General features: G+C 39.8%; 2 protein-coding genes, 1 non-coding gene and 2 pseudogenes across 12 annotated transcripts; 3 read left to right on the top strand and 2 right to left on the bottom strand.

Moving 5' to 3' along the window:
- Positions 1 to 131,902: 131,902 nt before the first annotated feature.
- Positions 131,903 to 434,108, bottom strand: NEK10 (NIMA related kinase 10). The gene is made up of 39 exons (XM_057555449.1): positions 433,927 to 434,108; positions 431,050 to 431,152; positions 419,853 to 419,976; positions 419,357 to 419,417; positions 405,641 to 405,768; positions 403,037 to 403,135; positions 378,631 to 378,715; positions 370,872 to 370,913; positions 369,373 to 369,451; positions 368,349 to 368,416; positions 366,674 to 366,753; positions 365,181 to 365,267; positions 362,331 to 362,555; positions 359,571 to 359,710; positions 358,862 to 358,923; positions 357,308 to 357,385; positions 355,153 to 355,217; positions 354,610 to 354,750; positions 353,733 to 353,835; positions 353,512 to 353,640; positions 352,861 to 352,998; positions 349,873 to 349,918; positions 347,779 to 347,900; positions 347,534 to 347,636; positions 317,039 to 317,114; positions 268,930 to 269,059; positions 268,309 to 268,379; positions 248,781 to 248,994; positions 228,006 to 228,189; positions 227,824 to 227,910; positions 226,277 to 226,331; positions 192,409 to 192,446; positions 192,169 to 192,309; positions 177,647 to 177,747; positions 170,125 to 170,235; positions 141,378 to 141,486; positions 138,853 to 138,905; positions 138,715 to 138,770; positions 131,903 to 134,435 (listed from the first exon to the last, which is right to left on the bottom strand). The coding sequence occupies exons 3-39, from the start codon at positions 419,924 to 419,926 to the stop codon at positions 134,387 to 134,389; spliced, it is 3,630 nt and encodes a 1,209-aa protein (XP_057411432.1). The 5' UTR covers positions 419,927 to 419,976; positions 431,050 to 431,152; positions 433,927 to 434,108; the 3' UTR covers positions 131,903 to 134,386.
- LOC114239056 (U6 spliceosomal RNA) lies at positions 273,566 to 273,671 on the top strand. Its single transcript, XR_003624255.1, has one exon. It is a non-coding gene; the product is annotated as a U6 spliceosomal RNA (small nuclear RNA).
- Positions 434,109 to 437,060: 2,952 nt separating the features above from the next.
- Positions 437,061 to 551,919, bottom strand: SLC4A7 (solute carrier family 4 member 7). Of its 10 annotated transcripts, none has more exons than XM_057555689.1 (26): positions 551,615 to 551,919; positions 509,761 to 509,842; positions 505,940 to 506,086; positions 495,339 to 495,477; positions 494,629 to 494,789; positions 492,372 to 492,560; positions 489,528 to 489,896; positions 484,682 to 484,797; positions 482,614 to 482,771; positions 480,961 to 481,048; positions 479,165 to 479,311; positions 475,211 to 475,317; positions 472,918 to 473,092; positions 469,138 to 469,271; positions 467,734 to 467,979; positions 465,783 to 465,888; positions 463,465 to 463,626; positions 462,951 to 463,064; positions 460,003 to 460,164; positions 459,605 to 459,856; positions 455,493 to 455,561; positions 453,930 to 454,103; positions 448,758 to 448,889; positions 446,381 to 446,478; positions 443,161 to 443,268; positions 437,061 to 441,232 (listed from the first exon to the last, which is right to left on the bottom strand). In XM_057555689.1, the coding sequence occupies exons 1-26, from the start codon at positions 551,660 to 551,662 to the stop codon at positions 441,151 to 441,153; spliced, it is 3,765 nt and encodes a 1,254-aa protein (XP_057411672.1). In that variant the 5' UTR covers positions 551,663 to 551,919; the 3' UTR covers positions 437,061 to 441,150. The 10 variants fall into 10 exon arrangements, with proteins under 10 accessions (XP_057411672.1, XP_057411674.1, XP_057411675.1 ...); XM_057555691.1 differs by having other exon boundaries at positions 467,734 to 467,949; XM_057555692.1 differs by having other exon boundaries at positions 467,734 to 467,943.
- On the top strand, positions 510,713 to 511,466 carry LOC103019905 (dnaJ homolog subfamily C member 9-like; annotated as a pseudogene).
- On the top strand, positions 551,661 to 569,546 carry LOC103019619 (extended synaptotagmin-1-like; annotated as a pseudogene).
- The last annotated feature ends 7,170 nt before the right edge of the window (positions 569,547 to 576,716 follow it).

The raw sequence follows: 576,716 nt of genomic DNA, 5'->3' as shown, positions 1-576,716 counted from the left end.
AACCAAAAGAGACCTGATATGCTTCCTAGAGTTCAAGAACCACAGGCACTAAGGTTGCATGGAATCTGTTGAATGCCTACCTCTGTCATGAGAAAAGCTGAACGTTAACTTGAGGCTAGATGTCCCATGCGGTTGGCCCTTTCCCTGAAGATTCCCGAGGGATGAGCCACTACCAAGGAATGGCAGCCTCCAAGTTTCTTTCCTAGAAACTCTCGTCATCACAATGGCAAATGTGCTATGAAGGGAAGATGTGCAAGTACAGTGTTTCTCTGGGAGAATTGAGCCTGCAACTCTCTAAATCCCAAGGAAGTAAATAAGGTATCCCTTCATGCCTTATGTTCAAAAGGGACCCCCGAGCATTGACCTGCTCTTTCTTTCTCTATTTTGTACCTCCATGGTGCGTTAGAAGGGAGATACTTGAGTTGTTTCAACTTACCACATTCTAGAGGTTTAACAAAAGAAGCCTTTCACTGCCCTTTTTAGGCATATAGTTGTCCTCAACTGAACGTTGCTCACAAGTCCCAGAAGAGACTGGCAGTCCCTTGTGTACACCTTGGATCCTAGTGCACACCCGCGTGTCCTAAGACACCAAAAATGCTTCCTAGCGTAAAAGCACTGCTTTGACAAAAGCTGCATTGAACCTGCTGCCTGCCTACCATTGTGACGAGAAAAGCAGAATGTTAGCTTGAGGCCAGTCGTCCCATGCGCTCGGCATATTCACTAACAATTGCTGAGTGAGGAGCACCTAGCAGGAACTGAAAGGCAACGTTTGTTTCATGCCAAATCACTTCTCCTGAAAAGGCAATTCTGCAATGAAGAGAAGATGGGCAACTACACTGTTTATCAGGTAACACTGAGGCCACAAGTGTCGACATTCCAATGTGGAAAATCAACTTCCCATCAAGCCTCAATCTCCAATGGGAGGGCACAGCATCTTATGCTGCAGTTTCTGAGTACCTATTGGACATTCAGGTGACCAAGCAGACCTTTTAGGGAGTACACTTTGCGATACAGGGAGTAGTGAGTGTGCTGAAAGGATTACAGAGTCATAGGTTAGTGAGGATTGGGTGTAAAATGTATCTCCGGAATACCTAGCTCTCAAGGGAGAACCTGTAATTTTTCAGGCTGCACTTAAAGTCCACTGGCTTGCCTGGGGTAGATTCCATCACGTGTGGGTTCCCAGAAGGAAGGGTAGGGTCATTATATTTTTCGTGTGCTCAGGGATAGGCAGAAAAGCAGACACGTTTGGCACGAAGGAATGACCAGAACCCTGATAGCTAGGTGTTTTCAAGCTGTCGCAATCTAGGCGTTTATCCAACGAAACCCTTCACTGCCCATGATTCGGCAACTAGCTGTTCCCCACGGTGCATTGCTCACAACGCCCCGAAGACACAGGCTGTCCTTTTTGTACGTATCAGATCTAGTGAAGACCCCCAAGTCCTAGGAGACCTGGAATGCTTCCCACAGCTCAACAACCACACTGAATAAGTCCACATGGTTTCTGCTGCATAACAACCTGTGACATGATACAAGAGGAATGTCAGCTTGAGGTTAATGGTCAAATGGGATCGCCAATTCACTGACGATTACTGAAGGATGAGCACCTACAAAAGAATGGCAACCTCCAAGTTTCCTTCCTAGAAACTCACTTGTCATCACAAAGCCATTTGTGCTATGAAGAGAACATGGGCAATTCCAGTGTTTCTCAGGGAGAATTGAGCCCGACACTCTCTAAATCCCAAGGAGGTAAAGAAAGTTTCCCTTCAAGCCTTATTTTCCAAAGGGCTCACAGAGCATTGACCCTGCTGTTTCTTTCTCATTTTGGCACCTCCAATGTGCTTAGCACTGAGGTATTTGAGTTGTTGCAACTTACCACATTCTAGAGGTTTAAAAAAAGAAGCCCTTCACTGCCCATGACTCGGCATTTAGCTGTTGTCAGAGGTCCATTGCTCACAATTCCTCGAAATCACAGGCAGTCCTTCTTGTACTTTTCTCACCCTAGTGGAGACCCGCCAGTTTTAAGAGACCTGGAATGCTTCCTAAAGTTCAAGAACCACACTGAATAAGGCTACATGGATTCTGCTGCATGCCAACCTGTGGCATGATACAAGAGGAACGTTAGCTTGAGGCTAGTCGTCAAATGGGGTCGCCATTTCACTGAAGATTACCGAAGGATGAGCACCTCCCAAACAATGGCAACCTCCTAGTTTCTTTCCTAGAAACTCACTCGTCGTCACAAAGGCAATTGTGCTATGAAGAGAACATGTGCAACTACACTGTTTCTCAGGGAGAATTGAGCACGCAACTCTCTAAGTCCCAATGAGGAAAATCAAGTTTCCCTTGAAGCCTTATTTTCAAAAGGGCCCGCAGAGCATTGACCCTGTGGCTTCTTTCTCTCTTTTGAACTTCCAAGGTGCTTTAGAAGGGAGATACTTGAGTTGTCTCAACTTGCAACAATCTAGACATTTAACTAAAAAAGCCCTTCACTGCCCATGACTCGGCATCTAGCTGTTCCCAACGCTGCATTGCTCACAAAGGCCCAAACACACAGGCCGTCCTTCTTGTACTTTTCTCATCCTAGTGCAGACCCGCCAGTCCGAAAAGACCTGGAATGCTTCCAAGAGTTCAAGAACCACACTGAATAACGCTACATGGATTCTGCTGCATGCCAATCTGTGGGAGGATACAAGAGGAACGTTAGCTTGAGGCTAGAGCTGAAACGGGTTCGCCAATTCCCTGATGATTACCGAAGGATGATCATCTGCCAAGGAATAGCAACCTCCAAGTCTCTTTCCTACAAACTCACTTGTCATCACAAAGGCAATGGTGCTCTGAAGGGAACATGTGTAAGTACAGTGTTTCTCAGGTAGAATTGGGCTCAAAACTCTCTAAACCCCAATGAGGAAAATAAAGTTTCCCTTCAAGCCTTATTTTCACAAGGGCCCGCAGAGCATTGACCCTGCTGTTTCTTTCTCTATTTTGTACCTCCAAGGTGCTTTAGAAGGGAGATACTTGACTTGTTTCAACTTGCCACAATCTAGAGGTTTAACCAAAGAAGCCCTTCACTGCCGATGACTCGGCATCTAGCTGTTCCCAACGCTGCATTGCTCACAAAAGCCCAAACACACAGGCCGTCCTTCTTGTACGTTTCTCTTCCTGGTGCAGACCCGCTAGTACTGAGAGATCTGGAATCCTTCCTAGAGCTCAAGAAGCACACTGAATAAGGCTACATGGATTCTGCTGCATGCCAACCTGTGGCATGATACACGAGGAACGTTAGCTTGAGGCTAGAGCTCAAACGGTTTCGCCAATTCCCTGATGATTACCGAAGGATGATCATCTGCCAAGGAATAGCAACCTCCAAGTTTCTTTCTTGGAAAATCACTCGTCCTCACCTAGACCATTGTGCAATTAAGAGAAGATGGGCAACAACAGTGTTTACCAGGTAACACTGAGGCCGCAACTCTCCGCTTTGCAATGAGGAAAATAAACTTTCCCAGGAAGCCTCAATATACATGGGGACGAAGCAGAATATTCCCCTGGCGTTTCTGACTCTCTTATTGCACATCCAGTGGACACAATGGACCATGATATTGGTAACCATTGCCATGCTGGGAGTCGTGATTGTGGTGTAAGGATATCAAATTGATGGCTTAGTGGGGCCTAGGTGGCAATATTTCTCTGGAATACCTCTCAGTTAAGGGAAACCCTGTAAATTGTGAAGCTGGACATGAAGTGTAGTTGCTGATTGAGGAAGACAGACTTTACGGATTAGTTCCCAGAGGCAATGATAGGCTAATTGGCTTTCCAGTGCAGCTCAGGTTTCCTCAAGAATGCAGACACGCTTTGCATGAGGGACGGCATGGAACGTTGATAACGGTGTTGCTTTCAAGCTATCACAATCTAGGTGTGTAACCAACGAAGCCCTTCACTGCCCATCACTTGACATCTAGTTGTTCCCAACGGTAGACTGCTCACAACTGCCCAAAGACACAGGCAGTCCTTTTAGTACGTTTCAAAACCTAGTGCAGACCCACGAACCAAAAGAGACCTGATATGCTTCCTAGAGTTCAAGAACCACAGGCACTAAGGTTGCATGGAATCTGTTGAATGTCTACCTCTGTCATGAGAAAAGCTGAACGTTAACTTGAGGCTAGATGTCCCATGCGGTTGGCCCTTTCCCTGAAGATTCCCGAGGGATGAGCCACTACCAAGGAATGGCAGCCTCCAAGTTTCTTTCCTAGAAACTCTCGTCATCACAATGGCAAATGTGCTATGAAGGGAAGATGTGCAAGTACAGTGTTTCTCTGGGAGAATTGAGCCTGCAACTCTCTAAATCCCAAGGAAGTAAATAAGGTATCCCTTCATGCCTTATGTTCAAAAGGGACCCCCGAGCATTGACCTGCTCTTTCTTTCTCTATTTTGTACCTCCATGGTGCGTTAGAAGGGAGATACTTGAGTTGTTTCAACTCACCACATTCTAGAGGTTTAACAAAAGAAGCCTTTCACTGCCCTTTTTAGGCATATAGTTGTCCTCAACTGAACGTTGCTCACAAGTCCCAGAAGAGACTGGCAGTCCCTTGTGTACACCTTGGATCCTAGTGCACACCCGCGTGTCCTAAGACACCAAAAATGCTTCCTAGAGTAAAAGCACTGCTTTGACAAAAGCTGCATTGAACCTGCTGCCTGCCTACCATTGTGACGAGAAAAGCAGAATGTTAGCTTGAGGCCAGTCGTCCCATGCGCTCGGCATATTCACTAACAATTGCTGAGTGAGGAGCACCTAGCAGGAACTGAAAGGCAATGTTTGTTTCATGCCAAATCACTTCTCCTGAAAAGGCAATTCTGCAATGAAGAGAAGATGGGCAACTACACTGTTTATCAGGTAACACTGAGGCCACAAGTGTCGACATTCCAATGTGGAAAATCAACTTCCCATCAAGCCTCAATCTCCAATGGGAGGGCACAGCATCTTATGCTGCAGTTTCTGCGTACCTATTGGACATTCAGGTGACCAAGCAGACCTTTTAGGGAGTACACTTTGCGATACAGGGAGTAGTGAGTGTGCTGAAAGGATTACAGAGTCATAGGTTAGTGAGGATTGGGTGTAAAATGTATCTCCGGAATACCTAGCTCTCAAGGGAGAACCTGTAATTTTTCAGGCTGCACTTAAAGTCCACTGGCTTGCCTGGGGTAGATTCCATCACGTGTGGGTTCCCAGAAGGAAGGGTAGGATCATTATATTTTTCGTGTGCTCAGGGATAGGCAGAAAAGCAGACACGTTTGGCACGAAGGAATGACCAGAACCCTGATAGCTAGGTGTTTTCAAGCTGTCGCAATCTAGGCGTTTATCCAACGAAACCCTTCACTGCCCATGATTCGGCAACTAGCTGTTCCCCACGGTGCATTGCTCACAACGCCCCGAAGACACAGGCTGTCCTTTTTGTACGTATCAGATCTAGTGAAGACCCCCAAGTCCTAGGAGACCTGGAATGCTTCCCACAGCTCAACAACCACACTGAATAAGTCCACATGGTTTCTGCTGCATAACAACCTGTGACATGATACAAGAGGAATGTCAGCTTGAGGTTAATGGTCAAATGGGATCGCCAATTCACTGACGATTACTGAAGGATGAGCACCTACAAAAGAATGGCAACCTCCAAGTTTCCTTCCTAGAAACTCACTTGTCATCACAAAGCCATTTGTGCTATGAAGAGAACATGGGCAATTCCAGTGTTTCTCAGGGAGAATTGAGCCCGACACTCTCTAAATCCCAAGGAGGTAAAGAAAGTTTCCCTTCAAGCCTTATTTTCCAAAGGGCTCACAGAGCATTGACCCTGCTGTTTCTTTCTCATTTTGGCACCTCCAATGTGCTTAGCACTGAGGTATTTGAGTCGTTGCAACTTACCACATTCTAGAGGTTTAAAAAAAGAAGCCCTTCACTGCCCATGACTCGGCATTTAGCTGTTGTCAGAGGTCCATTGCTCACAATTCCTCGAAATCACAGGCAGTCCTTCTTGTACTTTTCTCACCCTAGTGGAGACCCGCCAGTTTTAAGAGACCTGGAATGCTTCCTAAAGTTCAAGAACCACACTGAATAAGGCTACATGGATTCTGCTGCATGCCAACCTGTGGCATGATACAAGAGGAACGTTAGCTTGAGGCTAGTCGTCAAATGGGGTCGCCATTTCACTGAAGATTACCGAAGGATGAGCACCTCCCAAACAATGGCAACCTCCTAGTTTCTTTCCTAGAAACTCACTCGTCGTCACAAAGGCAATTGTGCTATGAAGAGAACATGTGCAACTACACTGTTTCTCAGGGAGAATTGAGCACGCAACTCTCTAAGTCCCAATGAGGAAAATCAAGTTTCCCTTGAAGCCTTATTTTCAAAAGGGCCCGCAGAGCATTGACCCTGTGGCTTCTTTCTCTCTTTTGAACTTCCAAGGTGCTTTAGAAGGGAGATACTTGAGTTGTCTCAACTTGCAACAATCTAGACATTTAACTAAAAAAGCCCTTCACTGCCCATGACTCGGCATCTAGCTGTTCCCAACGCTGCATTGCTCACAAAGGCCCAAACACACAGGCCGTCCTTCTTGTACTTTTCTCATCCTAGTGCAGACCCGCCAGTCCGAAAAGACCTGGAATGCTTCCAAGAGTTCAAGAACCACACTGAATAACGCTACATGGATTCTGCTGCATGCCAATCTGTGGGAGGAAACAAGAGGAACGTTAGCTTGAGGCTAGAGCTGAAACGGGTTCGCCAATTCCCTGATGATTACCGAAGGATGATCATCTGCCAAGGAATAGCAACCTCCAAGTCTCTTTCCTACAAACTCACTTGTCATCACAAAGGCAATGGTGCTCTGAAGGGAACATGTGTAAGTACAGTGTTTCTCAGGTAGAATTGGGCTCAAAACTCTCTAAACCCCAATGAGGAAAATAAAGTTTCCCTTCAAGCCTTATTTTCACAAGGGCCCGCAGAGCATTGACCCTGCTGTTTCTTTCTCTATTTTGTACCTCCAAGGTGCTTTAGAAGGGAGATACTTGACTTGTTTCAACTTGCCACAATCTAGAGGTTTAACCAAAGAAGCCCTTCACTGCCGATGACTCGGCATCTAGCTGTTCCCAACGCTGCATTGCTCACAAAAGCCCAAACACACAGGCCGTCCTTCTTGTACGTTTCTCTTCCTGGTGCAGACCCGCTAGTACTGAGAGATCTGGAATCCTTCCTAGAGCTCAAGAAGCACACTGAATAAGGCTACATGGATTCTGCTGCATGCCAACCTGTGGCATGATACACGAGGAACGTTAGCTTGAGGCTAGAGCTCAAACGGTTTCGCCAATTCCCTGATGATTACCGAAGGATGATCATCTGCCAAGGAATAGCAACCTCCAAGTTTCTTTCTTGGAAAATCACTCGTCCTCACCTAGACCATTGTGCAATTAAGAGAAGATGGGCAACAACAGTGTTTACCAGGTAACACTGAGGCCGCAACTCTCCGCTTTGCAATGAGGAAAATAAACTTTCCCAGGAAGCCTCAATATACATGGGGACGAAGCAGAATATTCCCCTGGCGTTTCTGACTCTCTTATTGCACATCCAGTGGACACAATGGACCATGATATTGGTAACCATTGCCATGCTGGGAGTCGTGATTGTGGTGTAAGGATATCAAATTGATGGCTTAGTGGGGCCTAGGTGGCAATATTTCTCTGGAATACCTCTCAGTTAAGGGAAACCCTGTAAATTGTGAAGCTGGACATGAAGTGTAGTTGCTGATTGAGGAAGACAGACTTTACGGATTAGTTCCCAGAGGCAATGATAGGCTAATTGGCTTTCCAGTGCAGCTCAGGTTTCCTCAAGAATGCAGACACGCTTTGCATGAGGGACGGCATGGAACGTTGATAACGGTGTTGCTTTCAAGCTATCACAATCTAGGTGTGTAACCAACGAAGCCCTTCACTGCCCATCACTTGACATCTAGTTGTTCCCAACGGTAGACTGCTCACAACTGCCCAAAGACACAGGCAGTCCTTTTAGTACGTTTCAAAACCTAGTGCAGACCCACGAACCAAAAGAGACCTGATATGCTTCCTAGAGTTCAAGAACCACAGGCACTAAGGTTGCATGGAATCTGTTGAATGTCTACCTCTGTCATGAGAAAAGCTGAACGTTAACTTGAGGCTAGATGTCCCATGCGGTTGGCCCTTTCCCTGAAGATTCCCGAGGGATGCGCCACTACCAAGGAATGGCAGCCTCCAAGTTTCTTTCCTAGAAACTCTCGTCATCACAATGGCAAATGTGCTATGAAGGGAAGATGTGCAAGTACAGTGTTTCTCTGGGAGAATTGAGCCTGCAACTCTCTAAATCCCAAGGAAGTAAATAAGGTATCCCTTCATGCCTTATGTTCAAAAGGGACCCCCGAGCATTGACCTGCTCTTTCTTTCTCTATTTTGTACCTCCATGGTGCGTTAGAAGGGAGATACTTGAGTTGTTTCAACTCACCACATTCTAGAGGTTTAACAAAAGAAGCCTTTCACTGCCCTTTTTAGGCATATAGTTGTCCTCAACTGAACGTTGCTCACAAGTCCCAGAAGAGACTGGCAGTCCCTTGTGTACACCTTGGATCCTAGTGCACACCCGCGTGTCCTAAGACACCAAAAATGCTTCCTAGAGTAAAAGCACTGCTTTGACAAAAGCTGCATTGAACCTGCTGCCTGCCTACCATTGTGACGAGAAAAGCAGAATGTTAGCTTGAGGCCAGTCGTCCCATGCGCTCGGCATATTCACTAACAATTGCTGAGTGAGGAGCACCTAGCAGGAACTGAAAGGCAATGTTTGTTTCATGCCAAATCACTTCTCCTGAAAAGGGAATTCTGCAATGAAGAGAAGATGGGCAACTACACTGTTTATCAGGTAACACTGAGGCCACAAGTGTCGACATTCCAATGTGGAAAATCAACTTCCCATCAAGCCTCAATCTCCAATGGGAGGGCACAGCATCTTATGCTGCAGTTTCTGCGTACCTATTGGACATTCAGGTGACCAAGCAGACCTTTTAGGGAGTACACTTTGCGATACAGGGAGTAGTGAGTGTGCTGAAAGGATTACAGAGTCATAGGTTAGTGAGGATTGGGTGTAAAATGTATCTCCGGAATACCTAGCTCTCAAGGGAGAACCTGTAATTTTTCAGGCTGCACTTAAAGTCCACTGGCTTGCCTGGGGTAGATTCCATCACGTGTGGGTTCCCAGAAGGAAGGGTAGGATCATTATATTTTTCGTGTGCTCAGGGATAGGCAGAAAAGCAGACACGTTTGGCACGAAGGAATGACCAGAACCCTGATAGCTAGGTGTTTTCAAGCTGTCGCAATCTAGGCGTTTATCCAACGAAACCCTTCACTGCCCATGATTCGGCAACTAGCTGTTCCCCACGGTGCATTGCTCACAACGCCCCGAAGACACAGGCTGTCCTTTTTGTACGTATCAGATCTAGTGAAGACCCCCAAGTCCTAGGAGACCTGGAATGCTTCCCACAGCTCAACAACCACACTGAATAAGTCCACATGGTTTCTGCTGCATAACAACCTGTGACATGATACAAGAGGAATGTCAGCTTGAGGTTAATGGTCAAATGGGATCGCCAATTCACTGACGATTACTGAAGGATGAGCACCTACAAAAGAATGGCAACCTCCAAGTTTCCTTCCTAGAAACTCACTTGTCATCACAAAGCCATTTGTGCTATGAAGAGAACATGGGCAATTCCAGTGTTTCTCAGGGAGAATTGAGCCCGACACTCTCTAAATCCCAAGGAGGTAAAGAAAGTTTCCCTTCAAGCCTTATTTTCCAAAGGGCTCACAGAGCATTGACCCTGCTGTTTCTTTCTCATTTTGGCACCTCCAATGTGCTTAGCACTGAGGTATTTGAGTCGTTGCAACTTACCACATTCTAGAGGTTTAAAAAAAGAAGCCCTTCACTGCCCATGACTCGGCATTTAGCTGTTGTCAGAGGTCCATTGCTCACAATTCCTCGAAATCACAGGCAGTCCTTCTTGTACTTTTCTCACCCTAGTGGAGACCCGCCAGTTTTAAGAGACCTGGAATGCTTCCTAAAGTTCAAGAACCACACTGAATAAGGCTACATGGATTCTGCTGCATGCCAACCTGTGGCATGATACAAGAGGAACGTTAGCTTGAGGCTAGTCGTCAAATGGGGTCGCCATTTCACTGAAGATTACCGAAGGATGAGCACCTCCCAAACAATGGCAACCTCCTAGTTTCTTTCCTAGAAACTCACTCGTCATCACAAAGGCAATTGTGCTATGAAGAGAACATGTGCAACTACACTGTTTCTCAGGGAGAATTGAGCACGCAACTCTCTAAGTCCCAATGAGGAAAATCAAGTTTCCCTTGAAGCCTTATTTTCAAAAGGGCCCGCAGAGCATTGACCCTGTGGCTTCTTTCTCTCTTTTGAACTTCCAAGGTGCTTTAGAAGGGAGATACTTGAGTTGTCTCAACTTGCAACAATCTAGACATTTAACTAAAAAAGCCCTTCACTGCCCATGACTCGGCATCTAGCTGTTCCCAACGCTGCATTGCTCACAAAGGCCCAAACACACAGGCCGTCCTTCTTGTACTTTTCTCATCCTAGTGCAGACCCGCCAGTCCGAAAAGACCTGGAATGCTTCCAAGAGTTCAAGAACCACACTGAATAACGCTACATGGATTCTGCTGCATGCCAATCTGTGGGAGGATACAAGAGGAACGTTAGCTTGAGGCTAGAGCTGAAACGGGTTCGCCAATTCCCTGATGATTACCGAAGGATGATCATCTGCCAAGGAATAGCAACCTCCAAGTCTCTTTCCTACAAACTCACTTGTCATCACAAAGGCAATGGTGCTCTGAAGGGAACATGTGTAAGTACAGTGTTTCTCAGGTAGAATTGGGCTCAAAACTCTCTAAACCCCAATGAGGAAAATAAAGTTTCCCTTCAAGCCTTATTTTCACAAGGGCCCGCAGAGCATTGACCCTGCTGTTTCTTTCTCTATTTTGTACCTCCAAGGTGCTTTAGAAGGGAGATACTTGACTTGTTTCAACTTGCCACAATCTAGAGGTTTAACCAAAGAAGCCCTTCACTGCCGATGACTCGGCATCTAGCTGTTCCCAACGCTGCATTGCTCACAAAAGCCCAAACACACAGGCCGTCCTTCTTGTACGTTTCTCTTCCTGGTGCAGACCCGCTAGTACTGAGAGATCTGGAATCCTTCCTAGAGCTCAAGAAGCACACTGAATAAGGCTACATGGATTCTGCTGCATGCCAACCTGTGGCATGATACACGAGGAACGTTAGCTTGAGGCTAGAGCTCAAACGGTTTCGCCAATTCCCTGATGATTACCGAAGGATGATCATCTGCCAAGGAATAGCAACCTCCAAGTTTCTTTCTTGGAAAATCACTCGTCCTCACCTAGACCATTGTGCAATTAAGAGAAGATGGGCAACAACAGTGTTTACCAGGTAACACTGAGGCCGCAACTCTCCGCTTTGCAATGAGGAAAATAAACTTTCCCAGGAAGCCTCAATATACATGGGGACGAAGCAGAATATTCCCCTGGCGTTTCTGACTCTCTTATTGCACATCCAGTGGACACAATGGACCATGATATTGGTAACCATTGCCATGCTGGGAGTCGTGATTGTGGTGTAAGGATATCAAATTGATGGCTTAGTGGGGCCTAGGTGGCAATATTTCTCTGGAATACCTCTCAGTTAAGGGAAACCCTGTAAATTGTGAAGCTGGACATGAAGTGTAGTTGCTGATTGAGGAAGACAGACTTTACGGATTAGTTCCCAGAGGCAATGATAGGCTAATTGGCTTTCCAGTGCAGCTCAGGTTTCCTCAAGAATGCAGACACGCTTTGCATGAGGGACGGCATGGAACGTTGATAACGGTGTTGCTTTCAAGCTATCACAATCTAGGTGTGTAACCAACGAAGCCCTTCACTGCCCATCACTTGACATCTAGTTGTTCCCAACGGTAGACTGCTCACAACTGCCCAAAGACACAGGCAGTCCTTTTAGTACGTTTCAAAACCTAGTGCAGACCCACGAACCAAAAGAGACCTGATATGCTTCCTAGAGTTCAAGAACCACAGGCACTAAGGTTGCATGGAATCTGTTGAATGTCTACCTCTGTCATGAGAAAAGCTGAACGTTAACTTGAGGCTAGATGTCCCATGCGGTTGGCCCTTTCCCTGAAGATTCCCGAGGGATGCGCCACTACCAAGGAATGGCAGCCTCCAAGTTTCTTTCCTAGAAACTCTCGTCATCACAATGGCAAATGTGCTATGAAGGGAAGATGTGCAAGTACAGTGTTTCTCTGGGAGAATTGAGCCTGCAACTCTCTAAATCCCAAGGAAGTAAATAAGGTATCCCTTCATGCCTTATGTTCAAAAGGGACCCCCGAGCATTGACCTGCTCTTTCTTTCTCTATTTTGTACCTCCATGGTGCGTTAGAAGGGAGATACTTGAGTTGTTTCAACTCACCACATTCTAGAGGTTTAACAAAAGAAGCCTTTCACTGCCCTTTTTAGGCATATAGTTGTCCTCAACTGAACGTTGCTCACAAGTCCCAGAAGAGACTGGCAGTCCCTTGTGTACACCTTGGATCCTAGTGCACACCCGCGTGTCCTAAGACACCAAAAATGCTTCCTAGAGTAAAAGCACTGCTTTGACAAAAGCTGCATTGAACCTGCTGCCTGCCTACCATTGTGACGAGAAAAGCAGAATGTTAGCTTGAGGCCAGTCGTCCCATGCGCTCGGCATATTCACTAACAATTGCTGAGTGAGGAGCACCTAGCAGGAACTGAAAGGCAATGTTTGTTTCATGCCAAATCACTTCTCCTGAAAAGGCAATTCTGCAATGAAGAGAAGATGGGCAACTACACTGTTTATCAGGTAACACTGAGGCCACAAGTGTCGACATTCCAATGTGGAAAATCAACTTCCCATCAAGCCTCAATCTCCAATGGGAGGGCACAGCATCTTATGCTGCAGTTTCTGCGTACCTATTGGACATTCAGGTGACCAAGCAGACCTTTTAGGGAGTACACTTTGCGATACAGGGAGTAGTGAGTGTGCTGAAAGGATTACAGAGTCATAGGTTAGTGAGGATTGGGTGTAAAATGTATCTCCGGAATACCTAGCTCTCAAGGGAGAACCTGTAATTTTTCAGGCTGCACTTAAAGTCCACTGGCTTGCCTGGGGTAGATTCCATCACGTGTGGGTTCCCAGAAGGAAGGGTAGGATCATTATATTTTTCGTGTGCTCAGGGATAGGCAGAAAAGCAGACACGTTTGGCACGAAGGAATGACCAGAACCCTGATAGCTAGGTGTTTTCAAGCTGTCGCAATCTAGGCGTTTATCCAACGAAACCCTTCACTGCCCATGATTCGGCAACTAGCTGTTCCCCACGGTGCATTGCTCACAACGCCCCGAAGACACAGGCTGTCCTTTTTGTACGTATCAGATCTAGTGAAGACCCCCAAGTCCTAGGAGACCTGGAATGCTTCCCACAGCTCAACAACCACACTGAATAAGTCCACATGGTTTCTGCTGCATAACAACCTGTGACATGATACAAGAGGAATGTCAGCTTGAGGTTAATGGTCAAATGGGATCGCCAATTCACTGACGATTACTGAAGGATGAGCACCTACAAAAGAATGGCAACCTCCAAGTTTCCTTCCTAGAAACTCACTTGTCATCACAAAGCCATTTGTGCTATGAAGAGAACATGGGCAATTCCAGTGTTTCTCAGGGAGAATTGAGCCCGACACTCTCTAAATCCCAAGGAGGTAAAGAAAGTTTCCCTTCAAGCCTTATTTTCCAAAGGGCTCACAGAGCATTGACCCTGCTGTTTCTTTCTCTATTTTGTACCTCCAAGGTGCTTTAGAAGGGAGATACTTGACTTGTTTCAACTTGCCACAATCTAGAGGTTTAACCAAAGAAGCCCTTCACTGCCGATGACTCGGCATCTAGCTGTTCCCAACGCTGCATTGCTCACAAAAGCCCAAACACACAGGCCGTCCTTCTTGTACGTTTCTCTTCCTGGTGCAGACCCGCTAGTACTGAGAGATCTGGAATCCTTCCTAGAGCTCAAGAAGCACACTGAATAAGGCTACATGGATTCTGCTGCATGCCAACCTGTGGCATGATACACGAGGAACGTTAGCTTGAGGCTAGAGCTCAAACGGTTTCGCCAATTCCCTGATGATTACCGAAGGATGATCATCTGCCAAGGAATAGCAACCTCCAAGTTTCTTTCTTGGAAAATCACTCGTCCTCACCTAGACCATTGTGCAATTAAGAGAAGATGGGCAACAACAGTGTTTACCAGGTAACACTGAGGCCGCAACTCTCCGCTTTGCAATGAGGAAAATAAACTTTCCCAGGAAGCCTCAATATACATGGGGACGAAGCAGAATATTCCCCTGGCGTTTCTGACTCTCTTATTGCACATCCAGTGGACACAATGGACCATGATATTGGTAACCATTGCCATGCTGGGAGTCGTGATTGTGGTGTAAGGATATCAAGCTGATGGCTTAGTGGGGCCTAGGTGGCAATATTTCTCTGGAATACCTCTCAGTTAAGGGAAACCCTGTAAATTGTGAAGCTGGACATGAAGTGTAGTTGCTGATTGAGGAAGACAGACTTTACGGATTAGTTCCCAGAGGCAATGATAGGCTAATTGGCTTTCCAGTGCAGCTCAGGTTTCCTCAAGAATGCAGACACGCTTTGCATGAGGGACGGCATGGAACGTTGATAACGGTGTTGCTTTCAAGCTATCACAATCTAGGTGTGTAACCAACGAAGCCCTTCACTGCCCATCACTTGACATCTAGTTGTTCCCAACGGTAGACTGCTCACAACTGCCCAAAGACACAGGCAGTCCTTTTAGTACGTTTCAAAACCTAGTGCAGACCCACGAACCAAAAGAGACCTGATATGCTTCCTAGAGTTCAAGAACCACAGGCACTAAGGTTGCATGGAATCTGTTGAATGCCTACCTCTGTCATGAGAAAAGCTGAACGTTAACTTGAGGCTAGATGTCCCATGCGGTTGGCCCTTTCCCTGAAGATTCCCGAGGGATGAGCCACTACCAAGGAATGGCAGCCTCCAAGTTTCTTTCCTAGAAACTCTCGTCATCACAATGGCAAATGTGCTATGAAGGGAAGATGTGCAAGTACAGTGTTTCTCTGGGAGAATTGAGCCTGCAACTCTCTAAATCCCAAGGAAGTAAATAAGGTATCCCTTCATGCCTTATGTTCAAAAGGGACCCCCGAGCATTGACCTGCTCTTTCTTTCTCTATTTTGTACCTCCATGGTGCGTTAGAAGGGAGATACTTGAGTTGTTTCAACTTACCACATTCTAGAGGTTTAACCAAAGAAGCCTTTCACTGCCCTTTTTAGGCATATAGTTGTCCTCAACTGAACGTTGCTCACAAGTCCCAGAAGAGACTGGCAGTCCCTTGTGTACACCTTGGATCCTAGTGCACACCCGCGTGTCCTAAGACACCAAAAATGCTTCCTAGAGTAAAAGCACTGCTTTGACAAAAGCTGCATTGAACCTGCTGCCTGCCTACCATTGTGACGAGAAAAGCAGAATGTTAGCTTGAGGCCAGTCGTCCCATGCGCTCGGCATATTCACTAACAATTGCTGAGTGAGGAGCACCTAGCAGGAACTGAAAGGCAACGTTTGTTTCATGCCAAATCACTTCTCCTGAAAAGGCAATTCTGCAATGAAGAGAAGATGGGCAACTACACTGTTTATCAGGTAACACTGAGGCCACAAGTGTCGACATTCCAATGTGGAAAATCAACTTCCCATCAAGCCTCAATCTCCAATGGGAGGGCACAGCATCTTATGCTGCAGTTTCTGAGTACCTATTGGACATTCAGGTGACCAAGCAGACCTTTTAGGGAGTACACTTTGCGATACAGGGAGTAGTGAGTGTGCTGAAAGGATTACAGAGTCATAGGTTAGTGAGGATTGGGTGTAAAATGTATCTCCGGAATACCTAGCTCTCAAGGGAGAACCTGTAATTTTTCAGGCTGCACTTAAAGTCCACTGGCTTGCCTGGGGTAGATTCCATCACGTGTGGGTTCCCAGAAGGAAGGGTAGGATCATTATATTTTTCGTGTGCTCAGGGATAGGCAGAAAAGCAGACACGTTTGGCACGAAGGAATGACCAGAACCCTGATAGCTAGGTGTTTTCAAGCTGTCGCAATCTAGGCGTTTATCCAACGAAACCCTTCACTGCCCATGATTCGGCAACTAGCTGTTCCCCACGGTGCATTGCTCACAACGCCCCGAAGACACAGGCTGTCCTTTTTGTACGTATCAGATCTAGTGAAGACCCCCAAGTCCTAGGAGACCTGGAATGCTTCCCACAGCTCAACAACCACACTGAATAAGTCCACATGGTTTCTGCTGCATAACAACCTGTGACATGATACAAGAGGAATGTCAGCTTGAGGTTAATGGTCAAATGGGATCGCCAATTCACTGACGATTACTGAAGGATGAGCACCTACAAAAGAATGGCAACCTCCAAGTTTCCTTCCTAGAAACTCACTTGTCATCACAAAGCCATTTGTGCTATGAAGAGAACATGGGCAATTCCAGTGTTTCTCAGGGAGAATTGAGCCCGACACTCTCTAAATCCCAAGGAGGTAAAGAAAGTTTCCCTTCAAGCCTTATTTTCCAAAGGGCTCACAGAGCATTGACCCTGCTGTTTCTTTCTCATTTTGGCACCTCCAATGTGCTTAGCACTGAGGTATTTGAGTCGTTGCAACTTACCACATTCTAGAGGTTTAAAAAAAGAAGCCCTTCACTGCCCATGACTCGGCATTTAGCTGTTGTCAGAGGTCCATTGCTCACAATTCCTCGAAATCACAGGCAGTCCTTCTTGTACTTTTCTCACCCTAGTGGAGACCCGCCAGTTTTAAGAGACCTGGAATGCTTCCTAAAGTTCAAGAACCACACTGAATAAGGCTACATGGATTCTGCTGCATGCCAACCTGTGGCATGATACAAGAGGAACGTTAGCTTGAGGCTAGTCGTCAAATGGGGTCGCCATTTCACTGAAGATTCCCGAAGGATGAGCACCTCCCAAACAATGGCAACCTCCTAGTTTCTTTCCTAGAAACTCACTCGTCGTCACAAAGGCAATTGTGCTATGAAGAGAACATGTGCAACTACACTGTTTCTCAGGGAGAATTGAGCACGCAACTCTCTAAGTCCCAATGAGGAAAATCAAGTTTCCCTTGAAGCCTTATTTTCAAAAGGGCCCGCAGAGCATTGACCCTGTGGCTTCTTTCTCTCTTTTGAACTTCCAAGGTGCTTTAGAAGGGAGATACTTGAGTTGTCTCAACTTGCAACAATCTAGACATTTAACTAAAAAAGCCCTTCACTGCCCATGACTCGGCATCTAGCTGTTCCCAACGCTGCATTGCTCACAAAGGCCCAAACACACAGGCCGTCCTTCTTGTACTTTTCTCATCCTAGTGCAGACCCGCCAGTCCGAAAAGACCTGGAATGCTTCCAAGAGTTCAAGAACCACACTGAATAACGCTACATGGATTCTGCTGCATGCCAATCTGTGGGAGGATACAAGAGGAACGTTAGCTTGAGGCTAGAGCTGAAACGGGTTCGCCAATTCCCTGATGATTACCGAAGGATGATCATCTGCCAAGGAATAGCAACCTCCAAGTCTCTTTCCTACAAACTCACTTGTCATCACAAAGGCAATGGTGCTCTGAAGGGAACATGTGTAAGTACAGTGTTTCTCAGGTAGAATTGGGCTCAAAACTCTCTAAACCCCAATGAGGAAAATAAAGTTTCCCTTCAAGCCTTATTTTCACAAGGGCCCGCAGAGCATTGACCCTGCTGTTTCTTTCTCTATTTTGTACCTCCAAGGTGCTTTAGAAGGGAGATACTTGACTTGTTTCAACTTGCCACAATCTAGAGGTTTAACCAAAGAAGCCCTTCACTGCCGATGACTCGGCATCTAGCTGTTCCCAACGCTGCATTGCTCACAAAAGCCCAAACGCACAGGCCGTCCTTCTTGTACGTTTCTCTTCCTGGTGCAGACCCGCTAGTACTGAGAGATCTGGAATCCTTCCTAGAGCTCAAGAAGCACACTGAATAAGGCTACATGGATTCTGCTGCATGCCAACCTGTGGCATGATACACGAGGAACGTTAGCTTGAGGCTAGAGCTCAAACGGTTTCGCCAATTCCCTGATGATTACCGAAGGATGATCATCTGCCAAGGAATAGCAACCTCCAAGTTTCTTTCTTGGAAAATCACTCGTCCTCACCTAGACCATTGTGCAATTAAGAGAAGATGGGCAACAACAGTGTTTACCAGGTAACACTGAGGCCGCAACTCTCCGCTTTGCAATGAGGAAAATAAACTTTCCCAGGAAGCCTCAATATACATGGGGACGAAGCAGAATATTCCCCTGGCGTTTCTGACTCTCTTATTGCACATCCAGTGGACACAATGGACCATGATATTGGTAACCATTGCCATGCTGGGAGTCGTGATTGTGGTGTAAGGATATCAAGCTGATGGCTTAGTGGGGCCTAGGTGGCAATATTTCTCTGGAATACCTCTCAGTTAAGGGAAACCCTGTAAATTGTGAAGCTGGACATGAAGTGTAGTTGCTGATTGAGGAAGACAGACTTTACGGATTAGTTCCCAGAGGCAATGATAGGCTAATTGGCTTTCCAGTGCAGCTCAGGTTTCCTCAAGAATGCAGACACGCTTTGCATGAGGGACGGCATGGAACGTTGATAACGGTGTTGCTTTCAAGCTATCACAATCTAGGTGTGTAACCAACGAAGCCCTTCACTGCCCATCACTTGACATCTAGTTGTTCCCAACGGTAGACTGCTCACAACTGCCCAAAGACACAGGCAGTCCTTTTAGTACGTTTCAAAACCTAGTGCAGACCCACGAACCAAAAGAGACCTGATATGCTTCCTAGAGTTCAAGAACCACAGGCACTAAGGTTGCATGGAATCTGTTGAATGCCTACCTCTGTCATGAGAAAAGCTGAACGTTAACTTGAGGCTAGATGTCCCATGCGGTTGGCCCTTTCCCTGAAGATTCCCGAGGGATGAGCCACTACCAAGGAATGGCAGCCTCCAAGTTTCTTTCCTAGAAACTCTCGTCATCACAATGGCAAATGTGCTATGAAGGGAAGATGTGCAAGTACAGTGTTTCTCTGGGAGAATTGAGCCTGCAACTCTCTAAATCCCAAGGAAGTAAATAAGGTATCCCTTCATGCCTTATGTTCAAAAGGGACCCCCGAGCATTGACCTGCTCTTTCTTTCTCTATTTTGTACCTCCATGGTGCGTTAGAAGGGAGATACTTGAGTTGTTTCAACTCACCACATTCTAGAGGTTTAACAAAAGAAGCCTTTCACTGCCCTTTTTAGGCATATAGTTGTCCTCAACTGAACGTTGCTCACAAGTCCCAGAAGAGACTGGCAGTCCCTTGTGTACACCTTGGATCCTAGTGCACACCCGCGTGTCCTAAGACACCAAAAATGCTTCCTAGAGTAAAAGCACTGCTTTGACAAAAGCTGCATTGAACCTGCTGCCTGCCTACCATTGTGACGAGAAAAGCAGAATGTTAGCTTGAGGCCAGTCGTCCCATGCGCTCGGCATATTCACTAACAATTGCTGAGTGAGGAGCACCTAGCAGGAACTGAAAGGCAACGTTTGTTTCATGCCAAATCACTTCTCCTGAAAAGGCAATTCTGCAATGAAGAGAAGATGGGCAACTACACTGTTTATCAGGTAACACTGAGGCCACAAGTGTCGACATTCCAATGTGGAAAATCAACTTCCCATCAAGCCTCAATCTCCAATGGGAGGGCACAGCATCTTATGCTGCAGTTTCTGCGTACCTATTGGACATTCAGGTGACCAAGCAGACCTTTTAGGGAGTACACTTTGCGATACAGGGAGTAGTGAGTGTGCTGAAAGGATTACAGAGTCATAGGTTAGTGAGGATTGGGTGTAAAATGTATCTCCGGAATACCTAGCTCTCAAGGGAGAACCTGTAATTTTTCAGGCTGCACTTAAAGTCCACTGGCTTGCCTGGGGTAGATTCCATCACGTGTGGGTTCCCAGAAGGAAGGGTAGGATCATTATATTTTTCGTGTGCTCAGGGATAGGCAGAAAAGCAGACACGTTTGGCACGAAGGAATGAACAGAACCCTGATAGCTAGGTGTTTTCAAGCTGTCGCAATCTAGGCGTTTATCCAACGAAACCCTTCACTGCCCATGATTCGGCAACTAGCTGTTCCCCACGGTGCATTGCTCACAACGCCCCGAAGACACAGGCTGTCCTTTTTGTACGTATCAGATCTAGTGAAGACCCCCAAGTCCTAGGAGACCTGGAATGCTTCCCACAGCTCAACAACCACACTGAATAAGTCCACATGGTTTCTGCTGCATAACAACCTGTGACATGATACAAGAGGAATGTCAGCTTGAGGTTAATGGTCAAATGGGATCGCCAATTCACTGACGATTACTGAAGGATGAGCACCTACAAAAGAATGGCAACCTCCAAGTTTCCTTCCTAGAAACTCACTTGTCATCACAAAGCCATTTGTGCTATGAAGAGAACATGGGCAATTCCAGTATTTCTCAGGGAGAATTGAGCCCGACACTCTCTAAATCCCAAGGAGGTAAAGAAAGTTTCCCTTCAAGCCTTATTTTCCAAAGGGCTCACAGAGCATTGACCCTGCTGTTTCTTTCTCATTTTGGCACCTCCAATGTGCTTAGCACTGAGGTATTTGAGTCGTTGCAACTTACCACATTCTAGAGGTTTAAAAAAAGAAGCCCTTCACTGCCCATGACTCGGCATTTAGCTGTTGTCAGAGGTCCATTGCTCACAATTCCTCGAAATCACAGGCAGTCCTTCTTGTACTTTTCTCACCCTAGTGGAGACCCGCCAGTTTTAAGAGACCTGGAATGCTTCCTAAAGTTCAAGAACCACACTGAATAAGGCTACATGGATTCTGCTGCATGCCAACCTGTGGCATGATACAAGAGGAACGTTAGCTTGAGGCTAGTCGTCAAATGGGGTCGCCATTTCACTGAAGATTACCGAAGGATGAGCACCTCCCAAACAATGGCAACCTCCTAGTTTCTTTCCTAGAAACTCACTCGTCATCACAAAGGCAATTGTGCTATGAAGAGAACATGTGCAACTACACTGTTTCTCAGGGAGAATTGAGCACGCAACTCTCTAAGTCCCAATGAGGAAAATCAAGTTTCCCTTGAAGCCTTATTTTCAAAAGGGCCCGCAGAGCATTGACCCTGTGGCTTCTTTCTCTCTTTTGAACTTCCAAGGTGCTTTAGAAGGGAGATACTTGAGTTGTCTCAACTTGCAACAATCTAGACATTTAACTAAAAAAGCCCTTCACTGCCCATGACTCGGCATCTAGCTGTTCCCAACGCTGCATTGCTCACAAAGGCCCAAACACACAGGCCGTCCTTCTTGTACTTTTCTCATCCTAGTGCAGACCCGCCAGTCCGAAAAGACCTGGAATGCTTCCAAGAGTTCAAGAACCACACTGAATAACGCTACATGGATTCTGCTGCATGCCAATCTGTGGGAGGATACAAGAGGAACGTTAGCTTGAGGCTAGAGCTGAAACGGGTTCGCCAATTCCCTGATGATTACCGAAGGATGATCATCTGCCAAGGAATAGCAACCTCCAAGTCTCTTTCCTACAAACTCACTTGTCATCACAAAGGCAATGGTGCTCTGAAGGGAACATGTGTAAGTACAGTGTTTCTCAGGTAGAATTGGGCTCAAAACTCTCTAAACCCCAATGAGGAAAATAAAGTTTCCCTTCAAGCCTTATTTTCACAAGGGCCCGCAGAGCATTGACCCTGCTGTTTCTTTCTCTATTTTGTACCTCCAAGGTGCTTTAGAAGGGAGATACTTGACTTGTTTCAACTTGCCACAATCTAGAGGTTTAACCAAAGAAGCCCTTCACTGCCGATGACTCGGCATCTAGCTGTTCCCAACGCTGCATTGCTCACAAAAGCCCAAACGCACAGGCCGTCCTTCTTGTACGTTTCTCTTCCTGGTGCAGACCCGCTAGTACTGAGAGATCTGGAATCCTTCCTAGAGCTCAAGAAGCACACTGAATAAGGCTACATGGATTCTGCTGCATGCCAACCTGTGGCATGATACACGAGGAACGTTAGCTTGAGGCTAGAGCTCAAACGGTTTCGCCAATTCCCTGATGATTACCGAAGGATGATCATCTGCCAAGGAATAGCAACCTCCAAGTTTCTTTCTTGGAAAATCACTCGTCCTCACCTAGACCATTGTGCAATTAAGAGAAGATGGGCAACAACAGTGTTTACCAGGTAACACTGAGGCCGCAACTCTCCGCTTTGCAATGAGGAAAATAAACTTTCCCAGGAAGCCTCAATATACATGGGGACGAAGCAGAATATTCCCCTGGCGTTTCTGACTCTCTTATTGCACATCCAGTGGACACAATGGACCATGATATTGGTAACCATTGCCATGCTGGGAGTCGTGATTGTGGTGTAAGGATATCAAGCTGATGGCTTAGTGGGGCCTAGGTGGCAATATTTCTCTGGAATACCTCTCAGTTAAGGGAAACCCTGTAAATTGTGAAGCTGGACATGAAGTGTAGTTGCTGATTGAGGAAGACAGACTTTACGGATTAGTTCCCAGAGGCAATGATAGGCTAATTGGCTTTCCAGTGCAGCTCAGGTTTCCTCAAGAATGCAGACACGCTTTGCATGAGGGACGGCATGGAACGTTGATAACGGTGTTGCTTTCAAGCTATCACAATCTAGGTGTGTAACCAACGAAGCCCTTCACTGCCCATCACTTGACATCTAGTTGTTCCCAACGGTAGACTGCTCACAACTGCCCAAAGACACAGGCAGTCCTTTTAGTACGTTTCAAAACCTAGTGCAGACCCACGAACCAAAAGAGACCTGATATGCTTCCTAGAGTTCAAGAACCACAGGCACTAAGGTTGCATGGAATCTGTTGAATGCCTACCTCTGTCATGAGAAAAGCTGAACGTTAACTTGAGGCTAGATGTCCCATGCGGTTGGCCCTTTCCCTGAAGATTCCCGAGGGATGAGCCACTACCAAGGAATGGCAGCCTCCAAGTTTCTTTCCTAGAAACTCTCGTCATCACAATGGCAAATGTGCTATGAAGGGAAGATGTGCAAGTACAGTGTTTCTCTGGGAGAATTGAGCCTGCAACTCTCTAAATCCCAAGGAAGTAAATAAGGTATCCCTTCATGCCTTATGTTCAAAAGGGACCCCCGAGCATTGACCTGCTCTTTCTTTCTCTATTTTGTACCTCCATGGTGCGTTAGAAGGGAGATACTTGAGTTGTTTCAACTCACCACATTCTAGAGGTTTAACAAAAGAAGCCTTTCACTGCCCTTTTTAGGCATATAGTTGTCCTCAACTGAACGTTGCTCACAAGTCCCAGAAGAGACTGGCAGTCCCTTGTGTACACCTTGGATCCTAGTGCACACCCGCGTGTCCTAAGACACCAAAAATGCTTCCTAGAGTAAAAGCACTGCTTTGACAAAAGCTGCATTGAACCTGCTGCCTGCCTACCATTGTGACGAGAAAAGCAGAATGTTAGCTTGAGGCCAGTCGTCCCATGCGCTCGGCATATTCACTAACAATTGCTGAGTGAGGAGCACCTAGCAGGAACTGAAAGGCAACGTTTGTTTCATGCCAAATCACTTCTCCTGAAAAGGCAATTCTGCAATGAAGAGAAGATGGGCAACTACACTGTTTATCAGGTAACACTGAGGCCACAAGTGTCGACATTCCAATGTGGAAAATCAACTTCCCATCAAGCCTCAATCTCCAATGGGAGGGCACAGCATCTTATGCTGCAGTTTCTGCGTACCTATTGGACATTCAGGTGACCAAGCAGACCTTTTAGGGAGTACACTTTGCGATACAGGGAGTAGTGAGTGTGCTGAAAGGATTACAGAGTCATAGGTTAGTGAGGATTGGGTGTAAAATGTATCTCCGGAATACCTAGCTCTCAAGGGAGAACCTGTAATTTTTCAGGCTGCACTTAAAGTCCACTGGCTTGCCTGGGGTAGATTCCATCACGTGTGGGTTCCCAGAAGGAAGGGTAGGATCATTATATTTTTCGTGTGCTCAGGGATAGGCAGAAAAGCAGACACGTTTGGCACGAAGGAATGAACAGAACCCTGATAGCTAGGTGTTTTCAAGCTGTCGCAATCTAGGCGTTTATCCAACGAAACCCTTCACTGCCCATGATTCGGCAACTAGCTGTTCCCCACGGTGCATTGCTCACAACGCCCCGAAGACACAGGCTGTCCTTTTTGTACGTATCAGATCTAGTGAAGACCCCCAAGTCCTAGGAGACCTGGAATGCTTCCCACAGCTCAACAACCACACTGAATAAGTCCACATGGTTTCTGCTGCATAACAACCTGTGACATGATACAAGAGGAATGTCAGCTTGAGGTTAATGGTCAAATGGGATCGCCAATTCACTGACGATTACTGAAGGATGAGCACCTACAAAAGAATGGCAACCTCCAAGTTTCCTTCCTAGAAACTCACTTGTCATCACAAAGCCATTTGTGCTATGAAGAGAACATGGGCAATTCCAGTATTTCTCAGGGAGAATTGAGCCCGACACTCTCTAAATCCCAAGGAGGTAAAGAAAGTTTCCCTTCAAGCCTTATTTTCCAAAGGGCTCACAGAGCATTGACCCTGCTGTTTCTTTCTCATTTTGGCACCTCCAATGTGCTTAGCACTGAGGTATTTGAGTCGTTGCAACTTACCACATTCTAGAGGTTTAAAAAAAGAAGCCCTTCACTGCCCATGACTCGGCATTTAGCTGTTGTCAGAGGTCCATTGCTCACAATTCCTCGAAATCACAGGCAGTCCTTCTTGTACTTTTCTCACCCTAGTGGAGACCCGCCAGTTTTAAGAGACCTGGAATGCTTCCTAAAGTTCAAGAACCACACTGAATAAGGCTACATGGATTCTGCTGCATGCCAACCTGTGGCATGATACAAGAGGAACGTTAGCTTGAGGCTAGTCGTCAAATGGGGTCGCCATTTCACTGAAGATTACCAAAGGATGAGCACCTCCCAAACAATGGCAACCTCCTAGTTTCTTTCCTAGAAACTCACTCGTCATCACAAAGGCAATTGTGCTATGAAGAGAACATGTGCAACTACACTGTTTCTCAGGGAGAATTGAGCACGCAACTCTCTAAGTCCCAATGAGGAAAATCAAGTTTCCCTTGAAGCCTTATTTTCAAAAGGGCCCGCAGAGCATTGACCCTGTGGCTTCTTTCTCTCTTTTGAACTTCCAAGGTGCTTTAGAAGGGAGATACTTGAGTTGTCTCAACTTGCAACAATCTAGACATTTAACTAAAAAAGCCCTTCACTGCCCATGACTCGGCATCTAGCTGTTCCCAACGCTGCATTGCTCACAAAGGCCCAAACACACAGGCCGTCCTTCTTGTACTTTTCTCATCCTAGTGCAGACCCGCCAGTCCGAAAAGACCTGGAATGCTTCCAAGAGTTCAAGAACCACACTGAATAACGCTACATGGATTCTGCTGCATGCCAATCTGTGGGAGGATACAAGAGGAACGTTAGCTTGAGGCTAGAGCTGAAACGGGTTCGCCAATTCCCTGATGATTACCGAAGGATGATCATCTGCCAAGGAATAGCAACCTCCAAGTCTCTTTCCTACAAACTCACTTGTCATCACAAAGGCAATGGTGCTCTGAAGGGAACATGTGTAAGTACAGTGTTTCTCAGGTAGAATTGGGCTCAAAACTCTCTAAACCCCAATGAGGAAAATAAAGTTTCCCTTCAAGCCTTATTTTCACAAGGGCCCGCAGAGCATTGACCCTGCTGTTTCTTTCTCTATTTTGTACCTCCAAGGTGCTTTAGAAGGGAGATACTTGACTTGTTTCAACTTGCCACAATCTAGAGGTTTAACCAAAGAAGCCCTTCACTGCCGATGACTCGGCATCTAGCTGTTCCCAACGCTGCATTGCTCACAAAAGCCCAAACACACAGGCCGTCCTTCTTGTACGTTTCTCTTCCTGGTGCAGACCCGCTAGTACTGAGAGATCTGGAATCCTTCCTAGAGCTCAAGAAGCACACTGAATAAGGCTACATGGATTCTGCTGCATGCCAACCTGTGGCATGATACACGAGGAACGTTAGCTTGAGGCTAGAGCTCAAACGGTTTCGCCAATTCCCTGATGATTACCGAAGGATGATCATCTGCCAAGGAATAGCAACCTCCAAGTTTCTTTCTTGGAAAATCACTCGTCCTCACCTAGACCATTGTGCAATTAAGAGAAGATGGGCAACAACAGTGTTTACCAGGTAACACTGAGGCCGCAACTCTCCGCTTTGCAATGAGGAAAATAAACTTTCCCAGGAAGCCTCAATATACATGGGGACGAAGCAGAATATTCCCCTGGCGTTTCTGACTCTCTTATTGCACATCCAGTGGACACAATGGACCATGATATTGGTAACCATTGCCATGCTGGGAGTCGTGATTGTGGTGTAAGGATATCAAGCTGATGGCTTAGTGGGGCCTAGGTGGCAATATTTCTCTGGAATACCTCTCAGTTAAGGGAAACCCTGTAAATTGTGAAGCTGGACATGAAGTGTAGTTGCTGATTGAGGAAGACAGACTTTACGGATTAGTTCCCAGAGGCAATGATAGGCTAATTGGCTTTCCAGTGCAGCTCAGGTTTCCTCAAGAATGCAGACACGCTTTGCATGAGGGACGGCATGGAACGTTGATAACGGTGTTGCTTTCAAGCTATCACAATCTAGGTGTGTAACCAACGAAGCCCTTCACTGCCCATCACTTGACATCTAGTTGTTCCCAACGGTAGACTGCTCACAACTGCCCAAAGACACAGGCAGTCCTTTTAGTACGTTTCAAAACCTAGTGCAGACCCACGAACCAAAAGAGACCTGATATGCTTCCTAGAGTTCAAGAACCACAGGCACTAAGGTTGCATGGAATCTGTTGAATGCCTACCTCTGTCATGAGAAAAGCTGAACGTTAACTTGAGGCTAGATGTCCCATGCGGTTGGCCCTTTCCCTGAAGATTCCCGAGGGATGCGCCACTACCAAGGAATGGCAGCCTCCAAGTTTCTTTCCTAGAAACTCTCGTCATCACAATGGCAAATGTGCTATGAAGGGAAGATGTGCAAGTACAGTGTTTCTCTGGGAGAATTGAGCCTGCAACTCTCTAAATCCCAAGGAAGTAAATAAGGTATCCCTTCATGCCTTATGTTCAAAAGGGACCCCCGAGCATTGACCTGCTCTTTCTTTCTCTATTTTGTACCTCCATGGTGCGTTAGAAGGGAGATACTTGAGTTGTTTCAACTCACCACATTCTAGAGGTTTAACCAAAGAAGCCTTTCACTGCCCTTTTTAGGCATATAGTTGTCCTCAACTGAACGTTGCTCACAAGTCCCAGAAGAGACTGGCAGTCCCTTGTGTACACCTTGGATCCTAGTGCACACCCGCGTGTCCTAAGACACCAAAAATGCTTCCTAGAGTAAAAGCACTGCTTTGACAAAAGCTGCATTGAACCTGCTGCCTGCCTACCATTGTGACGAGAAAAGCAGAATGTTAGCTTGAGGCCAGTCGTCCCATGCGCTCGGCATATTCACTAACAATTGCTGAGTGAGGAGCACCTAGCAGGAACTGAAAGGCAACGTTTGTTTCATGCCAAATCACTTCTCCTGAAAAGGCAATTCTGCAATGAAGAGAAGATGGGCAACTACACTGTTTATCAGGTAACACTGAGGCCACAAGTGTCGACATTCCAATGTGGAAAATCAACTTCCCATCAAGCCTCAATCTCCAATGGGAGGGCACAGCATCTTATGCTGCAGTTTCTGCGTACCTATTGGACATTCAGGTGACCAAGCAGACCTTTTAGGGAGTACACTTTGCGATACAGGGAGTAGTGAGTGTGCTGAAAGGATTACAGAGTCATAGGTTAGTGAGGATTGGGTGTAAAATGTATCTCCGGAATACCTAGCTCTCAAGGGAGAACCTGTAATTTTTCAGGCTGCACTTAAAGTCCACTGGCTTGCCTGGGGTAGATTCCATCACGTGTGGGTTCCCAGAAGGAAGGGTAGGATCATTATATTTTTCGTGTGCTCAGGGATAGGCAGAAAAGCAGACACGTTTGGCACGAAGGAATGAACAGAACCCTGATAGCTAGGTGTTTTCAAGCTGTCGCAATCTAGGCGTTTATCCAACGAAACCCTTCACTGCCCATGATTCGGCAACTAGCTGTTCCCCACGGTGCATTGCTCACAACGCCCCGAAGACACAGGCTGTCCTTTTTGTACGTATCAGATCTAGTGAAGACCCCCAAGTCCTAGGAGACCTGGAATGCTTCCCACAGCTCAACAACCACACTGAATAAGTCCACATGGTTTCTGCTGCATAACAACCTGTGACATGATACAAGAGGAATGTCAGCTTGAGGTTAATGGTCAAATGGGATCGCCAATTCACTGACGATTACTGAAGGATGAGCACCTACAAAAGAATGGCAACCTCCAAGTTTCCTTCCTAGAAACTCACTTGTCATCACAAAGCCATTTGTGCTATGAAGAGAACATGGGCAATTCCAGTGTTTCTCAGGGAGAATTGAGCCCGACACTCTCTAAATCCCAAGGAGGTAAAGAAAGTTTCCCTTCAAGCCTTATTTTCCAAAGGGCTCACAGAGCATTGACCCTGCTGTTTCTTTCTCATTTTGGCACCTCCAATGTGCTTAGCACTGAGGTATTTGAGTCGTTGCAACTTACCACATTCTAGAGGTTTAAAAAAAGAAGCCCTTCACTGCCCATGACTCGGCATTTAGCTGTTGTCAGAGGTCCATTGCTCACAATTCCTCGAAATCACAGGCAGTCCTTCTTGTACTTTTCTCACCCTAGTGGAGACCCGCCAGTTTTAAGAGACCTGGAATGCTTCCTAAAGTTCAAGAACCACACTGAATAAGGCTACATGGATTCTGCTGCATGCCAACCTGTGGCATGATACAAGAGGAACGTTAGCTTGAGGCTAGTCGTCAAATGGGGTCGCCATTTCACTGAAGATTACCGAAGGATGAGCACCTCCCAAACAATGGCAACCTCCTAGTTTCTTTCCTAGAAACTCACTCGTCATCACAAAGGCAATTGTGCTATGAAGAGAACATGTGCAACTACACTGTTTCTCAGGGAGAATTGAGCACGCAACTCTCTAAGTCCCAATGAGGAAAATCAAGTTTCCCTTGAAGCCTTATTTTCAAAAGGGCCCGCAGAGCATTGACCCTGTGGCTTCTTTCTCTCTTTTGAACTTCCAAGGTGCTTTAGAAGGGAGATACTTGAGTTGTCTCAACTTGCAACAATCTAGACATTTAACTAAAAAAGCCCTTCACTGCCCATGACTCGGCATCTAGCTGTTCCCAACGCTGCATTGCTCACAAAGGCCCAAACACACAGGCCGTCCTTCTTGTACTTTTCTCATCCTAGTGCAGACCCGCCAGTCCGAAAAGACCTGGAATGCTTCCAAGAGTTCAAGAACCACACTGAATAACGCTACATGGATTCTGCTGCATGCCAATCTGTGGGAGGATACAAGAGGAACGTTAGCTTGAGGCTAGAGCTGAAACGGGTTCGCCAATTCCCTGATGATTACCGAAGGATGATCATCTGCCAAGGAATAGCAACCTCCAAGTCTCTTTCCTACAAACTCACTTGTCATCACAAAGGCAATGGTGCTCTGAAGGGAACATGTGTAAGTACAGTGTTTCTCAGGTAGAATTGGGCTCAAAACTCTCTAAACCCCAATGAGGAAAATAAAGTTTCCCTTCAAGCCTTATTTTCACAAGGGCCCGCAGAGCATTGACCCTGCTGTTTCTTTCTCTATTTTGTACCTCCAAGGTGCTTTAGAAGGGAGATACTTGACTTGTTTCAACTTGCCACAATCTAGAGGTTTAACCAAAGAAGCCCTTCACTGCCGATGACTCGGCATCTAGCTGTTCCCAACGCTGCATTGCTCACAAAAGCCCAAACGCACAGGCCGTCCTTCTTGTACGTTTCTCTTCCTGGTGCAGACCCGCTAGTACTGAGAGATCTGGAATCCTTCCTAGAGCTCAAGAAGCACACTGAATAAGGCTACATGGATTCTGCTGCATGCCAACCTGTGGCATGATACACGAGGAACGTTAGCTTGAGGCTAGAGCTCAAACGGTTTCGCCAATTCCCTGATGATTACCGAAGGATGATCATCTGCCAAGGAATAGCAACCTCCAAGTTTCTTTCTTGGAAAATCACTCGTCCTCACCTAGACCATTGTGCAATTAAGAGAAGATGGGCAACAACACTGTTTACCAGGTAACACTGAGGCCGCAACTCTCCGCTTTGCAATGAGGAAAATAAACTTTCCCAGGAAGCCTCAATATACATGGGGACGAAGCAGAATATTCCCCTGGCGTTTCTGACTCTCTTATTGCACATCCAGTGGACACAATGGACCATGATATTGGTAACCATTGCCATGCTGGGAGTCGTGATTGTGGTGTAAGGATATCAAGCTGATGGCTTAGTGGGGCCTAGGTGGCAATATTTCTCTGGAATACCTCTCAGTTAAGGGAAACCCTGTAAATTGTGAAGCTGGACATGAAGTGTAGTTGCTGATTGAGGAAGACAGACTTTACGGATTAGTTCCCAGAGGCAATGATAGGCTAATTGGCTTTCCAGTGCAGCTCAGGTTTCCTCAAGAATGCAGACACGCTTTGCATGAGGGACGGCATGGAACGTTGATAACGGTGTTGCTTTCAAGCTATCACAATCTAGGTGTGTAACCAACGAAGCCCTTCACTGCCCATCACTTGACATCTAGTTGTTCCCAACGGTAGACTGCTCACAACTGCCCAAAGACACAGGCAGTCCTTTTAGTACGTTTCAAAACCTAGTGCAGACCCACGAACCAAAAGAGACCTGATATGCTTCCTAGAGTTCAAGAACCACAGGCACTAAGGTTGCATGGAATCTGTTGAATGCCTACCTCTGTCATGAGAAAAGCTGAACGTTAACTTGAGGCTAGATGTCCCATGCGGTTGGCCCTTTCCCTGAAGATTCCCGAGGGATGAGCCACTACCAAGGAATGGCAGCCTCCAAGTTTCTTTCCTAGAAACTCTCGTCATCACAATGGCAAATGTGCTATGAAGGGAAGATGTGCAAGTACAGTGTTTCTCTGGGAGAATTGAGCCTGCAACTCTCTAAATCCCAAGGAAGTAAATAAGGTATCCCTTCATGCCTTATGTTCAAAAGGGACCCCCGAGCATTGACCTGCTCTTTCTTTCTCTATTTTGTACCTCCATGGTGCGTTAGAAGGGAGATACTTGAGTTGTTTCAACTCACCACATTCTAGAGGTTTAACCAAAGAAGCCTTTCACTGCCCTTTTTAGGCATATAGTTGTCCTCAACTGAACGTTGCTCACAAGTCCCAGAAGAGACTGGCAGTCCCTTGTGTACACCTTGGATCCTAGTGCACACCCGCGTGTCCTAAGACACCAAAAATGCTTCCTAGAGTAAAAGCACTGCTTTGACAAAAGCTGCATTGAACCTGCTGCCTGCCTACCATTGTGACGAGAAAAGCAGAATGTTAGCTTGAGGCCAGTCGTCCCATGCGCTCGGCATATTCACTAACAATTGCTGAGTGAGGAGCACCTAGCAGGAACTGAAAGGCAACGTTTGTTTCATGCCAAATCACTTCTCCTGAAAAGGCAATTCTGCAATGAAGAGAAGATGGGCAACTACACTGTTTATCAGGTAACACTGAGGCCACAAGTGTCGACATTCCAATGTGGAAAATCAACTTCCCATCAAGCCTCAATCTCCAATGGGAGGGCACAGCATCTTAGGCTGCAGTTTCTGCGTACCTATTGGACATTCAGGTGACCAAGCAGACCTTTTAGGGAGTACACTTTGCGATACAGGGAGTAGTGAGTGTGCTGAAAGGATTACAGAGTCATAGGTTAGTGAGGATTGGGTGTAAAATGTATCTCCGGAATACCTAGCTCTCAAGGCAGAACCTGTAATTTTTCAGGCTGCACTTAAAGTCCACTGGCTTGCCTGGGGTAGATTCCATCACGTGTGGGTTCCCAGAAGGAAGGGTAGGATCATTATATTTTTCGTGTGCTCAGGGATAGGCAGAAAAGCAGACACGTTTGGCACGAAGGAATGACCAGAACCCTGATAGCTAGGTGTTTTCAAGCTGTCACAATCTAGGCGTTTATCCAACGAAACCCTTCACTGCCCATGATTCGGCAACTAGCTGTTCCCCACGGTGCATTGCTCACAACGCCCCGAAGACACAGGCTGTCCTTTTTGTACGTATCAGATCTAGGGAAGACCCCCAAGTCCTAGGAGACCTGGAATGCTTCCCACAGCTCAACAACCACACTGAATAAGTCCACATGGTTTCTGCTGCATAACAACCTGTGACATGATACAAGAGGAATGTCAGCTTGAGGTTAATGGTCAAATGGGATCGCCAATTCACTGACGATTACTGAAGGATGAGCACCTACAAAAGAATGGCAACCTCCAAGTTTCCTTCCTAGAAACTCACTTGTCATCACAAAGCCATTTGTGCTATGAAGAGAACATGGGCAATTCCAGTGTTTCTCAGGGAGAATTGAGCCCGACACTCTCTAAATCCCAAGGAGGTAAAGAAAGTTTCCCTTCAAGCCTTATTTTCCAAAGGGCTCACAGAGCATTGACCCTGCTGTTTCTTTCTCATTTTGGCACCTCCAATGTGCTTAGCACTGAGGTATTTGAGTCGTTGCAACTTACCACATTCTAGAGGTTTAAAAAAAGAAGCCCTTCACTGCCCATGACTCGGCATTTAGCTGTTGTCAGAGGTCCATTGCTCACAATTCCTCGAAATCACAGGCAGTCCTTCTTGTACTTTTCTCACCCTAGTGGAGACCCGCCAGTTTTAAGAGACCTGGAATGCTTCCTAAAGTTCAAGAACCACACTGAATAAGGCTACATGGATTCTGCTGCATGCCAACCTGTGGCATGATACAAGAGGAACGTTAGCTTGAGGCTAGTCGTCAAATGGGGTCGCCATTTCACTGAAGATTACCGAAGGATGAGCACCTCCCAAACAATGGCAACCTCCTAGTTTCTTTCCTAGAAACTCACTCGTCATCACAAAGGCAATTGTGCTATGAAGAGAACATGTGCAACTACACTGTTTCTCAGGGAGAATTGAGCACGCAACTCTCTAAGTCCCAATGAGGAAAATCAAGTTTCCCTTGAAGCCTTATTTTCAAAAGGGCCCGCAGAGCATTGACCCTGTGGCTTCTTTCTCTCTTTTGAACTTCCAAGGTGCTTTAGAAGGGAGATACTTGAGTTGTCTCAACTTGCAACAATCTAGACATTTAACTAAAAAAGCCCTTCACTGCCCATGACTCGGCATCTAGCTGTTCCCAACGCTGCATTGCTCACAAAGGCCCAAACACACAGGCCGTCCTTCTTGTACTTTTCTCATCCTACTGCAGACCCGCCAGTCCGAAAAGACCTGGAATGCTTCCAAGAGTTCAAGAACCACACTGAATAACGCTACATGGATTCTGCTGCATGCCAATCTGTGGGAGGATACAAGAGGAACGTTAGCTTGAGGCTAGAGCTGAAACGGGTTCGCCAATTCCCTGATGATTACCGAAGGATGATCATCTGCCAAGGAATAGCAACCTCCAAGTCTCTTTCCTACAAACTCACTTGTCATCACAAAGGCAATGGTGCTCTGAAGGGAACATGTGTAAGTACAGTGTTTCTCAGGTAGAATTGGGCTCAAAACTCTCTAAACCCCAATGAGGAAAATAAAGTTTCCCTTCAAGCCTTATTTTCACAAGGGCCCGCAGAGCATTGACCCTGCTGTTTCTTTCTCTATTTTGTACCTCCAAGGTGCTTTAGAAGGGAGATACTTGACTTGTTTCAACTTGCCACAATCTAGAGGTTTAACCAAAGAAGCCCTTCACTGCCGATGACTCGGCATCTAGCTGTTCCCAACGCTGCATTGCTCACAAAAGCCCAAACGCACAGGCCGTCCTTCTTGTACGTTTCTCTTCCTGGTGCAGACCCGCTAGTACTGAGAGATCTGGAATCCTTCCTAGAGCTCAAGAAGCACACTGAATAAGGCTACATGGATTCTGCTGCATGCCAACCTGTGGCATGATACACGAGGAACGTTAGCTTGAGGCTAGAGCTCAAACGGTTTCGCCAATTCCCTGATGATTACCGAAGGATGATCATCTGCCAAGGAATAGCAACCTCCAAGTTTCTTTCTTGGAAAATCACTCGTCCTCACCTAGACCATTGTGCAATTAAGAGAAGATGGGCAACAACAGTGTTTACCAGGTAACACTGAGGCCGCAACTCTCCGCTTTGCAATGAGGAAAATAAACTTTCCCAGGAAGCCTCAATATACATGGGGACGAAGCAGAATATTCCCCTGGCGTTTCTGACTCTCTTATTGCACATCCAGTGGACACAATGGACCATGATATTGGTAACCATTGCCATGCTGGGAGTCGTGATTGTGGTGTAAGGATATCAAGCTGATGGCTTAGTGGGGCCTAGGTGGCAATATTTCTCTGGAATACCTCTCAGTTAAGGGAAACCCTGTAAATTGTGAAGCTGGACATGAAGTGTAGTTGCTGATTGAGGAAGACAGACTTTACGGATTAGTTCCCAGAGGCAATGATAGGCTAATTGGCTTTCCAGTGCAGCTCAGGTTTCCTCAAGAATGCAGACACGCTTTGCATGAGGGACGGCATGGAACGTTGATAACGGTGTTGCTTTCAAGCTATCACAATCTAGGTGTGTAACCAACGAAGCCCTTCACTGCCCATCACTTGACATCTAGTTGTTCCCAACGGTAGACTGCTCACAACTGCCCAAAGACACAGGCAGTCCTTTTAGTACGTTTCAAAACCTAGTGCAGACCCACGAACCAAAAGAGACCTGATATGCTTCCTAGAGTTCAAGAACCACAGGCACTAAGGTTGCATGGAATCTGTTGAATGCCTACCTCTGTCATGAGAAAAGCTGAACGTTAACTTGAGGCTAGATGTCCCATGCGGTTGGCCCTTTCCCTGAAGATTCCCGAGGGATGAGCCACTACCAAGGAATGGCAGCCTCCAAGTTTCTTTCCTAGAAACTCTCGTCATCACAATGGCAAATGTGCTATGAAGGGAAGATGTGCAAGTACAGTGTTTCTCTGGGAGAATTGAGCCTGCAACTATCTAAATCCCAAGGAAGTAAATAAGGTATCCCTTCATGCCTTATGTTCAAAAGGGACCCCCGAGCATTGACCTGCTCTTTCTTTCTCTATTTTGTACCTCCATGGTGCGTTAGAAGGGAGATACTTGAGTTGTTTCAACTTAACACATTCTAGAGGTTTAACAAAAGAAGCCTTTCACTGCCCTTTTTAGGCATATAGTTGTCCTCAACTGAACGTTGCTCACAAGTCCCAGAAGAGACTGGCAGTCCCTTGTGTACACCTTGGATCCTAGTGCACACCCGCGTGTCCTAAGACACCAAAAATGCTTCCTAGAGTAAAAGCACTGCTTTGACAAAAGCTGCATTGAACCTGCTCCCTGCCTACCATTGTGACGAGAAAAGCAGAATGTTAGCTTGAGGCCAGTCGTCCCATGCGCTCGGCATATTCACTAACAATTGCTGAGTGAGGAGCACCTAGCAGGAACTGAAAGGCAACGTTTGTTTCATGCCAAATCACTTCTCCTGAAAAGGCAATTCTGCAATGAAGAGAAGATGGGCAACTACACTGTTTATCAGGTAACACTGAGGCCACAAGTGTCGACATTCCAATGTGGAAAATCAACTTCCCATCAAGCCTCAATCTCCAATGGGAGGGCACAGCATCTTAGGCTGCAGTTTCTGAGTACCTATTGGACATTCAGGTGACCAAGCAGACCTTTTAGGGAGTACACTTTGCGATACAGGGAGTAGTGAGTGTGCTGAAAGGATTACAGAGTCATAGGTTAGTGAGGATTGGGTGTAAAATGTATCTCCGGAATACCTAGCTCTCAAGGGAGAACCTGTAATTTTTCAGGCTGCACTTAAAGTCCACTGGCTTGCCTGGGGTAGATTCCATCACGTGTGGGTTCCCAGAAGGAAGGGTAGGGTCATTATATTTTTCGTGTGCTCAGGGATAGGCAGAAAAGCAGACACGTTTGGCACGAAGGAATGACCAGAACCCTGATAGCTAGGTGTTTTCAAGCTGTCGCAATCTAGGCGTTTATCCAACGAAACCCTTCACTGCCCATGATTCGGCAACTAGCTGTTCCCCACGGTGCATTGCTCACAACGCCCCGAAGACACAGGCTGTCCTTTTTGTACGTATCAGATCTAGGGAAGACCCCCAAGTCCTAGGAGACCTGGAATGCTTCCCACAGCTCAACAACCACACTGAATAAGTCCACATGGTTTCTGCTGCATAACAACCTGTGACATGATACAAGAGGAATGTCAGCTTGAGGTTAATGGTCAAATGGGATCGCCAATTCACTGACGATTACTGAAGGATGAGCACCTACAAAAGAATGGCAACCTCCAAGTTTCCTTCCTAGAAACTCACTTGTCATCACAAAGCCATTTGTGCTATGAAGAGAACATGGGCAATTCCAGTGTTTCTCAGGGAGAATTGAGCCCGACACTCTCTAAATCCCAAGGAGGTAAAGAAAGTTTCCCTTCAAGCCTTATTTTCCAAAGGGCTCACAGAGCATTGACCCTGCTGTTTCTTTCTCATTTTGGCACCTCCAATGTGCTTAGCACTGAGGTATTTGAGTCGTTGCAACTTACCACATTCTAGAGGTTTAAAAAAAGAAGCCCTTCACTGCCCATGACTCGGCATTTAGCTGTTGTCAAAGGTCCATTGCTCACAATTCCTCGAAATCACAGGCAGTCCTTCTTGTACTTTTCTCACCCTAGTGGAGACCCGCCAGTTTTAAGAGACCTGGAATGCTTCCTAAAGTTCAAGAACCACACTGAATAAGGCTACATGGATTCTGCTGCATGCCAACCTGTGGCATGATACAAGAGGAACGTTAGCTTGAGGCTAGTCGTCAAATGGGGTCGCCATTTCACTGAAGATTACCGAAGGATGAGCACCTCCCAAACAATGGCAACCTACTAGTTTCTTTCCTAGAAACTCACTCGTCATCACAAAGGCCATTGTGCTATGAAGAGAACATGTGCAACTACACTGTTTCTCAGGGAGAATTGAGCACGCAACTCTCTAAGTCCCAATGAGGAAAATCAAGTTTCCCTTGAAGCCTTATTTTCAAAAGGGCCCGCAGAGCATTGACCCTGTGGCTTCTTTCTCTCTTTTGAACTTCCAAGGTGCTTTAGAAGGGAGATACTTGAGTTGTCTCAACTTGCAACAATCTAGACATTTAACTAAAAAAGCCCTTCACTGCCCATGACTCGGCATCTAGCTGTTCCCAACGCTGCATTGCTCACAAAGGCCCAAACACACAGGCCGTCCTTCTTGTACTTTTCTCATCCTACTGCAGACCCGCCAGTCCGAAAAGACCTGGAATGCTTCCAAGAGTTCAAGAACCACACTGAATAACGCTACATGGATTCTGCTGCATGCCAATCTGTGGGAGGATACAAGAGGAACGTTAGCTTGAGGCTAGAGCTGAAACGGGTTCGCCAATTCCCTGATGATTACCGAAGGATGATCATCTGCCAAGGAATAGCAACCTCCAAGTCTCTTTCCTACAAACTCACTTGTCATCACAAAGGCAATGGTGCTCTGAAGGGAACATGTGTAAGTACAGTGTTTCTCAGGTAGAATTGGGCTCAAAACTCTCTAAACCCCAATGAGGAAAATAAAGTTTCCCTTCAAGCCTTATTTTCACAAGGGCCCGCAGAGCATTGACCCTGCTGTTTCTTTCTCTATTTTGTACCTCCAAGGTGCTTTAGAAGGGAGATACTTGACTTGTTTCAACTTGCCACAATCTAGAGGTTTAACCAAAGAAGCCCTTCACTGCCGATGACTCGGCATCTAGCTGTTCCCAACGCTGCATTGCTCACAAAAGCCCAAACGCACAGGCCGTCCTTCTTGTACGTTTCTCTTCCTGGTGCAGACCCGCTAGTACTGAGAGATCTGGAATCCTTCCTAGAGCTCAAGAAGCACACTGAATAAGGCTACATGGATTCTGCTGCATGCCAACCTGTGGCATGATACACGAGGAACGTTAGCTTGAGGCTAGAGCTCAAACGGTTTCGCCAATTCCCTGATGATTACCGAAGGATGATCATCTGCCAAGGAATAGCAACCTCCAAGTTTCTTTCTTGGAAAATCACTCGTCCTCACCTAGACCATTGTGCAATTAAGAGAAGATGGGCAACAACACTGTTTACCAGGTAACACTGAGGCCGCAACTCTCCGCTTTGCAATGAGGAAAATAAACTTTCCCAGGAAGCCTCAATATACATGGGGACGAAGCAGAATATTCCCCTGGCGTTTCTGACTCTCTTATTGCACATCCAGTGGACACAATGGACCATGATATTGGTAACCATTGCCATGCTGGGAGTCGTGATTGTGGTGTAAGGATATCAAGCTGATGGCTTAGTGGGGCCTAGGTGGCAATATTTCTCTGGAATACCTCTCAGTTAAGGGAAACCCTGTAAATTGTGAAGCTGGACATGAAGTGTAGTTGCTGATTGAGGAAGACAGACTTTACGGATTAGTTCCCAGAGGCAATGATAGGCTAATTGGCTTTCCAGTGCAGCTCAGATTTCCTCAAGAATGCAGACACGCTTTGCATGAGGGACGGCATGGAACGTTGATAACGGTGTTGCTTTCAAGCTATCACAATCTAGGTGTGTAACCAACGAAGCCCTTCACTGCCCATCACTTGACATCTAGTTGTTCCCAACGGTAGACTGCTCACAACTGCCCAAAGACACAGGCAGTCCTTTTAGTACGTTTCAAAACCTAGTGCAGACCCACGAACCAAAAGAGACCTGATATGCTTCCTAGAGTTCAAGAACCACAGGCACTAAGGTTGCGTGGAATCTGTTGAATGTCTACCTCTGTCATGAGAAAAGCTGAACGTTAACTTGAGGCTAGATGTCCCATGCGGTTGGCCCTTTCCCTGAAGATTCCCGAGGGATGAGCCACTACCAAGGAATGGCAGCCTCCAAGTTTCTTTCCTAGAAACTCTCGTCATCACAATGGCAAATGTGCTATGAAGGGAAGATGTGCAAGTACAGTGTTTCTCTGGGAGAATTGAGCCTGCAACTCTCTAAATCCCAAGGAAGTAAATAAGGTATCCCTTCATGCCTTATGTTCAAAAGGGACCCCCGAGCATTGACCTGCTCTTTCTTTCTCTATTTTGTACCTCCATGGTGCGTTAGAAGGGAGATACTTGAGTTGTTTCAACTTACCACATTCTAGAGGTTTAACAAAAGAAGCCTTTCACTGCCCTTTTTAGGCATATAGTTGTCCTCAACTGAACGTTGCTCACAAGTCCCAGAAGAGACTGGCAGTCCCTTGTGTACACCTTGGATCCTAGTGCACACCCGCGTGTCCTAAGACACCAAAAATGCTTCCTAGCGTAAAAGCACTGCTTTGACAAAAGCTGCATTGAACCTGCTGCCTGCCTACCATTGTGACGAGAAAAGCAGAATGTTAGCTTGAGGCCAGTCGTCCCATGCGCTCGGCATATTCACTAACAATTGCTGAGTGAGGAGCACCTAGCAGGAACTGAAAGGCAACGTTTGTTTCATGCCAAATCACTTCTCCTGAAAAGGCAATTCTGCAATGAAGAGAAGATGGGCAACTACACTGTTTATCAGGTAACACTGAGGCCACAAGTGTCGACATTCCAATGTGGAAAATCAACTTCCCATCAAGCCTCAATCTCCAATGGGAGGGCACAGCATCTTATGCTGCAGTTTCTGCGTACCTATTGGACATTCAGGTGACCAAGCAGACCTTTTAGGGAGTACACTTTGCGATACAGGGAGTAGTGAGTGTGCTGAAAGGATTACAGAGTCATAGGTTAGTGAGGATTGGGTGTAAAATGTATCTCCGGAATACCTAGCTCTCAAGGGAGAACCTGTAATTTTTCAGGCTGCACTTAAAGTCCACTGGCTTGCCTGGGGTAGATTCCATCACGTGTGGGTTCCCAGAAGGAAGGGTAGGGTCATTATATTTTTCGTGTGCTCAGGGATAGGCAGAAAAGCAGACACGTTTGGCACGAAGGAATGACCAGAACCCTGATAGCTAGGTGTTTTCAAGCTGTCGCAATCTAGGCGTTTATCCAACGAAACCCTTCACTGCCCATGATTCGGCAACTAGCTGTTCCCCACGGTGCATTGCTCACAACGCCCCGAAGACACAGGCTGTCCTTTTTGTACGTATCAGATCTAGTGAAGACCCCCAAGTCCTAGGAGACCTGGAATGCTTCCCACAGCTCAACAACCACACTGAATAAGTCCACATGGTTTCTGCTGCATAACAACCTGTGACATGATACAAGAGGAATGTCAGCTTGAGGTTAATGGTCAAATGGGATCGCCAATTCACTGACGATTACTGAAGGATGAGCACCTACAAAAGAATGGCAACCTCCAAGTTTCCTTCCTAGAAACTCACTTGTCATCACAAAGCCATTTGTGCTATGAAGAGAACATGGGCAATTCCAGTGTTTCTCAGGGAGAATTGAGCCCGACACTCTCTAAATCCCAAGGAGGTAAAGAAAGTTTCCCTTCAAGCCTTATTTTCCAAAGGGCTCACAGAGCATTGACCCTGCTGTTTCTTTCTCATTTTGGCACCTCCAATGTGCTTAGCACTGAGGTATTTGAGTCGTTGCAACTTACCACATTCTAGAGGTTTAAAAAAAGAAGCCCTTCACTGCCCATGACTCGGCATTTAGCTGTTGTCAGAGGTCCATTGCTCACAATTCCTCGAAATCACAGGCAGTCCTTCTTGTACTTTTCTCACCCTAGTGGAGACCCGCCAGTTTTAAGAGACCTGGAATGCTTCCTAAAGTTCAAGAACCACACTGAATAAGGCTACATGGATTCTGCTGCATGCCAACCTGTGGCATGATACAAGAGGAACGTTAGCTTGAGGCTAGTCGTCAAATGGGGTCGCCATTTCACTGAAGATTCCCGAAGGATGAGCACCTCCCAAACAATGGCAACCTCCTAGTTTCTTTCCTAGAAACTCACTCGTCGTCACAAAGGCCATTGTGCTATGAAGAGAACATGTGCAACTACACTGTTTCTCAGGGAGAATTGAGCACGCAACTCTCTAAGTCCCAATGAGGAAAATCAAGTTTCCCTTGAAGCCTTATTTTCAAAAGGGCCCGGAGAGCATTGACCCTGTGGCTTCTTTCTCTCTTTTGAACTTCCAAGGTGCTTTAGAAGGGAGATACTTGAGTTGTCTCAACTTGCAACAATCTAGACATTTAACTAAAAAAGCCCTTCACTGCCCATGACTCGGCATCTAGCTGTTCCCAACGCTGCATTGCTCACAAAGGCCCAAACACACAGGCCGTCCTTCTTGTACTTTTCTCATCCTAGTGCAGACCCGCCAGTCCGAAAAGACCTGGAATGCTTCCAAGAGTTCAAGAACCACACTGAATAACGCTACATGGATTCTGCTGCATGCCAATCTGTGGGAGGATACAAGAGGAACGTTAGCTTGAGGCTAGAGCTGAAACGGGTTCGCCAATTCCCTGATGATTACCGAAGGATGATCATCTGCCAAGGAATAGCAACCTCCAAGTCTCTTTCCTACAAACTCACTTGTCATCACAAAGGCAATGGTGCTCTGAAGGGAACATGTGTAAGTACAGTGTTTCTCAGGTAGAATTGGGCTCAAAACTCTCTAAACCCCAATGAGGAAAATAAAGTTTCCCTTCAAGCCTTATTTTCACAAGGGCCCGCAGAGCATTGACCCTGCTGTTTCTTTCTCTATTTTGTACCTCCAAGGTGCTTTAGAAGGGAGATACTTGACTTGTTTCAACTTGCCACAATCTAGAGGTTTAACCAAAGAAGCCCTTCACTGCCGATGACTCGGCATCTAGCTGTTCCCAACGCTGCATTGCTCACAAAAGCCCAAACGCACAGGCCGTCCTTCTTGTACGTTTCTCTTCCTGGTGCAGACCCGCTAGTACTGAGAGATCTGGAATCCTTCCTAGAGCTCAAGAAGCACACTGAATAAGGCTACATGGATTCTGCTGCATGCCAACCTGTGGCATGATACACGAGGAACGTTAGCTTGAGGCTAGAGCTCAAACGGTTTCGCCAATTCCCTGATGATTACCGAAGGATGATCATCTGCCAAGGAATAGCAACCTCCAAGTTTCTTTCTTGGAAAATCACTCGTCCTCACCTAGACCATTGTGCAATTAAGAGAAGATGGGCAACAACAGTGTTTACCAGGTAACACTGAGGCCGCAACTCTCCGCTTTGCAATGAGGAAAATAAACTTTCCCAGGAAGCCTCAATATACATGGGGACGAAGCAGAATATTCCCCTGGCGTTTCTGACTCTCTTATTGCACATCCAGTGGACACAATGGACCATGATATTGGTAACCATTGCCATGCTGGGAGTCGTGATTGTGGTGTAAGGATATCAAGCTGATGGCTTAGTGGGGCCTAGGTGGCAATATTTCTCTGGAATACCTCTCAGTTAAGGGAAACCCTGTAAATTGTGAAGCTGGACATGAAGTGTAGTTGCTGATTGAGGAAGACAGACTTTACGGATTAGTTCCCAGAGGCAATGATAGGCTAATTGGCTTTCCAGTGCAGCTCAGGTTTCCTCAAGAATGCAGACACGCTTTGCATGAGGGACGGCATGGAACGTTGACAACGGTGTTGCTTTCAAGCTATCACAATCTAGGTGTGTAACCAACGAAGCCCTTCACTGCCCATCACTTGACATCTAGTTGTTCCCAACGGTAGACTGCTCACAACTGCCCAAAGACACAGGCAGTCCTTTTAGTACGTTTCAAAACCTAGTGCAGACCCACGAACCAAAAGAGACCTGATATGCTTCCTAGAGTTCAAGAACCACAGGCACTAAGGTTGCATGGAATCTGTTGAATGCCTACCTCTGTCATGAGAAAAGCTGAACGTTAACTTGAGGCTAGATGTCCCATGCGGTTGGCCCTTTCCCTGAAGATTCCCGAGGGATGAGCCACTACCAAGGAATGGCAGCCTCCAAGTTTCTTTCCTAGAAACTCTCGTCATCACAATGGCAAATGTGCTATGAAGGGAAGATGTGCAAGTACAGTGTTTCTCTGGGAGAATTGAGCCTGCAACTCTCTAAATCCCAAGGAAGTAAATAAGGTATCCCTTCATGCCTTATGTTCAAAAGGGACCCCCGAGCATTGACCTGCTCTTTCTTTCTCTATTTTGTACCTCCATGGTGCGTTAGAAGGGAGATACTTGAGTTGTTTCAACTTACCACATTCTAGAGGTTTAACCAAAGAAGCCTTTCACTGCCCTTTTTAGGCATATAGTTGTCCTCAACTGAACGTTGCTCACAAGTCCCAGAAGAGACTGGCAGTCCCTTGTGTACACCTTGGATCCTAGTGCACACCCGCGTGTCCTAAGACACCAAAAATGCTTCCTAGAGTAAAAGCACTGCTTTGACAAAAGCTGCATTGAACCTGCTCCCTGCCTACCATTGTGACGAGAAAAGCAGAATGTTAGCTTGAGGCCAGTCGTCCCATGCGCTCGGCATATTCACTAACAATTGCTGAGTGAGGAGCACCTAGCAGGAACTGAAAGGCAACGTTTGTTTCATGCCAAATCACTTCTCCTGAAAAGGCAATTCTGCAATGAAGAGAAGATGGGCAACTACACTGTTTATCAGGTAACACTGAGGCCACAAGTGTCGACATTCCAATGTGGAAAATCAACTTCCCATCAAGCCTCAATCTCCAATGGGAGGGCACAGCATCTTAGGCTGCAGTTTCTGAGTACCTATTGGACATTCAGGTGACCAAGCAGACCTTTTAGGGAGTACACTTTGCGATACAGGGAGTAGTGAGTGTGCTGAAAGGATTACAGAGTCATAGGTTAGTGAGGATTGGGTGTAAAATGTATCTCCGGAATACCTAGCTCTCAAGGGAGAACCTGTAATTTTTCAGGCTGCACTTAAAGTCCACTGGCTTGCCTGGGGTAGATTCCATCACGTGTGGGTTCCCAGAAGGAAGGGTAGGGTCATTATATTTTTCGTGTGCTCAGGGATAGGCAGAAAAGCAGACACGTTTGGCACGAAGGAATGACCAGAACCCTGATAGCTAGGTGTTTTCAAGCTGTCACAATCTAGGCGTTTATCCAACGAAACCCTTCACTGCCCATGATTCGGCAACTAGCTGTTCCCCACGGTGCATTGCTCACAACGCCCCGAAGACACAGGCTGTCCTTTTTGTACGTATCAGATCTAGGGAAGACCCCCAAGTCCTAGGAGACCTGGAATGCTTCCCACAGCTCAACAACCACACTGAATAAGTCCACATGGTTTCTGCTGCATAACAACCTGTGACATGATACAAGAGGAATGTCAGCTTGAGGTTAATGGTCAAATGGGATCGCCAATTCACTGACGATTACTGAAGGATGAGCACCTACAAAAGAATGGCAACCTCCAAGTTTCCTTCCTAGAAACTCACTTGTCATCACAAAGCCATTTGTGCTATGAAGAGAACATGGGCAATTCCAGTGTTTCTCAGGGAGAATTGAGCCCGACACTCTCTAAATCCCAAGGAGGTAGATAAAGTTTCCCTTCAAGCCTTATTTTCCAAAGGGCTCACAGAGCATTGACCCTGCTGTTTCTTTCTCATTTTGGCACCTCCAATGTGCTTAGCACTGAGGTATTTGAGTCGTTGCAACTTACCACATTCTAGAGGTTTAAAAAAAGAAGCCCTTCACTGCCCATGACTCGGCATTTAGCTGTTGTCAAAGGTCCATTGCTCACAATTCCTCGAAATCACAGGCAGTCCTTCTTGTACTTTTCTCACCCTAGTGGAGACCCGCCAGTTTTAAGAGACCTGGAATGCTTCCTAAAGTTCAAGAACCACGCTGAATAAGGCTACATGGATTCTGCTGCATGCCAACCTGTGGCATGATACAAGAGGAACGTTAGCTTGAGGCTAGTCGTCAAATGGGGTCGCCATTTCACTGAAGATTCCCGAAGGATGAGCACCTCCCAAACAATGGCAACCTCCTAGTTTCTTTCCTAGAAACTCACTCGTCATCACAAAGGCCATTGTGCTATGAAGAGAACATGTGCAACTACACTGTTTCTCAGGGAGAATTGAGCACGCAACTCTCTAAGTCCCAATGAGGAAAATCAAGTTTCCCTTGAAGCCTTATTTTCAAAAGGGCCCGCAGAGCATTGACCCTGTGGCTTCTTTCTCTCTTTTGAACTTCCAAGGTGCTTTAGAAGGGAGATACTTGAGTTGTCTCAACTTGCAACAATCTAGACATTTAACTAAAAAAGCCCTTCACTGCCCATGACTCGGCATCTAGCTGTTCCCAACGCTGCATTGCTCACAAAGGCCCAAACACACAGGCCGTCCTTCTTGTACTTTTCTCATCCTACTGCAGACCCGCCAGTCCGAAAAGACCTGGAATGCTTCCAAGAGTTCAAGAACCACACTGAATAACGCTACATGGATTCTGCTGCATGCCAATCTGTGGGAGGATACAAGAGGAACGTTAGCTTGAGGCTAGAGCTGAAACGGGTTCGCCAATTCCCTGATGATTACCGAAGGATGATCATCTGCCAAGGAATAGCAACCTCCAAGTCTCTTTCCTACAAACTCACTTGTCATCACAAAGGCAATGGTGCTCTGAAGGGAACATGTGTAAGTACAGTGTTTCTCAGGTAGAATTGGGCTCAAAACTCTCTAAACCCCAATGAGGAAAATAAAGTTTCCCTTCAAGCCTTATTTTCACAAGGACCCGCAGAGCATTGACCCTGCTGTTTCTTTCTCTATTTTGTACCTCCAAGGTGCTTTAGAAGGGAGATACTTGACTTGTTTCAACTTGCCACAATCTAGAGGTTTAACCAAAGAAGCCCTTCACTGCCGATGACTCGGCATCTAGCTGTTCCCAACGCTGCATTGCTCACAAAAGCCCAAACGCACAGGCCGTCCTTCTTGTACGTTTCTCTTCCTGGTGCAGACCCGCTAGTACTGAGAGATCTGGAATCCTTCCTAGAGCTCAAGAAGCACACTGAATAAGGCTACATGGATTCTGCTGCATGCCAACCTGTGGCATGATACACGAGGAACGTTAGCTTGAGGCTAGAGCTCAAACGGTTTCGCCAATTCCCTGATGATTACCGAAGGATGATCATCTGCCAAGGAATAGCAACCTCCAAGTTTCTTTCTTGGAAAATCACTCGTCCTCACCTAGACCATTGTGCAATTAAGAGAAGATGGGCAACAACAGTGTTTACCAGGTAACACTGAGGCCGCAACTCTCCGCTTTGCAATGAGGAAAATAAACTTTCCCAGGAAGCCTCAATATACATGGGGACGAAGCAGAATATTCCCCTGGCGTTTCTGACTCTCTTATTGCACATCCAGTGGACACAATGGACCATGATATTGGTAACCATTGCCATGCTGGGAGTCGTGATTGTGGTGTAAGGATATCAAGCTGATGGCTTAGTGGGGCCTAGGTGGCAATATTTCTCTGGAATACCTCTCAGTTAAGGGAAACCCTGTAAATTGTGAAGCTGGACATGAAGTGTAGTTGCTGATTGAGGAAGACAGACTTTACGGATTAGTTCCCAGAGGCAATGATAGGCTAATTGGCTTTCCAGTGCAGCTCAGGTTTCCTCAAGAATGCAGACACGCTTTGCATGAGGGACGGCATGGAACGTTGATAACGGTGTTGCTTTCAAGCTATCACAATCTAGGTGTGTAACCAACGAAGCCCTTCACTGCCCATCACTTGACATCTAGTTGTTCCCAACGGTAGACTGCTCACAACTGCCCAAAGACACAGGCAGTCCTTTTAGTACGTTTCAAAACCTAGTGCAGACCCACGAACCAAAAGAGACCTGATATGCTTCCTAGAGTTCAAGAACCACAGGCACTAAGGTTGCATGGAATCTGTTGAATGCCTACCTCTGTCATGAGAAAAGCTGAACGTTAACTTGAGGCTAGATGTCCCATGCGGTTGGCCCTTTCCCTGAAGATTCCCGAGGGATGAGCCACTACCAAGGAATGGCAGCCTCCAAGTTTCTTTCCTAGAAACTCTCGTCATCACAATGGCAAATGTGCTATGAAGGGAAGATGTGCAAGTACAGTGTTTCTCTGGGAGAATTGAGCCTGCAACTCTCTAAATCCCAAGGAAGTAAATAAGGTATCCCTTCATGCCTTATGTTCAAAAGGGACCCCCGAGCATTGACCTGCTCTTTCTTTCTCTATTTTGTACCTCCATGGTGCGTTAGAAGGGAGATACTTGAGTTGTTTCAACTTACCACATTCTAGAGGTTTAACCAAAGAAGCCTTTCACTGCCCTTTTTAGGCATATAGTTGTCCTCAACTGAACGTTGCTCACAAGTCCCAGAAGAGACTGGCAGTCCCTTGTGTACACCTTGGATCCTAGTGCACACCCGCGTGTCCTAAGACACCAAAAATGCTTCCTAGAGTAAAAGCACTGCTTTGACAAAAGCTGCATTGAACCTGCTCCCTGCCTACCATTGTGACGAGAAAAGCAGAATGTTAGCTTGAGGCCAGTCGTCCCATGCGCTCGGCATATTCACTAACAATTGCTGAGTGAGGAGCACCTAGCAGGAACTGAAAGGCAACGTTTGTTTCATGCCAAATCACTTCTCCTGAAAAGGCAATTCTGCAATGAAGAGAAGATGGGCAACTACACTGTTTATCAGGTAACACTGAGGCCACAAGTGTCGACATTCCAATGTGGAAAATCAACTTCCCATCAAGCCTCAATCTCCAATGGGAGGGCACAGCATCTTAGGCTGCAGTTTCTGAGTACCTATTGGACATTCAGGTGACCAAGCAGACCTTTTAGGGAGTACACTTTGCGATACAGGGAGTAGTGAGTGTGCTGAAAGGATTACAGAGTCATAGGTTAGTGAGGATTGGGTGTAAAATGTATCTCCGGAATACCTAGCTCTCAAGGGAGAACCTGTAATTTTTCAGGCTGCACTTAAAGTCCACTGGCTTGCCTGGGGTAGATTCCATCACGTGTGGGTTCCCAGAAGGAAGGGTAGGGTCATTATATTTTTCGTGTGCTCAGGGATAGGCAGAAAAGCAGACACGTTTGGCACGAAGGAATGACCAGAACCCTGATAGCTAGGTGTTTTCAAGCTGTCACAATCTAGGCGTTTATCCAACGAAACCCTTCACTGCCCATGATTCGGCAACTAGCTGTTCCCCACGGTGCATTGCTCACAACGCCCCGAAGACACAGGCTGTCCTTTTTGTACGTATCAGATCTAGGGAAGACCCCCAAGTCCTAGGAGACCTGGAATGCTTCCCACAGCTCAACAACCACACTGAATAAGTCCACATGGTTTCTGCTGCATAACAACCTGTGACATGATACAAGAGGAATGTCAGCTTGAGGTTAATGGTCAAATGGGATCGCCAATTCACTGACGATTACTGAAGGATGAGCACCTACAAAAGAATGGCAACCTCCAAGTTTCCTTCCTAGAAACTCACTTGTCATCACAAAGCCATTTGTGCTATGAAGAGAACATGGGCAATTCCAGTGTTTCTCAGGGAGAATTGAGCCCGACACTCTCTAAATCCCAAGGAGGTAGATAAAGTTTCCCTTCAAGCCTTATTTTCCAAAGGGCTCACAGAGCATTGACCCTGCTGTTTCTTTCTCATTTTGGCACCTCCAATGTGCTTAGCACTGAGGTATTTGAGTCGTTGCAACTTACCACATTCTAGAGGTTTAAAAAAAGAAGCCCTTCACTGCCCATGACTCGGCATTTAGCTGTTGTCAAAGGTCCATTGCTCACAATTCCTCGAAATCACAGGCAGTCCTTCTTGTACTTTTCTCACCCTAGTGGAGACCCGCCAGTTTTAAGAGACCTGGAATGCTTCCTAAAGTTCAAGAACCACGCTGAATAAGGCTACATGGATTCTGCTGCATGCCAACCTGTGGCATGATACAAGAGGAACGTTAGCTTGAGGCTAGTCGTCAAATGGGGTCGCCATTTCACTGAAGATTCCCGAAGGATGAGCACCTCCCAAACAATGGCAACCTCCTAGTTTCTTTCCTAGAAACTCACTCGTCATCACAAAGGCCATTGTGCTATGAAGAGAACATGTGCAACTACACTGTTTCTCAGGGAGAATTGAGCACGCAACTCTCTAAGTCCCAATGAGGAAAATCAAGTTTCCCTTGAAGCCTTATTTTCAAAAGGGCCCGCAGAGCATTGACCCTGTGGCTTCTTTCTCTCTTTTGAACTTCCAAGGTGCTTTAGAAGGGAGATACTTGAGTTGTCTCAACTTGCAACAATCTAGACATTTAACTAAAAAAGCCCTTCACTGCCCATGACTCGGCATCTAGCTGTTCCCAACGCTGCATTGCTCACAAAGGCCCAAACACACAGGCCGTCCTTCTTGTACTTTTCTCATCCTACTGCAGACCCGCCAGTCCGAAAAGACCTGGAATGCTTCCAAGAGTTCAAGAACCACACTGAATAACGCTACATGGATTCTGCTGCATGCCAATCTGTGGGAGGATACAAGAGGAACGTTAGCTTGAGGCTAGAGCTGAAACGGGTTCGCCAATTCCCTGATGATTACCGAAGGATGATCATCTGCCAAGGAATAGCAACCTCCAAGTCTCTTTCCTACAAACTCACTTGTCATCACAAAGGCAATGGTGCTCTGAAGGGAACATGTGTAAGTACAGTGTTTCTCAGGTAGAATTGGGCTCAAAACTCTCTAAACCCCAATGAGGAAAATAAAGTTTCCCTTCAAGCCTTATTTTCACAAGGACCCGCAGAGCATTGACCCTGCTGTTTCTTTCTGTATTTTGTACCTCCAAGGTGCTTTAGAAGGGAGATACTTGACTTGTTTCAACTTGCCACAATCTAGAGGTTTAACCAAAGAAGCCCTTCACTGCCGATGACTCGGCATCTAGCTGTTCCCAACGCTGCATTGCTCACAAAAGCCCAAACGCACAGGCCGTCCTTCTTGTACGTTTCTCTTCCTGGTGCAGACCCGCTAGTACTGAGAGATCTGGAATCCTTCCTAGAGCTCAAGAAGCACACTGAATAAGGCTACATGGATTCTGCTGCATGCCAACCTGTGGCATGATACACGAGGAACGTTAGCTTGAGGCTAGAGCTCAAACGGTTTCGCCAATTCCCTGATGATTACCGAAGGATGATCATCTGCCAAGGAATAGCAACCTCCAAGTTTCTTTCTTGGAAAATCACTCGTCCTCACCTAGACCATTGTGCAATTAAGAGAAGATGGGCAACAACAGTGTTTACCAGGTAACACTGAGGCCGCAACTCTCCGCTTTGCAATGAGGAAAATAAACTTTCCCAGGAAGCCTCAATATACATGGGGACGAAGCAGAATATTCCCCTGGCGTTTCTGACTCTCTTATTGCACATCCAGTGGACACAATGGACCATGATATTGGTAACCATTGCCATGCTGGGAGTCGTGATTGTGGTGTAAGGATATCAAGCTGATGGCTTAGTGGGGCCTAGGTGGCAATATTTCTCTGGAATACCTCTCAGTTAAGGGAAACCCTGTAAATTGTGAAGCTGGACATGAAGTGTAGTTGCTGATTGAGGAAGACAGACTTTACGGATTAGTTCCCAGAGGCAATGATAGGCTAATTGGCTTTCCAGTGCAGCTCAGGTTTCCTCAAGAATGCAGACACGCTTTGCATGAGGGACGGCATGGAACGTTGATAACGGTGTTGCTTTCAAGCTATCACAATCTAGGTGTGTAACCAACGAAGCCCTTCACTGCCCATCACTTGACATCTAGTTGTTCCCAACGGTAGACTGCTCACAACTGCCCAAAGACACAGGCAGTCCTTTTAGTACGTTTCAAAACCTAGTGCAGACCCACGAACCAAAAGAGACCTGATATGCTTCCTAGAGTTCAAGAACCACAGGCACTAAGGTTGCATGGAATCTGTTGAATGCCTACCTCTGTCATGAGAAAAGCTGAACGTTAACTTGAGGCTAGATGTCCCATGCGGTTGGCCCTTTCCCTGAAGATTCCCGAGGGATGAGCCACTACCAAGGAATGGCAGCCTCCAAGTTTCTTTCCTAGAAACTCTCGTCATCACAATGGCAAATGTGCTATGAAGGGAAGATGTGCAAGTACAGTGTTTCTCTGGGAGAATTGAGCCTGCAACTCTCTAAATCCCAAGGAAGTAAATAAGGTATCCCTTCATGCCTTATGTTCAAAAGGGACCCCCGAGCATTGACCTGCTCTTTCTTTCTCTATTTTGTACCTCCATGGTGCGTTAGAAGGGAGATACTTGAGTTGTTTCAACTTACCACATTCTAGAGGTTTAACCAAAGAAGCCTTTCACTGCCCTTTTTAGGCATATAGTTGTCCTCAACTGAACGTTGCTCACAAGTCCCAGAAGAGACTGGCAGTCCCTTGTGTACACCTTGGATCCTAGTGCACACCCGCGTGTCCTAAGACACCAAAAATGCTTCCTAGAGTAAAAGCACTGCTTTGACAAAAGCTGCATTGAACCTGCTCCCTGCCTACCATTGTGACGAGAAAAGCAGAATGTTAGCTTGAGGCCAGTCGTCCCATGCGCTCGGCATATTCACTAACAATTGCTGAGTGAGGAGCACCTAGCAGGAACTGAAAGGCAACGTTTGTTTCATGCCAAATCACTTCTCCTGAAAAGGCAATTCTGCAATGAAGAGAAGATGGGCAACTACACTGTTTATCAGGTAACACTGAGGCCACAAGTGTCGACATTCCAATGTGGAAAATCAACTTCCCATCAAGCCTCAATCTCCAATGGGAGGGCACAGCATCTTAGGCTGCAGTTTCTGAGTACCTATTGGACATTCAGGTGACCAAGCAGACCTTTTAGGGAGTACACTTTGCGATACAGGGAGTAGTGAGTGTGCTGAAAGGATTACAGAGTCATAGGTTAGTGAGGATTGGGTGTAAAATGTATCTCCGGAATACCTAGCTCTCAAGGGAGAACCTGTAATTTTTCAGGCTGCACTTAAAGTCCACTGGCTTGCCTGGGGTAGATTCCATCACGTGTGGGTTCCCAGAAGGAAGGGTAGGATCATTATATTTTTCGTGTGCTCAGGGATAGGCAGAAAAGCAGACACGTTTGGCACGAAGGAATGACCAGAACCCTGATAGCTAGGTGTTTTCAAGCTGTCACAATCTAGGCGTTTATCCAACGAAACCCTTCACTGCCCATGATTCGGCAACTAGCTGTTCCCCACGGTGCATTGCTCACAACGCCCCGAAGACACAGGCTGTCCTTTTTGTACGTATCAGATCTAGGGAAGACCCCCAAGTCCTAGGAGACCTGGAATGCTTCCCACAGCTCAACAACCACACTGAATAAGTCCACATGGTTTCTGCTGCATAACAACCTGTGACATGATACAAGAGGAATGTCAGCTTGAGGTTAATGGTCAAATGGGATCGCCAATTCACTGACGATTACTGAAGGATGAGCACCTACAAAAGAATGGCAACCTCCAAGTTTCCTTCCTAGAAACTCACTTGTCATCACAAAGCCATTTGTGCTATGAAGAGAACATGGGCAATTCCAGTGTTTCTCAGGGAGAATTGAGCCCGACACTCTCTAAATCCCAAGGAGGTAGATAAAGTTTCCCTTCAAGCCTTATTTTCCAAAGGGCTCACAGAGCATTGACCCTGCTGTTTCTTTCTCATTTTGGCACCTCCAATGTGCTTAGCACTGAGATATTTGAGTCGTTGCAACTTACCACATTCTAGAGGTTTAAAAAAAGAAGCCCTTCACTGCCCATGACTCGGCATTTAGCTGTTGTCAAAGGTTCATTGCTCACAATTCCTCGAAATCACAGGCAGTCCTTCTTGTACTTTTCTCACCCTAGTGGAGACCCGCCAGTTTTAAGAGACCTGGAATGCTTCCTAAAGTTCAAGAACCACGCTGAATAAGGCTACATGGATTCTGCTGCATGCCAACCTGTGGCATGATACAAGAGGAACGTTAGCTTGAGGCTAGTCGTCAAATGGGGTCGCCATTTCACTGAAGATTACCGAAGGATGAGCACCTCCCAAACAATGGCAACCTCCTAGTTTCTTTCCTAGAAACTCACTCGTCATCACAAAGGCAATTGTGCTATGAAGAGAACATGTGCAACTACACTGTTTCTCAGGGAGAATTGAGCACGCAACTCTCTAAGTCCCAATGAGGAAAATCAAGTTTCCCTTGAAGCCTTATTTTCAAAAGGGCCCGCAGAGCATTGACCCTGTGGCTTCTTTCTCTCTTTTGAACTTCCAAGGTGCTTTAGAAGGGAGATACTTGAGTTGTCTCAACTTGCAACAATCTAGACATTTAACTAAAAAAGCCCTTCACTGCCCATGACTCGGCATCTAGCTGTTCCCAACGCTGCATTGCTCACAAAGGCCCAAACACACAGGCCGTCCTTCTTGTACTTTTCTCATCCTACTGCAGACCCGCCAGTCCGAAAAGACCTGGAATGCTTCCAAGAGTTCAAGAACCACACTGAATAACGCTACATGGATTCTGCTGCATGCCAATCTGTGGGAGGATACAAGAGGAACGTTAGCTTGAGGCTAGAGCTGAAACGGGTTCGCCAATTCCCTGATGATTACCGAAGGATGATCATCTGCCAAGGAATAGCAACCTCCAAGTCTCTTTCCTACAAACTCACTTGTCATCACAAAGGCAATGGTGCTCTGAAGGGAACATGTGTAAGTACAGTGTTTCTCAGGTAGAATTGGGCTCAAAACTCTCTAAACCCCAATGAGGAAAATAAAGTTTCCCTTCAAGCCTTATTTTCACAAGGGCCCGCAGAGCATTGACCCTGCTGTTTCTTTCTCTATTTTGTACCTCCAAGGTGCTTTAGAAGGGAGATACTTGACTTGTTTCAACTTGCCACAATCTAGAGGTTTAACCAAAGAAGCCCTTCACTGCCGATGACTCGGCATCTAGCTGTTCCCAACGCTGCATTGCTCACAAAAGCCCAAACGCACAGGCCGTCCTTCTTGTACGTTTCTCTTCCTGGTGCAGACCCGCTAGTACTGAGAGATCTGGAATCCTTCCTAGAGCTCAAGAAGCACACTGAATAAGGCTACATGGATTCTGCTGCATGCCAACCTGTGGCATGATACACGAGGAACGTTAGCTTGAGGCTAGAGCTCAAACGGTTTCGCCAATTCCCTGATGATTACCGAAGGATGATCATCTGCCAAGGAATAGCAACCTCCAAGTTTCTTTCTTGGAAAATCACTCGTCCTCACCTAGACCATTGTGCAATTAAGAGAAGATGGGCAACAACAGTGTTTACCAGGTAACACTGAGGCCGCAACTCTCCGCTTTGCAATGAGGAAAATAAACTTTCCCAGGAAGCCTCAATATACATGGGGACGAAGCAGAATATTCCCCTGGCGTTTCTGACTCTCTTATTGCACATCCAGTGGACACAATGGACCATGATATTGGTAACCATTGCCATGCTGGGAGTCGTGATTGTGGTGTAAGGATATCAAGCTGATGGCTTAGTGGGGCCTAGGTGGCAATATTTCTCTGGAATACCTCTCAGTTAAGGGAAACCCTGTAAATTGTGAAGCTGGACATGAAGTGTAGTTGCTGATTGAGGAAGACAGACTTTACGGATTAGTTCCCAGAGGCAATGATAGGCTAATTGGCTTTCCAGTGCAGCTCAGATTTCCTCAAGAATGCAGACACGCTTTGCATGAGGGACGGCATGGAACGTTGATAACGGTGTTGCTTTCAAGCTATCACAATCTAGGTGTGTAACCAACGAAGCCCTTCACTGCCCATCACTTGACATCTAGTTGTTCCCAACGGTAGACTGCTCACAACTGCCCAAAGACACAGGCAGTCCTTTTAGTACGTTTCAAAACCTAGTGCAGACCCACGAACCAAAAGAGACCTGATATGCTTCCTAGAGTTCAAGAACCACAGGCACTAAGGTTGCGTGGAATCTGTTGAATGCCTACCTCTGTCATGAGAAAAGCTGAACGTTAACTTGAGGCTAGATGTCCCATGCGGTTGGCCCTTTCCCTGAAGATTCCCGAGGGATGAGCCACTACCAAGGAATGGCAGCCTCCAAGTTTCTTTCCTAGAAACTCTCGTCATCACAATGGCAAATGTGCTATGAAGGGAAGATGTGCAAGTACAGTGTTTCTCTGGGAGAATTGAGCCTGCAACTCTCTAAATCCCAAGGAAGTAAATAAGGTATCCCTTCATGCCTTATGTTCAAAAGGGACCCCCGAGCATTGACCTGCTCTTTCTTTCTCTATTTTGTACCTCCATGGTGCGTTAGAAGGGAGATACTTGAGTTGTTTCAACTTACCACATTCTAGAGGTTTAACAAAAGAAGCCTTTCACTGCCCTTTTTAGGCATATAGTTGTCCTCAACTGAACGTTGCTCACAAGTCCCAGAAGAGACTGGCAGTCCCTTGTGTACACCTTGGATCCTAGTGCACACCCGCGTGTCCTAAGACACCAAAAATGCTTCCTAGCGTAAAAGCACTGCTTTGACAAAAGCTGCATTGAACCTGCTGCCTGCCTACCATTGTGACGAGAAAAGCAGAATGTTAGCTTGAGGCCAGTCGTCCCATGCGCTCGGCATATTCACTAACAATTGCTGAGTGAGGAGCACCTAGCAGGAACTGAAAGGCAACGTTTGTTTCATGCCAAATCACTTCTCCTGAAAAGGCAATTCTGCAATGAAGAGAAGATGGGCAACTACACTGTTTATCAGGTAACACTGAGGCCACAAGTGTCGACATTCCAATGTGGAAAATCAACTTCCCATCAAGCCTCAATCTCCAATGGGAGGGCACAGCATCTTATGCTGCAGTTTCTGAGTACCTATTGGACATTCAGGTGACCAAGCAGACCTTTTAGGGAGTACACTTTGCGATACAGGGAGTAGTGAGTGTGCTGAAAGGATTACAGAGTCATAGGTTAGTGAGGATTGGGTGTAAAATGTATCTCCGGAATACCTAGCTCTCAAGGGAGAACCTGTAATTTTTCAGGCTGCACTTAAAGTCCACTGGCTTGCCTGGGGTAGATTCCATCACGTGTGGGTTCCCAGAAGGAAGGGTAGGGTCATTATATTTTTCGTGTGCTCAGGGATAGGCAGAAAAGCAGACACGTTTGGCACGAAGGAATGACCAGAACCCTGATAGCTAGGTGTTTTCAAGCTGTCGCAATCTAGGCGTTTATCCAACGAAACCCTTCACTGCCCATGATTCGGCAACTAGCTGTTCCCCACGGTGCATTTCTCACAACGCCCCGAAGACACAGGCTGTCCTTTTTGTACGTATCAGATCTAGGGAAGACCCCCAAGTCCTAGGAGACCTGGAATGCTTCCCACAGCTCAACAACCACACTGAATAAGTCCACATGGTTTCTGCTGCATAACAACCTGTGACATGATACAAGAGGAATGTCAGCTTGAGGTTAATGGTCAAATGGGATCGCCAATTCACTGACGATTACTGAAGGATGAGCACCTACAAAAGAATGGCAACCTCCAAGTTTCCTTCCTAGAAACTCACTTGTCATCACAAAGCCATTTGTGCTATGAAGAGAACATGGGCAATTCCAGTGTTTCTCAGGGAGAATTGAGCCCGACACTCTCTAAATCCCAAGGAGGTAAAGAAAGTTTCCCTTCAAGCCTTATTTTCCAAAGGGCTCACAGAGCATTGACCCTGCTGTTTCTTTCTCATTTTGGCACCTCCAATGTGCTTAGCACTGAGGTATTTGAGTTGTTGCAACTTACCACATTCTAGAGGTTTAAAAAAAGAAGCCCTTCACTGCCCATGACTCGGCATTTAGCTGTTGTCAAAGGTCCATTGCTCACAATTCCTCGAAATCACAGGCAGTCCTTCTTGTACTTTTCTCACCCTAGTGGAGACCCGCCAGTTTTAAGAGACCTGGAATGCTTCCTAAAGTTCAAGAACCACACTGAATAAGGCTACATGGATTCTGCTGCATGCCAACCTGTGGCATGATACAAGAGGAACGTTAGCTTGAGGCTAGTCGTCAAATGGGGTCGCCATTTCACTGAAGATTACCGAAGGATGAGCACCTCCCAAACAATGGCAACCTCTTAGTTTCTTTCCTAGAAACTCACTCGTCATCACAAAGGCAATTGTGCTATGAAGAGAACATGTGCAACTACACTGTTTCTCAGGGAGAATTGAGCACGCAACTCTCTAAGTCCCAATGAGGAAAATCAAGTTTCCCTTGAAGCCTTATTTTCAAAAGGGCCCGCAGAGCATTGACCCTGTGGCTTCTTTCTCTCTTTTGAACTTCCAAGGTGCTTTAGAAGGGAGATACTTGAGTTGTCTCAACTTGCAACAATCTAGACATTTAACTAAAAAAGCCCTTCACTGCCCATGACTCGGCATCTAGCTGTTCCCAACGCTGCATTGCTCACAAAGGCCCAAACACACAGGCCGTCCTTCTTGTACTTTTCTCATCCTACTGCAGACCCGCCAGTCCGAAAAGACCTGGAATGCTTCCAAGAGTTCAAGAACCACACTGAATAACGCTACATGGATTCTGCTGCATGCCAATCTGTGGGAGGATACAAGAGGAACGTTAGCTTGAGGCTAGAGCTGAAACGGGTTCGCCAATTCCCTGATGATTACCGAAGGATGATCATCTGCCAAGGAATAGCAACCTCCAAGTCTCTTTCCTACAAACTCACTTGTCATCACAAAGGCAATGGTGCTCTGAAGGGAACATGTGTAAGTACAGTGTTTCTCAGGTAGAATTGGGCTCAAAACTCTCTAAACCCCAATGAGGAAAATAAAGTTTCCCTTCAAGCCTTATTTTCACAAGGGCCCGCAGAGCATTGACCCTGCTGTTTCTTTCTCTATTTTGTACCTCCAAGGTGCTTTAGAAGGGAGATACTTGACTTGTTTCAACTTGCCACAATCTAGAGGTTTAACCAAAGAAGCCCTTCACTGCCGATGACTCGGCATCTAGCTGTTCCCAACGCTGCATTGCTCACAAAAGCCCAAACGCACAGGCCGTCCTTCTTGTACGTTTCTCTTCCTGGTGCAGACCCGCTAGTACTGAGAGATCTGGAATCCTTCCTAGAGCTCAAGAAGCACACTGAATAAGGCTACATGGATTCTGCTGCATGCCAACCTGTGGCATGATACACGAGGAACGTTAGCTTGAGGCTAGAGCTCAAACGGTTTCGCCAATTCCCTGATGATTACCGAAGGATGATCATCTGCCAAGGAATAGCAACCTCCAAGTTTCTTTCTTGGAAAATCACTCGTCCTCACCTAGACCATTGTGCAATTAAGAGAAGATGGGCAACAACAGTGTTTACCAGGTAACACTGAGGCCGCAACTCTCCGCTTTGCAATGAGGAAAATAAACTTTCCCAGGAAGCCTCAATATACATGGGGACGAAGCAGAATATTCCCCTGGCGTTTCTGACTCTCTTATTGCACATCCAGTGGACACAATGGACCATGATATTGGTAACCATTGCCATGCTGGGAGTCGTGATTGTGGTGTAAGGATATCAAGCTGATGGCTTAGTGGGGCCTAGGTGGCAATATTTCTCTGGAATACCTCTCAGTTAAGGGAAACCCTGTAAATTGTGAAGCTGGACATGAAGTGTAGTTGCTGATTGAGGAAGACAGACTTTACGGATTAGTTCCCAGAGGCAATGATAGGCTAATTGGCTTTCCAGTGCAGCTCAGATTTCCTCAAGAATGCAGACACGCTTTGCATGAGGGACGGCATGGAACGTTGATAACGGTGTTGCTTTCAAGCTATCACAATCTAGGTGTGTAACCAACGAAGCCCTTCACTGCCCATCACTTGACATCTAGTTGTTCCCAACGGTAGACTGCTCACAACTGCCCAAAGACACAGGCAGTCCTTTTAGTACGTTTCAAAACCTAGTGCAGACCCACGAACCAAAAGAGACCTGATATGCTTCCTAGAGTTCAAGAACCACAGGCACTAAGGTTGCGTGGAATCTGTTGAATGCCTACCTCTGTCATGAGAAAAGCTGAACGTTAACTTGAGGCTAGATGTCCCATGCGGTTGGCCCTTTCCCTGAAGATTCCCGAGGGATGAGCCACTACCAAGGAATGGCAGCCTCCAAGTTTCTTTCCTAGAAACTCTCGTCATCACAATGGCAAATGTGCTATGAAGGGAAGATGTGCAAGTACAGTGTTTCTCTGGGAGAATTGAGCCTGCAACTCTCTAAATCCCAAGGAAGTAAATAAGGTATCCCTTCATGCCTTATGTTCAAAAGGGACCCCCGAGCATTGACCTGCTCTTTCTTTCTCTATTTTGTACCTCCATGGTGCGTTAGAAGGGAGATACTTGAGTTGTTTCAACTTACCACATTCTAGAGGTTTAACAAAAGAAGCCTTTCACTGCCCTTTTTAGGCATATAGTTGTCCTCAACTGAACGTTGCTCACAAGTCCCAGAAGAGACTGGCAGTCCCTTGTGTACACCTTGGATCCTAGTGCACACCCGCGTGTCCTAAGACACCAAAAATGCTTCCTAGCGTAAAAGCACTGCTTTGACAAAAGCTGCATTGAACCTGCTGCCTGCCTACCATTGTGACGAGAAAAGCAGAATGTTAGCTTGAGGCCAGTCGTCCCATGCGCTCGGCATATTCACTAACAATTGCTGAGTGAGGAGCACCTAGCAGGAACTGAAAGGCAACGTTTGTTTCATGCCAAATCACTTCTCCTGAAAAGGCAATTCTGCAATGAAGAGAAGATGGGCAACTACACTGTTTATCAGGTAACACTGAGGCCACAAGTGTCGACATTCCAATGTGGAAAATCAACTTCCCATCAAGCCTCAATCTCCAATGGGAGGGCACAGCATCTTATGCTGCAGTTTCTGAGTACCTATTGGACATTCAGGTGACCAAGCAGACCTTTTAGGGAGTACACTTTGCGATACAGGGAGTAGTGAGTGTGCTGAAAGGATTACAGAGTCATAGGTTAGTGAGGATTGGGTGTAAAATGTATCTCCGGAATACCTAGCTCTCAAGGGAGAACCTGTAATTTTTCAGGCTGCACTTAAAGTCCACTGGCTTGCCTGGGGTAGATTCCATCACGTGTGGGTTCCCAGAAGGAAGGGTAGGGTCATTATATTTTTCGTGTGCTCAGGGATAGGCAGAAAAGCAGACACGTTTGGCACGAAGGAATGACCAGAACCCTGATAGCTAGGTGTTTTCAAGCTGTCGCAATCTAGGCGTTTATCCAACGAAACCCTTCACTGCCCATGATTCGGCAACTAGCTGTTCCCCACGGTGCATTTCTCACAACGCCCCGAAGACACAGGCTGTCCTTTTTGTACGTATCAGATCTAGGGAAGACCCCCAAGTCCTAGGAGACCTGGAATGCTTCCCACAGCTCAACAACCACACTGAATAAGTCCACATGGTTTCTGCTGCATAACAACCTGTGACATGATACAAGAGGAATGTCAGCTTGAGGTTAATGGTCAAATGGGATCGCCAATTCACTGACGATTACTGAAGGATGAGCACCTACAAAAGAATGGCAACCTCCAAGTTTCCTTCCTAGAAACTCACTTGTCATCACAAAGCCATTTGTGCTATGAAGAGAACATGGGCAATTCCAGTGTTTCTCAGGGAGAATTGAGCCCGACACTCTCTAAATCCCAAGGAGGTAAAGAAAGTTTCCCTTCAAGCCTTATTTTCCAAAGGGCTCACAGAGCATTGACCCTGCTGTTTCTTTCTCATTTTGGCACCTCCAATGTGCTTAGCACTGAGGTATTTGAGTTGTTGCAACTTACCACATTCTAGAGGTTTAAAAAAAGAAGCCCTTCACTGCCCATGACTCGGCATTTAGCTGTTGTCAAAGGTCCATTGCTCACAATTCCTCGAAATCACAGGCAGTCCTTCTTGTACTTTTCTCACCCTAGTGGAGACCCGCCAGTTTTAAGAGACCTGGAATGCTTCCTAAAGTTCAAGAACCACACTGAATAAGGCTACATGGATTCTGCTGCATGCCAACCTGTGGCATGATACAAGAGGAACGTTAGCTTGAGGCTAGTCGTCAAATGGGGTCGCCATTTCACTGAAGATTACCGAAGGATGAGCACCTCCCAAACAATGGCAACCTCCTAGTTTCTTTCCTAGAAACTCACTCGTCATCACAAAGGCCATTGTGCTATGAAGAGAACATGTGCAACTACACTGTTTCTCAGGGAGAATTGAGCACGCAACTCTCTAAGTCCCAATGAGGAAAATCAAGTTTCCCTTGAAGCCTTATTTTCAAAAGGGCCCGCAGAGCATTGACCCTGTGGCTTCTTTCTCTCTTTTGAACTTCCAAGGTGCTTTAGAAGGGAGATACTTGAGTTGTCTCAACTTGCAACAATCTAGACATTTAACTAAAAAAGCCCTTCACTGCCCATGACTCGGCATCTAGCTGTTCCCAACGCTGCATTGCTCACAAAGGCCCAAACACACAGGCCGTCCTTCTTGTACTTTTCTCATCCTAGTGCAGACCCGCCAGTCCGAAAAGACCTGGAATGCTTCCAAGAGTTCAAGAACCACACTGAATAACGCTACATGGATTCTGCTGCATGCCAATCTGTGGGAGGATACAAGAGGAACGTTAGCTTGAGGCTAGAGCTGAAACGGGTTCGCCAATTCCCTGATGATTACCGAAGGATGATCATCTGCCAAGGAATAGCAACCTCCAAGTCTCTTTCCTACAAACTCACTTGTCATCACAAAGGCAATGGTGCTCTGAAGGGAACATGTGTAAGTACAGTGTTTCTCAGGTAGAATTGGGCTCAAAACTCTCTAAACCCCAATGAGGAAAATAAAGTTTCCCTTCAAGCCTTATTTTCACAAGGGCCCGCAGAGCATTGACCCTGCTGTTTCTTTCTCTATTTTGTACCTCCAAGGTGCTTTAGAAGGGAGATACTTGACTTGTTTCAACTTGCCACAATCTAGAGGTTTAACCAAAGAAGCCCTTCACTGCCGATGACTCGGCATCTAGCTGTTCCCAACGCTGCATTGCTCACAAAAGCCCAAACGCACAGGCCGTCCTTCTTGTACGTTTCTCTTCCTGGTGCAGACCCGCTAGTACTGAGAGATCTGGAATCCTTCCTAGAGCTCAAGAAGCACACTGAATAAGGCTACATGGATTCTGCTGCATGCCAACCTGTGGCATGATACACGAGGAACGTTAGCTTGAGGCTAGAGCTCAAACGGTTTCGCCAATTCCCTGATGATTACCGAAGGATGATCATCTGCCAAGGAATAGCAACCTCCAAGTTTCTTTCTTGGAAAATCACTCGTCCTCACCTAGACCATTGTGCAATTAAGAGAAGATGGGCAACAACACTGTTTACCAGGTAACACTGAGGCCGCAACTCTCCGCTTTGCAATGAGGAAAATAAACTTTCCCAGGAAGCCTCAATATACATGGGGACGAAGCAGAATATTCCCCTGGCGTTTCTGACTCTCTTATTGCACATCCAGTGGACACAATGGACCATGATATTGGTAACCATTGCCATGCTGGGAGTCGTGATTGTGGTGTAAGGATATCAAGCTGATGGCTTAGTGGGGCCTAGGTGGCAATATTTCTCTGGAATACCTCTCAGTTAAGGGAAACCCTGTAAATTGTGAAGCTGGACATGAAGTGTAGTTGCTGATTGAGGAAGACAGACTTTACGGATTAGTTCCCAGAGGCAATGATAGGCTAATTGGCTTTCCAGTGCAGCTCAGGTTTCCTCAAGAATGCAGACACGCTTTGCATGAGGGACGGCATGGAACGTTGATAACGGTGTTGCTTTCAAGCTATCACAATCTAGGTGTGTAACCAACGAAGCCCTTCACTGCCCATCACTTGACATCTAGTTGTTCCCAACGGTAGACTGCTCACAACTGCCCAAAGACACAGGCAGTCCTTTTAGTACGTTTCAAAACCTAGTGCAGACCCACGAACCAAAAGAGACCTGATATGCTTCCTAGAGTTCAAGAACCACAGGCACTAAGGTTGCATGGAATCTGTTGAATGTCTACCTCTGTCATGAGAAAAGCTGAACGTTAACTTGAGGCTAGATGTCCCATGCGGTTGGCCCTTTCCCTGAAGATTCCCGAGGGATGAGCCACTACCAAGGAATGGCAGCCTCCAAGTTTCTTTCCTAGAAACTCTCGTCATCACAATGGCAAATGTGCTATGAAGGGAAGATGTGCAAGTACAGTGTTTCTCTGGGAGAATTGAGCCTGCAACTCTCTAAATCCCAAGGAAGTAAATAAGGTATCCCTTCATGCCTTATGTTCAAAAGGGACCCCCGAGCATTGACCTGCTCTTTCTTTCTCTATTTTGTACCTCCATGGTGCGTTAGAAGGGAGATACTTGAGTTGTTTCAACTTACCACATTCTAGAGGTTTAACAAAAGAAGCCTTTCACTGCCCTTTTTAGGCATATAGTTGTCCTCAACTGAACGTTGCTCACAAGTCCCAGAAGAGACTGGCAGTCCCTTGTGTACACCTTGGATCCTAGTGCACACCCGCGTGTCCTAAGACACCAAAAATGCTTCCTAGCGTAAAAGCACTGCTTTGACAAAAGCTGCATTGAACCTGCTGCCTGCCTACCATTGTGACGAGAAAAGCAGAATGTTAGCTTGAGGCCAGTCGTCCCATGCGCTCGGCATATTCACTAACAATTGCTGAGTGAGGAGCACCTAGCAGGAACTGAAAGGCAACGTTTGTTTCATGCCAAATCACTTCTCCTGAAAAGGCAATTCTGCAATGAAGAGAAGATGGGCAACTACACTGTTTATCAGGTAACACTGAGGCCACAAGTGTCGACATTCCAATGTGGAAAATCAACTTCCCATCAAGCCTCAATCTCCAATGGGAGGGCACAGCATCTTATGCTGCAGTTTCTGAGTACCTATTGGACATTCAGGTGACCAAGCAGACCTTTTAGGGAGTACACTTTGCGATACAGGGAGTAGTGAGTGTGCTGAAAGGATTACAGAGTCATAGGTTAGTGAGGATTGGGTGTAAAATGTATCTCCGGAATACCTAGCTCTCAAGGGAGAACCTGTAATTTTTCAGGCTGCACTTAAAGTCCACTGGCTTGCCTGGGGTAGATTCCATCACGTGTGGGTTCCCAGAAGGAAGGGTAGGGTCATTATATTTTTCGTGTGCTCAGGGATAGGCAGTAAAGCAGACACGTTTGGCACGAAGGAATGACCAGAACCCTGATAGCTAGGTGTTTTCAAGCTGTCGCAATCTAGGCGTTTATCCAACGAAACCCTTCACTGCCCATGATTCGGCAACTAGCTGTTCCCCACGGTGCATTGCTCACAACGCCCCGAAGACACAGGCTGTCCTTTTTGTACGTATCAGATCTAGTGAAGACCCCCAAGTCCTAGGAGACCTGGAATGCTTCCCACAGCTCAACAACCACACTGAATAAGTCCACATGGTTTCTGCTGCATAACAACCTGTGACATGATACAAGAGGAATGTCAGCTTGAGGTTAATGGTCAAATGGGATCGCCAATTCACTGACGATTACTGAAGGATGAGCACCTACAAAAGAATGGCAACCTCCAAGTTTCCTTCCTAGAAACTCACTTGTCATCACAAAGCCATTTGTGCTATGAAGAGAACATGGGCAATTCCAGTGTTTCTCAGGGAGAATTGAGCCCGACACTCTCTAAATCCCAAGGAGGTAAAGAAAGTTTCCCTTCAAGCCTTATTTTCCAAAGGGCTCACAGAGCATTGACCCTGCTGTTTCTTTCTCATTTTGGCACCTCCAATGTGCTTAGCACTGAGGTATTTGAGTCGTTGCAACTTACCACATTCTAGAGGTTTAAAAAAAGAAGCCCTTCACTGCCCATGACTCGGCATTTAGCTGTTGTCAGAGGTCCATTGCTCACAATTCCTCGAAATCACAGGCAGTCCTTCTTGTACTTTTCTCACCCTAGTGGAGACCCGCCAGTTTTAAGAGACCTGGAATGCTTCCTAAAGTTCAAGAACCACACTGAATAAGGCTACATGGATTCTGCTGCATGCCAACCTGTGGCATGATACAAGAGGAACGTTAGCTTGAGGCTAGTCGTCAAATGGGGTCGCCATTTCACTGAAGATTCCCGAAGGATGAGCACCTCCCAAACAATGGCAACCTCCTAGTTTCTTTCCTAGAAACTCACTCGTCGTCACAAAGGCCATTGTGCTATGAAGAGAACATGTGCAACTACACTGTTTCTCAGGGAGAATTGAGCACGCAACTCTCTAAGTCCCAATGAGGAAAATCAAGTTTCCCTTGAAGCCTTATTTTCAAAAGGGCCCGCAGAGCATTGACCCTGTGGCTTCTTTCTCTCTTTTGAACTTCCAAGGTGCTTTAGAAGGGAGATACTTGAGTTGTCTCAACTTGCAACAATCTAGACATTTAACTAAAAAAGCCCTTCACTGCCCATGACTCGGCATCTAGCTGTTCCCAACGCTGCATTGCTCACAAAGGCCCAAACACACAGGCCGTCCTTCTTGTACTTTTCTCATCCTAGTGCAGACCCGCCAGTCCGAAAAGACCTGGAATGCTTCCAAGAGTTCAAGAACCACACTGAATAACGCTACATGGATTCTGCTGCATGCCAATCTGTGGGAGGATACAAGAGGAACGTTAGCTTGAGGCTAGAGCTGAAACGGGTTCGCCAATTCCCTGATGATTACCGAAGGATGATCATCTGCCAAGGAATAGCAACCTCCAAGTCTCTTTCCTACAAACTCACTTGTCATCACAAAGGCAATGGTGCTCTGAAGGGAACATGTGTAAGTACAGTGTTTCTCAGGTAGAATTGGGCTCAAAACTCTCTAAACCCCAATGAGGAAAATAAAGTTTCCCTTCAAGCCTTATTTTCACAAGGGCCCGCAGAGCATTGACCCTGCTGTTTCTTTCTCTATTTTGTACCTCCAAGGTGCTTTAGAAGGGAGATACTTGACTTGTTTCAACTTGCCACAATCTAGAGGTTTAACCAAAGAAGCCCTTCACTGCCGATGACTCGGCATCTAGCTGTTCCCAACGCTGCATTGCTCACAAAAGCCCAAACGCACAGGCCGTCCTTCTTGTACGTTTCTCTTCCTGGTGCAGACCCGCTAGTACTGAGAGATCTGGAATCCTTCCTAGAGCTCAAGAAGCACACTGAATAAGGCTACATGGATTCTGCTGCATGCCAACCTGTGGCATGATACACGAGGAACGTTAGCTTGAGGCTAGAGCTCAAACGGTTTCGCCAATTCCCTGATGATTACCGAAGGATGATCATCTGCCAAGGAATAGCAACCTCCAAGTTTCTTTCTTGGAAAATCACTCGTCCTCACCTAGACCATTGTGCAATTAAGAGAAGATGGGCAACAACACTGTTTACCAGGTAACACTGAGGCCGCAACTCTCCGCTTTGCAATGAGGAAAATAAACTTTCCCAGGAAGCCTCAATATACATGGGGACGAAGCAGAATATTCCCCTGGCGTTTCTGACTCTCTTATTGCACATCCAGTGGACACAATGGACCATGATATTGGTAACCATTGCCATGCTGGGAGTCGTGATTGTGGTGTAAGGATATCAAGCTGATGGCTTAGTGGGGCCTAGGTGGCAATATTTCTCTGGAATACCTCTCAGTTAAGGGAAACCCTGTAAATTGTGAAGCTGGACATGAAGTGTAGTTGCTGATTGAGGAAGACAGACTTTACGGATTAGTTCCCAGAGGCAATGATAGGCTAATTGGCTTTCCAGTGCAGCTCAGGTTTCCTCAAGAATGCAGACACGCTTTGCATGAGGGACGGCATGGAACGTTGATAACGGTGTTGCTTTCAAGCTATCACAATCTAGGTGTGTAACCAACGAAGCCCTTCACTGCCCATCACTTGACATCTAGTTGTTCCCAACGGTAGACTGCTCACAACTGCCCAAAGACACAGGCAGTCCTTTTAGTACGTTTCAAAACCTAGTGCAGACCCACGAACCAAAAGAGACCTGATATGCTTCCTAGAGTTCAAGAACCACAGGCACTAAGGTTGCGTGGAATCTGTTGAATGTCTACCTCTGTCATGAGAAAAGCTGAACGTTAACTTGAGGCTAGATGTCCCATGCGGTTGGCCCTTTCCCTGAAGATTCCCGAGGGATGAGCCACTACCAAGGAATGGCAGCCTCCAAGTTTCTTTCCTAGAAACTCTCGTCATCACAATGGCAAATGTGCTATGAAGGGAAGATGTGCAAGTACAGTGTTTCTCTGGGAGAATTGAGCCTGCAACTCTCTAAATCCCAAGGAAGTAAATAAGGTATCCCTTCATGCCTTATGTTCAAAAGGGACCCCCGAGCATTGACCTGCTCTTTCTTTCTCTATTTTGTACCTCCATGGTGCGTTAGAAGGGAGATACTTGAGTTGTTTCAACTTACCACATTCTAGAGGTTTAACAAAAGAAGCCTTTCACTGCCCTTTTTAGGCATATAGTTGTCCTCAACTGAACGTTGCTCACAAGTCCCAGAAGAGACTGGCAGTCCCTTGTGTACACCTTGGATCCTAGTGCACACCCGCGTGTCCTAAGACACCAAAAATGCTTCCTAGCGTAAAAGCACTGCTTTGACAAAAGCTGCATTGAACCTGCTGCCTGCCTACCATTGTGACGAGAAAAGCAGAATGTTAGCTTGAGGCCAGTCGTCCCATGCGCTCGGCATATTCACTAACAATTGCTGAGTGAGGAGCACCTAGCAGGAACTGAAAGGCAACGTTTGTTTCATGCCAAATCACTTCTCCTGAAAAGGCAATTCTGCAATGAAGAGAAGATGGGCAACTACACTGTTTATCAGGTAACACTGAGGCCACAAGTGTCGACATTCCAATGTGGAAAATCAACTTCCCATCAAGCCTCAATCTCCAATGGGAGGGCACAGCATCTTATGCTGCAGTTTCTGCGTACCTATTGGACATTCAGGTGACCAAGCAGACCTTTTAGGGAGTACACTTTGCGATACAGGGAGTAGTGAGTGTGCTGAAAGGATTACAGAGTCATAGGTTAGTGAGGATTGGGTGTAAAATGTATCTCCGGAATACCTAGCTCTCAAGGGAGAACCTGTAATTTTTCAGGCTGCACTTAAAGTCCACTGGCTTGCCTGGGGTAGATTCCATCACGTGTGGGTTCCCAGAAGGAAGGGTAGGATCATTATATTTTTCGTGTGCTCAGGGATAGGCAGAAAAGCAGACACGTTTGGCACGAAGGAATGAACAGAACCCTGATAGCTAGGTGTTTTCAAGCTGTCGCAATCTAGGCGTTTATCCAACGAAACCCTTCACTGCCCATGATTCGGCAACTAGCTGTTCCCCACGGTGCATTGCTCACAACGCCCCGAAGACACAGGCTGTCCTTTTTGTACGTATCAGATCTAGTGAAGACCCCCAAGTCCTAGGAGACCTGGAATGCTTCCCACAGCTCAACAACCACACTGAATAAGTCCACATGGTTTCTGCTGCATAACAACCTGTGACATGATACAAGAGGAATGTCAGCTTGAGGTTAATGGTCAAATGGGATCGCCAATTCACTGACGATTACTGAAGGATGAGCACCTACAAAAGAATGGCAACCTCCAAGTTTCCTTCCTAGAAACTCACTTGTCATCACAAAGCCATTTGTGCTATGAAGAGAACATGGGCAATTCCAGTGTTTCTCAGGGAGAATTGAGCCCGACACTCTCTAAATCCCAAGGAGGTAAAGAAAGTTTCCCTTCAAGCCTTATTTTCCAAAGGGCTCACAGAGCATTGACCCTGCTGTTTCTTTCTCATTTTGGCACCTCCAATGTGCTTAGCACTGAGGTATTTGAGTCGTTGCAACTTACCACATTCTAGAGGTTTAAAAAAAGAAGCCCTTCACTGCCCATGACTCGGCATTTAGCTGTTGTCAGAGGTCCATTGCTCACAATTCCTCGAAATCACAGGCAGTCCTTCTTGTACTTTTCTCACCCTAGTGGAGACCCGCCAGTTTTAAGAGACCTGGAATGCTTCCTAAAGTTCAAGAACCACACTGAATAAGGCTACATGGATTCTGCTGCATGCCAACCTGTGGCATGATACAAGAGGAACGTTAGCTTGAGGCTAGTCGTCAAATGGGGTCGCCATTTCACTGAAGATTCCCGAAGGATGAGCACCTCCCAAACAATGGCAACCTCCTAGTTTCTTTCCTAGAAACTCACTCGTCGTCACAAAGGCAATTGTGCTATGAAGAGAACATGTGCAACTACACTGTTTCTCAGGGAGAATTGAGCACGCAACTCTCTAAGTCCCAATGAGGAAAATCAAGTTTCCCTTGAAGCCTTATTTTCAAAAGGGCCCGCAGAGCATTGACCCTGTGGCTTCTTTCTCTCTTTTGAACTTCCAAGGTGCTTTAGAAGGGAGATACTTGAGTTGTCTCAACTTGCAACAATCTAGACATTTAACTAAAAAAGCCCTTCACTGCCCATGACTCGGCATCTAGCTGTTCCCAACGCTGCATTGCTCACAAAGGCCCAAACACACAGGCCGTCCTTCTTGTACTTTTCTCATCCTAGTGCAGACCCGCCAGTCCGAAAAGACCTGGAATGCTTCCAAGAGTTCAAGAACCACACTGAATAACGCTACATGGATTCTGCTGCATGCCAATCTGTGGGAGGATACAAGAGGAACGTTAGCTTGAGGCTAGAGCTGAAACGGGTTCGCCAATTCCCTGATGATTACCGAAGGATGATCATCTGCCAAGGAATAGCAACCTCCAAGTCTCTTTCCTACAAACTCACTTGTCATCACAAAGGCAATGGTGCTCTGAAGGGAACATGTGTAAGTACAGTGTTTCTCAGGTAGAATTGGGCTCAAAACTCTCTAAACCCCAATGAGGAAAATAAAGTTTCCCTTCAAGCCTTATTTTCACAAGGGCCCGCAGAGCATTGACCCTGCTGTTTCTTTCTCTATTTTGTACCTCCAAGGTGCTTTAGAAGGGAGATACTTGACTTGTTTCAACTTGCCACAATCTAGAGGTTTAACCAAAGAAGCCCTTCACTGCCGATGACTCGGCATCTAGCTGTTCCCAACGCTGCATTGCTCACAAAAGCCCAAACGCACAGGCCGTCCTTCTTGTACGTTTCTCTTCCTGGTGCAGACCCGCTAGTACTGAGAGATCTGGAATCCTTCCTAGAGCTCAAGAAGCACACTGAATAAGGCTACATGGATTCTGCTGCATGCCAACCTGTGGCATGATACACGAGGAACGTTAGCTTGAGGCTAGAGCTCAAACGGTTTCGCCAATTCCCTGATGATTACCGAAGGATGATCATCTGCCAAGGAATAGCAACCTCCAAGTTTCTTTCTTGGAAAATCACTCGTCCTCACCTAGACCATTGTGCAATTAAGAGAAGATGGGCAACAACAGTGTTTACCAGGTAACACTGAGGCCGCAACTCTCCGCTTTGCAATGAGGAAAATAAACTTTCCCAGGAAGCCTCAATATACATGGGGACGAAGCAGAATATTCCCCTGGCGTTTCTGACTCTCTTATTGCACATCCAGTGGACACAATGGACCATGATATTGGTAACCATTGCCATGCTGGGAGTCGTGATTGTGGTGTAAGGATATCAAGCTGATGGCTTAGTGGGGCCTAGGTGGCAATATTTCTCTGGAATACCTCTCAGTTAAGGGAAACCCTGTAAATTGTGAAGCTGGACATGAAGTGTAGTTGCTGATTGAGGAAGACAGACTTTACGGATTAGTTCCCAGAGGCAATGATAGGCTAATTGGCTTTCCAGTGCAGCTCAGGTTTCCTCAAGAATGCAGACACGCTTTGCATGAGGGACGGCATGGAACGTTGATAACGGTGTTGCTTTCAAGCTATCACAATCTAGGTGTGTAACCAACGAAGCCCTTCACTGCCCATCACTTGACATCTAGTTGTTCCCAACGGTAGACTGCTCACAACTGCCCAAAGACACAGGCAGTCCTTTTAGTACGTTTCAAAACCTAGTGCAGACCCACGAACCAAAAGAGACCTGATATGCTTCCTAGAGTTCAAGAACCACAGGCACTAAGGTTGCATGGAATCTGTTGAATGCCTACCTCTGTCATGAGAAAAGCTGAACGTTAACTTGAGGCTAGATGTCCCATGCGGTTGGCCCTTTCCCTGAAGATTCCCGAGGGATGAGCCACTACCAAGGAATGGCAGCCTCCAAGTTTCTTTCCTAGAAACTCTCGTCATCACAATGGCAAATGTGCTATGAAGGGAAGATGTGCAAGTACAGTGTTTCTCTGGGAGAATTGAGCCTGCAACTCTCTAAATCCCAAGGAAGTAAATAAGGTATCCCTTCATGCCTTATGTTCAAAAGGGACCCCCGAGCATTGACCTGCTCTTTCTTTCTCTATTTTGTACCTCCATGGTGCGTTAGAAGGGAGATACTTGAGTTGTTTCAACTTACCACATTCTAGAGGTTTAACAAAAGAAGCCTTTCACTGCCCTTTTTAGGCATATAGTTGTCCTCAACTGAACGTTGCTCACAAGTCCCAGAAGAGACTGGCAGTCCCTTGTGTACACCTTGGATCCTAGTGCACACCCGCGTGTCCTAAGACACCAAAAATGCTTCCTAGAGTAAAAGCACTGCTTTGACAAAAGCTGCATTGAACCTGCTGCCTGCCTACCATTGTGACGAGAAAAGCAGAATGTTAGCTTGAGGCCAGTCGTCCCATGCGCTCGGCATATTCACTAACAATTGCTGAGTGAGGAACACCTAGCAGGAACTGAAAGGCAACGTTTGTTTCATGCCAAATCACTTCTCCTGAAAAGGCAATTCTGCAATGAAGAGAAGATGGGCAACTACACTGTTTATCAGGTAACACTGAGGCCACAAGTGTCGACATTCCAATGTGGAAAATCAACTTCCCATCAAGCCTCAATCTCCAATGGGAGGGCACAGCATCTTAGGCTGCAGTTTCTGAGTACCTATTGGACATTCAGGTGACCAAGCAGACCTTTTAGGGAGTACACTTTGCGATACAGGGAGTAGTGAGTGTGCTGAAAGGATTACAGAGTCATAGGTTAGTGAGGATTGGGTGTAAAATGTATCTCCGGAATACCTAGCTCTCAAGGGAGAACCTGTAATTTTTCAGGCTGCACTTAAAGTCCACTGGCTTGCCTGGGGTAGATTCCACCACGTGTGGGTTCCCAGAAGGAAGGGTAGGATCATTATATTTTTCGTGTGCTCAGGGATAGGCAGAAAAGCAGACACGTTTGGCACGAAGGAATGAACAGAACCCTGATAGCTAGGTGTTTTCAAGCTGTCGCAATCTAGGCGTTTATCCAACGAAACCCTTCACTGCCCATGATTCGGCAACTAGCTGTTCCCCACGGTGCATTGCTCACAACGCCCCGAAGACACAGGCTGTCCTTTTTGTACGTATCAGATCTAGGGAAGACCCCCAAGTCCTAGGAGACCTGGAATGCTTCCCACAGCTCAACAACCACACTGAATAAGTCCACATGGTTTCTGCTGCATAACAACCTGTGACATGATACAAGAGGAATGTCAGCTTGAGGTTAATGGTCAAATGGGATCGCCAATTCACTGACGATTACTGAAGGATGAGCACCTACAAAAGAATGGCAACCTCCAAGTTTCCTTCCTAGAAACTCACTTGTCATCACAAAGCCATTTGTGCTATGAAGAGAACATGGGCAATTCCAGTGTTTCTCAGGGAGAATTGAGCCCGACACTCTCTAAATCCCAAGGAGGTAAAGAAAGTTTCCCTTCAAGCCTTATTTTCCAAAGGGCTCACAGAGCATTGACCCTGCTGTTTCTTTCTCATTTTGGCACCTCCAATGTGCTTAGCACTGAGATATTTGAGTCGTTGCAACTTACCACATTCTAGAGGTTTAAAAAAAGAAGCCCTTCACTGCCCATGACTCGGCATTTAGCTGTTGTCAAAGGTCCATTGCTCACAATTCCTCGAAATCACAGGCAGTCCTTCTTGTACTTTTCTCACCCTAGTGGAGACCCGCCAGTTTTAAGAGACCTGGAATGCTTCCTAAAGTTCAAGAACCACACTGAATAAGGCTACATGGATTCTGCTGCATGCCAACCTGTGGCATGATACAAGAGGAACGTTAGCTTGAGGCTAGTCGTCAAATGGGGTCGCCATTTCACTGAAGATTCCCGAAGGATGAGCACCTCCCAAACAATGGCAACCTCCTAGTTTCTTTCCTAGAAACTCACTCGTCGTCACAAAGGCAATTGTGCTATGAAGAGAACATGTGCAACTACACTGTTTCTCAGGGAGAATTGAGCACGCAACTCTCTAAGTCCCAATGAGGAAAATCAAGTTTCCCTTGAAGCCTTATTTTCAAAAGGGCCCGCAGAGCATTGACCCTGTGGCTTCTTTCTCTCTTTTGAACTTCCAAGGTGCTTTAGAAGGGAGATACTTGAGTTGTCTCAACTTGCAACAATCTAGACATTTAACTAAAAAAGCCCTTCACTGCCCATGACTCGGCATCTAGCTGTTCCCAACGCTGCATTGCTCACAAAGGCCCAAACACACAGGCCGTCCTTCTTGTACTTTTCTCATCCTAGTGCAGACCCGCCAGTCCGAAAAGACCTGGAATGCTTCCAAGAGTTCAAGAACCACACTGAATAACGCTACATGGATTCTGCTGCATGCCAATCTGTGGGAGGATACAAGAGGAACGTTAGCTTGAGGCTAGAGCTGAAACGGGTTCGCCAATTCCCTGATGATTACCGAAGGATGATCATCTGCCAAGGAATAGCAACCTCCAAGTCTCTTTCCTACAAACTCACTTGTCATCACAAAGGCAATGGTGCTCTGAAGGGAACATGTGTAAGTACAGTGTTTCTCAGGTAGAATTGGGCTCAAAACTCTCTAAACCCCAATGAGGAAAATAAAGTTTCCCTTCAAGCCTTATTTTCACAAGGGCCCGCAGAGCATTGACCCTGCTGTTTCTTTCTCTATTTTGTACCTCCAAGGTGCTTTAGAAGGGAGATACTTGACTTGTTTCAACTTGCCACAATCTAGAGGTTTAACCAAAGAAGCCCTTCACTGCCGATGACTCGGCATCTAGCTGTTCCCAACGCTGCATTGCTCACAAAAGCCCAAACGCACAGGCCGTCCTTCTTGTACGTTTCTCTTCCTGGTGCAGACCCGCTAGTACTGAGAGATCTGGAATCCTTCCTAGAGCTCAAGAAGCACACTGAATAAGGCTACATGGATTCTGCTGCATGCCAACCTGTGGCATGATACACGAGGAACGTTAGCTTGAGGCTAGAGCTCAAACGGTTTCGCCAATTCCCTGATGATTACCGAAGGATGATCATCTGCCAAGGAATAGCAACCTCCAAGTTTCTTTCTTGGAAAATCACTCGTCCTCACCTAGACCATTGTGCAATTAAGAGAAGATGGGCAACAACAGTGTTTACCAGGTAACACTGAGGCCGCAACTCTCCGCTTTGCAATGAGGAAAATAAACTTTCCCAGGAAGCCTCAATATACATGGGGACGAAGCAGAATATTCCCCTGGCGTTTCTGACTCTCTTATTGCACATCCAGTGGACACAATGGACCATGATATTGGTAACCATTGCCATGCTGGGAGTCGTGATTGTGGTGTAAGGATATCAAGCTGATGGCTTAGTGGGGCCTAGGTGGCAATATTTCTCTGGAATACCTCTCAGTTAAGGGAAACCCTGTAAATTGTGAAGCTGGACATGAAGTGTAGTTGCTGATTGAGGAAGACAGACTTTACGGATTAGTTCCCAGAGGCAATGATAGGCTAATTGGCTTTCCAGTGCAGCTCAGGTTTCCTCAAGAATGCAGACACGCTTTGCATGAGGGACGGCATGGAACGTTGATAACGGTGTTGCTTTCAAGCTATCACAATCTAGGTGTGTAACCAACGAAGCCCTTCACTGCCCATCACTTGACATCTAGTTGTTCCCAACGGTAGACTGCTCACAACTGCCCAAAGACACAGGCAGTCCTTTTAGTACGTTTCAAAACCTAGTGCAGACCCACGAACCAAAAGAGACCTGATATGCTTCCTAGAGTTCAAGAACCACAGGCACTAAGGTTGCATGGAATCTGTTGAATGCCTACCTCTGTCATGAGAAAAGCTGAACGTTAACTTGAGGCTAGATGTCCCATGCGGTTGGCCCTTTCCCTGAAGATTCCCGAGGGATGAGCCACTACCAAGGAATGGCAGCCTCCAAGTTTCTTTCCTAGAAACTCTCGTCATCACAATGGCAAATGTGCTATGAAGGGAAGATGTGCAAGTACAGTGTTTCTCTGGGAGAATTGAGCCTGCAACTCTCTAAATCCCAAGGAAGTAAATAAGGTATCCCTTCATGCCTTATGTTCAAAAGGGACCCCCGAGCATTGACCTGCTCTTTCTTTCTCTATTTTGTACCTCCATGGTGCGTTAGAAGGGAGATACTTGAGTTGTTTCAACTTACCACATTCTAGAGGTTTAACAAAAGAAGCCTTTCACTGCCCTTTTTAGGCATATAGTTGTCCTCAACTGAACGTTGCTCACAAGTCCCAGAAGAGACTGGCAGTCCCTTGTGTACACCTTGGATCCTAGTGCACACCCGCGTGTCCTAAGACACCAAAAATGCTTCCTAGAGTAAAAGCACTGCTTTGACAAAAGCTGCATTGAACCTGCTGCCTGCCTACCATTGTGACGAGAAAAGCAGAATGTTAGCTTGAGGCCAGTCGTCCCATGCGCTCGGCATATTCACTAACAATTGCTGAGTGAGGAGCACCTAGCAGGAACTGAAAGGCAACGTTTGTTTCATGCCAAATCACTTCTCCTGAAAAGGCAATTCTGCAATGAAGAGAAGATGGGCAACTACACTGTTTATCAGGTAACACTGAGGCCACAAGTGTCGACATTCCAATGTGGAAAATCAACTTCCCATCAAGCCTCAATCTCCAATGGGAGGGCACAGCATCTTAGGCTGCAGTTTCTGAGTACCTATTGGACATTCAGGTGACCAAGCAGACCTTTTAGGGAGTACACTTTGCGATACAGGGAGTAGTGAGTGTGCTGAAAGGATTACAGAGTCATAGGTTAGTGAGGATTGGGTGTAAAATGTATCTCCGGAATACCTAGCTCTCAAGGGAGAACCTGTAATTTTTCAGGCTGCACTTAAAGTCCACTGGCTTGCCTGGGGTAGATTCCATCACGTGTGGGTTCCCAGAAGGAAGGGTAGGATCATTATATTTTTCGTGTGCTCAGGGATAGGCAGAAAAGCAGACACGTTTGGCACGAAGGAATGAACAGAACCCTGATAGCTAGGTGTTTTCAAGCTGTCGCAATCTAGGCGTTTATCCAACGAAACCCTTCACTGCCCATGATTCGGCAACTAGCTGTTCCCCACGGTGCATTGCTCACAACGCCCCGAAGACACAGGCTGTCCTTTTTGTACGTATCAGATCTAGGGAAGACCCCCAAGTCCTAGGAGACCTGGAATGCTTCCCACAGCTCAACAACCACACTGAATAAGTCCACATGGTTTCTGCTGCATAACAACCTGTGACATGATACAAGAGGAATGTCAGCTTGAGGTTAATGGTCAAATGGGATCGCCAATTCACTGACGATTACTGAAGGATGAGCACCTACAAAAGAATGGCAACCTCCAAGTTTCCTTCCTAGAAACTCACTTGTCATCACAAAGCCATTTGTGCTATGAAGAGAACATGGGCAATTCCAGTGTTTCTCAGGGAGAATTGAGCCCGACACTCTCTAAATCCCAAGGAGGTAAAGAAAGTTTCCCTTCAAGCCTTATTTTCCAAAGGGCTCACAGAGCATTGACCCTGCTGTTTCTTTCTCATTTTGGCACCTCCAATGTGCTTAGCACTGAGGTATTTGAGTCGTTGCAACTTACCACATTCTAGAGGTTTAAAAAAAGAAGCCCTTCACTGCCCATGACTCGGCATTTAGCTGTTGTCAGAGGTCCATTGCTCACAATTCCTCGAAATCACAGGCAGTCCTTCTTGTACTTTTCTCACCCTAGTGGAGACCCGCCAGTTTTAAGAGACCTGGAATGCTTCCTAAAGTTCAAGAACCACACTGAATAAGGCTACATGGATTCTGCTGCATGCCAACCTGTGGCATGATACAAGAGGAACGTTAGCTTGAGGCTAGTCGTCAAATGGGGTCGCCATTTCACTGAAGATTCCCGAAGGATGAGCACCTCCCAAACAATGGCAACCTCCTAGTTTCTTTCCTAGAAACTCACTCGTCGTCACAAAGGCCATTGTGCTATGAAGAGAACATGTGCAACTACACTGTTTCTCAGGGAGAATTGAGCACGCAACTCTCTAAGTCCCAATGAGGAAAATCAAGTTTCCCTTGAAGCCTTATTTTCAAAAGGGCCCGCAGAGCATTGACCCTGTGGCTTCTTTCTCTCTTTTGAACTTCCAAGGTGCTTTAGAAGGGAGATACTTGAGTTGTCTCAACTTGCAACAATCTAGACATTTAACTAAAAAAGCCCTTCACTGCCCATGACTCGGCATCTAGCTGTTCCCAACGCTGCATTGCTCACAAAGGCCCAAACACACAGGCCGTCCTTCTTGTACTTTTCTCATCCTAGTGCAGACCCGCCAGTCCGAAAAGACCTGGAATGCTTCCAAGAGTTCAAGAACCACACTGAATAACGCTACATGGATTCTGCTGCATGCCAATCTGTGGGAGGATACAAGAGGAACGTTAGCTTGAGGCTAGAGCTGAAACGGGTTCGCCAATTCCCTGATGATTACCGAAGGATGATCATCTGCCAAGGAATAGCAACCTCCAAGTCTCTTTCCTACAAACTCACTTGTCATCACAAAGGCAATGGTGCTCTGAAGGGAACATGTGTAAGTACAGTGTTTCTCAGGTAGAATTGGGCTCAAAACTCTCTAAACCCCAATGAGGAAAATAAAGTTTCCCTTCAAGCCTTATTTTCACAAGGGCCCGCAGAGCATTGACCCTGCTGTTTCTTTCTCTATTTTGTACCTCCAAGGTGCTTTAGAAGGGAGATACTTGACTTGTTTCAACTTGCCACAATCTAGAGGTTTAACCAAAGAAGCCCTTCACTGCCGATGACTCGGCATCTAGCTGTTCCCAACGCTGCATTGCTCACAAAAGCCCAAACGCACAGGCCGTCCTTCTTGTACGTTTCTCTTCCTGGTGCAGACCCGCTAGTACTGAGAGATCTGGAATCCTTCCTAGAGCTCAAGAAGCACACTGAATAAGGCTACATGGATTCTGCTGCATGCCAACCTGTGGCATGATACACGAGGAACGTTAGCTTGAGGCTAGAGCTCAAACGGTTTCGCCAATTCCCTGATGATTACCGAAGGATGATCATCTGCCAAGGAATAGCAACCTCCAAGTTTCTTTCTTGGAAAATCACTCGTCCTCACCTAGACCATTGTGCAATTAAGAGAAGATGGGCAACAACAGTGTTTACCAGGTAACACTGAGGCCGCAACTCTCCGCTTTGCAATGAGGAAAATAAACTTTCCCAGGAAGCCTCAATATACATGGGGACGAAGCAGAATATTCCCCTGGCGTTTCTGACTCTCTTATTGCACATCCAGTGGACACAATGGACCATGATATTGGTAACCATTGCCATGCTGGGAGTCGTGATTGTGGTGTAAGGATATCAAGCTGATGGCTTAGTGGGGCCTAGGTGGCAATATTTCTCTGGAATACCTCTCAGTTAAGGGAAACCCTGTAAATTGTGAAGCTGGACATGAAGTGTAGTTGCTGATTGAGGAAGACAGACTTTACGGATTAGTTCCCAGAGGCAATGATAGGCTAATTGGCTTTCCAGTGCAGCTCAGGTTTCCTCAAGAATGCAGACACGCTTTGCATGAGGGACGGCATGGAACGTTGATAACGGTGTTGCTTTCAAGCTATCACAATCTAGGTGTGTAACCAACGAAGCCCTTCACTGCCCATCACTTGACATCTAGTTGTTCCCAACGGTAGACTGCTCACAACTGCCCAAAGACACAGGCAGTCCTTTTAGTACGTTTCAAAACCTAGTGCAGACCCACGAACCAAAAGAGACCTGATATGCTTCCTAGAGTTCAAGAACCACAGGCACTAAGGTTGCGTGGAATCTGTTGAATGCCTACCTCTGTCATGAGAAAAGCTGAACGTTAACTTGAGGCTAGATGTCCCATGCGGTTGGCCCTTTCCCTGAAGATTCCCGAGGGATGAGCCACTACCAAGGAATGGCAGCCTCCAAGTTTCTTTCCTAGAAACTCTCGTCATCACAATGGCAAATGTGCTATGAAGGGAAGATGTGCAAGTACAGTGTTTCTCTGGGAGAATTGAGCCTGCAACTCTCTAAATCCCAAGGAAGTAAATAAGGTATCCCTTCATGCCTTATGTTCAAAAGGGACCCCCGAGCATTGACCTGCTCTTTCTTTCTCTATTTTGTACCTCCATGGTGCGTTAGAAGGGAGATACTTGAGTTGTTTCAACTTACCACATTCTAGAGGTTTAACAAAAGAAGCCTTTCACTGCCCTTTTTAGGCATATAGTTGTCCTCAACTGAACGTTGCTCACAAGTCCCAGAAGAGACTGGCAGTCCCTTGTGTACACCTTGGATCCTAGTGCACACCCGCGTGTCCTAAGACACCAAAAATGCTTCCTAGCGTAAAAGCACTGCTTTGACAAAAGCTGCATTGAACCTGCTGCCTGCCTACCATTGTGACGAGAAAAGCAGAATGTTAGCTTGAGGCCAGTCGTCCCATGCGCTCGGCATATTCACTAACAATTGCTGAGTGAGGAGCACCTAGCAGGAACTGAAAGGCAACGTTTGTTTCATGCCAAATCACTTCTCCTGAAAAGGCAATTCTGCAATGAAGAGAAGATGGGCAACTACACTGTTTATCAGGTAACACTGAGGCCACAAGTGTCGACATTCCAATGTGGAAAATCAACTTCCCATCAAGCCTCAATCTCCAATGGGAGGGCACAGCATCTTAGGCTGCAGTTTCTGAGTACCTATTGGACATTCAGGTGACCAAGCAGACCTTTTAGGGAGTACACTTTGCGATACAGGGAGTAGTGAGTGTGCTGAAAGGATTACAGAGTCATAGGTTAGTGAGGATTGGGTGTAAAATGTATCTCCGGAATACCTAGCTCTCAAGGGAGAACCTGTAATTTTTCAGGCTGCACTTAAAGTCCACTGGCTTGCCTGGGGTAGATTCCATCACGTGTGGGTTCCCAGAAGGAAGGGTAGGATCATTATATTTTTCGTGTGCTCAGGGATAGGCAGAAAAGCAGACACGTTTGGCACGAAGGAATGAACAGAACCCTGATAGCTAGGTGTTTTCAAGCTGTCGCAATCTAGGCGTTTATCCAACGAAACCCTTCACTGCCCATGATTCGGCAACTAGCTGTTCCCCACGGTGCATTGCTCACAACGCCCCGAAGACACAGGCTGTCCTTTTTGTACGTATCAGATCTAGTGAAGACCCCCAAGTCCTAGGAGACCTGGAATGCTTCCCACAGCTCAACAACCACACTGAATAAGTCCACATGGTTTCTGCTGCATAACAACCTGTGACATGATACAAGAGGAATGTCAGCTTGAGGTTAATGGTCAAATGGGATCGCCAATTCACTGACGATTACTGAAGGATGAGCACCTACAAAAGAATGGCAACCTCCAAGTTTCCTTCCTAGAAACTCACTTGTCATCACAAAGCCATTTGTGCTATGAAGAGAACATGGGCAATTCCAGTGTTTCTCAGGGAGAATTGAGCCCGACACTCTCTAAATCCCAAGGAGGTAAAGAAAGTTTCCCTTCAAGCCTTATTTTCCAAAGGGCTCACAGAGCATTGACCCTGCTGTTTCTTTCTCATTTTGGCACCTCCAATGTGCTTAGCACTGAGGTATTTGAGTCGTTGCAACTTACCACATTCTAGAGGTTTAAAAAAAGAAGCCCTTCACTGCCCATGACTCGGCATTTAGCTGTTGTCAGAGGTCCATTGCTCACAATTCCTCGAAATCACAGGCAGTCCTTCTTGTACTTTTCTCACCCTAGTGGAGACCCGCCAGTTTTAAGAGACCTGGAATGCTTCCTAAAGTTCAAGAACCACACTGAATAAGGCTACATGGATTCTGCTGCATGCCAACCTGTGGCATGATACAAGAGGAACGTTAGCTTGAGGCTAGTCGTCAAATGGGGTCGCCATTTCACTGAAGATTCCCGAAGGATGAGCACCTCCCAAACAATGGCAACCTCCTAGTTTCTTTCCTAGAAACTCACTCGTCGTCACAAAGGCAATTGTGCTATGAAGAGAACATGTGCAACTACACTGTTTCTCAGGGAGAATTGAGCACGCAACTCTCTAAGTCCCAATGAGGAAAATCAAGTTTCCCTTGAAGCCTTATTTTCAAAAGGGCCCGCAGAGCATTGACCCTGTGGCTTCTTTCTCTCTTTTGAACTTCCAAGGTGCTTTAGAAGGGAGATACTTGAGTTGTCTCAACTTGCAACAATCTAGACATTTAACTAAAAAAGCCCTTCACTGCCCATGACTCGGCATCTAGCTGTTCCCAACGCTGCATTGCTCACAAAGGCCCAAACACACAGGCCGTCCTTCTTGTACTTTTCTCATCCTAGTGCAGACCCGCCAGTCCGAAAAGACCTGGAATGCTTCCAAGAGTTCAAGAACCACACTGAATAACGCTACATGGATTCTGCTGCATGCCAATCTGTGGGAGGATACAAGAGGAACGTTAGCTTGAGGCTAGAGCTGAAACGGGTTCGCCAATTCCCTGATGATTACCGAAGGATGATCATCTGCCAAGGAATAGCAACCTCCAAGTCTCTTTCCTACAAACTCACTTGTCATCACAAAGGCAATGGTGCTCTGAAGGGAACATGTGTAAGTACAGTGTTTCTCAGGTAGAATTGGGCTCAAAACTCTCTAAACCCCAATGAGGAAAATAAAGTTTCCCTTCAAGCCTTATTTTCACAAGGGCCCGCAGAGCATTGACCCTGCTGTTTCTTTCTCTATTTTGTACCTCCAAGGTGCTTTAGAAGGGAGATACTTGACTTGTTTCAACTTGCCACAATCTAGAGGTTTAACCAAAGAAGCCCTTCACTGCCGATGACTCGGCATCTAGCTGTTCCCAACGCTGCATTGCTCACAAAAGCCCAAACGCACAGGCCGTCCTTCTTGTACGTTTCTCTTCCTGGTGCAGACCCGCTAGTACTGAGAGATCTGGAATCCTTCCTAGAGCTCAAGAAGCACACTGAATAAGGCTACATGGATTCTGCTGCATGCCAACCTGTGGCATGATACACGAGGAACGTTAGCTTGAGGCTAGAGCTCAAACGGTTTCGCCAATTCCCTGATGATTACCGAAGGATGATCATCTGCCAAGGAATAGCAACCTCCAAGTATCTTTCTTGGAAAATCACTCGTCCTCACCTAGACCATTGTGCAATTAAGAGAAGATGGGCAACAACAGTGTTTACCAGGTAACACTGAGGCCGCAACTCTCCGCTTTGCAATGAGGAAAATAAACTTTCCCAGGAAGCCTCAATATACATGGGGACGAAGCAGAATATTCCCCTGGCGTTTCTGACTCTCTTATTGCACATCCAGTGGACACAATGGACCATGATATTGGTAACCATTGCCATGCTGGGAGTCGTGATTGTGGTGTAAGGATATCAAGCTGATGGCTTAGTGGGGCCTAGGTGGCAATATTTCTCTGGAATACCTCTCAGTTAAGGGAAACCCTGTAAATTGTGAAGCTGGACATGAAGTGTAGTTGCTGATTGAGGAAGACAGACTTTACGGATTAGTTCCCAGAGGCAATGATAGGCTAATTGGCTTTCCAGTGCAGCTCAGGTTTCCTCAAGAATGCAGACACGCTTTGCATGAGGGACGGCATGGAACGTTGATAACGGTGTTGCTTTCAAGCTATCACAATCTAGGTGTGTAACCAACGAAGCCCTTCACTGCCCATCACTTGACATCTAGTTGTTCCCAACGGTAGACTGCTCACAACTGCCCAAAGACACAGGCAGTCCTTTTAGTACGTTTCAAAACCTAGTGCAGACCCACGAACCAAAAGAGACCTGATATGCTTCCTAGAGTTCAAGAACCACAGGCACTAAGGTTGCGTGGAATCTGTTGAATGTCTACCTCTGTCATGAGAAAAGCTGAACGTTAACTTGAGGCTAGATGTCCCATGCGGTTGGCCCTTTCCCTGAAGATTCCCGAGGGATGAGCCACTACCAAGGAATGGCAGCCTCCAAGTTTCTTTCCTAGAAACTCTCGTCATCACAATGGCAAATGTGCTATGAAGGGAAGATGTGCAAGTACAGTGTTTCTCTGGGAGAATTGAGCCTGCAACTCTCTAAATCCCAAGGAAGTAAATAAGGTATCCCTTCATGCCTTATGTTCAAAAGGGACCCCCGAGCATTGACCTGCTCTTTCTTTCTCTATTTTGTACCTCCATGGTGCGTTAGAAGGGAGATACTTGAGTTGTTTCAACTTACCACATTCTAGAGGTTTAACAAAAGAAGCCTTTCACTGCCCTTTTTAGGCATATAGTTGTCCTCAACTGAACGTTGCTCACAAGTCCCAGAAGAGACTGGCAGTCCCTTGTGTACACCTTGGATCCTAGTGCACACCCGCGTGTCCTAAGACACCAAAAATGCTTCCTAGCGTAAAAGCACTGCTTTGACAAAAGCTGCATTGAACCTGCTGCCTGCCTACCATTGTGACGAGAAAAGCAGAATGTTAGCTTGAGGCCAGTCGTCCCATGCGCTCGGCATATTCACTAACAATTGCTGAGTGAGGAGCACCTAGCAGGAACTGAAAGGCAACGTTTGTTTCATGCCAAATCACTTCTCCTGAAAAGGCAATTCTGCAATGAAGAGAAGATGGGCAACTACACTGTTTATCAGGTAACACTGAGGCCACAAGTGTCGACATTCCAATGTGGAAAATCAACTTCCCATCAAGCCTCAATCTCCAATGGGAGGGCACAGCATCTTATGCTGCAGTTTCTGCGTACCTATTGGACATTCAGGTGACCAAGCAGACCTTTTAGGGAGTACACTTCGCGATACAGGGAGTAGTGAGTGTGCTGAAAGGATTACAGAGTCATAGGTTAGTGAGGATTGGGTGTAAAATGTATCTCCGGAATACCTAGCTCTCAAGGGAGAACCTGTAATTTTTCAGGCTGCACTTAAAGTCCACTGGCTTGCCTGGGGTAGATTCCATCACGTGTGGGTTCCCAGAAGGAAGGGTAGGATCATTATATTTTTCGTGTGCTCAGGGATAGGCAGAAAAGCAGACACGTTTGGCACGAAGGAATGAACAGAACCCTGATAGCTAGGTGTTTTCAAGCTGTCGCAATCTAGGCGTTTATCCAACGAAACCCTTCACTGCCCATGATTCGGCAACTAGCTGTTCCCCACGGTGCATTGCTCACAACGCCCCGAAGACACAGGCTGTCCTTTTTGTACGTATCAGATCTAGTGAAGACCCCCAAGTCCTAGGAGACCTGGAATGCTTCCCACAGCTCAACAACCACACTGAATAAGTCCACATGGTTTCTGCTGCATAACAACCTGTGACATGATACAAGAGGAATGTCAGCTTGAGGTTAATGGTCAAATGGGATCGCCAATTCACTGACGATTACTGAAGGATGAGCACCTACAAAAGAATGGCAACCTCCAAGTTTCCTTCCTAGAAACTCACTTGTCATCACAAAGCCATTTGTGCTATGAAGAGAACATGGGCAATTCCAGTGTTTCTCAGGGAGAATTGAGCCCGACACTCTCTAAATCCCAAGGAGGTAAAGAAAGTTTCCCTTCAAGCCTTATTTTCCAAAGGGCTCACAGAGCATTGACCCTGCTGTTTCTTTCTCATTTTGGCACCTCCAATGTGCTTAGCACTGAGGTATTTGAGTCGTTGCAACTTACCACATTCTAGAGGTTTAAAAAAAGAAACCCTTCACTGCCCATGACTCGGCATTTAGCTGTTGTCAGAGGTCCATTGCTCACAATTCCTCGAAATCACAGGCAGTCCTTCTTGTACTTTTCTCACCCTAGTGGAGACCCGCCAGTTTTAAGAGACCTGGAATGCTTCCTAAAGTTCAAGAACCACACTGAATAAGGCTACATGGATTCTGCTGCATGCCAACCTGTGGCATGATACAAGAGGAACGTTAGCTTGAGGCTAGTCGTCAAATGGGGTCGCCATTTCACTGAAGATTCCCGAAGGATGAGCACCTCCCAAACAATGGCAACCTCCTAGTTTCTTTCCTAGAAACTCACTCGTCGTCACAAAGGCAATTGTGCTATGAAGAGAACATGTGCAACTACACTGTTTCTCAGGGAGAATTGAGCACGCAACTCTCTAAGTCCCAATGAGGAAAATCAAGTTTCCCTTGAAGCCTTATTTTCAAAAGGGCCCGCAGAGCATTGACCCTGTGGCTTCTTTCTCTCTTTTGAACTTCCAAGGTGCTTTAGAAGGGAGATACTTGAGTTGTCTCAACTTGCAACAATCTAGACATTTAACTAAAAAAGCCCTTCACTGCCCATGACTCGGCATCTAGCTGTTCCCAACGCTGCATTGCTCACAAAGGCCCAAACACACAGGCCGTCCTTCTTGTACTTTTCTCATCCTACTGCAGACCCGCCAGTCCGAAAAGACCTGGAATGCTTCCAAGAGTTCAAGAACCACACTGAATAACGCTACATGGATTCTGCTGCATGCCAATCTGTGGGAGGATACAAGAGGAACGTTAGCTTGAGGCTAGAGCTGAAACGGGTTCGCCAATTCCCTGATGATTACCGAAGGATGATCATCTGCCAAGGAATAGCAACCTCCAAGTCTCTTTCCTACAAACTCACTTGTCATCACAAAGGCAATGGTGCTCTGAAGGGAACATGTGTAAGTACAGTGTTTCTCAGGTAGAATTGGGCTCAAAACTCTCTAAACCCCAATGAGGAAAATAAAGTTTCCCTTCAAGCCTTATTTTCACAAGGGCCCGCAGAGCATTGACCCTGCTGTTTCTTTCTCTATTTTGTACCTCCAAGGTGCTTTAGAAGGGAGATACTTGACTTGTTTCAACTTGCCACAATCTAGAGGTTTAACCAAAGAAGCCCTTCACTGCCGATGACTCGGCATCTAGCTGTTCCCAACGCTGCATTGCTCACAAAAGCCCAAACACACAGGCCGTCCTTCTTGTACGTTTCTCTTCCTGGTGCACACCGGTGAGTGCTAAGAGACCTGGAATGCCTCTTAGAGGCAACTAGCTGTTCTCAACGGTGCATTGCTCACAACGCCCTTAAGACACAGGCTGTCCTTTTTGTATGTATCAGTTCTAGTGAAGACCCCCGATTCCTAGGGGACCTGGAATGCTTTCCACAGCTGAATAAGTCCACATGGTTTATGCTGCATATCAACCTGTGACATGATACAAGAGGCATGTCAGCCTGAGGTTAGTGGTCAAATGGGATCGCCAATTCACTGACGATTACTGAAGGATGAGCACCTACAAAAGAATGGCAACCTCCAAGTTTCCTTCCTAGAAACTCACTTGTCATCACAAAGCCAATTGTGCTATGAAGAGAACATGTGAAATTACAGTGTTTCTCAGGGAGAATTGAGCCCGACACCGTCTAAATCCCAAGGAGGTAAATAAAGTTTCCCTTCAAGCCTTATTTTCCAAAGGGCTCACAGAGCATTGACCCTGCTGTTTCTTTCTCTTTTTGACCCCTCCAAAGTGCTTACAAGTGAGATATTTGAGTTGTTGCAATTTACCACATTCTAGAGATTTATAAAAAGAAGCCCTTCACTGCCCATGACTCGGCATCTAGCTGTTGCCAAAGGTGCATTGCTCACAATTCCTCGAAATCACAGGCAGTCCTTCTTGTATATTTCTCATCCTAGTGAAAACCCGCCAGGTTTAAGAGACCTGGAATGCTTCCTAGAGCTCAAGAACCACACTGAATAAGGCGACATGGATTCTGCTGCATGCCAACCTGTGTCAGGATACAAGAGGAACGTTTGCTTGAGGCTAGTCATCAAATGGGGTCGCCATTTCACTGAAGATTACCGAAGGATGAGCACCTCTCAAGAATGGCAACTTCCAAGTTTCTTTCCTAGAAACTCATTTGTCAGCAACAGTCAGCTCTACCCACCACCAGAGCCTCCCATCAAGCCTCTTAGATAGCCTCAACCACCAGAGGGCAGACAGCAGAAGCAAAAAAAACTACAATCCTGCAGCCTGTGGACCAAAAACCACAGTCACAGAAAGACAGAGTAGATGAAAAGGCAGAGGGCTATGTACCAGATGAAGGAACAAGAAAAAAACCCCAGAAAAACAACTAAATGAAGTGGAGATAGGCAACCTTCCAGAAAAAGAATTCAGAATAATGATAGTGAAGATGATCCAGGACCTCGGAATAAGAATGGAGGCAAAGATTGAGAAGATGCAAGAAATGATTAACAAAGACCTAGAAGAATTAAAGAACAAACAAACAGAGATGACCAATACAATAACTGAAATGAAAATTACACTAGAAGGAATCAATAGCAGAATAACTGAGGCAGAAGAACGGATAAGTGACCTGGAGGACAGAATGGTGGAATTCACTGCTGCAGAAGAGACTAAAGAAAAAAGAATGAAAAGAAATGAAGACAGCCTAAGAGACCTCTGGGACAACATTAAATGCAACAGCATTTACATTATAGGGGTCCCAGAAGGAGAAGAGAGAGAGAAAGGACCAGAGAAAATATTTGAAGAGATTATAGTCGAAAACTTCCCTAACATGGGAAAGGAAATAGCCACCCAAGTCCAGGAAGCGCAGAGAGTCCCATACAGAATAAACCCAAGGAGAAACACGCCGAGACACATAGTAATCAAAGTGGCAAAAATTAAAGACAAAGAAAAATTACTGAAAGCAGCAAGGGAAAAACGACAAATAACATACAAGGGAACTCCCATAAGGTTAACAGCTGATTTCTCAGCAGAAACTCTGCAAGCCAGAAGGGAGTGGAATGATATACTTAAAGTGATGAAAGGGAAGAACCTACAACCAAGATTACTCTACCCGGCAAGGATCTCATTTAGATTCGATGGAGAAATCAAAAGCTTTACAGACAAGCAAAAGCTAAGAGAATTCAGCACCACCAAACCAGCTCTACAACAAATGCTAAAGGAACTTCTCTAAGTGGGAAACACAAGAGAAGAAAAGGACCTACAAAAACAAACCCAAAACAATTAAGAGAATGGTCATAGGAACATACATATCAATAATTACCTTAAACGTGAATGGATTAAATGCCCCAACCAAAAGACATAGACTGGCTGAATGGATACAAAAACAAGACCCATATATATGCTGTCTACAAGAGACCCACTTTAGACCTAGGGACACATACAGACTGAAAGTGAGGGGATGAAAAAAGATATTCCATGCAAATGGAAATCAAAAGAAAGCTGGAGTAGCTATACTCATATCAGATAAAATAGACTTGAAAATAAAGAATGTTGCAAGAGACAAGGAAGGACACTACATAATGATCAAGGGATAAATCCAAGAAGAAGATATAACGATTATAAATATATATGCACCCAACATAGGAGCACCTCAATACATAAGGCAACTGCTAACAGCTATAAAAGAGGAGATCGACAGTAACACAATAATAGTGGGGGACTTTAACACCTCACTTACACCAAAGGACAGATCATCCAAAATGAAAATGAATAAGGAAACAGAAGCTTTAAATGACACAATAGACCAGTTAGAGTTAATTGATATATATAGGACATTCCATCCAAAAGCAGCAGATTACACGTACTTCTCAAGTGCGCACGGAACATTCTCCAGGATAGATCACATCTTGGGTCACAAATCAAGCCTCAGTAAATTTAAGAAAATTGAAATCATATCAAGCATCTTTTCTGACCACAACGCTATGAGATTAGAAATGAATTACAGGGAAAAAAACGTAAAACAGACAAACACATGGAGGCTAAACAATACGTTACTAAATAACCAAGAGATCACTGAAGAAATCAGAGAGGAAATCAAAAAATACCTAGAGACAAATGACAATGAAAACACGACGACCCAAAACCTATGGGATGCAGCAAAAGCGGTTCTAAGAGGGAAGTTTATAGCTATACAAGCCTACCTAAAGAAACAAGAAAAATCTCAAGTAAACAATCTAACCTTACACCTAAAGAAACTAGAGAAAGAAGAACAAACAAAACCCAAAGTTAGCAGAAGGAAAGAAATCATAAAGATCAGAGCAGAAATAAATGAAATAGAAACAAAGAAAACAATAGCAAAGATCAATGGAACTAAAAGTTGGTTCTTTGAGAAGATAAACAAAATTGATAAGCCATTAACCAGACTCATCAAGAAAAAGAGGGAGAGGACTCAAATCAATAAAATTAGAAATGAAAAAGGAGAAGTTACAACAGACACCGCAGAAATACAAAACATCCTAAGAGACTACTACAAGCAACTTTATGCCAATAAAATGGACAACCTGGAAGAAATGGACAAATTCTTAGAAAGGTATAACCTTCCAAGACTGAACCAGGAAGAAACAGAAAACATGAACAGACCAATCACAAGTAATGAAATTGAAACTGTGATTAAAAATCTTCCAACAAACAAAAGTCCAGGACCAGATGGCTTCACAGGTGAATTCTATCAAACATTTAGAGAAGAGCTAACACCCGTCTTTCTCAAACTCTTCCAAAAAATTGCAGAGGAAGGAACACTCCCAAACTCGTTCTATGAGGCCACTATCACCCTGATACCAAAAGCAGACAAAGACACTACAAAAAAAGAAAATTACAGACCAATATCACTGATGAATATAGATGCAAAAATCCTCAACAAAATACTAGCAAACAGAATCCAACAACACATTAAAAGGATCATACACCATGACCAAGTGGGATTTATCCCAGGGATGCAAGGATTCTTCAATATACGCAAATCAATCAATGTGATACACCATATTAACAAATTGAAGAATAAAAACCATATGATCATCTCAATAGATGCAGAAAAAGCTTTTGACAAAATTCAACACCCATTTATGATAAAACCTCTCCAGAAAGTGGGCATAGAGGGAACCTACCTCAACATAATAGAGGCCATATATGACAAACCCACAGCAAACATCATTCTCAATGGTGAAAAACTGAAAGCATTTCCTCTAAGATCAGGAGCGAGACAAGGATGTCCACTCTCACCACTATTATTCAACATAGTTCTGGAAGTCCTAGCCATGGCAATCAGAGAAGAAAAAGAAATAAAAGGAATACAAATTGGAAAAGAAGAAGTAAAACTGTCACTGTTTGCGGATGACATGATACTATACATAGAGAATCCTAAAACTGCCACCAGAAAACTGCTAGAGCTAATGAATGAATATGGTAAAGTTGCAGGATACAAAATGAATGCACAGAAATCTCTTGCATTCCTATATACTAATGATGAAAAATCTGAAAGAGAAATTTTGGAAACACTCCCATTTACCATTGCAACAAAAAGAATAAAATACCTAGGAATAAACCTACCTAGGGAGACAAAAGACCTGTATGCAGAAAACTATAAGACACTGATGAAAGAAATTAAAGATGATACCAACAGATGGAGAGATATACCATGTTCTTGGATTGGAAGAATCAACATTGTAAAAATGAGTATACTACCCAAAGCAATCTACAGATTCAATGCAATCCCTATCAAATTACAATGGCATTTTTTACGGAGCTAGAACAAATCATCTTAAAATTTGTATGGAGACACAAAAGACCCCGAATAGCAAAAGCAGTCTTGAGGGAAAAAAATGGAGCTGGAGGAATCAGACTCCCTGACTTCAGACTATACTACAAAGCTACAGTAATCAAGACAATATGGTACTGGCACAAAAACAGAAACATAGATCAACGGAACAAGATAGAAAGCCCAGAGATTAACCCACGCACCTATGGTCAACTAATCTATGACAAAGGAGGCAAAGATATACAATGGAGAAAAGACAGACTCTTCAATAAGTGGTGCTGGGAAAACTGGACAGCTACATGTAAAAGAATGAAATTAGAATACTCCCTAACACCATACACAAAAATAAACTCAAAATGGATTAGAGACCTAAATATAAGACTGGACACTATAAAACTCTTAGAGGAAAACATAGGAAGAACACTCTTTGACATAAATCACAGCAAGATCTTTTTTGATCCACCTCCTAGAGTAATGGAAATAAAAACAAAAATAAACACGTGGGACCTAATGAAACTTCAAAGCTTTTGCACAGCAAAGGAAACCATAAACAAGACCAAAAGACAACCCTCAGAATGGGAGAAAATATTTGCAAATGAATCAACGGACAAAGGATTAATCTCCAAAATATATAAACAGCTCATTCAGCTCAATATCAAAGAAACAAACACCCCAATCCAAAAATGGGCAGAAGACCTAAATAGACATTTCTCCAAAGAAGACATACAGACGCCCACGAAGCACATGAAAAGATGCTCAACATCACTAATTATTAGAGAAATGCAAATCAAAACTACAATGAGGTATCACCTCACTCCTGTTAGAATGGGCATCATCAGAAAATCTACAAACAACAAATGCTGGAGAGGGTGTGGAGAAAAGGGAACCCTCTTGCACTGTTGGTGGGAATGTAAATTGATACAGCCACTATGGAGAACAATATGGAGGTTCCTTAAAAAACTAAAAATAGAATTACCATTTGACCCAGCAATCCCACTACTGGGCATATACCCAGAGAAAACCGTAATTCAAAAAGACACATGCACCCGAATGTTCATTGCAGCACTATTTACAATAGCCAGGTCATGGAAGCAACCTAAATGCCCATCAACAGACGAATGGATAAAGAAGATGTGGTACATATATACAATGGAATATTACTCAGCCATAGAAAGGAACGAAATTGAGTCATTTGTTGAGACGTGGATGGATCTAGAGACTGTCATACAGAGTGAAGTAAGTCAGAAAGAGAAAAACTAATATCGTATATTAATGCATGTATGTGGAACCTAGAAAAATGGTACAGATGAGCTGGTTTGCAGGGCAGAAGTTGAGACACAGATGTAGAGAATGGACATATGGACTCCAAGGGGGGAAAACTGCGCTGAGGTGGGGATGGTGGTGTGCTGAATTGGGCGATTGGGATTGACATGTATACACTGATGTGTATAAAACTGATGCCTAATAAGAACCTGCAGTACAAAAAAACAAACAAAACAAAACAAAACAAAAAAAAACAAACTCACTTGTCATCACAAAGGCAATTGTGCTATGAAGAGAACATGTACAACTACAGTGTTTCTCAGGGAGAATTGGGACCACAACTCTCTAAATCCCAATGAGGTAAATAAAGTTTCCCTTCAACACTTACCTTATTTTCAAAAGGGTCCGCAGAGCCTTGACCCTCCTATTTCTTTCCTTCTTTTGTACCTCAAAGGTGCTTTAGAGGGGCGATACTTGAGTTGTTTCAACTTGCCACAATCTAGAGTTTTAACCAAAGAAGCCCTTCACTGCCCATGACTCGGCATCTAGCTGTTCCCAACGCTACATTGCTCACAAAGGCCCAAAGACACATGCCGTCATTCTCGTACATTTCTCATCCTAGTGAATACCCGCCAGTACTAAAGGACCTGGAATCCTTCCTAGAGCTCAAGAACCACAGTGAATAAGGTTCCGCTGCATGCCAATCTGTGTCATGATACAAGAGGAACGTTAGTTGTGGCTAGTGTTCAATGGAGTCGCCAAATCACTAAAGATTACTGAAGGATGAGCACCTACCAAAGAATGGCAACCTCCAAATTTCTTTCTTAGAAATTCTCTTGTCATCACAAAGGGAATTGTGCCATGAAGGGACCATGTGCAACTAGAGTGTTTCTCAGTGAGAATTGATTCTGCAACTCTCTAAATCCCAATGAGGAAAATAAAGTTTCCCTTCAAGCCTTATATTCAAAAGCGCCCACAGAGCATTGACCCTGCTGTTTCTTTCTCTATTTTGTACTTCCAAGATGCTTTAGAAGGGAGATACTTGAGTTGTTTCAAGTTACTACGTTCTAGAGTTTAAGAAAAAAGTCCTTCACCTCCCATGACTCGGTATCTAGCTGTTCCCAAAGCTGCACTGCTCACAACACCGCAAACACATAAGCCGTCCTTCTTGTACGTTTCTCAACCTAGTGCAGACCTGCCAGTACTAAGAGACCTGGAATGCTTCGCAGAGCTCAGGAACCAACCTGAATAAGGCTACATGTACTCTGCTGCATGCCAACCTGTTGCATGATAGCAGAGGAACGTTAGCTTGAGGCTAGTGGTCAAAAGGTTTCGCCAATTCACTGAAGATTACCGAAGGAGGAGCACCTACCAAGAAATGGAAACCTCCAAGTTTCTTTCCTAGAAACTCACTTGTCATCACAAAGGCAATTGTGCCATGAAGGGAACATGTGCAACTACAGTGTTTCTCATTGAGAATTGAGCCCACAACTCCCTAAATCCCAGTGACAAAATAAAGTTTCCCTTCAAGCCTTATTTTCAAAAGGGCCCGCAGAGCATTGACCCTGCTGTTTCTTTCTCTATTTTGTACCTCCAAGGTTCTTTAGAAGGGAGTTACTTTAGTTGTTTCAACTTACCACCTTCTAGATGTTTTAAAAAAGAAGCGTTTCAGTGCCCATTACTCGGCATCTAGATGTTTCCAAAGGTGCATTGCTCACAACTCCCCGAACACACAGGCCATGCTTCTTGTACGTTACTCATCCTCGTGCAGACGCGCCTGCTTTAAGAGACCTGTAATGCGTCCTAGAGCTCAAGAACCACATTGAATAAGGCTACATGGATTCTGCTGCATGCCAACCTGTGGCATGATACAAGAGGAACTTTAGCTTGAGGCTAGAGGTCAAATGGTGTAACAAATTCACTGAAGATTACCGTAGGATGAGCACCCACCAAACAATGGCAACATTCAAATTTCTTTCTTAGAAATTCACTTGTCATCACAAAGGGAATTGTGCTGTGAAGAGAAGATGTGCAAGTACAGTATTTCTCAGGGAGAATTGAGCCGGCAACCCTCTAAATCCCAATGAGGAAAATAGATTCCCTTCAAGCCTTATTTTCAAAAGGGACCACAAAGCCTTGACCCTGCTGTTTCTTTCTCTATGTTGTACCCCCAAGGTGTGTTAGAAGGGAGATACTTGAGTTGTTTCAACTTACCACATTCTAGACCTTTAACAAAAGAAGCCCTTCACTGCCCTTTTCTGGCATATAGTTCTTCTCAACTGAACGTTGCTCACAATTCCCAGAAGAGACTGGCAGTCCCCCTTGTACATTTTGGATCCTAGTGCACACCTGCGTGTCCTAAGACACCAGAAATGTTTCCTAGATTTAAAGCACTGGTTTGATAAAAGTTGCATTAAACCTGCTGCATGCCTACCATTGTGATGAGAAACACAGAACTTTAGCTTGAGGCCAGTCAACCCATGTCCTAGGCATATTCACTAACAATTGCTGAGGTAGGAGCACCTAGGAGGAATTGAAAGGCAACGTTTGTTTCATGGAAAATCACTTGTCCTGAAAAATCAATTCTGCAATGAAGAGAAGATGGGCAACTACACTGTTTATGAGGTAACACTGAGGCCACAAGTGTCGACATTCTAATGTGGAAAATATATTTCCCATCAATCTTCAATCTCCAAGGGTAGGACACAGCATCTTATGCTGCAGTTTCTGAGTACCTATTGGACATTCAGGTGACCAAGTAGAACTTTTAGTGAGTAAACTTTGCAATACAGGGAGTAGTGAGTGTGCTGAAAGGATTACAGAGTCATAGGTTAGTGAGGATTCGGTGTAAAATGTATCTCCGGAATACCTAGCTTTCAAGGGAGACCCTGTAATTTTTCAGGCTGCACTTAAAGTCCACTGGCTGCCTGAGGTAGATTCCATCACGTGTGAGTTCCTAAAAGGAAGGGTAGGATCATTTTATTTTTTGTGTGCTCACGGATAGGCAGAAAAGCAGACATGTTTGGCACGAAGGAATGAAAAGAACGCTGATAGCTGGGTGCTTTCCAGCTGTCACAATCTAGGTGTTTATCCAACAAAACCCTTCACTGCCCATGACTCGGCATCTAGCTGTTCCCAACCGTGCATTGCTCTCAATTCCCCAAAGACACAGGCCGTCCTTTTAGTACGTTTTGGATCCTAGTGCAGAACCCCGAGTCCTAGGAGACTTTGAATGCTTCCTAGAGCTCAAGAGCCACACAGAATAAGGCTACATGGATTCTGCTGCATGCCAACCTGTGGCATGATACAAGAGGAACTTTAGCTTTAGGCTAGTGGTCAAATGGGGTCGCCAATTCACTGAAGATTACGGAAGGATGAGCAGCTACCAAAGAATGGCAACCTCCAAGTTTCTTTCCTAGAAACTCATTTGTCATCACAAAGGCAATTGTGCTATGAAGAGAACATGTGCAACTACAGTGTTTCTCAGGGAGACTTGAGCCCATAACTCTTTAAATCCCAATGAGGAAAATAAAGTTTCCCTTCAAGCCTTATTTTCAAAAGGGACAAGAGAGCATTTACCCTGCTGTTTCTTTCTCTATCTTTTACCGCGATGGTGCGTTAGAAGGGAGATATTTGAGCTGTTTCAACTTACCACTTTCTAGAGGTTTAACAAAAGAAGCCTTTCACTGCCCTTTTTTGCATATAGTTGTCCTCAGCTGAAAGTGGCTCACAATTTCCAGAAGAGTCTGGCAGTCCTTGGTGTACATCTTGTATCCTAGTACAAACCCGTGTGTCCTAAGACACCAGAAATGTTTCGTAGAGTTAAAGCACTGCTTTGACAAAAGCTGCATTGAACCTGCTGCCTGCCTACAATTGTGAGGAGAAAAGCATAACGTTAGCTTGAGACCAGTCGTCCCATATGCTTAGCACATTCACTAACAATTGCTGAGGGAGGAGCACCTAGCAGGAATTGAAAGGCAATGTTTGTTTCATGGAAAATCACTTGTCATGAAAAGGCAATTCTGCAATGAAGAGAAGACGGGCAACTACACTGTTTATCAGGTAACACTGAGGCTGAAAGCGTTGGCATTCCAATGTGGAAAATCAACTTCCCATCAAGCCTCAATCTCCAAGGAGAGGGCACAGCATCTTATGCTGCAGTTTCTGAGTACCTATTGGACATTCAGGTGACCAAGTAGACCCTTTTGTGAGTAAATTTTGCAATACAGGGAGTCGTGAATGTGGTGAAAGGATTACATGGTCATGGGTTAGTGAGGCTTGGGTGTACAATGTATCTCCAGAATACCTAGCTTTCAAGGGAAACCCTGTAATTTTTCAGGCTGCACTTAAAGTCCTCTGGATGCTTGGGGTAGATTCCATCACTTGTGGGTTCCCAGATGGAGGGGTAGTATCATTATATATTTTGTGTGCTCAAGGGTAGGCAGAAAAGCAGACACGTTTGGCACGAAGGAATGGATAGAACGCTGATAGCTGGGTGTTTTCATGCTGTCGCAATCTAGGTGTTTATCCAACAATACCCTTCACTGCCCATGACTCGGCATCTAGCTGTTCCCAACGGTGCATTGCTCACAACTCCCCGAACACACCGGCCTTCTTTCTTGTACATTTCTCACCCTAGTGCAGACCCGCCAGTCCTAAGAGACCTGGAATGCTTCCTAGAGCTCAAGAACCACACTGAATAAGGCTACATGGATTCTGCTGTATGCCAACATCTGGCATGAGACAACATGAATGTCAGCCTGAGGCTAGTGGTGAAATGGGGTCGCCAATTCACTGTAGATTACCGGAGGATGAGCACCTACCAAAGAATGGCAACCTCTAAGTTTCTTTCTTGGAAAATCACTTGTCCTCACAAAGACCATTGTACAATGAAGAGAAGATGGACAACAGCAGTGTTTAATAGGAATCACTGAGCCCCCAAATCTCAACTTTTCAATGAGGAAAATAAACTTTCCCAGGAATCCTCAATTTCCAGGGGGACCAAGCAGCATATTCCCCTGGCGTTTCTGACTCTCTTATTGCACATCCAGTGGACACAATGGACCATGACATTAGTACCCATTGCCATGCTGGGAATCGTGATTGTGTTGTAAGGATATCAAGGTGATGGCTCAGTGAGTCCTAGGTGGAAATATTTCTCCAGAATACCTATTTTAAAGGAATATCTCTTTTATGGGAAACCCTGTAATTGTTGAAGCTGCACCTGAAGTGTAGTTGCTGCTTGAGATAGACAGACTTCACGGATTAGTTCCCAGAAGCAGTGGTAGGACAATTGTATTTTTCAGTGCAGCTCATGTTTCCTCATAAAAGCAGACACTCTTTAGACGAAAGGATGCATAGAACTGTGATAACTGAGTTGTTTTCAAGCTGTCGCAATCTAGCTGTTTAACGAACGAAGCCTGTCACTGCCCTTCATTTGGCATACTGTTGCTCACAACGGTCCATTGTTCAGAAGTCCCTGAAGAGACCAGCGGTCCTTTGGGTACTTTTCAGAACCTAGTGCAGACCCCGCAGTCCTAAGAGACCTGAAATGCTTCCTAACGTTAAAGAACCACCTTGAGTAAGGCTGTATAGAACCTGTTGCATGCATATCTCTGTCATGAGAAAACCTGAACGTTAGCTTGTGCCTAGTTGTCACTTGAAGTTGGCCCATTCACTGAGGATTGCTGAAGCATGAGCTTCTGGCAAGGATGGCAACCTCGTGGTTTCCTTCATGGAAACTCACTTGTCCTCACAAAGGCAATTGTGCAATGAAGAGAAGATGGGCAACTGCAGTGTTTATCAGGTAGCATTGAGGCTGCAACACTTTATATGCCAATGAAGAAAGTAAACTTTCTCATTAAGCCTCAATTTCCAACGGGACCTCACAACATAGTACCCTGCCGTTTCTGACTACCTATTGGACATTCACGGGACACACTAGACCCTTTAGTGAGTAAGCATTGTGATGCAGAAAGTCGTGATTGCAGTGAACGGATTACCAAGATCATGGCCTAGTGAGGCCTAGGTGACAATGTATCTCCGGAATACCTAGCAGTTCAGGGAAACCCTGTAATTTTTGAGGCTGGACCTAAAGCCTAGTAGCTGCTTGGGGTAGACAGAAGTCACGTATGAGTGCCCAGACGCAGTGGTAAGCCCATTGTATTTTTTGTGCCGCTCAGGTTTCCACAGAAAAGCAGACACTCTTTGCATGAAGGAATGCATAGAACGGTGATAACTCTGTTGTTTTCAAGCTTTCACAGTCTAGGTGTTTAACCAACGAAGCCCTTCACTGCCCATCACTTGGCATATAGTTGTTCCCAACGGTCCATTGCTCACAACTCCCACAAGACACAGGCTGTCCTTTTTGTACGTTTCAGATACTAGTGCAGACCCGCGAGTCTGCACTAGTAAATGCAATTTCCAAGGAATTGCAACCTCAAAGTTTCTTTCATGGAAACTCACTTGTCCTCACAAAGGCAATTGTGCAATGAAGAGAAGATGTGTAACTACAGTGTTTATCAGGTAACATTTACCCCACAACTCTCTACATTTCAATGAGGAAAATGAATTTTCCTATGAAGCCTCAGTTTTCACGTGACAGTACAGCATATTTTGCTGCCATTTCTGACTCTCTCTTGGACATCCACGGGACCCACTGGACCCTTGAATGAGTAAACATTGCAAAGCAGGGAGTCGTGATTGTGTTGGTCCCAGACGGAATGGCAGGCCAGGATTTTTTCAGTGCAGCTCAGGTTTCCTCAGGGAAGCAGTCCTGCTTTGGACGAAGGAGTGCATAGAACGGTGATAACTGAGTTGTTTGCAAGCTGTCACAATAAAGCTGTTTAACAAACGAAGCCCTTCACTGTCCTTCATTTGGTATATAATTGTTCCCAATGGTCCATTGCTCACAAGTCCCAGAAGAGACTGGCAGTCCATCGTGTATGTCTCGGATCCTAGTGCAGACCCACGAGTCCTAACAGACATGAAATGCTTCCTAGAGTTAAAGCACCATTTTGACAAAGGCTGCATGGGACCTACTGCATACTTATCTCAGTGACATGAAAAACTGAATGTTAGCTTGATGCTAGTGTTCATATGTGGTTGACCCTTTCACTAACGATTGCTGAGGGATGAGCATCTAGCAAGGAATTGCAACCCGAGGTTTCTTTTATGGAAACTCACTTGTCCTCAAACAGGCAATTTTGCAATGAATAGAAGATGGGCAAATACAGTGTTTATCAGGTAGCATTGAGGCCGCAGCACTCTACATGCCAGTGAGGTAAATAAACTTTCCCATCAAGCCTCAATTTCCAACGAGACCACACAGCATATTACCCTGCAGTTTCTGACGACCTATTGGACATTCACGGGACCCACTAGACCCTGCCTAGTTGCTGCCTGAGGTAGAGAGATGTCACGTATGTGTTCCCAGAAGCAGTGGTAAGCCAATTGTACTTTACAGGGCAGCTCAGGTTTCCTCAGAAAAGCAGACATGCTTTGGAGGAAGGAATGCATAGAACAGTGAAAACTGAGCTGTTTTCAAGCTGTCGCAATCCATCTGTTTAACGAACGAAGCCCTTCACTGCCCTTCTATCAGCATACAGTTGTTCCCAATGCTCCATTGCTCACAAGTCCCAGAAGAGACAGGCTGTCCTTTGTGTACGTTTTGGATCCTAGTGCAGACCCATGAGTCCTAAGAGACCTGAAATGCTTCCCAGAGTTCAAGAACCACATTGACTCAGGCTGCATGGAACTTCTTGCATGCCTACCTCTGTCATGAGAAAACCTGAACGTTAGGTTGAGCCTAGTGGTCCCTTATTCTTGGCCCCTTCACTAACGATTGCTGAGGTATGTAACACCTAGAAGGAATTGCAGCCTTGAGGTTTCTTTCATGGAAACTCACTTCTCTTCACAACGGTATTTCTATAATGAAGAGCAGATGGGCAGCAGCCGTGTTTCTCAGGTAGCGCTGAGGCTGCAACTATCTACATTCCTATGAGTAAAATAAACTTTCCCATCAAGTCTCAATTTCCAACGTGACTGCACAGCATATTTCCTGGCAATTTCTGACTAGCTACGGGAGATCTCTGTACAGACTTTGCCCTATAAATAGTAAACACTGCAATGCAGGGAGCTGTGCATATGGTGAAAGGATTTCCAAGGTAATGCTCTAGTTAGGCATAGGTGCCTTTGGATCTCCCCAGTGCCTAGCAATGTTTAGGGCAACTCTGTATTTTTCAGTGGGCTGGACTGAAAATCTAGGTCATGTTGGAGGTAGAGACAGGTCAGGTATAATTTCCCAGAAGCAATGTTATGCATAGTGTATTTTTTGGTGCCGGTCAGGTTTACTCAGTGAAGCAGACCCTCATTGGACGAAAGAATGCATAGTACTGTGATCCATGAAGTTTTTTTCAAGCTCTTGCTATCTAGCTGTTTAAAGAATAAAGTCATTCACTCTCCTTCACTCGGCATATAAAGAGTTTTTCTCAATGGTCGATTTTGCTGGATGTTGCTTGGAAACCACAGAAGAGATTTTCGGTACATAGTGTCCTCCAAAGTAATTAGTGCAAACAGGAATGTCCCCAGTGTCCTGAAAGCATAGTAGAGGTAAAACACTACATTAACCTTTTCTGCATGGAAACCACTGCCTATCTACCTTTGCTGAAGGGAAAATCTGGTTCCTCGCTGGAGGCTAGTGGTCACGTTTCATTCAACAGTTAGATAAATAGTGGTGTGGGATGAGCTCTTATAAGTAATTGCAAGCTCTTGGTTTTGTTCAAACAAACCCACCTTTCCTCACAGAGGAATTCCTGCAGTGAAGGGAAGATGTACCACAACAGGTTTTTCAGGTAGATTTTAGGCCACAACTATCTTGCTTTGCAAAGGTCAAAATACTGGTTTTCCCATCATTCCCCAATTTAAATCTTGATCACACTGCTTATTAAACTGCAGTTGGTGACTTGATACAAGAAACACATGGGACACCCTGCTCCCTTCTGTGGAGAAACTTTTGGTCGCAGGGGGTTCTGCAAGTAGTGTTCAGGATTATAAAGTTAATGCCCTCGTTTGGGTAGGTGACTCTGGATCTCCCCAGTGCCTCACAACATTAAGGGAAATAGTCTACTTCTCTTAGGCTTCACGTAAAGTCGAGTTCATGCCTGAGGTAGAGAGACGTGAGGTATGAGAAGGAATGGTAGGCAGTTTATTTTTCAGTGCAGCTTTGGATTTTACTCAGTGAGGCAAACTCACATTGGGCAAAAGAATGCATAGAACTTTGATCCTCAGGTTGTTTTCAAGCTGTCGCAATCCATTTAATGAACAAAGCAGTCAGGTCTCACCAGAGAGGCCTTTGGCTATTTGCCTGCAGGAACCCAAAAGGAACCCAGGGAGGGGGCCCCAGACCCGGCCATCCCAGGTCAGGCCACCACTTTGATCCCATCCTGGTAGCCCACTGTCTCTTTCCTGGATGTTTGGAGGTGGGTGTTTCTGTGAGGAGTGTCTGCCTCAAGCAAGAGCAAGCTGATAGGGGTCAGAAGCCTGGTGGGCCGGTCATGTCCACAATCCAGGTCCAAGCTGGCTGGGTGGGATGGCGAGAGCCCAGGCCTAAATTTATTCCAAGCCCTCTAGTGGACCTCCTTCCTTGCGGGTGGCTATCTGAGCAGACATAGGTCTGTGCCTGATCTGGGAACAGAAGGCTGAGTGGGTAGAAGAAGCAGTAATAATGGCCACACAGGGCTCTGATCCCTCCGGGCCAGCCCAGGCCAGCAGCTGGTCCCTGTCATGGCAGAGCCCCAAATTGGAGATTGGTGAGGAGCTCATCAATGGAGACACCCAATCCATCTCCCCGAGTGAGGGGCTGGGGCGCCACACTGCTAATGAAGGCCAGTGCAGGCTCCAGTTGAGTGTGGCCATGGAGGGTTCTCCAGAACCAGGGCCCAGAGGTCAACAGGAAGGCCTCCTGCCCAGACACCCGGCTAATCCCCGCTTCCACGGAGCTCAGCACACCCGGCTCTGACCTGGAACTACCTTGTCATCCTTCCCCTGAGTCAGCTGGAGGACCCAGAGCCCATCAAGACAGAGCACAATGGTGAGAAGGCTGCATGTGGCTGCTGGGTCACACGGGGAAGAGTCCCCAGAGCCTGGTGCTGGGCCCAGAACAAAGGCTGGCCTCAGACCACCCATCTGGTGGACTGCAGTCAGAGAAGACCTCTTATTGTGAGTTCCTGGACTGGGAATTCTCTTTCTCTCGAAAGCTCTGGGGAGATTTCTATCATTGGAAAGGCACAAGGAAAGGCAGGCATGTGGGGAATCTTTTCTTCTCTCACAGCCCCAGGAATTAAAACTGGCTCCACCCCCAAAACCTATCTATTTGGAGGAGTTAGGCTCAGGTGCAGGACCCAGTGACAAGCTAAAGGGAAATCCAAGCCTGAGGAACAGGCTGCAGGCAACACCAAGCCAAAGGCCGATTTACCACCCCAGCAGGAAGAACGTGCATCTGCTTTTGCAGGAGACCCAGTTGCAGATGATGATTGACAGCCCACACAGGGAAAAAACCTGCACCTGCTTTGGCAGGAGATCCAGAGCCAGGTCAAAATTCACAGCCTCTGCAGGGAGAACATGCACCTGCTTTTGCAGGAGACCCAGAGCCATTTCTGGAAGCATCACCCCCAGGTGCAGAGCTGGCTCCACAACCATCATCACTGTCTGCTCCTGATGCACACCATCAACATGCTTTCAGACACGAAATTGATTTCCCTTCCCCTGTGGTTGTTTTTATTTGGTGTTTTGTTTTGCTTTGCTTTGTTTTGTTGTAATTTTGTTGTTTTCTTCAACATTGTTTATGACATTGTGTACTTTGGTTGTTAAGTTGAAAATAATAAAATTCATGTTCTTTCCATTTTAAATTGTGCAATTCAGGAGCATTAAGTACATTCACAATGCTATGCAATCATCATCACTGTCCAGTTTCAGCCCCTTTCATTCCCTGCCCCCCAATGAAACCCTGTATTCAAAGCATGCACTCCTGTTCCTCCCTCCCCCAGACCCTGACAACCCTTAGTCCTCTTTCTTTCTCTGGTTCTTTACCTATTCTGGATGTTTCCTATCAATGAAATCATACCAATGGTGGCTTTTCGGGTCTGCCCACATATTTTAAGAGGGGACTGGTAAATTCTTTTTTTTTTGTTTTCATTTGAAATAGCATTTTGTTATTTGAAAGTGAAGTCCCGATGGATTAAAGATGACATGGACCAAACGAAACCCTTTTAGTAAATGTGTGCATAATCTCAGGGTAAGCACTTCTGCTCTAAGTGTGATGCCCCAGCCAGAAGACAGAAGGGAAATACTGAGCTCTTCCTGTGGCCACAAACAAGTTAACAAGCACAGAAACTAACAAACACAACTAAACCAAGAAAGGCAGCTGGAAAGACAAACACTAACTGGAAAAGCATTCCCCATAACCCAAGGCCAGAGAAAGACCTAACATCCCTGGGGCCTCAAAGGCCTCTTGAAAATCAATATTCTGAAAAGAAACAGAACAAACACAGGTGATTCCAATTCCAATGAGAGTTAATGCCTGCGGCCCGTATCTCTTAGAGATTGCCTAACCTCTCAGATGAGGACACATGGGAATGTAAACACTATGGAGACAGCATTGGTCATCATCATCACAGAGGTCGGTGTTTAGTCTGGTGACAACCTGAGGGAGCAGAGGCCCCAGCAGATCTCCTAAAAGTTAGAGTGAATGGACAGTCCTCTCTGGGAGAACAGTGTGAAGGACCCATCAAAGTTCCACAGGTGCCTCCTTTTACTAGCAGTGCTGAGCCTTAGAGTTGATCCCACTGCAATTCTTGCACAATTTCTACTGTCACCTTAGAGGCTGACCCTCGGTGTCCCAAAGCCAAAGCACTGGTGGTGCCTGAGGAGATGGAACTCCTTTCAGCCACCACCAGTGCCTGCCACACACAGAGCCAAGTCCACGGTGGAATGCGCATAGGCTGTGGGTCAGAGAGGTGGGCTCAGTGTCCCGCTGTGTTCAGTGCAGGAAGTGCAGGCTACACCTCATTCACACTTCACTGGGCACAGTGCTCCCTGCTGGCAGAACTACTGAATCCATTAAACTGTGAGAATTCACTCAAACTGAAATGGAGCTAACTGTCCCATAAGGTCTCCAAAAGAGTACAGGAACAATGAATTGGAAACCATTTTGGAATGAAACGACTGTAGATGCAATCTTGACAACTGACACCAAATTCACTCAAAATTATTCATAGACACATTTTAAATGCAAACCTACTCAAAATTAGAGAAGAAAACATAGCAGAATATTGACATAAGCATTGAGTCTTAACACACAACACAGAGAAGCAATCCACAAAGAAAAACAAGGGAATACTGTGGACTTGATGAAATTAAAGATTTCTACTCTGTGAAAGACTTTCTTCAGAAAAGCAAAAGACAAGTCATGCACTGGGAGACAAACATTTGCAAACACATAATGAATAAAGGATTTGTCTCAAAATGTACAAAGAGCACTAACACAAACGATCCCATGAAAAATAGGGAAAGATCTGAAGGAACACCTGGCCACAGAAAGTACACAGATAGTATACCAAAGTATGCCCAGGACTGAGGGGTAGAAAAACAACGGTCCAGTTCAACTCCTTGTGTCATATGTGACCCTGCACTAGTCCTGCCCTTCCTAGAGGGCTCAGAGAGATGGAGAAAGGGGAAGGGGAAAAAGGCCAGTTATGCTTACACCTAACTCTAACCCTAACCATGCTCACCACTTTCATTCACCATGGTCTAGGAAGTCCGTAATAACTAAAAGGAAAAAAAGAAGAAAGAAATAAGAGGAATCCGATGGCAGAAGAAAAAGTAAAATGATCACTCTTTGTAGATAATATGATACTCTACATAGATAGAAAATGCTGAAGGTGACTCGCAAAAATAAATAGAACTCGTCAGAGAACTCAGCAAATTTGCAGGATACAAAATGAATTGGCAGAAATTGGTTACATTTCTGTACACTCACAACAAACTATGAGAATGAGAAATGAAGAAAACAAACCCATTGACAATGACATTAACAAAAATAAAATACCTAAGAGTACATCTATCCCAGGAGGTTAAAGACCTGTACTCAGAAAACTGGAAAATTTTAATGAAAGAATTTGAAGATGACACAAACAAATGGAATGACATCTGTATGTCTGTGTTTGTGTATATATATATGTCAAAGCCTGACACAGATGGGTTTGTAGGAATGTTTTGGATTCAAAATACAACGATTCCATCATTTTTTTTTTTCTACAATATATTTCATAGCAGCGCCTTTTTTTTTTTTAATTTATTTTTTTTTTATTTATGGCTGTGTTGGGTCTTCGTTTCTGTGCGAGGGCTTTCTCCAGTTGCAGCAAGCGGGGGCCACTCTTCATCGCGGTGCGCGGGCCTCCCACCATCGCGGCCTCTCTTGTTGCGGAGCACAGGCTCCAGACACGCAGGCTCAGTAATTGTGGCCCACGGGCCCAGCTGCTCCGCGGCACGTGGGATCCTCCCAGACCAGGGCCCGAACCCGTGTCCCCTGCATTGGCAGGCAGACTCCCAACCACTGCGCCACCAGGGAAGCCCCCATCATCTTTGTTGGGTTTAGTCTCTGGAGAACTGAAAAATTAAAAAAAAGAACACACACACACACACACACACACACACACATAACCATTTTTTACGTATTCTTTTGCCACCCAGGTTTACAAATCACAGCCATGTGTATTAATATGAGAACAGCGAACTCTTTTAGAAACAATTGTGAATAGGACTAATTACACCAGTGATTAATTAAATAATGCTGGTGTGTGTGTGCATGTCTGTTTATTGTTGATCTGTGTGTTTGATTTTCTGCACACACTAAAGATGGTTGTCAGGCAGTACCCGTGGATGGATGCCACAGGGATTGTTTGCTGTCTGCAAGTCTTGGGAGAATGTCTTGAGACTGTCCACATCCTGGTCCTTTGTCCTCAGGTGGCAGAGGTAAGAGGGTGCTGGGACTCAAAAGAGAAGCTGCAAGAGAAACAACTTCAGTTGGCTTGGTGTGCATTGCGTCTAGACGAGATCCCCGAGAGAGGGAATGGATTGAGAGACTTGGACTTACCTGAATTCTGCTCTCTGGAATGCCAAGTTTTCAGGGCATTCTCTAGTCATTATCCCAGGGTAAGGGTTCTGTTGAAAGAGTGCTTGCAGAGCATCCTTCTGACTCAGCTTCAGAACAAGCCTCCTTCTTCAAGATCTTCTGAGAGTGGGCCTGTGGAAGAGAAAAGGGGGAAAGTCTCAGGAGGGAATCCATGGAGGTGCCAAACAATGGTGCCAGCCCAGCGGTTGTCCTTGTGCCATATGGAAAAACCTCTAAATCCAGGGACGATTCTGTATTTGGAATTAACTTCAGCCCACCAAAAGCCAGGCTGAATGTGACCCTGGGATTTCAAGCTAAGCTGAGAGTCAAGGTTATGGAGAGCTCCTCACCACTCATAAGTAATCCACAGAATTCTATGCAAACAGAACAGAAAGCCCTAGAAAAACAGGATATCATGACCAATGGGTGGAAGGATTTTCTACCTATGGATGCCTGGAAAGTCTTGATGGCTTCTACTCTATGCTGACAAGAGGAACCTGTCTTCTGGCCTATCATATGCACAGGGCACATCTGCTTTCACTATTTGAAAGGAAACACAACAAAACAAAAACAAAGCAAAACGTACAACACAACACAAGACAGAACGCACTATGAGATTGTTTAGAAGACCCACTTTTGAGATAAGGACCAACGTGGTGCCCCTTCTGATGGCTCCTACCCATGCTGGTTCTCCTTGGAAGATGAATTTCCCTTTCCAGGCACCAAGGTCATGCTGACTCGCCATGGTGTGTATGTGCTAATCTTTCTCCTGGGGAGCCTTAAAGTGCACGACCCATGTCCTATTTGAGGTTGGGTCTTTGTGGCGACAAGGAATAGAAGGGTGTTTTTTTCCCACCTCACAAAGGGAGCCAGGTGTTATGGCCACGGTGGGTGTGGTTTCAGGCATGTCCCCACATCCCTGAAATCTTGAGTTTCCTGAACTCTATCCAACTTTAGGACAACACCAGCCCTTCTCAAAGGCATACCTGCTAGCAGCTGTCAGCAGCCAATTATGGTCTCAGGGTGTCTCCCCCTGGAAGGCGCCAAGGCAAGGATTTCAGACCCCCAACAGAGACTTCCTTAACAAGCTCCCTTCCTTCTTGCCAGCTCCAAGGACAATTCTTTGGAAAGAACTCAAGGAACTAACTTATCACATTTTGGATTTTGCCTTTCTAGAGGCTCCCTCACCCCCATCCCCACCCCCACCCCCATCCCTCACCTTGGAATCCAGTGTGAAACAATTAGAGTGCTTCTGGAATCTGCATTTCCCGGGCTCTAGTTTTCAGTTTCACTCGAAGAAAAACTCTCTTCTGTTCTTAATATGAATTAGATGTTGATACTTGTCATGGACACAATAGAAATTAACTAGTTCAGATGGAAGATGAAAACAAAGAGAGCAATCCACAACAAGAAGAAGAGAACAAACGAAACCAACTCAAAATCCCAAACTTGGTCAACTGGAAAATAGTGTCAGTTTAGTAGGGAGCAATTACAAACACTTGTGTTTTGTTTTCTGCACCCACAGGATAGGACTTTTGGTAAAGAAACCATTGATGGGCAACAGGGCTACCAACTTGCATTTCGATTTCAGGAAGGAAACAAAAAAAGAATATGTACATAAAATGCCCAAGCCACTGTCCATCTTTTTGCCCAACTGACTCCTGAAACATGGCCCAGAAAATCTGTCCCTGCCCTCTTGGTGGTCATTGACATCTTCGTAATCAACCCTTGGGAGAGCATCAAGGCATTTGGATGATCCAACCACAGAGCCCAGATGCTGAGGTCAACATACTGCTTGAGGTGCTGGACAAGCTGGATGAATCCATGGTGGGAGACCCAAATGGATGGCACAAAAACTGCTGGTCAACTGTCCAGTACCCAGAAGCACAGGACCTACAAAGGGTGAGGATGCCCCACCCCTATTTATGTCAATAGCTGCAAAAGGAGGGGAATTTTCCTTCCAAATTTAGGGCCTGGAAGGAATCCCTTGAAGCAAGTGGGCATTGGAATGAAAGGCCAGTTCAGGGGCTCCCAGGTCCCTTTGAAGTTGCTACCCTCGTCATCATTTTCCCAGAATGCTTGGGTTCCAGGACCCTTCTTGTTTTCACACCTTTTCACATTCCACACATACTTTGCTCTCCATGGCTTTCCCTGACTCTGAGTTCTTCATGCTTAGATGTGGTGGTGTTCTTCCCAAAATGGAGAGCCTAGAGCTTAGCTTTCCTTGTGTACGTTTCCCACTTCCCTCATCATCTCCTGGACCTCATTGCATCCCACCCCTAAAGAATGTCCTTGGGGCTTCCCTGGTGGTGCAGCGATTGAGAATCCACCTGCCAATGCAGGGGACACGGGTTCGAGCCCTGGTCTGGGAAGATCCCACATGCTGCGGAGCAACTAGGCCCGTGAGCCACAACTACTGAGCCTACATGCCTGGAGCCTGTGCTCCGCAACAAGAGAGGCCATGACAGTGAGAGGCCCGTGCACCACGATGAAGAGTGGCCCCTGCTTGCCACAACTGGAGAAAGCCCTCGCACAGAAACGAAGACCCAACACAGCCAAAAATAAATAAATAAAATAAAGAATTATTTTAAAAAAAAAGAAATAGGGAAAAATACTTAAAAAAAAAGAATGTCCTTTAATGGGGTTTGAGTTCCCGATAATTCACATACTAAGTTTGACTGTCAGTCCAGGGTCTCCCCGTGGTCCTCAACCATTCGGGACTTTTTCAGGTGTAACTTCAAACCCGCCCCCTTGTTTACACACCATGGAGAGACTGGAGGAAGGGACAGACCACATTATATTGGTAGGAAGTAGGTTTCACAAGCCAAGGAACTTATTTTCAATGTTTGTCCTGGGTGACCACAAGACGAGTAGTTTTCCTCTCACCAGTCCACCAGCATTTTTTCAAAAAAGTTTGTATAGAAGCCTTAAGACTGTCCAGTCACCTATACTGTCCAAAGGTGTGTCACCAATCCTGTCCACCTTGTTATCTCAAAGCTGTGTTGTTGTTAAGCATATCTCTCCTGGGGAAACAATTCCAAAAGCAGTGGAGGCAGTTGAAGTACTTGGGCCCATCTCCCAGATCAACCCAGGTTGGGTTCTCTCCAGGAATTCCAAGGACACATGGCCAATGTCTGAGGGGAACCCATCCCACATCAATACAATGTATTCTAAAGCAACCTTCCCTAACAAAACTTTCCAAAGGGAAGGAAGACATAATCCTTTCATGTTTGGCTGGCAAACAGACTACCTTTAGGTACTTACTCCTTCCCTGAACTGCTCTGGTCAGGGAAAATAGACGAGTCCAATAAAGAGCCACACACGAAGAAGAGAGGACTTTTAAGCCTACTGCACATTCACTGCAGATACAGTGTGGTATGTATGAAGTACAATATCATAAATATAGAGATAGAGTTAAAGATAGATAAACCTTATTCAGTTGTATGTGTATATGTATACAGATGTACATACACACACACATATATACATATACACATATGTCCATACAAATATATGTGTATATATATATATATATTTCTTTTCATCACCTTTCTTGCCACTGAGTGCTCTGAAGTACTCATCATGGCACCACCACTTGGGAGAATGGAAAGACAACACAAATAAGTGGGAAAATACAATGATAGGCTCCCATCATCCACCATAGACCGAGTATTCTATGAAATGAAAACAAAATGAAGACCTGAAGTGACAATTTACATGAAAAGAAGGTGTGCTTTCAAAAAGTGAGGGAAAAAAAAAACAAGAAGAGGAAGCAACATAAAGCAACTTAGATGATGGATGATGGTACAGCCTGGTTTGAAATGAATGCTTTGGATTCAAAACACAACCATTACAACATTTTAGTTGCATGTAAGCTCCAGAGAATTGAAAAATTAAAAAAGAACAACAACAAAAAAAAAGAACAAACACACACATAACCATTTTTAATGTATTCTTTTGCCACCCAGGTTTATAAATCTCAGCTATGTGGATTAACATGAGGACAGTTAGCTTATTTAGAAACAACTGGAAATGGGACTAATTACACCAGTGATTCATGAAAACAATTCTGGGGTGTTACTGTGTGTGAGCACACGTGCATGTGCACATGTGCACGCACGTGTGTGTGCATGTGTGCGTGTGTGCTAATGTATGTTTGGGAGGCAGAAAGGCAACTGGCTCTCCATAAGGAAAACATCAGTGTTTTAACAAAGGATATTTTTTATTTTTGGAACCCTGGGATTCTTTCCAAAGAGCACTAGAATTTTTATAAAGCATGTTAATTCTGGGGAGCAAATCGATACAAAAATTTGGAGTCCTTCGTGAAATGTGTGGAAATCGGCGATCAACATTTCTATGGTATCAAGGAAACCTTGGTGAAGCTCTGTGTCCATAACGGGCAGATAAGTGAAAGCCTTTCAGCTGGCAGGGAAAGGCTGCCTTTCCATTCTTTCAGTATATGGTTTCTAACAAGCAGTTGAAGCACTTACAGGCACCCTGGCCTTTCACAGACAGGAATTCACCCCAAGTGGCTGAAGCAGGTAGGGTTTTATTTCACAGCCATGTGACACCAGTGTTTGCATAGGCTACTTGGAGTCTCTCCTTAAAGCAAGTACCACCCTAAGAATAGAAGCATATACTTGTTTAGCCTACATGTCATGAAGAGTTTCCCATGGTAATCAGAAAACCTTGTTAATAAGCTACCAGGAAAACGTTTTCCAACAGTGTTCTTCCTCAGAACGGAAACTCATTTTGTATGTGACATATGCCGTGATTCCTTCCAAAGTCTAGTTGAGCTTACCTTTGCTTTCCTTATGGTAGGTGGAGCTAAATTAGGAGAGCTCAAGATATTTCATAGGTAAAGCCCTACAAGAAGCATTGAGGTAACAGGATCGTCCCAAGGCGAATGTAGCCAATTGTTTTTTGCCTTCAGAAATGACCACTCTCCACTTTGTTCTTTGGCAGTGTGAATGCTATGTTGGAAGTGTATATCATACAGTATACTCTTTAAGAGTTCTACAATTCTGTCAATCTAGAGGAAGAAAAAAGCTATGATGAGCGCTCTGTTGTAAACGTGATTAAGAAAGGCTGCCATTGCACTATGGATAAGGCACGTCTATCATGCAGAAACTATTGGTGTTTGTTACAAGCCTGGGAAAGCAACTTTTATCAAACCTGTGCATTTTGCATAGGGAATGGAGACCGTGGTTTCTGGCTCACGAGTGAAATGTGTGGAAACCTGTAGAACAACTTTTCTAAGGTTTCATGGAAAGCTGCCTGAAGTTCTGTGTTCAAAACAACCAAGGAAGGGTGAGAGCCTTTCAGCCTGCAGAGAAAGGCTGACTTCCCATTCAGTCAAGGTATGTTTACTCACAAGCTGGTGGAAAGTATTTGTAGGCACTGTGTGCCCTTTCACTGTCAGGACTCAGTTCATGTAGCTGAAGCAGGTGGGGTTTTATTTCACAGCCTTGTGAAACTAGTGTTTGCATAAGCCACTTGGAGTCTCCCCTTAAAAGCAAGTACCTAACTAAGAACAGAAGAACATTCTTGTTTAGCTCGTATGAAACAAATAGTGGCCCTTGGTCTTCACATGACCTTTTTACCAAGCCAGCAGCAGACAGGTTTTCCAACACTGTTCTTCTCTGAAGGCAAGTTCACGTTGGAAGTGATGTACGTTGTGATTCATTCCAAAACACTGTCAACCTTACCTTTGCTTATTCTCCATGAAGTTGAGCACATCAAAGAGTGCTCCATGAGTCTGGTAGGTAAAACCCTGAAGAACTCATACCAGACAAGGTTCGTCCCATTGGGAATGTAGCCAACAGTTTCCTTCCAAAGGAAAGAACCACTATGCCCTTTGTTCTCTGACAGAGTGGAAGGTATATGGGAAGTGTGATGCATATAGTATATTCTTTAGGAGATCTACTATTCTGCTCGATCCAGAGGTTGAAATCTGTGTGAAGATCTGTGTTCCAAATGTAAGAGAAATGCCCATTGCACAGTGTGATGAGGCTTGTCTGCCATGCATCAGATGTTTGTGTTCCTTACATGCCAGGTGAATGAATGTTTATAGAGCCTGTTTCTTCTGGGCAGTAAATTGATACAGAAATTGGGAGTCACTCGTAAAATAGGTGGAGGCCTGCAGACCAATCTTCCTAGGGTTTCATGGAAAGCTGTATGAAGCTCTGGTCTCAAACAGCCAAAGAGGGCTGAAAACCTTTCAGCCTGCAGGAAAAGGCTGGTTTCCCATTCAGTCAATGTATGGTTTCTGACAAGCACTTTTAGGCACTTTTCCTTTCACCGTTAGGAACTCTCCCAAGTGGCTGAAGCAGGTGGGGTTTTATTTTACAGCCTTGTGACCCTAGTGTCTGGAGGAAATTTAAAACTACACTTAGCTTACAGTACCCTTAGTTTCCTGCTTTGTAATCATCACACAAACATGGACAACTCTTCAAAATTCTATTAGGCTGAGCTTTTTCTAGTTACAAAATTGTTTATCCTTTGGACCTCTCTGTAATTTGCCAATAACTGCTTTTTGATATGCTTATTGAAATTCAGGGAATATTAGCATAACATTGCTAGATTTCATTGAAGGTGTTTGCACAAATAGGTATTGGGGGGAAAGTGCTGGTATATATCAGCCATAAAGGGGTTAAGAAGGGAAAGTCAATCCAAAACAGTTGTGTTCCATAAGTATTTGGTGTCTGCTATGTGGTAAGTGCTCACCTGGCAAAGTGTAACATGTGTTGGAATGACATGGGTCTTGCCTCCTTTACCTCAAAGTCTAACACATAAACAAATAATTTTAATAAATTGTGATAAATCAGACATTAGAGGTATGTACAAATATTACAGGAAAATAGGTAGGGAAGCAATTATTTTTTCAGTTCTCAGTAAGCAAGAGAGAAGGGAAGCAGAACCTGATATAAGGCAAAAGTGTAAATACATTTTTTTGGAAATGATCCCTAGAAACACAAGTGGGTAATGGGAAGAGAAACTGGGAAAGGAAATAAAAAAGATGCATGTTATCAAAATCAGTCCTGCTGGAGGAACTTGGAGCCCATGTGCAACATACACCTTGGAGTTATTCCTCTTAAAAAGCCATCCTGCTGGTTATTGGTTACAGCTGCTGAGTCCAGTGAGAGGGACATTGTGTTCATTCCCTTGTGCTTGTGGCCAGCCTTACACATAAGCAGAATGGACTCCATGGCCAGAGTCCATTCTTCAGAGACTCTCTTGAAGAGTCAGATCGACTGACATTTGGAAGTCAGGTTGGCATGCACAGATATAGGTGCCAAGGTGATATGGGTAGGCTGATGACAACATCTGCTGCAAGATGTGGCAATTGAATTGAACCTTGAAAGATGAGTAGTACTAAAGGGAGGAGAAGCCTTAATCAGGAAGAGGGAATGGCAGGAGCAGAGGATGAGAAACAACGATGCTACAATATGTTCCTGAACACAGTTGAGAGGGGATAAAATGGGTGGAAATGAGGTTGCAAAAGCCAGCATGTGGACAACTTGATATTTACACTGCAGGCAATAAGAATCATCAGAAAAGAACAAGTGGAGAAAAATGGAGAGCTTAAGGAAAGGGGGAGCATGGTCAGTGATATTTTGTAATGTGTTTTCTCTCTCATATACCCATGTCTGTTTCCACATACATTTTCAGATTGCCTCCATGCTGTGTCTTACCCCATACCAAGGCATGGATTTCAAACGAAGATAAGACAAAGTCCGGTACTTGAGGACCTGACATCATTGTTTTTCTCTCCTACAATCTTGAAAGAAGAGGTTATCCCATGTTTTCTTCACTTCCAGTGAGCCTCACCATGCCTGGCTCACAGTAGACCCCTATTACACATTGTGAGAGAATGAATTATTTTATCGCCTCTCAGCAATCAGAGCAGAAAAATAAAAGCATCAAGACCCAAATTTCAGCCCTAGCTCTGGGATTCTTCAGATACAGGGAAGTTGCAGGAGATAATAATTAATAGTAAGAATAATAGCTAACATTAAGTGTTTTAGCATGTACAAGGACCTGTTTTGAGCATTTTACAAATGTTAAAATTAAAAATCCCCCTATGAGTAAGGTACTGTTTTTATTCTTACAGATTTGGAAACTAAGGCACAGAGAAGTTAAATGGCTATCTTAAGTGACAAAGGTGAGACTTGAACCCAAGTAAACTGGATCCAGCACTTGACTACCATTTGTACTGTCTTTGTAACGAATGAGACAATGCATATGATTATGACTTTAACCTAAGGCAAGCTGTAAAATCAACCCACTGTAAATTGTAAAACAAAGCTCCCGAGCAGAAGCAAGAAGAACTACAATCCTGCAGCCTGTAGGACAAAAACCACATTCAAAGAAAGAGAGACAAGATGAAAAGTCAGAGGGCTATGTACCAGATAAGGAACAAGATAAAAACCCAGAAAAACAACTAAATGAAGTGGAGATAGGCAACCTTCCAGAAAAAGAATTCAGAAAAATTATAGTGAAGATGATCCAGGACCTTGGGAAAAGAATGGAGGCAAAGATCAAGAAGATGCAAGAAATGTTTAACAAAGACCTAGAAGAATTAAAGAACAAACAAACAGAGATGAACAGTACAATAACTGAAATGAAAACTATACTAGAAGGAATCAATAGCAGAATAACTGATACAGAATAACGGATGAGTGACCTGGAAGACAGAATGGTGGAATTCACTGCTGCAGAACAGAATAAAGGAAAAAGAATGAAAAGAAATGAAGACAGCCTAAGAGATCTCTGCGACAACATTAAATGCAACAACATTCGCATTATAGGGGTCCCAGAAGGAGAAGAGAGAGAGAAAGGACCTGAGAAAATATTTGAAGAGATTGTAGTCAAAAACTTCCTTGACATGGGTAAGGAAATAATAGCCACCCAAGTCCAGAGAGTGCAGAGAGTCCCATACAGGATAAACCCAAGGAGAAACACGCCATGACACATAGTAATCAAATTGGGAAAAATTAAAGACAAAGAAAAATTCTTAAAAGCAGCAAGGGGAAACAACAAATAAGATACAAGGGAAGTCCCATAAGGTTAACAGCTGATTTCTCAGCAGAAACCCTACAAGCCAGAAGGGAGTGGCATAATATACTTAAAGTGATGAAAGGGAAGAACCTAGAACCAAGATTACTCTTCCCAGCAAGGATCTCATTCAGATTCGATGGAGAAATCAAAAGCTTTACAGAAAAACAAAAGCTAAGAGAACTCAGCACCACCAAACCAGTTCTACAACAAATGCTAAAGGAACTTCTCTAAGTGGGAAACACAAGAGAAGAAAAGGACCTATAAAAACAAACTCAAAACAATTAAGAAAATGGTAATAGGAACATACATGTAGATAATTACCTTAAACGTGAATGGATTAAATGCTCCAACCAAAAGACACAGGCTTGCTGAATGGATACAAAAAAAAAAAAGACCCACATATATGCTGTCTACAAGAGACCCACTTCAGACCTAGGGACACATTCAGAATGAAAGTGAGGGGATGGAAAAAGATATTCCATGCAAATGGAAATCAAAAGAAAGCTGGAGTAGCAATACTCATATCAGATAAAATAGACTTTAAAATAAAGAATGTTACAGGAGACAAGGAAGGGCACTACATAATGATCAAGGGATCAATCCAAGAAGAAGATATAACACTTATAAATATATATGAAGCCAACACAGGAGCACCTCAATACGTAAGGTAACTGCTAACAGCTATAAAAGAGGAAATGGACAGTAACACAATAATAGTGGGGGACTTTAACACCTCACTTAAACCAATGGACAGATCATCCAAAATGAAAATAAATAAGGAAACAGAAGCTTTACATGACACAATAGACCAAATAGATTTAACTGATATTTATAGGACAGTCCATCCAAAAACAGCAGATTACACTTTCTTCTCAAGTGCGCACAGAACATTCTCCAGGATAGATCACATCTTGGGTCACAAATCAAGCCTCAGTAAATTTAAGAAAATTGAAATCATATCAAGCATCTTTTCTGACCACAATGCTATGAGATTAGAACTGAATTACATGGAAAACAACATGGAGGCTAAACAATACATTACTAAATAACCAAGAGATAACTGAAGAAATCAAAGAGGAAATCAAAAAGTACCTAGAGAAAAATGACAATGAAAACACGATGATCCAACACCTATGGGATGCAGCAAAAGCAGTTCTAAGAGGGAAGTTTATAGCTATACAAGCCTACCTCAAGAAACAAAAATCTCAAATAAACAATCTAAACTTACACCTAAAGGAACTAGAGAAAGAAGAACAAACAAAACTCAAAGTTAGCAGAAGGAAAGAAATCATAAAGATCAGAGCAGAAATAAATGAAATAGAAACAAAGAAAACAATAGCAAAGATCAATAAAACTAAAAGTTGGTTCTTTGAGAAGATAAAGAAAATTGATAAACCATTAGCCAGATTCATCAAGAAAAAGAGGGAGAGGACTCAAATCAATAAAATTAGAAATGAAAAAGGAGAAGTTACAACAGACACCACAGAAATACAAAGCATCCTAAGAGACTACTACAAGCAATTCTATGCCAGTAAAATGGACAACCTGGAAGAAATGGACAAATTCTTACAAAGGTATAACCTTCCAAGACTGAGCCAGGAAGAAACAGAAAATATGAACAGACCAATCACAAGTAATGATATTGAAACGGTGATTAAAAATCTTCCAACAAACAAAAGTCCAGGACCAGGCTTCACAGGTGAATTCTATCAAGCATTTAGAGACAAGCTAACACCCATCTTTCTCAAACTCTTCCAAAAAATTGCAGAAGAAGGAACACTCCCAAACTCATTCTATGAGGCCACTATCACCCTGATACCAAAACCAGACAAAGATACTACAAAAAAAGAAAATTACAGACCAATATCACTGATGAATATAGATGCAAAAATCCTCAACAGTATAATAGCAAACAGAATCCAACAACACATTAAAAGGATCATACACCATGATCAAGTAGGATTGATCCCAGTGATGCAAGGATTCTTCAGTATACGCAAATCAATCAATGTGATAAACCATATTAACAAACTGAAGAATAAAAACCATATGATCATCTCAATAGATGCAGAAAAAGCTTTTGACAAAATTCAACACCCATTTATGATAAAAACTCTCCAGAAAGTGGGCATAGAGGGAACCTACCTCAACATAATAAAGGCCATATATGACAAGCCCACAGCAAACATCATTCTCAATGGTGAAAAATTGAACGCATTTCCTCTAAGATCAGGAACAAGACAAGGATGTCCACTCTCACCACTATTATTCAACATAGGTTTGGAAGTCCTAGCCATGGCAATCAGAGAAGAAAAAGAAATAAGAGGAATCCAAATTGGAAAAGAAGTAAAACTGTCACTCTTTTCAGATGACATGATACTATACATAGAGAATCCTAAAGATGCCACCAGAAAACTACTCAAGCTAATCAATGAATTTGGTAGAGTTGCAGGATACAAAATTAATGCACAGAAATCTCTTGCATTCCTATACACTAATGGTGAAAAATCTGAAAGAGAAATTAAGGAAACATTCCCATTTACCATTGTAATAAAACAAATAAAATACCTAGGAATAAACCTACCTAGGGAGACATAAGACCTGTATGCAGAAAACTATAAGACACTGATGAAAGAAATTAAAGATGACAACAACAGATGGAGAGATATACCATGTTCTTGGATTGGAAAAATCAATATTGTGAAAATGAGTATACTACCCAAAGCGATTTACAGATTCAATGCAATCCCTATCAAATTATCAATGGCATTTGTTACGGAACTAGAACAAATCTCTTCAAATTTGTATGGAAGCACAAAAGACCCCGAATAGCCAAAGCAGTCTTGAGGGAAAAAAAATGGAGCTGGAGGAATCAGACTCCCTGACTTCAGACTATACTATAAAGCTACAGTAATCAAGACAATATGGTACTGGCACAAAAACAAAAACATAGATCAATGGAACAGGATAGAAAGCCCAGAGATTAACCCATGAACCTATGGTCAACTAATCTATGACAAAGGAGGCAAGGATATACAATGGAGAAAAGACAGCCTCTTCAATAAGTGGTGCTGGGAAAACTGGACGGCTACATGTAAAAGAAAGAAATTAGAACACTCCCTAACACCATACACAAGAATAAACTCAAAATGGATTAGAGACCTAAATGTAAGACCAGATAGTATAAAACTCTTGGAGGAAAACATAGGAGGAACACTCTTTGACATAAATCACAGCAAGATCTTTTTTGATCCACCTCCTAGAGTAATGGAAATAAAAACAAAAATAAACAAATGGAACCTAATGAAACTTCAAAGCTTTTGCACAGCAAAGGAAACCATAAAAAAGACGAAAAGACAGCCCTGAGAATGGGAGAAAATATTTGCAAATGAATCAATGGACAAAGGATTAATCTCCAAAATATATACACAGCTCATGCAGCTCAATATCAAAAAAACAAACAACCCAATCCAAAAATGGGCAGAAGACCTAAATACACATTTCTCCAAAGAAGACATACAGATGGCCAAGAAGCACATAAAAATCTGCTCAACATCACTAATTATTAGAGAAATGCAAATCAAAACTACAATGAGGTATCACCTCACACCAGTTAGAATGGGCATCATCAGAAAATCTACAAACAACAAACGCTGAAGAAGGTGTGGAGAAAAGGGAACCCTCTTGCACTGTTGGTAGGAATGTAAATTGATAAAGCCACTATGGAGAACAGTATGGAGGTTCCTTAAAAAACTAAGAATTACCATATGATCCAGCAATCCCACTATTGGGCACATATCCAGAGAAAACTATAATTCAAAAAGACCCATGCACCCCAATGTTCATTGCAGCACTATTTACAATAGTCAGGTCATGGAAGCAAACTAAATGCCCATTGACTGACAAATGGATAAAGAAGATGTGGTACATATATACAGTGGAATATTAGCCATAAAAAGGAACGAAATTGAGTCATTTGTTGAGACGTGGATGGATCTAGAGACTGTCATACAGAGTGAAGTAAGTCAGAAAGAGAAAAACGAATATCATATATTAACGCATATATGTGGAACCTAGAAAAATGGTACAGATGAACTGGTTTGCAGGGCAGAAATTGAGACACAGATGTAGAGAACAAACGTATGGACACCAAGCGGGGAAAGTGGTGGGGGTAGTGGTGTGCTGAATTGGGCGATTGTGATTGACATGTATACACTGATGTGTATAAAATTAATGACTAATAAGAACCTGCTGTATAAAAAAATAAAAACAAACAAACAAACAAAAAAGCTCCCATGCTTCCCATGATTTCCTTTCTCACTCATATGTCCTCTCATCATAGCAGCCCTGGTCGTAGTCTTAGACCTTGACTAGCCTGAAGGATGATTAGAATTAAAAGACTGTGTGTCTTTTATATATGTATGGAAGAAATCATAGCATGTGTATATGTGAGAATCCAGAAGAAAAGAAAAAAACTAATGATGGAAAGGAGAGGAAAGACAGTTCCCTGGAGCAGTGTCTCTGACTATGTGAGAAGAAATGCATCTAGTGGACAAGGAAGGGACTGGTTTTAAGACAAGGATGGTTTAACCCTGGGAGTAAGAGCGAAGGTCGTGTGATAGGCACTGAGGCAAGAGTTGGGTAGATATGATAGAGAGAGTAAGTGAAAGTGCTTCCAGTTGCTTGTGCAAGAGTAATCAGAGTCATCAGTAAGAGTGAATATGGAAGAGGAGGTAATGAAAATTCGAAAGAGTGGGAAAAAATGATAGAGTGAAATAAGTAAAATTACTTACAGGAGGTTGTGAGAGTAAAGGGCCTAGAACCATACAGTGGTACTGCTAAGTGGCACCAATTTGAGCTTCATGAGACCAGCTGACAGGATTGTATGTTTTTCTCTGACCAGGTCTAGGGTTATTGGTTGGAAATGTGGTGGGGGTCGGGGTGACAGGTTGATGTAATCATGATAGGGGTTTACCAGGTGATAAAGTTGATCATGAATAAAAGGAAGTAATTTCAATGATGATCCATAGAATCTATGTTGGATAGGAGGGAAAATAAAGCTATGAGCAATGTAAGGGATGGTGAAAATGTGGCAGAATCAATTCACTGTAGGACAAGTGAGGTCAAATAAATGTTGAAAGTGGGGTGTGTTTTACACTATCCCAAAATTCAATGGCTTAAAACAACAATAATTATTCTCACTCTTTTGGCTACAGTTCCACTGGGGATTGACTAATCTAGGCTGGGATTCCCTGGGCCTGCCTCCAAGCTACAAACTGAGATTCGTTTCATGTATCACTCATCCCCCCTTTGAACCAGGAGGGCATGTTTTTATTTTTCATGGAAATGGCAAAAATGCATGATATGCCCCACCACACAAGGACATACCAATAACTGCTGCAACGTGTGCTGTTAATATCTACAGTGCGTCACATGATAGAGCTGATATCAGTGAGGTGAGAGAGCCACAGCAAAGGACTCAACCCAGTAATCTATCACATCCCATCAAGTTGGGAGTCTTTGGGAGTTAACACATTGTTTTTGCATACACTTCATTTGCTCTTAGGATGAGTGTGTGTTTTATTTTTAATTTTATTGGGTTATAGTTGATTTACAATGTTGTGTTTGTTTTAGGGGTTACAGCAAAGTGATTCAGTTATACGTATACATATATCCATTCTTTTTCAGATTCTTTTCCATATAGGTTATTACAGAATATTGAGTAGAGTTCCCTGTGCTATACAGTAGGTCCTTGTTGGTTATCTATTTTATATACAGTAAGTCCCCTACATAAGAACGAGTTCTGTTCTCAGAGTGTGTTCATAAGTCCAATTTATTTGTAAGTCCAACAAAGTTAACCTAGGTACCCAACTAACACAACTGGCTATATAGCACTGTACTGTAATAGGTTTATAATACTTTTTACATAAATAATACATAAAAAACAAACACACAAAAGAAGAAAAAATTTAATCTTACAATACAGTACCTTGAGAAGTACAGTAGTACAGTACAACAGCTGCCATACAGGGTCTGGCATCAAGTGAACAGGCAAGAAGAGTTACTGACTGGAGGAGGGAGAGGAGGTGGGAGATGGTAGAGCTGAAGGATCATCAGCAATAGAGATGGAGGGCGAGCTGCAATTTCACTCATGCCTGACGTTGATGGAACGCACGTTTGCATCTTTGAAAGTTCACAGCTTGAAAGTTCGTATGTAGGGGACTTACTGTATAGTAGTGTGCGTATGTTAATCCCCAAATCCTGATTTATCCCTCCCCACTATGCTTCCCGTTTGGTAACCATAAGTTTGTTTTTGAAATCAGTGAGTCTGTTTCTGTTTTGTAAATAAGTTCATTTGTATCATTTTTTAAAATTAGATTCCACATATGAGTGATATCATATGACATTTGTCTTTCTCTGTCTGACTAACTTCACTTAGTAGAATCATCTCTAGGTCGATCCATGTTGCTGCCAATGGCATTATTTCACTCTTCTTTATGGCTAATAGTCCATTGTATATATACACCACTTGTTCTTTATCCATTCCTCTGTTGATGGACATTTATGTTGCTTCCATGTCTTGGATATTGTAAACAGTGCTGCAATGAACATTGGGGTGCATGTATATTTTGGAATTATGGTTTTCTCTGGATATATGCCCTGGAGCGGGATTGCTGGATCATATGGTAGTTCTGTCTTTAGTTTTTTAAGGAACCTCCATACTGTTCTCTGTAGTGGCTGTACCAGTTTACATTCCCACCGACAGTGTAGGAGGGTTCCCTTTTCTCCACATCCTCTCCAGCATTTATTGTTTGTAGACAATAAATGGTCAGATGATGGCCATTCTGAACAGTGTGAGGTGATACGTCATTGTAGTTTTGATTTGCATTGTTGTAGACAGCATAAAGCTTGGTGTTCCCTCAATTGACCCATGGAAATGTTAACCAATAGGTAAAGGACTAGGAAGCTTCTGTCCACTTTCACAGAAGAGTGGTGTGTGTGTGTGGGGGGGGGTGCTGTGCTGGGAGGAGGGCAAGTGTAGGGAGTCTACTCCCTACCTCTCCTACTGATTGCTTTAAGAGCATGGCCACAAGTGAGTGATTTTCCTCCTCACATAGGCGCCCAGGGAACAAGCAGATTTTGAACAACAAGTATTTCACTACCGTTCCCTGCCTTTCTGCACCACTGACTTTGGAATACACTTTCCAAACTGGAGCACCTGTTGTCAAAACATTAATGGTGTTACTGATGATTAGGCCCAACCAGGCAGGTGACACAGGAACAAAAGGGAACATGATAATCTCTGAAGGTTGTCATAGAAAATTTTCCAATGTTCTTAATGTGTAACTTACCAGAGATGTTGTAACTGAGCAGGACCCTGTGGGGACTTCCTGGGGCAGACTGCTCACCTGTATCCTCTGCTTTAGCTCCTCTCTGAAGTACCTAGACCATAGTATCTGATGCACATTTCCTGAGTTGTCTTACAGATGTGAAAACCCCCACCAAATGGAAAATGTTAATTACTTGATGACCATGAGCACATAGCCCCCAGACCTACTGGAACCTATGGATTGATAATGTTAACACTTGTGACAATGTTAATGCCCTGTTACCTCACCATCAACCAATCAGAGAATTGTGCACAAGCTGATCACACACACTATGACCCCTCTCCTTCACCTGGCCTTTAAAAATGCTTTGCTGAAACCTATTGGGGAGTTTGGACTTTTTGAGCACTAGCTACCTGGACTCCTTGCTTGGCACACTGCAATAAATGCTGCACTTTCCCGGTGTCAATAGATTGGTGAGCGGACTTAAGTTTGATTCCATAACAATGCTGGTAAGCATTTTGCCAACTAAAAATTGGCACTTGCCGTCTATGCCATCTACGTCTACAAGGATCAAATAATGAGCTGCTGCAGCTGCTGACCTTCAACACCCCCTGAAAGGAGTTTAGGGTAGAGATCAGGAAGGAGGCACTCTGTGCTCTGGGAAAAACTAGCAGAACAGGTCTTCTGATAGTTAGATAGTTTTAGGAGAAGATTTTATGAGCCTAATTCTTGCATCTTCTCATATCTAGTAAAGCACTAAAATCCTTCCGGTGATGTCTGCTCCTCATGACTAGCAGTGACCTTCACGAGACTAGCAGAAACTTTCTGCATAAATATGTGCTTGATGGCATGTACCCCACCCCTTTCAGCAAAATCACATGTATACTGACCTTCCCCCCTACTGCTTTGGAGCAGTTTCTGAGCGCTATCTGAAATGCTGTCTCCGGACTATAGTCCTCATTTTGCCCCAAGTAAAGGTTAATTCACAACTCTCACATTGTGCTTTTTTTTTTCAGTTGACAATTTGAAGAGATTTAGTAGTCATTTGTTATGTATTTCATGCTAAAAGTTATATATCTGTCATGAGAATTCATTTTTTGGAAAGGCAGAAGATAGGATCATCTAAAAGGTTCACAGTAGGATTAATAAGCATAATTCAAAAGCATTTTAAGAATAAATTAGCAAAGTAATGTTCATTACTTTGGTTGAGGTTGTTTGAAAGAAATACTCTCAAAGGAAAACTAGTGAGGACGTGGGAGAAAAGCAGCCCATGTCTCTTACAGACCAAATGAGAATCAGCAGACTCTATCTGTTCTAGACAGCAGGGAGGTCTCCCCGAGGTGGAGGTTATTCTGTTTGTGTGGTGAATGAAGGCAGGGGAAGACAATTTCCTCCCTAAGGGTTCTCCCAGCTTGCTGCAACTTCCTCTCCTGTTCTTGGAATTCTGACCTGACTTTATCTAAAGTATAACAATAAATCACAAAGAGAGGCAGCTGGTTACCCAGGGGCAGGAAAGAATGTCTCCAAATTACTTTAGGAGGCTAGGGAGGTGCTGTGGACTGTTAGTTTATCCTTTCTTTTTGCTGCTGATTTCTGTTATCCCACCGACAGCTACAGGAGGCAGGGAGTGTGGTCCCAACCATCAGATCATTATGCCCAGTTTAATTCCTGCTTAATGGGGATGCTGTACCAGGACACCCCATAGTGACATCAATCAATGAATCATTTCCTTGGGCATGTGTACCATTAAGTGATTGTCAATCCACATTCTTTGTCACAAAAAATTTAAGCTAATATTAATTTGGCCTTTTATATTCTGCCAGTGCCTTATGAGGGCTTTCCCAGAAGCGTGTCCTGAGATGTGGGACACATTCATCAGGAGGTGTCACCAGGGAAACTGTGAGAGGAGAGGTGAGACAGGAGCAGGACGGGAGGCAGACACAGTGCTGTGGAGGGTGGCTTTGACTCGATGCTGCAGGGAACTGTGAAAGAGTGAAGAGCACCCTCAGAGCTGTCTCAGTCAGAGGTGAGGGTGCTGGAGGATTTGCTTCCCTGTACCAGGTGTTACCATTGCCAGCAGGCAAAATGGGTTCCAGCAAGTTCCCTAAGGACAGTTCCTCACACATGCAGGCTGTCGGGAGAGAAAGTGCATCAGGAGGCCACACACACAGAAATAGTCCGAGGGTCCTGGGTCTGTGGGGTCTGGGTGGAGTCTGGCTGATACTGTACTGAGTGGCTTACTCCTACTGTAGTGCTCAGCTCTTGCATCAAGCCTAGATTCTGTAACCTTTTAAAGTGGAATCTACTATTATCTCCATTATACAGATGTGGAAGCTAAACCTTAGAAATGTTAAGTCCTTGGTCTGAGGTCATCCAAGTAGAAAATCATGGAGCTGGCATTCAAACCCAGGTCTATGTGAGCCAAGGGCCCAAATCCTTAATCAACTTTACTTCTTGTTCCATGTGCATATAAATTTAGACTTTAATTTGTTTCTTGATTCTTGAGCAATTCACAATATTTATACCTATATGTTCATTAGGAAAATTGCAACAAATTTTCTGAGTTATATAAACAACATTTTGCACATACCAAAAATGGTTAAAGTGTCTGTATGGCTCAAGAGACAAAAACAGTGTATGTACACAATTAATTCATGACATTTAGTATTTATAGTATGACAGCAAATTAAATTGGTCTTATCAGGGCAGTTTCATATAAAGAGTGAAATGAATATAAAATTATATACACTTACTCTTGAGAAGAGAGGAAGAATCTTTAACTTTGGGAGGCATTTTCCTCTATTCATTGCTTATGAGGTACTTTTTTAAGATTGCAACTTGTAGCTATATAGAGCTATATTCTATAATTCCCTTATTTAATTCCTGTTCTCTGCCATAAAAACATAATTACCGAGAACAATCAATTTGTTCCCACTTGATAAAGGATTAAATCAAGCACACTGCATCAAGGTAGAAGTATGTGGGGGATGTTAACTGTGATGCTACTGAAAGCCCCTCTGGCTTCTGGAAGAAGTAGAATTTCCATTCCTGCTTCTCATGTCAGTGACTGAGGTTGGTTTGTCTATTTTCTGGATTAGATCTGTTTTTCAAATAGCCTGTTGAAGGCATCTAACTGAATCTTGGGACAGGGACTGGAAATGTTCTAGAATTCAGGTCCTGTAGTCTGAGGTCATTTTCATGAGACTACCTCACACAATTCTTCCTTCTCCAGGTATTTTAATATTGTGATATTTCATATTTCATGACCCCAGTTTTTCAGGTCTACCTGTATCTGTGGCTTTGGTATTTCTCTCTGTGACAGACATCCTAAGGTGACCCCAATCATTCATTCTATTGTATAATCCCCTCCCCTTGTGTGTAGGCTACACCTGTGACTTGCTTATAACAACTAGAATATGGAAAAAGGTGATGGACTGTCACTGCCTTGACTTGATTATATTATAAAACTGTCTTAATGAGAGAGAGAGAGTTACAGACAGACAGAGAGAGGGAGACTGACTTTCCTACTGGTCTTGAAGAAGCAAGCTGCCTTGATGTGAACTGTCTTGTCTATAGAAAGGGCCACCAGGCAGAGGACTACAGGCAGCATTCAATTACTGAGACCTTGTCCTACAAATACAAGGAACTCAAGTCTATCAAAAATCACATGAGCTTGGAAGAGGATCCCAAGGCTCTGATGAGACCCCATCCCCTGGCCCACACTTGATTCCAGGCTATGAGAGAATTCACTTAAGGTGTGCTCAAATTTCTGACCTCCAGAAATTGTGAGAGAAAAAAAAAAGTGTGTAGTTTCCAGCTGTTAAGTGTATAGCAATTTGTTATACAGCAATAAAAACCTGATACACCTGCCCACACTAAAGTTGGGTTTGAACGTGTGATCTGATTTAGCCAGTGGAATGGGGAAAACCTGATGTAAGCAGAGGCTTGACAAAGGAGTCTTGCATTTCTACATTCTTTAACTCTTGCTACCAGCACAAAAACAATACATCTGCTAGGTTACTGGAGGGATGTGAGGGACACATGGAGGAGAGCTGCCCTGTCCTCTCTGGGTCCATCCTAGACCAGCCAGACCCTGACAACCAGCCAGTTGATCATAGACACATGAGGGAGCCCTGCTCAGATCAGCAGAACATCACCCAGCTGACCCACTGACTAGAGAATAAATTCTTGTCAGTTTAAGTCACTAAGTTTAAGGTGCCTGATTGTAACATTTGTAACAACAGATAATTGCTATGCATTCCATTGCTTCAGGACATATTTGAGCTTGGACACATACGTGATTGCCTGCTTGGAACTTTTTTTAAAAAAATCAAAACACTTAAAAGCATAAAAGCAGAGACTGAGGGAGCTGCTGAGAGAAAAATATGACCACTTGTTATAAACTCTTGACAGAAGAGAAATTCTTTTCCAATAAGGTTGAAAATACATTTTAAATTTTCTTTAGCATTTTACAGAGTTTATTTAAGTGATAGCAAAGATAAAAGCTGCTTGTATCTTTTACATACAGCTTTTACAGAACCATCCCATTTTTCTTCTCTTCCAAGGCCTCCAATCTCACCTTGGAGCCTCGGTGCTCACACAGGAGGACAGAGTCCCCTGCAGAGCAGCCCACTGTCCCTCCATGTCACAGATCTTCATAGAGCCACAAGCATCCTCTTTCCCTGCAGGAAACCTGGTGACAGCCTGTTCCTCTGGCAGGAATGGTGAGAGGGTGTGTGGAGACAGGAGAGAGGTCTGGGGATGGGGCTGGCAAGAAAAAGATGCTCTTTTTGAGGCTCAGAGCAAACTTGAAGTACTCTCCCATTCTGTGGGCACAGGCCTTCGTCTCAGACCCAGAGCTGTCCAGAAACTAGAAGCTCTGTGCAACGTGAGATTAGGGGTTGCACTTCTTTTTGATCCTCACAAACTCACCAATGGGAACAAGACAATACAGGAAGCATTATAACTCAGTTTTGATCCACTAAATGTCAATAGACAAAATGCACTCAAAAGATTTTTCTTTTAAGTGATTTTCTTGATACTAAATTTTTTTAAAATAATTTTTATCCATTCAAACTTACAACCATTCAAAAGATCTTAAATAGGGGTAAGTCTAACAAAGCATGCATCTTGAAAATACACAAATCTGATGAAAGAAATCAAAGGAAATCTCAATAAACGAAGAGACATACTGAATTCATGAATTAGAAAACTACGTGGTAAAGATGTGAATTCCTAAAAATAGTACAAGGTTACAATTCCTATCAAAATCTCAGCAACAATTTTTGTAGGTAATTTTGTAAGCTTTTAAGTGATTTTTGTTTTCCATTTTAGAAGAGTAAAAAATGGAATCTTTCCACAACCTATCAACTGGTTTACTTGCAAACAACTGAAGTACCTTGAAGTATTTCTTTTCTAATTTAGCTAAGTATAACCACATGCAAGTCTGCTTGCATTTATCTATTTAAGTTCCATATAGATTTCTTGTAATATTCTTGCACTGTCAGATGAAATGGGCCTGAGACCATGGATGAAAGATGGGGAAGAAAACATGTTTCCCAGGGGAGAGCCATGTTCACTTACTGGCAGATAAGGCTGTTTCTTTAGAATGCTTCACAGGGACCCTCTCCTAAGGACAAGTTACTTGGGGCCGTCTACTACTACTCTGGGTGGTCAACTTACCTGAGACAGTGCTGAGGTAACAGTCCAATGCACACTGGGGAAAGGTGTGATCAGCTGCCTCCAGAAGACCCTGCAGCAGGAATCATTCAAGTCCTGGATCTCCCTGGCCCCTTGCCAACTGCTCACCACCTGGTGACCAGCCTGCTGGGTGATGCCAGGCACTGGGGAACCACTGGCCTTCTACCTGCCCTCTGACTTCTCAAAGCAGTTTTTATCTGGGGATCATCTCACCTTCTTGAAAGCTTCACCTTTCCTCTTTGGCAAGTTGGGATTTCACTTCTGAGTACTTGCATTTATTCACTTCTCTCAGTGTTAATGTTGGGCTCATCCAAATAGTTCATCTATTCCTTCTGGACAGGAGGTATCCCTGAACCCGCTGCATTTCTTTCAAAATTCATGAGGTAAACACAGAGGACATGGAGGGCAAGGAAAGCTAAAATGTAATGCCATTTATAAGACTTGTAATTCTTTTTCAGAACACTGACTCAACTGGTGCTTGAAATGTAGAACTAAATCATGGGTTAAGAATATTTTATGAGATCCTTTCAGTCTGGGTTAAAGGTGCTAAGGCCTTAAGACATTTGTTCCTCTTGGTTTGTTATTTCTAGTCCAAACCTCTTTCTACTTGTTTTTTTGGAAACAGTTCATCACATTTGCAAAAACTTCAGCTAATTTTTCATTTGTGAGTTCCCCAGGTCAATTCCAAGCACCTATTCAGACTTGTTGATTACCTATCAAAATGACAGTAACTTTCTATAAAGACAAAACTTCCATCCTTGTTTAGGAGAAACAAGATAGGCTACTTCGACATGTTAATATTTAAAGAATCACATATTTGCTGTAATACAATTTTGCTACCTCTAAGGGCAGTTCCTGGGTACAGTGCAAAGTTTCATACTACAGAATGATAAAAAGGAAGCTTGTCACATTTAGAGGAATAATGTTCAGTTTTCAATTGAGAATAGAGTTCATTTACTTTTAACATAAAGCAATAAACTTTATTTAAAAACTTTTATATTACTAGTTAATTGCTATATATGTGTAGTAAAAGAAATCTAGCATACCTCACATACCATGAATGCTGCTATGATTTTAGGACCTGTGATCTTCATTTTTAAAAACAAGTATCACCCATAGTCCCAGAGAGCATGAAAATTTGCAATATCCATCAGTCACCCTGTCAAAGTCATAAAATCTTTCCTGTCCCTTTTTCAAATTTCAAAACATCACAGCAGGATTGTAATCAACCATAACAGTAATATTTATAATATACAATTTAACTGTAATGACACACATAAGAATTTCTTTATCACAAAGTTGTTTCCCTGAGACCTTTGTGTCTTCCTATCAGTATGGAAAACAGCATTCAAGGGTTGAGCACACTGATAGCAGCACATTTCAATTGGAAAAATAACCTATCCAAATCTATGTAAATTTCCATCAAAGGATACAATCTCAAAGATACCATAAAGGTATATGTAAAATAACTTCTTATCCCATTTAGTTGTCAAACATGAAGAATTTCATGTTTGGATGGAATTTCATCCAAAGAGTCCAGGTTGACACACAAAAGCGTTGAGGTTCCCTTGCTTAGGAGTCCTTCATAGTTGTATCTCTAACGTGCTGAGAAGCTGTGTCAATTCTGATGCCCGTGCATTGTCTCTCCAGTTGATTTATGTACTTGTGAATATACACCATAAACAAAGTAAAGGGAAAAACAATAAAAGTAGTTTAAAAAAGTTTTTCCTGGGCTTCCCTGGTGGCACAGTGGTTGAGAATCTGCCTGCCAATGCAGGAGACACGGGTTCGAGGCCTGGTCTGGGAGGATCCCACATGCCGCGGAGCAACTGGGCCCGTGAGCCACAATTACTGAGCCTGCGCGTCTGGAGCCTGTGCTCTGCAACAAGAGAGGACTCGATAGTGAGAGGCCCGCGCAACGCGATGAAGAGTGGCCCCTGCTTGCCACAACTAGAGAAAGCCCTCGCACAGAAACGAAGACCCAACACAGCCATAAATAAATAAATAAATAAATAAATAAAATTTAAAAAAATAGAAATGACAAAATTAAAAAAAAAAAAAAAAGTTTTTCCTGCCTTCAGACAGAAGCTGAAGCCATTTCTAAAGGAATCCAGCATATTTGATGTACATGGCTCCTCACCATTCCCAACAAAAGAGAGAAGTAGCAATAAATATATTTTTCAATTCAGCATATCAAAAAGAAGGATGTGGATTCTATACATATTAATACTGATGGAATTCACTAAGCAATATTGTCACCTTCACACATCTTAAATACAAATGCTGATTAATTGATGATATTGCTGGGATTGCACATAATCAACAAGTCCTATGTTAGTTTTTGAACATCAAAATTCATAGTATTTAATAAGTCATAGATGGAATCTCTAGGAAGACCTTAACTCCAATTCAGTTCCATCATTTGGGTAAATTTCATAACAATGTCTCTTAATTAAGTTCCGCTTTAGAATGCCAAAATAGACGTACACATACCACCCAGAACCACATAGATGTCCATACAAAACTCAGTAGTGTTTGTTTTCTCAGAAAGTTTCTGAAATGCAACTATGAGCTCAGGGTCTAGTGTACATGTCACTATTCTCTGAAGATCTCTAATTAAATATCACACGTCTGGAAGAAGACAAAGTTAACAAACAGTAAGCACATGTGCCTGCTGCAGTCACTTCCCTGAGAATGAAATATTCTGCTTTTAAAAAGGAAATGACAATTTCAAATACACATATTCAGATAAAGCTTTTTTTTAAACAATATTTTTTAATTTTTAATTTTTTAAATTTATTTTTTAAAATTTTGGCTGCATTGGGTCTTCATTGCTGCACGTGGGCTTTCTCTAGTTGTGGTGAGCAGAGGCTACTCTTCATTATGATGCGCGGGCGTCTCATTGCAGTGGCTTCTCCTGTTGCGGAGCACGGGCTTTAGGAGCGCAGGCTCAGTAGTTGTGGCACATGGGCTTAGTTGCTCTGCGGCATGTGGGATCTTCCTGGACCAGGGATCGAACCCGTGCCCCTGCATTGGCAGGAGGATTCTTAACCACTGCACCACCAGGGAAGTGAAAACAAAATCAACAAGTATTTTGTGTATCAAAAATGATCTGAGAAGGCTGATCCATATTCTGTCCCATACAAATATTCAGCGACTTAGAATTAGATGAACTCACAGGGATTTCATTGCACAACAAAGAATTTAAAAATTATACAAAAGAAAGAGAAAAAATTGAAATGCAATCAGGAAAAGATTGAGGCCTATTAAGTTCAAGTAACAACTTCTTTGCACTAGAAGACACTTTAGATAGTCAAAACAAAATGATCATTGTTTTACTGTGAGAGGAAGGGGTTCCTTGTTAACCTCCTTGCTGGGATGTGACCCCCTGCACAAAATGCTTCCCTTACCAGTGCCTAACGTTCCCTTAAAGTCTTGGTCTTGCACTGGGAGAATGCTGATTCAGTGACTGTGGTAGTTTAAGAATATATCATTTTGGCAAAAGAATGCATCTATCAGCTTAGAGTTGATGGGCCTAAAGCTGCTGTTGAAAAAGACATTTGTTTGCTTATTTTTGTTAATTCTTACTAACTTCTAGCATAATACATGCCATTTGTATGGTCTAGAAGAGTTAATTGGAAACATTTTGCTCCCTTTCTGGTCAATAAGGTATGCATTTAAAATTTTATGCATTTAAAAACACCTTCAAATAAGCAATTTCTCTTTTCTTACCAAGGTGTGACCTCTGAATACTATGCTTTTCTACACCATTTGAGAAGAACTTTATGGTTCAAACTTTCACCCTATAGCTTGGTTTGTTTCTAAGTACTGGCTTCTATCACAATGAAAATTTGTGCCCCTCTAGGCCTGTGCCTCCTGTACAATAAAGACATATGCCCATTCCATACATGAAAAGAGATAAAATATAATCGTGCAGGTTCAAGTTAAGCTGGAATAGAAATAGAATTTTTCGTGGTTTAAATCAACAATATCATAGCCTTTTGACTTCACGTGTAAATTTCACATGTGGATGAATTTGGTTGAAAGCTAAAATTGAAAAATTTCATTGCTGTATTCTCATCTATTACTTTAAATTACAGTGTGTTTGTAATTATTAATTTAGCTTAAAGACAAGGATTCACTGGTAATTTTCAAAGGCATGGGTTAAAGAGAATAGGATATAACTTAAGTACTAAACATACTAATTATAAAAATAGTATGGATTCACATTAAGAGATTTTTCCATACTATAGAAAAGATTATTGTGTTTCAACCACTGTACTAAATTTTATTTGATCATACTAAAAATATATCAATGTAAATAAGATAGAACTTAGTGAGAAGTAAATAAAAAGCATAATTTCAGCTTTCAGATTACTAATTATATAGATTTAAAATCTTCTTTAAGTAGTTAGAAGTGCAGTCTGATTTGGCAATAATTTCTTGACATTATACCAGTTATAAGAGGCCAGTTGAAGAGATTTTAGCCCAATAAGAATCTAGAGAATTTTCACCATAAATTATCCCCACACAGGAATGGGACACTGTTTTGGTGTTCTGAGTTCTCTTTTCTAGAGACGTTTCAATGAATAAAGAAGACATTTATATTTTGTTATATAACTTATTTTCATTTCAAATTCTCAAATAATAAAAATTTAAAAGCAATGTTGGTAATTTCATTTAGGAGGGACTTAGAATATGGAATATTGCATCTCTTTCATAGACTCTATGACTCTTCAAAGTGCCCTAAGTTTGAAGTGCTCTTCAAACACTATGAGTTTGATTAGCAGCAAAGCATTAGCCTAATCAAAACCTCCCTCCTCCCCCTATGCATATATACATATACACAAACTATACATCAATACATTCTTAGCTTAAATCTGACAATTTGACAGTTATTCCCAGAGGCTGTGCAAGGTTACAAATACTGTTCAAGACCACTAGTACCCAACTGGTTAAGAGAAAACCAATTATTTCATTAAAACAAACAAATAAAACTACAAAATAATTCGATCACATATTCTGAATTTCTTTTAAGATTAAAAAAATTGAGGGATACAGTGAATCACCCAATATATTACTGTTCTGAGTTCTATAATTTTCTTTATCTAAAACTATCTTTTATACATAGAAGGCTAGATGCCTCTAAACATAGTTTCAGCAATTCTAAGTAGATTCCTTTGAAAAATATGAGAAGTTTTTTTTTTTTTTTTAACTTGGAGGAAAGTTCTGCAAGGAGTGGGTTTTCTTCTCACAGATGAATTTTGCAGCATTTTCTCCCAGGAGCACACTGGGAGCCCTGTCATCCTGTATACATGTGTCCCAAGGATGAAGCCTCTTAGCACCGGACCTCCAGAAAGAGGTCCTGCAGGCACCATGGCATGTTGGTCTTTTCTCTTCCACACTCTTTTAGCAGCACCCAATCCTTGGGCATCTTGCCAGTAGTGGTTGAAGTCCAGAACTTGATCTTCACTGGGAAAACCAAGTCCATTCAAAATGCAGCACTTTCATCTTTTGGTTGGGTGATTCTTGGTCCCCCATGGATAGGAGTGATACCTAGAAGATTCAGAAGTGGAAGGAGTTCTCTACAGTCTCAGATATTTTACTTCACATATTCAATTTCAAAAGCAGTAGCTCAGGTATATAAATAAATAAATCACAATGAATAAAAAGGTGATTCTAAACATAATGGAATGGGGAGATTTTTAGAAAGTTGCCTTTTGCTGAAGTTCAGTGTTAACATTTTCTTTCTCAAATTATAAACTTAATAGGAACTAATAACTCTACAGTGGAAAAATTAATACCCATCCAAAGTAACCTGTACATTAAATGCCTATTTTAAAGCAATGCAAGTTGATTCAATGTAGATTTCTTTTTCTCTCAACACATATTTCATTGTTACAAAGTAAAATATTAATATGTGTCCCTAAGTATATAAGAATGGTATGATGGTCATCTATTCACTCACAAAACTCAACAGTTTTACTCTCATTACAACAATGATAAAATGAAGACACCCCAGGCTGTATCCTTCTGGTAAGGAAGCGAAATATTAATGTGTGCAAAATAGAGGTAATCATACATCCCTGCAAATGACCACAAATACAGCCCACCTGGGGCTGGCCCAGTTTGTTTTGACCTCGTTTCATTTTCCTTGCATTCTCAACTCAGTCCTACTTCCCCTTCCCAAATCCTTCATTTGGGTTAGGGCTCCTTGCTGCTGTTTCTATTTCTGTTACCACTTTCTTTAACTAATGTAGCATGTTGTGCCTGAGACATTCTTCCTACCAACTGCCCAAGCAGTCTCACCATTACTTAAACAATTCTAGGTATCTTCCCCAAAGAGAGCTAATAGCTAGATAATGGCCTTATCCTGAGACTTTCCATTTGAGAATGGCATCTCTCTATCCCTAACTAAACATAAACCCTATGATCTAAGCTGAAATGTGCCATATCTTGGCTTAATGCTTTAGCTCCTGTCTGGATGCATTGTAGATGTGTGTATAGGTTTGAACTGACAGTCTTAATTTGTAAGCTTGAGTAATACAGGACTTATGTATGTAATTCCTTTTGCATGGTTATTAATCAAAATCATTTAATAATATTTTGCAATGATGGCTATGATGACAATTAAAATGATGATGATGATTATGAGAACAATAGCAGATCTGACTAGATACTGGTGGAGGAGTTAAAACAATGTTTCTTATTTCAAACCACATTGCTAGGGAAGGTTTTCTCAACTTGTGTTCCAAGTAAAAGATGAAAAATCACTGGGTAAACAAGGTCAACAGACTTCTTTCCTAAAGTATATCTCAAAGTTTTCAATATAGTCATGTCTGTCAACATGCTTCAAAAATGGAAAAATGTACATTCAGGGTTTTCCAAATATATTTGGTCATGGAATTTTATTTTTCATATAACATCTATTATCATCTTTGATAATATTGGCTATTTACAAAACCTATTTGGGAAAATACACTCTACTGATTCTAAGTACTGATTCTAATTACCTCTACACATCCTGTGATATTTAGCATCCTCTATCCTTTGAGTATGGAAAAATCATGACTGTCACAACTGATCTGATTCATATTTGGAATTATGTGCACTTTCAGTTTGTGAAGTATTAGGTGCTTCTATGTGGAGCCTGACTTACTTCTTGGAAACTAATTGGGAACATCGGTAAACAAGTAATGGTTTTAAGCACAACCAAGGGTTATTTCTACTGATAAACCGTGAAAACTATCTCCCCCAGTTATATATTCTATCACTGCTATTAGGAACTGAAAAGGGAGTATCATGGTTATATGGATTTTTAAATGGATGATTCATTTTAATTTGGAACATTTTAAGAAAATTTGATGTCATTTCCATCATATATTACTTTAACTTGATCGTTTAAATCATATCTTCATATTATATTCACAATTCTGAATATAACTGTAAATAATTTTTCACCTTTGTCATTAGGCATCTTATTGTCTATTTACCATAAGAAGAAAACCTGCAATTTACTTTAATACAGGAATATGTCTTTGAAAGTAGAAGTAATGTTTGATTTTTTAAAAACTTAATAATTGGAGAATTGAAAAGGATAACCATAAATTTCAAAATAAGACTGGAATTACTGGGCTTCCCTGGTGGCGCAGTGGTTGAGAATCTGCCTGCCAATGCAGGGGACACGGGTTCGAGCCCTGGTCTGGGAAGATCCCACATGCCGCGGAGCAACTGGGCCCGTGAGCCACAATCACTGAGCCTGCGCGTCTGGAGCCTGTGCTCCCAACAAGAGAGGCCGGAACAGTGAGAGGCCCGCGCACTGCGATGAAGGGTGGCCCCCGCTCGCCGCAACTAGAGAAAGCCCTTGCACAGAAACGAAGACCCAACAAAGCCAAAGATAAATAAATAGATTAATTAATAAAATTGTGCAATCTTAAAAAAAAAAAAAAAAAAAGACTGGAATTACTATTTCAAAAAAGGAAAAATAAGAGCTCTTATAAGATTTTCCCTAAGTTCCTTACACCCCTGGTTTTTCATTATATTTAGCTGATTTTCTGCAAAAAATTGAAGATATCCATTGCCCATGATCCTGAGTCTCTGAGAAAATGTGATTAAAAAAATGATAAGCATGACTTTTGCCCCACTACAAGCCAACGGCACTTGAAATAATAAGTTGCCAAGAGTCAAGAACAGAGACATTTATACTATCCATGGAAGGCTGGATGTACTCATATCAGGAGGAAAAATGAAAATTCAAAATCCCTCCAGGGATGGGGGGAGAAGAGTGATTATGAAGATCGTGATTTCTATTAACAATATACCTTTGGAAAGTGAGAATTACTCATCATTTCTCTGCAGTTACAAATCACAACAGGACTAAATGTACAAAGGTAGTATTTTGGAAATATATTGTCAAGCCAAAAGAGCAAGCAGCTGAATAGTCTTATCTGTGATTCACAAGAACAACTAATTGAAACAGGGGGAAAAAAGGCTGGAGACTGAACTAACCTCAAAAAAGATTCTAATTTCCATATAATGACCTTAATAGAATGTTCGAGACCTCTTTCTCTTTCCATGGCTAACAGTCCTCTTTGGGGAGGACTTCTAGAATAATTTAAATAGTGGTCAACAGATAGCTTCATTAGCTAGACAGGAAGGCTATTCCTCCAGGTAGAAAAGGCCACTTAGGGAAAACGAACTCCACAGGACTATGCCTCCTAAAGCAACTTTGGCCATATAGGATGTGTAAGTGGTTACTCATGGTCAATTTGATGCTTCTGTTATGAGTCGGCTCCTTGGAAAAGTCAAGAGACAGCTCATGTATAGCAGACACCGTCAGCGCCCATATCCCCTCATTCAAAGCACTTCAAAGCATGCTGGCCTGATTCCCTACGGCCAGCACCTGCGTTTCTTTTCCTGAGGATATCTCTGGCCTCTAGAATCTGCTTTGTCTACCCTTACAGAAGGCCAGAAACGCCAGGGAACTAACATCCTCTGGGAAAAAAGGTCTCAAACGATGACTAATGGAAATTAGAGATAAATACCATCCCAGCTCCCTCAGTCCATAAGTGGGAGAATTGTTCTCCACTGGCTCTCAGATTTCCATAATGGGATCAAGCTCCAACCACCACAATGGTAACTTACTTGAAAAGGAAACTTTTATTGAATTATTTCTTCAATCCCTTACCAGACTTTCTTGGGATTGCCTCTCAAACTAATTGTACTCAAATCTTTGTGCCCTAAACTGTGCCCAACAGTAAAACTGCAGGAATCCATAACTGAATGAAATTGATAAAATAGAGTATATTTTTAGACCACCAATAATGATTATTTTAGAAGATAACACACAGCCCCAGTAAACTGCAGTTTCTTATTTAGGGTAAGCAAATGGGAACACATAACAACAAATCCCTTTCCCACAAACATATCTTAAATTCACCAGAAGTGATTCTTTGTTTAGTTGCATTTTCTCCCTTGCATTCTATACAAATAATGGTTATATTTTAGTCATGGACATTTGAGTTTACGGCTCTTCCAATATAGGACAAACATGCTTAATTTAAAAAAAATGTGGAAATAATTTTCCATTTCATTATGTAGGAGTAAATTACTACTAAGTGATCACCCTTTCTTTTTCAACCAAGAATACAGCAGCTGCATCCATATAAAAGATGGTCAACATACATTCTACTTACAGTTGTATCAAGTCTAAGCCAAGATATTTTACAAAAGTGTTTAAAATAGAAGGTCGGGGAAAACCTCTGGAATCAAGGATAGAGAAATTAGATCTAATATCCAATGGTCTAAATTGAATTTTCACATTTCTAGATCTCACCTGTTAGAAGTAAAATTGTAATAACCACTTTCCTCTAGGACTTCTTCAATCACAATCTAAAGTTAAAAAAAAAATCAGGTTAGTATTGAATTAAAAGCAACAAAATAAAATCATTCAGAGGCACTGCAAAAACCTCACCTGCATCTGTTCATATGTTATCCCCTGCTCCAAATCAAAGCTGGAGGGTAGACCTGAAATAGATAAATTATGAAAAGGCTGACATTTGGTTCATGTTTTCTTAGATTTTATTGGCAATTATGACTCACATGCAGTGAAAAGAGGTCAGTTTCTTAGTGATGAAGATGAGTACTTACAAACACATTCCAAATTATCTTGGCTTTTGGAGTGGCCATCACAAAATAATACACAAGATTTATGGGCATTGCTCATGGTATAAATTGGCCAATTAAATTAGGGGTGTGTGTGTCTGTAAGGATAGGTGAGGAGTGGTCCTAAACACAAACTTCCTGATAGGCAAAGAAAAGATTAAGAAGCTATCCCTAATCCACAAGGCAAAAAGAATAGATATGTGCTAGAAAAAAAACAAATTCTTAGAGGAAGGCAGAAATAGCCAGAGGAGGACAACAAAGGTTTGACCCTGGCTATAGCTGCCAGGAGGGAATAAAATACATTTAAAATCAGAAGACAGTAATTCTTTTGAGGTTTGGTCTGAGTATGATATACCAGCACATTAACCAACCCCAGGACCACCCAAAGCAATGTTGACCAGTTTCCACTCAGGTCAATCAACACTTATCACATGGAGGCCCAGGAGCTCCCCTGCCACTTACTTAGGAGAGAGAAAGGAGAATGGGTTGAAGGTTAAGAGGACGCAAGAGGATGTGAGTCTTGGCAGCTGGTTTTTCAAGTCCAGCTTAAAGGTGTTGCCCAAAGTGCTCCCTGGTTCTGCTGTCTTTGCTTTTGTCCAGCCTGCCATGACTAGGGACACACCTGGTCTGCTCTGGGGAGGGGCATCCAGCTTCTGGAAGAGCCTGTCAACTCCCTCTCAGGCCACTGAGAGACTTCCACCAGAGCTCGTCACTCAGCAGGGCTGTTGTGGTAAGAAGTCTGGCCTGTGACTGACCTACCTGCCCAGGGGGATGCAAATGACTTTACTTCACTTAGTATGATAATCTCTAGATCCATCTATGTTGCTGCAAATGGCAAGATTTTATTCTTTTTTATGGCTAATATTCCTTGGTATATATATATACCACATCGTACTAAGTGAAGTAAGTCAGAAAGACAAATATTGTATGATATCACTTATCTGTGGAATCTAAAAAATAATACAGATGAACTTATTTACAAAACAGAAACAGACTCACAGACATAGAAAACAAACCTATGGTTACCAAAGGGGAAAGGGGTGGGGGAGGGATAAATTAGGCATATGGGATTAACAGATGCACACTATTATATATAAAATATATAAATAATAATGATTTACTGTATAGCACTGGGAACTATATCCAATACTTTTAATAACCTATAATGGAAAAGGAAAAGAATCTGAAAAAGAATATATATATATATATATATATATATATATATATATATATATATATCTGGATCACTTTGCTGTACACCTGAAACTAACACAATATTATAAATCAACTATAGTTCAATTAAAAATAAATAAAAGCAAATGACTTTAGATAACAGTTTATCTCGATCTTACAGATTTCTCAGGGACGGTTTTAAATGAAGTTCTGCCTACCCAGTTTAGCTGTACCCTAGGAGTCCAAGACTTAGGGAAAGTTTGATAATTAGTACATGAAGTGATTTGCCTAAATTAGTCAACTTCAAAAGCACAACAGAATTAAGCTTTTTTTTTGGTCTGAGTAGATGGCAAGTCTTCATTTAACAGTAAAAACTTCACATCTGTCTGCCCCACTGTGAGATATAACTATAGTTTACAGGGATTCAAAAATTATTTAGGAATTCTGTAACCTCAGACTAGCTTGAAGATCTCTTCTGAGAGTCAAATATCACAAGAAAAATTACATTATGCTGAGTCCCTACTACTGGCTAAGTACTTTTTATATATTTACACTGATCATTGCTATAATCCTAAGATGGTTACCATTTTTGTTCCCATTTTACAGGCAAGAAAACTGGGGTTCAGTGAGGTCAAATAATTTGCTCAAGGTCAGCTACTAAGTGGTTGAGCTGAGATTTGAATCTAGGCATCCTTGTTTACAGAATACATACCTTTAATCCCTATGTTATATTGCCTCCTTATGAGAAATTTTTTCAAAAAAGAAAAAAATTTAAATATGTCTGATGTGGATTCTTCAGGTAAGTTTCAAATTTTCTGTTTTATTCAAGCTCTTCATTTCTGCTTTTTATCTCCCTGGATGTTTTTGGGCATTTGATTTCCCATCATCAGATAAGAAGAAGTAAAAGGAAATACAATTTACGCACACAGATTCTGTTTGCTTACGGTATTAATAAATGATCAAGGAAGGTGTCACAAGTGTGTAAAATAAATCTCAGGGAATTTCTAAATTCCTACTGTATGTCCTTCCAACTATCACCATAGATAATCAAAATAAGCTCTATTTTCATTTTAAATTGAAGATAATCTTTTAAGGATAGCTGTTGATCCAAACAATCTATTTCTTTGTGAAAGCCAGATTTCCTGTGTTGAAGACCATTACCTGTTGGGTTATTTGGGGACAGGCTGTTTCGACCTGATGAATGATGCAATAAATGGTAATCTGCTGTGAAAAAGTTGGGCTCAATTGGTTCTGGAGATCCCTGAGATAACTGAAACAGAAAAAGCAAAACTGCATCTTATTTTGCATTCAGAATCAAATGACATGAGACCTCTGTGTGCGTCTCTGCCCAGAAAAATTAGTGCTCTTCAGTTGTCAATCCCTTGTATACAGATAAAGACCAATCTTCTTCCTTTCAAAAGAAATGATAAATTAGATGCAGGCAAATTACAGTGAAAGCAAGTAGATAATTCCTGGTCACATGAAAATAAAAAATGTTATACTTTATAGATTTATGAGAACAAAATAAAAATAGATAGAAAAATAATGGCATGGGCCTGGGATATCAAAATGTTATTTTTGTCAGGTGTAGGAGGAATAAACTCCAATCATTCAACAAAACATCATTTTCAGCCCAAATCATTCTTGTTTGACCAAGGCAAACACGTTTCTTAATACATTTTTCTAAATTACTATTAATTAATTTTAATCTCCAAACATTAATTCCCAACACTGTAAAGGAAAGAGTAATTCACTAAATGCCAGAACTTATTAAAGTTCCAATTGTTTAATGCCGTTCTATAAGGATGAAGTTTTTAAATGAAACTTTCAAAATCCTTTCACCTTTAATTCCAACTAACACTTGAGCTGGCCAAGTTTTTATGCCTGTGTAAAACAATATACTTTTTAAATGTTGATACATATTAATAAACCAGAAACAAAAGGCACAATTTAGATTATTCAACAGTAGTTACCTTGGATTCACAAACTCTATTCATGAATTAAAATATATCACGGTTCAATCATTTGAGCAAATTGTTTGGCAGTTCACAAATATGCCCACCCTTTGAGCCAACAATCCCACTCTTGGATATATACACACAAGAAAAATGAGTACTTCTGTTCATCAAAAGACATGTACAAGAATGTTTGTAGCACATTTATTCATAATAATCAAAAACTGGAAAACCCCCAAATGTCCACAGGATAGACAAATATATTGTGGTGTGCTTATCCAATGGAATTTTGCCAAACATGAAAAAGAACACACTATGGATATACACAGCAAGATGGATGAGTGTTGAGCAAAAGAAGCCAGACACAAAAGGATACACAATGTATAACTTCATTTACACATATTTTCACAACTGAGAAAAGCTAACCAATGGTGACAGAGATCAGGACAATGATTACAGTGTAGCAGGTAGTAGAGTTTGACCAGGAAAAGGCAGGCAGGAGCCTTCTTCTGGGCTGGAATTGTTCTATATATCGATGTGGGTGGTGGTCACATGGGTGAATATATATGTAAAAGTTCATGGAGCTGTATATGTACTTCACTGTATACATTATGCATTTTATACCTTAATATAAACATTTTATATTAGCAATTGATAATTATTCCATCAATATGCTTTGGATAGTATAAATAAAAATCATTTTTGAGTTTTCCAGTCTCCATATTGCCAATGAATGCTACACATTAGAAAAAAATATGAATCATCCTTTTATATTCTTGAAAATTTATTTTCCTTACTTTAGTGACAACTGATAAAATTAATAACCCATCTGTAAAATGACAAGATGGTAAGACCGTAATAGTGTAATGCAGGAAGATTTTATTTGCTTAATAACTTTCTCATCAGTGCTATTAGGAGGCAATGCAGACAGCCTTAAGCATTCCATAGTTCTATTATCTAAGGTAGCAGATTATTCCAACTGAACTTCTTAATATGTCTTGTAATGCTGAAAATGATTTCCTGCTATTACCTTCCAAGTGACTTCAGATAGATTTTTTTTCATATGGTTGAGCATAGGAGTAATTTGGCTGCCTGAAATGTTCATCCCAATTATTTCTTAGAAAGCTTATTTAAGTCAACTTAATTACTAAGTGAACACCTTGGAATCCTAAAGATTTCACAGACAGGAAGATGCACAGTAACATATGTGAATTGTGACATGGAGAGGTCAAGAGAGTCATTTTAAGATGACAGGACAAGTTCTTTTCATTGATTCAAACCTTGAAGAGAGGAGTGCTTGATATTACCAGAGCCTGTGTCACACTAGCAGTCTTCGAGCCTAAGAACTGTGAATTCTCAGAGGGATGGGCCCATGGAAGAAGCCAAGGACTAAAAATCTTTAGTCTTGTGTTTGAGACCCGGATACATTTATTTTTACTCTAGGAAATTTCCCGCACTTCTTTTTGCAGTTCAATTTTTTGACATATACTATATTCTTTCAGCAAATCTTTTTTGCCCCTTACTATGTGACCTGAGCAGGTTTTGTAAATCAGAAATGTAAACCTTTCAATCCACATACACTGATGATCTGCCCAGCTTATTAGCACCATGCTGGGCACCACGGAGGACACAGAAATGATCTGGCCTCCATGAGACTTGCAACTTGACTGGAAAAATAGGCTAATGTACATAAAACAAGAGGGCAATGCATTAAATAATGAAGTGTGAAATGAGGTGGTGAGATCTAAGCTTACACAAACAAGGATGCTTCATGAAGACCAGCATCATTTTCAGAAACTCTGTAGAAGAAACACTAGAGCTGAAACTCAAAGGCTGGATTTGGGTGGGATGCAAGGAAATCAAGTGGACATTCCAGGAGAGAGAAACTTGAGGGCAAAGGCTGGGTATTGAATATTAATGGCAAAGTGATAAAGGGCTATGACATTAGTCCATGTTATAGAGGCATGGGGATTTAGGTTGAAGAGAGGAAGACAAGTGTTATTCATTAATTCAGGGAGTATTTTTTATTCAAAAACATTTTTAATTTAAATTTTTAAAATTTTAAAATATTTTTTGGCCACGCCACACAGCATGTGGGATCTTAGCTCCTTGACCAGCGATCAAACCCATGGCACCTGCATTGGAAGCACAGAGTCTTAGCCACTGGACCGCCAGGGAAGTCCCCAGGGAGTATATATTTTTTTTAAACAGCAGGTTCTTATTAGTTATCCATTTTATACATATTAATGTATATATGTCAATCCCAATGTCCCAATTCATCACACAACCACGCCCCCGCCACGTTCCCCCCTTGGTGTCCATACTTTTCTTCTTTACATCTGTGTCTCAATTTCTGCCCTGTAAACCAGTTCATCTGTACCATTTTTCTAGGTTCCACATATATGCATTAATATATGATATTTGTTTTTCTCTTTCTGACTTACTTCACTCTTTATGACAGTCTCCAGATCCATCCATGTCTCTACAAATGACTCAGTTTCGTTCCTTTTAATGGCTGAATAATATTCCATTGTATATATGTACCACTTCTTCTTTATCCATTCGTCTGTCGATGGGCATTTAGGTTGCTTCCATGTCCTGGCTATTGTAAATAGTGCTGCAATGAACATTGGGGTGCATGTGTCTTTGAATTATGGTTTTCTCTTGGTATATGCCCAGTAGTGGGATTGCTGGGTCATATGGTAGTTCTATTTTTAGTTTCTTAAGGAACCTCCATACTGTTCTCCATAGTGGCTGTATCAATTTACATTCCCACCAACAGTGCAAGAGGGTCCTATTTCTCCACACCCTCTCCAGAATTTGTTGTTTGTAGATTTTCTGATGATGCCCATTCTAACTGGTGTGAGGTGATACCTCATTGTAGTTTTGATTTGCATTTCTCTAATAATTAGTGATGTTCAGCAGTTTTTTTATGTGCTTCTTGGCATCTGTATCTCTTCTTTGGAGGAATGTCTATTTAGGTCTTCTGCCCATTTTTGGATTGGGTTGTCTGTTTCTTTAATATTGAACTGCATGAGCTGTTTATATATTTTGGAGATTAATCCTTTGTCCGTTGATTCATTTGCAAATATTTTCTCCCATTCTGAGGGTTGTCTTTTCACCTTGTTTGTAGTATCCTTTGCTTTGCAAAACCTTTTAAGTTTCATTAGGTCCCATTTGTTTATTTTTGTTTTTATCTCCATTACTCTACGAGGTGGATCAAAAAAGATCTTGCTCTGATTTATGTCAAAGAGTATTCTTCCTATGTTTTCCTTTAAGAGTTTTATAGTGTCTGGTCTTACATTTAGGTCTCTAATCCATTTTGAGTTTATTTTTGTGTATGGTGTTAGGGAGTGTTCTAATTTCATTCTTTAACATGTAGCTGCCCAGTTTTCCCAGCACCACTTATTGAAGAGGCTGTCTTTTCTCCATTGTATATTCTTGCCTCCTTTAACAAAGATAAGGTGACCATAGGTGTGAGGATTTATCTCTGGGCTGTCTATCCTGTTCCACTGATCTATATTTCTGTTTTTGTGCCAATACCATACTGCCTTGCTTACTGTAGCTTTGTAGCATACTCTGAAGTCAGGGAGCCTGATTCTTCCAGCTCCGTTTTTCTTTCTGAAAATTGTTTTGGCTATTCAGGGTGTTTTGTGATTCCACACAAATTGTGAAATTTTTTGTTCTAGTTTTGTGAAAAAGGCCATTGGTATTTTGACAGGGATTGAATTGAATCTGTAATATGCTTTGGGTAGTATAGTCATTTTCACAATGTTGATTCTTCCAATCCAAGAACATGGTATATCTCTCCATCTGTTGGTATCATCTTTAATTTCTTTCAGCAGTGTCTTATAGTTTTCTGCATACAGGTCTTTTGTCTCCTTAGGTAGGTTTATTCCTAGGTATTTTATTCTTTTTGTTGCAATGGTAAATGGGAATGTTTCCTTAATTTCTCTTTCAGATTTTTCATCATTAGTGTATAGGAATGCAAGTGATTTCTGTGCATTAATTTTGTATCCTGCAACTTTATCAAATTCATTGATTAACTCTAGTAGTTTTCTGGTGGCATCTTTAGGATTCTCTATGTATAGTATCATGTCATCTGAAAAGAGTGACAGTTTTACTTCTTTTCCAATTTGTATTCCTTTTATTTCTTTTTCTTCTCTGATTGCCGTGGCTAGGACTTCCAAACCTATGTTGAATAATAGTGGTGAGAGTGGACATCCTTGTCTTGTTCCTGCTCTTACAGGAAATGCGTTCAGTTTTTCACCATTGAGAATGATGTTTGCTGTGGGTTTCTCGTATATGGACTTTATTATGTTGAGGTAGGTTCCCTCTATGCCCACTTTCCGAGAGTTTTTATCATATATGGGTGTTGAATTTTGTCAAAAGCTTTTTCTGCATCTATTGAGATGATCATGTGGTTTTTATTCTTCAATTTGTTAATATGGTTTATCACATTGATTGATTTGTGTATATTGAAGAATCCTTGCATCCCTGGGATAAATCCCACTTGATCATGGTGTATGATCCTTTTAATGTGTTGTTGGATTTGGTTTGCTAGTATTTTGTTGAGGATTTTTGCATCTATATTCATCAGTGATATTGGTCTGTAATTTTCTTTTTTTGTAGTATCTTTGTCTGGTTTTGGTATCAGGGTGATGGTGGCCTCATAGAATGAGTTTGAGAGTGTTCCTTCCTCTGCCATTTTTTGGAAGAGTTTGAGAAGGATGGGTGTTAGCTTGTCTCTAAATGCTTGATAGAATTCACCTGTGAAGCCTGATCCTGGACTTTCGTTTGTTGGAAGATTTTTAATCACAGTTTCAATTTCATTACTTGTGATTGGTCTGTTCATATTTTCTGTTTCTTCTTGGCTCAGTCTTGGAAGGTTATACCTTTCTAAGAATTTGTCCATTTCTTCCAGGTTGTCCATTTTATTGGCATAGAATTGCTTGTAGTCATCTCTTAGGATGTTTGTATTTCTGCAGTGTCTGTTGTAACTTCTTTTTTATTTCTAATTTTATTGATTTGAGTCCTCTCCCTCTTTTTCTTGATGAGTCTGGCTAATGGTTTATCGATTTTGTTTATCTTCTCAAAGAACCAGCTTTTAGTTTTATTGATTTCTATTTTATTTATTTCTGTTCTGATCTTTATGATCTCTTTCCTTCTACTAACTTTGGGTTTTGTTTGTTCTTCTTTCTGAAGTTTCTTTAGGTGTAAAGTTAGGTTGTTTATTTCAGATGTTTTTTGTTTCTTGAGGTAGGCTTGTATTGCTATAAACTTCCATCTTAGAACTGCTTTTGCTGCATCCCATTGGTTTTGGATCATCGTGTTTTCGTTGCCATTTGTCTCTAGGTATTTTTTTATTTCCTCTTTGATTTCTTCAGTGATCTCTTGGTTATTTAGTAACGTATTGTTTAGCCTCCATGTGTTTGTGTTTTTTACGTTTTTTTCCCTGTAATTGATTTCTAATCTCATAGTGTTGTCATCAGAAAAGATGCTTGATATGATTTTAATTTTCTTAAATTTACTGAGGCTTGATTTGTGACACAAGGTGTTGTCTATCCTGGAAAATGTTCCACGTGCACTTGAGAAAAAAGTGTAATCTGCTGTTTTTTAATGGAATGTCCTATAAATATCAATTAAATCTATTTGGTCTATTGTGTCATTTAAAGCTTGTGTTTCCTTACCAATTTTCTGTTTGGATGATCTGTCCCTTGGTGTAAGTGAGGTGTTAAAGACCCCCACTATTATTGTGTTACTGTTGATTTCCTCTTTTATAGCTGTTAGCAGTTGCCTTATGTATTGAGGTGCTCCGATGTTGGGTGCATATATATTTATAATTGTTATATCTTCTTGGAGTGATCCCTTGATCATTATGTAGTGTCCTTCCTTCCTTGTCTCTTGTAACATTCTTTATTTTAAAGTCTATTTTATCTGATATGAGTACTGCTACTCCAGCTTTCTTTTGATTTCCATTTTCATGAAATATCTTTTTCCATCCCCTCACTTTCAGTCTGTATGTGTTCCTATGTCTGAAGTGGGTCTCTCATAGACAGCATATATATGGGTCTTGTTTTTGTACCCATTCAGTGAGCCTGTGTCTTTTGGTTGGAGACTGTAATCTGTTCACATTTAAGGTAATTATCAATATGTATGTTCCTATTACCATTTTCTTAATTGTTTTGGGTTTGTTTTTGTAGGTCCTTTTCTTCTCTGTGTTTCCCACTTAGAGAATTTCCTTCAGCATTTGTTGTAGAGCTGGTTTGGTGGTGCTGAATTCCCTTAGCTTCTGCTTGTCTGTAAAGCTTTTGATTTCTCCATCGAATTTGAATGAGATCCTTGCCAGGTAGAGTAATCTTAGTTGTAGGTTCTTCCCTTTCATCACTTTAAAATGTCATGCCACTCCCTTCTGGCTTGTAGAGTTTCTGCTGAGAAATCAGCTGTTAACCTTATGGGAGTTCCCTTGTATGTTATTTGTCATTTTTCCTTGCTGCTTTCAATAATTTTTCTGTGTCTTTAATTTTTTCCAATTTGATTACTATATGTCTCAGCATGTTTCTCCCTGGGTTTATCCTGTATGGGACTCTCTGCACTCTCTGGACTTGGGTGGCTATTTCCTTACCCATGTTAGGGAAGTTTTGACTACAATCTCTTCAAAGATTTTCTCGGGTCCTTTCTCTCTCTCTTCTCCTTCTGGGACCCCTATAATGCGAATGTTGTTGCATTTAATGTTGTCCCAGAGGTCTCTTAGGCTGTCTTCATTTCTTTTCATTCTTTTTTTTTGTTTATTCTGTTCTGCAGCAGTGAATTCCACCATTCTGTCTTCCAGGTCACTTATCCGCTCTTCTGCCTCAGTTATTCTGCTATTGATTCATTCTAGTGTAGTTTTCATTTCAGTTATTGTATTGTTCATCTCTGTTTCTTTGTTCTTTAATTCTTCTTGGTCTTTGTTAAACATTTCTTGCATCTTCTCGATCTTTGCCTCCATTGTTTTTCCGAGGTCCTGGATCATCTTCACTATGATTATTCTGAATTCTTTTTCTGGAAGGTTGCCTACCTCTTCACTTAGTTGTTTTTCTGGGTTTTTATCTTGTTCCTTCATCTGGTACATAGCTCTCTGTCTTTTCATCTTGTCTCTCTTTCTGTGAATGTGGTTTTTGTTCTACAGGCTGCAGGATTGTAGTTCTTCTTGCTTCTGCTCTCTGCCCTGTGGTGGATGAGGCTATCTAAGAGGCTTCAGCAAGTTTCCTGAGGGATGGACTGGTGGTGGGTAGAGCTGGCTGTTCCTCTGGTGGGCAGAGCTCAGTAAAACTTTACTGAGAAATGGATGCTTCTCTGCTGATGGGTGGGGCTGGGTTCCCTCCCTGTTAGTTGTTTGGCCTGAGGCAACCCAACACTGGAGCCTACCCGGGCTCTTTGGTGCAGCTAATGGTAGACCCTGGGAGGGCTCACACCAAGGAGTACTTCCCAGAACTTCTGCCACCATTGTCCTTGTCCTCACGGTGAGACACAGACACTTCCTGCCTCTGCAGGAGACCCTCCAACACTAGCAGGTAGGTCTGTTCAGTCTCCTATGGGGTCACTGCTCCTTCCCCTGGGTCTCAATGTGCACACTACTTTGTGTGTGCCCTCCAGGAGTGAAGTCTCTGTTTCCCCCAGTCCTGTTGAAGTCCTGCAATCAAATCCCGCTAGCCTTCAAAGTCTGATTCTCTAGGAATTCCTCCTCCCATTGCAGAGCTCCCAGGTTGGGAAGCCCGACGTGGGCCTCAGAACCTTCACTCCAGTCGGTGGACTTCTGTGGTAGAAGTGTTCTCCAGTTTGTGAGTCACCCACCCAGCAGTTATGGGATTTGATTTTATTGTGATTGTGCCCCTCCTACCATCTCATTGTGGCTTCTCCTTTGTCTTTGGATGTGGTCTATCTTTTTTGGTGAGTTCCAGTGTCTTCCTGTTGATGATTGTTCAGTAGTTAGTGTGATTGCAGTGCTCTCTCAAGAGGGAGTGAGAGCACATCCTTCTACTCCACCATCTTGAACCACAGCTCCCTGGGAGTATTTTTTAAATGAACTATTGTGTGCCATGCACAGATCCAAACAATGAAAACAATTAATGGTGGCTAAATATTGTATTCTTGGAGCTTACTGCCTAGTTAGGGAGAATTATGTCTGTGAAATATCCACTTGTGTATTTGCAAAATTGCAGATATGCTGAATGCATTGAAGGCAAGGCCTGTGGTTCTAAGAGGTAACAGACAGATTTAACTTAGGGAAGGTTTTCCTGAGAAAATGATGCTTATGCTGAGAGCCAAAATAAAGAGTAAGAGTGATTAAAGGATGGAGTGGGAAGAACATTACAGGCAGAGGAAAGAGCATGTGCAGAAATGGGAGGAAGCAGCATGGTAGATGGGCACTGTAGCCAGTGTGGAGACAGCAAAGGACAAGAGTGGTATGAGGTGAGGGTGGAGAGAGAGGCAGGGCTTGGACCAAACAGGACTGTGAACACCATTGGTGGGGATTTTGACATTTTATACTATAAGAGCCCCCTGGACAATGTTCTGTGGTGTGTGTGTGTGTGTGTGTGTGTGTGTGACATGATCAAATTTCTGTTTTGAAGAGATCACCCTGGAAGCAATATATGTAAAAATTTGGGTGGGTCTGGGACCTCAGGGTGAACATAGGCAGATCATGAGGAGGCTCCTGCAAATAATGGAGGTCTAGGCGGTGGGACTCGGAGTTAGATGGTGAGGCAGGAAACTGGACATAAGTGTTTAGGAACACTGGCAAAAGTCTGGCAAAATGAATTGGAGAACAAGGAGATCAGCAAGAAGTGTGACACTAGTGCAAGAGAAGGGTGCTAAGAGCTTGGACTAGGTGGAAACTGAAAGGAAGGAACAGCTATGGAAGACCAAATATTCCCACTTAATAACAATGATAGCACCTATGCCATTGATTGAGTACTTACTACATTCTAGATACATTTGATATTCTATTTTGTTCTTACAACTACTTTGTACGGTAGGCATTATCCCCATTTTACAGATGAGGAATCTGAGAAGTAAAGTAATTTGCTCAAGGAGCATAGCTAGTAAGTGGCAGAACCAGGGCTAGAACCCAGGGCTAGAACATCAAAGGCCAACCAAAACCACCGACACTATGAATATTCCCCAGGTGTTAATGACTTAGGAGATGCAAGAGATAAAGTGGAACAGTTGAAAGTGACCACAGGGTTTAATGATTGAGCAGAATGATACTGGATGCTTCCAATGATATTCGATGTGGACAAAGGAAGGAAGCAGGTGGTGAGTTCAATTCTGGACATACCAGATGACAAAGTAAATGTTCACCCAGTAGGTGGAAATATGGGTGATACAACAGAATCTTTCAAAGCAGTGGCCTCTCAGGCTGGCTGAAGCTATGAGGTGGCTCAGTAGTCCCAGACCAGCACTGTGTGGCCCTCTCCTGGCTCATGAGCTAAGAGGTGTACATCCCATCTTTGGCATGTATGTTCTGTTTGGAAGAATGTGTAAGAAAATTTCTTCTGAACTGACATAAAAGGGCTCTTCTGGGGACTCCAATCGAGATGGTGGAATAGGAAGTGGATCTCACCTCCTCCCACAAATACATCAAAAATACATCTACATGTGGAACAACTCTCACAGAATACCTACTGAATGCTGACAGAAGGTCTCAGACAGCCAAAATTGCAAGAGAGATCACCACATAACCAAGTATGACAAAAGAAAAAAATAAAGGAAGTGAGACAGGACCTGCACCCCTGGGAGGGAGCTGTGAAAGAAGAAAGGTTCCCTCACTCTGGGAAAAGCCTTCACCAGTGGGGAGATCACCCAGGACATAAAGGGAGCTTCAGAAGCTCAGAGGAGAGAGTAGCAGCTGGCTTGAGGCAGGCAGAACAGCAAGAGACCAGCACAGAGGGTCTGCACCACCTCCCTGCACTCCCCAGCCTGAGACGCGCATCTGCTGCTGTGGGCAGGGGCTGAGTGCTGAAACTCGGGCTTCAGAACACAGACCCAGGGAGAGGACTGGGGCTGGCTGTGCAGGGACAGCCTAAAGGGGCAGGACCATGCTTTGGGCCACAACCAAGGGTATGTGGAGGAAGGAGCCCAGGTCTGCCATAGAAGTGAAGTGTTGTTAACAGGTGCAGGAAGGGAGGGACAGGGCCCACCATAGCAGCCTCTTTCTCAGCATGCTCACAGCTGGTGCGGTGCTGCCTCTATGACTTCTGGGAGCACGCAAGCACCAACAGCCTGCCCACATTCGGAGGTGGGGCTGAAATCAGAGTTCATCCCCAGGAGTTGTGCAACTTAGGAAGCAGGGCTGAAATCTGAGCCCTCTCCCTGTGGCTGTGCAACCTGCAGATTTATGCCACTGCCATCAGCTTTGTAAACTCAGTGCCTGCAGGACATCCAAGTGGACAATGGGTGCTCCCGTGGCTGTGGCAAGTCCAGCATTAGCAGCTGTGGGCTTTGCAGGTGCATGTACAAGGAGGCAGGGCCGGAGTCTGGGTTGCTTCCATAGCTCCCACAGCGAGTTCAAGTGCATGACTACTGTGGTCCTGGTACCCGACTTCAGTGGATTGGTGCCTATGGATCTGCACTGTTGGCTTTGTGAACACAGTGCCTAAGGGACACTGGGGCCAATTGCATTCCCACAGTTAAGGCAGGGCTGAGAGCAGTGCCAACAACAGTATACTTTGTGAGCTCACACAACACGTGACAGGCAACACCACTGAGCACACTCCTGGGTGGACAGCTCCTGCTGAAGAATATTCAGTGGTTCCTCTCCTAGTGTGAGGGCTTCAATCTTGCCTACCTCATGCTGCAGTCAGAAATGGATATGGGGGCTTCGACTCCAAAAACTAGAAAGTAGACCTTGTCCCTGACAGGATTGTGACAACCACAGAGCAAAGAGGAGGGCCCACTCAGTATCCAGTGCAGGCTCTGGTATTCAAAACACCAGTCACACCTCCTATCAAAGGGATAATGGCCAGTACACACTGGGGAAAGACGCAGCAGGCATCCATACTAAAAGCAGCACTTGCACCAAAAATATTAAACCCATGCAGGCTACACAGGAACTCTCCCACATAAAAACATCTCTCCAAGACCACAGTAAATAACTCTTTCTCCTAAACTCATAGAGTCAGAGAAATACAAGTAAAATGAAGAAACAGAGAAATCACTCCCAATTAAAAGATCAAGAGAATTCACCTGAAAGAACAAACAATGAAACAGACTTCTTCAGTCTAATAGACTCTGAGTTCAAAAAGGAGGTAATAAAAATACTGAAGGGATTAAGAAAGCCTATCAGCAGAAATGCAGATTACTATAAAAAGGAACTAGAAACTATAAAGAGGAACCAAGAAAAATTATAAAACTGATTTGCTGAGATGAAAACTGAGCTAAAGGCAATAAATGGCAAATTGAATAATGCAGAAGAACAAATAAGTGATCTGGAAGATAGAATAATGGAAATCACCAAATCTGAACAGCTGAAAGAAAAACAAATGAAAAACAAAATGAAAGCAATATACAAGACCTATGGGATAATATGAAACATGCCAATCTACACATAATAGGGATCCCAGAAGGAGAGGAAAGAAAAAAGGGGATAGAAAATATATTTGAAGAATCATGGCTGAAAACTTTCCAAACCTAAAGAAGGAAATGAACATCCAGGTATAGGAAGTGCAGAGGATCCCAAACAAGATGAACCCAAACAGACCTACACCAAGACATATTATAACTAAAATGGCAAAAGTTAAAGATAGGATTTTAAAGGTACCAAGAGAAAAACAAAGAATTAATTACAAGGGAACCCCCATAAGGCTATCAGCTGATTTCTCTACAGATGTTGCAGGCTAGGAGTGGCAAGATATATTCAAAGTCTTGAAAGGGAAAAACCTGCAACCTAGGATACTCTACCCAACAAGATTATCATTTAGAATAAAAGGAGGGATAAAGAATTTTTCAGACAATCAAAATTTAAAGAATACAGCGATACTAAACCTATCTTAAAAGAAATATTGAACAGTCTTCTCTAAATAGAAAAGAGGCAAGAATCAATAGGAAAGAAAAATCACAATTGAAAAGTAAATCATTTAAATAAGTCAGTACACAAATTTTTTAAAACATCAAAAAATTTTTGTGTCAGCATACAGTATTTGTTTTTCTCTTTCTGACTTACTTCACTCTGTATGACAGACTCTAGGTCCATCCACCTCACTACAAATAACTCAATTTCGTTTCTTTTTATGGCTGAGTAATATTCCATTGTATATATGTGCCACATCTTCTTTATCCATTCATCTGTCGATGGACACTTAGGTTGCTTCCATGTCCTGGCTATTGTAAATAGAGCTGCAATGAACATTTTGGTACATGACTCTTTTTGCCAACACATATATATGGAATCTAAAAAAAAAAAAAAAACTAGTCATGAAGAACCTAGGAGCAAGATGGGAATAAAGACACAGACCTACTAGAGAATGGACTTGAGGATACGGGGAGGGGGAAGGGTAAACTGGGAAAAATCAGAGAGTGGCATGGACATATATACACTACCAAACATAAAATAGATAGTTAGTGGGAAGCAGCCGCATAGCACAGGGAGATCAGCTCGGTGCTTTGTGACCACCTAGAGGGGTGGGATAGGGAGGGTGGGAGGGAGGGAGACGCAAGAGGGAAGAGATATGGGGACATATTTATATGTATAACCAATTCACTTTGTTATAAAGCAGAAACTAACACACCATTGTAAAGCAATTATATCCAATAAAGATGTTAAAAAATTGTTTTGTGTGTGAAAGTGATGATAACTACAATGAACAGCAAAAGGATAAACATGAAGGTGTAAAAGAGGATATCAAAATAATAAAATGTGGAGGGGGAGAGTAAGAAAAATGTACATTTTTTAAAGAATGTGTTTGAGTCTTTACCAGTCTAAAGCAAGTAGATATAGGAATGGGTTAGCATACTTGAAAAACAGGGTAACCACAAATGAAAAACATACAATAGATTCACCAAAAACCAAAAAGAAAGGAACTCAAGCAAATACAAAAGAAAACTATCAAACTACAAAAGAAAAAACAAAAAGAAAAGAAAAGGAACAAAGAAGAAATACAAAATCACCTGGAAAACAAGGTGTAAAATGGCAATAAATGCATATCTATCAATAATTACCTTAAATGTGAATTGCCTAAATGCTGCAATCAAAAGACATAGAGTGTCAGATTTGATTTAAAAAAAACAAGAGCCTACAATATGCTGCCTACAAGAGACCCACTTTAGGGCAAAGGACACACATAGATTGAAAATGAGGGGATGGAAAAAGATATTTCATGCAAACGGAAATGACAGGAAAGTGGGGGTAGCAATACTCATATCAGACAAAATAGACTTTAAAGCAAAGGCCATAAAGAAAGATAAAGCAGAACACTATATAATGATAAAAGGATCAATGCAAGAAGAGCATATTACAGTTGTTAACATATATGCACCCAATATAGGATCACCCAAATACATAAAACAAATACTAACAGACAAAACTGGAGAAATTGACAGGAATACAATAATAGTAGGAGACTTTAACACCCAACTCACATCAATGGACAGAGCTTCCAGACAGAAAATCAGTAAAGTAACAGATATCCTAAATGATACAACAGAACAGTTAGACTTAATTGATATTTTCGGGACATTACATCCAAAATAACCAGAGTACACATTCTTTTCAAGTGCACATGAAACATTCTCTAGGATTGACCAATACTAGGGCACAAAACAAGCCTCAACAAATTTAAGAGGATAGAAATTATTTCAAGCATCTTTTCTGACCACAATGGCATGAAACTAGAAATTAAGCACAAAAAGAGAAATGAGAAAAATGATTACATGTAGACTAAACAACATGCTACTAAAAAACCAAAGGGTCAATGATCAAATCAAAGAGGAAATTTAAAAATGCCTTGAGACAAATGACAATGAAAACACAACCATACAAAATCTATGGGATACAGCAAAAGCAGTCCTTAGAGGGAAGTTCATTGCCATATAGGCCTTCCTCAAAAAACAAGAAAAATCTCAAATAAACAACCTAACCTACCACCTAAAAGAATTAGAAAAAGAAGAACAAACAAAACCTAAAGTTAGCAGAAGGAAGGAAATAATAATGATCAGAGAGGGAATAAATAAAGTAGAGACTTAAAAAGAGTAGGAAAAAAATCAGTAAAACAGAGAGCTGATTATTTGAAAGGGTAAACAAAATCAACAAACCTCTGGCCAGGCTCACCAAGAAGAAAAGAGAGAGGACCCAAATAAAGTAAGAAATGAAAGTGAGAAATAACAACCGATACCACAGAAATACAAAAAAACATAAGAGAATACTATGAACAACTATAAGCCAACAAATTGAACAACCTAGAAGAAATGGACAAGTTTCTAGAAACATACAGCCCACCAAAACTGAATGAAAAAGAAATAGAAAATAAGAGACCAATCACTAGAGGTGAAACAGAAAATGTAAAAAAAACCACAAAAAAAAAAACACACCAACTCCCTGCAAACAAAAGTTCAGGCTTCACTGAGGAACTCTACTGAACATACAAAGAAGTTATACTTATCCTTTTCAAACTCTTCCAAAAGACTGAAGAGGAGGGAACACTCCCAAAGTCATTCTTTGAAGCCACCATCACCCTGATACCAAAACCAGATAAAGACACTACTGAAAAAGAAAATTACAGGCCAATATCTTTGAAGAATATAGATGCAAAAATTCTCAAAAAATATTGGCAAACTGAATCCAACAACACATAAAAAAGTTCATATACCACGACCAAGTGGGTTTCATCCCAGGGTCATAAGGATGGTTCAACACATGCAAATCAATCAGTGTGATACACCACATCAACAAAAGAAAAGACAAAAACCACATGGTCATCTCAATAGATGCAGAGAAAGCATTTGATAAAACTCAACATTCATTCATGATAAAAACTCTCACCAAAGTGGGTATAGAGTGAACATATCTCAACATCATAATAGCTATTTATGACAAATCCACAGCGAATATAATACTCTGATGAAAAGCTGAAAGTCTTCCTGTTAAAATCTGGAACAAGACAAGGATGCTCTCTCTCATCATTTCTCTTCAACACAGTATTGGAAGTTCGAGTCACAGCAGTCAGACTAGAAAAAGAAATAAAATGTATCCAAATTGGAAGGGGAGAGGTAAAATTGTTATTATATTCAGATGATACGATGCTATTTATATAAAACCCTAAAGACTCCACACAAAAACTACTAGAACTGGTAAATGAATTCAGCAAGGTAGCAGGATACAAGATTAACATACAGAAATCTGTTGCATTTCTTTACACTAACAATGAAATATCAGAAAGGGAAAGTAAAAAAAAAAATCCCTTTTAAAATCACATCAAAAAAAAACAAAACAAGAAAAACCCAAAAAACCTAGGAATAAACCTGACCAAGGAGGTGAAAGGCTTGTACACTGAGAACTATAAAACATTAATAAAGGAAACTGAAGGTGATTTAAAGAAATGGAAAAATATCCCATGCTCTTGGATTGGAAGAATTAATATTGTTAAAATGGCGATACCTAAAACAATCTACAGATTTAATGCAATCCCTATCAAATTACCCATGACATTTTTCACAGAACTAGAACAAATAATCCTAAAATTTATATGGAATCATAAAAGACCCAGAATTGCCAAAGCAATCCCAAGGAAAAAGAACAAAGTAGGAGACATAACCCTCCCAGACTTCAGACAATACTACAAGGCTACAGCAATCAAAACAGCACAGTACTGGCACAAAAACAGACATATGGATCAATGGAACAGAATATAGAGCCCAGAAATAGACCCACATACCTACAGTCAATTAATCTTCGACAAAGGAGGCAAGAATATAAAATGGGGAAAAGACAGTCTCTTAGGCAAGTGGTGTTGGGAAACCTGGACAGCCACATGTAAATCAATGAAGTTAGAACACACACCATACACAAAACAAACTCAAAATGGTATATAGACTTAAATATAAGACATGACACCGTAAAACTCCTAGAAGAGAACATAGGCAAAACATTCTCTGACATAAATCATACTAACGTTTTCCTAGGTCAGTCTCTTAAGACAATAGAAATAAAAGTAAAAATAAACAAATAGGGCCTAATTAAACGTATAAGCTTTTGCACAGCAAAGGAAACCATAAACAAAATGAAAAGACAACCTACGGACTGGGAGAAAATAGTTGCAAACAATGCTACCGACAAGGGATTAATTTCCAAAATATACAAATAGCTCATAGAACTCAGTAACAAAAAAAACCCAAACAAAAAATGGTAGAAGACCTAAATTGACATTTCTCCAAAGAAGACATACAGATGGCCATGAGGCATATGAGAAGATGCTCAACATCACGACTTATTAGAGAAATGCAAATCAAAACTACGATGAGGTACCACCTCACATGGGTCAGAATGGCCACCATCAAAAATCTACAAACAATAAATGCTGGAGAGGGTGTGGAGAAAGGGGAACCCTCCTACACTGTTGGTGGGAATGTAAATTGGTGCAGCCAGTATGGAAAACAGTATGGAGGTTCCTCAAAAAACTAAAAATAGAGTTACCATATGATCCAGCAATCCCTCCCCTGGGCATACATCCAGAGAAAACTATAATTTGAAAAGATACATGTACCCCAATATTCATAGCAACACTATTTACAATAGCCAAGACATGGAAGCAACCTAAGTGTCCATCGACAGATGAATGGGTAAAGAACACGTGGTGTATATATACAATGGAATACTACTTAACTATAAAATAAGAATGAAATAATGCCATTTGAAGCAACATGGATGGACCTAGAGATTGTCATTTAAGTGAACTAAGTCAGAAAGACAAATCCATATGATATCACTTATATGTGGAATCAAAAATATGACATAGGGCTTCCCTGGTGGCGCAGTGGTTGAGAATCTGCCTGCCAATGCAGAGAACGCGGGTTCGAGCCCTGGTCTGGGAAGATCCCACATGCCGCGGAGCAACTCGGCCCGTGAGCCACAATTACTGAGCCTGCGCGTCTGGAGCCTGTGCGCGGCAACGAGAGGCCGCGATAGTGAGAGGCCCACGCACCGCGATGAAGAGTGGCCCCCGCTTGCCACAACTAGAGAAAGCCCTCGCACAGAAACGAAGACCCAACACAGCCATACATACATACATACATACATACATAAAAAGAATGTAAGCAGACAAGAATATCATTAAAAAAAAAAAAAAAAGAAAAAAAAATATGACATAAACAGATTCACACACACAGAGAACAGACTTGTGTTTGCCAAGGAGGAGAGGGGTGGGGGAGGGATGGATTGGGAGTTTGGAATTAGCAGATGCAAACTATTATATATAGAATGGAGGAACAACAAGATCCTACTCTAGAGGACAGAGGACTGTATTCAGTATCCCATCATAAACCATAATGGAAAAGAATATGAGAAAAGAATATATATATTCTTTATGCATATACATATATATGTATAAATGAATCACTTTGCTATACACCAGAAACTAACACAACATTGTAAATCAACTATACTTCAATACAAAATAAATTTTTATAAAAGGGCTCTTCTGCTCTGAATAAACATCTACAGTTCTAAGGAGCAAATAATTGTATGCACTTTTGAACTAAACAAGTCAAGTAAATATTACAGAGAAAAGATTATATCACTATATACTACCTCTCCCCCCAAAAAACCACTAATTTTGAGCAAATATTGAACAATTTTAGCACTTTATTGGTCAATTGAGTATATAGTACTTTTTAAGCAAAAACTAAAGAGAAGAAAATAAAATTTGTAGGAGAAACTACAAATGTAATCCTCATTAAATTCCCCATATTGTATCTTCTTTTCCATATCATAAAATAAGGCTATCTTTTCTGTAGAACAACTACATAAATGATTTGGAACCTAATCAACTGAGATAGAACTCTGAAGGAAATTAAGCGAAAATAAATGTTAACATATGTGTATGTATAACTGATTCACTTTGTTATAAATCAGAAACTAACACACCATTGTAAAGCAATTATACCCCAATAAAGATGTTAAAAAAAAAGAAAGAAAAGAAATGAAATTAGGTGCCAGAAATGAGAAATGTTTCAACATGTTTTATCACACTTCACTCGTCAGTCCTCTGATCTTTTTTTTCTTTAGATTTTTCTTGTCCTCTTTGACTGAATTACATAACATGTTAAGACATAAAATATTGCCTTATTTTTCATTTTTTCTAACCTACAGCTCCTTTCTATTAGTTTTTATTAGACTTTCTAGGCCACTTTGTTAACAGAAATGCCCAGTATTTACACTCACTATTTTCTTATGCTTAAATCTTAGAGGCTGATCAGATGCAGATTCAAGTGTTTAGCGTGTACATTTCACAGATGTGCTGTGCACATCCATCAGGAGGCATGTACTGTCCGGTTGTTCTTCTTTTTGTGATGTCAGCAGCCAGTAGTGATTATGTCAGATCCATTATTTCATTCAGGGGCTGCAAAATGACAATATTTTTTATTCCTTCAGTACTTATTAGCTGAAGTACTTCTGTAATGAGAAACTTCCCCCTCATCAATTTAGTTACCCTGAGATAGAATTCATAAGTGAAGGGCAGAATAAATGTTTGATTCTTTCCTTTTGTAAACAATTTTCAAAATAATGAATTGGTCACTTAGCATCTTCCAAAGGTAACCAATGAGGGATTTTTTTTTTTTTACTTTTGTGAACTCTTGGATTTAAACATTAGTTAATGCTTTCAATCAATTTTGGTTATTATTCTTATTGACGCTTTAATTATCCAATAGATAGTCTGTGAGAGCCTCTTTGTTGGCTCCTGAGTCCTTTTGACACACGCTCAGTAGTCCTTGACAGCATCCTTGCCATGTATTCTGTTATGTCAAGATATTCGAGCCTAGTCTCATTCAGTTCCTGCTCAAGAGCTGCAATGGGCTATATTTCCAAAGCTATGGGTGCAAAGGGAGCACACTGCCGCTTGCTTCGTTTCTATATCATTTTAGTGAAATTTAGGAAATACGTGTCTTTTTTAAAAGATAAGATCTATCATGAATTCGTACTGATTCATATTGATACTTCTAATTTGAATTAGTATTTTCTACTTTGTTTCTGTTTCTCCTTTCTCCCATGCTGAAAACCCTAGTTCTCAAAGACACCTATGCAATTGCATAGATGCTTTGTTCACCCTGCAATTCTAGCCAAGGTTGAGTAGCATGGACTGAAGACACCTCAGGTGAGTCATAAATAAAAAGGCTCATTTCTTGGAAAAGGGTTCTTCCATGTTTTGACTCTTCTGTCCATCCTGCTGGGCCTCAGGCCACTCATAAGTAAGTTGCAATCATCCCATAATGACTCCTTCAAACTGCAGACATGGAGTCCCAGGATTTTAGGAGAAGCTTCAGAGGGGAGGGTGGAAATCACATGCACTTTATGTGTTGTCACCACTTCTTCCAAGGCCATGGTGTGGGGTGACCGTGTCATTCAAAGGCTAATGGGCTACTCCTCTATGATTGTACAGGGGATGATAAAGCCAATTCTGAAAAAAATTGTCACTAACTAAAGATTACACCAGAAAGGGGGAAAAACAGGTCACAAACTTTTCTCATTTAGGTTTAGACTGGGGGCAGGAGGGCTTCTTTTTTTTCATGGAGAAATATATAAATATATTTATCAATATTTATATATCAATAAAGAATAGAACCAATATAGGATATGTTATATAGAATATGTCTATCAATCTAGAATTTATTCTTTTTTTTTTAAAGATTTTTAGAAATTTCATGTAATGTCTGAAACATTTATATTAACATATTTCCATACAAATAACCCAATGAAAGTTTAGTATTAGTTGTTTTGTTTGTTTGTTTATACTGCAGGTTCTTATTAGGCATCAATTTTATACACATCAGTGTATACATGTCAATCCCAATCGCCCAATTCAGCACACCACCATCCCCACCCCACCGCAGTTTTCCCCCCTTGGTGTCCATATGTCCATCTCTACATCTGTGTCTCAAATTCTGCCCTGCAAACCAGCTCATCTGTACCATTTTTCTAGGTTCCACATACATGCATTAATGTATGATATTTGTTTTTCTCTTTCTGACTTACTTCACTCTGTATGACAGTCTCTAGATCCATCCACTTCTCAACAAATGACTCAATTTCGTTCCTTTCTATGGCTGAGTAATATTCCATTGTATATATATACCACAACTTCTTTATCCATTAGTCTGTTGATGGGCATTTAGGTTGCTTCCATGACCTGGCTATTGTAAATAGTGCTGCAATGAACATTCAGGTGCATGTGTCTTTTTGAATTACGGTTTTCTCTGGGTATATGCTCAGTAGTGGGATTGCTGGGTCATATGGTAATTCTATTTTTAGTTTTTTAAGGAACATCCATATTGTTCTCCATAGTGGCTGTATCAATTTACATTCCCACCAACAGTGCAAGAGGGTTCCCTTTTCTCCACACCCTCTCCACCATTTGTTGTTTGTAGATTTTCTGATGATGCCCATTCTAACAGGAGTGAGGTGATACCTCATTGTAGTTTTGATTTGCATTTCTCTAATAATTAGCGATGTTGAGCATCTTTTCATGTGCTTCGTGGCCGTCTGTATGTCATCTTTGGAGAAATGTCTATTTAGGTCTTCTGCCCATTTTTGGATTGGAGTGTTTGTTTCTTTAATATTGAGCTTAATGAGCTGTTTATATATTTTGGAGATTAATCCTTTGTCCGTTGATTCGTTTGCAAATATTTTCTCCCATTCCGAGGGTTGTCTTTTCGTCTTGTTTATGGTTTCCTTTGCTGTGCAAAAGCTTTGAAGTTTCATTAGGTTCCATTTGTTTATTTTTGTTTTTATTTCCATTACTCTAGGAGGTGGATCAAAAAAGATCTTGCTGTGATTTATGTCAAAGAGTGTTCTTCCTATGTTTTCCTCTAAGAGTTTTATAGTGTCCAGTCTTATATTTAGGTCTCTAATACATTTTGAGTTTATTTTTGTGTATGGTGTTAGGGAGTATTCTAATTTCATTCTTTTACATGTAGCTGTCCAGTTTTCCCAGCACCACTTATTGAAGAGACTGTCTTTTCTCCATTGTATATCTTTGCCTCCTTTGTCATAGATTAGTTGACCATAGGTGCGTGGGTTAATCTCTGGGCTTTCTATCTTGTTCCATTGATCTATGTTTCTGTTTTTGTGCCAGTACCATATTGTCTTGATTACTGTAGCTTTGTAGTATAGTCTGAAGTCAGGGAGTCTGATTCCTCCAGCTCCATTTTTTTGCCTCAAGACTGCTTTGGCTATTCGAGGTCTTTTGTGACTCCATACAATTTTAAGATGATTTGTTCTAGCTCCGTAAAAAATGCCATTGGTAATTTGATAGGGATTGCATTGAATCTGTAGATTGCTTTGGATAGTATACTCATTTTCACAATGTTGATTCTTCCAATCCAAGAACATGGTATATCTCTCCATCTGTTGGTATCATCTTTAATTTCTTTCATCAGTGTCTTATAGTTTTCTGCATACAGGTCTTTTGTCTCCCTAGGTAGGTTTATTCCTAGGTATTTTATTCTTTTTGTTGCAGTGGTAAATGGGAGTGTTTCCATAATTTCTCTTTCAGATTTTTCATCATTAGTGTATAGGAATGCAAGAGATTTCTGTGCATTCATTTTGTATCCTGCAACTTTACCATATTCATTCATTAGCTCTAGCAGTTTTCTGGTGGCAGTTTTAGGATTCTCTATGTATAGTATCATGTCATCCGCAAACAGTGACAGTTTTACTTCTTCTTTTCCAATTTGTATTCCTTTTATTTCTTTTTCTTCTCTGATTGCCGTGGCTAGGACTTCCAGAACTATGTTGAATAATAGTGGTGAGAGTGGACATCCTTGTCTCGTTCCTGATCTTAAAGGAAATGCTTTCAGTTTTTCACCATTGAGAATGATGTTTGCTGTGGGTTTGTCATATATGGCCTTTATTATGTTGAGGTAGGTTCCCTCTATGCCCACTTTCTGGAGCGTTTTTATCATAAATGGGTGTTGAATTTTGTCAAAAGCTTTTTCTACGTCTATTGAGATGATCATATGGTTTTCATTCTTCAATTTGTTAATATGGTGTATCACATTGATTGATTTGCATATATTGAAGAATCCTTGCATCCCTGGGATAAATCCCACTTGATCGTGGTGTATGATCCTTTTAATGTGTTGTTGGATTCTGTTTGCTAGTATTTTGTTGAGGATTTTTGCATCTATATTCATCAGTGATATTGGTCTGTAATTTTCTTCTTTTGTAGTGTTTTTGTCTGGTTTTGGTATCAGGGTGATGGTGGCCTCATAGAACGAGTTTGGGAGTGTTCCTTCCTCTGCAATTTTTTGGAAGAATTTGAGAAGGATAGGTGTTAACTCTTCTCTAAATGTTTGATAGAATTCACCTGTGAAGCCATCTGGTCCTGGACTTTTGTTTATTGGAAGATTTTTAATCACAGTTTCAATTTCATTACTTGTGATTGGTCTGTTCATATTTTCTGTTTCTTCCTGGTTCAGTCTTGGAAGGTTATACCTTTCTAAAAATGTGTCCATTTCTTCCAGGTTGTCCATTTTATTGGCATAAAGTTGCTTGTAGTAGACTCTTAGGATGCTTTGTATTTCTGTGGTGTCTGTTGTAACTTCTCCTTTTTCATTTCTGATTTTATTGATTTGAGTCCTCTCCCTCTTTTTCTTGATGAGTCTGGCTAATGGTTTATCAATTTTGTTTATCTTCTCAAAGAACCAACTTTTAGTTTTATTGATCTTTGCTATTGTTTTCTTTGTTTCTATTTCATTTATTTCTGCTCTGATCTTTATGATTTCTTTCCTTCTGCTAACTTTGGGTTTTGTTTGTTCTTCTTTCTCTAGTTTCTTTAGGTGTAAGGTGAGATTGTTTACTTGAGATTTTTCTTGTTTCTTGAGATAGGCTTGTATAGCTATAAACTTCCCTCTTAGAACTGCTTTTGCTGCATCCCATAAGTTTTGGGTCATCGTGTTTTCATTGTCATTTGTCTCTAGGTATTTTTTGATTTCCTCTCTGATTTCTTCAGTGATCTCTTGGTTATTTAGTAACGTATTGTTTAGCCTCCATGTGTTTGTCTTTTTTACGTTTTTTTCCCTGTAATTCATTTCTAATCTCATAGCGTTGTGGTCCGAAAAGATGCTTGATATGATTTCAATTTTCTTAAATTTACTGAGGCTTGATTTGTGACCCAAGATGTGATCTATCCTGGAGAATGTTCCGTGCGCACTTGAGAAGAACGTGTAATCTGCTGTTTTTGGATGGAATGTCCTATATATATCATTTAAATCTATCTGGTCAATTGTGTCATTTAAAGCTTCTGTTTCCTTATTCATTTTCATATTGGATGATCTGTCCATTGGTGTAAGTGAGGTGTTAAAGTCCCCCACTATTATTGTGTTACTGTCGATCTCCTCTTTTATAGCTGTTAGCAGTTGCCTTATGTATTGAGGTGCTCCTATGTTGGGTGCATATATATTTATAATTGTTATATCTTCTTCTTGGATTGATCCCTTGATCATTATGTAGTGTCCTTCTTTGTCTCTTGTAACATTCTTTATTTTAAAGTCTATTTTATCTGATATGAGTATAGCTACTCCAGCTTTCTTTTGATTTCCATTTGCATGGAATATCTTTTTCCATCCCCTCACTTTCAGTCTGTATGTGTCCCTAGGTCTAAAGTGGGTCTCTTGTAGACAGCATATATATGCATCTTGTTTTTGTATCCATTCAGCCAGTCTATGTCTTTTGGTTGGGGCATTTAATCCATTCACGTTTAAGGTAATTATCAATATGTATGTTCCTATGACCATTTTCTTAATTGTTTTGGGTTTGTTTTTGTAGGTCCTTTTCTTCTCTTGTGTTTCCCACTTAGAGAAGTTCCTTTAGCATTTGTTGTAGAGCTGGTTTGGTGGTGCTGAATTCTCTTAGCTTTTGCTTGTCTGTAAAGCTTTTGATTTCTCCATCAAATCTAAATGAGATCCTTGCCGGGTAGAGTAATATTGGTTGTAGGTTCTTCCCTTTCATCACTTTAAGTATATCATGCCACTCCCTTCTGGCTTGTAGAGTTTCTGCTGAGAAATCAGCTGTTAACCTTATGGGAGTTCCCTTGTATGTTATTTGTCGTTTTTCCCTTGCTGCTTTCAATAATTTTTCTTTGTCTTTAATTGTTGCCACTTTGATTACTATGTGTCTCGGCGTGTTTCTCCTTGGGTTTATCCTGTATGGGACTCTCTGCGCTTCCTGGACTTGGGTGGCTATTTCCTTTCCCATGTTAGGGAAGTTTTCGACTATAATCTCTTCAAATATTTTCTCTGGTCCTTTCTCTCTCTCTTCTCATTCTGGGACCCCTATAATGCAAATGTTGTTGCATTTAATGTTGTCCCAGAGGTCTCTTAGGCTGTCTTCATTTCTTTTCATTCTTTTTTCTTTATTCTGTTCCGCAGCAGTGAATTCCACCATTCTGTCTTCCAGGTCACTTATCCGTTCTTCTGCCTCAGTTATTCTGCTATTGATTCCTTCTAGTGTAGTTTTCATTTCAGTTATTGTATTGGTCATCTCTGTTTGTTTGTTCTTTAATTCTTCTAGGTCTTTGTTAATCATTTCTTGCATCTTCTCAATCTTTGCCTCCATTCTTATTCCGAGGTCCTGGATCATCTTCACTATCATTATTCTGAATTCTTTTTCTGGAAGGTTGCCTATCTCCACTTCATTTAGCTGTTTTTCTGGGGTTTTTTCTTGTTCCTTCATCTGGTACATAGCCCTCTGCCTTTTCATCTTGTCTATCTTTCTGTAACTGTGGTTTTTGGTCCACAGGCTGCAGGATTGTAGTTTTTCTTGCTTCTGCTGTCTGCCCTCTGGTGGTTGAGGCTATCTAAGAGGCTTGATGGGAGGCTCTGGTGGTGGATAGAGCTGACTGTTGCTGTCTAGAATTTATTCTATATTCAACAATTATTCATTAAGCATCTACCATGCCCCATGTACAACTCTGGGGAATCAAAGATGAACAAGATAAACTCACTACCCTTAGGTAAACAGACATGTGAGCTAAATAGCTTTTGAATGAAAAGCTATTTAAAACACAATGATGTGAGTGAAAAAGTGATTGAAGCATAGAGAAAGGGGAGATTAATTCTGGACAAGGAAAATTAAGAAAAGTGTTAATGGAGGAGCTGGTTAATATCCCAGGCTTCCAATTTCTTTAGCTCATAGGAGGTGAGGCCTGCCCCCGATTATAGGGTACATTTCATAAGGGTATGAAGCACCACAGGCTTATAATATCAGATGAGGAGACCATAGCATTCTTCATAGGATAATTTAATCTGTGTCTTAACCCAGTTGAAAGGAGTATGAATCTATGCCCCCTTCGGTCCCCTCATGCCCCAGACCAAGAACAGAGATGAGATGCTCCTGTGAGAGATGCTGCCACAGCAGAGGAAGCACACAAGGTTGGAAGTGGGTGGCACAGCTAAACAAAAGGAGGAAAAGAAAGACACCAAGGAAGGAGGCCAAACTGAAAACCTAAGTCACAAAAGAGACGATGATTTGCGCTAAGGACAGGCACTGCTGGAAACACGGAGCAGGGACAGGTTGCAGCCCCCTTCATGCCTCAGTTTGCAGCAGGCACCTTCCTCTCATAAAGCTAGGATTTCTGTTAAAATAAAAGTGTGTACAAACTGGACTATTCTGAATATAATTTTAATAAGAATATAAAACTTATCAACATGTAACGTTTTCATGGGAGACTTGAGCTTCTGTCTTTAAAATCTATTTATTGGTATTCATGATGCAATATGTGAATATCCTAAAATAAATATTTGAAGTCTCCTCCACTTCCGTTTTGATCTCCCCTAGCTTTGTTTCTTGGCCTTATTTGCCAAGACAACCCATAAAATCTCTAATCTCTGATGAGGTACAGTTTATGTTTTGTTTACCTGCAGCTATGTGTTTTTTTCCCCATCTCCTGTTTGTGTATGTGCAGACACCACTGATGTAAGGCAAAAAAGCAAAAACATACTGTTTGCATTTCTTATCAAAGAGCGTATATGACCGTTAGCGTAACTGATGCTACCTTGGGCCCATACAGCTCCTACTGTCCTCCCGCTGATCCTATCCAGGACTGTACTGCACAATAAATCACTTCTCTGTCATTAGGAGCTTTGTAGTTAAGAGACATTGTTTAATAATCATTAGGACCAGGTGGCCTCCATGCTCTGTTAGTCCCTAAACAATGATGAAGACCTTTGTTGACGTATTCCCAGCGCCCACGAGACCAGTTACCCATTCACAAAACTTGACTTAGGAAGGCACGTCCTATTTCCGAGCAGCCACCCAACTCCTTGGTTAACTATAAAACTGTCCCAATGTCCCCTCAGAGGTGGGGAGTGCAGCTGCGAATGCTTCTGGGTCATTGTCCACCTGATCCAGATCCCACCCTGTAACTTATCCTGTAATAAACTGGTCCATTGATTACATGGAGCTGCCTGCCTCGATTTTCTGTCTCAAGATGCCTTCTCAGTTCAGTGGGCACTTTTGGTTCCCTCCGTCCTCCAACATTGCCCGAATTATGAGTTAATTTATACTACAGATTGGATACAGTAAAAGAAAAAGAAACCTTAAAGAAAAATTTCATTGGCAGCATGCCTGTGCCAAAGTTTATGTATATGCTGAAGTTTTTAAAAAATATACAAAATTGGAGCGGGATCAAGCATCTTTACACAACTGGGCCCAAGCTGTTTGGGCCTTGTGTCTTTCTGGGACAGGAGAATGGGAGCCTGTGACCACCTCAAAGGCCTGTATCAAAATGGCTACTGACCAGGTCAAACGGATTTCCTATTGCCAAGTTGTGTTAACCAGAAATAAACAATTTTCTTTCTGTCTGGTTGATTTAACCTCTTTGTGATTTAGTTTCCTTATGTAAGAATAGAACTATTTACCAGCACCCAAAGTCTAGGAGACCATAGAATGTTGAAGACGAAAAGAACCTTAGAAATTGTTCGTTCCACCCTCACAGGTGATAAAAATCATGGCCTCAGATGGTTAAGTGACTTGTTCAGAGTTGCAAAGCTCAATTTAGGGGCTCATTGAAGAATATTCTAACAAAGGTTGGAATAGAATTCTCTAAAAAAGACATATATATTTATTTAAATTAAAGATATTTAATAACATTTCTTCTTAGGAAAACATGCAATAATACTGAAGGAACTTTCTATTAGTCTTCTGAGAACAATGGCTTCAGAAATAAAGGGGAGAAAATTAGAGGCAAAGACATATCCTCGATTTAGTATCTTAAGCAGTGCTATGGTCTCAATGTTTGTGTCCCCCAAAATTTGTATATTGAAACTAACCTCCAAGGTGGGACCTTTGGGAGGTAATTAGGCCATAAAGATAAAGCCCTTATATAAGTGTTCTTATAAAAAATACGCTTATAAAAGAGGCCTGGAAGAGCTCCCTTGCTTCCTCTGCCATGTAAGTATACAGCAAGAAGTCGGCAGTCTGCAACCTGGAAGAGGGTCCTTACCAGACCTGACTGTGCTGGTACCTCGATCTTGAACTTCCAGCTATCAGAACCATAAGCAATAAATTCTTGCTGTTTATAAACTCTGCACTTTATGGTATTTTTACTATAGCAGCCCAAATGGACTAAGACAAACATTGATAATACCCTTTATTAGAGGGCAGAGCTTTAAATAGAGGATACAAGCACAGGAGGTATAAAATTTAATTCTTATGACTTTTTTTTGTTAGTCAAAGAAGAATTCCTATATGTAGAATACTGTACCTTTTTAATTTCAGATTTCAAATTACAAGGGTTACTCTGCTGGTTGAAGAGGGATTTCTTGAATCTCTCTATAACCCTTCTTTTCAAATTGTGGTGCAAAGCTGGAGGAAGCTGCATAAAATGAGAAAATCATTATAAGCACATTGTTAACTATGCATAGCTGACTCCCAGGAAGCATTTGTGAGGGTAGCAATATTCACTCAACAGGACTAAAGAATTTAAATTTTACTCCAAATAGCATGACTTAATGTTACAATTTTTCATTCTACAATCCAGAAGAAACACATCACTCTGTTCTCTTTCAAAAGACTACTTCTAATTATGTTACTGTTCTTTCATTTTATTTATATTATTTTTTCATAGAATGACTAAATTATATATTAGTTGTGTGTATAAACTGAATTTTGCAAACAACAGACTTACAAGGAAAGAGGCATTCTATGAATGCTTAAGTGCTTGTATCATGCCCAGAACCATGCTGAACACTCTCATCATGGTCCTTGTCCTGAAGGATCTGACACTTTGGACCAGGAAGCACACATCTGCATTAGTACAGGGTCAGAGGCCTGCTTCTGAATATACAGCTGGAGAGAGATCAGATTGGAGGGGCCAATCTTATCAAGAAGAAAGAGAGAAATGAATTTGTATACATTAGGGCTCAGCAGGATGAGTTAGATTTAATAAGTAAATAGTAGGAAGCCACTGGTTTGAGTGGAGAAGGTAAGGGAAAGTACCTCAAGACACATTTTTGGTCTTGATAATTCCCTACTGTTACCCATCAGAAGTTGCCACTTCCTTAAGTCAAACACCAAAGGGCAGTGTTGGCCCAGGACCTTCTAGTTGATGTCCAGCATGATTCTACCTGTCAAGGGTAAAGGTAGCAGCCCTTTCTGACATAACTCACTGTCTGCTACAGCACCAGTGGGTCCTTCAAAAGTGACTTACCCCGGTTGTGGCAGCCATCAGTATCACATTAATTCAGATACTCTTAAAACCTTGCTATTCATTTAACTTGATAAGCCTCTAGTTAACTTAGAATTGCTTTTACTACTCCTGATGGTCTGAATTAATCCTCACAAAAACTTTCTTGCATAAGTTAATATTCAGTCAACTTAAGATTCATATACAGGGCAGTATTACAAAGCTATTGTATCTTATCAGAATAATTATCACAAGCAACAGCACCCTATCTTTAAAGTTTTCATGGAAGAATTAAAAATTTTGCACAGAATGATGACTCACACATAACTTAAAACTGCAGATAATATAAGTATAATTATATATATATAAGAATTATAATACTAAGAATAAAATTACTAATACCTATGACTTGTATGTGCCAGGCACTATGGTTACTCTTTCATGTGCATTAGCTCACTTTTTTCTCGACAATAAACTTATGAAGTAGGTACTATCCTATAGGTGAGGAAATCAGACATTATATAACACCCAAGATACTTTCTGAGGTAGTGAGTCTGCCAGCACAACGATTGTTTGAGAGCAAATACCATCACCACTAGCATTACACAAGTATAGCACTTTATAAACATTTCACATACTTTATTTCCTTTATCACAATAGTCCCATAAGCTACCTGAATTTTACTGATGAAGAAACTGATTCTAGAAAAGGTAATGGTTCCTTCAATGTCACGAGTCTAAAAGTGTGGTTTTTGTTTGTTTTTATCATACCAAATAAAGTAACAGCAGAAAAAAAAAAGAAATCTTATACATTTATATTGTAGGTTTTCTCAAACATAATACATGGATTCTTTCTAAAGAACTAGTATCTCCAAAAATATATTGGCAGACCATCAGTAGCCCACAGGGCCCCCTTTGATAGTGACTCAAACAATATATTTTCTACTGAAAAAAAGTTATTTTGACATATTACTATTTAAGAGGAGATTGCTATATGCTGATTTTTAAAGCATTTATTTAACATAACAATCAAATCTTAACTATAGAGTTAAATCCAAAGCTTACGTTGGCTGCACAGGTTCTACCTAAGCAATAACACATAAAGACTCCTACTAAAAGATAATGTATGTACCTTAGTCACCTTATATGCTCAAAGATCGATTTTGGTTTCCAGCAATGGAAATGAACCACTGATTTCATTCTCAGCTTACTGGTCTTAAGATTCCCATCTTATTTTTGATGAAAACAGATGTCAAATCACTGAAGGCAGAGTTAGGATTCTAACATCCTGTCTTTTAAAATAGTTGCTTTTAGATGGTTTCCACAGATTTGTCTCCATGGAAACTGGATAAGAAAGGCCACCACCAGCCAAAAGTAAGCAGTTTCCCATTTAAAGTCACTTGTTGGTTGTCAGAAGGGATCTGGCTCTGCAATTCAGGGTACTACCACAGCTTAAGTCTGCAGGAATTTATATAGTAAATAAATATGTGAACAAGAAGGTTTTTTTGTTTGTCCATTCAGTTTTACTTTCAGAAGTTTTCCTTTGCAATTACGAGACAGAAAAAATTGATCTTGGTCTTTAAGCTTTGGTAAATACGTAAGTGCAATGTTTAGACTTGTATTTATCTCCTTTATTTGAAAGGCAGTGACTTTGGTTAGCACTGTAATTTAAGGTTCCCCAAAGAGGAATCATTCCTTACTATGAGCAATGTCATAAACTTTAAAGTATTCTGGAAATACATTTTTACAACCACCATGATTATATCTTAACTTGTAGCAAGGAATTCCATCTTGCCAAAAATATGAAATCATTTGTTATGCTGGCAGTGTAAGAGCATAATAGTAAGGTGTTTTTAATAGTTTCATTCTTGCTTTATAATACTTTGAACTCCAATAAAGAAACAAAATACATCCATTTAAAAAGTTTTTTAATATAAAAATTAGCAGGACAGGCATATGGAAATTATATTTAAATTTCAAAGGATATTTTCTCTCAATTTAGTAGTGAATCATTAAGGTAACCAATAAGCTATTTGAAGTTATTTCCATAGCACTAAAGTTAAGAATTCTTCTCCACATATCTATATCAGTATTTAAATGGAAATGTATTTTTGAATATAATATCTTTACTCAATAGAGATATGGCAGATTATATTTTGACTTATTAACCAGTTTTCTCCCTCATCCTATGTTCTTATGCCCCTTCACCCACTTTCATTTAATCAGGTAGACAGTTCTGCGGGATTGCCTAAAGGAAAGGTTGACAGAAGAAAATGGAGAAAAGGGTAATCAATTTTAGACTCTTGAGTCTTCAAAAGGCTGGCACTCAGGGTAACTGAAAAGAACACCAGATTTGGTTTAAAAAAATTTTTTATTCCCAAAAAACCCCAAAAAATAACCCAAACATGATAGATAAGAGCCAGGCTACTCTCCAGGCTGGGCAGAAGTCAAAGGGGGAACAGTGAGAAGTTAGAGGTGGGCAGGTCCCAAATAAGGTAGTCCCTTGTCGAGCCCCCAGGCTAACTGTGCCAGCTGTCAGTTTGTTTACTCTCAGCTCCAAATCCACCTTCATTGCCCTGCTTGTGACACTGGAACATATATCCCTTGTCAGCTGGCTGGATGTTCAGCTTTATCTGCAGAGGGCACTAGTGGAGGATGGAGCCTGTCTTTCTGGTTCCAGTGATGCTCCTGCCTTGCCTTAGTTTGGTAGCAGTGAATGGTCAGCAGGAATGGGGACCCCCAGCGGTGCTCATCCCCAGCCAGATTCAGTGCCACCAACCCTGCAGGCAGCTTTCCAGAGAGTTCCATGGAGCAGCACCTACCAGTGGGCAGCCTCCCCTGGTCCCATAGAGGGCAGTTCCTAGAGGGCAATTCCCAGCACACCACTCTTACAGGCTGATTTCCAGCAAGTCTACAGCACAGTACCTCAGGACATTTCTCTGACTTTCCAGTGAGGTCTGGACCTCAGCCCAGGATGAGGGTGTCCTCTTCTATTTTGTTCCTTTCTTGGGTGCTGTGCCTCAGCCCTATAAGTAGTAACTTCCTTATCTGCTCTTCTTATAGTCTTTAGATTTCTCTTCCCCTCCTCAGTGGATAATACCCTGTTATTATTAGTAATTCTTAAACAATTCTTTATGTGAAACCTTCCCTGTTGAAATCAGTTTGGTTTCTGTCCTATGAATAGACCCTCACTGAAACAGATTTGGTTCCAGGAATGTCCAGGAGGAGCCATAGAGATGGCATTTGGAAATTGATTTGATTGTACCCTTGGAACCGAGCCCACTGCTGGGTTGTTTGCCAATAGGACAGAGGATGATAGTAATCCATGGCATGCAGTGGCATCACAGTTAGTCAGTTGTCACCTGAATGAAGAGCCAACTGAAGCGAGTGCCCTGGAAGCTTGAGTGGCTGCTACACTTGACCATCAGGCAGTATGAAGACCACGAGGATGGTGGGGTGGGCGGGTCCTTTAGATGCACTGGGGCACTTACAGAGAGACAATGACAAACCTGGGTCCTTTAACTCTCAGCTCAATTCATAGTCTAAGAGCCAGAAAGATTCCATGACAGCCCTAATAGAATGTATTTCTTGCTACCACAGCGCTGGTATGGCTGATAATCAAACACAAATCTAATTGATCAGGTTGCTGAATTACAATGTCAGCTGAATGTACATTTCACCAAGTTTCTCATGCAAAAGTTAGAAAAAAAGATTAGAATACTAAAACTCCAAGTAGGGACATGTTGTTGGACCCAGATAAAACTGACAATCTTGAAACTCAACTCACTCTGAGCCATCGTTGCCAGTGGAAGTACCTTGAAACCCTGCATCTGAGAAGATAAGACTTCTTTTGCTTCAAAACTCTATACTAACCTCACCTAGGACAGATGAGGGGTAATATCTTTAAAAGGGATGCTCATTCCTCTTAAGACCCACAACAGTGAGCTTTAAGTCAGCAACAAGGGTCATATCTCAATATGATCCAGGGGAACTTGTACACTTCCCTATCTGCTCTTCATCAAAAGAATTGCATCAAAAGATTTTGCTATTCCATATCAGCAGCAACCCAGAGAACATGTGCAGGAGTGGATTCTAAGGGTGTCAGAACAAGAAGGATGAAATATAGCACTATATCAAGCTGAATTCATTCAAATGTGTGTACTTACTAGAGAGTCTAGATTTAATATATTAGTGTGTGCAGCTGGAGGTGTACTAATACCTGGACTCAATGGTGGCCTACATTTAATGAGGATAAAATGCCAGAGCTTCTCTGGCTTGTGGAGGAGGGAATTCAAAGGCTTGGAGAGACAGGAATGCTGGGATAGATTTATCATGGGTGACCTGCACACTCACTTCCCAATTTCGTTCAGCAAGAACACTCAGAAGCCATTCCTTTTGATACCAAACAGGACCCTGTGGGGCTCCTGGGCACAAAAGCCTTTCTGTGTCCCCCATTTCTTTGATTATAGGAAATAGGTTTCATTCAGCCTCCATGACCTTCCCTGAGTTCCAACTGGCAGATTCAAGCAGTCGCTAATTAGGGAAGGGAGGGGATGTGGAGACAAGGGAGGAGCAGTCAAGAGAAACAATAGTGCAGCCTTGGGGCAGGGTCCTGGCTCCCCATTAAGGGAAACACACAATATCTTTGAGCTGTTTTGCAGATACTGAAACACCCACCAGGTGGGAGAAGTTAACTGTATGCTGCCCACAAGCACGTAGACTGCAGACCGGTTGGAACCAGAAGGTTGATGATGCTGACTCCCAGTTACCTCACCACCAACCAATCAGAAGAATGTCCACGAGCTAATGATGCCCTCTTTGAACCATTCCCATAAAGCTCCTCACTACCCACTCCAGGTAGGACACAGAGTTTTGAGGGCATTAGCCTGTTGTGGCCCCCTTTGCCTGGCAAAGCAATAAAGCTATTCTTTTCTACTTCACCCAAAACTCTGTGTCCAAGATTTAATTTGGTGTCAGGGTACAGAGGCCAGGTTCGGCTTCACTTTCATTAAAGCAGTGAGAAACACATTGGAGACGGGAGAACCAGCATCCTTGAAGACCTTACAGTTGCTCTCCTTTGTAGGCCAGATATGACAAGGAAAGTACAAGGTTCCAATGGGGATGATGTGATCCCAGAGGAGCAGAGGCCAAGAGGCAGCCCCTGACCACCAGTGACAAGTTGGGAGCATTTACCATAAAGGGTGGCAGGGATGTATACTGTTAATGAGAATGCCCAGCCCACAGAGATCTTTGATGGTAGTTAACTGATTGGGGTGCTCTTGGGAAAGAAACATGAGGTCATCCTACCAGAGTATTCCTTAATCCATATAACAGAAAAGAAACTCTAGGTCTGGTAGACAAAAACGTGATTTGAGTTGCTGTTGCCCTCAATTGAGAGTTATCTCCTCTCACATAGTTTCCAGACGTTGGTCAATTCAAAGACTAAAAGCCCCTTGATTAGTGCGAAAGCTGGGGCCCCTTGAGGAAGGGCCCTGAAACATTGCTATACCTATGCAATAAATAAATTTTCTTCCAACCCTTCTCCAGAGATCCCTGCAGCTATTTATTAGAGTGACTGCTCACAGAGAAGAAGGAAATACACAGGCTTTCAGGGAATACTGGACACCAGTCATAAACTGACTCTATTTCCTAGAGTCTTATAATGCCACCGTGGTACACTAATCAAAATGGGTTTTTGTTTGTTTGTTTGTTTGCTTCTTTGAGGGGGGAGGCATATTACACCAAGTTAGACTTATAATGGGCCCAATTGTTCCACTGGCTTGGTGATATTTCTCTCTAGTACCTGAATATTTAATTGGAATTGCCACAATTGGCAACTGACAGAATCATCAGACTGGGTATCTGAATCTTAGGGTGAGGGAGTGTTTATATGTTTTGCTCATTGGTATGTCTCAAGTGCCTAGAATAGTGGCTGGTGCATAGTAGGCATCTAGTAATTAAATGTCAAATGAAAAAATGAATGAATGAACTACATATTAAGACATACAGTCTTAAACTTCAAAATAATAGTTAATTTCTTGTCCAAATATCTACACAAAATTTGTTTTCTTATTAACAGTACCTAACTTTGGTAAATGACCATTCAACTCCCTTATCGTTAGAAAGATTTCTGTAAATAATTTGTAACCAGTGATTACTTCTCCAATGCCTAAGGGTCACTGAGATTTAGAAAAAGTTTTTAAAATCCTGAATTTTGTGTTTTCAGTTTTTTGAGAGGTCTTGGTTTTATCCCAGCCTCGTCAGGATTAGGGAACTACTTTCCTTTCTTTCCTGTAGCCCAGCTCTGTCCCCACTTTCACCCCCACATAAAAGGGACATTTGTGTTGAAGTTTGTTTTTGGTTGGGCACTAACAGTAAAAGAGCAGGTTAGGAGTCACAGGGAAAACCTGACATATCTGCTTCTTTTAACCTATGACCTTCCCAGCTCTGCTGCTAAGCTAAAGTGTTCCCAAATATATGTAGTTGGAGAGAATAAGAACAAGCATCACTCGAACTGAAAGTTTCTCAAAGTAGTTCTTTACCAATATTAGCACCAAACTTGTACTTAAGATAAAAAGGAAATAAAAAGCTAGCACACTGACCTGAGTGATGTAGATGATTTTGTGCAGCTGGACTAAGATCTGCTGAATAGGATCACTGATCTGACGTACTTTCCTCTGGGACACAGCAATTCCTGCAGATGCTGTGGATGACAAATTCTGCCATTAATCAAGACCCTTTTCCCCTTCAAAAGTGGTATTAAGTGGAAAATGGGGTAAAATTCTGAAAAAAAAATACTCTCATCCTACCAACGAGAAAATATGTAGAGACCTTGTTACACTTCAATATTTTATGATATGGGATGCACAATTCTTTCCTTCTACTTCTCAGACCTCTAAGTAACATAATAATGTTATCATTTGTAACATCTTAAAGACTGTTTACCACTTGGAAATTTTGCCTGCAATTACAACAGGCTGCCACAAGGAGTCAGTGGTGTCTTGGATACTGTGGCCATTGAAAAGCTGGGCTTCAGATATGTGCAGTTAAGGGATTATCACACTTAAAAATTTTAAATTCATTTGCCCTCAGTAGCAAATAAAACTAATTTTATTAAAACTACTAAAATGCAAATAGTGAATAGGCAATCTTACAGAGCAAACAAAAAATAAAATTATAATTTGTAATAATCAAGGGTTTGAAAATTACTTTACTTTCAAACCCTTGATTATTACAAATTATAATTTTCACCGAGATTTCTCTTCAGGTCTAAATAAGACACATCTATAATTTATCCTGAATTCTCATCACAGAGCCACATCACTTTCACAGTTCTAGGCTAGCTTGGTATCAAACTGCATATAAGCTGCTTTCCCAGATTCACATGTCATAGCCACAAGAGGCCCATTCTTAACTTTGAGGAATGTAAAGCTAGTTAAAGGAATGGCCTTGACCCTTGTATTAGCCACAAGGTCTCCTCTGCCTCCTCTCACCCTCAGATCCACACTGGAGAAAATGGAAGAGAGACTTCAGATATGTGGATGTATATTATCCTCTCTCCCACATTTCTGCTCTTTCCCTTACTCCAGATAACATGTAGCATGCTTTCTGAAATAACGCTTTTCCTGACAATTTCTCTTTTTTAAAGAAAAGTTCCAAAGTCCTTCTTTTCTTACCTCCATACAACTTTGAGCACATGAAATTAAATGTGAATACAATCATTGCTTTAGCAACAGCTAAGATTTTGAAAAATGATTCTTATATAAATGATTTCTGAGAAAGTTTGCATATTTTACCATAAAAACTTGTTTTCAAAACGTTTATAGAGAAAATTTAATGTGGCCATTAAAAGATTCACCTTGTTTTATTATTAGCATACCAAAATGTATGTTTAGGACACAAACCACAAAAAAGAAAATAAATATAACATTGAAAGAAATATTATTTTCCTTATGGGTATCTTTACTGAGTTTGTTGAGAAATTCACACAAGAAATCATCTAGCTCTAGTTCATCTACATTTAATACCCTGTTTAAATGTTTGCAATTTAAAGGATCTACCTCCTCTAGGAACTGTGTCTAACTCCTTTTAAGCAACAATTACTTGCCATTAAGATGAGGTTTAATAAATTACTCTTAGGGTAAAAATGTGAAGGTAAATCAGAAAGAATTAAGGTAGCTCTGAAATAGAAAACAGAGAGCTGGAAGTATCTGCTCCAGCCTGCAGAGATGGCCAAGAGTACATATGTCATATTTTCTACAATGGTGCTTCTTTGCAGAAATAATTCTTAAAATGTAATTATTTGTTTGTCTAGACTGATATCCAAAACTAATGTGGCCGAGTTGATGTTGCTATAGGAACACTAACTTTGCATTTTCTGAAACTGGACGGCTTGGTTTTTGATCACACTTATGTTGATTACTTTATATTTTTGGTATATGGACTTTCATTCATAGGTAATGAGTTAAAATCTCACAGCATGGCAGAGTTTTTAGATTTGTGATGACATTTTGAGTGGGATGTCTACCTTGCCACAAGAATGTATTCATCTGTGGCTAGATATAAAAACAGAGATAGTTAGCTAGAATGCGTGCCTTCTGAACTACTCAATATACAAAATTACTTAAAATTATTTTTCTTAAGACCTTTGACCACTACTCTCTCAATCCCAGTAAGTCCTTGAGTTTTGAAAATAGTTTTGGTTGCTTAGTCTCTAAAAAATAAATTTAAAAATGTGTAATTACACATGCCCATTGTAAAACAAGCAAACAAATGTAAAACAACCTAAGTATCACAGAAGAGACTTCGAGGGTCCCTGGAACCACCACCCATCAGCCACCTCCCCAGAAGAAACCTCTGATATCAGCTTGGTGCGTTGCCTTCCAGTTACTTTTCTATTTACGTACTTCAGTGTGTATCTTCAGAACAATATTTTTCAAACTGTGGTTGAGTCCTAAATCTGTTTAATGAATCATGACCAGCATTTTGAAAAATGGAATGGAATGGCATGAAATAAAATAGAATAGGATATAAAAATTTCAAAGTGCATTGCATGTAGTAAGGATCCACCCAGTCGAGATATAAAACGTGTGTCTTACTAAGTGTCATTTCCAAAAAGACTTACTTCCAAAAAGACTTTGAAAGCTACTATTGTAGAAAATCTATAGTATTATCTCATGCTTTATTCCCCTCTTTTTAAATAAATGGTGACACATTATAAGACTGTTTTACAATTTTTATTCTTAGTCTGTCATGGAGATTCTCTTTTATCAACACACCCAGTTATAGCTTATTCTTTATGACCACTATTGAACAGTATTACATGTCCTGCATGCATTACAGTTTCTTAGTCACTTCTGTCTTGATGGGAACTTAGTTTTTTTTCAATTTCTCATGATTATAAGTGATGCTGCAGTGGGTATATGTGTGCATGCCTCACTGTGCATAGTACAAGAGGTCTTTTAGGGTAAATAAGGAGAAATTAAATAGCTGGGCCCTTTGATACACATATTTCCTATTTTAACAAATACATTTTAAAGTGGCTGAATCAATTTGCACTCTGATCAGAAAAGAATCCATTTTTCTATACCGTGATCAACACTATAATCAAACTTTTCAATTTTGCCAATCTGATTTTGTTTTATTTTTTGTTTATCTGAATGCTGATGAGGTTATTGTACTTCTTCGGTGATTTTCTGTTTGCGTCCCAAGCTTTTTTTTTCTTATTGATTTGTAAGTGCTCTTTACATTGTCTGACTACTAATCCTTTTATTGTACTTTACATGTTAAAAGTATTTTCACCTAATCTGTTACTTCTTTTCAATTTAAAGGGCAGACCAGTGGTTAGGAATCTGCGCTCTCACTGCCAAGGGCCTGGGTTGGATCCTTGGTTGCTGAACTAAGATCCCGCAAGTTGGGGAGCATGGCAAAAAAAAAAAAAAAAAAAGACATCATAGAAACTTATCATATTCCAACGTCAGTCATATACAGTATGCCCATGATTCATATCTGTATGGTTCCTACTGTGAAAGATAGAAAGTATTTGGTCTCATTAAAATTTAAATAAAATCAATGTTTACATTGGAATACTTTATATTCATTTTACGGTTTTTATTAAAATAGTGAACTTAATTAGTGTTTTAAAACTTAGAAGGAAACTACAAAATTCATTATAAGAGGCAATTTACTTAGAGTGTAAAAAAAAATTATATTTGCTAGCTTACTGTGTGGTGAGCATGACATTAAACAGCTACTTTTCCCCTCTGGGGTGGTGGGTATGAGGACCTGGAGGAGGTGTTGGCAAGGGTTTTACACATTTAGTCTCATGTGATCCTCACAACTATTCTGAATTGTAGTTGTTTCTATGCCCATTTTATAGATGACTGAAATTAAGGAGATTGTTCAACCAAGACTGAAGAACTGGGACATGCAACAAGGTGGGCCCTAAACTCTACACTGATTTAGTCTCCTAACTTGTCACTGGGAGACCATGAAGTTATGGACAATGTAACATAATATATATGCTCCTTCCCACACCTGAAATACTACTTTTTTCTTAAAAGGAGTTGCTACTTTTAACATGTTCTGACTATACCTTTGAACATTGGAAAGCATGTACAAGTAATAAACTGGAAGCATTATGTCTTTGTAGCCTGTGCAGTGCACGATATCTGCTTTATTATCTCATGGCACATTACAATAGCCAAGTTAGTTGCCCATTCCTGGTGCTTTGAGACTTGATTTACATCATACATCCAGTCTATTGAAACCACAATTCACAACACAAACTCTGAAACTGTTAATTACTACAAATTGAACAAAAGATGGATTACACATGTTCCCCCAATTGACCATGATATAGTGTCAACCTACTATTTTTCTGAATTCTTTCTGCTAAGAATCAGGAATTTTTGAACAACTGGAGAAGAGAAAGCTTTGAGCAGGAGCTCCCTGAAAAAAGTAAAAAAAAAAGTTTCCCTTTATGAAGGGGGCTAAAACATGGCTTCTCCATATGGGACCAACTGCCCTGTTGAAAGACAACCTTTTAAATTTAAGTACAGTGAACAGATTTGCTCTGGTCTCTTTCCTCTACTTTTGTAAAAAGGAAATAAAGTAACTGAATTGTAGCTTAAATCTGCAAATGCTCAGCAATGAACCTCTGTGCCCAGCAGCATAGAAAGCAGCAAAATTAGACAAAGAACGTTGTATTCACAAGGGGCTCATGGGAGGTCCATTTAGAGGACCACGGATGAAGGACAGAGAACTGATGCAAACATTTCAGCTGAGAAGACCAAGAAGAATGAATAGGTTTTCAGTAGGCACAGGACATGGATTTGGTGTGAGGGAGGGTATATTTGAATGGCAGCTTCTGAGTAGAAAAACAGTTTCAGCAAAGGACAGGAGTCAGCTAAGTGAGTGCCACATCTGGAGAACAGCAAAGTGTTCAGTTTTCCCTGCGTGTAGTACCATGAAAAGGTATAGTACTGGGTGCATCTGCAGAGGGAGCCAGGGACCATAGCAGATGGTGATTTCAGGAAAGGTGATCTCATGAGAAGAGGCCTAGGGCCTAAGTCAGGCTCGGCATGGAGCAGCACATGGTGACTGTCTGTGAGGAGCAGGAGCCGAGGAGGGGCCAAAGCTTGGACCTGAGTTGTTAAATGACTCCCACGGAAGGAGAGAGGGAAGTGAGAGAGAAGATGATGACCAGAAGGTGTGGGCATGGAATCTTTCCCAACACAGACCAACAGATGGTTCCACAATCAGGTAGAAATTATTAGGAAGAGACTCAATGGTCTGGGCCTAGTCCCCCCACAGTCCAGCCCCTGGTAGAATTTTCCACAAGATGACAGGAAGCTGCAATAAAGCCTCAGCACCTTTCACCCTGGGTGACCAGGCTCCTTCCACTCCGTTTCTTTCCAGCTTCAGAAACAAGCTGTTTAAAGGCCAAAGAAGCAAGGCTGCTTTGAGGTCCTTCACTCTTGAATGCTGGCTGAATCACCTTTACATAATGCATCTCACATCTTGTTCAGGCTTAATTTGTATGTGTGTGAGGATTAGGGTTTCATCCTATTCCAAATTCTCTATGTCTTTATTTTTTTCAAAATATATAATCTCAGGAAATTTAAAGTTGCTAAGCCCCTTAAAAGGACTACATAATACACATGGCAAGATGCTGTGTGAAGAATTCACTGTTGTATTATTTCCCACACTTACTTTTGACCTCATGAACCTCCTGTTATCAAGAAGCAGAGTGAGTCAAGCACTGCCCCAAGATGGGGAGGCAGAGAGGAACCAGGGAACAGAGAGCATACATTCCTGGACTTTAAAAGCAATAGTCTAAGCAGAAGGCAGAGAGATTCACAGGACCTGTAGCTGAACAAACTCTTCTTTCTGCCCGTCCTGGACAAGATAAAGCTTCTTTGAGGAGGAAGGACGAAGACACACGAGAAGGAAAGAAGGTCTCAGAAGAGATTCAAATTCCAGCTCACTTGGGAAAAGTCTTGGGTGGGGGCAATGAGGAGGGCAGAGATGTCTGATGGAAGTCTCTCTACATTTGGGGATTCAAGAGTGGAAAGGCTGGGGTGCAATTCCCACAGGGAGCTCTGGGAAGTCCTAGCCATGCAGATGTTCCTTGCACCATATGACCTGGGATGGAATGGGGCAGGAGAGACAGCTTCCTGGGGTGTCAGAGGCTCAGCACCCAAGTCTCCAAACCCAGAGAGTGTGGAAGAGTAGGCTAACCTTCACAGACCCCTGAGAAGGTGAGCTGACAGAGCAAGGAGCTTGCCCCACAGAAGTCCTGCCTTCATGTCAAGGGGACAGCCAGAAATGGGAACGTGTACTGGGAGCTGGAAGTCAGGGAGGGCTGTGCCCACTTCTCAGGACAGCAACGTGGAAGGGTGATCCCCACTCAGTACTCAGAGCAGATACCAGCACAGGGAGTCTCAAAGCCTCAGTACAATGATGCCAACTGAATCCTTGGAACAAAAATACCACTCAGGGAAGAAGAATAAGAAAGAGAAGTGCAATTCTGTTTGTCTGACTTTAAGCCTGATATGATAAAGAAATCACCAACACATTGAAATTTGCCTTTAGGCTAATTGATTATGTTTTCTGAGATGTGGAATAGTGGCTTAATATAAAAATTAAGTTCAGTTTTGGGAAAATATAGAAAGTTAGATTTTTTTCCCCTGAATTTGTGACCTAAAAATAACATGGACTTGGCCTAGTCCATATAGCCTGGCCCTTATCCATTGACTTAGTTGTTCTTATACTATGCTACAATCACTAACCAAGTCATACTGGCTCCCTTTATTCCTACTAGAGGGAAACTTTTTTTCTCTGAAAGTCAACTCTATTGATGAAGCTCAGAATTCTCAAGAAGAAAATATTGTGCTCTGAAAATACACTGTGTTCAGCACTATGGATGCAAAAGCTAACCAATCAAACTAAAAGGAACAGAAAGAAAAGATAGGAACCCTCCCCTTATTCAATTACCTGGACAAGAAAAATTTATCTCAATCATGGAAAACAGACAAAATGATCATTGCTTGATTCTCTGACATCATGTTATGACATTTTCTAATAGTTTTACTTGATTCTAATCTAATACTCTTAATCCACACTGATAAAGGTGAAGGCAGAGTAACTGTAGAGTTAGTGGTTAACCTATAGAAATTGACATGTTGGTATGACTTTATAGGCCAATCAAGACGTTAATCACAAAAATTATATGCCTTTATTGCCCCACAGAAAATTTGCCAGTCTTATGCTTAATTTAGCAATGTTGCTTCAGCTTTTCTTTACTAGATATATACATTTTTACTATATATATATATACTATATATACTTTTACAACTATAAAAATATACTTATACAACTATAAAAATCCCTGTCTCCAAATGCTCTTGAACAGGCTCTTTTGTCCTCCATCTGGTTCCATCATTAAGGGAATTTAAATAAAACTAGGATTCTTGCTAAAAAATAACTTTAAGAATTGTGCTTTTTGGCTTCCCTCATGGCGCAGTGGTTGAGAATCTGCCTGCCAATGCAGGGGACATGGGTTCGAGCCCTGGTCTGGAAAGATCCCACATGCCACGGAGCAACTAAGCCCTTGTGCCACAGCTACTGAGCCTGTGCTCTAGAGCCCGTGAGCCACAACTACTGAGCCCACGTGCCACAACTACTGAAGCCCATGCGCCTAGAGCCTGCGCTCCACAGCAAGAGAAGCCACTGCAATGAGAAGCCCGTGCACTGCAATGAAGAGTAGCCCCCACTCGCTGCAACTAGAGAAAGCCCATGCACAGCAAAAAAGACCCAACACAGCCAAAAATAAATAAAAATTAAATAAATTTAAAAAAAAAGAATTGTGTTTTTTGACTCCAATATGGTAAGAAACAATAAGTAGTTTCTTATAAATAAATAAGAAACTTATAAATAAATAAATTTTAAAATTTTAATTAACATGTCATCTGAAACATCCCAAATAATCTATGGAATCCACAGTGAGGAATGTCAATTAACAATGAATGAGATCTCAGCTGTACTGGAGGGCAGGAAGGTGGCCCAGCCAGAAGAGGCCTCTTGCCTCTTTCTCATTACTATTAGCTCACCAGTCACCATCTGCAATACTCAAATTACTGTATGACAACAATTCAAAGGGTAGTTGTAAGCACTCTGAAACAACTTTTTAAAATTAATTAATTAATTAATTAATTAATTATTATTTTTGGTTGCATTGGGTCTTTGCTGCTGTGCATGGGCTTTCTCTGGTTGTGGCGAGCAGGGGCTACTCTTCGTTGCAGTGAGTGGGCTTCTCACTGCAGTGGCTTCTCTTGTTGCAGAGCATGGGCTCTAGGCACATGGGCTTCAGTAGTTGCAGCACACAGGCTCAGTAGTTGTGGCTCGCAGGCTCTAGAGCACAGGCTCAATAGTTGTGGCTCACGGGGTCTAAAGCAAAGCTCAGTAGTTGTGGTGCATGGGCTTAGTTGTTCTGCAGCATGTGGGATCTTCCTGGACTAGGGCTCGAACCCATGTCCCCTGCATTGGCAGGTGGATTCTTAACCACTGCAGCACCAAGGAAGTCCTGAAACCAATTTTTGAATCTCATTAATCATTAATAATGGCAATTTGGAATTTGAAAGCCCTGCTTTTCTACATTGACTCAATTATTTGTACACTAAACTCAAATCATCATCCAAGCCACATAGACCTCCCTTTACTACTACCAGAGGATGGTGTAGCTTTCCTCTCCTCCTTTCATTTAGCCTTTTCCCAGGGCAGAAACCCCCAGGGCAGGGTTGTGGGCTGCCTTAACAGCTAATTTGCAGTCTGCACTTGGGCTTGGATTGGGACCATCAGTAACTTTTGTGAGATTGAGTACCTTTTTGAAAAGACATTGTCCTCCAAAGAATATGTAAAAATCTACATCTGGTCCACACTCCCCCAGTGCCTGCCTGGCATGAAGAACTAGGACGAAATTCATCATTGATAAAGAAAATGTGTTATCTCCCACCCCTTCCCCAATCTGAAGTCTAACATTAAAATATCATTGTTTCCCTAATCTTTAAGTAATCAGAAGATTACTTACACAGTTGCTCTCAATAGCAAAAATAAACAAGGGTTTAAACAGTGGTAGGTCTGCATCATTTACAAAATAAGTAGTTTTCAGGGGCCTGATCTCAGAGGAAATACTCAAGATATATGCAAACTTTACTAAAGATGCTTATAATATGGTTGTGAAATATAACTAACATACCCAAATCCCAACAAACAATATAGAAAAATATATAATTATATGTCAAATTGCATAGTGTAGACTAGTATTATAAGAGTTTTGATTAAAGTCTGGTAAGCACATTTTCACATGCTAAAAGAATTGCTATGCAATAAAATTAGAGAAGGCATTTACACAAAATCACCTTGGCAATTGTGAAATCTAGTATTAAGTATTCTATGTTAATAACTAACTTGAAAGCAAGCTAATGAAAGTTGCTCATAATAAAGACAACTAGAATATAGCTGTGCTCTCTGGAATATTTGGATGAAACATTGACTACTTTACATAGATGTGATCTTTATGAACAAAAGACAAGTATAAATATAGATTCTCAGTCATCTAGTAAGATAATTAAGAGCCTGGAAATCATGAAAAGACAATTTCTATTCAAAATGCAGAGCATAATAATTCCCATCTATTAGTTCAGTGCCTAGGTGTTAGCTGCTGAAAAATGAAAAACCCAGCAAAGGAGGGAAAAACATCAGTGTTAATCCAGTCAAAGTTGGCCATAGTCTTAGTTGACATTACATTTGCATTTTAAATTTGGGTTTGACTGACACTCCCAAAAATTTACATTTGACCTACACAAATGGCATCCATAACATTAAAATGTACCCTATTAACTTGACAAAGAATAAGTTTCTCATCATATGTTTTGGTATGATTTAATTTTCACAAATATACAACATCATTTCCCCTATCTCAACAGGGAAGGACTATTTCTTTTTTATATATAAAAGACCCTAGACATTTTTTCCAATTCAAAATATCCAATTGTTTGATTAATTTGACTCTATAGACAACAGAACAAATAAATTATTTTTAAAGAACTGACACAAAATTAGTATACAGAAATCTGTTGCTTTCTGTACACTAACAATGAACTATCATAAAGAGAAATTAAGAAAACAACCTCATTTATAATCACACCAAAAAGAATAAAATAACTAGGAATAAATTTAACCAAGAAATTGAAAGACCTATAATCAAAAAGCTAGAAGGCATTGATGAAAGAAACTGAAGATGATACAAAAAAATGGAAAAGTATCCTGCACTCATGGATTGGAAGAAATAATATTGTTAAAATGTCCATACTACCCAATGCAATGTATAGATTTAATGCAATACCTATCAAATACCAATGACATTTTTCATGGAACTAGAACAAATAATTTAAAAATATATAGAACCACAAATGATCCTGAAGAACCAAAACAATATTGAGAAAAAAGAACAAAGCTGAAGGTATCATGCTCCCTGACTTCAGACTATACTACAAAGCTACAGTAGTCAGAAACAGTATGGTACTGGCACAGAAACAGACACATAGCTGAGTAGAGAGCCCAGAAATAAACCCACACACATGTGGTCACCTTGACAAAGGAGGCAAGAACATACAATGGGGAAAAGACAATCTCTTCAACAAGTGATGCTGAGAAAACTGGATAGCTACAAGTAAAACAATGAGATTAGAACATTTCCTCACACCATATACAAAAATAAACTCAAAATGGAGATTAAAGACTTAAATATAAGACTAGAAACCATAAAAGTAGAAGAAAACATAGGCAGTACACTCTTTGACATAGGTCTTAGCAATACTTTTTGAATATGTCTATTCAGGCAAGGCAAACAAATGCAAAAATAAACAAATCGGACCTAATGAAAGTTAAAAGCTTTTGCACAGTGAATCAAACTATAGACAAGATGAAAAGACAAACTACTGAATGGGAGAAGATATTTGCAAATGATATGTCTGGTAAGGGGTGAATATCCAAAATAAATAAAGAACACATACAATTCAATATAAAAAAATTAAAAATGGACAGAGCACCTGAAGACACACAGCTGGCCAACAGGCACATGAAAATATGCTCAACCTTGCTAATCAGGGAAATGCAAATCAAAACCACCATGAGAGATTATCTCACAACTGTCAGAATGGCTATCATCAAAAAGACAACACATAAATGCTGGCAAGGTTGTGGAATAAAGGGAACCCTAGCACACTGGTGGTGGGAGTGTAAATTGGTTCAGCCACTATGGGAAACAGCATGGAGTTTCCACAAAAAATTAAAAATAGAACTACCATATGATCCAGCAATCCCACTTCTGATTATATATCTGAAGAAAACAAAAACACTGATTCAAAAAGATGTATGAACCCCAATGTTCATTATAGCATTATTTACAATTGTCAAGATGTGAAAGCAACCCAACTGCCCACCAACAGATGAATGGATAAAGAAGATGTGGTGTATATATACAATGGAATATTACTCAGCCATAAAAAAGAATGAAATTCTGCCATTTTCAGCAATGTGGATGGACCTAGAGAATATTATGCTTAGTGAAATAAGTCATACAGAGAAGGACAAATACTGTGTATTTTCACTTATATGTGGAATCTAAAAAATAAAGCATACAAATGAATAGAATAAAACAGAAATAGACTCACAGATACAGAGAATAAACTAGTGGTTACCAGTAGGGAGAGGGGGAGGTGCAAATTAGGGGAAGAGGATTAAGAGGTACAAACTATTACATATAAAATAAATAAGATATAAGGATGTAATGTACAGCACAGGAAATAGAGCCAATATTTTATAACTCTAAGTGGAGTATAATCTATGAAAATAGAGAATCAATATGTTGTACACCTGAAGCTAATATAATATTGTAAACCAACTATACTTCAATTAAAAAAATTATTCATCCAGAGAACTTTTGGACATAACTGAGTTTCCTGAGGCTAGAGGCACTTAAACAGCATAATGTTACATAGTAAGTAGATCAGGTATGAAAGGTATTCCTTTTCCAGTTTTCTTTTCTTTCTACTGATTATATCAAGGGTTAAGTTTCAGTATGGAACAAGTATGTCATCACCATCTTTGAGATATGAGCTAATGTTCCTTCATAACAAAGAAAACAGACCTCAGGATAAGCAGATACAATACCTACTAGAATTTAATAATGTTGTTTTGCTTAGATTTGCATTTATTTTTTATAATTGTCACCTATTATGGCAAGTGACGCTATTCTGGTTTCCCATTTGTAACAAAAGTATAAACTTCCCTTTAGATAACTTTAAGTTGAGAAAGTAAGTCAAATTAAAGAAACGGATATTTGGAAAATAGTAATACAGATGGTACTCAGATACAGACAAATTTGTGCCGTGGTAATCTATAAGTGACAAAGGTTAGGGAAATAGAGCTAAAATAATTAATATGTGTAAAAAGTGTTTATTCATTCATTGATTCCATGTTAATTACTGTTAATATTTTCATCCATTCAGTATAGAAATTCCTAAATTTTCAATTCTGTTGTCAGAGAACTAGTCTGTTATTTAACCTAAAGAATATCTTATCAAATAATTTATACAATCTAGTTAGTATTAAAAGACAGAACAAGAGGATTTTTAATAGTGTTAACTTGAAACGGCTTCATGGTTATTTGTTTTACAGGAGTTTGGAGGTACATTAAATACTGCTGTATGACCACAATATGAACCTAGAAGTTCACATTTTAGGAGTACAATATAGGCAAGATCATATTCTAATACAGCCACTTGGCACTCTAAAATAATAGTTCTCACCCTTTGTTCTGCCATAGCACATGGAAAATGATGTTCACATACTAGATATAGTCCTGGGAGCATACCCAGGTTTTGACAAAATTCTCTCATCTCTGACAATTTTTTTTCCAGAGCACTTAGGCAATACAGGACTATAGCTATCGGTTATACATAATGGAAAGAATACTAATTTGCAGAGAAGGTGATCTAAGTGGATGGGGCTGGTACCAGTTGTTTGTGATTTGATAAAGCAACCAATAGTCCAAGTTTACCTGCAACATTTAAAAAAGTATGACTTTTATAATATGTAGAAAACCCATTTTGCATTAAGATGAAGAAAAAAATTTTTTTTTTACTCGAAAGTGGAATAACTCATAAGTAGTAACCCAAATTTTCTCATATGCATTACTGTGTTCTACAATATTAGTTGAAACTAATCACTCCTTTATAGGTAAACTTTAGCATTCACTGACAACACTTAAAATGCTATAGTACATTCTGTTTTAAATTTAAAATATATGAATCAGTAAATTTTTAAAAAGTAGATGGTATAACAAACTGTAGTTCTAAGAAATATAATATATTACATGTTAACTGTGCTAAGTAGTTTGTTTAAATATCCAGAGATCTGATCAATTTTGCTGACATAAAGTCAAGTCTTAAACTAGCTAACTCAACATACCCTTTAGGAAAAATAATTCTTATTATGAATCACAACTGAACTGCAAATTGCTTACATATGTATGTATTTTGCTATCACTATTATAAAATCAATCAATGACAATCATTTTAACTTCATGATTATGTTATGAACTTACCTTATGCCAAAATAGCAGGAGTAGAGCATGGTCAACATGACAGCTTTAGATATGTTAATAACAAAGCTATCTGTTTTTTGCATCTATGCTGATCATGACAGATTGGCCCCAAACTGTCAATAACTCTTCCAAAGCAAATTTAATAAATGTGGAGACATGGACTAATATTACAGTAAATCAGTTCACATCTCCTTTGTTCACTATATGTATTAACTCTACAAAAGAATGTGAATTAAGGAAGCCAAAGTGAAAATAACATTAAGCAATAATAATTCCAAATTAACCAAAGTAGTAAAATAGAACTTTATACTCGAGTCATACACATATGTTAAAAGCACAGTCACTAAGTTTTTTTCCTGAATTGTCCAGGTTTAGTTAAAAACTTCACTATTACTGTTGAACTTTGGTCCTCTTTAATAGAAATTAGAAATGTTAATGAATACACTCTTTTTTCTCAAACAATTACTATAAACTTTTATGTTTTAAGAATCCATAATTTTTACATTATTAGAGAAACAATGTGATATAACACTGCTTTAATCAAATACAAATAATTAAAATTATCTGTGTCAGAGTAAAGGAGATAGAATAAGATATGCTTACTCATATCATATAGGTGTAGAGCATATAGAAATATGTATGTAAAACAAGGTTACTATTTTTTGTTAGTAGGTATGCACTGTAAGCATGAAAATTCAACTGGCTAACATTCCTACCAAAGCAAAAATACAAATTTTAGTAAAACAGCCTATATATTTCATCAAATAAGTGAACACAGAAAGCATTTTGATACTGTTAACATGCCAAATTAATAATGATGGACAAACAAAACAAGATTCTCTGGCTGATTGTACTAAAGTTACCTCCCAAGCATCATTCAGGTATTCAGGCCCAACCATAATTCTGTGTTCACCCATTGTGTGCTTGAAATCAACTTGATCTAATAAGTACTACCATGGTCTTTGAGATTGCGAAGTATCACAGTGGGAAGGCTATGGGACTGCCACCCCATCACTAACTCGGCCTCTAGCTCCTTAACGTGGGCCCTGAGCATGAGGGGTGGCACTTTCAGAAGCAGGTCAAGAGGCAGCAAAGCTGAAGAAATAAAAGGGGGAAAGATATGAAACTGTAACATGAATTGCACTGAATTTCAGGGAGGGGTGTATGATGTTATTGCTGCCAATACTAAATTACCTGGCCTTGGTCTTGATCCTATTCCACCAGTGAAGTCTCTGAAAACAGAATTATAAGGATTTATTCAATCTGGATTTGACTAACATTTACTGAAAGCTTATACCCCGCTATGGTTTACATAGGAAAATGTAGGTTTATTTTTCCTCAAGACGCCCTCAAGAGTTTAATAAAGAGAGAAAATAGACATATTTGAACCCAGAGCAGAACTGACATTCTATGACCAATGGAAGAATATTGTCCTATCACAGTTGTTTATAACCTCTAAGAATAATTACGAGCCTAAATCTTAGTACAGTACCTTGAATGATTTTGTTACTTTTAAAATCAAAATACTTATTTTGTATTAAAAAGAAAAAACATTTAAAATTTTATATGTAGTATTTTCCATGCTTTATTCCTGCTGTCTTAAAGAAGAAACTATAACTCTTCCTATGAAATGAGATGATTTTTGCATTTAAGAGGACTATATTTTTCCTTAAGTTCTCAGTGTTATTAACATTACTTGTTTGCCCTACCCTAAAATTCTGGATTTCCTGAACATTTTGCAAGTTGGTCTTCATGGCTTCCACCTAGTGGAAGGGTCATTAGACCCTAGTAAGGACAGCCATAAATAACCTTCAACCTTGTTTTTTCTAGTGTAATCTAAAGTCAATTTCTTAATAGTTTTTTAAATGAAATAAGAAACATCTATGCCCTGACAAATGATAAGAACCATACTTAAATTTAATGCAATGCAACAAAAGTACATCAAACATGTTCTGTGTATATGGTACATGTGTGTATATTGAGTTGGAATGAACATAGGGACTTAAACAGAAATAAACATGATTGATAATTTTCTTACCCCAACCCTTTCATTTTAATCACAGAAGTTTTGATACATACATGCAACACATACCTAAGTTATGAAGCATAACAAATTTGGCACTCATCTACCCACCACTCAATTACTAGAATAATACCAAAATCTGTGCACTCAACTGTGAGTTCCTTCCCTATCCTTTCCCATCCTTCTAATTCCCTACCAAACCAGCCCTCTCTTGATCCTATTTACTTTTTGTGTCTCATTCCCAACCCATATTTCCAGAGCCTTGAAAATTAAATGAAACTCGCCAGCTTTGCATAGGTAATACATTCTCCCAACCCCTGGAATAAGGTGGCATGTTTAAATAAAGAAAAGGGATGCCCCCTTCTCTCAAATTTTCAAAGAGGGACATAATCTCAGCAGTGCCCATATGCGTGTGGCAGAAGCCTCAGCACTGGGCTGAGGAGCAACTCATATCCTTGCATGTAGGCTATACATCAGGAAGGGCAAGTGCATAGCCCTGTCCCTTAGCCTTCTAGACAAGTCCAGCACTGTCCAACAGAAATATAATGCAAACTACAAATTAATATTTAAATGAAATTTAAAATTCAGTTCCTCAGTCAAACTAGCTACACTTCAATTGCTCGAGTCACATGTTGCCAGTGGCCCCCATACGTGACATTGCATTCCAGACGCTTCTGTAGAAGATGTTAGTCATTGTCTTCATAAACATTATGACTGAGGCTTACAGACATGCCACACAGCTGCACAATACTTCATGGACCCCACTATCTTAAACGTTGAGGAGACACGGCTTTGGGAAAGATCCCCAGTGTTCTCCTTACTTGCTGCAAGTAATAAATACTTCCTTCTCCTGATCTTTGTCTTAGTTGTGTCTTTTGACTTGACACCCACTAAAAGGAGAACACAGTTTGCAGGTGACAAATTTTGATGACTCTGGTGGGACCTTTCACTTAACCCCTTTGGGTTCCTCCAGCTCCCAAGAGGCAATGCAGTGGGCTGCAGCAGTTCACCCAGGCGAATTTGTCTACGTTGCTGGGGGATCTAAGGGGAAGGGCATAGGAGAATCCCTCTTGGAGCCTGATTTTTCAGGTCCATGCACCTCAACTTGCTGAATGGGCTCAGTGGCTGCTCTGGACTTCTTGATCTGGAGAGTCCCTTTGGAGAGGTGAGAGGTGTTTATCCCACAAATTGGCTTCAGGGCTCTGTCTCCATCTCAACGGGGAAGAAGAAATGACTCAAGAACTGCCCAGTTAATCTGGTCTGGTGAGGTTGGCTCTGAGAGTCTGAGGGATTGCAAGACATTCCTCTCTTCTCCAGTCTTAGAGGTCAGGTCAGAGTCTGAGGGACTGTGAGACACCCCCGTGTTGCTCGAAGAGTCTGAGGGATTGTGAGAAAAAGAAGTTGATGTGCCATTCTTTGGCCATTGAATAAAGTTTGTGCTGTTCCAGTCTCAGCACTGGTTTTGTTATTGGCTGTGCGAATCCAAGCCGAAAAGAACCTCCCTGGGGTCTTGGGGGGCTAGGGGCCTCGGCCTGAGCTAGGACCCTGGTGTGGCTCCAGGTGACCAATTTGGTAACAAATCCAGCCAGAGGGCTCTCTGACTCAAGGCCAACAGGTGGCCAGCCAAAAGAACAGAGTGATTTAGCCCTTGCCCTTGACCTCTGAGTCAACGAGCCCTACTGGAATAAGTCTGAGATCTGAAAACAGCCAAGCATCTGATCTGGGAGCACGCATCTGGAAAGACGAACCCTCCCAAATATCCTTGATTGGGATGCCTGTCATGGATCAAGGTAGTGTCCTGGGGATGCCCAACACAGGGTCACTGGCTTTACCTGGCCAGAAATGCCAGGTGAGTGAGGAGCTGGACCAACTCTGTTCTAGCAGAGGGCTAAGTGAGTGAGGAGTTGGGCTGGACAAAGTCCTCTGAAGGCCACCGCACAGGAAGATCACCTCTTTGTTTCTTGTGTCTTTTTTTTTTTTAACATCTTTATTGGAGTATAATTGCTTTACAATGGTGTGTTAGTTTCTGCTTTATAACAAAGTAAATCAGTTATACATATACATATGTTCCCATATCTCTTCCCTCTTGCATCTCCCTCTCTCCCACCCTCCCTATCCCACCCCTCTAGGTGTTCACAAAGCACAGAGCTGATCTCCCTGGTTTCTTGTGTCTTTAGTTTAAATTTCTGTCATTGGTTTGTGTCAAGTCTTCATCAGTGAATCTGGAAGGATCTTGGTTTTATGTGGTTTTGTTTGTCCAACTGCTCTTGTGAGTCTCTGCCACAATTGTGGGCACAGGTCAAGCACTGAAGACCCGTCAGGGTGCTCACCACTTGAAGAGACCCATGAAAGTATAAGTTGGTCATGGATCAGGACAGACTGGCTCTAGTTTCCCTGCCGACCTGAAGCATGCGTCCGTGCAACCAGGAACATGTAAATCATCCATAGCCACAATCCCTGCAGCACTCTCACCTTCAGGATATAATCAGGAGTCCAAGAGCATGTCTTTAGTGTTAATCTGTCTTTCATCTTGATCAGTGAGCTTGGATCTGTGTATATGTCTTTTTCGGGTCCACCCCTCCCTGTCATTCCTCACCATTGGTCTCCGGGAGCCTCTCTCAGAGACAAGAACCCCTAAGAAATATGGTTCTAGGCTAAGCTCAGGAAATTCAGTTTTGCTTCCCCAGGAAATCTGAGGACCCACAAGTAGCTCAGAACCTTTGGGTCCTTGTCATTGAGTTGTTCAGAACTCAAACTGGGTCATCTGAGACTCAAGCTGAGTCACCTGGGGACAGGTAAGTAGATCTTTGAGACTCCAAATCAGTCTCACCTTGAAATGTAAATGTTCTATGAGGGCTCTCAGAAACACTTATCTAGACCATCTGTAATTCCTGAGACTGAGAGGGAGAAGGGGAAAGAGAACTTCCTAAAAAATTTTAACTTATTCCAACCATTATAAACCAATGTGTTTTATATTATAATACCTGGTTCATAACTAAGTTTAAAATGGGGCTAGGAGATCGCTGGTTCCATCTGTCTTTATATAAAAAGTAACTTGTAGATGAGCTGTATTTAATTGGCCTAAAGAAAAGCAAGTGCTTACAAGTTAAATATTTCTAAATATAAAGAAAACTGGCCAGAATAAATTTCAGGGTCATGTGATCTAGGACTAATCTTTAATGAGCAAAAACAAGCTTGTTTGTTGGTTTAATTAATATAGACATGTCTTTAGAGTCATCAGTATTAAGAATAATACTTTCATTATACTGAGAGTCAAATTTGTCAGCAAGGAAAAGAACATGGTATAATGAAATCTTAAATTAAATGTACATGAGATAAGAGGTTTCTTTAGTTGAACTTAAAAAAAATTGCGTTTCGGGAATGTTTATCTAAAATAGTCTCTCCTGATTTTGGCAACTTGAAACTTTAGTTTTGCTATATTAAATTAAATGATAGGAATTATTGACCATCCAGGTTATTTCAAATAAAATAAAACACTGGAACACTACTTGCTAAACAGGTCTAAGTTTATTGACTTTTGTCTTCTTATGAAGGGAAACTAAAGATGTTTGGGTTTCTTAAAGACATGTAGCACATTGAGGCAAGAAATTCTGCTATGAGAAGACCTTCAAGATGGCGGAAGAATAAGACATGGAGATCACCTTCCTCCCCACAAATACATCAAAAATACATCTACATGTGGAACAACTCCTACAGAACACCTACTGAATGCTGGTAGAAGACCTCAGACTTCCCCAAAGGCAAGAAAATCCCCACATACCTGGGTAGGGCAAAAGAAAAAAGAAAAACCAGAGACAAAAGAATAGGGATGGGACCTGTGCCTCTGAGAGGGAGCTATGAAAGAAAAAAAGTTCTCACACACTAGGAAGCCCCTTCACTGGCGGGGACGAGGGGTGGGCAGTAGGGAAGATTTGGAGCCACAGAGGAGAGTGCAGCAACAGGGGTGCAGACAGCAAAGCGGAGAGATTCCCACACAGAGGATCACTGCCGACCAGCACTCATTAGCCTGTGATGTTTGTCTGCTCACCCACCGGGGTGGGTGGGGCCTGGGAGCTGAGGCTCAGGCTTTGGCAGTCAGACCTCAAGGAGAGGACTGGGGTAGGCTGCGTGAAGACGGCGTGAAGGGGGCTAGTGCACCACAGCTAGCTGGGAGGGAGTCCGGGAAAATGTCTGGACCTGCCAGAGAGGCAAAAGACCATTGTTTTGGGGTGCGCAAGGTGAGGGGATTCCTACTCCGTGTGCCCACAGATGGAAGAGCACTGCCTAAGTGAGCTCCAGAGATGGGCATGAGCTGTGGCTATCGGCTCAGACCCCAGAGACAGGTATTGCCCGCTAATGCTGTCACTGCTGCCACCAAGAATCCTGTGTGCAAGTGCAGGTCACCACAAACACCCCCAACACCCCCAGAGACTGTGCAGCATGTCACTGCCAGGGTCCCGTGATCCAGGGACAATTTCCCCAGGAGAACACATGGCGTGCCTCAGGCTGTTGCAATGTCACACTGGCCTCTGCCGCCGAAGGCTTGCCCTGCATTTCAATTATGACTACAGTACCCCTCCCTCTCCCTGGCCTGAATGAGCAAGAGAGCCCTAATCAGCCACTGCTTTAACACCCTCCTGTCTGGAACAGATGCCTGAGGGTGGCCTACATTCAGAGGTGGGGTCAAAACTAAAGCTGAACCCCAGGAGCTGTGTGAACAAAGAAGAGAAAGGGAAATTTTTCCATGCAGCCTCAGGAGCAGTGGATTAAATCCCCACAATCAACTTGATAAACCCTGCATCTGTGGAATAACGGAATAGACAATGAATGTTTCCAAAATTGAGGTGGTGGACTTTGGGAGCAACTGTAGACTTGGGGTTTGCATTATGCATCTGATTTTTTATCTTAGTTTAGTTTTTAGTGCTTGTTATCATTGGTGGATTTGTTTATTGGTTTGGTTGCTCTCTTCCTTTTTTAAAAAATATTTTTTTTTTTTATTTTTTTTTCCTTTTTTCTCTTCTGAGTGTGTGTGTGTATGTTTCTTTGTGTGATGTTGTCTGTTTCAGTTTGCTTTTACCATTTGTCCTAGGGTTCTGTCTGTTTGTTTTTTGATGTTGTTTGTTTGTTTTATTTTTATGAGTGTGTGTGTGTTTGTGTATGTTTCTTTGAGTGATTTTGTCTGTTAGTTTTGCTTTTACCATTTGGCTTGGGGTTCTATCTGTTCGGTTTTTTTTTCTTCCTTTTCTTCTGAGCTGTGTGGCTGGCAGGGTCTCGGTGCTCTGGCTGGGTGTTAGGCCCAAACCTCCAAGGTGAGAGAGCCAAGTCCAGGACATTGGACCACCAGAGACCTCTTGGCCCTATGTAATATCAATTGGAGAGAGCTCTCCCAGAGATCTCCATCTCAACACAAAGACCCAGCTCCATCCAATGGCCAGCAATCTCCAGTGCTGGATGCCCCATGCCAAACAACGAGCAAGACAGGAATACAATCACACCCATCAGCAGAGAGGAAGCCTAAAGTCATATTAAGTTCACAGACACTGCAAAACACACTACCAGGCATGGCCTTTCCTACCAGAAGGACAAGATCCAGCCTCACACACAGGCACCAGTCCCCTCCACCAGGAAGCCTACACAAGCCACTGAACCAACCTCACCCACTGTGGGCAGACACCAAAAATAACGGGAACTACGAACTGAAGCCTGTGAAAAGGAAACGCCAAACACAGTAAGTTAAACAAAATGAGAAGACAGAGAAATATGCAGCAGATAAGGAGCAAGGTAAAAACCCACCAAACCAAAAAAATGAAGAAGGAATAGGCAGTCTACCTGAAAAAGAATACAGAGTAATGATAGTAAAGATGATCCAAAATCTTGGAAATAGAATGGAGAAAATACAAGAAACGTTTAACAAGGACCTAGAAGAACTAAAGAGCAAACAAACAATGAGGAGCAGCACAATAAATGAAATTAAAAACACTCTAGAAGGAATCAATAGCAGAATAACTGAGGCAGAAAAACAGATAAGTGACCTGGAAGATAGAATAGTGGAAATAACTTCTGCAGAGCAGAATAAAGAAAAAAGAATGAAAAGAATTGAGGACAGTCTCAGAGACCTCTGAGACAAAATTAAATGCACCAATATTCGGATTATAGGGGTCCCAGAGGAAGAAGAGAAAAAGAAAGTGTCAGAAAATATTTGAAGAGATTAGAGTTGAAAACTTCCCTAAGATGGGAAAGGAAATAGTCAATCAAGTCCAGGAAGCACAGGATAAATCCAAGGAGAAACATGCCAAGACACATATTAATCAAACTATCAACAATTAAATGCAAAGAAAAAATATTAAAAGGGCAAGGGAAAAGCAACAAATAACATACAAGGGAATCCCCATAAGGTTAACAGTTGATATTTCAAAAACTCTGAAGGATCTTTGCAGAAAGATCAAAGCTGACCTTTGCAAAAACTCTGCAAGCCAGAAGGGAGTGGCAGGACATATTTAAAGTGATTAAAGGGAAAAACTTACAACCAAGATTATTCTATCCAGCAAGGATCTCATTCAGATTCGATGGAGAAATTAAAACCTTTACAAACAAGCAAAGGTTGAGAGAATTCAGCACCACCAAAGCAGCGTAACAACAAATGCTAAAGAAACTTCTCTAGGCAGAAAACACAAGGGAGGGAAAAGACCTGCAAAAAAACTGAACACAGCTAAGAAAATGCTAATAGGAACATACATATCGAAAATTACCTTAAATGTAAATGGATTTAATGTTCCGCCCAAAAGATACAGACTGGCTGAATGGGTATAGAAACCAGACCCATATATATGCTGTCTACAAGAGACCCACTTCAGACCTAGGGACACATACAGACTGAAAGTGAAGGGATGGAAAAAGATATTCCATGCAAATGGAAATCAAAAGAAAGGGGAAGAAGCAATAACTCATATCAGACAAAATAGACTTTAAAATAGACTATTGCAAGAGACAAAGAAGGACAGTACATAATGATCAAGGGATCAATCCAAGAAGAAGATATCACAATTGTAAATATTTATGCACCCAACATAAGAACACCTCAATACATAAGAAAAATGCTAACAGCCATAAGAGGGGAAATTGACAGTAACACAATCATAGTAGGGGAATTTAACACCCCACTTTCACCAATGGACAAATCATCAAAAATGGAAATAAATAAGAAACACAAGCTTTAAATGACACATTAGACCAGATGGACTTAATTGATATTTATAGGACACTCCATCCAAAAACAACAGAATACACTTTCTTCTCATGTGCACATGGAACACACTGCAGGATAGATTATATCTTGGGTCACAAATCAAGCCTCGATAAATTTAAGAAAATTGAAATCATACCAAGCATGTTTTCTGACCACAGTGCAATGAGACTAGATATCAATTACAGGAAAAAAAACTGTAAAAAATACAAACACATGGAGGCTAAACAATACACTACTAAGTAACCAAGAGATAGCTGAAGAAATCAAAGAGGAAATCAAAAATACGTAGAAACAAATGGCAATGAAAATACGACAACCCAAAACCTATAGGATGCAGCAAAAGCAGTTATAAGAGAGAAGTTTATAGCAATACGATCCTACCTCAAGAAACAAGAAACATCTCAAACAACCTAAACTTACACCTACAGCAATCAGAAAAAGAAAAAAAAACCCAGGGTGAGCAGAAGGAAAGAAATCATAAAGATTAGATCAGAAATAAATGAAAAAGAAATGAAGGAAACAATAGCAAATATCAATAAAGCTGGTTCTTTGAGAAGATAAACAAAATTGATAAACCTTTAGCAAGACTCATCAAAAAGAGGGGGGAGAAGACTCAAATCGGCAGAACTAGAAATGAAAAAGGAGAAGTAACAACTGACACTGCAGAAATACAAAGGATCATGAGAGATTACTACAAGCAACTATATGCCAATAAAATGGACAACTTGGAAGAAATGGACAAATTCTTAGAAAGGTACAATCCTCCAAGACTGAACCAGGAAGAAAGAGAAAATATGAACAGACCAATCACAAGCACTGAAATTGAAACTGTGATTAAAAATCTTCCAACAAACAAAACCCCAGGACCAGATGGCTTCACAGGTGAATTCTATCAAACATTTAGAGAAGAGTTAACACCTATCTTTCTCAAACTCTTCCAAAATATAGCAGAGGGAGGAATACTCCCAAACTCATTCTACGAGGCCACCATCCCCCTGGTACCAAAACCAGACAAAGATGTCACAAAGAAAGAAAACTACAGGCCAATATCACTGATGAACATAGATGCAAAAATCCTCAACAAAATACTAGCAAACAGAATCCATCAGCACATTAAAAGGATCATACACCATGATCAAGTGGGGTTTATCCCAGGAATGCAAGGATTCTTCAATATACGCAAATCAAACAATGTGATACACCATAGTATCAAATTGAAGGATAATAACCATATGATAATCTCAATAGATGCAGAAAAAGCTTTTGACAAAATTCAACACCTATTTATGATAAAAATTCTCCAGAAAGTGGGCATAGAGGGAACCTACCTCAACATAATAAAGGCCATAAATGACAAACCCACAGCCAACATCATTCTCAGTGGTGAAAAACTGAAACCATTTCCTCTAAGATCAGGAACAGGACAAGGTTGCCCACTCTCAACATTATTACTTAACATAGTTTTGGAAGTTTTAGCCACAGCAATCAGAGAAGAAAAAGAAATAAAAGGAATCCAAATCAAAAAGAAGAAGTAAAGCTGTCACTGTTTGCAGATGACATGATAGTATACATAGAGAATCCTAAAGATGCTACCAGAAAACTACTAGAGCTAATCAATGAATTTGGGAAAGTAGCAGGATACAAAATTAATGCACAGAAATCTCTTGCATTCTTATACACTAATGATGAAAAATATGAAAGAGAAATTAAGGAAACACTCCCATTTACCATTGCAACAAAAAGAATAAAATACCTAGGAATAAACTTACCTAAGGAAACAAAAGACTTGTATGCAGAAAACTATAAGACACTGATGGAAGAAATTAAAGATGATACAAATAGATGGAGAGATATACCATGTTCCTGGATTGGAAGAATCAACATTGTGAAAATGACTCTACTACCCAAACAATCTACAGATTCAATGCAATCCCTATCAAACTACCAATGGCATTTTTCACAAAACTAGAAGAAAAAATTTCACAATTTGTATGGAAACACAAAAGACCTCGAATAGACAAAACAACTTTCAGAAGGAAAACTGGAGCTCGAAGAATCAGGCTCCCTGACTTCAGACTATACTACAAAGCTACAGTAATCAAGACAGTATGGTATTGGCACAAAAACAGAAATATAGATCAATGGAACAGGATAGACAGCCCAGAGATAAACCCTCGCACCTATGGTCACGTTATCTTTGATAAAGGTGGCAAGAATATACAATGGAGAAAAGACAGCCTCTTCAATAAGTGGTGCTGGGAAAACTGGACAGCTACATGTAAAAGAATGAAATTATAACACTTCCTTACACCATACACAAAAATAAACTCAAAATGGATTAAAGATCTAAAGGTAAGGAGAGACATAATAAAACTCTTAAGAGGAAAACATAGGCAGAACACTCTATGACATAAATCACAGCAAGATCCTTTCTGACCCACCTCCTAGAGAAATGGAAATAAAAATAAGCAAATGGGACTTAATGAAACGTAAAAGTTTTGCACAGTAAAGGAAACCATAAACAAGACTAAAAGACAACACTCAGAATGGGAGAAAATATTTCCAACAAAGCAACTGACAAAGGAATAATCTCCAAAATATACAAGCAGCTAATGCAGGTCAATATAAAAAAAAACAAGGAACCCAATCAAAAAATGGTCAGAAGACCTAAATAGACATTTCTCCGAAGAAGATATACAGATTGCCAACTAACACATGAAAGGATGCTCAATGACACTAATCATTAGAGAAATGCAAATAAAAACCCCAATGAGGTATCACCCCACACCAGTCAGAATGGCCATCATCAAAAAAACCTACAAACAGTAAATGCTGTATAGGGTGTGGAGAAAAGGGAACCCTCTTGCATTGTTGGTGGGCATGTAAATTGATACAGCCACTATGGAGGACAGTATGGACGTTCCTTAAAAAACTAAAAATAGAACTACCATACGACCCCCAGCAACCCCACCTAGGCATATTCCCTGAGAAAACCATAATTCAAAAAGATTCATGTACCACAATGTTCATTGCAGCTCTATTTACAATAGCCAGGACATGGAAACAACCTAAGAGTCCACTGACAGATGAATGGATAAAGAAGATGTGGCACATATATACAATGGAATATTACTCAGCCATAAAAAGAAACAAAATTGAGTTACTTATAGTCAGGTGGATGGGTGTAGAGTTTGTCATACAGAGTGAAGTAAGTCAGAAAGGGAAAAACAAATACCATATGCTAACACACATATATATGGAATTTAAAAAAAATGCGTCTGATGAACCTAGGGGCAGCACATGAATAATGACACAGACGTAGAGAATGGACTTGAGGACACCGGGTTGGAGGGAAAGGTAAGCTGGGATGAAGTGATAGAGTAGCACTGACATATATACACTACCAAATGTAAAAGAGAGAGCTAGTGGAAAGCAGCTGCATAGCACAGGGAGATCATCTCGGTGCTCTGGGACCACCTAGAGTGGTTGGATAGGGAGGGTGGGAAGGAGGCGCAAGAGGGAGGGGATATGGGGATATACGTATACATATAACTGATTCAGTTTGTTATACAGCAGAAACTAATTCAACATTGTAAAGCAATTATACTCCAATAAAGATGTTTAAAAAAAGAGAAATTCTGCTATGAGAAAATGCACGATTCTAGAGGTTATAGAATATATTCATAAAATTTCCAATTAGGAAATGCTGTTTGACAAAGAGTCCACAATTACTTGCTTCTTGGCTTTTGCTAGAGATTAAGGTTTTTAAGGGTTAAAATTATAATATATGTAATTAAAGCTATTAAAATAATAAGGGAAACATTTCAGTATGCCAGTTAAATAGACATTGTTTTAGTAAAGGAAGGTATGAGGAATGGAACTGCATTTTGTTAGGAAAGTAAAAGGGTAGTTTTATTCTATAGCTGGTTATTTCTGAATAGAAAAGAAAGTAAGGGACAAAATAATATAGATACAGAAAGCTGTAGAAGGTTTACTTGAAAAGGAACACTGGGAAAAGAGTTTCGTACATGGTCAGGATTTTCCAAGATTGGATTAAATTTACTTAGGTAAATGAATTTTGTTATTAAGAGTAGGCTGGTGCAGGACTGGATTTTGTATCTCTCTGTGTAAAGAGAAATAAGTTTTCTTGGAATGCTACATTTGATAACAGATTGTGTAAGTTTCTATGCCTTTAAGTGATCTGCGTTTGCTTTTGAAATCTTTTGTCACTTTGGTTAAATGAATAAGTATTGTTTCACAGTGACCAACGATTCTATTTGACCAAGTCTTTTGAAACTTTTTGATATTTTTGACAAACTTCCCAGCGTCAAATTCTAATTAAAGTTCTTTTGACCTCCAGCTAACTTTAAGATTCTTCAGAGGGCCCCTAAGGCATCTCAGAGAAAAATATTAAACTAATTAGGATTATTTGGTATATGTCAAATTACAAGGAAAGTAATTATCACATGAGTGATAAGCTTTCCAAAGTTATACCTTATGGGTAAATGTCATTAATATAAATATCTTAGAAATTATATAAAGTTCCTAAAATGTGAATATGTCCTGGTGTAATGTTATCAGTCATAATTATAGTTAGAACCAAGTTCCTTTGTCAGTTGCATTGTGGTCAGGTGTTTAACCATGCCTTTTAAGTCTTTCGTCATTCATAGACACTTATTTTATTCTGATGTTTTTACAAAAATACTTCATTTCAAGATGATTCATAGAAAAGACATTTTTGACAATTACAGGTTTCTGATAACTTTCAGATTCTACTGCTGAAATGGGTAAATAAATTAAAGAATCCTAATGGAAACCCTGATAGCATCATAAAACTGTTAACAAAAGGGATTAGTTACATATGACTGAGTGAACGGGTAAATATGGTTCTAATTTTTTCGGTTTTTGTCAGAATTATTACCGGTTTTAATCTGTGTTTTCCAGGTATAAGGAAACCCTTCCTCTCAAGCTAATTATGACTTACAGCAATTTGGTAAATTACACTTCTGTAAGTGGAATTGAAACATTTATCTTCTCTTTCTACCTGATCCCTCCAGAAATTGGAAACTTATAGGTTCCCAGTAGCTTTATCCAGTAAACAAGGAAGGTCACCTACTGACTGGTGATATTTTGGGAACCTCAAAAAGGGAAGAATTCACCCAAATCTGCAAGGCAAAGTCTGTGGTAAGTCCTTGGCATGGCTTTCCTGGCCCTGAGAAGATTTTTTATTTTTAAAGTTCAGTCTGAGACTCCTTATGTAAGTAATCAGGCAAAGTTTACTGAAATCAGACTTAATTTGCAAACAACTTAATCTTAATTTGGCTATATTTGGTAAAAATGAGGGTAATTTTAGAGAGAAAAAGATGATGTCTCAGTGGATATTAAATTCTAGTTTTGTTACCTGAGGTTTGTATTTACTGTCTAAGACTCACCTCCCAGATAGCTTCTTGTCATTATGCTACATAATTGTAAAGTTTAACTGAATCATTAAAAATATATTCTGTTTGTTTCTTTTTTATATTATTTTTTAAATTAATTAATTAAGGAGGAGGGAGAAGATGGCGGAAGAGTAAGACGCGGAGATCACCTTCCTTCCCACAGATAACAGTAGAAATACATCTACACGTGGAACTGCTCCTACAGAACACCCACTGAACGCTGGCAGAAAACGTCCGACCTCCAAAAAGGCAAGAAACTCCCCCCGTACTTGGGTAGGGCAAAAGAAAAAAGAAATAACATAGACAAAAGAATAGGGACGGCACCTGCACCAGTGGGAGGGAGCTGTGAAGGAGGAAAGGTTTCCACGCACTAGGAATCCCCTTCGCGGGCGGAGACTGCGGGTGGCGGAGGGGGGAAGCTTTGGAGCCACGGAGAAGAGCACAGCCACAGGGGCGCAGAGGAAAAAACGGAGAGACTCCCGCACAGAGGCTCGGCGACGAGTAGCACTCAGCAGCCCGAGAGGCTTGTCTGCTCACCCGCCGGGGCGGGCGGGGCTGGGAGCTGAGGCTCGGCTTCAGTCGGATCGCAGGGAGAGGACTGGGGCTGGCAGCGTGAACACAGCCTGAAGGGTTTAGTGCACCACAGGTAGCCGGAAGTGAGTCCGGGAAAAAGTCTGCAGCTGCCGAAGAGGCAAGAGACTTTTTCTTGCCTCTTTGTTTCGCTGCGCGCAAGGAGAGGGGATTCAGAGCGCCGCCTAAACGAACTCCAGAGAAGGGCGCGAGCCGCGGCGATCAGCGCGGACCCCAGAGACGGGCGTGAGACGCTGGGGCTGCTGCTGCCACCTCCAAAAAGCCTGTGTGTGAGCACAGGTCACTCTCCACACCGCCCCTCCCGGGAGCCGGTGCAGCCCGCCACTGCCAGGGACCCGGGATCCGGGGACAACATCCCCGGGAGAACGCACTGCGCGCCTCAGGCTGGTGCAACGTCACGCCGGCCTCTGCCGCTGCAGGCTCACCCCGCCTCCTCCGTACCCCTCCCTCCCTGCGGCCTGGGTGAGCCAGAGCCCCCGAAGCAGCTGCTCCTTTAACCCCGTCCTGTCTGGGCGGGAAACAGACGCCCTCAGGCGACCTACACACAGAGGAGGGTCCAAATCCAAAGCTGAACGCCAGGAGCTGTGCGAACAGGGAAGAGAAGGGGAAATCTCTCCCAGCAGCCTCAGAAGCAGCGGATTAAAGCTCCACAAACAACTTGATGTGCCTGCATCTGCTGAAGACCTGAATAGACAACGAATCAGCCCAAATTTAGGAGGTGGACTCTGGGAGCAGGAGATATTAATTTTTCCCCTTTTCCTTTTTTTTGTGAGTGTATATGTATATGCTTCTGGGTGAGATTTTGTCTGTATAGCTTTGCTTTACAATAGCTTTATTTTACTTCACTATATTATAGCCTCTTTCTTTCTTTCTTTCTATTTTTTCTCCCTTTTACTCTGAGCTGCGTGGACGAAAGGCTCTTGGTGCTCCAGCCAGGCATCAGGGCCGTGCCTCTGAGGTGGGAGAGCCAACTTCAGAACACTGGTCCACAAGAGACCTCCCAGCTCCAGGTAATACCAAACCGCAAAAATCTCCCAGAGATCTCCATCTCAACATCAAGACCCAGCTTCACCCAACGACCAGCAAGCTACAGTGCTGGACACCCAATGCCAAACAACTAGCTAGACAGGAACACAACCCCATCCATTAGCAGAGAGGCTGCCTAAAATCATAATAAGGCCACAGACACACCAAAATACACCACCAGACGTGGACGTGCCCACCAGAAAGACAAGATCTAGCCTCATCCACCAGAACTCAGGCACTAGTTCCCTCCACCAGGAAGCCTACACAACCCACTGAACCAACCTTAGCCACTGGGGACAGATACCAAAAACAACGGGAACTACGAACCTGCAGCCTGTGAAAAGGAGACCCCAAACACAGTAAGATACGCAAAATGAGACGACAGAAAAACACACAGCAGATGAAGGAGCAGGCTCAAAACACACTGGACTTAACAAATGAAGGGGAAATAGGTAGTCTACCTGATAAAGAATTCAGAATAATGAGAGTAAGGATGATCCAAAATCTTGGAAATAGAATAGACAAAATGCAAGAAACATTTAACAAGGATGTAGAAGAACTAAAGAGGAACCAAGCAATGATGAAGAACACAATAAATGAAATTAAAAATACTCTAGATGGGATCAATAGTAGAACAACTGAGGCAGAAGAAAGGATAAGTGACCTGGAAGATAAAATGGTGGAAATAACTACTACAGAGCAGGATAAAGAAAAAAGAATGAAAAGAACTGAGGACAGTCTCAGGGACCTCTGGGACAACATTAAACGCTCCAACATTCGAATTATAGGGGTACCAGAAGAAGAAGAGAAAAAGAAAGGGACTGAGAAAATTTTTGAAGGGATTATAGTTGAAAACTTCCCTAATATGGGAAAGGAAATAGTTAATCAAGTCCTGGAAGCACAGAGAGTCCCATACAGGATAAACCCAAGGAGGAACACGCCAAGACACATATTAATCAAACTGTCAAAAATTAAATATAAGGAAAACATATTAAAGGCAGCAAGGGGAAAAAAACCAAATAACACACAAGGGAATCCCCATAAGGTTAACATCTGATCTATCAGCAGAAACTCTGCAAGCCAGAAGGGAGTGGCACGATATACTTAAAGTGATGAAGGAGAAAAACCTACAACCAAGATTACTCTACCCAGCAAGGATCTCATTCAGATTTGATGGAGAAATTAAAACCTTTACAGACAAGCAAAAGCTGAGAGAGTTCAGCATCACCAAACCAGCTTTACAACAAACGCTAAAGGAACTTCTCTAGGCAAGAAACACAAGAGAAGGAAAACACCTACAATAGCAAACCCAATACATTTAAGAAAATGGGAATAGGAACATACATATCGATAATTACCTTGAATGTAAATGGATTAAATGCTCCCACCAAAAGACACAGGCTGGCTGAATGGATACAAAAACAAGACCCATATATATGCTGTCTACAAGAGACCCACTTCAGACCTAGAGACACATACAGATTGAAAGTGAGGGGATGGAAAAAGATATTCCATGCAAATGGAAATCAAAAGAAAGCTGGAGTAGCAATTCTCATATCAGACAAAATAGACTTTAAAATAAAGACTATTACAAGAGACAAAGAAGGACGCTATACAATGATCAAGGGATCGATCCAAGAGGAAGGTATAACAATTGTAAATATTTATGCACCCAACATCGGAGCACCTCAATACATAAGGCAAATACTAACAGCCATAAAAGGGGAAATTGACAGCAACACAATCATAGTAGGGGACTTTAACACCCCACTTTCACCAATGGACAGATCATCCAAAATGAAAATAAATAAGGAAACACAAGCTTTAAATGATACATTAAACAATATGGACTTAATTGATATTTATAGGACATTCCACCCAAAAACAACAGAATACACATTTTTCTCAAGTGCTCATGGAACAGTCTCCAGGATAGATCATATCTTGGGTCACAAATCAAGCCTTGGTAAATTTAAGAAAATTGAAATCGTATCAAGTATCTTTTCCGACCACAACGCTATGAGACTAGATATCAATTACAGGAAAAGATCTGTAAAAAATACAAACACATGGAGGCTACACAATACATTACTTAATAACGAAGTGATTACTGAAGAAATCAAAGGGGAAATCAAAAAATACCTAGAAACAAATGACAACGGAGACATGACGACCCAAAACCTATGGGATGCAGCAAAAGCAGTGCTAAGAGGGAAGTTTATAGCAATACAAGCCTACCTCAAGAAACAGGAAACATCTCGAATAAACAACCTAACCTTGCACCTAAAGCAATTAGAGAAAGAAGAACAAAAAAACCCCAAAGCCAGCAGAAGGAAAGAAATTATAAAGATCAGGTCAGAAATAAATGAAAAAGAAATGAAGGAAACAATAGCAAATATCAATGAAACTAAAAGCTGGTTCTTTGAGAAGATAAACAAAATTGATAAACCATTAGCCAGACTCATCAAGAAAAAAAGGAAGAAGACCCAGATCAATAGAATTAGAAATGAAAAAGGAGAAGTAACCACTGACACTGCAGAAATACAAAAGATCATGAGAGATTACTACAAGCAACTCTATGCCAATAAAATGGACAACCTGGAAGAAATGGACAGATTCTTAGAAATGCACAAACTGCCGAGACTGAACCAGGAAGAAATAGAAAATATGAACAGACCAATCACAAGCACTGAAATTGAAACTGTGATTAAAAACCTTCCAACAAACAAAAGCCCAGGACCAGATGGCTTCACAGGTGAATTCTATCAAACATTTAGAGAAGAGCTAACACCTATCCTTCTCAAACTCTTCCAAAATATTGCAGAGGGAGGAACACTCCCAAACTCATTCTACGAGGCCACCATCACCCTGATACCAAAACCAGACAAAGATGTCACAAAGAAAGAAAACTACAGGCCAATATCACTGATGAACGTAGATGCAAAAATCCTCAACAAAATACTAGCAAACAGAATCCAACAGCACATTAAAAGGATCATACACCATGATCAAGTGGGGTTTATCCCAGGAATGCAAGGATTCTTCAATATACGCAAATCAATCAATGTGATACACCATATTAACAAATTGAAGGAGAAAAACCATATGATCATCTCAATAGATGCAGAGAAAGCTTTCGACAAAATTCAACACCCATTTATCATAAAAGCCCTGCAGAAAGTAGGCATAGAGGGAACTTTCCTCAACATAATAAAGGCCATATATGACAAACCCACAGCCAACATTGTCCTCAATGGTGAAAAACTGAAACCATTTCCACTAAGATCAGGAACAAGACAAGGTTGCCCACTCTCACCACTATTATTCAACATAGTTCTGGAAATCCTAGCCACAGCAATCAGAGAAGACAAAGAAATAAAAGGAATCCAAATCGGAAAAGAAGAAGTAAAGCTGTCACTATTTGCAGATGACATGATACTATACATAGAGAATCCTAAAGATGCTACCAGAAAACTCCTAGAGCTAATCAATGAATTTGGTAAAGTAGCAGGATACAAAATTAATGCACAGAAATCTCTTGCATTTCTATACACTAATGACGAAAAATCTGAAAGTGAAATTAAGAAAACACTCCCATTTACCATTGCAACAAAAAGAATAAAATATCTAGGAATAAACCTACCTAAGGAGACAAAAGACCTGTATGCAGAAAATTATAAGACACTGATGAAAGAAATTAAAGATGATACAAATAGATGGAGAGATATACCATGTTCCTGGATTGGAAGAATCAACATTGTGAAAATGACTCTATTTCCCAAAGCAATCTACAGATTCAATGCAATCCCTATCAAACTACCAATGGCATTTTTCACAGAAGTAGAACAAAAAATTTCACAATTTGTATGGAAACACAAAAGACCCCGAATAGCCAAAGCCATCTTGAGAACGAAAAATGGAGCCGGGGGAATCAGGCTCCCTGACTTCAGACTATATTACGAAACTTCAGTAATCAAGACAGTTTGGTACTGGCACAAAAACAGAAATATAGATCAATGGAACAGGATAGAAAGCCCAGAGATAAACCCACACACATATGGTCAACTTATCTTTGATAAAGGAGGCAAGCATGTACAGTGGAGAAAAGACAGCCTCTTCAATAAGTGGTGCTGGGAAAATTGGACAGGAACATGTAAAAGTATGAAATTAGAACACTCCCTGACACCATGCTCAAAAATAAACTCAAAATGGATTAAAGACCTAAGTGTAAGGGCAGACACTATCAAACTCTTAGAGGAAAACATAGGCAGAACACTCTATGACATACATCACAGCAAGATTCTTTTTGACCCAGCTCCCAGAGAAATGGAAATAAGAACACAAATAAACAAATGGGACCTAATGAAACTTAAAAGCTTTTGCACAGCAAAGGAAACCATAAACAAGACCAAAAGACAACCCTCAGAATGGGAGAAAATATTTGCAAATGAAGCAACTGACAAAGGATTAATCTCCAAGATTTACAAGCAGCTCATGCAGCTCAATAACAAAAAAACGAACAACCCAATCCAAAAATGGGCAGAAGATCTAAATAGACATTTCTCCAAAGAAGATATACAGATGGCCTACAGACACATGAAAGAATGCTCAACATCATTAATCATTAGAGAAATGCAAATCAAAACTACAATGAGATATCATCTCACACCGGTCAGAATGGCCATCATCAAAAAATCTAGAAACAATAAATGCTGGAGAGGGTGTGGAGGAAAGGGAACACTCTTGCACTGTTGGTGGGAATGTAAATTGATACAGCCACTATGGAGAACAGTATGGAGGTTCCTTAAAAAACTACAAATAGAACTACCATATGACCCAGCAATCCCACTACTGGGCATATACCCTGAGAAAACCATAGGTCAAAAAGAGTCATGTACCAAAATGTTCATTGCAGCTCTATTTACAATAGCCAGGACATGGAAGCAACCTAAATGTCCATCGAGAGATGAATGGATGAAGAAGATTTGGCACATATATACAATGGAATATTACTCAGCCATAAAAAGAAATGAAATGGAGGTATTTGTAATGAGGTGGATGGAGTTAGAGTCTGTCATACAGAGTGAAGTAAGTCAGAAAGAGAAAAACAAATACAGTATGCTAACACATATATACGGAATCTAAGGGGAAAAAAAAAAAAGGCCATGAAGAACCTAGTGGCAAGACGGGAATAAAGACACAGACCTACTAGAGAATGGACTTGAGGATATGGGGAGGGGGTGGGGTGAGATGTGACAGGGTAAGAGAGTGTCATGGACATATATACACTACCAAATGTAAAATAGATAACTAGTGGGAAGCAGCCGCACAGCACAGGGAGATCAGCTCGGTGCTTTGTGACCACCTAGAGGGGTGGGATGGGGAGGGTGGGAGGGAGGGAGATGCAAGAGGGAAGAGAAATGGGAACATATTGTATATGTATAACTGATTCACTTTGTTATAAAGCAGAAGCTAACACACTACTGTAAGGCAATTATACTTCAATAAAGATGTTTAAAAAAAAAAACAACAAAGATACATGCACCCCAATGTTCAAAGCAGCACTACTTACAATAGCCAGGCAATCCTAGTGCCCATCAACAGATGAATGGTTAAAGGAGATGTGGTATATATATATATATATATATATATATATATATATATATATATATACATATATATATATATATACATATATATATGTATATATATATGTATATATTTATATATACTTGTCTGTAATATATATGTGTGAATATTCCACAGCTATAAGAAAGAATGAGAGTCTGCCATTTGCAGCAACATGCATAGACCTAGAAAATATCATGCTTAGTGAAATAAGTCAGACAGGGAAAGACAAATACTGCATGATATCACTTATGTGGGATCTAATATATAATACAAATGAACATTTATGCAAAACAGACTCACAGATGTAGAAAACAAACTAGTGATTACCAAAGGGGTGAGGGAAGAAGGGAGGGGCAAGCTAAGGATATAGGATTAAGAGATAAAAACTACTATGTATAAAATAGATAAGCAATAAAGATATATTGTATAGCATAGGGAATTATAGCCATTATCTTGTAATAACTTATAACGAAGTACAAGCTATTATGCTATACACCTGAAACTACCACAATATTGTAAATCAACTATACTTCAGTAAAAAAGATATTTTGTTTAAGGAAATGGTGTGACTTCATGCAGAATTCATAAGCCAAAACAGAAACTGAAGTGCTGAATATGAGTGTTAGCCTACTACTTTCACCTTAGCTGACTACTACAGGTAAGGTGGCAATTGGAGGTGTTAGCTTTGTAATTTTTTAAATCAAGTTTTCACTGATTAATTCAAGTATGAGGTAAATTATTTGGATAATTATTTTGTCAGAGGAGTGCTGGTCATGAAGGAGATGGAGTCTCAAATTTTCTGCCTCACAAAATTCTTTTAAATATATTTCTGAAGTACAGAAATATTTTCACATGCATTGTAAGTGCATCACATCATTTAATTCAATTATGAAAAGTAGTCAATAGTATTTGATGCTGATAGAAAGAAATATTTAACCTTATGAAATGAGAGGTATGGCTTAAAACATTAAGATGATGCAAACACACCATCTGAGCTCACTAGCATTTTGCAGCTTGAAAGTCTCTTTCAGGTAGTGACACTCATATACATGTCCCGCATGAATAAGTGACATTATGTAGGGTTGCCTTCTCCTGCTCATTAAGGGCTTTTTAATGTTAATGGAGTTGGTATCACTGCAGGAAGGTGTCATAGTGCTCCTGGGGCTCCAATAACAGCTAGAAACTAATAAGCAATAAGCCAGGAAATTTTAGAACTGCCATAGAAAAGGGATACAATGGTCTTACGGATAATTGTTTTTGTAAGCTGCTTGACTGTGACTTTGGCTACTAGGCCAGGTTAATCTGGCAAGCAGTGAGTAAGAGTATTTATTCAATTAAGTGAAACTAGATCTGGATTATTAGAAACTGAATTATGAAAAAGGAGTGGGTGGTCTCCATTCCCTATAGCTGCAAGACAAAATAAGCAAGACTTCTGCTAAAGGGAGGCAAGATCTGTAGGTACTGAGATCACACAAGGTCTTTCCAGTCACATGTATGATACTGGATGGCCACAAATGCCCACAATCATCTTTATACACAAAGACTAGAGTCAGGCACACATCCTTGAATACAATTATGCATACACTGATTCATCAAAGAAGCTGTGAACCACAGGCATCTCTGATACTGCAAACATCTGATGTCTCAAACCAGCCTGTCAACTGTACACTGTTGCCTTGGCAACAGGATGCAAGGATGCATGGCAAAATCTTACTGCCTGAGCAACAGGGTCTTAAAAGGGCTTAAGCTGTTGACTGTGGCAAAGGCTGTAGGTTCAAGACAGGGGGTGAGGTTTTAGTCCAATTACAGAGAGAGTTACAGAATTTATGCTAAAACAGTCATTCATCTATTAATTGACAAATATTTGTGGACTGGCACCTATGTGCAATACACTGTGCCCTGGGGAATGCAAAGATGGACCAGGCATAGTCTGGTGTGTGGCAGCACACAGTAATACATATTAATTGATGAATCAATGGATTTTATAGAAGGTCATAATACAATAACCAAAGCTTACTGGGACTTTAGTGTATGTGACAAAGAGGCTGAAGCTCCTGTGTATATTACCAAATTCCATTATACAGGACAATTTATTTGTAAACTGAAATAAAATGTTATGATTTATTGAATTACAACTATCAACATATATATCAACTGAGTGAGAATATAAAACCCAGACAGAAACTGGTAAGGCCAAGCCTATTTGTAATTTTCTCCCAGCAAGTAGTAATGGAGACAGGAGATTTTTACATCACTTAGATAACTGAAAATGATTAAAGTTGGAAATTTCAAAGAAAGTCCTAATTATTGAATTTTTAATTGTTTTTTTCTTGACACAGACATTACCTCAGCTTTTGGCTAGCTCTGTCAATGTGCACAAAACATCAAACAAACATCAACAATAAGGATATTTATTTCATATGATTATTTCGAAGTAGATAATATTTTGGGAGAGTTTGACCATGAAAAGTCAATTCCATTTTCCCTCTTATTCCTTATGATTTCAGGGATGCAAACATCAAAATACAAGACGATTTCCACAAATACTATAATTAACTTCAACACGCGAGTTCAAATCTCTCAAACTGGGAATGCAAAAATGATACAACCACTCTAGAAAACAGTTTGGCAGTTTCTTAAAAAGTTAGGCATACGGTAGAGACCGGAGAGAAGATGGCGGAAGAGTAAGACACGGAGATCACCTTCCTTCCCACAGATACAGTAGAAATACATCTACACGTGGAACTGCTCCTACAGAACACCCACTGAACGCAGGCAGAAAACGTCAGACCTCCCAAAAGGCAAGAAACTCCCCCCGTACTTGGGTAGGGCAAAAGAAAAAAGAAATAACAGAGACAAAAGAATAGGGACGGGACCTGCACCAGTGGGAGGGAGCCGTGAAGAAGGAAAGGTTTCCATGCACTAGGAAGCCCCTTCGCGGGCAGAGACTGCGGGTGGCAGAGGGGGGAAGCTTTGGTGCCACAGAGGACAGCACAGCCACAGGGGTGCAGAGGGCAAAGCGGAGAGACTCCCGCATGGAGGATCGGTGCTGAGTAGCACTCACCAGCCCGAGAGGCTTGTCTGCTCCCCCGCCGGGGCGGGCGGGGCTGGGAGCTGAGGCTCGGGTTTCGGTCGGATCGCAGGAAGAGGAGTGTGGTTGGCGGCGTGAACACAGCCTGAAGGGGTTAGTGCACCACAGCTAGCCGGGAGGGAGTCCGGGAAAAAGTCTGCAGCTGCCAAAGAGGCAAGAGACTTTTTCTTCCCTCTTTGTTTCCTGGTGCGCGAGGAGAGGGGATTCAGAGTACCGCCTAAACGAGCTCCAGAGACGGGCGCGAGCCGTGGCGATCAGCGCGGGCCCCAGAGACGGGCGTGAGACGCTAAGGCTGCTGCTGCCGCCACCAAAAAGCCTGTGTGCGAGCACAGGTCACTCTCCACACTGCCCCTCCCGGGAGCCGGTGCAGCCCGCCACTGCCAGGGTCCTGTGATCTGGGGACAACTTTCCCGGGAGAACGCACGGAGCGCCTCAGGCTGGTGCAACATCACGCCGGCCTCTGCCGCTGCAGGCTCGCCCCGCCTCCTCCGTACCCCTCCCTCCCCCCGGCCTGAGTGAGCCAGAGCCCCCGAAGCAGCTGCTCCTTTAACCCCGTTCTGTCTGGGCGGGGAACAGACGCCCTCAGGCGACCTACACGCAGAGGCAGGTCCAAATCCAAAGCTGAACCCCGGGAGCTGTGCGAACAAAGAAGAGAAAGGGAAATCTCTCCCAGCAGCCTCAGAAGCAGCGGATTAAAACTCCACAAACAACTTGATGTGCCTGCATCTGTTGAATACCTGAATAGACAGCGAATCAGCCCAAATTCAGGAGGGGGACTCTGGGAGCAGGAGATATTAATTTTTCCCCTTTTCCTTTTTTTTGTGAGTGTATATGTATATGCTTCTGGGTGAGATTTTGTCTGTATAGCTTTGCTTTACAATAGCTTTATTTTACTTCACTATATTATAGCCTCTTTCTTTCTTTCTTTCTATTTTTTCTCCCTTTTACTCTGAGCTGTGTGGACGAAAAGCTCTTGGTGCTCCAGCCAGGCATCAGGGCCGTGCCTCTGAGGTGGGAGAGCCAACTTCAGAACACTGGTCCACAAGAGACCTCCCAGCTCCATGTAATACCAAACCGCAAAAATCTCCCAGAGATCTCCATCTCAACATCAAGACCCAGCTTCACCCAACGACCAGCAAGCTACAGTGCTGGACACCCAATGCCAAACAACTAGCAAGACAGGAACACAGCCCCATCCATTAGCAGAGAGACTGCCTAAAATCATAATAAGGCCACAGACACCCTAAAATACATCACCAGACGTGGACGTGCCCACCAGAAAGACATGATCCAGCCTCATCCACCATAACTCAGGCACTAGTTCCCTCCACCAGGAAGCCTACACAACCCACTGAACCAACCTTAGCCACTGGGGACAGATACCAAAAACAACGGGAACTACGAACCTGCAGCCTGTGAAAAGGAGACCCCAAACACAACCCCAAACACAGTAAGAGAAGCAAAATGAGATGACAGAAAAACACACAGCAGATGAAGGAGCAGGGTCAAAACACACCAGACCTAACAAATGAAGAGGAAATAGGCAGTCTACCTGAAAAGGAATTCAGAATAATGATAGCAAGGATGATCCAAAATCTTGGAAATAGAATAGACAAAATGCAAGAAACCTTTAAACATTTAACAAGGATATAGAAGAACTAAAGAGGAACCAAGCAACGATGAAAAACACCATAAATGAAATTAAAAATACTCTAGAAGGTATCAATAGCAGAATAACTGAGGCAGAAGAATGGATAAGTGACCTGGAAGATAGAATGGTGGAAATAACTACTACAGAGCAGGATAAAGAAAAAAGAATGAAAAGAACTGAGGACAGTCTCAGAGACCTCTGGGACAACATTAAACACACCAACATTAGAATTCTAGGGGTACCAGAAGCAGAAGAGAAAAAGAAAGGGACTGAGAAAATATTTGAAGAGATTATAGTTGAAAACCTCCCTAATATGGGAAAGGAAATAGTTAATCAAGTCCTGGAAGACTTGTATGCAGAAAACTATAAGACACTGATGAAAGAAATTAAAGATGATACAAATAGATGGAGAGATATACCATGTTCCTGGATTGGAAGAATCAACATTGTGAAAATGACTCTACTACCCAAAGCAATCTACAGATTCAATGCAATCCCTATCAAACTACCACTGGCATTTTTCACAGAACTAGAACAAAAAATTTCACAATTTGTATGGAAACACAAAAGACCCCGAATAGCCAAAGCAATCTTGAGAACGAAAAATGGAGCTGGGGGAATCAGGCTCCCTGACTTCAGACTATATTACAAAGCTACAGTAATCAAGACAGTTTGGTACTGGCACAAAAACAGAAATATAGATCAATGGAACAGGATACAAAGCCCAGAGATAAACCCACGCACATATGGTCACCTTATATTTGATAAAGGCGGCAAGCATATACAGTGGAGAAAAGACAGCCTCTTCAATAAGTGGTGCTGGGAAAACTGGACAGATACATGTAAAAGTATGAAATTAGAACACTCCCTGACACCATGCACAAAAATAAACTCAAAATGGATTAAAGACCTAAGTGTAAGGCCAGACACTATCAAACTCTTAGTGGAAAACATAGGCAGAACACTCTATGACATAAATCACAGCAAGATCCTTTTTGACCCACCTCCTATAGAAATGGAAATAAGAACACAAATAAACAAATGGGACCTAATGAAACTTAAAAGCTTTTGCACAGCAAAGGAAACCATAAACAAGACCAAAAGACAACCCTCAGAATGGGAGAAAATATTTGCAAATGAAGCAACTGACAAAGGATTAATCTCCAAGATTTACAAGCAGCTCATGCAGCTCAATAACAAAAAAATGAACAACCCAATCCAAAAATGGGCAGAAGACCTAAACAGACATTTCTCCAAAGAAGATATACAGATTGCCAACAGACACATGAAAGAATGCTCAACATCATTAATCATTAGAGAAATGCAAATCAAAATGACAATGAGATATCATCTCACACCGGTCAGAATGGCCATCATCAAAAAATCTAGAAACAATAAATGCTGGAGAGGGTGTGGAGGAAAGGGAACACTCTTGCACTGTTGGTGGGAATGTAAATTGATACAGCCACTATGGAGAACAGTATGGAGATTCCTTAAAAAACTACAAATTGAACTACCATACGACCCAGCAATCCCACTACTGGGCATATACCCTGAGAAAACCATAATTCAAAAAGAGTCACGTACCAAAATGTTCATTGCAGCTCTATTTACAATAGCCAGGACATGGAAGCAACCTAAGTGTCCATCGACAGATGAATGGATAAAGAAGATGTGGCACATATATACAATGGAATATTACTCAGCCATAAAAAGAAATGAAATGGAGGTATTTGTAATGAGGTGGATGGAGTTAGAGTCTGTCATACAGAGTGAAGTAAGTCACAAAGAGAAAAACAAATACAGTATGCTAACACATATATATGGAACCTAAGGAGAGAAAAAAAAAGGCCATGAAGAACCTAGTGGCAAGACGGGAATAAAGACACAGACCTACTAGAGAATGGACTTGAGGATATGGGGAGGGGGAGGGGTGAGATGTGACAGGGTAAGAGAGTGTCATGGACATATACACACTACCAAATGTAAAACCGATAGCTAGTGGGAAGCAGCCGCATAGCACAGGGAGATCAGCTCGGTGCTTTGTGACCACCTAGAGGGGTGGGATGGGGAGGGTGGGAGGGAGGGAGATGCAAGAGGGAAGCGATATGGGAACATATGTATATGTATAACTGATTCACTTTGTTATAAAGCAGAAACTAACACACTATTGTAAGGCAATTATACTTCAATAAAGATGTTTAAAAAAAAAAAAAGTTAAGCATACACCTACCATATGACCCAGCCATTTCACTTATAGGCACTTACCCCAAAGGAAAGGAGTATGTGTCCATACAGACACAAATGTTCATCTCAGCTTTATTTGTAACAGCCAAACAGTGGAACTCAAATGTCCATTAACAGATAAATGGATAAACAGCCCATGGCATATCCATATAATGGTATACTACTTAACAATAAAAAGGATTGAACTATTGATACACAAAACAATATAGACAGATTTCAAATTAATTATGCTGAAATTAATTATGCCGACTGGAAGCAAGTCCAGACAAATGAGAGTAGGTCCTATTTAGTCTCATTCATATTAAATTCTAGAATGTAAACTAATCTACAGTGCAGCAAGCAGATCAATGATTTTCTGGGGTGGGAGTGAGGAGCAGGAGTGAGGGGCACAATTGGGCATAAGGACACTTCTGGATGGATACGTCCACTCTCTTAATTGTGTTTTCACGGGGATATGCATACTCAAAACATCAAATCTCACACTTTAAATAGGTGTAATTTACTTTGTGTGAATTATACCTCACTGAAGCTCTTAGAACAAAATAATTTCTCACATTCTCATTCAAGAAAGTTATTCATATAGACCATCACAAGATCTGTGTGCATTCATTAAAAACAATATGTAAAAATACAAAATTAAGTTAACTTTCATCTGCCTTTTGTTACTTACTAAATGAAACTTAAATGTAAGTTTATCTCATGGTTCTGTATCTTCAGGATAGCTAACTAGTTAGCCCTTGAGAGAGTATGAGCGATTGAAGTTAAAGCAGCTACTTGGTGACCACTCAGATTAATAAACATCTGGAGGAGTATCCCAAGTGACACTCTTATTTATGACTCTTCAATTACATGCAAAGAATAAAGATGTAAAATCAAATCTCTATTCTAGTAAACCAAAGGCATAACTAAAAGCAAATTATCCTTCGTGAATACACTTGTAGTTTGTTAGGGAATGTGGGTCAACTGGAGGTTCCCCATGGGCTACTTCTGTAATATTAAAAATGCTACACTGACATCTCCAGGTCTTCTAGGGGTCCAGGAGAGCCCTGGAATGGCTGCTACATGGCATCCTGGTGGGAGAGAGTTAGTATCTGGAGACCTGGTAATGGAGATTTGGAGACTCACCACTGCTGCAAATGAGTGAAAGGCTGCATTTCCAGAGCCAAGGAATGGGGTACTCTCTGCTGATCTAATATCTCAGCTTTGAGTTTGGCTTTCAGGACTTTTGGTGATTTGGGGATGGAGGGCTGAGATCTGGGAGGAGTTTGGCAAGAAAAGGAGCCCAAAGGAATTATTTTCTGGCTTCAAGTGAATTCTGGTAAATAGTTCATAGAAGGAACATGGACATCTAAGAGTTGGAGACTCTTTCTGGGTCTTGCCATTAATTAATGTAATTACGTTATATGTAATTACATTCCTGAAAAAAGTTTTATCATCTGATGACGGGACGGCTTGGATCACATCACCAGGATGCCTTCCAGTTCTAATATCATGTTTCCTTTCACGAGCCTTGAGAATTCAATACCTCTCTGAGGAGGCAGGAGCTGCCCTTTCTAGTTTCATTTGCTCATGTTTTGTACATTTGCCTGGCCCAGTTGCTCAAGAAAGTCTACCTCAAGTTACTAGGGAGGTACCTTGGATCTTTAGGAGGCAATTGGCTTAAATCTAGCTCCTGATATCTGAGATGACCAAAGTTGCGAGTTTATGCTTAAGCTTTCTCTGTGTACCATGTAGCCAGGACCATGTCTGAATTCTAAACTCTGGACACCATGCTCAGATCAAGTAAGCACCTCTCTGTAGCTTTTTCTTTTTGGGACCAACTCCCTTGTTTTAGGAGCCAATAAGGAGCTCTTGGGAGAGCTAATCAGGGTCTCATTGTAACTCTTCTACCATTTAATATGTGGCACAAAATAGCCAAAAATACCTGCAGGCTTGATTTTCAATTGACTTTTATTATATTTTGTAGCTCTGCTATCTTCTTTTAGATTCTAACTTTTCATTTAGCTTTTAAATATTTTGCAGGAGGGGTTTACAGTTAATATTACTAAACCAAGAAACCCAGGATAATTCTAAACAAATTAGATTGCAAATAACTTTAGCCTTATTCAATGCCTTTTGAAGAAATTATAAATATATTTTAGAATTGTCTCCTTTTAATTCGTTGAAGCTCTGGGGAATACCTGGAAGGAAGTCAAAAAGTTATTACTTTTCTCTCCTCTTATTTGGTATGAATCACAGGCTTTTTGTCATTTATTTTCTTCTCAAGTCTGCCTTTGTCCCCCCTCCATCATAAGTTCCTTGAGAGAAGAGAGCTTGCCTTAAACCAACATGTGTTCCCTGATGGCATGTCACACTGTCCCACACATGGCACAGCTTTGCACATGTTATTTTAGCTCAGACCTTATTCACCTGTTTACTTATGCCTGCTCCTGCTGATTCATCAACCTCAACGTCTGGACCATCTTCCATTTTCTGCCTGTTTAACTTGGTCGTTAACCCCAAGTTAAAGCCCACTCTGTACTATCTCTCTTTCAATGAGATTCAGATTGAACTTCCTTTTTCTGATGATTCTAGTTTACCCAATTTGCTAAAAATGTTTAGATAATGACTAGGTTTTAAAAAGCACTTCAAGCTCTAATACATATGTTTCCTTTGTTTTTAAAGAGCTGAACTCTTGCAAACAAGCCAATTTTCCATGAATCCTTCTAGAAAAAAGGACTAGATTTATTTGGCAATGCTAAGATTCCTAAATTCACCTGATTGAAAATTTCCATCTTAATATAAAATTCTCTTAATTAGGGAGTTCACCCATATGTCATAATTTATTTTTGTACTAAAATAATTGTTTTGCATCTCTTCTATATATTTATGCAACTTGGAATCACTGAGTAAAGCATCCAATCATAGAGGAAAAACCTTTTGATGATTTTCTTAAAAATATAAATAATCACAAACCTTAAAAGGGAGTAGTTAGATTCCAAAGAGCACTTGTTAATTATTTGAGAAGAACACATGGAACATTTCCCCATGCAGGCAGTGGACAGATTTCCAGACCAGCTCACAAAAGTCTACTGAACTCATGATGTGGTTAAGGTAGAGAAGCTCTGGTACCAGAGTGGAGGAGGACATACCCACTCCATGGTGTTGCTCAGACCCCCAGCTCCATGTCCAGGCTCACATCTCCCACACCTGTCCCCTCACTTCCTGGGCTGAGAAGGCAAGAGCTCCCATGTTCCAGGCTGCTGTGTGTGGCTTCCTTGTCCACAGCAAGTAGAAGCAGAGCTGCTGGGTTGGGGTGGGCACCCAGAGATGGGAAGTGGGAGAGGTCCCTCAGGATATAATGATCCTTCTGGTGTATTATGCAGTCTGATAGGTTTCCTTGGGTTTTGTTTCTAGTGACACCAGAAAAGATTTAGGAAGTAAAAAGGCTCCACCCTAACCCTTCCTGAACCTCACTTGGAAAAGATAAAGTTATCAGTGATGTTGTGTATTTGACTAAACAAAACAAAAAAAAGATTTTCTATGTGAGCCTTCCTTTGCCACCTAACTGAAGCCCTCAAGATTTCACTAGGCAGGTTCTTCATTCTGAAATTCATTTCCGTTATGCTCTTCCTGGAACCCTCAAACCCAGCAGTGATTGTGGTCCCATTTGGACTGCTTGGCATCCACACCTGCTCCCTGTGGCAAGGCCCCCAAGGGACCCGAAGAGGCTGTCAGTGAAGGGGCTCAGACCTCTCCACAGCAGGGAATAGGGCCTGATCCAAGCCAGGCCAACCCAACTCTGTTGCAGGACACTGGATCCTAAGAGAGGCGATGCAGAGACAAAGCAAACAAGCTGGGAGCTCATTCAGGCCCGCATTAGAGCCTTGACAAGTCTTCCGGGAGTGCCTCCTCCACAGACTTCAGGGGCTGACCTGGCTCCTATCCCTTCGTAGGTTGATTCTACAAGTTCCCTAATTATGTGAGTCCTTGAAAGCCTTCTAATGAACCCCCCTGTGGCATAAGCCAGCCCGAGTCATGTTATTTCCTGCATCCACAAAGCCTGACTGGTAAAGCACACCCACTTACACATGGCATGGCCTGCACTGCTGCCGTAGACCCAGAGCTGTTGGCAGCCCTCTGCCTGTCGCTGCTCAGTCCCCTGCCATCTCAATGCTGGCTCTTCCCAGTTGATCACACTTCTCAGACTAGACCGTCCTCTCAGCAGTGAGCTGGAACATTATCTAATAAACAGAAACTGAGGCAGGAGGTAGATGGGCTCCAGGCTAGACATTTACAACCGGCCTCCTATTCACACTTCCTGGAGCAAAAAAAGATGGGCTCCAGGCCAGACATTCACTACCAGCCTCCTGTTTACATTTCCTGAGGCAAGAGACAAATGGGCTCTGGGCTACATATTTATGACCAGCCTCCTGTCTACATTTTGAGATCTACACTTCAATATAAGAAACAACAGGAATAGGGTAAATAACTAGACATTGGACACTTTTATGGCAGGAACAGAGAGGGGTTAAACCCTGTTAGAAGATCAAGAAGTCACACATTTCCCATCCTTGGAGCAAGGAAAACGCTACACGTATGCAGGAAGGCTCCATGGGGTAAAAAAGGCAGGGGAGGCCAGACCATAATGTCTTGCTATTTTCTCTCCCAGACACCCTTGCGATGAAATCCATCTTGACTGAGGTGTGTGTGCATACGGAGGGGAGGGTCCTGAGACAAATTAGCCATGAGGTCAAAGCAAGTCGATTGGCCAAGAAGACAAAGGCCCAGAAGACTGCCCCCTTATAAAGGATTTAAACTTCCCAAAGGCGGGACTTTTGCAACTCTCTTGCTGAGTTCACCAGTGTGTCTTTCCGCATGTACTCTGCTTTTCTAGTAAACCCTTTACTTTCTTCTATACCTACTGTCTCCGTGTCAGAGTCCTTCTTACAAGGCAGACAAGGACTAGGGATTTAGACTCTAGCTGCTGTCCTTGTGGTCTAGCGGTTAAGATTCCTGGTTCCAACCCAGGTGACCAGGGTTCAATTCCCGGTCAGGGAACTAAGGTCTCGCTTCCAGCCGCTGCTCACTTGCAAGCTACCGCTCACTGCTGTGTGTGTCCAAAATCAAAACCACCAAGTATAATATTCCCTAATATCCCTCTTCTCTGCCTTTCTAGCTTAATTTTATCTTTGCCTCTCTTTCTTCAGACACAGTCGATGGCTATCCCTTCAGGCCTGCTCTCTAGCTCCAAGCTGCTCTGAGACTGGGAACCATCTTCAATCTCTCCTCTCCATCAGCTGCTTCTCCTCAGTCCACTCACCCCACAGTCATCCTGATCCTAGAAGGCCCTTTTCCACCAAACATTCCCCACCAGCTCACTGTCAGCCCACTCCTTTCTTCAATTGCTCTCCATCTCTGCCTCTGTAACTTCTAAAACCACCACGATCAGGCTTTTCACCACCAGTCTCACCCAAGGCCATTGAACAGCTCTTATGAAGGTTACCAGGGACTTGCAAAAGGCCAAATCAAAAAGTTTCATTTTAGTTCTTAGCCCAAGAGATAACTATTGCAGAAACTGCTAGTCATTCCAAAATAACAATTCCTTCTTTTAAAACAGAGTCCTCCAAACATATTCATTCTCCCTTGCAGCTAGATGTGGCCACTGATCTGTGAGCAGAAGGGAAGAACACAACGTCTGGGTCACATCCGTAAAATGAAGGGCATGTCTCTACTTCCCATCCCACTTCCTGCTGGCTGGATGTGGGTGTGATGTGATCCACATTTGCCACATTTGCAATGAGCATAAGACCTATACCCCAGGGGTGTAGAAAAACAAGGTATAGGAGCCACAGCTCCAGATGATCTCATGAAGCCCTACCTCCCTGGGCCACCCTTGGGCTCAGAGAGACTAACTGAGTGGCTGAGGATCACAAAGCCAGACTAAAACCCAGGCCCAAGCTTAGTGCTCTTCCCAGTACACTCCTTGGTAAAGTACCATCAGTTCTGGGAGGGTGGGCTCCAATAGCCTCTGGTACCACATGTCCACATAACTTCTGATATCAGGCATCAATTTAGGCACCAAAAGCTCAGCTCTTCAGAGTCTAAAAATACTTCTAGGAGCTCAATGTCTACATACCTTGTTTGGGATTGTCTTTCTCCTCCTGAAGCACTAAAACTTCTCTTTAAAGTGACTGAAACAAGAAAATAAAAATAACTTCACATTTTCCTGTGGCAAATCTTTTATTTATTCACTCATTTGTTTGTTTAAAAAATATCTAACCAATTGTACCTACTGTAAAGACTGTCTTCATTTATTATAGCATCAGCAAAATATAACATTTCATATTATTATTTACTTGACAGGTTTGTTTAAGGGTCTTTTCTCAAAGAAAAGGTGCTAAACAAAGAAACTCCATTGTTAGTAGCTAAAAAGTTCATAAAATATCTGTGTCATAATCATCCTAAATCCCTTACCAAGAGAGCTAGAAGTAACCTCATGCAAGTGTAAGGGTCCAACTTTCCTTTATCACTTCCCCACTGACCCTCCCCACCCTTGTTACTGGGGATACATAATATCCCATCATCTCAAAATTCATCTCAAACAGTTAGTAATTAATTGCTTCTAGAATTTCCTACATATGTTTAAATGCACAAATATTTTTACTGCATAATATTCATGTTTTCCCAATCCCAAATCAAGACATTTTATTTAGCAGGCAGGAATTTATAGGGAAAACAGAACAGAGTGTTGGAATTTGGGATTGCCCCAGAAAATCTGGAACATCTATTCTCCATTTTGATGGACCAATTAATTTTGGAAAGGGACAAAGAATGAAGCAAAATCCTTAGAGTTCTACTCTCATCCTTAGGGACACTATTTTAAACCATTTTTTATGAAATTTTCACAGTATAGTCATTGATGAGAGGGTGTTATTTAGACTTAATTTATTTCAGAGTATTTCTACCTATCTTACTTAATATTCCATCAACTTACTCTTTTAAAAGAGTTATTCTTTTCTCTCCATTTTCTATTTTAACTGAACTTTTATTTCAATTTCAGATTTGTTCAGGGAATTGAATCCTATCTTTCTGTGAGGAAGATTCTTTAAATTTTATCTAAATATATCTTTACTTTCTCATACCCCAGTCTGATTTTTTTTTACTGCTTCAAATTAAGAGTAAAGATGAACATATTTACTGAATTTACATAGCATTTTTCATAATTCTAAACAATTAAAACATTTATTTTACTTTAGTGCTTTAAGGAAAATATATCCCTTTATATTAATGTAAATAAAATTGTACAAAACTTAGTCTACACCAAGACTAATTTCTTCTCCAGGTTTCTAACCTCTACTCAACAGACTCATGAAAGGTCACTTCCATTACTCCTGTGGTTATTTAGTCTGTCTCCAAATAAGTTATCTCCACTCCCCAGTTAAAACCTGCATTTGCTGGAAGAAATAATGAAACCGTTCATTTGACAGGAGGCAATGGAAAACCACAGTGCCCATTGGTCTTTGGGCTCTGTAAGAGTGACAGACACACCTGTCCTAATTAGCATTACACCTGGGAAACAAACTACTCATTTATGTAAGTGTGATGACATCTACTTGACTCCCAAGTATGATTCCCAGACCTCTACCTGCTGGAATCCCACAAACTGGTAAAAAGAAAGCTTACTGAATGTAGATTCCTTCAAAGGGTTTGAACTGGAGCTGCTGGAGTTATCCATAGTGTCCAATTCATCATCGAACTCTGAATATATATCTGCACATCAATAAAAAAAAATAAAGAGCAAATGAACCTTGAAACAGAAAGGAGTCAAGAGTTCATTCATGTTGTAACCCTTTCACTAGAAATACCTTTCTCAATATTTTCCAAGTTGAAGTTATCATCTGACAAGATTCCAGCACAGGCTCGGTCTTCGTCCTTATCACAGGGGGCATGGGAGCCCTCAGACGGCAGGTCTGTGCTTTCTGAAAGCTCACTTTTCAGGCTTCCTGCTCCACTGCTGCTTCTACTCAAGCTTGCCTTCTCAAAGGATTCCTGAAAGAGAAATTCAGTTTGTAATACCCACTTCTTTCCTTTCTTCTGCAGGACTTAAAGCTCATTAGAATATATATTAAAATGACTAAAATATTATTACAAATACTTGTGCTGAAGTGGCATCATTAGTTCCACCTATACATATGCTATAGAATTCATTCAGTCCATGACTACAAAAAGTGGGTCTGCAAGCTACCACTGGACAAAAAAGAATGGATGTGGCAAGATGCTAAGTAACAAAAGTCTGTGCAATCTGATGAAAGAAAATGTAGCACTAAGGAATAGAAATGTAGAATAATTCTGGAGGTAGGTGGCCAAGATGGAGGAGCAGAAAGACCTTAAGCTCACCTTCTCCTATGGACACACCAAAACAACAAGTATTTACAGAGCAACTATTGAAGAAAAAGACTGGAATCTAACAGAAAATATCTTCTACAACTAAAGATATAAAGAAGGAACCACAACGAGACAGGTAGGAGGGGCAGGGACATGGTAAGTCAAGACCCATACCTCTGGTGGGTGACCCTCAAACGGGAAGACAATTACAATTGCAGAGGTTCTCACCAAAGAGCAATGGGTGTGAGCCCCACATCAGGCTCCCTAGCCTGGGGGTCCTGCACCAGGAAGATGAGCCCCCAGAACATTTGTTTTTGAAGGCCAGCTGGGCTTACTTTCAGGAGAGCCAGAAGACTGGAGGACACAGAGACTCCACTGTTATATGACACACACAAAAGTTCACACACTCCAGCACCTAGGGAAGAAGAAATTACTTGAAAGGAGCCTGGGTCAGACCAACCTGCTGATCTTGGAGAGTCTTCCAGAGGAGAAGGAGGCACGTGGAGCTCCCCTGGGGACATGGACATTGACGGTGGCCACTTTGGGGAGCTCGTTCTACCATGTGGACACTGTTGTTGCAAGTGCCACTGTGGAGTCCTCCCTCCAGCTTATCAGCACCAGGACTGGCGCCACCCCTGCTCACCAGCCTGTAGAAGCCAGTGTTGGGAAGCCTCAGATCAAGCAGATAGTCAGGAGAAGACATAGCTCCACTCATCAGCAGGCCAGTTTCCATAAGGCCCCCTGAGCCCACAGCTGCCATGGAACAAGGCCCTGTCCACCAGAGGGCCCAGAAACCAGCCCCATACACCAATGCACAAGCACTAGACCAGGGACCCTCAGGTCTTCCAGCCAGCTACACTGTGATCTGGTCCCACAAACTAGTGGGCAGATACCAGTACCACAACCACTGAAACCTTACAGCCTGCCTTGTCAGGATCCAGCCAACCCATCAGCAAGCCTACATCAGCCCTAGGACCTCCTGGGCCTGGGCCCTGCCCACCAATAGACCAAAACCAGTTCTGAGAAATCTTGGGCCCCTAAGCCAGCTACCCTGGAATCCAGTCCCACTCACCAGTGGGCCAGCAACAGCTTTGGGAAACCTCAGAACCCACAGCCAGCTGTGTCAGGAATCAGCCCCAAAGCAGGCCAACACTAGACATGGGAACACAGGCTCCACAACACCCACCCCAGGACCCACAGCTCCACCACCAATGGGCCATCACTAGCCATGTCACCCCCAGCGGCTCAGCAGTCAGTTGTGTCATGACCAAGCCCCAACAACCAGCAGCTGACAGGCAACCAACTAGACTGGGGGCCAGACACACCTACCAGAGCACTCACAGTACTCAGCCTGCCACAAAAGAAGACCCATGCAGCCCACATAGGGGGCAACCCTAGAGCACATAGCTCTGCTGACAGAGGGGAGTGTGCTGCCGGGATGCATAGGATGTTTCCTACAAAAGGCTACTTCTCTAAAGTCAGGAAATTTAAGAAACCTACCAAATACATAGAAATAAAAACAGAAAACTAGACAAAATGAGGTGACAGAGGAACATGTTCCCAAAGAAGAAACATGATAAAACCCCAGAAGAAGAACTAAGTGAAGTAGAGAGAGGCAATCTATCCAATAAAGTGTTCAAGGTAATGATTGATGGTAAAGATGATCAAAGAAGTGAGGAAAAGATTGAACGAACAGAGTGAGAAGCAGAAGTTTTAACAAAGAGTAAGAAAATATAAAGAAGAACCAAACAGAGATGAAGAATACAATAACTGACATGAAGAAAACACTAAAAGGAATCAACAGTAGATTGGATGATGCAGAGGAAAAGATCAGTGAGCTGGAAGACAGAGTAGTGGAAATCACTGAAGCTGGAGAGAAAAAAGAAAAAAAAAGGAATAAGGATAGGTTAAGAGACATCTGAGACAATGTCAAACATGCTAAAATTCACATTACAGGGTATAGGGGTACCAGAAGAAGAAGAGAGAGAAAGGGGCAGAGAACATATTTGAAGAACTCCCTGAACCTGGGAAAGGAAATAGGAATCCAAGTTCAGGAAGCACACAGAGTCCCAAACAGGATCACCCCAAAGAGGACCACAACAAGACAATTGTAATTAAAATGGCAAAAATTAGAGATAAAGAAATAATTTTAAAAGCAGCAAAAAAAAAAGCAAGAAGTTACATACAATGGAACTCTCATAAGACTATCAGCTGACTTTTCAGCAGAAACTGCAGGCCAGAAGGGAGTGGAATGATATAGTTAAAATATTGAAAGGGAAAAACTTACAACCAAGATATTCTAATTGGCAAGGCTCTCATTCAGATTTGATGGAGATGAAGAGTTTTACAGACAAGCAAAAGCTCAAAGAGTTCAGCACCACCAAACCAGCTTTACAAGAAATGATAGAATAAAAGGGTCTGGGAGGAGAGAAGATGGTGGAAGAGTAAGACGTGGAGATCACCTTCCTTCCCACAGATACATTAGAAATACATCTACACGTGGAACTGCTCCTACAGAACACCCACTGAACGCTGGCAGAAAACGTCAGACCTCCCAAAAGGCAAGAAACTACCCCCGGACTGGGGTAGGGAAAAAGAAAAAAGAAATAACAGAGACAAAAGAATAGGGATGGGACCTGCACCAGTGGGAGGGAGCTGTGAAGGAGGAAAGGTTTCCATGCACTAGAAAGCCCCTTCATGGGCAGAGACTGCGGGTGGCACAGGGGGGAAGCTTCGGAGCCATGGAGGAGAGCGCAGCCACAGGGGTGCGGAGGGCAAAGCGGAGAGAATCCCGCACAGAGGCTCGGCCGAGCAGCACTCACCAGCCTGAGAGGCTTGTCTGCTCCCCCGCTGGGGCGGGCGGGGCTGGGAGCTGAGGCTCGGGCTTCGGTCGGTTCGCAGGGAGAGGACTGGGGTTGGCGGCGTGAACACAGCCTGAAGGGGTGAGCACACCACAGCTGGCTGGGAGGGAGACCGGGAAAAAGTCTGCAGCTGCCTAAGAGGCAAGAGATTTTTTCTTGCCTCTTTGTTTCGCAGCGCGCAAGGAGAGGGGATTCAGAGCACCACCTAAACGAACTCCAGAGACGGGCGCGAGCCACGGCGATCACCACGGGCCCCAGAGATGGGCGTGATATGCTAAGGCTGCTGCTGCCGCCATCAAAAAGCCTGTGTGCGAGCACAGGTCACTCTCCACACTGCCCCTCCCGGGAGCCGGTGCAGCCCGCCGCTGCCAGGCTCCCGTGATCCGGGGACAACTTTCCCGGGAAAACGCACGGCGCGCCTCAGGCTGCTGCAACGTCACGCCGGCCTCTGCCGCTGCAGGCTCACCCCACATCCGTACCCCTCCCTCCCCCCGGCCTGAGTGAGCCAGAGCCCCCGAAGAAGCTGCTCCTTTAACCCCGTTCTGTCTGGGCGGGGAACAGACGCCCTCAGGAGACGGACACGTAGAGGCGGGTCCAAATCCAAAGCTGAACCCTGGGAGCTGTGCGAACAAAGAAGAGAAAGGGAAATCTCTCCCAGCAGCCTCAGAAGCAGCAGATTAAAACTCCACAAACAACTTGATGTGCCTGCATCTGCTGAATACCTGAATAGACAACGAATCACCCCAAATTCAGGAGGTGGACTTTGGGAGCAGGATATATTAATTTTTCCCCTTTTCCTTTTTTTGTGAGTGTATATGTATATGTTTCTGGGTGAGATTTTGTCTGTATAGCTTTGCTTTATAATAGGTTTATTTTACTTCACTATATTATATCCTCTTTCTTTCTTTCTTTCTATTTTTTCTCCCTTTTACTCTGAGCCGTGTGGATGAAAGGCTCTTGGTGCTCCAGCCAGGCATCAGGGCCGTGCCTCTGAGGTGGGAGAGCCAACTTCAGAATACTGGTCCACAAGAGACCTCCCAGCTCCACGTAATACCAAACCGCAAAAATCTCCCAGAGATCTCCATCTCAACATCAAGACCCAGCTTCACCCAACGACCAGCAAGCTACAGTGCTGGACACCCAATGCCAAACAACTAGCTAGACAGGAACACAACCCCATCCATTAGCAGAGAGGCTGCCTAAAATCATAATAAGGCCACAGACACACCAAAATACACCACCAGACGTGGACGTGCCCACCAGAAAGACAAGATCTAGCCTCATCCACCAGAACTCACGCACTAGTTCCCTCCACCAGGAAGCCTACACAACCCACTGAACCAACCTTAGCCACTGGGGACAGATACCAAAAACAACGGGAACTACGAACCTGCAGCCTGTGAAAAGGAGACCCCAAACACAGTAAGATACGCAAAATGAGACGACAGAAAAACACACAGCAGAAGAAGGAGCAGGGTCAAAACACGCCAGACCTAACAAATGAAGAGGAAATAGGCAGTCTACCTGAAAAAGAATTCAGAATAATGATAGTAAGGATGATCCAAAATCTTGGAAATAGAATAGACAAAATGCAAGAAACATTTAACAAGGACGTAGAAGAACTAAAGAGGAAACAAGCAATGATGAAAAACACAATAAATGAAATTAAAAATACTCCAGACGGGATCAATAGCAGAATAACTGAGGCAGAAGAACGGATAAGTGACCTGGAAGATAAAATAGTGGATATAACTACTGCAGAGCAGAATAAAGAAAAAAGAATGAAAAGAACTGAGGACAGTCTCAGAGACCTCTGGGACAACATTAAATGCACCAACATTCGAATTATAGGGGTCCCAGAAGAAGAAGAGAAAAAGAAAGGAACTGAGAAAATATTTGAAGAGATTATAGTTGAAAACTTCCCTAATATGGGAAAGGAAATAGTTAATCAAGTCCTGGAGGCACAGAGAGTCCCATACAGGAGAAATCCAAGGAGAAACACGCCAAGACACATATTAAACAAACTGTCAAAAATTAAATATAAAGAAAACATATTAAAAGCAGCAAGGAAAAAACAACAAATAACACACAAGGGAATCCCCATAAGGTTAACATCTGATCTTTCAGCAGAAACTCTGCAAGCCAGAAGGGAGTGGCACGATATACTTAAAGTGATGAAGGAGAAAAACTTACAACCAAGATTACTCTACCCAGCAAGGATGTCATTCAGATTTGATGGAGAAATTAAAACCTTTACAGACAAGCAAAAGCTGAGAGAGTTCAGCACCACCAAACCAGCTTTACAACAAATGATAAAGGAACTTCTCTAGGCAAGAAACACAAGAGAAGGAAAACACCTACAATAACAAACCCAAAACATTTTAAAAAATGGGAATAGGAACATACATATCGATAATTACCTTGAATGTAAATGGATTAAATGCTCCCATTAAAAGACACAGACTGGCTGAATGGATACGGAAACAAGACCCATATATATGCTGTCTACAAGAGACCCACTTCAGACCTAGAGACACATACAGATTGAAAGTGAGGGGATGGAAAAAGATATTCCATGCAAATGGAAATCAAAAGAAAGCTGGAGTAGCAATTCTCATATCAGACAAAATAGACTTTAAAATAAAGACTATTACAAGAGACAAAGAAGGACACTATATAATGATCAAGGGATCGATCCAAGAGGAAGGTATAACAATTGTAAATATTTATGCACCCAACATAGGAGCACCTCAATACATAAGGCAAATACTAACAGCCATAAAAGGGGAAATCGACAGCAACACAATCATAGTAGGGGACTTTAACACCCCACTTTCACCAATGGACAGATCATCCAAAATGAAAATAAATAAGGAAACACAAGCTTTAAATGATACATTAAACAAGATGGACTTAATTGATATTTATAGGACATTCCACCCAAAAACAACAGAATACACATTTTTCTCAAGTGCTCATGGAACATTCTCCAAGATAGATCATATCTTGGGTCACAAATCAAGCCTTGGTAAATTTAAGGAAATTGAAATCGTATCAAGTATCATTTCCGACCACAATGCTATGAGACTAGATATCAATTACAGGAAAAGATGTGTAAAAAATACAAACATATGGAGGCTACACAATACACTACTTAATAACGAAGTGATCACTGAAGAAATCAAAGGGGAAATCAAAAAATACCTAGAAACACATGACACTGGAGACACGACGACCCAAAACCTATGGGATGCAGCAAAAGCAGTGCTAAGAGGGAAGTTTATAGCAATACAAGCCTACCTCGAGAAACAGGAAACATCTCAAATAAGCAACCTAACTTTGCACCTAAAGCAATTAGAGAAAGAAGAACCAAAAAACCTCAAAGCTAGCAGAAGGAAAGAAATCATAAAGATCAGGTCAGAAATAAATGAAAAAGAAATGAAGGAAACAATAGCAAAAATCAATGAAACTAAAAGCTGGTTCTTTGAGAAGATAAACAAAATTGATAAACCATTAGCCAGACTCATCAAGAGAAAAAGGGAGAAGACTCAGATCAATAGAATTAGAAATGAAAAAGGAGAAGTAACCACTGACACTGCAGAAATACAAAAGATCATGAGAGATTACTACAAGCAACTCTATGCCAATAAAATGGACAACCTGGAAGAAATGGACAAATTCTTAGAAATGAACAACCTGCCGAGACTGAACGAGGAAGAAATAGAAAATATGAACAGACCAATCACAAGCACTGAAATTGAAACTGTGATTAAAAACCTTCCAACAAACAAAAGCCCAGGACCAGATGGCTTCACAGGTGAATTCTATGAAACATTTAGAGAAGAGCTAACACCTATCCTTCTCAAACTCTTCCAAAATATTGCAGAGGGAGGAACACTCCCAAACTCATTCTACAAGGCCACCATCACCCTGATACCAAAACCAGAAAAAGATGTCACAAAGAAAGAAAACTAAAGGCCAATATCACTAATGAACATATATGCAAAAATCCTGAACAAAATACTAGCAAACAGAATCCAACAGCACATTAAAAGGATCATACACCATGATCAAGTAGGGTTTATCCCAGGAATGCAAGGATTCTTCAATATACGCAAATCAATCAATGTGATACACCATATTAACAAACTGAAGGAGAAAAACCATATGATCATCTCAATAGATGCAGAGAAAGCTTTCGACAAAATTCAACACCCATTTATGATAAACGGCCTGCAGAAAGTAGGCATAGAGGGAACTTTCCTCAACATAATAAAGGCCATATATGACAAACCCACAGCCAACATTGTCCTCAATGGTGAAAAATTGAAACCATTTCCACTAAGATCAGGAACAAGACAAGGTTGCCCACTCTCACCACAATTATTCAACATAGTTTTGGAAGCGTTAGCCACAGCAATCAGAGAAGACAAAGAAATAAAAGGAATCCAAATCGGAGAAGAAGAAGTAAAGCTGTCACTGTTTGCAGATGCCATGATACTATACATAGAGAATCCTAAAGATGCTACCAGAAAACTACTAGAGTGAATCAATGAATTTGGGAAAGTAGCAGGATACAAAATTAATGCACAGAAATCTCTTGCATTTCTATACACTAATGATGAAAAATCTGAAAGTGAAATAAAGAAAACACTCCCATTTACCATTGCAACAAAAAGAATAAAATATCTAGGAATAAACCTACCTAAGGAGACAAAAGGCCTGTATGCAGAAAATTATAAGACACTGATGAAAGAAATTAAAGATGATACAAATAGATGGAGAGATATACCATGTTCCTGGATTGGAAGAATCAACATTGTGAAAATGACTCTACTTCCCAAAGCAATCTACAGATTAAATGCAATCCCTATCAAACTACCACTGGCATTTTTCACAGAACTAGAACAAAAAATTTCACAATTTGTAATGAAACACAAAAGACCCCGAATAGCCAAAGCAATCTTGAGAATGAAAAATGGAGCTGGGGGAATCAGGTTCCCTGACTTCAGACTATATTACAAAGCTACAGTAATCAAGACAGTTTGGTACTGGCACAAAAACAGAAATATAGATCAATGGAACAGGATAGAAAGCCCAGAGATAAACCCACGCACGTATGGTCACCTTATCTTTGATATAGGAGGCAAGCATATACAGTGGAGAAAAGACAGCCTCTTCAATAAGTGGTGCTGGGAAAATTGGACAGATACATCTAAAAGTATGAAATTAGAACACTCCCTGACACCATGCACAAAAATAAACTCAAAATGGATTAAAGATCTAACTGTAAGGCCAGACACTATCAAACTCTTAGAGGAAAACATAGGCAGAACACTCTATGACATACATCACAGCAAGATTCTTTTTGACCCAGCTCCCAGAGAAATGGAAATAAGAACACAAATAAACAAATGGGACCTAATGAAACTTAAAAGCTTTTGCACAGCAAAGGAAACCATAAACAAGAACAAAAGACAACCCTCAGAATGGGAGAAAATATTTGCAAATGAAGCAACTGACAAAGGATTAATCTCCAAGATTTACAAGCAGCTCATGCAGCTCAATAACAAAATAACAAACAACCCAATCCAAAAATGGGCAGAAGACCTAAATAGACATTTCTCCAAAGAAGATATACAGATTGCCAACAGACACATGAAAGAATGCTCAACATCATTAATCATTAGAGAAATGCAAATCAATACTACAATGAGATATCATCTCACACCGGTCAGAATGGCCATCATCAAAAAATCTAGAAACAATAAATGCTGGAGAGGGTGTGGAGGAAAGGGAACACTCTTGCACTGTTGGTGGGAATGTTAATTGATACAGCCACTATGGAGAACAGTATGGAGGTTCCTTAAAAAACTACAGATAGAACTACCATATGACCCAGCAATCCCACTACTGGGCATATACCCTGAGAAAACCATAGGTCAAAAAGAGTCATGTACCAAAATGTTCATTGCAGCTCTATTTACAATAGCCAGGACATGGAAGCAACCTAAATGTCCATCGACAGATGAATGGATAAAGAAGATGTGGCACATATATACAATGGAAGATTACTCAGCCATAAAAAGAAATGAAATGGAGGTATTTGTAATGAGGTGGATGGAGTTAGAGTCTGTCATACAGAGTGAAGTAAGTCACAAAGAGTAAAACAAATACAGTATGCTAACACATATATACGGAATCTAAGGGAAAAAAAAAAAGGCCATGAAGAACCTAGTGGCAAGATGGGAATAAAGACCCCGACCTACTAGAGAATGGACTTGAGGATATGGGGAGGGTGAGGGGTGAGATGTGACAGAGTGAGAGATTGTCATGGACATATATACACTACCAAATGTAAAATAGATAGCTAGTGGGAAGCAGCCGCATAGCACAGGGAGATCAGCTCAGTGCTTTGTGACCACCTAGAGGGGTGGGATGGGGAGGGTGGGAGGGAGGGAGATGCAAGAGGGAAGTGATATGGGAACATATGTATATGTATAACTGATTCACTTTGTTATAAAGCAGAAACTAACACACCATTGTAAAGCAATTATACTTCAATAAAGATGTTTAAAAAAATAAGAAATGATAAAGGGACTTCTCCAAGTGAAAAGGGCCACAACTAAAAACAGAAAAATTACAAAAGGAAAAGGCTCACTGGTAAAGGTAAATATACATGTACAAAGATAGTAGGAAGGTTAAAAGACAAAAGCAATAAAAGCATTTGGCCAGCAATAAGTAATTAAGGGGTACACAAAACAAAAAAGATGTAAAATATGATGTCAAAAACAGGGAACTTAGATTGCAGGATTGTTAAAATGCAATTTAAATTGAGATCAGCAACTTAAAATTAAAAAAAATGTATATCTGTGTGTATATATATGTGCATTTAGCTGTATATAAACCTCATGGTAATAACAAAACAAAAATCTATGATAGACACACACAAAAAAGAGAAAAGAATCCCAACATAACACTAAAGATAGTCCTCAAGCCACAGGTGAATAGAACAAAAGAAGAAAGGACACAAAAATAACTACAACAACAACCACGAAACAATTAACAAAATGGCAATAAGTACATACCTATCAATAATTACTTTAAATGTACATGGACTAAATGCTCTAATCAAAAGACACAGAGTGGATGAATGGATAAAAAAAGCAAGATCCACATATATGCTGCCTACAAGACACTCATTTCAAATCTAAAGACACACACAGACTGAAAGTGAGGGGATGGAAAAGGTATTCCATGCAAATGGAAATGAAAAGAAAGCTGGAGTAGCAATAATTATATCAGAAAAAATAGAATTTAAAACAAAGGCTGTATAAAGACAGAAGAATTTTACAATGATCGAGGGCCAAGAAGAAGATATAACAATTTTAAATATATAAGCACCCAACATAAATACCTAAATACATAAAGTAAATATTAACAAACATAATCAGAGAAATTGACAGTAGCACAATAATAGTAAAGGACTTTAACACTCCACTTACATCAATGGAGAGATCATCCAGACAGAAAATCAATAAGGAAACACTGGTCTTAAATGACACACTAGACCAAATAGACTTAATAGATATACATAAAACACTCCATCCAAAAGCAGAAGCATACACATTCCTTTCAAGCATACATGGAACATTCTCCAGGATAGATCACATGTTAGGCAACAAAATAAGTCTCAGTAAATTTAAGAAAAATGAAATCATATCAAGCGTATTTTCTGACCATAATGTTATGAGACTAGAAACAACTACAAGAAAAAAACTGCAAAATACACAAACACATGAAGGCTAAACAATATGCTACTAAACAACAAATGGATTACTGAAGAAATCAAAGAGGAAATAAAAAAATACTTGTAGACAAAAGAAAATGAAACACAACAGTCCAAAATCTATGGGATGCAGCAAAAGCAGTTCAAAGATTGAAGTTTATAGCAATACAAGCCTACCTTAGGAAACAAGAAAAAATTTAAAAAAACCCACCCAAAACCAAAACCTAACAAACAACCCCCCCCCAAAAACAACAAAAAACCCAACTTAACCTTACACCTAACGGAATTTGAAAAAGAAGAATGAAGAAAACCGAAAGTTAGCAGAAGGAAAGAAAACATAAAGATCAGAGGAGAAATAAATGAAATAGAGATTTAAAAAAAACCCAAGACAAAACAATAAAAAAGATCCGTGAATCTAAGAGCAATTGTCTTGAAAAGATAAACAAAATTGATAAACCTTTAGCCAGATTCACTATGAAAAAAATTAGAAAAAGACAGAGGGTTCATATCAATAAAATCAGAAATGAAAAATGAAAGGTTACAAACACCACAGAAATACAAAGAATCATGAGAGAGTTCTATAAATGATTGTATGCCAATAAAATGGACAACCAAGAAGTAATGGACAAATTCCAAGAAATGTAGAATCTCCCAAGACTGAACCAGGAAAAGATAGAAAACATGAACAGACAAATTACCAGTAATTAAATTAAAATAGTAATAAAAAAATCCAACAAACTAAAGTCCAGGACCAGGTGCTTCACAGGTAAATTCTACCAAACATTTAGAAAAGAGTTAGCACCTATCCTTCACAAACTATTCCAAAAAGTTTCAGAGAAAGGAACACTTCTGAACACATTCTAAAAGGCCAATATCACACTATACCAAAGCCAGACAAAGATATAAAAAAAAGACTACTGACCAATATCACTGATGAACATAAATGCAAAATTCTCAAGAAAATATTAGCAAACCGTATTTAACAATACATTAAAAGGATCATACATCTTCATCAAGTGGGATTTATCTCAGGGATGCAAGAATGGTTCAAATACACAAATCAATCACTGTGAAACACCACATTAACAAAGTGAGGAACTCACCAAGAAGGAAAGATAGAGGACCCAAAGAAAGAAAATAAGAAAATGAAGGAAGAGAAATAACAACCAATACCACAGAAATACCCAAAAACATAAAAAATAAAAGAGAATACTATGAACAATTATATGTTAACAAATTGGACAACCTAGAAGAAATGGACACGTTCTAGACACATAGAGCCTGCCAAAACTGAATCAAAAGGAAATAGATAATTGAACAGACCAATCACTAGAAGTGAAATAGAATCTGTAATAATAATTTAAAAAAACAAAAAAACCTCTCTGCAAACAAAAGTCCAGGACCACATGGCTCCACTGGGGAATTCTATAAACATACAAAGAAGAATATATACCAATCCTTCTCAGAATCTTCCAAAAGACTGAAAAGAAGGGAACACTCCCGCAGTCATTCTATGAAGCCACCATAACCCTGATACTAAAACCAGACAAAGACACTACCAAAAAATAAAATTATAGGCCAATATCTTTGATGGATATAGATGCAAAAGTCCTCAACAAAATATTAGTAAACCAAATCCAACAACACATAAAACTCCTTTTTCACATACGATGATCAAGCTGGATTCATCCCAGGGTCACAGGATGGTTCCACATATGTAAATCAATCAATGTGATACACCATTATCAACAAAAGAAAAGACAAAAACCACATGATCATTTCAATAGATGCTGTAAAAGCATCTGATAAAATTCAACATCCTTTCATGAAAAATACTCTAACCAAAGTGGGTATAGAGTATAATTCAGAATAATAAAACCTATTTATGACAAAAATACAACCAGCATAATACTCAGTGGTGAAAAGTTGAAAGCCTTCCCACTAAATTCAAGGAACAAGACAAGGATACCCACTCTCATGACTTCTATTCAACATAGTATAAAATTTCTGAGCCACAGCAGTCAGACAAGACAAGGAAATTAAAGGTATCCAAATTGGAAGGGAAGAAGTGAAATTGTCATTATATGCAGATGATATGATGCATATACACATATAGAAAAACCTAAAGATTCCACACAAAAATTACTAGAACTGATCAATGAATTCAGCAAGGTAGCAGGATACAAGATTAACATACAGACATTGCTTGCATTTCTTTTCACTAACAATGAAATATCAGAAGAAGAAAGTTAAACAACAAATCCCTTTTAAAATTGCACCATTGATCTATATTTCTGTTTTTGTGCCAGTACTATACTGTCTTGATTACTGTAGCTTTGTAGTATAGTCTTAAGTCAGGGAGCCTGATTCCTCCAGCTCCATTTTTCGTTCTCAAGATTGCTTTGGCTATTCGGGGTCTTTTGTGTTTCATTACAAATTGTGAAATTTTTTGTTCTAGTTCTGTGAAAAATGCCAGTGGTAGTTTGATAGGGATTGCATTGAATCTGTAGATTGCTTTGCGTAGTAGAGTCATTTTCACAATGTTGATTCTTCCAATCCAAGAACATGGTAAATCTCTCCATCTATTTGTATCATCTTTAATTTCTTTCATCAGTGTCTTATAATTTTCTGCATACAGGTCTTTTGTCTCCTTAGTTAGGTTTATTCCTAGATATTTTATTCTTTTTGTTGCAGTGGTAAACGGGAGTGTTTTCTTAATTTCACTTTCAGATTTTTCATCATTAGTGTATAGGAATGCAAGAGATTTCTGTGCATTAATTTTGTATGCTGCTACTTTCCCAAATTCATTGATTAGCTCTAGTAGTTTTCTGGTAGCATCTTTAGGATTCTCTATGTATAGTATCATGTCATGTGCAAACAGTGACAGCTTTACTTCTTCTTTTCTGATTTGGATTTCTTTTATTTCTTTTTCTTCTCTGATTGCTGTGGCTAAAACTTCCAAAACTATGTTGAATAATAGTGGTGAGAGTGGGCAACCTTGTCTTGTTCCTGATCTTAGTGGAAATGGTTTCAGTTTTTCACCATTGGGGACGATGTTGGCTGTGGGTTTGTCATATATGGCCTTTATTATGTTGAGGAAATTTCCCTCTATGCCTACTTTCTGCAGGCCTTTTATCATAAATGGGTGTTGAATTTTGTCGAAAGCTTTCTCTGCAAAACAGAAATATAGATCAATGGAACAGGATAGAAAGCCCAGAGATAAACCCACGCACATATGGTCACCTTATATTTGATAAAGGAGGCAAGCATATACAGTGGAGAAAAGAGAGCCTCTTCAGTAAGTGGTGCTGGGAAAACTGGACAGGTACATGTAAAAGTATGAAATTAGAACACTCCCTAACACCATACACAAAAATAAACTCAAAATGGATTAAAGACCTAAATGTAAGGCCAGACACTATCAAACTCTTAGAGGAAAACATAGGCAGAACACTCTATGATATAAATCACAGCAAGATCCTTTTTGACCCAGCTCCTAGAGAAATGGAAATAAAAACAAAAATAAACTAATGGGACCTAATGAAACTTAAAAGCTTTTGCACAGCAAAGGAAACCACAAACAAGAACAAAAGACAACCCTCAGAATGGGAGAAAATATTTGCAAATGAAGCAACTGACAAAGGATTAATCTCCAAGATTTACAAGCAGCTCATGCAGCTCAATAACAAAAACAAACAAACAACCCAATTCAAAAATGGGCAGAAGACCTAAATAGACATTTCTCCAAAGAAGAGATACAGGTTGCCAACAGACACATGAAAGAATGTTCAATATCACTAATCATTAGAGAAATGCAAATCAAAACTACATTGAGGTATCACCTCACACCGGTCAGATTGGCCATCATCAGAAAATCTGCAAACAATAAATGCTGGAGAGGGTGTGGAGAAAAGGGAACCCTCTTGCACTATTGGTGGGAATGTAAATTGATACAGCCACTATGGAGAACAGTATGGAGGTTCCTTAAAAAACTAAAAATAGAACTACCTTACGACCCAGCAATCCCACTACTGGGCATAAACCCTGAGAAAACCATAATTCGAAAAGAGTCATGTACCAAAATGTTCATTGCAGCTCTATTTACAATAGCCAGGACATGGAAGCAACTTAAGTGTCCATCATTGGATGAATGGATAAAGAAGATGTGGCACATATATACAATGGAATATTACTCAGCCATAAAAAGAAATGAAATGGAGGTATATGTAATGAGGTGGATGGAGTTAGAGTCTGTCATACAGAGTGAAGTGAGTCAGAAAGAGAAAAACAAATACAGTATGCTAACACATATATATGGAATCTAAGAAAAAAAAAAAAGGTCATGGAGAACCTAGTGGTAAGACGGGAATAAAGACACAGACCTACTAGTGAATGGACTTGAGGATATGGGGAGGGGGAAGGGTAAGCTGTGACAAAGTGAGAGAGTGGCATGGACATATATACACTACCAAACGTAAAATAGATAGCTAGTGGGAAGCAGCCACATAGCACAGGGAGATCAGCTCGGTGCTTTGTGACCACCTAGAGGGGTGGGATAGGGAGGGTGGGAGGGAGGGAGATGTAAGAAGGAAGAGATATGGGAACATATGTATATATATATAACTGATTCACTTTGTTATAAAGCAGAAACTAACACACCATTGTAAAGCAATTATACTCCAATAAAGATGTTAAAAAATAAATAAATAAAATAAAATAAAATTGCACCAAACAAACGAAATAGTACTTAGGCATAAACCTGACCAAGGAGGTGAAAGACTTATATCCCGAAAACTATAAAATATTTTTAAAGGAAATTGAAGATGATTAGAAGAAATAGAAAGATATCCCATGATCCTGGAATGAAAGAATTAATATTATTAAAATGGCCATACTACCCAAAGCAATCTACAGATTTAATACAAGCCCTATCAAATTACCCATGACATTTTTCAATGAACTAGAACAAATAATCCTAAAATTTATATGGAACCACAGAAAGATCCAGAATTGCCAAAGTAATCCTGAGGAAAAAAGAAGAGAGCTAGAGGCATAACCCTCACAGACTTCAGACAATACTACAAAGCTACAGCAATCAAAACTGCATGGTATTGGCACAAAAAGAGACATATAGATCAATGCAATAGAAGAGAGAGCTCAGAAATAAACCCACACACCTATGGTCAATTAATCTTTGACAAAGGAGCCAAGAAAATACAATGGAGAAAAGACAGTCTCTTCAGGAAGTGGTGGTGGGAAAGCTGAATAGCTGCATGTAAATAAATGAACTTAGAACACATCCTCAAACCATACACAAAAATAAACTCAAAATGGCTTAAAGGGTTAACTATAAGACATGACACCATAAAACTCCCAGAAGATAACATAGGCAGAATACTCTTTGACATTAATTGTAGCAATATTTTTTTGGATCTGTCTCCTAAAGCAAAAGAAATAAAAGCAAAAATAAACAAATGGGACCTAATCAAAGGAAACAAAACAAAAAGACAACCTACAGACTGGGAAAATATTTGCAAATGATGCGACTGAGAAGGGAATAAACTCCAAAATACACAAACAGCTCATACAACTCAATATCCAAAAAACAAACAACCCAATCAAAAAATGGACAGAAGATCTAAATTGACATTTCTCTAAAAAAGGCATAGAGATGGCCAAAAGGCACATGAAAAGATGCTCAATATTGCTAATTATTAGAGAAATGCAAGTCAAAACTACAATGAGATATCACTTCACACCAGTCTGAATGATCATCATCAAAAAGTCTATAAATAATAAGTGCTGGAGAGGGTGTGGAGAAAAGGGAATTCTCCTACACTGTTGGTAGGAATGTAAATTTGTGCAGCTACTACAGAGAGCAGTATAGATGTTCCTCAAAACACTAAAAATAGAGTTGCCATATGATCCAGCAATCCCACTCCTGGGCATATATCCAAAGAAAACTCTAATTTGAAAAGATACACGCACCCCAATGTTCATAGCAGCACTATTTACAATAGCCAAAACATGGAAGCAACCTAAATGTCCATCAACAGATGAATGGATAAAAAAGATATGGTATATATGTATACAATGAAATATTACCCAGACATAAAAAAGAATAAAATAATGTAATTTGCAGCAACGTGAATGAACCTAGAGATTATCATACTAAGTGAAGTCAGAGAAAGACAAATATCACGATATCACTTATATGTGGAATCTAAAAAAAGTGACACAAACGAACTTATTTACAAAACAGAAACAGATTCACAGACACAGAAAACAAACTTATGGTTACCAAAGGGGAAAAGAGGAGGGATAAATTAGGAGTTTGGGATTAACAAATACACACTATTATATATAAAGTAGAAAAACAACCAGGACCTACTCTATGGAACAGGGAACTATATTCAATATCTTGTAATAACCTATAATGGAATAGAGTCTGATAAAGAATAACATATATATAGAAAAACTGAATCACCCTGCTGTACACCAGAAACTATCACAACACTGTAAATCAACTCTACTTAAAAAAAAAGAAATTGAAGAATAAAAATCATATGATCATCTTAATAGATGCAGAAAAAGGTTTTGACAAAATTCAACATCCACTTACAAACTCTCCACAAACTGGGTATAGAGGGAACATACCTCATCATAATAAAGGCCATATATGATAAACCCACAGCTAACAGCCTACTAAACAGTGAAGAGCTAAAAGCATTTCCTTTAAGATCAGGAACAAGACAAGGATGCCCATTCTTGCCCCCTTTTTTCAACATAATATTGGAAGTCCTAGCCATAGAAATCAGACAAGAAAAAGAAGCAAATGGAATCCAAATTGAAAAGAAAGAAGTAAAACTGTCTCTATTTGTAGATGACGTGGTACTAAACATAGAAAATCTTAAAGGCAGCACCAAAAAACTACTATAACTCATCAATGAATTCTGTAAAGTTTCAGGATACAAAATTAATATACAGAAATCTGTTACATTTCTACACATTAAGAACAAACTAGCAGAAAGAGAAATTAGGAAAACAATTCCATTTACCATCCATCAAAAAAAAATACCTAGGAATAAATCTAATTAAGGAGGTCAAAACTCCTTAATTGGAGTTGGAAAACTGGACAAATTTAAGACATTAAAGCATTGGAAAACTCTAAGACACTGATGAAAAAAACTGAAGAGGACAAAAAAGATGACAAGAGATACTGTGTCCATGGATTGGAAGAATTAACATTGTAAAAATGATCATACTACCTAAGGCAATGTACAGATTCAATGCAATCCCTATCAAAATACCAGTGGCCTTTTTCATAGAAGTAGAAAAAAAATTCTAAAGTGTGTATGGAAACATAAAAGTTCTTAAATAGCCAAAGCAATCTTGAGAAAAACCTCAGAGCTGGAGGTATCATACTCTCTTCAGACTATATTACAAAGCTACAGTCATCAATACAGTATGGTATTGGCACAAAAATGGATACATAGATCAACAGGTCAGAATAGAGAGCCTGGAATAAACCCATGCACTTCTGGTCTATTAATCTATGACAAAGAAGGCAAGAATATACAGTGGGGAAAAGACAGTCTCTTCAATAAGTGGTGCTAGGAATACTGGACAGCTACATTTAAAGGAATGAAATTAAAACATTTTCTCACAGCATATAGAAAAATAACCTCAAAATGGATTAAAGACCTAAATGTAAGACTGGAAGCAATAAAACTCCTAGAAGAAAACATAAGCAGAATACTATAAAGAAGATGTGGTACATATATATGCAGTAGAACACCACTCAGCCATAAAAAAGAATGAAATTTTGCTGTTTGCAACCAAATGGATGGACCTGGAGGGTATTATGCTTAGTGAAATAAGTCAGACAGAGAAAAACAAATACTGTATGATATTACTTGTATGTGGAATCTCAGAAAAATAAAACAAACAAATGAATATAATAAAACAAATAGACTCACATATATAGAGAACAAACTAGTGGTTTCCAGTGGGGAGATGGAAGGAGGAGGGGCAAGATAAGGGTAGGGAATTAGGAGATACAAACTATTAGGTATAAAATAAATAAGATATAAGGATGCTATGTACAGAACTGGGAATATAGCTAATATTTTATAAAAACTTTAAATGGAGTATAAATGGAAAAATTATGAACCACTATGTTATATACCTGAAAGTAATATAGTATTGTAAATCAACTATACCTCAATTAAAAAAAAAAAAGAAAAGTGAGGGGGCTTCCCTGGTGGCTCAGTGGTTGAGAATCTGCCTGCAGGGGACACGGGTTCGAGCCCTGGTCTGGGAATATCCCACATGCCGTAAAGCAACTAGGCCCGTGAGCCACAATTACTGATCCTGCGCGTCTGGAGCCCGTGCTCCACAACAAGAAAGGCCACGATAGTGAGAAGCCCGTGCACCGCGATGAAGAGTGGCCCCCGCTTGCCGCAACTGGAGAAAGCCCTCACACAGAAACTAAGACCCAACACAGCCATAAATAAATAAATAATTTTAAAAAAGAGAAGTGAAATAAAAGGTATGACTGTACTAAAAACATAAAAAATGAAATAAAATTTTTAAAAACCCACCAAAATTATATTGATTGAATCTTTAACTTCCGGATTCCAAGTATGGCAAGATAAACCCACCAAATAGTATTGCTTTCCTTCTAAAAAAAAAAAAAAAAAAGTTTGCTGGAAATGCTGTTATTCAAGAAATCAAAATTGGCTCTTCTTGGAGACTAATTCTTATATAATTTTCCCAGCTGAGGCAGATCCTGGAAAGGAATTTAATGACCAGGTATCCTGATCAAGGATGGGCTTTGTGACCCTATTGTGCTGGGCCCATCCCCAGGAGGGTTAAAAAAGAACATTTATGGGTTGAAGGGCCCCTTACTAAATCCCTGCTTTCAGGGAACCCAGAGCGTGAGTGAAGGATAAGTCATGGGTCATGATACAACAAAGGCAGAGAGAAAATAGAACAAGGGCGTCACAGGCACCATCACATGCACTTGCGGAAATCTGTGGCTTTGGCATCCCTTTTTCAAGTATACTCAGAAATAAACTTAAATATCAAAATAATTTAAAGGTTAATGTCAAGAAAAATAAAAGCACATATTCTGATTTGTACCATGGAAAAATTATTACCACCAAAAACAGTAATGAAATCAATTACACAGACTAATAAGAAAAAAATTTTAAGGCAAATATTATTTCCTTCTTTAAACTGACATACAATATTTTCATCTATATTTCCAAGATTGTTGAATAAATTGAATATAAGCAGTCACTGCTACTTATACAAAGATCATATTACAAACTTAATGAATTTCTAAAATATCTTTTTGATACCTCTGGTTTTGTAATATACAACAAATTATGGGTTAGTTCTTTGGAACATCAATTATATTGACTTAATTTTAACTATAAGATATCAAAATGGATGCAAATATGTATCTCTATAATAGTGAAATATTACAGTAGCAATTAATATTTTTCTAACTTAAGATGAATTTTCCTCAACACAAGCAAGAACAGCCTCAGACAGTCCATCAGAATGCATCCTGAAGAGATTGAAAGATTTCCACTTACTTGAGAGAGCAGAGCCGGCTCGTGCTGACACATGACTGTGTTCCGGTTGGCTTCCATAAAATACCTCTGTGTGCGTCTCCGTTCCCGTTCCAGCTTCTTCTCCAAGGCCAGCTGGGATGCGGATAAGTTATCTACATACTTCATCATGACATCTGATATCATGGAGCTGACTTCTACAATATCTGGGCGGGTTTCTGCATCAGGAGTGAGGCATCTAAGGGAAGATAACCTAATTACAGCCCTCTGGTCAAAATCGGGACCAGGCCATGGGGTGTGAAGGGCCAAGTTTAAATTCTGCTATGTATCCCCCATGATGTTTGCACCTAAGAGAACCTGGGCAAGGTGGACATCAAGCATAGCTTTGCATCGAAGACCTCTCAAAAGGCATTTGGAAAGTTTGGGGAGGAGAGGGAGCAGCACTGTTCTCTTTGCAGCTAGGCTGGTGGGCAAGGGTTACAGGCTGCACAGGAAGCTGCTCCCAGTCTCAGGATGGGCAGGTGGGGTCTGCGTCTCCTTGTGTAACTGGTTATTTTCTAAAACCACTCCAACTCATTGGCCAGTTAAACAAAGAATGATCTCAATAATATAGGCCCTGATGATCACACCTGATGCACCAAAAGGAAGGCAGGATTCTTGGGGGTGGAATAACAACTTTTTGGCCTTTTCCAGCTGTATAGGGGCAATGTCAACAACTTTGATTAGTGAGAGTCTTACAAAGCATGATGTCATAAAAATAAAATTCGACCCAGTTACTTAGAGGTTTAAGGTGTGTTTCATAATTTTTAACAGTAGATAATTTGACACATCACATGCTAAAATTTTCTCGAATTTTGGCGGTAGAAAATATCAATCAGCCTGCTAACGGGAGCATTGTTTCTGTCACAGCTAAACACTAAGAGAAGGCTATTCTAGATGCTTGTGGAACCAATTATCAAGATCACTGGTTAGCATAATTTAAAACATTCTGGCACTCACTAAAATATTTGTCTATCTTTTTTGTTCAAAAGCTCTAATTTCAATGAAGTTATGTGTACTTCTCAATAAAATTTAACTTATTTGGACTTTGACTAAAAGATCTAATTTTCACATCTTGTATTTGATTTAGCAACCCAAAGTTAATACAACTTTCAACTATACTAATGTCTCCAGGCAAGATTTAAGAATTATTACTCACAATTACTATTAATAACAGAAGTGAAAATAACACTCTAACTTGTCATTTTTCTAATTATTCGTCCTTGAGTTTTCTTTGCATTTATTTATTTATTTTATTTTTCTTTTATTTTAAATTGTAGATGATTTACAATGTTAGTTTCAGGTATACAACATAGTGATTGAATATTTTTATAGACTGTATTCCATTTAAATTTATTATAAAATACTGGCTATAGTCCCTGTGCTGTACAATATATATCCTTGTATCTATTTCATACTTAGTAGTGTACCTCTTAATCCCCTTCCCCTATCTTGCCTCTCCCCCAACCCCTCTACCCACTGGTTTGTTCACTGTATCTGTGAGTCTGTCCTATTTTGTTATATTCATTCATTTGTTTTACTTTTTAGATTAATATATGTGATAACATACAGTATATGTCTTTCTCTGTCTGACTTAGCTCAATTAGCATGATACCCTCTAAGTCCATCCATGTAGTTGCAAATGGCGAAATTTCGTTCTTTTTTATGGCTGAGATAATTCCTATATATTTTATTCTTTTTGAAGCAACCATAAACGGCATTATTTTCTTGCATTCCCTTTCTGAGAATTCATTATTATATGTTGTTTAAAAAATAACAGATTTCCATATAATAATGTTGTATCCTGATTTACTGAATCACTTAGTAGTTCTAATAGTTTTTTGGTGGAGAACTTAGGGTTTTATATATATAGTATCATGTCATCTGCAAATAGTGACAATTTTACTTTTTCCCTTCCAATTTGGATGCCTTTTATTTCTTTTTCTTGTCTGATTGCTGTGCTTAGAAATTCCAGTACTATGTTAAATAGAAATGGTGAGAGTGGGCAGTCTTGTCTTGTACCTGATTTTAGAGACAATCTAATGATAACCCTGCTGGTATCCTAGGTGGTAGGGGTAGGGTTTTTGTTTTTGTTTTTGTTTTTCCTTTCAGTACGTTAAATGTATCATACCACTCCCTTCTGGCCTGCAATGTTTCTGCAGAAAAATCAGCTGAAAGCCTTATGGAAGTAACCTGTAACTGACTGTTTTTCTCTTGCTGCCTTTATTTTATTTTATTTTTTTCTTTTTATTCTTTTTTAAAACATCTTTATTGGAGTATAATTGCTTTACAACGGTGTGTTAGTTTCTGCTTTATAACAAAGTGAATCAGCTATACATATACATATACATATATCCCCATATCTCCTCCCTCTTGCGTCTCCTTCCCCCCACACTCCATAACCCACCCCTCTAGGTGGTCACAAAGCACTGAGCTGAAATCCCTGTGCTATATGGCTGCTTCCCAGTAGCTATCTATTTTACATTTGGTAGTGTATCTATGTCCATGTCACTCTCTCATTTCATCCCAGCTTACACTTCCCCCTCCTGGTGTCCTCAAGTCCATTCTTCACGTCTGCATCTTTTTTCGTGTCCTGCCCCTAGGATCTTCAAAACCATTTTTTTTATATTCCATATATATGTGTTAGTATATGGTATTTGTTTTTCTCTCTCTAACTTACTCCACTCTGCATGACATACTCTAGGTCCATCCACCTCACTAAAAATAACTCAAGTTCGTGTCTTTTTATGGCCGAGTAATATTCCATTGTATATATGTGCCACATCTTCTTTATCCATTCATCTGTCGATGGACACTTAGGTTGCTTCCATGTCCTGGCTATAGTAAATAGAGCTGCAATGAACATTGTGGTACATGACTCTTTATGAATTATGGTTTTCTCAGGGTATATGCCCAGGAGAGGGATTGCTGGGTTGTATGGTAGTTCTATTTTTAGTTTTTTAAGGAACCTCAATACTGTTCTCCATAGTGGCTGTATCAATTTACATTCCCACCAACAGTGCAAGAGGGTTCCCTTTTCTCCACACCCTCTCCATCATTTATTATTTGTACATATTTTGATGATGGCCATTCAGACTGGTGTGAGGTGAAACATCATTTTAGTTTTGATTTGCATTTCTCTAATGATTAGTGATGTTGAGCATTCTTTCATGTGTTTGTTGGCAATCTGTATATCTTCTTCAGAGAAATGTCTATTTAGGTCTTCTGCCTATTTTTGGATTGGGTTTTTTGCTTTTTGATATTGAGCTGCATGAGCTGCTTGTATATTTTGGAGATTAATCTCTGTCAGTTGCTTCATTTGCAAATATTTTCTCCCACTCTGAGGGTTGTCTTTTGTTCTTGTTTATGGTTTCCTTTGCTATGCAAAAGCTTTTAAGTTTCATTAGGTCCCATTAGTTTATTTTTGTTTTTATTTCCATTTCTCTAGGAGGTGGGTCAAAGAGGATCTTGCTGTGATTTATGTCATGGAGTGTTCTGCCTATGTTTTCCTCTAAGAGTTTTAAAGTGTCTGGCCTGACATTAAGGTTTTTAATCCATTTTGAGTTTATTTCTGTGTATGGTGTTAGGAAGTGTTCTAATTTCATTCTTTTACATGGAGCTGTCCAGTTTTCCCAGCAGCACTTATTGAAGAGCCTGTCTTTTCTCCATTGTATACTCTTGCCTCCTTTATCAAAGATAAGGTGACCATATGTGCGTGGGTTTATCTCTGGGCTTTCTATCCTGTTCCATTGATCTATATTTCTGTTTTTGTGTCAGTATCATAATGTCTTGATTACTGCAGGTTTGTAGTATAGTCTGAAGTCTGGGAGACTGATTCCTCCAGCTCCATTTTTCTTTCTCAAGATTGCTTTGGCTATTCAGGGTCTTTAGTTTTTCCATACAAATTGTGAAATCTTTTGTTCTAGTTCTGTGAAAAATGTCATTGGTAGTTTGATAGGGATTGCATTGAATCCGTAGATTGCTTTGGGTAGTATAGTCATTTTCATAATATTGATTCTTCCAATCCAAGAACATGGTATATCTCTCCATATATTTGTATCATCTTTAATTTCTTCCATCAGTGTCTTATAGTTTTCCGCATACAGGACTTTTGTCTCCAGAGGTAGGTTTATACCTAGGTATTTTATTCTTTTTGTTGCAATGGTAAATGGGAGTGTTTCCTTAACTTCTCTTTCAGATTTTTCATCATTAGTGAATAGGAATGCAAAAGATTTCTGTGCATTAATTTTGTATCTTGCTACTTTACCAAATTCACTGATTAGCTCTAGTTGTTTTCTGGTAGCATCTTTAGGATTCTCTATGTATAGTATCATGTCATCTGCAAACAGTGACAGCTTTACTTCTTTTCGATTTGGATTCCTTTTATTTCTTTTTCTTCTCTGATTGCTGTGGCTAAAACGTCCAAAACTATGTTGAATAATAGTGGTGAGAGTGGACAGCCTTGTCTTGTTCCTGATCTTAGAGGAAATGGTTTCAGTTATTCACCATTGAGAACGATACTGTCTGTGGGTTTGTCATATATGGCCTTTATTATTTTGAGGTAAGTTCCCTCTATGCCTGCTCTCTGGAGGGTTTTTATCATAAATGGGTGTTGAATTTTGTCAAGAGCTTTTCTGCATCTATTGAGATGATCATATGGTTTTTAATCCTTCAGTTTGTTAATATGATTTATCACATTGATTGATTTGCATATATTGGAGATTTCTTGCGTTCCTGGGATAAATCCCACTTGATCATGGTGTATGCTCCTTTTAATGTGCTGTTGGATTCTGTTTGCTAGTATTTTGTTGAGGATTTCTGCATCTATGTTCATCAGTGATACTGGCCTGTAGTTTTCTTTCTTCGTGACATCTTTGTCTGATTTTGGTATCAGGGTGATGGTGGCCTCATAGAATGAGTTTGGGAATGCTCCTCCCTCTTCTATATTATGGAAGAGTTTGAGAAGGATAGGTGTTAGGTCTTCTCTAAATGTTTGATAGAAATTGCCTGTGAAGCCATCTGGCTTTTGTTTGTTGGAGGATTTTTAATCACAGTCTCAAGTTCAGGGTTTGTGATTGGTCTGTTTATATTTTCTATTTCTTCCTGGTTCAGTCTCAGAGGCTGTGCTTTCCTAAGAGTTTGTCCATTTCTTCCAGGTTGTCCATTTCATTGACATATAGTTGCTTGTAGTAATCTCTCATGACCCTTTGTATTTCTGCAGTGTCAGTTGTTACTTCTCCTTTTTCATTTCTAATTCTATTGATTTGAGTCTTCTCCGTTTTCTTCTTGATGAGTCTGGATAATGGTTTCTCAATTTTGTTTATCTTCTCAAAGAACCAGCTTTTAGTTTTATTGATCTTTGCTATTGTTTCCTTCATTTACTTTTTATTTATGTCTGATCTGATGTTTATGATTTCTTTCCTTCTGCTAACTACGGTGGTTTTTTGTTCTTCTTATTGCTTTAGGAATAAGGTTAGGTTGTTTATTTGAGAGGTTTCTTGTTTCTTGAGGTAGGATCGTATTGCTATAAACTTCCCTCTTAGAATTGCTTTTGCTGCATCCCATAGGTTTTGGGTCATCGTGTTTTCACTGTCATTTGTTTCTAGGTATCTCTCAATTTCCTCTTTGATTTCTTCAGTGATTTATTGGTTATTTAGTAGTGAATTGTTTAGCCTCCATGTGTTTGTATTTTATAGATTTTTTCCTGCAATTGATATCTAGTCTCATAGCGTTGTGGTTGGAATAGATACTTGACACAATTTCAATTTTCTTAATTTACCAAGGCTTGATTTGTGACCCAAGATATGATCTATCCTGGAGAATGTTCCTTGAGCACTTGAGAAGAAAGTGTATTGTGTTATTTTTGTATGTAATGTCCTATAAACATCAATTAAGTCCATCTTGTTTAATGTATCATTTAAAGCTTGTGTTTTCTTATTTATTTTTATTTTGGATGATCTGTCCACTGGTGAAAATGGGGTGTTAAAGTCCCCTACTATGATTGTGTTTCTGTCGATTTCCCCTTTTATGGCTGTTAGCATTTCCCTTATGTATTGAGGTGCTCCTATGTTGGGTGCATATATATTTTTAATTGTTGTATCTTCTTCTTGGATTGATCCCTTGATCGTTACGTAGTATCCTTCTTTGTCTCTGGTAATAAACTTTATTTTAAAACCTATTTTGTCTGATATGAGAATTGCTACTCCAGTTTTCTTTTGATTTCCATTTGCATGGAATATCTCTTTCCATCCCCTCACTTTCAGTCTGTATGTGTCCCTAGGTCTGAAGTGGGTCTCTTGTAGACAGCATATATATGGGTCTTCTTTTTGTATGCATTCAGCCAGTCTATGTCTTTTGGTTGGGGCATTTAATCCATTTACATTTATGTAGTTTTCTATATGTATGTTCCTATTACCATTTTCTTAATTATTTTGTGTTTGTTATTGTAGGCCCCTTCCTTCTCTTGTGTTTCCCGCCTAGAGAAGTTCCTTTAACATTTGTAAAGCTAAAGTTGTAAAGCCAGTTTGGTGGTGCTGAATTCTCTCAGCTTTTGCTTGTCTGTAAAGGTGTTAATTTCTCCATCAAATTTGCATGAGATCCTTGCTGGGTACAGTAATCTTGGTTGTAGGTTTTTCCCTTTAATCACTTCAAATATGTCCTGCCAGTCCCTTCTGGCTTGCAGAGTTTCTGCTCAAAGATCACCTGTTAACCTTATGTGGATTCCCTTGCATGTTATTTGTTGTTTTTCCCTTGCTGCTTTTAATATTTTTTCTTTGTATTTAATTTTTTAAAATAAATTTATTTATTTATTTATATTTATTTTTTGGCTGTATTGGGTCTTCGTTTCTGTGCGAGGGCTTTCTCTAGTTGCGGTGAGCAGGGGCCACTCTTCATCGTGGTGTGCGGGCCTCTCACTGTCGCAGCCTCTCTTGTTGCGGAGCACAGGCTCCAGACGCGCAGGCTCAGTGGTTGTGGCTCACGGGCTTAGTCGCTCCACGGCATGTGGGATCTTCCCAGACCAGGGCTCGAGCCCGTGTCCTCTGCACTGGCAGGCAGATTCCCAACCACTGCACCACCAGGGAAGCCCTGTATTTAATTTTTGATAGTTTGCTCAATTCTTTTCATTCTTTTTTCTTTATTCTTCTTTGCGGTAGTTATTTCCACTATTTTATTTTCTAGATCACTTATCCGTTATTCTGCCTCAGTTATTCTGCTATTGACTCCTTCTAGAAAAATTTTAATTTCATTTATTGTGTTCTTCATCATTGTTTGTTTGCTCTTTAGTTCTTCTAGGTCCTTGTTAAATGTTTCCTGTATTTTCTCCATTCTACTTCCAAGATTTTAGATCATCTTTACCATCATTACTCTGAATTCTTTTTCATGTAGACTGCCTATTTCCTCTTCATTTGTTTGGCCTGGTGGGTTTTTACCTTGCTCCTTCATCTGTTGTGTGTTTCTCTGTCTTCTCATTTTGCTTTTCTTACTGTGTTTGGGGTCTCCTTTTCGCAGGCTGTACATTCGTAGTTCCTGTTGTTTTTACTGTCTGCCACCAGTGGCTAAGTTTGGTTCAGTGGGTTGTGTAGGCTTCCCGGTGAAGGGGCCTGGTGCCTGTATTCTGGTGGATGAGGCTGAATCTTGTCTTTCTGGTGGGCAGGACCACGTCCAGTGGTGTGTTTTGGGGTGTCTGTGACCTTATTATGATTTTAGGCAGCCTCTCTGCTAATGGGTGGGGTTGTGTTCCCTTCTTGCTAGGTGTTTGGCATAGGGTGTCCCGCACTGTAGCTTGCAGGTTCTTGAGTGGAGATGGGTCTTAGCACTTACATGGAGATCTTTGGGAGAGCTTTCGCTGTTTGATATTATGTGGAGCTGGGAGGCCTGTGGTGGACCAATGTCCTGAACTTGGCTCTCCCACCTCAGAGGCACAGGCCTGACACCCGGCTGGAGCAACAAGATCCTGTCAGCCCCACGGCTCAGAAGAAAAGGGAGAAAAATAGAAAGAAAGAAAGAAAAATAAATAAAATACAGTTATTAAAATAAAAATATTATTAATAATTTAAAAAAATGAAAAGTAATAAAAAAAGAAAAAAAGAGAAAGAAAGAAAGAAGAGAGTAACCAAACCAAAAAACAAATCCACCAATGATAACAAGTGTTAAAAACTATACAAAAAATTAAAAAGAAAAAAAAAACGGACTGACAGAACCCTAGGACAAATGTAAAAGCAAAGCTATACAGACAAAATCACACAAAGAAGCATACACATACACACTCACAAAAAGAGAAAAAGGAAAAAAAATCTACATATAAAAAAAAGAAAACAAAAGAAAACAAAAAGGAAGAGAGCCACCAAATCAATAAACAAATCTACCCATGATAATAAATTCTAAATACTAAATTAAGATAAACATAAAACCAGAAACAAATTAGATACAGAAGCAAACCCCAAGTCTACAGTTGCTCTTAAAGTCCACTGCCTCAAATTTGGGATTATTTCTTGTCTATTCAGGTATTCCAGTGATGCAGAGTATATCAAGTTGGTTGTGGAGATTTAATCCACTGCTCCTGAGGCTGCCGGGAGAAATTTCCCCTTCTCTTCTTTGTTCACACAGCTCTTGGGGTTTGGCTTTGGATTTGGCCCTGCCTCTGCGTATAGTTCGCCTGAGGGTGTCTGTTCTCTCCCACACAGGGCGGGGTTAAAGTAGCAGCTGATTAGGGGGCTCTGGCTCACTCAGGCCAGGGGGTAGGGATGGGTATGAAATGGAGGGCGAGCCTGTGGCAGCAGAGGCCAGCATGATGTTGCAACAGCTTGAGGCGCACCGTGTATTCTCCCGGGGAATTTGTCCCTGGATCACTGGACCCTGGCAGTGGCGGGCTGCAGTTTCCTGGGAGGGGAGGTGTGGGTAGTGACCTGTGCTTGCACACAGGCTTCTTGGTGGCTGCAGCAGCAGCCTTAGCGTTTCATGCCCATCTCTGATGTCTGCACTGGTAGCCGCGGCTCACACCCATCTCTGGAGCTTGTTTAGGTGGTGGTCTTAATCCCCTCTCCTCGTGCACCCCCAAAACAATGGTCTCTTGCCTCTTAGGCAGGTCCAGACTTTTTCCCGGACTCCCTCCCAGCTAGCTGTGGCACACTAGCCCCCTTCAGGCTGTGTTCATGCAGCCAATCCCAGTCCTCTCCCTGGGATCTGACCTCCAAAGCTGGAGCCTAAGCTGCCAGCCCCCACCCACCCTGGCAGGTGAGCAGACAAGCGTCTCAGGCTGGTGAGTGCTGGTCGGCACTGATCCTCTCTGCAGGAATGTCTCCACTTTGTCCTCTGCACCCCTATTGCTGTGCTCTCCTCCATGGCTCCGAAGCTTCCCCCCTGCCACCCCCAGTCTCCACCAGTAAAGGGGCTTCCTAGTGTGTGGAAACTTTTCCTCCTTCACAGCTCCCTCCCAGAAGTGCAGGTCCCATCCCTATTCTTTTGTCTCTGTTTTTCTTCTTCGTTTGCCCTACCCAGGTTCGTGGGGAGTTTCTTGCCTTTGGGGAAGTCTGAGGTCTTCTGCCAGCGTTCAGTAGGTGTTCTCTAGGAGTTGTTCCTCATGTAGATGTATTTCTGATGTATTTGTGGGGAGGAAGGTGATCTCTACATCTTACTCCTCCGCCATCTTGAAGGTCTCTCCTCTTGCTGCCTTTAGAATCCTCTCTTTAACTTTTGCCATTTTAATTATGATAGGTCTTGTTGGGGGTCTCTTTGTGTTCATCTTGTTTGGGACTCTCTGTGCTTCCTGTACCTGAATATGTTTCCTTCTTCAGCATCAGGAAGTTTTCAGCCGTAATTTCATCAAATATATTTTCTACCCCTTTCTCTCTCTCTTCTCCTTCTGGGACCCATATTATGTGAATGTTAGTATACATGTTGTCCTAGAGGTCCCTTAAACAAGTCTCATTTCTTAATATCTATTTTTCTTTTTGCTGTTTTGATTGGGTGATTTCCATTATTCCATCTCCCAGGTCACTAGTATGCTCTTCTGTTTGTATCACTTAATCTGCTGTTAATTCCCTCTACTGTATTTTTCATTTCAGTTATTATATTCTTCAGTTCTGTCTGTTTTTTAAACAAATATTTTCTAGTTCTTTGTTAACATTCTCACTGTGTTCATGTACTCTTTTTTCCCCCAAGTTCAGTTAGCATTTTCATTACTATTGCTTTGAACTCTTTATCAGGTAAATTATTTACCTCTAGTTCATTAAGATTTTCTTTTCATGTTTTTTTTCTTATTTCTTTTGAAACATAGTCTTCTCTGTCTTCTCATTTTGTTTGACTTTCTCTGTCACTATAAAATTAGGTGAAATAGTTACCTACTCTGTCCTTGTGTGGGAGTGTCCCTATGAAGTCTTTGTGTGCCCAGTGGCCTTGGTGGGAGAGCTGGGTCTGACATTAGCATAGGCCACGTCTTCTCCCAGTGTGTGCTGGCAGCTACCACCTAGGTGGGAGGTAGGGGCAGAGTTGGAGGGGCTAGAGCCAGAGCCAGGTTCCACCTGGAGCTTCTCCTCGGCTCAGTGGCCATCACCACCCTGTCAAGGGTGGGGTCAGAGCCACAGGGGCTGGAGCAGGAGCCCTGAGGAAGTTGGGTTTCTTCCAGGTGTGATGGCAGTCTCAGCCTTGGTTTGGGGTATAGATTCAGGGCCTGAGGGCTTGAGGCTGTACTTCTTTTCTGATTTCACTTTATCCCTGATGTGCTTGCTTGGCTAGAGGATGGGTTGTGGCTGGAGGGGTTGGTATCACACTACTGAGCTGAGTTTGCTCCCTCCCAAGAGTGCACAGGGACACACATGCTGGCAATGGCTGCCTATGCCCTGGTCAGAGGCAGGGCTGGGATCCAAGCCAGCTCTGTTCCCTCCAAGTGTGCACACTCTCGTAGTTAGTGGCACCCTCTGCCTTAGTGGAGAGCAGTGCTGGAGCACGAGGGGCTAGAGCAGGAGCCAGGTGAGGGATGGGTGGGTGGTGATGCAGCAGTCCTGGCTAGCTGGCCAGAGCCCCTGGCAGTTTTCAGTGTGCTGCCTCCACACTTTGACTGGGAGCAAGCAAGTCTGTGTGCTCTTCAAGAGCAGAGGCCCAGTTTCTTACAGCCCTTCGGTAAGCCCCACTGGGTTTCAAACCAGCTAAGGGGCTTGTCTTCCTGGTGTTGTATCCCAGGGCTGGGGTGTCCAATGTGGGGCTGGAATCCCTCACTCCCCAGGGAGGATCCCTGAGCCTGTGACGTCCCCTCCTCTCCTGTGTCCCTGCTAAGGGTGTAGATCCTGACCACATCGCTTCTCCCTTCCTACCAGACTCCGTGTGGATCTTTCTTTACAGCCTTGGTTGCAGAAGAGCTGTTCTGCTTGTCCCCAGGTTGATTTCAACAAGAGCTGTTGTTTGGATGAGGGGAGGTGAGCCCAGCATCCTCCTAATCTGCCACTTTGATCTCTCTCTCCTTTCTTGACTTTAATACCCATGAGTATAATACACAAGTCTTAATCAAATTTTAAGTCATTATCATTTCATGCTTTATCTTTATGCTATTTGTTTTCAAGTTCTAACAAAGGGGGCTTGCACTATGGTTATGACAGACATATCTGCTGAATTCTTATTTAACAAAGTTCAGTCTATGCATTTATTATATACAAAATAAGGCAAGAGATTGAGGAGAAAGGGCCAACTACATAATTTGGGGAGTGTCCCACATAATATAAATTGTGAGGCGCCAGCAGGGAGTGAGGAAGTCAATCTCCCCTTCCCACAGTCCAGCATCCCAGTTGATGGTAGACAAGAAACCCCCCAAGATATTGCAACCTCCATGACAGCAGGATGTAATTGGTACCTGGATTAGAGGTCAGCAAGAGGCCCCCACTGAATCACCCTCCAAACAAGCCAGGGTGCCACCAGCCTGGTCAGGGATGGCCTCCTCTTTGCCCCACCCCAGATGCAGCAGGGCACCTGCTCCACACTGACCATCTCCTTGCCTACCTCCATATCCTATTGGGGGAGAAGTGTAAAGGTGGAACACAGTCCTCACTTGCTGACACATCCAATCACCATACCAGGTAGAGGGAAGCAGCAATGGGACAGGGACAGGGAGGTGGAGCTGGAGGCCAGGCAGAGGCCCAGAGGGCTGGAAGCAGGTGGCTGAGAACTTAAGCCAGGGAGCTGGAGGGACCACACGTGCACTAGGGTCCAAGCCCCCAACACACATGCTTCTTTTCCCATCAGACTTTACTTCTAAAACACAAATTCAAAGATAAAATTACTGAGAATTTCATGACCTTGAATACTGTATTCAAGTTTCTTACTTTCACTCATAATCACAAAAGAAGTTAAGTGTTCAACTTCACTTTTAATTAAATCTGGTTCCTCACCTTCACTTAATTAGCAAAAGGGATCAAAGTGGATAAAAATGCTCAGTTGACCAAGTGTTGATTATGACTACAAAAACCCCTTTCATTAGTGCAGATATTCTAAAGTCTTAGTCTGAATTCTAAGTTCTAAATTCAAGGTACTGTCAGTTGAATGATCAGCTGAGCTACTTTTTTTTAATAAAAAAGCAATGTAAGCTAGTTTTACAAATTATACAGTTATATATTATGGTAAATGGAATCCAGAATGGCCTCTGTGCTGGCATTTAGTCATCCCCTCCTCTCCCAAAGCTACTCCCCTTCCTATGTTTGCCATCATCAGAAAAGGAACCACCTGGGAGATGCAGTTTAGCATCATAATTAGGCCTGCAGGCCCTGGGTCTGATTGTTGGGGGTTAAATCCTGGCTTGCCCTTTATTAACTCTGATCTTGGGCAAGGTTTAGCTTCTAAATCCCAGATAGCCTGGGACTATAATCTGTAAAATGGGATAATCATAGTATCTACCACATCAAGCTGGTATGGTGATTAAATGAAGCCATCCCTGTAAAGTGCCCAATAAATTAAAAAGAAAATCCACAATTTTCTTTCTCTTCCATCTCCTCCCTCATTCAGCCAACACCAAATCCTGTGGCTTCTACCTCCCAAATATTTCTCAAATCCATATCATTCCCCTCTAATCCCATGGCTATTGGCCTATTTCATCATCACTTGCTTGGACCACTGAAACAGTCTCCTAAATGACATGCACATCTCTTGTCCACCTCTGATCCATATTGTAAACTGCTACCAGAAAAACATTCCAAAATTGATGACATCACTCCTCTGCTCAGAACTCCTCAGTATCCCCTCATGGCCCAAGAGGACAAAATTAAAACTCCCTGCATGCGATACAAGCCCCTCCTGAACTAGCCCTTACCTCCCTCCACAGCCTCACCCCCTCTTCCCCCCGCCAGCAACACACCAAATGCTCCTACTTGTTCGTTCGCAAACAGCCCATGGCTCACCTATGCCCCCATTTCTTGGTTATTTTATTCACTCTGCTTGAATTTGGTTTTTGCTGATTATATCTACTCTTTCCCAAACCACATCCCTTATGTGCTTACCACTCTTTTCCAAGTCTCCATTAGGAAGACTTCTTGGACCACCCTTAGACAGACTCACTGTCCGCCTTTTACATGTTCTCATTGCACTGTCTATATTTAAGTACGTAAAACAACTGTAACTATTGTATCATAATGGTCTGTTCCACCACTGGAAACTGGAAACTTGTTGAGAGGAGGGACCTGTGTCTCCTTCACCATGATCTCCCCTGCATGTAAAATGGAATCTGGGTCCTGATGGGTACTCAGCAAGTGAATGAATGAACAAATGAATGAACAAATGAACTAAGCCTAACATCTAAGAATTTACCCGTCTATAACCTAAAATATTTCGGTATAGACTTTTGGAATCCTAGGAATATCTCCTACCAGAAGTTCCAGTTTATCCTCATTGCTGTGAAATGCCTCCCTGCTTGGATATTTCAGAGAAATTCTTAAGAGCAACTGAATGCTTTAATGATTCTCTAATCAAATAAGCATAAAATCACATTCTAGAAAAAAATCTGGGATATTCCACTCATGCTACCCACTTCATCCCCGCTCTACTCTCAGAGACCAGATGGAAAGAAGTAAAGGGATACAATGTTCAACTGTCTTCATTTCATGTTTTAAGAAACAAAGAGGTGGGACTTCCCCAGGGGCATAGTGGTTAAGAATCCGACTACCAATGCACGGGACACAGGTTTGATCCCTGGTCCGGCAAGATCCCACATGTCACGGAGCAACTAAGTCCGTGTGCCACAACTACTGAGCCTGCGTGCCTACGGCCCGTGCTCTGCAGCAAGAGAAGCCACCGCAAGGAGAAGCCTGTGCACCACAAAGAATAGTCCTACCTGCTCACCACGACTAGAGAAAGCCCGCGTGCAGAAACGAAGACCCAACACAGCCAAAAATAAATAAAATTAAATCTTTAAAAAAAAAAAAAGAAACAAAGAGTTGAAGATAGGGTGGAAAATGTAAAGATCCACTGTCCTTAGAACTAGCCAAAACAAACTTCTTTAGTCCTTATGACTGCCTCTGAAACAAAGTGCCAGACAGCTTATGCAACCAAGCACAGACAGAGAAAACTTAGGCAATGGGAATATTGTGTGCATAAAAGGAAATGTTCTTCCTTTACTTTAAAGGAAGTTCTTACTTTAGAAAGTAAATAGATAACATTCTCTTAACAGTGTACTGGAAGGTAAAAACAGTAATGCTGGTACTGAGCAGAGCAGTAAAATATATTTATTTTCTGCCTCAAACTCTTCAGAGTTACTAAGTTATTCTCCCAATTTAAAAGTCTGCTAAGGTAAGAAACTAAGAAAACAGGAAATTGAATTTGTTCTCTAGTTCTTTTGAAACTTAATTTTTTAAAAAAATTATTTATTTATTTATTTTGGCTGCATTGGGTCGTCGTTGTTGGGTCTTCATTGCTGCGCGCGGGCTTTCTCTAGTTGCGGTGAGCGGGGACTACCCTTCATTGCGGTGTGCAGGCTTCTCATTGCGGTGGCTTGTCTTGTTGCAGAGCTCAGGCTCTAGGCATGTGGACTTCAGTAGTTGTGGCACGTGGGCTCAGTAGTTGTGGCTTGCAGGCTCTAGAGTGCAGGCTCAATAGTTGTGGCACACGGGCTTAGTTGCTCCGCGGCATGTGGGATCTTCCCAGACCAGGTCTTGAACCCATGTCCCCTGCATTGGCAGGCAGATTCTCAACCACTGCGCCACCAGGGAAGTCCCTGAAACTTAATTTTTAAAGACTGAAAATCCAAAGCAATTCAAGTATGTAATTGCATGCGACTCACAATTGATTTTGGTTTTATGTCAAATTTTCTAAAGATAAAACTTCACAATGTGAACCCACTGTCTTGAATAACTTTAAATGAAAACTACATTTGTTATAGGCTGCACACTGCAATCTTAATTTGTAGTCAGCTTTAAAATTAAATTGTCATTTCCTACTAATTATGGCAGCTTAGTATTTCGAATTAAAAGTGTACTCAGAACATTTCGTCTGGAGTCCCCTAATAGTGTTCATTCATCCTCTTAAACACTCTGGTGACAGGGAACTCACCACCCATCAGCAGCCTGCTCCACTGTGGATATCTCTAATTCTGACACACACACTTCCTAATGGTGAGGTCACCTTGGCCCCCCCAGAACTTCCATTCCATGGTCTTGGCTCCATTCGCTGAGGTTCCACATAATAAATCCGATTGTTTTCATATTCTCGATGCCATTCCATTTTCCCAGTTAACTGAAGTATTTTTTAAACCTCTTACGATTGTACTCCAAAACTTGTTGACTCAACTTCCAGCCCACAGTGGGAACAACCCACTTCTCTCGATCAACACCACCACTCTAGTCAAAGCCGCCATCATCTCTCAGTGGACAGCTGAACCTGGTTCTCCTTCCCACTCTCATTCCCTTCAGTCTATTCCCTGGAGATCAGCCAGAATGATCTCTGCTAAAGAAATTTTCACTATGTCTCAACCTGTTAATAACCCTTCAGTCCTCTCCTCAATACTGGAGATAAAAATTCAAAACCCTCAATGTGGCCTGTAGAACCTGTCAACCTGGGTCCTGTCAGCCTCCCAGGTCCATTTGCTGGCTATTCTCTCCCTTACTTGACATGCTGCATCTCCAACTTTTTTCAGTTCTTCAAATTAACAAGCTCTTTTGCTCAGGAAAGCCTTCAGAGATGTGGGTCTATGAAATGCTTTCTCCACTCTGTTTACTATTTGAGAAGTAGTGAAGTTCAGGTCTCAGATTACATGTCCTTTCTTCAGAGAAAAACTTTCCCAAATCCCCAGACTAGACCAAGTCCTTCTGTAATCTCTCATTGCCCCTTTTACCATCCTTCATCAAATTTATCATAATTTTTATATACTTCATTCCATAAATAATAATATTATTAATAACAATACCTAAATTAATTGAGGGCTCACTACATGCTGGGAACTGTGCTAAGACCATCACAAGCATGATCTTATTTAGGCTTTCAAAACAAGCCCATGAGTAGTTACTATTGCTACCTATATATCACAGATGAGGAAAGTGGGGCTTGGGAAGGTTAAGGTGGGTGGAAAAGTGGGGATTAGAATCCACTCAATTCTAGAACCTACTGATGTTCTTAACCTTTTCATGATAATGCTGATATCTGACTTTTCCACTAACCTCCTAGCCCCAAGAGGCATGGACACCAATAGCCAGGAAGCCTGTCATAAGCAAATTATGGTCCTGTTTGCCCAATGCCACAAAATCAGAATAATGTCTCTGTACTACCCTCTCCTATTTTTCGTGGCACTCAAATACCTAAGAAAAGGAGAAATTAAATGAGTAACTCTGGTATTCTTGTCTTGACCTCTCTGGAGACTTCTTGAATTTTTAAGGCACTTTCCAGAAAACAAATAGCAGAGAACAGGAGATGAGCAGTTTAAATACATTTGTCTGGATTCATTAGCAATAGGGTGGATCTAGTGTAACGTGGAATTCAGATGATTTAGAAAGGGGTTTCAGCTCATTTCCCACAATATTTATAATGATAACTGCCAACATTGCTCAAGATTTACCATTTGCCAAAGCTCTATGCTAAGTGATTTGCATGTTATAATCATCACATCAGCTTGATGAGGTTGGTACTATTACGACCCCCATTTTACCAGATGAGGAAACAGATGCTGAAAGAATAGTCAAATTGTCTGCTCAGAGTCCACAGTTAGTGAAACTCAGCCCCAGCTGGGCCTGAGGTACTTAATATTGTAGGGCAGTATTGTGCTGAGCAAGGAAAGATTCAAGATATAATCCTACAAACGTGAGGAGTATCTATTAATGCTAAACAATGGGCTGGAAGGAGAAACCAAAGGGAAAGGGACACAGCCATGAAAATACATTTATTACATTGCATCAGAGGTGGTGCCAAGAGCTAGGATAGATACAGAATTGAGATTTAAAGGAACTGGGCAGGGGGATAGGTATAGTTTCCATCTGGGGTGACCCTAGGATTTCTATTATCACAATAAGGATTTGACTCAGCTTGATGGGGCAGAGTAGTAATCTTGGGCCAATTTAAGGTCATAAAATGGTCCAGAAATAACGATCAGCCAGGTAAATGAGTCATTTATTCATACAACCAGTAAATTGTTAAGGGTCTACTTTGTACTAGGCATTGCTCTGGGCACTGAATAGCTATAAACTAAACTGAAAAAGTCCCCATTTTTGTGGAGTTTTCATACTGGTGGGAAAGAGAGACAATTAAGGAACAAGTCAGCATGCACATGTATAATGTGTTAGGGGTGGCGGGTGTTGTGAACTTTATAAACCGGTCAAGGGGACAAGAGAGTCTAGAGAGGTTGTGGGGGCATCAGGGCAGGTGCCCTGATTATGCAGAGACCCAGTTTCCGCAGAAACCAGAGGAAGTAAGGGCCTGTGCCACTGCGTGTATCAGAGGGAAGAAAGTGCCAGGAAAAGGGAAGAGCAGTAGCGAGGAGCTCCCTGTGGTTGGAGTGGAGGGAGCAGAGGGAAAGTGGGAGGGGAAGGGTAAGGGATCAGCTGGGACAAGCTCTGTGGGGGCAGAACTTTGAGACTCTATAGGGATAAGGACTTTCATTAAACTCCTACTATATGGATATATGGAGCACTTCTTTCTGACTTTCTTTGAAAAATTAAAATACTTCTTAAAAATAGAAAGGAAAAAATGCTTGCCATTTTATCATCTAACATGGCCTTTTTCAGTTTCATATGTTCTTGTCTACTCTTTTCCATATTCATGCACATTTTATGTTTTTTTCATAGTTATAAATACGTGTACATTTTGTTTGTTTTACTTAGTTTCAGATCATACTTGGTTTTTTTGTTTTTATTTTTTAATTAAAAAATTTTTTTAATTAAGTTTTTACTGGCATATAGTTGATTTACAATGTTGCATTCGTTTCTGCTGTACAGCAAAGTGAATCACCCATACATGTACTTATATCCACTCTCCTCCAGACTTCATTCCCATATAGGTCATTACAGAGCACTGAATAGAGTTCCCTATGTTATACAATAGGTTCCTATTTATTATCTTTTATATATAGTAGTGTGTATATGTCAATCCCAATCTCCCAATTTATCGCCCCTCCCTTTCCCCCTTGGTAACCATAAGTTTGTTTTCTACATCTGTGACTCAATTTCTGTTTTGTAAACAGGTTCATGTGTACCATTTTTTTTAGATTCCACATATAAGTGCTATCATATGATATTTGTCTTTCTTTGACTTACTTCACTCATTATGACAATCTCTAGGTCCATCCATGTTGCTGCAAATGGCATTATTTCCTTCTTTTTTATGGCTGAGTAATATTCCATGGTATATATGTACCACATCTTTATCCATTCCTCTGTCAATGGACATTTAGGTTGCTTCCATGTCCTGGCTATTGTAAATAGTGCTGCAATGAATACTGGGGTGCATGTATCCTTTCAAATTATGGTTTTCTCTGGATATATACCCAGGAGTGGGATTTCTGGATCATATGGTAGTTCTATTTTTAGTTTCTTAAGGAACTTCCATACTGTTCTCCATAGTGGCTGTATCAATTTACATTCCCACTAACAGTGTATGAGGTTCCCTTTTCTCCACACCCGTTCCAGCATTTATGGTTTGTAGATTTTTGGATGATGGCCATTCTAACTGGTGTGAGGTGATTACCTCATAGTTTTGATTTTCATTTCTCTAATAATTAGTGATGTTGAACATCTTTTCATGTGCCTCTTGACCATCTGTATACCTTCTTTGGAGAAATGTCTATTTAGCAGATCATACTTATTTTACAGGTTGATATAAAGCCTTCTGAATAATCAATCTAATGGTTGCATAATATTTCAAGTGAATGTACTACTTCCGCTTGGACACTTGGTTGGCTTCCAAATGGTCCTTATGACTGGTGATGCACAAACATTTTTCTAGCTTTGGATTATTTGAGAGCCCTTCCTCTTCCTCTTAATATTTACATAGTGAATTTGCATAGATATGAGGTATTTCTTGACAATCCCTATAGGTTTGAAGTTATGAGACTAATTACCTGCTGATGATAGTGGTCACCTTTTCAGAATAGATGCCTTCTGGCACTGGTTCATATACCGCCTCCACTATCTGCAAAACAAACAGACTAGAATGATGGAAGTAAAGGAGTCACAGGCACCTTTGAGTGGTGATACTTGGCCATACACAAGAGTTACTTAACAAGCATCATAATTTCATGCACACATTTTCATCAGAAACAAAAATATCCCAGCAAATTAAAAATTAGCATTAATTAAACAGTTCTTGAGCATAGAATTATATTCTTCAAATTGAGTTAAAGTTTACCTCAGATTCATAATAAATGATGTGTAGGATAATACAATATGCTAGACTGAGGGCAGTTCAAAACACAATTAAGAATAAAAGACCAAAAGCAGTTTGATATATTTATTTTTATAATTTTCTATGATAAATTGAAGACAATTATAAGGGGAAATGTGCCTTAGCACATGATGTAGATTTAGAAGAAAGGAAGAAAAATAAACTGGATCATGTGGTTAATAAAACAATGACTGCTTTTAAGTGACAGTTTTATTAAAATCACAAAGGTTCTATTTAAGAAGAAAAGGAATGGTGTTTTTGGCAACATGAGACCCTTTTGTCTTCCAAGGTTGCTTACTTTTGTGGCCAGGGAGAGCATGTTTGTGCTGTAGAAGGGAGGATTCAGAGTCGCCATCTGATAAAGGATGCAGCCTGCTGCCCAGACATCAGCCTTCTCCCCATACGGCTCACTCTTCAGAACCTCAGGGCTGAATTAAAATAAGGATGTTAATGCTCAATGAAAAAGGGAGGAGTCAGTACAGAAAAAAGTTCAATTTTCAAGCTATAGTTGGAGATATAAGAAAAAAATGGAAACTCAATCACCATTTCAAGTAAACATATTAAAATATATTTTTGAATTCTCTCAGACTCATGTAAATCAAGAAGCACAACCAAGCAATTCTAATTTAAGCAATAAATGTCAATAAACAACTCCTATTAAATGTCCTTTTACTTCCAGAAAAAACTACCCCTCCGTGGTAGACGGAATGATTGGCCCCAGTTCTCACTATTCTGGAGATTTTGAATATCCCACTCTTTCCTCTTGGTGGGCAGTGTTTGCTACCCACTCCTGCCTTTGCTTTTGTTGTGTTGGCCAGTGGAATGTGGAAGTGGCAGTGCAACAGATCAGGGCCTCAGTCTTAACAGGTGTTGAGTGCTTCCATTTGTCCCTCCAGGAGCTTCTGTCCAAAAGAACATTGTATCCCAGGTAGCTAGGATAGCCCAGCCTAGGCCCAGCACAAGACACATGGAGCAGATCTGCACACATAAACCTGCATCCTGAAGGAGACCCAGCCCAGGAGACCCACAGACCTGTGAGTCTGACAATAAATGCTTATTGTTGAATGCCACTGAGATTTCATGGTGATTTGTTATGCAGCATTATTATGAGCAAAACTGACTGACATAGCACCATCCCTTTGCTATTCAATGCTAGCTTATAAAGTAGGAAGCAAGACCATATTTAAATGTGTTGCAGAAAATGACAACTTCCATCATGTTCATCTCTTCTGAAATTTCATATCTAGTCTGAATAAGGATGCTGTCAGCCTTTAAATGAAGTTAAGCTGTGAGGGTTTATGGGTTTGACATTTTTTTTTAATGTGGAGGGGTGGGTAGTTCCCTTGGATATTTTGAACTGATAGAAGTTTCCTCTCTCATATTTGTAGACTGAAACTCAGCAAAGTGTTAAAAGCGCTCAGCACACACACAACCCTAAATTAAGTAGTTTGATAATTCAGTTCTAAAGTATGTATTTAGGACTGTGCTCAACCTTCTAAATTAATGGAGTAGGAATTAATGGTTAACTTGGGCAGTGGGATTAAGATACAGAGAAACTCATAAATTGGTATCAGAACAGAGTAAGTATTGGCTGTTAAGAATAACCAAGGAGTTGCAATTCTTGTGAGATTATGGAGAATGATTCCTGGTTTAAAATTTACATTATGTATTTACAGAGGAAGTGTGATTTCAAGATCTCTCAGTTAAGCATTTTCATAGGTACTGTCTTTGAGTTCAATAATATGGCAATGGGGGAATCCGGGTGAAATTTCCAGGGCTCTACTGGTCCTAAGTGTATAAAAGTGTCCCCTGTTGTCACTCGATCAACTGCTCACATTAAAAAATGCCATAGGGCTTCCCTGGTGGCACAGTGGTTGAGAATCTGCCTGCTAATGCAGGGGACACGGGTTCGAGCCCTGGTCTGGGAAGATCCCACACGCCGCGGAGCAACTGGGCCTGTGAGCCACAATTACTGAGCCTGCGCGTCTGGAGCCTGTGCTCCGCAACAAGAGAGGCCGCGAAAGTGAGAGGCCCGAGCACCGCGATGAAGAGTGGCCCCCACTTGCCGCAACTAGAGAAAGCCCTCGCATAGAAACGAAGACCCAACACAGCCATAAATAAATAAATAAATAAATAATTTTTTAAAATGCCATAAAAGGAAAAAAGTGTCTTCAACAAAAAAAATCCTTGGCTCCGCACAGACAAATATGGCTCATGTTTTAATCTACTGAGAACTCAGAAGATTTGTTTCATATTTCCAAAAGCTCATGAAGCAGGTGCTGTGAGTGCGCCACCCATCACCCACTCAGATCTCTTTTCCATTTCCTGTTTCCTGTGTGCTTTCACTCTCAACAGCCAGTGTCTGTACTTCTCTGGAGGACAGCCTTCATTTTTCCTCAAAAGATAACTACTCACTGTAGAGGAAAACTCTTGTAAGAGTAGAATTTACCTAGTTTATTTTTCTCATCATTACACCTCTTCCTTCATCTCACTAGAGACCACACACTCCTTTCATCCCCACAGGCATGCCCCTTTGCAATATGGCTGTGCCGCTCCTCCCAATAAAAGATGGAGTCTATTTTATACCCCTTGAATCTGGGCTTAACCATATAACTTGCTTTGGCCAAGAAGACATCAGGAAAAGTGATGCAAGGAGAGAACGGAAAAGCACTTACTCTTTGTGGCTTGCTCTCTCTTCCTGCTCTTGAAAACCCTACGATCACAAGCAGGTGATTGAGCCCAGGCTTGCCTGCTGGATGATGAGCATCACATGGCTCAGTTACCTCCAGAGCCCCTACCCACAGCCACTCTACCACCACATCCATCAGTGAAGCCTTTGAAAACCAGGTGACCACAATGCACAGGTGAGCCCAGACAACACAGATAAGCAATCCCAGCTCAAACCAGCCCACAATTTGCCAGTGCACACTATATTGAGAAGAAGAAAAAGGTTATTGTATCAATCCACTAAGTTTTGAGGTCCTTAGTCAAAGTTAACTGACATGACAGCTTTCATCAGATTCTCAAAGCTGCCCATGCCTCCCTGAAAAAGACAGAGAATCACTTCTCTGGAAGAGAACAAGAAAGGGCAATAAAAGACAACACAGTTGCCAACTATCACTTTGCTGCTGGGGTCCAACTTCAAATATTCTCTAAGATAAAAGAGTTTCATAATTACAATTAAAAGCAATGGCAAACACAGAGTTTGATTTCCAAAAACCACACAAAATGTTCTGTTATGGTCTAAATTGTGTCCCCCCAAAATTCATGTGTTGAGTCCCAACCCCCAGTACCTCAGAATGTAACTGTATATACAGATAAGGCCTGCATGAGCTGATCAGAGCTGCCATTGGGGTGGCCCTAATCCAGTATGACTGGTGTCTGTATTAGAAGAGGAAGAGACACCAGGAGTGTGCGAGGAACAACCATGGGAAGAGGCAGGAAGAAGGTGGGGCTGGCATTTGCAAGCCAAGGAGAGGCCTGAGAGGAAACCAAACCTGCCAACATCTTGATCTTGGACTCCAGCCTTCAAATAAATTTCTGTTGTTTAAGCCACCCAGGCTGTGGTATCTTTTATGGCAGCAGGTTCTATGAAAAAAACCTATTCATGTGTTTTTCATCTTTAAAAAGAACCCAGCCTCTGGGAAATATGGCTAAAGTAATGATTCAATCACTACTTATTTTGGTGATTATTGTTTAGAAAACGATTGTAAAATAATTCACTGTCTTGTAATAATTTCCAATTTCTCCACTTAAGGTGAGCCCAACCACATTTAAAGAAATACAGAGTTACAGCTAGCAATGCTCCCTTAAGAGAAAGAAGTTAAATAGTACACACACACACACACACACACACACACACACTTTAAAATGGGTTTTCTCTTTCCCAATCAAAAATATTACTCTGTATTTTAAAAACTGGATATTCCTATGTGATTTGGTCATCTAAAATCTTTTAATGGTAAAGTATAGCATAATTTATATGATATTTAATAAAAATAAGGGCTTTTCTGGTAAAGATTAAACATATGCAATTAAATGTGTAAAAAATTACAGCCATTATAAGTTGTACTTCAATTAAAATATTATCATTTTTATTATTGCTGACCTAACGTACATGGTGACTATATTTAATAATAATGTATTGTATAATTGAAATTTGCTAAGAGAGTACATCACAAGTAATGTGATAATTGAATCTATTGAAGTAATAGATTTATTAATTAGCTTGGTTGTATAATCATTTCACAATGTATACAAATATCAAAACATCACATTGCAAACCTTAAACATATACAATTTTTAATTGTCAATAATACCTCAATAAAGCTGGAAAAAATTTTAAGTGAAGCCAGGGATAGTATAGTTAGGTAGATGGCAAGGATATTCTTCACTTATTACTATATTTTAATAAATAAGTCAACATAGCTCATAATCAGCAGCCTTTGAGAGGGGGCTGGAGGAAAGTTTATCTAAATACTACCTCTGTTTTAAAAAGGCATAAATTCACAAACTGATAATGAAAACAAGGTGGAAGAAAGATGAGGAAGGAAGGATGCTTAATATAATTTTTTAAAAAGACAAACTGTTTAGATTTTTAAATTCCATTAGTAGTCCCTCACTGATGTGAACAATTAGGTTGCTAATTGCCAAAGATTCTTATTTACTCATTATTGAGGTAAACAAGGAAAGTATTGAATCTAGATGTTTTTCAAAACAGTTTAAAATATGAACATTTTGCTATTTCACAAATAATTCAATACTATGATGATTTATATAAGTTGGGAGGGGGGACTTCTTTCCTTTAAATGCAACAAAATACATCCACAAAGTAAATGAAATGAAATGATATGTTAAAAGGTTCTGAGTGTAGACAGTATATTCTTCTTTCCTACAGTGGTCATGTTGTCATCTTTGTTAAAAGTTTGATTATTGTACTCATTTTGTCAGCACATATACTAAAATTAGAATGACATGTGAAAATTAGCATGACCTCGGCACAAGGATGACATGCAAATCTGTGACGCATTCCATATTTTAGAGGCAGTAAGATGACAGGCAAAAGATGAGGACTATACTCTAGTTAATAAAGTTGTTTTCCATATGGGTAAAGATTAACAATTTTGATACTGCTATACATGTATACCAGAATTCAACAATTAAGTAAATGAGTGGCAGATGGCAGAAGCCAGGTTTCTCACTATTGGAGTGGAAGAAAGGTTACAGATAAGCAAGGAAAGGAGTAGGGCTACTCTACAAGGAGGTAACAGATTAGAGTTGGAGACAACAGTATAAACCCATGTTTAGCTTAATGTTAATATAGATGGTTACATATGAAAATATTTATAGTTATGTGAATATACACAGGTTACTATGCACATATATATCCTTGTTCTGTCAGATGAAAAGGCCCAGAATTGATGACTTCCTAGTAGCAATGAGCACACTTAGCACCAGATCTTGGTTTTTAACACCATTCTCCAATAAAAAGAATCAGGACCATTGGAGAAATGACTGATAATAGGACTGGGGCAAGAAATATACTAAATGAACCTGGAGTATCTTATACTTCCAGAAAGTTAGTCTAAAAAAAAAAAAAAAGCACAATGATGGGGGTATGCCAGAGGGATATGGAAGACAAGTCAACCAGCTCCCAGTGGCCAAATGTAGAAAAGTTTGAACAACAAAATAAAGTATTGTATTAGTCAGCTTGGGCTGCCATAATAAAATACCAATAACGGGGTAGCTTAAACAGAAATAAACAGGAATTTATTTCTCACAATTCAGGAAGCTGGAAAATCCAAGAGCAAGGTGCTGGCTAATTCTGTTCCCCAATCAGGGCCTTCTTCCTGGCCTACAGATGGTTGCTGTGTCCTCACATGGCAGAGAAAGAGAAAGAGAGATTGAGCAGAGTCTCTGGTGTCTCTTCTTATAAGACCACTTATCCCATCATGAGGACCCCGCCTTCGTGACCTCATCTAAATCTACTTAACTTCCCAAAGGCAACAATCTCCAAATAACATCACATTGGGGTTTAGGGTGTTAACGTATGAATTTGGGAGGGGGACACAATTCAGCCCACTGAAAGTTTTATTAGATTATAACCCAGGGTATAAAATAATTATCCATGAGTCCATACTGATATAAATTTTTAAAAACCGAATAAATAAATAAACAGGAGGCAATAGACAAATCTCTTGAAAAATGACAAATAATTCATGTGGAGACTCCACCTTAAGGAGATGAAGCATAACTCCCCACTCCTTAAGTTTGGGGTGCATGTAGTGACTTTCTTTCAAAAAGTACCTTATAGAAAGAAAAAAAAAAAAGAGTAACTTTACAGTAGAGAGACCTGATAAACACTATCTCCAGCCAGCTGATCAAGATTAACATCAACAGTGTTAAGTCATATTGATAGTATGTACCCATGATAAGATAAGAGAACGGCAGTTTACACCTGTGATCTTCCTCCCCAAACATATTCCAGTCTAATTATTAGAAAAATACCAGACAAATCCCAATTGAGGAAATTCTATGAAATACTTAACCAATAATTCTCAAAACTTCCAAGGTCAGTAAAAACAAGAAAAATCTGAGAAATTGCCAAAACTGAGAGGAGTCTAAGGAGAAATAAAAGATTACCTGGTCAACAAGTATCTGTAATATTAAGATGATAGGGTTTTTATTCTTAGAAGAAAAGGTATATGATAAATTGAAAATGAAAATATTTGAAGCAAGAAAACAAATCACTTCTATCAAGTATATCCATCCATTGTGCCACCAATTAATCTTATTATCAAACATAGAATGCTAAAATTACAGGCTATTTCCTCTCCTATGTTACATATACAGTTGACCCTTGAACAATGCAGGGTTTAGGGGTACTGAGGTAGGAGACAGATGGGCCCCTGGGTCAGACAACTGGTGTCTGTCAAGTGGAGTAAAACTGAAGCTTTGTTCTCACCCAGACACTCCAAGGACAAAGCTAGTGGCAGAAGCTGAGCTCTGCTGAAGTAAAGAGATAAGATGACCACTCCTGAGGTCAAGGAAAACTTCCTGTCTGCACACGCAAGGGAAGGCTCCTTGGGGGTCAAAAAGGGAGGGGCCGCCACCCCATAATAAGTGTGGACATACACCCACAGGCCTCTGTGGTGGGATCCATCTCAACAAAAAGTTGCACATGCATCTTGGGGAGGGTCCTAGGACTGGTCAGGTGTGGAAAAAGAAACAAGATAATTAGCCAAAGGTTAACAAAGACCCAGAAGGACTGTCCTATATACAGGATTTAAATCACCTCTTTACTGTGCTCCTCCTCATTGGAGAGGACTCCCACACCCCTTCTCTCTGGGTGTGTATTTCTGCGTAGCTTCTGGCTTAAGTAAAATAAACTGTTTCTCTGTGTGCTCTCGCATACGTTGTGCTGTGTCTCTAATAATAAACTTTGTACCTGTTTTTACAGTTTTTGCCTCCTTGAAACATTCTTGCTTTCAATGGGGGTAAGAGCCAGGAGAATTTTGCCTCTAGCCACTAGCCCCTGGTGAACTAGCGGCTAGGATTCCTAGTTTTCATCCAGGCTACCCAGGTTCAATTCCTGGGCAGAGAACTAAGATGTCTCTTCAGGACTGCTCATTGCTGTCTCTCCGAGATCAGTACGACCCTCCATGCATTTGAAAATCCATATTTAATTTATAGCTGGTCCTCAGTACCCGCAGTTCTGCACACTCAGGTTCAACCAACCATGTCGTGTAGTACTGGAGTAAAAACTCCAGTACTGAAGTGAAAAAAACTAGTGAAAAACTCATGTCTCTGAAAAAAACTCTCGTAGTTCAAATCTGTGTTGTTCAAGAATAAACTGTATACAACAGAAGGCATCAAAGATTTTTAATTTTTCCTTTGAAGTTTATATACTACCTCCTGTTTTTTAAAGACTTAATTTTTCAGAGCACTTTTAGGTTTACAACAAAATTGAGAGGAAGTTATGGAGATTTTCAACATACTTCCTTCCCCCACATCCCCTGTCTTTTTTATTCTCGTTAACAGCAGGCTTAAATCAGCTCACACCTGGATTATCATAAAAGCCTTACTCCTTTAAAAGTGTTTTCATTTGCTCATTCACTGAACAATTATTTACTGAGCACCTACTATATGCCTGTCTTTCAGAGAGTTTTGTTTTGAAAGAACAGAGAAAAGTGGGTCAGTAGCTGGAAGAGAAAGGGAAGAATATGAGTTTTTGTTTTTTAAGATGGGAAAAAAATGTCAGTATGCTAGTCAATTGGTAGGAATGAGTCACTGGAGGCAGAGAAATTAATGATGCAGAACTGAGAGGGCTTGTCTGGAGAAAATGGTCCCCACTAGGACTGCAGGAGTTCAGGCCACTCAGGGGCATGGGGGCAGGCAGCTGGGAGGACATGGAAGCAAAGCCTGTGGAAGTTCTCTTCTGAAGCAGGGAGCAGAGTCGCTAGTGTAAAGGTGAAGTCCAAACTCCTCCCTCTTGCCATTAATCCAAACCTTACTGGGTCAAACACCCTCTGCACAGAAGCCTCTGCACACACTGAATTCCCATTTCACTAATCTCCTGATGCCCCTTCAACTACCCGTGTCCTCCACCAGGCTTGCTCTGCTATTCCCCATCTACGTGGCAGCAGAGGGGGGTTGTGATAAACACTGGATTCCATCAAAACACGGATTATTTGCCATTCATTCATTAGTACTGTGAATAAAAAATGTTGCCTGCCATATCAGCAAACAAAGGATGCTGAGGCCATTAAGCCCTCTGCCACTACCACGGACCCCTAGGGTGAGCCCTGAGGAGACCCAGGCTGGGAAAGAACAGGATACTGGCCCCAGATAGCTAAGGTGTATATTAAAGGAATGATTTCAGTAAGCTCAGACTCTTGTTCTTCCCATACCTAGACAAGCACTAAATTCCTTAACTTAAGATGTCTGGTTTTCTTTCAGTAACAGTAATCTTTGATTTTCTGACTATTTTGCAAAAACCCCTATATATCCTGGCTCCTCCCTCACCTCTTGGGAGCAGTCTCTCAGACCTATCTGAGAGGCTGTCTTCCAGGCTGAAGTCCTCAGCTTTGTCCACCAAGCTAAACATAATTCTCAACTTTTAGGTTGTGTATTTTTTTCAGTCAACAGTACAAAACTTGAAAATATATATCACTAGGTAGGTGATAGCAGTAGCTAAGGAAACATAATTTTACTCATATGACAAGAGCATACACATCTTTTGTTAACTGTATATGAACAGATATGAGAAGAGGCCTTGTTAATTGGGGAAGTGCCGTACGCGTGACTACTTTGCCAGGGGCCAACAATTTGGTCAGAAACGACCTAGACAAAAAGCATTCAAGTTACGACTGACCTAGTTCAAACTCTGACACACATATATAAAGGCATAGGAACTTCTAGTTAGCTATTTTTATTTTAGTGGTCAAGAAAAAAATCTGGTGAAAATGAAAATTTCTTTAGAAAATGAGAAATTGATCACCAATGAATATTCCCAGTCATTGGATTTTCCATATATTGATAATTATTTTGCTGTTAAAAATTCTTTTGCTTTCTTATTTCAAGTTAATTTTTAGCCGATTATATAAGTCCTGTGTTATATGAATTAGGGAGAAGCTGGAATTTGAATGTCTTAAAAAAAGAAGGCTGGTTGAATAAATTATGATTTATCCAGACAATAAAATGTAATTCAGATATTAAAACTGAAGGTACAGGAAAGCATTCGTTAACATCAGTGTGTGTGTGTGTGTGTGTGTGTGTGTATGGTTTGCATAAGAAAGGATTTGATATTGGGATACCAAGTTGTCTTCTGTGAGTTTGTTCCCCACCTCAGGATTAGTAGGATTATAAGTGTTCTTAATGGAATTTTTTTCTTTATTTTCAGCAATGAGAATCGTAACAATTAATAAACAGAAACCTCATATAAATAGAGTCAGGAGACCAAAGTGGGGGTTCTCACACCCTCTGATGACAGCAGAGCCCAACAGGAAGAAGAAAGACTCCTTTCCTGGCCAGGATTCAGCCAATGACAAGCCCTGGACTCTGTTTCCTGCGGTCTCCTGAATTCCTTTTCCTCCCTATTGTTGCAATAAAAATAGAGGTGAAGTTTTTTCCCTCTCCTGAGAACAAGGAAAATAAAGGGAACAGTGAACAGGCTAGAGAAGGAACAGGCCTGAAAGAGTTAATCACTCACAGTTTTTTGTTTTTGTTTTTAAAGGAAATCCCTGTGGGAGTGCTGTTTCTTTCTTTTTTTTAAATTTATTTATTTATTTTTGGCTGTGTTGGGTCCTTGTTTCTGTGCAAGGGCCTTCCCTAGTTGCGGCAAGCGGGGGCCACTCTTCATTGCGGTGCGCGGGCCTCTCACTGTCGCGGCCTCTCTCGTTGCGGAGCACAGGATTCAGACGCGCAGGCTCAGTAGTTGTGGCTCACGGGCCCAGTTGCTCCGTGGCATGTGGGATCCTCCCAGACCAGGGCTTGAACCCATGTCCCCTGCACTGGCAGGTGGACTCTCAACCGCTGCACCACCAGGGAAGCCCTCACTCATAGTTTTATTTTAACTGTTACTAATCTGTAGTGTCTGTAAATAGATTTGTACTTCACAAAGCTAACCTATCACTCCCTAACTCTATGTAAATTACATCCTGCTCCTGGTGTTTACATTCTCTGCACTCCCTTGTAACAAATCACCCCTGTAGCTTTTCAGAAAGAAAGTCGAAGGCCGATAAACCAGAGATAAATGGACCCAGTTACTGAGCTGCCTGATGCCAGCTATGACTGTTTTGAAATAATGCAAGAAGAAGAAAAATGCAAGACCTTCACTACTTTGATCCTTATCATATACCCCAGACTGCGAACCCCACCTATAAAAGCCTCTCCAATTTCCCAGGGAAGGGGGCACAGTTCTTGAGGCACTAGCCTGATGTGTTTTCCCCTTTGCCTGGCAAAGGAATAAAGCCATCTCTTTTATCCTCTAAAATCTCTGTCTCCATATTTCTGTTCGGCATTGGTGCACAGAAGCTGAGAGGTCGGCAACACTATGAAGTGTTCTCCTTCCCTTTTTGTGTAGAGACCTGCATGTGGCTTGCTATGTCTGCAGACCTCAAACTGCAATTCTCTGCTGATCCCAAATAAACCCATCTTTGCTGGCAAAAAAACTAACAGTCTTTTTGTTTCAGGTAAACATTTTGGTGACCCATATAGGGATCAGTGAAGATCCCTGACAGCTGTGAGGCTGGTGAGCAAACAGCTGTAGTACCCTCAATTGAGCCCACTGTCACTCTCTGCCTTTCTCACCAACCTTGGAGGTTGAAAGTACATCTTTCTCCTGGATCCAAGCTCAGGCCCTCTTTGCATTTGAAGCTCTCCAGGCTTTATTTAGGATCTCTTTAAAGGTTTCATCTTTCTGGTCAAGGCCCTGTTCTGTATGTGAGTACTTGTTTGGCACTTGGGTCTGATTTTGAGATTAGACTATTTCACGGAAACAGGCCGAGATGTTCAACCTATTCCTTTGTTCCTTTGGGAACAGGGGTTGTTTCTCTGAAACGGTGCTGGGTTTTTCAGCCTTCAGCCTATTCCTTTGGACGCCTGTGGAGACTGCCAAAAAAAAAAAGCCTCAGTCAGGCTCCTCCAGGACCATGCTGTCTCCTCCTTAGGACCGGCTGGGATTAACTTGCAAGCTGTTTAAATTATGCTACTTGTGCTGTAAACTGTTTAAGCTGTTTGAAAATTATTCTTTACTCTAGAGGAAAAACCTCTAAGAAATGGGATCCCAGTTATCTAAGTATTTTGAAGATGTCTCCCCCATAGGCACTCTGGCCAATTTTATGTTTAAAAACCATGGCCCTTCCTCATGCGCATTTCTAACTAAATGGACTGACTGACCAAAGGCAATTTAGAACATCAATGGCCATTATGGGGAACTTTTGAAATCCTCAAACCTAATTTCCTTAAATCCAGATTGGACTACAGTAGCTCAAAAATTTCCAGAACTAACTGGAATGTTGATTTTAACTGGTATTTTGAGGCTTCCCAATGTTATCAAGAGTCTCGAGTTGCCTCTTGGTAAAATAAGATTTTAAGATTAACTAAGGCAAACAAATGAATATAAAAAGATAAAATGGCTCCCAAAGTCTCAGGTTCCTCTCCCTCAGCTTCTTTGTCTCCCTCTGATGACATCTTGTCTCTCTGTGTTCTATGCTGCACATGCCTCCCCTAGACTGTCAGTCCCCCCACACTGCTGTAGCAGAAACTAGATGAGACACCCCCCAGGTTGTCAGCCCTTGTTCAGCCCTTATTCTTTCCGATTTTCCCCCCCTCTATTTCTTGTTTAATTGCACTCTGAAAATGACTGCCTTCTAGTTAAAGTTGTACTGTGCACCTGGTGTTTACTTCTCCAAGACAACACTCCCTAACACTCCTTTCCTTTGTGAGCATTCTTCATTCTAGAAAGAAGGTCATGAGAACAATAACCTCAAGGACCACCAGAACCACCTGACGCCAGCCCTGATGATCTCAGTGTCTCCACGAGGAAAGAAAAATGCAAGACTACATCAGACCCGATCCTTACCTACAGCCCTATTTTCCACCCTGAAACTATAAGACCCCTTCCTATTTCCCAGGAAGGGGGACACAGTCTTGAGGGTGTTAGCCTGCTATGGCCTCCTTTGCCCAGCAAAGCAATAAAGATACTCTTTTCTACTTCTCCAAATTCTGTCTCAGCGTCTCTATTTGGCACTGGTGAACAGAAGCCAGGTTTTGGCAACAATACTAATTCTCTCACCAAACTTCCATTTTCTCTGAAACTCTCCCCTCTCATTTTTCCTCTGAAGTTAACAGAAATGGTCCCTTTAATATCAAGCCTTCTGAGGATCCAGAGGCTAAACCTTTAATTTCTTATATTCCCTGGACTGAAGCTGAGAGCCATAGTCAAGGATTTTCCCAAAGTAACTAAAGATCTATACAGATTTGCTGAGGGATTTAATATAGTCATTCAGACTGATCAGCCTGGTTTCTCTGACTTATATCACCTAGTTCATGTGCTTATTGGTAAAGGCCAGGCCCAGTATTGGATGAAAATTGCTAATTGGGAAAGTCCTGAAAGGTCTCTAGAATTACAACTGGGGGCCTAGCCCCGTAACTTATTATATGATCACGCTCAGGCAATTGCTAGGTGACTTCAATAAGCAATTTCTAGGGCTTTTCCAAAGCCTGTTGATCAGAACAAAATTCAGGTTTGAACACAAAAATCTGATGAGCCTGTTCATGACTATTACAATAAATTTCAGACTGTTTCTAAAGAAAATTCTGGTCTTCCTTCAGATGATGATTCTACCTTAGTAGCTTTTAAATCTATGTTTATTAATGGGCTGAACAGGGACTTTTCCCTTTTAGTAAAAAGGACCAGGATGGAATGGGAAACTATGCCCACTCCAGATTTAGTTAATGGCAAACCAGCTCTCTTGTACTCAAATGAGTCACCTCCAAGGAAGGTCGCCAAAATTCTTACTCTTCCACTCTAGCAACTGAAGGCTCCTAAACGAAACCAAAACCCTTCTAGTTTTTGCTACTATCACAAAGAGCCAGGACATTGGAAAAATGATTGTTACAAATCTACACTTTAGGTGCCTTCAGCCCTCTAACCAGCCTTTCCATCGTCCTCCCAATTCTCAGTGATGGGGCTCTGAGGAACTACAGGGCCTCTTCCCAATCCTCCTCCTTAATTGACTTGGAGAAACATTTTTCCAGATTGGGGATGAATCTCTTCCAGTCCTGGCTGACACTAGAGCCACACTCTTGGTGCTCAACCCCACTACTATGAAGCAGCCCCTGCCTTGGAGTACTAAAACACTTCAAATAGTGGCATCTCTAATTGAAGAAGGAAAGACAGGGCTGGGCCCAAGGACACCCTCCTCATGTATAGGCATTAGGCAGTCCTGCACATTTGTCTCCTGAAGCCACCATACAAGAGCTGTTTTCCCTTAAACCATCCCTTACTAGTCGAGCACCACACGTGGAAGGTCGTACAGGGTAATCAGCAACCTGTGCATTTTGATTGCACATGCTCCACGGTTTCCATGGTCAGAGTTTCTTGCTCAGATACTACAAAGTTGCTGTTTTAGATGCCATTCCTCCATGCCTCATTAAGTGCAAAATAAGGAGGTGGCTTTGCCTTCTGCCTAATGCCTAGCATGAGGAGGCTGTCCTTGGGCCTGGCTCTGTCTTTCCTAACTCATAACGAACCTCAAGAGGTTCCTGTCTCTGAACCTATTCCCTTTTGTTTAGGCCCTTTGAAAGATACACACCCTTTTCTCCTTAGTTCCTCCACTCCTACTCATTTATTAGGCCTAGAATTCTTAGAGAACTAACATGCTGGAATTTCTTTCTCCTAAGAGGGGGAAATAGTTCTATAAATTGACAGTAGTCATCAAAGTAACTCTCCAGGTGAATTAAATGACCCCTCTACATCTTTTATTTGTTCCATCTCTGATGGTACTAGAGCAGATTCTGGAAATACCGATCATTTGTCTCTACTAAATCAGCTACCACCTTCCTTATAGGCAAAATCTCAAACTGATGTTGGCAAAATTCTCAGTGCACCTCCCATCAACATTCAAACAGATCCCTCGAACTAGGGCACCTACCAGGCATCAGTGGGGGACCACGGACACCTAAGAGGACGGGAGGAACCCCCAGCGACCAGGTAGGGTGTGGGGCATGGGGGGAGTGAAGGGGGAGGAGAAGTGGAAGCAGGACGAGATTGGCGCCCCTGAGGGGCGGCTGGGGGAGGGGAAGGGATCCCACACCCAAACGGGGAAATTGGGGAACCATTGGAGGGCAGAGGATCAAAAGGGAGCGTGGCCAGATTTCCCCTGCCCACTTGGACCCCCAGGAACCTGTTGAAGTCCTGGTTCTGATTCTCTGCTCACCGAGGCCCCCTCCAGCCCTGCAGGTCTTGAGGGAGTGGGAGGGAGGGAAGGGGGAGCAAAAGTAAAGGTCGGACCTCCAGGACCCACAGTCCTGAGGGGTGGCTGGGGGAGGGGAGAAGTTCCTACACCCAGTGGGACCCACCCACGGTTAGGGATCCAGCTGTGATGGGGGAGACAGTGGGGGAGGGGCGTGAAGGAACAGAAGGGAATGGGGCCAGTGCTTTCCCTGTCCACTTAGGCACTGGGGAGCCTGTTGGGCTCCCAGGCCTAATCCTCTGCCCTTAGAGCCTCTCTCCTAGAGGGCAGAGCCCAAGCGCCACCCCTACACCCCTACTCAGGGCCTACCTCTACACTTGGAGACCCCCTCCAACGACCTGGGCCTAAACCCCATCCACACACCCTCACTCAGGGCCCCACCTCCAAACTCCGGAACCCCACACTCCAGAGGCCCACCTTTTGACTTGCTGCCTCTCCCCTTCTGCGGAGGTCGTAAGCAGAGGCCTCGCCCCATGCTTGAACGTTGCCCCGCCCCACCCAAACCCACACCCCCGCCTAAGTTCCAACCCCCGCCTAAATTCTGCCCCCAAACTCAGGGCTTTTTTTTTTTCTTTTCTTTTTTCCTCCTTTAGATTGTGGTTCTGTTTTACCTTCTTGATTCATTGTTGTTGATTCTTTTATATTTTCATTTTTCCTAATAAATCTTTTTTCTAATTTTATTTTATTCTTTATATTTTGTTAGCGATCTCTCCTTTTGGCTTGTTCCCCCCCCCCCTTTTTTTTTCTTTTTTCTGTTGTGGTTTTTTTTTGGTTTTTTCTTTTCTTGTTTTTTTAAATTTTATTTATTTATTTATTTATTTATTTATTTTTGGCTGTGTTGGGTCTTCGTTTCTGTGCGAGGGCTTTCTCTAGTTGTGGCAAGTGGGGGACACTCCTCATCATGGTGTGCAGGCCTCTCACTATCGTGGCCTCTCTTGTTGTGGAGCACAGGCTCCAGAAGCGCAGCCTCAGCAATTGTGACTCATGGGCCTAGTTGCTCCGCAGCATGTGGGATCTTCCCAGACCAGGGCTGGAACCCGTGTCCCTTGCATTGGCAGGCAGACTCTCAACCACTGCACCACCAGGGAAGCCCCTCTGTTGTGGTTTTATCTTAACTTGTTTCAATTAGAGTTTTATTTTTCCTAATATATTTTTTATCTTTCTAATTTTATTTTGTTTTTTATTCTTTGATATTGTACTGCTCCTTTTCTTCTTTCTTTCTTCCTTTTTTTTTTTTTTTTTTTTACCACGCCACAAAGCTTGCCAGGATCTTGCTTCCCAGGCCAGAGGTTGGGCCTGAGCTCCTGTGGTAGGAGCTCCAAGTCCAAACCACTGGAGGAAGAGAGAACCTCAGACCTCAGGGAATATCAATCAGAGTGAGGCCTCCCAGAGGTCCTCATCTTAGCACCAAGACCCAGCTCTATCAAACTGTCTGCAAACTCCACTGCTGGATGTTTCAGGTCAAACAACCAGTAATACAGGAACACAGCACCACCCATCCAAAAAAAAAAAAAAAAAGAAACGACAAGTAAATTTGTTACAGATGAAGGAGCAAGGTAAAAACCTTCAAGACTAAATAAATGAACACAAAAGAGGCAAGCTACCTGAAAAAGAACTCAGAGTAATGATAGTAAAGATGATCCAAAATCTCAGAAACGGAATGGAGAAAATAGAGGAAACATTTAACAAGGATCTAGAAGAACTAAAGAGCAAACAGGGGAGGTCTGGGCAAAATGGCAGAAGAGTAAGATGCGGAGATCACCTTCTTCCTCACAGATACATCAGAAATACATCTACACGTGGAACTGCTCCTACAGAACACCCACTGAACGCTGGCAGAAGACGTCAGACCTCCCAAAAGGCAAGAAACTCCTCACTTACTTGGGTAGGGCAAAAGAAAAAAGAAATAACAGAGACAAAAGAATAGGGATGGGACCTGCACCAGTGGGAGGGAGCTGTGAAGGAGGAAAGGTTTCCACACACTAGGAAGCCCCTTTGCAGGCGGAGACTGCGGGTGGCAGAGGGGGGAAGCTTCGGAGCCATGGAGGAGAGCGCAGCAACAGGGGAGCAGAGGGCAAAGTGGAGAGACTCCCGCACAAAGGATCAGCGCCGAGCAGCACTCACCAGCCCGAGAGGCTTGTCTGCTCAACCGCCGGGGTGGGGGGGGTCTGGGAGCTGAGGCTCGGGCTTCGGTCAGATCGCAGGGAGAGGACTGGGGTTGGCTGCGTGAACACAGCCTGAAGGGGTTAGTGCGCCACAGCTAGCTGGGCGGGAGTCCGGGAAAAAGTCTGCAGCTGCTGAAGAGGCAAGAGACTTTTTCTTGCCTCTTTGTTTCGCGGTGTGCAAGGAGAGGGGATTCACAGCGCCGCATAAACAAGCTCTAGAGACGGGAGTGAGCCGCGGCTATCAGTGCAGACCCCAGAGACGGGCATGAGATGCTAAGGCTGCTGCTGCTGCCACCAAGAAGCCTGTGTGCGAGCACAGGTCACTATCCACACTGCCCCTCCTGGGAGCCTGTGCAGCCCACCACTGCCAGGCTCCCGAGATCCAGGGACAACTTCCCCGGGAGAATGCACGGCGAGCCTCAGGCTTCTGCAACGTCACGCTGGCCTCTGCCGCCACAGGCTCGCTGCACATCCGTACCCTTCCCTCCCCCGGGCCTGAGTGAGCCAGAGCCCCCGAAGAAGCTGCTCCTTTAACCCCATCCTGTGTGAGTGAAGAACAGAGGCCCTCAGGCGACCTACATGCAGAGGCGGGTCCAAATCCAAAGCTGAACCCCGGGAGCTGTATGAACAAATAAGAGAAAGGGAAATTTCTCCCAGCAGCCTCAGAAGCAGCAGATTAAAGCTCCACAAACAACTTGATATACCTGCATCTGTTGAATAACTGAATAGACAACGAATCATCCCAAATTCAAGAGGTAGACTTTGGGAGCAGGATATATTAATTTTTCCCCTTTTCCTCTTTTTGTGAGTGTATATGTGCACGCTTCTGGGTGAGATTTTGTCTGTATAGCTTTGCTTTCACCATTTGTCCTAGGGTTCGGTACATCCTTTTTTTTTTTTAATTAAAAAATTTTTTTCTTAATAAATTTTTTCTTAATACTTTTTTCCTTATTTTTTATTTTAAAAAATTAAAAAATACTTTTTCTTGATAATTTTTTTTTATTTTTTATTTTAAAAAATTAAATTTTTTTCTTGATAAATTTTCTCTTAATAATTTTTTTCTTCTTTTTTATTGTAAAAAAAATTTAAAAAATTTCTTAATAAATTTCTTTCATAATAATTTTCTTATTTTTTAATATAAAAAATTTAAAAAGTTATTTTAAAAAATTAAAAAAAATTTTTCTTCATAAATTTTTTCCTAATAATTTTTTTCTTATTTTTTATTATAATAGCTTTATTTTATGTTATTTTATCCTCTTTCTTTCTTTCTATTTTTTCTCCCTTTTATTCTGAGCCATGTGGATGAAAGGCTCTTGGTGCTCCAGCCAGGCATCAGGGCCGTGCCTCTGAGGTGGGAGAGCCAACTTCAGGACATTGGTCCACAAGAGACCCCCCAGCTCCACATAATACCAAATGCTGAAAATCTCTCAGAGATCCCCATCTCAACATCAACACCCAGCTTCACTCAACGATGAGCAAGCTATAGTGCTGGACACCCTATGCCAAACAACTAGCAAGACAGGAACACAGCCCCATCCATTAGCAGAGAGGCTGCCTAAAATCATAATAAGGCCACAGACACCCCAAAACACACCACCAGACTTGGACATGCCCACCAGAAAGACAAGATCCAGCCTCATCCACCAGAACACAGGCACTAGTCCCCTCCACCAGGAATCCTACACAACCCATTGAACCAACCTTAGCCACAGGGAACAGATACCAAAAACAACGGGAACTACGAACCTGCAGCCTGCGAAAAGGAGACCCCAAACACAGTAAGATAAGCAAAATGAGAAGACATAAAAACACACAGCACATGAAGGAGCAGGGTCAAAACACACCAGACCTAACAAATGAAGAGGAAATAGGCAGTCTACCTGAAAAAGAATTCAGAATAATGATAGCAAGGATGATCCAAAATCTTGGAAATTGAATAGACAAAATGCAAGAACATTTAACAAGGACCTAGAAGAATTAAAGAGGAACCAAGCAATGATGAAAAACACAATAAATGAAATTAAAAATACTCTAGAAGGGATCAATAGCAGAATAACTGAGACAGAAGAACAGGTAAGTGACCTGGAAGATAAAATAGTGGAAATAACTACTGCAGAGCAGAATAAAGAAAAAAGAATGAAAAGAACTGAGGACAGTCTCAGAGACATCGGGGACAACATTAAATGCACCAATGTTCGAAGTATAGGGGCCCCAGAAGAAGAAGAGAAAAAGAAAGGGACTGAAAAAATATTTGAAGAGATTATAGTTGAAAACTTCCCTAATATGGGAAAGGAAATAGTTAATCAAGTCCTGGAGGCACAGAGAGTCCCCTACAGGAGAAATCCAAGGAGAAACATGCCAAGACACATATTAACCAAACTGTCAAAAATTAAATATAAAAAAAACATATTAAAAGCAGCAAGGGAAAAACAACAAATAACACACAAGGGAATCCCCATAAGGTTAACATCTGATCTTTCAGCAGAAACTCTGCAAGCCAGAAGGGAGTGGCAGGATATACTTAAAGTGATGAAGGAGAAAAACCTACAACCAAGATTACTCTACCCAGCAAGGATGTCATTCAGATTTGATGGAGAAATTAAAACCTTTACAGACAAGCAAAAGCTGAGAGAGTTCAGCACCACCAAACCAACTTTACAACAAATGTCAAAGGAACTTCTCTAGGCAAGAAACACAAGAGAAGGAAAACACCTACAATAACAAACCCAAAACATTTAAGAAAATGGGAATAGGAACATACATATCGATAATTACCTTAAATGTAAATGGATTAAATGCTCCCACCAAAAGACACAGACTGGCTGAATGGATACAAAAACAAGACCCATATATATGCTGTCTACAATAGACCCACTTCAAACTTAGGGACACATACAGACTGAAAGTGAGGGGATGGAAAAAGATATTCCATGCAAATGGAAATCAAAAGAAAGCTGGAGTAGCAATTCTCATATCAGACAAAATAGACTTTAAAATAAAGACTATTACAAGAGACAAAGAAGGACACTATATAATGATCAAGGGATTGATCCAAGAAGAAGGTATAACAATTGTAAATATTTATGCACCCAACATAGGAGCACCTCAATACATAAGGCAAATACTAACAGCCATAAAAGGGGAAATTGACAGTAACACAATCATAGTAGGGGACTTTAACACTCCTCTTACACCAATGGACAGATCATCCAAAATGAAAATAAATAAGGAAACACAAGCTTTAAATGATACATTAAACAAGATGGACTTAATTGATATTTATAGGACATTCCACCCAAAAACAACAGAATACACATTTTTCTCAAGTGCTCATGGAACATTCTACAGGATAGATCATATCTTGGGTCACAAATCAAGCCTTGGTAAATTTAAGAAAATTGAAATCGTATGAAGTATCATTTCTGACCACAATGCTATGAGACTAGATAGCAATAACAGGAAAAGCTCTGTAAAAAATACAAACACATGGAGGCTACACAATACACTACTTATTTAACGAAGTGATCACTGAAGAAATCAAAGACGAAATCAAAAAATACCTAGAAACAAATGACAATGGAGACACGATGACCCAAAACCTATGGGACACAGCAAAAGCAGTTCTGAGAGGGAAGTTTATAGCAATACAAGCCTACATCAAGAAACAGGAAACATCTCGAATAAACAACCTAACCTTGCACCTAAAGCAATTAGAGAAAGAAGAACAAAAAAAACCCAAAGTTAGCAGAAAGAAAGAAATCATAAAGATCAGATCAGAAATAAATGAAAAAAAATGGAGGAAAAAATAGCAAAGATTAATAAAACTAAAAGCTGGTTCTTTGAGAAGATAAACAAAATTGATAAACCATTAGCCAGACTCATCAAGAGAAAAAGGGAGAAGACTCAAATCAATGGAATTGGAAATGAAAAAGGAGAAGTAACAACTAACACTGCAGATATACAAACGATCATGAGAGATTACTACAAGCAACTCCATGCCAATAAAATGGACAACCTGGAAGAAATGGACAAATTCTTAGAAATGCACAACCTGCTGAGACTGAACCAGGAAGAAACAGAAAATATGAACAGGCCAATCACAAGCACTGAAATTGAAACGGTGATTAAAAATCTTCCAACAAACAAAAGCCCAAGACCAGATGGCTTCACAGGCAAATTATATCAAACATTTAGAGAAGAGCTAACACCTATCCTTCTCAAACTCTTCCAAAATATTGCAGAGGGAGGAACACTCCCCAACTCCTTCTATGAGGCCACCATCACCCTGATACCAAAACCAGACAAAGATGTCACAAAGAAAGAAAACTACAGGCCAATATCACTGATGAACATAGATGAAAAAATCCTCAACAAAATACTAGCAAACAGAATCCAACAGCACATTAAAAGGATCATACACCATGATCAAGTGGGGTTTCCCCCAGGAATGCAAGGATTCTTCAATATATGCAAATCAATCAATGTGATACACCATATTAACAAACTGAAGGATAAAAACCATATGATAATCTCAGTAGATGCAGAAAAAGCTTTTGACAAAATTCAACACCTGTTTATGATAAAAAACTCTCCAGAAAGTAGGCATTGAGGGAACCTACCTCAAGATAATAAAGCCCATATATGAGAAACCCACAGCCAACATCGTTCTAAATGATGAAAAACTGAAACCATTTCCTCTAAGATCAGGAACAAGACAAGGTTGCCCACTCTCACCACTATTATTCAACATAGTTTTGGAATTTTTAGCCACAGCAATCAGAGAAGAAAAAGAAATAAAAGGAATCCAAGTTGGAAAAGAAGAAGTAAAGCTGTCACTGTTTGCAGATGCCATGATACTATACATAGAGAATCCTAAAAATGCTACCAGAAAACTACTAGAGCGAATCAATGAATTTGGTTAAGTAGCAGGATACAAAATTAATGCACAGAAATCTCTTGCATTCCTATACACTAATGATGAAAAATCTGAAAGTGAAATTATGAAAACACTCCCATTTACCGTTGCAACAAAAAGAATAAACTAGCTAGGAATAAACCTACCTAAGGAGACAGAAGACCTGTATGCAGAAAACTATAAGACACGGATGAAAGAAATTAAAGATGATGCAAACAGATGGAGAGATATACTATGTTCTTGGATTAGAAGAATCAACTTTGTGAAAATGACTATACTACCCAAAGCAATCTACAGATTCAATGCAATTCCTATCAAACTACCAATGTAATTTTTCACAGAACTAGAACAAAAAATTGCACAATTTGTATGGAAACACAAAAGACCCCAAATAGCCAAAACAATCTTGAGAAAGAAAAACAGAGCTGGAGGAATCAGGCTCCCTGACTTCAGACTATACTGCAAAGCTACAGTAATCAAGACAGTATGGTACTGGCACAAAAATAGAAATCTAGATCAATGGAACGGGATAGAAAGCCCAGAGATAAACCCATGCACATATCTCACCTTATCTTTGATAAAGGAGGCAAGAGTATATAATGGAGAAAAGACGGCCTCTTCAAGAAGTGGTGCTGGGAAAACTGGATAGCTACATGTAAAAGAATGAAATTAGAACACTTCCTAACACCATACACAAAAATAAACTCAAAATAGATTAAAGACCTAAATGTAAGGCCAGACACTATCAAACTCTTAGAGGAAAACACAGGCAGAACACTCTATGAGATAAATCACAGCAAGACCTTTTTGACCCACCTCCTAAAGAAATGGAAATAAAAACAAAAATAAACAAATGGGACCTAATGGAACTTAAAAGCTTTTGCACAGCAAAGGAAACTATAAACAAGACAAAAAGACAACCCTCAGAATGGGAGAATATATTTGCAAATGAAGGAACTGTCAAAGGATTAATCTCCAAAATTTACAAGCAACTCATGCAGCTCAATAACAAAAAAACAAAAACCCAATCCAAAAATGGGCAGAAGACCTAAATAGACATTTCTCCAAAAAGATATACAGATTGTCAACAAACAGATGAAAAGATGCTCAACATCACTAATCATTAGAGAAATGCAAATCAAAACTACAATGAGGTATCACCTTACACCAGTCAGAATGGCCATCATCAAACAATCTACAAACAATAAATGCTGGAGATGTTGTGGAGAAAAGGGAACCCTCTTGCACTGTTGGTTGGAACGTAATTTGGTACATCCACTATGGAGAACAGTATGTAGGTTCCTTAAAAAACTGAAAATAGATCTACCATATGACCCAGAAATCCCACTACTGGGCATATACCCTGAGAAAACCATAATTCAAAAAGAATCATATACCACAATGTTCATTCAGCACTATTTACAATAGCCAGGACATGGAAGCAACTTAAGTGTGTCCATCGACAGATGAATGGATAAAGAAGATGTGGCACATATATACAATGGAATATTACTCAGCCATAAAAACAAATGAAATTGAGTTATTTGTAGTGATGTGGATGGACATGGAGTCTGTCATACAGAGTGAAATAAGTCAGAAAGAGAAAAACAAATACCGTATGCTAACACATATATATGGAATCTAAAAAAAAAAAAAAAAAAGGTTCTGATAACCTCGGTACAGGACAGGAATAAAGACGCAGACATAGAGAATGGAACTGAGGGCACGGGGAGTGGGAAGGGTAAGCTTGGACGAAGTGAGAGAGTGGCATGGACATATATATACTACCAAATGTAAAATAGCTAGCTAGTGGGAAGCAGCTGCATAGCACAGGGAGATCAGCTCGGTGCTTTGCGACCACCTAGATGGGTGGGATAAGGAGGGTGGGAGGGAGACACACGAGGGAGGGGATATGTGGATATATGTATGCATATAGCTGATTCACTTTGTTATACAGCAGAAACTAACACAACACTGTAAGGCAATTATACTCCAATAAAGGTGTTTTAAAAAAAATGATCCCTCAAAACTTCTTCCAATAATTAATAAATATCCTATAAGTAAAGAAGCCCTTAAAGGCATAAAACCCATAATAGAAAATTACAAGGCTCAAAGCCTCATTATCCCTTGTCCCTATAACACTGCTATTTTACTGGTAAGAAAACTTAAGGGCTGAGGGTGGAGGTTTGTCCAGGACCTCTAAGATAGGGTGGGACCTGGGTCCTGGGACCCTTTGCTGCAGTGCTTACACCTGGGCAAAGGTCTCCTAGTCTCCTTGAACAACAAAATACAAAGAAACTCTAAGGGACTAAAAATAACTGCTTACATGTGCAGTTGGTGCAAATTATGAACAAGATACAAAAAGACCAAAAACCCAACTGCCAGTTCTGAGATGTCAGGAGCAAAAGCAGGTCCTCTGCATGATCCCTGCACACAGCACCACCAAGTGGGGGGCAGACCACCTAAGCCACCCCTCTAGTCTGACCCATGTACCTCCCGCTAGGCTCACCCCATTTAAGGGACCAGCTCGCCCCTCCTCCACCGGCTTAGGGAGCGAGCAAGGGACCCTGTTACTTGTTTTTGCTCCCTCCTGCTGCAGCATGAGTCCCAATAAAGCTTACCTGAATTTCTCATCTGGCCTTTTATCAATTTCTATGGATTAAGGAGGCCAAGAACCCTGGTCAGTAACACCTCTGAGCAATACACAACATTGTTATCTCTGGGTACCCTGTTGTTCCTAATCCTGGTACATTACTAACATCCATTCCCACTGGAAGTCAGTTCTTTACTGAAATTGATTTATGCAGTACATTCTTTAGTATTCTAGATGATGAAGCTGGCCAATACCCTTGTGCCTTCACTTGGGAAGAAAATAATTCACCTGGGCAGTAGTACCTCAGGATTTTGCTGAGTCCTTCTTATTTCTCACAAATCCTGAAGGCTGACCTGAGTGATATAAAATTCCCTAGAGTTTCTACTTTGTTGCAGTATGTAGATGACTTGCTTCTTTGCTTTCCTTCTCAAGCCTCCTCACAGGAAGACAGCATTCACTTGCTACAGCTTTTAGCCTTAAAGGGACAAAAGGTCACCAAAAAAACATTGCAGTTTGCCCAAACCCAGGTTCCACTTTTAGGGCATCTTAGAACAGGGGCTACACCCAGATCCAGATAGACTTCATGCTGTCCTAAGTTTCCCCAAACCCAAAACTAAGCGCCAACTTCGAGTTTTTCTCAGGCTAGTTGGTGATCGCCAAAACTGGATTCCAAATTTCTCTCTTACGGCCAAACCTCTCAACAATAACAACCCAAACTCAATTTTATGGGAAGAACTGGACAACATAGCTTTCAAGGCCTTGGGTATCCCAATTATCAGATTTCCCTTTTCCTTCTGTATATGAAAAGGAAGGGGCTTCCCTGGTGGCGCAGTGGCTGAGAATCTGCCTGCCAATGCAGGGGACACGGGTTCGAGCCCTGGTCTGGGAAGATCCCACATGCCACGGAGCAACTGGGCCCGTGAGCCACAACTACTGAGCCTGCGCGTCTGGAGCCTGTGCCCCGCAACGGGAGGGGCCGCGATAGTGAAAGGCCCGCGCACCGCGATGAAGAGCGGCCCCCGCACCGCGATGAAGAGTGGCCACCACTTGCCGCAACTAGAGAAAGCCCTCACACGAAAACTAAGAGACCCAACACAGTCATAAATAATAAAAAATAAATAAAATAATAATAATAAAAAAAAAAGAAAAGGAAGGTAATGCCCTTGCAGTACTGACCTAAAAACACGGGGACCACCATCAACCCATAGGATATTATAGTCAGCAACTGGACCCTGTGGCACAGGGATACCCGCCTTGCTTTAGAGCCATTATAGCTACTGCTCTTTTGGTGAAGGCCACTGAGAAAATTATAGGATACCCTTTAACCATTTTTGTACCTCATGCAGCAGAATCCCTTCGGAATTCTCATCATGCCCAACACTTCTCATCAAGCCACCTCACCTCCTATGAAGTCTTTTTGTTACCTGTCCCTCACATAATTCTTTTACATTGTAATAACCTTAACCTGGCTACTTTTCTTCCCTCCATCACTGATTAATTCCCTTATGACTGTTTAACGCTGATGGACCACCTCCTGACTCCTTGAAATAACCTACAGGAAATCCTTGGGTAAAGGTGACTTTTCATGGTTCACTGGTGGTTCTTATTTAAAAGGTGACAATGGCAAATACTCTGCTGAGGATGCTATTACAACTTCTTTTAATGTTGTTGAGTCAGCATCTTTACCTATGGCTCCTTCAGCCCAACAGGATGAATTGTACTCTTACATGGGCTTGTACTTTAGCCTAGGACAAAACTGCCAATATTTATACTGATATGCTTTCAGAGTAGCTCATGATTTTGAAATGAGGTGGAAGAAATGTGTCTTCCTTACGTCCAGAGGTAATGAAATTTAAACTGGCCCCTACGTTCAGGAGTTATTAAATGTAATACTCCTACCTGCCACTTAGATTCCAGAGCATTCTAAACTTGACTCTCTGGAAGCCAGGGGAAATAACCTTGCTGACATTTCTGCAAGGAATGCTGCCCTTAAAGGGACCAACAGTAGCCAAACCTCTGTCACAGTCCAAAGGGATATTTCTCCAAATGATAGTTTAGAAAAACTGGCTAGAGGAGCCCAACAACTGGCCTCAGGAAAGGAAAAACAACAATTGGAAATTGTTGGAAATTCAACAATTTTTGGTTTGATAAAAGAGAAAGCTCTGGTTTGAACCAAATAACAACCCAGTCCCACCTAAGACTCTAAAATTCTCACTCCTCACCACTGTGCATGCATTCAACCACTGGTCTACTGACAAAATGACGGCCTTCATGAATCAATACTAGTGGGGAAACATAAATAAGGCTGCAAAAGGTGCCTGCCTCACTTGTCCCACTTAAAATACAACCCAGAGAAACTGTTCATACTGCTCCCGGACATTTTAAATTGCCTAATGGACCATTCAAGTTCTGGCAAATGGATTTCATACAACTGCCTGTGTTTCATGGATGTAAATATGTTTTATGTTTATGTAAATATGTAAATATGTTGGTCTGTATGTTTTCACACTGAACTGAAGCCTTCCCTTGCAGACAGGCTACTGCCTCCTCTGTGGCTAAAGTCCTTTTGGAAAAGATTATCCCTACCTGGGGAACTCCTCTCAAACTTCATAGGGATTGAGAAACCCATTTTACTGGCCAGGTGCTTCAGCACATCTGTACTCTTTGGCTTGTCTTATAGCACTTTCACTGTGATTACCATCCTCAATCTTCTGGTTTAGTTGAATGCAATAATGGTATTATAGGACTCAACTGGCAAAATTTTTAGAAGCCCTCCAAAGACCTTGGCCAACAGCATTCATGTTGGTCGTTCTAAATCTCAGATCGACCCTTTTGGAACTCAAACTCTCACCCTTTGAGGTGGTCACAGGACACCCAATGCACTAGGCTCCTGCTTCTTTTGACCCACAACTGATAAAAGGAGAGGTGCTCCAACATTGCAAAGCCCTAATTGCTTCTATTAAAAATAACCATATTTTGGGTAAAGCAATCTTTTCTCAGTGTGCTCTCAAGAGACAAAGACCTTAAGCATCACACATTGCAACCTGGAGATTTTATCTATTGAAATAGACACCTCCAGAATAAATGCTCTTCACTCTTGCTGAAAAGGCCCAATGAAGTACTGTTAACCAACCCTTGTGCCACAAAACTCCAAGGAAAAGACTCTCTTTGGATTCTCATGACACACCCAAAGAAAGCACCAAACCATGACTGAACCTGCACATCACCTGGTGACCTGAGAGTAAAGATTTCCCAGAATTGGAGCAGATGACATCTGACGACACAGCTTTTGCAAGATAGCTGGACCAGGTCTGTTGGAAGTTTGTCGCCAAATGTTTGATGATGACAAAACACCATCACGTGATCTCCAGTGTCCTTGGTCTTGATAACATATGAGCTTTAGATAAAAAGTGCCTGAGAGTTCTCCCTCCCACCCTTCCTTGTTACTTGAGTGTGACCTCAGTAGGTTTCCAATCTGTGTACTTTCCTTCTGACGTGAGAAACCACACCCAGGAAAGGTCCTTTCTGACTTGGAAGGACAAAAAAGCTGCTGAAACTAGAAAACCTGACTGTTGATCAGTGATACTTTCAGAGAAAGGTCTTGAACAAAAGGGAAAAATATAAAAATTGATATATAGAAACCTCAATTAAATAGAGTTGAGAGACCAGAGTAGTGGTTCTAGTGCCCTGCAAAGATAGCTGAGCCCAACAAGAAGAAAGACTCCTCTTCTTTCCCAGCAAGGACTCAGTCCATGAAAATCTATGGACTCTGTTTACTACAGCCCTCCTGACTTCCTCTTCCCCTCTGTAAAAGTGTTCTCCTTCCCCCAGTGTGCTGGGACTTGCATGTAGCTCACCATGGTTGTAGACCCCAAAGCTGCAATTCTCTGCTGATCCAGAATAAACTCATCTTGGTTGGAGAAATTCTGGCAGTCTATTTATTTCAGGTCAACAGAATACACTGCTTTTGTAATAAAGAAACAATAGAAAGCCTGCCAGATTTGACAATATTTTTAGATAATTCTGTTTTAAATAGGAGACATATATATATATATATATATATATATATAATTGGTAATCTAACTTTTCAATTAACAATATATTGTAGATAGCTCCTAGGTCAACAAAAACATTACTATACTATCACTTACCAATATTTACCTAAACAACCCAACCAGCCTAATATTTCAACTGTACAATAGCCACAATAACTGAAAATGAATTAAATAAAATACCAAATACACAGGGAATAAAAGGAAAATATTTAAAATATGTTAAAATGTTTATATGTCCAAAAACAATGTAAAAATTCCTGAAAATTAGCAATAAATTTTAAAAATCAGTGATGAAAAATAATTATTCATAGTAATTTCTTTATTTTGATTATATTATCACCACAACCAATTTACTTTTGATCAAATTCTTTCCAAATTGCCTGAAGCCCAACTGTGTATGGAACTCCAGGATTTGTAGTGAGGGTGATCATGGGGAAGGAGAATGGGAAGAGAAGAAAGATTGGAAAATCTTTTGGGGGCATTTAGAATTTTAATTTGCTCCATCAGTCCTGAAGTAAAAATATATATTTGAGTCAAAAATGCTACACTGAAATTGCACTTTAAAAAAGCAACTGGGATTCCTCCTTATCAGATTAATTCATTCAACTTTCCTAAGACATGGAAGGTTTGGAATGAGAAGATTCTTTTGTGGAATATCTATAAGTCTGATTTAAATTGTTAGAACTATGAATAAATAGGAAATAAATTTAGAAAAAAAGACTTAAAGAATGTTTCACTATGTGAAAAATTATTAGATGGTAAGTAGTGACCAGCTGCTTTGCATGGCCACTAAAATCCAAAACAAACATCAAGTCATAAGAGAAGGACTTCATTTGACATAAGAACACTTTGGGTTTTTTGTCTCTCTGGGTATAGAAATTTTTATAGCGACAAAATGAAAAGAATTTATAAATCACCTTTCCAAAAGATGTTTTCCCCTTAACCTGTCATGAAGATGGTGAAAAATAAACCAAATAAGCATTTATTAGGTCTTGGCTTCAAGAAAGGAAAACAAATTAAATGGTCTTTTTCAGGTTCCTCTAATCCTAATGCTTTATGGATGCTATTAAGAGGCCTATAATGGAAACCAATTAAATATAAATACAGTGAGGAGTTTGGGCAATTAAACAAATGGATCACAGGAGGTGTGATGATCAAGGTGGCAGGTTAGGAGCATGCTGGGCTCACATCCACTCATGAACACATCCAAACAACAGCTCTTGTTGAAATCAACCTGGGGAAGAGCAGAACAGCTCTTCTGCAACCAAGGCTGTAAAGAAAGATCCACACGGAGTCTGGTAGGAAGGGAGAAGCGATGTAGTCGGGATCTGCACCCTTAGCAGGGACACAGGAGAGGAGGGGACATCACAGGCTCAGGGATCCTTCCTGGGGAGTGAGGGATTCCAGCCCCACATTGGACACCCCAGCCCTGGGATACAACACCAGGAAGACAAGCCCCTTAGCTGGTTTGAAACCCAGTGGGGCTTACCGAAGGGCTGTAAGAAACTGGGCCTCTGCTCTTGAAGAGCACACAGACTTGCTTGCTCCCAGTCAAAGTGTGGAGGCAGCACACTGAAAACTGCCAGGGGCTCTGGCCAGCTAGCCAGGACTGCTGCATCACCACCCACCCATCCCTCACCTGGCTCCTGCTCTAGCCCCTCGTGCTCCAGCACTGCTCTCCACTAAGGCAGAGGGTGCCACTAACTACGAGAGTGTGCACACTTGGAGGGAACAGAGCTGGCTTGGATCCCAGCCCTGCCTCTGACCAGGGCATAGGCAGCCATTGCCAGCATGTGTGTCCCTGTGCACTCTTGGGAGGGAGCAAACTCAGCTCAGTAGTGTGACACCAACCCCTCCAGCCACAACCCAGCCTCTAGCCAAGCAAGCACATCAGGGATAAAGTGAAATCAGAAAAGAAGTACAGCCTCAAGCCCTCAGGCCCTGAATCTATACCCCAAACCAAGGCTGAGACTGCCATCACACCTGGAAGAAACCCAACTTCCTCAGGGCTCCTGCTCCAGCCCCTGTGGCTCTGACCCCACCCTTGACGTGGTGGTGGCCAATGAGCAGAGGAGAAGCCCCAGCTTGCACCTGGCTCTGGCTCTAGCCCCTCCAACTCTGCCCCTACCTCCCACCAAGGTGATAGCTGCCAGCACACACTGGGAGAAGACGTGGCCTATGCTAATGTCAGACCCAGCTCTCCCACCAAGGCCACTGGGCACACACAGACTTCATAGGGACACTCCCACACAAGGATACACTTTCAAGATCAGAGTAGGTAACTGTTTCACCTAATTTTACAGAGACAGAGAAAGTCAAACAAAATGAGAAGAGACAGAAGAATACATTTCAAAAGAAATAACAAGAAAAAACCCTGAAAAGAAAATCTTAACGAAACAGAGGTAAATAATTTACCTGATAAAGAGTTCAAAGCAATTGTAATGAAAATGCTAACTGAACTTGGGGAAAAAAAGAATACATGAACACAGTGAGAATTTTAATAAAGAACTAGAAAATATTTTTTAAAAAAAAGAACTGAAGAATACAATAACTGGAATGAAAAATACAGTAGAGGGAATTAACAACAGATGAGGTGATACAGAAGAGCATATTAGTGATCTGGGAGATAGAATAATGGAAATTACCCAATCAGAACAGCAAAAAAGAAAAACAATTTTTAAAAAATGAGACTAGTTTATGGGACCTCTAGGTCAACATCATGCATACTAACGTTCACATAATATGGGTCCCAGAAGGAGAAAAGAGAGAGAAAGGGGTACAAAATGTATTTGATGAAATCATGACTCAAAAATTTCCTGACACCAAAGAAGGAAATAGATATTCAGGTATAGGAAGCACAGAGGGTCCCAAGCAAGATGAACACAATGAGACTCCCACCAAGACCTATCATAATTAAAATGGCAAGAGTTAAAGAGAGGATTCTAAAAACAGCAAGAGAAAAACAGAGTCAAAAGAGTTACAGGGAATTCCCATAAGACTTTCAGCTGATTTTTCTGCAGAAAGATTGCAGGTCAGAAGGGAGTGGTATGATATATTTAAAGTACTGAAAGGGAAAAAAACCCTACCGCTTAGGATACTCTACCTAGCAAGGCTGTCATTCACAACTGAAGAAGAGATAAAGGGCTTCTCAGACAAACAAAAACTAAAGGAGTTCATCATTACCAAACCAACCTTGCAAGAAGTGTTAAAGGGTCTTCTTTAAGTGAAAAAGAAAAGGCTACTACAAGAAGGAAGAAATTATAGGAAGGGGGAAATCCTTCTGCTAAAGGCTGTGGGTCAACCATTAAATAAGATTAATAGGTTAAAAGATTAAAACACAAAAATTGTAAAATCAACTATAACTACAATAAATACTTAGGGATAGCCACGATGATTTAAAATATGACACCAAAAACACAAAATTTGGGAAAGGGAGTAAAAAATGTAGCACTTTTAGAGAATGTATTTGAATTTAAATGACTATCAATTTAAAACAAGTAGATACAGGTCAACATATATGACCTGCATAGTAACCACAAATCAAACCTATAATAGATATACAAACACTAGAGAGGAATACAAACTTAACACTAATGAAGGTCATCAAAGCATAAGGTAAGAGACTAAAAGAAAATGAAAAGAACAGAGAAGAACTACAAAAAAAAAACCCAGAAAACAAATAACAAAATGGCAATAAGTACATACCTATCAATAATCACTTGGACTAAATGTCCCAATCCAAATACATAGAGTGGCTGATTGGATAGAAAAAAAAAAAAAAAAGACCCATCTATATGCTGTCTACAAGAGACTCACTTCATAGCTAAATACGCACACAGACTGAAAGTGAGGGGATGGAAAAAGATATTCCATGCGAAACAAAAGGAAAACTGCAGTAGCAATACTCATATCAGACAATATAGACTTTAAAACAAAGTCTATAATAAAAAACAAAGAAGCACATTATATAATGATAAAGGATCGATACAAGAGATAGAACATTCATGAACATATACGCATCTAGTACGGAGCACCTAAATAAGTAAAGCAAGTATTAACGGATATAAAGGGATAAACTGACAGTAATACAATAACATTAAGGGACTTTAACACCCCACTTACATCAATGGACAGATTTTCCGAACAGAAAATCAATAAGGAAACACTGGCCTTAAATAACACATTAGGCCAGTTGGATTTAATAGACATTACAGGACTCTGCATCCAAAAAAGGCAAAATACACATTCTTTTCAAGTGCACATAAAATTTTCTCCAGGATAGGTCACATTCTAGGCCACAAAACAAGTCTCAAGAAATTTAAGAGGATACAAATTATATCAAGCATCTTTTCCAACCACAATGGTATGAAACTAGAAATCAATTACAGGAAAAAAAGGGGGAAAACAAACATGGGGAGACTAAACAACATGCTACGAAAAAAACTAATGGGTCAATGAAGAATTCAAAGACAAAATCAGAAAATACCTTGAAACAAATGAAAATAAAAGCACAACTTTCCAAAATCTATGGGAAAAAGCAAAAGAAGTTCTCAGAGGGAAGTTTATAATGATACAGGCCTACCTCAAGAAACAAGAAAAATCTCTCAAATAAACATCTTAACCTTAGAAAAAGAAGAACAAACTAAGCCCAAAGTCAGCAGAGGAAGGAGATTTAAAAAAGATCAGAGTGGGAATAAATAAAATTGAGACAAAAAAAAAATATAATAAATCTATGAAACCAAGGGCTAGTTTTGTTTTTTTTTTAACAGAAAAACAAAATTGGTAAGCCTTTAGCAATGCTCATTAAGAACAAAATTGCAAGGACCCAAATAAACAGACTAAGAAATGAAAGAGGAGAAATAACCAATACCATAGTGATACAAAAAAATCATAAGAGAATACTACAAACGGTTATATGCCAACAAATTGGACAATCTAGAAGAAATGGACAAATTTCTAGAAAAATACACATGCCAAGACTGAATCAGGAAGAAACAGACAATCTGAACAAGACCAATCACTAGTAGTGAAACTAAAATTGGAACAACAACAACAACAAAAAACGCCCAGCAAACAGAAGTCCAAGACCAAACAGCTCAGGGGAATTCTACCAAGCATATAAAGAAGAGTTAATACCTATCCTTCTCAAAATATCCACAAAAACTTAAGAGGAGGAAATACTCCCAAATTCATTCTACAAGGCTACCATTATCCTGATACCAAAACCAGACAGACACTACAGAAAAAAGAAAATTACAACCCAATATCTCTGATTAATAAAGGTGCAATAATCCTCAACAAAATGTTAGCAAACTGAATTCAACAATATATAAAAAGGATAATTCACTGTGATCCAGTGGGATTTATAGCAGGGATGCTATGATGGTTCAATACCCACAAATCAATCAATGTGATACACCACATTAACAAAAAGAAGGGTAAAAATCACATGGTCATCTCAATAGATGCAGAAAAGCATTGGACAAAATTCAACACCCATTCATGATAAAAACTCTCAACAAAGTTGATATAGAGGGAACATACCACAACAAAATAAAAGCCATTTGTTACAAACCCACAGCTAACATCATGCACAATGGTGAAAAACTAAAACAAGCCAAGTATGCCCACTCTCACCATTTCTATTTCAAGACAAGTATGCCCACTCTCACCATTTCTATTTAACATAATATTGGATATCCTAGCTATAGCCATTAGACAAGAAGAAATAAAAGGAATCCAAATTGGAAAGGAAGAAGTAAAACTGTCACTATTTTCACATGACATGTATAGAAAACCCTGAAGTCTCCACCAGAAAACTATAAAAGCTAATAAATGAATTCACTGAAGTTGCAAGATACAAGATTAATATACAGAAATCTGTTGCTTTTCTAAACACTAATAATGAACTATCATAAAGAGAAAGCAAGCAAATAATGTCACTTAAAATTGCATCAAAAAGAATAAAATACCTACAAATAAACTTAACGAAGGAGGTGAAAGACCCATACTCTGAAAACTGTAAGACACTGATTAAGGAATTGAATAAATAAATGGAAAGATATCACATGTTCATGGATTAGAAGGATTAAAAATTTTTAAATGTTCATTCTACCCAAAGCAGTCTACAGATTTAATGCAGTAACTATCAAAATACCAATGACGTTTTTCACAGAACTAGAACAAATAATCCTAAAATTTGTATGGAACCACAAAAGACCCCAAAGAGCCAAAGCAATCTTGAGAAAAAAGAACAAAGCTGGAGGTATCACACTTGCTGACCTCAGACTATACTACAAAGCTACAGTAATCAAAACACTATGATACTGGCACAAAACAGATACATAGACCAATGGAACAGAATAGAGAGCCCAGAAATGAAACAATGCACATATGGTCAATTAATCTATGAAAAAGGAGGCAAGAATATACAATAGGGAAAAGACAGTCTCTTCAATAAGTGGTGTTGGGAAAACAGTTACATGTGAAAGAATAAAATTAGAACATTTTCTCACACTGTATACAAAAATAAACTGAAAATGGATTAAAGATCTAAATGTAAGACCAGAAACCATAAAACTCCTGGAAGAAAACATAGCCAGTGCCCTCTTTGACATAAGTCTTAGCAATATCTTTCTGGATCTGTCACCTCAGGCAAGGGAACAATAGCAAAAATAAACAAATGGACCTAATTAAACTTAAAAGCTTTAGCACAGTGAAGAAAATAATCAACAAATTGAAAAGTTAACCTACTGAATGGGAGAATATGTTTGTAAATGATACATCTGATAAAGGCTTAATATCCAAAATATATAAAGAGCTAATATAACTCAATATCAACAAAACACACAACTCGATCAAAAAATGGGCAGAATCTAGATAGACATTTCTCCAAAGAAGACATACGGATAGCCAAAAGGCACATGAAAAAATGCTCAATATTGCTAATTATTAGAGAAATGCAAATCAAAACTACCGTGAGATATCACTTCACACCAGTCAGAATGGCCATGATGAAAAAGTCTACAAATAATAAATGCTGGAGAGGGTGTGGAGAAAAGAGAACCCTCCTACACTGTTGATGGGAATGTAAATTGGTGCAGTCACTATGGAGAACAGTATGGAGATTCCTTAAAAAACTAAAAATAGAGCTACCATATGATTCTGCAATCCTACTTCTGGGCATATATCCAAGAGAAAACCGTAATTCAAAAAGATACATGCACCTCAATATTCATTCAGCACTATTTACAATAGCCAAGACGTGGAAGCAACCAAAGTGCCCATCAATAGAGGAATGGATAAAGATGTGATATATAAATAGATATAGATATAGATATAATGGAATATTACTCAGCCATAAAAAGAATGAAATAATGCCATTTGCAGCAACATGGATGGACCTGGAGATTATCATACTAATGAAGTCAGACAGAGAAAAACAAGTATCACATGATATCACTCATATGTGGAATCTAAAAAAATGATACAAATGAACTTATTTACAAAAAAGAAACAGACTCACAGACATAGAAAACAAACTTATGGTTACCAAAGGGGAAAGCAGGGAAGCAATAAATTAGGAATTTGGGAGTAACATATACACACTAGAATAGGTAAACAATAAGGACCTATTGTATAACACAGGGAACTATACTCAATATTTTGTAATAACCTATATGGGAAAAAATCTGAAAAAGATATATGTATATATAACTGAATCACTTGGCTGTACACCTGAAACTAACAACAGCATTGTAAATCAACTATACTTCGATAAAAAATAAATTTTAAATAGATATATTTAGAGTTCAATTTGTGCAATTAAATCCTGAATTCACTCAAAATTGCCTCCAAAGCAAATAATGTAATAAAACAATTCTGTGGGGGAGGAGCAGTTATTGAGTTCAGGGAAGGGTGCTATTATTCAGGTAAATCTTACCCCACCGGACAGAGAAGCCACAAACAGAAGCAATTACAAGCGAAAGTATTCTCACAACCCACCCATCAAGGCACGATTATGGAAAGCTCTGTTCCTCTCATTCCCTGCCTTTGCATGCTTAGCACTTTTTTCCCTTTCACACTCCTCAGCTGCTTGGGCCTGGCAGGTAGAAAAATCCTAGTCCCTACTAGTACCAAGGCAGCCTCACAGGGAGCAAATATAGAGATGGAGAGGGAGAAGGAGCTATACGTATACACAGCATAAGTAATTCTTCTCTACTGTGACTATTAAGAAATTAATCTGATTATTAGGCACAATACAATCTATATATTCAAATGAGCACTATCCTTTCACATTTCAGACTAACAGCAAACAATCACTATTGTCTAGTGAGTGCTTACCATATGCCAGCCAGGCACTGTTACAAGAACTCAACATGCATCACCACTTTTAATCTCACAATAATCCTGGAAGGTGGGCACCATTAATATTCCCAGATTGCAGATGAGGAAACTGAGGCACAGAGAAGTCCAATAATTTTTAACCCTCAACAGCAGACCCAGGACTTAAACCCAGTATTATTCCAGAGCCTGTGCTTTTAATAATGACCCTACCAACCTGCCTGTCAATATTACAATTTTTTTAATAGTAATCTTTTATTTATTTATTTATTTTTGGCTGTCTTGGGTCTTCGTTTCTGTGCGAGGGCTTTCTCAAGTTGCGGCAAGCGGGGGCCACTCTTCATCGTGGTGCACAGGCCTCTTCACTATCGCGGCCTCTCTTGTTGCGGAGCACAGGCTTCAGACGCACAGGCTCAGTAGTTGTGGCTCACGGGCCTAGTTGCTCTGCGGCATGTGGGATCTTCCCAGATCATGGCTCGAACCCGTGTCCCCTTCATTAGCAGGCAGACTCTCAACCACTGCACCACCAGGGAAGCCCAATATTACATTCTTTTTCCAATTATGCTCTTATTCTTGCAAATTCCTCTTTAGCAATTTCCCTCAGGGCCAATATATCAGTCACAGAAGAATACTTGTCACAATAATTTATAACCATTCCACATTTTTAAAAAAATAATAAGATCTTACTTGAACTCATTATTCACTGTTCTATTAACTATGGAAGATATAAAGATACAGCAAATAAATGGGAAAAAAATAAAACAGACCCTAGCACCGAGTATGTACTTACTGTTTCAAACTAAAAACATTCTCACTCGAGGCTTCATTGAGGCAAAAGTCAGAAAAGTTCAAAAATATGTTAGTGCTAGGAAGCCGTCAATGAAATTAAAAGACAACCTACAGAATGGGAGAAAATATTTGCAAATAATGCAACCAACAAAGGGTTAATATCCAAAATATACAAACAGCTCATACAACTCAATATCAAAACACAAACAACCCAAACAAAAATGGGCAGAAGTCTAAAATAGACAGTTTTCCAATGAAGACATACAGATGTCTAACAGGCTCATGAAAAGACATCCAACACTGCTAATTATTAGAGAAATGTAAATCAAAGCTGCATGAGGTACCACCTCACCCCAGTCTGAATGGTCATCATCAAAAAGTCTACAAATAATAAATGCTGGAGAGGGTATGGAGAAAAAGAAGCCTTCCTATACTATTGGTGCGAGTAAATTGGTGCAGCCACTGTGAAGACATTATGGAGGTTCCTTAAAAAACTAAAAATAGAACTATCATATGATTCAGCAATTTCATGTCTGGTTATATATCTGGAAAAAATGAGAACACTAATTTGAAAAAATACATGTACCCCAATGTTCATAGCAGCATTATTTACAATAGTGAAGACATGGAAACAATCCAAGTGTCCATCAACAGTGATTGGATTAAGAAGCTGTAGTATGTACAAGGGCATGAAACTAGAAATCTACCATGGGACAAGAAATGAGGGGAAAAAATGATTACATGGAGACTAAACAACATGCTTCTAAAAAACCAATGAGTCAACAAGGAAATCAAAAAGGAAATTTAAAAATACCTTGAGACAAATGACAATGAAAACACAACCATACAAAATCTATGGAATGCAGCAAAAGCAGTTCTTAGAGGGAAGTTCATAGCAATATGACTTTCCTTAAAAAGCAAGAAAAATCTCAAATAAAAAACCTAACCTACCACCTAAAAGAATTAGAAAAGGAACAACAACAACAACAACAACAACAACAAAAAGTCAGTATTAGGAAGGAAATAATAAAGATCAGGGAGAAAATAAATAAAATAGAGATTAAAAAATAGAGAAGATCAATAAAACCAAGAGCTGGTTCTTTGAAATGGTAAACAAAATTGACAAGCCTCTGGCCACACTCACCGAGAAGAAAAGAGAGAGAACCCAAATAAACAAAAAAAGAAGGGAAAAAGGAGAAATCTCAATTAATACCGCAGAAATACAAAAAGCCCTAAGAGAATGCTATGAACAACTACATGCCAACAAATTTGACAACCTAGAAGAAATGGACAAATTTCCAAAAACATATAGCCCACCAAAATTGAATCAAGGAGAAACAGATAATTTGAACAGACTGATCACTAGAAGTGAAAACGAATCTGTAATTTTAAAACTCCCTACAAAACAAAAGTTCAGGACCAGATGGCTTCACAGGCAAATTCTTCCAAACATACAAAGAAGAACTTACACCAATTCTTCTTAAATTCTTGCAAAAGATTGAAGAGGAGGGAACACTCCCAAACACATTCTATGAATCCACCATCACCCTGATACCAAAACCAAACAAAGACACCACGAAAAAGGAAAATTACAGGCCAATATCTTTGATGAATATAGATGCAAAAATTCTCAACAAGATATTAGTAAACTGAATCCAACAACACATAAAAAAGATCATACACCATGACCAAGTGGGATTCATTGCAAGTTCACAAGGATGGTTCAATATATGCAAATCAATCAGTGTAATGCACCACATTAACAAAAGAAAAGCAAAAAACCACATGATTATCTCAATAGGTGCAGAAAAAGTATTTGACAAAATTCAACATCCATTCATGACAAAAACACTTACCAAAGTGGGTATACAGGGAACATATCTCAACATAGTAAAAGCTATTTATGACAAACCCACAGCCAACATAATACTTAATGGTGAAAAGCTGAAAGCCTTCCTGCTAAAATCTGGAACAAGACAAGGATGCCCACTGTCACTACTTCTATCCAACATAGTACTGGAAGTCCTAGTCACAGCAATCATACAAGAAAAAGAAATAAACGGTATCCAAGTTGGAAGGGAAGAGGTAAAATTGTCACTATATGCAGATGACATGATACTATATATAGAAAACCCTAAGGACTCCACACAAAAACTACTAGATCTAATAAATGAATTCAGCAAAGTAGAAGGATACAAGCATAACATTCAGAAATTGTTTGCATTTCTTTACATTAACAATGAATTAGAAAGGGAATGTAAAAAAAAAAAACCTTTTAAAATTGCACCAAAAAAAAAATACCTAGGAATAAACCTGACCAAGGAGCTGAGAACTATAAAACATTAATAAAGGAAATTAAAGAGGATTCAAAGAAATGGAAAGATATCCCATGCTCTTGGATTGGAAGAGTTAATATTGTTAAAATGACAATACTACCCAAAGCATTCTGCAGATTTAACGTGATCCTCATCAAATTACCCATGATATTTTTCACAGAACTAGAACAAATAATCCAAAAATTTATATGGAATCATAAAAGATCCCGAATTGCCAAAGCAATGCTGAGGAAAAAAAACAAAGCAGGAGGCATAACTCTCCCAGACTTCAGACAACACTACAAAACTACAGTAATCAAAACAGTGTGGTATTGGTACAAAAATAGACATACGGATCAACGGAACAGAATAGAGAGCCCAGAAATAAATCCATACGGTCAATTAATCTTTGACAAAGGAGGCAAGAATATAAAATGGGAAAATGTTCTTCAGCAAGTGGTGCTGGGAAAGTTAGCTGCATGTAAATCAATGAAGTTAGAATACACTCTCACACCATGCACAAAAGTAAACTTAAAATGGCTTAGTGACTCAAACATAAGACATGATACCATAAAACTCCTAGAAGAGAGCACAGGCAAAACATTCTCTGACATAAATTACACCAGTGTTTTCTTAGGTCAGTCTCCCAAGGCAATAGAAATAAAAACAAAAATAAGTAAATGGGACCTAGTCAAATTTACAAGCTTTTGCACAGCAAAGTAAACCATAAAAAAGAAAAAAGAAAAAACATACAGAATGGGAGAAAATATTTGCAAATGATGCAACTGAGAAGGGCTTAATCTCCAAAATATACTAACAGCTCATACAACTCAACAACAAAAAAACAAAAAACCCAATAAAAAAATGGGCAGAAGACCTTAATAGACATTTCTTTAAAGAAGACATACAGATGGCCAGTAGGCACATGAAAGGATGCTCAATACCACTAATTATTAGAGACATGCAAATCAGAACTACAGTGAGGTATCACCTCACACTAGTCAGAATGGCCATCATCAACAAAGTCTCCAAACAGTAAATGCTGGAGAGGGTGTGGAGAAAGGGGAACCCTCCTACACTGTTGGTGGGAATGTAAATTGGTGCAGCCACTATGGAGAACAGTATGGAGGTTCCTCAGAAAACTAAAATTACAATTACCATATGATCCAGCAATCCCACTCCTGGGCATATACCCGGACAAAACTATAATTCAAAAAGATACATACACCCCTGTGTTCATAGCAGCACTATTCACAATAGCCAAAACATGGAAACAACCTAAATGTCCATCGACAGATGAATGGATAAAGAAGATGTACACATATACAATGGAATATTACTCAGCCATAAAAAAGAACAAAATAATGCCATTTGCAGCAACATGGATGCAACTAGAGATTATTATACTAAGTGAAGTAAGTCAGAAAGAGAAAGACAAATACCATATGATATCACTTACATGTGGAATCTAAAATATGGCACAAATGAACCTATCTACAAAGCAGAAATTCATAGAGATAGAGAACAGATTTGTGGGTTCCAAGGGTTGGGTGGGAGGGAGAGGGGTGGACTAGGAGTTTGGGATTGGTAGATGCAAACTATTATATATAGAATGGATAAACAATATGGTCCTACTATACAGCACAGGGAACTATATCCAATCTCCTAGGATAAAACATAATGGAAAAGAATATTTAAAAAATGCATATATTTCCATAACTGAGTCACTTTGCTATACAGCAGAAATTGGCACAACATTGTAAATCAACTAGACTTCACTTTAACAAAAGAATTATGAGAGAAAGTATGTAGCCGGTATAAATAATAAAACTAGAGAATTTAAAATTGCTGCAGCCATTATGGAAAACAGTATGAAGATTCCTCAAAAAATTAATAGAACTACCATATGACCTAGGTATTCCATTTCTGGGTATTTATTCAAAGAATATGAAAACAGTAATGTCAAAATTTATATTCACCTCTATGTTCATGATTTACAGTATCCAAGATATGGAAACAACCTAAGTGCCCATCAACAGATGATGGATAGAGAAGATGTGGTATATATATACAATGAAATACTACTCAACCATAAAACAATGCAATCTTGCCATTTGCAACAACATGGATGGACCCTGAACATCTTATGCTAAATTCAATGTCAGATGGAGAAAGACAAATACAGTATGATTTCACTCACATATGGAATATAAAAACAAACAAGCAAACAAAACAAAATAAATAACCAAATCAAAGAAACCTGGAGATACTGAGAACAGAGTAGTGGTTACCAGATGGTAAGGGGTGGGAGGGGGGTGTGAAATGGGCAAAGAGGGTCAGTTGTACAGTGACAGATAGAAACTAAACTTTTGGTGGTGAACACACTGTACTGTATACTGAAAAAGAAATATAATGTTTTACACATGATACTTATGTTATAAACCAATATTACATCAATAACTTTTTTTAAATAAAAAAGGAAGATGTGGTATATATATATATATATATATATATATATATATATATATACATACATACAATGGAATTCCACTAAGCCATAAAAAAAGAATAAAATTCTGCCATTTGCAGCAATGTGGATGAAGCTAGAGATTATTTTGCTTAGTGAAATAAGTCAGAGAAAGACATGTCATGTATGATATCACTTATATGTGGAATCTAAAAACTAATACAAATAAGTGTATAGCAAAACAGAAAAACAGACTCAACAGACATAGAAAACAAACTTACGGTTACCAAAGAGGAGAGGAAGTGAGGAAGTGGGGGTACTGCATTAACAAACTACTGTATATAAAATAATCAACAAGGATATACTGTACTGCACAGAGAATTATACCAATGATCTTTTAATAACATATAATGGATTATAATCTGCAAAAATATGAATCACTTTGCTGTACACCTGAAACTAACAATATTGGAAATCAACTATACTTCAATTAAAAAAATATGTTAGTGCCTTAGAGCTTGATAAAAATGCACATGGATTTTTAGTCACATTAAAGCACAGAATGTGGTATACATATGTACAATGGAATATTTATATTTTTCAACCATTAAAAAGAAGGAAATCTTGTCATTTGCAACAACATGGTTGAACCTGGAGGACATTATTCTAGTTGAAATAAGCCAGACAAAGACAAAAAGAAAAGCTGATTTCGTAGAAACAGAGAGAGTAGAATGGTAGTTGCCACAGGCTGGGGGTAGGGAGAAATGGGGTGATACAGGTCAAATGGTACAAATTTTCAGTTATAAGAAGAATGAGTTCTGAGGATCTAATGTATGGCATGGTGACTATAGTTAATAACATGCTACTGTGTACTTAAAAGTCCCAAGAGTAAATCTTAGCATTCTCAGAACAACAAAAAAGAGTTAATTATGTGAGGTGATGGATTTGTTAATTATACTGATCTTGGTAATCATTTCACAAATGTATATCAAATCGTGTTATACACTCTAAATATATACAATTATATTTGTCAATTTTTCCCAATTACTCTTCAATAAAGTTCAAAAAAGACATTTTAAGACAAAACCAGAATAACTTATTTTCACTTTAATAATTCAAAATATTTATTAGGATTCTGTCAGTCAGCTCCTAGAGGAACAGGGAAACAACAGTGAACAAAACAGTTAACAGCTCTACGTTGTGGAGTTTGTGTTTTAGTGGGAGACACATGATACACCAATCAAAATACAACATAATGCCAGAGAGAGACAAATGCTATGAAAAAATAAAGGGATAGCGTCTGAAGGAGGTTGCTATTTGGGGCAGATGATCAGGAAAACCTCTCTACAGAAGGGGACATTTAACAGAGAGCAGAAGGAAGAAAGGAGGTGAACTGCAGCTCTGGAGGGGAGCACCCGGTGGGCACACATTGGAAATCTGAAGGCATAGCCGAGGGGGCGGTTGATGGGGTGGAAGGTTTGTTACAGTGTGAGGGAGAAATTTCCTTTATTATATTTCCATTATTTCGGGTACTGTTCATAGTCATACAAGTACTGGATCACTCATATAGTAAATGTTTCTCGTGAGCCTATAAACCACACTTGGGCTCAGTGCTGGAGATAGTGGCCTATCACAAAATAAATATAAAATTCCACCTGGTGAAGGACAAGTGCATGGTGTGTGTAGGCCAGGGGCATCCTGCCCTGTTTTGGGGGGTTTGCCTGAGGAGGCTACATTCTAGCTGAGAGGTGAAGGGTGAGAAGTGTTAACCCAGTGACAAGTGGGAAAAGCAGTATTCCAGGCAGAGAGAGCAGCATGTGCAAAAGCCCTGTGGTCACAGGGAACATGCAGGGAGCAGCTAAGAGTAGTGAAGTCTGGGTGGAGGTACAGCAGGAAGACGTGGCAGAGGCAGAGCATGCAGGGTTGTCCTTGTGTAGCCTGACTGAGGACGTGGTCTGTGAACTGTGAGCAGCTGGAGGCTACCGAAGTGTTTTGAGTCACTTAAGAGTCTCAGAGCTTGGAGATTCCTTAAGAACTTGAGAAGTACAGTCAGAAGTTGGGCAGGTTTCACTGTGTCTCTACTTGTTCAGGTTTTCCTACAGGTTTATTTTGATCCATCCAATGAAAACTTCAGCAGCTTTTTAAAAATTTATCTAATGTAATAACATGAATGGGATTACACTAAGCAATAAAGTCTCAAAGAATTCCCATTCCAGGATTAGTCAAAGTTTTCTATTTTTATTAGATCATACTTGTTTATTATCCAGAAATCCCAAATATACATTCTGTGAAGAACTAGCCCAAAATATTTCTCAGAGCGTCAGACTCAAAAATCTGCTCTGAAAATGCAGTTGAAGGAAGTGTACAGTTTTGGACTCTGTAATTGGAGTAAGACGTAGAGATAAAAAATGGAACCAAGGACCATATTTAGAGATTATTCTCCATGAGAAGGATAATAAAGACCTGCTTAATAATGATAATAATCAGATAAGAAATAATATGAGATAATAATCAGATAAGAAAAGGAGGTTTTATGCAACTTGTGTTCCAGCACAATCAATCCAGTGCCCATAGCACAATCAGTCCAGTGCCCACAAACCACTTATCTAGCAGCTGAGATATAAAGAATGCTCGGATGGGACTTCCCTGGTGGTGCAGTGGGTAAGATTCCAAGGTCCCAATGCAGGGGGCCTGGGTCTGATCCCTGGTCAGGGAACTAGATCCCACATGCATGCCACAGCTAAGAGTTCACATGCCACAACAAAGGATCCCTCCTGCCACAACTAAGGAGCCCATGTGCTGCAACTAAGGAGCCTGTCAGCTGCAACTAAGGAGACTGCTGGCTGAAACTAAGGTGCCCGCAAGCCACAACCAAGGAGCCCACCGGCTGCAACTAAGACCAAGTGCAACCCAATAAATAAATAACAAATATTAAAAAAAAAGAATGCTCCCAGGCACTTCCTGCAAATGTTGATAAAGAACTTTCTGCTATTAAATAAGTTAATACCTGAGGAAGCAAAGGCAAAAGCAAAGAGCAAAATGACATGGGAACATCAAACTCTGGGGAACGTGGAGAGCCGGGGCAGGCATCCCAGGTCCACATGAATTGGCTCAGAGGAGCTCAAAAGAATTACACAAAGATTACAGAATGTGGAGGGAAATACCCTGGAAATAGATAAAAGGACAATTCAAGAAAAGGCATGAAGGTATGAGACTCAGGGCAGAGAATGTGAAAGATATTTGTTTTACTTTTGTTCAATTCACAAACTCAGAGAAAACACAAAGGGAAGGATATAAAAATATTCAAAAGTAATTGGACATGTCAAACAATATATTAGGAAACATCTTAAATTTGGAACAATTAGAATTTGAGAGATTATACAGCTGACATTTCCAGTGCATGTCCTTGACATCATGCAGTGAACAAGGTCCCATGATTCTCTGCCTGGGGGCTTCCTTCCAGCCACCCCAGGAGGCCAGGAGTGACTGAAGGTCACCCATGGAGTAGCCCTTAGCCACTTGTGACTGAGAAAAGAAAAAAAAAAAAAACTCCTACCTTTAATTTGGCATATAGGACAACTCTGAAACATCTCGTGCACTGCATCCCAGATAATAATCTACGGATCTGATTTTTTTTTAATAAATTTATTTATTTATTTATTTTTGGCTGTCTTGGGTCTTCGCTGCTGCATGTGGGCTTTCTATAGTTGAGGCGAGCGGGGGCTACTCTTAGTTGCGGTGCGCAGGCTTCTCATTGTGGTAGCCTCTCTTGCTGTGGAGCACCAGGCTCTAGGCATGCAAGCTTCCGTAGTTGCAGCATGCAGGCTCAGTAGTTGTGGCTCACGGCGTCTAGAGCACAGGCTCAGTAGTTGTGGTGCATGGGCTTAGTTGCTCCGCGGCATGTGGGATCTTCCCGGACCAGGGATTGAACCCGTGTCCCCTGCATTGGCAGGCGGATTCTCAACCACTGTGCCACCGGGGAAGCCTGGACCTGATTATTAATGTTTCCTGTACTGGCTGTTTCCCTTCTCTGTCTCATTTCCTACCCCCCACCCCCCACCACTATTCCATGGAACCACCTACTAAATAAACTATTTCACTTGGATTCTTGTCTTTTGGAAAATCCCAAAGTAAGAAAGTAATGGAATGTAATTTAGAACTGAGTTCTTTTAACTCTGGCTCGTGAGCCTAAGTTTATTGTGCATTTTAAAATACAAGGGGCATTTCTAACAACCAGGAGAGAGGAAGGTGGGATAAGGGAGTAGAAATAAATCTTTTAAAGCAATTTAAAAGAACAAAGAGCTTGATAGAAAGATGAATGGTCATACATTTGTGATATTCCTAAGTGAAATAATACCTTAACTGTATTAGGAGGTTCAGCTTTCCTAACTCTGTAGTTAATTTAAAAATTAAAAGAAAATATGAATCCATCTTTGGGCTAATAAAACAAAATAGTTATCATGTTTTAGATTTCTTCTTACATACTCTATAGATTTCCTGCCCCCCACCTCAACACACACACAAAATTATCATAATAGCGATTCTAAACTGAATTCACAGTCTTGGAAATAAATGTGTTTATTTTTAGTTTGTATTTTATTTGTTCTGTAATTTTGATTGACAATCAAATCTGTTCAGGAATATATGATTATTTAACACTTTTATGATTAAGCTTTTATTATTTTTGAAAAAGAATACAAAGTAGAACAAATGAAAACTATTATTCCAGCAGCAAGTAATGGGTGATTCCTATCCTTATTATTAAGAGATTAAGTACGCAGATAAACTATCAGTTTTCAAGGTACAATATTAACCTGGCCACCAATCTCTGCATCTTCCCATGAAGCTAGTTTCAAAAACAAAGATGTAAGAAATTTCTAGCAAAATAAATGAAAATTCACCCCTTAAAAACACTATTTTGCACATTCTTGTATGAAAGGACTTTGTAAAATAGGGCTGTTATTTCCAAATTCCACCCTCCTTGGAGAAGATTCATTCTGAATCCTACCTCCAGGACTCTGATGAACAATAGACTAGATTAAAAAAAGAAGATGGAAGTGTCTTGATTGCTTGACCCGATGAATGAAATTTCAGAATATTTCCCTGAAATCTGCTGCATCTACGGACTACCATATCTGTTTGCTAATTTCGACAGATTCAGACAAATGATATGTGATCAGCAAAAGAAGATTCTCACTTCACGATAATTAATGGATTGCAAAGGAACGCTAAAAAGCATGCTAAAAAAATCTCAATTCATCAAAATAATGCTCATTTACCCAAGAAGCACCAACTTTGTAAATATATGTGTAAGTATATATATCATCATTTATTCATTCACATAATAAAATTTATTCAGCACCTATTATTTGCCAGATGCTGGGACAGGTATTAGGACATAAAAACCCTTTCCTTGACCTTGAATGTCTATAGATGGAAAGAGAGCAAAAGGATCATATATACAATAGATGCAATAAAATGTTCCAAGTGTCATATTGCGTAGCAAGTCTACTAATTCATTCACAGATTCATTCAACGACTGTACACCTACTGTGCGCCAAAGATCACTTCAATTACAAGTAATCGAGGGGCAGAGTTACCGTAAAGGAAAGATAGTTTGTTATTTTAAACACATAATGGTACGATTCTATACATGTGTATTACCTGAGTAATTGAGGAAAACTTATTAAATATGTAAATATCTTTCCTTTGCAAGCCAAGAAAAGAAATGAAAGCCCAAACCAGTTAAAAAATGGTGGAAGAGAGCTATAAAATAATTGTCCTTACCAGGAATACAGAATTGTTCCTACAACAGATGTAAGTTTACTGCTTTCTTGTTTTTGCTTTGCCAGGCCAAAGTCAGCTACAATTCAAGAAGAAAAACAATTTGATTATATTTTCCCAGAATTAGCATTGTTCCTTAGCTTTTAACATTCTGCAAAAACAAAACAAAACAAAGCAAAAACCTATTACAATTACAAGAGAAAGCTTTTCTTGTTTTCCCTGTCAAAATGCCCCATGCGCCAATCTTCTGAACCACTCCCAGCCTTCATTAATGGCGTACATACATTAGGTCATTATGCTATCTATATATATTGACATGATGAGGTTTCATTAAAAAATATTAAAATAAGTCTTTCTGACTGGAAGATAGGACAAAGTACTTATTGAACTTGTGATTCTACTTTTTTAGGTTACCCTTTATAATTTTCAAATAAATAAAATGAATCTAATGTTTTGGCATATGGCAGTCATCACCTCATCCAGCTAAAAATGTAAACAAATATGGTAAACCTAAATAATCACCATGAAGGTCTGAAAACCTGAAATTAATGGTATCTATTTGTACAAAGTCATAGTAAATAACAATGTTCACAATCATCTCAAAATACTTATATAATAATATAATTATGTTAATACAATGGATTCTAATTTTTAAACTAGAACACTAAATATTTATATTTAATATTAGCACTAGCTATATTTTTCAAAGCACCTTCACATACTTCTCTTTTTTAAGCCACTCAATAACTTAGATCAAAGTGGTAGAAACAGATATTATTCCTATTATCATTGTATGGATTTACAAACATTTCAAGAGGTTTAATTACTAGAATTAAACAAAAAGACAGTGTTGAACCAGGGCAAAAATTCAAGTTGCTATTCCTAATAAAGTTTGATGTTCACAATATCACTTTATTAAGTGTACTAAATATGTATGGAATTTCACTGTAATGAATTTTAATAAAAAGTATTTGATTATCTATACTAAAGTGTCTTTGACAGGTTGAAAATATTCTGAAGTACCTTGACTTCAAAGTAATATTAATTCATGTTATTAATAACAATATCCATTTACAAAACAACAACCTTGAACTAGCACAGATTTAGCTGCTTACATATATTGTCTATTTTAATACTCACAGTGCAATAGGAATTACTATAGTTAGTGCCTGTTAGTGCTTAAAGGCAAGGACTCTGGAACCGAACAGGCTCAGTTCAAATCCTGGCTTCATTATGTGCTACCTGAGTAACCCTGGGCAAGTTATTTAATCTCTCTTTGCAATAGTTTTCTTATCTGTAAAATAGGGATTGTAATAATATAGATAGTAGTACTATAATATTAAAATCTGAATAAGTTAACATATGCAAATGTAGTATAGCATAGTGATAATCAACTGATGTATATCGCTATTTAATCTTCACAACCACCCATTTTATAGATGAGGAAACTGAGGCTCAAAGAGAATGAGTGCCTTGCTCAGGGTTTCTCAGGGAGAAATGAACAGAGTTAGACATGAATTTGAGGTTGCTCAATCTAAAGCCCCAAATTCTTATCAAAACAGAATATAATACTGCCAACAAAGAAAAATCAGGCCCAAACCATTTTATTTACAAATTCAACCAAACACTTAAAGGATAAATATCAGTTATGCATAAACTCTACCAGAAAATAGAAGAGGAGAGAACACTTCCCAACTCATTTTATGAAGTCAACATTACCCTGAACAAGTCCAGACAAAGACATTACAAGAAAAGAAAAGCACAGAACAATATTCCCCATGAGAATAGATGCAAAAAATAAGTAAATCCAATCTAGGGATATATTAAAAAGGATAACAAATAATAACCAAGTGGGGTTTATGCCAAAAATACAACGCTGATCCAACATTTAAAAATTAATCAATATAGTTCACCAGATCAGAACATTAGAGAAGGAAATCATACGAACATCTCAATAGTTGTATAAGAAGAATTTGAGAAAATTCAATATCTATTCCTTTCAGCAAAGTGGAAAATAGACAGGAATTTCCTTAATCTGATAAAGGGCATCTATGAAAAACCTACAGCCAACTTTCTAGTTAATGTTAAAAGATTGAATGTCTTTCCCTTAAGATCAAAAAACAAAGCTGGATGTTATCTTGACTTATGGTGATCATTTCACAGTATATAACAAATATCGAATCATTATGTTACACACCTGAAACTAATACAATGTTGTAGGTCAATTATATCTCAATTAAAGCAAAGAAGAAAAATAAAAAAGAAATAAAAGATATAGCCATCTTGTTAATATATTGATAGATATTTTGAAGAGATTGTTATATAAGAACATTTTTAATGTGCCTTGATAACTGAATTTTAAAAATAAATCAGAAAACATTATTTTCTCTTTCCTTTCAAAAAAAAAATAAAAGAAAGAAAACATACTAATTACAATACCATCATAGGAACAAATATCTAGGAATAATATGACAAAGGACATGAAAGACCTATGCAGGAAAAATTATAAAATTTTGTTACAGAGTCATTAAAGAAGATTAAAATTAATGGAGAGAAAGTCCAAATTCATGGATTGGGATTTTCAATATTATATAGATTTCATTCTTCCTAAACTAATTTATGTAATTCTAATCAAATGTCTTCATATTTTGGGCAGAACTTCACAAATTGAGTATAAAATTCATATAGAAATAGAAACTGCCAAGAGGAGCCATGGATTTTAATATAAAAGAGGACAGAGTTTTCTATAGTATATTAAGAATTATTACAAGGCTATAGCAATTAAGACAAGGTACTATAAACTCAGGATACACAGAAAAAAAGGCAAGGATGTCCACTCTCACCATTCCTGTTCAAGATTGTACTACAGGTCCAAGCAAGTACAATAATTGCATACAAATTTTTGTGCGAAGATAATTTTTTATTTCTCTTTGATAGATTCCTTGGAGTGGGATTACTGGATCCTATGATAAGTGTATGTTTAATTTCATAAAAAACTACCAAGCCAAAATATTTTCCATTGTGTCCTCACCAGAAATGTATGAGAGTTCTAGTTGTTTCTGCCTCCTCACAAGCATTTGAAGTTATCAGGGGTTTTTTAATTAGCCATTTTAACTAGCATGTAGTGGTAGCCCAGTATAGCTTTCATTTGCATTTCCCTAAGGACTAATGGTGCTGAACATGTTTTATGTACTTATTTGCCATCTGTGTATCTTCTTTAGTGAAGTGCTTGTGCAAAATTTGGCCCATTTTTTCATGGGGTTGTTTGTATTCTTATTACTGAGCTTTCTTATTATTTGTATTATTGATACTAATTCTTTGTCAGATAGATGATCTACAAATATTTTCTCCTTGTGTTCAACTTATTTTTTCATCCTCTTAATAATATCTTTCATAGAACAGAAGTTTTAAACTTTAAGGAAGTTCAATGAATTAATCTATATATATATATATATATATATATATATATATATATATATTATGGTTTTGATGTTATAGTTTATTTTCATTTATTTATTTTATTCTGGTTGTGCTGGGTCTTCTTTGTGGCACGTGGGCCTCCCTAGTTGCAGCATGTGGGCTTTCTAGTTGCGGTGTGTGGGGTCTAGAGCACACAGGCTTAGTTGCAGCATGTGGGGTCTTAGTTCCCCGACAAGGGATCGAACCTGGGCCGCCGGCATTGGGAGCACAGAGACTTAACCACTGGACCACCAGGGAAGTCCCTTGATGTTATAGTTAAGAAATATTTGTCTAGTCCAGGCTATTCTGCTGAAGAGGCCACATAGAGAAGAGGGGTCCTGGTGAATGAGAGGTCAAGTTCCAACCAAAAGCCAGAACTAATTGCCCATCATGTGAGTGAGCATTCTTGGAAGTGGATTCCCAGGCCAAGTCAAGGCTTCAGATGATGCAGCACTGGCTGACAGCTTGACTGAAGCCTCATGAGAGACCCTGAGCCAGAATCATCCAGCTAAGCTGCTGCTGGATTCCTGTCCCTCGAAATGGTGAGAAAATAAATGTTTGTTGTCTTAAGCCACTAAGCTTTGTGGTAATTGGTTACACAATAATGGATAATTAATACAACCACTATCACCTAGTCCAGGACACCACGAACTCTCATCCAGGCTACTGAACTATACTTTCTAAGCAGACTCCCCACAGCCATCACTACCCTCCGAAACATAATTCTCCATACCAGAGTCACAGTGATCTTTGAAAGACCTAAAGCAGATATCACTACCTAAAGGTTAAAATTCTTTAAAGGCTTCTGATAGATATGAAGAATAAAGACCAAACTCCTACCAGGCATAAAAGGCCACACATGATCTGGGTTTTCAGAAAGGTCTTTCTTGACCATACTATCAAAAACTCATCCCTTTCCTCAATTCTCTCCTATTATATTTATTGAATTCTTACTATCTTTCAATCTGAAATTACTTTCTTTGTTTTTATTTACTTAATATTCATTTACATATTGGGGTCTGTAATTCCTAACCAGAATGCGAGATTCATGAGAGCAAAGATTTTGTGTGGTTTATCACTGTAGACAGATGGAGATGTATGTTTCGATACATATATAGACATATATGCATATGTATGAGTATATTTATCTATCTGTCCTCTCGATACAGTAGTACTACTGACAAATGAGAGGGCTAAGCTCTACAAAGTGTTTCTAAGAACTATGCAAAAGCTAGATGGCTTGTTATAACCTTTCCATTTCTCTATAGTGCAATGTAGAAAACTGGTAGAAATAGCATAGTGTTTCAATATTTTTGGGAGCTCACTATAATTTTGATATACATAAACTTTGACCAACTTACTATCTAAAATAATACTTTGACTTTTAGTTCTAATGCTACATAGAAATTATCCTGTTTCTATAAAAATGCCACTGATTTTGAAAGGCAAAAAACCAAGGATTGGCACTCACAATGACTCTACTCACTCCAGTTAATTGAGATAATGGCAGAAACTTGGACAGCTGTCTGCAAAATCACCGACGGTCAAGAAGTACTCTTTTTTTTTTTAAACAAGGACATTTTAATTAATTTATTTATTTATTTTTGGCTGTGTTGGGTCTTCGTTTCTGTGCGAGGGCTTTCTCTAGTTGTGGCGAGTGGGGGCCACTCTTCATCACGGTGCGCGGGCCTCTCACTGTTGCGGCCTCTCTTGTTGCGGAGCACATGCTCCAGGCATGTAGGCTCAGTATAACAATAGATGAGAAGCACTTGGAAATACTGCACAGATATAAGGTGTTCCCATTCCTCTCCACATGAGCATTCATCCATCACATGTCTGTCAGAAACTCCCAAGTTCACAGCCAAGCCAGAAAGCCCCAGTCTTTGTCTGGGGATTCACCCCCAGCCCTATGAAGCACCTGCCTCTTCACACCCCATCTGGGATATCCCAAATCACAGATGACATCACATCTTCCCCATTTCCTAGGCTTGAAATCTCTGACACGTCTCTCTTGCTCCTATACTTACTCACTCACCAGGTCTTATATCTGAATTTCCAATTGTTTCTGTGATCACAGTTTAAATATGCCAGGAGCCCAGGCACTCTCTACTCCTGCAATAACCCAGGTGTACCTCACTAGAAAGCTTTTCCTTATAATCCATTCTACAAAGTATTTAACAGTGGAAAAATCTACCAACCCCTGTCTTCAGCACAGTAGGTCCCCATTAAGTACCAGAAGGTCTCCTGATTACTATTCTTTATAAAGTTTCCAGCTGCCCTATCTGGCCTTCAAGATGGTACATGTACATACTGATTCACTCATTTGTCCAACAAATATCCACTAAGTATAGTATACTATGTTCCAGGTAAAGGGCTAGGTACTAAAGATAAGATGGTAACCACATCAGAAGCCATCCATATTGACACAACCCTTAGGACCAGTGGCAGAGATACACATTAAACCAAGAATCACACATATAAATGTAAATTTACAGTTAGGATAAGATGATTAAAGAACAGGTAAATATATGATATTATGAGAGGGTAATGTAGGGGACACAGCTGATCAGGAAAAGCTTCTGTGATAAAATGGTGGTTGAATGAATATATGAAGGAGGGCAGGAGTTAACTAGGTAAGAAAAGAAAGTGGAGAAGAGACTTCCAGGCTGAGGAAGCTACATATACAAAGGTCCTGTGATCAAGGGAGCATGGTCCATTGAGGAACTGAGAAAAAGCCAGGCTTGCCAGAGAGTAGAGAATCAGGGATAAAGGACTCTGCAGGCCATGCTCAGATGACTGAGCTCTCTCATTATCAGCCAATCTAAAATGTCCACTCCAAAAAAGTATTGGCCTCACGCCTGTACCACACTTGATTATGAGAACCTGGGTGCCCTTAAGCCTGACTTTTTCTTTGCCTGAAATGGCTTCCCTAAGGGAATACTATAAAGAAACTCGGTTAAAAGATGAACTCCAGAGGAGAGGAGAAGATGGCGGAAGAGTAAGACACGGAGATCACCTTCCTTCCCACAGTTTCATCAGAAATACATCTACACGTGGAACTGCTCCTATAGAACACCCACTGAACGCTGGCAGAAGACATCAGACCTCCCAAAAGGCAAGAAACTCCCCACGTAACTGGGTAGGGTAAAAGAAAAAAGAAATAACAGAGACAAAAGAATAGGGATGGGACCTGCACCAGTGGGAGGGAGCTGTGAAGGAGGAAGGGTTTCCACACACTAAGAAGCCCCTTCGCAGGTGGAGACTGCGAGTGGCAAAGGGGGGAAGCTTCGGAGCCACGGAGGAGAGCGCAGCCACAGGGGTGCGGAGGGCAACGCAGAGAGATTCCCACATGGAGGATCAGTGCCGACCAGCACTCACCAGCCCGAGAGGCTTGTCTGCTCACCCGCCAGGGTGGGCGGGGGCTGGGAGCTGAGGCTCAGACTTCAGTTGGATTGCAGGGAGAGGACTGGGGTTGGCGGCGTGAACACAGCCTGAAGGGGTTAGTGCACCACAGCTAGCCAGGAGGGAGTCCGGGAAAAGGTCTGCAGCTGCTGAACAGGCAAGAGACTTTTTCTTGCCTCTTTCTTTCCTGGTGTGCGAGGACAGGGGATTCAGAACGCCGCCTAAGCGAGCTCCAGAGACGGGCGCGAGCCGCGGCTATCAGCGCGGACCCCAGAGACAGGCATGAGACGCTACGGCTGCTGCTGCCGCCAACCAAGAAGCCTGTGTGCAAGCAAAGGTCACTATCCACACTGTCCCTCCCGGGAGCCTGCGCAGCCCACCACTGCCAGCGTCCCGTGATCCAGGGACAACTTCCCCGGGAGAACGCACAGCGCACCTCAGGCTTCTGCAACGTCATGCAGGCCTCTGCAGCCGCAGGCTCGCCCCGCATCCGTACCCCTCCCGCCACCTGGCCTGAGTGAGCCAGAGACCCCAAAGCAGCTGCTCCTTTAATCCCGTCCTGTCTGAGCGAATAAGAGACGCCCTCAGGCGACCTAAACACAGAGGTGGGGCCAAATCCAAGGCTGAAACCCGGGAGCTGTGCGACCAAAGAAGAGAAAGGGAAGTTTCTCCCAGCAGCCTCAGAAGCAGCGGATTAAAGCTCCACAAACAACTTGACGTACCTGCATCTGTGGAATACCTGAATAGACAACGAATGATCCCAAATTGAGGAGGTGGACGTTGGGAGCAAGATATATTATGTTTTCCCCTTTTCCTCTTTTTGTGAGTGTGTATGTGTTTGCTTCTGTGTGAGATTTGTCTGTATAGCTTTGTGTTCACCATTTGCCCTAGGGTTCTGTCCATCCGTTTTTTCTTTTTTTTGTTTACTTAAAAAAATTTTTTTCTTTTTTTCTTCATAATTATTTTTTATTTTTTATTTTATTTTATCTTACTTTATTTTATTTTATTTTATCCTCTTTCTTCTTTTCTTTCTATTTTTTCTCCCTTTTGTTCTGAGCCATGTGGAAGAAAGGCTCTTGGTGCTCCAGGCAGGCATCAGGGCTGTGCCTCTGAGGTGGGAGAGCCAACTTCAGGACACTGGTCCACAAGAGACCTCCCAGCTCAACGTAATACCAAATGATGAAAATCTCCCAGAGATCTGCATCTCAACACCAAGACCTAGCTTCACTCAACGACCAGCAAGCTATAGTGATGGACACCCTATGCTAAACAACTAGAAAGACAGGAACACAGCCCCATCCATTAGCAGAGAGGCTGCCTAAAATCACAGTAAGGCCACAGACACCCCAAAACACACCACCAGACGTGGACCTGCTCACCAGAAACACAATATCCAGCCTCATCCACCAGAACACAGGCACTCGTCCCCTCCAACAGGAAGCCTACACAACCCACTTAGCCACTGGGGACAGATACCAAAAACAACAAGAACTATGAACCTGCAGCCTGCAAAAAGGAGACCCCAAACACAGTAAGATAAGCAAAAAGAGAAGACAGAAAAACACACAGCAGATGAAGGAGCAAGGTAAAAACACAGCAGACCTAACAAATGAAGAAGAAAATAAAAAAGAGAGGAAATCGGCAGTCTACCTGAAAAAGAATTCAGAATAATGATAGTAAAGATGATCCAAAATCTTGGAAATAGAATAGACAAAATGCAAGAAACATTTAACAAGGACCTAGAAGAACTAAAGAGGAACCAAGCAATGATGAAAAACACAATAAATGAAATTAAACATACTCTAGAAGGGATCAGTAGCAGAATAACTGAGGCAGAACAACGGAAAAGTGACCTGGAAGATAAAATAGTGGAAATAACTACTGCAGAGCAGAATAAAGAAAAAAGAATGAAAAGAACTGAGGACAGTCTCAGAGACTTCTGGGACAACATTAAACGCACCATCATTCGAATTATAGGGGTCCCAGAAGAAGAAGAGAAAAAGAAAGGGACTGAGAAAATTTTTGAAGAGATTATACTTGAAAACTTCCCTAATATGGGAAAGGAAATAGTTAATCAAGTCCTGGAAGCACAGAGAGTCCCATACAGGATAAATCCAAGGAGAAACACACCAAGACATATATTAATCAAACTATCAAAAAATTAAATATAAAGAAAACATATTAAAGGCAGCAAGGGAAAAACAACACATAACACACAAGAGAATCCCCATAAGGTTAACAGCTGATCTTTCAGCAGAAACTCTGCAAGCCAGAAGGGAGTGGCAGACCATATATAAAGTGATGAAGGAGAAAAACTTACAACCAAGATTACTCTACCCACCAAGGATCTCATTCAGATTTGATGGAGAAATTAAAACCTTTACAGACAAGCAAAAGCTGAGAGAGTTCAGCACCACCAAACCAACTTTACAACAAATGCTAAAGGAACTTCTCTAGGCAAGAAACACAAGAAAAGGAAAACACCTACAATAACAAACCCAAAGCATTTAAGAAAATGGGAATAGGAACATACATATCGATAATTACCTTCAATGTAAATTGATTAAATGCTCCCACCAAAAGACACAGGCTGGCTGAATGGATACAAAAACAAGACCCATATATATGCTGTCTACAAGAGACCCACTTCAGACCTAGGGACACATACAGACTGAAAGTGAGAGGATGGAAAAAGATATTCCATGCAAATGGAAATCAAAAGAAAGCTGGAGTAGCAATTCTCATATCAGACAAAATAGACTTTAAAATAAAGACTATTACAAGAGACAAAGAAGGACACTATATAATGACCAAGGGATCGATTCAAGAAGATATAACAATTGTAAATATTTATGCACCCAACATAGGATTACCACAATACATAAGGTGAATACTAACAGCCATAAAAGGGGAAATCGACAGTAACACAATCATAGTAGGGGACATTAACACCCCACTTTCACCAATGGACAGATCAGCCAAAATGAAAATAAATAAGGAAACACAAGCTTTAAATGATACATTAAACAAGATGGACTTAACTGACATTTATAGGACATTCCACCCAAAAACAACAGAATACACATTTTTCTCAAGTGCTCATGGAACATTCTCCAAGATAGATCATATCTTGGGTCACAAATCAAGCCTTGGTAAATTTACGGAAATTGAAATCATGTCAAGTATCTTTTCTGACCACAACGCTATGAGACTATATATCAATTACAGGAAAAGATGTGTAAAAACTACAAACACATGGAGGCTACACAATACATTACTTAATAACGAAGTGATTACTGAAGAAATCAAAGGGGAAATCAAAAAATACCTAGAAACAAATGACAATGGAGACACGACGACCCAAAACCTATGGGATGCAGCAAAAGCAGTTCTAAGAGGGAAGTTTATAGCAATACAAGCCTACCTCAAGAAACAGGAAACAACTCGCATAAACAACCTAACCTTGCACCTAAAGCAATTAGAGAAAGAAGAACCAAAAAACCTCAAAGCTAGCAGAAGGAAAGAAATCATAAAGATCAGGTCAGAAATAAATGAAAAAGAAATGAAGGAAACAATAGCAAAAATCAATGAAACTAAAAGCTGGTTCTTTGAGAAGATAAACAAAATTGATAAACTATTAGCCAGACTCATCAAGAGAAAAAGGGAGAAGACTCAAATCAACAGAATTAGAAATGAAAAAGGAGAAATAACAACTGACACTGCAGAAATACAAAAGATCATGAGAGATTACTACAAGCAACTCTATGCCAATAAAATGGACAACCTGGAAGAAATGGACAGATTCTTAGAAATGCACAAACTGCCGAGACTGAACCAGGAAGAAATAGAAAATATGAACAGACCAATCACAAGCACTGAAATTGAAACTGTGATTAAAAACCTTCCAACAAACAAAAGCCCAGGACCAGATGGCTTCACAGGTGAATTCTATCAAACATTTAGAGAAGAGCTAACACCTATCCTTCTCAAACTCTTCCAAAATACTGTAGAGGGAGGAAAACCCCCCGACTCATTCTACGAGGCCACCATCACCCTGATATCAAAACCAGACAAAGATGTCACAAAGAAAGAAAACTACAGGCCAATATCACTGATGAACATAGATGCAAAAATCCTCAACAAAATACTAGCAAACAGAATCCAACAGCACATTAAAAGGATCATACACCATGATCAAGTGGGGTTTATTCCAGGAATGCAAGGATTCTTCAATATACGCAAATCAATCAATGTGACACACCATATTAACAAATTGAAGGAGAAAAACCATATGATCATCTCAATAGATGCAGAGAAAGCTTTCGATAAAATTCAACACCCACTTATGATAAAAGCCCTGCAGAAAGTAGGCATAGAGGGAACTTTCCTCAACATAATAAAGGCCATATATGACAAACCCACAGCCAACATTGTCCTCAATGGTGAAAAACTGAAACCATATCCATTAAGATCAGGAACAAGACAAGGTTGCCCACTCTCACCACTATTATTCAACATAGTTTTGGAAGTTTTAGCCACAGCAATCAGAGACGAAAAAGAAATAAAAGGAATCCAACTTGGAAAAGAAGTAGTAAAGCTGTCACTGTTTGCACATGCCATGATATTATACATAGAGAATCCTAAAGATGCCACCAGAGAACTCCTAGAGCTAATCAATGAATTTGGGAAAATAGCAGGATACAAAATTAATGCACAGAAACCTCTTGCATTCCTATACACTACTGATGAAAAATCTGAAAGTGAAATTATGAAAACACTCCCATTTACCATTGCAACAAAAAGAATAAACTAGCTAGGAATAAACCTACCTAAGGAGACAAAAGACCTGTATGCAGAAAATTATAAGACACTGATGAAAGAAATTAAAGATGAAACCAAGAGATGGAGAGATATACCATGTTCTTGGATTGGAAGAATCAACATTGTGAAAATGACTCTACTACCCAAAGCAATCTACAGATTCAATGCAATCCCTATCAAACTACCACTGGCATTTTTCACAGAACTAGAACAAAAAATTTCACAATTTGTATGGAAACACAAAAGACCCCGAATAGCAAAGCAATCTTGAGAACGAAAAATGGAGCTGGGGGAATCAGGCTCCCTGATTTCAGACTATATTACAAAGCTACAGTAATCAAGACACGTTGGTACTGGCACAAAAACAGAAATATAGATCAATGGAACAGGATAGAAAGCCAAGAGATAAACCCACGCACATATTGTCACCTTATCTTTGATAAAGGAGGCAAGCATATACAGTGGAGAAAAGACAGCCTCTTCAATAAGTGGTGCTGGGAAAACTGGACAGATACATGTAAAAGTATGAAATTAGAACACTCCCTGACACTATACACAAAAATAAACTCAAAATGGATTAAAGACCTAAGTGTAAGGCCAGACACTATCAAACTCTTAGAGGAAAACATAGGCAGAACACTCTATGACATAAATCACAGCAAGATCCTTTTTGACCCAGCTCCTAGAGAAAAGGAAATAAAACCACAAATAAACAAATGGGACCTAATGAAACTTAAAAGCTTTTGCACAGCAAAGGAAACCATAAACAAGACCAAAAGACAACCCTCAGAATGGGAGAAAATATTTGCAAATGAAGCAACTGACAAAGGATTAATCTCCAAGATTTACAAGCAGCTCATGCAGCTCAATAACAAAAAAACGAACAACCCAATCCAAAAATGGGCAGAAGATCTAAATAGACATTTTTCCAAAGAAGATACACAGATTGCCAACAGACACATGAAAGAATGCTCAACATCATTAATCATTAGAGAAATGCAAATCAAAACTACAATGAGATATCATCTCACACCAGTCAGAATGGCCATCATCAAAAAATCTAGAAACAATAAATGCTGGAGAGGGTGTGGAGGAAAGGGAACCCTCTTGCACTGTTGGTGGGAATGTAAATTGATACAGCCACTATGGAGAACAGTATGGAGGTTCCTTATAAAACTTAAAATAGAATTACCATACGACTCAGGAATCCCACTACTGGGCATATACCCTGATAAAACCGTAATTCAAAAAGAGTCATGTACCAAAATGTTCACTGCAGCTCTATTTACAATAGCCAGGACATGGAAGCAACTTAAGTGTCCATCATTGGATTAATGGATAAAGAAGATGTGGCACATATATACAATGGAATATTACTCAGCCATAAAAAGAAACGAAATTGAGTTATTTGTAGTGAGGTGGATGGAGTTAGAGTCTGTCATACAGAGTGAAGTAAGTCAGAAAGAGAAACACAAATACAGTATGCTAACACATATATATGGAATCTAAGGGAAAAAAAATAAGGTCATGAAGAACCTAGTGGCAAGACGGGAATAAAGACACAGACCTACTAGAGAATGGACTTGAGGATATGGGGAGGGGGAAGGGTAAGATGTGACAAAGTGAGAGAATGGCATGGACCTATATACACTACCAAATGTAAAATAGATAGCTAGTGGGAAGCAACCACATAGCACAGGGAGATCAGCTCTGTGCTTTGTGACCACCTAGAGGGGTGGGATAGGGAGGGTGGGAGGGAGGGAGATGCAAGAGGGAAGAGATATGGGGACATATGTATATGTATAACTGATTCACTTTGTTATAAAGCAGAAACTAACACACCATTGTAAAGCAATTATACTCCAATAAAGATGTTTAAAAAAAAAAAAAAGATGAACTCTAGAAGCAGACATGGTTCATCCCTGGCTCTGTCAACCAATTACTTGGGTTATTTAAGCAAGTTTCCTAACCTCTCTAAACCTCTTCATTATCTGTAAAGATGGGGATGTGCTTGAGAGTATTAGAGGAGATAAAGGATGTATAACTTTTATCCCATAGTAAATAATCAAGAGATGTAGTTATGGGTAGTTTCTCCTATCCTTCAAAGCATAGCTAAAATTTGTGTCATTTTAAAATGTCTTCCCTGAGCAAAATAAAAACAAGGAGTGACTCTTAACAATCTTAGGAAGTGATAAGTTAAGATCCCCATAATACTTGGCAACGACAGAAGATTCTGCTTGAGCATAACTGTACAAGAAGCCAGAAGAAAGATGTCCACCTTGCAACCCCACTGCATCCACCATTCTTCCCTTTCCTTCTGCCTCAGTAAATGCAGAGGGAACCTTCAATTTCCATAGCAATGGAATTATCAGTAACATCCTGTCAGTGTAGGGTTGCACAGGGGATGAGAAGTGTTTCCCAGAAAGATGCTCAGAAAGTTTTCCTCAGAAAATCCCTGTCCCACTAGCACATCTGCCTCTGTAGATCATGCAGATTTCTAATCCCTACCCCCAAAACTTCCCTCTGACCTTCCTCCAAATGAAGTACAGCTGATATTTACAATATTATTTCTAATTCAACAAGTGAAAGTCTAATCAAGTCTAAAATGGAATTTCCTAAAATCCAGAAAATAGTTAACAGAATGGCAATAAGAACATACCTATCCATAATTACTTTAAATGTAAATGGAATAAATGCTCCAATCAAAAGACATAGAATGGCTGAATGGAAACAAAAACAAGACTCACATATATGATGCCTACAACAGACTCACTTCAGACCTAAAGACACACACAGACTGAAAGTGAGAGGATAGAAAAAGATATTCCATGCAAATGGAAATGAAAAAAAAAAAAAAGCAGAGGAAGCAATATTGATATTAGACAAAATAGACTTTAAAACAAAGATTTGTAACAAGAGACAAAGAAGGGCATTACATAATGAGAAAAGGATCAATTCAACAAGAGAATATATACTTGTGTATACATATGTATATACGTACACAACATAGGAGAACCTAAATATATAAAGTATATATTAGCAGACATAAAAGTAGAAATTGACAGTAACACAATAATAGTGGGGGATTTTAACACCCCACTTACATCAGTGGACAGATCATCCATACATAAAGTCAGTAAGGTCTTAATGACACATTATACCAGCAATCTGGTATAGATTAGATATATTAATCTGTATATTAATAGTTATATATAAAACATTCCATCCAAAAGCAGCAGAATACACATTCTTTTCAAGTGCACATGGAATATTCTCCAGGATAGATCACATGCTAGCTCACAGACCAAGTCTCAATAAATTTAAGAAGATTGAAATCACATAATGCATCTTTTCTGACCACAGTGGTATGAGACTAGAAATCAACTACTAAAAAAGAAAAAAAAAACTGTAAAAGCACAAACACGTGGAGTCCAAACAATATGCTACTAAACAACTAATGGGTCAGTGAAAAAAATCAAAGAGAAAAAAAAAAAACCTTGAGACAAATGAAAACAGAAACACAACAATCCAAAATCTATGAGATACAACAAAAGCAGTTCTAAAAGCAATATAAGTCTGTCTCAGAAAACAAGAAAAACTCTAAAAGAAAATCTAATCTTACACCTAAAAGAACTAGGAAAAAAAAAACGAACAACAAGCCAAACCCAAAGTTAGTAGAATGAAAAACATATTACAGATCAGCGTGGAAATAAGTGAAATAGAGACTAAATACACAATACAAAAAAACAATCAATGAAATAAAGAATTGGTTCTTTGAAGAAATAAACAAAATCGATAAACCTTTAGACAGACTCATCAAGCAAAAACGGAGAGGGCCCAAATAAATAAAATCAGAAATGAAAGAGAAGTTACACTTGACACCACAGAAATAAAAGAACCATAAGAGATAACAATGAACAATTACTTGTGAATAATATGGGTAACCTAAAAGAAATGGATAAATTTCTAGAAACATACAATCTCCCAAGACTAAACCAGGAAGAAATAGAAAATATGAACAGGCCAATTACCAGTAAGGAAGTTGAATCAGTAATAATAATTTTAAAAAAACTTTGAACAAACTAAATTCCAGGACCAGACAGCTTCACAGGTGAATTCTATAAAATATTTAAAGAAGAATTAACATGTATCCTTTCCAAATTATTCAAAAAAATTAAAGAGGAAAAAAATACTTCTGAACTCATTCTATAAGGCCAGAATCAACCTGATACCAAAATCAGACAAATACATCACACACACACACACACACAATTTACAGGTCAGTATCACTGATAAATATAGATGCAAAAATTTTCAACAAAATATTAGCAAACTGAATTGAACAATACATTAAAAGGATCATACACCATGATCAAGTGGGATTTATCCCAGGGATGCACGGATGGTTCAACATCCACAAATCAATCAATGTCATACATCACATTAGCAAACTGAAAAATAAAAATCACATGATCATCTTAATAGACACAGAAAAAGCTTTTGACAAAATTCAACATCCACTTATGATAAAAACTCTCAACAAAGTGGGCACAGAGGGAACATACCTCAACATAAGAAAGACCATATATGACCTTTATTTACTTTCATCATTTACTCAATGACAAAAAGTTGAAAGAATTTCCTCTAAGATCAGGAACAAGACAAGGATGCCCACTCTTGCCACTTTTATTCAACATAGCATTGGAACTCCTAGCTATAGCCATCAGACAAGAAAAAGAAATAAAAGGAATCCAAATTGGAAAGGAAGAAGTAAAACTCACTGTTTCCAGATGACATGATACTATATACACAAAATCCTAAAGATGCTACCAAAACTATTAGAACTAATAAATGAATTGAGTAAAGTTGCAGAATACAAAATTAATATACAGAAATCCATTGTGTGCTTTACATTAACAACAAACTATCAGAAACAGAAATTAAGAAAACAATTCCATTTACAATTGCATCAAAAAAGAATAAAATACATAGGAATACACCTAACCAAAGACCTAAAAGACTTGTACTCAGAAAACTATAATACACTGATGAAGAAAATTGAAGACGACACAAACAAATGGAAAGATACACCGTGCTCATGTATTGTAAGAATTAATATTGCTAAAATGACCATATTACCCAAGGAAATCTACATTCAATCCAATCCCTGTCAAAATACCAAAACCATTTTTCACAGAAATAGAACAAATAATTCTAAATTTCTATGGAAATTAGACCCTGAATAGCCAAAGCATCTTGAGAAAAAAAGAACAAAGCTGGAGGTATCATGCTCCCTGATTTCAAACTATCCTACAAAACTACAGCTATCAAAATAGTCTGGTACTGACACAAAAACAAACACATAAGTGAATGAAACAGAATAGAGAGCCCAGAAATAAACTCATGTTTATGTGGTGAATTAATCTATGACAAAGGCAAGATTATACAATGGGGCAAAGACAGCCTCTTCAATAAATGGTGTTGGGAAAGCTGAACAGCTACATGCAAAAGAAGCAAACTGGACTACTTTCTCACACCATGCAAAAAAATAAATTCAAGATGGATTAAAGACTTAAATGAAACCATAAAATTCCTCGGAGAAAACAGGCATTGTTTGGCATTGACATTGGTCTTAGGATTTTTTTTTTATATGTCTCCTCAAACAAGGGAAATAAAAAAGCAAAAATGAACAAATTGGACTACATCAAACTAAAAATCTTTTGCACAGCTATAGGAGATACCAAGAAAATGAAAAGGCTGCCCACTGAATGGGAGAAGATATTTGCAAATGACATATAAATATATAAACAGCCATACAACTCAACATAAGAAAAGAGAACTGATTAGAAAATGAGCAGAGGACCTGAATAGACATTTTTCCAAAGAATACATACAGCTAGCCAACAGACACATGAAAAAATGCTCAACATCACTAATCATCAGGGAAATGCTAATCAAAAACACAATAAGATATCACCTCATACCTGTCAGAATGGCTATCATCAAAAAGACAACAAATAACAAATGTTGGATGTAGAGAAAAGGGAACCCTTGTGTACTATTGATAGGATTGTAAATTAGTATTGCCACTATGGAAACAGTATGGAGGTTCCTCAAAAAATTAAGAATAGAACTACGATACAATCCAGCAATTTCACTTCTGAGTATTACCCAAAGAAAACAAAAACACTAACTCAAAAATATATATGCACCCTTATGTTCACTGAAGCATTGTTTACAATAGCCAAGGTATGAAAGCAACCTAAGTGCTCATCAAGAGATGAATGGATAAAGAAGGTGTGAGATATATATATATATACACACACACACACACAAACACACACACACACACACACAGTGGAATATTACTCAGCCTTAGAGGGCATTATGCTTAGTGAAGTAAGTCAGACAAAGACAAATACCATAGGATTGTACTTATATATGGAATCTAAAAATCAAAACAAACAAAACAAAATGATAACAAACTCATAGATAAAGAGAACAAATGGATATGGCCTGCCACTGTTTGTGGCATGATTCAAGAATCTAAAAGGCTCCAATGCCTTCATTACACTTAGGAAGGTGGGCAGACTGATCAGAAAATCAGATGTGTAGTACCATACATTGCTGAATTAGTCTCTGTAAAAACAGACACTCCCACCTACTCACAATGCTGCTTCAGAGAACACACTTTGGGAAATCTCCCAGGATAAAAATAATGTGTCCAGAACACATCAGATTCTACTTCCTATATTAAAAATTTTCTCAAAGAACTAAATTATATCCCAATATGCCCATATGAAAACATACACTAAAATAATCTCTACTTTATTATCTTTCATCTTTGGTGCTTTTATATGGACATATAAACCCAAAAGGCCTGATTAACCCAACATTGGAAAGTCTTTATTTCTAAGTTTTTCCTAAGGTGGTAAAGATTTGGTGCCTCCATATTCTCTCACCCAGCCTACTGTCTCACCAGAAGAGACTAACCACCAGCGTTAGGAACTCACCCTGCCCTGACTTTCTCCCAATTACTATTCTCATCTTTTCCTCAATGCAACTGCTATTCAAATCTCAGAATTGCAGAATGACCCACTAATGGTCATAAAATCAATAATCTTAAAATTTTTTTAGAAGTTGGATTTGACTGAATTTGCTTCAATACCTCTTCATGGCAATATAAGGAAACTGTGGTGGACTTGACAGAAAACATTCTCGCTTTTTAAGTAACATGAAGGCGACATGAGAGAAATTCCAGAAATTCTGTGGCTACCCTTCCAACAACAGATGCTATGAGGGTATGCAGTACAAGTGGCTCAATATTCTAGAGACTTTTGAGAGCACTCAAGGTTCTGTGTCAGCTCAAACTCATAGAGACACTAAATCTGATTAATAGGAAATAAACCACAGAACAGGCTCAAAAAACAAGAACAGGTCAAGAGACCTAACTAATTCATTTTTCCTCTAATGACACAGATTTCTCAGCAGCAGTTGAGCCAACCAACAATAATTAAAATCCTCTAATCCTTTAGAAACATTTAAAATGCCAGGGATCCTTCAATAGCAAGAAAGGTCTAATTTGATTTCTCAAATTTTGGTGGCATTCAGAAAGTAAAATCTTTCCTTTAGATAACTTTGGGTTACACTGTTTGCTGAGATGATAGTGGGAACTGCTTGTATCTTTCCCCATTTATGGACCTGATTTCCACCTTAATCCCCAATTCCTCTTGCATTAAAGCACTCCTCTTAGGCAATCTTGGCTATCATATCAAGATCTCAAAATTCATTCATTCACTTGTTCATTCATTCTTCTATCTATTTATTCAACAAATATTTATTAAATGCTTTCAGAGGAACAAAGTCAAGGAAATTGGTTTCCCTTACCTCAAGGAGGGATTGGCAATAAACCAATGTCTTACGTGCAATGAGCGAGGCCAGGCCAGTGTACTAAGGGAGCACAGACTCAGAACCTATTGGATGTGGACATCAAAGATGCCACCTGGAGGAGTGGCATTAGAAGTGAGTAGCAGCAGGGCATTCTGGACAGAGAGAGCAACACTTTGGAAGCCACAGAGCAATAAAAGCACAGACTGGTCTATTCAGGAAACAGAAATCTGTCTCATGAGTCCAGAGCAAAAGGCAAGGAGAGATCAGGAGGAAAGGGCCTTGGTGCCCTAGGGAATCTAAACTCTCTTAAATGTCATGGGGAGCTACTTGAAGAATTTTAACCAGGAAAAGACTATAATCGCATTTCTAACTTAGCATGTTAGAAATCTCACACCTTAAATTTCCCCACCTAATTCTCTGTCAATGGTGTCACAATCTTCATAAACTCAGACTCTTTCTCAACTGTTGTCACACCTCATTAACTGGCCAGCAACCTTTTTAACTCTGGGTCCCAAATAACTGCTGAGTATAATCCTTCTGCCATATCCTCTTCTCCTGCTGCCATAGGTAAAACTTACACGTCTTTACGGACAACCGCAAGAGCTTTAGCGGCAAATACCACAGGCTAGCTCTCCAAAAGCCATTGACCACCCCCACCTCCCTTTCCCATCTCCAGCTGTACAGGCTGGGAGCTCACCTAGAGAGTCTCCCTTACAGCCAGGGGTGGTTGCATGACTTTGCTTTGGCCAAAAGAATGTAATAACTCTAACATGAATCCCTGTGAAAGACCCCTGTGAAAGATTTTCTTCAATGATAAAAGGAGTAGCTATTCAAAAAGAAGAATCTGTTTTTTCACCCTAGCTGCCACCCTGATTCCTGTCTTTGGATTTGGTAATAACGCCTGGAGCTTTGGCCAATCTGCTGAGGAAAATGGAGAGAAAGGACAGAAAAACCTAGATTGTAGCTGACCTCCTTGAGCTGCTGAACCAGACCTGGCACTGCTCACCTCCAGTCCCTTTGTTATGAGATAACTACGTGTCCTCATGGATTAAACCATTGGCATCCTGGCTTTTTGCACCCAAACATATCCAAACCGATCTACCGCCTATACTGGGGATCTGTCTCCAGTCCTTCTCCAAGGTGCCCCCTCACCTGCCATCACAATGATCTCTCCATCCCAAATCTGATCACATAGTTCTCAGTCTGAAATCTTGAAGCTAACTCTCTGAACAGACGTCAGAGTCCCAGCTTTCACCCACCAAAGCCTCTACTGAGCATCTTGCTAGCCCCTCGGCACGCTGTACTGCTTTGGGTCTCTAATCCTTTGCATTTGCTGTACCCCTACCTGAAACGCTGTTACCTATCCTGCCCAGCTCCTCACCAGAAGGCTCCCCCAGGCAGAATTAGTCACATTTTCTCCTGTGCATGATAGTTGTGGAAGACTATATAACTGCTCACCCACATTCTTTCTGGGGGAGGAACATATCCTCACCCTGGTGAACTTGGCTTGCTTTGACCAATGAATTCTGAGCAGAAGTAATATCTGACACTTTGGGGCAGAGCTTTGAGAGCTGAGGTATGGTTTGCCATGCTCTCTCTTCCCTACCTCTGATGTGGAAGCAGGTATGGAGGTCTTCAGCCAGCCTGATCTCTGAGCACAGCTCCCTTACTGACCTACAATGCTCATGTATTATGAACAAGATAGAGACCTTGCTGTTTTAAGCCGTGGTGGACAGACTTTTTCTATAACGGGGCAGATGATAAATATTTAAGCTGTTGGGGCCACATATGGTAACTGCCACATATTCTTCCTTTTAACACCATTTAAAAATGTAAAACCCTTCTTAACTCACAGGACATTAGAAGACAGGCCACAGCTGGATTTGTCCCACAGGCTGTAGTTTGCCACTGTTTTAAGCTGCTGAGACTTTCACATTACTTGTTACTACAGCATAACATGTCCCATCCTGACTAATATATTTTGCATAGACAATACTCTAGGCTTTATCACCCTGTAATACAACTATAAGCTCCATGAAGATAATGATCATGTCTGGCATGCTTGCCTTGTTCACCACAGGATACGGCAGCTCAGAAAATAATTGCTGAGTGAAGAACTGAAAGTCTTTCCCATAAGAATCGGGGGACAGAGACCATGGCTTTCATCTTCTACCCACCCCCACATGTCTAGCATACAATGGCATTTGATGAGCATTTGAGCCTTTGATAAATGTTCCATCGACTTGAGTATGCTCTTGTTGTTATTACCAGTAGCAACAGCCACATGTCATTGGAGAAACATCTAGAAATATGCACGGCCTGTTTGGTTGCAGGATGAACATGTGACCTCTTGAGTAATGCGCCAAAGCCCATGTCTGAAATCTATTACTTATAGTTGAATGAGTTTTGTTTTTTCCTTTTTCTTCCTTTTATATTTGGGAGCAGGGAAGAAAAGGGGGCATGCAGGTTTTACATTAAAATGTGTATTTGAAAAGCCAAGAAAAGTGAAATGGTGGGTTCAGATGCAAGTTCCCTTTCAGCAGATTCTCTCCTACTTGGCAGCAGGCAGCTGGCAGCATCTAGGCCCAACTTTGTGCTTCACCTGGTGTGCCCCTGAGTCAGGGTCTGCTCCCTTGTGTGGTCTCCAAGTCTGTAAATAAACTCAGGGGCGAGACCTGGGCATGTTCCATGGCACAAGTCATTGAAAAATCCAGTCTTCTAAATGTAAACATGTTTAGACATTAAATTAGATACCATTTGTAAAACCACACATACCCAAATATGTTATTACTTTCTACTGCCTCATGAAGGCAAACTCCACTTGCTATATAAATAATTGCAAACCAACCTCAATCTTAAATCATCTCATTCACCTACATTGAGAAAAAAGAGGAGAAGAAGGCAATTTTAGTTTTTCTACAACTCTTTTTTCTGGTCACGTTTTCAATATATTTTGTCTCATGCATCTTAAACATCACTTGGTAATTCTGTGCTTCTTTTCTGGGAGTAAATAAACCTAGCAAAAGAAAAGAGAAAAATAAAATACGATACGGCTGTCCCTCTTTGGTGATATGCTTTCACGTGTGTACCACAGCCTATTTTTATAGGCTTTATGAATTGCAACTTTATTTAAACCTCTCAAATTATGGGAATCTTATACATTTGGTTTCAAATTAATGCCATAAGATTTTAATTTAACAATAACCCCTCTTAAAAACAAGAGTCTCTAATGTCCATATTTATATCAATAGTGATAGGCACTGAAAAACATATTTCATCATTATATTTTATTTTAAATATTTTTAAATAGTGATGTCAGTTTTCTATGGATTATCTTCTTAGTCATAAAATCATTTTATACTCATTGAAAATAATGGCAGCCTATCCATGTCCTGCAAATAATTACTTTAGTGGAGAGAAAGTGAACTAGGATAAAATTCTGTTCTGAGATTTATCACTGCTTCTTTATTTGAAACTAGAAAAATATTGCCTCACTTAAAGCTAAAAAGTCTTAAAAATTGAAAATAATTTTTAAATTAATAACACTTAAGTATAAGTCTAATAAATGGTAATAAGAATAAGGTTAGGCAGACTTGCAATGAGGGGCAGCACAAAGAAAAATAATTAAGGTTTTATTATTTTTGTAAAACAAAGTAACTCTTTCTAGGGAATCCTTTACAATTTGAGTGTGAGTAAAATATAAGTATATTTATTAAAGTTATAGAGTAAACATGGGAAGTGGGGTATTTTGTTAAGTTTAATGTGTGGACTTAATAATGTAACTAGCCTGCCCATTTTGGGTTAAAGGATGGAGTGACTTATGTGTTTATCTCCTCTAGCTCTCAAAACCTTGCTAAAGTGAAGAGAAAGGAATTTTCCTTGAAAAGTTACCCATGGGGACAATGAGATGTGACAACAGAGGATGATATATTCCAATGAATTTTTGGAAGATGGGAAGTAGATGAAGGATGGTACACAGCAGGCGTCCTAACCCATGTGCCTGAGAATAGAAAGGCCAAAAGGGTGCTGCCCAAGGCAGAAGTGAAGTACAAATCAAGTCCCCAGGAATTAAAATCAAGTCCCCAGGTCCTGTCCCATACTCACACATGGCGCTACCAGTAAATTTAGTTCTCTTTTTCACTAGCAGAAAAATAGACATTTATTTTGCAAAGAAACTGAACCAGAAAAGCACCAAGCAGAGTGAGGCTGAACTCATGGGAATTCAGTGAAAATCTATCAACTGAACGTGGCTCCCTGAGACCTCTTCATCCACACTGCTCCCAGAATGACAGCAGACAGAAGGACATCATCCCAGGCAAGATATTGGGGGTACATTATCTGGAAAAAGTTTAAGCAATGACATTGGGGGTCTCCTAAGGAAATTTTCCGCTGTGTTCTAAAGTCCACCAAATGACACCCTTAACTGGAACACACAGCCTTTTTAGTGTCTTTCTCATAAGTATTAAGGGCCAGCTTAGATCAACAGACATTTGAGGAAAATCTCCAACAGGAAATAGAGAGCACATGAACTAGGAAAAAAAAAAAAAGATGGATCCAAAAGATACAGAAACAATGCAGGGTGTGGAAGAGAAAAGTCTATATTATACTGAGAGAGAATAAAATCAAGATTCCATGAAAATGGAATAAGGAACAAGATGAAATTTGAGGGGATTAAAAATATATTAATCAAAATTAAATATTCAATATAATCACTAGAAAATAAAGTTATAGAAATAACTCTAAAGTACAAAGAGCTGAAAACTAAGAGAACAATTATTTTAAAAATTAGACTACAGCAAGTCCCCGACATATGAATGAGTCCCGTTCCGAGAGTGCGTTTGTAAGTCCAATTTGTTCGTAAGTCCAACAAAGTTAGCCTAGGTACCCAACTAACACAACTGGCTATATAGTACTGTACTGTAATAGGTTTATAATACTTTTCACACAAATAATACATAAAAAACAAACACAAAAAAATAAAGAGAACATTTTTAATCTTACAGTACAGTACCTTGAAAAGTGCAGTAGTACAGTACAACAGCTGGCATATAGGGGCTGGCATCGAGTGACCAGGCAAGAAGAGTTACTGACTGGAGGAGGGAGAGGAGGTGGGAGATGGTAGAGCTGAAGGGTCGTCAGCAATAAGAGATGGAGGGCAAGCTGCAATTTTACTCACGCCTGACATCAATGGAATGCACGTTCACATCTTTGAAAGTTCACAACTTGAAGGTTCGTACATAAGGGACTTATGTATTTAGAATATACAACATCTAAGAATAATAGGAATTCTAGAAGAGGAAACAGAGAAAGCAGAGGGAAGAAAAGTAATGAAAAAACAGTGCAGGAAAATTTCCCAGGAGTGAAGTTTTAAGTCTCCAGATTGAAGAGCAGACCTAGTTTCAGACATGCTGAATGAAAAGAGACCCACCCAAAGCAGTGGATAAAGGGAGCATCCTAAAAGTTTCCAGAGACATAAAACAACTCATGTATCAAGCAACAGGAATTAGAATACCATTGGATTTTCTAACAGCAAAACGGGATACTAGAAGACTGGAGTAATGCCTTCAAAATTTGGAAGGATAATCATGTTCATCTGAGAATATTACACCTAGCCAAACTAACAACCAAATATGAGGGTCCCTCAAAAATATTTTGTGACATGCAAGCATCTAAAAATTAAAACTTCCAATGCTGTTGGGAAAACTGGACAGCCATATGCAAAAGAATGAAACTGGACTGCTACCTTACACCATACACAAAAATTAAGTCAAAATGGATTAAAGACTTGAATGTAAGACCTGAAACCATAAAACTCCTAGAAGAAAACATAGGCTCCTTGACATTGATCTTGGCAATGATTTTTAGAATTGACACCCAAAGCAAAGCAACTAAAGCAAAAATACACAAGTGGGACTTCATCAAACTAAAAAGCTTCTGCACAGGAAAGAAAACCATTAACAAAATAAAAAGGCAAGCTACTGAATGGGAGAAAAGATTTGCAAATCACGTCCAATACAGGGTCAATGTCGAAAATATATAAAGAACCCATACAACTCTGTAGCAAAAACAAAAAAATCCCAAAAGCAGTCTGATTGAAAAATGGGCAGATCTGAATAGATATTTTCCCAAAAAAGACATATGATGGCCAACAGGTACATGAAAAGCTGTTCAATATTCCTAATCATCAAGGAAATACGAATCACAACCACATGAGATATATCACTTCACACCTGTTAGAATAGCTATCATTAAAAGGCAAAAAACAAAACAAAACAAAACAAGCATTGGTGAGGATGTGAAGAAAAGGGAACCCTTGTGCACTGTTGGTAGGAATGTAAATTGGTGCAGCCACCTTGGAAAACAGTATGGAGGTTTCTAAAAATATTAAAGATAAAACTACCATATGACCTAGGAATTCCACTTCTGGGTATTTATCCAAAGAAAACAAAAACATTAATTTGAAAAGAGTTAATTGCAGCATTACTTTAAATAGCCAAGATATGGAAGCAACCTAAGAGCCTATCACAAATGAGTGAATAAAGAAAATGTGAAATGTATGTGTATATATGTATCTATATCTACATATAGTTATTCATATGTATATATGCATTATACACATACATATATACACATACACACATACATATATGATTCAGTCATAAAAAAGAATGAAATCTTGCCATTTGCAGTAACATGGATGGACCCTGAAGGCATTATACTAAGTGAAATAAGTCAAAGACATACCACATAATCTCACTTATACGTGGACGGTAAAAACCAAACAAACAATCCCCACCCCAAAAAAAACGGAGGCACTTCTCACACACTCCAGTTGTGGCAGCCTTATTCCTCCCTGGCCTGAGTGAGCAAGTGTGCTCCAATCAGCCGCTGCTTTCATTCTCTCTCGCCTGGGCAGGGAACAGACGCCTGAGGGCAGCCCACATGCAGAGGTGAGGCCAAAACCAAAGCTGAGCCCCAGGGGTGGTGCAACTAAGGAAGAGGAATAGAAACCTCTCTGTGCAGCTGCACAAGCTGTGGATTAAATCCCCGTGATCAGCTTGGTAAACCCTGTGTCTATGGAATATCTAAGGGACCATGAGTGCTCCCACAACTGAGACCAGTCTAGCTCTAGTAGCTGTGGACTTTGGGGGCAAGTACACATAGGAGTCAGGCCATGTCAGAGGCCGAGCTGGCCCCACAGTGCCCATAGCGGGTCCAGAGACCTACCTAGAGGTATTGGAAGGCCTCCTGGGGAGGTGGGGTTGGCTGTGGCTCATGGTGGGGGCAAGGACACTAACAGCTGAGGCCCCAGGAAAATATTGTTATTACTGTTATGTTTTGTTTTGTTCTGTTGTTATTGTTTTTATTTTTTATTTATTTTTTCTTTTCCTTAAAACATTTTTTAATATATTTTTTATTTTTCTACTTTTACTTTACTTTTTGTTATTTTGTGTTTTTTTTCTTGTTTTTGTTCTTTGTTTTGTTTTTAGATATAAACATTTTTGATCATTTTTGTGTGTTTTATGTTTTCTTTGCTCTTTTTTTTTTAGTTTGCTTTCTGCTTTTGTTTTTGTCAGTTTTGTTTTTATTGTTCGTTTTCACTTTGGGGTTCTTTTGTTTGGTTGTTCTCTTGTTTTTAGTTTTCTTCTTTTTTTTTCTTTCTTTGTCTGTTTTTATCATTTGCCTTTGGGTTTTGTTTGTCTGTTTTCTTTTCCTTTTTTTTTTTTTTTACTGCGCCATGTGCCCTGTGGGGTCTTGGTTCCCTGGCCATGGGTCAGGCCTGAGCCTCTGTCTGGGGTGGGAGTCCAAGACACTGGACCACCAGAGAATTCCCCGCCCCAGGGAATATTAATTGACATGAGCTCTCCCGGAGGTCTCCATCTAGACACCAAGACCCAGCTCCACCCAACTGCCTGCAGGCTCTAGTGTATACAAATATCAAATCATTATGTTGTTCACCTGAAACTAATATAATGTTAAATGTCACTTATACCTCAAAAATTTCTAAATAAGAAAAAAATTTTTTAAAGTAAAAATTATAACTTCCAAAGCACTCTTTCTTAGGAAGGTACTAGAAGATACACTTTGGCAAAATAGGGGAGTTAAAAAAGAAAGAGAAAGAGACAGGATGTAGGAAATAGAGACTCTGATCAGAAAAGGAGCATGGGAATTCCCTGGTGGTCTAGTGGTTATGATTTGGTGCTTTCACTGTAGTAGCCCAGGTTCAATTCCTGGTCAGGGAACAGAGATCCCACAAGCCACATGGTGTGGCCAAGTTAAAAAAAAAAAAAAAAGGAGCACGAAAGTTCCAGGACAATGGCTGTGCAGCAGACCTAAAGTCAAACCCAGTCTACATTACAGCCAACAGGTACAGGAAATGGGTGTCCAGGAAAAAAAAAAACTGAGAGTAACTGTCATGTTTGACCATGTGGAAATAGTACAGAGAGGGCTTTTATAATCCTTTTAGAAGATTTGGGAAGAAGAAATAAAAGGTACACAGAAAACTAGGAAAATAAACAAGAAGGCAATTATTAACTCTAGAAAAAACAAAAGGTCTATAAGGAAGGAGAGGTAATCAACATTGAACAATAATCACACAGTAGTGGAGCTTCCCTGGTGGCGCAGTGGTTGAGAATCTGCCTGCCAATGCAGGGGACACGGGTTCGAGCCCTGGTCTGGGAAGATCTCATGTGCCGTGGAGCAACTAGGCCCGTGAGCCACAATTGCTGAGCCTGCATGTCTGGAGCCTGTGCTCCGCAACAGGAGAGGCCGCAATAGTGAGAGGGCCGCACACCACGATGAAGAGTGGCTCCCACTTGCCGCAACTAGAGAAGGCCCTCGCACAGAAACGAAGACCCAACACAGCCATAAATAAATAAATAAATAAATAAATAAATAAAATAATAATAATAATAATAATAATCACACAGTAGTAATAATGTAAATACTGAATGCTGATTTAACCCCAAATTGTGCTATAACTGTTTGCAGGATGGCAGATGGGGACGAAGAAAAAATAAGAAAACTGAATCTTCAACTATCACAATGGAAAACCAGATACCAGAAGAAAGAGCTAAAAAGACTGAAAAGTGGTTGTTTTAGGGAAATGGAACTGGGGGTTGCAAAGAGGTAGGTTTTTCTTTATAAGATTTTTAGCACTATTTTATCATGTAAACCATTTTTATGTGTGTTACCGGTTAAAGAAAATAAATATAAAAATTACTTAAAATAAGTTTGGTAAGAAAATAAATCAGGCTACAACAATAAAAGATTAATCTCAATGTATTTAAATGTAACCAAAGGAAATGACTGCAGCTAATCTTAGTAAGAAAATGGAATGCGGGGTTGGCTATTACTCTGAAAATATGACCTGAATAGTCATCTTAGAAGGATTAAACAGATCTATTAAACTATTAAACAAATCTGTTTAATACTATTTAAAAGTATATATACTGTTTGCTATGAAATTCAAACACACAATTTATAATAATCCTTATTAACTTATAAATTAAAATATCTACAAGCATATAAATAGTAAATATTCTTAAGGAAACACAAGTGTAATTTATAAAAAGTAAAAAGCTTATGATGAACAAAATTATGATTAATTTCTAATGATTAAGCAAATGTGTGTCTGAGATGAAGAGTCACAATTATTTGGTCTCATCTTACATTTCACAAAGCGCTGGCTTGAAATATTTCCAAGTAACTTTGCATTGAAGGTTATCAATAAAACTTCTGTTTTAGGATATTTTTTTTATTTTTTAAACTGATATAACATGTTCTACTTTAAAAAATCTGGACAGTGAATCTAATCGTTGTTACTGAGGATGTGGTTATGGGTAAATGTGTACATTTGGAATTGCCTTCATGAGGAATCAGATTCTTCCAAAACTAAGAGACTCAGCTTTAAAACGTTGTCAAATGTCTTTCACATCAATAAAATTTAGGGCAGTGGCCTCCAAAGCTGTGTGCCTAAGGCAATCCACTGGCGGGTGGGGGTGGGGTGAAAAATATCAAAACCCCTATTCTGAATTTTAATGTACCCCTTTATATTTTATTTCTGTTGACTGTATGTACTATAGAATAATTATACAGTGATATGTGTACAGAATTCATAAATAAGCATACATATTGATATACTGGCAGTGTACTATCAAAAGAATTTACTAATGGAATTTCATGATCACAAATATTTGCAGACCACTGATTTAGAGATGTCTCCCTACTTGCAGTTGGCAAACCATTAATAGTCCATGAGAGTAACTTAAGTGTTCGTGAGTGAAGAGGGCAGGAGAAAGCTAACATATCGCTCTAAGCTAAAAAGTTCATTTTAAGTTATGATTAAGAATTAGACAACTTACCTGGTACAGTTGAAAATATTGTGATAAAAAGTGAAAATGTTGAAGTATACAAATGGCTGGAATTTTTACAGCCCTTGATATGTACATTTGTCACCCATATGTCACAGACTATATTAAAATAGTTCAACAATGTGCTCATGTGGTGGTTCTAAAAGGCTTTGTTGACGAAGAAGTGTTCTACAGAAAGGAAAAAAACCTAGAAACCATTGATTTAGGAATTAAATGCCCAAGCAACCTAAGAGTATTTTATTCTCTCATACAGGCAAAATACAACTCAGTCATCAAGAACTACACTAGTCACTGTCCAATACAGTATCCAATAGTCACATAGGGATATTTAAATTAACTAAAATTTGATAGAATTTAAAATTCATATCCTCAGGCACACAGGCTATCAGACACGTTTCAAGTGCCTGATAGCCACATGTGGCCAGTGGCTGCCATACCAGACAGTGTAGACAGAGAACACGCCATTCAGTGCAGAAAGTTCTATCGAACAACTCTGTCCTAGAATAATATTCAGAGACTCTCAAGTTGAAAATTTTCAGATTTTTATACTTACTAACTGTTACTCTGTCCTTATCCCCCAACATAATGTTGTTTGGCGTCAGGTCTCTATGGATGATCCTCTTCTCCTTATGTAAGTACCGAAGAGCTAGGCACAGCTTCAAACAGCAAAGAACAAACAAATGTTATTTCCCCGATATATACAGATAGACAGCCACTCATGACCGCTACACACAACTCTAGGAAATCAGCTCAGAACTTTACTGTTTCATAGAAAAAGTTAATGAAGATAAAAGATACCTGTATAAATATTTTCCATAGTCTCTCTTCAGCAAAATGATGTTGTTTTTCCTTCAAAGAACTGAAATGCTCTCCAAGAGGGGCCCCTTCTATAAGCTCCATAACTATATACAACCTATCATCTATATAAAAAACAAGAAAAGGTAATAGAAATAAATTCAATATAGACATTTTGAAAAAAATTATGAATTAGAATCCAAGTTTCCCAATGGGTGTTGAGGGCACAACACAAAAGAGTTAGAGACATGGACCCAATCAGCTCTGGAGGGGCTGGGGGTGAGGGGGTCTTGGGGACAACTGGAGCCCAGCAACAGTCTCTTTGAGCTACAGGCAACCTCCTAGCATAAGTTTACGCTGGCAAATTTTATCATTTTCTATGTACACCAGGATGTGGAAGGGGTGAGAGGCACCAAAGAGAGCAAGTAAATGATCCCAAGTCATGGAGGATTCCTTGAAGAACAGGTAAACCCAGCTTTCCTCTCAATGGTCTAAAATTTACCCTTAAATCAAGCCAGACATTCAGACATTAAACTGCACTGTTCTTCAGTCTCGTAGATTTACCTTACAGTATTTTACAATGAAATCATACCGTGGTTTAGCAATGACCCCACTGGATATACCACCCATGACAGAAGTTTCTGTGATGCCAGCTCAAGAGCTGAGAAAGCTGGCCTTCTCCAGATTTCAGCTCATGGATCCCAGGAACCTCACATAACTGACTGGGTTTGTCTCTTTGCTTTGAATGCAAGAAACAGAAGTAAATTCTACTTTCTCCTCCAAAGTCAATATGAAGCTATTAACAACAGTATGTGATATGTATCTTCTGTAATGTTTTGGATGTATGTAAAATATGTATATATACAACATTTACAAAAATGAAGCCACACCATTCATATTCTGCAACTTATACTTTTTTCATTCAACATTCTTATATGTTCGTCAGTACACACAGACCCACGCCATTCTTTCTGTTGGTTACATAGTATTCCACAATACAGATGTATCATAAATTTAATCATTCTCCTAAAGATTGACATTTATATTGTTTCCAATTCTTCATAATCCCAAGAAATATTTACTGTATGTATTAACCTTGCCTCTAGCATTAATTTTCTCACCTTTTATCATGATTTCTTAATCTATTTTATCTTATTTTATGTATTTTTAAGCCACTGCCAATTCTTTTTGGAAGAAGTCAGGTTATTTTGTTTTTAAATTAAGACAAGTTGTGTTACTTCAGTACAAGTCAGAAGCTAGTCCAGGTCTCTTTATGATGGGATATGCACTAAATTATGGGAAATTATTCTAATATCAAGAACAAATGGCCAAGGGGGCAGGATTTACTGAACAGTTTCAGCACTGAGTTCCTCTGAGTCAACCAGAGGAAGGGAGATGGGTAAAATCATAACATGCCAAAGTACACAACAGGTTTGCATAACAATAGCACTGATAAAGAGGCAGCAAGGAAGCCCCTTTAAAGGAGATTTATTTTGAAATTTCACAGGTGAAGCACATAAAGGTCTATTAATATGTATATTACTTCAGTCAAATGTCCTATTTTTTTTAAAACAAGTGACTGAGTTTGGTTTCACCTCAAGATTTGATTCCGTATTCCATCATCCCAATGATGACGCAGAATCAGTCAGGGCTCCATCGCCACCTTGTGGCAATTACCTGAACTTGAAGAAAAAGAAATCTCAAAAAACCTAGACCCAATTTATTTGGGGGGTGGAAAATGTCATCTGATTTAATAAAAACTTTTAAATTTTTCTTAAAGAAGCTACTAACCTTTAGTTTTCTTTTCTCCTGATCCTACTATGGGCTTTTTGTATACGAAAATAGCAATAATTATTATTTTGGTTTGTTCATGCAGTCTTATATATAGGGATCTAAGAATTTTGTAAGTATCTTTTGATCATTGATTATCAGTGTTTCACTGCTCAAGAAAGTGATGCACAATGTCATCCACTGTCATATAGACAACAAAAAAGGTAGAGAAAATAGTTGACTAAGCTTATTTTGTGACATTCTAAAATAAAAATATGTAAGTAACATAGATACATTATTAGAAATATCATGGAAAATCACACTTACTTTCCAGAAATGTTTTGTAATAGCGTACAACATTGGGATGATAAAGCTATAAGAAAATAAATAACAAACATTATACTACTTCAAAATGTAAACTTGTGTTCGCAGACAATTTAGTTGGATTTCATACTTGAAAACAACAAAGAAATCATCATATTTATATTTATTTATAAAACAAAGCATTTCAAGATATCATCTAATTTTTCAGGATTCTTTTTATTTGCTACTCACAAAACTGTTCTGAAAATAGCAATCTCCCATATAGCCTTACCAAATAAAATTGAAAACTGATTGTGCTTTATCACCTAATTTAACTAAATTAGAGGACTGTAGAACTGGAAGCTATCTTAAGAATTAATTTAACACTTCCTGTTCCAACATCACACACAGATTGCATAGAGGAGAAAACTGAAATGAAGCAATTAATTTTGAACACATATACCTATGCTCTTACCCTCCCCCTGACACTTAAATGTTTATATACACTGTTTGTATCTATTTACACGCGTGGTGTCTTTCTATGCTCTCCAAAATTATCAGTTTGAAACTGAAATAATCTAAGAGTTATTAACTCCATTAAAATTATAATAGTAATTGCCAAGGGCTCCCTCCTTGAACAAACTTAGGTCAGGCTCCTCGGAGTCCTCCTCTCGACCAGGCCTCCTCCTTGGCCTGCCTGGTTTCAGCAAGAATCCTGCTAAGCCAGTTTAGTGAGCATCTCTGCCCTCTGGATATCCAATCAAGTTCCTCATCCCCCCATCTTTGTTATCTAATCAAGTTTTTCTTCCCCCAACCTGATAACTAACCAAATTCCTCTTAGTAACTTTCCATCCTTTGACCCCCCTAGCCCTGCCTTTTGGTTGTAAATCCCCAGCCATCCCTGTTGTGTTCAGAGTTGAGTTCAATCTCTCTCCTCTGCTCTAATAGTTTGACTTCTATTGCAGTGGTCCTGAATAAGGTCTTCCTTGCCATCTAAAAGTTCTTATCACAAGGAAAAAATGTGTAACTACGTGTGATAGATGTCAACTGGACTTACTGTGGTGATCATGTCACAATACATACAAATACTGAATCATCATGTTGTACACCTGAAACTAATATGCAGTCATATGTCAATTATACCTCAACAAAAAGTGTCCAGTACAATTTCTCTTTGGCATAGTTTACCTCAGAAAGTAACATGGAAATTCTATTTTTTTAATAACATAATAATTTTCTACAAGAATACTAAATTTTTGTGGTTGTTTATTTACAATTTGAGTTTCTACATAAACTGAAATTTGTTTTATCTCAGAATAGTCATTGGTACATCATAAATGGCTTGCATCTCTTTCTGGCCTTTCTTCTTGCCTTCTTTTGAAGGAGAATCCACTGGCTGTCCACCAAAAACCTGCTCTCACACTCCTCCAGTCCATCGACTTGTAGCAGGACGTGCTTCCCCACCACAGATCACACCTCTCAGCCTCTCTCGCAGCTTCAAGGGGCTCATCACTCAGTTTTCCCCAGTGGAGTGTGAGGGGAATCCTGTGTCTGAACCCAAAACGCCGGGTGCACCAGCGGATATAAATGTGCCTCGGCAGCTGCAACGGGAGAGGAGGAGTGGGCATCCCCGTGTGACCTCATGGAGCAGAGCACCACACCCTGGACTGACAGGAAGACAAAGCCCATTGCACGGTGAGATCTCTCCTTCAAGCCCACGCACTTTGGGGCTTCTTTGTTACTGCAGCTTAGTCTTAATATTAACAAATACACTCTCCCTTTCTAGTCCCATTTCTCTCACTTCTGTCTGCCATTACCTCCTCCTTTTTGACCTCAATTTATTGTCCTTTCCTTGGTTTAAGCCCATGGTGCAAGCACAGTTCTACAATTTTGAGCTCCCTCAAAGTTCAAGCAGAGGCCTCTTATATGGCCCCACCCTGACACTTTCTTTTCTTAGAAAATATACTAAAACCAATAGTCTACCTCATCAACTAGCAAATGGCCAGCAGATTTTAAACAATATGGAACTAGGTAAGCAATAGAACCATATTCTGGACCTAGCTCACTGGCCAGGACGACATCCAGATTTGGGTTCAAATGAAGATACTAGACCAGCCTAGGGCAAAAGCCATGCTCTAACCTTGTGCTGTGAAACAGCACACTGCCCACGGCTAGAGTGTTGGAACATGAGCAACACTAACTTTTCAAAACCTAATCTCTTTGTACATAAAAGTCAACTATAAAACAACCTATTAATGATATTTACTGTAAATTATAAATTGGAGTGGAACTAGAGATTTCAATGAATAAAGATCATCATATTTATGGTTCTTTATGTCCCAGCACAGATGCTATGCAAATTTAACTATTTGAAAACAAAGAGCCGTGAACTGATAGGTCTCCCCAGGAGTTATAGATGAACAGTATTCATAATGAATGTATAAATAAAGAAAGCTTTATAAGAAACCAATGTGTTCTTTGATCACAAAAAGAATTCCCATTTCTCTCTGACACGTTTATTCTTTCTCTTGAAACAAACCTTCATAATGATACATGAGTTGTGAACATTATGTTAGAATGTTTTGCTCATGTCAATAAATAATAACCCATCTTGAAAATTCACATTTTAGATTACATAAGCCATATTTGAGGAATGTTAACAACTTGGTTCCATTTGACAAAAGTCAGGGAAGTCTTAGTCATACTCTTATGCATGTAACAAAGTAACCAAATATTCTACAATATAATAAGAAGGAAACGAATATGCTTTCTCATATATAATACTCTCTGTGCTGTGAACTCAATTGTTCTGCATCCCTGGCCCTGATATAGTTATATCTATGGTTCAGTGTCAAGCCTTAGGAGAAAACTTGGTGATTGATATCACCTCAATGCCAATTATATTAAACAGAACCAGTTCTTAACACAGCATGGACAAGAACAGCACATGAACTCTACTTTTTTTGATGACATTTATTTAAGGAAACCGTCTTCATAAACAAAAGCATTTACCTGCTCTTTAATTATGGTTAATTCAGAAACAATATTCCTTACACTGCTGTCTCGATCTTTTTTATCCTTTCCAAATGCTGGGTTATGTAAATTGACTTCTTTCATTGCTAAAAGATTTTGACCACTACGCTTTCTAACCTAAAATAAAGGAGACAAAAAAAAAAAAAAAAAGAATGGTTTGGGAGTAGAGAGGGGAAGAAAGTGATTAGATTAATAAGGTCACATGATTAAGCCAAGTCATCTAAATAAGTCATACATCTTTAAAAAGTAAATTTGTATTTACACTAAGCTCACCTCAAAAAAATTGGTATATTCTGGATCAGTCTGCAATATTTCATAGGATTTTACTGGGTAAATACAGAAACACTGGTGTGAACTTGGAGAATGTGTCATACATTTAGACAAGCCATTTTGACTATTTGTATGAGAGATTAGTGACAGCTTTTGTCTTAGAAGGTCAGTGACCAATTTCTAGAGCTGAGAGCTAAGGTAAGACAACATCAGTGCAGCTATCTGTTGGACAGAAACAGTCATTCTAATTTTTATATCTATTTGTTCACTGACAAGGGCTCCAATTCACTTGTGTGGGTGTGCAGGGAGACATGCAGTTTGTTTGGGAACATCGGAAATGTTGTTCAAGGGCAAGGTCACCTTGTAAACACAGCCAAAAGCTCCACTTCCAAGATGATCCAAAACTGCATAGTTGCCTATATATTTCGAAGGAGCTTTATTCTGATTAATGCTTTCAATATTTTCAGCAATTTGCTTCAGTTCATCCTCCTAACCAAAAAATGAAAAGGAAATGGGTTGCTATGATACATGCATCCTAACTGCATAGCAGCCTGACAAAATATTTAAAGCTCAAGACTTACCACTAATAAATTCAACTTTGATACTAATTCTTCATAAGCACTGATATCACGAACATAATGTCCTATGTCAATGAAGATCTCAAACAAGTCGGTGGGGAAAAGTCTACAGAGAAAAATACACACACATACTTCCTATAGGAGTTGGAAACTCTGGCCCGTTCCTTCCCTTTTGGACCTGGCTCACTTATCGGTTAATTACATTAAATACACTGTCCAACAAATGGGGGAAAATACTCACCAACTTATCTCACGAAAATAAACTAGAGACACAGTTCTTAAGAGGTAAGGGAAAACAACTGGAAAGGAAAGTTCCAGAGATCTACTGTATGACACTGTGCTTATAGTTAAGAACACTGTACTGCACACAAAAATTTAAGAGGGTAGATGTCACGTTATATGTTTTTTGCTACAATAAGATATGATACAGATTTTACAAAAATCTTATTTGTAAGACATTTGGGGGTGTAGTATTAAACATACTAGGAATGAATGTTTATTGGGTGTTTATTGTGCACAGAGCACTTTCACAAATACTATTTGATTTAGTCTTCATGAAAATAAAATTAAAATACAGGTGAATTAAAAAAATGAAGAGATTTATGCATCATTTCCAAGCTACTGGCTTCAAGGGTTTAGGTTTATTAAAATCTTTAAGTCCACTGATGTGGATGATTTAGGGCCTTGAAATGAAAGGTTATAATGAATAACGAATAGTTCCTTTTCTTCCCCTAAATTCAACTGCTATATAGAAATAAAATAAAAACATAAAATGCCCCATTCTTCTGAACAAAAGATGGTATATTAACTCAAGATTTTATTTCTATTTTGCCTTATGAATAAAATTCTATTAAGAACTTGGGCCTATGATTTGGCTAACCTGCCACCTCTACGGCGCGCAGACCACACCTGTAGGTAACCGCTCTCTGCTTCCCAAGGTGGTGGTTTTTCTGTCATGCTCACCACACAACCTTCTGATCCAGGAACATCCAGCCTCCTCCCCTTCAAATGGGTTCCTATCCTGTTAAGGACATCCAGACAAATACTTTCTATTCTATTGATTAAAAGGAAATGACTAGATCAACTCTGGACATTTCTGAATCGGCAACAACAAGCACATATTTTTATTTCATCCATTAAAAATGTTAATGTCTTAAAAAAGAGAGAAAAACTAAAACCCATAGCAGTTACATGTAATTAAGAGTTGTGTTGATGTGATTCATGTGCTTTCCTCATCATTTTGTGAATTTTCAGTGTTAAGATATCACTAGGGCTGCTCAGTATTATCTGTGGATTTTAAGAAATCTGAAGACACATGTTTTGCATACTGACTCTTTCTTCTCTTACTGTTTGCATCTAAATCAGGTACGTGAAAACAGCTGACTAATGATCACTGGTCACTTAAATTTCTCTAAGCTCATACCTTTTAAAGAGTGGTCTGTTTCTTTCCATACTGAAGAGAAACCTCAAGGCTCTGAACGCATAACACTGGAAATAAAAGGATATGTGATTCTCAAATGGTAGCTCAACAAAGTAAAACATTTTCAGGATAGCATGATCATGAAGTGAACATTAACGTGGCTTTTTGGTGAGTGTGGCTGGTCTCTGTGGGAGCCACAGCTTGTAACTGAAAGCAGACAACATCAACACCTGGACCGGTTCTCATGTTTAAAAAGCATTTGCGTTGTGGAAGGCTAGGGATCTGGGCCTTGTTTCACTCAGTGCCTGTCATTAGTTCCTTTCTAGAAAGTACAGAAGGAGCAGAGAGACAAGAAATAAAACCCCTACACCGAGAAAACCAAATGTCCCAAGATTTCCAGGAGCTCAAGGTTTATTTTCTTTCTAGCCTGCTATGTATGCCTCAATATTTATATAGTTTCTGTGAGAAAATAAACACTAGAAATAATGACATATAAAAATAGCCACAGGCACACTGGACTCAAACTTGACAAATTGGTCTCTTGAGTAAGGTCTAAAGCATTCCCCAGATAGAACCATCTACAGTAACTCCTGAGAACACTCAGAAAGAGGCCTGTGAGACTTTAACAAAGAAAAATAAACACTGGACGTTTTGCAGTGCTGAGAAAAAAGAGAGAGCCCCAGGCTTGCAGCTGTACCTGTACAATAGGCCACCACTGGAGTGACCAGGGTCTGCTGAATTCGAATCTGGAATCATTTCATAAAATTAGTGATCTGAATATAGAAGGGTCACAAACAAAACTGTCTGGAGAAGCCAGGCAGATAACAAGACCACATGAAGGAGACTGGTGAGAAAGCAGTGGAGACTGTGAGAAGTGAGGAACATGCATGTGCCTCGAAAGAATTTCCATACATATTCTTTAAAAGCCTCTACCGGCTTAACAGAATGCATGCACAGGAGGGAGTGTACTTGACCATGTTCCAGCACAGTGTCATGCATCAGTGCTGTACTAGAGAAGTAAGTCCCACGCCTGTGTGTTCTCAGTGGTAGCCCTCCAAAATCTCTGCCTGCCAGCCCACAGATACCACCAAAAATTCCCTGCTAGGTTTGACCATCATTCTGGCTGAAAGCTCTTAAATCAGATTGAAGGCAAACATTGTTTTTTACTTCCTGTTCTAACGACTTGAAAAAAAGATAAGCTGCAGCTACTGCAAAGGCTTACTTTAAATTGATTTTATCATGCCAATGTCTTTGGGGACACTTGCCCCCTGGTGTCCACTCCTCAAAAAAGCACATAGGACCCTGCATAATGTGGCCCCTTCTTACCTTCCAGGCCTCATCTCCTAAGGCAGGGGTCCCCAACACCTGGGCCATGGACCGGTACCAGTCCGTGGCCTGTTAGGAACTGGGCTGCACAGCAGGAGGTGAGCGGCAGGTGAGCGAGCAAAGCTTCATCTGCCGCTCCCCGTTGCTCCCCATCGCCCACATTACTGCCTGAACTCTGCCCCCACCCCCGCCCCCATCCATGGAAAACGTGTCTTCCACAAAACCAGTCTCTGGTGCCAAAAAGGTTGGGGACCGCTGTCCTAAGGCACTCCCTCTGCCCCACACCCCACACCCACCTCCCTGAGCAGCCTAAGCACACTCTAAGCTGCCAGGCTCCCATGCTTTGTCCACGCTCTTCTCCCTATGCGGATGCCCGTCCGCCCTGGAGCAGATGTCATGGGTGTCCACATCTATCCCTTTACTCACCTGACCAGCACCATCTCATCCATCAAGATCCATTTTACAGGTTTGCCTTTGTAAAGGTGAAATGCTACTGACTGTGGTCCGTGCTTAAAGATGGCACATAATTTTCCCCTTAGTATTATTTTCTGATACACAAGCAATGTTTTTAAAACATAGAACTTAACAGATAAGCAAAGAAATATCTAAATAAAATCACCTAATACCCTACGGAGAAACTACTGTTAAGCCTTCTACATTGTTTTAACAGCATTTGTTTCCATGCCAGCCTCCCTCACCAGATATTTTTCCCTCTTGGTCAGTAGAGGGGACCAGTGCTAACCTAAAAATTCTAAAAATCATAGATTATATTACCAAAATTTCCCCAGATTCCAGTAACTTGATATTAAAGAATAATGGATATGTTTATTACCTGTAATAGATTAGTTTTTGCTGCATTCTTTTGTTTATTTCGTAAAATTAATTTTGCTATTGTATATATACCATTTTCCTGGAAGAATAAAGATGCCATGTTATCAGTGACCAGCCACAATGCCAGGGAGATACACAGCATAAAGAAGGAAGGAACAATTTTAAAATATTAAAGAAGAAATGTTAGTATAATTATGGAATCAGGAGTAAATATTACAGGACAATAGTAAAAATATCAGTGTATTACTTTTAAACATCAAAGACTATAACCACATCGTAAAATCTCAACTGTCGTTAAAGATTATAAATAACAAAGTATATCAATTAAAAGTGATTTAAATACTTTAAAAACAAAGAGTAGGGGGCAAAAAAAGAGGCAGAGTAAAGGGATCCAAATGTCTTTATATTTTGCATTTTAAATATCTAATTATGAAATATTTCTCCCTTTATTGTTTTGTTAATTAAATAATACATGTAGATAAACTAGTATAGAAAAGAAAATAGAAAAATAAGAGAAAAATAAGAGATTTTTAAAAAATGAAAGTTATTTGTATAAACGGTTAACATCTTTCTAGCCTTATTCTAATACAAATACAGACATGGAGGAATGAACAAAAAGTATTACCTTATTGCTACATTTTTTATTATCTATTAAATACATAATTTACTGAATTCTACTCTATGTGGGCATTTATATTATAACTGTGAAGAGCTTTACCTGCCTTACTACATTTAGTCTTCAGAGCTGTTCTGTGAATTAGTCTATAATTTCCTTGTTTTATACATGACAAAGTCAGAACTTAGGCTAAATATTTTTCTAGAGGCCAAGACAGCAAGCGACGATAACAGGACTGAGCCTCCGCCTGCCTCAGCAGCCACCCTGACCTGCTGAGCTTCCCCAGGGACTCTGATCACTGCTGACCTGACCCTTTACTAACTTTATGAATTTATGCATTTTTAAGTTGATGTATTGAACAAAAAAAAAGTTTTCTCTGTAAAATTCAACAAGCAGGAAATAACTTTTATAATAGAAACACATACAAGGGTTGTATACAAATGTGTGTATACACACACACACACACACACACACACACACACACATATGACTGTATATGTAGTGAATTGGTTAATGAATTATGCTTTGTGTGCTTTGTGAAATCAGTTTCCTGACAATAAATATTTTGTTTGGTGTGTTTCAATCACCTCTAGCTGAATAACTTCATGTCCTCTTAAAGTGACTGCTATCCTTAACTCATGGTGTCCTATGTGCCATAGGAATTAAAACAATTAAATTAAAACAATTCAGAATAGCTTTAAAAAAAAAGATAAAGAAAATGAAATAGACTGCACATAATATAGGGAATAAACACCATCAGTTACCTACATGGCAGTTCTTTTTAAGCTGAGTTGAAAGAGGAAGGACAAGAATATAAAATGGAATTCTACATGTTAAATAAGACATATTACAATATTTTTAAGCCATGTTCCAGGATACAGGTGTCACCTGAGGTGGGCTCCCTCCATCGTGACAGGTCCTGGCACCCCGCCCTCTCACCTGAACCACCTGGTGGGCGTTGGTGTCGTCAAGCACCAGTTCCGTGAGGGCCGCACAGCAGGCTGCAACGAAAACCACCAAATGCCGTGTCTGTCGTGGCCATGGCGGCACTTGCACATCAGCACTCTTGCTCCCTGCCTCAGAGAATTTTGTTGGCAGAGCCATCCCTCAAAAAACACTAATTTTCCTTCTGGCACGTCTCTGGGAGAAAGGCACTTGAGTTGTGCTGGCTGGTACCTCTCCTCTTCATGTAGCTCACATGCATGCACACCCCACGGCAGCCTGTGGGGCACCCCCAATGCACCCCGCTGTGCATGGAGGTGGGGGAGGGGGGGCAGGCACCGTCAGCCCCATACCCAACATGTGCCCGGTGTGGAGCACGTGCTCAATGTACATCAACAATGGTCAGATAAATAGGGCATACTTTAAATATATTATCCAAGTTAACCCTTATAATCTGAGTATGAACTACTTTAAAGGGCTAACAGATTAGGCCACAGAACTTGGCAAGCAGAGGAAAGTTTGGGGTGTCCTTAACCTGCAAGTCCAACAATGGTACCAAGAAGTTTCAGGCATCCACATGGATTTAACTTCACATTTTTTAAGTTATAAATTGGGCCTAATTAATATTATCATTATAATTTTATAATAGAATAATACAAGGTTAAACAATATCAAATAATAAAACATAATAATATGATATAAATACCTGCTTGAAGAGAGAAAGTATTTTCTTGTATTTCCCGAGGGCTTAAATCTTCTGACAAATGAAGCTGCTGGATTCGGCCTGCCGCATTGGCACTAGACAGGCTTCCAATGGAGGAATGATCAGAAACAAAATTTCTGTCCCTGAAAAAGAAAAGTTAATGGACAGACCAATTTATCAATGGTACTTCATGGTCAGTGCTTTCTGGTTCCTGTTTCATAAATCTTTGCCTCCCCCAGGTCATAAAGTTTTCTCCTGTGTGACCTTCCAATCCACTCAGACATGATTTTTGTGTGCAGTGTGAGGTAGGAGTCATCTCTCTCTTTTTCACATGGCCCCCTTTGTTTTGAATGCTATTCTTCTGCCATTTACTTGAATACATCTCAGTCTTCATCATTCTGAGTTTTGTCTTTTTCCATTAAATTCCAATCTTCTTTTATTTTAGGAAAGTTCTCTTCTATTAGATCATTGAGCCTTTTCAAAATTTCCTTTTGTTTTATTCTCTACCTTAGGGATATCAATTATCCACGTGTTGAAAACCCATCTTCTGCAGGCCATATCCTTCATTTTACGTTGCTCTTATTCCCTTGTCTTCCTCCTCTGCATCGTGTGTAAGTTTTCAAGCGTGCCCTTCCTTTCACTAACTCCACGTCCTTTCTGGTACTCAGTCTCTGCATGTTGTTCAGTCCTCATCTTCTTTCCCAGCTTCACAATCATTCTGTTCTCCTTTTTACTATCCTATCATCTCATCTTTAATCTCATTTCATAAACTTCATGTTCTGTTTAATGTGTTTGATAAAATAAAGCATTTGTTTTTCTGTTTACTTAGTGCAACATCTTCCACAATAGATCATTCGTCTGTCTTTATCTGCTTTGTTCCCTTCTGTTTTACATGGTTGCCATGTTTTTTCGTGCATTTATTTTTATGGCAGCAGCTCTATATAGATTTCTATATGCCCAAACGTAAGGTGGATGGAGTCTCCCTGGCCTCCGTCCTGTGTCATCTGGGCCCTCTGCCCTTCTTTCGGGGAGCACAGGGAAGGTAAAGGAATAGTCGCAGTCAATGATCTTTAATTATGTTAAAACTTGAATTTTAGGGATCACTCTACCTGATCAAGAGTATGTAACTTTTTAGAAACTGCCTTTGAGTTTGGGACTGCAGGTGAATGGGCATGAACAGATTTCCTATAAACCACCCTGACAACAGAGCCTGTTCATACTCAAGCCAGCAGACAACCTGGCAACCTCACCCCTTATACCAGCTCCAGGCAGCCCAGCTCTGAAAGGATATTGTTTACCCAGCTGGGGTAATAAATTCTCCCAGAGCACTGAGCCATATTTAACATGGAATAAGTATTGACATACATCTTCTTCCCAGGGAAGAGATTTCTAACATTGTACCATAGAAGTGGACTGGGAAAGTTACTCTTTAGATGTGAAAGAACTCTTTTCTATCAAGAATGGTTATGGCTTGAGCAAAAGAGGAAAACTAGTACTTTATATTAAACTCAGTTCTATGTGGTCAAAAGGCAGGTTTTGTCCTTGAAGTATTGCTTAACTATTATATAATTTAATTTTATCATCAAGAAAATAGCTGCCCTCCACGAGGGCTACCCACGGCCACTGTAATACGTATGATGGACCAAAAATAACCACCACCATCATCGTCATCATCCTATAAACTCAAGTGGAAAAAAACCTTTGCAATCATAATTACATTGACTGTGGGACTAGCTCATTATGCCACAATACTAATGAAAGATTTATAATTTATACTTTAAAGTACTTGAGATTTTTATGTGATATTCATAAAAGCAAGTAGATTGTCAACAGTCTACACATTATTTACTTGGTTTTGGTAATGATAGAAATTGTTAACAAAGCCACTGCTCATATCTCTAGTCTGTTCTTATGCTTTGGAAAGTTCCTTCAGAGAATGGAGCTGATGACACATAGCTCCACAATATCAAGTTATCAGGCACAACAAGCACAAAGTCTGAATAATATTGATTTGATAACAAGTCATATTAAAATTGATGTTACTCTGCTTTTATTAGAATGAATTTTATTTACATACTACAGATAAATGTGATCTTTTTCCAGGCAGATATAATCCTTTTCAACTTTGATTCAGCACCTAGGGGGATGAATTATGCTCTATAATAATTTTAGGTAATAGATCCTTCCCACTGGTGGTACCAGTAATATTGTTATTCAATACTTCAATACATGTAATACATACCATATCTACTATTTTTTGCTTTTGTTATAGTTTTTGCAACATAATTCAAGAGAATTTCAGTTTGAAACTATTTTAACAAGCCATTCCTTCCCCAGATTCATGGCTTTGAATGCCACCAGATTCTACTTTTAAAAGAGAGACAACAAGGTGTTAATCCACCTCAGAGCACTGCCACGGAGATTAGAGAGAAAAGAGGAGCAACTGGACCAGGGTCAGTAACATGGAATCATTTGAATAACAGTATTTCCTCCTATTTTAACTAAGGATCATACATCTGTTCCTTTAATGCAGGCTGGTGATTCAAAGATAAATACGTCAGGGCTCCCAAGGAGCTGAAAAGATGAACGCTCCCAACATTGATTTAGAGCCTGTTTGCAACAAGTAAAAATGACTCTGTAGAACATGAATGACCGAAGAATGGGAGGGAGCCAGCTGAGCACATGCCCACCCTGCCCTCGAACAGCTGAGACCCCAGCCTTCATCAGCCAGAGTGAAGCAGGCCAAAGCCTGCTCTGACTCACCCTCGTAAAATATGAAGAATCTGCTTGATGCCTCCCCAAATGCGAATTTCCACACTGGTCTCAGGGTCCTCACAAACCTGAACCAGGATCCAGACGACGCTCCACAGCAGCTGTAGGTGGTCTGAGTGCAGCAAGCTGAGGAGGATGGGGACCCCCTCGTAGAGCTTCACCTTCTCTCTCACCTGGCGCTCGGCACAGAGCAGGCGCAGCAGCTCAGCTGTCAGCCTGCGAGGGATGGGCGGGAGGGGAGACTCAGCTCAGTGGCGGCTTGACTTTATTCACACGGAGCTGCCGACACGCACGGATGGTCGCGCTAACAGGCTCTATGTCACAGTCAGCACATGTTCTCTGTAGAGGGCTGGATCACAGCCAAGTGTTTGCAGCTCTATGGGCCACACAGTCTCTGTCATGACTACCCAGCCATGCCAACATGTGCAAAAGCAGCCACAGACAACACACAAAAACCAACGGGCATGGCTGTGTGCCAATAAACCTTTATTCACAAAAACAGCCAGGGAGCCAAATTTAGTCTGCAGTTCATAGTTTCTGGACCACTTTCTAAGTCATATCCTCATGGTATTCCCATTGGTCTGGCTAAAAACCTATTAACCAGCAAACAGGCATCAAGTACATACAATGGGACCTGCATTATGCTCAAGACAAAAGAAATATAAAAGCTTTATCCTAGTCTTCAGAAACTTACTAAGTGATTGCAAAAATAAGACATTAATACCTGATGGCAAAAACACTATGATCCAGGGAAATTAAATGCAAAGTGCTCAGTGAATATCTGGAGAGTAAAATAAAGATAATGATGGCATAAGACATAAGGTTCAACTAAGCTCTGAAACATTATGATGATAGACGTTTCATAGAGCTGTCCTGAATCCTCCAGGATCACACTCTGAACACTTTCCTGGACGGTGTTATTTATTCCTATGGCTTCAAACACTCCCTCTACCCTGGCACTGTGATCTCAGTCCAGGCATCACTCCCAACCTATAGAGGTTCCAGCAGTCACTTAACTGTTCCACAGGCACTCACCCCACTGTTTCTAAACTCAAAGTCATTATCCTCCTCCCCAAATCAGCCCTTCCACTTATGTCCCCAATCTGGACTCAGGACACCACAGTCTTTTCAATTTCCAAGCCAAAGACTGGGAATCCTCCAAGACACTCCCTTCTTCTCCAACCAGTGGAGAGCCTTTGGTTCCCCCTGTTTCCTGGGCAAGCACTGGGGTTAATTCTTCTGTGAGTCCTGCAGCTAGCTAAACCCACTGCCCCTCCATCCTTGTGAGCCTCGATTATGCTCAAGATATAAGCTTCTCTGTCACCCTCCTCTCCAATATTCCCATTCTTACCCTGCTTCACAATTCCTTTCCCTGAGCTAATTTTCCATGGCTCCTCTCCCTCCCAAACTTTTATGCTCTGACATATGTTCTTTGGTAGACAGTATTCTTCACCTTCTCAAACTTTCTACACCAAACATTCCCTCCTTGTTCTAAGTAGATCTCATTGTGTGGCTAAATTCCACACCCCACACACTGCAATCAGAATAACTGTCCCCCCAAAATCAATCTGATCATGATTAAAATCTGTGAGTCTCCATAATGTTCATGATAAAAACCACACTATTAGGCACAAAGAGCCCATCATGACCTCGCTAAAGGTATCTCATCTATAAAATATGGAAAGAGAATTGCAGATCAAACAAGTTAAAACACAAAAGTGCTTAGAGCAGGGCCTGGCATGTAGAAGGCCTGGCCAAAATTAGCTCTATTTCTAACTTATCACCAACTATCTAATTAGTTTTCTGGCACCCTCCCTCCTGCACTCTGCTGTAGCTGCGCCCACCCATGCACGCTCCTCTCTCACACACCACTGCAGGCCTCCAGGTGGGAGCATATTCTGTTTTCACTTGCTCTCTTCCTCTGCCTAGACAACTGCTCCTTCTTTTAGGAGACTTGGCATGACCCCTCGCTCTGATTGGAGGTGCTGCTCCATGCCCCCAGGGTATCTATCCTGTGCATCCACTGACCACACCACCTACAATGTTGTGGTGAAACTGATGATTTGTGTGTCTGCCCCTCTCCTACACCATGCAACCATATCTTATTCATCTTAGGTTTTCCAACACCTGTGCAGAGGCTATTGGGTGAATCAATTCAGACAACCAAGTCTAAGTATAGTTTGTAAAAGAGGGTTAAATTGGCTTAGACGAAGAATTCAAGGGATTTACTATGAGCTAAATGTCAGTGTTTTATTGCTTGGGATTTCTGTTAACTATTTTGCCTCTTTAGAAAATTATGACTTACTCGACTAAATATCAAATGATGCAGGTAACCTAATAAATATCTGGATACAATAAGTTTTTAGGGCAATAGGTAGTTCAAGTGAAAATGAGTTCATTTTACTCTAGATTCTGTTTTGGTCATGAAATAAGTCAGTAGCTATCTTAATGTATTTTACTTGCCTTAAGCAAAATAGATTTTAGGAATCTAATCACTTATTCAACACACAATCTGAAATTACTGAAAGTAGAGCCACCTCAGAGTTTCCTTCCTTAAGGAGACAGGATGTAAATAAATGTAATAAAAAATATATTAAAGATGTAATCATGAGACTTATATATTTCAAATCTATGACCAGTTCTAGAAGTAAAGCAGGACCAAAGATAGATCGATATATCTCTTTGCTATTGGTTACTTTACATAAACTTAAATAGAAGATAAATGCCAAGTTGACTCATGATATTCAGTTAACAATGTAAATAACATGACATAAGTAAAATAATAATAATCATTTTCATTAAATGTCAGACACTGTCATTTTCCCCTGTTAGCAATCCTACCTTTTGGAAAGCAAGTCATATTCATGTAAAATCATCAGCAGATTTTCTACAATGTTGAGTTCACTTATTTTCTCCCTACATTCTGGACTACAAATTGAAAAGTATTAGTAACTATGAAAAATGTATTTTACCATATCCACGTATTTAATATCTTAGCCCTCATATTATCCCAGGAGGAGAAACAAAATGCAATGTAGCTCTATGGGGCAGAGCTACATTAAACTCCAACATTCAATAAGTATTATATGTCATAAATTTAAATTTGTTTAATAACAGTATGATGATAACATGATTCCCTTTGGAGAAAGGGAATCATATGCTGTTCACAAAAAAGCAATGATCAGCATTACTCACAATAGCCAAGATATAGAAATGACCTATATGTCCTTTGATAGATGAAGTGGATAAAGAAAATGTGATATACATATTTATATATATAATTGAATATTTATATATAGTTATAATTGAATATAATTATATATACATAATTGAATATTGTTCAGCCATAAAAAATCTTGTCATTTGTGACAATATGGATGAACCTAGAGAACAATCTGTTAAATGAAATAAGCCAAACAGAGAAGGGCAACTACCATACGGTATCACTTATATGTGGAATCTAAAATAAACAAACAAAACTGACTACATAGAAACAGAATAGAATGGAGGGTGTTTACTAGTGGCTGGAAGTAGAGGGAAACAGGGAGGTGTAGGTTAAAGGGTACAAACTTTCAGTTATAAGAAGAATGAGCACTAAGGATCCAATGTGCAGCATGGCAGCTACAGTTAATAATATGGGGTCGTGCACTTGAAAGTTGCTGTGAGGTCTTACATGTTCTCGTCACAAAACCAAAAAAAAGAGTTAACTATGAGAGGTGATGGATGTATTAATTATCTTGATCTTGGTAGTCATTCCACAATGTATATGTGTATCAAATCATTATGTTGTACACTTTAAATACATAAAATTATATTTGTCAATTAGTCCTCAATTAACTTGGAAAAAACCCCCCAAAAAACAAAAAAGCAGTGATCCACTTACTGGTATAAAAACATATTTAAAGCTTTTTTATTTAAAATAATCATAACATCTGTAGGGGTTATCTAGAATTTTTTAAAGGGCAAAAATGTTTGAAAATGTTAAAATATATATAGGGGAGAGAATGAAGAAAACAAGTCAGGGAGATTCAACTGTCCAAGACATATTGTGTAATTTTAAAAGTAGAAGTAACTGAGGGTTGGATGAAAAGACTAGGTAAATATTTCCAGTCAGGAAAAAAAAAAGAAAATTTTAAACTGCTTTGCTGCTCCAACTTAAATTCTAAAATGATGCTTTTCCATCCCGGATCCTCTTCAGTACAGTTATGGTACTTCATGTTTATTTTTCACAAATTTTAACTAAGTAGATGGCAAAATAAATAGAGAAACTGATCTATTTTGCATTTCTTCCATCTGAGTTGCTAAAGCAGCAGAACATATTAAAATACACTCACCTTTCAGCTAAACTAGCCAGAGCCAGAAGGGCACCCAACAGAACATTAGTATCTCGGGCACTGAGTAAATTTACTAATGTCTGAAAAATGAAGTAAAATAAGGTTTAATTATGTAAGTACTACAAGCTTCTTGAACAGTATGTTTCCTTCTAAAGATCATAGAGGCTTAACCTCAAAATTTGTTTCACAATCTCCAGTTCTTAAGGGGTAGGCATCCACCCCCTCTTCAGACGAGCTCCTTGTAAGCATTCCTTGCCCAGGACAGGAAGCAAAGGGACCAAGATACATGGCCCTCTACTTCCAGGTGCCCATGCTGTCTGCTCTCTGTCTTCTGGTAGTGACCAGTCACTGAGCACTCATTCTGAGTTGGGCACTGGCATTGTGGCAGGCACTTTCCAAATTATGAAAGCACTTTTTCAACAAAATGTTGAAGACTGTCTTTTTTCCCCAAACTAAGCAAGATATGTTAACACTACCAGACAATCCATTTGCCTCTCAAATTTCTGAGTAACATCACTGAGTTGGGAGTCGTCTATATCTTATCAGTCACCTTCTCGGGATTCCCATTACTGCAAATTTATGTATATTCCCTCTACATTTTTAGAACTCAGGGTCCCCAAAGCACACACCCAAACATACTTCAGACCAGAGCTGTGACCTGTGTAACAACTACTAGGCTGATTTTGGGTTTCTATTATGTGGGTTTTTCCCCTTTATGATCTCATTCATTTTCTATGGAGCTATTATTATCTTTGTTTCTCAGATCCCTTCCTCTTTTTCTTCTCTCACTTTTTCCTTTCTGTTTTCTAACATAATGTTTCCCAAACTCCAGTCACTGATATATCATTTCACAATTTTTGTCATGTCCACCCTTAACACCTTAATGCTACTCAAAAATGTTCTTCAAATTCTAAGTGATATCAGTGAAATATATAGCTATTGAAATAAAAAAATGCTGACCTGTATTATCACTAAGAATCACGCCCCCCCCCACATACAATGAGCAGCATGCGTTAACACATTTTAGGCAACTTTGCTCTAATATATGCTGGAAAGTGGCTTCCTGGGATATAAAAACTCAACAAATTATTGAAACCTGGCTCTAGGCAGCTACCAGCTAAATAGTTTTGCTATAAATATAAATGTAGTCTGTTTTGATTAAACCTGCATTCATTCATCTCAAAATATGTATTTGACCCATGGGCTTATAATACTAAACCATCTTATTATGAGGTTAAACCATATGAAATTGACCTACACACCAGGGTAATTTCACATGGTTCAAACTAATATAACTTCATGTGCCAAATGGAATGTATTTATATGTATACATACATATATATGTATTTATTTATTTATTTGTAAACACACATCCAGGATCAGTTTATATATAGTCAAGGTTTTACAAGCAACATTTAAATTAAGCAATAAACTTAGTTGATTAAGCAATAAAGAATTAAATGACATAGAAAAAAGAAAAAAGTTTCAGAAAACCTTTATTTGCTCTTTCTATATTTACTCCTTAGGCGGGTTAGCAGAGATTGGCAATTTTAGGCTAGGTTAGCAGGCTTGAGAATTATAATTACACGTGGCTTGACCACAAGGGCTCTGGACTCTAGCATGTGAACCACCACCATATGAAGCTGAAGCAGGAACTCCTTCTGGGACCACTCACCTTGTGGGCTCCGCTTGTGGTGACCCATTCTCTTTGGTCTTTGACAGCAGCAAGTTTTTGAAAAATATCTATAAAGGAATGGAATATCTCAACGAGGGATTTGAAGCTTAAAGGGGGTCAGTGCTCATAGAGCCTCAGGTCTCAAGTACTGATGGGCAAGGAAAGGAAGGACAAATGGGAACACAGGCCACACAAAAAGGACAATGGAAGGAGGAGGGACAGGGTTGATTTTTTTACTTCAAGAATCACGTTTCAAGCTCAACTAGTATTTATTATATATTACTATCATAATAATAAAATTTGGAGATAGCAAGAAAATTAAACCTTCCCTTCCACTTAAGGTTGAATGAGTTCCTTAATATCATTACAAGTTTAAAGTGAAACCTACTCTTCAAAGATCGCCCCCATAAAGATTTCATGTGTTGGACTTAGCAAGGTTCCTCAGTGGAGGGGAACGGCTGGCCTCACAGAACCTTCCTGGTGCCTGAGGCTCACCACAGATTCCTCTCTCCCTGGAATTGAGAATTAAGGTCCAGTCCTGTGCACACAAAGAAAGTGGGCTCACTCCCACGAGAGCAGGAGTGCGCACTCATCAAATCCAGAGAGCACGGAAGGTGGGCTGGGAAGAGCTTCCAAAAAGAGAAGCTTTGGAAGTGGGTATTGTTATTACCCCAATTTTATAGATGAAAAATGAATAGTCTCTGACATTTTAATAGAAATCGAAGGAGGCAAAAAATATTTTTTCCAAAATTTGCTTTTATGGAAGGAAGTCTCTCTTGCACTAAATAAACTAAGCTTGTGCTCAATGAAAATCTTTTAAAACATGAAATCGGGTTTTTCAAGGTAAGAACTGTGATCTAAAAATCTCCCCTCTGGGTGCATTTTGCCACTGAGCAAAACAGCTGGCATGGACTCTCAAGCCCATAGCTGTGTGGGGACCCCCGTGAGTATTCAAAGCGTCCCCCCTTCCCTGCTGCAAAAGCCATGCCCGGGATGGCCAGCTGCGTCCCGGGACCGAGCTTACACGTCATGTTGACCAGCTTGTCCACGCTGTGCTGCGCCTCCCCGGAGCCGAGGTACCCGTGGGCCACGATCTCCATGTACTGCGGCGGGGGGAGGGGGAGACCGACAGGCGAGTCAGAGGGGAGGACGCTCAAGCACACAGCAGGTGAGGGGAAAGGTTGTGCACTTCTGAAAATGAGCTGTAGGTGGCACAACAGGCTCACCAAACAATACTTGGTGGCCCTGGGCCTGCTTCGCTCAAGTGCAGAAGAGGGTGGGTTTCTGGGTTCTTGGCTTCTGTGGAACGCCCCAAAGTGGAGGGAAGGACCTGGAAAGATCGTTTAAACTCTCAGAAGTCCCAAGATGACTCCTAACTGAATAAATTTGTGTTGCAATTTAACCTCCAAATACAAGATACAAATAAGATGCAATAATATAGTACATAGAATTTTAATTCTTCAATGTAACTTTTCAGCAGAATTTTAATAACACACTGCATATATTTTATCGACCTTATGTTTTATAATACCCTAAGTTATATCTAACCAGCATACAAGCAGATAGCAATAATTAGAATGAAATGTATGGGGTAGTCTAATAATCCCTCAGTGTGGATGACTGATTGTAATAAGAAATAAGTTCAGAGAAACACACATAAATTTCTGACATTTTAATGAAAGTAAAATGAATAAAAAGATCCTTTACAACATAATTTTATTAAAGATTATTTCATTAAATGAGCTAAACCTCTAGCCAATTAAAAAATTTCTTAAAAATAAAAACAAGATATGTTTTATCAATTTCCCAAGAATAAAAAAATAATAAAATAGATTTAATATTAAATTGCCATTAAAATTAATCATCCATTAATAACTCAGAATGAGTTTGCAGGGCCACGGGTTTATTATGAAAATTATTCTTTCCATACATGGTATAGATTTCAGGAGAATGGGCTTTTTCAACTGTTTCCATGCCTGGAAATTTTATTTTATTTTATTAATAAGCCCAAACATTGGACTGTCTCAGCATATATATTCACCTCCTTACCTTCCCTCAGTAGTTACCAAAGCAGAAAAATAAATGAAGTCAAGATCATTCCTCACATTGTTATTTATTTTTAATATTTTAGTGAGCACAGCAATTCTTTTTTGTGTGAAAAAGTTATGAACATCTTCATAACCAATATTTTCTCCCACCATTTGGTGTGTGCAGTGCTGAGGCCTGGGGCTTGCCAGACAACACCTATTTATTTTCTTTACTAACTAAAGACAGGTGACCTCTTATATTGATAGAACTTTCTCGTTTCAACAGGCTGGGTAAAGTGACCCCAATCAGCCAAGAGAAAATGTCACGAGTCCCTCCCTGCTCTGTGTGTATCCTGCCTCATGCTCACACTCACAACCCTGCCTGCTCCTCTCCTTGGCAGGCAGCTAAGGTAAGAAAGACATCTTCTGTCACACACCTATGTAATCTCTGCCTAAAAGAGAAAGGCAAAACCAGCCACCACAAAAGGAATCTTACCTGAGCTAGGTTTTCAATCCCACCCAAGCTATGGAGCATTTCCTGATAAAATAAAAACAACAGAACACACATGAAAGATGAGAGTGGTGGGGGGAATATATTTTACATGCAATCTATTTATTAAGTTATGAGTTTTAATTTTTTTTAAGGCCCACATTCTAACATAAATATGGAAAACTTTAATGTTTGCCAGTCATACTATATTTAAGATAAGTTATTAATAAATATGAATGAAAGTTGGGTTGAGATTAAGAGAATGTAAGTATGCTCAGAACTGCAGCCTGCCTCCTAATTCTTTTTACTTCCTCTCATGTCATCATAAAACGTTAGAGCTGGAAAAAGCTGTTAGATATCATTCCCTTCAACACCCTCATATTACAGAGTAGGAAAACTAAGACCCAGAATGGTAAACCATTTTGCCTAAGTGACAGAGCCTGGATAAGAATCCAGCATCACTGAATCCCAGGACCTTCCTCTAGGCCTCTGCCTAGTGTGGCCCATGGACCAGCAGCAAAAACATTATCTGGAGCTGATTAGAAATGCAGAATCTCCTACTCCCCCCAGACCTGCTGAATGACACTATGAATTTCAACAAGATCCCTGGGTAATTCACACGCCCAATAAAATCTGAGCAGCATTGCTCTAGTAGACTAGACGACAGGGCTTCTCCTTATAATGATGTGGCTTATGGGCTTATTACACCCGTACCCTAAACTAATGTAAGGATAATCATTGCAAAATGTCCTCAGATATAGGTCTTTAAAATCAATTCCCAATAACAAGGCACTGCATGAAACTTCTGAAAAGTGCTAATTAAAAGAGAGAGTGCTGGGAGGCTGGAGTTGTGAAAAGAACTGGTTTGGAGCTCTCCTAACAGTCGATGCTCTCAGGTTACCCACACTGACATTTATCTTGGGGTTAATGGGTTTCAGGTGGGCTAACCTGTGTAACTCTGTATTGACACCTCTCTCCTTACTTTCTATGCACACAAGGGAGTTATTTGAAATACAAACATTAGCCAACATTCCAACTCTGGAAAGTTCAGGGCAATGAGTACGTGACTGTGGGGGCGCCATCTCATTCTACCCGGAAGCTGAGTGGGCAGCTGAGGAAAGGCTCAGGGGCTCAAGGCCTCCTGGGTCAAGGTTTCCTTATTCTGTGTGAAGGGAATTTGGAAGCAACATACACTTGTTTAAATTAAGAATAAAGGTACATTTATAACTCAATTAAAAATCATTCTACGACCACCTATTAATTTGAATTCCCATGATTGCTATTCACTTTAGAAGAGCTATAATTAAAGAACGTAAGAATATTGTAAACATTATCGTTAATTATGGCAGAAATTTTATACATATAAAGATAAAAATAACATTTTAAAACCACTTATATTTTTTCAACAAATATTTTTTTTCATTCCTCTTAGGTAAGATCCCTGGGTTAGGCTCTGAAGGGGACACAAATATGTAGATGACAGAGGCTGACTTCACTGAGCTGCAAGCAAGCATAAGGCAGATATACAAATAACTGGAATTTAAGATAGAATTTGGTAAGTGTTATAAGAAAGTTATACATGAGGTGCTGTGATGCTGCAGAGAAGGGACATATAATAGCCTGCTGAGAGGACTAAGGAAAACTTTGTAAGGATGGTAGCCTCTGAATGGGCTTAGAAGGATGGATAGATGTGCTGAGAAGACGTGGGGGGAGAGGGGGAAATAAAGGGGATTCCAAACAAAGAGAACAAAGAGGCTCAAAGGTGCATAGAAGTTGCATAGAAAGAACATCAAGATGTTCTATTACTGTGAAAAGCACCTCCCTAACACCATGAAGGGAATCTTTGGGAATAATGTTAGAAAAATAGGGTGAGATAAACTGGACATGTCCATTCAGACTTGGACATGAGCCTGAATTTGAACTTTGCCATTCGGGCCTGATGAAAAGGTGCGAACAAGGGCCGATCAGAATCAGCCGTGAGCACATTGTCCCTCTACTCTTAGAATGAACTGGAGAGGCAGGGGCGTGGAGGGAAGCCCTGTGGGTTGGCAGGGGCAGCGAGAAGGGAGTGGACAGGTGGGCTGTCTTGGCAGTGGTGTGACCAACTGGGCGTGAAAGGGCCAAGGGCAGGAAGGGAGTGCAGGAGGCATCTCCATCTGTGAGCCAGGGTGACTGGGGGCAAGGACACGACGAACCCGGGAAGGGGAGAATAGGCTGGGTAGACAAGGAGACTGAGTCTGGACATGCTGAGTTGCTGGTGGTGTATCCAAGTGACAAAAGAACAACAGGCTGGGGAAAAATGAGGCCAGGGCAGAAGACTGAAATCTGGCATCGCTGACATAAAGGAAATTTAAATTTGAAGCTTGGGAGGGAGAAGACACCAGGGAGAGAATAATGGTTAAATGATTAGTCATGGTCATCTTTAAATGTTTACCTTGACAAAAATATATCTATCCAATAATCAATGTTAACAATATGGAACTAAGCCCATGTTTCCCAAACTATCTTCTGGGAATAATCATTTTATTCTGTGCAGTGGGTGGTACTCGGTATTCTTAAAAAAAAAGTAAATTTCATGATCAAATGGTAGGTTAAACAGAATGTAACAAATTATTTTACCGTAGATTAAAACTCCTCAGTAAAATTAAAAACTCTTCAGAGCTTTAATATGCTGCCGTGCACTGTAAGTCTCTAGTGGGAGAACCCGTGTGCAGCTTTCCTACATATCACCGGGCAGAGCACACTTCTTTTCACAGAATACTGACCAAGTCCTGTGGAGCACCGTGAGAGAAGCGCTGCTATGAAGTACAATAAGGGGAAAATGCACTCAAGCAGTTACCCTCCATTTGTTAAACAAACACTTTCCCAGAGGCCTGAGGCCCCGACAGAGACTGGAGCACGGCGGGGACACGCCTGCTCTAACCTGCCCGCGTCTATGGGAGAGAAGACCACGAGGCACGCACACGCCTGGGCTCAGCAGTCCTGGTTACTGATCTGAAAAGCAAACAGGACTGCATGCCCTTCCCCACCTCAGCCCTCCTCCCCGGCATGGGCTGGAGGCTCATGGGACTGGGCTCTGGACTTCTGAGGCTAATGGCCTGGAGAAAGTCCCCATCAATCTGAACTTCAGTTCAATGAGCCACATGTGAACAAATGTCCTTGCTCTACCCATTCCCAGAATTTTCCTCTTTTTAAAAAAAAATGATACAATAACATAATACTGATAAAAACTATATAGAACAATGGAGCACCCTGCAACACCAATCTGGCTGTTGTCAGTCCAGCACGATGTCACTGCGGCCCAGAGCATCGGGGCCCTTAGACACGCTCCCCTGTGTCTCTCGGCCAGCAGAGCAGTGAGCTCTGAGCGCTGCGCCCTGACCCACCACCCACGCCTCTGCCGTCAGGGTTCCACACCTCTCATCCCTCCATCTCAGTTGAAGGCTCCCCTATGCCCTGGCCTTTACTTATCTTTCCAGTTGTATTAGTAACTACTCTTCTAAAAGGCTCGTAGGGGGTGAGGAGAAGTTTCCTGCCTTGGAGTCTGGAGGAAAGGTGGTGCCATTAACAGAATCAGGAGCTGATTCTGCAGGTTGGAGGAGAGGGAGGACGAAGAGCACCCTGTGCAGTTACTGAGGGTCCTGTGCATATCAGCCTCTCTAACCCTTTGGCATCTGTATTCCTTTACACACTTAGAAATTACTGAGAATCCCAAAGAGCTTCTGTTTACATGGGTTCTATCTACTTATATATACCATATTAGACATTAAAAGTGAGGAATTTTTAGAACACAAGAGTACACAAGCATATGTTCCGTCATTACACATCCTGTAGCCTCTACAAAGCTCCACTGCACACTTGTAAGAGAGTGAGAGTGAAAAGGCAAATAACACTGTAGCATCACTTTTAAGATAGTTTTGACCTTGTGGGACCCCTGGAAGAGTTTCAGAGACCGATGACGGTCCCCAGATCACACTTGAGAACCACTGTGCTACTGTGTCATCAGGATCGCTGCCCAACATATACCTGGAAATTTGGGACTTAAATGAATGGAAAAGTCTGAGGCTGGAGATATGTGCTTGTGAGCAAAGAACAACAACAACAAAATGATAGTTGAAGCCAAGAGCTCAGAAGATAGGGGAGAAGATGACAAAGAAAATAACTTTGGGGAAGGTTCACATTTAGGAAGGCAGAATTTAAAAAAGGAGCAAGTAAATAATACAGAAAAAAGAAAAAGAAAAAGTAATGAGTAAGAGCTAGAGGTTCTCAGGATCAGTGAAGGCAAACAGAAAATGTGGCAAAGGGTATGGGTTGCTAAAGAGAGGCTGGCGGTGCAAGGGCAGGGGGGAGAAGGCCACGCAGCTCCACTCTCCTTTTATTGTTGTAGCTGATGTAAATGTAGTTTAGGGGCTTTTAAGAGTTTTTCTTAGGACTTCCCTGGTGGTGCAGTGGTTAAGAATCCGCCTGCCAATGCAGGGGACATGGGTTCGAGCCCTGGTCCGGGAAGATCCCACATGCCGCAGAGCAACTAAGCCCGTGTGTCACAACTATTGAGCCTGCGCTCTAGAGCCCGCGAGCCACAGCTACTGAGCCCACATGCCACAACTACCAAAGCCCGCGCACCTAGAGCCCATGCTCCGCAACAAGAGAAGCCACTACAATGAGAAGCCTGAGCACAGCAACAAAGAGTAGCCCCCGCTCACCGCAACTAGAGAAAGCTCGTGCACAGCAACAAAGACCCAACGCAGTCAAAAATAAATAAATAAATAAATAAATTTAACAAAAAAAGGGATTGTCCCTTTATCCTTGATAAGCAATGTGCTATGACAGCTTACTGTAAGGAGTCCAGGTGGACTTTTACCTTTATCCTGCTTGGGACTCCAACTACACTTGAAATCTCCAAACATATGTTGCCCTTTAATTATGGAAAACTAAGCAATTTTATCTTTAAAAATGGCTTCTCTTTCATCCCTTCCACTCTTTTCTTGCTGGAACCTCCATTAAGCATATACTGGAGCCTCTGGGTCAAGAAATGATGACTGGATCATGGCTCACCATGGTCTTCTTAAATGACTTCCAGAGAGAACCTTGTGCATAATATTCAATGAAAAGTTCTACAACACATCAGTTGTAAAAGAAAAGGAGTGTGTTCAAGACCTATAGTCTGACCTTTCAATGAATGCAGTGATGAAGGTGAGATGAAGGCTTGAGGGGATAGCAGGTCAAGAAAAGGGCATTTTACGATAAGAGAAAACAGAAAGGGAGCCACTGAGACTGTAACAAAGAAAACAGATGGAAGGCTGAACCTTGGCAAGGAGGAGGGCTTTCTTCAGAAATAAGAAGGGACGTAAAGGTGCATGATAATATGAATATTTCAAGCAACAAAGAAAATACGAACACTCCTACTGGGATGGCTTCAGTTTTGCCTGTAAAACAGGTAATGCTGTAATCTGTTAAGAATGACAGGGGTAGGAGGGGTCTGGGTATGAGAAGTGGAGATGGTCTGGAACAGCCACTGTGGATCCTGCAGTACTGATTCACCAAGAGAGGAAGGGAAGGCCTCGCGAGGGCAGAGGCGTGCTGACATTTGTTGGCACAGGTTGTATTAAACCCCAGCGTTGCTATGTGACTTCGGCCAAAAATTCTTGGCAACTCAAGATGTTAAACAACTGCTCCTCTTTGTGGACAGAGTGCCAGGAGGAGAGATTCAGGGAGCACCCCCCTTCTATGGAAAGACTGGAAATCAATGGGAGGTTTGGCTTCATATGTGTTTTGGTCATAAAATCCCATAAGCAAAGAGGTCACGGAATTCTTTCCTTTAGAGGGCAATCCAGTCAACCTTGTTCCAGCCCATCAAGAACTAGATTAAGAAAGGCAGTACTTTAGATGAAGATCAGCAGAGTATGACACAAGGGCCATCAGTTCTCTGAGCAAACATGTCGAAGGCAAATATTTTGCTAACTTCTATAAGTCAAAAAACTAGACCTTCTGCTAAAAATCCACCTTCTTCCATGAATAGTTATATTAATATTATATACACAGTGTTCTTACTCAAGCTGAGGCCTGTGGGGCGTACAGGGGGCTATTAATAATGACTTGCGGACAAGGAGCTCATGTGGGTGACCCAGGCAAAGCGCAGCACGTGGCCCACCCTCACCATGCGCGGCCCACACAGCTCTGTCTGTGTGTCATAGGAGAAAAGGAAAATTCCCAGAAAACTGTGAGCAACCAGGACAGAAAGCCATTTGAAGTATGTAATATATTCAAATGACTGTGGTTGGCTAAACTAGAACAGCACAAAGACAGCTTAGAATACGGAATGAGGAAGGGAGTGACTCTTCTAAAGAAAAGATTGAAGCCATCATGAATCCCAGGAGACTCAAATCAGAGCAGGCTCTGTAGCTGGCTAGTACCAGAACACTTTTTTTTTTTAAATGCCAAGTTTGGAAAAGATGATTATTGGGGTAATGAAATTATTATTATTATTATTCTGACTCAAATAATAATTCATCAATAAAACTGAATCCAAAATAAAAGAGCTTCAGAGTGGTCTGAGCATCCCAGTAGCTTATCAGGACAGGGCATAAAAGGAGATACCTCTTAGGAAAAGAAATAATCTGTGAAAATGATTGAAGCATGTATGAATAATAAGGATAGTAAGAATGCTCTTTAGATATTTAACACTGGCAAGCAGAAACAGTAATGGTTCATAAGCAATTTGGAGGCTTCTCCAAATTGGCTGGGCAGTGGTTCTGCCCGTGTTCTCAAACTGTGGTCCCCCGGCCAGCAGCATCAGCCTCACCTGGGAAAAGTTGTTAGAAATGCAGATTTCCAGGCCCTCCCCAAACTTACTGAATCAGAAACTGTGGGGGCAGGTGCCAGCAATCTTTAAGTCTTCCAAGTGTTCCTGATGTACAGAAAGTTTAGGAACTTCTACTTTATAAAAGCAGCTATCTTAGCAGCTGAGACTGGACGGAACAACTTTCACGATCCAGGTGAAGTGTTAGGTAAGCCTTTCTTTACAGCCTCACTGCTAAAGCACTAAGTTCTTGCTAATCAAAATGTGGGCCATGAACCAGTGGCCTCAGCAGAATCGTGGGTCTCAGGGTACAACTACAGAATCCACATCCGCATTTACAAGATCCCCAGGTGATTCCTCTGCACTTTAAAGTTTGAGAGGCACTAAACTACAGCCGCACATTTAACTAACTAATGAGAGGAGGGGAGATTCCTTCCTGTAGACACTTCCTCTGAGACAAGTGGGAGGCCCCTTGCTCACCTCTAACTCAGGGTCTGAGGCTGGACTCTGGGACAAACATGGCTCTGGAGCAGCTACCAAAGCTGCAGGCCCTGCCTTTCCCACTCACTGCCCCTGGAGCCCCCTGAGGAAGCCCCCACTTGTCGCTGCTGACTTTGACCTAGTGAGCTGCTTGGCATCAACATGCTCGAAGGTGTGGCCAAGTGTTCACCTCTCCAAACTGACTATGGTTTAAAATGCCAGGAGATAATGCAAACATAGACCCAAAGTTCAATCCACTTCATCCCATAGGTAATAGAGTAGAAATATACAGGTGTTTTTGTCCCCATTAAATCACCTCTCTCCTATCATTTTAAACAGCAGGTGAGATACTTCCCAAATTTGGAAACTACTGAGTTGTGAGAGAGGAAAAAAAAAAAGTTACCATGCTCTGCTTCAAAGAAAAGCCCACCAGGTTTTTCTTCATCTTCGAACAAGTAAAAACTATTTTTATTTTTTGCAACCAACCTGATAACATGGATCCCTCATTAGAAGTCTCAGACAAATTAATACTCTCAGAAAATGAAGAGATGGGGCTCGATCAACCCACTCTCTGAAAGAAGAAAACAAGAGAGAACATGTTCGTTCATGTTTAAAGGCCAACGTGACAGTTCATGAACAATGCAAGAAGAATAAAAAACATCTAAAGGAAGAGCATTAGTTTATCTCAAACAGTCTGCAATGGGGACTGTTATTTGATTCTTGAACACTTGACCCATTTTAATGCAAAACACATAGAAACTGTCATTGTCACTACAAAGTAGAGGCCCCCAAAATTATTTGGTTCACAGGGCCCTTACTGACTCATGGCAGCCCCTGACCAAAAGAAATAGCTAAAGGGTTCAACTTTAAAAGACTTGATACCCTGATAACTTAGTATCCATTTGAAAAAATAATACACAGACACTAAAAGAAAAGTATTTTTATTTTATTCTTAATCACATTTACTTACTAAGGGGGTGTGTGCACCTGTGGACACTAAACAACTTCTCCAGCCTTGGAATCAGATCTAACACTATCACCTCCATTCCCTCTTCCACCTGGCTTTCCCAGGGCACTTGCTTTTTATCACAGTAACCACTGAAAACCCAGCTACAGAAAAGTAAGTCATCATCTAAGGGAAGGCGGTACAATCTAATGTGGAAACTGTAACTACCTGGAGTAGTTTGCACTGTGTCTGACAGATGTTGTGTATCATTGCTGTTTTCCTTGAAATTTAAAAATATCCCACGACACCCCTGGGGGTTCTCTGCAGCCCCCAGGGCACTTCAGCGCTCCCTGTGGGAAACATCGTGATGAAGTATTTTCTTACACCTTAGATCAGTCTCCCCGGAAGCAGACTCTTCCATGAAGATTGGTGTGCACGTGAGTGATTGAGGACATGCTCTCGGGGAGTCCACCTGGAGTGGAGAGCAGGAGGTGAGGAGTGGGGAAGCCAAGTGGGCAAGGGCCCTTCTGTGCCAGCCTCACCTCCAAGGACCTCCCACCCCCACGGAGGCAAGCACCCTGGCTTTCCTGCTCCCAAAACGGCTGTCACAGTGGTGGGGGAGGGGGGGCTGCAGCAGGGACGAGGGAGCAAGTTCTCAGGCACTGCTACTCTCCGGGCCTGCGGGCAAAGTGGACTCAAAACACCAGAGCGGGGTGCCAGGGCCCAGCCGCTCACATGGGCGCTGCCACCCAGTCCTCGACCCGAGTCACAGGGGCCACCAGCACGGCTGGGGCTCACTGCAGGCACGGCTCGCTCAGTGGGTTCCAGCTCGAGGGAGCAGAGTGGTCGGCGCGGCACCCCGGTCGCTCTGGGGTGGGGTCATCGGCACACCCAGCGCCCGTCCCAGCTGCCGTGCCTCCGAGGACAGCTTCTACTTCACTGCTCAGCTGCTCTGTGCCACTTAGAGTTAGTAGTAAAAAAATTCAAACTGGGAAAATTTTTCAGGCTGCTCCAGTGTTGCCACTCAGGCTGCAGAGAGTGAACACCGCGAAGGGCCTTTCATGGCATTCTGTGAGGACGCTTCTGCCCAAGAACCTGGAGGAACAGAGCCCAGGCTGAGGCCGGGACCCACGGCTTCCTGAGTCTCAGCTGACAGTTAGCACATCTGAAACTGAATTCATGCCCCGCCGGCCCCCACACACAAACACGCCTCACCCCTCCAGGCCTCCAGTTGATCAGACTGAAACCCTGGGTGTTTTCTCACCTCCTCTACTTCCCTTACCTCTTTCATCCAATCCCTCAGCACATCCTGTCTGCTCTACCTTTAAAATATCTCCCCATTCCCACCACTTTGAGGTAGGAGGTAGATGGGCCCCTGGGCTGAGCAGCTGGAGTTCGTCAAGCAGAATAAATTGGAGCTTTGTTTTCCCTGGACACGCCAAGGACAAAGCTAGTGGCAGGAGCTGAGCTCTGAGGGGGAGTAAAGAGATAAAACGACCACATCTATCACTACTGAAGTCAAGGAAACCTCCCTGACTGCACATGCGCAGGAAGGCTCCTTTGGGGTCAAAAAAGGGCAACATCATCCCATAACACCTGCTGTCAAACCTCCGTTAGCCTCTGCACTGGAATCCATCTTGGCAAAAAGATGTGCACACATATCAGGCAGGGCAGTAGGACAGGTCAGGTGTGGGGAAAGAAGCGAGATAGCTGGCCAGAGGAGAAGGAAGACCCAGAAGAACCGCCCCATATAAATGATTTAACCGCCTCTTTATTGCACTCCTCATTCAGGAGGGTGCCCACACCCTTTCTCTCCAGGTGTGTACTCCTGTTTTGTTTCTGTCTAAATACACTGTTTCTCTGTGTGTTCTCCCACATGTTGTGCTGTGTCTCTAATAATAAACTTCGTACCTGTTTTTGCCTCCTTGAATCATTCTTGCTTTCAAACAGGGGCAAGAGCCAGGGGAACTTTGCTTCTAGCCTCCAGCCCCTGCTGGACTAGCGGCTAGGATCCCTGGTTTTCATCCAGGCTACGCAGCTCCAATTCCTGGGCAGGGAAATAAGATCCCGCTTCGAGACCACTCACCACTGTCTCTCTGAGATCAACTTCTCACTCCCTCATCTTCTATGACCCAGGTTCAAGCCCCCATCATCTTTTGCTTGAACTATTGCAAAAGCCTCCCATCTGGCTTTCTTGCTTCCATCTTTGTCCCCAACTTCAATCTTCACACGTCTGCCAAGGAGACAAACACCCTCCCCTGCCCTCCTCCAATAGTTCTCCTCTCACTCAGTCCTCACGGCCCCTGAGGCCCTACAGGACCCGGCCTCCGCACTGCCTCTCAGACCTCATTCCCCCCGCTCTCCACTGCCCACACCCATGCTCTCTCAGACACACTGACCCTCTCATAACATGGCTGGGCTGGGCTGGGAGCCCGTGCCTTTGGTGCTTCCCATGAAGCAGCCTTGGTGTGACTTTTTAACACTGGAACCTCCCATACAACTATATAGATGTCCTCCGACATGACACGAGGCCAGTCACATGCAGTTGTTCTAACCAAAGTGTATGTCAAGGTGCAGAAGCCACCAACACAGCACAGCCTGGACTCCTGAGGTGAGGAAGGGGGTCTGAGCACTGCCGAGCACTGGACCTGCCTGCATCACCTGCGGAAGTTAGTCCCTGCCAGGTGACACGTCTTACACTGCCCTCCAAACTAGTCCAACAGTGGCACTTGGTGCAAATGTTAACAAAAACCTAAAACAAAGTGTTTCTGCTATTTCATACATAGCCAAGAAAAACAGAGAAAGATAATGGAAGCTACTTTGGACTAGAATCCACATAATTTCTCCTACCCTCTCCCACCTCCACAGCGGAGCTGGTTGTACATCCAGTAAAGTTAGGATACTTTAAAGATCTGCCCCTCAGTCAAGTGGAGCATTTATTTGAGCTGCAGTCCCAAGCCAACCCTTGCCTGGCTTGTCCGATATTGATCCTTGACCTTTGGTGGGAAATTCAGCTTTGACTCTTCCACAATCCTGAGAAATTCAACTCTGTCCCAAACCTGCCCATCTCAGACCTGAGTACACGAGACACACTCTCCTAGAAGGCAAGCCAAACATCTGTGGTTCCTGCCACTGGAGGTGTCACCTCCAGCCCAGCCCCCTTACACTCCACCCCAAGCCACTCACTGTTCCTTCCATCTACTAACTTAGCTCATGGGAAGGAAGTTGGAAATATGCTTTTCCCGTAGCCTTATATTCCCAAGGATGTTTGACTGCTTCTTATAAATTAGAGCCCCCAGCAGAGGCCTGGCTCTGCAAATAGAGGTTGAGCAAGATGTCCCAAGAACATCACTGGCTGGGAGTCACTCCTCCTGCCATCACCAAGGCTCCTGGCAAGAGCTGCCTGCCACAGCCACCAGCAACATCACAACCCTCCTATAGCCAGGGCACCACGACAGTGACACCTCTGCTATGGAGGCAAAGCTCAGTTTCTTCTGAAAATAAAGGCAGGACTCAACCCATCTGAGGCCTGCAGCCAGGCAGAATTATCCAAGGCCACAGTGGGAAGCTGCACTATATTTCATCCTAAGTTCCTTGTACTGGGAAAAATAATGCAAATTTGAAGTACATTTTGAATTTAAAACAATCACCTCTGGGAACACTTGTAAGGATGTGGTTATTCTGAGGCTCCTATTAGAGAGAGAATACCTTTAATCTCATAAGTAGAGGGATGGCGCATGACCAGTTTCCCTTCCAGGTGCTCGGGTCAGCTAAAGATAGCGTGTAGCCTGCAGTGCAGTGCAGACAGTACATCCCAAAGATCTAACAGGAATAATGATCCAGTTGCAACAGCTGCTGGTAACCTCCCGAAGTTTAATGCTGGCTGCTCCTCATTATTTAAGAGGAGAAGCCATGGGACATATTGAAAGATGACTCACACTACAAATATGTGTGTACTTGAAATTTTTCCTGTTAAGAATATACAATCTTAAAAAAAAAAGAATATACAATCTTCATGAGGAAAGTCCATGGCCTTTCGAATGTTTTTTCACATTAAATATGAAAAGGTGTTTTTGTTCTGTTTCTTCTCACCTCTAAAAAAAAAAAAAGAAAAGAAAAAGAATTCCGGAACGGTTTTTGTTTTGTTTTTACCATAAAAGGAGTGTAAACAAATGAAGAGTTCCAGAAAAGTCTCAAAGTTCTGTTCCAAGCAAATGGCATTTTTTTGCTCTACAATTTAGGAACTGTGGCCCAAAGCTATTAATATTTCTATGTGATTCTGGCCTGTTGTAAATGTAAATAGAATTCCTGGTGTCTGGGTCCGGCAGGGCCTCCCCTCTGAGCGTTGACCTCTGAGGAGCAGTTGTTCCCTCCATGGCTTCCAGCCCTCAACCTCCCCCCTCACCCAAGGACCTGGCTCACTGGCTGGAGCTCTGCTGTTCATGGGGAATGGCATGTTCTGTAAGGTGATATAGAGCTCTGTTTGTCAAGAGTCGGGGGACTAGGAAACACACTGAGTCTAGTGTAAGCAGAGGATTACAGAGAATAATAATGACAGACTCTAAAGATGGCTGCCTTTATTTGACTGAGGAGGAGCCAGGTGACGGATCCAAGAGCGCACATAGGTAGCAGAGCTGGGCCCTGACTCCCAGGCCAGGGCTCCCGCATCCCCCACCTCCACCCGTCACAGAAAGGGGCTCTTAGATACGTCTACTGCGGGGGCAGGCATGATCTGCACAGTGGTGAGGGGTCTCCTGAGGTAGCTCTGAAAACCTTGTCTGTCGGCAAAGACAGTGTTTCCCTGGAGGCTGTGTTCCAATAGAGCAGCTGCACAGCAGCAGATTCATGACCAGGCAAATATTTATCCCCTCTTGTGACTGAACTTTTGCCACTGCTTTCACAGGACTATTACCACATGGCAGTATGACCAGGCCCCACGGCCTTTGTCCACGACCACCTGCCACATCGCTTTAGGCATCAGATGCCATTTTCTGCTATCAGTATAAAAAAAGAGAAGGAAAAATGGTACCACCAGAGACATAGCATTTGAAAAGAGAAAGGGTAGTTGGGGTTTCACCTTCCCATGCAGTCAAAGAAACCAGTATGTGATGTGAGAGTCACAAAGCTGCAGGACTGAGCACTGAGAGTCACACGGTCTGGGTTTAACTCCATCCAGGGGCTGATGCAAATGCCAGAGGTCACAACCTCAGCTGGCTCTCACCCAGAAAAAGCAGCGTCTTCAGAGGAGGTGTTATTTAGATTGCCCTTTTCATTAACGCACAAAACAACCACCACCAAAAAACTACCACGTTCCACTAAAAATTTAAAAGTGGAGAAATTCAAAACTGTTTCAGTATAAATATTACCTCAAATTCATACGACAGAGCCCTATTTTTTTTGGATAGTTGTAAAAGCAAAATTCACATCAAAATAGACATGTAAAACTTAAAAGGAATAAGAAAACGTGAAGAAATGAATTATAGATGAGTATTCAAGGAATCTTTACTGACGTGTTCCACTATTCTTAATGGGTAGTGTCATCAATTAAACCTGGCCCAGAAGAGACACCGAGTCAGAGGTCCATCCAATTCGTCATGTTGGTCCCAAAAGTCAGACAGATATTGAGTAGAAAGGACTGTTCTAGCTGTTTCTTCTCCATGGCTGGTGAAAGTTTCAGAGATTGAATGCTTTCAGATATTTGCTGATCACCTACTGGGAGCCAGGCACTGTTAAACGCCTAGGACTACAGCCTGGACAAAACCATGCCCTTGTGTTCACAGAGGTTACCATTTAGAGAAAGAAGACCAATAACACACACAAACAAACAAAACTGCACATCAGGTGGTGACCAGAGAAAAACAACCCTAAAGTTAAGGGTTTAGGGAGTCCTGAGAATGCTATTTAAGGAGAGTCAGAGAAGGGTTTTCCGATACGGTTAGCATCTGAGTGAACTGAGGAGTGAGTCAAGGTCAGAACAGCGAAAGAGTTAAGTATCTAGTTCCTGAGCAGGAGTGCACTGGTTTGCGCAAGGAAGCCCTTGGGGGCTGGAACAAACTGAGCAAAGACAACGTAATAGGAGCTGAAGTTACAGAGGTGGTAGGAGCCAGTTCTGTAGGTCTTTTGTAGAATACGAATAGGGATTTTGGACTTTTTATTCTGGAAAGTCACGGGAAGTCTTTAAGCAGAGGACTGACATTATGGGACAGAAATTCTGAAAAGACCATTTTGGATGTGCTGTTAGGAACACCATACCATAGGGAGTCAAGGGTCAAAGCCAGGAGCCCAGTTAGCCCACTGCAATGGTCCAAGCAAGAGACAGTGGCAGCTAGGACTAGGTTAATAGCTGGGAAAGACTAAAGTTGAGAGGAAGGCAAGTTGAGTAAGAGAAATCAAAAGTCCCATTTTAGGCATGTTAGCTTTGAGATGCCCAAAGAAGTCCACCAATCAATATGTGAAAGAAAAGACTAATTTATAGCAGGAGAGAGCTGTACTTTAGTCTCTCAAAGCAAAGCTGATAGAGGAGTTCAGGAACGGGTGGACTTTCATAAGTGGGAGTTTTTGGGGACTGATTGATTTTAGCCATGGAAAGGGGGTTCCTGGAATGTGTTCCAGCTTACTCCCTGGCTCTCAGAAGCTCATGTACTGATGGGAAGTTGTCACTTACTGATTTGGTCAGGTTTAAAACAGGTTCTGGTGCTTATGTGTGGCCAAAGAACAAGCAGTCCTTTCCTGGGAAGGTGGGAACATTTTAATTTCATGCCTGTTAGATATCCAAATGAATGAGTTTCACAAGAAGCAGTAGTAAATAGTTGAAAAGAGAGAACATAATTACTCAAGTGACACTTTTCTGTGGGGCAAACCTGAAAACCAATTTTAAACATATTGGGTTGGCCAAAAGGTTTGTTCAGTTTTTTCCATAAGATGGTTCTAGTAGCACTTAGTTGTCTTTAACTTCATTCGAAACAATTTTGTTAGATTGTATGTGACAGCTGTCATATCAGCATGCATTTAAAAAAAGACATCAAAATTGGCGAATTTTTGTGTAGCGATTTTAATATTGAAGATGGAAGAGAAAAAGGAACATTTTCGGCATATTATGCTTTATTATTTCAAGAAAGGTAAAAACACAACTGAAACGCAAAAGAAGATTTGTGCAGTGTATGCAGAAGGTGCTGTGACTGATCGGACGTGTCAAAAGTGGTTTGCAAAGTTTTGTGCTGGCGATTTCTCGTTGGACGATGCTCCACAGCTGAGTAGACCAGTTGAAGTTGATAGCAATCAAATCGAGACATTAACTGAGAACAATCAACATTTTACCACATGGGAGATACTCAAAATATCCAAATTAAGCGTTGAAAATCATTTGCACCAGCTTGGTTATGTTCATCACTTTGATGTTTGGGTTCCCCATAAGTTAAGCGAAAAAAAACCTTCTTGACTGTATTTCCACATGTGATTCCCTACTTAGAAGTAATGAAAACATTCCGTTTTTAAAACAAATTGTGATGGGTGATGAAAAGTGGATACTGTACAATAATGTGGAATGGAAGAGATCATAGGGCAAGCAAAACGAACCACCACCAACCACACCAAAGGCTGGTCGTCATCCAAAGAAGGTGATGTTGTGTGTATGGTGGGATTGGAAGGGAGTCCTCTATTATGAGCTCCTTCCGGAAAACCAAACAATTAATTCCAACAAGTACTGATCCCAATTAGGCCAACTGAAAGCAGCACTCAATGAAAAGCATCCAGAATTAGTCAACAGAAAATGCACAATCTTCCATCAGGATAACGCAAGGCCACATGTTTCTTTGATGACCTGGCAAAAACTGTTACAGCTTGGCTGGGAAGTTCTGATTCAACCGCTGTATTCAAAGGACATTGCACCTTCAGATTTCCATTTATTTCAGTCTTTACAAAATTCTGTTAATGGAAAAAAAATTCAATTCCCTGGAAGACTGTAAAAGGTACTTGGTACAGTTCTTTGTTCAAAAAGATAAAAAGTTTTGGGAAGATGGAATTATGAAGTTGGCTGAAAACTGGCAGAAGGTAGTGGAACAAAAGGGTGAATACATTGTTCAATAAAGTTCTTGGTGAAAATGAAAAATGTGTCTTTTATTTTTTCTTAAAAACCAAAGGCACTTTTTGGCAAACCCAATACTTTGGCTAATAAAGAACCAGGGAATCAGCAAGGCGGAGGAGAACACAGTACCAGTCAAGGTTGTGCCTCAGCCCCTCAGCTACTGGATCTCTCAAATGAGGTAGAATGGATTTTGTCTTCAGGGGCCATTCCAGCTCTAATCGGATGACACTTTTGTGTGTGCATATATACATATAGTGTGCGTGTATACACAATTTAAGTTTGGGATAAACTCTAAATAACATTTTAGGAGAAATTAACATGTAAGAGCTAGATATTTCCTCCAAGTTAGGAATCAGCTTGAGGCCTACAAGCTTATTTTCTTCCTTTCTACATTTAACGTTGTGAAACTTAGAACAAAAGGGAGACAAAAAGACAAGATTCTAAAGGATTCTACTCTGCATAAAAGCACATACAGTTGAGGAGATTTGTTCAAGATGGCAGAGTAGAAGGACGTGTGCTAACTCCCTCTTGCAAGAGCACCAGCATCACAAGTAACTGCTGAACAATCATCAACAGTAAGACACTGGAACTCACCAAAAAAGATACCCCACATCCAAAGACAAAGGAGAAGCCTCAGTGAGGTGGTAGGAGGGACACAATCACAATAAAATCATATCCCATAACCACTGGGTGGGTGACTCACAAACTGGAGAACAATTATACCACAGGAGCCTACCCAGTGGAGTGACGGTTCTGAGCTCCACGTCAGGCTTCCCAACCTCGGGGTCCGGAAACGGGAGGAGGAATTCCCAGAGAATCAGACTTTGAAGGCTGGCCAGATTTGATTGCAGTACTTCGAAAGGATTGGGGTAAACAGAAATTCCACTCTTGGAGGGCACACATAAAGTAGTGTGCACATCAGGACCCAGGGGGAAGAAGGAGTGACCCCATAGGAGACTGAACCAGACCTACCTGCTAGTGTTGGAGGGTCTCCTGAAGAGGTGGGGGGTGGCTGTGCCTCAACGTGGGGACAAGGACACTAGCAGCAGAAGTTCTGGGAAGTACTCCTTGGCATGAGCCCTCCCAGAGTCCACCATTAGTCCCACCAAAGACACTGTAGCCTCCAGTGATGGGTTGCCTCAGGCCAAACACCAACAGGGAGGGAACTCAGCCCCACACATCAGCAGACAAGTGGATTAAAGTTTTACTGAGCTCTGCCCACCAGAGCAACACCCAGCTGTACCCACCACCAGTCCCTCCCATCAGGAAGCTTGCACAAGCCTCGTAGATAGCCTCATCCACCAGAGGGCAGAGAGCAGAAGCAAGAAGAACTACAATCCTGCAGCCTGTGGAATGAAAACCACATTCACAGAAAGATAGACAAAATGAAAAGGCAGAGGACTATGTACCAGGTAAAGGAACAAGATAAAACCCCAGAAAAACAACTAAATGAAGTGGAGATAGACAACCTTCCAGAAAAAGAATTCAGAATAATGATACTGAAGATGATCCAGGACCTCGGAAAAAGAATGGAGGCAAAGATCAAGAAGATGAAAGAAATGTTTAACAAAGACCTAGAAGAATTAAAGAACAAACACCTAGAAGAATTAAAGAACAAACAAACAGAGATGAACAATACAATAACTGAAATGAAAAATACAGTAGAAGGAATCAATAGCAGAATAACTGAGGCAGAAGAACGGATAAGTGACCTGGAAGACAGAATGGTGGAATTCACTGCTGTGGAACAGAATAAAGAAAAAAAGAATGACAAGAAATGAAGACAGCCTGAGAGTCCTCTGGGACAACATTAAATGCAACAACATTTGCATTATAGGGGTCCCAGAAGGAGAAGAGAGAGAGGAAGGACCAGAGAAAATATTTGAAGAGATTATAGTTGAAAACTTCCCTAACATGGGAAATAGCCACCCAGTTCCAGGAAGCGCAGAGAGTCCCAGGGAGGATAAACCCAAGGAGAATCATGCCGAGACACAGACACAGAGTAATCAAATGACAAAAATTAAAGACAAAGAAAAATGACTAAAAGCAATAAGGGAAAAACAACAAACAACATACAAGGGAACTCCCATAAGCTTAACAGCTAATTTCTCAGCGGAAACTCTACAAGCCAGAAGGGAGTGGCACGATATATTACAATGATGAAAGGGAAGAACCTACAACCAAGATTACCCTATCCAGCAAGGATCTCATTCAGATTCAATGGAGAAATCAAAAGCTTTACAGACAAGCAAAAGCTAAGAGAATTGAGCACCACCAAACCAGCTCTACAACAAATGCTAAAGGAACTTCTCTAAGTGGGAAACACAAGAGAAAAAAAGGACCTACAAAAACAAACCCAAGAGACTTCCCTGGTGGTGCAGTGTTTAAGAATCTGCCTGCCAATGCAGGGGACACAGGTTTGAGCTCTGGTCTGGGAAGATCACACATGCTGTGGAGCAACTAAGCCCTTGCACCACAACTACTGAGCCTGCACTCCAGAGCCCACAAGCCACAAATACTAAAGCCCATGCACCTAGAGCCTGTGCTCCACAACAAGAGAAACCACCGCAAGAGAAGGCCACACACCGCAATGAAGAGTACCCCTGCTCGCTGCAACTAGAGAAAGCTTGTGCACAGCAGGGAAGACCCAATGCAACCAAAAATAAATAAATAAATGAATAAACCCAAAACAATTAAGAAAATAGTAATAGGAACATACATATTGATAATTACCTTAAATGTGAATGGATTAAACGCTCCAACCAAAAGACACAGGCTCGCTGAATGGATACAAAAGCAAGACCCATATACATGTGTCTACAAGAAAACCACTTCAGACCTAGGGATGCATACAGACTGAAAGTGAGGGGATGGAAAAAGGTATTCCATGCAAATGGAAATCAAAAGAAAGCTGGAGTAGCTATACTCATATCAGATAAAATAGACTTTAAAATAAAGAATGTTACAAGACACAAGGAAGGACACTACAAATAATCAAGGGATCAATCCAAGAAGAAGATATAACAATTACAAATATATATGCACCCAACATAGGAGCACCTCGATATATAAGGCAAATGCTAACAGCTATAAAAGAGGAAATCGACAGTAACACAGTAATAGTGGGGGACTTTAACACCTCACTTACACCAATGGACAGATCATCCAGACAGAAAATTAATAAGGAAACTCAAGCTTTAAATGACACAATAGACCAGACAGATTTAATTGATATTCATAGGACATTCCATCCAAAAACAGCAGATTACACTTTCTTCTCAAGTGCGCACGGAACATTCTCCAGGATAGATCACATCTTGGGTCACAAATCAAGCCTCAGTAAATTTAAGAAAACTGAAATCATATCAAGCACCTTTGCCGACTACAATACTATGAGATTAGAAATAAATTACAGGGAAAAAAACATAAAAAACACAAACACATAGAGGTTAAACAATACGTTACTAAATAACCAAGAGATCACTGAAGAAATCAGAGGAAATCAAAAAATACCTAGAGAGAAACTACAACGAAAACACGATGATCCAAAACCTATGGGATGCAGCAAAAGCAGTTCTAAGAGAGAAGTTTATAGCTATACAAGCCTACCTCAAGAAACAAGAAAAATCTCAAATAAACAATCTAATTTTACACCTAAAGGAATTAGAGAAAAAAGAACAAACAAAACTCAAAGTTAGTAGAAGGAAAGAAATCATAAAGATCAGAGGAGAAATAAATGACATAGAAACAAAGAAAACAATAGCAAAGATCAATAAAACTAAAGGCTGGTTCTTTGAGAAGATAAACAAAATTGATAAACCTTTAGCCAGACTCAACAAGAAAAAGAGGGAGAGGACTCAAATCAATAAAATTAGAAATAAAAAAGAAGTTACAACAGATACCACAGAAATACAAATCATCATAAGAGAGTACTACAAGCAACTCCATGCATATAAAATGGACAACCTGGAAGAAATGGACAAATTCTTAGAAAGGTATAAGCTTCCAAGACTGAACCACGAGGAAATAGAAAATATGAACAGACCAATCACAGGTAATGAAACTGAAACTGTGATTAAAAATCTTCCAACAAATAAAAGTCCAGGACCAGATGGCTTCACAGGTGAATTCTATCAAACATTTAGAGAAGAGTTAAAACACCCATCCTTCTCAAACTCTTCCAAAAAATTGCAGAGGAAGGAACACTCCCAAACTCATTCTATGAGGCCACCATCACCCTGATACCAAAACCAGACAAAGACACTACAAAAAAAGAAAATTACAGACCAATATCACTGATGAATATAGATGCAAAAATCCTCAACAAAATACTAGCAAACAGAATCCAACAACACATTAAAAGGATCATACACCACGATCAAGTGGGATTTATCCCAGGGATGCAAGGGTTCTTCAATATAAGCAAATCAATCAATGTGATACACCATATTAACAAATTGAAGAATAAAAACCATATGATCATCTCAATAGATGCAGAAAAAGCTTTTGACAAAATTCAACGCCCATTTATGATAAAAACGCTCCAGAAAGTGGGCATAGAGGGAACCTACCTCAACATAATAAAGGCCATATATGACAAACCCACAGCAAATATCATTCTCAACGGTGAAAAACTGAAAGCATTTCCTCTAAGATCAGGAACGAGACAAGGATGTCCACTCTCACCACTATTATTCAACATAGTTCTGGAAATCCTAGCCACGGCAATCAGAGAAGAAAAAGAAATAAAAGGAATACAAATTGGAAAAGAAGAAGTAAAACTGTCACTGTTTGCGGATGACATGATACTATACATAGAGAATCCTAAAACTGCCACCAGAAAACTGCTAGAGCTAATGAATGAATATGGTAAAGTTGCAGGATACGAAATGAATGCACAGAAATCTCTTGCATTCCTATACACTAATGATGAAAAATCTGAAAGAGAAATTATGGAAACACTCCCATTTACCATTGCAACAAAAAGAATAAAACACCTAGGAATAAACCTACCTAGCGAGACAAAAGACCTGTATGCAGAAAACTATAAGACACTGATGAAAGAAATTAAAGATGATACCAACAGATGGAGAGATATACCATGTTCTTGGATTGGAAGAATCAACATTGTGAAAATGACTATACTACCCAAAGCAATCTACAGATTCAATGCAATCCCTATCAAATTACCAATGGCATTTTTTACAGAACTAGAACAAATCATCTTAAAATTTGTATGGAGACACAAAAGACCCCGAATAGCCAAAGCAGTCTTGAGGGAAAAAAATGGAGCTGGAGGAATCAGACTCCCTGACTTCAGACTATACTACAAAGCTACAGTAATCAAGACAATATGGTACTGGCACAAAAACAGAAACATAGATCAATGGAACAAGATAGAAAGCCCAGAGATTAACCCACACACCTATGGTCAACTAATCTATGACAAAGGAGGCAAAGATATACAATGGAGAAAAGACAGTCTCTTCAATAAGTGGTGCTGGGAAAACTGGACAGCTACATGTAAAAGAATGAAAATAGAATACTCCCTAACACCATACACAAAAATAAACTCAAAATGGATTAGAGACCTAAATATAAGACTGGACACTATAAAACTCTTAGAGGAAAACATAGGAAGAACACTCTTTGACATAAATCACAGCAAGATCTTTTTTGATCCACCTCCTAGAGTAATGGAAATAAAAACAAAAATAAACAAGTGGGACCTAATGAAACTTCAAAGCTTTTGCACAGCAAAGGAAACCATAAACAAGACGAAAAGACAACCCTCAGTATGGGAGAAAATATTTGCAAACGAATCAACGGACAAAGGATTAATCTCCAAAATATATAAACAGCTCATTCAGCTCAATATTAAAGAAACAAACACCCCAATCCAAAAATGGGCAGAAGACCTAAATAGACATTTCTCCAAAGAAGACATACAGACGGCCACGAAGCACATGAAAAGATGCTCAACATCACTAATTATTAGAGAAATGCAAATCAAAACTACAATGAGGTATCACCTCACTCCTGTTAGAATGGGCATCATCAGAAAATCTACAAACAACAAATGCTGGAGAGGGTGTGGAGAAAAGGGAACCCTCTTGCACTGTTGGTGGGAATGTAAATTGATACAGCCACTATGGAGAACAATATGGAGGTTCCTTAAAAAACTAAAAATAGAATTACCATATGACCCAGCAATCCCACTACTGGGCATATACCCAGAGAAAACCGTAATTCAAAAAGATACATGCACCCGAATGTTCATTGCAGCATTATTTACAATAGCCAGGTCATGGAAGCAACCTAAATGCCCATCAACAGACGAATGGATAAAGAAGATGTGGTACATATATACAATGGAATATTACTCAGCCATAAAAAGGAACGAAATTGAGTCATTTGTTGAGAAGTGGATGGATCTAGAGACTGTCATACAGAGTGAAGTAAGTCAGAAAGAGAAAAACAAATATCGTATATTAATGCATGTATGTGGAACCTAGAAAAATGGTACAGATGAGCTGGTTTGCAGGGCAGAAGTTGAGACACAGATGTAGAGATGGACATATGGACACCAAGGGGGGAAAACTGCGGTGGGGTGGGGATGGTGGTGTGCTGAATTGGGCAATTGGGATTGACATGTATACACTGATGTGTATAAAATTGATGCCTAATAAGAACCTGCAGTATAAAAAAACAAACAAACAAAACAACTAATACTAAACTTTCATTGGGTTATTTGTATGGAAATATGTTAATGTAAATGTTTCAGACATTACATGAAATTTCTAAAAATCTTATATTTGTAGTTGTATGGAAATATGTATGGAAATATGTTAATATAAATATTTCAGACATTATATGAAATTTCTAAAAATCTTATATTTGTATTTGTATGGAAATATGTATGGAAATATGTTAATATAAATGTTTCAGACATTACATGAAATTTCTAAAAATCTTATATGTTCTGGTATAATGTTATAAGTAATAATCCTAGTTATTACTTTAAAATGTATATCTCAAAAATAACTAATTTTCTTGTCAACTGCATTATTATGAACTTTCATCAAATCTTTTTTTTTTTTTTTTTTTTTTTTTTTAAAGGGGACTTAATCAGTGAAGGCAGTTTACAAGTAGAGGGGTTTTTTTTTGTTGTTTTTTGTTTTTTAATTAATTTATTTATTTTTGGCTGTGTTGGGTCTTCGTTTCTGTGCGAGGGCTCTCTCTAGTTGTGGCAAGTGGGGACCACTCCTCATCGCGGTGCGCGGGCCTCTCACTGTCGCGGCCTCTCTTGTTGCGGACCACAGGCTCCAGACGCGCAGGCTCAGTAATCATGGCTCACGGGCCCAGCCGCTCCGCGGCATGTGGGATCTTCCCAGACCAGGGCTCGAACCCGTGTCCCCTGCATTGGCAGGCAGATTCTCAACCACTGCGCCACCAGGGAAGCCCATCAAATCTTTAACAGTGGTCATTTTTAAGTCTTTTGTCATTTACAGACAGTTCTGGGTGTACTCTGATGCTTTTGCAAATATGTTCCTATAAAAGGCTTTCATCTTCAAGAAATTCATGGAAAAGACTGACAAGTACAGGTTTCTGGTAACTGACTGTACTGCTGAACTGAATGAATAAGCATTTTCAGAACTCTAATGAAAAGCTGATGAACTCATAAAAGTGCTAACAAAAGATCAAGATGAAAAAAAAATTAATTACATGGGACTGAGTGAACTGATGAGGATGAGTATAATTTTTGTGACGTTCTGTCTGAATTAAAAAAAAAAAAATCCCACAAGGACTCAGAGGCAAAGAATATAGAAATCAATTTTCACTGCAAAGTAAAGGAGCTGTTACAGTGGAGGATTACTGGACTGAATGTCAATATTATGACATAGTATGAGTGTGTTTCATGTTTGGTAATTGCAATCATTGTTGCTTTTGTTGTGGTCATCCATGTACAATGCTTGGTGTCAGTCTATTTATCTCTTGTAAAAATAAAATACAGTGTGTGTGTGTGAAAAAAAAAAAAAAAAAAAAGCCACGCAATAGCACCTGGTGGCCCGCATGGCAGGAGGTGGCCTCCGTCACGACTTCCCCACCGCTGTCCCCGCCTGCTGTCACTCTCCTGTGTTCACCTTCTATTGATATTAAAGCACGATTCACCAGCAAAAAAAAAAAAAAAAAAAAAAAAAAACTGCAGAGGAAGGAATACTCCCAAACTCATTCTACAAGGCCACCATCACCCTAATACCAAAACCAGACAAAGATACTACAAAAAACAGACCATATCACTGATGAATATAGATGCAAAAATCCTCAACAAAATACTAGCAAAGAGAATCCAACAACACATTAAAATGATCATATACTTTTATCATGTGAGATTTATCCAGGGATGCAAGGATTCTTCAATATATGCAAATCAATCAATGTGATACACCATATTAACAAATTGAAGAAGAAAAACCATATGATCATCTCAATAGATGCAGAAAAAGCTTTTGACAAAATTCAACACTCATTTATGATAAAAACTCTCTAGAAATTGGGCATAGAGGGAACCTACCTCAACATAATAAAGGCCATATACGACAAACCCACAGCAAACATCATTCTCAATGGTGAAAAACTGAAAGCATTTCCTCGAAGATCAGGAACAAGACAAGAATGTCCACTCTCGCCACGATTATTCAACATAGTTTTGGAAGTCCTAGCCACAGCAATCAGAAGAGAAAGAAATAAAGGGAATCCAAATTGGAAAAGAAGAAGTAAAATTGTCACTGTTTGCAGATGACATGATGCTATAAACATACAATCCTAAAGATGCCACCAGAAAACTCCTAGAACTAATCAATGAATTTGGTAAAGTGGCAGGATACAAAATTAATGCACAGAAATCTCTTGCATTCCTATACACTAACAATGAAAGATCAGAAAGAGACATTAAGGAAACCATCCCATTCACCATTGCAACAAAAAGAATAAAATACCTAGGAATAAACCTACCTAAGGAGGTAAAAGACCTATACTCAGAAAACTATAAGACACTGATGAAAGAAATCAAAGATGACACAAACAGATGGAGAGATATACCATGTTCTTTGATTGGAAGAATCCAATATTGTGAAAATGACTGTACTACCAAAAGCAATCTACAGATTCAGTGCAATCCCTATCAAATTACCAATGGCATTTTTTACAGAACTAGAACAAAAAATTTTAAAATTTGTATGGAGACACAAAAGACCCCAAATAGCCAAAGCAATCTTGAGGGAAAAAAACGGAGCTGGAGGAATCAGACTCCCTGACTTTAGACTATACTACAAAGCTACAGTAATCAAGACAGTATGGTACTGGCACAAAAACAGAAATATAGATCAATGGAACAGGGTAGACAGCCTAGAGATAAACCCATGCACATATGGTCACCTTATCTTTGATAAAGGAGGCAAGAGTATACAATGAAGAAAAGACAGCCTCTTCAATAAGTGGTGCTGGGAAAACTGGACAGCTACATGTAAAAGAATGAAATTAGAACACTCCCTAACACCATACACGAAAATAAACTCAAAATGGATTAAAGACCTAAATGTAAGACCAGACACTATAGAACTCTTAGAGGAAATCATAGGAAGAACACACTTTGACATAAATCACAGCAAGATCTTTTTTGACCCACCTCCTAGAGTCATGGAAATAAAAACAAAAATAAACAAATGGGACCTAATGAAACTTAAAAGCTTTTGCACAGCAAAGGAAACTATAATCAAGATTAAAAGACAACCCTCAGAATGGGAGAAAATATTTGCAAATGAATCAATGGACAAAGGATTAATCTCTAAAATATATAAACAGCTCATGCAATATTAAAAAAACAAACAACCCAATCAAAAAATGGGCAGAAGATCTAAAGAGACATTTCTCCAAAGAAGACATACAGATGGCCAAGAGGCACATGAAAAGCTGCTCAACATCACTAATTATTAGAGAAATGCAAATCAAAAGTACAATGAGGTATCACCTCACACCGGTTAGAATGGGCATCATCAGAAAATCTACAAACAGCAAATGCTGGAGAGGGTGTGGAGAAAAGGGAACCCTCTTGCACTGTTGGTGGGAATATAAAGTGATACAGCCACTATGGAGCACAGTATGGAGGTTCCTTAAAAAACTAAAAATAGAACTACCATATGACCCAGCAATCCCACTACTGGGCATATACCCAGAGAAAACCATAATTCAAAACGACACATGCACCCCAATGTTCATTGCAGCACTATTTACAATAGCCAGGTCATGGAAGCAACCTAAATGCCCATTGACAGACAAATGGATAAAGAAGATGTGGTACATATATCTAATGGAATATTACTCAGCCATAAAAAGGAACGAAATTGGGTCATTTGTAGGGACATGGATGGACCTAGAGACTGTCATACAGAGTGAAGTAAGTCAGAAAGAGAAAAACAAATATCGTGTATTAATGCATATATGTGGAATCTAGAAAAATGGTACAGATGAACCAGTTTGCAAGGCAGAAATAGAGACAACAGGTGTACAGAACAAACGTATGGACACCAAGGGGGGAAAGCGAGGGGGGGTGCTGGTGGTGGCAGGATGAATTGGGAGATTGGGATTCACATATATACACTAATATGTATAATGTAGGTAACTAATAAGAACCTGCTGTATAAAAATAAAATAAAATTTTTTAAAAAGCACATACAGTTTTGTATGTGCATAATAATCTCTCACATATGTGAAGTAAAAAAGCATATACTTTTTTAAAATTACAAGGAAATGTAGCCAGAGTTAATGTAGCGATTTCTAAGAGTGGTATAAAGGGTAAATTTTCATTTTTTATAATTTTCTGTGTTTTTCAAACTTTTTACAGTGATAAAAAGAATTTAATGCAAAGAAATTCGACTTTATGAAGACTCTCAGCCTCCACACTCCCCAATAAAACCAATGTCAATGGCTTGAGTTGGGGAAAAAGACCCAAGCCTTGTTCTCCAACAGCTCAGCTCAGCTCAGGGTGTGGTGGGAGGGACACGGGCCCAGGGCCACTTGAGGGGCCAGAAGAGCCAGGAAGGCAAAGAGGTGGGGATGGCAGGCTTCAGGCAAGGATGAGCAGGGGCCAAGGCTCAGAGGCAAGAGAGAGAATAACTTTCCAAGAAACAACAAAGGGTGCAGTCTGACCTTGGTGAGCCCAAAGGATGCACCGGGCAGGAGGGAGAGATGAGGCCAAGAAGGAAAAAGACCTTAAGGAAAACTGTGAAGCAGTCAAGGAATTTTACCCTGACCATCAGATTTTTTAAAGTACCTAAAGACACAAACCTAAGATGTTGGGGACCTTAATGAACGTTTATCTCTATCTAATTTGTGGGGCTGAGTTGAATATCTCTCTAGGAAGTTTTGAACTATCTGACAGACTTTACCAAAGGGACCAGGCTTCTCTTTTTCTAGGCGAGGAGGAAGTCTTCAAAGGCCCCTACTGGCCTCTCTACTACCTGATGAGATAAAATCACAGAAAAAGCATCTCTCCATCAACTTTGTACAATTTTAAGAACTTAATCGAGACACTGAAGAGATTGCTGCTGTTTCTGACCTTCTTGTCCTCTCCCCTCATCCCCTGTGATGGGGTCAAGAGAGCCAAGGCTGAAGATCAGGTAAAGCTCCAAAGAAGACTCACTTGCATCATGACCTCGGTCCTCGTGTGGACACGGACAACCACGGTATGACTAGCAAACAAATAACTATGTAGGCCTTCTTGGTTAGAGGTTTCTGTGACATTCCCAGAACACTTAATGGCATTTTTTAACAGGATTGTGATGATTTGGACTAGATATTTTCCCCTAGCTCAAGCAGTTCTTGAGCTCCCATAGAGAATGTAAATAGCTTCCCAATCTAGACTTCCTATAGACCCATTTCCAAAATATTTCAAATTTGCAGCAGATATTTCAGGAAATGTGATGTAAAATAATAAGGATGCCAACTTGTTCTTATCAGAAATGTGACTGCACTTTTGGACAAAAAAATAAAGTCATGCTTAATTAGACGAGGTGGTTCTCTTTTAACGGAACTTAGAGAACCTGGAACGTACCTCTACAAAAGTTACAGGTGGGAGAAGAGGAGATATCCTGGCAATTCTGGGCTAATAGTACCCAAAAGAGAACCCACTTTATTTATTTATTCTTTTTTGGGGGCTGTGACATGTGGCTAACGGGATCTCAGTTCCCCAATCAGGGCTTGAACCCGGGCCATGGCAGTGAAAGCCTAAAATCCTAACCACTAGTCCACCAGGGAACTCCTGAGACCCCGCTTTAAAATAACTCCAAATTTCATATTAAATAGCAGGGGACAAGATGTAATTAAAATATTATTTTAAAAAATAACTATGAAACTTAGATATATTTTATCTTACATTTAACAAAATTTAACTTATAATGCAACTCTGCCCTAATGACTAGAACAAAGCAAGAATGGGTTCTGCTGACACTTTTTGGCATATGTTTTCTGACAAAGTCATATAACATGATCCAATTTCCTCAAATTTACTTTTCACTTTTGCAGCATAAAAGAGGTTCATTTCTGCAAATATATTAGAAAGATCCATCAAGTTTTCCTAATGCCCTCTCCTATTCTTTGCTATTCAAAACATGCTTTTCTGAAGTTCCATCCTGTCACCTTCCTTGTAACTTCTACAATTGTCAAGCCGTCTGATTCTGGCAGGGCCTCATCTGTCAGATCCCACCAGTTCAGCACCATCACTTTCAGTAACTTCATGAAATTCTACATCTTTAGTCAGATTCCCTAGTTCATTTCACAAATCAGATTATGTTTTATTTGTATTATATTACAGAATCTTCACATCAGCTGGCAATCAGCAGGGAATGGACCGACAGGGGCCTCGGAGGAACAGTTACACAAAAGAGATACTGGAATAGAGGCCGATTGTATACGTAGTCAGTTAACTGGGAAATGTGTCAGCTTTGTAACAATTTTTACTTCCCTACACAACCTCATAACCCTTTGTGCTTTCCTGCACAGGCAAATGAGATGAAAAAGAGGTGGGTGTATTTTCTAATGGCAGACTCTACTGTGGACAAATGATCTTAGGGCAGAAAGAAAAGTTAGAAGATGAAAATTTATTTCCATACCCTGCCACACATCAAGATTCATTGCCATGTGTAACCCAGAGTAACCTCAGGTTCAGCGCTTGCCCTTTGAGATCTACCGTGAGATCTTGCCTTATCTGACTCTGGGTTAACAATTCTTGTCTCATTTCAGATGCTGCTTGGCAATTTTATTTCTGAGAACAAAGGCTCAATCACAGGTCAACCTTAGGGAAAAAACCCAGAAAAGGGGGTATCCAGAAGTGTGGTTTAGGGGAGACTGCAGGTGGGGAAAGTGAAATAGAAGAGGGACAACAAGAAGAATGTCAATTGGGCATAAGTAAATGAGACTAAATTCCCAATCAGCCATATTCTCAGAGTAAACTTGAACAGCATAACATCCAGAATATGCCCAACCTTATCTATAACCAGAATTGGAACAAAGACCACACCCCCACTCCCGCAATCTCATCCATCCCTTGGTTGTATTAATACAGTTTATATTTATCACATTTTCTTTCTATTGAGATGCTGGGTAACTGGCTGATCAGAGTGAGTCCCTAGGAAGAAAGGGACCACATGTCCTACTCATCTTTGTATTTTTACCCTCCCTTCCTTCTCCACCATGTGCTCCCTCTCTTCCCTGCACATAGTGATGATCAATAATTTGTTTATTGAATTGAATCCAAGCCTTCCAGGCAACATCAAATCTGATGCTCACAAAGAAAGGGGATAGGAAGCCATACCAGGAAAGGCCCTGAGATGTAATTCTTCTATTAGTCTAAAGCTAGAGGGTAAAGAAACAAAAAAAAGGTAGTTCTGACCAAACAAACGAGGTTATCTGGGGTGAGAAACAATGGAAGACCTTTATACTTAATCCATCTTTTACCCAACCCTGCTTTTAGAATAGAACTGAACAAAACAACCTCTCAGCAGTGAAAGGATGACATAAAAGGATGCTCTTGATGTTCAACATTGCTAAATTCCTTCTCCTACTATGAAAGCAAAGACATTTATAATCATTGCTTCCTGGTTTAAAGATTTCCAGGGACCGATCATGTTGCAAGCCAGTAACTCCATCCAATCTAAGATGCCTCATTAATCACTAAGAATCTGAAAAGGTCCTGACAAGAGATCTCTTGACTTTAGAATTGTTAAGATCTCTTTCAATGGCTGGATGCCAACCCCTACCCAGCTGTTTTCCCTAACAATTCCTGCACCCAGTGCCTTCAGTGCAGAGACACAGTAAGGTCTCTACATCCTTAATATAGGAAATCTTCTGCCTTCACCCAAAGTACCAACCTGACAAATGGCCTACTGGACATTCCCTGAGGAGTCTATGATAGCTGTCTTCAAAACAAATTAAAGAACTTCATTTTCCAATACCATTTCAGGCATAATTACTCTGCTACTAACCATTGCTCTACTCTCATCAAGCTCAAGAAGAAACAGTCTAGGACAACCTCAGGTCCTTTGCAATGGTCATTAATCTTTTAACAATCTTTGAGTATATTGTCAAGAGCTGAGCTGTGACCAAATTATATAACCTTGGTAAAGATTCTAGGCTTCTTGTATCATCTGAGCAAGTCTAATAATCTTCTGCTTAAGCCAAGTAAAAAGGCATGACAGATGCAGGCCCAACCTTGGATTGTTTTAAACTAAACCAAAGTACTTGGCAGTCACTGTCCAGTACATAAATACGCAATACTAAATAACCCATCCAAAAGATCAAATCATTAGACCACCACTTAGACTGTATTTAGGGATGCTTTTCTACTTACAGTCACCTACAGCACTGGACCAAGTCAGAGTTTTATTTCGGTCAGGCATTAAATTATTAAGATTTTTCCTATTTTCCAGAATAAGGGTAATTTTTCCCATCTCACTGGGACAGAATTCAGATATCTCAATCAAGTCCCAAAGTGATGGAGAAGATTCAAGGTTCTTCATGGGCTTTTCAGCCAGTGCTTGTGGGGAGAGAGTCTGGGCCTCCTGGGAAGAGTATAAGGCCATGTACGACCATGAAGGATGTTGGGAGCCTCCTTCTCCCAGCAAAGTCTGCTCCCAAAGTCTGGCAGCAGCATAGCTTTCACTGGAAGCAACCCAGAACAGAGAGAAAATTCATTCCTGACTGCAATCCAGCACCAGTCAATGGCTCACTGAAAACCCCTGGAATTTTCGAGAGAGAATCTCGAGGACCTGCTAGCGAGCCCTTCCCTACAGCACCACACTGCACCTGTGTTAAGACAAAGGAGAGCAAAGGAAAGAACATTTGATCTGGTCCTGAGAAGAGATGTCGTCCCCAGGCTGTGGCTGGATGTCTCACCCCCATCCTTTCCCCGAGGTCCAGGCTGAGGCGGCCCAGTTAATCAGCACTTGTTATCGACTGCAAACCTATACCATGAGGATGCTGGCCACGGTGCTACCAGATGTCTCTGCAATAAATGCCTTCTGAGAATCCAAACTCAAGACAAGGAAAACAGTGTGATTTGGGTGTTTTCTCATTTTGCCTGTCTATCATAAAATTCAGCTAAATTCAGGCCTAACCAGAGGGATTTAAATGAGGTCATCTGCAATGCCGGTTCATTCACCTCCTTCAAAATGGTCTTTGCTCTGCTTTGTCCTTTGAGCATGCTATGTTCAGTCTTGTAAACTGCTTCAAACCATATGCTAGAAATAAGATATATAAAATATGCCATTCTTGGGTAAATGTCTTTTTCTTTCCTGGGACAATCTTACCTGCATATGAGTCTATTTTTCACCAAGGCTGTAAAAATCTCCTGAAATAGTTTATGCTGGGGATGTGTGCTGAAATTTCTCTCATTCTTGTAGTTTATACTGAGATGAAACAAACAGAAAAGCATTTTATAGTAAAAATTATTTAGGCTGCCTCAAAATTAACAATGCAGAGAAAGATCACCTGTATGCATGAAGATATTGAAGGATTTTTGGGATTCCGTGTATCACCAAAGCAAGCATCAGTTGTTAAAATAGGAAGTAGAAATTCAATTATAAAGTTAATAATAAAGATTATAGCATATATATTTCATTTTACCACATTAACTAAATTATTCCCTATAAACATTTAAGAGCTAAAACTGGTGAGAGGGAAGAAAAGGGCATATGGAGAGAAAGAATGATTGGGCACATGATCTAGACAGCCATGAAACAGGTAGACAAGGATCCCTCCCTTTACTTTACTACCCACAATGGCTCGTGGCCGCTCTAGTTGTTAACACCACTGGACGCCATGCATATTTCCTCTTGGTCAACACCGCTTCGACTGTGGTTGTGGATTGTGGGGGTGGGTGTGTGTACAACAAAGTTGTGAGATATTCTAGCTTCAGTTTTTTCCTTCCTGATATTACAGCCATCAGAGAGGTTAAACATATCCCAAAGCATTCCACTTTAAAACTGGGAAAGGATAAGAGGTAATGCACAAAAGGGTCATATCACTATGTAGTATATAATACAATATTTTTGTGCCCGTTAAAATAGACCAATTTTAAGATCTAGGAGAAATACGCTGGAATTACATGGATGCACCACCTCAGAGGCAGGTTTTGTATCCTTATTATTGCCGTTTGTTCTGATCTGCCTTCACAGTCTTTCAGGTGTCATGGGACTGACTGTGTGTCCCTAAGCTAGCCAGGGCTGTCATTTCTTAGTACATGGACATGGGCAGACTGAATATGTAACAATTTTTAAAGAATTTTGTGTTCCTCACTAAACACGTATTTTAAAAATATTAACTCATGTAACATCATGTGATGTTTGTGGACTATTAAAGTCATTGTCATAAAATAACAGGGAAACAAAACCTAGGCCAAATAAATAATCATTCTAAATATTTATATATATATATATTTTTTAATTTTTTAACATCTTTATTGGATTATAATTGCTTTACAATGGTGTGTTAGTTTCTGCTTTGTAACAAAGCGAATCAGTTATACATATACATATGTCCCCATATCTCTTCCCCCTTGCATCTCCCTTCCTCCCACCCTCCCTATCCCACCCCTCTAGGTGGTCACAAAGCACTGAACTGATCTCCCTCTGCTACGCAGCTGCTTCCCACTAGCTATCTATTTTACGTTTGGTAGTGTATATATGTCCATGCCACTCTCTCACTTTGTCCCAACTTACCCTTCCCCCTCCCCGTATCCTCAAGTCCATTCTCTAGTAGGTCTGCGTCTTTATTCCCATCTTGCCCCTAGGTCTCATGGACATTTTTTTTTTTTTTAGATTCCATATATATGTGTTAGCATACGGTATTTGTTTTTCTCTTTCTGACTTACTTCACTCTGTATGACAGACTCTAGGTCCATCCACCTCACTACAAATAACTCAATTTCGTTTCCTTTTATGGCTGAGTAATATTCCATTGTATATATGTGCCACATCTTCTTTATCTATTCATCTGTTGATGGACACTTAGGTTGCTTCCATGTCCTGGCTATTGTAAATAGAGCTGCAATGAACATTTTGGTACATGACTCTTTTTGAATTATGGTTTTCTCAGGGTATATGCCCAGTAGTGGGATTGCTGGGTCATATGGTAGTTCCATTTTTAGTTTTTTAAGGAACCTCCATACTGTTCTCCATAGTGGCTGTATCAATTTACATTCCCACCAACAGTGCAAGAGGGTTCCCTTTTCTCCACACCCTCTCCACCATTTATTGTTTGTAGATTTTCTGATGATGGCCATAGAATATATATATTGATATTTCATGTCATTCATTATTTACATGACACTTGGTGCCAAATGACCTTAACAAACTGTAAAATGGAGAGAACCAGCTCCTGGAAGGAGGGTGGCCCACAACAGTGTGCAGCTTCTAAGAGGTCTCCATGGCAACAGGAGAGCAAAACAGGGGCTGACACTTTCAATGTGAAAGGGGAGGGTGATGCTTCAACTGAAAGCCTCATGGCCTTGACAACCACAGCCTTCAGCCATCACATCTGCTCACAGCAGGTGCTTCTTTATGCTTCCTCACAGCTGGCAAGATATGCACAGGCCAAAAGCTAAAGACAAAGCTTGTTATCAGCCTCGCCAGGTCAACAGCCTGACCCACTTCCTCATGGAGCAAACGTTAAATGTATGTCAAGAGGGTATCCTGAAACTCCCACGTCACTTTCACCTGCAGCCATTCAGCCTGCTATTAACACAGTACTTATGGGAACAGGTTAAGCACTAACTAAAATTATTAAACTAAGAATCCCCACGGTAAATTTTAAAATGGGTTTTAAATTTTAGCTCCTGTGACAAACTTAAATAAATCTTTGGGCTAATTAGCGGCCCAGGCTGCTGAAGGTAAGGGACATACTGGATTTCTTACCTAAAATTTTCAAGTTCAATGGCTTCTGTGGACTTGTGCCACTGACCTCGAGCTCTGTGTCCACCCGCCCTGGCAGGCTCAGATTTCGTCATGCTGCTTCTGGCACTATCGAAGTTAATGGCTGGAAGCTACAGAAATAAAGGCACAGAGGACTTGAGGATGACAATTCAGCACAGGATAAAGACAGTCACAAAAGCAGAGGGGACGGTAAAGGGAATGAGTGTTTCCCCAAGCCAACAATTAACAAGTTAGCTATGTCAAATGTAGGGGTTTTCCAAGATTAAGACATCCTTGACTTAAACATTTACTCTCTCTATCTTATGCTGCTTTTTCTTCATAGCTTGTAACACCAACTGATATCTTACAGTTATTTATGTATTTTCAGTCTCCCTTGGTTATACTGTCAGCTCGACACAAGCAGGAGCTTGCCTATTGCTGTTCAATGTTGTATCCCTAGTACCTTACACAGTCCTGGGGATCCAGACCTGGGGGAGGCCTGGGCGTTACGCACTTTTGCAGCTTCTTGGGCGATTCCAACGTGCAATCAGAACAGAGAGCTGACAGATACAGCTAGAAACTCTCTGGCCTAGAGTGGAGCCCCGAACTGAGAATGAGTCATCTCCACTCATTCTTCATCTTTACCAGTCACGTACACTGCTTGCCAACTGTTAGAGTTATAAAGGTAAAGAGATTCTATCACTTTTAATTGGTCTGAATATCCTAATTCCTCAATCATGTTTATAAAAGTCATGAAAATATATTTTAGAATTAACCATAAGAAAAGGAAAAATTTACTTACATTAACTAAAACAATTTGAGTATGCCCCCATTTACAATATTAACCGGTAATTATTTATATAGTAAATTGTGATGTTATCAGTATTCAAGTAGTCTCACTTACCAACATTTACCTATAATTGGGATAACCCTGAGAATTGTTTCTTATACCACAGTAAAGCTAAACAAAGTGCAAACAAATACCCTATTCTTTCCAAAATACAAATGAGGAATGTTCTATAACTAGCTAAGTTGTTACAGATGAGGTACGGAAAGCATAGTATAACAAAATAAACTTTTATTTTCAATAAATCATTCTGTCCTATATATTATAATTATCAAATAATGCTACAATACGCTGTGCTTGTTGTCCTATTTCATCAAAGCATTTGATAGAAGTCTGCATAAAGACATGGTTTCCTCATCTAAAGAGAACATGCTGGACTTCCCACAAGGCAGGCAGCTGATAGATACATTCTAATAAGGACATTCTTTAATAGGAAGCAAACCCTTCTTCATCATATGCCACCCATAGTTGAATTCTCAAAATATTAATAATAAATCTTATATCCTGTAAAACTACATTTCTGTCTCAGTTCAGTGGGCCAATCCACAGCCACCACAAGACAAGAGGCCACAGGCACTTGAGGCACAATGCTCAGGGGTTAAGAGAATGAACTCTAGGCCAGATGCCCTGGGTTGAAATCTACTCTTAGACAGCTGCATGATCTTGAAAGCTACTTAATCTCTCTGTACATCAGTTTCCACATCATTACAATGAAAATCATAATAATTCTATGTAGTTCAGAGTTATTATGAAAACTAAATGACTTAGAATTTATAAAGCACTTGCTATGTGCCAGGCATAGTTCTCAGTGCTTTATACTCTTTTAATTCCCAAAATTATTCTCATTGCACAGATGAATTTGCTAAATAAATGAGATTTGACCTTCCAAATTAGATGATTAGATGTGATAACCCAAATGATGCTAGGCATGAAGTCATAGCAATGAGCAGATTGTCCTGTGTTACTCAGGATGTGGAATGATGCAGCAAACAAGAAATAGGTTTTCCAGGCCCAAGGGCTCTCAAACCCCCTTGCCGTCACCACAACTGCCAGAATAGTGACTGCCAGGTGAGCAGCCCCTTACAGACTTCTGTCATGTTAAGCCAATAGTTCTGTTAAGATACACTACATCCGATGGGTTATTTTGGGCAACTCAAAATCTGAATTTTCAGCATCATAAATGTAGCATAACACAAATTCATATATATAATTTAAGTGTGTCCCTTCCTACAAGTGACAGACTTATAGACCCTCAGATTTTAAAACTTCCTCGAAAGGCATAGGATTCAGCCACCAATCATCATCACCATCATCACCATCATAATCATCATAAAGATCATCATCATCATCATCATCATGATCACCATCATCACCATCAACACAGATAACACTTGTGTGGTAGTTACCACATGCCAGGCACTGCTCTAAGTGTTTTGCAGGTTTAAATCTATTTAATCCTCATAACGACCGTATGAGGTAAATACCATTTTATGATGAGAGGACTAAGGCACAGAGGGCTAAGTGACTTAGGGCCCATAGTTCACAAGGGGCACAGCTGGGATTCAAATCCAGGCAATCGCCCTTCCTCTCCAACACTCTCAATCTTCCAACATCTCTGGTGTATCGCCAGTGATGAGAAACACTATCTTGAGTCAGCCCATTTGCTTTTCAGAGTCCTACTCTTGCCCAAGGTTTCCTTCAGGCTGAGATGAAAATCTGTCCCCCTGTGTTCTTTCCCTGTCTTTCAGCCCAGCGTCATCTCCTTTTACAACGTTAGATTTGACTATAAGTCCACATAAAATAAACAAACAAAAAATTGGGGTGAATAAAAACAACTCCCTAAGTTGTAGGTGCATTAAACTGGTCACCCATCCCAGAAAGCATGCAGTGTAAGCATGCATCCACTCCTGCCCAGGAGCATGCTGTGGCCACAGTTGCTTACCACTTTTCAGGGCTCAGCACACACAGCTCCTGGAGATCACCTGCCCCAGCCTCCCTGGTGGAGCCAGTCACTCCCTACCCAGTGGCATTACTGTGCCAATCTCTCTTACAGCACTTATCACAATCTCATACTACGTCTGCACGACACATCAGCCTTTCCCCCTGAATTTGGCCACCCTGAGGGCAGCATCACATCTGTCTGTCTTTGTGTTCTTAGCACCTCTCACAGATCCAGTGGGAATGGGATACCTACTTTACCTACTGTGGAATGGGAAGCTCACTTCATCCCCAGTCTCTTTGCTAAACTGATTCATCTCCAGACACGTTCATTTGCTCAGCGCATGTGTTGCAGACACATCACTTGCCAGATGTGTGAGACACTGGGTATATAGTGAGCAGGATAGCCACAGCCTCTTCCTTCTCAAAAAGTTTACAGTCCAATGGGGGGGTCGGGGGTCAACTAGCACTAGAACACACAGCAAAATGAGTGAACAAGGGTTTGTTGTGGTAGAAAGTAAAAGAGAGATAGGGTGGGTCACAGACCAGGATGCCCGGAATATCCAGGCAGATTTTTACACAGGCTGGAAGGCAGAGAAAAACTACATGTGCTCTAGAAAGTGGCGGGTCCCTGAGCAGCTTGAGTAGCATGAGTGGAAAGGAAAGAGACTAGAGATTCAAGTGAAGGACCTTCCTAAAAATTTGATCATGTCACTTCTGCCTGGAAATTTCAACCTTCTCTGTTGCTTATGTGATAGATACAAAATTTGTAGATAGGCCTTCAGACATTGCACAGTTTCTTACATCTTTATTTATCACTACTTTCAACAGAAATGTCTAGTCATCATTTTGCTTCAGTGCGTGTTATTTTCTTTCCTTCAGATATCTGATTATTTTACTCGCTTCACCCAGACTGCCTTTCCCAGCAATTCCACCAGAGGACAGCCAGTCCATTTTCCAAGAACCATGTCCTTTCTTGTGACTTGAGCTAAAAGTGGACTCCTCATCCTCCTCAGAATCCACCCAGCCACTGCCCGTGCCTCTCCTACAGGATTCAAGTGTCCACTGGCCGTGGAAACCATAACTGCCGTTCCTAGTCCTGGTGTCTCAGGGCACAACAACAGTGTCTTAGACTTTTTCTTTCCACAGCATCTATCAAGATCCCTTTTATTTCAAGGCAATTAATGGGCCTGTAATGAATTATTTTTCTATCTTTCTTTCATGTTTTTTTTCCTAATTGCAAACCAATTTCTCAGCTCCCTATGGTTTTAAATGTAGGAAAAAAATTTAATTCCAGCTCAAGGCAAATTATTTCAAGACTTGTGAAAATCTCTGGTGAAACCTCCAACCAACTTTATGATTTTACTTTGCTTCAACAACCCTGGGGCAATTCTTTTTCTTGAAGTATTTGGTTTTACTGGATTATGATTATTCTTATCCTGCTTACGATGAAGGGGCTCCTCTGCCTCAGTGTGTCTCTGTCCCCACTTCTGTGACAACAGAACTGTCCTCAGAACAGCAGTCTCTAAGGTGGTGAAGCAAGGTATGCAGAGGCTCACAGAGCAAACAGGATGAGAGCGAAAGTAGAACACGGAAACAGACGCAACAATGAGGAAGGGCTTGGCTCATTAGAGATTCAGATGAAGGACATCCAGTTCTTGTAATTCTCTGCCCAAACCCACAAAGTACACTTCCCTCTGCAACTGCTTAATTGGCCATCTTGGTTCATTTGTAAGTGACAGGTCAGGTCTTGTTAGAACAGAAATTCAGGTGAGTGGGCCTTAATCCTCAGGCTTCCCTTTTCAAACTGACTGCTAAAAATCTTAGAGCCTAATGTGTGGCCAACTTGCATATTTTGATGGTCATTTCCTCTGGACTCTGAGTCTACTTTGTTCCCAAACCTTGTTTTTCTTTTATGATAATCTCAGTACTTTACGTATCTTCATAAGCCACCTTACACTCTTTCTGGAGCAATCAAGATATAAACAAATTCTTGATTTATCCTCTCCAATATCTTTCTTCTCCTATAAATGTCTCCGCATTATTTTACAGAAAGGAGAATAGGGTGTTTAGAATAACATTTATTATTTCAAAATCACAAATGCATGAAAGTTTTATAAACAGAATTAAGAATGAATTTTGTCACCCTCAGGACATTTATATAAATGAGCAGTTATTTTCATTTTTTTCTTAGAACTATGCACTTTCTGAATAATTCAAGCATTACAAACATGCATTTTTAAATGTGTGAAATATTTTACAAAAAGATATGCCATGTGAACTTGTCAGACAACAGATTGCAAATTCTAAAATTGGTTAAAGGGGGGAAAACTCTTAAATTTACTTTAAGCCTGCCAGGTGTTAGCAAGGGAGTGGTGTTGAGAGAAGGCACAACAGATCCAGCGAGCGTGGACTTCAAAGCTGGACAAGCAGAGCCCAAACCCACCACTGGTGTCTCTTTTACACTAGCCAGGTGGTTATACGTACCCATGGGGTCATCTAATTTTTAAGTTACAATTCAATTTGGTGAAAACTGACCGAGAGCTCACCGAATAGAGGATACGGTGAACCGGAACCAAAAGTCAAAGTTGGAAACATATAATCTCTCAGGAAATTAGAAATGTAGACAAGTCTTTCCAAAGCACAGAAAAAAATAATGCTACAATGTTGAAAGAAGGTACTTTGGGAAGAAAGGGATCACTTCTGGAATGGAAGATGAAGGAAAGCTTTTTTATGGAGGTGCTATCATTAGATCTTGGTCCTGGAAATAGGTAAGGTTTTATAGAAAAGAAACTTGGGAGAAGGACAAATTTGAGAAAAAGCAAAAAGTAGAAATATTTGACATTCTGGTTACATCTTAGGATGTACAGTGAGAAAGAATGGAAACTATTGATACAACCAAATCTGAATGCTGAGTCACTGTGCTTCCTTTACTAAGAAAGAGTGAACTTGATGTGTGGCACCCACTCATGACTATCAGTGAGCAGTGGGCCAGGAAGACTGTTTTAGCAGTGTGGAGACGGACAAAGAGTAAGTGATGCTGAAATAGACAGGTGAGAAGAAAAGAGTTCCTGGGGCGAGGGTGGGGTTATAGGCTTAAAAACAGAGAAGAAGGGAAAGGAGAAAAATATTTTAAGGCCATGTTTTCTTCAAATCAATGCTTATCCAGCTATTTTTTGAATTTAACTTCCCAAGTCATTTAAAAGATATCTCAGTGGTTACAGGCACACATTGCAAAGATGGAGTATTTGGTTAGATCTGTACCTACCATTAGTTGGCTGTATGATCTCGAGAAAGCCATTAACTTCTCTGTGCCTCAACTGGAGGAGAAGTGATAGGGTCAACCTGTGCCCCGGGAGGAGACACAGAAGAGGAGGATAATATCACGGGTTCAGAGATCCTCCCTGGGGAGTGAGGGGTTCGAACCACATACTGGGAACCCCAGACCTGGGGGCCGACACTGGAAAGATGAGTCCTCTTAGCTGATTTGAAAACCAGTGGGACCTACAGGAGGGCTGTAAGAAACCAAGACTCTGCCCATGAAGAGCATTCACATGCTTGCTTACTCATGGGAACAAGGCAGAGGAAGCAGACTGAAGCTGCCTGTGGCTCCGGCTGGTTTCCCGTGACCACCCCAGCACACACCCCAGCCCATGCTGCATGCCTGCTCTGGCCCCTCTAGATCCAGCACAGTCCCCCACTAGAGTGAAGGCTGCCATAGTTGCGGAGGGTTCACACTTGGAAGGGGACAGAGCCAGCTTGGACCCAGCACAGCATCTAAACAGAGTGAGGGTGGCCTTTACTGGCTTTCATAGAGGCGGTGGGTCTAGCTTAGACCCAACCCTCAGGGCTTCTGCTCCAGCAACTCGGGCCCCACCCTGCCCCTGATAGAGCAGTGATGGCCACTAAGTACAGGAGAAGCCCTGGCTCACACCTGGCTCTGGCTCTATCCCCTCTGTCTCCAGCCCCACCTCCAACCACAGTGAGAGCTGCCAGCACACTCTGGGGGAAGACATGACCTCGGGCTCACATCGGATCCAGCTCTCCCACCAAAGCCACTGGGCACACACAGACTGCATAGGTATGCTCCCACTCAAGGACATGCCTTCAAGACCGGATTAGGTAACTGTTTCACGTAATTTCACAGAGACAGAGAAAGTTAAGCAAAATAAGAAGACAGAGGAATTTGTTCCAAATGAAAGAAGAAGAAAAAAAAAAAAAAACCTGAAAAAAAAACAACTAATGAAATAATTTTTACCAGGTAAAGAGTTCAAAGCATTATAATTTAATAATGCTTTTACCAGGTAAATAGTTCAAAGCATTTTTAATGAGAATGCTAACTGAACGTGGGAAAAGAATAGATGAACACAGTGAGTATTTTAACAAAAAAACTAGAAAATGTAAAACAGAACCAGTCAGAGCTGAAGACTACAATACCTGAAATGAAAAACACAATACAAGTAATAAACTGCAGACTAGACAATACACAAGAATGTATAAGTGATCTGGAAGATAGAATAATAGAAATCACCCAATCCGAACAGCAAAAAGAAAAGCAAATTTAAAAAGTGACAATTGAATAAGGGACCTCTAGGACAAACATCAAGCATACTAACATCCGCATTATAGAGATCCCAGAAGGAGAAGAGCGAGAGAAAGGGGTCAAAAATGTATTTGATAAAATTATGGCTGAAAACTTCCCAAACCTTTAGAAAGAACAGATATTCAGGTATGAGAAGCACATAGGGTCCCAAACAAGGTGAACCCAAAGAGACCCACACCAAGACATATTATAATTAAAATGGCAAAAGTTCAAGAGAAAGAGAGAATTCAAAAGGCAGCAAGAGAAAAATACAAGTCACATACAAGGGAACCTCCATAAGGCTATCAGCTGATTTTTTTGCAGAAACTTTGCAGGCCAGGAGGGAGTGGCAGATATATTTAAAGAGCTGAAAGGAGAAAAATCTAAAACCTAGAATACTCTACCCAGCAAGGTTATTATTCATGATTGAAGGAGAGATAAAGAGCTTTTCAGACAAGCAAAAATTAACAGAGTTCATCAGGACTAAAATGACCCTACAAGAAGTGTTAAAGGGTCTTCTTTAAGTGGCAAAGAAAAGGCTACAACAAGAAGTAAGAATTTAGAGGAAAGAAAAAACTTCCACTAGTAAAGGCAAATATATAGTATAGGCTGTGGATCAACCACTTAAATAAGCTAGTAGAAAGATTTGAAAAAAAGTTGTATAATCAACTATAACTACAACAAACTGTTAAGGGATAAACATGAAGATGACATCAAAAAAGACATAACATGGGGGAGGGGAGTAAAAAATGTAGATCTTTTAGAATGTGTTTGAACTTAAATAATTATCAGTTTAAAACAAGTAGATATAGTTATAAGTCAACATATATATAAACCCCATAGTAACCACAAATCAAAAACCTACAATAGGTACACAAAAACAAGAGAAAAAGTAACACAAATATACTACTAAAGAAAATCATCAAACCGTAGGGAAAGAAACAAAAAGAAGAACAGAGAAGAACTACCAAAACAACCAGCAAACAATGAACAAAATGGCAATAAGTACACACCTATCAATAATCACTTTAAAAGTCAATGGACTAAGTGCCCCAATCAAAAGACATATGGTGGCTGACAGGATAAAAAAACAAGACCCATCTATATGCTGCTTAGTGAAGAAATGCACTTCAGAGCTACAGACACCAACAGACTGAAAGTGAAGGGATGGAAAAAATATTTCACGCAAATGGAAACGACAAGAAAGCTGGTGTAGCAACACTCATATCAGACAGAGTAGACTTTAAAACAAAGTCTATAACAAAGGACAAAGAAGAGCATTATGATAAAGGGATCAATACAAGAAATGGATAAAAATTCGTTAACACATACGCACCTATTATAGATGCACATAAATATATAAAGCAAATACTAACAGACATAAAAGGAGAAGTTACAATAATACAGTAATAGTAAGGGACTGTATTACTGTACAGTGGGGACTTTAACACCCCACTTACATCAAAGGACAGATCATCCAGAGAGAAAATCAATAAGGAAATAGTGGTCTTAATCACACATTAGATCAGTTGGACTTAATAGATATATACATGACATTTCATCCAAAAACAGTAGAATATATGTTATTTTCAACTACACATGGGACATTCTCCAGGATAGATCACATGCTAAGCCACAAAACAAGTCTCAACGAATTTAAGAGGATAGAAATTATATCAAGCATTTTTTCTAACCACAATAGTTTGAAACTAGATATCAATTACAGGAAGAAAAATAGAAAAACAAACACTGGAGAGTAAACAACATGTTACTAAAAAAATCAGTGGGTCACTAAAAAAAAAAACAATCAGACGAAATTAGAAAATACCTTGAGACAAATGAAAATAAAAACACAATTTTCCAAAATCTATATAGGATGCAGCAAAAGCAGTTTGACGAAGGAAGTTTATAGTGATACAGGCCTATCTCAAGAAACAAGAAAAACTCAGATAAACTACCTAACCATTCATCTATAGGAATTAGAAAAAGAAGAAGAAACAAGGTCTAAAGTCAGCAGAAGGAAGGAAATAATAAAGATCAGAGAGAAAATAAATAAAATAGTGACCAAAAACAATAGGAAACATCAATGAATCCAATGCTGGTTTTTTTTTTTTGAAAAGATAAAATTGATAAGCCTTTAGCCAGAATCATCAAGAAAAAAAGAGAGAGGATTCAAATAAACAAAATAAGAAGTGAAAGAGGAGAAATAACAACCAATATCAAAGAGATACAAAAAACCTAAAGAGAATACTTCAAACAGTTATATGCAAACAAATTGGAAAACCTAGAAGAAATAGATATATTTCTAGAAATATACAATCTTCCAAGACCGAATGAGGAGGAAATTGACAACCTGAACATACAGATCACTAGCAGTGAAATTGAATTAGTAGTTTAAATAATTCTCTGCCAACAAAAGTCCAGGACCAAACAGGTTCACGAGGGAATTATACCAAACTTTCAAAGAAGAGCTAATGCCTATCCTTTTCAATCTACTACCAAAGATTGAAGAGGAGGGAGCACTCCCAAATTCATTCTACAAGGCCATCATTATTCTAATACCAAAACCAGACAGAGACACTACAAAAAAAGAAACTTACAGGCCAATATTTCTGATGAAAATAAATGCAAAAATTCTCAACAAAACATTAGCAAACCAAATTCAATAATACATAAAAGGGTCATACACCATGATCAACTGGGATTTATTCCAGGGTCACAAGGATATCTGCAAATCAACTAATGTGATACACCCCATTAACAAAAGGAAGGATAAAAATCACATGATCACTTCAATAGACAGAAAAAGCATCTGACAAAATTCAACATCCATTTATGATAAAAACTCTCATCAAAGTTGGTATAGGGAACATATCTCAACATAATAAAGATCATATATGACAAAGCCACACCTAACATCATACTCAATGGTGAAAAGCTGAAAGCTTTTCCTCTAAAGTCACAAACAAGACAAAGATGTCCACTCTCCTCACATGCATTTAACACAGTATTAGAAGTCCTAGCCACAGCAATCAAACAAGAAAAAGAAATAAAAGGCATCCCAATTGGAAAGAAAGAAGTAAAACTGTCAGTAGTTGCAAATAACATGATACTATATATATAAAACCCTATAGTCTCCAACCAAAAACTATTAGAACTAATAAATGAATTCAGTAAAGTTGCAAGATACAAGATTAATATACAAAAAAATGTTGCTTTTCCATACACTAATAATGAACAATCAGAAAGAGAAAGCAAGAAAACAATCCCATTTATAATTGCATCCAAAAGAATAAAATACATAGAAATAAACTTAACTGAGGAGATAAAAGACTTATACTCTAAAAACTATATGACATTGACATGGGGAGGGGGAAGGGTAAGCTGGGACAAAGTGAGAGAGTGGCATGGACATATATACACTACCAAACGTAAAATAGATAGCTGGTGGGAAGCAGCCGCATAGTACAGGTAGATCAGCTCAGTGCTTTGTGACCACCTGGAGGGGTGGGATGGGGAGGGGGGGAGGGGGGGAGATGCAGGAGGTGGGAGATGTGGGGACATACGTATGTGTATGGCTGATTCACTTTGTTATGGAGCAGAGACTGGCACACCATTGTAAAGCAATTATACTCTAATAAAGATGTTAAAAAAAAACACAACTATATGACACTGATGAAGGAAATTGAAGACAACACAAAGAAATGAAAAGATATCCTGTGTTTGTGGATTGTAAGAATTAATATCATTAAAATGCCCATACTACCCAAGCAATCTACAGAGTTAGTGGAATCCCTATCAAAACACCTATGATATTTTTCACAGAACTAGAACAAATAATCCTAAAATTTGTATGGAACCACAAAAGACCCTGGATAGCCAAAGCAATCTTGAGAAAAAAGAACAAAGCTGGAGGGATCAAACTCCTTGACTTCAAACTGTACTACAAAGCTACAAGTGATCAAAACAGTATGGTCAGAAGCTAACACACCATTGTAAGGCAATTATACTTCAATAAAGATGTTTAAAAAAAAAAAAAAAACAGTATGGTATTGGCACCAAAAAAGACACATAGATCAAGAGCCCAGAAAAGAACCCACAAACTTACAGTCAATTAATCTATGACAAAGGAGGCAAGAATATACAATGGGGAAAAGACAGTCTCTTCAATAAGTGGTGCTGGGAAAACTGAACAGGTACATGTAAAAGAATGAAATTAGAACATTTTCTCACACTATATACAAAAACAAACTCAAAATGGATCAAAGACCCAACTGTAAGATTGGAAACCATAAAACTCCTAGAAGAAAACACTCCTTGACATAACCTGTAGCAATATTTTTTTGGTTCTGTCTCCTAAAGCAAAGGAAACAAAAGCAAAACTAAACAAATGGGATATAATTAAACTTAAAAGCTTTTGCATAGCAAAGAAACTGTCAACATAATGAAAAGACAACCTACTGAATGGGAGAAAATATTCACAAATGATGATGACCAGTAAGGGGTTAATATCTAAAATATATAAATAGCTAATATAACTCAATATCAAAAAAACAAACAATCTGATTAAAAAATGGGCAGAAGACCTGAATAGACATTTTTGCAAAGAAGAGATACAGATGGCCAACAGGGACATGAAAAGATGCTCAACCTTGTTAATCATCAGGGAAATGCAAATCAAAACCACAATGAGATATCACCTCATACCCATCAGAATGGCTCTCATCACAAAGACAACAAATAACAAATGTTGGCAAGGATGTGGAGAAAAGGGAACGCTGCTGGTGGGAATGTAAACTGGTGCAGCCACTATGGAAAACAGTATGGCGGTTCCTCAAGAAACTAAAGATAGAACTACCATATGATCCAGTAATTCCACTCCTGGGTATATATCCAAGGAAAACAAAAACACTAATTTGAAAAGTTACATGCACCCTAATGTTCATAGCAGTATTATTTACAATAGCCATAATATGGAAGCAACCTAAGTGCCCATCAACAGATTTATGCAGATGATATACATATCATACGTATATATCACACACACACACACACACACGCACACACACAATGGAATTCACTCAGCCATAAAAGAGAATGAAATATTGTCATTTGCAACAATATGGTTGGACCTAGAAATTATTAACCTTAGTGAAATAAATCAGAGAAAGACAAATCCTGTATGTTATCACTTATATGTGGAATCTAAAAAATAAACAAACAAATATGTATAATAAAACAGAAACAGACTCACAGAGAATAAACTATTGGTTACCAGAGGGGAAAGGGAAGTGAGGAGGGGTGATATAGGGGTAGGGGATTAAGAGGTACAAACTACTATGTATAAAATAAATAAGCTACAAGGATATATTGTACAGCACAGGGAACATAGCCAATATTTTACAATAACTATAAATGGAGTATAATCTTAAAAAGATTGAATCATTATGTTGTACCACTGAAACTAATATAATATTGTAAATCAACTATACTTCAATAAAAAAAATTTTGTAAATGCTGTAGTTCTCTGGTAAGTTTAGTGGATATAACAAAAGCCAGTAGGGCTGTATTACCACATGAGCTCATAAACAAATTTACTTAACAAGTATACCACAGTTGACTTTGGAGTCTGGCTCCCGGGGTTCAAATCCCATCCCTGCCATTTACTAATTGACTGTGCTAAATAAGCTGTCTTCATTATTATTAGCATTTCTGTGTTATTCCCTAAACCTCCATGGATAGCCTCTAATCTCTTGACTCTCTGAAGTCGTACAGAAGCTAAACCAAAAAGAAACGTTTAGAGATAAATTCAAGCAGCAGTACCATTCTTTCTCTGTCTATTAAAAAAATAAAAATGCTATTGTAAAAATAGCCAAAACTCACTCCTTCCTTTCCCCTGTTTTTGGTGAGATATAATTTGCAGCAAGCATCAAAAGTGGTGCTGTAGCAAGCGGGCAGCCTGAGAAGTGGGGAAGGGGAGACGAAGGGAAAGGTGATGAACAGTGTTTTGGAGAAATCAACTTCCCTAGAGCTCTGCAGAGTCAAACATTGGGCATTCAAAAGAAGAGAGCTCTGTTTCTATACTGAAATGCTTTTGCTGATTAGGACACATGGCACTGAACAGAGGATAAAGTGGGCCCCAGGCATGAGAGCAAAAGAATGAAAAAGCTGTGGATATGGAGTCTTGCATCCTGAACCTGAACCAGGTATGAAAGAAACAGCTAGAAGAAAGACAAAACATACGAAAGAACAAAGAAAAATAGACTTATCGTTCATATGATGTTAAATGGATCCCTTTGGAAACATGTGATTTCTCTGTCGTTAATGGACGCACATTCTTTGAAAACACTACCTGTTGTTTGCTTGACTGAACGTTCAAAAGGCACAGAAGTCTTTTAAGATCTGAATAGTCCCTAGGAGAAAGAATAACACAAGGGGATATGGGGATATGTGTATACATATAGCTGACTCACTTTGTTATACAGCAGAAACTAACATGACATTGTAAAGCAATTATACTCCAATAAAGATGTTTAAAAAAAAAAGAAAAAAAAAAAAAAAAAAGAATAACACAATGTCAACCAACAGAAGACTCCAGGTGAACTAGTCATGTCATGTTACCCACTAGTAACATGGAGCACTGCCACTTGGAGGCCTGCTTTTATAGACTGAAACATATACATGCTAAATGTTTCTGTAGAACTCTAGAAATGCACAAACATTTCAGTAAACACTGTACCCCAGAGCAGCAGTTGTCAAGGATCTATTCTATTTCTCAAAAAGCCATTAAATCTGGTTGCTGGCCACTGCCTGAGTTAATAATTAGCAAAGACTCAGAAGGGAGTTACCTGGTGATGATTCCTTGTTGTTTTTTATCGGTTGATTTTCCTGTGGTCTTCACTTTTTTGTCTTGATCAGGCATGGTAAAACATCAATGCCCCAGAATTAACATCACATTCCTTTCAAAGTAAACTAGAAGGAAAAACTTTAGTTGGGTTATGTGCTCCAAAATATTCTCAATTAATGCAGGCAAAATTCACTTATAACATTTATTTAAATATGCACAAACTAACATTTATTTGTAATACAGTAATAAAAATGTTAATATGAATAACATTTACTATCTATCATTCAAAGGCCTTTGGATACATTTAGGGCATAGCTTATAATTATAGTAGTACCTTAGCCTATATTTTCTGAGTCACTCTTGATTTCAAATATTCTGACCCATTACCCCAACAAGTATTGTTCTGCTTGTCAGGAAAAGTGCCCCGATTTGGGGTTTCCAAAATATACATAAGCAAATACCTGAAGTCCAACTGACACTTTTATGCCATCTTACTTGTCTTTCTCGGCAAGTTTCCTTAACAGTAGAGTATGCTGCTACTTCAGGGAGTTCCTCTCTCATCATGGGTCATGCCCCTAAAAAACCCAGAGAAAGCCCCACCCACTTGCAAATAAGCATTACAGTGTCAAGGGCAACACACAAAATGTCCTTGGGTTTCCAGAATTCCTAAAGTTTTCGAGCTGAATCCCCATGTGGGTCAACTCTAGTCATAACCTCTTCTGCAAGAATTGGGTCAGTCTTGCACAGCCCCTGAACTCACTCAAACATCCTGCTAAAACTAAGACAATGGGCACAATCAAAATGGAGTTGTTTATGCTAATCCCTGGGTCACCACACTTAACTTAATTACAGTTTCGTCTCTCCCAGAAATGGAAACTTAAACTAGCCAATCAGGAATCTCCTGATCAGCACTAGTTAGGTAAGCTGCCTGATAAAACCCTCTATCCTCTTTAGGAAAAGTAACCTTGCAATAACCAATCCATTTTTTGACTAACTCCTAATGAGGAATAACTTCCTCGTTCCTGCTCTCTTCTCCCTATAAAAGTCTTTCATTTGTACAGTTCCTCAGAGCTCCTTTCTATCTGTTAGACTGAATGCTGCCCATCCATGACTCACTAAAGCCAATAAGATCTTTAAAATGTACTCAATTGAATTTTGTTTTTTAACAATCCAGACAGTGAGGCTGCCAGCCTGGGAACACAACCCAATAGGCATCTCACTATTCTGAATTAGGCTTTGTAGTCATTATGGTTGGTCACCCTTCCTAGGATAACTTTTAATACTATTTCCCACTCCTACTCAAAAGGTTATTATGAGTTCACCAATGGAGAACAATTTATTTGTTTACCCTTTTTCCTTAATCAATTTCTGACTAAACTGTTTCAGCTTCCAGAATAGAAACAAAAAGAAAGTTGAAGATACTCATACTTTCAATTACATAGCAAATACAAAATTAAATGTACTATTGGTTTAATTCTTGATTGGATGTAAAATTTTCCAGTTGTGCTTCAATGCTACTGCTTGACTTCAGAGTGTTTTTCAGGCATGAAAAATCATGCATTATTGTCCTATAATTGCATGCCTCAATGTATTATGAAATTGATGGTCAAAATCCAAGTGTTTCAGAGGTATTTAGAGGCAAAAGGAATGTGCCAATGGGTGCTTTACTGCAACAGCATCTAGTGAAATTTAGTTTTGTGAAATGAACAAACACAGTTTATCTAATGATTTAAAAATCATTTTCCCAATATTGTTGTCACACTTGTGACAAATAGTTGAGCTGGAACTAAGAGCTGAAAACCAAGGCTCTCATCACAGATGCACACCAAGAAAAGCACAATATCAATATTTTAGGATTGTGCCCAGGACCTAGCACCATGGATTCATTCCTTCAGCAAATATTTATTGAATGCTTACTATGTCCAATCTCAGACTGAAAACTACTAAAGATAAAAGAGGCTATCCCAGATATAGGGTTCTACTACAAGCAAAGAAAAACCCACTTAGGAACTTTAAACTATGTTTTGTGAGATATTCAGATAGAGAGATGATTTAGCATCTGTTTAAAAGAAAGAAAGAAGGAAGGAACAAAGGGAGGAGTAGAGAGGAAAAGAGGAAGAACGGATGATCTGTACATAATTTTTCAAAAGCAAGAGATCCAAGTGCTTTTCATATATAGATATTAAAATGCCCCAAAAGTTCTAAAATAAATGGAAATCCAGTCAAAATAAATATAATCTAACTTTACTTTTCCCTGAAGGACAGAGGGAAAATTCCACATAGACACACTGGCCTGTCAGCTTCAAATTCTGCTCAAACCATAGCTCCAGACCATTTTAGAAACAGGGACATGAAAGTCACAGTGATTAGTACATGAAAATGTGTGAAAAAGCTCACAGGCTTCTGATGCTAGATGATATCTCCCACAATCAAACCCTGCTAAACACTCTGTCTTATTCCCTTGTTTAATCTCTGTAATTTTATTGACCCAGTGTGTGAACAGGAAATAATCCTCTAATAGTTTTATCAATTTAAGATTAGCTTCTACTCTCTGAGCTGGAAGAGTGAAAATAGATAACTCTCTAGAAATGTTTCACTTAATTAAACAGTAAACAAATTCACCAGAATCAGAAGAAATAGGCAATTGCCTTTAGGATAAAAAACAAAATCCTTTCCATTTGATGGCTGTTAAAATGGAAACTGTTCCAAAAAAAAACTTCAAGAACTTGGGAATACTATAAAATATTTAATTTAATCCCATCTTTAATTAACAAAAATGATAACACTATACCAAAGGCTATAATTCAAAACTGGTGGGCAGCAGGGAGGGCAGTTCATCTCTTAAGTCATTTCCTAGAAGCAAACAACTTTCTGAGGAGGTTTTCCTCAGAGGGCAAGTGAGGGCAAGAACCTCACTTGCAGGTAGAGTTTGCCTCAGAGCCAGTGTCCAAACCTGAGGGAAGGAGTGGTTGGTAAAGGGCCCTGAGGGAGGTCCTAGCCCCTCAGGTATAAGGGAGCAGGACCCTATGGGGCCTTCCTGGGGCAGACCCCTCCCCCATCCTCTGCTGTAGCTCCTCTCTGAAGTAGTATCTGATGCACATTTCCTGACTTGTTTTACAGATGCTAAAACAACCATCAAAAGGAAGAAATTAACTAGTTGATGGTAAGCAGCTAAAACCACCATCAAAAGGAAGAAATTAACTAGTTGATGATCGTAAGCACCTATTGGCACCTAAGGATTGATAATGTTAATACCCTGTAATCTCACCATCAACCAACCAGACAATTGTGCATAAGCTGATCATAAACCCTGGGACTCCCCTCCCTCACCTGGCCTTTAAAAATGTTTTGCTGAAACACATCGGGGGAGTTTAGGCTTTTTGAGCACTAGCTGCCGGGACTCCTTGCTGGCCCCTGCAATACAGGCTGCACTTTTCTTCACCACAGCTGGGTGTCAGTAGATTGGCTTTACTGTGAGTGGACAAGCAGACCTGAGTTTGGTTCTGTGACACAGGCACTGCTGACTGGGGGCAAAGAGACTCCAGTAGCTTGAGCAGTCCTCCCAAAAAGAGACCCAGGAGCTGGCTGTTAGAAGAAAAAGAACTTTGAATCCAATACCTGGGGCACACAAACAGTCCTTAGGGATGGGGGCTCTGTGGATGCCCACGTCCCCCAAGGATGAGTGTGGGTGATGGGGCTGCAAGGGCCCGGCTGCAGATACACACAGAGCAGAGTCGAAGGCAGTTCCCTCCTGCCTTGACTCTGACTTCTCTGAGCTCTTCCATCGTCTCCCTCACCCTCAGCCCACTGCAGCTCAGCTCCTTCAGGTCACTCAGCCTCAGCTCAGATGTCGCCTCCTTGCTGAGGACTACTGTGTGACCTATTCACCACCACATGCTCACACTCACTACTCTACCCTGTTTTACTTTCTTGTGGGGCTCATCAACATCAGGAGAACTCCTAGCCATTCACTGGTCTCCGTGCACTTGATAATAAGCCCCATGTGGGCAGGGACTGTGTCTGCTTTATCCCCACACACAGAACAGCAAGTGGCACAGGGTAAGCACAGCGTATGGACTCAAAAAATATTTGTGTCACAGTAAGGAGTGGCTCAGGTATTTTTACCAAAGTTTGTGAATTATTTGCTTTTTAACAATTACTAATTTTGGGATTAGAACCTCCCTTGACCACCTACCACCCCCTGCCCCCAACCAAGCCTGGTGCTCCTCCTCAGAGCCCAGGGAAGCCTGTACTCCCCACACTGCAAACCTGTGCAAAAAGTATGGCAAGTGCCTGACGACCCCATAAGGCAGGATTGGGCCTCCTGTGTTCACCAGACACAGGGTAGGCAAACAATAAATATTTATTGAAAAAAAATTAATGAATGGATGAATAAATAAAAGAATTATTTTTAAAAACTAATGTCATTATTCCTTTAGTTCAAAGATCTTTCATAAAGCTTCCTTATAAATCAAATCAATTGGTAAGTATTTTTAATGTTATAATAATATTGAACACACTCAGGAATGATCTAACTTATTCAATCTTTAGGAGGAAAATTAGAGTCCTAAATAAGAAAATATTCATGAACAGTGTTTCTCAAATTCTCCATAAAGTTTTTTTTTTTTCCAATCTATTATGGACCAACACTTTTGGTCCATATCGTATCCAGGAAAATAAGCCCATCACTGATCATGTGCTTGGATAGCACAGCAATGTCAAATTGCTATAAACATTTCTCAATGCTTGCTCTCAATTTTGTATTTCTCCCTCATGGACCAGTAACATACTAGTCTGAAGATTACCTCAATAGCACTGGCCTAGGTACCTGAGGGTTCTCCTTTCAAATAACAATATTGTTTGCACAGTGACCCTAGATGATCCTCTGAGAATCACTGTCCTACATGGAGTGCCTGAAAGGACTAACCCAGTCATTGTCAATTCCAGGACAACCAGGGGAGGGTGAGAGTGGCTGAATGCAGGCTCTTCACTGAAACCCAAGAGTCCTATTTCTCTGAGGGTCTCTGTACAGTTTCATTTGAAAACAAGGTTCCACTGCTAAAAATAAAAATAGAAAACCACTCATTTTCTAACATTTATTTTACAGATGAGATGAGGCCAGAGATTATGATACTTGCTACACAAACACTTGTATTCACTAATATTCATATGGAGATTTTCCTTTGATTCTAAATGGAAAAGGTGAAGTTTAGTATTTTTTCTTAAAATGGAATGGGTATAGAAGTGAAAGATTACATATAAAATACAAGTGCATATTACTTTAAGAACAGAAATATTCAGTATCTTTCCTCTGTACCTGTCAGTCATGTAACCCAAATACTATCTCAGATCAGATAGTCAAATAGTTTGGTGTTTACAGCCCTAGTCAACTACAGGTATAATCACAGTTCTGACTCATTGTTGAATTTTTAAAACCATTTTAAAAAAGAAACTCTCGAAAGTAATTCATATCTCCTGATGTCACCTGAAATTTGGGTTAATACTAAAAGAAAGTCCCCAGAGACACATACCTCACTCGGTAATTGCAGGGTAAACATGTATGACAGAGAGATTATCCATGCCATGGTAAAATTAATTGATTGTAATTAATCTAAATTGTACAATATAAACCCACTAACTAAATAACATGGCGAGTATTTGTGATATGGTTTTCAGATTCTCTGCCCAGAAATTCCTTTTTATACCACAATTGCCTTAGCTGCTGGAGAGATCCTTAAATGGCTTCATCTTTTCTAAAGATAAAACAGAAAAATCACTTGATTCAGTTTGGGAAATAGCTTCATATCCCACAGATACATGTTTTTCCTTCTAATCACTTAGGCTGCATCTTTGTAACTATTCCATTTTATTTACTACCTTTACTAATGGTTAAAAAAAATGAAACCAGCACTTAGAACATAATAGCAGTAAGAGTTTGGCATGACTAAGGTTAATTACCACTTTGCTACATCAGCTTTATTATTTTTGAAAAGGCACTAAAATAAAGTGTCATGAACCCTACCACGGAAGTTAGAACTTCCTGTACCAACAACAGGGAGTCCTTCTTTCCTTGGCTGAATGACGGCTAACCTCCGTGTTAGATGTCAAGATGCAGTCTGTCTGTGCTCAGGTAGGTATTAAAATCTTACAGAACTTTCAGCCCCACAAATAGCTGGAAATGCAAAATGAAAAATCATTACTCCAGTTCCTTTACTGTAGACATATTTCCTTAAAATCCCTTTAAAATTTGAAAAAAGTGGTTAAAATAAGATATAATTTTAAATAAGATATAATTCACATAGAGCAACCAGAAATAAGGGAAATGTGTTTAAATGTATTGGTTAAATGCAACTGGACCCTGGCATGCTTACAAATACACATCCATTCATCCTGGTTCACTCATGAGAACTAGGTAGGTGTTGTATTTTAATACCATCGTATTGTGCCAAACAAAGATGCAGTTGCTACAGAACTGTCATTGGCAGAAGTGGCATCAGCCAAGGGCAAGTACTGTCATGGCCTTGCTCCCTAGTCAGCAGACTTGACACCTTCCTTATGCACACTTTATTCTTTAAACGACCTTCTATTTTCTAGTTAAACAAGCACTTGGGGGTAAAAGAATAAAAAATGATAAGAGTATTCTGACCGTCTCCCACTCATTCCCCTGAATATTTATTGAGCACCTGCTACAGGTTAGACACTCCTTTAGGAGTTTGCCTTCATCTTCTTCTGATGAATAGTAACCCAAAGTGGACTGAGAGTGCTGTTCCAAAGTCAACTAGAATATATGACAATAGGCACCATTATCATTTTCCTGTTTTCAAGATGTATTCCCATTTTAACTCATATCTTTTGTGATAAAGGGTAATGCCTGCAGATAGGAATGGATTTCCTGTGGGCCCCCTCAACTGCCACTGCACAATATTTGTGATAGTCTGTGCTCATGCCTTTTGTGGCTGCTCACCCAAGTCTATTCGTGACAAAGGGTGGAATGAACCTAAGACCCATGTATTAAGTAGTGATATTGTAAAGGGGAAAAAAGGTCCAGATGGTATGAAGAAAGAATTTATATTAACCAGTCAATGAAAATAAATAAAGTAGCACACCAAATTTCTCTTTATTCACTGACCTCCAAACATAGTAAGATTACATTCAATTCTCTGTTTCTGTGAGACAGAGAAAGGTGACAATATTTATTCATTCCTTCAAGAAACAATTTTTGATCTCCTCATATATGCCAGGCACTGAGGATACTGCACTGAATAAGACATGGTAAAAAAAATGCCTTCTCTCCAAAGTTAGCCATCATGGAAATAAGTCATGATAATAAGTGAGTATGGATTCAGCCCAATCCCCTAGACCCTCAAAGAGTAAAGAGAACACCAGGTAAACACACTGATGTTCCTAATAATTGGTGGCACTGAATTACTTTTGTTTCATCTAATAACACTTCTTTTAAGTGTATTTTTAATTTATTGTGTGCTGACTGTGCACAAGACACTACTGGATGCTGCAAGAACATCCATCCATAACTCAGCAAGTGTGGGAAATGAGAAATATGTAGGTTAAACAACATGAAACTGCTGATATTGGGCCTTTAAAAAAAAAAGAACAATTTCTTATGGTTCGGCCTAATACAAGGGATTAAATAAGAACACTGGAAATGTCAAAAAGCAGAGAAAATTAGTTTCCCAAGGAGATTATAAATTGAATGAATTTAAGGGAAAGAGAGACCACTGTGGGCTGAAGAAAGAGCCATGGAAAGGCACATGTGACAGGGCTGTGAAGCAGGTCAAGGAGAATGGGTGGGGCAGGGGAAGAATACTCCAGGGGATGCACAAAGGGAGGAAGGCCAGATCCTGAGAGTGGTTTGGGGAGACAGGGAGCAGATGAGCTGGGCTGGGGCTGATGGTGGCCTCCAAGGCTACGGCCAGCTCATAGAACAGAAGATCCTCAAATAATCTCAACTCAAGAAGAGCCCTTGGGCATGAACCTTGGGAAAATGACACTTCCTCTTCCTAAGGCCCTTACTCATTAGCTCACTATTTTTCTATTCAGTACAGTCCCTGTCTGCCCACTTCTCTCCATCCTCACTGCCAACACCCTCGTCCTCATCATTGCCCACCTGAACTACAGGAACCACTTCCTAAATGGACTCCCAACTTCCAATTTCTCTCTCCTCCCAACAACAAGAAGTCTGTTCTCCACACAGCATCAAAAGCACCATTTTTAGGGTACAAATCTGACCAATTGAGCCTTCATGGGCTTCCCATTTCTCTTGGCATAAAAACAAATGTAAGAAGGACTTGAGGTGTCCTGTGAGATGAAGCCTCTGCCCCCAACAGCTCCACTCAGACCTGGGCCATGTGTCCCTGCCCCAGGCCTGCTTTTCCTGCACTCCTGAGACCTTTATTCCTAGACTCAAGGGCCAGATAAGTGCAGAAAGGCCTGGAAGGCTCATCCATCTCAACTCAAGTATTCATTCTTTACGGAAATTTTCACTGACCTCCCTGTCTTGAAGCTCTTAATAAAGGGGCAGAGTCAGGCAATAATTCAATAACTATGCATATGTCTCCTCCAGCTTACTATAAACTAGTCAGGGATGTGGATGACAGCTGGTGTGCTCATCCCCAACATCCAGCACAGCATTGCTAGTTTATAACAAAAGAAGTATTCAATAAATGATTGCTGAATGAATGAATGAATAAACAAATCCCAAGAGAAATGTGATTGGGAAGCTCCAGGTATAACTGGAGGATCATTGTTTATAGATGGAGAATAAAGATTATGAAAAAAACTATCAGCAAATGATACATTTGCCCCAGCTGACCAGCATCTAGTTATTACAGAATGTTGGTTTGACAAAAATCTCTTTATAAACACAGGGAAGCCACAAGGTAAATAAGATATTAGTGTTAAATATGGGCTACCTCAAGTATACATGATAGGACAATAACATTTCCTACAGGAATGAGTATTCACATTTATGTCAAGTGTAGCACACACACACACGCACATTATATGAATGCTGCGGTCTCCACTGATGAGAGCTAACAGGCTTGGGACTATGAAGTCTTCCTGTTACACGGCTGGGATGCAGGTGAAAGGAGCAGCAGTGATGGAGGAGACCTGGTTTCTACTTGCCTGCTGAGTGACCTCAGAAAGTCCCCGGGCCTCTCTGATTATTAGTTTCCTCATTTACCAAAAAATAGACATAATTATATCCCCATTATAAGATGGTAGTTGGAACTAAATAAAGTCAAACGCCTTTAAAACTGTCCAGGGGAATTCCCTGGTGGTCCAGTGGTCAGGACTCTGCCCTTCCACTGCCGTGGGCCCAGGTTTGATCCCTGGTCAGGGAACTAAGATTCCCACATGCCATGTGGTGTGGCACAAACAGAACAAAAAACTGTCCGTAGCTAGCTAAGTTGTTATTATGACAGCTGTTGTAAATACTATCATTGGTAATATTACTATTACTTCAGCTTGAAGAGCTTGTCATGCTTATTTTAAGTCATTTGCTTATATTCACTGACTTTGGTTCACTGATGACAAATACTAGATATAAAATGAAAAAAAAAGTTTTATTTTTAATGTCACAAATAGTCTTCATTTTAATTTGTTACACCTGATGTTATTTCAGGTTTACAATTAGAAGCACTTTCATGTATTTGTTTAATCCTAAAACAACCCTAGGAGATGATTGTGTTGTATCTCCAACTCACAGATGAAGGAACTGAGGTGCTGAGCTTCAGTAACTTGGCTAAGATCTCGTATCTGGTAACAGTAACAACAATAATAAAAGCAAATGTTTACATGGGGCTTACCCTGTGCCAGCACCATTCTAATTGCTTCCATACGTTAACTAATATAATTCTCCTAACAAAGCTACAAGGCAACTACCTTTACTGTCCCCATTTCACAGATGACAGAACTGAGGCCCACAGAGGTAGAGTAATTTGTCCAAGTCACAGAGCTTTAAACCTCTGGTGGCAGAGCAGGAATTTAAAGCCAGGCAGGGCCTTCCCTGTTAATTGAATGTTATACTAACTTTCACTTATTGGTGGCCTTTATCCAGCTCTCTATCTGCCTAAGTGAATTTTCTAGGTAAATGTTTATCACCTTAATAATCAAATATTACTTCAGACACACTTTTCTCAAATTAAGTAACAATTCCCTGTCATTTATGCAAAATACACTATATACTGGGTAACTTTTTCCTGATGGCCCAGGATCAATGTTATGGCTGCTGTGCTTTATCCATTCTGCCTCTTGTTTTTATTTCAATTTTTGTAGGAGGGTTTTTTAGTCTCTCTTCTAGATATGTGCCATTTGATTGTGATTTTGTCACTTTGACTCTCTTGAGGGTTGTGAAGCTAGACTCCCTGTCAACTATAACTATTCCTAATACAAGACTGAATAAGCTCTGAGTTGAGCCACCCCCATGGATGTGAGTGCATGACCTTTATTATGACTGTTGCAGATTTCAGCTGAGATGAAGGGAAGTTTGACTTCTAGATATGAATGAGCAATCGTTTTACCAAATGAAAAACCATCTATTTTATTCAGTGCTCATTTTCATGTTTTTTTTTAATCACACATGTCAGGCGGATATATGAGTACACATAGAGTTCACTTTCCTGTGGAAGACCAAGTCTCAAAAATGTAAGACTCATTTCCAAATCCAAGCCACATAACCTGTTCCCAAGGTGACACTTTCTATCCGCCCCCCATCCTGCTTTATTGTTATCTCTTAACTTATTTCTCTCCCCCAGGTAAAACATAACAGAAACAGCTAACATGTACCTGGCACTTCCTATGTACCTACCATAGTTCTAGGAAATTTGTCTCTACTGATTCATGTAATACTCACAACAACTTCACTGTATATGTAAGGAAATTGAGGTGCCGAGATGAAGCAACTTGGCAGACGCCCTGTGTCCAGCAGTGGCAGAGCTGGAATTTGAACCCATGAACCTAGCATGAGAGTGTGAATTCTATGGACTCTGGGCTACCACCCCTGGGATCCTGGGCTCTGAGGGCACAGGGACTTGGTCATGCTCCCTTCTGGATGTCCAGTAAACTTCTACCTCCTCTCCACCTCTCCAAGGGCTCCACTCAGTCCACTCTGACTCTGACCTCAAAGTCTGACCGACTGAGACAGGCAGAGTGACATTCCAGGCCCTTCTTTCACTTACTTGAGACTTTACTGGTTACACTTTCTTTTGCCCCGCCTTTATCTGGCAGAGTGCCCTGGATCCATCAGACGGCCAATAAGTTGTCACTGAATGAGTCTCTTACCTGTATCAGAACAAAGTTTGTGATCAAGTAGTATAGTGTGACTGGGTAGCAGGATGATGTCCTAGAAACTGTACTTGACTGAATTAAAAGATTGATTTTTACCTTTTGTGAGCTGACCATGGAAATTTCACAATTCCAACCTTCAGTGTTTCTTTTACTTCTTTTTCAAGACTATTTTTTAGGGCAGTTTTAAGTTTACAACAAATTTGAGAGGAAGGTACAGAGATTTCCCATATACTCCCTACCCCTACACCTGCAGAGCCTCCTTCATTATCAAAATTACTTACCAGAATGGTACATTTATTACCAAGAATGAACCTACAGGGGCTTCCTTGGTGGCACAGTGGTTGAGAATCTGCCTGCCAATGCAGGGGACACGGGTTCGCGCCCTGGTCTGGGAAGATCCCACATGCCGCGGAGCAACTAGGCCGGTGAGCCACAGCTACTGAGCCTGCGCGTCTGGAGCCTGTGCTCCGCAACAAGAAAGGCCGCGACAGTGAGAGGCCCGCGCACCGCGATGAAGAGTGGCACACGTTTGCCGCAACTAGAGAAAGCCCTCCCACAGAAACGAAGACCCAACACAGCCATAAATAAATAAATAAACAAACAAACAAACAAACAAACGAACCTACATTGACACATCATAATCACCCAATGTCCATAGGTTACCTTAGGGTTCACTCTTTGTGTTGTACATTCTGTAGGTTTGGACAAACATATAATGACATGTATCCATCATTATAGTGTCACACAGAGTATTTTCACTGTCCTAAAAATCCTTGTGCTCTGCCTATTCATTTCTCCCCCACCCTCCGCTAACCCCTGACAACCACTGATCTTTTCACTGTCTCCAAAGTTTTACTCTTTCCAGAATGTCATGTAGTTGGAATCACACAGTATATAGCCTTTTCAGACTGACTTCTTTTCTTAGTAATATGCACTTAAGGTTCCCCCATGTCTTTTCATGGCTTGATAGTTAATTTCTTTTCAGCAATTCCATTGTCTGGATGTACCACAGCTAATTTACCCATTCACCCACTGAAGGACATCTTGGTTGTTTGCAGGTATTGGCAATTGTGAATAAAGCTGCTACAAACATCCATGTGAAGGTTTCTATTCTTTAGACATGTGAAAACTTATTAAGTATAAGGCACTGTGCACTTGATATGGGTTATACACATTTAGTCTTTAAAATAATCCTATGAGGTGGGGGTTATTATTAGCCCATTGTACAGATAACGAAGCCACAGATAAGCGGCCACAGAGCTAAAATGTTGGAGCCAGTATTCAAACCCACGCATGTCTGACTCAAAGCCTATCTCTTGCAAACTGCACTGTACTCTCTCTCTTTCCCATGTTAAACGTATGCCATATAACAACAGCTACCATTAAAATGATTATGGCATGAAATATAGACTGTGAATTGAAATAGTTTCCAAACCAAGGATCTTGAAATTAAAGTAAAACCTGGAAATTCAACATTCATCTTTTATAAGTGAAAGCTTTACTGGATGCTATGAAAAACAGTAACTTCTTGTTTTAGAGAATCATTCATTTAACCAGTATTTGTTGAGCCCCTGCTACTTGCAGGGTGCTATGATAGACACAACAAATGGTGAGGAAGACAAACCTGGCCTCTGCGCTCAGAGAGAGAGTCTAGAGGAGGAAGCAGAAAAGCAATTAGGCAACACGCAGAGAATGACTGGGGAGTGAGAGCAGGGTTGGGGAAGGTGCAAAAGTGGAGTCCATTGAAGGCAGTGTGAGCAACAGGTGACATCAGCACACACAGGAGAGAATGTGGCATGTTCTGGGAACAAAGATGGAACTGCTGATGGAAGGCCTAACTAAGAAGTGTGGATGAGGATGACAGCGAGTCTTGGCAGGAAGTGAAATGCCCTTATATATATTTTTAGAAAGATCAGTCTAACAATAGACGGAAAATGGATTAGATAGGGCCAAACTGCCATCAGGGAAGGTGGATGGGTGTTGAATTTAACTAAGAAACTGGTGGAAATTCTAATGTAGTGAGAAGGGATTTAGTGATGTGGGAATTGATTTGACAGCTATTAAGAAGGTAGAGCCTTGATAACCGGTGGAAATTTAGAAGAGGCAGTAAGTGTCAAAGATATTGTCCAGACGTGGTTTTTGTATCTTGGTGCCCAAGACAGGGAATCCAAGGGCGAGGCACTCTGTGGGAATGGGGAAGATGGTGTTTAGGGTTGAGCACGTGTGGAGTTAACTCGCGGTTGGGTTTTGGGGTCTGGTGCTTAGTGGAGCAGCCTAGGCTGGAGGTGGAGGTTTTCAAGTAATCAGCTGACATGTGGTGCCTGAAGGCATGGAACTGAACAGGCTCACTCACGTTGAGCAGAGAAGCAGAGGGACTGTCAGAGCAGCATCATAACATAAGGGGAAGGCAGAGAAGCGACGCTCATAAAGGGTTTTATGAAGGAGCCTCCGGAGTGTAGGAGCAGATTGGAAGAGACACACTCAGGCTTCCTGTAACCAGAATAAGTCCTTATGGAACTGAAAGGACCATCACGCATGGTTGATGGCACTTTCCCACCATCCATCCGCCAACACCAACCCATCCGCTATGAGACAGGCTCACAGTGACTCCCGCACGCCCGACAGCCCGCACTCTCTGCCCTGCCTCCTGCCGAGGGGAGCTCACTCCGAGGCCTCGGGCTGCTCCACAAGCACCTGAGGACATCTCCCTGGAGACCCTGCCTGAAACCGCGCGCCGGCAGAGGAACGCCCGCTCCGGCCCCACTCACCGCGCCCAAGGGAGGGCCCCTCGTTCAGGCCAAGCTCGAAATCGCCCTTCTCATCGTCTCTGCTACTGTCACGCTGCTCTGGATCGGGGGCCCGTCCTCCTCTCCCCTAGCCCGCGCCTGGTCCCCTCCACCTCGGGGGCACTGCTGCCAGCAGCACCGTTGGTGCATCAATCCAATCCTCCTTCCGGCCACGAAACCGGCGAGTCCTCAGCCAATGCCGACACCTCTTCTTCCACCGGCAGGGCGCCCCAGCCAATCAGGGTTAGCCGTGCTGCGGCCCGCCGGCCTCGGGTTGCCGTAGCAACCGGAGACGCGCCGGGCCGGGCCGCAGCGCGCGCTGTTGGGTGGGGCTTGAGGGCCTCACGGCGGCAGCCACCTCACCCCGACCTCGGGCTGCCTGCCAGCCAGGGTTTCCTAAACGCTGTCGGTTTTCCTGGACTCGGTGTGCCAACCTTCAGCATTTGAAATAAAATGGGTAGGAGAGAGAGCAGCTTCATTTTGGGGTGTTTAATTTCAAGAATTGCTATGGACTAAAAATCAGTTATCTTCCAAAGCAGATATTTAGTTTGAAAAGGATCAACGGTACCTGCTGAATAGCTTTCGTGTAACGTGGAGACAGTTTCAGCGACTCCGGCGTGAAAGTACGAGTGAGCTGTGTGGGACACCTGTCACTAGTTCGTTTTGTGGCATTGGGCAAGGCTCTTCACCTTTTGTGAAAGTCTGAAGCTTCTTTTTATTGAAAAAATTTTAATTTTACTAAAGCTTTAAAAAAAATACTCAATTTTACATTATGAAGCTTCAAAAAATGAAAAATATTGAGCGCTTATTTTGTGCCAGGGACTGTTCCAAACTCTTTCCTCGTTATTTCACCTACTCTTCACATCATCTGATTTTTTTTTTTTTTTGGCTGCGTTGGGTCTTCGTTGGTGTATCCGGGCTTTCTCTAGTTGCAGCGAGCGGGGGCTACTCTTCGTTGCAGTGCACGGGCTTCTCATTGTGGTGGCTTCTCTTGTTGCAGAGCACGGGCTCTAGGCGTGAGGGCTTCAGTATTTGAGGCACACAGGCTCAGTCGTTGTGGCTCGCGGGCGTAGTTGCTCTGCAGCAGGTGGGATCTTCCTGGACCAGGGCTCAAACCCGTGTCCCCTGCATTGGCAGGCGGAGTCTTATCCACTGCGCCACCAAGGAAGCTTCCATCTGGTTATTTTTCATCCTAGTTTAGAGCTGTAACATGGAGGCCCAACAGGGCAGAGCAGGTAAGTGATGGAGGCAGGGGAGAACCTAGAATTTCAATCCAGAGCCCAGCCTTAACCACCATGTTGTCTGTCCCCTGGACAATTTAATCTAGGACCTACTCAATCCCATCTTAATGTTGCTCCAAGTGCCCACAGGAATGTCAATTAGTGTGGTGATTCAATCTCCCAAAACCTGATTTAAAATGAATACCGTGAACCGCTTCCCTGATGTTTCTCTGCTTTGAATAATAATGAAAAGTAGGCCTAATGGAATAACAACTTAGGTTTGAGTACTTGAAAATACATATTTAAAACTAAAACAGTAAGGTACCATTTTGGAAATACAGAAAGGTGAGAAGGAAGTCAAACTCAGGTGAATGGAGCAGAACTAATTATACTTCAGAGAACATAAAACCAGCAGAAATAATGTTACCAATCAAAACACAAAAAGTTGAGAGGGGAAGGCAGACTGATGCTGAGTAGAAAAAGTATTCTCTACAGACATTTTAAATATTATGCAGGAGACAAAATTACTCCTCTGAACTTTTCTTCATCAGAGTATTGAATGTGCTTCCCACCTTTCTTCTTCTCCTCTCTTAAAATAAAATCTTAAACCAATGTTTTGGCCTTCCCTAAATGTAACTGAAAGTTGCAGAGGTGATTATGAGGCATGGGAGACACGGGGCTCTGCAGGAGAGGAGACCACACCCATCCAGGGCCCACACTGTACTCTGTAATGTGAGAAATATACACGACCCCAGAGGGGTCATGCCTGCATTAAGCTCATGGCTAACGTGGTAGGGTCCAAATCTGTAAAATCTGGTGTTTTTGAATACCCCTTTTACTATCCTGAGGTGAATCCACAGATAATGTAAATTACATACTTCGGAAGTAAAAGAGTGTAACGTGGTAACTATAACATAAGGAACAAATAAAATTAACTTAAATAGGTATTAAAATAAATACGCAGAATCAACAAGAAGAAAAAAATAATTCCCCAAATTTCTAAAATACCCCTAGACCACTGGTCTAGGACAAAAAACAAAAAGAGGGCATTTTAAACACAGACACACTCTTGAGTGGAGGCAGAAGAATGATCTTACAGAACACAGCACAAGGCAGAGCACAATTTGAAGAAAATGCAGAACTTAAATTGAGCTTTGCAAGAATAGCAGAGAAACAGGAAGGAAGGTTTTCCAAACAATAGGAATGTTTTCATTAAAAGCATAGAGGTAGTGAGATAAAGGTCACAGAACTGATACTGGAGAGATCAGATATACCTTAAGGAGCAAGATCAAAGAAAAACTAGTGAGAAACTCGCTATTTCCCTTCTTCTCCCCGCCCCCAACCTCACAAAAATCTCAAAGTTCTGTTGATGGGAATAATAAATTGACAAATTCATCGTGGGATATCAGAAACTATACAGTGCAGAAAACACAGGAGTAAATTGTTACATACGTGCCTAACAGAAAACAAACCAAGGCCTGTCATTAGCTATTACTAAAAAAATTTCATAATGAAATTAGCCATTAAAAACAAAAAAGCTTTGAGTCTATGAAAGTTCAGTATTAACATGCTCATTACATATCATGTAACGTGATGTGTGTTTATTACATATCCCACTGCAAAATTCTAAACAGATGTGTTTTAAAATAGGGAAAATAATGGACCAGCCTATCTTAAAGGGCTTTAATTTCAGTATTTCTTAACAATCAAAAAATCATTGTGAAACACACACTATTTTGTTTCATCTTCTTTTCTCACTGTTTCCTCTTTTCTGTCTTCTGCTTAGGAAAATTAGGAGGCAGGAAATAGAAATCACTTATTTTTCTCCATCCCCTATCAGTTCTCATAAGAAAGACATGCAGCTCTTCTAATATCAAAATAAAGACAATATTCAACAACTGATTCAGTAGACTTTTATTGATCTTTCAACTTCAATAACATCTCCAAAAATAGTTTTCTTCTAATATTATGAAACAGATTTGAAAAGCAGGATTATTCACATTATAGACTTGGTAGATACTTGTACTTCATATAGATGAAAAATATCACTTCTACATTTTAAATGTTTACTTTGGATTTTATTATAAAAGAAAATATTATCATTGTATAATTATAAAAGTCATAAAAATTAGAACTGTACTGTTATTATACCAAGCTATCAAATACTGCATAAATGAACAATAAAATTCAATTTCTATTTATTTAAATGTAGTAAACATTGGAAGAGAACCCCCCTACAAAAAAAAAAAACTCTTAATATGAAAGTAACAAAAGAAAAGCCACAACACAAGAATCAATCAACGCACAAAAATCTGATTAAAAAAACAACTGTTAACAATTACTCTAAGTCAACTGTAGAAGTCAATATACACTAATTAAATTTTTTAAAATGATCTTTAGATGATTCCATTTCCAACTATGTTTTCCTATTATTGACACTCACATTACTTTTTGAAAAGTTAGAAAAGAACCAACTTTACATTAAAATTGCCAAATTTTGAAGTATGAACACTATTTTAAATTTTGGATGTCCTTAAACTCTTTAAGTTTACTTTCTAAAAAAATAAATAATTGTTGGACTAAACCAAAAGACAGTTCACATAGTTCTACTGCATATGATAACAATGATGTGATCTACATAAATAAATTTAAAACATTAAATTATTTAATTTAAACATTTTTGAATTACAATGTTATATTAATGGCTTACACATCCGAAATCTGAGCACTTTAAAACAGGATTCACATGTTACACTGTTGAGCACATTTACAGAACTGATATACATGATACAATCCTTTAAAAACAGCAAGCTCTGGTGTCATACCTCTGTTTCGGAAACCATTTTTCTTTTTACAGAATTTTGAACCTGCTTTTGCAAAAGGTAAAAGCTATAAAGCTATTATATATATACACAAACTTAAGGTATGTGGAAGAAACATTTTTTTTAGATGGAGAAAACGAAAGTTAGTAATTTTGAGTGGTAAAGAAATCTGCTTTATAAATACATGTGTTAGCACATAAAAAATTCTGTCCTACACATTTTATATGCTTGGCAAATATGAACAATGATATGCCACAGCTTTTTTAAACAACTTGAGAGATTTATGATTGACAACATCATTCACACAAGCACACTCACATATACAACACCCATTAGAAAGATCTTGTGCCTCACTTCGTATATCTAATATCATTAGAGAATATATAGCATCATCCTTTTATCATAAGGAAGTTATTAGTTCATTGTCTCCTCAAAAGCGGCAATTTTAGAGTGAAATAGCATTCAAGTGAAAGTGAATTTCAGATGGTCAACATGAGGATGTATTATAGTCCTTGTAAACAGATGTCTATAAATAAATAAAATAGGTGGAGGAAAGAATATCCTGAGGTGGCCCTGCGGCCAGGGTACTCAGTAGCACTGAGCTCCATCCTGGAAACCAAGGCATCTGAAAAAGTGCAGGACTGTTTATATGAATTTATTTTATAAATGGAATATGCACAGGTTTAATTCTTTTTCACCTTGAGGTAAATCAGTACATAGCAATTACTACTGCTCATCTATACCTGTTTAAGGCAACATTTAAAAAGCAATATATGTAGTAAATTACATTTTTCACTGTCTTTCAAAGAATGCTATCCATGATTGTTATTTTTCAAAAATAGTAGAAAAATATTATAACCACATAAAACAAGCTATTACTAAAACATGAGTTACCTTTGCTTTTCAATGGAGTAGTCAATCAGATCATTTTGTAAGTCAAGTAGTCAAAAGAAAGCAGAAACTATTAACGATTAGAAACATAGTAAAAACACTGAGTGCAAAGCATTTTGCACATCATGGTTTTTCTGGCACTGGACAACTAGTATTCATAAATAAAATCACATAAACACTATGATCCCAAGTAGATTTCAGTTCAAATTTTAAAATTACTTCCCATAAAAAAGCACATTTGTTAACCCTGTGACATCCAGACACTAGGGAATGATGTAAGGAAATCCTCTTGTTCAGCTTCATCAGGGGAGATTACAAAATCATAGCAGCAAATACTGGGGTCTTTGGAAATGATTATGCTGCTATGAATAAAAAGGAATCACTTCAATGGAAGCTCATAAACACTAACAAGCACCGTGGGTAATACTCTCTCATCAAGTGCTGACAGCATCTCTCTTCTTTAGGCAGTACCAAATGGTGCCAGCTACATTTTCTAAAGAAAATCAGCTACATTTCCAACCTCCCATATGAGGCAGAAGTTGAATCCATTATTTTAACTAGAATCGGATCACATGGTCTTAGATGTGGAAATTTTATTAGTTAAGTAGTTTAGAATGCATTGCTAGAATTGCTAAAATATCAGCTTTTGGCATTGCTCATGATCTTCTATAAGATCAATTCTTCATACTTTTGTACTTTAATTAAAAATGATTAAAGGAAGCATCAGAATTTCATTAAAATTTTCATCCTAACATTCATGTTATTATTTTCGATATTTCAGTGGCTTCTCAATACTCATTTGGTTTTTAGAAATCATCCTCTTGCCAAATCAGTTTCACAACCCCATTCATCCAGTCCTACAGGCTTAACAAGAACAACATTTATTTATTTCATATGGAGGTAAAAGTATATAAAAGATGACTAAAAAGATTTGCTAGAAGTTAAAAAGACAGCTCAGAAAAGCAAAATCTAAATAAAACATACAAACACAAACTAGGAAGAATGTCATCAATCTGAGCTATACATAATAGGTCTAAATTTCTTTTAAAATACAAATATGGCAGTGCTTTGTATCAAAGATGTAAAATCTATCAACTGCTCTCCGATAATAAACCATAAATGCAAGTGAGCACCAACTATTTACATTAACAATTTACTCTATATTTGTTACCTTTTCAAATGTTTATATAATATTTAAGCATCATATCAATTAAAATAAATAAAATATTTTAAAATGAAATCTATTAAATATTACCTATACAACAGAAAGAACAACGTAAACAGAAAATGAAAGGTAATTCATAATAAAGTAATACTGATCATAAACCCACTTAAGAGAATTCTGACTCCTGATTATTTAGTCATACTACTTATAATAGAAAAATAATCAAGAACTTGAACCTGATACAAACTAAACCACATTTTAAGTAAAGGACAGCAAAGGCAGAGAATAGAGTGGGCATTTGGGGCTCTAACAGAGTACTAGGATTCAGAAAAAAATTTCTACAAAGGCAACAGAATTTAACTATTGTAAATTGGTATTTTATAGCTTTTAAAATTCATAAACTAATGAGTGGTATGGGAGTTAAATTATAAAATCACCTGCAGTTATACTTGTCTATCAGAATGGAGACCTAGATGTGGAGGTTTTAAAGTTTAAAATAAATTTCAAAAACATAAAGGTCAAAATTATAGTTCTTATCTAGAAAGTTTCCACTGTTCTACCTCTATAGTGAAAAAGTTCCCATCACCTGTGAAACATGATGGACATGTATGTAATGCAACACACACACAGCAGCCAGGATACGGTCCCATCTGTGCCCCACCACTGGCAGAGACGCCCTGTTCTTCCCACAAAGCCCTAGCAGAAAGGAAGTAATATGGGAACATTTCTAGCAACTCAATGAAAAAATTTAAATACGTATCACTTAAGGTTGGTATGGACTGCCACTGATGAACAAACAGATGTAAAGAAAAGTAGACTGAATGCATTTCCCCACATTTTTCTATTGAAGAACAGAAAAAAATTTTCCAACAGAAAAATAAATATTTGAGTAGTAAGAATCATGTACCTCACTTCTAAGAGACCATTTCATTATACACACAGTCTCCATGGTGCTCCTAACAAACTTCAGACACTACTTCAAAAAACCCCGTAGTCATGCATAAATGGCATGACATACAATATTGTTATATATAGTGACATGAAATATTATATATACATACACATATATATGTATATATATCTATAAATAATTCCTCTTGGTTCAATTCTATAATGAAGTTTCAGCATCCATGTATTTCTTTGTTGGTTCATCTTCAAAACTTATTTTCACACTTACAGGTTTTTCAGGGCTATTTAAAACAAAGAATGAGAATAAATAATTTTGAAGTGGTTAAATATTACATTCAAACATGGCCAACAGTAAATATCCATAAGAGCCTTTTGAGACAACTATTAATACCATAAACATACAACTTGCTATTACTATCTTACTGCTTTCTTTTCATATCAGTAAACTTAACTGGAAAGGCAAATATTAAAAAGTCTTAGCTTTTTAAAGATATTTTTGCCACTAAATTTCACATTTTTCTTACAACTGAAGAGGAGCTCCTTAAAATTGGTCAGTGTATGATGACTGTGCTTGACTTAATAGTTTTACTTTATATGTGAACAGTTGTAGCATTTGACTTTTATTTTACTGACAAATTCATTAAAAATTAATCTTTGTCAATATAAATAAGCATCAAATAATTTCCTGCAAAATGTAACAAATCTTATCTCCCCAAATTTGGTTCACAAATACAAGATCAAAATACAATTCTACATTTTCAAGTTAATATCAAATACAATGATTCCATGTATATGGATTTAACTGATTAACTGATTTAATTGTAACATGAATATCTGGGCTTTGAAAATTTTGCAAAAGATAGAAACACGCTATGGTTTGCTGCCTTCTCCAGACAAAACTGAAGGAAGATAACCCAAACATTTTTCTGTTCAACAATGTAACAAAACATTCCCTTTCTTCCCATGTGATTTTGAATTGAGGGGCAACCTGAATGAAAGGCAGAAGTATAAAAGACAAAATAATACTACTGTAAGGTCTTTCTATTTATCCTAACTATACTAACATTCTGGGCCAGGGGTGCTGACAAGGTGTGAAAAATTACTAAGAGTAAAAAGAGTATCTAGTGAAATTCTGGCTGCATGAAATAATCCAAAATGACAAAAAGTTTAACTTAAAAACTTTTGAGATCAAAGATAGAAGTGAAGGAAACAGTCTAGCTTAGAGAATTAAAACTCAAGAAATGATGAGAGAAAACCAAAAGAGTTGATAACTGAGATTAAGTAGGAGCAAGGTTCTAAAAGGAGGTAGGGAAAGATATCTTGGAGAAAAACCTAATCAATCATTATCAAAAGACAGTTGCCAGAAAGACAATAACTAAACAGAAATAAGCTATGTGATTGCTTGCCTGGAAAAGTTTTAATTTTTGACACCCAAGCAGAATATACTGACACCCAACACAGCATCTGGCACAAAGTGTACAACAAAAAAAATATTTGTTGACTATGAATGACTGAGTACTCTACAGGATAATACCTAACTTCTCCAGAGACCTAAGGGATCAATGTACTAATCATTATCAAGCCAGAATTCCTGAGGTTTAGGTCTTGAAGTAAGTGGGAAAGAAAGAAAAAAGGGTTATTACATAACAAGAAATATAAGGAAGGGGTTATGAAACAGTTGTGTAATACATGATCCATTATAAAACTGAATGGCCTTTACACCCATGGATTAAATTTCTTACAAATATCTTCTAGGAAAATGTTTACCTCACCGAAGAAATAGTAGGCTGAAACAAAGCAAAACAAAAGAAAGTCTTTTTTTTTTTGGACCATCAGAAAGCATGATTGAGGTAGTATTCTATTTTAGTATTCAATCCCTAGTAATTATCTTTCTTTATATGGTTTCTGATCTTTTATATATTTATTCCATACGTATATATTCATTTTTATTACAAAACAATTCTTTTTTAAAATAGGCAACTATAAATTTAAAAAATAACAAAACAATCAGCACCTATATCTGCTTCCAGTATACAGTGGAATGATGGATAGATGAAAGGAAGAAAAAGAGGAAGAAAAAAAGGTTGGTTTTGTTAAGAGAATATAAATTATGTAAACTGAGTTAAATTTAATGGTTTTCCTGAATAGCTATCCATAAGTAAACTGAAAGTTGGCTATAGTTAGAAAATGCATAAATCATTACAGCTACCTCGTGTTAGATCTGGTTACTTTGGCATTCTCAGTATTCATGGACAGTGCCTTCCACTGTGCAGTTTTGGCCATTTCATCTGATATGTTAACAACTGAGGGATCAACACTGAAGAACAAATACACTTTCTGGTTAGTATTCAGTACTTGCAAAAGCATTAATATTGTCATTCCTATTATCTATATCATATTTGCTTTCATCAACTTAAAATTGAGAAAACTCTTTGTCATGCACTTAAACCGAGATCTAGCAAGATAGCAGTATTTTGGAGTTCTATTATAAAGGTCTCAAGGGGAATTGCATCTTTCTTTATAATCAAAACTAGCAATGAGACTAATTAAATTGGCAATGATGCCCAAAGGTGATTATCTTGGCTATAAGTATACTATTGAAATAACATAAAGGAATATATTAATGTGCTTATAAATATAAAAAGTGATACAGCCTCAAGTCAGTTAGAAAACTTTTATAATCTGCACGAATTTCAATTGCAGCAAACAACTATCCAAAGTATGTAAAGAAAAATTACAATTAGGATTAAAAAAATTTTTTTTCATAGCTTTTAAAAATCATTAAAAAGAATTCTGGGAAATGGGACACTTTAAAATTAGAAATTAAAATACTTCAACAGATAACACACAAAAAAGGTTTGTAAGTACTGCTTTTAGCTGGTATTACCATATCAGTAATATTTTTAGTATGAAGGTGTTACTATATAAAATTTATCAAAATCCAAATACTGTCCTTTCATTATAAGAAACAAATGTAACCATTCCATGTCTCTGTGAAATATTGCAAAAATTACCTCAAGACCCCAAATCCAATAATGAAGATATCCATAATAATTTTGGGCTCAAGGTTGTCAGTTTGGAGTAACATGAAAGTACTAGGAAGTTAACAGGAATATATTTGCAAGTCCTTTTTCTTCACCAAAAGGAAAACATTTCATGCAAACAAGCGACAAATACAAATGTCAAATGAGATGTTAAATTAACAATGTGCTGGCAGCCAGGTTATGACTAAAGAGCAGTCATCTGTTCACACTTTAAATCTGCATGTCGTTTATGATGTAAGACTGCAGTAAAGAGTGACACGGCCACTGGAGACTCTCTAGGAATGGCTGCTTCACCAAGTGAAGTTTTTAAAAGTGCACAAATTTGAACACCCAAATTCACCATGGCAGAGCCATCCAACTTGAAACCCTGTCTACCCCAAGAAAACGTTTTTTGGCTCAGTTGCCAACTTCAAATAACTGAAGAGAGAAGTTCTTGAAGCACTTTCTAGCTTCTAAATGATCTTCTCTAAGCAAGAACTTTCCCGTTATAGAAATTGAGACCTTTTTTGAAGAAAGTATACATTTTGTTTTTCCCCAAAATAAAACTAGATGGGAAAAATTTTGTCTACATTAAATAAATTATTTTCATATTTTATAGGACTTTACAGTTTCCAGATGCTTTCATATGTTCTCTCACTCCATTTTCATGGCAAGTAATCCAAAGCTACTTAAGATTTAAAATTCTGGCAAATAAACAGGTCAGCCAGTTCCTGGCATTCTGGATGTTCAAGTTTTAATCCAAATGACATTAATCATGGTTCACGTCATCATTTAAAAGACAAAAGTAAATATATATATATATACCCATTCTTTTTGTTAAATATTAGACAGTGTAAGCATGGACTCCATTTAAATTTGTCAAGATCCAAGTGTAATCACAGTGAGGAAGAGATAATGCAGGACCTGCAGAAATTAAGTGGCAAACAACCTCAGCAAACTGGTGAGTCACCAGTAACTATCACGGCAGTTCCTATACTCTTTTTTTTTTTTTTAAAGATTTTTTTAAATTTTTATTTATTTATTTATTTATTTATGGCTGTGTTGGGTCTTCGTTTCTGTGCGAGGGCTTTCTCTAGTTGCGGCGAGCGGGGGGCCACTCTTCATCGCGGTGTGCGGGCCTCTCGCTATTGCGGCCTCTCTTGTTGCGGAGCACAGGCTCCAGACGCGCAGGCTCAGCAACTGTGGCTCACGGGCCCAGTCGCTCCACGGCATGTGGGATCTTCCCAGACCAGGGCTCGAACCCGTGTCCCCTGCATTGGCAGGCAGATTCTCAACCACTGCGCCACCAGGGAAGCCCCCCTATACTCTTTTTAGCAACAAAGTCAATACATTAATTCATTTAAGAAACATTGACAGAATCTAGAGAAGCAGAGCACTCTATTTGGATATATCAAAATGTCTATACTTGACATTTAATTTTAGGTATATACAACTTTGAGGGAAAATCATGAAAGGTGACAAAGAATAATACCAATGATAAAGGTGACAAAGAATAATACCAATGATAAAAGTTAATAATACCAATGATAAAAAGTATTAGAGAAAAATTACTTGTGAATTCATTTATCAAAACTAATAAACATGTACAAGTCCAAATGTGCCCTTATAAAAACTATAAAGATAAGTTAAAAATGAAAAAAGGTTGAAGCAAGATAATTAAATATCAACAAACATTTTCCATTAACTGGTCAAGGAAGGAACCTATATATATTCTAAAACGGATCTTTCTTCTATAAATGGCCAGTCATAAATAGAATAAATGTGTAGAAGAATCAGATGTGTACATAAATAATAGAGGTTTTTAATCTACATTTCCCAACCTCTATATTTAGTTCTTAGATTCAAATCGCCAAAATCATACTTTATAAACTATATATGAAACATTAATTTTTCCCTAGTATGAGCCCTCACTGCCAATGGTCAAATCACACCTTTGGAAACCGCAGGAGAGTTCTAGGGCCTCTAAACATAGTCACATTGTCACAGGTTATCAAAAAATGGATTACAAATGTTTATTTTCCAGCATACACCAACCCCAGCCATAATGAAAGGCAGAACAAGAAAAAGCTGTACTACTGAGAGAATGGGAATATTCTAAGATTGATTTTAAACTTCACTGAAACAGAAGGAGTGATGAACGACAAGACAATCTCTGCTTGGCATGGATGCCAAGGTCTCCTTCACTCCTTCCTGCAAGCGAGAAGGGGGATGAGCCAGTGACTTTCTTTTCCACCTGCAGAAGCCCTCCTTTAGCCCACATGTCAGATGCAGTATTTGTCATCTTTTAAAAAACAGGTAACATGACTTTAAAGAAACATTGCATGGCTTATTCATGCATCTGACATGTAAATGAAGCACATTTTAAAGGATGAAGCTGCATCTCACCTGTATTTTAGCGCCTTAACTGGAATCTGCAAGAGGCTTCCCCCTTCAAATGGAAGATGCACTGTATCTTCACCAGCTTGAAGCATTCTCTCAGCTTCCTTTAAAGTACATACATGAAGAGATTATTTTTCCCAGAATATTTCCAGGAGGACCAATTAATATATTAGTATCTTAAAGAATCAGAAAACCAAACTGACAATATTATTTAATCTGCCATGACTGAAAATTTTTCCATGAACACATACTTGTAGTACAAGATGAAAACAACCACTTGTAAAGATTAATTTTAAGAGGTTGTAACTTTCACCCCTATAAGTTAATCACTGATACTGTTTAAATATCAATTTAGCTACATAAATTTTATTATCAATTATTACACAGGCATACAATGAGCAACAAAATTTTGTGAAACCTCATAACTCTCATTAAAGTATAAGCAAAACCTCACTTGGATAAGGCAGGGTTTCTCAATCTCAGCGATACTGACATTTAGAGCCAAACAATTCTTTGTCTGGGAGGCAGTCCTGTGTATGCAGGATGTTCAGCAGGCCACTAGATGCCAGTAGCAGCCCCTTTTTGACCATCAGAAAGTCACCCCAGGTTGAGAACACCTTAGCTAAGAAACAGCCAAAATCATGACACAATTATAATGGGGAGGGTGGGCAGTACAGGAGAGACAGAAAGAGCATTCTCTCCTCTGTCTTACTGATAGAAATCCCAGTACTTGGGGGTGGCGATGCACCCAGTTTTAACAAAAATAATAAAAGATAAAAAAATAAAACCTAAACTAAATTTCCCAGCACTCCTTGTAACTCAGTGTGGTGTCAGTGGAAATTCCTGGATGCCATTCTGGATGGTAGGGTGGAGCTGCCCACGGTCTACCTCCTGCTGTCTCTGATGCTGACATGACAGCTCAAACTCAGCAGCCCTTCTGACCCATCAGGGGATTCTGAGGATGGAAAGTCTATGCCGAGCTGGGAGAAAAGCAGCAGAGTTCCAGATAACTTTGTGGAGCCATCACACCACATCACTTACTTTCAAGATTCCTTCTATAGGAGAAAATAAGCTCTTGTGTTTAAGCCAGCTTTACTTTTGTTTTGTGATATGCAAATAACCTTATTCTCCCTGATATAGGAATAAGCAAGCAAGTTTACCTAAGTATTTTATAAATAGATTATATCCTATTTGAAAAATCATCAAGTTCATAAACATTTACATACATATATAGCTTTGAAGGAAACAAAGCTCTTAAAAATTTTGGAGACTCAATTCAAATGTTTTAATCAGTGTCCTAATTAAAAAGTCAAAATTTTTGTTGAAAAGTAAATACACAACCAGTAATTTTGCCATAAATCAGCACTGAAAAATCAATCGAAACCATGAAAAAATGCCAACAAGCCCTAAACGCATTTGTCTGCAAAACTTTAATGTTTTTCCATAATAACTATGCAATATAAGTTATAAATTAATACATTTTAAATTATAAATTATGCTGATTTCCCTCAAAAATTAGAAAAAACCCCCAGCAATTTTGAGATCTATTTAAATAGGACCACAACTTTTAAAAATGCATATCTTCTTATCTTTGATTTTCAAACAATATTCTGAATGGGAAAATTAAGTGAGGCACTAAAATCAACAAAATCACCTATGCTACATACTCAAGTATTTATTTGTCCTTCTTACTAGGTTATAGTATTGAGCTGGTTATTTTTAAAAAATCAAATTCAGAAAAGAGTATTCATGTAAATCTCAGTATACAAATCAACTAAGGGTACATAATATTGAATATAAAAACTAAAGTTTTACTATACTTTCTGTAAAAGGATATTTACTTAAAGTCCTTTTTGTCCTTACACTGGGTTGGTCAAAAAGTTCATTTCCGTAAGATGTTACGGAAAAACCCAAACAAACTTTTTGGCCAACCCAATATATGCCAGACTATTAAAATGCTGTTAAAATTAAAATGTATGCTAAAATGTACTTATGTACATTTAAGGTTATATTAGATGAGAGACTATGATGTAGAATTATTTTGTGTTACCTATGTTTTAATACTGGTAAATTCTTCTGTTGATTTAGTATACACATGATATGTAATTTTTTTTTAAGTATTTTTGTGTAAGGGCTAAAGGCAAGTTGGTAAAATGGGTAAGAGCCTGTGTTTAGGACAAACTACCTACTAACCTCTCTCTCTCTCTCTCTGTTTCCTCATTTGTAAATTGGGGATAATAAAAGTACCTACACTTTATAATAATAAGGTTCTTAGGAGGACTGAAGGAGTTGATTCCATCAAAGTGACTATAATAGTGCTTGCTACTTGGTACAAAATATTAAACAATAAGTGAATAGTGTATATTTAAAATTATTTTTTTACCTCTTTCTCTTTTTTCTTTTTGTCGTCTTCTTTCTTTTTCTTACTTTCTGGCATGAGATCATCAAGCCAACTAAGCTCTCTCTTTGTGAAACACAGATCCATGAGTTTGCGTACAAAGACTAACGCAAGAACCTTTAAAAAGTGATGGAGAGAATATTAAGTAACATCTAAAAATATACAAATTATATCACTTGGAGAAAAAGTATTTATTAAATCGTAAATTGAAAAGTACTTCACATATTTTATTTTAAAATGATTTCATACACCATCTTATTCCAAAGAAACTGAGTCACCTATTTATATATTTCAACTTTCTGCTCAAAGACATAGAGGAAATGACATTTTTAGCCTTTTCCTATATAAATCCCTTGAACTCTGCATAAAACTATAAAGCAGATTAAGCATGATGAGTCTTCACAAACATGATTATTAATTTTTATGATGACTTTACATTATGTACATTATTTAAGTAGATATAATTTTTAAAAATCTCTTCAGCAATGCATTAGAGAACCCATTTTCCAGCATTAGGTTTTAACTTTCAAATTATATTTGTGAAAAAGACACATTGTTCTTTAATTTGCTTTTCTTTAACTGCTGCTGAGGTTGAAGATGCTTTCAAATGTTCACTGGACATTTGGATTTCCTCTTTTTTTTTTTTTTTAACTTTATTTAAAAAAATTTTTATTTTATATTGGAGTATAGTTGATTCACAATGTTGTGTTAGTTTCAGGTGTACAGCAAAGTGATGCAGTTATACATATACATATATCTGTATTCTTTTTCAGATTCTTCTCCCACAGAGGTTATTACAGAATATTGAGTAGAGTTCCCTGTGCTATACAATAGGTCCTTGTGGATTACCTTTTATATATACAATAGTAGTATGTATATGTTAATCCCAAACTCCTAATATATCCCTCCCCACCACCATTCCCCTTTGGTAACCATATGTTTGTTTTCTATGTCTGTGAGTCTGTTTCTGTTTTGTAAAGAAGTTCCTTTGTATCATTTTTTTTTAGATTCCACATATAAGTGATATCATGTGATATTTGACTTTCTCTATCTGACTTACTTCACTTAGTATGATAATCTCTAGGTCCAACCATGTTGCTGCAAATGGCATTATTTCATTCTTTTTTATGGCTGAGTGGCATTCCATTGTATATATAAATACCACATCATCTTTATCCATTCATTTGTTGATGGACATTTAGGTTGCTTCCATGTCTTGGCTATTATATAGTACTGCAATGAATACTGGGGTGCATGTATTTTTCAAATTATGGTTTTCTCTGGATACATGCCTAGGAGTGGGATTGCTGGATCATATGATAGCAGATCTATTTTTAGTTAGAGCCTAAAGGAGGTTCTGAGGAACCTCCATACCATTCTCCATAGTGGCTGAACCAATTTACATTCCCACCAACACTGTAGGAGGGTTCCCTTTTCTCCACACCCTCTCCAGCATTTACTGTTTGGAGACTTTTTGATGATGGCCATTCTGACCAGTGTGAGGTGATACCTCACTGTAGTTCTGATTTGCATTTCTCTAATAATTAGCGATGTTGAGCAGCTTTTCATGTGCTTTATGGCCATCTGTATGTCTTCTTTGGAGAAATGTCTATTTAGATGTTCTGGGTTGTTTGTTTTTTTGATATTGAGCTGCATGAGCTGTTTTTGTACTTTGGAGATTAATCCCTGTCAGTCACATAGTTCGCAAATATTTTCTCCCATTCTGTGGGCTGTCTTTTCATTTTGTTTATGCTTTCCTTTGCTGTTAAAAACTCATAAGTTTGATTAGGTCCCATTTGTTTATTTTTGCTTTTATTTTCATTACTCTAGGAGGTGGATCCAAATAGACATTGCTGCGATTTATGTCAGTGTTCTAACTATGTTTTCCATCTTCTGTTTTCACTATTTCCTGTCTTTTGCCTGTTTTTTCAATTGACTTCTGTTCATGAATTCCTAAAAGTTCTGTGTGGTTTGGACAGAAACACTTTATCTGTCTTATATGTTACAAATATTTTCTCCCAGTTCACAATCTGATTTTAATAAGGACATACAAAACAATTATCATGTGGTCAAATATATCATCTTTCTTTTACTGTTGTATTTCTCTACCTTCTTTGAAAAATTACCTTCAATCACTGGATTATACAAATAATCTTCAAGATTTTCTACTACAATTCATTTTAACATTTAAATCCTGAATTGATTTATTATTTCTTTCTGAATATGATATAAGATAGCAACTTTATTTAGCTCCCAGTATGCAGTCAAATCTTCTAACACTATATACTAAATTTTCCCATTTAAATGAATTACCGCCTTTAATGAAATAATCCGCTTATGTTATTCAGGTGGTAAATTCTCATATATTCTTACAAATTTCTGGACTCATTAGTCTGTTTTTCTGATCTATTTGTCAATTCCTATGCCAATTTCATACTGTATTAGCTATGCTGACTTGACAGCAATTTGTAAATATTCAGTTATCAAAACACTATGGTATCAGCACAGGAACAGTGAAGCCCCTCACCCCCGGACCCAGCCAGGAATTCTGAATTATAATTATCTTTGTTTTGTTATTCTCTGGTATTTATTATATCTTTATCTTTTCATTAATATACAATTTAAATATAGTAAATTAAAAAATATCAGGTGTAGAGTTTAATGCTTTTGAAAAATACACGTACTCTTGTAAAGCACACCCCAGTAAGACACAGAATATTTCTACCATCCATGTTGTTGTGGCTCTGGTATCTATTTTTCTCTATAAACTTTAAAATTACCCAGTTCACACTGATACCAACCCCCACCCCCACACAAACACACATGCAAATAAAACTAGTAGGCTTCATACTTGGAAGTGACATTTTTATAATACTAAGTATGCAAAACAAAGAACATGGTATATATTTCTATCTGTTCAGGTCTTAATTTTATGTCCTTCAATATTGTTAAGGGTTGACTTGTGTCTCCCATGAAAATATTTAAGTCCCAGCCCCTAATACCTCATAATATGACTTTATTTGGAAGCAGGATTGTTGCAGATGTCATTGATTAAGAACAGGTCATACTGGAAAGAACAGGCTCCTCATGCAGTGTGTCTGGTGTCCTCTTAAAATGGTCACGTGAAGACACAATGACACACATGGAGGACACAAGCAACCACAAAGGCACATTGGAGCTATGCAGCTGCAAGCCAAGGGAATGCCAAAGACTGTCAGCAAAACCTAGAAGGAGGCAAAGAAGGATTCCCCTGCAGGTTCTGGAGGGAGCAGGGCCCTGTCCAAACCTTGATTTCTGACTTCTGGCCTCCAGAACTGTGGCACAAATTTCTGTTGCTTTAAGCCAACGAGTTTGTGATACTTTGTTACAGCAGCCCTAAGAAACTAATACAAATATTATTATAAAGTTTTTTTTCTTTAAGTAGGTTTTTCCTTTTAAATTTATTAACTATTTTATAGTGTTTGGCCACTATTGTGAATAAAATTTTTTTCATTTCAATTTTTAGCATTATTACTAAGATAGAGCCTGCATACTAATTTTCATGTTTTCTTGTATCCAGCCACCCTAACAAAATTCTAATTAATTCTATTAGAGATTTTAGTCTTTTTTGAGTCATTTGGGTTAATAGGTATACAATCACATTACCAACAAATAATGTTATCTTCTCTTTATACCAATTATTATATTACTCTTATCTCACATCACAGAACTTTCAATTCATGTCAAATAACAGTAGTAAATAGTGGGCTTTTTCCTCTACATCAGGGGTAGGCAAACCACAAGCCCCTGGGATAAATCCTTTCCACCACCTGTTTTGTATGGCTTGTGAGCTAAGACTAGCTTTTACAGATGAACATTTAGAACTGATCTGATGAGAGGAACAGTAAACTTTTAACTCCAATTAAGTGAAATATTGTCCCAAGTGAAAATTTTCCATTCTTCTCATTAGCAGTCTTTCATTAAAAAAAAAAAACTAAAACCGTACAATTATTTTGAATTTTATCAATAAAAAATTGTGGAAACTTCTCTCATTATGTAAGTGTCTGTATAATATTCTAGTGGCCTACAAAGCCGAAAATATTTACTATCTGACCCTTTACATAAAAAAGTTTATTGACCTCTACTCTAGATGTTCATATTTACTGCTATAGATTCACGTACTGTTTTCTTAAAACCCCTCAAATCTCTTCCATAGCTGTGGTTATTATGTATCTTTTCTCTTTCTTAATCTTGTATATTTTGCTCTCTCATGTTCTTCTTTACTAATGAGTTTATCCATTATTGATCTTTACAAATAAAAACTTGGTTGCATTTATTTTAAGTCTTCTTGAAAAAATAAGGGCAACGAAGGGTACACATTTTCCTACAAGTATAACTTTAGCTCTATCTCATAGATAAAAAGTTATTCATTTCAGTATCTCCACAATGGTTTTTTTAACTCAGTTTTCCACCCAGGGCTTATTTCAGAATTTAATTTCTAAATACTGAATATTTTTTAGTGACTTTTCACTATTCATTTGTAATTTAATTTATTTGTGATCAGGGAATATTAACTGCATAATTTTCTCAACTTTTTAATTTTTAAAGATTTTCTTTGTGGCCATGTACATAAAGCAACTTCTGCATAATATTTACAAAGGATGAATATTCCCTATTTGCAACATGCAATTTTGAAATGTGATAATTTAATGATTAAATTATGAATAATTATTAAATTATATGATAATGTAATGAATTATTAATATCATCTATAATCTTTATTACTTTTTGACTTCTAGATCTATTAATTTCTGAAAAAGATGTATTGAAATAACCTATTAAAGAACCATGTTGCTCTGGTTGCTCTGGTTTTTAAGTTAGGCTATCATATTTGCTTCATAAACGTCCTAAACTCTGAAGTTGTTTAAAAATACAGAACAGTGTTCTATACCCAAGGACTAAAAATCAAAAACAAACCAAAATTAGAAAATGACAAGCAAATTCAATTTTGAAAACTATTGGTTTCATAGCTAGAAAGGGCTAATTCACATTTCAAAACACTTAAGGTGCTTAAAATCCTTTTCTCAAAGTCAATTATAAATATTAGTAAGATAAGTACTACCAAAACACACAAAAATGTTATTAATTACTGATGAAGTCTGAAAAAAAAAATCTTACCATCATGGGAAAAACTACTGCAGCAGCCGAAGCTTTTATCACCCACAAGAGGATCAGACAGGTGAGCTGGACGACTGTGAAGACGTGGACCTTCCAGAGCGGCACGTAGCGGAGGTAAATCAGGTCGGGCTGGTGCTTAGCGGGCATTCCAAATAATTTTATACGGTCAAAAAACTGCATATCGAATGGAAAGCAAAACAAGAAAAAGTTTTCAACAAAAATTTCATTTCTGCTACTTAGGAAAAGAAACTGTATTCTACTTTAGAGTTTTGTGATTTAAACTCTAACTTCCCTGATATGCTGTGATAACACAGGAGAATGTTTCAGTTTGCAACATCTTGATCCAAGGAGGAAAAAAAAAAAATCAAGGCAACCACTTAAACAAATGTAATTCATTAATCAGAAAACTCAAGTCAAAATGTTTTAAATTGGGGAATTAAAATATTTCGATAAATTTATCTGCTATAATCAAATGCACAAGTCATTTAATCTCTCTGACCTTGTTTTCTAATATGTAAAATAAAAGAGTAACAATCTCCCAAGGTACTTTCTAAGTCTAACGTTATCAATTTTATGAAAATAACCTGAGGTAACAATTACTAATTTTTCACCCAGTGAAAAGGAAACTATGAGCCAATTCCTTGGTCCTTTTGAGCTTTAATTTCCTCATTTATAAACCGGGAGTAAGATCAGCCCTACATACCTCACAAAATTGTTGTAAAACAATCAACTGAGTTAATGAGATCATCTCTTGACCACTGGAGAGTAGATACTGGACTGTGTTGAAAAAAAAAAAACGCTGGTGCATCTGAGATACCCGGCAGCCAGAAGCCGGCAGCTCGGGACCACACGCTGCCCACGGCCGGGACTGGGTGAGTGGTGCCAACCCTGCCTGAGCAGCTACACGTTCTACACTAGGGCTGGATTCACACAAATCCTAATTCATTCTATCAGCTTGTTTCCCAAGAAATACTATAAATAAGACAAAACAGTAGTGAAAACACTAGATTCTAGCCTTGGCTCCATTGCTTACTTAAAAACCTTCAGTAAGTCTATTTCTGTTTCATGATTTACAAAATTAGTATTTCCTCCTTTCGTATCCCAAAGTTGTTTTGAGGATCACAGAAAATCATCTGTATACTAGGCTCTATAAGCTGTACTGCACCATACAGATGGCAGGTATTACCATGGTTATAGAAGACTAATACCTACATTTTCCTTTTAAGCAACTGAAACTGCTGTTCTAACATGTCAGAAACAGCCCCTTTTCCCCCATTCCAATCCTTTTGATCCTCCCTCTTACTATACTAGTCTTCATTGATAGTTACCTTTCATTAGCTTCAATTAAAAATAGGTAAGGACATAACAGTTCATGATCTCACTCTCGGGGGAAAAAAAAAATGTGCAGTAAGCAATAATTACTTGGAAAATGTGGATTTGAAGTCACTAGTTAACCTGCCCTCAAAATATCAGAGAATAAATCACTACCATCACAAAAACAATCATTGCAAATATAAAATGTTTAAGTTTTTTTTACAAAGTTATTAAATGCTTAAGACTTGCCTGGATTCCTTTTAATGAGGAAACTCCCATGTAGAGGAAAACACCATATAGAACAGGCATTGGAATAAACTGTAAGTAAAATGACCACAATTAGAACCCATGTTACCAGAACAATTTCACATAAAAAATACATAAAAACATAGTCAGTGCCTATGAGATAGAGTTAAAAGATCTTTCAGTGATGAGACTTTTCTATAACAAAGAAAAATGCCAGTAAACAATCACCTCCTTGAAGAATCATTCACCATCTACATGTTTCCCCCTAAGAAGGGACTGTGTTCTGTGGTTAAGAGCACAGGCACTACAATCAGACTACTTGGCTTAAAAACCCAGTTAACCTCTTCTTGAGCCTTAACCTCTCTGTTTTAGTTTCTGTATCAGATTGCCTTGAAGATGAAAAAACTTCAAACTCATAAAATACTCAGAAAAACACATGGTACATATCAATCACTCAAAAAGTGTTAGCCATTATTATTACTATCACTACCACTACAGTGACTGCTATACAATACCATTTACTGAATACGTATAATAAATAAACACCATCCTGCAAAAAAAATGTCCTTGTTACTTTGGCAGTTAGGGGGATCCCAAACTGCCTACCTAGTCCATGCCCAGGCATCCCACAGGAAAGCCAGCAACAGGCCCCATTCATTGATTCAAACACCACAATCAGCACTCACCCAAGGGAGAGACCTATAAGGAAAAAAGACCTAACAGCCAGAGGAGAATCACACTCATTCTCTACTAAACAACCTCGTATGTCCTTAACTAAGGACCGTGGGAGAAAAGAAAACATATTAAAAATCTAATCAATATCCTCAGGGAATCTCAAGAAAATATCTAATCCATAAAGCAACTTCAGAATGCTACGAAAAATGAATAACCAATGAAAAAAAAAAACCTCCCAGAAATTAAAGATACAATTATCAAAATAATTTAAAAGAATTTTGTAACAATGATTTTGATAAGACTAAAGAGATCAATAAAATGATAAGGAAAATGGAGGAAATTTTAACAGTGAGAGAGAGTAGAGAAGAGGAATGTAACAACATATCTGGAAAGTCTAGTATCTGTCTAATTGAAAGTGAAGAAATATCTAAGAGAAAATAGAGAAGAGGAAATAAACAACTGAAGAACATTCCCACAGTTAAAGGCACAAGTTTCTAGAGTAAAATGACCCACAGAGAGAGAAGCAAGGTGAATTAAAAGTCTCTATTTACCTAAATATCCTAGTGAAATTTCCAAACTCTAAGAGTAAAAAGGACATTTTGGTAGCTTCTAGAAAGGAAAAAGATGCTTCTGAAGACACAAAAACCAAATAGATATCAGACCTCTTACTAGAACCACTGATCTCTAGGCAACAATAACTTTAAGACTCAAAGAAAAAATAAATTTGAACCTTGAAATGAATATCCATCTATCAATCATAGAGGGTAATTTTGAAACATGCAAGAACTCTGAAAGTTTACTAATTATGGTACCAGACATGAAAAAATTACTCAAGGAATTCCTTTAGCAATACAAAAAAGAAATACAAGAAAAAGTGGAACCTGTATATGTACTTTTTTTTAAGTAAGAGAAGTCAACAAATATTAAGAAAACTTCTCAGGTCTTACGGCTTGGGCTATTATTCTGAAACAGCAGGAGTTTGGGGAAATAAGGGTTATTTCTGCCTCCACGCAGGCTGATCACACTGCCTAGTCCTCAGCGAATATTTATTTCATCATAATACTGATTACGTGTTCCCAGAGGGCTTACATTGCTATAATTTAACTTACAGAAAAAGCACAGAGTGTAAATGTTGGTAACCTTTACAATAATAATAAAACTAAAAACACAGCCAACCAAAAACAACGGATGAAAGGGAGAATGGGATGTTTGGGGTAAATCCTCATGAAAGACATAAACTAAGGTCAGAGGCTCTCAAGTTTTTGGTCTCAGGACCCCTTTAGACTCCTAAAAAGTACTGAGGACCCTCCCCCCAAATACTTTTATGTGGATTCTATATATATATATAGAGAGAGAGAGATATATATAGATATAGATATATAAATAGTTAGGTATATAGGTATGTGGGAAATAGATAGATATTCACCATATTAGAAATTAAAAGAAAATTTTTAAATAGTTTTTTTATTTTTTATTTTATTTATTTTTGGCTGCATTGGGTTGCTCCATGCGGGCTTTCTCTAGTTGCAGAGGGCAGGGACTACTCTTTGTTGCAGTGCGCAGGCTTCTCATTGCAGTCGCTTCTCTTGTTGCAGAGCACGGGCTCTAGGCGCACGGGCTTCAGTAGCTGCAGCACGTGGACTCAGCAGTTGTGGCGCACGGGCTTAGTTGCTCCACAGTATGTGGGATCTTCCCAGAACAGGGATCAAACCCGTGTCCTCTGCATTGGCAGGCAGATTCTTAACCACTGCGCCAACAGGGAAGTCCCAATGGTTATTTTTAAACTCATTTTGAAATAATAATAAACCTATTACAAGTTAATATAAAAAACATATTTTTACTGGAAAACTATAATTTCCAAAGAACATAAGATTTAGCGAGAAGGATAGCACTGTTCTGTATTTCTGTAAATCTCTTTAGTGGGTGGCTTAACAGAAGACAACTACACTCTCATATCTGCACCTGCATTAAATCTGCTACAATACATCGTTCTGGCCAAAGTCTATGAAGACAACCCGGCCTCAACACAGTCACATAACTGGGAAAGGGAGGCTCCTGCAGACCCCGGAGAGACTGTCAGGGACTCCCAGAGGTCCTTGGACTAGACTTTAAGAATCACTGTCTTAGGCAAAGAGATTCAGTCTAAAGATAATAAAGTGAATAATAAAATTATAAAAGTATATAGATCTATAATGGTGTTAACTAACAAAATAACTTAAAAAACAAAGGAGTAAAAAGTTTACTTCTGGAGAGTTGCTTTTGGAAAGTGAGAGAAAATAGACTAACTTTTTATTTTAGAGCTTTCTTGATATTCTACTTGAATTTTTTTGCCTATATGCAGTTAATACTTAAAAATTTTTAGAACTACTTAAAAAATGTAAAGGGCAACCTTCATCAGGAGACGCAGCATCCCCATAAGACTGCACTACATATTTCTCCTCTTGTCCCAAGCACCTCTAACAATATACTCACCACTATGCAGTAATTGCCCATTTGCCTATCTGTTTCACCAAGTAGATTGCCAAGTTTTTCAAAGTAGACAATAATGTGTCCTATTTATTATTGTTGCCTCAGTACTTAATAGCACAGAAAGTACTCAACAAATATTTGGTCAATTAATTGGCTCCATGAAAGGAGGCCAAAGAATTCTAGTGTTAACTACAATTTTTCTAGTTAATATGTAACACACACACACATACACACTCCACGTTTGTACCCTAATTTATAAATAGTTTACAACTTTTTACTTATTAATTTTCTTTACAACAAACATAACTGAAACACCAAAAGAAATGGAGTTGAGCTCTTCCATGATGAATAGAAAATTTAAGATTAGATACTTAGCTACGTTTGCTATGGTTATTGTTTTTTTATTAAATCACTAGATTAGGTAGAATGTGTACAGTAAAGATCAGATGTGACTAAAAGACGTTTATCATAAAGTATAATTTCTTACATGCTTCATTTATAGTATTAGCTCTTTTTTTTTTCCTAATGAGTGCTACTACTTATATTTCATTTAATACATTCATTTCATTAATACGTTCTTTGTCAGGAAGAATGTATTAATTCAATTAATAGCAATATTATTTTTTACATTTTGGTCAAATAACTGTTTCATCTATCTTTCAATATTACTTCTTCCAATATGCTTATAAAACCCTCTGGTATATTCTTCTTTTAGATCATAACTAAGCCATGGATTAACTCCTTCCAAAACTCTATAGTCTTTAATACTACCCTTTTACATGATTTTTTAAAAGGATACAATCTAACACTGATGCCTACTATACTAACCACCATTCCAAAATATTATTTTCCAAGTAAATTCTAGGAAATGAAACTAATTTTAGATATTTTAATGTTTCATTTTCATACAACCAAGTGTAAATTTTATGATAAAGAAAGATTTTAAAACAATGCAATAAAGAGATTTTTACCTTTAGTACTGAAGTCATGAACACAGACAGGCCCATTAGAATAAAAATCATTAGCCCTGTAACCCGCTGTTCACGAATTCCCAAAAACTTGGGTTGTTCCCCTGGAGCAGAACATTCAGATTCAACTTTTAGGCTGTTGACATGACTTATTGACAACACTGTTGCAGCCACAAACCATGGAAGTCCCATGACAGAGCAAACTCCCAACATAACACCAACCACGAGCAAGTCAAGGTGATAGCCAGCTCCTTTCTGAAAAGTGAAACAAACATGAATATTTGTAAGCCTATATTGTTCTTTTAGGTTAAAACTCTATACTACTTATAAAGAGAGAAGAAATTAATTTTCACCACCTCCAACTCAAAGAAACAATTCTTGCGACAAAATTTTTAAATTACCTTCAACTTGTGCTCCTTTCTGTTTATGATTACAGCTGTAATTTGTTGATCCATAAAGATGAGAATGGTACAAAGCAGAGCTGGAATAGCAGCTATTAATAAGGTCCACCAAGGATTTTCTCCCAACGGGCTTATGATCCAGCCCCTATTTGTATCAGTAGGCTGTTAAAACATTTAAAGATTAAAAGAAGGAAAGAAAAAAAAGCTTCCTTCTCCTACTGCACAAAATTTCCACAGCACAGACTGTGTCTACCCCAAGAAATGCCAAGGGACTGGAAAGGACTGGATAAATATTGGGATATATTGTGAATTATTTGCAGAGACAGCCATAGGAATTCTTCTCATCCCTAGAGGCAGGTCTCTTGTCCCCGTGACTCAGCCACTCTTTCCACCTAGAAGGGGAGTCTATTTCCTCCCCTTGAACCTGCGAATAAGGCCAAAGTAACCCTGTGCTTTCTGAGTCTTGATCTCAAGGGACCCTGCTGCTTCTTCTCTAACCCGTCTGGGACCCTGAGATTAAGCTCTGAGTAAGCCTAGATAAGCTTTCTTGAGGATGAGACACAATGTGATGAGACGGGGGGCGGGGGGGGAGGCAATTACCCAGCTCCTCCAGCCGTCTGAATTGAGCTCCCAGACATGCTCCCATCAAGGCAATAAAGACTGCAGCCACGTAAAAGATCTCAAACCAGGAGACCAGAGCACTACCCAGCTAAGCCTAGTCCCAACTGTCGCAGATTTATGAACAAAAAAAAGTGTTGTCGTTTAAAGGTATGATGTTTTGGGAGGTTTTGTTATGCAGGAATAGATAAGTGAAGTAGAGTATCCTTTCAACACACGCCTATCTACTTCATATAAAGTGAAATCAATCTACCTACTAGATCAACTCCTAAACTAAACTGCTTTGGAGATGCTACAGACTAGTGATCTTGTCAGGGTCAGTACTAAAGCAGAACTGGGACTCGCTACACTATTTTTCCAAAGCATTGGCTGACAAAAATCTGGCACTTTAAAAATCTATTTCAGGGCTTCCCTGGTGGCGCAGTGGTTGAGAATCTGCCTGCCAATGCAGGGGACACGGGTTCGAGCCCTGGTCTGGGAAGATCCCACATGCCACGGAGCAACTGGGCCCGTGAGCCACAATTACTGAGCCTGCGCGTCTGGAGCCTGTGCTCCGCAACAAGAGAGGCCGCGATGGTGAGAGGCCCGCGCACCGCGATGAAGAGTGGTCCCCACTTGCCACAACTAGAGAAAGCCCTCGCACAGAAACGAAGACTCAACACAGTCATAAATAAATAAATAAATAAATAAATAAAAGAACGTGAATTTCTTAAAAAAAAAAAAATCTATTTCAATGCTGTAACATAAAATTTGTTTTATAATAAAACATTTTTAAAGATCATAAGAGTTCAGCATTCTTGGAGGATATTGGATATATTGAAATTTAAATGCTTCTATTACTTAGACTTCATATTAAGACTGTTTTTTCTACATGAAAACATTTGTCAATACAAAAGGGAAATCTGTTTTTGAATTCAGATATTATAATTTTCCCACACTGATATACATTATACTGCTTTATATTTAATACTGCACATGAATAAATATGTTTTATCTATACAATGCATATAATCTTAACTGTTTCTTAATTTGTTTCCCCAAGTGTATTTTAAGCCCCTTGAAATCAGTTTGCTACTTGAAAGCTGGATAAATGAATAACAAGGATATATTTGGAACCAGAATAAGGAAATGGGACCAGGATTACAGGAAATTACATTAATATAATTTACAGTTTTGTCTATTTGTAAGACTTGGTAAAAACAGAATGACTTTGATATAGTCACCTCTTAACGGCCTAAAATCTTTAGTGGCTCAATATCTATGCTTTTAAACAAAGGTCTCCAAAACTTTTTAAATTATACACTCTTAGCAGCAAAAAAATATATACCCAATGATGCTATACTCTTTTATGTATTATGTTACTTATAATTACCCTTATAGTAAAATTCATACAATAAATATTATAAAGCTTAATTTTTCTTATTTTTAGATAAAAATATAAATAGATTTATATAATTTTGCTGGACCATTTTCCACCTCTACTTTTGAGGACCCTGGTTTTTAAAATAATGTTATTTTTCAATCCCAGAGAGAGAGAGAGAAGAGACTAAATTTATCTTTGTTATATTCCTTATTCCTAATTCCCTATAAATCTTCTGCTTATAAAAGAAGTCATATAATTAGTTAAATGTAAATATAAACAGTGACACAAATACTTGACTATTAAAAATTTCCAGAAAGTATTCAAAAGCTACCACCTCTAACTTAGAAGGGAAAATAATTATCAGATTCTGTGTTATGCACATGATATACTGTATACAAAAGAACTGTAGTTTGCTAATGAAACCAAAGAGTTCATGGATGCTCAGATTAAGTATCATTTTTCTTGTGGAAAATAAAATTGATTCTCTCTTGATTCTGCTGGAAAGTGTTACACAAAGCTTTCCAATTACTGTCAGATATACCACCCTTCTAAAAATTTTAATGAGGATCCTCTTGCCACTCTTATAAATTCAAGTTTGAGTTACTCCTTTATAAAGGAATAAAGAATGTTTCTTTCACCTGGAAAGTATATTGTGAACTCCAGCTATGAGAGCAGGGTCAAAAATTTTAAATGACTCCCAACTCCTCACCATGAATATTTTCATTCACTCTCCCTGATGGGCCAGCTTTGATACCTTCTTGCTTATTTCCTAAATATGTTCACTTGTCTCTGTTCATCCTTTCATTTTTTTATATACATGAGGCATATATATAATTTTTGCTTTCAAAGCATCAGCTCTTCAGAGGGACTATGCATATTTTAGAAATAACTACTTAGGAGGCGGTATCTCACTTTAAAGTAGTTTGGTATTCCCAAGTAACAAATAGCCAAGTGTTTTAATCCTTACCTCAAATTTTTCAGGAACATGAAGTTTAGGAGATGGAACTCCTACAAGGTAGTCAATTGCAACCATTATTACTATGGTGAGAAACACAGCAAAGTCACTGATTGTCGATCGCACCTATGTTAAAGGGGTTTCGTTAGTATAAACACAGAAATACTATGTGTCCTTTCTAAATAATTCATATCTTTCACAGATTAAAATATGCCACTAGAAAGTGTGAATGAGGTCTTAAATTAGTGACAATGTATCAGTGAAATACATTTATAACTAATATTTTTTGCAAAAGATAAGAAACACATTTCACAACTAACCTATCATCTCTCATGATACCATTGTCTTCCTACCGTTAGCTCAGACATGGAATATACACTTTTCACTATGAATAATCTCTTTATAGCTATATGACATAAAGTACTAACTTCAAACAATATCTTATTGTTTTGAAATAAACCAAACCAAGGAAATGAAAACTAAAAACATGACTCTTACAAGAACTCCAAAATTAAACCCCAATTACCTTGGTAGGAAAATAGCGCTTGGTCTTAAATTGCTTGAGGAATGAAGACAGAAAAAATGTTGTGAAAAATAAGATGACACACCAAAAGAGCACATCTGGAATATAAGGTCCATGGAGACTACAAGCTGATCCTACAAATGTACCATGAAAGATTTTACATTCCTGAAAAAAGGGGAAAAAACAGAAAAGGAAGGGATGAAAGGGATTCTCAGATAGCTAATAAATTACTAAGAACTTCTTTGACTCTAAGATGCTACTGATCATAAGGCACACCATTATTTTATGTTTCACTTAGAAAAAACACTATCAAGTCAACATTAATACACAACCAATTTTAAAACATATCCTGAGTTCAGAGAGGTCACGGTTTGACAAATCTGTGCATCTTAAATCACTGAAATGAAATACTGTATTTTTGTCAAGTTATTAACGTCATACATTCCTTTCTTTCAACTCCTTATTTCCTTTAGTGAAAGGCTTATATATCTCAATATATAAGCCTTTTATTAATTCCCAAATATTTGTTTGCATTCTTGTTCAACAATTTCACTATCTTTCCTTTACCTCTGAACAACTTGCTTAAAACAAAAGCGACAGACAGAAAATTACGACTCTGCCTTTATAATGCTGAATAAGAGATGGCTATACTATTAAATTCAAATCAATAATAAAAACTGTGTTTGGCTTTTCTGACTTTTTTTCTGACTTTTCTGATGGTGAGATTAAAGCATGGGACTGTGAGCAGTAAAGTGACCACTGAAATATTTCCATTAATAAAATCAATAATATAGGCAATAATATAACATAATACAATACAATTATAGAAATATATTGACTTGATTTTCCTTTGAGGGGAAAAATAACTGAAAGGCAACCAGAGATTAACAAAGGCACATGCAACTGAAGTCCTTTTTTTCCTTACTTAGATTCTAATGAGACTCATTTTAAAAATACAACTCAGGTTTACTGAAAGAAAAACAGTCAAAGTTTCCATTATTCTCAATTTCTACGTGCTAAGATTAGTAATCCTACAATTTACAATATGGATCATAGAAATAAAAGCTATAGCTACACAAAAAAACCTAACATGGCCCTGATGGATATCAAGAAAATACACTGAAAAGACCATATACATAATCTAAAATATTAAGACATCCTATTCATCATGAAATGAGCTTTTTTAACAAATCACTTTCATTTGGGCACCTCTATTAACTCTACCTCTTTCACAACAAAAGAGATAGAGTTAATAAAGTGTTATTCTAATATAAAACAGTAAAGTGTTATTCTAAGCTGATTACTGGCACACAGTGCTTTACATCAGCACTGCCCCCAGAACTGTCCGTGATGATAAGATGTCAGGTATCTGCACCGTCCCATACAACCAGCCAGCAGTCAGTCACTTGACGGGACTAAGCACTTAGAACATGGCTAGTGAAGCCAAGAAACTGAACTTTTAATTAATTTTATTGAATGTACAGTTAAAAAGACACATGTGGCAGTGACTACTCTACTGGACAGTGCAGATGTAAATTATCAATGGGATAAAATTTCAGATGAAATCCCTCAAGTTACATATTTAGGAGCTATCACCCTTAGAGAAAAGAATGACCTACAATTGCTTACATGATATAAAAAGCACCAGAGAAGCTCAAGGGATCTTGGTTTTAATTGATATTGCCAGCATCACTGGACATCTTTATTTCTAAATCCCAACCTGGGAAGTGTCCAAAACAGATACTCTAGGGCTAGGACAACATTTCCCAACAGAATACAAAAATATGTATGTAATAGTGCTCAGTACCCAGTAGGTGCTCATTATATGTTTCTGTCCTTTTTCCTTTCCTTTCCTCAGTGCTGAAGTCACACTAGTCTCTACAAGGTAAACAGTTTCAGTCTGAGCATTCCTCATCTTCTAAATAAGCAGTTCCCGGAACAGATGGACTGATCAACAGAAGGCACAAGTGGGTAAGAGCTGCTGGAACTGTCGACTTGCGGACCAGCAACCACAGGCCTATGAACTTATGAATCCAAGAGGAATTAGAAACCAGAAGATTATTCACATCTTTTTAATAATTAATATCTTGGAAGCCAAATACAGTCCATCTTGATCTCCCTTCCCACCAGCTTCATTCTTTTCAACCTGTACACTTCAGTACATGATAAATAAAAATGTGGTAACTTCTATTTGGTCAACACAACTCTATATTCTGAAAACATACGATATCCATCAATCAAGAAGGAAATTTAAGTTTACTAAGGAAAAGCTAAATAACAAGGTTACTGTTTGCACCAGCCTTCACTTCACATATACTCACAGAGACAGTGAGGTTCCCCCAGGGAATGTTGTGTGCTGTTACATTCCTTTCCTCCCACACCTTCAGAGTTTCATTGCCAGGGTTAGAAGGCTCAACACATACACATCTGAGAAACCAGAATTGGATAGTTTTAACCATTCTGCATTTCATGTTTACATTTTATTAAATCAGTCACACAATAGAGTAGCTTTCAACTTCTTAACTTTTTTCCATGTTGGAAAGCATGGAGACTAAAAAGTGAAAATATAAGAAACAATGGAATGGAATAAAGTTTGGCTTATATAAATATAACAAAGCTAATAGAAATACCAATAAAATGTTTACTTAATGAAACTGGTTAGATATATCCCTTGGGGCAGTACTATTTTCTTTAAAAATTTGAGAATACCACGTATAACACGGTCAGCCTCCACTAAATCTTACCACTTACCCTCCACAGGAGCTGCTGCTGCCTTCCCATCTACACACACACAACATGCACTGGGAACCAGTGTAAGTTATACTCCTACTAATTCTAGCCCTACCTGCTCATGCTCATCCTTTACTCATCTTAAGATCCATCCTTAAAGTAATAGGTAAAACATAGTTTTTCAGGACAGGACTAGGAGAGTCAAAGCAATCAGAGAGTTCAGTTCATATCCAGAACTATCTCACCTGCCTGAAAAAGCTAGAAACACATACATAAGCAAAGAAATCTCTAAATATGGATTTAAAAAATGAAAAGAAACAAACAAGAATATTCTCAATTGGATTATGAGCTGTTTGAGAAAAGGCAGGTGGCTGGACTTTGGATTCAACTGAAGCTCTATCATTTACTAGCTGTTTGATCCAAGTCAAGTTTTAACCTCCACAAGCCTCAGTTTCTTCATACACAAAAGGGGCTACAATATGAATGACGAACACTGACATGAATATTATGCAACATTCCTAACACAGTGCCTGCTCACAGAATGTTAGCTGAACAAATGATGTTCACATGTAGGAAACAGTACTCTAACTGGCTGGCACTAGCTATAAAAACCATGCTTCTTAAAGATCAAAGTAGCAGGAAAAGAGAGAAGACAACAAATAACATTTAAAAAATTAACTAGTTTAAGAGCAAAGAAAATGACACAAAATAGACTTGGCATCAAAGTGTCACTAATATTTTCAAATAGGTCAATGTCTTATAGGAAGTTTCACATCCCTCCCTCCTCTGTGCATCAAAGTCGAGAGTGTGTGAGGACAGCAAGAGGAGGAGGGGTGTGAAGTGAGGGACTGGGGCCGAGGGGGGCAGGAGGAAGGAAGGCTTTTGGTAACCACGTTCCTCCATGTAAGTTAATCAAATGCAGGCTCACGCTCATACCAACTGTGCTCAAGACGGCAAATACAGGCATCTACCTCAGTATGTCTAAGTTTAATAACCTTTTTCACGTTTAAACAAGTTTGCCAACCCTTTGTAACTACTATAATTACTTCTCAAATCCTATTTTATTCTAGAGTCCTAAAATATTTTCATTTCATGCTTTTCTTATCACAAAGAAAATAATCCACTAAACAACATACAACACTGCACTGAAATTACACTTTAAAATAACTTCCAATAAAAATTATCAAGTTTCAAAACGTTAATGAAAAGGCAAAACATGAAGAATATATAAATATATGGTGGTTAGTTGCCAAACAACTGAATTTAAATTGGCCAATCCAATTTACACATAAAACCAAAAATACACACACTTGGACAAATTGTTTCGGTGAATAAAAATGACTGAATTTGTTCAACCGCATTTACATCCACTGCGTGCTTTGGTAAGATCTCATCTGTAACAAACAAGTCAACCTCCGTATTGCTAGTTGGGTAGTTATAGCTAGATATACAGTGAGCATCACATTGCAAAAAATCCATTTTCTTTTGCTCAGACACCTCTGCAAAAATACATTTACTATTAGGGGAAACAGAAACACTTACGAGTAGCTGGTCAGTTCATCTAAATTGTTGTGCATATTAAATGCATATATTTCTCCTAAATGAAAGAGCTTCTCCAAAGCCTCATAGATGAATATGATGCAAATGAGAGCTGCGAAAGCCTCCTCAGTGAACCGGGTGATGTAACACACAAGGCTGCTTGCATCTGTCGCAACCAAAACAATGCACAAGAAAGAAGTCCACAGACCTATACTGGTTCTCAAAGACAGATAGGAAAGGTGATAATCTCTGTTTAGAAAGAAAAATGTGGACATGATCAACATATACATGCCAAACAGTATTGGTACTTAAAATTTTCATAACAAACAATAAGAACAGTATAAAAACTTAAGATTTCTAAAAGAGAACACATTACAGAATAACAAAATAATGACTAAAGAAAGCTCTATGTGTTTTTCTGCTTCAACTGAAGACTAGCTTCTTATTAGTAGACTTAATGATTATATTTTACTTATACGAAAGATTTACAGTGAAAATCTACTAGGCAATAAATATTTTAAAAACAAAGACCTCACTTTAGAAATCAGTTATGAGGAGTGAATGACAGATAAGCAGCCTGTAGAACAAGTGGATGTATGTCGCTCTCTCTGAAGACCCAGATGCTCCAGTGTCAACATGGCAGCCACGCCCCAGCCCCACCACCACCGGCTCCTCTACCACCAGTATCACCACAGTGACTTCATTTTCCAATTCAATTTCAAATAAGAAATTACTACCAGTGAGTCTAAAACACTTGAGGCCACTACATTCTCTATTTATGTGTGTACTGTGCCAGATCAAAATCAGAATCAGCTTGTCCAGTGGCAAAAGAATCCAAACAAGAGGAATTAGTGAATCAAACATTTAACAGCATCAAGTTGTTTCAGACTAAAATATTCAACTGCATTTATCTCACAAAAGGAATAGTACTGTCATGTCAAATTCCGAGGCTACCAGCTCCAGTAACCTGCACTGACGCCACGCTGTCAGCTGCAGCTCCCTCTGTGACACAGGCCTGCTGGGTAAAGTCAGCGTGAGCCTTCGAGATCCACTGCTTTCTAAACTTCCTTTATAAGACCAACATACCGTATAATAAATAATTCAGATTAACTACGTTCTTACTAGGTTGAAATTTGCTAACACAAAGGACTTTTATTGTTCCTCAAGTGATTTGCTTATCAGCACTCGAATCCATTGATTTTATATTCAAGGTGACTGGGGATGAGAGTAGGAGCCAGAGTAGGGTTGACCACACAGTAACCCCAAAATATTGAAAATATGTATACTCATCAGATCCTCTTTTTCAGCTATTAATTATACAATGTACTTTTAACTAAAGTTAGTAACAATAATATATAATTATAAACATACATAAACAAATGTGACAAGTAGGTAACTATTACATACCTGCAGAATTTAAATAAAATTTTTTCAAACACTAAAACTGGACCTGTGCTCCCCAATATTGTTAGAGGTTGCCCAGCAAACAACGAATAGGCAATCCCAGTTAATGATGCTCCAAAAAGAGACTCTATTGCACTCTGTTTAAGGAAAAAAGAAACGAATAAAGGTAATACATCATAAATATATCTCTATCCTACTATAATACATATATATAAGACACCTGGAAAATAAAAATATTAATCAAGTGGTTAAAAAAGCAAATGCAACTTTAAATCTCAAATTTAAAATTTAAATATGGAAAATTACAAATATATTTTAAATACATGGGAAAATTTAAATTTGTTTTAGCATATTAAAGGTGAACTTTTACAATCAACCCTAATTTAAAACTCAATACTACGGGAGGTAAGGAGGAAGGGTAAATAGAAGATGGACACAGAGGCTCCAACCCTATCTATACATGTTTTACTTCTTAAGCCATTGGTGAATACAAAGATGTATACATTATTTTGAATATTTTTGCATGTCTGAAATAGTTCATTTAAGAAAATAAAAAACATACTAAATGCTCGATGTGGTGTGCTACAAAAAAAAGACTCCTCCAAGTAGATGAATAAGAAATTAGCATGCTCAAATTTGAAACTATCATTCTCAAACTTGCTTATAAAGTGCAATTTCCCATACATTTTAAAGAAATTAATCTAATATGATGGGCTTAACCAACATATATAAAACATGAAATGCTTAACATAAATAATAGATGAAAAATCTCCTTAAAAAAACTCCTGGAAACCATAAATGAGGAAATATTATTATTAAAGTTTGGTAAAAACGATAAAATGAAAGACTCATAGAAATCTTAAATCAAAGCTAGTAGGCCAATTTTGTTCCACTACCAACATTACATCCTAACTGATTAGGTTATCAGTTGCTAAGGCATATAGGCTATGACACTCGACAGAGGGGAAGGGTCAGAAAGAAAACGGTTTACCATTCACAAACATCAAGGTCAACTGGGATATACAATTAAGAAAGGAAAAGCCCATCATCAGTAAAGCAAAGACAAGACACTTGTGAGAAACAAGCCTCCTGGAACCGAGAGGCAGCACAGCAGTAGGCAGAGAGCAGGGTTTCAGAACCAGATCTGAAGTAGAAGACTGCTTCCTACCAGGTGCTAAACCATGGCCGTATCTCAGACTTGCCCAGCCCAACTTTTCTCATTTTTAAATGTGGGTGATCATAGCCAGGAGAACTTAAAGAAGCAGCATTTCTGAAAACACTAGCAAGCACACTGTCTGGCATATGGAATGCACTCAATAAATGGTAGCAATTTTCATCATCAGTAATAACAGCATGTTCCAAAATCAAAATCACAACATAAGAATAGTATGTAGTAAAAGTAACATTCAATTATTAATATAAAAATAGGATCAAACCCACATACAAACTAGACTTTTGGCAAAATGAATGTGTTCATATTAACAATATATTTATGGATTGTATGAGACAAATTTGTTTTCTTGCCCACAGACAAACAAGAGATTGTCCTGGAAGACACTACTAAGCTATTAGAAAATCCTTAGTTCAATTATAATATATATATTTAGGAATGAATTTAGAGTTCAAATCAAAGGAAAAAATGTCTAAGCAACATCTAGAAATAGAAAGCAAAAAATTGAGCAGAGAAACAAGGAGATGGCAAATAAAGAAATGCTAATGGGGTGGGGAAGGCAGTTGGGCACAAAATTAGTTTCCCTCCTCAATGTTGTGTTGAAAAAGCAGAAACTTCCAGGTGAAGACCTTCCTTTCACCATTCCCCAAACCCCTCATTGCCACGTTTACTAGGTTTCTTTACCCAGACCTACTTTTTCCCATTTTAAACTGTTTCTATGTTCATTCCCAAACTAAAGCCTGTCTTTCCCTAAAGAAATCACAGTCCTCCCTATACTGCCCTAACTAACCCACATTCAAAAGCTTCCATTTTACCCACTAGAAGCCCTCCCCTACTCTCCCCCATACGCCTCGCCACTGTACGGCACTGAACAATCCCTGCTGATCTTCCTCCTTCTCTACACCTCTATTTTGGTTTTTACAAAATTACATCATCCTGACTCCTCTTTCAGAGCTCTGATTGTGCCTGTGTCTAATTTGCTGGGCCATTTTTCTCTTCATTCTCATCCTTCCTCCATTTCATAAATGGGGATAACTTCCCACACTTTTTTCCTCTCCTTGTCTCCCTTTACATTGTTAACCTCATCTATTTTCAGTTTCCCAATCTTCATATTTCTTTCTTATCACTCTATAAATTCTGGAACTGCACCTCCTAATGTCTCCATTTCTACCTGAAGTTCCAATAAAGCATCTGAAAATAAACACCTCATCTCCATATCATTTCCCTCCATAATATTTCTGATTTCTCTATTCTAACAACTCCTACAGCTCTTCCCTTATCTCACTCATGTGTGGCACAGAACACCACGACATAGTAACTACATATATACTATCCTATCTTTTTCTCCTAGGTTAGGACCCTGAGGATAGATGACACATGCCCATGTCTTACCCTTGTCTATGTTCCTCTAGTGCCTAAAGCTCTATCACATGCACAGGGTATTAAACAGCAGGATGAGACGGACAGGCAGTGAGTGACAGTCCAAGAGGAAAGAAACAGTATTTCCATGATGGTAACAGACAAGACACACTTCCTCAGGGACCAGCAGAGTTACATGTACAACTTGTGACAGCACATAAAGCAACTTACTAAAAATATCTATCTTTGCTATAATAATGTAAAAGAATGATATAAAAGAATCTAAATAATCAAAAATAAATTGAGTTGAAAGGAAATTTCAGTTGTCAGGTTTATCTCATGTTCAGCTTATGAAATACTTTAATTGAACAATTATTACTACTTAGAATTGGTTGGTTTTTTACCTTTTATCTGTACAAAATAAATTTTCTCCAAACAGTAAATATCATTAAACAAAATATACTTAGGAATCACAAACTGTCTCATTTAAATGCCATTAAAATGTATATAAACAGCAACAAAAAAGTCTTTCCAAATTTCACAAAGCACTAGATGCTGTTCCGATATCAGGCCCCCACAGCCCCAATACAGTATCACCAAGAACAAAAAACATAAAAACTTTCATTCTAGTCATATCAAAATATAGATGCAGTTTTCAGTTATACTTTCCAATTAACACTTTGGCAACGTTCACACAAATTTAATAACAGCAAAATTAAAGTAAACACCACTTCAAAAATCCATCATTTGTCCAGAATTATGCTCCCTTCTTCCAAATAGTCTAGCCCGGGGGACCTGCCAGGGTGGATTAGTTAATGTTAATCACATGGCTCTAACTAATCCTATGATGCCTTAAAGGATACAAAGTGACCCCACAGATAAATTCTCCCACCCATGACCCACCCAGAATCAGTTCAATTGATCTGTCTCCTCCCACCCACTCCCCCCACAAAGACAATACAAGCCTTTTACTCAATTTATAAAACCATTCATCCAGCGAGCCATGACAAACTTTTTTCTTTCTTTCTTTCTTTTTTTTTTTTTTTTTTTACCTCAACTGTGCATCTTCTCCTGTTCAAATGGCTTCCCCATGTTTTCCATTGCAATTACCTTTGGGGGAAGTCTGCTTTGGGTCAGGTTAATCATGCTGTGGGTAGACTCTTCAAATAAAAGTATGAATAGTGAGACAAATGCACACAGACACTTGCCTCTGAAGAGCTAAGAGCCTGGCCACTACCAATCTTTGTACTCACTATTCTGCCTTCTGTAGCTTCTCCAAGCAGCCCTCCAAAAGTGATTACAGGAGACATACAGGCACAGTATAGGAAAAGAATCGAGGCCAGGCACTGCAGACTTAATGCATCCTTGAAGTCACTCAAGAAAAAAGGTGCTTTCCTTTTGATGTCAAGTATCAAACCACCAAAAAGCCTAAATAGGTGAGATGAAACTCGTCAAACTGTACACTAGAGGATTCTGGCTAGTTCAAACTAAAACTATGGGCTACATAAAACTGCTGGTGCCTAGCGTTTTGTCAACAAAAATCAATATCCTATTTAAATAATGGTATAAATTATAGAAGACAAACTCATTTAATCTAATCCACTGATAGTGGAAAGGTAGACCTCACTAAGTTAAAAGAGGCACAAACATCTGTATCATATGGACTATATACTGAAAAGACTACAGGCAAATGACTATATGAGTAAATGCAATAAATATCAAACACAAATGTGCAAGGAAATACATAATAAAAATAAATAAAACCTAACAACCCATTCATGAAAATGTGCATAAGCAATGCTATTAATCATTATTTATATTATAAATCTTAAAGGCAAGTGTCAGAAATACCAGGAATGCAATTATAATATAATCATAAGTCCCCAAATACCCTTTAATATGAATGTAGTATGCTCAGGCCCACTCAGTAGTGAATTAAATAATTTTAGTTTTAAAATTTTAGTACTTCAAACACATAAATACTTCTGGTCTAGAAAAAAACCCTAAAAACTATTTCAGTGTATGTAATTTACTGTATATGTAGTCAAACCAGTGTGCATATTAATAAAACTAAGAGGTTTTAGTTAGTAAATTTAAAATCTATATTTGCACATCAAATCATTTCAATGACTTATCATTTCAGTGTGTTTTAAAATCAGACTTTTGGATACATCTAATTTGAAAGCATTCCACTACAATATAAGCTCTGTGAGGGGCAGGGACCTTTTCTTATTCACTGCCATTATCTCCAATGTCTAGAACACTGCCTGGGAAATAGTAGGTACTCAATAAATACCGGTGACAAATCAGTAATTTAAAAAGATTTTGTGACTCATAAAATAGCATTCAAATCCCTACTGCAGAAAAATACACCAAACAAATTAATCTTATGCTTTCAAATGCTTTAGATGTTTCAAGCTTTACCATTCTAGCTTTTTCCAAAGTTAATACTGAAATAAAGCCTAAACATAAATTGACACCTGGAAGAAGTTATCCTATAAATAATATGACAGCAAGGGGACTAAGAAAACTGTAAAAAAAGGTGCCAACTTGCAATAAAAAAGGTGCCAGTGATAATCTAGAAAATGAAAGTATATCATTAATCAATCATTTATATGAGACTCTCTGGTAACATGAGATCACTGGGGGTCTGGCTTGGTACTTCTCAGTGACTAACCCTACCTCAGTTTGAAGTCTGAAGAAGTAATAATAATAATAACAACTTAAATGAGCACCTTTCGCATGGGGACAGAGTCTTACTCTATTATATTCAGAGACTACTATATTAGTCAATGAATTAAGATATCCTGTATAAGCTATCCTGGTTTTTTAAACAAATATTTAAGCTTCAAGATCTTTAGTTCTATAGGGACCACCAATGGATAAAACAGTATCAACATCCACATGCTTTTTTCTACACAATGGTAATACCATATCATTTTCTACCTCTACAAAATATTTTAAGACAATGTTTGCACCCGGTAATATTTCTATTCTCTATTCCAAAAATTAAGTTCTGCAACCATTTTTCTAACTAGGTTTCCAGAGACTATTACTATGGTTTAATTATGCTTGTCTGTCAAATTTTACATTACCTCATGATGTACTGCTCATGGAAGAGTTTTACATCTATGCACACACACGACACATTGGTTACAATTCCTCTCTGTTCCCATAATTCTCTAACTTCATATAAGAATGGCAACAGGACACCACACTTTCCTCAAGAACCTTCTGTACAGGCAGTTAAATTAACCTACTATAGAACTACAATACTCTTAATATATGCTGCATAATATTTTCATTTTAAATTAAATCCTGTTATACAGAACACAATATAGTCTAGTAAACTACTTTAAAATGCATATTAATTATCCTTAACATTATATACCTATAAAATAATACACATTTTTTAAAATATGGAAAACATACTGTACAAAATTACTTTCCAAATATTTGCAAAGAAAAAGAATGCTTATGCCTTTTCCATCAAATCAATCTCTAGCCCCTAAAAGACACCCACACTGTATCAGTATCTGTACCCACCGTCCAGTCCTCTGTAGCTCAGGCCCAGCATGGTGTGGGGCCTCCTTAGGGGTCTCACCCAAGCTGGGGGCAGATCCATTGGGAAATACAGGAATCTTTCTCTTTTCCTGCATTTCACAAAAAACACATTTTCAGAATTGTTTTAAGGAAGCTGAGAAGGCATCTTCAATTAGAGGGAACATGAGATCTCATACTGATTATATATCTAACCAGTACTCCTAGAAAAAAATGCTTCCTAATGTAAACTTCCACTTTAAAGAAACTGCACTTTGAAATAGAATCTAAAATTTGCCTCTATTAATATTTCAGATTTACATTGTTTTTTTCTGCTTTATATTCTAATATCAGATATACTATAAAACACCCACACACACCATTTCAAATTACTACTCAGCAACAGAAGCAAAAATATCCAATAAAGCATCTCTCCAACTAGAATTTTTTAAATCTTACTCATGTTAACTATAGAAAAAATATACTTTACATTAAGAGTAAATGCCATTTTTTTCTTTTTAAAATACTTCCCTTAAGACATAAGTAGCACAAGAGTTATTAAACAAATTTTCATAAAAATCAATTTCCCATTAAGTTTTATTACAAATTCAAGAGTACTATTCTCATGATAAAAGATCTCCTCCTCCTCACCAGAGTGAGCTTTTAATTTGTTACCTCCAAAGGTCAGAGGTTGCTGGACTAAAAAAAGTGTGTGTGTGTGTGTGTGTGTGTGTGTGTGTGTGGTGGGAGTGGGGGGCGGGGTGGGGTTTGGGTTGGGGTGGGTGGGAGACTGCTAGAGGGAGAGAGAGGAGACCAAAGAGAAAGGGAGAGGGAGGAGGAGAAAGAAAAAGACGGGGTTGGGAGTGGTGTTCCTCCCAGGAGGTGCCCCGGATCAAAGACTCTGGCTCAACTACAGACTTAAACTCCCTGGTTCACATATTCAGTATTTATAGAGCAGCACAACTTATCTATAATCATTAGATTACCATTTGAAAATGTCAAAATTAAAACTAACTTACATCATAGCTCAAAGGGGAAAGAGAAAACAAAAGTACAGAATTCTTAGAAAACAAATCTAAAGAAAAATACTATATATCACAATCTATGGGATACAGCAAAAGCTTCATTCAAGAAAATGAAGCACTTATATTAAGAAAACTGGAAGAATAAAAATAAGTGTATTAAGCATTTAATTCAGGAAATGTGAAAAAAATCTTTTAAGGAAGGTGAAAGGAATAAAATAAAGCAGCTAAAAGCAGAAATTGAGTTACAAAACACAATATACTTTTTTAAAAAGGAGAACTGAAATAAATTTTAAAAGCTGCTCTACTGGAAAAATACGATAAACCATTAGCTAATATACAACCAAAGATACGGCAAGGAGGCAACTTCATAAATTTTACATATATATAAGAAATATATATATATGTACAAAGAGAGAGACAGACTGCACAACACAACCCTCTGCAAATAAATGAAAAATTATGATGATATGGGTAATATACCAAAAAACATAATTTCCCAAAATTGACACCAGAAAATAGGTAATTTTCTGTGGTATACAGTTTACCTAAACTGACTCCAGAAAAAAGAGAAAGCTTACACAAACCAATTTCCACAGAAGAAATAAGCAAGTTGTTGAAGTCTACGACACAAGAGTCAAGCTCAGAAAATTTTAATAAAGAAATCTTTCAAACTTTCAGAACCAAATTATTCCAAACCACTTAAGGTTTAAAGAACACAGAAAAAGGAAAACTTACAAATTTGTTTTTATGAAACAAGTATAATGATGATACCAAAACGTGAAGACCACACAAAAATCTATATACCAATCTACTTACAAACAGAGGATGGCAAACAACTTAAATAAAACATTAGACAAAGACTACAGGCACTTTAAAGCCCAAGTTGGCTTATTCCAACACTGCAAGAGTGTTTTCAAATTAAAGAACCTATTAATGTGATTTACCATGATAACTGATAAATAAAATTTATATGATCATCTCCAGAGATGCTAAAAAGCCCTTTGACAAAATTCAACATTCACTTTTATTAAAAATTTCAATAAAACAGAAATTAGGGTAATTTCTTAACATGATAAAATGTGTACTTTGGCACCAAACACAGTAACTTAATGAGAGAAACACTAGGGATATTGACTACAATTAGGAAAAAATTAAGAAATGCCCTTTAAAGTCAACTACTACTTAAAACTATTAGAGATTTTAATCAATACAATTAACAGAAAACTTGTTAGAGGTATAAGAATTAGAAAATAAGGGATAAAATTATCTCTTATTGCATATTACATGACTAAAAAACTACTACGTACAATAAAAGCATTAAGAAAGGTAGCAGGATACAAAAGATATATACAATAATCAATAGCCTTCATAAATAAATATATATGTGTGTGTGTATATACACACACACACACACACACATATATATATATATATATATAGCAACAAGCAGATGATATAATGGAACAAAGACCTCATTTATAATAGAAACAAAGATAAAATACTTATGAATACACTCACCAAGAGCGTGTAAGGCACAGATAAGGAGAACTTTACAATATTCTTTAAGGACACAAAAACTGACTTGAAATAGGAAAACAACTGGGGGAAGATGTACCATGTTCTTGAATAGATTCAATATTATAAAGATGTCAACTTTCCCTCAGTTCATTTAGAAATTTAATTTCCATCACAATTTTTTAAAAATCACATTTTATTTCTGTAAGTAAAAAGCTGATTTTAAAGCTTATGTGAAAAATAAATATGCAAAGATGGCCAAGAAAATTCAGAAAAACAAGAGTAAGAGAGAGGTTGAGAATGAATGCAGACCTACCAGATATTAAAATATAACAAAAAGCCTCAGAAATTAAAGTGTGAAATTGGTCCATGAATAGACAGACCACTGGAAAAGAAATTCCAGAAACAGACCTGAATGCATATGGAAATTTAATAAATGATAAAGACAACATCACCAATCAAGTGGAGAAATGCTTAACTTTTTAATAAATAGGGACAACCAGGCTGCAATTTAGAAAAAAGACAAATTGCATGCATTCTCTACATAAGACATCATGATAAATTCAAAAGGATCAATGAATGATTTAAATGTTAAAAAAAAGTGATGGAGGGTGATGAGCAAAAAATACTCAGGAATATTCAACTTCACTAATTACAGAAATGCAAATTAAAACCACATTAAAACACCAGATATAGTAAGATAATGATACCTATCAGACTGACAAATATTCAAAAGTTTGACAACACACTGTGCTAGTGAGGCTGTAGGGAAACAGGCATTCTCATTCATCACCAAAATGAGTCCACAACAGTTCAACCCGATAAGAGGAGATTCCGGTAATATCTGCTAAAATTATAAACAAATTCCCATGTGAGCCAGCAATCTTATTCCCATGAATCCATCCTACAGACAGACACATCTGCACAAGACTAAAATGGCAGTATGAACACTATGATATGGTTTGTAATAGCAAAAGACTGAAAACAACCTGCACCAGAAACAGGACAAACTATGGTGCACCCATACTGGAATAAAACACAGCTGTGAGGAAAGGAAGAAGGAGTATTTCTATGATTTCTTATGATCAGATCCCCAGGAAATATTGTTACATGAGAAAAGCAAGGTGCAGAACACTAACAGTAGGATGTTAACTTCTGGTAAGAAAAAGGAGAGAACAAGACTATATGTTCATATTTCCCTGTACTAAATAAAAACTGGAAGGATAACAAAAAACTAATAACAAATGGTGACCCACAGGAGGTGGGGACAGGGGTAAGAAGGCAAATGGGACACGGTGGGGAACAACTTTTCTGAGTGTAGTTCTTCATATAGTTTTGAGTTTTGAAAATGTATAAACTATTTGAAAAATGTTTAATTAAAAAAAAAAGTAACTCCAAGAAGTACTGTGTGGATTCTCACCTGAGAAGGAACGCTCTTCGGCGGCTCTATGCGTATGGAAGGGTCCCACTCTCCTGGAGGTAGGACAGTCACTTGATCTAAAAATTCATCAATTCCAGATAGGAGGTCATTTCTGTCTTTTGCTTTATAAGCTACATCATGAAAAATCTAAAGAAAAATACACATATTGAGTAAAAGGATTGTAAAGCTGAAAGAAAATTCTACGCATAGTAATCCACTTTAGATATCATAACTAAGTCTACATAATTACCTTAACTCTTGTTCCCACTCTCGCTAATAACTTTAAAAAATAACCCACTATTAGTACTACCAGATGAATTAACAGTAACAAACAACAAAAGAAACCAGTGATGTGTTAATACACAACAATTTTTAAAAAGAGAATATTTTACTTGGGAAATAATAAATACAGAATAAAATAATACTGCAGGTGCGTCATTCCACTTTTATGACATTTTAATGTCATTTATCCTAAAGGAATAATCATGGGTATGCTAACAATCTTACTTAAATAACTAATTTGATCATTTATATTTACTGGGTGCCTACTATTTGGCAGGCACAATTCTGAGCACTGTGGACACAGATATGGCAAAGTCCCCACACTCAAGAACTCAGGGGGAAAGACAGTGAAACAGGTAATTACATAAATACACAACTACAGGTAATAATAAATGTGCCTATAAAAATAAAGCAGGGTAAAGGAAGGGAAGCTGATGGGGAAGAATTGGGTGGCCAAGGAAGGTCTCTTAGAGGAGGAAACACTACAGGAGGAATCTGTCTGAAATGAGGGACAAAGCATGCACAGGGTGGGGTGGAAGTGGTAGAGTGAGCACTCAGGCAAAGGGAAGAGCAGTAATGTCCAGGGGCAGCAGTGAGCATAGCACATCTGAGGAACAAAAAGGAAGCTGATGTGGACGGAGCAAGTGGTAGAGAAAAGGTGACTAGTCAGTCATAGCATGTAAATTTCCAAAAAAAAAAAAAAAAGCGTACAGAGGCTAGATTAGGCAGACCCTATTAAGACAACAGTAAAGAGTCTAAATTTAAACAAATATACAATAGGATGTCATTGATACATCTGGATCAAGGAAATGATTTATTCGAATCTGCATATTACTGATAGTACAGAGGAAAATACTATAAGAGAAAGGCCCATATGATCCACTTTTGTCACCAAAGAAAAGAAGGTAAGAGAGTCTAAGCTGGAGGGAGAAGTGATGGTGCAGATGGAAAGGAGATGGTAGATTAAATGCAAAATACATAGAAAAGGTAAAATCAATAAAATCTGGTTACTGACTGAGACAGAATAGAGAAAGGAGGTCAGTTCAGACATGTGGTGTTTCAGATTCCTTAGGGACACAAAGCAGAGATGTCTAACAAGTACCCAACTATAAAGCTCTCTCCCAAAGAGATAAAAGTCCTGATCAATACAGGCCATGGTCAAAGATGAAGTCCACAAAAGCAAGAAATTATAGAGAAAAAAGGGGAAAACACAAAGTCCTGAGGAAAACCCAAAGAACCAATATCCTGAAATGCAGGATGAAGAAAATTTCAAAACGTCAAGAAGATGGTCAATAATTTCAACTTGGGAGGGGAGAGAGGAAACCAAACGGTATCCACTGATCTCTGACAGAAAGGTCCTAAAGACCTTGCAAAAGGCAAATAGTGAATATGAGATAAAATAGTAAAGACAAGCAAGGACAATTTTTTAAGCTTCACTATGAAAGGAGAACTATAATTTAATATGCATTATATGCTTTTTGATCAGTGTCCATGTCAAAGGGCATTTTAATTACCTCATCCGTCATGAGGGTGGCTATTGATCTTCCAATTTCGTGGTACTGCGGCGCCTTGCCTGCAGGACCCAATAACAGAAACAAAAACCTAAGGAAACATGAAAACACAGATTTAAACATAACATACACATATAAATTTAGGAATCATAAAGAAATCATTCAAATGTAAACACAGAAACAACACTCAGACCTCTTTTCCATCCTCACACACCAATGGCTGAAAAGAGGATGGAACTCTATTCAGATGAAAACAGATCACAAAACTAAGAAAGGCATTCATAAATAAGTTTCTACCAAGTTATTACTTTTCATCTTCCTTAGAGTAAAAAAGTACTTAAGGAATTGGTGTTTTACATTAAAAGTTCCCATCTTCTATATCCTTCTGAATTTTGAGTAAACAATTTTTTCTTGTCTGTACTGATGAAAAAAAGTAAATTAGTAAATAAAGTGAATACTAATCCCATTTAAGTATTTACTTTGGCTTAATAAAATAGCTCAGAGTATGCACAAGAAATCCATGATCCCTCAAACTACAGTCTGGATAAAGACACTAATGTGGTAAATAAGGAACTAATCCCTTTGGAAGGAAAAGCATTTTTATTTACGACTCCAAATTTAACATCAAACCTCTTATTATTTGATTTTAATTTATTTATAGTGACTAAATAAAAATTATTTAACTTCCTACTTAGTTATATCATTGTTAACACTACAGTAAAATATTAATATTCACAATAATCCAAACTGGAAGTATTCATCTTCCTGCTTTATAAGAATTTAAATGTGAATCGATGAAATTATTCTTCTCATTTATCTTAATACTATACCGTTAATGCAATTCAGTACAGCTTAAGAACTGGCACATATATTTCAATCAAGCTGCAATTAATTCTTCTTCTTTACTATTATATGAATAAGAAAAAACTATTTTTAATTATTTGCATTTGTAATTAAGTTTATACAATCAGTAGCTAACAAATTGATAACCCTTTATAACACAACTTGCTAATTCTTAAGGATATGACCCCCATTTCAATTTTTACTTATAATGTATACTGAACAGAAGATTTGATCAGGTCAGAACAAAGCATTTTGCCTAATTCAGAGGCATTATTACATTTAATCAACCCTGTGAGGTACTGCTACCCTCATTTTACAAATAAAGCTTAGAGAACTGAAGTCTGGCTTGACCATCCCACAAAAAGGGGCAGAGCAAGGATTCAATTCCATTCTCTATGACTTCAGTGCCTGCACAGAACATACTATGTCTAAAATGATGAACTGTTTTTTAAACCAAAGCTCCCAAGATATCAAACTTCTTGTAAAAATATAAATCCAATGTATTTTTTTTAATTTATAATTTGAGTTTTTAAATTTATCAATTTTTTAAACAGATCTTTATTGGAGTATAATTGCTTCACAATACCGTGTAAGTTTCTATTGCACAACAAAGCGAATCAGCCACATGCATACACATGTCCCCATATCCCCCCCCTCTTGAGCCTCCCTCCCATCCTTCCTAGGTCATCCCAAAGCACCGAGCCAATCTCCCTGTGCTATGCTGCATAAAGCAACATGTTCCTTCAGTGAATAAAATTTTTTAGATTTTGGACATTCTGGGAGAATGTTAATTGGAATTAACCCTCTCTTTACCTTGTAGGAACAGGGACCTCGGTCAGCCCTGAGAGAAGAACAGCAGGAGCCAGTCTCACAAACGCAATTATAGGTCTCTCCAAAAAATCCACTTCTCCCACCAGAACATTGGATGCCTCAGCTCCCGAAGGAATTTTTCTCATGAAATTCATATCAACCTAGTGACAAATAAATAATAATTAAAAATAAAGTGTGCATGGTATTAATAAGACCAGAGGGAAATAGGAAAGAAAAGATGCTTTTAAGACTACTATTTGCTAATCAAAACTGGTGATCTAAAGGATGTAAAAATGCCAAAATTCTCACAAATACAAAGAATGAAGTAGACAAATACAAAAAAGCAAGCAAAACACATCTACCAAACAATACTCCCAACTGTTTTACTGTCATAGTCTTTACTACTTCAGAGATCTAAATTACCAAACATACAAACTAGAGAAAATTTTCAATGAATATAGCAGTATTCATTAAAAACTATTAAAGACAAAAATATAGTTCACAAGCTAACAGTGGTCCATGAAATTATACACAGTGCTAAAAATATTCATTTAATTATTATCTATTGTTTAATCTTAGAAATCAATTAGTTCCTTTATATTTTATGTATTTTTGTAAGTCCTTTTTATTTTAAAGAACTCTGGGCATTCCCCAGTATTTTCATTAAGTGGGAAAAATTATGTTTATTTAAAACTACAATAGCCATAATTGGTATAGATATATGGTAGTGCTATATAATCAAATTCAGTTGTCTGTGTATAATTACAAAGAAAAGGTTACGAGCATAATATCAAAGTATGGCAACTTCTTCGTTTATACGCAGTTTCACACAAGGCACTAAACAACCACTTACAGGGCTATCTATTAAAATAAAACCAGCACTTACAGCGGGCCTCTTGAGTCCCACACCCAGTGTGCCACAACTACAGTGCCAGGAGGCAGACTCCTGCCCAACAGGAGATAAGGAGGTGTACACAAGGACAGACCAAGTAAAAAAAGGAAAACTGTGACAGAGGAACAAAAGTAAATGGCATCTGCCATGTCTAGAGGAGATGTATAACGTAAACTATAGTAATTTATTCATTGCAATTTAGTTACTGAACACTTTACACTCATCTGAAATAATTGGAGCACCAGTAAAAATATGATCGACTTAGAACAGTACAACGTCCCATAAGCAAGGCTTTTTTTTTGGCAAAGCTTTTTATAATTTTAGAGCGTGAAGCTCAGCAAAGCTACCGCAAATCATCATTTAAATGCCTTTTCTGCAAAATGTGATTTATAGACTTTGCATCATAAAATAAAGGCTTAAAAAATGAATCTTACTTGAAATAATCACATTTAATTAAAAGTCTGACATTGTATCCTATAGTAAATACCAATAAAAAAATTTACAATGGCCACAGGGGATCAATTATTCCGAGGCAGTACTCACAAAGTATGCTTTAAATTCAATTGTAATTTGAACTTGTAGTTTTTTGTCCTGTTCTTTTGAAATAAGTTCTTTTTATATTTCATTTAAATACTCATCTACCACAATTAAAAATCATAGTTGAGATAGGTGAATTGTTTTTAAATCCATGCCTTTACCTTTACCTACCCATGGGGAAGCACCAATGTTTCCCAGTGACATTCCAGAAAGTACTGACACCATAAGACAATAATTCTGGGATCACATTACAGCTGAGAAAAAGCTGAATCATTACTGCTGTAACATCATTACCAGAATTAATCTTTCTAGTGGTGGTAGCTCCAGAACAAACGACTGTAATTCAAAAGGTACTGAAGTTTCATGATATCTATGGGTAGGTATAGATAAAAATACCATATTATTCATATATTCTTTTTTCAGAATTTCTAACACTAGTAAGATATAACATTATTCAAGTGCTATGAGACTGTTATCTTTCTCACAATTTCTGATCATAAATTAACATATCACAAGCATCACATGCAGGTTTATAGGCACCAGTTATTAAAAAATTATTATAATCAATGTTAATAAAGCCACATTGCTACAATGTTCTCAGTAAAAATGACTATGAAAATGTATAGTTAATAACAGAATTACCTTGCTGAAGTCAACAGTACTATTTTCTCTGCTTCCTCCACTTCCATTACCTTTCATTTCTCCACTTTTACTACTGTCCAAGTTTCCAGGTGCAGACTGTGGAGAGGCCAAAATACCTGTATTTAAGAACAAACAAATTCCAAACTAGTAAGGAGAAAATTCACTTTGTAACCTGAATCTGCTCATATCCTGAAAGTGATGGTTTATTAAAAGCAAATGTGTTAGGTAAAAAAAAAAAAAAAAAAAAAAAAAAAGGTGCCAAGTGTTAGTACCATACCAGCAAGAGTAGATTAACATTTTAAGCAATAATGAAGCTATATATTTTAACATTTTAAATAATGTAATTGGCATTTACAAAAATGGTGGCCTTTTGCAAAAAGAGAAAAAGTGAGTAGAAGGTAGAAGACCTGGGTCTGATCACCACTAGAAATACTCAGGGCATCCATTTTCAATGTATCCAATAGACATGTGAACTGCACATCATTAAGTTAGCTTAATGATGTCTAGCACACTTACATCAATAACAATATAAAATTTCTGTTAAAACCTAAATGTAACTCAGAAAATGTTAAGAGCCACATCAACTAAATGTACACTAATTTTGCCATAATCATCCCTAATCTTAACAGTTTCCTCAAGAATTTTCATTCTCTTGTGTAAAATTTATGTGCTGCCTACTGTCATTATTCCTAAGAAATATGTTAAAACATAATAGTAATGTTTTTACTATTTTAGATACACGTTCTATTAAATTAGCTTGTTTGTATTACAAATGATACATATATGTTCATGCATTATGTATACTCATTTCAAGTAACACTCAGCAGCAACAATTCACACAATAACATAAAAACACCCAGTAGCATATGACCAATCATTACCACTACGAATTTTGCATAAAGTTCAAATCTCAAAAATGCTGAAGTACTTAACACAGATTTCTACCATTAAATGTATCTAATTTTTTCAAAACACCAAAGACTTTCTAGTTCAAGAATATAGATTTAATATTACCCAAAACACTGAGTATCACAGGAGAAGATGCACTAGACAATTAACAACAGTCTTTACTTTTAGTTTTAACTCTGCCACTCAAGACAATCTAGTGACCCACAGAAATTCAATTAAATTGTTTGTGGTTAGATCCTATAAACTTTAAAGTTAATATTCGCAATTGAGTTCCAAAATTTTAAGCATATCAGATATATTCAATGCCTCTAAGGGAGTTTTCGTTTTTACAGAATACAACATACACTAACTAGTAACTTTAAGTCATTTGAGTTTACTGCTTAAACTTAGTGAAAGAACACCTTTGTGATACCCACTTCTATGTTAAATATCTACGCTAGGATGTCACTCTGACCCAAAAATCTCAGTGTAAAAAGTATGCGCAATCCCCTTAGCCATGTGCTCAATTCCCTAGAAGTATTAAACAATTCTGAAATAAAAACTATTTCCTAAAACTTAACTAATTTTTCACCATTTTAGCCTCTTCTTTGAACTTTGTCCCTACACTTCCATAATAGAGTCCATTCCTTTATTAAAATACATGCCCAAGTGGAAAAAAAAAAGTGAACCAGTATTTTTCAGTGGTTTCCACCAACTCCCACACAAGAAAATGAAGAGTATCATTAAGGCCCTGGCAGCAACTGCAATGACCATCAACACACACACACTGCTAACTACTAAATGCATCCAACCTGCAAACGTGTAACCAAAAAAAAACATAGGCACAGCTTCCCAGAACAGTCCCAGCCACCAGATTTTGGGGAGAAAAGTGGAATGGGGAGAAGGCTCTGAGGGAAAACAAGGATACAGTAGAATGGGAAGAAGAAATAATGTGCAACTCAATACTGACAAAGCCAGAAGAAATGACGTGAAGTCATGGGCTCACCTGGTCACCTTGAACCTGTTAAAGTCAGCATGCCAGGCACACCTTAGAGATTCCCACCACCGCCTTCTCCATGCAATCCTTCCTACTCTCAGCTAAGTTAAAGCTATTTCTTCAAAAGGTTAAGGAAGTATCCCTGCTCCTACAGTAAATTCCTAGAGCTCAGAATTAAATGAGTAAATTCCCCAAAATTAAAACTATCATTAGCACAGATAACTCAGAAGGACTTTATTTGCTTTGAGCAAAAGAAAAAACAAATATGAGTATGTATACAATCAGTACTGGGATTTAAAAATCATACCCTGGTAAATCTATTATTGTGCCCTTACATTCTTTTTCTTGAAATAGCAAAGCTACCTAGAGAAACAGAAATCAAAGATATCAGTTTTCTGTCATTAAAAGTTTGAAAGCAGAAGTATTTGGATCAGTGGTTCTCATCTGGGGAAGATTCTGCTCCCCACAGACATCTGGCAAAGTCTAGAGACATCTTTGGTTGTCACCACTAGGGAGTGGCGGCTAGTGAGTGGAGGCCAAGGGTGCTGCTCAACATCCCACAACGCACAAGACATCCCCCACCACAAAGAAGTGTCCACCCCAAAAGGTCAGTAGTGCCAAGCGTGAGAAACACTGAGTCAGAAAACAGTTACAAACACTAAAAGTGAGTTATGTCTTTTACATAATTATTCTCCAAAAAATAACTAATGGGAAACACCACTTTTTTCTTTTTTTTTTTTACTACAGGTATTCACAAATCATGACCCCGTGCCACAAAAATCTATGACATTAGTCTCTCAAAAATGATGCCAAGGCCACCTTCTTCATCAGACTTCAGGAAAACTTATAGAGTTTCCAGCTGCTCTAAGCAGCAAAGGTAACTAAGCAAGGAATAATATAGAGCTGCCCCTATTATTGTAATTACATTCCTTCTATAAATGTCTTTTTAAACAGTAATTATAAGCTCTCCCTTTTCCTTAGAAATTCCCTCTTTTCCCTATGTTCTAATTTCTTTTCTTCAGAAAGGCTAATAAATCTCATGGCATACTTAATGGCAGAGGGGGAAATAATTTAATTGTGTCCCTCAATTTTCAGTAAATTGCTCTTTTTATCCTCTTAACAACATGACCTAATAAGCCATTGTGAACCTGTACATCCCTTCCTTCCCATATAAAATTTATAGTCCCTTATCATTAATAACATTGAAACTGGTAAAACAAGAAATGTCCAGTATTACTGACAGATATAGGTAAAAACAAATGCAAGGGGAAGTAACTTTAAAGTCATTTTTGTTCAATAAAAATAGTAAACCTTGCTAGTCCTTTTTAATTAAAATAAGAATGTTCGTTATTTCTGAGTAATTATTTCTAGATTTTTTTTCCTTTTTTGTTTAGTTACCTCGTTATATAATTCTCTATCTTTTCCACAAAGTATTAAAATTTACAATGAAATTCTATACTATAGATTTTGTTGTAAGTAGATCTGGGTTCAATTCCTTGCTCTGGTCATTTACGGTATAACCTTAACATCTCTAAGTCTTAATTTTCTTCATTTTACAAACAGCGATAACATGAACTCATCAAATTGTTAGACAAATTAGAAATATGATATTTGAAAAGTATACATCACTGTGTGTGACAACCTATGAAACAATGGTTACTGTAAGTACTATCATAATTAATGTTACAATGATTTAACCACAAAACTTCTATTTTTTAACTTCTAAAAGTATCATTTTTTGGCAACTACAATGAGCTTTGATTAAATGTATTTAGTATGTCTGGATACAGCCAATAAAGAGAAGGAGAGGCTGGTTGGTCATATACTGGTAGGAACATAGGATGTTTAGTCAGAGGACGTGGGCTGTCACTTACTAGCTGTATGATCCAGGGGAATTTATTTAACTTTGCTGAGCCTGAGTTTCTGAAAATAGGTATATCCACCCAACTTACACAAAATTTTATACACATCACACAGGCCAATAACTATAAGCTACTATTGAAGTGTTATATATTATTCAGTGTTATGCAGAAATGTGATAATAATTATGTGATCAAAACCACTATAGTTAGTGTTCATATGTCACGCTGATGCTTAGCTGTCAGTAAAACATAGTCACTAAAGAATACTTTTTTATATGAATTGGGTAGAAAGATATATATGTATAAATGTGCATATAATTAATATATAAGAGGAAGAGCCAAAATTATATATAATAACCCTTAAGTGAGTTACAAACCTTTTATCCACTAAGAAATAATTTTTCTAATTCACATAGAAATATATCCTAGCCACAACTATTGGAACTCTAGCCCTGAAAATTTCAAGGTGCATTAGGATTAAAAATAGATATGGCATTAAATAAAGGACAAGTAAAGTCTATTCCAAATTATAAAACTAGTCTTGAAATAATGATGATGCCAGGCAGTCATTAGTGAACCTCAATCTTCTCAGAGACAAAATGAGAAAAAGAACATTCAATTCTATTTTTGTTAGGAAGGTTAAAACATACTGCATTCCTTGAACAAAAGCACCAAATAGTAGATAAAAGGCATATCACCCCATTTTACTTTATGTAAAACATGTGTTCATTCACCTTATGGAATGAAATGCACAAGAAGGGCCACCATTTTTTTAATCATGGCAAATTAAAAGATTACTTATAAAAATGTCTACATTTTTTTGAACCATTCAAATGCACTGACCTGTAAAATCTCAGTGAAAATTTTTGAAAAATAATTAAATTATGTGTAGTCTTATTTGGAGTCTTTTTAAAACTTAAAATTTTTAATAATTCTATCCTTCTCTGTAATATACTATAAAGAGAAAAACATGCAGGAGTCAAAATAAATTATAAGCATTATCTATGTATGCTGCTAAAGCTATGTGCTTGAAAGGCATTCCAAGTGCAAGTGATCCAGAGGCAGAAAGCACCACACATGGAGGACTTTGAATAGTTGCCTGAAGTTATGTCAACATTTTCCTCATTCTTCTGCTCCTGGCCTTGCAGTGCTTCTAAGTCTTCCTCAGGCGGATGAATTACTACTGTGGGAATATCGTCACTGGCAGGTGAAACCAGTAGCTCTGGGGCCTGAAGCTGCCTCTGCTGGGAACTTCTGGAGTTCAGGCGACTGAGCCTAGGGCTGGAAGGAGGACTGTTCTGAGGGGTGGGTACTGGGGTTGTACACTTCGAGCCTGCAGGGGTTCCAGCTCTTGAAGAAGGAAGAAGATGACTGAGAAGAAGAGATATAGGTGATTCTCCTCTCAATGAAAGGTTTGAGGCAGACAGACCTGTTCGCAAAGAGTGGCGGGAGGCTGAAAGGCCTTCCCCTGAGATAAAACAAATAAATGAAAAGTGATGAAGTTCACTGCAGAAGACAAATAAGACACAAAAAAATCAATTTACACCATAAACTGCAAGATTTAAAAAAGATCCAAAATTTCAAATTCATGCTATCAGGGTTAGTATGACAATCAGATTTTTAAGTATTAGAAAATCATTGAAAAATGGCTTAAACTGTAACTAGTTCTCTGAAGATGTATCCAAAAATCAAAACAAAAAATAAAAAACAATGCTAATGATAGATGGTCGGGGATGATATTCTGTTAGTAATGAGAATGTCCAATAGTGTGGCTTTAAAATTAAAGAATAATATCAATGGAAAGCTGCTGCTTAAAAAAATGATAAATAGCAAATGAGAATATAACACAAAAATAATCTAAGAAATAAAACCCAAAACAAAACTTACCAGCACTGATATTTAGTGCATTTTATCTACATTGCACCGAACTGCTACATATTCTCTCATAAGAAAAGTCCACATTAACGGTATCTAATAATTCCTAACTTAAAGGTGATATCAATAACATTAAGTCAATAGGGCATCACCTACTGATAGCACTCTCAAGTAAAATTTAAAAACATAAGACAAGTTATAGGAATTTCTTTTTTCAAAAGAGAAACGTCAATTTTAAAAGATACATATTCTTGAGCTCATTATATGATATTAATAAATGTCCTAAAATATGCTTCCATTTCTAATGCAGCAGATAAATTAAAACAAATACATACAATCTTTAATTTAACTAGCTAAGAATAAAGTATTTCTTACCAACCAGAGTGATGAGGAAGCTAAGTCTACAGTATTTCAAAAGGTCAGGTATAGTTATACTTCAAACACTTGGTTATTCTAATCAAGTGTGGCTTAATGGAATAACATTGTTTTTCCAGGAAAAGCATGAGAAATATAACAACCTCACATGATCTAAGTAATCAAAGCTACATACTCAAGAGATCCCAGAAGTATTAAAAATATGAACTTTTAATCCATAAACCACCACTATTTAGTTAAAAAATAAGCTACATGCAGAAAAAATTGTTAAATTACAACTATAATATAACAAAATAACAGAATGCCCATGCTAAAATGGCATCTAAAAGAAAACAGCCATTGTCTTATGATTAAAAGGAATCAACTGACAATTGGAGAATAATCAGGAACCACTGCATATGGGGAAGAAAGATTTAATATGGTCTCTCTAGGCAAACAAATTCACTTCACTAAAGTAGAGCATATGCAATACATGGAAAGGTGAAAAAAAGACGCGACATAGATGGCTTGCTTTCAGATTGAACTTCGGTCCATAAGAGATTTCTTTCATTCTTAAGGTTCGTTGAATATAGAAAGGCACAATTTTAAATAGATTAAAAAGAGTTTTATTGGTCAAATGCTCAGAAGAAAATGGACTTAATTATCTTACACTGAGCTGCAAACGATGACTAAGTACTGTCAACTTTAGACATGTTAAATCCTACCACCTGTGACTGTGTGCTTGTAGAAGAGTTAAAAGCCATACTCTTTTCAAAGACAGAAAAGATGAGCAGAAGGATTTGTGGCCCATCCTCCACTCCTCTTCACTGTAATTCTCACAAGCCTTGGGTAATGGTAGCAACTAGAGGCAGCAGTGACCCTCAAAACCAGCTCCAATTCTTTGCACCTGGATTTTTCCAGTCACTGTCATCAGAGCTATCTTTGAGACCCAAAATAGAACCCCAGTGATAGCATGCCAGCCTTAAGACAGTGACATAGGTAAATGGCTACAAAAACACATTCTCCCCATGTCCCACATAACCCATGTTAGACCGTGAATGAGAGGGGAGAGCAGCAGTGTGTGGGTCTGTGCCATTCTCAATGGCTTGAAAAAATCAACTGCATCATCCCTAGCATAAAACAGGAACAAGCACAAAAACCTTTCACAAATTATGTAAATAAAAAGCAGTGAAATCAGCAGACCAACCCCAAAATACTTGTTTATGCCCAGCAAGTAAAGTATACTCAGGAGAAAAAAAAAAAAATCTCTAGGAAAAATCTAATATTAAAGGCCCAAACACAAGACTTAAAATTTTCAAAAGATTAAATGTATAGATAATAATTTACGGCTCTTTTATCAAATATACAAGAATTCTTCAGCAGAAACAAAAAAGCAAGAAGGAGAATAATTCAGGGTTACGTATAGTGTAGTGTTTAAATATTACCAATACTTAAATGTCCCATTTTAACAGAGTAAATGCTTAATTTTTTCCTCTAAGTAATTTCTACATATAATTCTGTCACGTTGTAAAGACATTTTAGAAATGAAATCTTTAAATGCACAAATTATTATTTTAAAGAGAATTAAAAAGATAAAGGCCTATGTAATTATCTAGAAAAAATATGTTTCTTTTCCAGAATGCTAATTGTAACACACTGGAATGCCATTAGTGTAGACGTGTTAGCAAAAACTGAATGCCACAACTTATCTCACCATTCCTTTCAAGCAAGTGAGGGTCAGAATGTTTCTTGCCTATATCTGCAAAAGATCGAACAAGGGGAATCCGGCTGGTGAACCTTTTCTCATTCTGATGATGGTGCCTCTTCAGAAGGGCTTCTCTGACATTCTCTCTTATGGATTCGTCCAACTGGCCAGAGGCGATCATGTTGTCCAATACCATATCTAGGCAAAGAAAAATACATAGATAACAATCATTTTTATTAAATAAACTAACACTTGGATGACTGTAACACAGAATAAATCTTAAGTGAAATTTTACCAGAAAAATAAGACTCTTAAATAGCTCTAGAAAGTATCATTCTCTTCTAATATTGAATAATGGATGCATAAAGATAAATATGAACATTATCCAACAAAAATGAACATATTAATAGAAACCCTTATTTTAATAAATACTATTATTTATTGAAAAGCTACTGTTATTCACCAATAGCCTTCCTATATAGTTGAAGGTGCTTTACTGATGATACAATAAATTCTATTAAAATGGATATTCAAATATTGGCTTCCTAAGAAGTGAAGGTATTTTCTTGCTTCACCTCATACTTTTCCCCAAAACTGTAGATGAATATCTCTACTCATTCATTCAATCATTAACTATTTACTGAGTACCTATTATGTGTTGGGAATACAGCAATTAACTAAGCAGATCAAGTTTCTGCTCTCACTCGCCCAGAGGTAGAAAAACCAGTGAGTAACTGAATAGATAAAATATGAAGTAATAAGTTTCAGAAAGATGACTATATCAGGCTGTGAGGGAGGTGTGGGAAATGGGGAGATTGATGGCAATGACATTTTATACATTACTGCGGTGCCTGGACTATTTTTAATTTATAAAGTACATATAAATATTTTTAAAAGTGGCAGTAACTTGAGATAAAAGAGTCAGGCTTTCAAATCTATGATAAGATTCCTCTGAGAGAAAACTGGAAGGGATCAACCTAGCAGGTAAACTCTTAACAGTAACACCATGACTGCAGGCTACCATACAAATGAACACTGGATTATACATTTACTAAAATATTATATTGTATTATGTGATAATTAAAAGCCAAAGTAAGACATATTGAATATATCTAAATTCAATATTCCTAATCCTAACTCAGTTTTTCAGTCATTTATATAAAACAAGAAAGTAAGGACTTTGATAACTTAAAGATTTGCAGCACAAGGTCAAATCTATCAATCTGGTAATATCAACGTATTGATATTTCTAGCCTGAGAAATTCTAATAAATTTATGGTCCTCTTGAAGCTCAAATACAATAGTTTTTTGTTTTTATATTGGGCAATCTATAATGGTAGTCACACTATCAAATTTATTACTACTGAACTGGATATTGGTTTTGAGCAACTTCAGTTAATGACCAAATAGCTTTACCACAGCTATCTTTTCCTTCTTTCTACCTCCACAGTATCCTTCGATTTTCTCTCCTTCGTTTCCATTGCTACTACCTACCAGACATCAGATTGTCATTACTTCTTGCTTAGACATTCCAAGAGAATAAATGATCTCCTTGCTTCTAACCTCTTCTTATCCAAAGCCACCCTACCTCTTCTTGCCAGAATGATATCCCTGACACACATCGAGATCATACTGTTCTCCAACTTAAAAATCACTGAGAGCCAAAATGCCTACCAAATAAAATCCAATTTCCTAACCCAGTAATTAAAGGCTAGTCACAATCCACCTCTAATTTATTTTTCTAACATATCTCAAGAATCTGTATACTCACAGAGAATTGACTTTTTTGAGATTCATAGCTGTCTATACTTTCTAGACTTTTCTTCCTTCTCTTCCTCCTCCTTAGAATACTTTCTTTTCTCTTGCACCACCCTGCTCCTTATTGCCATGTGTTCAAATTCTATGGATAAGTTGTATAGTTCATGTACTCTCTGTATCTTCCCCAGATACCTTGGTCCAGACAACAAAGAAACAAAAAGTTCCTTCCTCTGCATTTCCAGAGAACAGGCTCCATATCTTGCTTATGGCACTAGTCACTTTCTTCTTGATAACTGTAGTTACATCGCTCTAATTTAATCTTTTAGACTCCAAACTTATCAAAGACAAAAAGGGTTATTTATACGTCTACTCCTCATACTGCCCTGCACAGAATGGAAGCTCAACATGTAGCTGTCAAATCAATGGTCTAAATTCCACTTTATTTTCCTTATTTAAGTATCTCTAACTTCAATACAATTTAACTATAAAGAAGTCACTTTGCTATCACCTGCTATTTCATCAAGAGTGCTTGCTCTCATATCCAGCATGACTGTTCCATTTAGGATGCAACTTCTCAGTTCAAAAAGACTGTGCAAAGAGAGGGTCGCCACGTAAGGCTTACTCCACCGGTCACCGCCGTCTTCAACATCCTCTTCAAATTTCAGCCATCTGAAATGTATAATGTATAACAATATTTTACAAATAATGATTCCATTTGTTTATTTTAATATGATAAACATAAGCTTGTTCTTTTAAACAGAAACAAAGATCACCACCACCAAAACAAAATTTCGCTACAAACACATTTTTACAAATTAGGTTAACGGTCTATAATGTCGATAGGCACAAGTTACCTTTGTAGTTCCTCTTTCTATTCTAGCTATCACTGTAGTAAGTTTACAGAAACAAACTCTGGAAATTCATAGTTTCAGCTTCCAATCTTATTTTAAACTTTAAATATGCAAGATGTTGATTTTTCAAACTTGTTTCCTCTAATTAAAGACATTAAAATCTACAGTAACATACTTCCTTTTGTTATATTATAGTATTAAGAATTATTTAAGGAAACAAATTTTGAGAATAAAGATAAAATTTCCAGACAGAAGGAAATTCTCTACTCATTGTTTTAAAGTACTGGATGTCTCAATTTCAATTTTATATTCTCATTACAAAAAGAAACCAAGTAAAGGCAGTTAAAAACTGAGAGAGTATCATCACCTGGCAGTTTCTTTCCATTCATACTCTTCTCCATCTCTGTAGCACAGCTCATCCATTTCCGTGAAGAGATCATGGGGAATGTGTTCTTCATCATCATCTTCAGTACCCAGGATGAACTGGACTCTCTGGGATGGTGTGTCTTGACAAAATCAGAATTTAAAAATATACACTCAAAATTTTCCTCAATTAATACAAAGGTAAATTCTAAATTTTGAAAATGAAATGCTTTTGTTATAAATATATTCCATCAGAACAAATTTCTTTTCATTATTATTAAAATACTATAATTCTGGAAGGAAACAAGGACCAACAATCTAGAACAAAAGAATTTTACAGAAAGATCACCTCCACAGATGAAAAACAAAAATTATATGTTAAAGTCACACTAATCTTTAACAAACTAATGTAAATCAAACAAATAACAGTAAGCAACATCCAAAAACAAGAAAACACTATGCATAAGACAGGACCTTTTCCTCACCAAAAATAGATGGAAATGTTAGATAATATAGAACATTTCAAATATTTAATCAATATGTAGTTAAGTTCAAGAGTAAAAAAAGAAATCCCCAAGTTCCAAAAAAAGGATGAGAAAACTCAAAACTAACTTTTCCTACTATCATGGAGAAGCAAAAGTCTGTCAGCTGAGGTTAGGGAGGTAGACAGGTCACTGCCACTCATGACATCTGAGTTTTAACTACCTGTGTGGTACAGGATCCCCAAACAGAGAAATTAGCATACATTCTAGTCCAGGACAGTTGAAAGCCCCAGGGGTCCCAGAATAAACACTGAAGCATACAACAAGCATCAATTAAAAACAAAATCAAATTCTTCCAAATATAATAGAGGAGGTCAAACTCAAAATTTACATCTAAGTAAACAAACCTCCAGGAACTTACAGCTGCAAGAGGGATATTAAAACAGGTTAAAAAGTAAATTAGAAGGACTTCCTTGGTGGCGCAGTGGTTAAGAATCCACCTGCCAATGCAAGGGACACGGGTTCAAGCCCTGGTCCAGGAAGATCTCACATGCCACAGAGCAACTGTGCCCGTGTGCCACAACTACTGAGCTTGCCCTCTAGAGCCCGTGTGCCACAACTACTGAAGCCCACGCACCTAGAGCCCATGCTCCACAATAAGAGAAGCCACCACAATGAGAAGCCCATGCACCGCAACAAAGAGTAGCCCCCACTCGCCGCAACTAGAGAAAGCCCGTGTGCAGCAACAAAGACCCAACACAGCCAAAAATAAATAAATTAATTTATTTTTTTTTAAAAAAAGTAGATTAGAAATAAAATTGTTAAAGGAAAAGACATCTAAGGAGGAGGAGGTTACACAGAATGCATCAATGACAAATAAGACAAAAACACGCAAGGTTAAGAGATATAGAAGACAGAATAAAAAAGTCGCACAAGAAAAACTCCAGAAAGAGGAAAATATAAAGAACAGGGGAAGAGGCAGTATGAAAAACATATCTGAAACTTGTCCCGTATGTACACAACACGGGTCTTCATAATGAAGGAATACTCTAAGACCAATGCAGGACAAATAAAAACACAATGTAACTGAACTTCCTAATATTTGAACCTTTCAACAATTAGGTCTTGCACATCTTTTGTGAAATTCATCCCCAAGAAATATTTCTGGTGCTATTGTGTTGTTTTTTATTTCAGTTTCAGATTGCTCATTGCTACTATATAGAAATACAGTTGATTCTGTACACTGATTTTGCATCCTGTAACCTTGCTAAACTCACTTAGTTCTGTAGTTTTGTAGATTGCTTAGGATTTGCTACACATATGATTCTGTAACTATGAATAAAAACAATTTTACTTCTTCCTTTACCTTCTGGATGCATTTCATTTCTTTCTTGCCTTATTATACTGGCTACGTGTGCCAGTACCAGGTTGTACAGAAGTGGTGAGAGAAGACATCCATGCCTTTTCCCAATTCATAGGGAGAAAACATTCAGTCTTTCACCAGCATTTCTAAATGCTCTCTATCACACTGAAGAAGTTTTCTAATATTCCTAGTTTGCAAGGAGATAAAATTCTAGAATAGAATTTAGAATTTAGAAAAATTCTAAATAAATAGAATTTGTTAGATGTAGATAAATAGAATTTATCTAAAGACAGAATTTTAACTCCTAGCAAACTAGGGGGGAGGAATTTTGTCAAAGGCTTTTTCTGTCTTATTGATATGATTATATGGGTTTTTCTCCTTTATACTATTAATATGTTTATTTACACTGATAGATGTTTAAATTTTAAACCAACCCTGCATTTCTACTTGTTCATCGTATTAATTTCCTAATGCTGCTATAACAAATTTCCACAAACTTGGTGGCTTAAATAACACAAATTTATTCTCTTACAGTTCTGGAGACCGGAAGTCCAAAATGAATTTTACACAGGGCTAAAAAATCATGGGCTGGTTCTTTCTGGAGGCTCTAGGGGAAAATCCATTTCCTTACCTTTTCTAGCTTCTGGAGGCTGCCTACATTCCTTAGGTCTGGACGCCTCCTCATTCCATCACTATAACTACCATCTCCTCTCTGATCTTCTGACTCCTTGTGATTAAATCTGGCCCATCTGCATTAATCCAGCATAATCTCCACTTCACAAAATCCTTTAACTTAGTCACATCTACAGATTCACTTTTGCCAAATAAGGTTAACGTTCACAGGTTCCGGACAGTAGGAATATGGACATTGTGGGGGCCACTATTCAGATTACCACCATCATGATGTATTATCCCTCTTAAGTATTGCTGGATAAGATATGCTTTTATTTTGTTAAGGATTTCTGAATCTATACTCATGAGAAATAATTAGTGTGTAGTTTTATTCTATTGTAACATCTTCATCAGGTTTTGGTATCAGGGTAATGCTGGATTCACAATATGAATGGGAAAGTGTTCCCTCATCTTCAATTTTCTGGCAGAGTCTGTGTTATTTCATTCTTATATGTTTGATGACATTTGGGAGTAAATTTCCACTGTGGGAATGCTTTAGACTACAAATTCAATTTCTTTTTATACATGTAGGATAATTCAAGTTACCCATTTCTGCCTAATAGCATGTATTCCTAAGAAACTTTCCCATTTAATCTGAAATATCAATTTTGTTGGCATAAAATCATTCATAATATTCCCTCCTTATTCTTTAATATCTGTAGAACATTTACTGAAAATTTCTGGTGCTGGTCATTTGTATCTTTTTTTCCCTCACCTGATCAGTCTGGCTATTTAGATTTCTCAATTTTATTGATCTTTTCAAAGAACCAGATTTCAGTCTGATTGATTTTTGCTACTGTTGGTCTGATTTTTATTTTATTCATTTCTGCTTTCATTTTTATTGTTTCTTTTCTTTTACTTATTTAGGCTTAATTTGCAGTATTTTTTCCTTCAATTTCTTAAGTTACAAGCTTAAATCATTGATTAGGCTTTTCTTGTTCTGCGTTTTTTAAATTAATTTCTTTACTTAAATTTATTTGTTTGCACTGGGTCTTAGTTGCAACAGGTGGGCTCCTCGGTTGTGGCATGCAAACTCCCAAATTCCCACCTGTGGCATGCATGTTGAATCCAGTTCCCGGACCAGGGATCAAACCTGGGCCCCCTTCACTGGGAGCGTGGAGTCTCTACCACTGTGCCACCAGGGAAGTCCCTTCTTTTCTAGTATAAAAACTAAAGGCTATACATTTTTCTCTAAGCACTGCTTTAGCTATATCTAACAAATTCTAATATGTAGGCAGTCCTCACTTTGCACAGTACCATGCTAAATGAAACCTGTGTGTGTCAGGACTGTGTCCTCACTTTGTAAGATTTTCTCTCAATTTTCTGCCTGTACTGTGTTTTCATTTTCATAAATTCAATATATTTTCTAATTTCTGTTGTGATTGCATCTTTAACCCATGGGTTACTGAGAAACTTCGTGCTTAATTTCCAAATATCTGGGCATTTTTCTTAATATCTTTTAAGTTTAATTCTATTTGTGGTCACAGAATACAGTTTCAGTCTTTTTAAATGTATTAAGACTTGTTTTATGGCCTAGAATATGATCTTGGTTAAATCTTCAATATGCAATTGTAAAGAATGTGTATTCTGCTGTGGTTGGGTGAAATGTTCTATGCATGTGACTATCAATCTGACTGACAGTGTTATTTAGGTCTTCTATATCCTTACTGATTTTCTGTTTACTTGTTCTATCCATTACTGAGAAAGGAGAGTTGCAATCTCCAGCTGTAAGTGTGGATTTCTCTCTTTCTCTTTTCAATTTTATCAGTTTTTGCTTCATGGATTTTGAAGCTGTTGTTATATATATTTAGGACTGTTATGTCTTGGTTTCAGCAATTTGATTTTTATGTGACTTTGTGCGGTTTTTTCTTCATGTTTCTTCCCCTTGGGTTTTGCTAAACTCCTTGGACCTGTGAGTTCAGACTTTTTATTAATTTTGGAAATTTTTCTGGCACTCCAATTACACATATGATAGACTACCTGATACTGTCCAACAAATTATTGATGCTGTTTATTGGTCTTCAGCTTTTTTTCGTTTCATTTTGATTAGTTTCTATCACAATATCTTCAAAAATCACTTATCTTTTTTATTCTGTAATGTCAAATCATCTGTTAATCTTATCTAGTGTACTACTCATTTCAGATACTGCATTTTTCATCTGTAGAAGTTCCATGTGGGACTTTCATATATTTTCAGCCTCTCTCTTCTTGAACATATAAAGCATATATATTATACTGCTTTAACATGCTTGTTTTCGAACTCCATCAACTTTGTCATTTCTGGATCTGTTTCTTTTTTTTTTTTTTAACATCTTTATTGGAGTATAATTGCTTTAAAATGGTGTGTTAGTTTCCACTTTATAACAAAGTGAATCAGTTATACATATACATATGTCCCCATATCTCTTCCCTCTTGCATCTCCCTCCCATCCACCTTCCCTATCCCACCCATCTAGGTGGTCACAAAGCACTGAGCTGATCTCCCTCTGCTATGCGGCTGCTTCCCACTAGCTAGCTATTTTACGTTTGGTAGTGTATATATGTCCATGCCACTCTCTCACTTTGTCCCAGCTTACCCTTCCCCCTCCCCATATCCTCAAGTCCATTCTCTAGTAGGTCTGTGTCTTTATTCCCATCTTGCCGCTAGGTTCTTAATGACATTTTTTTTTTAAGATTCCATATATATGTGTTAGCATATGGTATTTGTTTTTCTCTTTCTGACTTACTTCACTCTGTATGACACACTCTAGGTCCATCCACCTCACTACAAATAACTCAATTTCGTTTCTTTTTATGGCTGAGTAATATTCCATTGTATATATGTGCCACATCTTCTTTATCCATTCATCTGTTGATGGACACTTAGGTTGCTTCCATGTCCTGGCTACTGTAAATAGAGCTGCAGTGAACATTTTGGTACATGACTCTTTTTAAATTATGGTTTTCTCAGGGTATACATCCAGTAGTGGGATTGCTAGGTCGTATGGTAGTTCTACTTTTAGGTTGTTTTTTTTTTATTCAAACAAAAAGTCACAAAAATTATAATCATCCTCATCACTTCACTCAGGTCCATGTAATTAATTTTTTTTTCACCTTGATCTTTGTTAGCACTTTTATGAATTCACCAGTTTTCCATTAGAGTTCTGAAAATGCTTATTCATTCAGTTCAGCAGTATAGTCAGTTACCAGAAACCTGTACTTGTCAGAGTCTTTTCCATGAATTCCTTGAAGATGAAAACCTTTTATAGGAACATTTTTGCAAAAGCATCAGAGTACACCCAGAACTGTCTGTAAATGACAAAAGACTTAAAAATGACCATGGTTAAAGATTTGATGAAAGTTCATAATAATGCAATTGACAAGAAAATTTAGTTATTTCTGAAATATACATTTTAAAGTAATAACCAGAATTATGACTTATAACATTATACCAGAACACATAAGATTTTTAGAAATTTCATGTAATGTCTGAAACATTTATATTAACATATTTCCATACAAATAACCCAATGAAAGTTTAGTATTAGTTGTTTTTTGCTTGTTTGTTTGGTTTTTTATACTGCAGGTTCTTATTAGTCATCAATTTTACACACATCAGTGTATACATGTCAATCCCAATCGCCCAATTCAGCACACCACCATCCCCACCCCACTGTGGTTTTCCCCCCTTGGTGTCCATACGTTTGTTCTCTACATCTGTGTCTCAATTTCTGCCCTACAAACCAGTTCATCTGTACCACTTTTCTAGGTTCCACATACATGCATTAATATACGATATTTGTTTTTCTCTTTCTGACTTACTTCACTCCGTATGAGTCTCTAGATTCATCCACGTCTCAACAAATGACTCAATTTCGTTCCTTTTTATGGCTGAGTAATATTCCATTGGATATATGTACCACAACTTCTTTATCCATTCGTCTGTCGATGGGCATTTAGGTTGCTTCCATGACCAGGCTATTGTAAATAGTGCTGCAATGAACATTGGGGTGCATGGGTCTTTTTGAATTATGGTTTTCTCTGGGTATATGCCCAATAGCGGGATTGCAGGATCATATGGTAATTCTATTTTTAGTTTTTTAAGGAACCTCCATACTGTTCTCCATAGTGGCTGTATCAATTTACATTCCCATCAACAGTGCAAGAGGGTTCCCTTTTCTCCACACCCTCTCCAGCATTTGTGGTTTGTAGATTTTCTGATGATGCCCATTCTAACTGATGTGAAGTGATACCTCATTGTAGTTTTGATTTGCATTTCTCTAATAATTAGTGATGTTGAGCAGCTTTTCATGTGCTTCTTGGCCATCTGTATGTGTTCTTTGGAGAAATGTTTATTTAGGTCTTCTGCCAATTTTTGGATTGGGTTGTTTGTTTCTTTAATATTGAGCTGCACGAGCTGTTTATATATTTTGGAGATTAATCCTTTGTCCATTGATTCGTTTGCAAATATTTTCTCCCATTCTGAGGGTTGTCTTTTCATCTTGTTTATGGTTTCCTTTGCTGTGCAAAAGCTTTGAAGTTTCATTAGGTTCCATTTGTTTATTTTTGTTTTTATTTCCATTACTCTAGGAGGTGTATCAAAAAAGATCTTGCTGTGATTTATGTCAAAGAGTGTTCTTCCTATGTTTTCCTCTAAGAGTTTTATAGTGTCCGGTCTTACATTTAGGTCTTGAATCCATTTTGAGTTTATTTTTGTGTATGGTGTTAGGGAGTGTTCTAATTTCATTCTTTCACATGTAGCTGTCCAGTTTTCCCAGCACCACTTATTGAAGAGGCTGTCTTTCTCCATTGTATATTCTGGCCTCCTTTATCAAAGATAAGGTGACCATATGTGTGTGGGTTTATCTCTGGGCTTTCTATCCTGTTCCATTGATCTATATTTCTGTTTTTGTGCCAGTACCATACTGTCTTGATTACTGTAGCTTTGTAGTATAGTCTGAAGTCAGGGAGCCAGATTCCTCCTGCTCTGTATTTCTTTCTCAAGATTGCTTTGGCTATTCGGGGCCTTTTGTGTTTCCATACAAATTGTGAAATTTTTTGTTCTAGTTCTGTGAAAAATACAAGTGGTACTTTGATAGGGATTGCATTGAATCTGTAGATTGCTTTGGGTAGTATACTTATTTTCACAATGTTGATTCTTTCAATCCAAGAGCATGGTATAACTCTCTATCTATTTGTATCCTCTCTAATTTTTTTCATCAGTGTCTTATAATATTCTGCATACAGGTCTTTTGTCTCCTTAGGTAGGTTAATTCCTAGATATTTTATTCTTTTTGTTGCCGTGGTAAATGGGAGTGTTTTCTTAATTTCACTTTCAGATTTTTCGTCATTAGTGTATAGGAATGCAAGAGATTTCTGTGCAATAATTTTGTATCCTTCTACTTTACAAAATTCATTGATTTTGTAGTAGCTTTTGTAGCTCTAGTAGTTTTCTGGTAGACTCTTTAGGATTCTCTATGTATAATATCATGTCATCTGCAAACAGTGACAGCTTTACTTCTTTTCCGATTTGGATTCCTTTTATTTCTTTTTCTTCTCTGATTGCTGTGACTAAAACTTCCAAAACTATGTTGAATAATATTGGTGAGAGTGGGCAACCTTGTCTTGTTTCTGATCTTAGTGGAAATGGTTTCAGTTCTTCACCATTGAGGACGATGTTGGCTGTGGGTTTGTCATATATGGCCTGTATTATGTTGAGGAAAGCTCCCTCTATGCCTACTTTCTGGAGGGTTTTTACCATAAATGGGTATTGAATTTTGTCAAAAGCTTTCTCTGCATCTATTGAGATGATCATATGGTTTTTCTCCTTCAATTTGTTAATATGGTGTATCACGTTCATTGATTTGCGTATACTGAAGAATTCTTGCATTCCTGAGATAAACCTCACTTGATCATGGTGTATGATCCTTTTAATGTGCTGTTGGATTCTGTTTGCTAGTATTTTGTTGAGGATTTTTGCATCTACGTTCATCAGTGACACTGGCCTGCAGTTTTCTTTCTTTGTGACATCTTTGTCTGGTTTTGGTATCAGGGTGATGGTGGCCTCGTACAATGAGTTTGGGAATGTTCCTCCCTCTGCTATATTTTGGAAGAGTTTGAGAAGGATAGGTGTTAGTTCTTCCCTAAATGTTTGATAGAATTCGCCTGTGAAGCCATCTGGTCCTGGGCTTTTGTTTGTTGGAAGATTTTTAATCACAGTTGCAATTTCAATGCTTGTGATTGGTCTGTTCATATTTTCTATTTCTTCCTGGTTCAGTCTCGGCAGGTTGTGCATTTCTAAGAATTTGTCCATTTCTTCCACGTTGTCCATTTTATTGCCATACAGTTGCTTGTAGTAACAGAGCTCAGCATCCTATGCTGCCTGTTGTCCATTGTCTGAAAATTACTGTTTCATATATTTTGTACAGTTTTCTAACTGTTTAAAATTGGAGGGCAAATGCAATTCCTGTTAGTCCATCATGTCCAAAACACCTGTGTAATCTCTTTTCGGAGAGTGGGGGGAAGAAAGAAGGGACTTCATAGCAGTTTGTAGGACACAGATTGGAGTTAAAACCAAAATAAACCCAATTCTGTGGCATAAAACTTTTCTAGGCATAATTACTCTATGAAAAAGTTACAAATATTTTCTCCACCAAATTTATTTTTCAAACAACTGTATTTAGACTTCATATTTCAGACCTCAGTTTGAACATTAAACCACCTAGCCAGGTGAACATATAAACATACTTAGTCTAGTAAGCAGCATTCCTATAAAAAATATTGTGTGCCTTTTTATTCAGAATGAAATAGAGAAGCATACCGATCCACTCACAAAATAACAGCAAAATACTTCTCAACTACCAATGTCATCAAAGTCCACTACTGATGCTTTTAAAATTACTGTTGATTTTTCCTTCACCAGCGACATATTTTTGTTAGCTATATGACCACTTAATAGTTTATTAGGCCATCAGGATCTCTTAGTACTGGCTAAGAGATTCCCATCATTTAGCCTCTCTAAGTTGAGGTTTCTCCATCTATATAATGAAAACAATAATACCTATCTTTAATTTTTTAAAAATGCTGAGAAGATTAAGTCAAAGCACGTATGTCAAGGGCTTGGTGGAATACTTAGCACAGAATTGGCACTTAATATTTTACTAGGCCATCAGTATCTTCTTTCTTATGATCATGACATAAGCTGTAGTAGACACAGTAATTCTTTCCCTCTTTACCTCGTCAAAAGAACTTTCCTTCAGCACAGCACACAAGTGCCTGTGGGGGTGCAGCTCACATGGCTCCTCAAGAATGCACACACTAGGACCTATGGTGTAGATGGCCATATGGGCCACGATGTCCTAAAAAACCAATGATGCCTTACATGTCAACTGAGTGCAATGCCCTGCTCAAGCCGCACAGCTATTTTTTCGGGCTCTCGCCTTTCCAGCTTTCAGGGGCACTTAAATAACTACCAATCTTTATTATCAGATAATAATTCATTTTCCTCTACCATATGCCTTTTTTGCTTTCTGAGATTCCCATCATTTCCTCTGTCTACTGGTACTTCTTTATTGCTCTGCTTTCAAACAAAAATTCTGTCCTTCTAAAGACAATACTATCAAATCAAAGCACTCTTTGCTGCACAGATAACCAAGTAATCCAGCTTTATGGATAAAAATCTTCTGGCAAAAAATGTATTTAAAAATGAAAAAAAAAAAATTTCCATCTGTTCCAGGAGCCTAAGGATTCCAGATATTTGTTCATTGCATATGTTAATAATGAAATATATAATAGAGAAAAGGAAATAAAAACCCTCCTAAATTGAATTTTAAGTGCCAAGACTCAACATTTACAATTCCAAGGCTGGAATACAATAAAGAAACCAAAGCCCCTTACTTTTTTCACTCATCCTAAGTAGATCTTAACCAATAAACTAAGCATTTTTCTTGTAGAAAAAATATTCTTACTTCAATTAGTATTCCTCAATGCATATACTGTGTCTGAGTTATTACAGAAATACAATTTTAAAAAGGAAATATTTAATTAAAAAAAAAAAACTTTCCAGGAAAGAACCCTAAACTGTTAATGGAGAACTTTCCATTCTCTTACCGTAAGAAGGAGATTCCCGTCCATCTTCTCTGTCTGAGTCTTTGTCTTTTCTTCTCCGGTGGTGATGTTTGTGTCCACGATGCCTGTGACGCCGGCGACTCTCTTTACTAAATGGCACGTGGACACCTATATACACAGCTCGATGACCTGGTAAAATGTTCGGAAACATTACTGGCAGACCTCATTTTATTGCACATCACAGATACTGTGTTTTTTTTCAAATAGAAGGTTTGTGGCAACCTTGCATTGAACCAATGTATCAGCACTATTTTTCCAACAGCATTTGCTCACCTCCTGTCTCTGTGTCATGTTTTGACAGTAATTCTTGCAATGGTTCAAACTTTTCCATTATTATTATATTTGTTATGGTGGTCCATGATCAGTGATCTTTGATTTACTATGGTGATTGTTTGGAGGCACCACAAACCATGCCCATATAAGATGGTGAACTTAATCGATAAATGTTGTATGTGTTCTGATTGCTCCCCTGACCATCCGTTCCCCCATCTCTCTCCCTCTCCTTGGGCTTCCCTATTCCCTGAGACACAGCAATGCTGAAATTAGTCCAATTAAAAGCCTTACAATGGCCTCTAAGCGTTCAAGTGAAAGAGTCGCACATCTCTCACCTTAAATCAGAAGCTAGAAATGATTAAACCTAGTGAGGAAGGCATGCCGAAACTGGCATAAAGCCAGGCCTCTTGTGCCAAACAGCCAAGAAGTGAAAGCAAAGGAAAAGTTCTTGAAGGAAATTAAAAGTGCTAGTGAACACACAAATGATAAGAAAGTGAAACAGCCTTACTGTTGATAAGGAGAAAGTTTTAATGGTCTGGATAGAATGTAGACAAAACAGCCTTCTATTGGAAGAAGATGCCATCTAGGGCTTTCATAGCTAGAGAGGAGAAGACAATGCCTGGCTTCAAAGCTTCAAAGGACATGCATGCTAATGCAGCTGGTGACGTGAAGTTGAAGCCAATGCTCATTTACCATTCTGAAAATCCTAGGGCCCTTAAGAGTCATGCTCAGTCTATTCTGCCTGTGCTCTATATATGTATTTTTTTCCCTTCCTTCCTTCCTTTCTTCCTTCTTTCTTTTTTATTTAACTTTAGTTGATTTACAATATTGTGTTAGTTTCATGTGTATAGCTTCAGATTCTTTTCCATTATAGGTTATACAAAGCCTAGATGACAGCGCATCTGTTGACAACAGTTTACTGAATATTTTAAGCCCACTGTTGAGACTCACTGCTCAGAAAAAAAGATTCCTTTCAAAGTATTACTGCTCATTGACAAGGCACCTAGTTATTCAAGAGCTCTGATGGAGATGTACAAAGAGATTAATGATGTTTTCATGCCTGGTAACACAACATCCATTCTGCAGCTCATGGATCAAGGAGTCATTTCAACTTTCAGGTCTTGAAGGCTATAGCTGCCATAGATAGTGACTCCTCTGATAGATCTGAGCAAAGTTAATTGAAAACCTTCTGGAAAGGATTCACCATTCCTTCCCAGATGCCATGAATAGCATTCATGATTCATGGGAAGAGGTCAAAATATCAACATTAACAGGCATTTGGAAGAAGTTGATTCCAGCCCTCATGGATGACTTTGAGGGGTTCAAGACTTCAGTGGAGAAAGTCACTGCAGATGTGACGGAAATAGCAAAAGAGCTAGAATTAGAAGTGGAGCCTAGAGATGGGACTGAATTGCTGTCAGTTCATGATAAAACTTGCTTCCTACTGATGAGCAAAGAAAGTGGTTTCTTTGGATGAAATCTACTCCTGGTGAAGCTGCTGTGAAGATTGTTGAAATGACAACAAAGGATTAGAATATTGCATAAATTTAGTTGATAAAGCAAAGGCAAAGGCAGGGTTTGATAGGACTCTAATTTTGAAAGACATTCTACTGTGGGTCAAATGCTATCACACAGCCTTGCAGGCTACAGAGAAATCATTCATGAAAGGAGGAGTCAATCAAAGTGGCAAACTTTATTGTTGTCTTATTTTAAGAAACCAACCCCAACCTTCAGCAACTACCACCCTCATCAGTCAGCAGCCACCAACATCAAGGCAAGACCCTCCACCAGCAAAAAGATTATGACTTGCCGAAGGCTCAGATGATGGTTACCATTTTTTAGCAATAAAGTATTTTTAGCTACGGCATGTACATTGTTTTTTAGACATAATGCTATTCACACTTAATAGACTACAATATAGCATGAACATAACCTTTATACGCACTAGGAAACCAAAAAAATTCATGTGACTCACTTTACTGCAATATTCACTTTATTGCAGTGGTCTAGAACCAAACCTGCAGTATCTCTGAGTATTGACAGTGTTAGTTTTCCAAAAAGGAAAAAAAGTAACATACACAAAAGTATACCAAAATTTACTATGATAAAAAAGAATTACGTATAAGTTCATGTAATTAACAATGCTAGTCTCCTGTTACTTCTCTTATTTTACAGAGCACCAAGGGCTCTGTTATACCAAGGGCTAATTACACCAAGGGCTAATACCATCGACTGATAAATACACTAGATATACAGGTTACTTTAAAAAACAGGGGGTTTTTCCATTTCAGGAAGCAAATGTGGAGAACACCTATTTGTGCCTCTTTCCACCTCTTTTTGTAAAGCAATGGCTCCATTCAGCTGTCATAGAAGACTTTAACTCAAAAATGTAGGTCTCAAAAAGACCCCAAAATAAGTCTATCAAAACATCTGCCATGAACACCACCTTAAGCAAGTGTTCAGGCTTAACATCACCAATAGTTAAGTTATGTCAATAACACCTGTCCACAGGTGAGAGGGGCACATCACGTGTGGTATGCTCCTCACATACCCATGATCTGGGCTATGAGATTATAACGTCACAGTGTGACATTAGACAAACCCACATTTTGGGACATTCTATTAGTATCTAACCACTACTCTTCCAAATGTCAAGGTCATGAAAAACGGGGAAAGATCTAGAAACTGTCATAGGTTACAGGAGGCTAAGGAGACCTGACAACTAAGTGTCCTATCACAACCTGAGCTGTTCAACGGGATCCTGGGACAGAAAAAGAACATCAGTGGAAAAACTAGTAAAATCTGAATAAAATCTGTAGTTTAGTTAGTAGTATTGTATCAATGTTAATTTCTTCATTTTCATAAACTTACACCTAAATAAAATGTTAACATTAGAAAAAGCTGGGTGAAACGTATACAGGGGACACTCTGTACTACCCTTGCAACTCTTCTGTAAATCTAAAATTATTTCAAAAAAAAGAAAGAAACAAACAAACCATTTGTCAGGACTTCTTCCGGCTCAGGGAAAACAGATTGGCAAATAACTCATTTGCTACACAATTCTATGCTGAGGTTTTTATAAGTACTTTAAAAGGCTGATTAACAGACATATAAAACGAACATTTAGATGACAACCAGTGATAACTGTGGCTTATTAGTCTGGCACGCTATAATTTGCTCATAATTCAAATTACCCAGGCTGTTAGAAAAAAAATTAAAGAATTAACTCATTTTATAATTGTGGCATTTCAATTTCCAAGATAAGTAATGGTAACCATGAGTAAAGTTTGAAAAGCATTCTGATATTTATGTTTCAGGGAATGTTCTATTTGCAGATATGGATAGTGGTTAAATGGGTTTTTGCTGTATTACTCTTCTTTAAACTATATTTAGAAAAGTGTTGAACACTCTTCTAAATGTATGCTCTACAATGACAACAACAAATATTTCAACAAATAATAGGTAAAGGACACTAACAAACATTCATTAGTAATTTATCCTGCTAAACAAGTTATTTTAGACAAACTTACTCTCTAGTTCTTCTTTTTCAAACTTGGTGTTCACAGTTGAGCTGGTTTTGCCAAGATCTACAACAGCTTCTTCATCGGGACCCTAAAAAGAAATTATTCTCATTCACTCATGAAATCAATAATATACTGAGGACCTACTTACTAGGGTGTGTTATTTGAGACAGCCAAAAATATGTAACAGATTGCCTTCCTCTCAAAGAACTGAATTCGTAATATAGCTAACTGTATTCTTTTAAAAGTATGTTTATAGGCTTTTTTTTTTTTAATCCACAGAAGACCATTCAAAAATCTCATGGAAAGAACTGAAATGACAAAGATTTTTCACTGGTCTTCTATGGAAGTTACTGGTAACTGGTACACATACTCACTTCAATGGAACAATCCTCCAGATCAGAAATTAAAGAAAATCGGGGATGAGGGAAACCCTTAGATATCAATATAGAATACTTTTTTTCTTTCCTTCTTCTTCTTCTTTTTTTTTTTTTTTTTGCTCTTAGGTACTCTTAACCAAAAAAACAACAAAACAAAAAAAAAAACTCCGCTTAACTCCGCTACATTGGATTATGGTTAAACATATAATGGTCAAAAATAAGTCCATAGACTTAACATGTAGTATCACTTTCACTCATAAGTTACCAAGAAACAATCAAAGTTATAAGAACTTTTTATTTCTCTACAAAGGAAAAGCCATGCCAAAATTTAACCTCTAAGGAGAGTCCAGCTTTGAGTTGTGGAAGTCAACCTTCACAATTTTGTTCCATTCTTCAGCTCAACAAAAAGACTAACCATATTTACTGTAAAACACTACACAGACTATTCTTAAAAGAAAATTTTAGCTTAAATTTCCCTTCTCAACTTCTAACTTAACTTTCAAAAGAACATTATATAATCCTCATTAACTACTTATTATGAATTTAGTATGTACAAGATTCTGCATCACTGACTGAGACAGATGGACGAAGCCCCTTCCCTTCAGAGGTCTTATATGAGCTGTGGCTCACGCTGGACCCATGCCCAGCAGGGCTCTGCAGCCTCACAGACCTTCACTGCTGACGGGAGTGGCCAGCAGAGCCACCATGAGGTGAGCAGAGCCACCATGGCCCTACAGGTGCACCCAGACTCAGTGGGCAAGAGTGACAAGGAGGACAGCACCCACCACTTCCAGTTCCTCAGGGAAGTCTGTTCCATCTTAAGTGACAAAGACCAGAGAGCAGAGTACGACGAGCAGGGGACAGTGGATAAGGACTCCGCTGTACTCAACCAAACCTGGGACTGGGACACACACTGGAGGAGGACACTCAAGGTCTGAAAAGACAGACAAAGGTTCTGAGGAAGAGCTGACTGATGTGACAAAGGCCTATCTGAACTTCAAGGGTGACATGGATCAGTTCGTGGAGTGTGCATGTGTGCAGTACAGAGGAACCCAGAATATGGAACCTCATTTGGCAAGGCATTCATACTGGAGAAATCCTGTCCCACAATGCCTCTGTCAAAGGATCAAAGCAAGAGATGAACGGAAGGAAAAGGATGGCCCAGGAAGAGGCTAAAAAAACACAGAAATGAGCAGAAAGGAGCCAGGGCTTGATGAAGAGGTAGATGACCCAACCAGTCATTCAGGGCAGGCAAAAGATGGGCAACTGGAAATGGATGATATTCCTGCTCAGACAGAAGCAAAGTACTACAAACCTCCCAAAGGAGAAGAGGAAAAAAAACCCAGCAGCTTTCAAGAAGGAAAAGAACTAATCTAATTTGTTCTCTTTGAAGGTCCTTATGCTTTAATTGATAACTTTATAGTACTCCACTATCAGTTTTCTAGAATGAAGTTATTTTACCCATCAGATGACAGTCATTTTCCCTCATGGTCTCCGTGCTTGCTCACTGCCTAGCACTTCCTCTCCACTTAAAACAATAAACCAGAAGGACATATAACATAGTCAGCTTCTCACCACTTTCCATGTCCAAGCATCAACTGGAGGGCCAGTTTGTTTTAGAAAGGATCAAATAGGAGGTTGGGTAAAATGATCTTTTAAGGTCTCCTCCAACTCTTGACCTTAAAATATCTTACTTTTGGGTATAGGTTTTTTTTTTTCAGTGCATACAAAATAAATTCATATACAATTATTCCTTGCTATCCAAACTCTCAGTGTCTTAATTCTAATATCTTAAAACTCAGGAACTAAATCAATTTGATTAAATTTTCAATATATTCCCTACTATCCAAACCCTCACTATTTGCTACCCCAAACTCAGAAACAGACACAGTATATTAAGAAAATGCAGATCTCAATATCCAAACTTACTTTCTGAAGGAAGGCTAGATATCCAAACTGTAGAATCAAATAGACCTGGATATCAAGAGGTACTTGTATATGACTCTAAAGAACTGGGATTCAACTTAATACAGGAAACTCAGAAGTTAAATGACTTGCTAAGGCTTTATATCTAAAGGACTGGGAAACAGGCTGTGTAGACCATTATACATCTTCATATAGTAGACTAAGAAAGAAGAGACAGCTGTATGTGTGGTAACCTGCCTCACAGCAGTCGCACTCCCTTAATAACGAGAAAAGGCTAAAGTAGGAACACACACACACACACACACACACACACACACACACACACGTACAAGAATGAAGAACTAATCATTACCATCCATTAAGCATGCCACACTCTAAAACCATTCCTCAAATGATGTCATGCTATTTAGTCACTAAGCATGCACAGGTAGGTACAAAAAAGAAGCTGCCTCTCAAACAAAAGACACAGATGTTGTATGATCCAAGAGGTAGCACACTGTGTATTCTAAAAGGGATTAACTGCTCCCATTCCAAACTTTCATTTCACCAGAACAACTGCCAAGGAAGCAAAACAATATACTTATCTCTCATCCTTAACAAACAAACAAAAAAACCTCTTTTATTTCTATGCAGATGTACTTACATGTTTAGATGTACTAACACTAATCAGCTAACGCTATGAAACAGCTGAAGTTGGGCAAGCTCACAATATTTATTTAAAATACACATACTCTTTGACCTGTAAAACATCTATCACAGAAAAATACTGCCACATGTGCCAAAAGGGGCATGTAAAAAAGAGGATGTGCATCTATTCATCTTCTCATGGTCCACTCACCTTGCTCTCCTTAGAGACCCTCAAAGCCAAGTGAATATATAATTTTATTGTTAATGTTTGGGTTTTCAATGAGAATGCTTTCATGCATAACTTGTAGAAAAAACTAAAGTTAAAATTTTTGAAGTCTGGAAAATTTACAACACAACACTGTTAAAAACAAAACAAAACAAAACAGGGAGGGGGTATCTGCATTTCTCCCTTCCCTTAAAAACATCTACTTTTCAACAACTGTGAAACATGAATCAGAAAGGCAGTTTGCTATAAAGGCAAATATTAAGTGGCACACACGTTGCACACCTCAACATATTACAAGTAATTCAACAAAATATGCAGGTGCATATGGCTATATATTGAAAATATATATATTTTCTGAGGGATAAATATATCCCTCAGAACGAAGGGACTGATGTTTCAAGGTAGAAATACATTTCTGAAAAAACACTGTATTTTAAATTCTATCATCTTAGGATAAGCTTTAAGCCATATTTCTAAATATAGATCTAGTTAAAACACTATATAAAGTACAATTTTGAGTTCTTTTTTGAAATAGATGTAAAAAATACATGTAAATATTTAAAAGGTTAAACATCAAACCACTGACACTGTGTCACACGGATGGCTGGGGAAGCAGAAACAGACAACCCTGTAGTGTTTAATTTTCTGTTAACAATAAACATGTAATTTTGGTAATTTTTAAAAAGAATAAATTCAAGTTTCAATTTAATGTCAGTTACTTTTAAATCTGCGTCTAGAAAAAAACTCTTCTTCATTTTTTAACTCCAAGAATATAGTGGAAAACTAAAAATAGCAAAAGCAAAGAGCCACCCCTGACATCAAAATGTTTTCGTTCTTAACCTCAGATGAGTAAGCCACACAAGCCAGTCCTTACAAAGCCTACCTAAAATGAAATAAAGCCAAGGCACTGGGAAAACTCAAGTACACGGAAGAATAAAAAGGTACCCTAAGTATACCAATGCAAGATTGACTCACTGTAATCTTAAGAAAATTATTTTGCCTTGGTTTCAATTTTTTATTTATAAAATAAGGTAACTATTCAGAATACAACTGCTCTATAACACAGAAGACAACAGATTTAAGAATTATCCATATAAGATCACTAAGAAAATTTAAATTCTCTGTATATGAAATAACAAATGTGCAAGGTTATTTACTGCAGCTTGTAACTGGAAAAGACTGGAAACCATCCCCAGGGTCCCTTAAAGAGGAATGGCAATGTACTTGATGGAATAGCAAGCTACTAAAAAAAATTAAGACTCTATGTACTGACATGAAAAGTATTTAAGACCTATTATAAAATGAAATACACACAAGGTAGATAGAGAACCACATGTACAGCATACTACTTTCTGTATAAGAAAGTCCCCAGAAGAGGAGTATCTGAATTTACACAATGAACACTGAAACTGAAAGGACATACAAGCAAACAGTATAACTGGTTACCTCTGACTTCTGTATTTACTGTTTTTCTTATATTGCTTTGATTTATTTTAACCATGTGAACACAGAGGTAGACTTAAGTATAAAATCTTTTGAAAGCCTTGTCACCTATCTACTTGGTCCTCATCTACAAGTGTTACTCGCCCTTGAAAGAGCTGTGAGGCGAGGTGCCATGTGTGTGTGCCAAGCACAAGGGCACAAGCACAGCTGTGCACAGAAGAGGCCCACATTTTACTGAATCTAAATAAGGAGACTAAAAATGCTTTCTCATCTACCATACAGCTTTAAAACTAGATTAATCAGCAAAGTCTTAACAACTACAGAAACAAATACCTATTAATTTCCTAATTAAAACTGATATGAAGATTCAAAATATATCCTGAAATAGTATTGTGGTTGTATAGGAGAATTATTCATAGGAAATGCGTTCCTAAGCATCTAGGATGAAATGCCAAGAGAAGGCAACTAACTCTCATAAGGATCTAGAACTGTATTACTTTAAGAGATTTTCAGATTTTATGATATATTATAAATTCAGACACACCTAGAGAGTTTGTTAAAATTCAGTTTCCTATGCCCAGTGCTGGAGATGCTGACCCAGTAGTTTAGGTGGAGCCCAAGCATCCATATTTTCAATAACCTCTGTGTGATTCTGCTGCACGCCAGTTTGCACACCATGTCCTTGGTTATGTTACAGACTTAAGCCATATATATTTAAATTGCTCTTCAAGAGAGGCCACTTCCTGCCCTTAACCATTTTAGGAGGCCTTATAGGGCCTACTCTCACTTCATTCACATTGTTTTACTCCTTCAGAAAATGAAATATACATTCCAATTCACAAGAAAACACTGTAAAGTTACTATATACTTTCACTGTATTACAAGCAACCCTAAATCTATTTAGTGCTCTAAAAGTTGATTTGTATGTCAGATATTTTCCCCAAGATTCCTAGGGCAACCTATCAAAGTATATATAAATAGTAATGTTGTCCCACAAAATACAAGTTTCTTCCAAATACTGCCAATTCCCAACCTTATCCCACCTACTACCAAGAGTTGAACTTAATATTAAAAAAACTTTAAATTTATGGGCAAAACGCTTAAGGGTAAGCAAATAATCTTTCCTAATCCAGGTAAAGGGAGAAATCATCAGTGAATACTGTTTCACAAAATAAAAAGCCAAAGAATGATATTCATAGTTTCTAAAGAATTCACTTGGCATTTTTTGATTGATTCATTACTCTAAAATAGGTGGAAGAGATGTAAAAGGTATATGGAAAATTAAAGCAATTTAAAATCACAAATTTTAAACTCAGGCGATCATGTGATTCCGACAGAAGAAAATTTAAAGCCCTGGGAAAAATGCTTTGTCACCAGACAGAGGAGGAACTGGATAGATTCAGATACTGGAACACAAAGTTTCAGAAATTTTTATTTTAAATACACACCATGATTAACACTAAAGAAAATCTGAGTTCTAAGAAAAAGTTACAAAGGGAAAAAGTGAAGAGGTCAAAGAATATAAGAGCAAGAGAACTCAAAGAGGTGTGAGGTGTAAAAACTCACAAATGACAGATTCCAATAATAAAGATTATTAGTGAAACACTATTGTCAGAAACTTTATTACAAAGCACAAGAGTCATGGACAAATGGAAAGCCTCATTAGGGTCTATCTGAAATTATAAATCACAAATATTTATGGCACTCTTGCTATGAGGAGATATTTACATTCATTCCAAGTTCTAATTCAGCACACACACCAAAAAACACATAGGAATCACTTACTTTAGGTTATCGAGTATATATAAATTGATTAACAGAAATGAGGATAATAATAAAATCTATTTCTGAAATGGGCTTTTTAAAAAACTATCTCAACTTTATCAGTAACTAAAATGTATAGAAAAGCACAGGCATTCTGCACAAAAGGAAAAACACACATACACAAAGATCCAGTAGATGTTTTGTAGCAGAAGGTCTAGCAGGTATTCTGTCAAAATTCCCCAATTTCAGTCAGCTGGGGTTATCGTTAGCTAGGTATTTTTAGAATTCCAAGATTTTTTTTTACCAAAAATCAAGAAGAAAAAACCAGGAAATCCCTCAGCAATATGGTCTATTTGCCTATTCTTTCCCTGGTTAATACCCCTGACCGCATGAATCTGATGGACCATAAAAAAAAGTCTCATTTCCTTAAATAAAGACTAGGAGTTTGGACTCCTCCATTCATTCAACAAATATCTACTGAATGTACACTATGTGTTGAGCATCATTCCAGATACTGAGGATACATCAGTGAATAAAAAACTGTAATATAATCAAATGGCCAGCTTATCAGTTAATTTACAGCTAAGGTGGGGCTCCCCATGATAAGAAATCAAGGCATAAATGAATTATCTTCTCTATTCCTGATGAATAAATGAGGTCTCACAGACTCATAGGTATGGATGGGTTTTACTTTTCCAGTTCCATCTTCTCATTTTACACACACACACACACACACACACACACACACACACACACACACACCCCAAACAGAGCTTAAGGGACTTGTTCTTTATCCAGGAGACAAGAGACCAAGGTCACTGTAATACAGGCTGGGAATACACAGTACTTTTTCTTTATAGTTTTTATTAAAACTTGTAATTACGTATTTATGTAACTAGCTGCTTAACTGTTTCCCAGCCTGAACAATAAGCTCCAAGAAGAAGGGAATCATGTCCATTTTGCTCACCACTGTCTCCTCAGCATCAAGCAGGCCCTGGGCCTTGGTTAAATACTCATTGACTGTTGTGTATATTCCAAAGGACAAGACACTGGGCTAAAAAATTTATATTGGATACACTTATGGCCTCCTTATGAACACAATCAAAGCTCAAACATAGATAGGTACTCAATAGTTTGGAATTTAATCAATCAGTTTATAAACAAAAAAGCCCAGCATCAACACACGATAAAAATCAAAATTCAATTCACTAGTAGGAATTCCCAGCAAAATCAAACAAATCTAAGTTTTGTATCAAACAGGTCTTACCAATATCTCTCATAGTCATTTATCCTGCCTGAAAAGACAAAATTCACAATTTGTACTGTCTTGGTCAAATGATCAAAAATAAGACTTTAACATGCCAAAGGCATAATATTAGGGGGAAAGTAGTGTTAAAAGATTATTTAACAATATAGTCATAAACCTAGGCTATTATCCTCTTCTGACACCTGAGGTTTACAAAATCCATTATTAAAACAGCATCAGAAGATCCCTATCACAAAGTAATTTCTTCATTACAAGACATATGGCTATAGCCCAGAAGTAACACGTCCCATAAATTATGATTATTAACCATGTAATTTCACAGTTATCAAATACTTCAGTTTAGCTTCAAAACAGATTTAACCATTAAGACACAGTAATTTCTTTCCTAATATCTTAGCCATATAAAACTGCTTAAAGCCTCATTCAAGTAATACTAACTAATCAAAAGACGCATTCTATAGAATAATAAAAATGCTACAAACATTGTTAATATCACACAAGGATTTACTCCTTTCAGCGGATGACTTCCACGGCCAAGGACACAGAGGATGATACTATTCTAAGCCAGTGCTAATAAGCCTGACATTTCTTCAAGCTTCACTATTAAACTCTGAAAGATTCAAACTTGTTCGTAAATAAAACACAAGATCATAACTAGGTACATACAGGTAACTTCTTCTCCAGCCGAAATCTTTCCATAGCGGTATATAAATGCCTTGTTTTTGATAGTGTAGTGCAGTAAGTCCCTTGCAGAGTCCAGGGGCAGGGAGGACATAGCTGATTTAGGTCACTGTGCTTTGCACAGATGAACCCTCTAAGTTGCTTTCATGGTACAACCAATCAGGGTCCTCTAAGTTACCTCATCTTCCAAGCTAATAACTACCACTTACGCAGGGTCAGAGCATAAGAGATCTGACAAGTAATACACACATTTAGTTATAACTGAAAATACCAAAAGAGGAATGTAGCAACCAGTTTTCAACTGAAACCTTTCTATAACAATTAGTTCAAAAGAAAGCATACACTAAGGATATATGTAATGGGTGTGTGTATTTTTTTTTTTTAGAGAATAAATTTTCAACAACATAGTTAAATCTAGCTCTTAATTTCATTTAAATTCAGGAAAGATCCAAATATATTTTCGCCTGAAGAGTTTTGCCTTTTTATCATTACTATGTTTATACCAACTTATTGTAACCATATACTAATAACAGGATTAATAAATCATATTGTGGCTTTAATTATCATTTTACTCCCAAATTAAGTATTCATATGGATAACAGCTAAAAGGGAAAAGGAAATAAGCAGCACCCCTCTAACCTTCAGACTCAAGATCTCTTTCCACCCTTAACGACTACGGAAGACCTCAAAGGGCCTTTGTTTATAAAGTTTACCATCTATACTAACCATATTGGAAGTAAAACTAAGAAAACTTTAAAATATTTATTTAAATTCATTTTTAAAAATAAAGCCATTACATGTTAACATAAATAACATTTTAGTTAAAAAAAATTTTCAAAAACAAAACAAGATTTAGTGAGAATAGCTTTTACATTTTTTCAAATCTCTTAATATCTGACTTAAGAGAAGATGATTGGATTCTCATATCTACTTCTGTAATCCATCTCATATGATTTGTTATTTGGTTGAAATATATGAAAAAAATCCAAGTTCAGACAAATACTCTATTGGAAAAGGGAGAAATGTTCTAATACTCTTTTCAGGTGACTGGATATTCCTCTCTGATGTGTCACCAAACTCAACAAGTAGTCATTCTTAAAGGTTAGATTGTAAGGTGGAATCTGAAACCATTTCAAGTGAATGTTTTACATACTGCTACATTAAAATCCATTGGTCTGTCATATACTTTGAATGGATCTCTCATCCATTTGTAAAATTTCACACTTCATTATACAATATTTTAAAAAATCACATTTGATAATATTATCAATAATCTCGTAAGTTTTAAGTGTTGAGAACAGACACGTTTTTCAAAATTATAATTTTGTTTTATGAAAGCTAGACTCATTATCATTAGTAGCAAGTACCATGAGTTGTTTTTCTTGAAGTGACAGGCTCACTTCATTTCTTTCTGAGGAAATATCTGTCAAATGTCAAGTCTGAATAACCATAGTTAGTTTGTCCGTTCTTTCAAGTAAAAATGGCATCCGGAGAAAAAAAGCAGCTAGAGGAGCTCACAATTCAAGCAATCACACCAGAGCTTTTTCTCCAAACAACCCACTGTACCTCAGTATACAGATGTATTTCTATGCATGCTTCCTATTCTGTCATTTGGAATATTAAAGCAACGTGTACTCAAAGGCTCGGATTTAACAAAATAATTAAGTTTTTACTGCTTCATCAAAGACGTTCTTTTCTTCAGTGAACAGTTTTGTTTTGCTTTTAAACGGAGAGTGCCTGGTGGTGCTGCCTGGTGCCTCCCTGAGTCTCACCCAGCACTGCTCCCGCACCATCCGCACAAACTTCAACCCGGGGGAAAAAGGCAAGTAGTGTCCCAGTATTATTATGAAAGTAATTCTGATCTTGCAGATCCTCTGAAAGGATTTCAGGGACTGGCAGGGGTCCCTGAATAGCACTTTGAGAACTATTAAAAAATTCAGGTTTAAAATATAGAACTAAAGAATTGTAGGTGAATATTCTTTTTATTTTCTCTGTGATGCTGTTTGTTCAATGAATATTTTAATGTGTATAGAAGGAGAGAAGATTAAAAAGTATTATCTTGTTATTCTGGTTTCTAGAAAATGATAAAACATATTTATTATACCTATTATGTGCTAAAACTATGCTAAACCTTATCATATATATTATACAGCACATTCAGATATTTCATTTACTCCTCTCAGCTCTGACTAAAGCTCAGAGAAGTGAAGTCACTTCTCCAAAGTTCCAGAGCTAGTAGGCAGTGGATTTAGGATTCAAACCTAGTCCTTCTCAATTCATACTTTTCTTCTACTCCAACTACATATAATAAAATTTAAGAAAAAAATTTTGATAATAGTTGAATAAAACAAAGTTCTAACTGAACACAGATGAATAAAATAAAATGTTTACTGAATTCAAATAAAATGTAATCTAAATTAAATTAGAAATATGTTCTGTGAATAGACAGACTTGCTTCCTGGTAAACAAAGCAAACAAATGGTAATTTCTATAGAAATATCTATATCCCAAAAGTAAAGTCTTACTACCAGCTAATCCTGTAGAATTTACTGACAACATGCACCAAATAACAAAATAAGAAGTTTAAATTGAAATAATATATATCAAACAAAAAAAAAACTTTATTTTAATCTTCCATGATCTATATGAGACAGTAGATACCAGGCAAAAGACATGACACAGTCTTCAAGTACAGTTTTGGTTTTAGTAAACTTCTCTAAGAATTGGAGACCCCAATGGCATCAACAGCTACAATAAAATTTTTTAAATTTTTAAAAACTTCAACCTGTCTATGATTTACACTTGGCAAATGAACATAAATCTGAAGAAACAAATACAAATAATGTATGTTATTCACTGATTTTTAAAATCCTCAATACATCAATCCTGGAGCAAAGAACATCTACAAACAATTAGGTTCAACACCAATTTCCACAATGACCTCTTGAAATTTACCTACTGTGGAAAATCTTGGCCCTCGCCACTGGTATTTAAGAGCTTAATCTTCTGGTGTGGCACATGTCTCATGCCCACTGGATTACAAGAGCCCTCAGCATAGGGACTTAGGTAGAAGGAAGGGAGGGAGAGAAAAAGAAGAAGCTTAAGAGGCCTCAGGGGAAAAGGAGGAATTAGGTGCATACAAATTTTTAATTTCCCAAATTGCAAAACAAAATGTTATTCATCAAAATACAGAAGATCCATTTTTCCAATATGTTACCTGTTATGACACTATCCTGGGCACTACTAAACCAATATTCAAATAAAAAATTTGAAATCAAGTTTTACAGGTTAAATAGAAAGGTAAAGTCAGTTTTAGTCTACTACTTTCTTGAAAAATAAAGATATTAACTCAACATATAAACTCAGGAATTTTAATCTGGCTAGTCCTCTAAAGATTTCTTTTCAGTTTTATTTTATAGCAATACTTAATCCTTTTAAACCAATCTATTGAGCTATGACTGACATGTAAAAAAGCTATACATATTTAATATATACAACTGGATGAGTTTGGGGGTAAGTATACACTCATGAAGCCATCACCACCTTCAAGGCCACAGACATATCTGTCACCTCTCAAAGTTTCCTCCCAGCCCCATATTATCATTATCATTTGTGTGTGTGTGCCTGTTCATGTGCGTGTTAAGAACACTTAACTTGTAAGATCTACTCTTAAAAAATGTTAAGTATACAATGTGGTACTGTTAGCTATAAGCACTATGCTGTACATATTACTTATCTTGCTTAACTGAAACTCTGTGACCTTTGACCATCACCTCTTCATTTTCCCCACCTCCTAGTCCCTGGCAACCACCATTCTACTCTCTGTTTCCATGATTTTGACTATTTTAGATTCCACGTAAAAGTGAAATCATACAGGATTTGTCATTCTGTATCTGGCTTATTTCACTTAGCAATAAATATGTTTACACGAATCAAAAAAGTCTCACTTGTTCCCTTGGTTTCTCTGCCCGATTTTCAACCTTTTCTCCATTTTTATAACACAAATATAAGTATATATACACTTACCAAAAAAGGTAGCTACATACAACTCATTGTTGTATACACAACTTACTTTTTTCCACTTAAAAATCCTTGTTTTTTCTGTATCATTATATGGAAACTACATTTTAATGTAATTTATTAAATTAACCTGTGTATGGGAGAAAAATTCAAGTCTTACAGAAGTGTTCCCAAATAAGCATTCCTCCCATCCCACTTCCACTCACCAGATATAACTACTTTCTGTTTCTGCCTTATAATTGTTCTTGTTTGCCATTATAATTTTAAATAATGTACCATTTGAGGCAATATCTGTTTATTCTACAAAAAGAAAAATTAGATTCTTTTTCACCCACATGTACCTTTTTCACTTAGAATCTCCCTTCCACATCTCGGTTTTAATTAGATTTTTATTTTTATATCAAGATTGATAACACTTACATTCTGCTCCATATTTATAATGAAGCCTTCTAAGCTGTGTCCTCTAGCTAATTCTAAAATTTTAAAACCTGTGTTCAAAAGCATTTGAAGGCACATATGCATGCACTACCCAGAAGTACATGGAGGTAATGCCCTGGTGGCCACCCCTAACCAGTGGGGTTTGGGAAGCTGATAAATGCTTTGCATGCCTCCTTCATCCCTCAGGCAGACAGGTCTGAGATGCAGTACACAAGGGTCCTCTGAGGGCCTGCAGGACTGAAGGCCAGCCACTCACTGCAATGGCCAGTCTCTCACTTAGGCTCGCAGAGGCTTCCTCGCATCTCTTTAATTCCCTGTCCCTCACTCTTGCTTCTTGATCTCACTTCACAAATAAATTACCTGCAGAGCCCTTGTCTCAGAATCTACTTCTGGGAAAACCCACGCTAACACATCCAACAAAAATGTATACATACATGCACCAAAAAGACATGTAAAAGAATGTCCATAGCAGCATTATCCATAGTAATATGAAACTGGAAATGATCCACATATCCAAAAACAAGAATACAAATAGATTGTGGCATATTCATACAATGTAATTCCATGAAACAGTGAAACTAAACAAACCACTGCTACAGGCAAGAACATGGATAAATCTCACAAACATAATCTTGAGAGAAAAAAGCCTAACATATAAAACTATTCTGTTATGTTTCTAGTCAGGATAGTGTTACAGCAGGAGGGAGGAAGCAATGATGTGGAAGATGATGAAGAGGGTCTTTCTGTAACGCTAGCAATGTTCTACTATTTCTTTTCTAAAGTGATAGCTACATGGATTTGTTTGCTTTCTGATAATTGGCCACATTTACTATTTGTACATGTTGATGTATGTTTTACTTGAATTAAAAAAAAACTAAAATAAATAACTATATTATCACCAAGAAACAGAACAAGAAAGAACTTTGGAAAATTAAAAATAAGACTTTCAATGTATAAAAGGGCTAAGGCTTCGAAGATAAAATATCTCAAACAGTGTAATAAAAAGAAGAGTTGGAAAACATTAAAGATAAAAGAGATAAACAATCAACCAATTCACAAGGTTCAACTTCCAAATAATATGAGAGCTAAAAAGGGTAAACAGAAAATGGATTAAAGGAAATTATAACTTAAAATAAACTATGAGAATTTGCTAGAATGAAAAAGAGATATGAGCCTTTAAACTGAGCAGGCCCTGAGTGACAAGTGCAGTATCTTAGGTAATAACTGTAAATTCTCAGGGAACTGCGGGTTTAAAAACGAATGTTATGGAAGGAAGTGGAGGAAGAGAGAACATATGCTGGCACAAGTCTTTCTCGATAGTAACCCTGGAGGAAGAGGACAGAGACTATTATCAAGTTGGAGTTATGAACACATTCTCTTGCTCAGCCTCTCATATTTCCAGGAACTTTTATAATTGCTTTTGTTTGTTTTACATTCCCTGCCTGTTATGGACTGAATTGTTTCCCCTAAAAATGTATTATATTGAAGTCCTAACTAAAAATAACAATAATAATAATAATAATAATAATTGGGAATATTAGGATTACTTAAATACTATCTCATTCAGAATCAAGATTAATGACTGGACCAACAGAAAAAGAGACCCTTTCAAACATTAAAGTCAAGTAGGTCCCTTTCCTTGTGACTTAAGTATAATGGGAATAAAAAGAACCTGCCTAAAAATGATGAGATTATTGACCAGTTACCAAAAGCAAACATATTAAAGTGCAAAATACTAAAGAGTTCACTCTTCACATGAGTCATAAGTCTCCACTATCTCTAGGATAATCCATCAATTTGTATGCTGTAGCTAATGTAACAAACAGAATTTTAAAAACCCAAAATTATCTTTATTTGCAGATGATATCATTGTGTACCTAAAATACAAGAGATTCCACCAATTAGCACAAATGAAAAGATTCACTTGATGGCAGCCAGTTACAAGATAAATAAACACCAATAGCTTTTCTTTAAACTACCAATAGCAAACTAGAGATAGAGGTAGAAAAAGATCCTATAAGGATTTTTGCCCTATAACGACAAAATGATAAACTACATAGGAATAAATTTAATCTAAAAAAAACTATAAAATTTTATTGAAGGACACTAAATAATCTAAAGATACTCTATTCTCCTGGGTGGGTAGACTTTAAATATACCAAGAAAAATAATAATAAAACTTTCTATATTAATATAGAAATTATAAAGTAAATCAGAATCCCAAAGGGTTATGTTTATCTTTTTAAAATGATTTTGAAGTTTCCATAAAAACTAGAATTCCCAATAAAATCAGGAAAAAAATAAGGGGGCACTATGCCTAATAAATATTCCAATATACCATAAAACTATGGTAAGCTAAACATATGGTACCAAAATGGAAACAATTCAATATAGTAAATATTTGCAAGACAAAACAGAATGAAGAAACAGATTAAATATATATTGCAGGAAGGACCGTCTGGCTCTCTAATTTGATGAAGCTGTCTACGTCAAACCACAGGTAAAAATAAATTATAATGGATTAAAGATAATTTGAAGGGTAGTATTTAAAATTTAGAATAGTACTTTATATTATTGGAGTGGGGATGTATTCTTCGGCAAGATGAGAAACCTAGAAGTCATAAAGAAAAAGCCTGATATAGATTTTTTTACTCTATTAAAAAAAATTCGGACTTCCCTGGTGGCGCAGTGCTTAAGAATCCGCCTGCCAATTCAGGCGACACGGGTTCGAGCCCTGGTCCAGGCAGATCCCACATGCCGCAGAGCAACTAAGCCCGTGCGCCACAACTACTGAGCCTGCACTCTAGAGGCTGCAAGCCACAACTACTGAGCCCGCATGCCACAACTACGGAAGCCCGTGTGCCTAGAGGCCGTGCTCCACAACAAGAGAAGCCAGTGCAATGAGAAGCCTGTGCACCGCAACTAAGAGTAGCCCCCGCTCGCCGCAACTAGAGAAAAGCCCACGCGCAGCAACGAAGACCCAATGTCGCAATAAATAGATAGATATCTAGATAGATAGATAGATAGTATCCACAAAAAAAAAATTCCAACATTCGTCTAAAGCAAAGAAGACAATAAAGAGACAAGGTAGAACACGAGGAGATATACGCAGTATAACAGACATGGCATTAAATATTTGTAATCAAGAAACTTCTTGATTTTAAAGGGAAGTGAAAGGAATATAAAAATGGACAAAGAATGTGAACCAAGTAATTCCCTTAAGAGAAAATACAAATGGCCAATAAATAACCACATATTAAGATGCATACTCTCACTGGTGGTTCAACAAATTTTATCCATCAGATCAGCAAAAAAAAAAAAGTCTAACATCTAAAGCTCACAAAGGCAGGGAGACACAGAAACACTCTCATACTTTCTAGTGGGAATGTAAGTTGCTCAAAATTTTCTGGAGAGTAAGCTAGGAAGAATTCATTTAAATTTTTGAGAATATCCTTTGTGTAGCAATATCACTTTTGGATACCTACTCCACAGAAATTAAAACACCAAAATATAAATATACAGTCAAGAATGTTTACTGTTCAAACTGGCAAAAACAGAAAACAACCTGAAAGTAAATAAATATGGGAATGGCTGGTTACCGTGGAATATTATGAAGTATAAAGAATGAGACAGAACTACAAGCTCCCACTCAAGCGATGTCAGGAATATATTGGTAAGGAACAAGCAAGTTGTAGAGTTATACGCTTACTATGATCACATTTTTATGTTTTACAAAGGATAAAACAATTCTAGGATAAGGTATTACTATCTTAAACATATAAAAGAATAAATTTAGGCTCTAAAATTAAGTAATTTTCCCAAGGCCCCACAGCTGTACGTGGAGAAGCTAGAATTTAAAATCATGTCGTCGCCTCCAGGGACATGCACTTTTCAGAAGGCCACTTACAAACATTATTTTTAATTTTCACTGTAAGAAACTCTGTAAGGTAACCTGGCTGATCATTTTCCAACCCAGGGCCATCTGACTTCACAGCCTAAGCTCTTTCCGCTAGGCCACATACCTTCCCCTAAGTCATACTACATGTAATTTTATTTGCTCATCTGCCTTATTTAGGGAATTATAAGTAAAATATAAAGTATTCAGTCACAAAAACATTCACCTAATTATTTTTGAATGCTTTAAATGTATTAGAAATTCAGTAACAGCTAGTAACTACCATAAAAAGCAAAAACTTTAACAAAATAAAATCAGCATCAATATTATAATAAATACGTGAAGATATTGTTTTAATTTGGTTTCCACAGAGAGATTTGAAGCAAGCAGCCAAGAAAAGAAGAAAAGCTCCTGTAAAAAAAAAGGAAACCTGTCTAATTTTAAAGCACATGTTTCAAAGAGTAGCACTGCCAGTCCACACCTTTCACCATTGCTGAGTATCACCGCTCACACCAATTCAGTTTTCACCACCTATCACTAGTCTTCAGCAGTGTAGTATAAGCTCTCCATCTGGTGGCCATCATTAGACATGTGGAATTTTTCTCTCACGCTGTGTTTATGATGAAGAGCAAAGAAACTGAGTTTGAAAAAACTTCCCTGACAGTTGTTTTTAAAAAACCTGGACATTTAATTTCATTCAAAAAACACTTAAATACTAAGAAGGTAAAAAACTATTGAATAAATATTCCGTTTATATATCAGGATATTCAGGATGTAGTAGAGCCAAATTTTTCATACGGGCATTTATACCTACCACCGAATACTCAACGTGTTACAGTGAAATAGAATTACAGTCATGTTTTTAACGTTGTTTCAAATACCCGCAGCATTTTGGAATTTTGTTTTTAAACATATTTTGAAGTATATCTGTAATTTCATGAGAATTAAACAGTTGAAGAATCTAATTCACAGATAAAATATAGTTAACATAGGATAAAAATTGTCTGTTTTATCAAAAACTTTCCAGAAACATACACATCATGACAGAAAATGGCAAGTGTACTTGGCAAAGTGTATCTGTATTTTTGTTAATAATACTCCACATTTAAATGTTAGGAACAAAGAATATGTAGCTCAATTTATATTTACATTGAGAAAATATTAATTTAGTTACAGTATTCCTAAATGCTAATTATTTTTCATTCTTGTAGGTCTCATCTTGGGCTACCATTAGCTAGGAAAATTAATCTAAGAAATTAAAAAATAATCTGATTGGTAAGAACTTAAATACAACTGAAACTGGTTTAAATACACAATTACCAAAGTCAAAATATGGCTTAATATAGTGAATTCAGATATATTTAAACTCTAGCTTTCAGCAGAAGTGAACTCCTCTCTCACTCCCTCTAAGACATTCAAAACCAGTGAGGGGTGATTTCTCTAACTCCAAAAAATCCTCTGTCTTCTCTATTTTGAATCTTGTGACCTTTTTGCTCTACAATCCTTGAGTCTACAGACAGGGCTGCTCAGCTCTAGCACTGTTGGCTTTTGGGCTGGATATTTCTCTGCTGTGGGGTGGTCCTGTGCATTGCAGCATGGTCAGTAGTGTATCTGGCCTCTACCTACTCCACACAAGTAGCAAACATAACGCTTCTCTCCCCAATTGTGACAAACAAAATATATCCAGGAATTGTCAAATGCCCCTTAAGAAGTAAAAATACACCCCGACACTCACACCCATTGAGAACCACTGCTTTAGAAATAACTGGGAGCTGCTAAAGTGCTCACTTCCAGCACTTTAAAATGCTGTGAAGAAAAAAAATTTACCAGATTCTTCCTCGTAAGTCACCATGAACGCAAACATAACCTAAAGCCTCCATCCTTTTATAAAAACTACATTTAGCAATGAACTCTACAGGAAGAAATGCATCTTTTTTTTTTAAGAAATGCATCTTGAACTTGCATTTAGAGTTTCACTGAAAGCTACCTGATCTCAGTGTATAGACATATAAATGATGTCATGTGGATAATTGTATTCTAAAAAATATTCCTACTGTAGTTTCACTATAACACTTTCAGCTAAAGGCGAGATAGAAATGTTTTTTATATGCATACTTTTAAAACTTTACAGAGCGAATCCTCAGGTTTTTGAAATGCAGAGCACCTCTACACTGACTCATCCAGACCAACTAACTACACTAGAAAATCACTGTAACTTGTTCCTATGTGCATTTCACCACAACTCAGTTTTTTGGTTAATCTGCTAAATTAAAATTCATAGTCCTACCCTGCTTAGAAGGATGCAGACTAGAGACTCAGTCTGACAGAAAAAAAAAGGGGGGGGGGGAATTGAAGTAGATGCAGATATAAGAAATAAAAGAGACTTCAAGTGGTACCTGACAAAGAAGCCATACATCAGAGATGAGAAAGATAAAGATTAGAGGTAGCTGTTTTCTGTTCTCTTTCCTCTTTTTGAAGTTTTTGTTCAGCAAAAACTCTACAAACTTAGAATAAGTATCTAACGCTTATTTAAACTTGTAGTTAAAGACTACAAGTTTAAATATACTTCTGACACCGGGCAACCAAAAGAACCCTGCCTGGAACACTCACACAATTCCTTCCATTTGTTTTTTACTTACTGAGATAAAAGCTGTCATTTCTGAAAACAGCAGTAATTTAAGAATTTAAGATTAAAATATTGCCAAATTTAATTGTTATGCAAGCAAACTGGCAGGTCTTTACCAATTACAAATGGCTGTTGCCATTTACTCCTTGATATTAGTTACTTTTAAAGAGTCAAGATAGGGACTTCCCTGGTGGCACAGTGGTTAAGAATCCGCCTGCCAATGCAGGGGACACGGGTTCAAGCCCTGGTCCAGGAAGATTCCACATGCCGCGGAGCAACTAAGCCCGTGCGCCACAACTATTGAGCCTGAGAGCCACAACTACTGAGCCCGCGTGCCATAACTACTGAAGCCTGCGTGCCTAGAGCCCATGCTCTGCAACAAGAGAAGCCACTGCAATGAGAAGCCCGTGCACCGCAACAAAGAGTAGCCCCTGCTCACTGCAACTAGAGAAAGCCCGCACACGCAACAACGAAGACCCAATGCAGCCAAAATAAATAAATTTTAAAAAGAGTCAAGATAATATTCACCTTTCAAATTACCCAAATCTGAATGAAAATTCATTCACAGGCAATTATCCTCATGCTCAATAGAATATAATCTAACTTTAAGCACTTTTAGTAATCCAGTTCAATTCAAACAAACACTATGGTCAGACATTTTATTTCATATTCTCCCAATATTGTCCCATATTTGTTCTCTAACAAGAGAAACATTTTATGTGAATAAAAATATAACTTCCTTACAATAGTAACTCATTCTATGCTTACAGAAGGAAGAGGAGTAAAGAAAAACAACTTGGAGGTCATCAAGATAACATGAGAAATCAAAGATTTGGGTTTGGGTTTATCTCTTCTTCCCATATTACTAACATGATAGTAAATTAATTTTTAAAAGGATAAACTGACAAGGATAAAGACAATAGAAAAAGCTACAACAAATCAGAGATTTCAAGGATTTTTGGAAGATGGAAAGTGGATGTAGGAATGGTTACATCATTTGGAAAATAGACAGCAACCTTAAAATAGGTGGCTATGGAAGAAATAAAGTAGGACACAGAAAGCAAAATCATGTTTAATTAATGAAACATTGCATAAAATGTCATTAAGTTATTAATTTACATATGTTTGAAAAACAGCTTTTAATTAATGACCTAATCCAGAAAACTATCTCCACAAATTTTATTAGCATGAAATTTACTGAAAACTGTACCAATATACACATAATGCAATTTGTCAACTAGTTTATTTTGGCTGAAGATAAAACATTAATGAGTATAGGTTCTAGATCCAGATAGCCTAAATTCAAATCCTAGCTCTTCTACTCACTAGATGGGCAAGCTATAACCTCACTGGATCTCAGTGTCCTCAGTTGTAGAATATGGATAACAACAGTACTTTCAACTAATAGATGATAAAAAATTAAACAAGATAATGAATATAATGTGCTTAGAAAAGTTCCTGGCACAAAAGAAGCCCTCAATTAAATATTTAGTATTAGTACTATCCTACTACATGATCATCTTTACTGGCCCTACTATGTTACTTTTAGATTTTATATTTAAGTAAAACTGAATTTATTTTCTACATATTCTCCTCCATTTCCCAACTCATTTCAAGCTCCTTGAAAATATAATTTTCTTTACGCAGAATTGTACTGACTCTATGTATGCAATAGATTCTTAGTGATAAATACAAAATACAATGTTCTATGCTAGATAGGTTGGAAGCAAGTCATACAGAGCTTTTATCCGTTTTAATTCGAAAGCACTGACATTTAGAAAGGTTAAAAAAAAATCTCCTAGCAGAGGGAAGACAAATGCTTCACTGCCTTTCCAGTTGTGATAATGGTTTCATACTAATTTAAGTCACCTCCTCATGAGTCTAAGAGACAGATGAAGAAACAACCAAGAACTAAGCCATGACACTGCATGCAAACCTGAGTGTAAGGAAAGTGAGCACCAACTTTTATATCAAAGGCTTCCTCAATGCAAATGGTTCTCCATTCATTTTATACAAAATTTACATCTAATTGAAATTACAGTATACACTATTCTGAACAGCCAAGTCGTCCCTGCATTATCAACTAATTCTGCAGTTGAATAAAAGATTTTAAGTATATTTTGTAACTACCTGAATCATTTGGACATCTATATATTTCAGAGATTGTTATACCTATCCTTCCACTACAAGACACTCTTCATTTGCTCCTTTATTCACGTAATCGTCTAACAGACATTTATCAAGTGCCTACTATGTGCCAGGCACTGTACTAGGAATAGGGATACACCATGCCCAGGTCCAGAGATGAGAAAAGTCTACTGTGTTCAAATAACTAAAATACACCGACTATGGACAGAAAAAGATGGAGCAGACAAAATGGGCAGGACCTTTCAGGACCTAGGTAAGTTTCAGACTCATTCTGAGAGCAATGGGCTTTAAACAGGGGAGGTCTCTCTAGCAAGGTAACAGTGTAGAGAATTATAATAAAGACTCTCTCCTTTGGCCAAACTTTAACTAGGATCCTCTGAGCCAACCTCCAGCTTCCCTCTCTGTCCCTGTAGAATCCAGCGTGAGCAAGAACCTTGCTAAGTCAGTTTGGCGAAAATCCTTCATCGTCGGTATCTTATCACCCTGTCCTGCCTTCAGCAACTCTGCTGAGTTGTTCTAACAAGAACCCGCCTCCCTCTGATGTTTCCTCTTAGCAATTTTCCATCCACTGCCCCCTACCCCTGCTTCTTGGATATAAATGGCCACTTGTCCTTGTTAAGAGTTGAGTCCCATATCTCTCCCCGACTGCAGTAGTCCCTACACCCACCACGACAGCCTCCCTTAAAAAGTCTGCTTTACCATTCTTTAACAAGGGTCACTGAATAATTTTTTCCTTAAGAGAATATTTTTTCTTTAACACTGGAAGCCAGCTAGAAGGGTGCTGCATTATTCCAGACAATAGCAAATACAGTGGTCAAAGGAAATATGGAGAGAAACAGACTTAACTAGAGACAGTTAGGATGTTGAGTCCACTGGATTTGGTGTTTGGGTAGAGGGAGAGAAAAGTCATAGATAATGCTCACATTTTCATCTGAGTAACCAAACAGAAAGTGGTACCCATTCACTGAGATAAGAAATGCAGAAAGAAGGGAAGGTTTGATAAGTTGTAAAACATGTTAAGTCTCAGCTGAGTTATCCAAGTGGAAATAGCAGTGGATGGGAGCTCCCTTCTGGCATCTTCTACTGATTCTGTTTAGAAAGTAGCAGCATTTCCTAGGATTGAGGGTGACAGGATACAGTCTGAAGAGAGCAGGGAATGTTCAATGTACCCACTGCAGAGAATAAGAGAGAATTAGAAAGACAGGGGAGTATTTTCTATCTCTGAGGAACCAGAGAGAACCCTGAATGGAGAGGGGTACCAACCTATAAGGCTGCGTAACAATTTTTCCACTTGTGTTGAGCAATCTCAGCACAGTTAGATTGATTAAGAATTAGGGAGGGGGCTTCCCTGGTGGCGCAGTGGTTGAGAATCTGCCTGCCAATGCAGGGGACACGGGATCGAGCCCTGGTCTGGGAAGATCCCACATGTCGCAGAGCAACTAGGCCCATGAGCCACAACTACTGAGCCTGCGCATCTGGAGCCTGTGCTCCGCAACAAGAGAGGCCGCGACAGTGAGAGGCCCGCGCACCGCAATGAAGAGCGGCTCCCGCTCGCCGCAACTAGAGAAAGCCCTCGCACAGAAACGAAGATCCAACACAGCTAAAAATTAATTAATTAATTAATTAATTAATTAATAAAAAAAAAGAATTAGGGATTTACCAGCATATTTAATACTAATAGACATGATGGTATTCTCTCTCTCAAACAAGACAGAGGCTGGATATGGGCCATGCATTCTAAACTGGATAGGGCCGTGGAGGCAGTGGACCAAAAAAAGCGGGGGATGGGGGTAGTATGTGACTCAAGAGCCTCAAAGTTCAAAGAATAAGAATTATGGGATTAGTAGAGTAAGAGAAGAAAGCTAAAAAAAAAAGAAGCTTGTGGTTAGACTCAAATATCTAAATTTAGGAATTCACTTATACAGGAGGAGCTCCAGAAGTTAAGGCCCTATGGCCATGAGCATTGCAGAATGGAAGTAAGGGCCCTGGCAGATGAGAAAAATCAATAAACTGATATGGGTCACCCCACTGGCACTCTCAAATAACCTAAGACAATAACAGGCCTTAGCCTAGGGAACCTACGGGAAGACTGTGAGTCAGGTGTCAACATTTCCAATAGCTGAGTACACTTTAGTAGATAACAGGGAAGAAAGATACAGGGTGCTACGGCTACATAGCATAAGCCTCAAAAGTTCAACAGATATGCCAAGGTAATAAAAACATACGTTTAATCAGTTCTCTCAGCAGGAAGAGGGAAAAAACTGGCTAAATACCAACAACGAAAACCATCACCTTTCAACTTTTAGAAAGACATAGGCTATATCCACTACATATATCCACTACAAACATTCCCATTCATATTAAGAAAAAGACAGGATTGAGCACAAAATAAAAGGTATTCTATGTTTGCTTTGTGAGCATTTTCCACAATATTAAGGTGGATATTAAGGGCACTTACTGTACCAGCTTGAGGGCCAGACAGCTTGGGTGTGAACTCTGATTCCTCGATTCACCAGCTGAGTGAACGTGCACAGAGGCCTCATCTTCCTGAGACTCATTTTCCTCATTTGTACAATAGGAACTTTACACTATCACATGTGACTGACAGGGTTATGTTCTAACACTACTCACAGCACATGAGTAAATATTCAGTTAAACTATTATCAATAAATTAAAAAAATTAAAAATTAAAAAAACAAACTATTAGCAATATCAGAAATATGAACATCACCCTAATTTATAATAAAAATTGAAAATTATATAAAATCAATTACTTTACGAAGTGACTAATACTATTAGATATCTCTACACAAATGCTATTTTTTTAAACCATAAGTATGTTTTCTTTTTTTTAATAAATTTATTTTTTTTTTATATTTATTTTTGGCTGCGTTGGGTCTTCGTTGCTGCACGTGGGCTTTCTCTAGTTGCAGCAAGCGGGGGCTACTCTTCGTTGAAGTGTGCGGACTTCTCACTGCAGTGCCCTCTCTTGTTGCGGAGCATGGGCTCTAGTCGCGAGGGCTTCAGTAGTTGTGGCACTCAGGCTCAGTAGTTGTGGCTCGCGGGCTTAGTTGCTCCGCGGCATGTGGGATCTTCCCGGACCAGGGCTCAAACCCGTGTCCCCTGCATTGGCAGGCGGACTCTTAACCACTGTGCCACCAGGTAAGTCCTGATGCTATTTTTTAATGTTTATACTTTACAAATATATATCCTGCCAAGTAAATGAACTTTCATAAAGTACATCTTTATGAAATGTCTGTCTCAAACAGTTTCTCATGCAGCATTTGGCAGCAGTGAATGCTTCCATGTAAAGAATAAGAAATGTAATGACTACTGTTCACAGTGGGGCAAGTCTGGGTGAGGGACTGCAAACATGGCAGTTAAGAGCACAGAAAGGAAAAGTAAGGAAAACCATCAACTTAACAATTTTATTTTTTAAAGCCTTGACAAGTATCGAATGAATGCCCTTCAAAAAAAGATTCTGGAAGAAAAAACTAGGTAACAGCTTAGGTGTTTAAATGAAATACATATGAGCCACAGATTCTAACTACATATGAAAGAAAGTGCAAACAGTGGAAAGAGGGGAAATAAAGGGTGGGGGGGAGAATAAGCAACGAAGAACCCTCAAAGTTCAAAGAATGAGAATGATGGGAATATACTGGTTATCAAATCACATTAATGACCCTATAAATTAGAAACGGGCATAAATTCTTATCATAGTTTCATTGTCAACTTCCGTAACAGTCATCAAAAACTTACACATTGATTAGCCTTGAAAACTTCTTAAAGGGACTCATTTCTAGAATGGCCTACGTAATTTAGAGGACTTCTGGTAAGATGAGAGGCATGCCTAAACACACTCTTCAAAAGCCTAAACTTCGGGCTTCCCTGGTGGCGCAGTGGTTGAGAATCTGCCTGCCAATGCAGGGGACACGGGTTCGAGCCCTGGTCTGGGAAGATCCCACGTGCCGCAGAGCAACTGGGCCCGTGAGCCACAATTACTGAGCCTGCGCGTCTGGAGCCTGCGCTCCGCAACAAGAGAGGCCGCGATAGTGAGAGGCCTGCACGCCGCGATGAAGAGTGGTCCCCACTTGCCACAACTAGAGAAAGCCCTCGCACAGAAACGAAGACCCAACACAGCCATAAATAAATAAAAAAATAAATAAATAAATAAATAAAAAATTAAAAAAAAAAAAAAAAAAAAAGCCTAAACTTCAATTATGTGAAAATGGTTTTCACTACAACCATCTTCACATTAAAAACAAAACACACAGGTATTGAAAACACATAGCAATTAAAAGCCATTGCTATGGTGCTAAAAATGATGATACAGTTGGCAGTCTCCGAAAAAGATGACTGACCATTTTATCCAATCCCCAAAAAATAATTTAACTCTTTTAGAGATAATCATTTGACTGATCTGTGTGAGAAATGGCTATAAGAGGGTAACTTCAGATACTTAAAAATACTTTTATTACAAAAATATTACACACTCTAAAAATTTTGAAAACTAAAACATAATAATCTGTCTACCTTCAAATTCCACCTCCAAGAGATCGTCAATATTTACTTTTGACCTACTTCAGTATTCAATATTAATAATAATTATTGAATATACACACAAAAAGTTAAATCATACAGGAACATATTCTGCTTTTTTCACTTTCAGATACTTAATCTGCAAATATACTGAGTCTTATATTATAGTTCAGTCTCTAAGGATTATCCAATACAATAAACAATACCTGTCTTCTTTCAAGCCTCTTCTAATTCAATGTCACTAAGCATTCCACGCTTCTCATCTTGCCTCTTAAAAAATCTCAAAGCACTTAAACTGTACTAATAGAGTACAGATTCAACAGTAAAGGCAAGATCTCTACAGCATCTTCTATATAGGTCCTTTCCAAAGGATAATCTCATTAAAAATATTGCAGTATTTCAGGTACTTCTGGGTCAAACTGACTAAACAAAGTCTTTCTAATTACAAATATTATAAATTTTTTTTTGCTCACGAGCCTAAAGAATTAGTTGATGAGAGTTTGAAAATGAACAGAAATCTGTTGACAGTTCTTCCTTTTCATTACACTTCATTTATTATACATGGAACCAGTAAGCTACTATTAATGAAATATGAAGTTAAATTCTCCAATATAAAAACTGCTGATGTAGCATTAATTTATAAGTCAAATAACAGCGTCTAATCTAAATACTTACTTGCATATGTTAAACTTTTAAATGAAAAAAGTGTTAATATTATTCCTAAATGAATGCAATCAAATGTTAATTTATAGAAAGGGATTTAAAAAAAATTTTTTTAATAGCAACCCCTGGGAATACATTTTACATCACAACCAGTACGCATATGTCTGTTTACATGTCTGCGTATGTATATATAAAACAAAAGTTCCACAAAACAATATTTGCCCTTACTATTGCAATGTACTGTTATTTTCTACTCCTGTTTCTTTTCTTTTTTAATGCTTGTGATAATCCACTAGTTGTTTCTGCAACCACTAACAAGTCACAACCTGCAGTTTGGAAAACAGTGAGACAATTCAGAGACAATGAATATGCGGGATAACCCGCCCTAAATTTTACATGGTCCCCAACTTCAAATGGTTCAACTTAACAATTTTTCCACTTTATCATGGTACTAAACCAATACACATCTGGTAGAAACCGTACTTCCATTTTTGAATTTTGATCTTTTCCCAGGCTAGCAATACATGGGATGACCCTCTCTGGTAAGGCTGGGTGGCCACAGCTCCCACTCAGCCACGTAATCCTGAAGGTAAACAAGCAAATCAACACATTTTCAACCATTCTGTACCCAGACAACCATTCCACTTTTCACCTTCAGGACAGTATTCAATAAATTACATGAGATATTTTTCAATGCTTTATCATAAATGAGGCTTTGAGATAGATAACTGTGCCCAGCTATAGACTAATGTTAAGTGTCCTGAGCACATCTCAGGTAGGCTAAGCTCTGCTGTCCAGTAGGCTAAATGTGTTAAAAGCATTTTCAACTTAGGATATTTTGAACTTACGAAGGGTTTATCGAAACATAACCCCACCGTAAGTTGAGGAAGATCTGTACTTTAAAAGCTGGACAAGCACAGGCTCGTCAGGGTTTTAACTCCACAGCTACTTTGAAAAGCGGAGGACAAGGTGAAGAGGAGCAAGTTAAAGCTGTACTTCTCAACCCACACAGTAAGTAAAACATTCTCACTAAAGACCCTAGACCTGCACTCTGTAAACCACAGGTCAAGTTTATTTACTTCAGACAACAAACTAAGATAAAAGCTGTGACACTACAGTGATTCAAGGCATTTAAACAGTAATTGGCCCCTACCCACAGGCCCAACCAAAGTTAGCCTACCAATGCTCCTTTATTAAGGTATATAGACCATTCTCTTCAGGCTGCTTGGAAAATGTTATCATTTTGGCTTTCTACAAAAATTTTCTCAATGAACATGATTTACTCCTCCATCAGATACCTCTCTCTGCCTATTCTAGACACAGGGAGATGAAGCAATCCCCGATGATCTGAAATTCACTGCCACCAAACTGTCATCTCAGACTGCCCCTATTTGAAGTTCACAACCATAAGGGGAGAAGCACCGGCACTGCAAGTGTAAAACAATCCCTCATGGCTAATCCACTCAATATTCAGCACTTAACCTTTTAAACCCATTTATTGCTAAATCAATGCAATAATAAGAATGCAAAGAATAAGAATGGCTATTTTCAGCCCTTGCAAAATAAGTTAACATACAAAAACTGAGTAGATGCAATTATGTAAAACAGGCAACTGGTAATTTTCAACTGTGATCTGAAATGATGAAACTTAATCTAAAATCCTTTCCCTCACCCCCCTTTACCACCTTATCGCCCACCCCTCCTCATACCTCCAATGTGAATTCTAAATTTGGGGGAGGTCATACCTTGCTGTGAGATCATTATGTTAAAATACTATGTTTTGATTTCTAATCAATAAAATTACTTTTATTTATTTATATCTTACTCTATCAAAACTGTCTTTAAAAATGATTTGAAGTAGCTTGAAAAATGTAGGTAAGAAAACATCAACCTCAGAAAAGTACAGTTAACTTAATTAAGTCCGCACTGACATCCTTAAAACAAACTGCCTTACTTTAAAACTCCCATGAGAAATCACATGTTCGTAAAACAGAATGAAAACTTGACTATTTTAACTCAATAAAATTCAATGTTACATAGTTAATCTGAAAATTCCTAAGTGTCTCTATGTTGTTTAATTATCCAATGATTCAAATAAACATATAATCACATATATAAAATGACTGTGTGTATACATTTATATGTATGTATGTGTGTATGTATACGCAAAACAAAATTCAGAATATTCACTTTATCCAATAAAATACATTCTTGTTACTTCAGATTACAGAAAAAATAATATAAATGACAATTAAATTTAAGAAGAAACTATGAACTCTTTATAAAGTATAATTTATTATCATGCCTCAGCAGAATAACTAGGAACTATCTTATACCTACTCTGCCAAGCAGTGTGCGAAACTCTTTTGCATTGTAATACCCTGCAGACTAAATTCTGATATCCTAACAAGAAAATACAGTAAAATCTCATCAAGACAGTATTAAGCTATCTAGCAACCCCAGCAATCTACAACAAGCCAAGAATTAGAAGATCATCCATTGTAGGTGGTAAAATTTGTGCCAGAGTGACATAACAGAAAACCCTTCCCCCATCCCATTTAATAATTATAAGATTTCATTTGTTATCTATAACAAATCTACAGTAGATAAGAAATTCAGTGACAAAAGAAAATAATTAAAACAAGATAAGATTAAAAATACCCACAAGCCTAAAGCTAGTCAATGATCAGTAGTCTATTTTTAAAAGGAGAGACATATATCACATTTTAAATGTTTTGTCAAATAGTTAACATTATTTAAAGAAAAATAACTATATTATGCTTTAAACTTCTAAACACTTTGTCAAAATATAATTATATTCTTTTAAATTTGAGGTGTAAGGCAATAACCCATTATCTAACCTGTGAGATAAGAGACCAATAAATATATATATATTGGTCTCTGTCCCTGGTTCCTGGCACAGAACTCCTAAAGCCCTTGTAATTTCCTAAGTAATACAGCACTAAGAACATCTTCTGTTCTAGTATTTGGTCTTTGACCCCAGTTCCTGACACAGGGCTCCTAAATCCCTTGGAGTTTCCTGGGTGACAGCAGTGTCTTGTTCTAATGAGGTGACTGGGTGGGCTCTTGGATGGGGGCGGTCACCAGAAAGACTAAGCCATGACGAGAAGCTTGAAACTTTCAGCCCCAGACCCCATTCTCCAGAGAGGGGAGGGGACTGGAGAAGGATTTAATGACTGTCATGCCTACATGATGAAGCCTCCATAAAAATCCCACAAGTAAGGCATTTGGAGAGCTTCTGGGTTCCTGAACACATGGAGGAAGTGGGAGAGTGGCTTCCCAGAGACGGCACCTCCCATATACCTGGCCCTGTGTATCTCTTTCATCTGGATGTTCATCTGTATCCTTTATCACACCCTTTTATAGTAAGTTGGCAAATGGTAAGTAAACTTTTCCTGAGTTCTGTGAGCCACTCTAGCAAATTAATCAACTCCAAGGAGGGAGCCACGGAAACCTCTGATTTATAGCTGATGACTCAGATGCCCAGGGGGCCATCAGGACTTGCAAGTGGCATCTGAAGGGGTGGGGGCGGGGGGCAGGCAGCCTTGTGAGACTGAGCCCATGGGACCTGACACCATCTCCAGAAGGAGAGTGTCAAAACTGAGTGAGATTACAGGACACTCAGCCGCTGTCACAGAACTGCTTGGTGTGGGAACAACCCGCACACATCTGATGTCAGAACTGCTGCAAGGGTGGTAGTAGCATGAGCGTAGACGAGAAGCACAGGAGGAAAACCAAGTGTTTCCTAATACATAGTCCCTCCGCACAGAGCTAATCAGAATCTCTCAATGCCAGGGTTTAAGGGGAGTTGACTTTCTATTTTTCTATCTATTTCTTCAATCAATATGTACACTAACTCTTTTAGAATTCTGTTACATGAGATAATTTATAAGACCACAGGATGATTATTCATAACAAGTTTCCAAGGTCACAGTTAGCATTTTATACAGTATATTCTTTTCCTTAATCATGAAAAAGCCCTATAAGTATTATAATATCAATTTTACAGATGAGAAAAATGAGATTCAAAGATGGTAGCGGCCCAAGGCCACCTGGTGGCAGATTAGGGATACGGAACCCAGGTGTGTCTGAAACCCAAGCATGTAGCTGTTACACCAGGGACTAAAGTTAAGCTACTTCTAAATTTTACCTTGTTTTGAAAAAGAGGTTTTGGGCTTTTGGTTATTTAGTAAATTTCCTATTACTGAATAAAAATAGCTCAATAAAATAAAATGAAAGACCAAATGAAGGCCAATTTTTAGTCTGAATGAATCCCTTATTACAAGTTGGCCAGACATAAACAGGCTCCTAACAGAACCTTATCCTGAGGATACTGCTAATGGCACGTGCAAAAATGGAAACGGAAGTTCCTCCTGAACATATTATGAGGTCATCTGGGAACAATTAAAGGAAAACAGAAAAAAGCACAGAATACTGAAGGATGCTGAGTCAGTGCACTGGTTACTTACAGCACCTGCACAGGCAGTGATGAGTGGACTGCAAAGTTAGGGAGGCAGAGTCCAGGAAGGAAGAGGGTCCACAAACCTCAAAGGTATGAAATTAAAAGCAGATGAACAAAAAAGTTCTATTATGTAAGTAATCATTCTAAAGAATTAATAAAAACAGCACAATTTTAAACCAATATATATAACAGCTGACATCATATCTGGGATTTGAGATCCCTTTTCTTGCCATTGGCTATAATCATATATTTTGAAAGTCACTGATTTTCATGAAGAAACTATTATAGAAGTATTAATATATAAGTAAAATACCTACTGTTTTCCAACAGTCAATAGAAATGTATTTCAAACTTGTGAAAATATCTTAAGAGTCATAAAATTTTCATTTTAATGATGCTTAATGCTCACTTGCCTAAAATCCTAGCTCAGGTTAAAAAAAATGTTAAGTACTCTTACTTTGGGATCAATCCAAACCATTTATTCAATATTCCCCCTCAACAGAACCAAGGAAAGGAATATTCTATTCTCTTCTACTGGCAGTTATATCAAGCAAAGTAGAAGCCTTTCTCTTAACCACAAATAAAAGTTATATAATTTATTAAGTTACTGATTAAACAATTAACTAGAAATATATTCAACTTCAAGTCTATGAGTTCATGGTATTATCCTAGCATTCATTCATTGAACAAATATTCACTGAATAACTTCTATGTTTGAAAACCTAGAACAGACCTAGCTGAGAACTGAGTAATGAGCCAGAAAAATTCAATCCCAGCCCTCAGAGAACCTGGAGGCAAAGGGGCAAATTTCATTAAAATATTTAAGTTCTGTAATATTAGCGACTAATTCACAAAAGTTATAGTAATAAAGCTTTTAAATATAGAAGAAAACTACAGTTATCTGAGGCAAATAGAGCTTTCAACTATCACACCAGTAAAATCACCTAGTATGCTTAATGTTCAGGTACTGACAAACAGGGATCTCTCATTACTCCAGACTAACGAGAGATGGAAGACGAGGAGTAAGCAGTGGTCTGGCACCAACCATGAGTTCAAATCTCAGGTTAGCCTCTTACTAACCGTATGGCCTGGGAAATTTCAGAAACCCTCTCTGCCTATGAGTTCACATCTGCAACAGGAATAGTAAGTGATTTAAAGATGCCTAAAAAAATGCATGGCTCAAAGCAGGCTTTCTGTAAAAAGTCAGTTTCCAGTTCTTCACCAACTTAGCCACAGCAAGGTTAAAACCAAATATCCTAGATAAGTGACGTGCATCAATGTGAGAAAAATGACATCCTTCACCGCCAGTGCTGCGATTGAAGGAAGAGTGAGCAGTCTTCAGTGGGGTTTCACTGTTTCATCTGAGGTGCTGTAGTCTCAGAATATCACTGAGGTTTACAGTCAAATGGAAATATAAAAACACCCTCAGGAGAGGGAAAAAAATGATCATCACTCTTTTCCAAATTACTGGCTTCTAAAAACTGGCTAAGTGGAAATCACTTCTTTAGTTTTACATGTAACTAATTTTTTAAAGTGTAGGGCTAGACGTTTCACATGGATTACACAGAACAGGAGGAACCCACAGTTACAGGGGCGTCTTCCCAGAGCAATGCCATGCTGCACAGCCCAGAGAAGCCAGTCAGCAAGGCAGACGCTGCCTTCCGGAGCAGACACAGGACAGCAATGCAAGTGGGGCCCCTGCAACTGTGCCACAGTACTCTCAACAAATGTAATTAACCTGGATAATTTTTTAATGTATATGATCCTCAATCGAAGGGAAGTATAAAAATCATAAAGGAAAACAAAGTTTAAAGACATATATATAACCAGGCAGTTACTTCCTTACACCTAAGGCACTTTCATTTATAACAGCATCACCCTCAGTCTCTTCCCACATCCTACCTTCCACTGACTCCTCACTAATCTAAATCCCTGGATAGAAAGAAGTTGAAAGGGAGAGAAGGATCAGGACATCGGTAACATGCAAACTTAAAATTTCCAAAGGAATCGAGCATTCATTATCATAATTAGGCATGTAGTATCTGATTTTACTGACAGACATGTATTGCTATATGGCACCTTTAGAACATGAAAAATTACGTAGTTCATAATATACTACACTATATCGCCAGCTATACAATTCTCTTTCATGAAATAGCTGGATAAATATGTCAACCCATGACATAAAACAATATAAGAAATCATCCTATTTTACTGAATATGTTTGCATGGTTCAAAAATCAAAACTATATTGAAAGGTATATAGTGTGTCCCCTGCATATGAACGAGTTCCGTTCTGAGAGCACATTCGTAAGCCCAATTTGTTCGTAAGTCCAACAAAGTTAGCCTAGGTACTCACCTAATACAATCAGCTGTATAGTACGGTACTGTAATAGGTTTATCATACTTTTCACACAAATAATATATAAAAAACAAACAAACACAAAAAATAAAAACATTTTTAATCTTACAGTCCAGTACCTTGAAAAGTACAATAGTACAGTGCAACAGCTGGTATACAGGGGCTGGTATCAAGTGAACAGGCAAGAAGAGTTACTGACTGGAGGAGGGAGAAGAGGTGGGAGATGGTAGAGCTGAAGGATCGTCAGCAATAGGAGACGGAGGGCAAGCTGCAATTTCACTCACGCCTGACGTTGATGGCACAGGTTCTGGTTCCTTCCTGGATTCAATTCTATCTACCCTCTTGAAAAAACAATCCAGTGATGTCTGGGTAGTAGCTCTTTTTTTTTCACCATAGATGATACGGTAGCACTGGATTGCCTTCTGAATGGCTGCTGCAACCTTCATGTACCGTTCCACTTTCGGGTCCTGTGCCTCAAAAACTAACAGTGCCTCTTCAAATAAAGAAAATCCCCTTGCCATTTCCTGCATCGTGAATCTCTTCGGTTCTTCAGTTACTTCTTCTTCCTCTTGTCTCTCTCCGTCCTTTCTCTGGGCCTCCAATTCCAGGCACTTCTTAGCAGTACCAGCTACATCACTGCTGCTTTTACACTTGCTTCCAGACATCCTGGGCTTGAAATAAAGATACTGTACTACTGTACTCTATACAGTACTGTACAGTAAAGTACACAAAAGTACAACCACTTGTAGAGGATGCACACACATGACAATGTACGCCAGACACGTGAACTAACTTACATGATTGGACATGCACGTTCACATCTTTGAAAGTTCCTACGTAGGGGACTTACTGTACACTGAAGTTTTGTTCCCACTCTTGTCTCAAGTCCTGTTCCCTCACACTCTCAATGGCAATCGTTTTTATTAGTCTTTTGACAAAATTTCCAGGGTATTTATACAAATACTACTAAGTACAAATATACATTCTTATTACTCCCCTTAGAGAAAAGGCATGAAATAGTATCTTCTGACCCACACCTTGATTTTTTTAAATCAATATATCCCAGAGATCTCTCCACATCAGTACAAAGAGACCTTCCTCATTCCTTTTTCATAGCTGTAGCAACCTACGGTGTGGATATACCATAATTTATTCATCCAGTGCCCTATCATGTTGCTTCCAAAGTATCTTCTTAAGTGATACATTTTTCAAATCTCTCCTGTTACTGTAACAAAGTGAATTATAAATACCATAGGATTTGCTTTCTTAGACCTATAATAACACAACATATTAGTGACCTACTTTTTGTCGGGGGGGCGGGGAGGGGGCGCCGCACGGCATGCGGGGTTTTAGTTCCCAGACCAGGAATCGAACCTGTGTCCCCTGCCGTGGAAGCACAGAGCCCTAACTACCTGACCGCCAGGGAATTCCCAGTGACCTACTGTTCAGATTTTGTAAGAACCATCAGAAATTTCTACCCCACATGGCTGCATTCTCTCCCCATCAAAGCTGAATGTCTTTCTCAGAGCCTTTAATTGTGCATTGTGAATCTCCCAAAAGTATAGCACGTGGCACTTGCCGAACTTAATTTGGCTACAGAATGGTTCTTTTGCAAAACCTTCTACAGGTGTATAGTATTTTGCAAAACAAACTTTAGCGAATACTGGGGTGAATTTAATAATTACTGTCATCTATGAAGTGAGAGAGTGGCATGGACATATATACACTACCAAATGTAAAATAGCTAGCTAGTGGGAAGCAGTCGCATAGCACAGGGAGATCAGCTCAGCTCGGTACTTTGTGTCCACCTAGAGGGGTGGGATAGGGAGGGTGGGAGGGAGATGCAAGAGGGAGGAGACATGGGGATATATGTATATGTATAGCTGATTCACTTTGTTATACAAAAGAAACTAACACACCATTGTAAAGCAATTATACTCCAATAAAGATGTTTAAAAAAAAAAAAGGGCATGTAACAGAATTCTGGTCAGTAAAACATATGGGGAAGTCTGTCAAGTGGCTTTTGGGAAAGATTTCCTTATTCCTAAAAAAAAGTTACACAAGATAGGTTCTCTGCTGTCTTTGGATAATGTTGCTTTAGAATGTGATCGAAATGCTACAGCCACCTTGTGAACATGAGGAGATCCAGTCTAAGACCAAAGCCTCCCCACTGAATGGCAGAGTAGAGTAATGGATGGAATATGAGTTCTTAATGAAATCAATTATCACTGAATTGTTACCAAGTCTGTATTCTCATCATGTGAGATTAACAAGATGGTAAATTTCCTTTTGTTAAATCACTTGGAGTTGAAGTTATGTAACTTATAGCCAAATACAACCTAATAATAGAATTATATTTATATTTTTGTATTACTTTTTAATAAAAAAAGTTCTTATCAGTCAGTGACTGCCAAAAAAATAATAATAACTATTGTCATCTAGTTAAGCAAAATATAAGACTATGAACTTCCAAGGAAGGCAGAAAACCAAACTGAGCTAATTTTTAGACTAGGCCTTAGCTGTTTTCTGAATTATAAACCCCTTCGAGATCTGAATGTAAAGCTATTTGACCCTCTCCTAGATAATGCATATAAACTTAAAATTTTTCAGTTTCTGGGGATGCACGGACCCGTGAGGCCCTTCCACAGTCCCCACGGGCATATCTATTTTGGAAGCAATTTTAAATAGACAGTGCTATATTATCTATGGCACCATCAATACCCAACTCTAGGACAGAACTCAGAGCACTTCTCATGCGAAGCAGAAAATTCGCCATGAGGTGTTCCTTGGTGCAAAGTGAATAAAGCATACTCAAAGGGATCATATTTAACAATTAATGACATCAGGCAAAGTAAATTCTATTAAATAACTGTGGGAACTTTTACAAGGGGCTGTGGTCTGATTTTTACACAGGTGTCTCTTATTTTAAATAAATAAATTAGGTTCTTACAGGATTAAGAAAGTTGGCCTTTAATTCATCTTATACAATGTGTAATCTTAGCTGGGATTTTAAAAACGCAATACATTTTACATTAGACAGTAGTATCTACTAGAAATATAACTGCAGCAAATTTGAACATGACTGTGTAAATGCCCAGGAGAAACAAAAAAAAATTCTGTGTGTTTTAAATGCAGATCAAAGAATCCCCAAGCATGATTACAGTCATGCTATAATGATTAGGAGAGAAGAGGTATTAAATTGAAAAGGTGATACATGCAGGGCCACCACATTTGGTTTTGAGGGTGATACAGAAGAGCATTCGGAGGAGAGAACCAGTAGGGGCTGAAGCCCAGCCCAGGCTCCTCTCATCAAGCCTGATGCTAAAGTTGCATCTGTCATAATTCAGACAAACACAGCCCTGTAATACCCTCTTCCCTCCCTTCCCTGACACTTCGTCCCCCCAGAACCCCACCCACCCATGGCAAATATTAAAAAGTGCTAAAATTTTGAAAAGGAAAGATGTTTTCTAGATCAAGATAATATCCCAGTGGCCAAAGTATAGTACAATGGGAACTTCTAATTTAAATTCTTATCAAAAATGTGTTTCTTAAAGACTTATTTTAACAGAAACATCTCCAATACCACCATGGAACTCAATGCGAAGAGTCTACTATACATAAATTTGCTTTATTCCTTTTTTGTTGTTCTTGAATATATCAATTCCTAAAGTGAGAGGAGTTCTGTGTAAGTATTGTCAGTATTTTTCCAGAATAAAGAGTAGTATTAGGCTGAAAATATTCTGTATATAAGAGAACAGGCACCAAGCACATAAGCACCAAGTGTTAATTATATGTTATGGGAAATTATGAGAAAAAGATTTTGAGTATCATCTTGTCCCTTCTCATGCTCTACATGAGTATAGGCATCTTGCACATGTGAATCCATTTTCAAAGATATATCCATTTCCCAAGTGTCTGATGAGAGATGATATACAACTCAACAGCTCTCCAAATCGAGCAATCTGACAAAAAGAAGCAATGCAGTCCTAGAATCCGGAGAGAAGACGATTCTATACTGCCTGACATGGGAAAAGAATGAGAACCAAATGATACCAGTCAACATAACACTCTCTACAAAGAAAAACAAAGGATATTAAAAATATTAGTGCATCTTTTCTATTTTGTTATGAAAGGTGCATTGTTTCACCCTTCACTGTGATACTTACTGTGCCCCCCCCAAAAAAACTGCTCTAAATAAACTTATTAAAATTCAAACTATGGCTAAAGAAAAATTAAAATACTTAAAAATAACCTCTTTGGAGGAAATCTGAAAATATGCTTAAAATAGCCAAACTAGAACCTTTCTATACTGGCATATCAGCTCCAGATAAATATGCAAATCTATAGCATAATCTCATTATCTTCCTAAATCAAGCACTGAAAAAGTGTTTGGCCACTCTCATCTTACAGCAGTCACTGAAAAGCATTCAGCCCATGGATGCAAAGTCAGTACTTTAGGAATCCAGGACTACTCCAGTCTGCTGGCCCTCTGCCCTCAGGAAGACTGTCAGCAGCAGCATCACCAAACACCATCGTAACACTATGCCAACCACAGGCCCCTTCATGGTTTATTATCATTATACAGCTGACCCTTTAACAATGAAGGTCCACTTATATGTGGATTTTTTTTCAACAAACACGTACCACATCTTACACGGTCCACAGGTGGTTGAATCTGTGGATGTGGAACTGCAGATACAGAGGATTTTCCACTGCATGGAGGGTCAGAACCCCTAACTTCTGTGTTGTTCAAGGGTCAACTGCAATTACAAATAATCCTAAAAGTCTCCCCAAGTTGTAAAATTCAATGAGTACTACTCAACAAAATACATAAAGTTGTCTGCTAACAAAAACAGAGGCAAATTTCATTTTAAGTTAGAACCTTGGAATAGCTACCCGCTTTGTACAGGAATCAAAAATTCTCTTGTTCAAAAGGAGGCTAAAAAAGAGGGGGAGGTAGCTAACTGAACCTTTACATATATAAACACTTATCTTTATTACTGATACATGCTTATTGCAAAATTGGAAATAATGTATGCAAAAAAAGTAGTAACTATAGAAGAATCCTTAATCAATAAGAGAAAGCTATAACAAAAGCCACACTGAATAATCTATAATATTAACCCTATGAATCACCTGTATGCTCCTTGATATAAATGGCCCATTTTGTGAGTTGCAGATACTATCTACTTTAAGATCACATTTGCAGCAAAATACAGTAAGAAAGAAAGGGAAGGAAAGAGGAAGAAAAACCCATTACAGGATGTTGACAAGTATAAGTGCCAAGGTTTTAGCACACCACATACCACTAAAATAACATACCAGGTTCCTCCAACACCAGGTTACTTTGGCTTTCGATTTTAACCTACCCAATTAACAGGAGTTTAGTGTAACAAAACTCTATTTTCATATCTTAAGTTCTCTTAGAAGAAAACCTGTGTACTTCCCCGGCTCAGTTACCAAATAAACCAATTCTTCAATCCAACTCAACTGTCCCACAGTTTCAGTTGGACTGATGACAGATTTGCTATTGTTCCCTTTATTACATCTCCACAGATCGTGGCCCAGAGATACCAACTATAAGGCCAAAAGGGAACTAAAATCCTTATAATGTGCCTGGGGTGCTTAATATCTCTAGAGCTAACCATACCTAGTCAGAGAGCTCCCCAAAGAGAATGCATACTTAAAGACCTACCAAAAAACCTTCTACTGCCAATCACCACTGAATTCATACCAGGTTGTTAGTATCTTTCATTTCTACTAACAACTACTTTTCTAAAAGTATTTCTAACTCATGAAAATGTTTTAACTAGCACTCACAAGTGGAATTAGCAGGAATGCAAATGCTATCACTGTATTCACTACACATGCCAAAATAAACTCAATGAGATTAGGATTCTGCCTACCTTGTCTGCTTATATCCCCAGTGCCTGCCACCTAGGAGATACTTAATAGATAGTGGGAAAATGAATGAAATTACGTAACAATTATTAACAGAATCCTGTTAAATCATATAGTGCTTAAAAGTAGAACATTTCCTAAAACCTGGGCACCTTCTAAACAGTGCTATTTGTTGTAACAGGATTTAATCTATACCAGAAAATAAGAATAACAGTTCAAATCAATTCTCAGGGAGGCCCAGGATAATGAGTTTTTGTACAAAGCAAACAAAAGTTGCATTTTTTTCTATAAGATAAATGCCTTTCCTCAAAACCATAATCAATGAAAATTACAGAATTTTAAGAGCAGAAGAAACCTTAGAGCCTGATTTATGAAACAGATAGGCTCGTTTCAGAGTAATATAAACTGCCACCAATTTATTCAAAAATTTTTGCATAATTACATACCTAAGATAGCATTTTAGGAGTAATAATTGTATTCTACTTTTTTTTTTTACTATGCTAAGCAGTTGGCTAGGAGTTAGAGAAGTTATGACTGATGAATACCATCATCTTCCACTTTTATGACGTGCATTTACCAGTGGAAAATCAGTGAGGAAAGAGTTAATTTTGTCAACACAAATAGTTCCTCTTCCCAGTTTTCAAGTAATAGTGTTCTCTACTACTTAAACCAACGGTTCTCCTGTTCTCTCATTCTATTTTTAGACTGTATGATCGCTTATCATATTTGATTTATATTATCAATTTGTATATGGTTACTGTAGCCAAGTCTTATCTTCCCAAGATTTAGAAGGTATACCCTTCCAAAGTGCTCCCCTGCCATGCCATTAATAACAGTGTTTGATAATCCCTTTGTCATTTGTCTCCTTCACTTGAGCAGAGCTGGTTCTGTCTTGTTGGATACTTCAGAATGGGTTCTAAGTAGTGTTATCACAATGAATGAATGAATGATTTGGAAGGCAATGGCATTATCAGAGGCCTCCTTTGCTAGCTAAGGAGGCAATATTTGAGAACACATCATAGTTTCTCTCCAGCTTTATGTAAACGCTGAGGCTCTTTACTGTTCTGAATTGAAAGTTTGCAAATAATAAATTTAAGAACAGCCAAGTGTATCTGATACATAGTATCAGAGAAGGTGCTAAGAAATACATCTAAAACACAGTTTATTCAAAGGCCACACAAAGAATTACAGAAGATCCTTAGGACGAACGAGCTTCCAGGATTCCATTACCATCAGTACGAGTGATCTTCCCAAAAACCACTGCTAAACGACTTCACTGTCTGGAGACTAACTTTTTCTCCATGTTTTGAGAATTTATAGGTGAACATGTTTAAATGATGAATGGCTACTCTCCAGGCCCTTACAATAACCTCTAAAAGGACGGGGGGGGGGGGGCGGGGGCGGGGGGGGGGATAAGTGTAATTCTTGAATAAAAATACGTGAAAAGCAATTTTCCTGTTAGTTGTGAAAGACTGGAAGTTTTTCACTGCAACCTTCCCTCCTTTCCTGGTCACCAAGTAAGAGCTGGAAGCAGGAAAATTTCTAACACCTCTATGCCCTTAGAGTCACGAACTATGAAGGGAGGAAAGAATCACAACCGTGGGGACCTATGCATCCTATACGAAAGCAGGAAGTCAGTTTCTTGAGCGTAGGCCGCCCGTCCGGCATCCCAAACGCGAATGCCGACCTTTTGAAAGCCCACCCCCACTCCCATCTCACCCTGAAGCCACCCCCAGCTTCAGCGGAAAACGCGCTTTTGCTAGGCTGCTGAAAAGAGCAGCGCGCAGGGTCAGAACACCTTCCACTTTGCACTTGGCCTGCGGCAGGAGGACACTCGGGTTCTCGCCAAGAGAGCAGGAGGCTGGCCGGGCAGAGTCGGCAGCGAGACACAGCCTTGGCCGCCAACGCAGGCGGCTCGTCCACGCGGCCGGAGAAGTCCCGGAACAAAGCGCGCGGCAGACGGGTGGGGAGACAGGGAACACGGGGAAGATTTAACCGGCTCCTCACCACGGCCTGTGGCTTAGCCAGGTGGGGCCACGCTCCTCCTCACGGGAAGAAGATGGGTTTATCGAGGGTCTGACCTCAAGTCCAGCGCCAAGGCCACTGGAACCGAGACCTGGCGGGGAGAACGCCGGGAAGGAGAGGCAAGCCCCGCGGAGACAAGGAGGCGCCTGTCCGGCTGTTGACCGGCCGAGCCCGCGGGCTGCCGGGCCCCCCGGATGCCGAGACCCCGGGACGCGGCAGCCGGGATGCCGGCGGCGCGCTGCCGGCCCCCCACATCGGCCTCCTTGGCGCCGCGCCGCCCGCCCCCAGCTCCGGGCGGTCACACAAAGGGGCTGCCCCGGCGCGCCGGCCGCCTGCGGTGGGGGGGCCCGACCCGGGACCTGCGGCCGGCCCGCCGCGCCCCAGCCTTTGTCCGCCGAGCCCCGCGCCCGCCTGCCGAGGAGCCCCGCCGCCCGCACCCTTCTCGTTACCCGGGTGAGAAGCGGTCTCATCTGCTCTCCGGCCCCGTCCGCCTCCATGGTCGGCCGTCCAGCCCGCGGCGGCCGATCCGCTGCTGCCCCGCGCGGTCCGCCCGCCGCCGCCGCCGCCGCGGCCGAGAGCCGGACGCGCGAGGAGAAACGAACGTGCGCTCGCGGGCGAGGCACTCGCGTGGGGAGAGCCGTGAGCGAGAGACTGGGGCGCGTGCGCGGCGACCGCGAAGCTGCCTCTCGCGGGCGCTCGAGGCCGCAGCGTGGGACGTGGAGCGAGCACTGAGCTGGAGAGAGGCCGAGGCGGGGAGGAGGGCGCCGCGGAGGCCCAGGGGCGGGGCCAGGCCGTGACGCGCGGAGGCCCCGCCCACAGCCCGCCCCCGGTTGGCCGGGGGCCTCCCAGGCAAGTCCCGGCCCGGCGGCCAGGCAGCCCAGAGGTGGAGCGGGAGGGTGGGAGGAAGACGGGCGTCCCAGCCCCTCGGAGGCCTTCGGGGTTCCACACTCATCTCGGCGCCACGCCACCTCCTCAGAAGGCCCGCCCCTCTGTAAAATCTTAAGTGACCGAAACTAAGCGTGTAGCTCGTTTTCCTAGTCCGAGGGGGGGCTGGGGGTCACCACGGCGCCTACCTCCTAACCACGTTCCTCGTGGCAGGAGGGAAGAAGGTCGCTGCCCATTACAGGGGCGCTCACGGGAACCCCAAAGGAACTAACGGGTCGTTAGGAGTGCTGCAAGGTTTTTTTCTCTGTTCTGTTGGCACGAACCCCAACTCGGGACCAGTGAAACAGAGAGCACTCCTGGCCAGGTGTCCTCGTGTGCTTGCGCCCCTGACCGGCACCACTGCGGCACCCACACCCGAGTCCACCCTCTGGGGCACCCCCCCCCCCATATCCACAGCTCTAACTGCACATGGTGACGGTGCCTGCCACACAGGGTCATTGAAGGATCAAGTGAATTTCTATCCTTAAACGTACCTGAAACATAGCATGCTTATTAGAGGCATTATTGTTTACTGGATTGTCCTGCGTGTTTAAAAAAGAGAACAAAAAGATTAGCTGGGAAGAGCTAAATCAGTGCTATGGAAGGAAACTTTATATTCCAGCAAGTCTGGAGCGCTTACCCTATCCATCTCAAAATAGATATTAGTAAAGCCCTTTGTCAGAAATAGTTAAGTATGCTGGATGACTCCTTCCTGGTTTGGGTCTTAGTCCCCTTTTTTTCTAAATTTCCCAGACAGTTACTTCTAGGTGGGCACCCATTATTCACTTACTGTATAAAGAGCAGATGTGCTACCGTTTAAAGAAGGCTACAATTAGACACTGTACATTAAGGCAAACATGCTGCATCTCTAATCCTCACAACACCACAATATGTTTTCTGTTATCCCCATTTTACAGATGAAGAAGCTGAGCTTCAGATAGGTAACTGGTTTTAAATCCTAGTTAGTGGAACTGCTCTATTGCACCATTCTAATGATTCGTTAAAGAAAGTTGTACAGCAACAAGGAAAAGGGATGAAAAGATGAAACAAGAATGAAAAGGAAAGAATATGGAGAAAGAGAGGAACTGGAATTTAAAAAAAAAAAGAGCCTCCTAAAGTTGTTTAAGGCTTCAATCACTTTTACCCATACCATCACAAGGTAAATATGATTTATATTGAAGAATTAGTTCTGGGGTATCTTAAAATGCAGCCTCCCTACCAAAAAACTAATTAGTGTACACAGAACATCTTCTATTCCCTTTCTCTGCTTCATTTTTCTATATAGCAGTTATTCTTTTATAACATTCTATATATTTATGCTTCATTATGTTTATCATCTGTATACACACACACACACACACACACACACTGATGTAACAAAATTATTTTAAAGGCAAGACAAGAAAAATTTAACATGCACTTTTTTCTGCCATCTGAGCCACTACCCTCTCCCCTTTTGTGTGTATTGTGCATCTGCATTACACATTAATTAGATCCCCTTGGAAGACACAGGAATGCCTACTAGCCAAAAAAAAAAAAAAAAAAGGCAATATCCTCCTGGCACCAGCAAGGTAATTCCTTAGGAGATAATATTCCTTTCTCAATCCTGTAAGGGGTCACAATGACCCACTATCACCTTGTTGGACTATGTAAACTGTCAATATGTTATTTTGATATATAACCGTTTGTCTCAAAAACTTACATAGCTGTGCTTTGACCTCTAATGGGCAGATCAGTCCTCAGAGCTTTCTGAAAGACTATCTCCTGGGTTATAACCCTCAGTTTGGCTCGAATAAAATTGTCCATTTCTTTCTTAGATTGACTATCAATTAATTTTTAAATTATCGATTAATTTTAACATTAAACACAGATTAATGTGTGCTCCAGGCTTTCCTGGTGGCACAGCGGTTAAGAATCCACCTTCCAGTGCAGGGGACACGGGTTTGAGCCCTAGTCCGGGAAGATCCCACATGCCGTGGAGCAACTGGGCCCGTGCACCACAACTACTGAGCCTGTGCTCTAGAGCCTGCGAGCCACAACTACTGAGCCCGAGTGCCACAACTACTGAGGCCCGCACACCTAGAGCCCGTGCTCCACAACAAGAGAAGCCACCCAATGAGAAGCCCGCGCACCACAACCAAGAGTAGCCCCCACTCACTGCAGCTAGAGAAAATCCCGTGCACAGCAACAAAGACCCAACACGACCAAAAATAAATAAATTAATTAATTAATTAATTATTTTAAAAAATGTGTGCTCCATGTAAGCTTCATGCAAACAGTAATTTTTTGCCTGTTTCATTTTCCTGTTATATTCCCAGCATGCCTAGAAGAGTGGTTGGCCTTTGTAAGCTTTCAGTACCTGTGTTAATTGAATGAATTTGGGAGGTGGGGAAGGGGGGAGGCAAACATCCTTTAAGACCTAGGAGCATCCTGGGAGAAATCTGAGGATGTGGCCAAAGTAGTGACAGGAGCAAAGTAGGAACATATACCCTTGGTGCCAGAGTTGAAAGAGCTAAGTAGGCAACTTCAAGAAGGGCTTAAAAATATATGTTCAGGAGACCATGCTAGAAAATGAGTTTCTCTTAATCCAACTTGTGAAAAGAAAAAAATAAGCCCTTAGTTTATTTAGTCCACAATTATTTTTTGAGTGACCTCTCTGTTGCCATGCACTTTTTCCACTCCTCAGTTCATCCCACCTGCTGGAAAAATAGTGTAGTAAAGGTCTGAATTATAGAATTGATTACTCTCAATTGCCCGCTTAATTCGTATTCAGCCAGAGTTCATCCCCAGGTGATGGTTGCAGCAAGTAAAGAAGATAATGTGTTAAAATTGCTTTCATGTAAATGGTGATGGCTATAAAATGTTCAAAGTTTCTGAAAGGCAAATTGTTCTCTTAGTATTTTAAATACTCATCCAAAATGTAGCACGGGGAAACATTTGCTAACCAAAGGTGAATCTGAACCTAAATTCATCACTCACAATGAACTTGTAGCACCTAAAATTAATGACATTTAGCTATATCCCAGATTTAGTACACTTCCTGGATTTCTGGAACAGTAGGTAATACTAGCAGGGACTTGGATACAACCCCTTGGCAAGATCTTCATCCTGAGGTGCGAATAATCTTCCCACCAACAGCTCTCTATGAGCCAGAACATATTTTTTAAAGAAAAATAGCAGTTTCTCTGTCATTTTGAAAAGCTTGGAACCATCCTTTAGCAGAGGATCCTTTGACAATTCTTTATCTCTTCATTGCCTCTTCTTGGTGCTAGCTGAAATTTAAATATTCCCAATCATCTGATTCTATAAGGAAAACTAAAATCCTTGGAATAATGTTTACAAGAGCATCAGAGCAGCCTCAGTGGGGAAAAGACAAAAGGAAAATAGTTGAAAAAATTGTTCCTCTTATTTCTGCAGGCTAGGCCTACAGATAAGCTAAAACAAGACAAAAAACCAGACCTGATCTCATGGAGTTCTGAGTGGAAACTGATATAGAAACAAATGCCAACAATGCAATGTGTACACTCTAATGTGGGAATCTCAATGAAGGAGAGTGGGATGACTTTTGCTAGAGGTAGAAGGGGCAGGGGACTGTCAGCTGTGAGAAAAGGATGCATATGAAGGTGTCTGAAAAAGCTACACAGATACAATAGATTTAAACTGAGTCATGAATGATAATGGCATAACTTCATCAAATAAGCATGGGGAGAAGAAGGGCATAACAGGCAGAAGCAACAACAAAATCAATGGCATCACCTGAAAAGGCAGGGTAGCCCAATGGCGAAGCATCCCCCTCTCTGGAGGCAAACTGCATGGGGCTGATTCCCTTTGTGCTAGTGGTTGTGTCTGGAGGCAAGTCACCCACCTTGCCAGCCTTCTTTTTAGAACCCCTCTGGACACTGTAATTGGGGTAATAGTGGCACTGTCATGGGTGTTCCATGAGAGCATAAGGCACAGCACCTAACAGACAAGAAACACTCATTACACATTCGTTATGATTATCTGTTTGGGAAACCATGAGGTGGGAAAAAGGTGGGCTTAAGCTCATACTAGAGGAAGGGCCTTATTCACCAGGCCCCTGAGGAGCTTACATTCCCATTAGAGTGTAATTCCTATTACACTCCTCAGGAGCAGAGACCACACCTGTCTTGTCACTGGGGACACCCTGGAGTACCTGGCACATGGTGAGTACATAAAAACTATGGAATGAATGAGTGAACAGCACTAAGGAAATTGGACTTTTTACTACATGCAGTTACAGACCCACCATCAGAGGGCATTAAGGAGGGAAATGGTATATTACAGACCATATAAAAGGATGGAATGGAGAGATGCTAAGAGCAAGAAGATTGGTTCAAACTGCACTGCTCTACATGGTGGTTATTGAGCCCTCGAAATATGGCACATATTAATTGAGATGTGCTGCAAGCTTAAAAGATTTGACACACACGAGAAGAGTGGAATCTTGTTATTCATATTGATTACATGTTGAAATGAAAATATTTTGGATATGTTGGGTTAAATAAACATTAAAATTAATTTCCCCTATGTCTTTTGACCTTTTTAAATGTGGCTACTAGAAAATTTTAAATTACATATGTGGCTCACATTATATTTCTATTGGATGGCCCTGGGTTGCAAAGCATGGGCTAAGGCAATGACAAAGAAAATAGAAAGTGTAAGTCTGATATAAGAGATAGTTTGGAAGTAAAATTGATAGAACATAGTGACTCCTTAGGTCTAGAAGCTGCAGGAGGAACAACCAAAGATGATCCATGTCCATGAACAGGTTGAATTTGATGTCCTCAGGATAAACATGTCTGGAACTGAAAACTGAGCTGGATGTATATAGTCTGTGAAACTTATCTGTCTCCACTGAAGCACTAAATCCCTAGGCCAGTATCCTCCCAGACACTCTGGAGCCTATTATTACTCGAAGAGTTAAGCAGAGAGAGAGAGAAGGATACAGATCAGTAAGATCAAGGTAAATGTGACAGGAAATCTATGTGTACACATACAGTTCACCTACAATGTAACACCACGATCACCACCATTCCTCTTCCTTGATAGAGACACTTCCCCTTCAAGACTTAAAAAGCATTTTAAGTGAAAATATTTGCAAATGATACATCTGGTAATGGACTGTTATCCGAAATATGTAAAGAACTCTTAAAACTCAACAATAAAAAAATACACACCCAATTAAAAAATGGGCCAAAGACTTTAACAGACAGCTTACCAAAGAAAACATAGAGATGGCAGTTAAGCATATGAAAATATGCTCAACATCATATGTTATTAGGGAAATGCAAATTAAAACAACCATGAGATAACACTGCAGACCTGTTTGAATGGCCAAAATCCATAACACTGACAGCTCCAAATACTGGTAAGGATATGGAGCAGCAGGAACTCTCATTCATTGCTGGTGGGAATGCAAAATGGAACAGCCACTTTAGAAGACAGTTTGGTGGTTTCTTACAAAAATAAACATACTCTAACCATATGATTCAGCAATTGTGCTTCTAGGTATTTACCCAAAGGAGCTGAAAACTTATGTCCACACATAAACCAATGTTTTATAGCAGCTGTCTTCATAATTGCCAAAACTTGGAAATAACCAAGATGTCTTTCAGTAGGTTAACAGAAAAAATAAACTGAATATACAATGAAATATTATTCAGCAATAAAAAGAAATGAGCTATCAAGCCGTGAAAAGACACTGAAAACACTTAAATACGTATTACTAAGTAAAAGAAGCCAATCTGAAAAGGCTACATACTATATGATTACAACTGTATGACATTCTGGAAAAGGCAAAACTATGAAGACAGTAAAAGATCACTTGTTGCCAGGGATTGGTGGGGGGGGGGGGGTGGTGGTGAATGTGGATGAATAGGGAGAACACAGAGTATTTTTACTCTGTATGATACCATAATGACGGATACATGTCATTACACATTTGTCTAAACCCATAGAATATACACCACCAAGAGTGAACCCTAAGGTAAACTATGGACTTTGGGTGATTATGATGTGTCAATGTAGATTCATCAGTTGTAACAAATGCACCATCTCGTGGGGGATGTTGATAATGGGGGAGGCTGTGCCTGTGAGGGGGCAGGTCACGTAGGGGAAATCTCTGTACAATGGACCCTTTTCAACGATTTTGGTTTCTTAATAATACATACAAAACCTTTTGTGTGTCTGTTTCTGAATTCTTTTATGCACATATATTCAAAAGTAACTATAATTACTGAAACTAAAGATTGTAAGCACGATCATGGCCAAATAACACAGCAAGTTAGGAAGGGGCCTGGGACCGACTGGACTAGACTAGCTGACTCTCAGCTCATTGTTTCTTCAATAATTCTGAGTTTTTCTGAGTCAGTTCATAGTCACTGGTCACCATCTAGTTTGCTCAGGCATTGGAATAGTGTCATCTACTGTTGAGGAACAAGTGGCAAGTGAGTACAGGATTGGCACTCCGAGATGTGCCAGCAAACTCCTTTTAAAGAGTGTCGTATGTTTTGATGTAGGCAGTGTTCTTTCAAAGTCAGAGTCTATTTTGGTCACACCTAGGCATATCTGAGTGTGGTTTATATTTTTGTGGCTTTCCAAAGACTATTCCTCTTAGTGCTTGGGCTAGGGAAGCACTGAAAGACCCTTGTTGCTTACTTTTTTTCTTCTCAGGACCACTCTTTATATATAGTTAAGTTTCGATAAACGTTTACCCCTTTCACGAAAGTGCTCCCTTCAACCATGTCCATGACTGAGACTACAATGAATTTTGGAGAAGAACTCATCTGAACCAAAGGGGAAATCTAAAATCCCAAGGTCCCATCTTGAGAAACATGATACAAAAACGTAATAGACTTCCAGGGAGGCAGAGATAGAAAAAAACATTTTTTGCCAAGGAATCAAAACACTCAAGACAAAACTCTCCATCAGTGAATGTTAAAATAAGTACTTATATTGTTTTAGATAATCTTGGGATATTCATAATAATCCCATTTTAAAATAATCTAAAACTAACATTGGATATATCACTTAACGTCTCTGGACTTCTGTTTCCTCATCTATAAAATGGGAATAATTGAGGCCATAATTCCTTATCTTCAGTTGCAAGCTTCATAAATCTCTGAAAAACTAATGGCTTTTCATAACTCATTTGGCTACAAAAACCTAACCTAGACTGAGATGAGGCTGTTTATAGTCTTTATCTCCTTACTGTGGATGCCCGTATTCCTCATTACTGAAATATTAATGTGTCTGAAAACAGGATGTTGTCCCAGACCCTACTAGGGGTGTTTCATAACATACATAACTGGCATTATATCACTTGTCTAAATTCTGATAAATTCTGAAATCTAAAATATCTGGCCTTAAGGGTTTCAAATAAAGGATTGCAGACCTGTAATACGTGTTCTGTTTATTTCAAAGATGTTGCAAAAGCCAAATAAGGTAATACATAAGAAAATATTTGACAGAATGGTGCTGTACCTACTTTAACCACAGAGAGCCCTGGGGATGCTACTTTTTAGAACTCTGGTGTGGAGACTCTCTCCTCCTGTGGTAGGAGCAGCTTCCACTTCTACCTGTCTTCTTCCAGCCTCCTTTCCTGTCCCACACCCATGCTGTCCCTCTCCCTTAAGAGTTCTCTTAAAGGCAGCTACCTATGGTTAAGGGTTCGTCCCCACCCGACCAGTTTGAGTATCTCTCATTGTTCTGTAGCTTTGCTAAACTCAGGCTGGTAAGGAATTGCCAACAGAGAGTGGAAAGAAATCAGATTAAGTGGGAACATAAGTCCTTGAGATGTTTCTGAATGTTCTCATCATCCTGGAGATTTCTGCAATCTTCACTGCTTGAGGCCAGAAGCCAAATATAGGGTACGACCTGTGCTTGTATGTGAAACAGGACACATACTTTGCCCTTTTGCTCTCTCTCTCTCTCTCTCACACACACACACACACACACAAGCAACCCAAGCCCTAGTCTATTCAAGTAAATTATGGTATCTTTCTTATACCAACTGATTCATTGGGTGGGAATAGCAGTTCATCACACGTCACTGGGCACACCCACCCACACGACAACTTCTCTTAAATATAATTGTGTCCTTGTAACTTGGGGTAACTAGGACTGAAAAGTTACTGAAAGGTAAGCTTTCCTTTTACTTGTTTTTCATAACTAAGGTTCATGGAGACATTATACACAACTGAAAGTTGAGTGGGGAGAGAAAGCTGAAAAAGATATTTTACAAAGTATGAAGCAATGAGCACCAGCATTTCATCTTTTCTTAGAGACAATTAACAAGAAAAAGCACTGAGAATTTGTTTCCATTTGAGGACTGAGAATATATCCCCCACGAATAGGAATCCTAGTATTATTATTCACCAGTGATTAGTATTATTATTCACTAGCTGTATCTCCTCTTCAAACAACAATTAACAATAGTGCTTATAATATAAGCAGAGATACAGACCATGGTTCCAATCATAAGCTGCCCTTTGTATGTAAAGATAGCCGGACTACTTATCATCAGTAAGACATGTTCTTCAAGACTTTGGTGCAATAGCAGACATAAGTTGATATGGCTCTTTCCATGTGCTACCAATAGTATGCATTTGTGAAAATATATTGTCAGAGTTAGGAATACAAGTCTGGGATCACAGAACACATGGAGGCTAATTGGTGCATCCATAAATCACATCTGTTTCCTAGTGTTTACTGGTCCCTGTGGATCCATCTACTCAAGGATGGAATCCCTTCAATTCCCGAAAAGCAATTTGGCAACATGTATTAATCTCAAAAAAAAGCATATCCTTCAATCCAGCAATTTCATGACTAGGACTGTCTTGTAAGATGTCATAGCTACAGATATAGATTTACATACAAAGGGGTTTATGCCAATGTTATGTATGAAAGTGAAAAGTTTAAAACCATATAAAACTGAAGCAATGAAAAAACTATTAAATAAATGTTTGCATACCAATATGATAGAATATAATGTACTCATCAAAAAGACATTCTAAACTTTAATGGAAAAATGCTCATGGTATCAAGTTTTGTTAAAAGATCTGGATACAAACTTGATATAGAGTATAATCCCAGTTATAACTATCTATCAATGAGTGATCAATTGAAAGTAATATATTAAAAATTAACAATAGACTAAAATGCTAACAGATGTTGCTGGGTAGTAGGATTATGGGTGATTTTTTAAATTTAAAATTTCATTCTTTATAGGTTCTACAAATATCTACTATGAATAAATTACATTTAATTGAGAAAAAAGCTGTAAACATTATTTTTAATACAAAATAGTCTAAAACACTAGTGGAAATTTTACAATGTTTTACAATAGGAATATTCCAAACTTAAATACCACTTTTAAAAAGCCAAACACATTAAAACTAAACAGTGTAAATACAGTATAACGATATTCATAACCTGTTAAGAGAGACCACTTCTCTCATTGAGGCCAAGTCAAAACCTGAATGGGTTAAACTAAAGCCTGCCATGAAGTCTGTTGAGTATGCTGGGGGTTCCGAAGGGAGAAGATTGTTAAATTATTAAGTAAATATTCTCAATGGCATATTTTCTGGATAAGCATTTTTTTTTTTTTAATGAAGAGAAAGAAAACTGCAGGAGTTTCAGAAAGTCTTGTATCTAGGAAACTAAATCCAGCTGGTAGAGTAGCCCATTGCCTAGCAACCTAATGAAGGTTTCATAAAGGTGGCATTCAAGTCCATAGGTCATCAGCATCAGCAAACACAAATTTGAATTGGAAGTTTTCTGCCACTTATTATAACCAATCTTCAAAGACATGCCAAATAAGCCTTCTTTAGAATGAAAGCCTGGTTGGAAGTTAGAGTTGTTGTCTTTGCTTTAAATTCTGTTCGACCAGGGTTTTCCAAGTGTGCTTGTTCATAAGGATTGTCTGGGCTACTTGTGAAATATATGGAGTTCCCTAGAGATCATGATTCAGCAGATCTGTGATGGGGCCAAAAGGAATCCATTATTTTAACAAGGGCCCTAGATGATTGCTATGACCAGCAGTATTTGAGATATATTATAAACTTTCATTTCCTTTCTATCAGTTCTTGCTAGTTCTAATTACATGCTGTCTTATCTGTTTGATAATTGTTTAACATGTGCCTCTACCAGCAAACAGCAAGTTCCATGAGAGCAGAAATGGTATCTATTCATTCCTGCCCCTCCAAGGACCTGTGTGTTACATATGATGAGCAGCTGAGTAGACATTTCTTGAATCAATCAATCAGTGAATCAAAATTTCTTTTGTTGTATGTAATAAGAGACCACTTTAAGTCTGGATCATCTTCAAGCTTGTAGGTAAAACCCTGCCTCTGGAAAGCACAATGGAACGTAAAATATGTTATACTCTGGGAGGGAGTGACCTTTAGTTACCTTAAGGAGAGTACCCAGGCAAAACGGGAAGAGTATTGCAAAAGAGGAGATGCTGACTGCCAGGCACATTAAAACATCACATTCATAGAGAAAACAAATATCCTGTCCATATCTACCTATCTATCTAGATAATACTTATTACTTAGGCAAGCATATTGCATGCTGATCTGATATGGAAAAAAAAATACAAGACTTAACTTCCTGGCTCCTTTGAGGCCACTCTGGGGGGAAGAGATTGCCAAGCAGGTCAAGGGCCAGTACAACTGAATAAGGTTCCACTTTCTTCTAATAGTTAGACTCACCAAGAACTATATAGGCAAAGAATATTATAGAAACATTTTTTCTCTAGTTTTTGAAAGATTAAATGAGAGATGAATATTGAATATTAATTGGTTGAAGTATGGCCCTTGTATAGTTAAATAAATTATACAATAGGCTACCATGAAAATACAGTAAACCATTGCATATGTAGCCACTGAGCAGGTGTTTATAAAATGCTCATTGAATCAACTTGTCAGGACAGAATTAATTCTGGAGAGTGAGCTACATGGAGTTCTCCAGCTGTAGCCTATCTCCTCTACTACCTCCACCAGCCCCCATGGCACTGTCCACAGAGATGGCACCTCTGCCCTCACTCTGTGACCTGGACTTCAGAGGACTGAGGTCACCGTTGCTCCTCACTCTTGACTCCTGGCTAAGCCTTCACACTCACCTGTCAAAAAGGTGTGTCTGTGGGTGGGGAGCAGGGGTGGTCAGCAGATGAATTGCCCATGAGCACAATCTGACCAGCCATCTGTTTTTGTAAATAAAGTTTTATTGAAACTTAGTCATGCCCATTCATAAAAGTATGGTCTAAGGGTGATTTCAGCATTACAACAATAGACTTGAGTAGTTGTGACAGAGATCACCTGACCCACAAAGCCTCAATTATCTACTGTCTGTCCCATTAGAGAACAATTTTGCCTACACCTTGCCTGGATGCATGGGGCCAGATCATAGCAATTATTGTAATGAAATTCTTACGTGGCATTTACTGTTCACCAGGTAGTAGTCTAAGGTCTTTGCCTGTGTCAATATTCCTCACAATCCTATCAGGAAACTAAGGCGCTAAGAGGTTAAAATAACACAGCTAACAGGGACCAGCCTAGATAGGAGATGTACTGCAAAATAAGTAGGTTATCACAGGGCTCCAAAAATGATGAATAAAATCATAATTTGGAAGCTCTAGTAGAGAAGCAAACAAATCATGATGGACATTGTAAGAACAATGCGATCATGGAAGCAGGTTATTACTAATAACCATATTTTGATCAGCTGCAGATTTCTCTTATGTATGGAATTAGATGAAAAAGTGATGTTTAAGAAAATTAAAAACACAGAAATTACCCAAAAAAGCTTTCTTCAAAAATTATTTACTCCAGAGTTTCTATATTTAAAGTATAATTTATGCTTCAAAGTAGTCCCCTTGAGATACTCTTCATTTACTAAAAGTAATTCAAAATGTTTTTGAAACTTATATTTGAAAATTATCTTCAGAACCAGTTTACTCACATAAGAAACCCAGTGTTTTTAATTTATGGTTCCATAGTTATAAAGTTTATTTTAGTCCCAAGTGGTATTATTGATATTACTTAGTTTTATGGCCTGCTTTATTCACCAGATATGACCCCCCAGAGACTTTTGACTTCTTTAGAGAAGTAAATCCACCCCAAAGCAATTTTAAGGATGAAGATTTTCCATAGCCTTATCTGAATAGTTCACTGCTATACACCAGAACCTGGTGTAATAAATGTTCAAAAAATATTTGTGACCAAATGGTGACCTTCTCAAAAAGAAGTTCCAAAAATGTTACAGGAAATTACAACTACTGGAAAATTCATCAAGGTGGTTGCTTTGAAGAAACATGCATTTGACTCATCAAATTCCTTTGATTCATCTATTCAACAAACACTCATGGAGAGCCAGAGATAGCTACATAATTTGTGGGGCCCAGTGCAAATGAAAATGCAGGGTACCTTGTTCAAAAAGGAGGAGAAAAGTGTTTGTTTTTTTTCTTCTGAGTCTCCTTCTCGACTTGTCTTTTCGTTTTTTATTTGCTGCTCAGCATAGTGTCCCCTTGGACACATGGGTACTTGCAAAGACAGTGCATATCCTCACAGATGCTGCAGACTCTGTGCAGGACTCCACATGTGAGCACAAGAACCTGCCCAATCCCTCATTGTTCCTGCACCAAAGCGGGGTGCTGGAGGGGAATGGGCAAGGGAGACAGTGATCATGGGTCGGAGGTGGAGGAGCCTCCCAGGGACCAGGTGGGACTAGGTGGGACCAGGTGGGAGCCTAGACTCCACGCCCCTGGCACATGCTCCATCATTCCATTGACTTCACTTATAAAGCATAAATCCAAAGACAAATGATTCAGAATTTCAAGACTGCACTGACGAGCGTTAAACCCCAATTGTTCAGCTCCCTTCCAAGTGTTCCTGAAGATGGCCCTAGTGAGAACCCACTGTGTGCTAGGCCATGTGTGTAGCATGCGAACAAGACAAAGACAAGGCCTGTTCAGGAACCTCTATGTCTTAACAGGGAGAGCAGATAAGGAAAGAGGAAATGATCCTGCAGCGTTTAAGAGCATTGATACAAACACAAGCAGACCCTGGTAGCTGGTGTCCTGGTGTCAAGGAAGGAGTCTCCAGTACAGAGACTGCTAAGTGAAACCTAAAGTAGAGGAGGAATAAAACCAGAGGAAGAGTGTAGATAGAGGAAATAGCCCTGGAAGAACTGGGGGTGGAGAGCATGGGACATTGCAGGACCTGAAGAGGCTGGCTAGATCAGGAACACACATTTCAGGGCTGGCAAGTGGGAAGAGGGGGATTTCTCCATCATGTTAGGGAATTCCAACATATTCTGAGGGCAATGGGAGACATTTAGAGGAATTTAAGACAGCGAATGACTTGATCAGACCTGTGTTGTATAAAATCATTCAAGTTGCAGTGCGAAGAAGAAAAATTTAAGTTGCAGTGTGAAGAAGAAAAGTTCCAAAGGGTGGGAAGTTTGGCAGAGAGAGCAGTCAGGGTCAAAGGAGAGGCAGTAGAGGGCAGTTTGGGGAGGTATGGGAGGTCCTAGGTAACTGAAGGGGACTTGCACGGTATAAGGAAGAGCTTGAATACAGAAGATTGAGGCATGTAGAATTCCCTTCAATATTAATCTGGTAGGTGGGGAGCAGAAGTATCAAGACAGAACAGGCTGAAGCCCGCATTGAGCATGCTTCTTCGGAGGCCTGGACCAGATTAGCTGTAGACTCTGGCCACCCGTTGTTCTAAAATTGTGACACAGCATTGAAACCTGAGTGCTGTTCTGGAGCCTGTTAACAGCACTCAGTTCCACACCCTTCCTTACAAAAGAACTTACTCTGCAAAGCAAATATAACAACCCTGGGGGAATGTTATCTCAGCAATTCCATAAATGGACCACAGGTAAAATATGAAGACACATTTCGTTCCCTTTAAAAAGCATGGGATATGTGTCTCTGTTTAATCTTTAGGCCTGTGCACACAGAACAGCATCATGGGGTAAATGTTGGGGAGATGGTATCCTAACACATTCAATCTGCCCTACAACTTTCTGAGCACATGAAGTATCTACTGTATTTTAGCAATCCCTAGCTTGCCTGTCAGGTGCAATAAAAGTGACTGATAGTTTCAAAAGTAATTTACAATCTGAATCTGATTTGCTGAACGTTGTGGCAAGTGCTGTAAGGGATAGCAGAGCTGGTCCAAGGAGCTTGTTGGATGTGCAGAACTGTGGGCATTTGTACACACTTAAAGATCAGGAAGCACAGCTTTTACTATCTCCTTTCCGGCCGTAAGAAGGTTATCATTTGAGCTGGGAAAGCCATAGGAAGCCATTGAGGGCAGAAATTTTAAAAACTGCTAAATAATGTGGCATGAAATATAAGGGTAATAAGACTTAATGAGAGAAGGGCTATCACCACTAATGTTCTCACAGGATATCAGAGTACCATTTCACTTCATGTTGGGTTATAATTAATTGCTTTCAGGCCTTCCGTGTTGAGTACCAATAAGTTCCCTAAGAACTAGAGACGTGGCCCACTCATTTTTGCTTCCTTCTCAGCTGTCTGTACATTGTCCATAAAGTACATAAAGATTTGTTAAATAAATGAATGAATTAAACAACTTCCTCTTTGGTAATATGATCCTGGCTGGTTTTTAACAGATTAAATTTTTAGGGGGATTTTCTTAGTGAAGACATAAGAAACTGTGCAGGGTCAGGACGTCTCTTGTTCATCCTTTACTGCATGTCCTGGGAGCCCCAGCATTGCCCTTCAGCTCTGCATGGGAGGAGAGGGGAAAGCTGACCCTAACTGCACAGCAGTAATCTAAGTCAAGGATATCAAACTAGCTCTTCAGGAAGTGAGCCGATTAAATGTGATTTCCTTAGATATGAGGCTAATAAACAAAATTTAAAGAATCAAAACTCTTTAGATTCTTATTTTCCCTAAAGTGGTACAAATAACTGATATCCTGTGATAAAAATAAATGAGGACCATGGGAAAATTTTCTCATTCTTCCCCAATGCATTGTCTCCTCTTTCATGCCTTCTGTGACATGAAAATCAGCAGAAGAACTTCTCTTTTCTTTCCCCTTTTCTTGGGTGGTAAATACCAGCTGGAGCTTTGTGATCAGTGAGTAATACACCTGGCACAGGACCAAGGTAACTGCCACCTGAAAACTTTCCACTCTGCCATTATTCTCCAGCTCAGGAGTCTTATGGTCCAAATGGACGACTGGAGGAAACTGCCTGTGTGAGCCCTCATTTATTTATTTATTTTAAAATTTATTTTCTATTGGACTATAGTTGATTTACAATGTTGTGTTAGTTTTAGGTGTATGGCAAAGTGATTCATATGTATGTATACATACACATTTATCCGTTTTCAAATTCTTTTCCCATGTAAGTTATCACAGAATATTGAGCAGAGTTCCCTGTGCTATACAGTAGGTCCTTGTTGGTTATCTATTCTATGTATAGTAGTGTGTATATGTCAGTCCCAATCTCCCAATTTATCTCTTCCTCCACCTTTCACCTTTGGTGACCGTAATGAGCTCTCATCTACAGGACGTTTCCTATGGCATGAGTGCCTGCTCAGGCTGCTGTCAACCTTCCATGGCCCTGTGCCCAGCCCACGCTCGAATGTTTAATCTCACAAGGGTTTCCTCCTGTTTCTCGGCACACAGCCAGCTCTCTCTCCCCTGGACACAACTTGGCACATTCTCAGGCATGGAAACCAACTTTAATATCATAACAAGAAAAATACATTCAGACCATCAATGTAGCAGAGGCTGCCTTGACAGTTCCCTGCATGCACCCCTCAGGCTTCATTTGCAGGCTTCCAATACTCAGTTTCTGCCTCTCTGTCCCCCCTGGCCACTTCCTTAAGCCCAGAGAGACTGCTCCCCCTGTACACAAAGCAGACCTGAAGTTGAGAGAACAATAAGCTCTGGTGACTAGTACCCCCGCTTCCTTGCCCCTCCGTCAAGATAATTCTCCAGTGTGTTTTTTTTTTTTTCACTGTAGGGTTAAGCTCCTGACTACCTTTGATGGGCTGCATTCTCCATCCCTATATCATCACCTGCTACCATCTAACATTTCCTAAACCTGGGAGGACGAAGCTTGCAGAGCCACGTTGTTGAGGAAGATCTCCATCGCCATTGGAACGAGGTCTTTGAGGTGATCGTCACATCAATTCCAGGCCAAGAGCTAGAGGTTGAGGTTTTTGACAAGGACCTGGACAAGGATGACTTTCTGGGCAGGTGTAAAGTGAGTCTCACCACAGCCCTAAACAATGGCTTCCTTGATGAGTGGCTGACCCTGGAGGATGTCTCATCTGGCCGCCTACACTTGCGTCTGGAGCGTCTGACCCCCCAGTCCCACTACTGCCGAGTTAGAGGAGGTGCTGCAGATGAACGGTTTGATCCAGACTCAGAAGAGTGCAGAACTGGCGACAGCCCTGCTCTCCGTCTACCTGGAGTAGGCTGAGGACCTGCGGCTCCGAAAAGGTACCAAGCCTCCCAGCCCTTATGCTACTCTTGCTTTGGGAGATACTTCTCATAAAACTAAGACTGTTTTCCAAACGTCAGCCCCTGTCTGGGATGAGAGTGCCTCCTCTCTCATCAGGAAACCAAACTCTGAGAGCCTGGAGTTGCAGGTTTGGAGTGAGGGGACTGGCACACTGGGCTTGTTATCTCTGCCTCTCTCCGAGCACCTCGTGGCTGACTGGCTCTGCTTGGACCGCTGGTTTATGCTCAGCAATGGTCCAGGGCAGGAGCTACTGCGAGCACAGCTCGGGGTCCTGGTGTCCCAGCACTCAGGGGTGGAAGCTCACAGCCACAGCTAGAGCCACAGCTCCTCATCTCTGAGCGAAGAACCAGAGCTCTGGGGGGAGATTCCCTCACATCACTTCCTCAGCCCCAGAGCTCCGGCAGCGCCTAACACACAGTGACAGTTCCCTTGAGGCTCCAGCCGGGCCTGTGGGCCAGGTGAAACTGACTGTTTGGTACTACAGTGAAGAACGCAAGCTGGTCAGCATCATTCACAGTTGCTGGGCCCTTCAACAAAATGAACGGGATCCCCCCGACCCCTACGTGTCACTGTTGCTACTGCCAGACAAGAACCAGGGCACCAAGAGGAAGACCTCACAGAAGAAGAGGACCCTAAATCCTGAATTCAATGAACGGTTTGAGTGGGAATTGCCCCGGATGAGACCTTTCGGCGAAAGCTGGATGTCTCTGTGAAGTCTAGTTCCTCCTTCATGTCAAGAGAGCATGAGCTGCTGGGGAAGGTGCAGTTGGACCTCGCTGAGATAGACCTTTCCCAGGGTGCAGTCCAGTGGTATGACCTCATGGATGACAAGGACAAGGGCAGCTCCTAGGAGCCGGAGATTACCAGCCTGACTGCTCTGTCTCCTTGCCTCACCTCTCACTGCATCACCGCCTCAATGTGATGAGCCTTAAGCTTGGAGTCCAAGGACAGAGGCTGCACCCCTCAGCCATCTCACCTCCCAGGCCCATGATAGGGCCTTTGCATGACCAAAGAGGAGGACCGTATGTTACCCTTTACTACACGGCCTTTATCCTTCTGGGCTCCTGGGACAGGGACATGAGCTGGCTATTTCCTGCTCTGCCTGCACATTCTCCTTTCTGCCCAGCTCCTCAGGACCTTCTGTGTCTGTGCCTGGCCACTGGCAGCACTAGCAGTGGCATTAGCTTATGCCAAATACAGCTTTTTGAAAGACCAAACAAACAAAAAACAAAAAAACCCACGTAGTTTCCCCAGGAAACTACTGGCCCTTGAATCTTTGTCTCAGGTCCGTTTCTGGGGAAACCCAAACCAAGATGATCAATGGGCTCCTCCCAAAATTCTTGTAACAAATTCCAAAGCCAAATGGACATCATTTAAAAATCATCCATAGGATGATTAAAAGTTGACAATTCATAGATAAGCCAAGACTCAAATTTGCTAAATTTAAGTTCTTTCACTTACAGCATCAATATTCATCAAACCTGCTTCTTCGTGCTCTGAAAGTGTTCTTATGACTGAATGACCTCTGTTAGGAAATAGTTTAACAGAATGCATTTCCATTCACTTTCATGTGCTTTGAAGGTTATGGCACAGTCCTCTGAATCATGATTCACAGGTGTTTTCCAAAACTCTCATTCTGTGACCTTGGCCATTTTAGCAACTACCTTCCCTGGGAATGTGCTGTGCATGAAATCATAATGGCTGGTACACACAAATTTTTATTTTTAGATTTATTTACTTTCCACTATACATTCCCTTTTCCCCAAATACTGATGTATTATTTTTCTTCTCTTCCCTTTTTACCCACATTTCTCCCTTTGCTTATTTCTATCCTGTCGCTTCTATTTTTAAGACAAAATGATACAATCTCACATAGTGTGCTGACAGTGGATGCTGTGTGCCCAACACATCCCTCTTGGATCAAGGAACTCACTCTTCCTGCTGAGGGATATTGGCTGCTGATGGCTCACAACTCAGTTCCTTTTCCAAAATTGTCCTCAGCTGAAGGAAGCTACCTTGCCCAGGATTATGCTCCACCCTAGGGACAGCCTGCATCCAAAAAGACCCAGACACTTTGTCTCAGTTTGGAAAAACTCTGAAGGACCATCCCAGTTCCTAAGCTCCGCATGGGATCAGCTGAGGCTTCTTTTGCAATTGCATCATGGTTTACCTTCTCCCTTTGCCTGTTCTGCTTTCCTTACTCTTCACAAGTACTATTCCTGACAGCACCCTCAAATTAAACTTCTGAACGACTGTCTCAGAATCTCAGAGTCTGTTTCCCAGGAATCTGACCTATGACACAAATAAAATAAGATCAAGAGGGATAAAAATTCATTCATTTAGATTTACTATCATCTGTGCACCCTGCCTAGTATATATAAGATGGTGTCACAAAAACTTGGAAGGTGTTAGTATATATTTGTATATTCTACTACTAAAATGTATGGAAAACTAAAGCGTGTAGATTTGGTTGAACCGTGGGAGACAAGTGTAACAGCACCTGATATACAGAAGAGTTCAACAAATATTTCCAGAATCTTTCATTCAGCTTTCTTACAATAAAATGTGATATACACTTGTCTCATAACTCAATGCTTCAAAGATTGTGTATTTTAAATTGAAGATAGTGTTTTTAATAAAAATGTTCACATTTTAATCTATATCCAGGTAAATAAAACAATTTAAAATAAATTATTTCTTAAACTGCAGAAATTATCAGATCAATTTCATTGAGTAGGCACTCTGGGTCAGTTTCTTTACCTGAACCCTCCCTAAGTTACTATCCATTACAATATTTCATAAAATCAAAATCCCCAAGAATCAAGAAAAAAAGACTATAAATTAGATGGTTCATGCTATCCAGCTGGCTGTTCATGCTACACCTACATCTACTTTTTGACAGTTGAATAGGTAGATGGAATGTAAGCAATGTGCATTTTGTTGAATGAGAATTTAAAAACTTAACATACCTGAAAATAATCCACCATCATCCTTAATGAGCAGCTGTGTCTTCTCACCATCATTGCGGGGAAACAAGGCCCCTTTATGCTCCCTGAGGCCTCCCATTAATCACCACTCAGCCTCTCACTCACTAAGCTCCCATCACCCTCATTTTCATCCTCGGAGAATTTATGAAAATCTTTCCTGGTGACTTTTTCCAAACTCAGTCTTATTTGGTGTGTGTTTGGGGGGTGGGGGTGGAGGTGACAAGATTTATAGAAGAGCTATCACTACCAACAAATTAATCAGTTAAAATATGAAAATACAAAGTGAGCCAATGGTAGACTAAAAATGAGACACAAAAGGAAGAAAAGGGGGCTTGGAGGAGAAGATGGTGGAAGAGTAAGACGCAGAGATCACCTTCCTCCCCACAGATACATCAGAAATACATCTACACGTGGAACTGCTCCTATAGAACACCCACTGAACGCTGGCAGAAGACGTCAGACCTCCCAAAAGGCAAGAAACTCCCCACGTACCTGGGTAGGGTAAAAGAAAAAAGAAACAACAGAGACAAAAGAATAGGGACGGGACCTGCACCAGTGGGAGGGAGCTGTGAAGGAGGAAAGGTTTCCACACACTAGGAAGCCCCTTTGCGAGCAGAGACTGTGGATGGCAGAGGGGGGAAGCTTCGGAGCCATGGAGGAGAGCGCAGCCACAGGGGTGCGGAGGGCAAAGCAGAGAGATTCCCGCACAGAGGCGCGGTGCCGAGCAGCACTCACCAGCCCAAGAGGCTTGTCTGCTCACCCGCCGGAGCGGGCGGGGCTGGGAGCTGAGGCTTGGGCTTCCGTCGGATTGCAGGGAGAGGACTGGGGTTGGCGGTGTGAACACAGCCTGAAGGGGTTAGTGCGCCACAGCTAGGCGGGAGGGAGTCCGGGAAAAGATCTGGAGCTGCCGAACAGGCAAGAGAGTTTGTCTTGCCTCTTTGTTTCCTGGTGCGCGAGGAGAGGGGATTCAGAGCGCCACCTAAACGAGCTCCAGAGACGGGCGCGAGCCGCGGCTACCAGCACGGACCACAGAATCGGGCATGAAACGCTAAGGCTGCTGCTGCCGCCACCAAGAAGCCTGTGTGCGAGCACAGGTCACTCTCCACACCGCCCCTCCCAGAAGCCTGTGCAGCACACCACTGCCAGGGTCCCGTGATCCAGGGACAACTTCCCCGGGAGAACTCATTGCGCGCCTCAGGCTGCTGCAACGTCACACAGGCCTCTGCCGCCGCAGGCTCACCCCACATCTGTACCCCTCCCTCCCCATGGCCTGAGTGAGCCAGAGCCTAAGCAGCTGCTCCTTTAACCCAGAACTGTCTGAGCAAAGAACAGACGCCCTCAGGCGACCTACACGCAGAGGCGGGTCCAAATCCAAAGCTGAACCCCGGGAGCGGTGCGAACAAAGAAGAGAAAGGGAAATCTCTCCCAGCAGCCTCAGAAGCAGCGGATTAAAGCTCCACAAACAACTTGATGTACCTGCATCTGTGGAATACCTGAATAGACAAAGAATCATCCCAAATTGAGGAGATGGACTTTCAGAGAAAGATATATTATTTTTTCCCCTTTTCCTCTTTTTGTGAGTGTGTATGTGTATGCTTCTGTGTGAGATTTTGTCTGTATAGCTTTGCTTTCACCATTTGTCCTAGGGTTCTGTCCATCCATTTTTGTTTTTGTTTTTGTTTTTGACTTAAAAAATATTTTCTTAATAATTATTTTTTATTTTTTTATTTTAATAATTTTATTTTATTTTATCTTACTTTATTATATTTTATCCTCATTCTTTTTTTTTCTTTCTATTTTTTCTCCCTTTTATTCTGAGCCTTGTGGATGAAAGGCTTTTGGTGTTCCAGCCAGACATCAGGGCTGTGCCTCTGAAGTGTGAGAGCCAACTTCAGGACACTGGTCCACAAGAGACCTCACAGCTCCATGTAATACCAAACGACGAAAACCTCCCAGAGATCTCCATCTCAACACCAAGACCCAGCTTCACTCAACGACCAGCAAGCTATAGTGCTGGACACCCTATGCCAAACAACTAGCAAGACAGGAACACAGCCCCATCCATTAGCAGAGAGGCTGCCTAAAATCATAATAAGGCCACAGACAGCCCAAAACTCACAACCAGACGTGGACCTGCCCACCAGAAAGACAAGATCCAGCCTCATCCACCAGAACACAGGCACTAGTCCCCTCCACCAGGAAGCCTACACAACCCACTGAACCAACCTTAGCCACTGGGGACAGATACCAAAAACAACGGGAACTATGAACCTGCAGTCTGCAAAAAGGAGACCCCAAACACAGTAAGATAAGCAAAATGAGAAGACAGAAAAACACACAGCAGATGAAGGAGCAAGGTAAAAACACAGCAGACTTAACAAATGAAGAGGAAAAAAAAAAAAAAGAGGAAATCGGCAGTCTACCTGAAAAAGAATTCAGAATAATGATAGTAAAGATGATCCAAAATCTTGGAAATAGAATAGACAAAATGCAAGAAACATTTAACAAGGACCTAGAAGAACTAAAGAGGAACCAAGCAACGATGAAAAACACAGTAAATGAAATTAAACATACTCTAGAAGGGATCAGTAGCAGAATAACTGAGGCAGAACAATGGAAAAGTGACCTGGAAGATAAAATAGTGGAAATAACTACGGCAGAGCAGAATAAAGAAAAAAGAATGAAAAGAACTGAAGACAGTCTCAGAGACCTCTGGGACAACATTAAATGCACCATCATTCGAATTATAGGGGTCCCAGAAGAAGAAGAGAAAAAGAAAGGGACTGAGAAAATATTTGAAGAGATTATACTTGAAAACTTCCCTAATATGGGAAAGGAAATAGTTAATCAAGTCCTGGAAGCACAGAGAGTCCCATTCAGGATAAATCCAAGGAGAAACACACCAAGACATATATTAATCAAACTATCAAAAATTAAATATAAAGAAAACATATTAAAAGCAGCAAGGAAAAAACAACAAATAACACACAAGAGAATCCCCATAAGGTTAACAGCTGACCTTTCAGCAGAAACTCTGCAAGCCAGAAGGGAGTGGCAGGATATACTTAAAGTGATGAAGGAGAAAAACCTGCAACCAAGATTACTCTACCCACCAAGGATCTCATTCAGATTTGATGGAGAAATTAAAACCTTTACAGACAAGCAAAAGCTGAGAGAGTTCAGCACCACCAAACCAACTTTACAACAAATGCTAAAGGAACTTCTCTAGGCAAGAAACACAAGAAAAGGAAAACACCTACAATAACAAACCCAAAGCATTTAAGTAAATGGGAATAGGAACATACATATCGATAATTACTTTCAATGTAAATGGATTAAATGCTTCCATCAAAAGACACAGACTGGCTGAATGGATACAAAAACAAGACCCATATATATGCTGTCTACAAGAGACCCACTTCAGACCTAGGGACACATACAGACTGAAAGTGAGAGGATGGAAAAAGATATTCCATGCAAATGGAAATCAAAAGAAAGCTGGAGTAGCAATTCTCATATCAGACAAAATAGACTTTAAAATAAAGACTATTACAAGAGACAAAGAAGGACACTATATAATGACCAAGGGATCGATTCAAGAAGAAGATATAACAATTGTAAATATTTATGCACCCAACATACCACAATACATAAGGCAAATACTAACAGCCATAAAAGGGGAAATCGACAGTAACACAATCATAGTAGGGGACATTAATACCCCACTTTCACCAATGGACAGATCATCCAAAATGAAAATAAATAAGGAAACACAAGCTTTAAATGATACATTAAACAAGATGGACTTAATTGATATTTATAGGACATTCTACCCAAAAACAACAGAATACACATTTTTCTCAAGTGCTCATGGAACATTCTCCAGGATAGATCATATCTTGGCTCACAAATCAAGCCTTGGTAAATTTAAGAAAATTGAAATCATATCAAGTATCTTTTCCAACCACAACGCTATGAGACTAGATATCAATTACAGGAAAAGATCTGTAAAAAATACAAACACATGGAGGCTACACAATACACTACTTCATAACGAAGTGATCACTGAAGAAATCAAAGGGGAAATCAAAAAATACCTAGAAACAAATGACAATGGAGACACAACGACCCAAAACCTATGGGATGCAGCAAAAGCAGTTCTAAGAGGGAAGTTTATAGCAATACAAGCCTACCTCGAGAAACAGGAAATATCTTGAATAAACAACCTAACCTTGCACCTAAAGCAATTAGAGAAAGAATAACAAAAAAACCCCAAAGCTAGCAGAAGGAAAGAAACCATAAAGATCAGATCTGAAATAAATGAAAAAGAAATGAAGGAGACAATAGCAAAGATCAATAAAACTAAAAGCTGCTTCTTTGAGAAGATAAACAAAATTGATAAACCATTAGCCAGACTCATCAAGAGAAAAAGGGAGAAGACTCAAATCAACAGAATTAGAAATGAAAAAGGAGAAGTAACCACTGACACTGCAGAAATACAAACGATCATGAGAGATTACTACAAGCAACTCTATGCCAATAAAATGGACAACCTGGAAGAAATGGACAGATTCTTAGAAATGCACAACCTGCCGAGACTGAACCAGGAAGAAATAGAAAATATGAACAGACCAATCACAAGCACTGAAATTGAAACTGTGATTAAAAATCTTCCAACAAACAAAAGCCCAGGACCAGATGGCTTCACAGGCGAACTCTATTAAACATTTAGAGAAGAGCTAACATCTATCCTTCTCAAACTCTTCCAAAATATTGCAGAGGGAGGAACACTCCCAAACTCATTCTACGAGGCCACCATGCCCCTGGTCCCAAAACCAGACAAAGATGTCACAAAGAAAGAAAACTACAGGCCAATATCACTGATGAACATAGATGCAAAAATCCTCAACAAAATACTAGCAAACAGAATCCAACAGCACATTAAAAGGATCATACACCATGATCAAGGGGGGTTTATCCCAGGAATGCAAGGATTCTTCAATATACACAAATCAATCAACGTGATTCACCATATTAACAAATTGAAGGAGAAAAACCATATGATCATCTCAATAGATGCAGAGAAAGCTTTTGACAAAATTCAACACCC

Source organism: Balaenoptera acutorostrata, chromosome 10, assembly GCF_949987535.1.
Source record: "Balaenoptera acutorostrata chromosome 10, mBalAcu1.1, whole genome shotgun sequence".
Lineage (NCBI taxonomy): Eukaryota > Metazoa > Chordata > Mammalia > Artiodactyla > Balaenopteridae > Balaenoptera > Balaenoptera acutorostrata.
Note: the sequence above shows the minus strand (reverse complement) of the source record. Positions and strands in the feature narration are given on the sequence as shown.

Coding starts and splice junctions, on each gene's coding strand:
- SLC4A7 (XM_057555689.1), bottom strand. CDS start 551,662: ATGGAGGCGGACGGGGCCGGAGAGCAGATGAGACCGCTTCTCACCCGG. Junction 479,312..480,960: donor CCACCCTCATGACGGATGAG/GTAATTAAAATG, acceptor ATTTTTCTTTAG/ATTTTTCATGATGTAGCTTA. Junction 455,562..459,604: donor TCATGACTTCAGTACTAAAG/GTAAAAATCTCT, acceptor TTTTACTTACAG/TTTATTCCAATGCCTGTTCT.
- NEK10 (XM_057555449.1), bottom strand. CDS start 419,926: ATGCCTGATCAAGACAAAAAAGTGAAGACCACAGGAAAATCAACCGAT. Junction 368,417..369,372: donor CAAGCTGGTCAACATGACGT/GTAAGCTCGGTC, acceptor ATTCCTTTATAG/ATATTTTTCAAAAACTTGCT. Junction 366,754..368,348: donor CCACAAGCGGAGCCCACAAG/GTGAGTGGTCCC, acceptor TTCATTTTTCAG/ACATTAGTAAATTTACTCAG.